Genomic DNA, 486,313 nt, shown 5'->3' with positions numbered 1-486,313 from the left:
AGAGTTTGTGGAAACCACAGATGACACATGAAAACTAGAAGATAACACAGAACAATTTTAGAAACTCAGAAGTGCATTAAATATATTTATATTACTGTAAACACCCCAGAAGAGAAAAAGAAAAAATTCAGACTTCTTCTCTGGTACAAAACAAAGGTCAAAAGATTTTATTCAGATTTTCCAAATCACAGGGATGGCACACACCTAACCTCTGTGATATGGAAGGGATAACTGCATTATCCCCCATTTTACAAAGTAAAAACTTAGGCACAGAGAATGTAGGAAATTCACTAAAGATCACACAACTAGAACAAAATGAAGTTAGCACTTGAACTCATTAATCAGAATAATAGTAATACTGGTAAAATGTATGTCCTAGAACATGTAAAATAATCACAACACAAAATACCAAAAATATCTGCCCAAAATTTAGTACAGTTCAATATTTTAAAAATATTAAGGTCTAACTATAACACAGACCCTGATGTCAAAGAATTTTCAACCATTACAAGAAGGAAATGTGAGACAAAAATAGAAATAATTTATACAGGAGAGATTAGGATAAATTCAGAAGAATCATTCAGGCAAAGTGATACAAGAAATTTGAAAAGAGAGATAAATTTCACCTGGAAGTCAAGGACAGAGATAGATACAAGCATAAAGGAAATAAGTAGGTTTCAACAAGTTGGTTGAAGGGCCTTGATTTTCAGAATAAGGATTTTGTATTTTATTCAGTAGACAATAGGGAATCATTAAAGATTTTTAAGGAAAGTCACCAAATTATAGAAGCATATTGGAAAGATTGCTTAAACCACAGGGTGAGGATGATTTTGAAAGTAAATAGACTGATAATCTGATACTATTAAGAGAGTGTACAAAATCAGGGGTCTAGATTAGGTACACAACATACAATAATAAATTACTATAGTGATTTAGTATTTGATTAATCCAAAGATTCAGATATGTGGGGTAAGAATTCACTATTTGACAAAAAATTGCTGAGAAAACTGACAAGAAATTTGACATAGAATAGGTGTAGACCAACATCTCACATCATTCACCAAGATAAGGTCAAAATGGGTACAAGATTTAGATATAAAGAGTGACATAAGCAAATTAGGAAAGCATGAAAAAATTCATCTATCAGATCTGTGGATAAGGGAAGACTTTATAATCAAATAAGAGATAGAATCATGGGAAGTAAAACAGATAATTTTGTTTTGCTGTTCAATTGTGTATGACTCTTTGTGACTCTGTGTTTTCTTGGTAAAGGTACTGGAATGGTTTGCCATTTCCATTTCCAGTGAATTAAGTTATGTGACATGCCTAAGGTCACACAGATAGTAAGTGTCTGAAGCTAGATTTGAACTCAGGTCTTTCTGACTCCAAGCCCAGTGCTTTCTCCATTGATCCACCTTGAAATTTAAAAGATTTTGCACAAATAAAATCAATGTGGACAAAATTAGAAGGAAAGCAAGAAACATAAGAGGAGGGAGTTTTATAGCAAATTTCTCTGATAAAGGCCTCATTTCTCAAATGTATAGGGAACTGAGTCATATCTGTAAAGATAAAAGCCATTTCTCAGCTGACAAAAAGTTAAAGGAGGTGCAAGTAGTTTTCAGAAGAAATCAAAGCTATTAATAATGATATGAAAAATGCTCTAAACCATTATTAATTAGAGAAATACACATTAAAATAACTGTGGTTCCACCTTCATGCCTGTCAGATTGGCTTATATGAGAGAGGAAAAAATGATGATTCCTGGAGTGGATGTGGAAAGATAGGTACATTAATTAGGCTGTACTGTTGGTGAATTTGTCAACTGGTTCATCCATTTTAGAGAACAATTTGGAACTATGCCCAAAGATCCCTTTGACCCAGTAATACTGCTATTAAGTCTGTATATCAAAAAGGTCAAAGGAAAAGAAAAAGAATCTGTATGAACAATTTTTCTGGGTGTCAAAGGTTTGGAAATTGAGAGGATGCACATCAATTAGGGAATGACTGAACAAGTTGTAGTATATGAACGTGATAGAATACTATTGTATTTTAAGAAATGACAAGGAAGGTGATTTCAGAAAAAACTATGAACTGATTCAAAATTAAGTGAAGAAAAACAGGAGAATATTGTACAAAGTGATAGCAATATTGTAATGAAATTCAACTGTCAAAGATTCAACGACACTAATCAAAATAGTGATCCCAGAAAATTCCAAAGGACATATGATGAAAAATGTTATTCTCCTCCGAAAAGAGAACCCTTGAACTTTGCAGATTGAAGCATTTTTTTTCATTAATTTTATTTTTCTTGCTTTTTTGGTAACATGACTAATATGAAAATGGTTTGGATTTTCACATGTATAATTGAAATCATATTGCTTTCCATCTCAATGGGTAGGGAAGGGACTGAAAGATGGGAGAGTTTAAAATTCAAAATTTTTTAAAACAAATGTTAAATAATGTATAATTCTTTTAAAAAGATAAAATCAATAGACTGGAAATAGGAAAAACAATTAGGAAAGTATTACAATGGTGTAGTTGAGAAAAGATGAGACCCTGAGTTTAGTGGGAGTGAGAAAGAGAGTCCAGATGGGAGAAAGACTGTGCAGGTAAAAATAATTGACCTGACATAAGGAAGAGTTCAAAATATTCTAAAAATGAACATGCCCCCAAACAAAGAAATGACTTTAAATCAGTGAAACAGTCTATTTGAAATGCAGCATAAACTTCAGAACCAGTTTTAACTTTGAGTCTTCCCTACAAGAGCATAAATTTAAGCAATTTGGAATAAGTCATAACCATTTTATGAAATCTGTGTGTCTTTGGTTACTTTATAGCCTGTTTTTATTTTGGATTTTTTTTAAAGAAACTATATTGTATTTAACTTCTAAATAGGATCATTAGAAATATTCTAGCCATATGTTGTAAAATGAAGCAGATGCTACAGGAGAAACATTACAGATTTGGTTAACCTTCCTTTCTTCCTAACTTATATTACCATTGTTATAATATGGTAAGTTATCTCAAATAATTTAAATGACCAAATAAGAAGAATCTTAAATGTAACACATCCTGAAACTAAAAATAAAGGTGTACTTTTTTGACTTGCAAAATTCCCAGCATATCATTTCTTAAATTATACTCTCATTTCCTTGCATTTAAAACTGCTTTGGCCAGCGGTGACATTACATGTGCTGGTTTCTTCCTCCCTCTGTGACTTATTTTCCAGTTCTTCTTCCTTCTCTGTCCATATTCCAAACCTAGCCTTCTCTTTCCTCTATATTTTGTTCTTGAGAGAACTCATCCTCTCTCAGAGCTTCAATTATCACTTCCAAGACTTCCACTAAAGCTACCTATAAGACATGTCTACCTAAATATCTCCCCTTCATCTTACATTCAATAGGTCTAAAACTGAACTCATTTTTCCTCCCTTCTCCAACTAATCAGATCTCTCTCAACTTACCTATTTCTATAGATAGCACCACTGTTCTTCAAGAGTTAGCTTTAATTTATATATCTCTTGTTTCCTATACTAAGTCAATCACTAAGTCCTGTCCATTCTTGTCTCATAATATCTTTCATAATCTCCCACTCCATCCAAACCTTATTTCTAGTTCACTATAACAACTTCCTAATTCATCTCCTTGTCTCCAACCACTTTCCTTGCCTCTCCCACATACTGGACTTGACCCTATTGCCAGATTAATATTCCTTAAATATTCCTTAAATACACCTTAATCATGTTAATCTTCTGCTCAAATACAATTAGTGGATCCTCACTTCCTACTCTGACAAAGTCCAAATTCCCAAGAGTGAAATTCAAAACCCTCCAGATTCTGAATGAAACTATCTTCCAAAATTACTTTTCACTACTGCTCAACTCAAACCCTTGTTCCAGTGGGATGCATATTTCTGTACTTTTGCTCAGAGACCACAAAGTGTGGCGAGTGGAAATATAGTGTATTTTAAATCAGGATTCTCATTCTTCACTACTTACTGTGGAGAAATTGTTCATTCTCCTAGGGCTTCTAGTTCCTCATTTTTGAAAAACAGGGGGCTAAACCAAGTGATACCTAAGGTTCTTTCCAGATCTAATTCTATAATCCTTTTGCTTAGAATGCCCCATTTCTTCTGTGTCTGACTAAATTCTTATTATCCTTCTAGTCCCAACTCACTTCCTACTTCCTCCACAAACCCTTTCCTAATCAACTCCAACCTACATTGATTTTCTCCTGCTGAAAGATTTACTTTCTTAGGGACACATATGTGACATTTAGGTAAACACTGAATATGTATCCTTAGGCAACTGCTATAATCTCTCCCAGTGATATTGCAGACTCCTAGAAGAAAGTTGATTGTATCTTTTTTTTTCCCTGTCTCCAATACCACCATGCCTTGTTCTCCTGCCCTTCACACACTCAAACAATGCCTGGCCCAGTGCTATATACATAGCATTTTGTTGATTGATTTATTAAGGAGTATATAGAACTGAGAGCAGGTGTAGACACCTGTCAGGTGTCTTTTTTAAACATTTATAAATAACATATATATAAGACAAACAAAAGCATGTTTCAAATAAAATAACAGACTTGAGTAACGTTTTAAATTTAGTATTGTACTAACATCCTACAGAATTGTTTTAGACATGAGACAATAATTACTTCACAAATCCATAAGTATTTTTCAGCAAGCATGTTTAATTATGAAAGATTTTTAAAGCTCTGACTCTCACCTATAATTCTTTGCTTGGTAATATGGATGATTGATATCTGGTAAAAACAACTTGATTAACCAATTTGTCTTTTCATTCATAATATAGCTCGATTTTTCTATTTTCACCTTTTATAATTATGTATACTGTCTGGGTTAGCTCTCTGTAGGGCCTCAGGATCAATCAGAGTCAGGATCTCTGAGTCAAAGTTCATGGTCTTTAGGAGAAGAAATGAAGGAGGCAGGCAAGCTGCCACTCAGCTCATTAAAGATAAATCCTGAATTCTGGAGTCTGGAGTCTGAAGTCTCTCTCCTCCTCCTCCTGCAGCAGAGCGACTCTGACCTCTCCCTCAGCCCTCCAATCCTTGCCTCCGATTATCTCACCACACCATATTCAGCAAGCCCAGTCTCCTGAGGAGAGTGATCACATCACCATATCACCTAAATATATGTATATAGGACAATTATCTCACATTGAGTAGGTAATTAGCCTTAAGTGCTCTGCTGTCTTAGATTCAAGTATACCTTTTCAGAGTTTCAGCTCTCTACAATTATATGTTCATGCTATAGTTTAAAAAGTAGTCAGAATCAATGAATTAATGACCACATCTAGATTTCTATCAATATTCTAATTTATACTGCAAAGTGTGTGCATATGTATTTTTATGTGTTGCTCACATTACATTATGTGTATATCCATATAAGTTTGTCTAAAGGCAGCTGAAAGAAGAGTGTGAATAGATGAATTCTCATCCACCCCTCTCCAAGAGAAAAAGAAACAGCAATTGGAGTTACAACTTTGGCCCACTCTGTTCTCTTCTAAAACAGGATACTGGGCTAGAATTTATATCTGTCCCCCACCAAAAATAGATTTCTATTTCTAATATGGGGAAAATGATTTTTAAGTTCAAACTTCTCTCCTGGTCTCCATCCCGTAACTGGGTAATATCCCAAGCTATATCTGAAACTTGAATCCCTTCCCACTAAATGCTATTTACACAAAGACTATCACAAGTCACAAATATTGAATCATAAATATTGATTGTGAATATTCTGGAAGCCTAACCCATGTGGAGCTGCTATTGTCTCATCTCCAGCTCCAAGAGCTTTGCTGCAGTTTTAAAGCTGTGTAGGAAAGTTTCAGACCTAGAGGCTACACGAGCTGTTAGCTGTGAAAAAGCACACTAAAATTGTATGGTGTCTTTTGAACTTGTGAACACATTAGCTACTAATGTGCTTCAATTGTGGCAGCATGGAGCAATGGATAGAGTGCTTGACATAATCAGAAAACCCAGATTCAAATATTACCTTGCTATAACAAAATTAACAAATCACTTAACCCTTCAGAACTTCCTTTCTCCTCACTTATAAAATGAAAATAATACTTGTACAACCTATTTCACATGGTTGTTAAGAGGAAAGCACTTTGCAAAGTATTGTATAAAGGTATTTTATTATCCTTAGTTATAAAGCAACAGAATCAGCATATGATCTATTAAAGGAATTTCTTTACTTTCTTTATAGTTATCCATACTTATCTATATCCTGTAATACTAAAGTATGCTGATTGTACTATAGCTTCCCCCCTCCCCCCCCCAGCCCCAGTATGTAAATAAACAAGTCCTTTTAAAATTCCTATTGTGTACTAGGCACTGGGGGATACAAAAACAAAAACGAAACAATGTTTAAAATCCCAAAATCGTGTGGTATAGAAACAAACAAATGAAGAACTGCAGCTATTACTTTGATAACCTGCCTTCCCATGCCAAAAACTATATACTGAGGGAGAGAGAGGGGAATGGGCTCTGGGTGCCAAAATGAGCCCAAATACATTGGCCAAATTCATAGTTCTTCACTACACAGACAAATCTAGTGGCCAATTATCTATTTTTTAAAGGAAAGATAATTTGTGGATGTGGAGTTCAGGAAGTGATGATGTTCCCTTTAACAATCTAAAGTGCATATACATAGAGATAGGACATTATTCCATCAAGTGTAAAATTTAGAATAATCACATCAGCAATATGGCCTGCATTCACCAGGCTGCTTCTGTCAAATGGCAAGCCAACTATATCCTTGTGCTAAAAAGAATATGCATTATATTCTATAGGAATAATTCTCTCTCAAAAAGACAAAGATTTTATGATGAGTTCAGAGTTGATTCCTAAAAGGTTCATCATATGGTGAGAAAGAAAAAAATCAAACCTTTAAATCTTGAAGTGAAAGTTGATTAATAAATGAAATTTTATAACATTTTTTGAAGATACTATGAGGTCCCTATGAGCCAAAAGATGTGTGTTCTAATCCTGTCTCTGATTCTAAGTAACTACATGAACCTGGACAACTTTCTTTGAGGCTCAGCTTTTTCACCAACAAAATGAAGGATTAGACTAGATCATCTCTAAATTCCTCCAATTCTTAAATTCTGTGTTTCCTACATGTGCAAATATAATAGTGCCAACCTATCATTAACAAGTCATGCACTTTCACTTCTTCTAGTGATGATAATTAGCATCATTATATATCCAACAACTCTAACATAATTCTCCTTGTGACTGCACAAATACAGAAACAGGTGGCTGAATTTAAGGAAATAATTTGTGGATACAGATAAGCTTAACCTACTTACACACCAGAAAACCCATGACTTTTGATTTGACTAGCACTGTCTTCTTACCAACTGAGTTAGCCATAAAAGTATAGGTCTTCATAATTCTTTTTACAAAATGTTTTTCAAGGCTGGATTCCTCTAATCAAATCAATAAAGAAGCAAAGTGGTACAGTGAAAAAAAATCTACCAGAATGACTAGCTGTGTGATCTTGATCAAGTCACTCAGAAATCTATCTACAGTATCAGGGGACATGAATTTTTTTAAAGAATTTTTTAAAACAAAGTCAAACCTATCCCACCAACAAATCCCTTCTGGGACTAGAGATTCCAGTTTGCTAAATCAATGACCTTAATTTTAGTAGTTTCAAAGAATATATATGAAAAGGCTCTACACTTATAATGTAAAAAAAAAATGCAATCATGGAAGGAAATTTGAACAGAGCTTCAAAAATTAAATTAAAAGTTAAAAAAAAAACCTAGATTAGTAAAATGCTGTCATGTGACATAAGTGACATTTATTTGCTTAGGTATCAGCAGAATTTTCTCCTACTCATATCTACCCCCTTATGCATATGTTTGTACAAGCTAAAAATAATTATGATGATAATAATAGCCTTTATATAATACTTCAAGGTTTGCAAATTTTTTAATAGTTTATTTCTCATTTTATCTTCACAACAACTCTAAAAGTTACTATAATTTCCCCACTTTACAGATGAAGAAATTGGAGAGTTAGATAAAGAGCTAAGAAGAGAGGGAAAAGTCTCCTGATATCTGGCAACCAATGATAATCATACATTTTATATAGATACAGACTAAGAAGTTGCACCAGTTAATTTTTTCATTCAATTTCTGAAGCTCTTTTCAAGTTTTCCTTTCTTGAATATATTTTTCAGTAATTAAGTGTAGCACTTAATAGACTATCCTAAAGAGACTGTACTGGTGATATGAGTAGATGTTACCAAAGAGAAAAGCAGAGAAAGGATTTGGGGACTCATAAGAATCACTTAATAGCAGAAATTGTGCTTAATTCAGTGGATGAGAGAAATAATCTATGGAAAATGAAGTCCTACTAAAAGCCAAAATATGTTGAGGAGGATGAGAACTAGGCAGGAAGATATGGATAGTGATTACTAGGAGGCTTTTTGTACTACAGAGCTCCAATGTCGATATTCAGTTCTTGAAACAAAATTAGGTTTTGAATTTTCTAAAAGATCCCAGAAACTGTAGACTTGAAAAAGAAGAGGGGAGATGGGGATATGAAGAAAAATGTGAGATAAAAGGCCTGCCATCCCCAATACATATTTATTGTGTTAAAAAAAAACATAATTAACTTGATTCCTTTGGTTCACAAGATATTTTTACCCAATTTTAGTTTTCTCAGATTTTAATTACAGCTTATCTCATGAACTACTTTGAACTCTAATTTAAAAGTGAGTGAAATATGAATCAAAAGAAAACTATAATAAGGCACACCCTACTCCACTCCTTTCCACAAGTATAGTATATTGGTCCATAAGTCTAGTATAGCATATTGGACACATTTTTAGACTTTTAAAAGTATTAATTGGTCGTGATGGTTTTTTTCCTCCTTTTAAAAAATATTATTTGTTATATGTGATGGCTCTCTAGAAGGGGAGGAGGAATACTGTAGGAATTATGTGATGTAAAAAAAAGCAATTTATACTAATAAAAAACTTACTTTAAAAAATGGAGTGAAATAGCCAAATGAAAGAAATAACATAAATGCCTCCAAACATTACAAACAAAATAGTACTTATGTTAAGGTACATACAATGATATGTGCAGGGATAAACTGGAAATAAAAATCTGTTCTAGCATTTTAGGTATATTGTCCCTCACAGCATTGTTGGAGGGCTGACAAAAGAATGAAGTGTATGCTAAACAAGATTCATGATTCATGGATGAATACTATAGACCATCTGGAAAGAAAAGTAAAGAGATAAGAAGTTTGGGGAAATCGATTCTAAACTTGCCTCAGAAAGAAATGTAAAAATCAGTCAAAAAGAATTTATTTTGAATAAGATCAGAGATTTAGAGTTGGAAAAGACTTCAGAGGTCATGAATTAATAATCTACCCCTAAAACCTAGGAATAGCAATTGACTTACTAGGTAGGCAGAATTTATTGATTGATTTATTTATTTCTGAGGCAATTGGGGTTAAGTGACTTGCCCAGGGTCACATTTGAACTCAGGTCCTCCTGACTTCAGGACTGCTGCTTTATCCACTACACCAGCTAGCTGCCCCGAGGTAGGTGGGATTTAAACCCTTGTCTTCTCTCTTCTCCATGTAAAGAAACAAATAAATATATGAAAAATAGTTCCTGCTATCAATAAAATTACATACTCCTGAAAGAATAAATTATATTGAGAAATAATTTGATCTGTCACCCAGGATCCTCAAAGACTCTATTCACATAGATGAAACTAAATCTTTTGAGCTGACCCACAAAATTCATTCTCTTTATGTTATCCACACACACCCAACCTATAGTTGTTCTAGTAAAATTTCCAAATATACTTATAGTACAGTTCATGTTGAGTTTTTCTCAAATGTGGGTAAGAGAGTCCCCAGTTTTTGTGTAAACATTCAATGTGGCAAGTGCAAATAGTATATAGAAAGAAAACATATTATATGCAAAGCACTCATCATAGCCCATACATAAATACACATAAAGCAATCAGCCAGCTCATTAGCTTTCCTTAGAAGGAAATTAAATATGGAATTGCTATTTGAAGTCATGCTTTGAAATTTTGATGAATCTTTCTCTCATAGAGTCCTTTATAATCTCTTTTAGATTCTTGCACCTTGGAAAGTCAGGGAACAAGAGTCTTGGGCCCAAGGCTGTATACCTAATGAGGAGCAGGTTCAAAAGCTGTGGTAAGAGCAGAATTTGGATTCATATCTAGCTTTCAACCCAATCTTAAACCTGCAGTTGAATATACAGGGCAGGAATCCAAACCCAAAGGAGAATGGTCACTTTTACTCTGAACTTGCAGAGTTTCCTGCTGGCTGATAGTGACAGAGTCCAAAAGCACTCTACTGGAACTTCCAACCAGGAACAAGCTTCAGGTCTGTTGCTCCAACCCAAAACTGATACAAGAATTTGCTGAGTTCAGACTAAAAATGCAATGAGATCACACCATTTTGAGAACAATAAGATCTTAGCCTGAGCTATCCAAGATTCTGGAATAGCACAATATTCAATACCCCAAGAATGTAGCAGAAGCATCCAAAAGACCAAAAGATTAGCACAGACATTCCCCTAGAAAAGCAATGTGTGGCCCTAACAAAATCCAAAGTCAGAGAGTACTTTGGAATAACGGGCAGGGAAAGAAAAAAGAAAAGGAAAACCACCATAAAGAGCGTAAGACAAAACCCAGAAAAGAATGGCTCCAAAACACATACAAATAAAAATTCCAATTTGTTGCCGAGGTCTGTCAATTTTACCTTGGCAACATCCCTCAAATATGCCCCTTTCATTCCTCTGGAGCTGCCATCCCTGTAGCACAGGCTCTCATCACTTCATGCTTGAATTGTTGCATTTTCCTACTAATGATCTTCCTGCCTCAAATTTCTCTCCATTTCAAGAAATAGAAAACAGAATCTAATAATATGTTGTTTTTAATAAACATATTTGAAATAAAAAGATGTGCAGAGGGATAAAAATAAGGAACTGGAACAATCTATTACACTTCAATTAAAGTTTTTTTAAAAGTTACCCAAAAGCAATTAACATTTCTCCAGTTATTTAAATGTCTTTCCTTGTAGAAGTGTGATGATGGTCTTCATATGGTTCTTTGTATATGTATTGAAAAGTAGATTCCCAGGTATTTAATATGGTCTGCAGTTATATTAGATGGATTTTCTATTTTCCATCTCTCCCTTCTGAATGTTAGTAATATCCAGAAATATCATTGACTGTTATTGATTTAATCTATATGCTAGGACATATATGCTATATGTTTACTTATTCAGTGCCATACCAATGAAATTATGGAAGAATTACTTTATAAAACTAAAAATATAATGACCAAGTTCATCTTGAGAAACAAAAAAAGCAAAAGTAACAAGGAATTAATGAAAAAAGTGGGAACAAAGGGGACCTAACAGTACCAGATCTCAAACCATGCTATAAACAATCTGGTACTGGATCAGAAATAGAGAGGTTAACAAGTGGAATATATTAAGTATATAAACAAGTACATTTAACCTAGCATTAGTCCCAGAAATGCTAACAATTTTGGGCAAGAACTTACTGTAGACAAAAAATAACCTAGAAAGCAATCTAGCAGAACTAACTACACATCAACATCTCTCACTGTCCACCAAGACAAGTTCCAAATATGTACCTGATTGAGACACAAATGATGGCATCATAAGCAAATTAGTAGAGCATAGAAGAAATTACCTGTCAGATTTATGAATAGGGAAAGATTTCATGAGCAAACAAGTAAAATAGGATTCCATAGGAATTAAAATGTATGATTTTGTTTGTTTTTTTGTTTTTTTAATTTAATTTTTATTTAATAATTACTTTATATTGACACTCGTTTTTGTTCCGATTTTTTTCCCCTCCCTGCCTCCCTCCGCCCCCTCCCCTAGATGGCAAGCAGTCCTTTATATGTTGGATATGTTGCAGTATATCCTAGATACAATATATGTTTGCAGAACTGAACAGTTCTCTTGTTGCATAGGGAGAATTGGATTCAGAAGGTATAAATAACCCGGGAAGAAAAACAAAAATGCAGATAGTTCACATTCGTTTCCCAGTGTTCTTTCTTTGGGTGTAGCTGCTTTTGTCCGTCATTTATCAATTGAAACTCAGGTCTCTTTGTCAAAGAAATCCACTTCCATCAAAATATGTCCTCATACAATATCGTTGTCGAAGTGTATAATGATCTCCTGGTTCTGCTCATTTCACTTAGCATCAGTTCATGTAAGTCTCGCCAGTCCTCTCTGTATTCATCCTGCTGGTCATTTCTTACAGAACAATAATATTCCATAACATTCATATACCACAATTTACCCAGCCATTCTCCAATTGATGGGCATCCATTCATTTTCCAGTTTCTAGCCACTACAAACAGGGCTGCTACAAACATTTTGGCACATACAGGTCCCTTTCCCTTCTTTAGTATTTCTTTGGGATATAAGCCCAATAGAAACACTGCTGGATCAAAGGGTATGCACAATTTGATAATTTTTTGGGCATAATTCCAGATTGCTCTCCAGAATGGTTGGATTCGTTCACAACTCCACCAACAATGCATTAGTGTCCCAGTTTTCCCGCATCCCCTCCAACATTCATCATTATTTTTTCCTGTCATCTTAGCCAATCTGATAGGTGTGTAGTGGTATCTCAGAGTTGTCTTAATTTGCATTTCTCTGATCAATAATGATTTGGAACACTCTTTCATATGAGTGGTAATAGTTTCAATTTCATCCTCTGAAAATTGTCTGTTCATATCCTTTGACCATTTATCAATTGGAGAATGGCTTGATTTCTTATAAATTTGAGTCAGTTCTCTATATATTTTGGAAATGAGGCCTTTATCAGAACCTTTAACTGTGAAAATGTTTTCCCAGTTTGTTGCTTCCCTTCTAATCTTGTTTGCATTAGTTTTATTTGTACAAAGGCTTTTTAATTTAATGTAATCAAAATTTTCTATTTTGTGATCAGTAATGGTCTCTAGTTCATCTTTGGTCACAAATTTCTTTCTCCTCCACAAGTCTGAGAGATAAACTATCCTATGTTCCTCTAATTTATTTATAATCTCGTTCTTTATGCCTAGGTCATAGACCCATTTTGATCTTATCTTGGTATATGGTGTTAAGTGTGGGTCCATGCCTAATTTCTGCCATACTAATTTCCAATTATCCCAGCAGTTTTTATCAAATAATGAATTCTTTTCCCGAAGTTAGGGGCTTTGGGTTTGTCAAACACTAGATTGCTATAGTTGACTATTCTGTCTTGTGAACCTAGCCTTTTCCACTGATCCACTAATCTATTTCTTAGCCAATACCAAATGGTTTTGGTGACTGCTGCTTTATAATATAATTTTAGATCAGGTACAGCTAGGCCACCTTCATTTGATTTTTTTTTCATTAATTCCCTTGAGATTCTCGACTTTTTATTGTTCCATATGAATTTTGTTGTTATTTTTTCTAGATCAATAAAATATTTTCTTGGAAGTCTGATTGGTATAGCATTAAATAAATAGATTAGTTTAGGGAGTATTGTCATCTTTATTATGTTCGCTCGGCCGATCCAAGAGCACTTAATATTTTTCCAATTATTTAAGTCTGACTTTATTTGTGTGGAGACTTTTTTATAATTTTGCTCATATAATTCCTGACTTTCCTTTGGTAGATAGATTCCCAAATATTTTATGGTATCAACAGTTATTCTGAATGGAATTTCTCTTTGTATCTCTTGCTGTTGGGTTTTGTTGGTGATGTATAAAAATGCTGAGGATTTATGGGGATTTATTTTGTAGCCAGCTACTTTGCTAAAATTATGAATTATTTCCAATAGCTTTTTAGTAGAATCTCTGGGGTTCTCTAGGTATACCATCATATCATCTGCAAAGAGTGATAGTTTGGTTTCCTCATTGCCTACTGTAATTCCTTTAATATCTTTCTCGACTCTTATTGCCGAGGCTAGTGTTTCTAATACGATATTAAATAATAATGGTGATAGTGGGCAACCTTGCTTCACTCCAGATCTTACTGGGAAAGGTTCCAGTTTTTCCCCATTGCATATGATGCTTACTGATGGTTTTAAATATATGCTCCTGACTATTTTAAGGAAAAGTCCATTTATTCCTATGCTCTCAAGTGTTTTTATTAGGAATGGATGTTGGATTTTATCAAATGCTTTTTCTGCATCTATTGAGATGATCATATGGTTTTTGTTTGTTTGGTTATTGATATAGTCAATTATGCTAATAGTTTTCCTAATATTGAACCAGCCCTGCATTCCTGGTATAAATCCTACTTGGTCATAGTGTATTATCCTGGTCACGATTTTCTGTAATCTTTTTGCTAATATTTTATTTAAGATTTTAGCATCAATATTCATTAGGGAGATTGGTCTATAATTTTCTTTCTCTGTTTTCAGCCTACCTGGTTTAGGTATCAGTACCATGTCTGTGTCATAAAAGGAGTTTGGTAGGACTCCTTCAATCCCTATTTTTTCAAATAGTTTATATAACATTGGAATTAATTGTTCTTTAAATGTTTGGTAGAATTCACATGTAAATCCATCTGGTCCTGGGGATTTTTTCTTAGGGAGTTGATTGATAGTTTGTTCTATTTCTTTTTCTGAGATGGGACTGTTTAGGATATTTACTTCTTCCTCTGTTAGTTTGGGCAAGCTATATTTTTGGAGGTATTTTTCTATTTCATTTAAGTTGTCGAATTTATTGGCATAAAGTTGGGCAAAGTAACTCCTAATTATTGCTCTAATTTCCTCTTCGTTAGTGGTGAGTTCTCCCTTTTCATTTTTAAGACTAACAATTTGATTTTCCTCTCTCCTTTTTTTAATCAGATTTACCAAGGGTTTGTCTATTTTGTTGGTTTTTTCATAGAACCAACTCTTAGTTTTATTAATCAATTCAATAGTTTTTTTACTTTCAATTTTATTGATCTCACCTTTTATTTTTAGAATTTCAAGTTTAGTGTTTGACTGGGGGTTTTTAATTTGTTCCTTTTCTAGCATTTTTAGTTGCAAACCCAATTCATTGACCTTCTCTTTCTCTATTTTATACAAATAGGCCTCTAGAGATATGAAATTTCCCCTTATTACTGCTTTGGCTGCATCCCATACATTTTGGTATGATGTCTCATTATTATCGTTTTCTTGGGTGAAGTTATTAATTATGTCTATGATTTGCTGTTTCACCCAATCATTCTTTAGTATGAGATTATTTAGTTTCCAATTATTTTTTGGTCTACTTCCCCCTGGTTTTTTGTTGAATGTAATTTTCATTGCATCGTGGTCTGAAAAGGATGCATTTACTATTTCTGCCTTACTACATTTGAGTTTGAGGTTTTTATGTCCTAATATATGGTCAATTTTTGTATAGGTTCCATGAACTGCTGAAAAGAAAGTGTATTCCTTTCTGTCTCCATTACATTTTCTCCAGAGATCTATCATATCTAACTTTTCTAGTATTATATTTACCTCTTTGACTTCTTTCTTATTTATTTTGTGGTTTGATTTATCTAATTCTGAGAGTGCAAGGTTAAGATCTCCCACTATTATAGTTTTACTGTCTATTTCTTCTTGCAGCTCTCTTAATTTCTCTTTTAAGAATTTAGATGCTACACCACTTGGTGCATATATGTTTAATATACATAGTGCTTCATTATCCATGCTACCCTTTAGCAAGATATAGTGCCCTTCCTTATCTCTTTTAATTAGATCAATTTTTGCTTTAGCTTGATCTGAGATCAGGATGGCTACCCCTGCTTTTTTGACTTCACCTGAAGCATAGTAGATTTTGCTCCAACCTTTTACCTTAAACCTGCATGTATCTCCCCGCTTCAGGTGTGTTTCCTGTAAACAACATATTGTAGGATTCTGGCTTTTAATCCATTCTTCTAACCGCTTCCTCTTTATGGAGGACTTTACCCCATTCACGTTTATGGTTAGAATGACCAATTCTGTATTACTTGCCATCTTGTTAACCCCGGTTTATGCTTTTCTCCCTTCTTTCCCCATTCCCCCCCTTCCCAGTATTAAGCTTGTGAGCACCACTTGCTTCTCACAGCCCTCCCTTTTTAGTATCCCTCCCCCCGCCTTAGAGTTCCTCCCCCTATCTTACCCCTTTCCCTCCCAGTTCCCGTATTCCCTTCCGCTTAGCTTACTCCTTCCCTTTTCACTTTTCCCTTCTCACTTTTCAATGAGGTGGGAGAAGTTTCACCATAGATTGAATATGTCTTAAGATTTTTCACTTAAAGCCAATTCTGAAGGCAGTAAGATACCCACTATATTCATCCCCCTCCATTCTTTCTCTCAGATATAATAGGTTTCCTATGCCTCTTCATGAGATGTACTACCCCCACTTTACCCTTTTTCTGATACAATGTCCTTTCCACATCAATTTCTAGAACAAGGTATACATGTATTCTTTATACATCTATATAGTCAAAATATAGTTCCCAAGATTAATCTTTACCTTTTTAGATTTCTCTTGAGTTCTATATTTGTAGATCAAACTTTTTGTTAAGTTCTGGTTTTTTCATCAGAAATAGATGAAATTCGCTTACTTCGTTGAATGTCCATCTTCTTCCCTGGAAAAAGATGCTCATTCTCGCTGGGTAAGTTATTTTTGGTTGCATACCAAGTTCCTTAGCCTTTCGGAATATCATATTCCAGGCCCTTCGATCTTTTAATGTGGATGCTGCCAGATCCTGGGTGATCCTTATTGTGGCTCCTTGATACTTGAATTGGGTTTTTCTAGCCACTTGCAATATTTTTTCCTTTATCTGAGGGTTCTGGCATTTGGCCACTATATTCCTTGGTGTTTTGATTTTAGGATCCCTTTCAGTGGGTGATCGATGAATCCTTTCAATGTTTATTTTTTCCTCTGTTCCTATGACTTCTGGGCAGTTCTTTTTGATAATTTCCTGGAAAATAGTGTCCAGGCTCTTTTTTTCATCATGTTTTTCTGGAAGTCCAATGATTCTCAGATTGTCTCTCCTGGATCTGTTTTCCAGGTCTGTTGTCTTCCCCAGAAGGTATTTCACATTTTTCTCCATTGTTTGATTTTTTTGGATTTGCTTGACTGATTCTTCTTGTCTCCTCGAGTCATTCAATTCCACTTGTTCAATTCTGATTTTCAGTGAAGTATTTTCTTCACTCACTTTTTTAAAATCTTTTTCTAATTGTCCAATTGAGTTCTTTTGTTCTGTGGAATTTTTTTCCATTTCGCCAATTTTGTTTTTTAGAGAGCTGTTTTCTGTTTCCAGTTCACTAATCCTATTTTTCAAGGATTTTACTTCTTTATCCACTCTCTCTTTAACTTTCTCCAGGCTCTTTTGCCAAGCCTTCCTCTCCTTTTCCCAAGCCTCCCTCTCCTTTTCCCAAGCCTCCCTCTGCTTTCCCCATTTTTCTTCTAGCTCCCTTGTGAGAGCCTTTTTAATCACTTCTATGAGGTTCATCTGTGCTGAGGAACAGATGATCTCCTCCTTTGGGGATTCACCTGGGGACTGCCTGTTTTTAGTCTCCTCAGGATTTAGAGTCTGCTCTCTATCTGTATAGAAGCTGTCAAGGGTTAAAGTCCTCTTCAGCTTCTTGCTCATTCTGTTGAATAATCAGAGACAAACTACCAAAGAAAAAAAGAAAAAACTGGAGTCTTTCTTTGGGGGAGGGGCTGGGTATGTTATCGAGCTTCCTCTACAGACTGCAGGGGGCAGCAGTGAGGCACTAGCAGGACTGTGTTGCGCGTGCGCTCTGAGATCCCAAAGCGTGCTGAGTCACTGTGGGGGGAGAAGGGGGGGGGGGGGGGGGGGCCAGGTCCCTAGAGACTCCAGCTGTTTGGGGTTGTATTCTTCAGCCCCGGTGTTTTTAGCTTCTCTGCTGGGCTGCTGACTTGCTGCCGGAGCAAAGTATCCAAACCTGTAGCAAAGCTCTCCCCGCAGAGACAGCTGCGATCACTCCCCACCCCCTCTCCAGTCTGCTCCCGTGCTCTCACTGCCGCTGCCCGCCGCCTGCGCCCGATCTAAAACCGTCCCAGCCCTCCAGTAAAGACAAACCTTTCTTGGCGAATCTCAAGGATGGCTTCTCTTGGTAACTATTTGTGGGTTTTTTTTCAGTCAAGCATTAATTCAGAGGCTTGTAATGGAATGGATAGTGAGAGAAAGCGTGGAGCTTATGCAGCAGTGTGCCTCCTCTCCGCCATCTTAACCGGAAGTCCAAAATGTATGATTTTGATTAAAGAAAGTTCCAAGTATTTTTTACAATCAAAAGCAATGCAGCTAAAAATTAAAAGAGAAGCAAGAAATGGGGAGGGGATCTTTGTATCAAGTTTCTCTGATAAAGATCATATTTCTAAGAAATGTAGGAAACTGAATCAAATTTATAAAAATAAGAGACATTCTCCATTTGACAAATAGTCAAAGGCTATATAACAGGCAGTTTTCAGAGGGCTTTGTAGTTTGCTGGCTCCTGAATTAAAACACTAGGCCAAATTTTTAAAAATTAAATTGAATAAAGATAAATGTTATATTATAGTTAAATAAAAATATAAACTTTTGCCTCATTTCTTATACAGAGAATTGATTCAAATTTATAAAAACTCAAGACATTCTCCAATTGATAAATGGTCAAAGGATATAAACAGACAATTCTCAGATGAAGAAATAAAAACATTTGTAGTCATATTAAAAAATGCTCTAGCTCATTATTGACAGAGAAATGCACATTAAAACAACTTTGACGTACCACTATACAACTTTCAGATTGGCTAAGATGACAGGAAAAGATAATGAATGCTGGAGGGGCTATGGGAAAACTGGGACACTAATACATTGTTAATGGAGTTATGAACTGATCCATCCTGGAGAACAATTTGAAACTTTTCCAAAGGGCTATCAAACTGTGCATATCCTTTGATCCGTTCTCTACTGGGCCTACATTCCAAAGAGATCATAAAAAAGGGAAAAGGGCCTACGTATACAAAATATGTTTGTAGCAGCCCTTTTTGTAGTGGCAAGAAACTGGAAACTGAGTAAATGTCCATCAGTTGGAGAATGGCTGAATAAATTATGGTGTATGAATGTTATGGAATATTATTGTTCTATAAGAAATGATCAGCAGGATGATTTCAGAGAGGTCTGAAGAGGCTTATATGAATTGATGCTAAGTGAAGTGAGTAGAACTAGGAAACATTGTACACAGCAACAGCATGATTATACGATGATCAATTCTGGCTCTTTTCAACAGCGAGGTGATTCAGGCCAGTTCCAATGATCTTGTAATGAAGAGAGCCATCTATACTCAGAGAGAGGACTGTGGGGACTGAGTGTGGATCACAACCTCGTATTTTCACTTTTTTGTTGTTGTTTATTTGCATTTTGTTTTCTTATTTTTTTTTCCTTTTTGATCTGATTTCTATTTGTGCAGCATGATAATTATGGAAATATATATAGAAGAAGTGCACATATTTAACATATTGAATTACTTGCCATCGAGGGAAGAGGGTTGGGGGAAGGGAGAAAAAATATTTGGAATGCAAAGTTTTGCAAGGGTGAATCTAGAAAATTATCTAAGATATGTTTTGGATATAAAGAGCTTTAATTTTATATATATATGTGTGTGTATATATATATATATATATATATATATATAAACTCTCAAAAATAAAAGATGGGGAAGGAATAGTTGGACAATAATTTGTCTAATTCCTCTTGCCCAATTAAGTTATTTTAACTATTATAGATACACAAATTAAAAATAAAGAATATATAAAGAAGCATGCTATCTATATTCAGAGAAAGAATTGATAAATAGAAGTATGTATAGAATAATTTTACATATATATATACATTTGTGTGTAGGTATATATATACATTTGTATATATGTATATTTGTTTCTAATCATAGCCATTTCTAAGGTGGGGGGAAGGAAGGAAAAAAGAAATTGGAGCTATAAGTGGTAGATTTGCAATTTATGGTACTATGTTATGAAAAGTTTGTTTTGTTCCATAAATTGAAAATAAAAGAAATTTTTTAAAAAATACTTTGCCTGAAAAAGATCTGGGGATACTGGTGTATTGTAAACTCCATGTGAGTAAAGACTGTTTTATGTCAACCAAAGAAGCTAATTTAATCTTAGGCTACACTTAAAGAAACATAATATTTAATATTGTGAAAATAATTGTCTTGTTGTATTCATGCTGGGTTATACCACATGTGGAGTCTTATGTTTGGATCTTAGGGCCACATTTTAGGAAGGGCAATGATAAGTAAAAATGCAGAGAAAAATAATCAGGATGGTGAAGGTTCTCAAAATAATGCAATACAATCCTAATTTGATATGTTTACCCTGGAGAAGGGAAAACTCAGGGTATGGGGACAGGATGGGACAAGATAACTATCTTGAATTATTTGAAGAGAAGCAAAGGAGAATTAGACTTGTTCTTATTCCAGAAGAAAAAATGAGGAACAATGACCACAAGTCAGTTACAAGAGGCAAATTTAGACTTGACCTTGGTTTAAAAAAAAAAACCTTTCTAACAATTAGAACTATCCCAAATGGAATGGCCTACTTTGGGAACTGGTAAGTTTCCTTCTTTGGAGATTTTTTAGCAGAAATTTATAGTCCCCTTGTCAATTATGTTAAAGAATTTTTTATTCAATTATGGGATTTCAATAGGCAGAGAAGTAGAAGGAGGATGTTCCAGGTCTGAACAAATGTAGGAAAAATAAGAGAGTATGGGATTAGATCAAAGCAGAACTGGTAAACCAGTTCAATAATAGTAAACCAGTACTGTCCCTGTACTACAGGGAATGTAGTACAAATAAGGCTGAAAAGGTAGATTAGAGTCAGAAGTAAAAGATGTCAAATTCCAGGCTAAGGAACTTATTTTTTTAATCCTATTAAGTCTGAAACGGTAAATTGGAGCCAGATTATGGAAGACTTCAAATTACATGAAAAAGAACTTATATTTCTATCGTATGACTTAATTGGATGATTTGAATATATTGCCAAACAAGACATTACTAATTAATACTAGTTAATACTAGTACCAATACTAATACCAATTTTAATTAATACTAAAATGATTCTTCTATATTTCATAAGTATATAGATGTTTTAAGATGAAAAGCAAAAAGCCAATTAATATCTAATTATCTTTTTTTAATCTAGATTTTATACAAATTAAGACAACTCTGAAGTACTACTTCACACCACTCAAATTGGCTAAGATGATAGGAAAAGACAATGATGAATGTTGGAGGGGTTATGGGAAAACTGGGACAATTAGACATTGTTGGTGGAGCTGTGAACTGATCCAACCATTCTAAAGAGCAATTTGGAACTGTGCTCAAAGGGCTATCAAACTGTGCATACTTTTTGATCCAGCAGTGTCTCTACTGGATCTTTATCTCAAAGAGATCATAAAAAAAGGAAAAGGACCCACATGTACAAAAATGTTTGTAGCAGCCCTTTTTGTAGTGGCAAGGAAGTGGAAATGAGTGGATGCCCATCAGTTGGGGAATGGCTGAAAAAATTATAGTATACAAATGAATGTAATGGAATATTATTGTTCTATAGGAAATGATCAGCAAGATAATTTTAGAAAGATTTAGAAAGACTTTTATGAACTGATGCTAAATGAAGTGAGTAGAACCAAGAGAACATTGTACACAGCAACAACATTATGTTATGATCATCTGTAATGGACTTGACTCTTCAACAATGAGGTGATTTAGACCAATTATAATAGACTTGTGTTGGAGAGAGCCATCTTCATTCAGAGAGAAGTCTGTTGGGACTGAATGCAGATCACAACATAGTATTTTCTTGTTATTGCTATTGTTTGCTTACTTGCTTTTTTCTTTCTCATTTTTCCCCTTTTTATCTGATTTTTCTTGCACAGCATGATATATGTAGAAATATGAAAAATGCACATGCTTAAGCTATATTGGATTACTTTCTGTTTAGGGAAGGGGGAAGGAAAGAAGAGAGAGAAAAATTTGGAACACAAGGTTTTGCAAAGAAGAATGTTTAAAATCATCTTTGCATGTATTTTGAAAAAAAAAAGCTATTGTAAAAAAATCTAGATTTTATTATAAGCTAACAAAGTCCATATATTCTGACATGTTAAGGTTAATCAACTCTATGGTTTTACAACTTTAAAATTTTTCCTAAATTGGTTTTGGTATGTAGAGAGAAACTGCTGTTACTCACCAATGCTCACTATGGCTCTGCTAGATTCAAGGTTCATCTGTGGGTCTGCATCTCTTCAAAACCATAACTTACAAGTCTCTACCAGTGTGTTTACTTTACCAGTCAGTCAAAGACATATTTAATTCAAATGAAACACTTTTAATAAGGTAATGGATATAGGTAATGTTTATACCCCACTCTGTTTCCTCTCAAATAGCCATGTAAACTCCAGGTGTGTTCTGACTTTTTTCTGAGTGTGTGTGTCTCTATCTCTGTCTTTCTCTTACAGTCTTTTTTTTCTCTGTCTCTCCCACTCCTATTCAGTAGCTTACTTCAACCTACTCTTGTTGAGAGAGAAGATACTCTCCAACTAACCACCTTAACTCTTAAGCTTACACTAATATATTTATATTTACACAAAGCACCACAATGATGATTTTTAAAATCTTAAACTTGACTTAGTGATAGATAAAAGAAATAATAGTATAACAGGTATTCATATATTAAAGTAAATGCAGAAATAATATATTCTGCATATCAAACTGGGTCGCATTCTCCCAATTGTGTCCTCAATATTTGTACAGGAGAATAGACACACATTTTTGGAAACCTGGCAGGAAAGCATGTGAAGAAGAAAAACCCATATGCTTCATGCCATTAACAAACTTGACCTTCAGACTTTGATGTCATTGATCCATTCAGGAACATCTGCACTACACTGTCACTTTTCCACAAATTATATATCAGCAGGCCCTCATTGCTTTCCAGCTGGGCAAATCCTCTTCTATTCTCAAGCCAATATAACATTTGCATGTTCTTCAACTTACAATCATCCTTAAAGGAGCCTCAGAAAAGTGTTGCTTAATTTGACTAGCAGTTGCCTTTAAGACATAGAAGTGAAAATCTCATCAAATTGGTTGTTTCTGAGCACTAGAAATCAAGCTATCTATCTGTTCACTTAACAGGATATTGAATCATACAATTAAATGCATCAAACAGCATTCATATCAACAGGGCCAGGTTAACTCTTTGAGCAGAGTAAGCAAACCTATTCACCTCTTTATTCAGCATGATTCCACTTCATCCAATTAAATCTCAGAGATTTAAGTAATTCACATTACTTCTGTGGAGACTCTAATAGTCCATGACATGAAGCCATACAGAACTAGAAGAATATTATTATTAGAAAGATGAGTCTATGTTTCAGGAAGAACCTTGGCATCACTAAAAGAATTTCTCCATTACGCAAATGCAATCTATCCCACTTTCCTTCTCTTGTTCAATTCTGAATTAACTCTGAACCCTGTTGAAAAGACATATGATGATAAATTGGCTCTATATATTGTTCCTACAACTACATATTTTAGTGTAAGCAATAGTCATACTTCATCCATATGATTTTTCTTTTGTGGATAATTTGAATTATTACAGATCTAATTTAGGGCACTCTTCCGTGTTCTGTGTTCTTGGGTTTGATGCAATCAATAAAATGTAATTTAAAAACAGGAACATCTGGAAGATGTCACCACCTAGAGAGAATCCCTCTTCTATTTAGTATTTATAGTGGGCATCATCTTCCATGATAGTGACATAATTCTCTCTGTTTTATATCTTGCTTATTCTTATTAATCTGAAGATCATAAAAAGTTGTTTATGTTATATATCTTGCAAGGAATTTTTGTATGATTTTGATATAAATATGGGAGAAACTTTTGGAAGATAACCTTTAGATCAAATTTCACCATGTAACTGGCAAGATAAAGTAGTTATTTTCCCCAAATCTCAACTACCCCAAAGCCTCTTAAAAAGGAATTCTACTAAAAATTATAATGAATATCCAAGATTTTAAAAAAATAAAATAAAATCCCTGCACAAAGTTAAAGTTTCATGCTCTAACAGAATTTAGTAGAATTTTAGTTCCCATTCAGGGTTCCTACAGCCAACTTATTCCATACCTTGCTTATCCACACACAAGTTTATCAGCAGCCTTGTAATCAGGGTTCAGCAACAGAGACTGGTTCATTTAGGCCCAGCCTGAAATGCCACTACCACTCACCATCACCACCCATCTGTAGATATATATTCAGTGAAGTCATACAAATGGATAGATGGAAGGGTGTTGTTTTTTTTTTATTTTGCAAGTGAAGCCAAGGAGACCAAATAAAGGCAGGGACTCACCTGAGCTTTCCCCAAATTCCTTTAAATACCTTTAAATAATGCTTCAAAACAAATTCTATAGTGGTAGAATCCACAAAAGGATGAAGTGAAACAATTTTCCAGTCCAAGATAATTTTCAATTCCAGAAGGTCTGCAGGAAAGGTCTGTTGCACCAGGGTAGGGGGGAAAGAAGTCTAGCATAGGCCAACTGAATCACTGATGGCAGTGATGATTTCCAGATCTATCAGTCTACAGTCAGTAAGGGAATTGGACAACTGGTCAGAAGGAGATAACAGGCGTTCCTTTGCTAACACCAGGGTCAGGATTTTGTTGAATTGCCTATGCTTGAATCTGGGTAGCAATCCTAGGTCTCAGTATTAGGATGAGAAGGAGCATTAGCACAGCAAAGCTTGTGGCCCTAGGGAAGCAGGGACCTTGGTCATAGTTCCAGGAAGGAAAACAGTGCTTGGAGTCATTTACAAACCAGTGCACAATAAAGGAGAGTAGTAAACACACCTCTTCCTAGATTATACCACTTTGGAAGAACCAAAAATTTACAGATCTCCAAAATTATCTCTGAAAGCAAATAAACAAAAAACTTGAAGCATAGAGTAGTACTCACTACATTCTGGAAGCATATCCTCACTTTAGGATAGAGTTAAAAGTCAATAAATAGCCTGGAAAAGGATCAAACAACAGAAAAAGATCCTGACTACAGAAAGTTACTATAGTGACAGGGAAGATCAAAATACAAACACAGAAGACAACAACAGAGTCAAAATTCCTACATCCAAAGACCTCAGAGGAAAAATATGAATTGGCCCCAAGTCATAGAAGTGCTAAAAAAAAAAAAAGGATTTTAATAATCAAGTAAAAAAGGTAGAGGAAAAATAGGAAAGAGAAATAAGAATAATGTGAGAAACTGATGGAAAAAAAGGAATTGATAACTTAGTAAAGGAGGCATAAAAATAATACTGAAGAAAATACCTTAAAAAAAACAGAATAGGTCATCTGATAAAAGAGGCACAAAAATTTAATTATGAGAAGAATTGTGAAGTTCATCCTAGCTCCCTAGAGGCCTCAGGGTCAGCCAGAATCAGGATAAGCAAAAATTCTTGGTGTTTAGGGGGAGAAGTGAAGGAGATGGACAAAATTGCCAGGAGTTTTGCCAAGGATCCCTCCTTGATTCTAGAGTCCAGTATCTCCACCCTTTTCTCCTCTCCATCCTATGGTCAAGTGAAGTCTGGCTGGTTTTTCCCCACCCTCTAATCCTTACCTATTATCTGTATACACCAAACAGTAAGTAAGCACTGAACAGTGAGAAAGGCCATTCTTCCAAATATAAGCTAATAGAGTCATTGTCTCATATCAAATAGGTAATTAGCTTTAAGTGCTCAGTTGTCTGATTCAAGAACACCTTTTAAAAGTTTTTAACTCTTTACATCTCCCACTTTCTTTTGTTTTAGAACACAGGTGGTCACACCATCCCTGACTTCTCAGGGAGATGAGAACCCCCAAAAGGAGGTGATCACACCTCCTTTGACTTCTCAGGAAAGGAGGTGAAAAGCACCAAAGGGAAGTAGGGAGTCAAGTCAGATATCGTTAGCAGGTTTCTGGGCTGAAGGGTCTTACTATAAACAGGTATGCACAAACCCATCAGCATAGGAGGTATTACATAAGTACATAGCAATAAAGCACAGGCTAGTAGTGATGACTCTTCTCACAGCCAGCACAGGCTCAATGTGGTCTAACAAACATGAATTGTACATGTAAGCAGTGAAATAACAAATAATATGAATCAACATGGTGTTGTAAAACATTTCCAGAAGTCCTAGAAGGATGTAAACAACAGTCACACATACACCTTCTTCAGCAGCCAAGAGATAGTCCAAAACCAATCTATTGTCCATTACTTCATGTGTCAGGGAATCCAATGATCCCCACAAGTTTTGGAAGTCCTGCAAGAGTCTTTTTATGTGTCAGTGAATCCAATGATTCCTGCAACAATCTTATCATTTCTCAGAGAATCCAATGATTCCTGAGGGTTTTGAAGTCCAATAATTTTTGATGTCCATGAGTCAATTGCCATAACTACCATGATCTTTCAGTGATGGACAATGGAACCACTCAATGTTTCTTGGGTCTTCTCCTTTGTTTCAAGGGTCTTCTCCATCTCTCTCCAATGGACAAGGCAAATACAGCTTGTTGGCACCCATCTGATTCCTTCTCCATCTCAAGCAAACCCTCTTCCCCAAGCAGTTAACTTATCTGATCCCTCTCATTCACCACTTTCTGGATCTCTCCACATCATCTGGCGATTATCTAAAGATAGTGGAGCTGCTCACACTGGACACTGCCCTTCCAGTGGGTTATAAAACCTATCTGCCAGAGCTAAGGCATCTTTGTCAAAAATCAATAGTATATAGAGCTAAATTTGGAAGTTCTCTAGGGATACTTGTGGCTCCTCTTTTCTTTTGTTTTTGGAGGAGCATCTAAATGTCTGTTTCTCCTCTCTACTATAGTCTGTCCTTAAGGATTAAAGGTTATGCCAGTGGTGTGTAAAATCTTGTAGTGTGCAAAATCTGTGCACAAAAGTGTGCAAAATGTTTAGCAGTATATGCAGGTTCATTATCTGTTTTTATTGTTTGTGGCACACCCATAATTGCAAATGCTTGTACAAGGAATTCAGTATAAGGAAGACAGTGACTGTCTTTTGCTGCTGGTATTGCAAAAGTGAATCCTGAAAAGATGTCTACCACAATATAGATAAAAAACAGACAACCAAAAAATTTGTAATGGGTCACATCTATTTGCCAAATTTCATTGGGTCTCAAACCATGAGGGTTCTTCCCTGGAGGGAATGTAGGAGCATGGAAAGGAAGGCAAGCTATACAGGCTTTTACAATGCTCCTAGCTTCCTCTCTTATTCTAAATTGTAAATGTAAAGCTCAAGCAGTCTGATGATATTTAGAATGAGATTCTTGGGCTTCTTGAAATAAAGGAGCATTGACCAACATGGTTAGAAGGCTATCTGCCTTTGAATTATCATCAAAAATAGGACCTGAAAGTCCACTATGAGAGTGGACATACAAGATATCTTACCTGGATGCTTTCTTATTTGCTCTTGAAGTTCCTTAAAGAGCTGATATATATTGGAAGCTACACATTTTATTTGGGCTGTGGCAATTTTTTGTACCACACCTACTGAATAGGCCAAATCAGATATTATATTTATATCTCCTGAATATAAGAGTAAGCTAGAATGATTGCATACAATTCATTCTGCTGAGTGGACTGAAAAGGAGTTCTTACTACTCACTCTGCAGTTAAGTCACGAGAGTATACAGCACAAATATTATGTTTGGATGCATCTATAAAGATAATTGGTCCTTTAAGGAGAACTTTAGAAACCTTTTCTTCAAGAATCCATAGCCAATTATGTAATAGTCTGGTTATCTTTAATGGAGACCCATGTGTAAAATTTAGAGCCGTGGCTAATAAAATTTGCCACTCTGGGATGGTTTCACAATACACATTAATTTGTACATTAGTATAAAAGGTGTATATTTTGTCAGGTCTTATCCCAAATGATTGTACTACTCGCTTAATGGCCTTTAATAAAATTCTAGCCACAAGTACTGGGTAAGGAGTAAGGCTTTGTTCTGGTTGTGCTGGGAGGTTCACCCACTCTATCACACTCTCTCCTTGATGAAGGACTGCTGTGGATGCTTCTTGTGTAGCAAAAACTGATATTTCCAAAGGTTTTCGAGTGACTCTTTCAACCACATTGGATAAAGCCAGTTCAACTTCTCTCAAAGCCTCTTGAGCTTTTGTAAGCTGACATGGTGAGTTTAAAGCACTGTCTCCCCTTAAAATGTCATATAATGATTGCAATTGATAGGTAGTGAAGCCTAATACTGGATGCATCCATTGGATATCTCCTATCAATTTCTGAAAGTCATTTAAGGTGTTTAACATCTCTGTTCTTAAGGAAAGTTTTTGTATTGTAAGCACCTTAAGATATACTTCATATCCTAAATATTGAAAAGAAGCATGTCTTTGAATTTTTTCTGGTATGCAATTTGTAGTTCCTTAGTGTTTCTATGGTCTTTTGTAGACATGCTTCTAACATTTGTTCCTCAGATGCACATCCCAATATTTCATCCATGTAATGTAATAACATTACTTTTGGAAATACTTTTCTTACTGGAGTAAGAGCAGCAACAACATACATTTGGTATATAATAGGGCTGTTTTTCATTCCCTGTGGCAAAACTGTCCATTCATATCTTTTATAAGGCTCAGCTAAGTTAACGCTGGGCATCGAAAAGGCAAATCTTTTCATATCCTCTTTATTTAGCAGGAGAGAATAGAAACAATCCTTAACATCTATAACCCAAAGAGGCCATTCTCTAGGCAACTGAGTAGGGGAAGTTCAAGCTGAAGAGTTCCCATAGTTTCCATCTATTCATTTACTTTTCCTAAATCAGTCAACATCCTCCATTTTCCAGATTTCTTTTTTACAACAAAAACGGGAATTCCAAGGACTTAGAGAAGGTTGTAAGTGTCCTTGGTCAAGTTGCTGCTGTACTATAATGAGGCCTGAATTTTATCACTACCTAAGGGCCACTGTTCCATCCACACTGGTGTATCAGTTTTCCATTGAATAGGAACAGGTGAGAGTGTTGTCAGACCTTCAACAGCAGCTCTGTCTAAAAAAACGAAGTACTCATTTGTAATTCTGTTGTAAAATGTCTCTTCCCCACAGATTGATGGGGATTTTTTCAACTATAAAAGGAGTAAAAGCTCCTGTTTCACATTCAAATGTCCATTTCAAAGGGGTAGCACTAACTTCAACTGCTATTGATCCTCCTACACCAGACATGTAGGTGTCTGCCTTAATCTTTGGCCAGTCACTGGGTCAGTTGGCACTTCTAATAACTGAACCAGTTGGCACCTCTAATAACTGTACGATATGCACCAGTGTCTACCAATCCTTCTAATGGTATGCCATTTATATAGATAGTGGGTATAAGAGGGTCAGCTGTCACACCTGCTGTCCAGAATATTCCTGGATTTTATTGCTTGGAGTCAGAATCTGGGCAACTATCATCAAATTGCCTATTAGGAGTCTGTATCAGTAAACCTGATGCTACTACTTCTCCTGGTAAGTTACACATTGTCTACCTGTATTAGTGATATTATCTACACATTCCCCAGTTTCCCACATCAGTGTATGGATAAACACTGTTTTGTAAGTATTCTCAGGAGGTGAACCAGTCAAGCCTACTGTGCCTGGAGGCAAAGGATCCATAAGCTGAAGAGGAACAGATTTCATCTCTCCAGGGGGTATCTCAGTTGTCCGAGATGCACACAATTCTATTCTCAATTATAATCTCTTTCTCCCATCAGGTTGTTTCCTGGCTGATTGGTTATGTCTGGGTTTTGAATTTCTAAAGATTCTCTGGGTGTAGTATTGGCTGCCATCATGCCCCAAGTATTTTTTGCCTTGGGCCCTGGGGCTGGGCCTCTTCCCATTTCCCTGAATCAGTCTACATTCTGATGCCCAATGGAAGCCTCTTTGCATTTTGGACATGGGGTTTTGGGATTTGTTCTCCCACCCTGTTTTCTCACTCTGTTTCTGTGCCAACATTGAGCTTTCAGATGCCCTACTTTACCACATTGAAAGCATTGATGAGTCCCTCTGGAAGTCCCTTGCCAAAAGGGACCCTGTCTTCCCATATTCAGATCTTGGGAAATCTGCATCATAGCCTGGCTATAAAAGGCATTTGTTCCCACTGTGGCACAGCATCTCATGATCTCCTCTAAAGGAGTATCCTTGCTTAGTCCTAGTATAATTCTTCTACAAGCCTCATTAGCATTTCTTTAGCAAGTTGCCTGATCATAATTTCTGTTGCTGCATTTTCACCAATACTTCATATTATAGCTGTCTGCAGACATCCCACAAAACCAACAAAGAGTTCATTTGGCTTTGTGCTATTTTTGTGAAGGCCTCTTCTTTGTCCTGTTTACCTGAGATAAAATCCCATGCTTTGATAGCAGCAGAAGCAATTTGCTCATATGCTGCTATGGGGCAATTAATCTGTGCTGAAATGTTTGCATAAGAACCTACAACTGTTAGTTGGTCATAGGTGTTTGGAGGATTAACTCCCCTATGACTGTTTTGTTGGGCTTGTATCCTACAGAGCTCACTATATTCAGAAAGCCACAACAAGTTTTGTCCAGGTTCTAAGCATGTCCTTGCTATAGATTTCGGGTCACTAGGGGTTAAGGCTTCATAAGCCAAATTGTATAATAGCATCTTAACATAAAATGATTTAGCCCCGTAAAGAGTACAAGCCTTTTTCTTGTCTTTGATGATTTCTAGATCAAAAGAAGTGTATCTTCCACTTTCTTGACCTGAAGAGTTAAAACTGTTGAATCACAGGATACATTTCTATTCTCAAATCAGCTGTATTCTGCCCTTTTTCTGTAGCTTTAAGTAGTGCCTTTTGCAAACTAGTCATAGGAGGGAGTGATTGCTGGGGGGGAGGTGCTGGTGATATCACTGTCCCTTCCATTACTACTCCTCCCTCCACTCCAGAAGGTGAAGTTGATGGGGGGAAGAGGGCATCAGGAGTCTGCTCTGGTGTAGGTGGAATTGAAGCTGGGCTGAGTGAGTGAGAATCACCACGCCCTTCAAGTTCACTTAAGTCATCATCTCTGGCAATATTGCCATTAATCTGTCCTTTGTCTTTCTTTTTTTCCTCGCTCTTCCTCATATGGCTGTTCTTAAAACTTTTTTTTTTCTTTAACTTGTGGGAATCTTTAAGGCCAACTATATTAAGTTGTACATATAGAATGTTTCTTTGGAAATTGAATCAGGACCATTATAATATTCACATAGTTGATCTCCTACTAGTCTCCAATTATCTGCCTCTATTTCTTCCTTGAAGAACCAAGGGGACCTACATTCTAATGTATCCACATGTCCATCAATCTGCTCCCAAGTTACAATTAAACCCTGTCTCTTTATCAGTCTGAGTATGCTTCCTATAGATCTCCTTCAGGAGATCCTTCAGGAGAGGTAAAGGTGTGGAAGAAGCTTTTCCTATTATCTTCCCCATTTCAGCTGGAAAATGAGAGTTACTAATTTAGCTCTTAAATAGTAAGTTCCCTGTTTGTCTATTAAAATACTCACCCTATTTTCTGGTCACCTGGGACTTCTTCAGTGAAATTAGGGTCCTTGGTTCACACATTAGGCACCAATATGTGAAGTCCAGGCTAGCTCCCTAGAGGCCTCAGGGTCAGCCAGAGTCACGATAAGCAAAAGTTCTTGGTCTTTAGGGGGAGGAGTGAAGGAGATGGACAAAACTGCCAGGAATTTTGCCAAGGGTCCCTCCATGATTCTAGAGTCCAGAACCTCCACCTTTTTCTCCTCTCCATCCAAGTGAAGTCTGGCTCGTTTTTCCCCACCCTCTAATCTTTGCCTATTATCTGTATACACCAAACATTGAGTAAGCACTGAATAGTGAGAAGGGCCATTCTGCCAAACATAGGCTAATAGAGTCATTGTCTCATAGCAAATAGGTAATTAGCCTTAAGTGCTTGGTTGTCAAATTCAAGCACACTTTTTAAGAGTTTCAGCCCTTTACAAAGAATACTTTGAAAATCAGAATTGATCAAATGGAAAAATATATACAGATTCATTGAAAATAAGAACTCCTTTAAAAGTAAAATTGGTCAAATGGAAAAAGGGTACAAAAACTCATTGAAGAGTTCCTTAAAAATTCCTTAAAAATTAGAATTGGGTAAGTAGAAGATAATGATTTAATAAGACATCAAGAAACAATGAAACAAAAGCAAAATGAAAATAAAAAAATCAAAGAAAGTGTGAAACACTTCACTGAAAAAACAACTGACCTGGAAATAGACCTGGAAGAAAAAAATTAAAAATTACTGGACTATCTGAAAGGCATAATCAAAAAAAAAAAATCCTACCAAAAAAATCATTACAAGAAATTATCAAGGAAAACTGCCCAAATATTCTAGAACCAAAAAGTATAAGAGAAATTGAAAGAATCCACTGATCATTTCCAATCAGAGAGCCCAAAATGAAAACTCCCAGGAATGTTATAGCCAAATTCCAGAGTTCCAGGTAAAGGAGAAAATATTGCAAGTAGTCAGAAAGAAAAAAAAACAAGTATTGTGAAACCACAGTCAGGATAACACAAGATTTAGTCACTTCTATATGAAAGGATCAGAGGCCTTGAAATATGCTATTCTGAAGGGCAAAAGAATTAGGATTGCTACCAAAAATCATCCACCCAACAAAATTAAGGGGAAAAAAATGTGACATTGGATGAAATAGAGGATTTCAAAATATTCCTGATGAAAAGACCAGAATTAAATAGAAAATTTGACTTTCAAATATAAGAAGCATAAAAAGGTAAATAGGAAAAATAAGTCATATGAAATTCAATATGGCTTCCCAGATATTCCTAAATGGGAAAATAATATCTGACTCCTAAAAATTTTCTCTTATTAGGACAATTAGGAATATACATAGACAGCACAAGGGTTTGTTGAATATGTTTGGATAATTATCTAAAAAAAATGTAATTAAGGAATGAGAAAGAAGAATGTTCTGGGAAAAAGGGAAAGAAAAAGGTAGAATGAGGTAAATAATTTAATATAAAAGAGGCTCTAAAAGAGATTTTACAATGGAGGGGAAGGTGGAAGAATGGAAGAGAGAAGAGTATGAACTTTATTCTCAGAATTGGTTCAAAGAGGAAGATCAGATTGGGTAAGGTAAAAGCCAGAAGCAAAACACTTTTATGAATGGATAGGATGAAGAGAAGAAGAGTAGGATAAACAGGGGGGAAATAGAAGGGAGATAAATACATAGTAATTATTATTGTGAAAATTTTTTTCTGCAAATTTCTCTGATAAAAACCTCATTTCGGGAAAAGAATCTACACGTGCAAAAAATGTTTGTGGCAGCCCTTTTTGTAGTGGCAAGAAACTGGAAACTGAATGGATGCCCATCAATTGGAGAGTGGCTGAATAAGTTATGGTACATGAATATTATGGAATATTATTGTTCTGTAAGAAACGACCAGCAGGATGATTTCAGAGAGGCCTAGAGAGACTTAAATGAACTGATGCTAAGTGAAATGAGCAGAACCAGGAGATTATTATACATTGCAACAACAAGACTATATGATGATCAATTCTGATGGACACAGCTCTCTTCAACAATGAAATGATTCAAACCAATTCCAATTGTTCAGTGATGAAGAAAATCATCTACACCAAAGAGAAGATTGTGAGAGCTGAGTGTGGACCACAATATAGCATTCTCACTCTTTCTGTTGTTATTTGCTTGCATTTTGTTTTCTTTCACAGTTTTTTCTTCCTTCTTGATCTGATTTTTCTTGTACAGCAAAATAACTGTGTGTGTATATATATATATATTATATATATATATATATTGGATTTAAGATCTATTTTAACATATTTAACATGTATTGGATTACTTGTCATTTAGGAAAGGGGGTAGGGAGGAGAGGATAATTTGGAACAGAAGACTTTGCAAGAATCACTGTTGAAAAATTACCCATGCATATGTTTTGTAAATAAAAAGCTTTAATATAAATAAATAAAAATTTTAAAGACCTCATTTTTCAGATATACAGAAAACATTAGTCAATTGAAGAATAACTCTTGCTTTTGATAAATTGACTGTTTTCTATATATTTTTAAAATGAAATATTTATCAAAAAACTTGCTATGAATTCTTTTCATAATAATTATAAGAGCCATTTCTCAATTGATAAATTGTCTAAGGATATGAACGGTTTTCAAAGTAATCAAAGCTATCTCTAGTCATATGGGGGGAAAAGTATTCTAAATCACTATTGGTTAGAGAAACACAAATTAAAACAACTCTGAGCTACCATCACACACCTATCAGATTGGCTAATATGACAGAAAAGGAAAATAACAAAAGTTTAAGTGTATGTGGAAAAATTAAAATACTAATACATTGTTATTGAAATTATATACTAATTCAACCATTGTAGAGAGCAATTAATTTGGAACTATGTGTAAAGGACCACATAACTATTGTATATCCTTTGACCAAGAACTGACATTGCTCGGTTTAAATTCCAGAGATAAAAAACAAAAAGGAAAAGGACCTCTTTGTACAAAAATATTTATAGCAGCTTTTTTAGTGATAACAAATAATTGGAAATTGAGAGCATGTTCACCAATTGGGGAATGGCCGAATAAGGAGTTGTATATTACTGTGATGGAATACTACTGTGCTATAAGAAATAACAAGCAGAATTCTCACAAATAACTTTGAAAAATTTACATGAGCTAAAGCTAAATAAGCAGAACCAGAATATTGTTCATAGTAATAGTAATATTGTATGATCTACTTTGAATAATTTATTCTTAGCAATACATGATAAAAGACAATTCTGAAGGACTTATGATGAAAGTTGCTATTCATCTCCAGAGAAAGAACTGGAAGAGTCTGGATGCAGATCAAGTATTTTTTTTTTTAACTTTCTTCATTTCTTTCATTTTTGTGTGTGTGTGTTTTCTTTCACAACATGACTTATTTGGAAGTATGTTTTGTATGACTACACATGTATATCCCATGTCAAATTTCTTGTCTTCTCAATGTGGGGAAAGAGGTAAAGGAAGAGAGGGAAAGAATTTGGAACTCAAAATTTTTTAAAAGAATGCTAAAATTGTTTTTACATTCAATTGGGAAAAATTTACATCTTAATTTTTAAAAAGAGGGAAGAGCAGAAGAGTTGAGTGGATTAAATGTGCTCTGACACATTCTAGAAAGGAGAGATCCTTGGGTCTAAAAGAAAGGAAACTGGAAACCTATCTGGGGCCATTACTTTCTTCTTATAGTCCACTTTACATAACGATCTGGCCAGTCCTTGCTGTACTAACATGAGGAGGCTAAGGACATTTAGCTGTCTGCCTTAAAGAAAGAAGCCAAAGAGTAAGAAATAGAGAGACCAATGACAGGAAATACAAGTCCTAAAGTTCAAAAGAGAAAGTCTTAAAAACCTAGCACACAAGCAAATAGACCAATAGAGATAATTATAGTAAAAGAATGAATTATTTTTTAAAAAGACACTCAAAAATAAGCCATTATTTCTCGAGATAACCTTTACAAATCTTGAAGCATTTTATAAATGTTAACATCTTTGTTATTAGGTAATTACTTGTTATAGGTTTTATGAAGGAATCAAAATGTTGAAGCTATATTAAAATAAGCAACCAAGTACAATCAGAATATGAGAACTTTTCAAAAATAATGACCTTAGTAAATCATTACAGAACTACAACCAGTCCAAAATCTTTGTCCCATTTTCTCTTGTACTTATGTGTAAAATTCCTTACAAGCATGATGGTGGGCATATTATAGATATCTAGATAGATAGATATGTGTGTATGTATATGTATATGTATATAGATATAGATATCCCCAATTTTCTAACTACAATCAAATACAAAATCAAAAAAGCAGCTTTACCCATCTACCAATTCCTACCTGAACCATCTCCTCACCAAGAGTTTTCATAGACTCCAGTGGTTTCTTATTTGGCTGAGGGAGACTAAAGTGCTAATTTATTTTGAGAGGTTGCTGTTCTCGTGAATTTCTCTTATAGTTTACTTTCCAAGCTATATGTTTTTATTCATTTTGATGTGGGTGTATTTTTAGTTATTGTTCACCTTACTTTAAACTCCTAGAGCAACTAGAAGTTGCTTTACAACTATTTGGTTGTATCTTTACAATCTATTTGGTAATTATGTATAGCCTTGTATCATCTTTTCTATTGTAGTCTTAAACTAAGTTTATATTTGCTATTATTTAATATTTTACATGTTTTCCTTTCTCTCTTGAACTTGTATGTAAGCTTACATTAATTTTCTTATCTGAAATCCCATAGTACTGGAAATGAGCAGGATGCTCACAGGGGAAAAAATTGGAAAGCCCTACATGAACACAAACATAGTGAAATATACTGTATACAAAGTAATAGCAATGTTCTGGGGAAATAAACTGTAGTATAATCATCCATGACTACTCTGAAGGACTTATGATGAAAAATTCTATCCATATCCAGAGAAAGAACCTATTGTGTCTGAATACAGATTGAAGCATTCTGTGTGTATGTCTGTGTGTACGTCTGTGTGTGTGTCTCTCTGTTTCTTTGTATGCATATGTCTCTCTCTACCTCTTTGTCTCTGTCTCTGTGTCTCTCCATCTGTCTCTGTCTCTGTCTTTCTCTGTCTGTATCTCTCTTTCTGTCTGTCTGTCTCTGTCTCTGTCTCTCTCTCTCTAACTTAATTTTTCTTGAGAGTTTTTATTTTCATTAGGTTGGAAGATCTATAATATGAACAACACAGACCATCATCTCAAAATGAACATCAAGAGGTAGAAATAAGTAAAAGTAAAGTAGTAGTCCTCCTAAAACAACTTGACAGGGTATAAATTTTGACGCAATTGAAGTGCATCCTCCAGGCAAACTCCACCCAATCAATAGACAAATAAATCCTGGGGGCAGCTAGATTAGTTAGCAGCATCAATTTCTGGAATTGAGTCAAAGCTTGCAACCTTAGGAGAAATGGCAGAAAGCAAGAACATTTGCAGACAATAGTGGCTGGGAAAACTAGCTGTGATTAGGGGTGGAGAGAAATGTCTGAGATTAGGCCTCCAAACAGAAAATAACTGTAAAAAAGACCTGAGGCCTGGAACACCTCAGGCCTAGAATCTGATTACAATAACAAGCTGCTAGAAAGTAAAATTAAGCAAAATAAAAATGAGTACACAAGGGAGACAGAACTCTACCATAGATAGCTATTATAAAGGTAAAGAAAATCTGGATTCATATTCAGAGAAAGATAGTAAAGTTTAAAAATACACTCCAACTTCAACTAGAAACAAATGGTCACAAGTGCAAAATGGTCACAAGTTGGAAAAACTTTAAAAGGACTTCAAATCAGAGAAATGCAAATTAAGACAACTCTGAGATATCACTACACACCTCTCAGACTTGCTAAAATGACAGGAAAAGATAATGACAAATGTTGGAGGGGATGTGGGAAAACTGGGACACTGATACATTATTGGTGGAGTTGTGAACGAATCCAACCATTCTGGAGAGCAATTTTAGAACTATGCTCAAAAAGTTATCAAACTGGGCATACCCTTTGATCTACTAGGCTTATGTCCCAAAGATATATCCCAAAGAGATCTTAAAGGAAAGGGACCCATATGTGCAAAAATATTTATGGCAGCCCTTTTCGTAGTGGCTAGAAACTGGAAATTGAATGAATGTCCATCAATTAGAGAATGGCTGAATAAATTGTGGTATATGAATGTTACAGTATATTATTGTTCTGTAAGAAATGACCAGCTGGATGATTTCAGAGATGTCTGGAAAGACTTACGTGCACTGATGCTAAGTGAAATGAGCAGAACCAGGAGTTCATTATATACTTCAACAATAATACTATATTGAAGGGAGAGGAAAACTGTTCCCCTTACTGAAGCTGTGCTCCCTTTAAGAAACTGTATTTGGTTTTGATCTGTGATTCCTTTTGGAGTCTCAGCCCCTCCTGGGAAAGCATATCCCCCCAGATAAGTTATCTTTCCAGGATGCCATTGCCTTTGATTCAATCAGAAATTCTGATCAAAAAGCACCCCTTTGAAGTGTTGTTAATTCCAATAGCTGATAAGCATCTAAACCTGGGAACCTTGGCTTCCGGAAGCCCCAAGACTCCTTTTAAAAGGCATTTTCTGGGTTCTTTGCAGAGGGCCAAGCAATTTGCTAGGATCCTGCTTGCTAAGAAGGCATTTCTCAGCACAAGATTCTATTTCCCTAATGGGACTCTGCCATTATAGAAATCAGTATCTTCACAAACTGATTTCTATCCAACAATAAACTTTCATTTTGCAATTAATAATTTGGTAACAAGTGAATTCTTTCACTTTAAACCTGAGGCAGACTAAAAGAGGAATTTTAACAATTTAACAATTGCCACTAACCTCACCACCACCAGGAATTGAGGGGATATAAACCTCATCAATATGATGATCAATTCTGATGAACATGGCTCTCTTCCACAATGAGATGATCCAAATCAGTTTCAAGTGTTCAGTAATGAAGAGAACCAGCTATACCCAGCAAAAGAACTATGGGAAATGAGTGTGGACTACAACATAGCATTTCCACTCTTTCTGTTTTGTCTGCTTGCATTTTTGTTTTCCTTCGCAGATTATTACCTTCAAAATCTGATTTTTCTTGTGCAGCAAGATAACTGTAGAAATATGTATACATATATTGTATTTAACATATACTTCAACATATTTAACAAGTATTGAACTACTTGCCATCTAGGGGAAGGAGTGGGGGAAAGGAGGAGAAAAGTTGGAACAGAAGGTTTTGCAAGGGTCAATGTTGAAAAATTACCCATGCATATGTTTTGTAAATAAAAAGCTATAATAAATAAATGGACTTCAAAAACCAAATAAGAGAGATTGAAAAAATTAGGATTAAAAAATAATAATTCAAGAAAATTATGAAAAGTCAACCATTTAGAAAAAGAGATCCAAAAAACTTGAGGAAGAAATTAATTCCTTGAAAACTAGAATTGGGCAAGAGGGAACTAATGATAGTATAATGCACTAAGAAATAATAAAACAAAATCAAAAGAATTAAAAAATAAAAGAAAATGTAAAATATCTTATTAGAAAAACAACTGCTCTGGAGAACACATTAAGGAGAGTCTATATCAGAATTAGTGGGCTACCCAAAAGTTATCCAAAAAAACTCAATAAAATATTATGAGAAATTATTAAGGAAAAGTGCCCTGAAGTTTTAGAATGAGAAGGTAGAGTAGAAATAGAAAAAATCCACTGATTACTACTTGAAAGAGATCCCAGGAAGAAAAATTACAAGAATATCATGCTCAAGTTTCAAAGCTCCCAGGTTAGGGAGAAAACACTACAAGCAGCAAGAAAAAAAATTTAATTACCACAGCTAAAATCAGGATCACATTAGGTTTGGGGAGAGGAAAAAGGTTCTTCAGCCTTTTCAGGATTAAGCTATCTGCTATTCTTTGTGAAGTTAAAGTTTGTGAGATGAAAGTTCCTGAGGCTGAAAGATGAAAGTTTATGAGATGAAATTGGTTGAGGCCTAGTAGTATGAAACTGCCCTCAGGGCTTACTGTTGATTGCTTCAGAGAAGTTGACTTAATAGGGACTCTTAGGAGGGCAAAGGTATTGGTTAGACTAGTGATAGACTAGTGGTTAGATTAGTGGTGAACAAGATAGTGGACACGTAAGGAGGAATAAAGTAAATAGGTAGAAAAGGATAAATAATGTGGGAAAAATAGGATGTAAGGAAATACACAACTAGTAATTATAACCTTGAACCTGAGTGGGATGAATTTGCCCATAAAATGGAAATAGAATGCAGAATGAACTAAAAATAAGAATCCAACAATATGCTGTTTACAAGAAACACAATTTAAAATGAGATATACACAGAGTTAAAATGAGAATTTAAGTAGAATTTATTGTGCTCCAGCTAATGTAAAAAAAAAAAAAAGGTAGGGATAGCAATCATGATCTCAAAGTTAAAGGTAAAATAGATTTAATTAAGAGATAAAAAAAGAAACCACACTTTGTTACTCATATTATTCAATATTATTTAGAAATGCTAGCCATACAACAAAAGAAAAAAAAACTGAAGGAATCAGAATGAAAATGAGATAATAAGTTATCTCTTTTTTGCAAGTAATATGAGGATATATTTGGAAAATTCTAAAGATTTAACCTAAATAGTTAGTCAAACAATTAACAATTTTAGCAAAGTAGGAGGATGTAAAATAAACTCACTAAAGGTATCTGTATTTTTATATATCACCAACAAAACCCTACAAGATGAGATAGTAAGAGATATCTTATACTTATCAGATTTACTAAAATGATAGATGCTCTTCAATTAAGGGATAAACAAATTGTGGTATAAAATTGTAATGGAATATTATTGTGCTATAAGAAATGATGAACTATTTCATACTATTAGACTACGTAGGCCCAAAAAGGAAAATGACAAACAGAGGAAATGTGGGGGAAATGCACTGTTGGAATTATGAACCTATTCAACCATTACATAGAGGACTCTGGAACTATGTCCAAAGGGTTACAAAACAATACATACTCTTTGCCCTGGCTATTCCATCACTGGGTCTGTATCACAAAAGAGATTGTTTTAAAAGTAAAAGGATATGTACAAAAAATATTTATAGCTGATCTTTTCTCAGGGCAAAGAACAAGATATTGAGGGGATGTCCATCAATTGGGGAATGGTTAAGTCGTAGTGGGGAATTTATCATGGATATATTGTGCAAAAAGAAATGATAAGCAGATTTCTAAAATTCTCAGAAAAATCTGGAAAAACTTCCATGAGTTCATACAAAGTAAAACGTATTAAGTACAAAGTAATAGCAATATTTTGAGATGATACACTGTGAATGAGTTGGCTATTCTGAGCAGTGCAATAATCCAAGACAACTTTGAAGGACTTTGGATGAAACATGCTAACTATTTCCAGAGAAGGAACTAATTATATCTGAATACAGATTGTAGTGTGCTTTTTAAATTTTATTTTTCTTGAGAGTTTTTTTTTGGGGGGATAAGGTGTCTATATTTTATTTCACAACATGACTTTTATGGAAATGTTTTGCATGATTTCACATGTGTCTTCTCAATGAGGGGAGGGGAGGAGAGAGGAAGAAAGAATAACTGGAATTAAGTTTAAAAATCGTTAAAAATTTGTTTAACATGTGACTGAGGGAAATAAAATACGAAATAACAGGGGGAGAAAGAAATGATGAGCTTCTGACTTTAGAAAAAGGAAAAATTTGCTTGAAACAATGAAAAGTGAAAGGAGTAGTACCAAGTTATAGTTAACAGAAGTACTGTCCTATGAACTACTTTGAACGATTAATTCACCTTGAGTATTATAAATACTAAAACCAACTACAAAGGAACTCTGAAGGAAGATGTTATCTACCTCCAGAGAAAGAACTGTTTTAAATAGACGATGTAAAATTTTTTACATATATTTATGTATATTTGTATATATTGTATACATATATTTGTATTTAATGGTAACCTTCTTTAGAGCAGAGTGGAGAGAGGAGAAAAAAAGTAAAAGTGCACAGCAAAGAACAAAAGAAAACAGAAGCACAGAAAAAGTAGGGTGACTGAAAATAATATATAGTACTTGTTACATAGTTGTTTTTAAATAAACAATCTGAAATGGAAACTCATGGTTTTATTTTCAATCTTTTATGTAGTGTTGTGCACATGGAAATGTTTTTCCCCCCTCTGTTTGTATTTAAGTTCAAAATAAAATTTTAATAAAAATTAAAAAAAAAGAAAAAGAGATTACAAATATATAGGTTTAAAGATTTGCACAGAACCAAGCTACAGTGTTCAGGAATTTCGGCTATCTAGAATCTGCTGGAAATCTAACTCTACAAAAGTAGAACATTTACTAAGCCTTGACAAGTCTTGCTAATAGTTTATCCCTCAGAAAGTAGATGAATTCACAAAATGGAATTAACTTTAGAAAAAAATAACGTTATTAGAGTATAACAACTTTGTCCTGGCTAAGGGTTATCAGATGCATGCCCTAGACTGCTTTTTAAATCTGATTTCAAAAGTTCACAGATAAGAGATATCATGGCAAAGTATCCAAAAGCCTTAAAAGGGATAGGAAGTTGTAAATAAATTAGATAGATAGAAAGATGGACAGAAAAATGCATGAACTAAAAATGGCATCTAAAGGAAACAGTTTGACTATTCAGGGAACTCCCAGATTAACTCAGATTTTTAAAGTTTACATTCCAGAAGGATGCATTAGGAAAATTATTCTACTAATAATATAAAAGAGGGATTGGAGGGGGAAAAGATTTGATCCAGCAGTGTCTCTATTGGGCCTATATCCCAAAGAGATTAAAAAAGGGGGAAAGGACCTATGCAAAAATGTTTGCAGCAGCCTTTTTTGTAGTGGCAAGAAAACTGGAATTTGAGTGAATGCCCATCAATTGGAGAATGGCTGAATAAGTTATGGTTTATAAACATTATGGAATATTATTTTTCTATAAAAAATGATTAGCAGGATGATTTCAGAGAGGCCTGGAAAGACTTACATGAATTGATGCTAAGTGAAGTGAATAAAATCAGGACAACATTGTACAAAGCAACAGCAAGATTATACAATGATCAATTCTAACAAACATGGCTCTTTTCAACTGTGAGGTGATTCAGGCCAGATCCAATGGTATCCTAATGAAGAGAGTGTCTGCACCCAAAGAGAAGACTCTGGGGACTAAGTGTGGATCACAACATAACATTTTCACTTTTTTGTGGTTATTTGCTTGCATTTTCTTTTCTTTCTCATTTTTTTCCTTTTTGATCTGATTTTTCTTGTGCAGCATGATAATTGTAGAAATATGTATAGAAGAATTGTACATGTTTAACATATTGTATTACTTGCTGTCTAGGGGAGGAGGTTGGAAAAGGGAAGGAGAAAATAATTTGGAACACAAGGTTTTGCAAGGGTAAATGTTGAAAATTATCTATGCATATGTTTTGAAAATAAAATGCTTTAATAAAAAAGAAAAAAATCATTATGATAGTGTAAGCAAAAATAGATAAGGGCCTAAATTAAACTGGTTATAATAAGAAACAAAAAAGGAAAGATATGACAACTGGAGGAAGCTTAGTGGCACAATGGATAGAGCACTAGCTTTGGACTAAGGAAGATCTGATTTCAAATTCAATTTACTAGCTGTGTGACTCTGGGCAAGTCACTTCACTTATGTCTGCTTCAGTGTTGTCAGTTGTAAAATGAGAATAATAACAAACTCTATCATATACAGTTGTGAAGATTATGACTATTAATTCAAAATTGGGTTGCATTGATATAAAAAAGTCTTAATATAAAAATTGCTCCAACTATGAATAGCAATGGTCCCTACTACATTCCAGTCTAGTCAGATTTTATCTAGAATATTGCATATTTTGGGACAGTTTGAGAGAGACACTGGCAAACTGACATATTTTATTGACAATTTGTCAAGATTTTTAGGTTGAATATTGTAATATAAACATAAAATTTTAATTTCAGCAAAGAATTTTACAAAGTATATTAAGATATCCTTATAGGTAAGATAGACAAATGCAAGTTGAATTATAGGATCCAGGCAGATTTTTAGGTGGCTAAGAGATAATACTTAAAAGAGAATTGAATCATGTATCAGTTAGCAGAGGGATGCTTTTGAACTAAGCCATAGGGCCTTGTCCTTATCTCTATCCTGTTCAAAATTTGTGTCAATGAATTCAGTAAGGACATAGAAGACATGCCTATCTAGTCTGATGATAATTGAAAGCTGAGATATATAATGAATATACTGCATATTAGAATTAAGCATCAACATAATCCAATATAATTGCTGGAATGTAGATGAAAACAAAATAGAGATAAATGCAAAGTTCTTCAAATAAACAAAAATTGCACAAGTACAAAACAACAACAAAAAAGCTAAGTCTGACTTAGCAATGGTTCCTATGAAGAAGATCCTGGACTTTTAGTTGATCACAAATACAATTTGACCTTTGATATATTTTTTAAAAAGTCTTAATATAAAAATTGCTCAAACTATGAATAATAATGGTCCCTAATGCATTCCAGTCTGGTCAGACTTTACCTAAAATTTTGCATGTCCTTCTGGGACAGTTTGAGAGGGACACTGCTAAAATTAAACCTGCACAACCAGAAGTGACAAGAATGGTGAGGGTTGTATATTAAATGCAGAATTATTGAAGAAACTATGTATATTCAATTTTAAGAAAAGAAAACAAAGGGGAAAGATGGTTTAATCAAATCTTTTCACATACTTGAAAGTTTGCTGTTATGTGTAGGTAGTCTTATTCTATACTATTTTAGAAGATAGAACTGATACCGCTAGGTTACAGAATGGCAGATTTCAGTTACATATAAATAAGAACTTTCCACCTATACCTGTCAACAGACTAACCAGGCTCAAAAAATATATATAATCCAATCATAACTGGTTGACCATCTGTCAACGATTTATAGGTAATGTTTTATGAATGGGAATTTGAAATAGAGGATTTCTACCCTACCAACTCTAAGGCCTAGTTTCTACTTTGAAGATTGTTTTTAGTAGAATTCTTAACTTTGGAAATCTCGCCATCTACTGGTTCTCAAAGACTTGTCAGATTTGTTCTACAAAATATGGTGATAACGTTGAGTGTTTCTTGCTACATTCTTTAGGTCTTTCTTATAAGATTGATATTTGTTATATATGACTAATTATATGCTTATTACCTTAAATTCATCAGATATTCCATTCTCAGTACAAAGTGTTATCGCTTTAATATGAAAAAATAAATAATCCACTATTCCATAAAATATTATGGAAGGTTTGATTGGATTTTTTAAAATAACCACTGGAGGGCAGAAAAGCACTATGAAATAACAGCTTTTAGTATACAATGGAAGTGATATCTTAATTTATGCAATAGGTGTGTTTTTATGCCTGGTGTTTAAATCAAATTCTATTTTACATGCATTAAGGGATCTGTTTATAGAAATCTTCCTTTTAAAAAAGCAAATAATTTCAATAATCACAAGCATTCCCTAACTTATTTGTTATATAAATTTTACTTTCTATATGTTGGATTTTTTTAAAGGCTCATTTTAATTTTGAGGTAATCATTTTAAGGACTATTTTGAATCTTGGGAAGGCTATTTCTATGAACTTACCAGAAGAACTGAATTCAAACCACATGATTGTTTGTCAATAAATTGAATTTCACCCTCAAAATAGAAAAATCAATAAAGTATTTGTTATTATCAAACAATAAATATGGTTTAAACATTATGTGTTAGGAATTATTCTAGGAACTAAGACTAGTAAGATAAAAGTAATACAGCCCTCCTGGAGTTTGCCAGAAAGGATAGGAATTAAATAATATATGTATATAGGTATACACAAAATAGAAGGCAATTTTGCTGGGGAATAGCAGCTGGGGTATAAAAGGTAATACTTGAGCTGAGTCTTGAAAGAATCTTGGTACCCCAAGAGACAGAAGTAAAAAGAGAATACATTTTGGGGACTTCAAAAGATAGAAATCGAAAGAGAATGTATTACAGGAATGAGACATGACTAGTGTCAAGATATGGAAATAGGAAAATATGTGATGTATGTGAGAAATAGTAGTAAAGAGGACAACTTAACTATGTAAAATGGAGGAAGGTTAAGGAAAGAGAAGACTCCATATAACAAACCTGGAAAGGTAGCTGAGGATCAGGTTTCAAAGGATTTTAAATACCCAGCAGAGTTTATATTTGCATCTGGACATAATAAAAAGATCAGAGCAAATTAGGACAATTCTAATAGATTTGTGATGAAGAGAGCCATGTACACCCAGAAAGAGGACTGTGGTGGATTTCAGAAAAACCTGGAAAGGCGCACATGAACTGATGCTGAGTAAAGTGAGCAGAACCAGGAAAACATAGTCCATAGCAACAGCAACATTGTACAATGATCAACTACAATTGACTTAGCTCTTCTCAGCAATACAATGATCCAACACAGTTCCAAAAGACTCATGATGGAAAATGCTATCCAAATCCAGAGAAAGAACTACGGAATCTGAATGCAGATTGAAGCATACTATTTTCACTGTTTAAAATTTTTTTCTTTCTCGTGGTTTTTCCCTTTAGTAATGTTTTTTCTTTCAAATATGACTCAATGTAGAAAATATATTTAACATTATTATACATTTATAACCTATATTGAATGCTTGCTGATATAGGAGGGAGAAAAATTTAAAACTCAAAATCTTTTTTAAATGTTGAAAATTGTCTTTATATTAATTGAAAAAAATACTATTTACAAAAAATAGTAATAAGTTCAGGAGAGGGGAGGGTTTTGGGGAAAAGATATTAAATTCTCTTTTGGATACGTGTCAGTTTGCAGCATCTGTGAGACATCCAATTCAAAGTTTCCAAAAGATAGTTGGTAATAAAGACTGAAGTTCAAGAGAGAGACCAAAGTTGAATATGTAAATATGAATATGGGAGTTATCTGCATGGAGTTAGAACCATGGGATAATATTTTGATGAAAATAATTATATCTATAGAAGGTAATAAATCACCTATTATGTGCCAGGCATTATGCTAGGCACTAGGGACAAAAATTCAAAATATAAAACAATCTCTATTCTCAATGGAGCAATCTTCAAATATTTAAGGGTCTGTCACATGGAAAAGGTATTGTATTCTTTCCATTTGACTTTAGAGTCTATGACTAGGGGCAATGAATAAAAATTGCAAAAAATGTACATTTAAGCTTTATGTTTGGGAGGGAAATAAAAAAACTTCCTAACAATCAGAGTAATACAAAAGTAAGATGTGCTGCCTCAGGAAATAGTAAATTTCACTGAAAGTTTTCAAGCAGGTACTAAATGACTACATATCAAGTATGTTATGTGAAGTATTCATTTTTAGTTAAAGACTAAGCTAGATGAACATTGAAGAGTCAATCTAACTTTGAAATAATGTAATAATGTGAATAAAGAAAACTCTATATTCTTCACAATACAGAATTTACAAATTCATTACAATTTAATGTGCATCCCTGAGCAAATACTCAAAAATATGCAGGACAGTGTCTCTCTTCAAAGAGAACCTATGAAACTGGCTTCTGGAATACTCATGATAGATAAGAGAAATGCCTTAGAGCAATGTTGGAACATTCATGGACATTCTAAAACTAGTTCTGGGTAATTAATCAGGTAATGTAGAGGAGCTTTTTTGATTTATTTAAATTTTCAAAAGGCCTGCAAATTTCAACTATATCTTCCTTTGCCTCATTCTTTTTTTTTTTTTTAACTTTATTTGGTGACTTCTAAGATTAAAGTGTGAGAAACCATACCAACCTTGAAAGTTTCAAAAGTCTGGGATCAAAGTATCACATGAGTTTTATAGTCAATGTAGCATCAATCTCTCAAGGAGCAAAGACACCTTTGGATGTAACCTTTGGGACTCTAGCCCAGTAGTAGCAAAGGTGTAGATTCATCCAGTTGCATGCAACATCTGTACATGAACATGGTATGATTCATACTGTAAAGGAACTAGGCTAATATTTAAATCTATACCCCTAGACTAAGGTAGATCAAGGAAGAAGTGTTAAGGAAAATGTTTATCCATTTGTTATTGCTATATCTGTAAAGTAAGTATTTTCTAAATGCTACCAATGTTAAATGTTTAGATGAAATTGGGGTGCTAGTTATAGGACTCTAAAATGATGTCAATCAATGACTTGATGGTGGGCAGATCAGGCAAATAACAAAGAAAAGAGACAACCTCTAATTCTTCAGAGTACTTGAGAGCACTGAACAAAATATATTCTGAGAGATTAGAGACAGAGTATATAGGCTACAGCAGGAAAGGGATGATTTCATACCAACTTATTGCATACTTGTAACAATAAATTTAGCAAAATAAATTCTGTAGCATATTTACATGTTTATGTCATGAAAATCCCAATTTGTAGGATCAAATATAGAGACAATCTCAGTCCAAAGTTTTAGTTTTGGTTTGGTTGGTGTTTTGTTTTGTTTTTCATAGAAAGTTATCCTGAAATCCTTTACTCAATAAGCTTTCATAAATACAACAGAAGAATTCATATTTGAAGTTTATCCCCCCAAAAAACCCAAATTACTATCAATTATAATTAAGGATATAAAAAAAGATGTTACTTAATATAGTAGCCACTTTTCTAAACAAAAGTATAAACTAATTCAGAAATTCATTACATCGACTAGTTCTCTTGAAGAAGGGACCCCGAAATTCTAAAACTCCTTGAAGGAAAAAATCTCCTTCAACTCTACCTCAGTGAGAGACCACCCCAGGGAATCAGATAAAGTGGTTTATCTAGGTGGGTTGGTTCAATCCTATGCTAAAGAATTCCAACCCTATTGAATTAAAGAGACTCATTCAATTCTATTCAAATTCCAGCCCAAGCTGAAACTCAGCTTGTAGATTAAAAGAGCCAACTTGGAAGAACTCCTTGAAAAAGCCTGACATGCCATGCTATGCCATGCTAGGCTATGCCATGCTTGCTATGCCAAGGAAACCTTTGCCTACTGGAATAATAATCTCTTCCAGTGCTACCTTCTATCTTCCTCACCTATTTCCCTAACAAGACTTTTGCCTCTCTGTCGGGATTTCTCTAAACTTCACTTTTCTCTCTGCCAGAACTCCTCCACTGAGGAATTCAGTCTTTCTATTCTTGCATAGTAAAGACTGACTTCCCAATGCCAATAATAAACCTCATTTATCAGTCTAGCCTTTTCAGGTTTGTAAATTCCTTTACAGAGGATCTCTGTGCCACCAGAAGGGGGTTCCCCAAAACTCCCCATCCTTGTGCCGAATCCCAAGGGAGTATAGGGGAGCCTAACCTCTCCATTTGGTTCCCTGAACCTGAACCCTGAATCCTGAACCTGCCACGACCATATCATTTAACTCCCTGACCACCAGGAACCCTAATCTCATTTTAGTTCCCTAAATTTACTCATCATATTCATTCCCTGACAGAAGAGAACCTCAAAACCTAAATCTCAACACTCTCAGAACATACTATTTCCTTTATTATTGCTTCTGCATACCTCATTTTTACAGGATAATTATTCTCTATCTAAATCCTTTTATTTATCTTCTAGGACTCTATTCCCTTAACTAAAATATATGGCAGTATATTTATACCAAGATTCACTCAGGAACTATGTGAATTTAATAATAAAATTCTTTGCAAAAAGATAAATCTAAATCATGAGGAGTAGGGGAAGAGAGAAATATTAACTGTTCGTGGATAGCATGAGCCAATATAATAAAAATAATAATATTACTTAAACTAATTTATTTCTTCAAATCTAGACAAAATTCTCAAAACAAAATTTTATATGATATTTTTTGCAGTATCAAGAAATTGGGAAGGGGAAAAAAATGTTACATTACCGTTGCTGGAAATGGCTGAACAAATTGTAACATATGGATATATTATTATATCATTGCACTTTGAGAAACAATGTAAATATTTACTATTCAGGAAAACTTAAGGAAAATACATAAGAATTGTTGCACAATTAAGCAGACCTAAGAGCACAAGATACACAATGACCACAATAGGTGAAAAGCAATACCTCTGCACCTCAACTCCTAAAAAATCAGAACTGAAATTAGTACACTAACCAAGATTGTCTGCAGAAGTATGGTGACAATGAGATATAACCTCAGTGTGGAAAAATTGTAGACTAAATACGTAGAATGATGAACATATTATCATATACACCAGATCAACACATTATTGTTTGGCTTAATTGTTTAAAAAAAAAAAAAGTGTGGGGGTTCTAATTCAGGTTCCCTATTGGGTAAAGACAGCAGTTTTTAAAAAGCATCAGGCTTTTAAATACTCTAAAAAACAGAATAGGCTAGATACAATTTCGTAATACAGAAGTAATAGTTTAAGCTGTGAAAATAGATAAGATCACCATTGCTTCTATATTTTATATCTATTTATCTGTTTCCACCTAATGGAAGAAGCAACTCCTGGCAGGCAGATACTGTTCTGTTCTTTTGTTTGTTTGTTTGTTTTCCATTATATCACTAACACCTAGCACAGTATGTGTCACCCACGTGGCTTATAAATGCTTACTGTAGTGAAATGAATGCCCAGGAGCAGAGCTTGAAAGACTGAAGGAAAGCAGAACTAGTATAAGTTTGAAAAGAGTAGGTTTCAAACACAGGACAATGATTACAAAGAGATCAAGTGTAGGTAAGTAGTTATTCCTATGTCAAAAATAGTTTTGTTTAAAAATATGCATAATGAGATCAGCTAGATGGTGCAGTGCATAGAGCACCAGCTCTGAAGTCAGGAGGACCTGAGTTCAAATTTGACCTCAGATACTTAACACTTCCTAACTGTGTGACCCTGGGCAAGTCACTTAATCCCAATTACCTCAGCAAAAAAATAAAACAATAAAAATATGCATAATCAGTCTTTAAGATTTGGGTTCATAATAACTATTTAGAAAGAAAATATTTTTTTCCAGTGGATGGCTTTGTATGCTTTGGAGCCAAATCACCCAACCTTATTACTACTCATTTACTTCTGCTTCAAAAATAGCAACAAGCCAATACCTTTTACAATGGCTCATTTTGCACCTGGCTGCATTTGGGTCTTCTTGGGGTCTTTGGGTCCTCTTAGCAATTATCTAAAATATTCCAGAAATATTTTCACTGGGAAAACCTACCAATCTATAGGAACGTCCTTGGTATTTTCCCATATCTTCATCATTAGGAACCCTCTGCACTTCTGATTGGAAGGTGAAATCAATGAATTCCAAAATTTCTATGTAAGGAAGAAGCTCGGGATTGACCATCTCACTTCCCACCTTTCTGCTAGACTCTGATTTCTCTCACATCTCCCTTCTCTTCCCACAATCACCTCACTCTCGTCCCTTTGTTGACTACTTTCTCCCTCCCCTTTTCCGCTTCTTTTTGTGCGTCTTCTTTCGCTAGACCGTAAGCTCCTTGAGCACACTCACGAGTCCCATAAGCATGGTAGGGGTGCACTTTTCCTCTCACACACAATTATTTCTTACTATTAAATTCTAAGCGACTCGCTTTTGCTTTCTCAAGATATTTTTGTATAAGGCTAGTTTCTTCCGAATTTAGATTAGTCCTGCCGATCAGAGGTAGCATGTAGTTAGGCTTAAGCCAGGATATCTCTTCTTGGGGTAGGAATGAAGACCATTGTTCTGGTGCTGGTAACAAGGCTATATTCCCCAACTACCCTTTCCTTCAAACAAGGTTTTTAAATTTGGCCTCTCTCTTCTCGTCCTCTAAGTCCCAATCCCTAGGTATAAATGTGGTAGATATGCCTGACCACGTATGTGATACCGACGGGCTTCCCCGGGTCTTTCTTGCCCCCTCCCCCCGCCCCAACTCCCTAATTTAAATAGAGTTGAATAGTAGGGAAAGAGATCCCGGGCCTTCGCCAGCGCTGGAAGACGCCTGGGGGATTCTGAGGTGCACGGCCCAAGACGGACCTCAAAGGTTTGGACTCGAGTCCTCTCGGAGAAAAGCAAGTACCCATGGAGACACGCCACATTTGGAGTTGCCGCAGGCCCACTCGGATCCTGCGGCTGGAAAGGAGGCGGTGATATTTGGAAGGGGCGGGGTTTCCGCTTCCGGCTGTGGATTGTTGACGACGGCAACTGCGGCGGCGCCAGGGCCAGCGCTCTATAGGGAAGGGTCAGTCGGGAAGCAGACAGCTCAGTGACAGACTGCTGCGCCTGGGACTGTGGCGACAATGGCGGAGGGGCCGGAAAAACCCCAGGTCCGCTTTCCCAGGCAGCGCGGCAAGCGGGAAAACCGAGGCGGGGGCCGCGACGCCGAACCCACCACTCCGAGCTCGTCGGCTGTCATCCCTTCCCAGGACGAGCAACCAGGCCAGTCGCGGATCCCGGGGAGGCCTGAGGCGAAGAACCTCGTAGCAGCCTCGGCCTCTGAGGCGGGTCCGGAGGGCGAGCCCGGACCATCCGAAAGTGAGGCGGACCCCGGCGGCGGCGGTGGGCAGCCGGAGAAACCGACGGCGCGCGAGTACTCCCGGCAGGTGCATGAGTGGCTGTGGCAGTCGTACTGCGGCTACCTGACCTGGCAGAGCGGCCTCCTGGCTTTCCCCGCCTACTGCAGCCCCCCGCCGCAGCCCCCGCAACCACTACCGCAGCCGCAACAACTGCAGCAGCCATCTGGCCACCCGGGAAGCGGCAGTCCCGCCAACGGCCCTGCGGCAGGGCCGCCCCTTGCCCCGCTGGGCTACTATAACCCCTTCTACTGTCTGGCCACCCCGCCCGCAGCCAATCCTGCGGCGCCTGTGACCCCCGCCGCCCCTCCTGCAGCTACCGCTGCCAGCGCCCCCTCCCAGGCGCCCCGGGCTCCCAACTGGCAGGGGTCGGCTAGATTAGCCCCGGTGACCAGGGGTGGAGGGGTCACAGCGCCCCGGCAGCAGAATGAGAACGGGCGTCCTGCAGGTGAGAGGCGGGGGTGGAGGGATAGGGAGGTGGGTGTGTCTGTCTGTCTCTTGGGCTGGATCTGGCTCGGAATGGTGAGTAGGGCCCTTCTTGAAGTTAAGGTGAATGCTTTTATTTATTCAGATATTTGCTTAAGTGTTTTGTTTTTGTTGTTTGGTTGTTTTGGGTTTTTTAAAAAGCGCTGAAAATCTTGCACCTTTTTTTTTGAAGGTGGACACAAACTGCAATTTCCAAAAGGCACGTTTAGGTTTTTTTGGTTCCCTTCACGCATGTGCAATACAGTTCTCTTTCTTCTTTGCTCCATTAAATTCCACATTGGAGAAGCTCTTTGCCACCCGACCTTTTCTGCAAAACCCTCCTGGGAGGGAACTGTTTTTGTATTGTATTCCCGGACCAGAGATCATATAGTAAAATAGATAAAAGTTCGGGAACATAGAGCCAGAAGACTGACGTCCATTATGTGATCCCTCAAGGTGATTAGGTGACCACAGGCAAATAGACCTATTAACTTGTCAATTTGTGAGTGTGATTTGAGATTATATATTGCTTTTAATAAAATTATGTGCTCATTTCTTGTAATTTAAGCTTCTTTAACTGTTGTGTTTTTTTTTGTTAGAGGAGAGGAATCCTTTTCGGTGGGAGTTGTATCAGGAAATAATTTGTGAAAAGGAACAGCATTAATAAAATATTTTTAATTGAATGTGAATGCTCTGCAAAAATAAGGCTGTAAGTAGAAGTAGAACCTGTGATTCTATTAGTATACTAAGCTCCCAGAAAAACTACCAGTGAAGGCTGGTACTGTTTATGCAATGAGTAATGAATCCTTTAGAACTGCCCAGTGTAAATTAAATGAGTTGCCCAGCCACTCCAGACATTGACTTGAATCCAGAGCTTCTTAGCTCTTAGTTCAGAGGTTAGCTCTTGATACGTGGCTTTTCTAATAAAAATGAAGAATATGAGGAATTCAGGGAAATATGGAAAAATAAAATGTTGATCTGAAAGCCAAAAAAAAAAAAAAAAAAGCACAACCAGAAGAAAATCATATGTGATAATTATAATAAATAGCTTAAACATATGACACAAAAGAATAGCTGAAGTCATATAAAATGGTCCTTAAGAATCAAAGAAACCTTTCTTTCACTCTTTATAGAGATGTACACCTTTTCAATTAAGAATGTTACATACATTAGCAGAAATAGTAATTTTCTTAGTCAGATATCTCCGAATTTTAGGAGTTAGGAGAGCTCTCACTGAATATCTAAACCAATCCACATACTATAGGAATCTCGACAGTAATCTAGACAACAAGCAACTATTGGACTTATTCTTGAGGATGACCTCCAAGGAGGGGGTAGCATTCCTCTATACTTTTGGACAACTATAATCATTAGGAGGTACTTCCTGATATCAAGCCAAAATTTGCATCTTTTCAACAAGTTCTCCCTCTTCTCTCCCTCCCATCTCCCTCCCCTGCTTCCTCTGTTTTCTAGAGCCAAACAAACCACATGTAGGCCCTCCTTGTACTGACAACTCCTCATATACTCCCCAAATCATCTTTTCTTCAGCCTAAACTTGCTCAGTTCCTTCAACACATCATTATATGACCTGGGCCCTTCACTATTATAGTTGCCCTCCATTAAATACTTTTCCAGCTTTTTTTTTTAATTGTGATGCTCAGAGCTGAACACAACTTCAAAGGAGGGCAAAGTACATTGAAACTGTTAAGTCATTCCTAGAAGGTATATTCTACTTAATATAGCTCAACGTCACATTAGCTTCTTTGAGTCATACTGACTCATATCAAACTTGACATCCCCTAAAATCCCCAGATCTTTTTCAAAACAATTACTGTTACAAGAGTGACTCTTGTACTTTAGGAAATAATTTTTCTATGCTTTTATATCAATCAAAATGTGAAACTGTATATGACCAAACAGAGAACCCTCAGACCACTTCTCCTCACTCTCAGCTGAGGATCTTGCCTCATTTTTTAATGAAAAAATTGAGGCCATTTACTGAGAAATCTTTTTTTTTCTCTTCTCCCTCATCTCACATCACCCAGATTCCTTCTACCATTCTTTCATCATCTCACATGATAGTGATTCTTCTCTCCTTCCAAAGGAAACTTCTGTACAGGCATAAATGATCATGCCATCTTTTTCACTAATAGAATTATTCCTTTTCAATATTTTCTTATTCATTGACTGATTCTTTACTGCCTAAAAACATGCCCACATTTACACCATACTTAAAAAAAAAAATCCCTTGTATTACATCCATCTTCATTTGCCTATCATTCCATATCTTTCCTCCTTTTTGTAACTAAACTTCTTGAGAAGGCCATACAGAAGATGCCTTCACTTCCTCTCACTCTTGTTTTTTAAGTTTTTTACAATCTGGCTGTAAGTGCCTTCATTTTACTGAAACTGCTCTTTCCAAAATTATTAATGATCTCTTAATTGCCAAATCTAATAGCATCTAATCAGTGACCCTGATCTCCTTGTTAATGATAATCCACCACCTGTGACATCAGGCATTTTCACTCTCTATTCCCCATGCATGAAACCCTTTCTGACTTCCCTGGCTTCCTTCAGGTACTAGCTAAAAATCTCTCTTCTACGGAGAGTCTTTCCCTATCTTTAATTTTAGTGTTAATTACTATTAATTTCAGTTTTATCTAGTATATGGTTTGTTTCATCATACTTGATTGCATATTGTCTCCCCCATTAGACTTTTGAACTCTTTGAGGGCAGGGACTATTTTTTACCTTTTTTTTTTTTTTTTTTTTTTTTTGGGGGGGGGGTGTCTCTCTTTGCTTACATTGCCAAGTACCTAATAAGCACTTAATAAATAAATGTTTATTGGCCAAACAACTCCACTGATTATATCTGGACATCCAATCATTATATGAATCTATGTTATTTTATTTTCCAATCTGTATCTCTCCATCATTTCCATACAAACAGTTTGAGGTCATTACCAAAAGCTTTGTCAAAATCTAAGCAAAGTGTATCTACCACATTCCTCTTATCTACTAGATGAACAATCCTATCAAAAAGGTAAATGGAGTTAGTCTGGAATAATCTGTTATTGAGGAAACCATTCTGGCACTTTGTAATCATCAATCCTACCTTTGTAGATATTCACTATATTATATTTTTAATGATTTCAGATTTTTCCAGAAATCAAGATTAAATTCATTGACTATAGGTTTTGCTGTCATCCATTTTTAGAAAATGAGAGCAGAATTTGCCTTTCTCCAGTCTTGTAGTACCTTTCCTATTTTCTCTGATTTTTTAAAATATCCAGTCAGTGGCTTAGTAGTCATATTTGTCAGTTGTTTCTGAGTAGTTTATCTGGGCCAAGTGACTTGAATTCATCTGTGGCAACTAGGTGTTATCTCCTTTATCTTGTTATTAACTACAAGTCTGACATTTTTTTTAATTGTTTCCAATTCAGTAACAGTGCTTAATTATTCTTTGTTAAAAAGGAGGTTTCATTGGTAAATTGGTATAGTGTAAAGAAACAGTACCAGCAAAAACTTTTTTTTTTTTTAAGGAAAAAAAATCATTAATCGGAAATAGAAAAGAAATGAATCGTTGAAAGAAAAATAATACTCAGTTGATGATAAGGGATCCTGTTTTGTTTATCTTTCTCTTTATTCTGACAGAAAGTTGTATGGTTTTCTTTTGTTTTGGGGGGAGGAGTCCATAGTATGAATAGAACATGGAGGAAAAAGGAGCCAGACCGTAATTTCTTTGATATAGGTGACATTCTCTGCCAATGCCTATATCTGCTCTATATCTTACAGTTCTAAAAAGTTCCTACATTGAGAAGTTGGGAGTTACTGAGCAGTCAGAGTTAAGACTTGAATTCAGGTCTCCCTGATTCTTATTTAAGCCAGCTGTTTTTTCACGATACATTATAATGAAGTTTCTTAAAAATGTGTAGCAAAAATAGATAAATTAATAGAATCTGATACAAATTGAATTCTTATTAAAAGTTACACTTAATCTTTAATGTTACTTAGAAGAATTTCAATTCAGTATTCCAGGTTTATTAGGATTCGTTATTTTGTTTAATGACAGATTGCTACTTATATGTGGGGAAAGAATCAGTTATATTTTGTTTTTGTCAATGTTCACCAAAATAAGTTTTGTAGAAGTGTGCTTTTATGTTTGGACTGTTCCACTGAAGTTATCTAATCCAATCCACTCCAGAAACATGAATCCCCTCTTAAACACCCACAATAATTAGCAATTATCTAACTTTTATTTTAAAACCTCTGTGATTTATTTAACATTTATTATGTTATTTAACAATTCTCGTTGTTATAAAGGGTTTTTACCCCCTTATATTGAATTGAAATCTGCTTCCCTGCTCTTTATTTTGTTCTCCTGAACCAAGCAAAGTTAGGCTAATTCTTTTTCTATAAGACAGCTTTTTCAAGTATTTGAATATAGTTGTATGGTTCCCTGCCCTTCCCCAAGCTAAGCGTCCCCAAAACACTCAATTTATTCTTGAATGACATAGTTTCAAGTTCCTTTACCAGTCTGATCAAGTCCTGCATGAGCCACAGCTGTCCTTTCTAAATATTCTTTAAAAATAATAATTTTTAATCTAATTGAACTGAACATTAATTCTGTAGATATGTTCTGATCAGTGAGATAAGAGCAGACTGGACCCTTTATTCCTATTTATGTGGACTAAGGTTTGCAGTTTTTTTGGTTGACACTTCAGTATTGATTCGTATTGAGCTTACAGTTTGCCAAATTCCAAGACTTTCTCTGTTGTCTAGCAGTTTCTCTCCCACCCTTTACTTGTGCAATTGATTTTTCATCTCTTTGTGTCATTCTGATTTCTTTAAAGTGTAAACTCAGTTGAATTCTGCCCTTCATTGATTGTTGTTATTTCTGAAATAAAGTATTCTGGTTATATTTTAAGAGATATGTCTGTGATACCCATTACTAAGGTGATAAAAGACAATAAAACTACATGAATTTGAAAATTTTATATGGAATTTATAAATTCATCAGATTGTAGAAATGTATTTAATATAATAGTTATGATAGGTAGTAGATGTTAATATCTTAATTATATTTCCTTGTTTTCAAAATATATGTAAATATTATTTTCAACATTCAGCCTTGCAAAATCTTGTGTAAATTTTCTCCCTCTCTTCCACCTTTTCCCTCTCCTAGACAGCAAGTAAATCCAATATATGTTAAACATGTGCAATTCTTCTATATATATTTCCACATTTATCATGATGCACAAGAAAAATCAGATCAAAAATGCTTGCTTTTTGTTTTCTTTTTTTTTTCAAACAAAAACAAAAAAAAGTGAAAATACCATGTTGTGATCCACATTCAGTCCCCTGCTCTTTCTGAATGCAGTTGACTCTCTCCATCACAAGTCTGTTGGAATTGGCCTAAATCATCTCATTGTTGAAATAGCCATGTCCATCAGAATTGATGAGTACATGCAATTTTTAATACTAATTTGATTAATGACTTAATTAAGGCAATAATTTTCAAGTAACAATTTTTCTTCTCAATTACCTTCCTTAATACTAACCTAACTAGTATGCTAAGCCACACTAAATTAGACATTTGATCTCATAATCAATTTTTTAACTTGTATTTTTCTTATTTCAGGTAGAGAATATGCTATTCCATCATTGGCACACAGATTTATGGCGGAGATGGTGGATTTCTTTATTCTGTTTTTTATAAAAGCAACTATGGTCTTAACTATTATGCATGTCAGTGGAATAAAGTAAGTTAAATTAGTTTCTTTTTAAAGCTTTAACTTATTTTTTTTTTTACAAAAAAATCTCTCATGAGAGTATCCTTTGGGTTTGTTTTTGATGTGCTCTTTCAAATTTATTTCCTTATCAGTTTAAAGTAATAATTATAAAAGAAAACAAAAGTTATTAACAGTAGGAATTTGGCCTGTGTTTACAGTAGGAATAGAGAACTTTAAGCTTAAGGATTTATTTCTATTCCTGAGCTTTAATTGTTTTTCAAACTTTGGGAAACAGTATTGCTCTTACAAATCTAGAGACAACTATGGTCCCTTCACAGTGAAGCTTCCAAAAGGTAAAGAATAAAAAAGATTTAAGCCATAAACAGTGATTTAATTCTTTACTCTTTGATGGTCCTTCCTTTTAGGAAGAAAAATTGAATTTTAAAAATATCTTAGTTATAGAGTTAATAACTCATTGCCTATTTCCTATTTTTTATAATCTAAATTCAAGCGCTATTATTATCTTAATTATCTCTGTGGCTAACAAATTATAGCAACAGCAGCTTGTTAAATGAACCACCTAGTTGGATACCTCAAAATCAAGAAGTATAGTAAGTCCCAGCTAATCTTAGAAAATAACTAGCCCCTACCTGTTTTAAGATTGTTATAAATATACCTAGATTGCCTGTTTTTAATGATAAGAAAATTATATAAATATATTATGTTATTTTAATTCCTGAATATATTCTATCCCTCTTCTTTTATCCTTTTAATAAAAAAAAGAAGGAAAAAGTAATTCACCAAAACTAATCAACACATCAACTGAGTTTAATAGTTTCTGAAATGTTCTATAGTTGTCTTCTAACTCACCAGTGAAGAGAGATACTTTTTTTCATCTCTTCCTCAGGGGCAAGTTAATCATCATTTAATTTTAATTAAGTAAATTAATTTTACTTAAAAGTAAGTAATTAAGTAAGTTTTTGTCCTGCCTTTGTACATTGGTGTAGTTAGTCTTTGTATATATTATACCTCTGGTTCTGCTCGCTTCCTTCTACATCTGTTCATATAAGTTTTCCTGTGCTTCTCTGAATTTTTTATACTATCACTTCTTGTAGTAAAGTAATATTTTATTACATTCATATACATTTTTTAGCCATTCCCCAATTAATGGGAATATTTGTTTATAGTTCTTCTATCAAAGTATTATTCTATTTTTGAACATATGATATTTTTCTGTCTTTCATCTCTTTGAGTTATAATACAAACTTATTTTAATTCAGTTTCTCATGTCCCTTTTTAAACTATTTTACCCTTTTTAAAAAAAAAGTTTGTTTTTCACTTTTTTGGAATAGGATTTTGATATGATCTGACACTATATATTTACGATAGCTTTATGGTATATATAAATATACCGTATATATAAATTGGTAGCAATTATTTCTTTTAAATAAAATGTAGCTGTATTTTAAAATAGGTACTTTTTCATCTACTGTTTTGAAAGAATATTGTCTCAAAGGGAAATACAATTAGAAACTTACAAACCAAATGGTCCTTGGAATATTTGAAATCTCCAGAAAGAGGGGTTCAGTCTATACTGAGTGCTTTGTACATTTCCATGGATTAATGGTAGAGGTACTCTAGGAGGTTCTTGGCAACATTTGGCTTTTTAGTGTCAGAATTTAAATTTATTCCAGTAATTAACATGTTATATATTCATCTTTTGGCACAGTAGAACTTTTCCTGTCCATAATAATTTAGACCTAAATATCCAACCTGGTGATAATTTTTTTTTTAAATAATAATTCCTAGGAGAAAAGCATCCTGAATATGATGGTGCTTGTACCATTCCTAGTGACAGAATAATAGCTCTAGTGGGAAAGAAGAAACTCACTATCTACCCATCTTTTTTTTTTTTCTCTGTAAGGTGAATATGTTTTGAAAAACATAGCTTAATAAATCCTCTATGAAAATCTATTAACTGTCTTTTTTGACTATCTTTAAATATTTCCTAACTGGTTTTTATCATCCTTCAAAATTCTGAGCTTCTATGAAAACTCATCTAACATTTGGAGGATGTGAAATGAAACAAAACTTAGGATCATTTAATATTTCAATACTTGTGTGTTTCTGTTCTTTATTCTTTCTCTTTTTCTGGCCTCTTAACATAAAGCTAATTTTAACAAACTGAGGTTGAGGAATCTCACAAAGCCATTGCTGTGAACCCATTGAGTTCATCAGACTGCCTCCTGAATCATATTGATACTACCAGAAGGCAAAATCTAATCAGTAATCTTCCAATTGGGGAACATGGCATTATTCCTGAGATCACCCTTAGTCTTTAAAGGAGTATTAATTGCTAGGTAGGAAGACTGCTTATATTCAGGAATATGCCTGAAGCCAGGTTACAGTTGTTTAATTGCAGCATGAACATTTTCATATTGGAACTCAGAAAACATTTCATTTCATTATTTATTGTTTTACTAATTTCTAGACTTAAGAAAATGTTAATAATGCAGACTAAACTTAAAAATATGCCATGTGTCCATTTTTCTTTTCAGAAAACTGTTTCTTAAATACTTAACCATCCCTCATCCTACCCTTGCTCTGATAGCTAGTAAAAGGAGTTTGTTTCCAGTACAGCCACATCTACTTTTATCCCCAGAACCTCCCTCTAATTTCCCCCTCCTTCTGTCCAAGCTTCCCATTTGTTCCCACCCTTCTGAGCCAGATACTGGCCCATTAGTACAATTATATCAAACTTAACTCTGTCCACTACAGCTGTCCAGGAGTAATTAACAAAATTTTACTGTATGTGCTGCTACCTAGGTTGCCTCATGGTTATTCTGCAGGGGATAGAACTGCTTCTCCCTCTTTTGGGGGGGTGGGGGAGGGGGAGGACCTAGGGAGTGGGAAAGACATAATCAGATGATAGGTAAGCATGGCTAGATTATGATTCTGGTCATAGAGAACATTATATCTTTTCCCTCTAATCCCACTCATTTTCCCTATTACTGTTGAAATCATAACCATCCTTTCAGTCACCCAGATTTTCACAACTATCATCTTTGATGTTGTACTTTCCCTCATTCTGATCCACATATCCTTTCATTTGCTGAACATTGTTGGTTCTGCTTCTGCAACTCTCACAGCTCTAATTTCTCTGCTCATAGTTACATCCTCATTCAGGTTCTCATCACTTCTCATCTGGACTTTTTCAATATCTTCCTAATTCATCTCCCTATTTTAAATTTTTCTAATTCATTCCCCACACAGCTATAAGAGGATTTTTCCTAAAGCATAGGATCTAAACATGTCACTTACTACTTAATAAATTTCACTGGTCCCTTGGTGATTCTAGGATCAAATGCTATTTCATATTTATTGAATCCCTTTAAAAATTGTCTTAAACTTCTATCTTGTACCTATATTATGCTCTAACAAAACTGAACTTCTCTTTGTGCCCTTACTCTTATGTGCCCTTACTCTTATTTCTTGTAATCTCTGGTATCTTTACCTCCTTCCATATTGAAGTTTTCCAAAGTATTCTGCTTTGAAAATCTTTGCTTAATTTTCTGTCCTTATCCAAATACTTAAAATTTAGATTTTCTTGAGACTTGTACAAACTAAATTGTGTAAGTAGATGAGGTGTAGATATAGATTTAGATGAGACAGAAAAATAAGGGATGCTAGTGGTTAGGATGACATGTGTAGATGTACAATTTCCAATCCATGAGTAAGCTAATGAAAGTTTCTTGAGTGGAGAAAAAGGGAATAAGGAAAATAACTAAGAAATTTTTAAGTAATGTGAAATCTGCCATATGAAACTGAGTGGAAAATAGTTTCTCTAGAGAGCTATTCATTTTTAAGAGTTTCCTTTAAGTATTAGTCTGCAAATATTCTTTGTAGCCTAAATGCTTTCATTTATTCTCTATAGGGATATTTCTAAGTTTGCTATGCATTATATAATAGAAGAAATAGATGAAGACACATCAATGGAAGACCTGCAGAAAATGATGATTGTGGCTCTTATATACAGGTTATTAGTTTGTGTGTATGAGGTAAGATCCTAATATTTCAGGAAATTCTTTAGGACATTATTTAATGTTTTGGAGGTAGAAATTAATACAAAGCAAAATTGGACATTTCAGCCTTTGACAATCACAGTCTTAGACTGGGTAGAGAGCTATAAGATAATCTAGCCCAATCCACTCATTTTATAAGAGAAAGAGATATAAAGAAATAAACTGATGTTATCCAAGTTTTCAGTAGTAGAATTAAGGACTAGACTTCAAGTTTTTTCACAGCCCATATACTTTCCAGTATACCTTGTACTCAGAATTATAAGTAAATAGTTTATAAGAACTTCTTTAGATACATACAAAAACTTTTTATTATATGCTGTCTAATTACATACAGAAATGCTATCTTTTTTTTCATCCTTTTATTCACTCTCAATCAAACTTTATCAATATTAAATTTATTAAGATTTGCTGGTTGAAAACAAATAGGATATAGTAAAAAGAGTTCTATTGGACTTAGAATAGGACAACTGAGTTTAAATCACAGTTTCAATAATTACTACTCATTTGGCTGTGAGAGTGAAATGCTTTGTTGATGAGAAAGTTTTTTCAGTCCATAAAAGCGATAATATTATATTACCTACTTTGCAGGATTTTTGTGGGAAAAAAAAAGTCTTTTATTGCTGTGTAAATATAGATAATTTTATAATTATTTTTAAGCCCCTACATATGTCTAAAACCTATGTTAAGTTATATGGAGAATGTAAAAGTGTACTGGGAAATATATCCTGTCTTCAGAGAGCTTAGCTTAAAGCCAGTTTGAAAACATAACTAGATAGAATATAGCATTAAGAGAAGCTGCAGAATACCTGTCTCTGGAATGAACAACAAAAGTGACATTTACATATATTAGAGCTAGTCCTTCCTTAGATGTATAATGATGGACTTCTCACAGTAAACTTTAGCTAGAATGTTATATAAAATGCTTTGCTTCCACTTTAAAGTTCTCAGCAAGTATTGAGCAAACAGAATGATTGGGAAAAATTTTTATTAATCAAACAAAATTGAAAAGGGAAATGTCTTCCTTGTTTTTACCTCATTTTTTAAAATAATATTTTATTTTAACCCAGTTTACATTTTTTTTCTTACTCTTTCCAGATAATTTGTATATGGGGAGCAGGTGGAGCCACTCCTGGGAAATTTTTGCTGGGACTTCGTGTTGTAACATGTGATACATCGGTACTCATTGCACCAAGTCGTGTTTTAGTGATTCCTTCCTCAAATGTTAATATAACAACGTAAGTTCTAGGTTTTTGTTTTTAAGCTTGTTCTATCCTGATAAAACTAATAATGAACTTTTAAGAATAATTATCCAAAGCAAAAGCAACCTGGAAGACAGATCAAGAAGGGAAAATTTAAGTATCTTTGGACTACTTGAAAGCCATGACTAAAAAGAACAGTCTTTTAAGAAATCATAAAAGACTGCCCATATCTCTTAGAACCAAAGAATAAAATAGAAATAGAAAGTAACTACTAATTATATCATGAAAGTAAGGTAACTCCTAATTGAAAGTTTCCAGGAACATTGTAGCCAAAATCTAGAGTTTCTAAGTCAAAGAAGAAATATCACAAGCATCCAGAAAGAAGAAATTCAAGTGCCAAGGAACTACAGTTAAAACCACACATGATTTAGCCGCCACCACTGCAATAAAGCATAGGACTAGGAGTACAGTATTCCAGAAGGTAAAGGATATAGACTCTACAGCTAAGAATAATTTATCCTGCAAAACAGAGTATAATCTTATAAGGGGAAAAATAGATATTTAGGAAAATAGAGGCCCTTCATGTATTCTTGATGAAAAGACCAGAGCTATATAGAAACTTTGAAGTTCTGTAAATATAGGACTTGAGAGAAACATAAAAAGGTAAACATAAATGAATAATCACAGAGGACTAAAGAATAAACTATTTGTATTCTCATTACAAAATGAATAATGTGTGCTCTCTGAATCTAGTTAAATAGCCTAGAAGTAGTTCTGTAATTAAACATGTGGCAAATACATAAATTTGTTTTGATTGACTATACATGTTTGTAACAGTAGTTTAATTTTTTTCATTCCCTACTGGAGAGATCAATGGGAAAGGGCAGATTTTTGCAGATTGAAAAAACATATTTTTTTTAAAAAAGGGAAACAATATGATTAAAAGTTTGAACAAGCACAAGAGGATGGACTAAAGAAAGTGGGGATATTAAATCCAGAGAACATAAGACAGAATATTATTTTCAAATCTTTAAAGGGTTGCCACTTATTGTGCTTGGAAGTTGAAGAAAGACAAGTTTAGCTTGAAATATGAAAAATCTTAAAAATCTGAGCTACCCAGTAGTAGAATGAACTTCTTAAAAAAAAAAAATGTGTTCAGTTTTATTAAAAGTCTAAACAGATCTCATGTTTAGTGGCAATACTCTATATTCATCCTTAGATGACAGTGATGATGTCCCTTCCAAAATAACTTTCTATTTGGGGCAGAGACTCTCAGTCTCTGACTCCATAGTAGCATATATTTTATAGTACTGTTGTTTTTCTGGGGTTCAGAATTCCTTTTAGTAGGCCTTGTAATCACTCAAGCTAAGTGCTATAATTCTTGTGTGTCACAAAGGAAGAGAGAATGGAATACTGGTCCCTGTTATGGTTTGAAATTTTACAAACTTCTTTAAATTGCCAAATAGGAATAGATTTTTTTTTAAATGGAAAGCTAAAAATCTAATATTTGCAGGATCATTTTTCAGTCTGAATTGTTATTGAAGAGATTTGAACCTGTTGTTGAAGCTGTGCTCAATTTCAAAAAAGAAGCTGGAAAATAACTAAATCCCTAGGTCTTCATATATGATAAAAACTGGGACTTTAATAGAACTTCTTAGTTTAAAAAGGAGGTGATACCAAAAGTACACTTAATAATAAGTGATTGTGGGGGAAAAAAAAGCAATCATATTTATTCTTTTATAAAGAGTATTTTTTTATGTTATTGGAAAAACACTTTAAAATGTTAATTCTGTATCCAGCAAATCCCAATCCTTTTTTTTTTCTCCCTCTGTTAACACACTGGAATAACAGTTGCACATTATCATAATTTTTGAACACACTAGTGTCACAGTTGCACATTATCATGGTCTTTAAAAGTAACTTAAAGAATTATGGAATTTGATGACAATCCCTGCTTTTCAAAAATGATTGTGAATACTAGAAGCAAAATTTATTTTTTAGTTGAATATGGATAATACTTAGGATTTTGACTAATGTTGAATATGTTAAACTTAGGAAGATTATTTTACATTAAAAATGTATGTTATCTGATTTCTATTTTTGTCCTTTACATGTTTAGGTCCATTATTCGAGCTTTGATCAAGAATTTTTCTATTGCTTCTTTTTTTCCTGCTTTCATCACACTGCTATTTTTTCAGCATAATCGAACAGCCTACGACATTGTAGCAGGAACCATTGTGGTAAAAAGAAATGGGGTCAGATGATGTGAAGAAAAATCCCTGAGTTCCATACTTTCTGTAATAATGTCAAGACTAAAATTATGTTTTGAGGCCATCAGTATCCTTGGGTTAGATTAACTGGTGTTTTGGAAATTAAACTGTCACTCCCATGTGATGCGGATGACTATCCTGAAAGTATTGACTTTACTTGAATGCCAAAGAACTTTACCTGAAAAGAAACAGTACTTATTCAATGAAAAAGTGTCGAATTTTTCAATTGAAAGGAAAGCATGTATTGTCGTAATCAACTATGGACATATACTTTCTTATAATTCTAAGGCATTATGATTTGCTGGGAGTAATTTCAGCCTTGAAGTCTCCAAATGAAATTTCTACTGCTTTTTGTGTTTTAACACAAAAGGATGGAGAAGGTCCGGTTGGTGTGGTGTTTTATAAACACTTACATAATCCACCTAACAATTCTTAGGAAGATTACAATTTTTATTATTTCCTAGTGGATGAAATTAATTATTACTCTACCATCCTATTAATTGGTTACATGAAGTATGAATTGGACAAGGGAGGCTAAGGTTATCAGTTATCTCTTACCTAAAGCTTTTAAATATATATCGCATTTTACTTAAAGAATGGTGCATCCTAACCACTATTCTAAATGTTTAATCCAAAAATGTATTTTGTGACAAGTCTTGCATGATGATGATCACAAGTATTAAATCTATTACTCTATTATGAATGTTTTTATAAAGGAATATAAGTTAGGATTCCTTTTTATAAATGAATCAAAAGTAAAATTTTCACCATAAAATGAACTTTATATTGATGTGCAAATGTTTCAGTGCTCTAAAGGAAATGCTGTAGACTATAAATACATAGAAATAATCACTTCATTTTGATGGTAAAAATGATTACTTCCATCAAGTTGTTGCATATATAAATAGTACAGTATGAAACAATATTCTAATTGTATTTGCAGCATGAAGAAAGCATTAGTATATCTCAAGTGTTCTGAAGTTGGATACAACATCTTTACAAATAGGATTTTGACTCAATAATCAGTCCTCACTTTGTATTCTTTGTAGTTACATAGTTGTACTGTTGGAGTGAATTGCATCAGTCTGTTAAATAAAGCACCTCAGTATTTTGTGATATATTTACATGTCATTATACTGTGAAATGTTTGTATTTTTCCCAATATGAAATAATCATTTGAAAATAATTTGCAAAGGAAGTGTTGTCTTAAGACATTGATCAGAGTTTAAAAGTGTTCATTAGTTGCACTGGAATCCCTTATTGCTACTTATTTATTACCAGTGGGCCAAAAAGAATTCCGTGATTTCATTTACTCAGTTTACTATTGACCATGTTGCTGGTTACCAGCAGAGAATATAGTATATAAGGAGCTAGAAAGAATAGTAATTCTATGGGTTACCATTTTATTCATTCCACTGCTAAAGCAAAGGTATGCTTTTGTTTCTTTTATGAAGAGATGCCCCAGTTAGCACTCTTCAGATATTTTTGAGCCAAATAGCAGGTTTTCCTGGTTTTATTTGATTAAAAAAAAAAAAACATGTTATATCCAGCATCTCCATTTATTTGAAAGGAAAGAGCACTAGATTTGGAATTAAGGGAGGTCTGAATTCAAATTCTAATTATAGTATTACTGAGGTGATTGTAGACAATTCTCTTCACCATTCCTTGTTTGTAAAATCACATAAAGCTTGGTTCAGTGGTTTCAAACTCAAATAGAAACAGATCTCTATAGGCTACATATTGACTCCAGAAACCACAAAAATAAAATTGTAATTTTATTTTTTTTGTTAAACATTTCCCAATTACATTTTAATCTGGTTCCTCCCATTTGTGGCAGGTGAGTTTGACACCTCTGGACTAAATGATCTAAATTCCTTGCAGATCTAAAACCCATGATCCTAGAATATTTTCTTATATAAAGTTTTGTCAAATAATATAGAAATTGTGTAGTAAAAGAAAATAGCCTTTGATATTCTTAACTTTTAAAAATAACTTTGCTACATGACCAAGAAACAGCAAAATTAGATTTCCTGTTAATACTGTCATACCAATTTTTAAAATTTCTTTCTCACTATTTACTATGAAAATTATTTGGAATACTGTTTTTACAATTAGTGTTTACAAAACTTGAATAATGAACTCTTTTATGGTGCAACTTTATTTTAAAACTTCACAAGCCACATTTGTTTTTTTAGAACTATTTTGGTGTTAAAATCAGCTTCACTCAAAACTGTTGGATGTGTTATGTTAAATCTGGTCTTTATCTAAATTAGTATGACATCAGACAAAAACAAATTAACCTTTTAAACCCTACAGAATTCTATAAATTTGAATTATTCTGTGGGACAGAGTAGGAAATACTCCACAATTACAGCTAATGTATATAATGTTAATTTCCAGTACTGTTATATGTTCTGTCCTTGGAACTTTTTGGTTGTAACTTGAACATTCATCCATTTTTTAGATTACTAAGGAAGTGATTTAAAACTTGGGGGGGAAACTGGATTCTGGTATTATGGCCGATACAAGTGGTACCACACCAATAAGAGTATCTTCTCATTAAAAACTTTCTTATTAATAGGAATCTGAGTGTGCGTGCCACCTCCTATCCCCTTTTTTGGGGGGGTCCTAAAATTATAGTGCCCTTGAGTGAAATTCAAGTTTAAGAAAAAGAGGTATTTTTTTTTAAAAATTATTGCCTTCATACTTAAGTATTTCATAGTATTTGTATATTATAAATTTAAAATGTAATGTGTAAAATATAAGCAAATCATAAAAGGAAATTAAAGGAAAAATTTGTGATATATCAGTGAGAGTTCTCTAAATATGCCCACTGTATCTGAGAGTGCAGAAACTTTACATATTTATTACTGGAGTATAATATCACTATTTTATATAAACTCTTCAAGTATTTATAAGTAAAATTGTAAATGAATATAGCCCTATGTGCTTTGAAAGATGAGGAAACCTGAAATGCATTGTAAAGTTTAACAGTCGTACAGATCCTTGTTATATCATTTTGTTCAATCAAGCCTCCTTGATCAGATTATTCAATCATAAAGTGGAATTGAATTATGATATAAATAATGCTTAATTTTCTAGCATCTTAAAAGTCTGTTCTAAGCACTTACCTGCCAGTATTATGAAAGTATACTAGCATACATTTTCATGACAGTCTTTCACAACTGAAATTTACCTACAATATATGTAGGTATCAAACATACACAAGACACTGGGGATAAAAAGACAAAAATGAAGCAGCTCTTGACCTCAAGGGTCTTAAATTCTATTGGGGCAGACCATTTGTAAATGTCTAGTTGATTATTAAATAAACTAATGTACTGTCTAAACATTTATTTTCTTAGTATTCTGATTTCTCCTAAGAATACATATTTATCTTCTAAACTATGTTACTACATTTATAAATGAGAAAAATTATGAAATGAATATACATTTCTTTTGCTAGACTAATGTGTGTGTATATATATATATACATATATATAAATAATACGAATTGTCCATTTCTGTGATTTTATTATACCATGTATTTCCAATAACACCATAAGTATTTTACTGTTATAACTGTGCAGCTATAGGAAACTACATTGGCATTTTTTTTCAGGTAAAGTTTTCTTCATTTCCTTTCAATTTCTTGCTAATTTGAGTAGTTTTCTTTGGCTAGGAAGAAGCAGGAATTGATTCCTAATTATTTGCTTCTTGTTAATTTGTATATGAGGATTTGGCTAAGGAGGAGATTGAATCTGTTGTATCCAAATTTCTAAGTAAATCCTTTTCATTTGTGACATAACTGTCCCAATTAAAGAAACTCATGCTCTCTTATTTATCTTGGATAATGTTAAGGTTAGTTTGCTTTCAAACATAATTTCCAAATGCTTTTATTATAATAGTATTCATGAAATAAACCATTATAGAAAAAAGTAAAAAAGTGTTACACAAATTTCCATATCAGGAAAATTTATAGTTTTCAAGTTCTTTTACAAAACAACCATTACAAATGATCTGTAATAGAGATATTTCCAACTCAAACACATTCTTCAAGAAGTATTTGCTTGAACAAGTGTCTGCTACTACAGATAAAAATACAGAAAGGTTATCATAGAAAATGACCATCATTGCTTTGTAACACATCAAAGTATTCAATTTGTAAGCTGCCAGTTTGTATAGTGTCCTGTCTTAATAAAATCTTTATTACAGTCTTCATTGTATTTACTCATTGTCTTTGTTTGGAAATGTTTTGGTTTGGATCTCCACTTTAGTTGTAGATGTACTGGAAGGACCATTTCAATATTCCAATATTCTTACAAAATCTGAGTCAAAAGATATTTTAGATGTTATTAGTTAAGCCCATATCTGAAGCCTCTCATCTCTAAAGGTAATTCCTATACTTTTTTTTTTTTTTTTTTTGGCTGAAGCAATTGGGGTTAAGTGACTTGCTAGGCAGTGTTAAGTGTCTGAAGCCAAATTTGAACTCAAGTCCTCCTGACTATAAAGCTGATGTTCTATCTGCTGTGCCACATAGCTGGCTCTCTCTACTTCTTTCTAAGAAATTATCTCTTTAATTAGAATTTGAAGACCTTCACTAAATGATGGTTTTACTATCCTTTCCATCTTGGGATAAGCTCTTTTTAAACAATCATCAACAGATATGTTAACTATGTGCCAGGCACCGGCAGAAGTAGTATAATACAAATACTAACAAAAAGAGATGATAGCACAAAAATTGAGGGTAAAGATGTATGAGTATGATGATTCCTGAATGCAGTCTGATGAGAAATAAGATGGCTGGCCTTGCTACTAAATGGAGGTTCTGGGAGGGGCCATCCAATCAGAGGAGCCAGAGAGAAATACATTAGATACTTTCTAGATATGTATTCCAGGTAAAGTTGATCTAGCATGAAGGTGCTGAGATAAGGAAGTTTTTTCTTACATTATAAATTGGTTTGCATCACCTTCCCATTATTAGCTCTAGTTCTGCTCCAGAACTAGTCTCCAGAGTAAGAGAATATTTTTCTTCTGCATGATTGCCCTTTAGGTGATTTACCTTGATTATGTGTTGTACTCTGATGTATTTTCCAAGGTGAACATTTTCATTTTATCTGATTCTTGTAAAGCATGATTTTCAGTCTCACTATCCAGATTGCCTTCTCTGGCTATGCTATAATTTGTCGGTATCCTTCCTAAAATATGGTGCCTAGAACTGAACAATATTTCAATAGGATTATTGCTTCCTTGGTCCTAGTCAACTGACTATTGGTACTGCCTTTAGATAAAATTTGGGTTTTTGAAAGCTATGTTACATTTGATTAATACTTTTTTAAAAAAATCCTCAGATCCTTTATACAGAGATGTCTCACAATGCATATCCCATTTTTAAAGTTGATTTTTTTAAAAATCTAATTGTTTTATATTTTCCCTATTTTTGTTAGGTTTGACCAATTATTCTAGCATATTGAGATCTTTTTAGATCTTTTCATCCAGAGTCCTAGCTATTCCTTCCAGTCTTGTTTCTTTGGAAAAATTGGTAAGCATATCATATATCTTCAAGCCACTAACATGCTATACAGCTACTAAGGTCAAGAGCAGATTGAAACTTGGTTTTTCCTGACTCCAGGCTTAATGCTCTATCTGTTGTGGTATCGGTTGTGCTACCTAGCTTTCTCTAGAATATCACTAAAAAGTCATGAAGTACTTAACCCTTTCATGGCTAGAATTACAACCCTAAAATCCCAGAGTCTTGTTTGATGATGGTTTCTTTATGCAATTACTACTACATTTAGGTGTTGTTCCTGCCCATAGTTTCCTGCTTTACTCCCCAACTATCTCATCAACAGCCTTGCAGTTGGGTATGTGTCCCTTAATCATCTTGCATGTGTGCTTATCTTGCTTTTTTCTTGAATCCACTTAGGTCTGTCATTGCTTCTGAAATGGAGTCCTTTAGGATCCCGTTTACCAACCCTGTATTTTCCCAAACAAAACTATTAATCTTTGGCCACCGTTTTTCTGTATGTATTGTTTCTTCTGATTAGAATTTAAGTTTCCTTGATACAGATCTTCTCTTGAATGTCACTTTTTCCTAGGTTGTCAGAACACTACACTCAGCGTCCTCCTGACTGCTCCTTCTCAGTCTCATTTGCTAGATCTTCATCCAAGCACATACCTACTAAACCTAGGTATGCCAGAAAGTTTTGTTCAGATTCCTCTTTTTGGCGCTCTCTATACTATTTTACTTGGTGATGTTACCAGCTACCATGGATTCAATTATCTCTATACTGAAGACTCTCAAAGATCCAAAACTGAATTCATTTTATTTTATCCAAGTTCATCCTGCTTTTAAACTTTCTCATTCAAGGGACAGCTAGTTGGTGAAGTGGATAGAGCACCAGCCCTGAAGTCAGGAGGACCTGAGTGCAAATCTGGTCTCAGACATCTAGCACTTATTAGCTGTATTACCCTTGGCAAATCACTTAACCCTAATTGCCTCAGTAAAAATAAATAAGATTTTAAAAAACAAAATAAACTATCTCATTCCTGTTGAGAGCACCACCATTTTCCCTCTCCTCCAGTCTTAAAAATACCTCATTCCCTCATTTTCTTGCCCCCTGTGTCAAATCTGCTGCCAAAGTTTTCATCTTTTCAACATATCTTGAAAATTCCTGCTTCCCTTCTCTGAAACTGTCACCACCTTGGTGCAAGGCCTCTTCTCTCATACCTGGACTATTACATTTTGTCTACCTACCACATATCTATATTCCATTTGGCTGTCAAGTTCGACTATGTCACCTCAACACTCAAAACTATCATGTCCAGGATCAAATACAGTGTTTGACTTTTGGTATGTCTTTTTTTTTTCTGTTTGCATCCTAGTGGAAGAGAGGGTTCTCCCTAGCCAGGACTGGCATATGGACTGTGAAGACAAGACTCTGTTCTTTGTCTGTTTGATCTTTCATATTTTAGGGGAATACCTTAATTTTCTAAGTTTCAAAAGGTCAGGAGAGTTAGTCACTAGAGTCTGGGAGGTGAAATTCATGTCAAGATTGTTTAGAAGCCAGATAATGGAAAGTAAAGACCCCTACCTCAACCTAGTCTCGCAGGAGGGATGATAGAGTCACGTTGTATTTGATAGTGAATTTTAGAGGGCAAATGCTGTTGAAGTATGTCATGGTGGAGCTTCTGAAAGAATTAAAACTCAACCCAGGCAAAGACATCTTAATGAGATTTGTGCATTCAGTTGGGTAGACCAAGTTCCCTGAAGAATTCGCAATTCAGCAAAACAAAATAAGTATTTTTATAAATAGTACTGATTATATCACAAGATAAATACATTTTGAGTTGAGGTAGGCTAGGGGCAACAATCAGAATCCCATCAATGCTAATGCACTAGGTTGTCTGGGACTTCATTCTTTCAGAGGGAGGCCAGCTATATCCCTAAAATTTCTTAGATTTAGGGTTATCTTTGAAAGGTTGCAATGTCTTTTTCTAATGGCATCTGATCAAGCCCCCATTCTAATGTGTTTCTCTCATTCTTAACTACTGGTGATTAGCACCTCAGTTCCATGTAACTAATTAAGATCAATTTAGATTTTTATGAAAAAATATTTACTGTGAAGATATATCAAGGAAAGATAAACATTTTCCTTAACACCTGGGGACACATTCTCCCTGATATTTTTGTCTTCAGCTTAGATTCAAAATATCATAATGATTATCTTTTTTAAAAAATATTTACTCATTTTTCCAGTTATCTGTTCTAAGCAAATTGGTGAACCTTGTCTAGTTCTGGAATCTGGTCCACTTCACTAACATCCTTCTTAGATCACATTTGGAACAGTTGAAGGGAGCTGTGATTATTTTTTCCTCCTACTCTACTGTCTTGGCTCAGTCTATTCCTGATTTGGTTTCCATGGGATTCTGATCATTATTAGCAAAGAGACAAAAAAAAAAAAAAGTTAAAGCTTTACATTTTGAAAAGATGTGCCTCGGATCAGTAGCCATTAAACTCCACTGCTGACTCTTTGGCACAATACATCACTTAGGGAGCTCAGCTGGAAAAATGTTTTTTGTTTTAGCAAAGAAGCTGTAAAGGTTGTTATTTAAGGGGAAGGGTTTAAACTAGATTCTTTGCAAATTTTTAATTTCTGGGATAAAATTTAATTTTTTAATTTGAGGAAAAAATGTGCTTTGTGATTGAGTAATGAATACTTGTCTTTGAAAATGAAATAAAATTCCCTGGGACAATGCCTTAATGAAATGTACTGTATATACTTATGGTTAGTAATAAAGTTCATGGCCTCTGATGACTACACAAAAATGCATAAAGTGTAGTTAACCAACTGGAGAAACTAAACGAGGAGATAAACTCAACCTTCACCTCTTAGGTATCACTGAGACTTAGTGACATCAGAATCAGAATCAGAACTAGACTAGAATGAATAAAAGTATGCCTTTATCAAAAGAAACAAGATGGGTTTTTTAAAAAGTCATGAGAAATAGTAGGAACATAATTCATGGGAAACAGTGACAAGAATGCTGAATTTTGATATTAAAGATCCTCAGTTCAAACCCAGCTCTAGTTACTATCCATGTGACGTTGGACAAGTCATTTAATTTCTCTGTGCCTCATGGGTCTCTTTTACCTCAAAATCTTTGACCCTGTATGTAAATTCAATAATTAGAATGTGAAAATATAGTGATAAGTAGAACACAACTCCATGAAAGCAGAAAGAGAAAGAATGTTGTCAGAATATACTGCATGCTACATGGACAGAAAAAGAAAATAAATGGAGAATTTTGAAAACATAACATTGTCACTGGGATATGATAATAGTACTGTTGAAGAATGGGATATTATCTGGTACTGATGAAGGACATCAGCGATTTGGGTATCTACTTGAGTTCTCTGTCAAAAGAATAATTTTTTTATTTGCCTTAATGACTTCCATCACAAGATAGTGAAACAAACAAGAGGAAATTCTCACCAGTAAGGGGGAAACTAATTTTTCCCTGTTGAGAAGAGGTAGGGAAGAGGGGAATTTAGTGGGAAAGGGATCACTCCATCGTAGAGACTATTGTAGAGAAGAAAAAAATTTGGAATATTTTGCATATGTCTAATATTTTTGGAAAGTAGATTTCAAGAGTTTAGAAATAAGAATCATGAACTAAAAAAGTAGCCAAGATGGCAGAGTTGGAGAAAATGATACAGCACCGATTGCTGCACAATTATTCCATCATGTTCTAAGAACAAGTCAAATGATTATCAGGAAAGTGAAGAAGCTACAGTTGATCATCCTTACCACAAATATGGACAAGTAACCAGGGCAGGAATAATAATACAGATTAATTGTATTAATTAATTATAGTAAGCCAGAATCATAAACTCAAGTTTCCAGAGCTCTGACTTAGTACTTCAGCACAAGGTTTCCCAGAACTGATTACCAACTCAAACTAGGACCCAAGCAAATAGCAAGTGATTGCTCATGGGTACCCAGAATTCTGAATGAGGACAACAGCTTAGGATATTCGACTTGGGCCCCAGCTCAGTGCCCTGAGTTCACATTTAGTCCAGCAGAATGAAGACATCAAGAGTTGACCATAGGGACCCTGTGGCCCCAAAGCCAACAGCTAAGAATCTCCTAGAATCAGGACTGAGAATTCAGTATTTGGAAGTCAGAAGACCAGAAGTTCAGGAAATCTTAGAGCTTATTTATCTCCAACTCATCCCTACTCCTCTCCTCCCCAGGTCAACAGCATTGAAAGTAGCCCAGAGAGTTCAGAATCACAGACTCAGCCCCCTGAACTCCCAATGTTCCCAGCTAGGTCAACAATTCTGAGTTAACCAAAGCAGGGTCCTAGAACAATGACAACAGACAAAAAGCTATGATGAGGTAAATGGCGCCCATGGTACAAATCCAGAAGAGAAGAATAACTTCAATATGTCTATAAGGAAAGTCTCAAAGGAAAACATACTCACCTACAATATCAATTAGACTTCCTAGAAGAAAGCCTAACAATTAAATTTAAAAATAAAACTCTTAAAAGAAGCAAAAGAGAAGGCAGATTATATCCAATAGATTTTTTTTAATTTAAATTTTATTTTATTTAATAATAACTTTGTATTGACAGAATCCATGCCAGGGTAATTTTTTTACAACATTATCCCTTGCACTCGCTTATGTTTTGTTTTTTTCCCCTCCTTCCCTCCACTCCCCCCCCCCCAAGGTGGCAAGCAGTCCTATATATGTTAAATATGTTGCAGTATATCCTAGATACAATACATATTTGCAGAACCGAACAGTTCTCCTGTTGCACAGGGAGAATTTATCCAATAGATTTTTGAGAAAATAAGGAGCATTTAATTGAAATTATGGAGAATTGAGTTCTCATCCCAACTCTGCTGTGTGCCCTTGCAAAAGTCACTTAACAAATTTGTGCTTTTTTCCCTTATCTGTAAAGTGGATAGTTAGTGAATGATCTCTTAAGATAATATTTCAATTCTAAACTTCCATGATTCTTAGAGTTTTAAAATAAATCAGTCACTCCTCCCTATTATTCACTTACCCAAATAGCATCAATTTTAATATTATTAGAACTGCAAGATATCCACTGGGTAAATATCTGAACTGTTCCATATACTTAAAAATTCTGCTGGATCATAAGTTTATTATATTATGAAGATTGCCACAAGACCACAGCCTTTTTAACTATATAAAAAGAAATTTCACTTCGAAAATGAGATGACTTCAAACTAAAAACTAGATATCCAACTTTAGTTTTAATAATTCTCAGATTGTTAGCTATGCAATTATCAAACTTAAGAATTGGTGATTTAAGAGCTGTTTTTTTCTGGCTATTAATAAAATGTCATTGAAAGTAATTCTGAATATTATAGTAATAATGATATTTTGCCAGTTGTTTCAGATGTACCATTAGCTAAGACTTTTGAGTGTTTGATGGTCGTGGAAGGGAAGATGGGAATTAATATTTATATAGTACCTACTATTTGCCAAGCATTGTGCTAAGCACTTTACAATGATCTGATTTGATCCTCACAACAACCCTTTGAGACAGATTATCCCCATTTTATAATTGAGGAAACTGAGACTAAGGGGTCACATAGCTAGTAACTATCAGTGACAACTGACTTGTCTTCCTAACTGCAGGCCCAGCTTGATGAAGATTATTCTATATGATATCTATCGCATTAGAATTTGACCTTTATGTTTATGCAAATGTGTCATATGAATGTAGTTTCATTTTTCAAAAACAAATTAATTCTGTGAAATAAAAAAGGAGAAAGGACTTACTTTTAGCCAATGAAGATTATGTACAATTTCGTTAAAGTTGGAATATGCTTATTTTTCACAGATAAAAATAGAAATATATTTATTTACTGTAAGGGTCAGGGGAGGAGCCTCACCTAGCATAAGAGGAAGTATAGAGGCCTCAAACCCTGAGGCACAGGGATGTAATTTCTGCAGCCAGCAGGCACCACCTCTCCCGCGGGAACTCCTCTGGTCGTAAAGAGAACGCATCATCAATGGGAGACGGCTCCTTCCCTTATTGGCGGTGCGTGTGACCTCATAGACCCTATATAAGCAGTGGGGACCAGGGAGTGAGTGGAGGTCAACAGGAGTCAGCGGGGGTCAGTAAGAGTGCAGGATGTGAACGTGTGGAATAAAGTCTTGACTTTACACATGCAGTGTCTTCGAGTGCTCTGTTGGACAGGAGAACCACTGCTCAGAGAGGCGAGGGCCGGTAGTCTGAAAGGACCTGTGATTGGGTACAATTCCTGAAGGTCTGGGAATTAGGCCTGACTGACAACCAATCTCTGGCTGGGAGGTTACAAGTGGCAGCCCAACATGGAGTTAGCGCTTTTAGGGTTAGTAGGCCCCTTAATTGGGAAGATCCAGCAGCTTCATGTAAGAAACGAGAAGGCAGAGAGGCTTTATGGATCTGGGTATATCCGTGATCATGCCCAAGGACACAGCTGTGCATGCAGCTCAAGTATATAAGTTAGAGGGCCAGACTTGGTGATTCTCCAGCAGAGAATACCTATAAGGGGCTGGGAGCTTACTCCCGAGCTCCAAGGCATTCACTCCCATACCCACTAAGTACAGCTCAGCAAGAAAAAAATCAAGAGATGATCCAGTGATTGAGCTAGAGAAGAAACAAAAGATCAATTTACAAAAAATGCAAGAGTTACAGGTTGAGTTAGAGCAAAAACAAAAGGTACAGCTAGAACAGAAAGAACAAGAGCTCAGCCTACTGGCTGAGGCAGAGAAGGAACAAACAGCTAATATACAGCAGTTAATAATGAGAGAACCAAGTGAATACAATGGGTTAAAGAATCCCACAAGTTGTAAAACTAGGAGAGATTTTAACTTGAACAGCCAAACAAGGAAATAGGAAAAAAGCAAGCAGAGAGTAGGTGACGGCAGCCTGGGAGAGTATAGCCCATGGGAGACATAGCTAAATAAATCCTTTTTAGTGTTTTACTAATTTATCTCCTCTGCTACAACTCTAGGAGATCTACAGGGGTAGTCATTTAATGGAGAAAAGAGATAAATACTTCTATTATCATGGTGAGTTGGGCAGAAAAGGAATCTGGTGTGGCGACTACCTTGCTAATGGGAAGGGGTTTGGTCCTTTTCACATTCAAAGCTCAGTTTCCAATTCTGCCTACAACCAAGCATGCACTCTTAAAGTATTCCTTATTTCCTGACCCTCTTCCTCTCTCAACTCTGCCTTTGTGGTGGGAAGAGGAGTGGGAGGGGCGATGATGTCATCAGCACTGCCCACAAAGCAGTTCTACCAACCCCCTATGACCTCATTACAAGAGGCAGAGCTAAGTTTTAGAGCCTCAGGCAAGAAACTTGATGGCTTGATGGCAACAATTTTTATTATGCCCAGAGTGTGTTTAAGAGCTCCAAATACAACAACAATCTGCAGAAAAGCATCAGTCTTTAAGCAAGCCAGTGGGGAAAGGGGATTGCAGTTAGGGAGAGTAAAGCTGTATGCCTCTGGGACTACTGAGAGTTCCCCTGGAGAGCTGAAACTTGTTTTTCTTCAGCTTATACATCCTTTCTCTCCACACACAGTTAGCTTGACCGTTTCACTTCCTGAGAGCGCTTACAAGACAGTGTCTATCTATATACTGACTTGGGAAACTGAGGAATGTGTAATTATTATTCCAATCACTAATATAGGTAGACAATGTGTGATCTACGACCCAGAAGGAAGAGAAGCATCAGGCTTATTGATTCACACTCCTGAAATGCAATTTGGTGACATTTATTCAGATTCTGACTCCCAGCAACAGAATCCAGGGATATTATGGACTGTGGCTGTTACAGCTGAACATCCTTTACTCATTATCTATGTAAATGGCATACCACAGAAAAGATTGGTAGACACAGGTGCATTTCATACAGTCATTAGAGGTGTCAACTGGCCCAGTCACAGTGGGCCAAAGGCTATGGCAAATATCTATATGTCTGGCATGAGAGGATTAATAGTAGCTAGAATTAGTACTATCCCTTTGAGATGGGAATTTGATGATAAGACAGGAGTTTTTACTTCTTTTATAGTTGAAAAAATCCCCATCAATCTGTGGGGAAGAGACAAAGTGAAAAAATTCAGACCTTATTGGATATAATAGGAGCAACTTGACCAAGGACACTTACAAGCTTCTCTAAGACCTTGAAATTCCCCTGTATTTGCTATAAAAAAGAAATTTAAAAAATGGAGGATGTTGATTGATTTGAGAAAAGTAAATGAACAGACAATGGGAACTCTTCAGCTTGGGCTTCCATCTCCTCCATTGCCTAGGCACAGGGGTCCTCAAATTATGGCCCGCAGACCAGATGCGGCAGTTGAGGTTTATCCCCCTCACCCAGGGCTATGAAGTTTCTTTATTTAAAGGCCCACAAAACAAAGTTTTTGTTTTTACTACAGTCTGGCCCTCTAACAGTCTGAGGGACAGTGAACTGGCCCCCTATTTAAAAAGTTTGAGGACCCCTGGCTAGGGAATGGCTTCTTTCAATTAAGGATTGATTCTATTCTATTCCTCTAGATAAGGAGGATATGAAAAGATTTCCCTTTTCGGTGCCCAGCATTAATTTAGCTGAGCCTTATAAAAGATTTGAATGGACAGTTTTGCCACAGGGAATGAAAATTGCCCTACTATGTGTCAAATGTATGTGACTGCTGCTCTTACTTCTGTAAGAAAAGCATTTCCAAAAGTTATGTTGTTACCACCATTATATGACATTTTAAGGGGAGACAGTGCTTTGGACTCACCAGGCCAGCTTACAAAAGAAGCTCAAGAGGCTCTAAGAAAGATTGAATTGGCTTTATCCAATGTGGTTGAAAGAGTCATTCAAAAACTCTTGGAAATATCAGTTTTTGCTACACAAGAGGCAGCCACAGCAGTCCTTCATCAAGGAGAGAGTGTGATAGAGTGGGTGAACCTCCCAGCACAACCAGAACAAAGCCTTTCCTCCTTACCCAACGCTTGTGGCTAGAATTTCATTAAAGGCCATTAAGAGAGCAGTACCATTATCTGGGATAAGACCTGACAAGGTTTTTTGTACCAATGCACAAATTAATGTGTGTTGTGAAACCATCTCAGAGTGGAAAAATTTATGGGCCACAACTTCTAACTTTGCACATGGGTCTTCATTAACAATAACCTGGATATTACATAACTAGCAATGGATTTTTGATGTAAATATAATATCTGATTTGGCCTATTCAGTAGGTATGGTACAAAGAATTGCCACAGCCCAAATAAAATTGGTAGCTTCTAATATATATCAGCTTTTTAAAGAACTTTGAGAGAGCAAGTGAAAAAGCATTCAGTTAAGTATTATATTTTGCATGTCCATTTTCATAGTGGACTTTTAAATCCTACTTTTTATCATCAGATTGCTTGAATTTTACATTTGCAATTTGGGATAACAAAAGAAGAAGCTAGGAGCATAGTAAAAGGCTGTACAGCTTGCCTTCCTTTCCATGCTTCTACACTCCTTTCTCGAAAAAATCCTCATGGTTTGAGATCCAATGCTTTATGGCAAATGGACATTACTCATGTAAAGAAGCAAAGCATCCATGTAACCATGGATACACATTCTCAGTTCCTTATGGCTTCACTCCAGTCTGGGGAAGCAGTTAGGCATGTGATCAACCATCTTTATCATTGTTTTTCCATTGTAGGAATCCCACATGCCCTTAAGACAGATAATGGACCAGGTTATACATCTTCTGCCTTTAGATCTTTTTGCATTGAATTTGGCATTGCCCATTCCACTGACATCCCATATAATCCTGCTGGCCAAGCCATTATTGGACAGGCTATTTGTACCCTCAAGATGTTCCCATCTAAACAAGGAAAGGAAGTGTTGGGATTGCATGACTATTTACACAACTCAAGCAGACTCACTTAGATGCAGCATCTAATTGCCTGCAATTTTCATATTCTTTGAATTTCACCCCAGCAATGTGCTTCTGGCACATGTAGAAAGCGTGACTAATTAACAGGATGGCTGACAAGGACAAGATCTCTCTCTCCACAGTGGAAGGGCTTAGATGGCATGTGGAAGGGCTCCGGTTGGGTCAGGGTTTGGGGTCCCGGGTATGCTCCAGATGCAGATCCAACAGCAGAGGAGTGGATCCCAACCAGAAACATCCGTGTCCTAGGGAACCAAGAAGAAAAGGATCAGACAACAAAAGCGTTGCCTAAGACGACGGCCCAGAAAGATTGGCCAGATGTCAGCAGTTCTCTAGACGCTGATGGCAGCCGTATCCCTCCTGACCGTGATACCAGAGATGACAGGTGCAGCACCAGTGTAGCAGATAAATTGGACTGTTCTGGGTGATGTGTAACACCTATAAACTGACAGAACTGGACAATGGGCTAGTGTACTTCTCCCATGGCTACCCAACTCATATGGTGGCTTAGGGAGAGGCTTTGCCCTGTTTTCCACTTGTAGGCAAGGCCTCTAAATTAGTGGGTAAAAAACCAACACGCCCACCTACCAGAGTCAGTGAGACAGTGCTACAGGACAAGACTTTTCTTATATACACCTTCCTCTGTGCCTTTCTTTACTAGATACCAAAGGGTGTATACAATTGAAACCAGACATGACATCCTACCTCCTTGAACATGACTTCCTTGAATGGGTTCAACACTGTAGAAGGCTGAAACTATTGAGTCAATGCACTAAGGTCAGGACTGCCGAGCACTTGAGGCTAACTACCCACTGGATAATACTCTACGGGCATATGCTTGGAAAATGGCCCTTCCCACTACTCTGTGCTGGTTCAATGATTGGTGTATACAGAGAATTGTAGGAGGGACTGGGGGCAGAGTAAAGACTAGCCAAGACTTTGGCCGTAGACAAGGGAGAAGGCGGTTGCGGAGATTCTGTTTCCATCCTGTTCAATCCTGCGTCTAAGACCAAGAATAAAGACCAAGGACTTTTGCTTATCCTGACTCTGGCTGATTCTGGGGTGTCTTGGATGCTAGTGTGGGCGTCACAGAACACCATGTTATCCTTTCTTGGTTTTGGCCCCTGTTGGACCTAGTTCTTACCTTTTACTTTTGTTTGCCTTTGTTCTATTTTATACACCTTGGAATCTCATTAAGCGAGTTATTATTAATGTTAAGATTAGTCTGATGTGATGCACAGTCCAACTAAAGAAGAAAAGGGAGTTGTAAAGGGTCAGGGGAGGAACCTTGCCTAACATAAGAGGAAGTACAGAGGGCCTTGAAGCCTGCGGCACCTGGTTGTATTGAGAACGCATCATCAGTGGGAAACAGCTCCTTCTCTATTTAGCCGGGCGTGAGACCTCATAGATCCTATATAAGCAGTGGGGACCTGGAAGGAGATGGAGTTCAACAGGAGTTCAACAGAAGCAAGCGGGAGGTCAGTAAAAGCAGAATGTGAACATGTGGAATAAAGTCTTGAGCTCACATGCCAGTGTCTTCGGGTGCTCTGTTGGACAGGAGAACCACCGCTCAGAGAGGCGAGGGCCACGAGTCTGTGATTGGGTACGATTCCTGAAGGCCTGGGAATTAGGCATGACTGATAATCAATCTCTGGCTGGTAGGCTACAATTTACATATTAGTTTTTCAAGTATGCTCAATTAAGGAATCATTAACCTACATCAATGACCAAATTTATGCTATTTACAAGGAAAAACATTTTAGAATATTTTCAATTTGAAGATGAACCAATAAATATTCAATCAACCAACATTTATTGAGCATCTACTATGTCCTATACATTGTGTGAAATATGGAAGATACAAATAAGAAAAAGTCTCTTCCCTCAAGGAACTTACAAAGAATTTGTAGGGAATTCATTTATAGTTTATTCAACTTCTTTTTCTAAAATGGGGCTAAGCATTCTATTTGCTGTTCTGTTAATCTGGACAAATTATATTTTTGTAAATGGTCACTTATATTGTTAGATTTATTGGCACAGAATTAGTCAAATAGCTCCTAAATTTTGCTCTAATTTTTTTTTAGGTGGTGAATTTACCTTTTTCATTTTTGTTAATGGTAATTTGGTTTTTCTCTTTTTTTTGTCAAATTAATCAAAAGTGTATCTTTTTCATGTTTTTCAAATGTTTTTTCATAAAATCAGCTAAGTTTCACTTATTCTTTCAATAGTGCAATTTTATTAATCTCTCATGTGATTCTCAGGATTCCTAATTTTGCATTTAAATAGGGATTTTTTATTTGTTTTCCTAGCTTTTTTAGTTGTATGCCCAATGCATTGATTTTTTTTCCATTTTATTGCTTTAAGCATTTAAGAATATAAAATTTCCCTTAGCATGTTTCCTCTTTATTATTATTCTTTTTGGTGGAGTTATTGTTGCTATAATTTATTTAAGGAATTCACTTAAAAATTAGTTTACAATTAACTTTTAATCTATCTTCCTATTACTTGATTAGGATGCATTTAATAATTTTGCTTTTATACATTTGTGAGCTTTTTAATGCCCTATGTTCAGTTTTTGTGTAGGTGATGTGTACCCTCTGAGAAAAAGGTATATTCCTTTCTAGCCCCATTCACATTTTTTCCAGGTTTTAGCATATTTAACCTTTCTAAAATTCTATTCATCTCCTTAATTTGTTTATTTTGTGGTTAGCTTTATCTGATTCTGAGGGGAAGGTTAATGCCTTTAATATAATTGTCTATTTCTTCCTGTAACTCATTTAACTTTCCTTTAGAAATTTGGATGCTGACCATTTGGTGCATATATGCTTACTATTGATATTACTTCAATGTTTATGGTAGCTTTCAGTAATATGTAGTTTCCTTGTCTCTTAATTAGATCCATTTTTGCTTCTGCTTTGTCTGAAATCATGATTGCTACTTTTTTTTCCACTTTAACTGAAGTATAATATATTCTTCTCTAGTCTTTTATTTTCTGTGTCTGCTTCAAATGTGTTTCCCTTAAGGAACTCACATGTGAAAAATGTTCGTGGCAGCCCTTTTTTTTAGTGGCAAGAAACTGGAAACTGAGTGGATGTCCATCAATTGGAGAATGGTTGAATAAATTATAGTATATAATTGTTAACGGAACACTATTGTTCTGTAAGAAACAACAAGCAGGATGATTTCAGAGAGGACTGGAGAGACCTACATGAACTGATGCTAAGTGAAATAAGCAGAATCATTATACATTGCAACAAGACTATATGATGATCAATTCTAACGGACATGGCTCAATTAATATTGAGATGATTCAAACCAGTTCCACTTGTTCAGTGACAAAGAGAGCCATCCGTGGGAATAGTGTGGAACACTACATAGCATTTCCACTCTGTTATTTGCTAGCATTTTGTTCAGTTTTTCTTTTCCTTCCTTCTTGATCTGATCTTTCTTGTCCAAGATAACTGTATAACTATGTATTAGATTACCTGCCAGCTAGGTGAGGGGAAGGTGGGGAAAATTTGGAACAAAAGGTTTTGCAAGGGTCAATGTTGGAAAAATTACCCCTGCATATGCTTTGTAAATTAAATACACACACACACACACACACATCCAAAAGTGTTCCCCCTAAATAACATATTGTAGAATTCTCTTTTTTAATCTACTCTGCTATGTTTCTGGTTTATGGGAACATTTATCCCATTCGCATTTACAGTTGATTCCTGTTTCTTTCTCTATCCTGTTTTCCCTGCTTTGCACTTCCTCCCTCCTCACCAGTGTTTTGCTTCTAACCAATGACTTCCTCAGTCTGCCTTCTCTTCTATTAACCTCTTTCACCTCAGGTTTTTCTTTTTCCCTATAGGAAAGTAGATTAATATATTTAATTGATAGATTAATATCATACACAAATTCCATCTTTGAGCCAAAACTTTTGAGAGTAAAGTTCAAACAATGCACCCCTCTCCCTTTTCTTCCCTCTTCTTCATGATATAATTTACCTCACTCTGCCTCCCCTTTTTCCTTTTCTCCCAGTACAATCCTTTTTGTTCACTCAATTTTTTAATATAATCACATCAAAGTCAATTTATACCTACATTTTCTCATGTAACTACTAAATGCTCTGATATATAGTCCTTACAGAGTTTCAGATATCTTTTCATGCAGGAATGTAAATAGTTTAAACTTACTAAATAACATTTTTCTTTCCTTTTAACCTTTTAATGTTTCTCTTCAGTCTTCTATTTGAAAATCAAGTTTTCTGTTCAGTTCTGGGATTATCATAAGGAAATTTTGAGTCCTCTATTTCACTGAATGTCCATTCCCCCCCCTTATATGAAAGTTCTTTCCACTTGTGCTCCATAAATGATCTGGAAAGAGAATCAATTTGAACAATGACCAAGAAATCCAAAGCAAGAGTAAGCACCTTTCTTTAGCCTAGCTTAATTTTTCTGGGTTAATTGATTCTTGATTGCAATATAAGATCCTTTGCTTTCTAGAATATCATATTCTACACCCTAAGATGCTTGAATGTTCAGCAATTAGAATTTTTTTTAAAGCTATAGTTCAAACACCATTTTTTCAAATGAAATATTTTCTGATTTCTTTGCTACTGCTTGTCCCAAACCAGCATGTATTTTAGTACATAAGCTGAATTTATTCACTTTATATTTATGTATATTTTATATTATTTATGTTTATAATATTTGTTGTTTTTATTTTATATACCACTTCCAATGTGTATATAAAGCACTCAGAATAGGAATAGTTTTATTCCTTATATTTTTATCCCCAAGTGCCCGACATCTAACATGGGATTATTAAATGTTGATAGACTGATGCATTTACACTTTACTAAAAGCTTTGGCTTACAACAAAATTTTAATGATTGTGTGAGAAGGTTCCATAAAAGGGCACTTGGGAAATGTTACTTTATAGTGAGGGTGGAGAGATTATGTGTGAAGGAAATATTTTGGTCAGGAGGAAATTTGCTACAAAGAACATTCTGGAAAACATTGAAAAGGGAATGCTTTGCAAGGATAGTGTCAATCAGGCATAGACATCATTTTTGGGGAGGGACAGTGTTCTTTTCCGAGATGACAAGGCTCTAAACAGTTTAATGGTATCTGATGAAAGCTGTAGATGTAATAATTATAATTTACATAACTTCCATTCTAATAGTGGATGCATTCCAGGATACTCCAAGATCGTTGCAGATGATCTCTCCAAGAGTTATGAAAAGCATTTTCTTACATGTTAAAAAATTAAGCAAATCATCCAAATTCATTCCTATGTGGTGATAGGGGACAGGAAGTATAGGAATATGATTAAAAGTTGCAGAAGGGAACTATATCATGGAGATTGACAATCTAAAAAGATTCTTTGGTATCATTTAAATTTGCTTAGACCTGCAACAACACAACAGAGCAAGGAATAGATTTTTTGTTTTTGTTTAATGACAGTATATATTGGTTATTTTTAAATGTTTTTCTTTGAACAGTTAAACCATATACTTCTCTCAAAAAGCAATATAGCTTTTTCCTTTGGAGAGCTTGGTGTATATATAGATGAACTGCTTTTTCAAAATTATTCAGTTTTTTCATTTTTTTTTTTTTTTTTTTAAATAAACTTCTCTGAAAGCTTTGGACACTGCAGATCACCCTCCTTTCCTTCTCATGGCCATAAATCTTCTTTGGCTTCTTGGATATTAAGTGCCCTCAGTTTTAAGCTTACCTTTTTCAACATGGTAAGTCTCATTTCATCACATTTCTCCCATCCAGTGTATAGAAATACACAAAGACTCTGACCTAGGTCATCTTTTTTCTCTCTTAACTTTTATGGTTCTAATTTTTTTCCAATGACTCTCATCCTATATTATCAACTACTGGAACATTTCCGTCTGAATGTCATGTAGACATCTTACTCTCAACATGTACAAAATAGATTTCATCATCTTCCCACACCCCAAATCCTTGCTTCTTCCAATTTCTGTTGATGGTGATACTATTTTTTAAGTCACTCAATTTCAAAGCTATGGAGTCATTCTTGAACTTTCCTTCTCTCCTTAATCTATCAGTTACTTTATCTTATTAATGCTACCTTCAGTCTCTTTGCTCTGTTCACAGCCTATTCCTAGTTCACCATTTGCCATAAAGAAATAATCCAATAATTCATCCCCCTCCCAATCTGTCTTCTAACAACTAAATTGATATTCTTGAAACACAGTTCTTACCATGCCATCCTCCTAATCAAAAAATAAAAACTGTAAAGATAATTAAAAAATAGTAATCTAATGAAATAAGAACTTGTTAGACTGGCATTTAAATCCCTCTATAATCTAGCATCAGTTTAACTTTCCACTCTTATTTTATATTAATTGCTTTTATGTCTGGAATGCATCCTCTCTCTACCCCCATATATCATGAAATTTCTAGTTTCCTTCATAGCAGTTTGGGAGCTACTTACTGTACAAGACCTTTCTTAATTTTCCCGTTCCTTATTATTAACACTTTAGCCTTAAAACTATCTCATATTGACTTATATATGCTCAGTATTTACTTGAATATCTATTGTATCCTGAGATCTTTGCGATAATATAAAGTCCTTGAAGGCTGATACTGATGCACTTTTGTTTTTATAACCCCACTATACCTAACATAGTGCCTTGAACATAATGTTTACTTCAATTTATCAACCACAAACATACTGAATTAGAAAAAAGAAATATTTTAGATCATGGATCAGCAGGGAAATGTCAGCAGTTCAGAAAAGAATGGGAGTCAGGCAAAAGGTACCTGAGGGGCAAAATGAAGGGAAGAAAGTTGTTTTTGATTTTTAAAGTAGATTTTAAGAAGTAAGAATTTAGACAGGAAAAAATAATTGGCTAGGCAGTAAAAAAAAAAAAAAAAATGGCTGACCTAATGAAAGAAACACTGGACTTGGGAGACTGCCAAATTGTCATAAAGTGGAACATAGGATCACATCTTGAAGCTGAAAAAGACCTCCATGCCTATCATTGTAACTGAAAAAGGATCCCCTTTAGAATGTATCCAATAGTAGCCACCTGGCCTTTGCTTGAATATATCTGATGAAGTACAATTCATGGGTAATTGACCCCATTTTTAGGATTCATCTGGTTTGGAAGTTCTTCTAATAGAAATTCTAAAATTACTCTGCAACATTCACTAGTTCCTTCCTTTGGGCCAAACAAAACAAATTGCACCCTTTAACTAGGTAATATCTCTAACTACATCATCATCATATCATTTAAAGGGAGCTTTAAAGAGCTTTTGAAAACCTAAGCCCTTTACAAGTATTATTCAACTCACAACATCCCCTGGCAGGTAGGTGCAATGTACCCCTCATTTTATAGAAGGGGAAGCTGAAGCTGAGGGATTATGACTTGTCTACGATCCAATTTATAGCTACTAAGTGTCTATAGTCAGATTTCAACTCGCTTTTTCCTAGCTACAGGTCTGGGTTTCTCTAAACTACTGAATTACCTAGCACCTTACTTGAAGGTAATTAGTAAAGATGTCCACCCTCAGTTCTCTAAACTAAACACCAGAACTTGTAATCCATTTCACCATTTGGTCTTCCCTAGATGTTTTTACTAAAAAAAATAATCAACCAGAATTGAATACTATGTATGTGATGAGATGAGGATAGAATTGCATTGGGACTATTAACACCATACTGAAGAGGCAGAAGGGAACAATATGTATTATAGAGACTGCCAATCATATTGCACTTACAGACCAATAAAATCTCCAAATCTTTTTTGGACAAACTGCTGTCTACCTATACTTCCATCATTCTGGTATTTGTGGAACTTTTATTTGAGGAAGGGAAGAAGAGGGAATGCAAAAATAGACTTTACATTTCTTATTATTGAACTTCATCTCTGATTTGATCACTAAGTAATAAGTATAGCATTACCCTTTACCTACCAGTTTAGTGACTTGGACAAAAAAGGAATTAAAAGCTAATCTGGAATGATCTATTCTTCGAAAAACCATGTGGTGCTTGAGAGCTCTGTTTCCTTTTGTAGTTGTTCTACAATAACTTCTTTAATTTAGAAAGCTATCAGGGATTGACTTTAGTTGTTATTTATGAACAGCTCAACCATTGTTTTATTTCCTACATGACTGCTGCCCTCTGATCTCTAGCTTGGTAGATAAATACTACTTTTTACTCTTCTTGTTCTTTTACAGATGTTTTTTCTTTCCTTATCTTGCCCAGGTTGGAAGAACAGTATCTATTCATGGACCTTATTATAGACTGACTAAATGATCAACTGTTTCTAATCTGACCCTCTCCTTAGGCAGTCCCATGGTCCATTGGTGAGGCTGACATTGAGGGTTGACCATACATTAATGCCTAACGGAACAGCTTCCATGTACTGCAATTCAAAACTTCTGAGCTTCAAGCAAACCACTGACTTCACATTCCCCAAGAGTAGGGATTACTGGAACTGACATTTTGAAAAGGGGAAAAAAAAAAAAAACTTTCAAGATCTGACTGTTTAAACACCATTCTGCATAAAATCAAATTAGTGAAGCACTGTGAAAGTTCAACCCGAAAATCTGGAGGGCAAATGTGCCCTTGACTTTCTTATAATTAAAAAAACTTATCTTTTTACAACAGTAATTTACAAAATTACCCTCTTCTCCCCCTATCCCACCATCCTTTCTTGTGATAAAGAGGTTATATTTGATGGCTTATGCAACTGCTTCTTTGATTAGTGTTATTTCTGTTTATCTTATCGTGGTTAATATGTATTATCTTCCTGGACCTGGTAATCTGTTTTTGCTAATTCACTCTGTATTCAGTTCTTTTTTTTCATGATTCCCTGAAACCTCTATCACAGTATTATTTTTAAAAAATATTTTACTTCAATCTCAAATAGAAACCTCACTTTTAACAAAAAGTTAGACATAGCAAATAGTCCATATGTATGTCTCTGATGACGTGTAAATTTCACAGATGTGGAGTCCAGTCTTTACAGGTTAGTAAATTTAATCATCAATTTTTGGAAACAATATTAATCCCATCAGAATGAAGTTTGATGACTTTCAATGTTTTCTTTACATTACTATAATCTTGATGTATATTGTTCTAAATTCTGTTGCTTTTGCTCTTTATCAGTACATATTATCTTCTCATATTTCTCTGTATTCCTATTTGCTTTTTAAAATCCCATTATTCATATTCCACAATTGTTCTCCATCAATGAGCACTCACTTTTTTTTAGTACAAGTCCTCAAACCTGCCATACAGAGAATCAGACAGTTCAAAAGAATCATAGTTTAATAACTGATAAACTAAGGTCCTGAAAGACTGATTTGCCTAAGTTGCACATAATGGAAGTTAAGAAATAATGGATATAATGCAAGTAAGAAGAGTCAGAATTCAAATCTAGGTCTATAGTTCTATAAAACATTCTCTTAATTTTGATTGGGATGCCACTTACATAAATTAAAACACATAATATAATTATTTTTATTATTTTGGCTATATTATAGCCCAAATATTTTTTAATTTACATTTATAAGGAGTATCTGGTAGTTGTTTTTATATTTCTTAGGTCATGGATTGTTAAATTAGCTATTTGTTGGTATTCTGGTTATTTTGAATGAAATTTCTTTTTTTTCTAGTAATATACAGTACTGACTGCATAGAAAATCTAACAGTTTTTGTGGAATAACTTTGTATTCTCCAGCTTTGTTGAATATATATTTGAAAATTTTAATTTATGGAATGAAAACAATCATTTCCATAACATGGTATAAGACTGTATATGAAACTTCAAATTTCTTTTTTTCAAAACTAGGTTTTTAAATATTTAGAATTTAGCATTTTAATTTTTAAAAATCTTCTCTCCTTTGGACAGATTTCAAGACCTTATTTATCACATAAAATAAGTTTGACAGATGAACTTTTTTCTGTTTTGGAGAATAACTTTTGTAGCATATAAGTTTCTCTTTATTTAATCAAGTTCACTTATAAATCCAATGAGGAAATGGTTTTTCCTCCAATTGCAGTTCATTTACCATTCATTTGACTTCTCTTAGACTATAATTGTTATTCCCTACACCCAAATTAAGGTATTATGTTTTTATTTATACTGTTTCAACTCTTACAAATGGTTGGTACATAATTGCATAGCATAGCTAATTATAATCTATTTTTTCTATTATTAATTCATATTAATTTTGACAATTTTCTTTCTTGATCCATTAGCTGTTTAAATAGTTTGTAGTCTTTTCAAAAAAGTAGCTTATGGAGGATGGCTAGGTGGTGCAGTGGATAGAGCACCAGCCTGAAGTCAGGAGAACCAGAGTTCAAATCTGGTCTCAGACACTTAACATTTCCTAACTCTACAACCCCGGGACAAGTCACTTAATCCCAATTGTCTTATTTTCAACTCTATTTATTGATTTTCAATTATTTCTTTCATAGAACTGGTAATATATATTTTTTTTAATTGCATGCTTATTTTACCAATCCCTTTTTCAATTTTCTCAATATAAGTTTACAGGAATATAAAAGTCTTACTCATTTTAACATAATCATTTATTACTTGTGATCTGTTCTTTCATTATTGCCAACACTGTTGATCTCTAATTAGGTCTGTATATTTTGTCTATAGTTTCTTTATTATTATCCTTTCACAGTATTATGGCCTGTGAAAGATATATTTAACAACTAAGACTTAGGGTAAAGTGGGGCTGCTCTTGAGCAACCTGAGAAAACCAAAAGACAGACCTCAGGACCAGGGTTCAACAGATGTGGTGTGTAAATATCTCCAAGCTGCCTCCACAGAAACAGCAACTGGGGAGTCCTGGAGCTATCTGGCTTCATAGGTAGACTCAGCACAAGCCCTAGGAACTTTTGCTTTCCCCACATCATGGGAAATAGAGGAGAAATTAAGGAAAAACTTAAAAAAAAAAAAAAAGGTCATTCAAGAAAAACAAAACTATGGGGGGAAAAATTTTAACCAACTAGAAAAGGAGATGCAACGTTTTAAAGAAAACAATTCTCTGAAAATTAGAATTGGGCAAGGGGAAGCAAGTAAAGCTATTAAGAGATCGAGAAATAACAAAATATAAAGAATGTGAAATAACTTATAAGAAAAACAACAGATCTGGAGAACAAATCAAGAAGAGAAAAATATAAAGACAACTGGATTACATGAAAGCAAAAAAAAAAAAAAAAAAAGAACCTTGACATTATAATGCAAGAAATAAAAAAAAAGGATTACCATGGAGTGACAGAACCCAAGGGAAAAGTAAAAATAGAAAAAATTCACCAACTACCACCTCAAAAAGCTCCTACATGGAAAACACATAAGAATATTATTGCTAAATTTTAAACCCCCCAGATCAAAGTGAAAATTCTACAAGAAATAAAACAATTCAAATATGCTAGAACTACATTTAGAACTGTACAAACTTTATCAGCAGCTAAATTAAAACATCACAAGTCCTGGAATAACATACATATTGACAATCAAAAGAATTAGGCTTGTAGCCAAAGATATCATATCCAGCAAAACCATAATACTGAATGAAAAAAATGGACATTCAACAGACTTGCAGATTGTCAAAAATTTGTCTCAACTAAACCTGAACTCAATGGAAAATTTAACATTTAACAGATATCAAAGATTAATTTCAAGAGACTATAAGGACAAACTGTTTTTTTTTTTCTACATAGAAATTTGTACCATGTTTTAGACTGATATCAAATAGGTAGCTCAAAGAAAGATTGGGGCAGAGCTGAGTATGATCTGACTTTGAAAAGCAAAATTGTCTAGGAAAACATAAATATTAAGTAGGCTATACAAATGAGGTACAGATGAACTGACAAAGACATGAAAGGGGGAAGGAAAGCTGGTAATTTTGAAAACCTACTCACAACAGGAATGGGTTAAATAGGAATGGACACATACACAAACACACAAGGGTACAGATTTTCTTCAAAAATCTATTTAAAAAAATAAAGAGGGAAGGAAATGGGATAAGATGTGGTATAGAAGTATACATATATATAGATTTATGGTAGTGTAGATAAACACGTACATGTAAATGCATATATGTGTGTATGTACTTAACTGTGGCCTGCTTGGGAAGATGAAAGGGGAAAAGAGTAAAGTAAAAAGCAGAGAACAGAGAACAAAAAAATAACCTACCAAGGAAGCAAAGATGGATAGTCATGAATATGTAATCTCTTCTAGTATTATATATGCTTTCTGGAAATGGAAATTTATTGTTTTATATTTTAAATACTCCTTTATGTTCTGCTGGGAACATAAAAATATTTTGTTTTTGTTTTATTTCCCTTTTTCTTTTTTGTTTCTTATGTTTGTCTTTAGTTTTAAAGAGAAAAAATATATTTAAGCAATCCTCTGGTTCCCATCTAGGTAACATTTAGAATAATTGAATTCTTAGGATACTTATACAAATATAATATACAATTGCAAAAATCAAAGATTTTAAGAGCTGCAAGAGACCTAAGAGATAATCTAGTATGTTAATCTTTTTTATTTCATACATGAAGAAACTAAGGCCCAAAGAAAGGGAGGATTTGAACTCAGCTCTTCTGCCTCAAACTCCTATGTAGGTATTATTTCTTCAAAGCTAACATTTTACAAGCTGTCCACAACTACAAAGTATTATAATTTGGACAAAACAAAATATATCTTAATATTAAATAGAACTTAAACTATGAATTAAAATAACAGCAAGTATGTTTCAGCACATTTCTTTCTATACATATTCTTCTTAGAATTCATCAAGTTAGTTGCTATCTACAATACTTGCTTTTAAGTTGTATATGTAAACACTCGAAGTCTTCTACTCCACATGTATGTTGACTATTTCCTTCAGTAAGAGTTCTGCTAAAGTACAAAAGCAAATTATATTTTAAATATTTAGAATAGTATAAAATTACAAGACAAACATTTCAATTCTGTTCTAATTCAGAATCCCCACAACAAATAAAAGACCTGTCAAATTAAAATCTGACTACAAAGCAATTTGCTCTATATTGGTCTTTCACAATTCACCTCCAAAATTTGTGTCTTTGAAAAGCTGCCCAATGAGATCCTCTATAATAGGGAAGACAATTTATAAGAGACTTTATCAACCAGTTGCACATTATTTCATTTTCAACACAGTATTTCACAAACTCAGACATTGTCTAGTAACCTAATAAGGAAGATACAAGTACAAGCAGAAATGGTTGTGTATGTTTATTTTTCAATTAAAAAAAAAAAAAACCTATGTAAATTTATATGCAAATTAGGCATGGCTCTCCAGGGATTTGACAAGCTGCAGGAGAGCCAACTGGATTTCACAAAATGTAGTTATCTCCCCACTTTCTAGGGGATTCACTACAGCATTTAAATTTCTCCTGCTCTCAAAATTTCTTAACTAACACGTGAAGAGGTATACCATCTTCTCATTCAGACAATTGTTAACTTTAATACAGAAAGCTTTTCCAGTAATATGGTGTACCTTCATTTTGATTTAAAACTGCAACAAAAAGTATTTCATAATTTTTATTGATGGCATTTATCCCATGGTTTAACATGTTAATTATACTGTAATAAACATGGCTTTAATATTAAACTTTTCCGTATTATCCAAAGTCACCACAGTCCATTTCAGTAAATATAAAAATATATACTTAATACTTTGTACAATACTGGTTTTTGGTCCAAACAAAAATGGATCAGAAAAGCCAATAAACTCACTTTAAGAATTTCCAATTTTCTTTAAAGATTTTCTAAATGGATTTAGGCAACTTTGAATAATGGGATTTACATAATAAAATCTTGAGACAATACTAAACAAAAAAATGTCGTTAACACACAAAATTAAAATTTCAAGTTCACAGATTTATGTTATGCCAAAAAGTACGTACAGAAACAAAATTGTATTTACACAAGTTTCATAATAAAATAATGAAAAGGCGAGACAAGGTGATGGAGCCATAAGAATGAAAATATAGAAATAGCATATAATTATTAAATGGAGAACTAGATCTAACAAGTCCTTAGCATGGACCATTCTTTAATCAGTCTTCCTCTATCAGAAAATTTTAGTGCACAATACACCCAACTCACTCACTTCACACATACACCAGCACAAACTCAGCATAGAAATCATTCATTTCAACATTCTCTAATCTATACAGAATCCCTCACTGATAAAATTACAATTTCAATGCGTTCCATTAACGCACATTAGCGCACATATTGGTGCAGATGAAGAGGTATTATACAAAGCCATTTGCTGTGTAGGCTACACTCATATATATAGCCAGACCATGCCAAGTCAGTGGATAAAGAAGTTGCTGGATCCTAAAATAATTTTGCTTAAGAACCTCTCTGTCACCAGCTCTAGCTAATTTTTTTAAAGGAGAAAGGAAGGTAGCAGAGAATGGTTGGTGAAGGGTAAGAAGGGTGTAGGGGGAGAAGGAAAAAACCTTTTGAAACTTAAAGATGTTCTTAAGCAGAACTGATTTTAAAAAACCCCAGCACAAGTAAGTGAATGCAGAGTACAAGTTGTTAAAATTGATGTTTCTATCACCATTCTGAAATTTATTTCCTGCGCCTAACAGCAGTTTTTATCTTCCGACCAGAAACTGAAGTGCCAGAAGTAGAAAACATATTTTTTCCATTTGTCCTGCCAAAAAAGAAAAATAGAGTCAGTATATGACATGAGGGGAGCAGCTGGGTAGTGCGGTGAATGGAGTGCCAGCTTGGAGTCAAGAATATCTAAATTCAAATCTGATCTCAGACACTTACTAGCTATATTAACCCCTATTTGCTCCAGTTTTTCATCTGTAAAATGAGTACACACTGAAGAACGAAGTGGCAAATCATTTGAGTATCTTTGCTAAGAAAACCAATGGGCAAAAGTTCATTGGATCATGCGGAGTTGAACACAAGTGAGCAATTCAAACACAACATATAACATGATACTCATTCAGGTTCTATATGCTTCCTAAGGGTGGCTTATAATTAAAAAAAGAGAAATTAATTTTTAATGGAAATCCTTTGGACTACATAGCCTGTATGTGAGAAAAAAGTTTGCTTTGCCCCACATATTGTACTTCTCTGATATTAATAATTCTAAATTTATATGAATGATGAAGTAAAAAATTACTATACTTCTCTACCTGAACACCAACAGTACCAAGATGAAAAAAGCCAATAAATTACCTCCAACTCTATAAAAAGGTCACTCTTACCCCACTGTAAATGCTGCTGGAGATGGGTTAAATGGAAATCCTGTTGAGCCTGAAGGCTGGGCTGAGGCGGCAGGTGTACCAGCATTTGCACCAAAGGTGAATATTCCTGATGGATTGTTGTTTGTGAAGTTGAAATTTGCAGTGCTGCTTCCAAAATGGAATACAGAACCTAAAAGGTTCCAAACAGAAAGTATTTCAAATTTTGTTTATCAAAGCAAAGTTAGTTTCCCATATGCTTTACTTGATCTTTTCTTCAGGGACAGGTAAAGACTATTGGTCTTTGCAGAGGAAAAAAGAGTAGAATTTATGTTCTTCTTGGACTACTGGGTTTGGAGGGAGGAACATATATATTTTCTTACAGATATTTATACAGAGAATATTTATAGTCCCCCAAAAACTCAAGTTTGTAACTGTGTTCTTCAATTCAATATGATGTAATAAAAACCAACTTGGTGTAAGTTTCAGAGATAGCAACAGGAAAGATAAATTTTCTTAGTGATGTATAAACTAGCAAAAGGACATAACAAAGAAGCACAAATAAAATATTATGTAATACAGGAGTTGGGATGGGGGAAAAGCACTTTAGGCACCATGAGAAAATGGATAGAGTCAGAACAGACAAACAAATCCAGTTTGGCTGGAATATACAGAATACAATGAGTGAAGCAGAAAAAAATCTGAACTTTAACCTTACAAGTGCTGAAGAACACTTCTAAGGAAAGGCAATATAAGCAGATCTATATGTATAAGGAAGATTCCAATAATGTGAAGAAACTGTTAAGGAAGCTACGTAAATGTACAGTAAAGTGCTTATGTAAGAGCAATGGCAATGTAAAAAAAGAGAAAAGTTTGGGTGGTGGAGGGAGAGAAGGATAAGAGATAATTTTATGCAGCATTAAAAGCATTTGGGGAGTGGGAAGAGATTTATCATAAAATATAATGCTATACCATTGTTATAATACATATAAAATAATAATATAAAATATAATAACATCAGTTGTGAACACGAGACATAAAATAAATGGTTGTCATCATACAAAAGAATGAACTCAGAAGGTAGAACAGCTTTAAGGAAACATCTAAGCTTTTGCTTAAAAACACTATAAAAGAAGGAAAAGATGTCATTTCCTTATTTAATGCTTAATAAAAACTATAGCAAGTTAGACATTGCACTTTTCTTTGAATAGCAAAGACACAACTTTCAGAGAGCTGCTTTAGGATAGACTCATCCCAGCAGAGGAAGACAGCTTTGGTTAAGCTTAGATTTCTAGGTTAATCAACAGATATAGTAGAATTTAAAACACAAGACACCGAAAAAGGATTTCATCTTGAGACTCAACTCATTCTTGAACCCCAGGCCCTCTTTACAACTGACCCTATCCTCACCCCTCAGGCCAGGTTTATTACAGATCCACATATTAAGAGCCAAGTCTACTAGCTAGTCTCCTACCCATTAGTCTGATGGGACAAAAGATAATTAGCATTCCATCTTCTGTAATAATGATCCACAAATCTGAGCTACTAGGGAAAAGGGGTAATCTGATAAGAGATGATGGAACAATCTAATATAAAACATCAAGAGTTGGAGTGATATAAATAGTACCTCACACAAAACTGTTTTTTTTTTTTTTTGGGGGGGGGGGGGGGCGGGGAGGGATTTTAAAGGGGAAGAGGGGAAGAGAAAGAGGGCAGAAAAGTCTTCAAATTAAGAAAACTAACATCCAGGTATAATAAATAACAATGGCAATTTAGAAGTCAAGGGAAGAGAATAAGCTATAACTTTAATAAACAAATACTAATATATGCTTTTAAAAAAACATATAGGAAATTGGTATTAAGTTGAATATTGGAAATATCAATTTTAATGCAAGTCCTGACATTCCTCCAAATATAACATTTTATAAAACTTCTTCTCCCTACAAAGGCAAGACTCAAGACAAGTCCTTTTCTAAAGGCAAGGACATGACTATGAAGACGTGTAGAGATTTCTTGAAACACACAACTTACTAGAATTAGAAGTTGTTCCAGAACCAAATCCAGGTTGCTGAGTAGGCGCTTGTCCAAAGACAGGAGGTTGGCTGCTACTTGACACTGACCCAAAAGCTGGGGTTGAGGGTTGGGAACTAGATGAAAATAATGTTGACGATGATAAAGATCCAAACCCTGGAGCACTAGGCTGACTGGTACTTTGTCCAAATGCTGGGGTCTGGCTGGTACCAAATACAGGACTGGCAGAAGATGTTGAAGACCCAGCACCAAATACAAAGGAAGAAGAACCTACAGGTATCAAAAATGTTTTAATTAACTTTGAAACCAAGTTTAATTATCTGGAAATAATCTTTATTAACTCTAAGCTTTTCAAGTCTTATCCATTTTTGCAAAAAGAAAATCTATTAAAATTGATTCCTGTACAAGCAGCATGGTATAGAACAAAGATTGTTGGACCAGGAGCAAGGCAATCTTAATTTCATTCTCAGTTACTACCAACTAATGGAGCAACCATGATTATATTTCCTGGGCCTCAACCTTATAATTAAGAGGTGAAAAATGGGGGTGTAGGAGAATTGGTTCTGGATCTTAATGACTTGGGTTCAAATATTGCCTTCGATGCGCATTATTATTTTATGTAATCCTGGACCAGACATTTAATGTTCTTGGACTTCACTTTCCTCATGTGTAAAAATGAGGGAATTGGATAAGAGCCTCTAAAATTCCCTCAGCTCTAAACCTATCATCCTATAAATTTTCATTTTACATAAACAGAAATCTTTCTATTACAGTGAGCAAACTCTCAACAGTTTACGAGGTGGACAACCACTGGCAATTCTCTAACTCCTGGGAATTTATTTTCTCTAACTGTAAAATGGTGATATCTATCCTGTTTAGCTAGAAATGTTATAGTAACAATTGAATGAGGTCACAGGATTAAAATGCAGAAAAGGAGACCATACCAAAATAGAGAAATAGAAGTGAGAAGTGAGTTTCAGGGAACAGCCAAGAGCCGCATATAAGCAGGTAAGTATATGAAGCCAGTCTGAAAAGGTAGGTGTCACTTTGTCACTTCAAAGCAATGAAATTATCACAGATGATAAGAGGTCATTTCATAAAATGTCCAACTATTTTGGAAAACATTTTAGAATGATGTGGGAAAGGAATTCAGAAAGGAGGAGAGGGAAGAAAGAAACTATATAATAAAAAGATATTCATAGCAGACTTTTTATGGTCTTTAAAAAAAATGATTCTAATCCTTATTTCTAATCAGTCTTCCATAAAACAGCTAAATTAATATTTGTAGAATCCAGATTTGACTGTTGACTCCTTTGCAAACAAAGGGGTATAAGATAAAATAAAACTCTGCTAGCAATCTTTCTCATACCAACTCCACTTCCAGGAGCAAGTGGGGGTGGAGGAAGGAGGGGGAAAAAAAAAAAAAATCACATTATTCATTTTCTTTCTTTCTTTCTTCTCCCCATAGCCATCATTTCCAGACACATTCCATCTTTTATCAATCCTCATTATAACAAAGGGAAAGAGCCGAGTTAAACGAATCAGATCTGACAAAGGAGTGTGTTATATAGCAAAGGGTGTAATTCCTCCTCTACTAAGAAGGAAGTATATTTTCTCATGTTCTTTGGAACCAAGATGGATCCCTATAATTACATTTCAATTGTCTTTCGATCCTTATCATTTACTTTATTAATTGATTTCAATTAATTTGATTAATTAATTTTGTGAGCAGTAAAATGGCACAATTGAAACAAGCAGTGGATTTGGAATTAAGAGAATCTGGGTTCAAATTCTCTCTGATTATGGACTGCTATTTACCACCTGTGTGACCTTAGGCAAGTTCACCTAAGTTTTTTGGGTTTCAGTTTTTCTAATCCATTAAACAAGGAAACTGGACTATGTAACTCCTATGGTCCCTTCTAAATCTAAATCCATGATATTAAGAAACAAAATGTCCATCAACGGGGAATATCTGAACAAACTGGCATATGAACGTAATGGAACATTATTATATCATGAAAAACAACAAATATGAGTAATTTAGATAAAAAATGGGAAGACTTGTATAAAATGATGGAAAGGGAAGGAGGGAGACTAGGAAAGCAACACAAAACAATGGCAACACTATTAAGCCAAACTCTGACTGCCATGATAAAGTTTTGTCCTTGAGAACAGATGTTGAAATGCATACTTCTCTCTCCTCTGGAGAGTGGGTAGATCATAGATACAGAATCTTTTTGGTTTTGCATCAGGAGTGTGCAGGGTACTATATTCCAGAAAATGGTGATATTGTAGCCAAAAAAGGCACCAATAATTTTTTTTTCAAAACAGATAGGAATCATATTGTTATAGGCTTTAAAGGTCAGGTGAAGAGTTGTTTTTCCTCTCTAGACATAAAAGTTATATCTGCAAAAGATATCTGTGTAGAAGTAGCAGATATTTGTTCTAGGAATTATCAATTGACAACTGTGTAAAGAGAATTAAAAATAAAACCGGAATTTGATAAGGGCCCGAACTGGGGAAATGTTCATGTGAACGAAAAGGAGGCACAAGTAAAGATGTAGCGGCAAAATCAACAAGAATTTGGAATTATCAGAATTCTCACTTAATAACACACAGAGCAGAAAGTAAGCCGACATAAACTTTCTGAGTCAAGTGAGAGAGGCAGGGGTTTTTAACTTATCAGGTCTGATGCAGACTATGAGTCTTTTCTCAAAATAATGATTTTTAAATGCACAAAATAAAATATATAGAATTATAAGGGAAATCAATTTTATTGAAATAGTTATCAACGTAATAAAAAACTCAAGTCCACAAATTCTAGGTTAACAACTCTCATCTACAGATACTACAGATACTACAGATACCACAGATCATAAATAAGGAGGAAAAGAGACAGGCATTTAAGTGGCTACTAAGGGTCAATCCCTGTGCTAAGTGCTTACTAATATTATTTCATTCAATCTTCTTAACAACCCTAAGAAATAACTGTTATATCATCACCATTTTATACCTGAGGAAATAGGAAGACAAGTTAAATGCCTTGCCCAGTTACACAGAAACTAAATGTCTAAAGCTAGATTTGAACTCAGGATTTCCTGATTTTGGGGCCCAGGGCTTCTATATACTGTTCTACCTAGCTGCTTCACAGAAGAATGAATGAAAAAAAATTTAGTAAATGTTTACTGCATGCCAGATATTAAGGATATAAATGTAAGCAAGAAAAACTCTAAAGACGTGACGCAATTTCAATATTAACTACCTACCCTAACCTTGTACTTTAAATATACCTGCAGAGACAGATGGTGGTGTAGCTCCAAAACTGAAGGTGGAGGACGAAGTGTTACTGCTATTGGCTCCTGTGCCAAAAACAAATGGGCCAACAGCAACACCTGTGCTAGACGTGGTGGCTAGTTTGCTTTCTTGAGAAAACACAAAAGACTGAGATGTACTGGAGGAGTCTGTGGGGTTACCAAAAGCAGAACTGGTCCCTGAAGAGCTGGTCTGTCCAAACATAAAGGCAGAAACAGGTGGGTTGGAGGCCGAGGTGACACCCCCAAACAAACCACCACCACTAGAAGTAGTTGGTGTTGGTGCATTTGAGTTGGAGGAACTACTGCTCAAGAAATTGAAGACTGTCTTCGATGCTCCTTGATCTGCAAAACAAAATCAGTGAAAAGTTCTTAATATCCAAGTCCTCAGATACTGCAACATTATGACAAAAGAAGTCTGTGTGTTTCAATGCTACCAGGAAATTTCAAAGAACAGGCCTATAAGGAAAGCTTATGTAAGGTCCTGAATGTGCCTAGTGATCACTAAGTCTTGATGTACCCTCCCTGTACAACCAATATTAAATTCATACTGAAAACCATCCTCTTTTATTTTTCCCAGTCTTCATTCACTTTCCCACTTCCAATTTCTCATACTGAAATGTGTTCTGAGTTGCTTATTTCATTATAAAAGAAGCATTGTTAACAAAAAAGCAGCAAATTTCCATTTCTGATGCTATTGAAATGGATGCGATTCATATTAAGTTATTTCTATCACAAATTTTTCTCTCTCGATCTCTATGTGTGTGTAAATTAACAAACCATCAAATTTCTTGCTGTCTTGGGAAGGGGAGAAGAGAGGGAGGGAGAAAAAATTTGGAACTCAAAATCTTACAAAAAGGAATGCTGAAAAAACTATCTTTCAATGTAATTGTAAAAATAAAATATTAAAAAAGTGTGTGTGTGTGTGTGTGTGTGTGTGTGTGTGTGTCTATCTATAAGCAATGGATTAATGCTATTCAAAACAAGAGAGTACTTTCTTTGTGGCTCTGATTATACTCTCAATCTCTATAATAAAAATGTCAATTTGTCTAGCTGTTTTACCTAAGAGTAACTCATGTTCAAAAGTGATAAACAAAATCTCCAGTGAAATTTCAAAGTCACAATTTTAACAATCAATCAACTAACATCAAACAAATACTTATTGCTATACTATTTTGGGACTTCTCCATTACACCCCCAAGAAACTCATTACTGAGATAAGCTTACCACCCTCTAAAATCTTATTAGCCTTGGTCCTCCACTTCATTACTACCTTCTACTTCTCTGACTGGAGGATTTCTCACTTAGCTGCATTACTCTGGACCTTCTCTGACTGACTTTACTATGTCCCAGCATCTTTCTCCATTTAACTTTATGCTCATTAAAGTGAGGTAAGGGACTATTTTGGGGATGAGTATTTGTATCTCTACCACTTAGAATGGTGCCTAGACATAGCAGGCCCTTTGTTCAGCGTGGCAGACATGGACTTACAAAAGGAGGGAAAAAATTACTTATCCTCAAAGACAATTCTAAGATTAATTAGCAATGATGATCATTTAGATAAAGTGAGAAACATTAACCAAACTTTTACTTTGGCTGGGCTAATATAATTATTAATAAAAATTACACTTATCAAAAATGGGGTATTATCTATATAGACACTAAGTACGTTTCACAATTCCATGTAACTATTCATTTTCAACCCACTATACACCTCTCCCAACACACACACACACACACACACAATGACGTATATATGGATGCTACCCTCCTTTCCCAAGCAGAGAACGTGTTTTTTCCTAGATTTTTATCTCTGATGATTTATTTTTAAACACTAATTTCTCCACAGTTGTTATTGAGTTCTTTCAGTCATATAGGATTCTTTGTGACTTCATTTGGGATTTTCTAGCCATCTTGTCAAAAATACTGGGGTGGTTTGCCATTTTCTTCTACAGCTCATTGTACAGATGAGGAAATAAGACAAAGAGGATTATGGAACTTGCCTAGGGTCACACAGTTAATTTAAGTGTCTGAGGCTAAATTTGAACTAAGGTCATTCTGACTCCACATCTGGTATACTATTCACTATATCACCTAGCTGTCTTTCTTCCATTAAATAAATATTTTATCTTTCCAGCAATTTAATTGTTTCTACAAATAAAAGCAACTTTACTTCTTTTACTTCAAAGAGGTTAAATGTGTGAAAAATTTTAAAATTCTATTCTTTCCAGAATAGTTTTTCCCAATTCCCATCTCTCATAATTTGATTATCCATTAAGGAAAGCAGATAATTTATCAATTACGTGATAATAAAGGAACCAATTATGTCAATAAAATAAAAGTTATTGGATTTGACAATCAAGCCAATATGAATACATGTACTTACCAGATGTAGTATTAGTCTGAGTCCCAAAAGCAAATAGGACCTTTGCTGACTGCTCAGTTTGATTTTCCACTGGTTTTGTCAAGTTAAAACTAAATGCACGTTTTGCTGTACTTTCATCTTTGGTTTGCTCAGAATTCCCAAAGGAAAACACCTGCTGAGACTTTGGCTCCTCGCTGTCAGCTTTCTTCCCAAATACTAGAGAAGTAGCTGAGGTGACAGGCTCTTGTTGTTTCTCCTCTGTCCTTCCCATAACAAACACTGAAGTAGATGGTAAACAAGCTGATTCCACGCTGCCAAAACTGAACCCTCCTCCCTTGGCTGCAGGAGTTTCTTCCTTATTTTCCTCTGGCTTCTTAAATGCAAAAGGAGTCACCGCCATATTTTTTGTTTCAGTGGATCCAAAGCTGAAGCCACCCACTCCAGCCTTATTCTCAGAGGGGGCCATGGTGACAGTGGCAGCAGAAGAGGTGAGACCAGCAGTAACATTTGTACCAAATGTGAAACCTGCTGTTGTAGATGTTTTAAGTTCCTCTTTCTTTTCTTGTGGCCCAGAACTGGACGACCCAAACTGAAATGAGACTGAAGTAGATGGATTGCTTATGCAAGAAGGAACTCCAAAGTTAAAATTGTTATCATTCTTACTGTCTTTTTTACTCTCTTCTGATTTACAGTCAGAAGATGAAACTCCAAACTTGAAGTCCCCTACAGGTTTAGAAAACTTAAAGCCCCCACTCATGGGGTTTGAAGATGCAAGATCTGATGACACGCCTAATTTGAAGCCCCCTTGTTCACCAAATTTAAAACTTCCTGTGCTTGCTACCATCTGAGAAGACTCAGAAATGGATGCTGGAATACCAAATTTGAAGGACGGGGCTCCACAGTCTAAAGATGAAGAAGGGGTGCCAAAACCTTCAAGAACAAACAAAACAAATATTGATTACGCAGAATTAATAGCAACTATTCTCAAAGAATCAAAAGAATAAAAACATTTACAACCAATTCTTTAAATATATAGCGCAAAACTGTGGTTTGTTTTGTAAACTATGATGAGCAAGTTCCCAAATTAGTTACCTAAGTTGATCAACACTAAATATGAAGTGACTCATGTCATAACATACAAAAAAGAAGCACAGCATGCTGGAAATTCATGATCTGGCTGATTACATAAATTTTCAAGAAACAAATTTAAACTAATAATTCCAATGGTCACTTCATGACATAGCACTTAAAGTGTAAATAAGTATACAATTAGCCCTGAAGGTTAGAAGTAGGGGTAATTAGGGAGTGACAGCAACATCTTGACTACTTACCTATAAATTCTGATTTTGTGCCTGGCTTTGCACTTTCACATGCTACACACTTTGTGTCATCTGCTTTGTTCTGTACCAAGCACATTTCACAGTCCCAACTTCCCTCGGGTTTCTTGAATTTGTCCAATCCTAGAAATCCTCCAGAAGGCATGGAAACAGAAGTTGTATTACTACATGGCACAGGCACTGAACCTCCTCCTAAAAGAGAACAAGAAGAAAGTATTAGGAATTCCTATAATATATACAAGCAGATCTCTCAAAGAATGCAATTTAGTTCATGTTCAACCTTTCTTTGCTTTTACTTAGTGGGAACAAATCTGTTAAATGTAAAGACTACTACAGCAACAGTTACAGATGAGATGGCATTCAATGGGAAACATTCCCATTCAGATGCGAAAGTAATTTTCTTGAAGTACAGATCTAACCACGTTGCTTTCTCACTCAAAAAACGCCGGTGGATTCTTATTGGCTTTTAGATAAAATACAAATTCCAGTTTGATTTTTAAAGTCCTTCACAACCTAGTCCTAACCTACCATTCCAATCTTATTATACATTATTCCCTTTTCTATATACTTTGGTCCAGGCAAACTAACCTTTCTGATGTTTATTCTTCACACATAAGTAATAGAGCTATGTTTCTGTGCTTTTGCAGTGATTTTATTATCCCAAAGCTAGAAAGCATTCTTTTTCATCATCTTCTAGTAAATGTCCTATTTCCTTCAAGAATGCTTTGTTACTTTTTATTTGAAACTGTTCTCGATTCCCTACTAAACCCCTATAGTACCTCTCTCCCATAAATTAACACATTTACTCTACACACGTATATGTTTCCCCTGATAAAAATATAAGCTTCCAGAGAAAACAAGGACTATTTTATTTGTCTTTGTATTCTCCAGGCCTTGACATACACTGGGCATTTAATAAATGCTTGCTGAGTGACCAATTCTCAATAGGGATAAAGAAGAATTAAGATGTACTAAGCTAGGCCTGACACTTGTTTTTAAAGTAATCAAACCAATCATCTGCTAAGAAACTTTCTGTAGTACTGTTAAATCACATCTAAAAACAATTAAAATTTTAATAGAAAATCAAAATATGACACTTCTTTTTGCTAATCCCATACATAAAAACATAACCAAAAATCAATGGTAATTTTATGAATAACTCAAGCACATTTTGCTTTATTACTATAACTAATTTTCATAAAATGACATCTAATTTACTGTAAACCAATAGAAACTGGACGTGTGTTCAGAATAGAAAGTTATAAGAAATATTTTCAAATGAAATTTAAAATATTCTAGTACTCACAAACACAAAAAGATTTTCTAACTGGCATGACCTCTTGAAAATAATTATAAAGGACTTCAAATATTATGTTTACAAGACACAATTCTGAACAATACCTTTTTACACCCATCTCTTTCATTCTCTAAATAAATACTGATACACACAAAAATAGTCAAATAAACCCCAAAATAATCATTATTGTAAGAATGACAGCTTTCTGGGAGACAAAGCTCTTAGCTGTCAAGACAAAAATAAATCTTTTATCCCTAAAAAAATTAGGTTTCCAATTAAAAACTGTCAACTTTCCTATCAAGTAGTATTGATCAGCACTTACACACAGACAATGATATCCCTTTTCCATTAAATGTTCCAGGACAGGCTAACTCTGCTCTATCAGAACTAAATTGGTAAGAGACTACAATGAAAAGAACATTGATTTGGAGAACAAGAGTTTGAATTATAGTTCTTTTGCTACTTCTATGAATTATACAAGTTATTTACTTTTTAAAGGCTTCACTTTTCTGTCTATAAAATGAATAGGTAGGACTAATTGATTTCTAAGGTCACTTCCAAGCTTTCTTACAACACAACCTTAAGACTATGTGAGTATCATGCATATAGAATGCCTATAATAAATATACATCTTTAAACATTAAAAGGTCAGATGTTATAAAAGTTTTGGACCTAATTAATTTCCATTTATATTACAAATTGCATTGTCTCTTTAAATAAGAAAATATAAGTATACTAGAGTTCAGTGATGTACTTCAAATGGCTAAAAAGAAACTAGATATCTTAATCAATATTATCTACATATACATATATAGACATCTTAAAATAATTCAAGTAAAATGTAAATGGTAATTATTGAAGTGGTAACTATTTTTCCCACTCCAATAAACTCTGAAAACTCTTAAGTTTGAGCAGCTTTGACTATAATATAGTCTGATACTAAATGTTACTGAATGTCCCTAAAAATTGAATGCAGCAAGCTGCTCTGATAAAATTGATATTAGAGAAATAAGGCACTGATTAATATGTAAGAATGCCATTTCCAAACAAATCAATGGTAAAAAGACAATTTGCAAAGGAAAAATTCCAAACTATTAACAGCTATAGTAAATACTATAAATCACTAAGTGATAATTATTATATAAATATTATATTAAATGTAATATATTTAAATATATCATATAAGTATGTGTAATTATGTTACATATACATTATATGTAATATATTATATTAAATGATATATTTAAACATAATAATAAAATATAATTATTGTTAAATAAATATATTATGCTAATATAAACCACTCAGATTCCTTTAGATTACTAAAAATTTGAAAAAAGAACTACAGAAAAATAAGGGCACTGGACCAATGACCTAGAAAGCAATTTGGAACTCTGGCCAAAGTCATTAAACTGTGCAGACCATACAATCTAGTGATACCACTAACCCCATATAGCAAAGAGATCAAAGAGAAAAAAAGATGTGCTAAAAAAGATTTATAGCAACATTTTGTCATAACCAAGATTGCAAATAAAGAGAGTGACCAAGGAATGGCTGACCATATTATATAACTGTAATGGAAAAATGAAAAAAGGAATGGTTTCAGAAAAACCTAAGAACTGATGGGTAGCAAAAATGAGCAGAACCAGATGAACTTACTTGCAGTAACAACAATGAAAAAAAAAAAAAAAAAACTTTGAAAGACTTAAAAACTCTGATCACATGGTTTTAATTTGATCAATTCACCATGAGCCCAAAGAAGTGATAAGGAATTATGTTGTCTACTTTTTGACATTTTTGGATTTGGCAAATATATACATTTGTTCATAACTATAACTTACTTGTTACAAGGATTATTTTTCTTTTTGTATTTCTTGAGGGAAAGGATTTGGGAGCAACGGGGAGGCAGCTATGATCATTCCCCTTTACCATCCCCTACCACCTAAAAGGATTTTTTTTTTTAAAAAAACATGCACAAAGGAGAGGACTGATGAAAATTCAGAAGGAAAATAAGCAGGATATCCTTGAAACTAATGTGCTGAATATATATCATAGACTTTAAAAAAAAAGAAAAGCTTACGTAAGTGAACTTGTATTTTTCAAGTATGTTTTTCTCTTTCCATTTGATACACAGGTAATATTTTTTAACTTTATTATTAAATTTAGAATTAAAAAAAAAAACCTGAAAAATTGCTGCTCTAAGCATTTTTTTGATAGTGCAAAGAATGATACATTTACAGAGATGGCAAGACAAAAGGGCCAATTATGAACTCTTTTCAGCAGAGATGCACTGAAGGTAGAGGGTAAATAGTGGAATAAAGAGGGAAAAGAAAAATGAAGACTAATGTGGCATGTAGCATTCCTTAGTGGCAGAGATTTGGACAATGTAGGAAAAAAAAGTCCCAGGTGCTTTTTATATTCTCTTGTCATGTGCTTACATTCCTAGAAAATAAACCTATCAAACTATGTAACCATTCATTCAGTATTCATAGCCATTCTATGCATGAATGAAAAATGTACTTTTATAAGAGGCTAAGGTCTCCACGCAAATCACAGACTCTGATTTATTCATTCAGCAAAAGAAGTTTTTTTCAATACATTCAATACATATAAGCAAGGATAGCCAAGAGCTATTTCACTAAATACCACGAAAAGAAAAGTGCCCTAAACTCTTGTAATACTTGCCAATTTTCTTATTTTTTTTAATTGATTAGAAGGCACTTTCAACCAGATGTCCCATGGGCACCTTAAAAATCATTATGTCTAAAATAGTTCTCTCTCCCTCCAAACTCTTACTTCTTGACTTCACTATTTCTCTTGAAAGTACCACCATTACTCTAAAAACACAACCTTAGATTTATTCTTGACTTTTCCATTTCTCACTCTTCATGTATGTCTCATATCTGTTTTTCTCCACTCATGTAGCCACCATGGTGGTCCGGGTCTTCATTATCTCCTGCTCAAATTATTGCAATAGTCTGGTCTCTTAGCACCCAATATCCCCTCTCCAATCCATCTGTCATACAGCTAACAAAGTGACAATCTTAAAGCACAAATCTAAGCTTTAAAGACCCGACTAAAAAATTTTGTCTGAAAAAAATTTCACTTTTTCTACTACTATACCAAATTACTTTATTTGGCATTTAAAGGGCTTCATTTACAATCAGTCTCCAGTCTATCTTTCTAAGCTTATCGCATATTCCTGCTTATTGTTCCCCAAATATTACATTTCCTATCTTCACAGCTTTATACTGGTAGTCTTAACATTTACGTTATTTATCTTATTTATTATTTTTTATTATTTATTAATGATTATTATTAATAAATTAATTAATAAAACATTAATTAATTATATCATTTATTATTATACTTCTTTTTCACCTGTCTTATGGAATTCCTACATCCTTCAAAGGATCAGCTCAGATCTCGGCCCCCAAAAGAAATCTATACCAATCTACTTCTCTACAAAATATTTACTCTGGCATTTTTATTTTGCACATGTTGTTCCTAATAAAACATAATCTCCTTAAGAACAGGGGTTAGTTTATTTGTCTTTATAGGCATAGATCTAGAACATAGTAAGTGCAAAAAATGACTCAATCCCATAAAACAGCTTAATTAACCTTGAATGTCATCTGAAAGGATATATCCCAAAGTGATTAAATAGCATTATAAAAACTATATTATGGATATCTGATTTACTGAGTCAATCCTGCCTGAAGTTCTAAGAATTCTTTTATCAATGCTGATCTGAAAATAGCTTTCATTGAACTAGATTTTTCGGAAATGCTGTTTTAGTGATTCAGGGACATTAGCTGAAACACATCTACCCACACACCCCTTTTCTGATATTTAAATACTCACGCCCACTAAAAGCAAAACATAAACATTAAAATATGTGCAAATGAATAAAATCTACCTTTCCCTAAAAGATCCCTAGCAAACTCAGCTTTTCTTCTTTTGTCTGTATAAGGGGAAAGGTTAAAGCAAACTAGTTGACATGATAGATACCATGTCACTATAATACTGCTTATCTCACTATAGGAACATTATTAAAAAAAACTATTGATTTCTATTAAATATCTTGCAGATCTTTATCAGACAACCTAAAAAACCCCACCACTACAAAGAAGCCTCCAAAAGACCCATGTTTCTTTCCTTTTTCTAACTAAACAGATTGTATCCAGTAATGTTTAAAAGGGATAATAGAGGGAATTAAAATTCTCCTGGAAAAAGATTTTCTGAAAGAATGAGATCTTTATGGGATAATTAACTCCAAACAATATTACTAGTCCATTGGGATATTATTTACCTAAAGTGGTAGGATAATTAGCATAAGTAAAAAGAAAACTGAACATCTTAAAAGCATGAATGACACTGTCCTTATTAGAGAGGTGGAGAGATGAAATCTTATTAAAAACTGCTTCAGATGACAAACTTACCTGGTTTTTCAGACATACAGGCCACACATTTACTATCTTCTCCTTTATTCAATACACAGCACACTAAACATTCCCAAGAATCCTTGGGTTTTTTGAATTTATCTCCAAATCCCAAGGTATCAGTGAGAGTATAACTGGAAGATGAAGGAGTCACAGTTACTGCATTTTCTGAAGCCACCGGCAATGTCAAGGTTTGCTTAACTCCAGTCCCAGGTTTCGGTGTTTCACAAGCCACACATTTTGTAGCTTCAGATTTATTTTGTACTAAACAGGTATCACAATCCCAAGTTCCCACTGCTGGTTTGAATTTGTCTCCAAAACCTAAAGTTCCTGCTGTGGGAAGAGCTGATCGTATAGAGTTACTTGGTGTCATCATTCCAGTTTGTTTAGCAGTATCTTTTGGTGGCACTTTAGCAGCTTGACAGGCTACACATTTATTGTCTGTCACTCTGTTCTGCACTAGACAGGTATCACATTGCCAAGTAGTTCCAGCTTTAAAAGTTTCACCAAACCCTGGTCCACTAGAAGAAAAGGTACTTATTGCAGGTCTGGTATAAACGTCTATGCTTGTTGTAGCAGGCTGTACAGCAGCAGGAGAACCAGTCTTTGGAGATGTGAAACCTAATATGTGTGAAGGGAAGTTGGGAGGGATGAGGGTCAAAGGGGAAAGAGAGAAGGATAAAAAAAAAAAAATTGAAAAATTAATAATTGAAATATTAAGCCAAACCTTGATATAGCAATGATCACTCAGACATGACAATATTACTCTCCTGAAGTAGAGGGCAATCATAGCAATCAACAGAAAGATTTCTTATACTAAACCATCATGATCTAGCTTTTTTTTTTCCTTTTTGACTGTACTTTCATATATGAATTTAAGACATAATTCTATACAGTATAAAAGTCAGAAAGAAAACTACTGCCAGAAGGCTTATACAACTGCCTGCATATTTTTCCCTCAGCTTGCAAGCTAAGAGAAGTGTTTGCAATTTAAAATACAAAAAAATTTATTTAAAGACATATTAGGGAGGAAAGGAGGGGGCAGCTAAATGGTGAAGTGGATAAAGTGCCAACCCTGAAGTCAGAATGATCTGAGTCCAAATATGGCCTCAGACACTTAACACTTATTAGCTATGTGAAACCCCCTCACTCCTGGCAAAATCACTTAACCCTAAATGTCTTAACAAAAAAATAAAGAAACAATAAAAAACATATTAGAACCATAGTTTGCTAATTCCTCTTCTAGGGCAAATTTAAGAATACTAAGCCAACTAATAATACCCAATCTTAGATAGATATACTAATGGCAAAGTTCTTTATATATTTTCTATTCAAATGCATGCTATAATCTACTTAACATTCTTTTTATCAATGTGGTTTTTTCTTAGGGAATGGTCAGGTCAAATTCCTTTAAGGATTATAAATCTCTTTCCAAGAAGCTCTATAAGGTCCTAGGCTTGATACAACCAACATTATGATACCACCCTTTTCAATAAATAAATTCCAGTGGCCCTCGAGTACAAAACCCTCTGCTTGAAACTCAAAATCCTTCATAATCTAGGCCCCTAAACTTTTCTTTCCCCCATCTATTCTACCTCAAGTAAACCATGCTCTATGCAAGCTCTACCCCCTCCAATTATTTCCTACTTTCCAACATTCAGTTTTGTTACTGCTTTCCTGAATTCCAGGGATAGGCTTTAAAAACTAAAATTAAAAACAAACAAGAAAAAATTCTCTATCTAGGTTACATCATTTATTCAGTAGAGACTTTAAGAGGTAGAAAAGGATCAGTGATTAATATTAAAAAAGTATTAATATAGATCTGAATATAAAGTTATTTTTCTGAGAAAATTACTTAACTATCATCTTACCAGAACTTTTCAGAATATCCAGTACACTCCCTTCTTTCAGGGTTTTTGCAGGCCTGAAAGGGCCCTCATAATCTTCATTTTCCTCCTTCTTATTGCTTGTGCTATTTATAGTGGTGGAATCTTTAACTGTAATTTGAAATGCATTATTAATAAATGCAAGTGAAAAATTAAAACACTTAACCCCATATCAAGCAGCTACAATGCAATACATTTAACATATCTTCAAAACTAATCTTCAATAATTTCAAAAAATCTTGCAACTTTTGACATGTCACATTTACCTATCTCCTCACAACTACTAGAGTGAGAAGCATAGTAGATAAGGAATTAAAAGGCCCAAGGTGAAGCAAAATTTTCAGATTCACATAGCTAGAAAGTAAATTGTTTGACTAAGCATATTCTTTAGAAAAAAGGGATGCCAATTCTTATATTCAACTAAACTGAATTATCAAGCAGCTCAACAACGAATGAATAAAAATCTTCTTGAAATCTTCCCTCTTTAATCTATGGTAAATTCAAGAAAAGAAAGTCAGCCTTTAATGTCATATACGACTTTCCTAAAGAAAGCAAATTATCTGATGTACTGAGTATTGCTTAAAGAATTTAAATGATGGAATTCATTGAATTATGTTAAGAAAACAAAAGACAATATAAATACTATTCGAAAATCTTTTTTTTTTTTGGGGGGGGGGGAATCTCTTTTACCTATCTTTTTAATAATCAGCATTTTTTTTCTCTATGCCACATTATCCTATATTGAGGAGGAAATTGCAAAACCCTTTTAACAAATATAGTCAAGAAAAATTAAATCCCCACATTAGTCATGTCCAAAAATGTTTCCTTCATTCTGCATATTAGTCTAGGTAAGTAGCATTCATTATCACCAGTCTTCTGGAATTATTGTTATCATCATTGCATCAATGATTCAGAATATTTTAATTAATTCAGAAATGTTCATTTTTTAAAACTGATGTGTGTTATGGAAGGTTTTGTACGTCTCTTGGAAACCATCTCTTCATTTCTAATATCCTTTCTTAATTGATAGACATCCTTGTTAATTTCCATGTGTTTGCTATTACAAATAAATAACTTTTGGGTTTTTTTTGGTAGATATGGGATCTTTTTAAAACTCTTTTATCTGCTGGTGGGAAAAGCCTATATAGCAATATTGCTTTGTTAAAGAATGCACAGATTAGTTAACTTTTGGGACAGAGTTTCAAATTGCTTTCCAGAATGGGTAGGCTATTTCATCAACTCCACCAATATTTAGCTTTTTCAGCAGTGGAGTATGCTCCCATTTTCCTTTTCTAGTCACCCCTGCCATATGATGGATGTGGTGTGGAATGTCAGAATAATTTAATTTAAAAAAAAATTTGTGAGTAGAAAATGCTTTCTTCCCTTGAAATCTGTCTATGCATATCTTTAACCATTTATCAACTAGGGAATGGATTTTATCATAAATTTGAATCATCAACTCAAATAATCCTGGAAATGAGACCTTTATGAGAGAAGACTGCTAAAAAAAATTATTCTAATCACAGCTATAGAGGTTTTTAAGTTTATGCAATCAAAATGATCAATTTTTATCTTCAGTACTATACATTATTCTCTACTTTTTATTTGGTTATAAGCACTTTCTCCATTTCTGGATCTGAAAAGTAATTTCTTCACTATGCTCTAGTTTTGATGTGACCTTTTATATTTAAACATCTTGGAATATGGCATAAAATATTCAACCATACCTCCATCCAATTTTCCCAACAGATTTTGTTGAAGGGTACCTTTTCTCTAGTAGTTGAGATCTTTGGGTTGATCAAATTATTAAGCTACTGGGTTTGTTTGCTTTCATATATTGTGTTATCTATTAAATTCCACTGCTCAACTTCTCTTTATTAACCCATACCAAATTTTTCAAAAACTATTACTGCTTTGTATTTGGTACTATTAGGTTCTCTTTCCCATTTTAAAAAAAAGTTTCCTTAAATAGTCTTAACCTTTTGTTTATGCAAATGAATTTCATTATTTTTTTCTTCGAGTTTTACAAAGTAATTCATTTTTGTAATTTGAAATGCCATTTAATTATCTAAATTAATTTAGTCTGCATTATTAATTTTTGTTTTTGCCTAGAATGAAATTATCATTACTAGTTTTGCCCTTTTTTTTGAGTTCAGGTAAAGTATCAGTTTTTATTCAAACCATTATTTTAACTGAGTTTTTATTTCTAGTATTTCTTATAAACAACATTAGATTTTGCAGTCTAATCTACATTGCTATCCTCTTCTGCTTTATGGGTGAGTTCATCCTAACCATGGTTATAGTGATGCCACCCTTTTCACATTTGTATAAACTTGTACTTAAAATAGAAATTATATAGAATAACAGTAATGTCCTTCATCTTCTGCCACCTTTCTTTTTCTTTCTTCTTTCAACACCAAAACACAATAAAATCACTTCAAGGTCTTATCTAATTTAACTCCCTCTGACTCCTGTCGACACTAGAAACTGAAGAGAACACTGTATAGCTCCCTCCTTATTAGAAGTAAATAATTCATTTTCATAAAATTCCTTCCAATTGTTCACTTGTAATTTATCTTTTAATGTTTCTCTTGATTCCCATGTGTTATAATTCTAATTTTTTATTAATCTGTGGTATTTTGATCCATAATGCTCAGGTGTTTCTATTTCATTAAAGGTACTCTGGGTTCCTATGAAGGATTATGCTGTTTTCCTGATTAAGTTACCCTAGTTGGAAGGCTTTTATTATCATATCAACTTTCATGCTCTCTGTTCTATAGTATTTTCTAAGTCTTGTGTCATCCCCACAGGGGTTTGTCAGTACACTAATTCTTTCTATCTGGCTATTTACATTACTTTTTCTTTGGCCTGGAAGGTCTGAAAAGGTCTGAATTTTTATTGCAATATTCCATTCATTCTTGGACTGTTTTAAGAAAGTGACTAATGAATTATTTCTATTTTTACTGTCTTTTTGTTCTGGTGGTCTAAGCAGTTCTTGTTCATGATATCTTGAAATACCATTATCCTTTTTTTTTTTAAATTTAATATTTCTCATGAAGTCACTACTTTTGTTGGTCCATTCTGATTTTCAGGGTATCTTCTTATATGGTTAAGTTTCTCTATCTGCTGGACTAAGCTATTCTCTTCCCAAGTCTCTTTCCTCCATAGACTCCATTTGCTTGCTAACTTTTTTTTCTTTGAGGCCTCTCATTTCATTGCCAATATTTTAAAATATTAAAAGAAAAGTTGAATCATTTTTTCAAAGAATTCTAATTATCCTTATAGGCAAGATGAGCTAAGGCTTGGCTTACAGGTGTTTTGGAAATAATCTTTTTATTTGTTTGCCTGTTTACTCATTCTTGGGGACTCAAGCAACTATCCTCATTTCTCACCCTGGTGATCTAATCTGAGATCACCCTTTTCCTGAGGACATTTCCCTTTCTCTGCAGAATCTGATGACTAAGAGATTCTTTCTCTTGGGCACTGTGTCCAAAGTCCTACTGTCCTCTTTCAATGATATGAAAAGGATCAACAGAGCTGCAGGGATTGAGTTGTAGGATGACCTAGGGTTGTCATGTAGCGGTCATGGAAACCGAGCTGAACTGCCTTCTCCTATTTTGCCATCCTACTTGATCTCCATCTACTTCCACATATCTTAATGCATTTCTCAGCCACAAAAATAAGAAACCCTAACAATGAAAATGGGACAATAGTATATATGCCATTCAGAAAGGATTCCAAAGAATTTGGGAATTTCTCAATTATGATGCAATATAGCTCTTTTGACCCATGACTTGATCATCTAGATCATCTATTAAGTAATAAGATTTAAGCAGTCTTTAAAAAGGAAATATTCTAAAATATTTTCCCTTATGTACAGGCATGATTTGGTAATCCATATAGGTTCAATACGACCTTAACTGTGAAATTTAAAATGATGCTATATGCATCAGTGAAATACAGTATATTCTACTTTAATTAAACTATATAGTGGGCAAAAATTAATGATTCTTCAGAGAATTAAACTGCGTGTGCAAATCAAAATTACCTAAGTCTGGCAACTGTACATGTTAGACACTAATGCAACAAATATTATGAGAATAATTGTCATCATAACTTAAAAAATAAACTCCAAGTCCCAAATGATGGTACACTTAAAACAACATTACAAAATATCATTATACTAACATGAGATTTTGCCAATGGTCAGAAAAATAAATTCTTTTGGTTACCAATTCTTAAATCTGATAACTGTATAGCTAATGATTTGAGGATTACTGAAACCAAAGTTAGGTGTCTAGCATTCAATTTGTCATCTAATTTTAGAAATGAACATTTTTTTTCTGGCAATTCTAAGTGCTGTAGTCGTATGGGAATCTTTATAATATAAAAAACTAACAGTCTAACAGGATTTAAGGAGTAGCTGAGCTATATACGGAGGGTATTCCTGCATTTCTAATTATGCTAACACAGATTGGCACTGTTTGTGTAAATGAACGATAAAGTGAAATAACTGATTAAACTTTAAAATTCAGCTCAAATCCCACACATGCACAATTTTCTCAATTTTAACTGCCTTCCCTCTGAGGTTTCCTTCTGTTTACACTTAATGTATCTTATGTGCAATGGAATTTGCATCGTTTTCACCCACTAGATGGTGAAATCCAAGAGGGAAAGGACTATGTTTCTACCTTTCTTTAAAAGCCCCAGCACTCAGCACAGAGCCTGACAATTAATTAGTCAACATCTGAATGCATATATAGGTTGCTGTCTATATTAATAGATTTATTTACATCAAGTAGTTATTACTAAGAACAGAAAAAAGAACACTGTATCTGGAGTCAGATCATCAGTGTTAGAAACTCAAATTGTGCTAAATCTGTGACCTTAGGCAAGTCATTTAATCTCCTGAGATTTAAATTCCTTATTTACAAAATGATCCAATCTCATGATATGACACATCTAATAAAACACAGAAATATAAATGATATAAATAAGGTATTTCATTATACGTTTAATACTAAGATTATCTCCAAAGGTAAAGGTTCTCACCACAAAGAGGAAACTCCAATAAAATAAAAATCTTGCTGTAATATTTTCATTATGCATACTCCCTCCCCTCCATGAACATGGCTCACTACTGAATGTAGTTTGTGGTTATAAGTTGCTTTTACTGAAATAACTCATTACTCTACAGCCAGCATGCTAATAAATCTCTTCAAATTTGGCTAAGCTGGTCCTATCTTGGAGAACAAGTACAAGATCTCTATCACCTGACCCATTTTTAAAAAATACCTTTCTAGATCAGCAGATCTTGCCAAATTTTAGACTCTGTATTAAGCCAATGACAACTCAAAGTTACCTCCAAACAAAAATAAAGATTTTATATAAATATTTTGTTAGAGACCAAAGCTGGGGGAAAAAATAATACTATTAATGGAACAAATATCCTGTCTCAAGATATTCTAAAATATTTTGAAAATCAGGGAAAAAAATGTAAATGGTACAAGATATAAATGTATTCATAATTTCATGAATTTTTTTTTTCTTACCTGAACTACTTATTGTTGATTCTGAAATATTACTGGAGGCAGGAATTTCTGATGATTTCACAACAGGCACACTAAATGTAAATCCAATCTGCAAAGAAATATTTTATCTGGCTTTAACAAAATATGAAACTTAGAAAAATACATTGTAGGTGGGATTTAAAAAAAATACGATTACATATATACCTTTTTGAATTTCTGTGACTGAGCATATAATAAATCAATTATACTCACAGATGTAGGAGGTAGTATGTCTGCCTCAGTAGATTTTACAATTGGAGATGAAAATCTGAATACAGGACTGCCAGCATTATTTGGAGAGGCTGCTTGTACCTAGTTTTCCAAAGTATAAGAGGCACATAAAAAATAATTACAAAACTTAAAGAATTAAGGAGAATTTGAAAATTAGTCACATCCTTCAAGTATCAAAATAAGTTCTAAGCGCTTAAAAAATGTTACACTATGATCCTAACTGTAAAACGATCATTGATAGAAAATCCCACAATAAAATACATTTTTCTTTGGAAGCAGAGCATTCATTTATTGAAAGAAAATAACATCCTTGTGAGAAACAAAACTCAACCAAAAAGTAGCAATTTAAACTCAATATGCAAGCTTTTTACTTCCAAGTGGATTTTTCTATGTTAATCTTATTCCTTTTTCTATTTTTATTAGAACTATGCATCTAAAACAATATAACTTGTTTGTTTTAATCCATCCTCCTGACTATAAATTTACAGTGAAGTAACATTTTTAGGGCTCCCAATCATATTTCTTTAACTTGTCAATATAATCATCCAAGAAAACTATTTCATCAAGAGGAATACTTTTAATAAAATCGTTCACAACTATTACTGTAGCTGAAAAACTCAACACCTTGAAGCTAAATCTAGTGATCCTCAAATGAGACATAATGCCTGGCCATACCTATTCTCTTGGGAAAAATTGCCAATTTACAACACCATTTAAAAAAAAGTATAAAAAAGTTTCATGTTCCCAACCCTTCTACCTACATGTAACTTTCAAAAGCCTCAAAATGAAAATCAGATTGCATTTATCCTACAACAAAGAAAAGCTTTATGAAATAAAATTCTTTTAATTTACCTTATTTGACAATGACTGTGTAGCACTGATGGGTGATAGATAGGAAGAGGTACTCAAAGAAGAGCAAAAACTGAAGACAGGCAATGCAGTAGTAGTAATTGGCAGGGGTATTTTTGGTAGTACTGGTGCTTCTACTTCCTAAAATGATACGTAATTCAATTATATTTTATAGTAAGACTATTCTTTCCTTAATATTATATCTTAAATAGGATGAATATTTTTAGATAGCATTTTATAAAACAAGATAGAGTTTAAAATTTAATCTTTATTACCACCTTATGAGAGAAGTTGAACAAATATTATGTCCATTTTATACATGAGGAAATAACTTTAAAAGGGTATCTACTTTATCCAAGGAAACAGTTAAGTGGGTGACCGGTGGATGAATCAAGAGTAAAAAAAGAATCTATTATCAAATGTTAGCAAAAATGAGAGGAACTTCAAGAGAAAAACAACCCTCTTAGTCTGTGATAAAGAAAGAAACCTATAAGGCACAATCTTCTATTCACAATAGAACTTAGAAAATTTCATTTAAAAAAAGTTTGTTAAAAAAGACTGGCCCAACTCCTGACCTTACATTTTATTTAAAGTAAAGTCCTATTCAAAAGATGGATAAGAACAAATTTTTGATGACAAATTTCAAAATAAAGAATAACAACCAGCATTTATGCAGCACTTTAAAATTTCCAAAAGGTCTTAAAAATGCACTATTTCATTTAAATATCATGACAAATACATAAAGGTGAAGTCTATTGGTATTATTCCCATTTTACAAATGGATAGTAAATTGTAGGTTAAGAAACTTAGGTGTGTTTACACAGCTAACAATTATTAGAGCTGGAAATTAGAAGCATCACTGACTTCAAAATCAGTATTCTATCATCTATACTACATTGGAAAAAAAGCAAAAGCTATTTTAAGAGTCTGAAACATCTATCTTTGTAACTTATCAAATAACTCACATTTTTGAAAGGTACATACAGAAGACGGAAGTAAGGTTAAACAACTGATGATGCTAAAAAGCACCCTGGTCTTATAAGAATGTGAAACTTGCAGACCAAAATGAACTAAGGCTTGTGATGTATGCTAAGGACAACCAATAAGGATTTTTAAGTAATGCTAGAAGAAACATGGATATAAAAGGAGTGCTGTTCAGACTGGAAGAGAAGATCATAAAGAATTATGAAAAGACAGTACTACCAATGCAAAGTAGGCTATCTAAGAGATATCTGCTCACTAGCATTTAGAGATCTAATGAGATCACTAAATGGAATATTAAAGAGAAAGAAGCCTATGTTTGAAATTTTGGGAAATCTGGTTATACATTCCAGATAACAAGTAACCTAATATCTTTCAGTATCAGTTTCTTTACCTACAAAATGAAAGGACTAGATGAATTTTTTTAATTCTAATACTCTAACCTTAATCTTTCTGCATATAGTTACACTGAATGGGAATAATAAAAAAGAAACAATTACATAATGTTTTAATGATTGCAAAGCACTTAATATTACATCATTTTATCTTCACACCAACTCTAAGAGTTACTATTATTATTCCCATTTATTTGATGAGGAAACTGAAAAAGAAAAACTTTAAGTGACTTGCTCAGGGTCACAAACAAGATAATAAGCATCTGAGGTTCAAACTTATTTTATAGTAAGTACAATTAATATTATTCTTATGTTTCCTATATGATATAATTTACCTTTTAGCCAGACTTTGCATAGCAGTTTGGTGATTTTTCTTTTCTAGAGAAAATCCTTTTTAATAGTCTTCTTATAAAATTTATTATTCAGATAGGTAATTTTACTTAAAGCTTTACTCTTTCTCAAAGTTCCAGAGTACACATACTTTAAGATCATAATACTATAATATCATGCTTTTTCCCCTTAGTTTAAATTGTACCATTGTTCTCACTCTTTTCCCCACTTTCAACTTAAGTAACCTTCTCTTTTTCGTCATTCTCAAAATGTTACCTAACCCTTTTTTTGCCTATTTGAATTCATGTTCTTTCCTGGCCTTATAATTGAAAGGGAATGAATATCAATTCTTGAATTTTGCCTCTCACTAGAATTTTCTTGCCATGCCACCTTGCTTTGAAATTTGTTTAATATCTGGGCATGCTTTAGCCATGACTTTCTTTGGCAGGTAATATATTAGTGTTGCTGCTTTCAGTGATTCCTTGTCTCTCATTCGCATTAATTTTCTCTCCCATTCCCTATCCCCACCTCGGCAATTGGGATTAAATGACTTGCCCAGGTTAACATAGCCAGGAGGTATTAAGTGTCTGAGGCCATATTTGAACTCAGGTCCTCCTGACTTCAGGGCTGGTACTCTATCCACTGTGCCACTTAGCTGCCCCTTCTCTTCTTTTTTATTTAGAAAAACTACTCAGTTTCTAAGACGAATACATAAAATCAAACCCACACCCACAGATAATGACAACCAGAACAGCATGGGTACTTGAAATCATGTTGTATAAAGATTTGAACAAAACAAGAAGCAACTGAAAGGATCAGGTGTAGTTTTAAAAAAAAAAAAGGCACTGGACTTGCAGTTCTAAGACACATTAGTTGAACATATATTAGTTATATAAATCTTTAATAAGTTAAAAGATTAATTATAGTTCTGATACTTTATGGCTAAATAAAAACATTGCTTTCTGCAAATATCTGGAAGGGCTATCATATCAGAAAATCATTAAACAGTCATCAACTACCTCCTATGTGCTAAGGCACTACATTAAGTGCTGGGGATCCAAAAAAATTCAAGACAGTCATTGCTTTCAAGGAGTTTGGCATGCTAAGGGATTTGCACCAGAGTGATGGCAGGGTTAGCGGATAAAAGTGGACATATTCCAGAGATGTTGCAAAAGTGAAACTGACAGACCTTGGCAACAGATTAGATATAGAGGGAATTTGGGAGTGGAATGAGGGGGAGCAGGAGGAGGAAGAGAATGAAGAGTCAAGGCTGAAACTTAAATTGCCAGCCTGAGGTACTAGGAGAATGGTACTAACCTTTACAGTCACAGAAGGAAGGAGGGAGAAAGGTTTAGGGGGGAAAAAACAATGAGTTTAGTTTTAGACATGTTGAATTTAAGGTACCAATTGGACATACAGTTTGAGATGCCTAAAAAGTAGTTGGATATGAAAATTGGGTAATCAAACCTTTCAAAGGCTGCAAAAAAATGACCAAACAAAAGATAAAGATAACTAAAAATAAAATGGATAATTATGATTATATAAAATTAGTTCTGCACAAACAAAACCAATGTAGCCAAAACTAGAAGGTAACAACAATTGGGGTGAAGGTGGGATTAAAGCAGGTTTCTCTAATAAAGATCTCATTTCTCAAATATTTTCTCAAGAAAAAAATAGGGAATTGAGCCAAATTTAGCAGGGAAAAAAAAATCTATTCTTTAAGTGATAAACAGTCAAAGACCTGGCACATGATTTTGATTAAATACTATTATGTTTTAAGAAATGATAAGCAAGTTGGTTTTAGAAAAACCTTTAAAATAATATATATGAAGTGAGTAGAACCAGAGACCAGGGGACCACAGTAACAGCAAAAGGATAACAATGATCAACTGTAAAAGACTTAATTAACTATTCTGGTAACAATAATCCAAGAGAATTCCAAAGAACCCATGTTGAAAAATGCTAGCTATTTCTAGAGAACAAACAGATTAAGGCATTTCTTTTTTCATTTTATTCTAAGACTATGAGGTTCTGGGGGGGGGAACAGATATGGCTAATATGGAAATGCATTTTTTATATATAAAAGTACCATACTGACTGCCTTTTCAATGGATGGGGAAGAGGTGAGAGAGAGTAAGAAAATTTGCAATTTTTCTTAAAAGCTACAGAGAAGGGCAGCTAGGTGGCACAGTGGATAGAGCACTAGCCCTGAAATCAGGAGGACCTGAGTTCAAATTTGGTCTCAGACATGTAACACTTCCTAGCTGTGTGACCTTGGGCAAGTCACTTAACCCCAAACGCCTCAGTTTAAAAAAAAAAGCTACACAGAGGCTGAAAAGGAGGAAGAATGAGAAAAGGCAATATAAGAGATCACTATTAACTTTGTTTTAAGAGAGTAGTTTCAGTGGAATGAAGTCAGAAGTCAAGACAAGGGAAGCCCTAAGAGTCCTCCTATGGTGACAGCATTACATTAAAAACATCTTGTGCATTTTCAAATCATTCTTTACCCAGATTATGAAGAAATTAAATCCTCATGAAAAATATTTAACTAAGACTATCTCAAATTTCAAATAGATTAAAAAAATTTCCTAGGGTATAAAAACAGATATTTTAATATTGTAACATCATTAAATGTTTCACTTTTCCCAAGAATTTTGAGAGAAAGGGAATGGAGGGAGGCAGAGTGAGGAGTGAGAGAAAGAAATGAAAAAGATGGGAGGAACAGAAGGAGGGAAAGGGGGGGAAAGAAGAGAGAGAGCAAGAGAGATGTCCCACCTCTTCATCCTCAGGAAGTTTAGACACAAAACGGGTTCTTTCCCGTCGCATCTTGCCACCACCACCCACTCCTGAAGAGAGTCCATTGGTGGCAGGTGTACTGAAGTTTGGGTATGAAAAATCACTAGCACAAAAAGAAGATAAAAATTTTAAGAAACTAAGTCATAACTTGTTTATAAATTTTATACTAGTTGTCATCAGTACTAAAGAGTAATAATAAAAAAGAAAAAGTTAATCATTTTTGAAACATATTGGTTACAAAACAAACCTCATCTCATAGTACCAACTACTTATTTACTAAAGAAGCTGAGTTTTTGTTAGTGTAATGAAGAATTACTTTCTTCAAGGTGGGGCAAAAGCCACAGTGATAGAATCTTATTTTATCTTTCATTATAGGAACTATTTTTTTTCAGTCTAGAAAAAGTTATCTGACTCCAAACTGTGATTTGGGACATTAAAAAAAAAAAAAAAAAAAAAAAAAAAGATAAACCATTATTGACAATAAATTAGAAAAGCACTGAACTAGCAATGTTGTGTGGGATTTTTAAATTCCTTTTAAAGGCAAAAAATATGTATATAATTAAGCAAATGACCTGATAAAATAAGTGACACAGATATATTGCATGAAACTTAGGATGATTTTACCTCTCATGTTGCTCTACTTTTTGCCCTGGAGATAGATTTTTCTCATGCCCAATCTGTAACAAAACATATGTTAGTGATGGACTGGTTTATATTGCATTTGGTTAAAGCTATTGTTACTTCCATACCTTATTTTAATAGCTAATTATGTTTAAGAGTTATTAGAATGTTTTTTAATAATTGCTAAGGACTAAAGATGGATTATCAAGATACACAAAAACATTTTTAAATTTACTTTTAGAATTGCACATATTTAACTTATATCACATTGCCTACTTCTTGGGGAAGGGGGAGGTAAGGGAGGGAAAGATAAAAATTTGGAACACAAAATTTTTACAAAAATGAATTTTGCAAATTATCTTTATATGTATTTTGAAAAATAAAATACTATTAAAATTAATTTTGTTTTACAACATGATTTGGAAAGAAATTATTTAGCATGGTCTAAATTCTATTAAGTACCATAAGACTTAAAACTAAATTCCTTAATTATTTCCTTGCTAACTAAAAATGAAAGCAAAGCATCACCAGAATCAAGTTTAGAGAGAGAGTGCTAAACCAGTTGTTGTGGAAAAATAAGAAAATCTATCTTCTTGAAATCAGTATTTTTTGTTTTGTTTTGTTTTGTTTTTTAAATTTTTATTTAATAATTACTTTATATTGAAGAATCCATGCCAGGGTAATTTTTTTACAACATTATCCCTTGCACTCGTTTCTGTTCCGATTTTTCCTCTCCCTCCACCCCCTCCCCTAGATGGCAAGCAGTCCTATATATGTTAAATATGTTGCAGTATATCCTAGATACAATATACGTTTGCAGAACCGAACAGTTCTCTTGTTACACAGGGAGAATTGGATTCAGAAGGTATAAATAACCCGGGAAGAAAAACAGAAATGCAGATAGTTCACATTCATTTCCCAGTGTTCTTTCTTTGAGTGTAGCTGCTTCTGTCCATCATTTATCAATTGAAACTCAGTTAGGTCTCTTTGTCAAAGAAATCCACTTCCATCAAAATATGTCCTCATACAATATCGTTGTCGAAGTGTATAATGATCTCCTGGTCCTGCTCATTTCACTTAGCATCAGTTTATGTAAGTCACGCCAGTCCTCTCTGTATTCATCCTGCTGGTCATTTCTTACAGAACAATAATATTCCATAACATTCATCCAGCCATTCTCCAATTGATGGGCATCCATTCATTTTCCAGTTTCTAGCCACTACAAATAGGGCTGCTACAAACATTTTGGCACATACAGGTCCCTTTCCCTTCTTTAGTATTTCTTTGGGATATAAGCCCAATAGAAACACTGCTGGATCAAAGGGCATGCACAATTTGATAACTTTTTGGGCATAATTCCAGATTTCCCTCCAGAATGGTTGGATTCGTTCACAACTCTACCAACAATGCATTAGTGTCCCAGTTTTCCCGCATCCCCTCCAACATTCATCATTATTTTTTCCTGTCATCTTAGCCAATCTGACAGGTGTATAGTGGTATCTCAGAGTTGTCTTAATTTGCATTTCTCTGATCAATAATGACTTGGAACACTCTTTCATATGAGTGGTAATAGTTTCAATTTCATCCTCTGAAAATTGTCTGTTCATATCCTTTGACCATATATCAATTGGAGAATGGCTTGATTTCTTATAAATTTGAGTCAGTTCTCTATATATTTTGGAAATGAGGCCTTTATCAGAACCTTTAACTGTGAAGATGTTTCCCAGTTTGTTGCTTCCCTTCTAATCTTGTTTGCATTAGTTTTATTTGTACAAAGGCTTTTTAATTTGATGTAATCAAAATTTTCTATTTTGTGATCAGTAATGGTCTCTAGTTCATCTTTGGTCACAAATTTCTTTCTCCTCCACAAGTCTGAGAGATAAACTATCCTATGTTCCCCTAATTTATTTATAATCTCGTTCTTTATGCCTAGGTCATGGACCCATTTTGATCTTATCTTGGTATATGGTGTTAAGTGTGGGTCCATGCCAAATTTCTGCCATACTCATTTCCAATTATCCCAGCAGTTTTTATCAAATAATGAATTCTTATCCCAGAAGTTAGGGTCTTTGGGTTTGTCAAACACTAGATTGCTATAGTTGACTATTCTGTCTTGTGAACCTAACCTTTTCCACTGATCAACTAATCTATTTCTTAGCCAATACCAAATGGTTTTGGTGACTGCTGCTTTATAATATAATTTTAGATCAGGTACAGCTAGGCCACCTTCATTTGATTTTTTTTTTCATTAATTCCCTTGAGATTCTCGACTTTTTATTGTTCCATATGAATTTTGTTGTTATTTTTTCTAGATCATTAAAATATTTTCTTGGAAGTCTGATTGGTATAGCACGAAATAAATAGATTAGTTTAGGGAGTATTGTCATCTTTATTATGTTCGCTCGGCCGATCCAAGAGCACTTAATATTTTTCCAATTATTTAAGTCTGACTTTATTTGTGTGGAGACTTTTTTATAATTTTGCTCATATAATTCCTGACTTTCCTTTGGTAGATAGATTCCCAAATATTTTATGGTATCAACAGTTATTCTGAATGGAATTTCTCTTTGTATCTCTTGCTGTTGGGTTTTGTTGGTGATGTATAAAAATGCTCAGGATTTATGGGGGAAATCAGTATTTTGTACATTTTTAGTACACTGGATAATTTAATATGTTTACTGTGATTATTTCAAGTATTAGTTTCTCAGATGACATAACACCAATTTAAATTAAATATTTCTCTCTTATTGTTTAGCCTGCATCATCTACATAGATATATAAATATTTGAAATTTTTCATTTTAAGTAGAAAGCAAGTACATTTGAAATAATAGCCCAACATGAAGATACCACAACAATGATAAACTCTAGTTTTTAAAAAGTCATTATTTAAAGGAAAAGTTGGCGTAAAATAGTGAGCAATGTATTTGTAATCTACAGATCTGGGATCAGAACCAAGCTCTGCCACTTACTATCTGTTAATCTTCTCAGTTTCCATATATATACATATATATGTGTGTGTGTGTGTGTGTGTGTGTGTGTGTGTGTGTGTGTGTGTGTATGTATATATATATAAAATGAGGGGAAGGATAGACTGTGGTTGCTCTTCCAATTTTATATGTATGACTCTATGATTCCATGAGCTATATAAACTTAAGATGGCTCTAATTAGAATAAAATATACTGCTAAATCTTTGCAAAAACAAATTTTAATACCATATTACGTCATATTAACTACAAACTGATGATATACTTTCATACAAAATTTAGTTAAGAATATATCAAACAATTATGTAAGAATACAAACATATATACCAAAACTAAAGATGCAGTATACAAATGTAGTCATGCAGCTATCCAGTAAATTTCTTGGATGAAAAGTTGTACAGACATTATGAATTCACTACTAAAGAGTTTTTCATTAAAATAACAGATACTCAATTAGCCAATTATGAAATTTAAGGAGCAACAAAAAAATAAAAACAGAATTGGCAATTTTATTTTTCCTATTTACTCAAACATCTTTCTATTTTATTTGGGCCAACTATCTCAAAAGTTAAAAGTAGTCACAATCACATTAAAAACTTTCAGTGATGCCAATGTATACAAGTGCCTTGAATTGGTGGTAAGGCATAAGGATTAAAGGGCAGCTACATGGATAGTGGACAGCAATGGATAATGCCAAGCCTGGAGTCAGGAAGACTTAAGTTCAAATGTAATCTCAGACACTTACTAGCTATGTGACCCTAGGCAAACCACTTAACCATATTTGCTTCAGTTTCCTCATCCAGAAGCTAGAGAAGGAAATAGCAAACATCTTTTCTATCTCTGCTAAGAAAAGTCCAAACAAGTTCCCTAAGATTTTGACAGGACTGAAATGACTCGCCAACAATAACAGGATGGGAGCTATGATTTCAATGGGATAGGGAACATCTGGGTAAGGTAATTGTTCTACCAATGGAGGTCAGCTTTTAACAGTCTTAAATAAGAGTTGCCTAAAGATCAGCTTCTTAAACTGTGATTCATGCTCCCATATGAGCTTTTGTACCTGAATGAGGGAGTTGCAACTTATGATTTATTATCAGTAAATGTTTGATTTGTACATCTATTTTTTACACCTATATACTCAGGTCATGTAAAAATTTCTTGGATGAAAAGGCTGTGAGAGGAAAAAGTTTAAGAAGTCCTAGTCTATAGCAGAGGACCAACCTTTGCTATATATTACCCCTATTTCAACCTGAATTTCACACCACGGGCCCAAAGCACCATGGTTTTAAATGACTGGTTGAGATCATTTAAGACAAATGATTTGAACCTAGATTTTCTTGGTACTTATTTATTAAGATAAAATTTTCATGTATTTCATAATTCTTAATTTGTGCTTTAAAAGGATGAAAGTTAAGAAAAGATAGCAGAATCTTAATGAGAACATTACAAAGCTATGCATAATTTCAGTTTAAATTTGTATTAGAATCATAAGATTATATATATACAAAATGAAAGGGGGCTTAAAAAATTTTCAACTCATTTTTTAACAGGTAAGAAAACATTGATTAACCTAAGATCATGAAAATATTAAATGGCAGAGACAAGTTTCAAAGCCTAGTCTCAATCCTGAATCCAATGTTTTTTCTATTGCACCAATGAGTCCATAATAATATAATTCCAAGAAAAGTCTTCTTATAAAGAGCTCAGATAAAGTATAGCATTTCATTTCAACTACAAGTATAATATATATTGATATGCATTTGAATGAAAATGGACCTAACTAAATATCAATTAGTACAGTATTTATACTTATTATAATCTTTATAATAATTAAACACTCAAATTCTCCATAATGACAAAAATACAACTGGAGACAAACAAAAGTATAGAGTATACTTACATTGTGCTTTTTATCTATTCTCTGATTAGTCTTTCTTGTTTCAGCAGATGGAGTTAAAGATGGTTTAAAATACACTGACCGACTGGTTGCTATAGAAATTGGCTTTGGGGTCATGAGTCTTTGAACAGGAGGACAGTGGGATTCCATCTTAAAAGGAAACAGAAATCAAAAGTAAAACTAACTTTCACTTACTTTGGATCAATTTTATTCATTTACAAACAACTTACTAACAACGTGAAGGTAAACAAGAACTACACACACACACACACACACACACACACACACACAAAATCAATATAGTATAGTATGATTTCTAAAAATATTTTATCACAGACAAAAATCAACAATAAAGAATACTGAAGAACACTGATAACAATTAAGATGAGTACTAATTCATAATCTGAAGGCTAAGATTCTAAATGTGGGGCAATTAACTATTACGTTTAATGATTCGCTTCCTACATGCTCCAAACAGGTACAATTATAGCTAGACTAACTAGATTCAGAGTAAGTCATTACTTCAGGCAAATTAAAGAATTTTTATAATTCTCACAACTAGATTTAATTTCTTATGTTATACATGTCAAATTGACTTTTACTTCATCTATGTTCAGATAAATGTATATTTATTCTCCATAAAACTTTATAGGTGTTCTAGGTTAAGACCCATAATGCAAACTAGATAGTGAAAACAAAGAGGCAATCAACTTCTCTAACTGAAAGGATTTCTCATTAGTAAATTCAAACCATAATTAGAATATAAAAAGTACAAGTATGATTATTATTTTAACATAAAGAATAAGAAACCTACTGTTAGCAACACATAAACAAGCTTTATCTGAAGTACACAAGTGTTCTGTTAACACTATTTGCAATATCAAAGGACAGAAAAACACTGTGTTGATTTAAGATTACCGCAGTCAAGAACTTCTGTTGCTGTCCAAACACTACAACATTATGAATAGACTTCTTTCACTCAACAACAGCTGTAAACAGCAATAGTTTTCAGAGTATCATCTTGGCAAACTCCTCATCACAAGTGTAACTAATTCAACGTGATACTCTCTACCAGAGGTATCAAAACCCACTGCCCACCACATGTCTGAGTGCAGCCCAATTCCAAACCACATAAAAATGTCATTGTGAAATATTTAATAAAATAAAACAAATAACAATGTTAATGTGTGGTTTTCTGAGACGCTATGCAGTCCACAGAGAATTATTTAGTGGACCCATTTCTATTTAAGTCTGACACCACTACTTTACACTATTTATGTCTGACAAATCATGAAACAGCAAACTTCAAGAATGTAATTGGACTCATCTTGTACCATCAGCTATTGTGCCCACAAAAAAATTTTATTGAAGACAGTCTTCATAACTTGGTAAAATTTCAGCAGATAGTTCATCATACAAATTATTTCACTCTTTGTTCAATTTGAAGCAAGAGTTTCTCACAGTATCTCTTGGGTTAAGTTCCAGATAGCTGCTAAAATTTTTTGAGGGCCAACTCTATCACAAGAAACTAAATTTTATTCCATATAAGATGACTCATAAAGATCATTTAACACAACTTTCTCATTCAAAAGAAAAAAAAAGTGAGAGGAAAAATTTGCCTGTTAATTGAAAAACTAAAAAAAATTATTTTAAAAGAAAAAATTGACATTAAATAATTTTCACAGAGGTAATCTTTGAGCCCAGGTTTTCTAACTCCAAATTTAATGTTCTTTTCATTGTACCTCTAACACAGGCAGCAGTCACTGAATAAACAACTTATTAATAAGTAAATACCTATGTGTCAAGCATTGTATTAAATGTGGGAAAAAACCTATAACACCCAGTTGTTTGTACCCACAAATTTAATTTAAATAAATACTAATGTCATGGGGAAGAAAGAAAGAATACCATATATTGGCTGGTTGTTAAAAAATAGTACATCAACAACCCGATGGTATCATCCAATTATCTGTCAATGAAGTATTACTATTTAGAATTGTTTTTAAAGGATCTTGGTAGCTAGTGGTCCTTGCAATCAATCCTTCCTAACTTATATAAGGCTTTTTAACAGAGGAATAAGGGTTCCTTCTTTTGCTTTGACTGCCTACTTTCTAAAATTTGCCTGTGTCATGACACCGTATTACATAATTAACAGAATTTATTACAATAAACAAAGTGAAAATATACTTTATGTTCAATCTGTGGTTATGTCAGCCTTACAAAAACAAATGATGGCAGATGATTTTTCAAAGGGATATATAAAGTAATCTTTAATGGATTTCAAAGAAACTTATTACATGGTTAGAATTCACAGAAATAGATCATGTTTAAAAAAATTCTTTTTAGTAATTTAAAGTAATAAAACTTAATTTTGCATAACTATTAGTAGCCACTGCTTAAAAAAAAAAAAAAGTCTTACCTTTTTCCGTTTAGCCTGAATATCTGTGATGTCTAACCCACTCCTATCCAGGGGCTGAAAAAAAAAGAAACTATTAAGTACAGGAAATCCCTCAATTTCTTGCTAAATAAAAATAATTTGGGGTCAACTCAACTTACAGAAGATAGTGGAGAAGAAAAAGCAGATGGGATCCGTTTTGCATCCTGTTAAACAATGTTGAAGACAGACAATGTTTTCCCAAAAAAGTTCAGACATTTTCATCAAAAAAAAAAAAAAAAAAAAAAAAACAAAACCAAAAAACCAACTATACCTACATCCTTGCATTTGAATAAGAGAGAAATTATTTACCGCTAGAGGGCTTGACATCTTCTCCAAAGACTGTAATATACGTCGGGCTGTTGAACTAGTTACTCCATAAGATTGTGAATTAATTTGTTTGGCTTTCATCTGTCTTCTAACTGGTGCCTGTGAAGAAAATCCTGTGTCATTTGGAGGAAGGCAAAATTCAGAGCACATATTTTATGAAAAGTAAATGATTAAAACTAAAAGTGAAATGTACCCAAAGTAAAATAAGGACTCAAAAAAAAAAAAAAAAAAAAAAAAGATTTTGTATGCCCTCACATGCACACAGACACACAAAAACAAGCATTAAACTCTTACTAAGATAAGTACAGGAAATACCATACCAGAAAAACAGGCAAAAATATCTTGGTCCTTGTCTTCAAGAAGTTCATATTTAAATGGGGAAGATAATACATCAATGTATGGCATATGTGTGTGCATAGATATTTATATGTACAAGATATATAGAGTAGATAAAAGGGAAAAGTCTCCTGTAAAAGTTAAGTTTGAAATGAATCTTGGAGGAATCCAGGAAGGGAACAAGAGAGAACATGCCAGATAGGGGGACTGCCGTTAAAAGGCTAAGAATTGAAAGATGGAGTTATCATGAAGAAATATGGAATATCATATACATGATCCAGGTATACTGGATCATAGAATATGTTGAAGGCAGCAAGACTTCTGGGAAAATGAGAGATCAGAAAATTCTAAGTTCTCCAGATTTTCCCCACAAACACCAAAATATTTGTGTGAATGCAAACGGGTGGAAAAACAACTAAGACTTGGAGTAGAACAGAGGTCCATCTGGGACAAAGACCCTAGGATGAAGGTTTGGTCTGTTTGAAGTTTTAATATCTCCAGGCTAGTTCTGATGGCGCACAAGTAGGGAACCCTGGGCTAACTAGTAGCCTCAGGCCAAAAGACAGGAACTTTCACCTCACCCACAGTATGGGGATTGGGGGTCTGAGTCCAAGAAGACTGAGGCAACATCAGATGACAAGGAATGCCAGAGCCAGCTGTGCTGCTGAAATTCTGTCCTGGTCAAGAGGCAACTACTGCCTGCCTGGTGAGTGCAGAAACAGTGGGGTAGGGACACTGCTGGCTATGGGCACTTGCAAGAGGGTGGAGTTTTTGGTTTTGTATTCCAGATGAGAGGGAAGAGCTGAAGTGAAGCCAGAGGCACAATTCTTCTCACCCCAGGAATAAAAGTGATTACACAAATAAGTTCTTATTTAAAAAAAAAAAAAAAAAATGAGTAAGCAAAGGAAAAAGAGCCCAACCATAGAAAGTTTCTATAGGAATAGGGAAGACTAGGGTTCATCTTCAGAGAAGGATACTGAAGTAAAAAGCCTCCCTGACACCAATGAGTAACAAATGATTACCTGCCTAAAAAGAATTCACAGAACTCAAAAAAGACTTTAAAATCAAATGAGAGAAACTGGAGGGGGGGAAGGGAGGGCACGCGCCAGGAAACATCAATCCAAGAAAAAAAGGTTATTTAAAAAAAGTCAACCAACTAAAAAAGGAGATCCAGAGTCTCAAAGAAGAAAATTAGAATTGGGCAAGGGGAAACCAATAAAGTTATAAGAGAATGTAAAATATAAAGAATGAAAAAAATAGGAGAATATGAAACATCTTATAAGAAAAATAATAGATCTGAATAGATTACAGATCCATTTCCTGAACAGACCAAGTAAACAAGGGAATAAATGGACTACCTGAAAGCTATGACCAAAAAAAATTAAAAAAAAAAAAAAAAAAAACACAACACAACACACAATAATACAAGAAATAATTAAATAAATTCAATTAAATTGTCCTGAAGTGATACAAGAGAGGAAAGTAGAAATAGAAAAACATCTACTGCTTACCATGTCAAATAGATCCTACAAGGAAAATATATAGGAACATCACTGCTAATTTTCGAAACCCCCAGATCAAAGAGAAAATTTTAGGAGAGAAAAAAAAAAAATCAAATATGCTGGAGCTACAATTAGAATTGCACAGGATTTATCAGTGGCTACATAAAAAAACTGAAATACTATATATAGACAATCAAAATAAGATTATGGCTGAAAATATATCCAGCAAAATTGATACAATACTGAATTTTTTAAAAAGGACATTCACCAAACCGTCAAATTTTCATGACTCTGTCTCTGAATTCAATAGAAAATCTAATGTATTAAGAACCAACAGCAAAGACTAATTTCAAAGGACTCAATAAGGACAAACTTCGTCTTATACATGTAAATGTTAACCACACATCTAAGACTAACATTAGTAACTGGGAAATAAAGTTTGGGGTACAGCAGAGTATGATGTGTCTCTAAAAAAGCAAAACCATGTAGACAAAGATAAAAATAGTAATTATATTATATGAATGAGATAGGAGAACAAGAACCAACACAGGAATTTAATGAAGATGAGATGTTTGTTCTGAAAACCTAAAAGTGCAATATGGAAGGTTATTTAAAGGGAGTGGGATAAGATATGTAGATTAATGGGAATGGGATAAAGAGGGTGGAAAAGGGTGAAGGCAAAAGGAAGGGGGAGAAAGATGAAGTAATAGCAAGGCAAGGTAACAAGCTGAAATAAAGTAGAAGGGTTAGCAGGGATAGGAAATGAGAGATACACAAATACAACAATGAATTTATTAGGAAAAATTCAAACAAAAGAGAAATTTACATTAAGCTAGCCATAGTAATATAGTTTTAGATTTCAGTGGGGGGGGGGGGGGGGGGGGGAGAGAAAGCGGCTAGGTGTTGGTGTCTGCACAAATATATCAGTACATAAGTGTACTCTGCTTGGGGAAGTGGAAGGAAGGAAAGGGAGCAAGTAAAAAGTACATACAGAAAACAAAAGAAAACCTATAAAGAAGTAAAGAAAAAATGGATTGTTGTGAGTACAATGTCTCCTATTATTATATATGCTTTCCTGAAATGGAAATTTGTTTCAAATTTCAAATCCTTCCCAGGAGGGTGGGCACGTGACTACTTTTTTTTTCTCTTTTCTTATTTTGCATTTAAGTTTTAAATAAATACATTTTTAAAAAAGGAATATGTAGAGGACTAAAGTATTAAGACTAATAAAATATTAAGAATTTGCAAAATGGCCAATTAATGAAGAGCTTCAAATACTGAACAGATTATTCTAAATTTTGTCCTGGAGATAATTAGGAGTCACTGAAATTTTTTGAATTAGAAAAGTAATGTTTTCTCCATTGTTTGTGTGACCATGGTTTAGAAAACAATTATTGTTACAAATGAGTTGTCAGATAGATAAGAGTGAGAAGAGACTTCAAGAGAAACCAATCAAAAAGAGAATTGCAATAGACAGGCATTAAAGTTGAAGAAAGCCTACACCAAAGTGGTGGCTGAAAAGAGGAATGAATAGGAAAGATATTGTAGAAACAGGACTTGATAATACACAGAGTACCACCATCATGGAATAACATATTAGGATAGGAGACTGCAAATCTAGAATACTAAGCACTGTGCACTAATCAGAATAACCTAGATCTTAACATTTCCTGACATTTCATGGAGTTAGATGGTAACTTTTTTAGTGCGCACACATACGTCTCCCCCCGACAAATGTACACACACACACACACACACGTATGTGTCTATCTTGTGCAATGATTTGTTTTTTCTAAAATTTAATCCAAATGTGTGGCAGCTAGGGGGCGCTGTGAATAGAGCACCAGCCCTGACGTCAGAAGGAGCTGAGTTCAAATATAACTTCAGACACTTTAACACTGCCTAGCTGTGTGACCCTGGGCAAGTCACTTAATCCCAATTGCCTCAGCAATAAAATAAATTAATCCTATGTAGCAACAATTTAAAGAAAACTATTGTTACAGCAAATATGAAGCTCTGGCCCAGGTATATTACATAATTTTCTTATCATTATGAAATTCCAATACAGACAAATTAAGAAATCTTAAGACCTAACAGAACCTGACTGATAAAGCTTTGAAAGTTATCACATAACCTGTTGGCACCAAGGTTGTTTTTGTTTTTTTTTTAAATATCAAATGACTTCCTACAATTATAATAAATAACCAAATATTGACATTCAACTAATATGGAAGTAATGATAGATTCTTTTTAAAAAGTATACAAAATTACAAGCTTTAGAAAGTTCAATGAAGGTGAAATGACTTCACAAATGGCCTACTAAGGGTCTGGGCTAGGAGAAATTAAATTCAGAGGGGCTTCTCATTAATAGTTTACTTTAAGAAACTCTCAAAGGACTATGTAGCTAAAATACAGAGGGTTTGCAATCTGCATTACTAGAAAGAGTCACAATGAAACCCAAGACCAAGGGGATATTGAGGTTAATTTTTTATGTATATTTTCTTTATGCTTTTTGTATTATGGCTCAGAAAATAAACATTAAAAGAACTGAAACAACAACAACAAAAATTTAAACAATTAGACCACAATAGACCACAAGAAATCCCATTGGGTTTATAAATTCTCATGATCACTTCCGAACAAGTGTGGATTACAACATTCCAATAGTTATGTTGCCACCAAAAAAAAAGCACAGTTTAGCTGCCCAGTTCTCTATTCAGTAATGAGTAACATAAAACAGGTGCAACTGACAGAATACAATCTAAATATAGCCCATTCTCAAATAATTTACAAACAGCTCATAGAAAAAAATATTTTTAATAGTCATAATTACTTTTTAAAAGAATTATTTTTCTAAGTTCATCACTCATTCATTAGCTTATTTGTGGGTATTGCTGCTTTGCCAATGTGAAAATATATCTACAATTTCAAAACTAGTTTCTTCAATTATTGTGAATTTATTTCTAGCTGATTTTATAATCGTCGATAAATGGTTGAGGATGATAAATTTAAAACAAAAATAAAAAGACAAATTTTTTTTGTCCTTACTATACTTTCACTAAATCAACAAGATTAACTCATAACATTCATGGTCCTAAATATGTATATATTTCAGTAACACATATTGATTTCTTAAAATGCAAAAGCATACAAAAATAAAATTTACTAAGTATATGAACTTTGTAAAAACTCAGTAGATAACCACAGAGTCTATAGACTTCATCTATGTGATATTTATAAAAAAGGGTGGGGAACGGGGGCAGCTAGGTGGTGCAGTGGATAGAGCACCAGCCCTGAAGTCAGGAGGACTTGAGTTCAAATCCGATCTCAGACACTTGAATACGTCCTAGCTGTGTGACCCTGGGCAAGTCACTGAACCCCAACTGCCTCAGGGGAGAAAAAAAGGGGGAGGAAGGAAGGGAAGCACGCAATGGATCTGAAGGCCAAGTTCTGGGATCCAAATCCTTGTTTTGTCACTATTTTACATAATCTTGCATTTAACATTTCTGGGCCAGGTTCCCTCTCTGTAAAAGAAAGGACCAGGATCTGGTGATCATTAAACACCTTGCAATCCTATAATCATGATAAAGATTTAGGAACTAGATCTAATTAGAGAGGCAGTAATTAACTTCTATTAAAAATCTTCCTATCATTATCTATGAATGATTCTTATTCAAAAATAATGATAACGATCATCTATAAAGTAGATAGACAACACTGCATAGAAAATAAATTTTCTATCTCAAAGAAATATGAAAAGATAATATCAAAATAATAATGCATATAATTTAATTATTTTAATCAAACTAATTATTATTATTTTTTTTTTTGCTGAAGCAATTAGGGTTAAGTGACTTGTCCAGGGTCACACAGCTAGGAAGAATTACGTGTCTGAGATCCCATTTGAACTCAGGTCCTCCTGATTTCAGGGCTGGTGCTCTATCCACTGTGGCCACCTAGCTATCCCCAATCAAATTATTTTTAAAAATAACAACAGGGGAAGTTTCAAACACAATCAATGAGCTATCTTGTTATATTGGTTACTCTAAAGAATATCAATAGAAACATCATGTAAAACCTGGTATCTTTCAAATGAAAGTCTTTCATAAAGCAGATGAAACATTCAAGAAAAATTATCATTTCTGATAAATCCTTTATGATTTTATGAGAATAAATTATTGCAAAGCCTACCCCCCAATTCCCACTCCAAATCACAAGCCTTTTTTTTTTTTTTACCTGATAAGGTGTACTTCGTATTTTAGACTGTCTAACAGCTGCTGCAGCACCACCATAAGTTGTTTTACCAGGGTAAAAAGGAGAATCTCCAAGCTGGCTTGTTTTAAGTATTGAAGAATTCCCAAGTGACTGCAATGAAAAATAATCACCATAAGCAAGAGTCACAAAACTAATGTGATTAAATACATATTACTTGGGACTCACAGGGGAAAGTGTTCCAAAGGCAGACAAGTTGAATGCTGGTTTCTTTGAGCTGGTGGCAGTATGCTGTGAGAGCGAATGAGAACGATCAGCTTCGGGGGACCATAGCGGTGGCCCTGAAGTGTTCTTTGAAACAGCTATATCTGAAAAGTACAAAATATATACTTATGTAGATAACCTCTTTTCTCACCTCTTTCAGTATTTTTTTCCCACCCATGGCCCAAGAAATTAATTACTGGGATGATCCTCATTATCCTCCAAGATCTCATGAGCTTTGGTCCTTCACCTTATTTATGCTTCTCTGATTGGAGGGTAGAACCATGAACTCTAAACTTCTATTTAAGGAGAAAGCTCAGTTCACAAAGTTACTAGACTATACCATCTAAATGGGAAGCAAAAGGGTACAACAGAAAAAGCATTGACTCTAGACTCAAGAGAAGCTAGGCTGTAATTCTACCTTTGATCTGACTTGTATGAAGGGCCACTAAATGGCACATTTAGATAGGACATCAGCTCTGAAGTCAGGAGGATATTACTTATATGGACTTGAGCAAATTATCTAATGTTCTCTGGGCCTCTGTTTCCTAATCTATAAAATGAGAGAGTTGAATTGAATTAGATAATCAAAGGTCTCTTCCAGTCTAAATCTTTGATTTGTAAGAAATCTACTACAATACTTGTAACAACTAAAGTTTACCTTTATCAGAAGCTCTGGAAGAAAAACCACTGGTAGTTGAGATGTTATCATCATCATGTTGAGAGGTAGAATCTTTGATTTCTTTTACAAATGAGAACCCAGAACTGCCAATTGGGAACGCCGAAGATGTGGATGGCTGACAGTGTAATGTTGGGGATTCCAACATGGAGAAATTCAAGTGGCCCCGATGAAGAGAAGGCCTTGTTAAAACATCCGGATAATTTAAAGCAGATCTACTTGTTGAAGGTTCTTTAAAGGAAAACCATCAATATAATGAATATGCAAAATAATAAAAATGTAGCACAATCACATCAAAATACTTAAAAGTACTTATTATCATATATACTTACAAGATTAAACACTTAAAATAAATCAAATTTCAACTCTGCCTTATCAGTTGGAGGTTCTAATCAACTATGAATAAGGTGCTTTTAAAATGTTCATTCAATCAATAATAGGCATTTATAATCCAATTCAAGATGTATTTGTGTAGTATCTATTAGATACTAGGCACTATGTTGTGTTAGGCTTTAAGAATACAAAAACAAAAATGAAATGGTACCAGCCTTCAAGAAAATTGCATTTTATTAGGTAGGGTGAAGAGACAGGACATAGAACACAATGACATAACAGGTAATTGCATATAATAAATAAAGGACACTAATCATCAAATATAGATCTTTCAGTATAGATAAGAACAAGAGAAAGGACTTCAAGGTTAAAAAAAAAAAAAAGCAATCCTAAAATGAGGGACATCCTGTGCCAAGGCAAAGGGAAAGGAGTTGATTAGGCAAATAAATTGGTTAATATAAAGAATGCATGAAAAAAATTATTAAAAAAAAAAAATCTGAGAAGATGGATTGGAGCCAGACTATAAGGGGATTTAAATGCCAAACAAGTCTATATTTGATTTTAAAAGAAAGAGAAAGCTATTAAAGCTTTATGAATAGAGAAATGGTCAGACTTGTACATTAGAAATATCATTTTAACAGATGTGTGAAGGATGAAGAGTGGAAAGACTAGAGACTGAGACTATAATAGTTTAAATAAGAGGTGACAAAGGACTATCCTAGGGTGGTGGCGAAATGAGTAGACAGAAAGGGATAGAGGGCAATATGCTATGAAAGAAATAACAAATAAAAATGATTGGATATGAAAGAAGGAAGAACTGAGGAAAACGCTAAGATTAACCACCTGAATGACTGAAGGATGGAGGTGCTTCAACAGAAATTGGTAATTGGGGACAAAGGTGAATTTCAGGAAGATTAACTTGGTTTTAGTAGAACATATTGAGCTCAAGATATTTATATGATAACCTGAGAATGTGTGTGTGCTTGCGCACGCACACACAGGTGCATACACACTACAGGGCTGAAAGTAAGCTAAAGTAAGCTAACCCTCTCATTTTACATATGGCATCACTAGTAGAAGGGATTAAGTGACTTGCCTGTATTCATACAGCAATTAAAGAGTCAGTCAAAATTTTAATTCAGGTTTTCAAAGTTCCAAATCCACTATAATATTTCCCATACCAAACTGCCTCCCTAAATCAACGTATCTACCTACCTGTCCCTTTTGAATTAACTTTTTATCCCTTAAAGTGATTATAAAACCATCAAGAAACAAACTGGTAATAATTTAAACTGAAGAAAAATGTTTTGAGACTCTTGTGAATGTCTCTCTCTATTGTCTGTCCAGGTCTGTGAATAAGTATATAGTTATCTGAGAATCATCCACTTAGAAATAACTGGATAGAAACTAACGAGGCCAGAAACAGAGTCCTGGGAAATATCCAATTCAACCCATGAATTCCCCTAAAGGAGACTAGAAAAGAAATCAGACAAGGTGGGATAAGAACTAGAAGAATAGTTATGTCACAGAAAATCAGGGATGACAATATATAGGAGAAAAGGATGTAATCAACAATGTAAAATGTTACATATAAATGCTAGAAAAGATCAAGAAAAATGAAGCATAGAAAAAAGTCAACTGATTTAGCAATTAAGAGTGTGTGCAATAGAGGATGCCAGATTGCAAAGTAATAAGAACTGAAATGGAGATGAGAAACTGGATGCAACAAGTTTAGAGGGCATTTTCTAAGTATTTGGCTGAGATGGGGAGAAGATATATGGAACAATAACTTCAAAGAGAAGAAGGGATAGTATGAACAATTTGGGAGAAGAGGTACAAAGGCCTGTGATTGATGGTAAAGGGGAAAAAAAATAAACAAAGTCCTCGCTCTGAACAATTTATAACAATAGAGGAGGAAGATATACTTGAGAGTTATAATAAAAAAGACACAGTATTAATTATGTTGGAAGATTAAGCAAAGTGATATTATAGATATATATAACAAGAAAACAAAGACACAGAAAAAAATATGACATATCTGGGAGTCGGCAAATAGCTTAATTTGACTGGAGCACAGAAAATAGCATATAAGGGAGAGTGTCATGAAATAAGGTTAGAAAAATAGGTTAGGAGGTTACAAGACGATTTTGAATGAGTTTGGTAAGCTATTTTTCTTTGGTATTGGGCATCTAATAAAGGATAAGAGACAAGGAAATGACACTACCAGAGCTGTGTATGACAAAGATTCACAGAATTTCAGGGCTAGAAGGGACCTCAAATATTTTCCAATTCAAAATGTACCAAATGTATGCTAAAATGATTACAATATTTGCTTCAACAAGCAATTTTAAAGAGAGGAAATACAATATAAGTCACATTTATATAACATTTTACAGTTTGAAAAAATACATTGTTTACAATTCTGTGAAAAGTATTTATCATCAGTCCAATTTTACAGATGAAGAAAACTACAGCTTTAAAGGATTTAGTTACTTGTCCACAATAAGAATTAGTAAGGAGCAGGACTTAAATCCAAGATCCTAGATTCAGATCTAACATTCTTGCCACTATCTCTCAATATTGCCAGATATACAAGTATAAAACAAGGAAAGATGAAAAAAGGCAAAGGAGGAATCCAGGCAACATGCTTTAAGAAATGTTAAGTAAGAGTTCACTTTCAACTGAGAAGAATCAGGGACAGCTACATGGAGGTACAGGTACCTGAGCTGGACCCTGAAAGAAGTTAAAAGACAGAGAGAAAATATTACAAGCAAGGGACCTCAAACAAATGCAGAGGGGTAGAAAAGGACAAATGAGAAGAAACAGCATCAGCTTGGCTAAAATATAAATGTTCAAAATTATACCTCAGAGCTTCCACCCCATATTTCCAGGTTCTAAATTATCCCTACCTAAAATACCCTCCTAGAACAAAAGGTACAACGCACACAAAACTGAATTTGTAAAGCCCTCATCTCTAATTTCTTTAATTTTATTGATAGCACCATTGATCTCATGGAAACCTGTTATCTCTGACTCTTCCTTCTTTCTTAGCCCACTCACAGTCATTTCTCAAATATTAAAGATTACAACAACATTCTTCAGTTTGACCATTCCTTTCTATTTCCACTATCTGACTAGAATGACCTAATAATTAAAAAGCACCGGATATAGATTTTGAAAGTAAAGAGAGAATCAGTGGAGCTAGATGAGCCAGAAAATGATTATACTCATGCTTTTATAATCATTTTAAACAAATGTGTGAAAATCAGGTTGGCAAGGAAGAGAGACTAGAGGCAGGAGCATCAAATAATAGTGAAGGGGAAAGACAGTGAACTAGGATGGTGGCAGTGAGTTAAAAGGGGGTATATGTGAGAGAGAATGTGAAATTAAAAGTGATGTGGCAACTATCCAAGGAAAGTGACAGTTAGACAAGGATAATTCCAAGGTATCAAACAGAGGTCACCAGAAGAATTGATATCCTCAATAGAAACAAGAGAAGTTTGAGAAGGATGGATTTGAGGAGAAAAATAAAAAGCTCTGTTTTGGACATGGTGGGTGTGAGATGTCAATGGCCATCCAAGAAAGAGATGTCCAAAAAGCAACTCAGGAAAGACAATTGATGGGCTGTGTAAATCTAGGGTTTACCTGGGTAAAGATAATAATTTATGATATGTGATCTCCCTCATTATTACAGTTGCTTTCTAGTTAAGCTCAGGTACACAAAGTTATACTGCAAACTTTTACCTTCTATATTATGGGATGGCAAGTAATTGTTCTGTTTTAGCAGGTTTTCATTCATGGTGTGAAAACACTTTTAAGCCAAGTATGGTACATAAAATTTATTCTATTTCCAGTAAAGATAAAAATACACTCAAAATTGTAAATTAATGTTACTTAAGAAAAGATTAACAATTTAGCATGTCTTCTCTTATAAGTTAATTACTTCTATTCACTCTGGCCTTTTTCAAATGTATAGAGGAATCCAAACTACTGAATCGCCTAAATGAACAGATAACAATGCTAATTATTATAGCCAGCTGACTACATTTAAATAGTTATAGCTGTCAAGCTAAGATTCCAAAAACATGCACTTTATTAAGGACCTAATCGTGACCATAAATAATCAAGAGAAGAATCAAAAGATGACAAGTAAATACCATTTCCCCCAAGAAAGAAAAATGACTTTTTCCATGAAACAACCCCCCCCCCAAAAAAAAAACCCATGAAGTCACAAAAACCAGAATTATTTGGTTAGATTTTAACAATGATTACGTTTAATAAAGAATTTTTTTAATTTTTAATTTTTTAAAAATCAAAACAAGTAGAATTATAATATTGCTGCTAATCCTTCCACTTACCTTCTGTATTACTGATCGGTGGATCAGGAGTGATTCTCCCATCATTAATAATTGGGTTTTCCTCATCTGTATATAAAAGATGATCATTTTGTGTATTCTCTTGCCAATGTCTTGATTCCCTGTTGTCATCTGAATGTACATAGGCAGTTTCGTTTTTGTTGAAATACTTCTGTAGCCATGCTGGGACGATGTTCTTAACAGATTCTGTAACTCTACTAAGGATGCCCTGTTGGAGGTAAAAACAAAAACAAAACAAAAATCCATGCTGTTTAATAATGTCAACAACTATTAGATATATTTCAACTTAATTTTTTTAAAAATAGCATCATCAAATAGATCTTAAGTACAGATATACAAGAAATGACTGAGAAATAGATACCTTAATATGCTCACTACAGAGTACTTTGTTAGTCCTATTTGAAAGAGCTCAGCTTTTTAAAGTATTTTAAAATAAACTCATACTGTCACATAAAATCAATAATTTCCACATCTTAGCTATGTTTTTATAAACAATAACACTCATCAATAAAAATATACTAAATTCCTACTGTACCAAAAACTGTTAGGCATTAAGCAAAGTTCAGATTCTCAAAACAATAGTTTTTTATGTCATTTTTAGAAGAAAACATAATTAATTCCACTCTGAACTTGTTGAAATAGAGAGACCTTAGATTGATAATTCTATTTAGGAGCTGTCTATATGCAGGTGAGTCTCAAAGACTTTGAACAAATCACATAGCTAGTAAGTGGCAGAGCAAGGATTCAAGTCTTCCAACTCCAAATTTGGTGTTCTTTCATAAGCACTACAGTTATATTTTAAGAGAACTATGATAGAGATAAAATATGTTCTGTTATGAAGTCAAATTCCCTCACATATAGTACACATACAGGAAAACCAAGAACATTTTCTTTCTATCCCCCTAAGAGCTTCTAATTAAAAATGACTAACAACAGTCAAACTTAAGAAATTATTTGTTGTAGGACTTTAGTACACACTTGGTCATATTAACTTTTGAAAAAAGATAATTCTGAAGAAAAAAAAATACTTCTATCTCACAAACTGCATGGCAAAAAAGGGCCAACACATTAAAGGGGTGGTAAAAATGGTATAAAAAATGAATTTTGTTATATTCGGTGGCAGATTGAGTTTCATAAAATTTTTTTGTACTACATATAAGGAAATGCTCTTTTAAGAGTGAGGCTTAGGTAAAATAAACCAGAACTATATGCATTTAAGTGAATCCTATCAAACATTTAAAGAATTAATTGCAATACTACATAAGCAGGTTGAAAAAATAAAAAATATACAATGCTAAAAAACATAATTATATCCTGATAAAAGATAAAACTTTCTCCTGCCCCAAATTTCTCTTACAGTATTGACAAATAATTAGCCTTATTTTGTAACCAAATCAATACAAGCCTTAAATCTTCACCAAGCAAAAATAAAAACTAAAAAGGCTCATCTCCAAAAGGCCCACATGAGTTATGACACTTTTGAGTCCAGCTATAATGCACTGAAGCATGATATTTAGTATAAGATAAGCCTATCTTTATGATAAGAATTTTAGTACTTTACAAGTACCTGTACAAAAAAATGTGTTGGGCAACTAGGTGGGGTACAGTAGATAGAATGCTCGGCCTAAAGTTAGGAAGATTCATTCTCTTGAGTTCAAATTTGATCTCAATATTGCCTAACTGTGGGCAAGTCACTTGCCCTGTTACCAATTCCTCATCTGTAAAACGATCTGGAGAAGGAAATGACAAATCATTTCAGTATCTTTGCCCCAAAAAAACCTCAAATGAGGACACAAAGAGTTGGAAAAACGAAGAACTAGAAAATATTGCTTTCTCATAATTTTAATCAAGGACACCATTAAAATATGCATCACCCTCCTATCCCCAAATTTTGAGAAAATAGGCTGAATCAATAGTATTGTCCTTTCAATAATCTTTTTTGGTTAGTAATATTGCTATTCCTCCCCCCCCCATTTTTCCCATACCTATCAAAAATCATATAACACTATCATTTGCTTTTAAGAAATTACAGTACTTCAGAATATACTTTGTCTAGTCTAGACACCATCTCTGAATCATCCTATTTCCCAGGTTTGCTATTAAGGTAAAATAGGATAATATTTGTAAAACAATTTCCAAATCTTAAAGCATTATTATTTGTATTGTCATCTTCTGAAGTTCCATTTCTACTTTTTTGTCTGTGTGTATGTGTGATTTGAATAGGAGGCACCAAAATCTTAGAGTATAAATGGTCCTCTGGAGCTTATAAATATAAGTATTTTACAATACAATGATCCAAAAAAATTACAAAGGATCCATTATGAAAATTGCTAACTGGCTCTGGAGAACTTCCAAACCCCAAGTGCAAATTGAAGCACTTTTTTGCTTTCTTTATTCCCATTCCCCCTTTGCAACACAGCTAATCTGGAAATATATTTTCCTGATTTCACATATATAATTGCTACCATATTGCTTACCTTCTCAATGGGTGGGGGAGGAACGGAAAGGGAGAGAAAGAATTTGAAACTCAAAGTTGTTGGTTTGTGGTGGTGTTTTTTTTTCCTTACAGCATTCTAGAACCAAATATAAGCTCATTTATTTTATGTCTAGATTTTTGCTGTTAATCTCAGTAAGTTTCATTCATGAATATGGAGTTAATGTTGCTTATTTGGACTGTCTAGCAAGCTTGCAAATTTTGTTTGCTTCCACCATTTACACTGTTTCATAAGGTACTAATATTTGTAACCTTCCCTTATGGTATTTAACACATGAATTTGTATCCCAAACTAGTGTGACCCTACAGGCTCTCTAGGTCTGGTTAAGGAATTCAAGAGCTTGTTAGCTAGGATACTTCTGAAAAGCTTTGATCTCCCAACTGTGGTAACTTTAAATTAGTTCAATTTTCACAAGAGATAATAATCAGGGCATCTGTGCCTTTTTCCACATTCCAGTGCTTTGTATATCTATATAGTTCAGAAACTATTATATAGCTCAGTTTCCTCACAGTGGTTTATCTTCTAATTTAACAACAGTGAAAAGGTTTGACATATAACAAGACAGACTACAACCACATAAAAAAGGATCAAGAAGAAGTATGGAAGGGATCATCTTGTGGAAGAAAAAGAGTACTACCCCCATTTTCCTGGGAGAGGAAAATGCACTGAGATCAAATTGGCAAACTAAAGAGTATCCTCTGATCAGAGACCAAGGCTGCTAGGCCTCTGTTGTAACTTACAATGTACTTATATTAAAACTGTATCATATAATCATAAAATTTTAGAACTGGAAAGGCCCTCAATGGCAATCTAGTCAAAATCAACTGAACTGAAAAAGAACCCCTTCTACAACAGATCTTACAAGTGGTGATCCAGCCTTTGCTTGGTGACATTTAATAAAGAATCTACTGCTACTCCTCAACTCAGCTTGTTACACTTTTTGGATAACTCAATTGCTAGTGAAGTTTTTTCTTACTTCAGACCTAAATCTGACCCTCTGCAAAACTACCCTGCTAATTCTGCCTTCTGGAGTCAAATAAAAACAAGTCTAATCCTTCCTCCACATGACAGCCATCCAAATATTGACAACTAGCAAGTTCTTCCACAGATTCCTGTTTATGAAGCATAAGCCACTGCAATTCCTTTTGACCAATTTTCATATTCCATAAACTTAAAAGTCTTTATCACCGGAATGACCTATATTTTTGGTTTTTCCCTTCTAAAATAAAAGTACCCAGGATTAAACAAAAATTTCCAGATGTAGTATGATCAGAGCAGAATACAGAAGAACTGCTGCCTTATTTTTAGAATCTAACTCTTTTAACAAAACACAAGAATACTTAATAAGTAGCATTTATGTAGCTCTTTAAGGTTTACAAAGCACTTTACAAAATACTACTTCACTTATTCCTCACAACAACCCTGAGAGATAGGCACTATCATTACCAACCAGTTTTGAATTCATCTAACTCTACTATTGTCTGGCTCATCTCTCTCCATATATTTTTATAAAAATAGCATTTGTAAATTAATCAAATACGTTGATTACACTGAGTGGCAGGTGTTATTATGACCTATTATGAGCACCCAACCTTCCAGGTAGAGTTTGTTATGAAGAATAAATAAAAATGTATTTGTTTTTTAAGAAAGAAAGGTCAGGTACAGAGAGGTACTCTATGAATTCTTAAAAGTAGTCTACAGCATTCCCTTTATCTACCTGATTTGCCAGTTTAATAAATTTAATCTGTTATATTTATGTCTAAAAAGATTACTTTTCATAAGGTGATTCCCTCATCTTATGAAGAAACTGTCATTAGATTTCCAGTCCCACATCAATACTATATCACTAATCAACAAAAAACTAGTAAACATCCCACTCCCTGACGAGACAGTCTTTATCTTCAAGAGCTTACAATTTATTGCCACTATGCCAGCACTGTGATGTTTCCTGTTCATCTACTTCCTTTCCTCTCCAAATTAAGGATGCTCAGATGATAGTAGTATTTTTGTTTATGTTTCCTGTGATCTTCACCCAAATATTCTTCACCTTTCTTTGGCTCCTGGATTTTCTCAGATCCTATCCTGTCCTTTTACTTTATTCTATTTACTCTTCCAGAACTATTTTTCTAATTATTTTTCATCCCATTTAGGTTCAATTATATACATGAGTTCAAATTTGCCTCCTTGACTTTAAAGATCTCTAGTTTATCTTGTTAGTTAGCCACACTTTGTATATTTCTATTGAAATTTGAAGACAGAGATATTAACTGATGGCATCTTTATTAGACTTTTTTGTAAACCCTTGAGGTGTATCAACTAATTTTTCTACATTGTAGCTACTTTGTTATTTAGCTTGGTAGATACACAGCTTTCTTATTTTTCAGTTTAAATGCCTTATAATTTGATTTGCAAGACACTCTTGAAAGGAATAGAAGATGACAGTTATGTAAAAACAAAACAATAACTTTTTTTAAAAGCCCCTTTTAAATGGATTGAAAAATATCATGCAAATAAAATACTTATTTATCAGTCCTTATCAGGTACAACTTATCCTTGCCTAAGGAAACCTGCCATTTTTATGATTTAAAATAGCTATCATCCAGAAATTCAATTCCTATTCTCAGATATCATCTTCTAAACTAATTGGCTGTTCATTTCCAAAACATGCTTTTTATTTCCAAATCCACTGCCTTCAATTAACAGCTCTGAAGACAATAGCCATTCCTGTAAGGTCTCCATTTTTTTTTTTTTTTTTTTTAAGACTTCACAATCTTTAGCAAGCATAATCTGATGTTCATTTCGGCCAATTTACATGTAGCCATATGATTCATCAGAAATGGGTAGTTTGTCACTACAGTCCTTTATAGTCTGGCCTCCTCTTAACTTTTCAAATCTTTTTTTTTTTTTTTTTTTTTACTAATTCTTCATCTCCCCATCCAGAATCCATTCTCTCCATTTTGTGATACAGTAACTCTTAAACAAGACCACATTCTGTCTGCCAAGTACAACTAGGCATTTGTAATAGCTGTCCTAAGAAGACTCTTCCCCCTTTCTTTTCTTTCTTTCTTTCTTTTCTTTTTTTTTTTTTTTTTTTTTGGGGGGGGGGGCCCTGCGGCAATTGGAGTCAAGTGACTTGCCCAGGGTAACAGCTACAAAATGTTAAGTCTCTGAGGTCACATTTGAACTCAGGTCTTCCTGACTTCAGGGATGGTGCTCTATCCACTGCACCACCTAGCTGCCCCTTTCCTCTTTTCTTTACCCCCATCTTCAAATCCTAGCTAAAATCCTATTGCCTTCAGGAAACCTTATGTTGTATAGTCAATTAGATTGTGAGTCCCTTGAAAACAAATACTATGGTTTGCCTTTCTACTCAATGCTTATTAGCATAGAAAAAATCCTTAACAAATATTCACTAATTGACAAATGTTAGAAAGGGACATTTCTTTTCTTGGCTACAAAAGATTTCTCCCATTGTTGTTAACAAATATCTATGTCAGTATCTTTCAACAGGTAGTTAGACTTCCACAAGTTTTTCTTTTTTCCTCTGATCTTTACTGGATAATCTATCACTTAACAGTATTCATGAATCTACTTTTTCCTTGGAAGACAAATTCAAACTATCCAATCACTTTCCAGAAGTCCCAAATTTGTTTTCTTAGCTCTCAAGTATTCAGTAGTTACCATCTTTTCTTCTGCATGACATTCTTCCACCCTCCAACTTCACCCCCCCACACACGTACACACCTTGAGTCGAGATCCTTTTTTTCCTAGGTTTTTTACAATCTTTTTAAAAGAACATTTGATTGTTCCTGATAATACCAAATATGTGAAGATGAGTACCCTGATCCTCTGCACTTTCTCTTATAGGAAAGAAATGTGCTATGCTGAACATAAAAAGCAGACTTAATGGTGACAAAATTACAAAACATTGAGAGCTTAATGCTAAACCTTAGCAAACCCTGATACTTAATGGAGGATAATCCTCAGTTTTCACATTTCTTTCCAATAGTACTACTACACTGAATTACTAGCAAAATGCATCTGAGTGTTTACAACTCCAAAGTTGTTATTTTCCTCACTCAGACTACCTCTATCACTATTTAGCACATTGATAACCACACCCTCCCGCCCCCCCACTCCAATTCTCCATTAGGTTTAAGTCACAAAAATAGAATTTGTAAGTTGGAAGGAACCTCTAGCCCAAGACAAATATGCAAGAGCCTCACATTAAAACATAACCAACAAGTGATCGTCTGACTTTGGATTGAAAACTTCCAAAGGGGAAGAACTTACTATTATCTCTCAAGGCAACTCATTCTATAGAAAGTTCTAATTATTGGAAAGTTGTTTTTTGGTCCCTTCTATATTACCACTGACATCAAGTTTACTTCTTTGCAACCAGAAGCAATGAATAGAAATTCATTGCTTCCACTAACTCTATCTTTGGAGTCAAAACAAGTAAATCTAATCCCTACTCCACATGAAAGCCCTTCAAAAACTAAAAGCACATGTATTATGTTCCTCCTCTAATCTTTTCTTCTCCATACTACATACACAACCAGTTCCTTTCCAGATTATCGAAGCCCTTCTTAAACTTTGCCTCAACCTGAACACAATTCTCCCAGAGGTGGTATGACAAAGGCAAAAGAGAAAATTAATTTTTTTATGCCCATGTACAAAGAAATGCAATCATTTGATTAACATGAAATATAAGGCTCTACCCCAGACATTCTTAATTCCAAGTCATGGATCCCATCCCTTTGGCAATCTCTTACAACCTATGAATTCCTTAGAATGTTTTAAAATATATAAAACAAAATACAGAAGATTACAAAGAAAAACAATTATACTGAAATATAATTAGGAAAATGTTTAAAAAAGAAAAGATCCAGGTTATAAACTCCCAATCTAGCCTATAAAGATCTTTTTGGACATTGACTCTATAATCCAGAATGTCATCTATCTCTTGAAGTTTTGTTATTTATAAATATAAAAAAACTATTCTTTCATTCAAGTTACTGGCAAAAATGCTGAACGCGACAGCTTGGGCTATTACAACTGCATTGCCAAACTTCCTGCCACAATGAAAAGGAATCTGACAATTCGGCTTTTAAGCCTGACCATCCAACCAGTTCTTACACTTAGGGAATTGAATCCTCTATCCAATCCTCTTTCAGGTTCAATCTTTTCTTTAGTTGCTTTAGCTTCAAATTTTCCCCATTTTCTTACTCAAAAGTTAAAAGTCTGTGATCTTCACTATTTCAAAGCTCTTCAAATTCTTTTTTTGTTTTCATTTAAAAATTTTTTTTTATTTTTTAATTTTTCATTTTTAAAAATTCATTTTTAAAAATTCATTTTCCTTTTTACTGAGCCAACTCTTTCTCCGGCCCTTTCTTTCACACAACCTTCTTCTGAAGTCAGGCACAGAACTGGTACCAGAAACCAAAGTAAAAGGAGCAAAGTAGTTGGGGAAGGGGAAAAAAAAAAGCCTAGTATTCTGTGAGAATTATTTATCTCACCCCACCCTTACCAACTTGTCAGAAGACAAATCTTTCAACTTCTTTCACACTTCTGAGAGAGCCAATAAAACAATCTCTGAAAAATAAGGCAAAGAGCCCTTTTTGTAGAGTCTGGAAATTGGAAATTGAATGGATGCCCATCAATTGGAGAATGGCTGAATAAGTTGTAGTATATGAATGTTATGGAGTATTATTGTTCTGTAAGAAATGACCAGCAGGATGATTTCAGAAAGGCTTGGAGAGACATGAACTGATGCTGAGTGAAATTAGCAGAACCAGGAGATCATTATACACTTCAACAACAATATTATATGATGATCAATTCTGATGAATGTGCCTCTCTCTTAATGAGATGAACCAAATCAGTTCCAATTATTCAATAATGAAGAGAGCCAGCTACACCCAGCAAAAGAACTATGAGAAATGAGTATGGACCAGAACATAGCATTTCCACTACTTCTGTTTTTGTCCACTTGCATTTTTGTTTTCTTTCTCAGGTTATTTTTACCTTATTTCTAAATTTGATTTTTTTGTGTACAAGATAACTATATAAATATGTATACATATATTGTATTTAATATACACTTTAACATATTTAACGTATACTGAATTACCTGTCATCTAGAGGAGGAGGTAGAGGGAAGGAGGGGGAAAAGTAGAATAGAAGATTTTGCAAGGGTCAATGCTGAAAAATTACCCATGCATATGTCTTGTAAATAAAAAGCTATTAAAAAAAATAATAAGGCAAAGAAGTATCAACCTGGAGGGCTACTTAGGTCAGGACACCGAGGAAAGATGAAAATTAAAGCTATTACAGGTAAGTGATGAGGCAAAAGTCTAAAGTAAGATTATTTTAGAATTTAAATACTCTTGAGAAAGTGGCCAAGAATACATAAGAATCAACAGAAGGCAAGTTTTCTCAGTTAATTAATTATCTGTTATCATGACAATGTACTTCTATGACAGTTAATTATATTGTATTCAGCTTAAACATACTATATTGCATACCCTTAGATAAACATTTTTGACAACCTTTTTTTTTTTTTTTAGTTTTTACTTTTAATACACATTGTTTTATGAATCATGTAGGAAGAAAAAAAATAAGAGCCAAAGAGAAAAATCATGGAGAGATGATTAAAAAAAAAAACAAAACAGAAAAACATGGAATGTGTTGATTTAATCTCCTTAGTTCTTTTTCTGATTACAGATGGCATTTTCTGTCCAACAATATGGGATTGCTTTGGATCACTGAACTACTGAGAAAAACAAAGCCTTTCATAGGATAACCTATTTCTAAGAAAAATAAGAATAATCGTGGTATTCTAAAATAAGCATTTAGAAATGTAGTCAACAGAGTGCCTTTCTAAAATAGTGTTATTTCCCTGTGGCATTACTTCATTTTCTGTTGTCCTACACTGTTTCCCATTCACCCTTTACACCCCACCCCCCAATTCATGGCTTCACAAATGCAAAACTGTTCAACATAGGTAATTTTTCCCCTCCTTCTCTCTACCTCCTCCCCTAGATGGCAGGTAATTCAGTATACGTTAAATATGCTAAAGTATATATTAAATACAATCTATGTATACATATTTATATAGTTATCTTGTACACAAAAAAATCAGATTTAGAAATAAGGTAAAAATAATTATTCTATCATATAATTACTTAACCCTAAAAAGGAAGAAGGAAGGAATAGCTAAATAAGCAACTCAAGAAATAGAAGAAAATAAAATTTAAAGAATTAATCTTTATCATCTTCAATAAATTTTACGACAGGAGAAATATCTGTCATAGTGAATATTGTGGCTCAATAAGTGTATAAGACTCTCAAATTTAATAGATGTGTAAAATTCCAGAACTTCTAGCAATGAAAAGTCAGTGGACCAAGAAATGAAAAGCTTGCCAAGGCATTTAAACACTTAAACACAAAACAACACAGGTAATTTTGGGGATAACCTAGAAGCCTTTCCAATAAGATCAAGGGCAAAATAAGGATACACATCACCCCCACTATTATTGAATATTGTACTAGAAATATTAGGCATTAACAATAAGAAAAGATGAAGAAATTGAAGGAATTAGAACAGGCAATGAGGAAACAAAACAATCACTCTGCTGATGACATTAATATACTTATCATATACTGAGAATGATATATTTAGAAAATCCTAGACAATTAACCAAAAACACTGCTTAAAATTATTAACAACTTTAGCAAAATATAAAATGAATCCATATAAACCACCAGCATTTCTCCACATTTCCAGCAAAGTCCAAGAATAAGAGATTGAGAAATTCCATTTAAAATAAAGACAATATAAAATACTTAAAAGTGCCAAGACAAACCCATAATTTACATGAACACAATTATAAAACACTTCACAAAAATAAAGGCAGATATAAACAACTAGAAAAGTATCACTTGTCCATGGGTAGGCTGAATTAATAAAAAGAACAATTGTACCTAAATTAATTTATACTTTTTCCAGTGCCATACCAACCAAACTACCAAAATGTGTTTTATGGAGAAAGAAAATATAACAATAAAATTCATCTAAAAGAACAAAAGGCAAAGAATATCAAAGAAATTAAAGAGTGATAACAAACAAACTAGGAGAGCAAGGAATAGTTTACGTGTCAGATCTATTGGAAAAGGGAAACATTTATGCCAAAGAAACAGAGAGCATTACTAAATGTAAAATGGCTAATTTTAATCATATTAAATTTAAAAGATTTTGCACAAACAAAACCAGCATAATCAAGATCAGAAGGAAAGCAGAAAGTCAGAGAACCATTTTTACAGGAAGTATTTCTAATATAGGCCTCATTTCTCAAATATATATATATAAATTTATAAGGATACAAGTAATTCTCCAATTGTAAATGGTCAAAGGAGATGAACAAACAATTTTCAGATGAAGAAATTAAAACCATTTCTAGTCATATAAAAAAATATTTCTCTATTTCACTCTATTCACTATTGATCAGAGAAATGCAAATTAAGACAATTCTGAGGTACCACTTCATACTTCTCAGATTGGCTAAGATGACAAAAAAATATAATGATAAATGTAGAGGATGTAGAGAAACTGGGGTACTAACACATTGCTGGTGGAATTGTGAAATAATCCAACCTTTCCAGAGAGCAATGTGGAATTATCAAACTGTGCATACTCTTTAATCCAGCAGTCTTTATTGTATCTGTACCCTAAAAAGAATTATAAAAGTGGGGAAAAGACACATGTACAAAAATATTTGTATCAGTCCTTTTTGTAGTAGGAATCAGTTGGAGAATGGCTGAATAAGTTATGGTATGTGAATGTAATATTATTATTCTATAAGAAATAATGAGCAGAATGATGTCAGAAAAGCCTGAAAAGACTTACATGAAATGATGTTAAGTGAAAAGAACCAAGAGAATATAGAGTTACAAGATTATATGATGATCAACTGTGATGGACTTGGCTCTTTTCAACAATGAGATGATTCAAGGCAATTCTAATGTACTTGTGATGGAAAGAGCCATATACATTCAGAGAGAGAATACTATGAAGATTGAATATGGATTGAAACATAGTATTTTCATGTTTTGTTGTTGTTGCTGTTGCCTGCTTGTTTTTTTCTTTCTTTCTTGTGTTTTGATTCAATTTTTCTTGCACAGCATGATGAATATGGAAATAAATTTAGAAAAATTGACAGTATTTAAACTATTTTGGATTGTCTGCTCTCTTGGGAAGGGGGAAGGAATGGAGAAAAATTTGAAACACAAAGTTTTGTAAAGGTGAATGTTGAAAACTATCTTTGCATGTATTAAGAAAAAAATACTATTAAAATTTTTAAATTAAAAAAAAAAAAAAAGAAGAAATGATGATCAGGTTGATTTCAGAAAATCCCAGAAAGACTTACACAAACTGATGCAAAGTGAAGAAAGCAGAACCAAAACACTGTACACAACAACACTGATATTATACAATGATTAACAGTGAACAACTTAGCTATTTTCAGCAATACAATGATCTAAGACAATTCCAAAGGACTCATGAAATATGCTATACATATTCAGAGAAAGAAGTGATGGAGTCTGGATGCAGACTGAAGGATACTATTTTTCACTTTATTTTTATTGTGGGGGGATTTTTTAGGGTTTGTTTGGGGACTTTTTTTGGAATATGTCTCCTTTCACAATATGACTAATACAGAGGTATGTTTTGCATGATTACACACATATAACTTATCAAATTGCTTGCTGTTTCAAGGAAGGAGGAAAAGTTAAGTTGAAACTCAAAAATCTTAAAAATTTATGTTAATACACACTTTAACATATTTAACATGTATTGGTCAACTTGCCAACTGGGGGCGGGGGTTGGGGGAGAAGGGGAAAAATTGGAACAAAAGGTTTTGCAATTATCAATGCTGAAAAATTACCCATGGATATATCTTGTAAATAAAAAGCTATAATAATTTTTAAAAATTAATGTTAAAATTGTTTTTATATATAATTGGCAAAAATAAAATACTTAAAATATATAATACAATTATTTAAAGGAAAGCTCACATTAGATAATTACACTATGATATTAGTCATAATTAGGAAGATTTTAAAGTTCAAAAATCCATTTGCTTCAAGTGATGGACTGTTTTCCTTCAAAAGGCTAACAGAATCATTCAGTTGGAAATATAGACCAACAAATGTTTATTAATCAATACTTACTAGCTTTAATCTATGGGAGAACTCAAGTAAATAAGTTGAGCACCACAAGTGAACTATTAGCTTCACAAATTCTGCCCAAGGGTTCAAGATTTTTAAGTATAGGATACCAGTATCATATAGTAGAATGGCTATAATGCTGGACTTGGAATCAGGAAACCTCAGTTCAAATCTTGCTCTTTAAAATTCTCAACTATGTAGTTATATATGCAAAGTCTCTTAACATAAGCCTCAATTTTCTTAATATATAAAATGAAAATATTATGCACTGTACCTACTTCACAAGACTTCTGTTCAAAGAAGACTAGTAAATTACTTTATAAACTTAAATGCCAGTTCTTAAATAGTGTTAAAAATTAAACAGATCCTCAATCTGTAATCTACAGACCATGGCAAAATGCTTGACGCGTGTGGAGAGGAAGAGACTGATTATAAATGCTTATGAATTGACTTAATTAACATATGGTTTACATTCATATAATGCTTTTAGATTTATAAATACTTTCCTTATTAAAATTGAGATATACTAATATACATACAAGGCATTATGTCCATTGTCACATAACTAGGAAATGTCTATATTCTCATTCCAAATTCAATGTTTTCTGTTCTGTACCAGTCGGAAACAATCATTCAACAAGTATTAAGTACCTACTAAAATAAAATCACAGCTTGGTGCCAGGGATACACATGAACAAAACAAAAATGGTATCCTCAAGGAGTTTAAAATCTAAAATAGCATATAAGCTAGATATACAAATAACTACATCATATTTTATAAAATAAAAACTGTATAAGACAAGTAATGACAAAGTACCATATCAAAGAAAAAGAGCACCTTGAGGAATGAATACATCTATCTCTTAAAAAGGAACACATGAATAATTTAATTTCCTTAAGATTTGCTAGTGACTCTAATATGAAATACAATATCACTGAAATGTTTTCATTTTTACTATATGAAACATTTAATAACTTTATTTAAATGCCAGTGATTTACAAAGCACACCTAAATTGTCGAAAGTTTTAACTATTTCAGAACTTTCTTAGAGAAAATTAAAATATTTATCAGCATATATTCTAGGAATGGAATAATCTTTCCACAAAAATGCCAGTATTTAGGTCCTCTTCTTGGTACTATTTAATGAAAATAAATTGGTAATTACTTAAAAATAAAGTCATTTAACTTTAAGAAAGACACTGTCAGACAGTTAATGTGGGAATGCTTTGATAAAACTATAGATATGTATTGAGAGAATTGTTGGAGGAGTATTTTTTTGTTTTGTTTTAAATTGCCTAACTGGAGCATAAAGAGTAGGAGAGACAAAGTAAGGGGAAAAATACTTATTACTTGAAAAATTAAAAAATGAATTTTAAAAGTAACTAATAATTTTAAAACAATAAAATAGAAACTCCCTAATCTATGTTCTACTTCTGTTTGTACTTTATATTTTTAAGACTAATATTAACTTTTAAGAATGTAATAAGAAATGAGAAATAAAAGTTTCCTCTAAATTGCTTTCTAATTTACAACCTGGGTGTAATTGATACTATTTTCAGATTCTCCAATATTTAAATACAAAGCTTACCCTGTTCACCATCAGTTCTCTCCACTTGGCTTCCTTCTACTTAAGAAAACCATCATGGTTCCCTTTTCTTTGCTTTAATCTACACTAAATGGCATCCTTTTTTGGTGCAAAATTTCTTTTTTCAAATAATTTCATTTATTCAGGCAATCTGTCATATCAAATACTAGTTTCATCTTACGGTTCTGGGGCAGTATGCCCTGGACTTCAATGCTGCTCTAATTTCTTTCCAGTCATCTTACTGCCTTTGTTCTCTAGGCCTATAGACTCCTACCTGCTTCCTTTGTTTCCTCTCAGACCTTTCTAAGCCTTCTCTTCTCACTATCTTCTACACTTCAAATAAATCTCCCCTACTCTTCCACCCAGGTTATCTTTTTTTGAAGCTCTCCTTATGCCAAGAATTTTTAATCATATCCTTTTCTTCCCTACAGCTTGTCTTCCCTCACATTTATCACAAGCCTTAAAAAACTAGAGCTTCAAATGTTTCTCAACATTTACATTTATATAAGAAAAGGCTAATTTAGTTCTAAAATCTTTAAGATATTTTTTAAAGTAAAAAGTTTAAAAGCAAATTCTAAAAGAAATACTAAATAATCAGAATTTCCCACTTCAAGCTAACTTGTGAAGCATTTCTAATTTAAAATGTTTACATGTTATATACATACATACCTTTCCACTTTTTAAAGTCATGTTCATTTTCAGAATACTATTTGTATTTTTGCCGAAAAGTAACTTAAGTGTTTGAGCTTCACCCAGACATTGCATGTGTATATATAACATATATTTGAAGGATCTATAATTTCATTAGTGTGGACCCTTCACAGCAACCTTTCTAGAAAGAGATAATTTCTAAGAATTACTATAATTTCCACTCTCCCCCCCCCAAAAAAAAAAAATAATAATAATAATAATCATCCTGGGGCTCATGATTAGCTCTCACAAAATTAAGTAAATTAGTATTCTAACAAAAGAAACACTAGATTATAACCTAGTTGTTCTAGCTGGAAGGAACAGAATAGGCTAAAGAAGGATGTATGATATATTTTAAAACTCCCAACCTAGAATAGAATTTGTTAAGTGGAAGAGTTGCTTTGGAATCCTCCACTTTAAACTCCAACACAACCCCTGCTTTAAGAGAAACAAAATCAGAACACACAACTAACTCAAATTAATTTAGAAAATAATCCAAAAATTTCACCTGCTCAGTACAACATCTTCTTTTCTTTCCTCCTCAGAAAACAAATTTGGCCAGAGGTAGTTTAAATGCTAAGAATCAGTTCAATTTTATGTCAACCTCTTCTAATTTATCCCTAAGTAAGCACTGACACCAATTCAAGCAATTAATTACTGGACACCTATTCATAAGTCATGGTACTAGGTCCAGGTAATCTAGATAAACCAATTCCTGCCCAAGCAACCACTAGCATCCAAGAAAATGAAAACTAGAATTTAAGATATTATTTCACTGAGAAGAACATTGGGTTGTCTTAGTAAGAACTAAAAAGTTTTGGTTTTCTCAATTCTTACTGTATTGCCTTTTTTTTTTTCCCCTGAAGCAATTGGTGTTAAGTGACTTGCCCAGAGTCACACAGCTAGGAAGTGTCAAGTGTCTGAGGCCAGGTTTGAACTTGGGTCTTCCTGACTTCAGGGCTGGTGCTCTATTCACTGCACCACCTAGTATACTGTATTGCTTTTATAAAACAACTTAACTTTTCACTCTGGAGAAGGAAACTGAAAAAATAATATTTATCAATTAGTATTATTTATAGAAGCTATATCAAATGTTTTAGATACATAGTATCACAAGAATAATAACCCACCCACCTTTGGAGATTCTGCCATCTTAATTGCTTAGTTTTTTTAGGAAGATATGTGGGATCCTAGAATCACAAAATATGTGAAGAAGGAAAAGACTTCCAGAACAAAAAGTCTCAAAAGCAGTGGTATGAGACTTTTGAAACACTCCACACGGATGGCAATAATTCAAATTTTACCCTTCATCATGAAATAGGGTCCTCCCTCCATGTTTCTTAGGGGCTCTGGTTTGCAATTCACATTTACATTGGTCTTTAGGAAATAGCTTTTAGAAAACCTATGAATAGTTTTTACAAACAGCAGAGATGTTGCATAGGTGTCTAAGTAATGTCAAAAGAACTTTAAAGAAGATACTCTTTCCCATTCCTAAAAGGAATTTAAGGGTAGATTTATTTAATAATACAGAATGGGTAGGTATAACTGAACTGAGATCTATCTGCATCAACAGAGCAACAATAAAATGAAATCAAATACTGGAGCTATCATCAAATAGTTTGGTATCCTGGCATCCAGAGATAACTGTTCTGGTGTTTGGATCCTTTGGAACCTGGTAGTTTGCACCAAAAGGATCTTGGAAAATAGAAAAGAACAACAAAAATCACAAGAACTTCTGGAATAAAAAACACTATCACCTTTTATGTGTAAGTAGTCAAAAGTTAGTTGTAGTAAAGTGTTTACCAACTTGCATCCAGGTCACTGTTTACCTCTGCTTCTAAAGTGTGAGTTACTTTGTCCCACTCATGAACAAACCAAGACAATCATTGGGAATTTCAGTTTAATTAAAAGACAGAATTGGTAACAACAACATAAATGCAGTGGAGAAAATACCAAACTGAAAAAGGTCCATATGTAGGGATAGGCAAGAGGCTGAAGTTCTCACTTGATTTAAAGACAGAAAATTACAACAAGCACATTAAAAATGTCTCTACAAGAGTTGGGCTGTGCCTACTGAACATAAGAATGAAATTCATTGGGCTAAACCAATAGGATAGTTGAAAATAAGTAACATATCTTTTAATGGGATTGAATTCCCCTCAATATACTAACTTCCCACATTATCCTAGAACCTCCAAATTCCTAAGTCTTAAGACTTCATCACTGAGTAAAAAATTCCACAAATCATGCTATGTCATGAAGCATCTTGCTATTCATGATGACTCAGCAGCAGCTGCCACACATTCACAGTTGCTGGCCCTAAAAGAACAGTGCAGGTAGTTCACACATCTGAAAAATTCCAACAGGAATATCTTCAGGTGTTCTATTTAGGGTAAAACTGATATTCATTTAAAGGTAAAATCCTCATCAACATACGTATGACTTTTCTTCAATTAATATTCAGCATCTATTTAAAGCAATACTAGTATCAAATAATTTAAAAGAGGAGGGGAGACTAACTCCTTTGTGGTTCATTTTCTGCACTCTTGAGTTTTGAGTTAGGAATCTCTAAATTTTAATACTAAGCAACTACATATTTTCGTCTAACTGTAAAACTGGCTAATATATTGCTTTTTAGAAAACATGTATGCATGCATGTATGGTCATATTCCATCCCCAAACAACTTCTGAAAGGCAGATAGACAAATTAACATTTTTACAAATGAGGACATAATTAAGAAATCATTGTTAACTTGGGTCAGTATAGGGCTATTAAGTAGCTTCTGTAGGATGTGAATATAGGTCTTGATTCTAACTCCAGGTTTCTTTCCATAAACTCAGATTATCTCTATATTCAAAAAGAAGTGGTGGGAGAAGAAGAGGATGCATAGAAGATTTTATATAGCAAGTCATTTGATTACATACACACACATTTTGTTAGTTAATGGTTACAAGCTTTTACTTTGTACAACACTAATTTCGTAATCAAAATCTTTATTTCAAAATGATGTCATTTGGTACAGTAGAAAGAGTACTTGATCTGATATCACAAAACCTGGTTTGCCACTTACTGCCTATGTGACCTTTTAACAAGTCACTAAACTGCTCTAGACCTATTTTCTACTTTGTAAAATGAAGAGTTAGACTAGATGGCCTCTAATTGTCCCTTCTGGCTAAACCTATAATCTATAACTCTTCAAAAAGACTATATACTTGCTAAATTAATCTATTTTAGGATAGTTTGTTACATGGTATAGTCCTGAAATCCCATGAATTATGATTTTCATTGACATGTCCTTAACAAAAGTTTTTAGACTCAACAATTCAATTAATAATATTATCTTAAGGTTAGGTTAATGAAAGAAAAGATGTTTTATGGATTAAAATATTAAGAGCAGCACTATTTATAACAAAAATTAGAAACCTGTCTAACACAACTGGGGACTGATCAAATAAATTGTTTATGAATATATAAGAATATCATTATGACAAATACATAAAATCAAAGACATGAAATGATATAAAACAAAGCAGTCCCCCTCCCCCCCAAAGTCAATATATTCACTGACAACAACTATGGAAAACAAACACAATGAAGAGCAACAAAACTCAGATTTGGTACAATGTATGTAGGTTGGTACATTGGTAGGTTTTTTTGGTCAGAATAAAAGAATATGACCTCTTTTTAACAAATAGTAATAGGAGCAATTAGGTGTCGAAGTAGATAGAGCACCAGTCCTAATTCAAATGTGATCTCAGACACTTAACATTTCCTAGCTGTGTGATCCTGGGCAAGTCACTTAACCCCAATTGCCTCAGCCCCCCTTCTTCCCCCCCCAAAAAATTAGTAAATAACAAAATTGAATAATGGCATTATATAATCATAAATTCTGGAATCTTATAAATCTATAAACATATTGAGATTTTTCAATTTTAAGACAAAACTTACTATTAAAAAATCTTAGCCTTTGGTATTGTACAGCAGAGGCTATGTCAAACACAAGGCCCAAAACATTCAAATTAAAATATAATTCCTATGTAATTTGACTATGTTGTGTCAATTTTTAAAAATATATAAATATATTTGATGTTCTAAATCAGGATATGAACCTCAGGGTTCCTTATGAAGAGGTTAGTGGTCTCTATTTCTATCTGAGATTGATATCACAATAGCATCATTTCTTCCCTAAAACAGTCTGATTAATATTAATTCAAATTAATGAATTTTATTCATCCACATATCATTTTTCTCAATCCCATATCTTTATTTTGTTCACCGAACAGTCCTTCTGATCAAAACACAATAATTCCCCTTCCTAGTCTACAAAAAAAGGAGACAAGCTCAATTGTCTATACTTATACTGTGAGTTAAGAGGCCTCTGAGTGGGGATTAAAATTCAGATTCCCTGACCAAGCACATTGGTTTTCCAAAAGATATTTGGCAATCAAGCATTTTCTGTAAACGCCTGAAGGGAAAAAACTAGAGGTTAAGAAGAATTCCAAGACCTGTGAATATTTAATAAGAAGCAATGATAATTAGAAATAGAATCCTATTTAGTAATACCCCCAATTTTTCATTTCTTCAAACCCGTGTTGAGGAAAATAATCTATAATTTTCCCAATCATAAGAAATGGTATTAATAGGGGTTTAATATTCCAAATCATTTGAGAAAAATAGCATACAGTAGTGAACTTAGATGGAGTCAGCAAGTCACAACCTCTGAACTTCAATTTTCTCTTCTCTAAAATAGAAAAAAATCAAATGTACCATCTTCTGGTACTTATCCTAAGAGATTCAAAGTGAACACTGTATGTAAATTTCTTTGAAAACTTTTAAGCACTCTGGAATGAGGCGGATCTAATACAATGTTCACATCATTTAAATGGTAAGTAGTGCTACCAAATGTAGCAAAAAGGTTGTTAACTCACTATTAATAATAGCTTATTTACTAAATCAAGTTAATTAACTTCCTCTCAGGCTTAAAAAAAAAAAAGGAATTTTATCTTGTAACTCTTTATGGATCAACTGGCTGTCATTTCTTAAGATAGCTTAGCTAACTTAATATCTTCTTTTATAAAGGTTGCCTAATATTGGCAACTGTATATATAGTAGTTATATTATTTGTCCTCTAAAAAACAAACACACACATGCAAAGTAATCAAGCTTCTAGAATATCCTCAACAAAATGAAAATCTGAATACCGGAAATCAAAACCACATGCCCTGATCACCTTTGGAGAATTGCCAAATTTAATCTCCCCTACCCCAAAACAACAACAACAACAACAGAAAACCCATATAGGACACATAAGAAAAGAGGGATTTTCAAAATGCAGCCAGTGTGACTACAATCTTTCCTCCAGAAGGTAATCCACGTGGACCATAGTTCTAGCGCAATCCAAGCTGGACTTTTAAAAGAATGGGGACAGAAATGCAAAGAAAACCAACATATAAAACAAAACCATCACTTCCAAGAAATGTGGGACTAGGGCTATCCTCCCACCAAATGTATTCAATCCTTTCCTACACACATCCCTCTCTAATCCAGGAAGACAAAAGACATAATTAGCCCAAGTTAACTTCCCACCTTACTATTTGTCTCTTTCTACAAACACCCCACTTCCCTCATTTTCCCTTTACTCAAAAAAGAAAAGCAAAGTCTGGAAATACAACCCCTATTCTTTTATTCACTCAGAAAACCCCAGACATAGATCTGTATCTGGAGAAAAAGTGACTGACATAGCTCTAATACATGCATTTCATCACTAGCCTGCTGAGCTCATTGCATCCCTGGCTCCAGAGGTCCCCATACATGCCTTGTGTGGGTGTGGGTGTATATGTGTGGGCACTCATGCAGATGTGAGGGAAGGTGTGCATATGTGTAGGGGTAGACATAAGTAAGGATGTAAGGGAAGAGCCATATGTGAAGTGGAAGATATGGATGGGCATGTGTGAAGGGATATAGGTGTGTATGGGAAAATGAGTGTGTAGTGTCTAAAAAGATATAATGTGCAGGGAATCAGTAAACTAGGAATGTGAGTGAATATGTGTGGGTAAAATGTGTTTTAAGAGAAAAATAGGTGTGTAAGGGAAGATAGATGTGTTTGGAGATATGTTAGGTGAAGCTAGAGGAAGACAGATGTGTGTTGGGGAAGATGGGGGACATAGTGGGCATGCTATGCTGAGGATGTTTTGCAACTATTTGGGTGGGTATTGAGGAAGATGAGGGAACAAATGTGGTGTGCTGGGGAAGAAAACATTTCTTCTAAGGACAAAGTTGAGGGAATAGGTGATTAAGTAAAAAGAGTATAATTGAGAGGAGGATAGTGCGCGTTAAGAGAAGAATTATGCGTGTTGTTGGGGAAGATGGGGGCACAGTAGGAAGTGTCTTTGGTGGATGAAATCAGAAAAGATTGAAGTGTCGTGGAAAAAAATGGGGAACAGTGGGTGTGTATTGTGTGATGGTGGAGGAGGGCATAATAGAGGAAATCAGAAGCGTATTGGGGAATGGGAGCCACAGCGGGAGTGTGTGTGTAGCACAAGACAGAAATGTCCTAGTGGAGAGGGTATATAGGGAAGGGGGAGGGGGGGGGGGTGTTGGGGAAAACAAGCGTCCTGGGGAAGAGGGGAAAACAGTAGGGGGTGCCTGGTGTGAAAACCGGAAAGAGGGGAGCACGGTGGGGGGGAGGGGGTAAACACAATGGACTGTGCGTTGGGGGGTCAGCGTGGATGCTACGATGGTCATGACATGTGCGGAGGTGTGTGTGAGGAGGCTGACGCGGCGAGGGGGAGTGGAGGAAGAATGTTGCGGGGATGGCGTTGGTGGGGTCAGTGTGTGGGTTCAGGGTGATGGGGGGGCCCAGCGGTTTATGTGGCGGCAGAGTAAAGCTGGGGAAGCTCAACGTGGGAATCGGTGGCCCCTCGCCCCAGCCCCGAGCTCAGCTAGGCCGCGGCCGCTGGGCGGCCCAGGCCTGGCCTGCCCTGAACCCTTCCTTACCTGCTGCTGCTGCTGCTGCTGCTGCTGCCGTCCCCGCGGGTAGGGCTTGGTTGGGCCCTGATGGCAGCGCCGCGTCCGGATCTTGCCGCCGCCGCCCCCTCCTCCAGCTCCCGAGGCCATGGCGGAGCCTCGGCCGCTTCCCGCTCCGGGGCGGGGAAGGGAAGGAGGGAGGGCGGGGAGGGGCGGGAGAGGCGGCGGCGGCGGCGGCGGCCTCAGCGGCCCCCCCACCCCCCGGCCCCGGCCCAAGAGCCCGCCCGGCCCGCTCGCGGGGGCACGGGCACCAGAGGGAGCGCGAGGCCCGGCCGGCGAGGGGGGAGAGAGAGAGGGAGCGCGCGGAAGGAGGAGGGAGGAGGAGGAGAAGGGAGGGGGGGAGGGAGGAGGAGGAGAAGGGAGGGGGGGAGGGAGGAGGAGGAAGAGGAGGAAGAGAAGGGGGGAAGGAGAAGGAGGAGGAGGAGAAGGGGCGGCGGCGCCTGCTCCGGGCCCCGCAGCCCGCCCGCCTGCCCGCCCGCGGGCACCCGCCTCTGTGCGTGTCACGGTCTCTATGGAGATCTCCGGGGGGAAGCCGGCGCGCGCGCGGGCTCCCGAGTCTCGCGCAGCTCCCGGCGCCGCTAGGGCCTAACGCGACCGCCGGGCGGTGATCCTTCCGCTGCTCCCGCCGCCTCAGCCGCTGCTGCCTGCGCCTCCCGCCCGCCCCTCCCCCCCAGCGCCTGGCGCCCGCCCTGCCGCCGCCGCCGTCGTCGTAGTCTTCTCGCCGCCGTCGCCGCTGCCGCCGCTGCCGCTTTTGCTCCTATTGCTGCTGCAGCGACCGCCGCCGTCGTGAGCCAAGGTGGCGTCACTGTCCCGCGCCAGGCAAGGCGCATCATCGATCCGCGTCCAACCCCGAGGGGCGGGGTGAGTGAGAAAGGGGAAAGAAGGTTGAACAAGCCCGCGCACAGCGCAAGACTGACGGGAAATAGAGTTCGGCCTTAGAACGCTGAGTTTGAAAGGGGGAGGGAAGGAGGTTGGACTTAATTGGGACAAAATAAAGCGCCACCTTCCTGTACCTTCTCCATGTGGCTGCGACTCAGCAGTGGCGCGCACGTGCTTTTAACTTAAGAGTCCTGCCTCTCTCCCTCCCAGCCTCCCCCTTCTACACTCTTTGCTCCCTGGGGAACAAAGGCGTGGACTTCCCTGTCACGTTACCGCCTGCAGCCGCCCCGCTTCTAGCTAGACTTGTGGCTAAAAGGGGGATGGGGGGAGGGGGGGTGGTAGTGGAAGGAAGTAAACCCGAGTTTGCAGTGTCAAGCCGGCCTCTGATATTCCTTAGTCTGGTTTTGGCCTCATTTATAAAATGAGGGGAATGGATGAGACCAGAGGTTTTGGTTTAAGATTGATTTTTTGGACTCCTTTGGTATTCTAACGGGCCTAGGAATCGTTCTGAAGCATAATCTTTAAAGCATAAAAAAATACCATAGGATTATAAAGGTTACGATTTACATTGAATTATATTATCAATTTTTTTTTTTTAGTTTTCCGACTTAAATACTCTTGTACTAGATGGGTCTCTTACATCTTGATAACTAATGGTCTTCACCAAGATCACTTTCGAATTTCACTTTGGATGTTTATTAATAATTGCCTATTTATTTATTTATTGCCTATCCATCGATAGGCAGTCAGACTTTTTACTGGAGGTCAACTTAGATCTGTAAAGCGTTTCTTAATGATTCAATATGTAACCAACTTTTACATTTACAGGCTTACCCGATTTAACATTGAGCTACAAAACCAGGCAAGCTAAAATAGCATCTGCATCAATATCAGAGGAGGAAGGTTCACACGTGGAACCCCCGAAAGCTAGATAAAATTTAAAAGTGTATTCACTATTGTTTCTTCTTAGTGCTCTCCTGCAGACTTTTTTTTTTTTTTTTTTGCACCCTTCTCTCTTAAGATGCATGTATCCAGTGTCCTCAAGCAGTTAAAAGATTTATCTATATCCCCATCCTGGTTTATTCTACCCATCCCCATTATTGACATTCTATCAAATTCCAGCCTACCTTTTTCTCATTAAAATTCCTACTCTAAACATCTTAAATATTAGGCAATTGCATTTGTAAATCAAGTTTAATTACTGCAAGGTGAAGAGAAATCCAGTTTTTGAAGTAGCAAGATTTTTTTAATCTTTTTTTTTTTTTTTTGGAAGGAAGATAAAATAACAGGGCTGCTTTTATGAAAAGTTTTGTTTTTGTTTTTGTTTTTTTTAATAGAGCAACACAGAAATTTTTAAGTGAAATGTGAATGAAATGTTGTGATTTGAAAGTCTCAGAAAATTTACTTCCTGAACCAATGAATTTCCTTAATGCTATTTCTATAAAGTTACACACAAAAGAAATACTAGAGAGAAATAATATTTTTCAGTCCTTGTTTTTTCTTTGTCAATAAAAGACAAAGGCAAAGAGAGATAAAATTTGTGGCATAGTGAAAGAAAACAACTGTTGTTTTGAAAACAATTTTCTATGAAATAATACCTGCAACATTATGATTCAGATAGTTTTCGGGGGAGCTGATCTGGTACTGAATTCATAGCAGCAAACAAGTGATTAACAGACTCCTGGAATACAATGTTTGTCAATTGGGGGCTGTCTTCAGTGAAAATTTGTGTTATAAAGAATTATCCTTAATGATGCTGTCTTTTATCTTTCTCTAAAAAATTGTGATCATTTTGGAGATGAAATTTATAACTAAAGGGAAATCCATTTATTTAATTTTTAGTGTAATGTGGCATAATTAATGATTTGCAGGCAGATGCTCTATTTCTATTTAGTTTTAAAATCACATGATAGTGGAAGGAAATGGAATTGTATTTTACTTAAATAGTATCCAATTACACTGTCAGCTAAATGGTCTTTTGTGGACTTGGTCTGGGAATTTGACCACAATTTGTAACATTGTTTCTGTGGGAAAATATTAGGAGTTCCAACTCAGAACTTTAGGCCTTGAAAAAATACCTCCTCCCTACCCCCAATGAGAAAAAATCAAATATACAGATATTGGGAAGATTCAGCCCCAAAATAACTTACACAGGATCCCTTAATATAGTGCAAGCTAAGATGGGGAATAAACTATTCAAGGGGTAGCAGAAAGGAATCCTCCAATGAGGCTGTCATATAATAAGGATGTGATAATATCAGGTTATTTTCTTTGTTTTTGTTATAAAGAACTATTTCTAACCTGTTACAAGAGTCAGCAAATTTTGTTTTATAAAAGGCTACATAGTAAATAGTTTGGACTTTCTGGGCCAGTAGGCAAAATTGAGGATATCATATAGGTATGTACATAACAAGAGAGAAAACTATTTCCATGGATTGTTTTTAATGAAATTCAAAATATATCTCAAAAAGTTATCAAACTTTGCATATCCTTTGATCCAGCAGTGTTACTACTGGGCTTATATCCCAAAGAGATATTAAAGAAGGGAACGAGACCTGTATGTGCAAAAATGTTTGTAGCAGCCCTTTTCATAGTGGCTAGAAACTAGATATCGAATAGATGCCCATCATTTGGAGAATGGCTGAGTAAATTGTGGTATGCCACAGTTATGGAATATTATTGTTCTGTAAGAAATGGCCAGCAGGATGAATACAGAGAGGCTTGGAGAGACTTACATGAACTGATGCTAAGTGACATAAGCAGAACCAGGAGATCATTATACACTTCAACAATACTATATGAGGATCAATTCTGATGGAAGTGGCTATCTTCAACAATGAGAAGATCCAAATCAGTTCCAATTGATCAATAATGAACAGAAACAGCTATACCCAATGAAAGAATACTGGGAAATGAGTATGGACCACAATACAGCATTTCCACTCTTTCTGTTACTGTTTGCTTGCATTTTTGTTTTTCTTCTCAGATTATTTTTACCTTCTTTCTAAATCCGATTTTTCTTGTGCAGCAAGAAAACTGTATAAATATGTATATACATATATTGTATTTAACATATACTTTAATCTATTTAAAGACAATTCCTGTCCTCAAGGAATTCACCATCTAATGGAAAGATAATAAATACAAGCAAATTGTTCTATGGAGGAAGAGCACTAGAATTAAAAGGGATTCAGAGAAGCTTCATGTAGATGTGATTTTTAGATAGGAATTAAATAAGGGAAAATTAGAAGGTAGAAATGATGGAGAGCATTCCAGATATGGGGGAACAGAGAAAATACCCAAAGCCAAGAGATGTAGTATCTTGTTTGTAGAACAGCAAGGAAGCCAGTGTCATTGGATGGAAGAATACAAGTAGAGGATTAAAGTAGAAAATGACTGGAAAGGTAGGAGGGGATTAGGTTGTGAAGGACTTTAAATGCTAAACAGCATTTTGTATTAGATCTTAGGGTAATAAGGAATTATTGAAGATTAGTGAGGAAGGGGGTGATTTGGGTAGACCTGTGCTTTAGGAAAATTATTTTGGTGGTTATAGAATAGCTTTGAATGGGGAAAGACTTGACAATATAAACCTACCAATAGGCTATTGCAAGAATCCAAGCATGAGGTCCTTCATGAGAATGATTTCTCATTAGAGAAATGTTTACAAAAGGGAAATTGACAAAGCCTGGCAACAGATTGAGTATGGGGGTAAAAGAATTAAGGATGACATCTAAGTTGCAAGTCTGAAGTCCCAGGAGGAGGATTTTTGCCCTCTACATTAATAGCGAAGATTGGAGATAGGGAGTGTTTGGGGGGGAAAAAATGAGTTCAGTTTTGGACATGTATAATACAATTGAGTACATTTTTTTTTTTTGTAATACAGTTTTACTAATGAGAAGAATGGAATTCCTTTTTGGAGAGTAAAGAGTGATAACATTTAGCTTAATTAAAGTTCATAGTATTCCCTATCATTGGAATTGATTGTAAATATTCATCTGTTAATGCTAATTTATGAGATTTTGTTTATTTCATCTTGAAAATGTCTTTCCACACTAAATACTAAATCCACAAACAGGATTTTGATTGAGTATATTCATCACTTGGAAGGCATTATAGAAATTTTATTAGATTCTTTATTAGATATAGAATGCTATTATCATTACATTACAGAGAAATCACTTCAATTGAAGATTAGGTGGAAGCTCTTCAATTGCTCAGTTAAATGGATTTTAAAATATGGACATTTATTTTGCAATTGCATTGAGGTCTGAAAAGCATTGCTGGAACTGTAGTCCTTGCTAGAGAAAATATAACTACTAGAAACGTGTGGGAATAGATATATCACTTCCTGTTTCAACTTTTGACAATATAAAAAACTTGACATTACTTGTAATTCAAACAACATTAATTTAATTTGTCATTAATTGTCAATAAATCAACCTTATAAAAATATAAGTTTCACCTGTAAGCTCTATTTTGCTTTTTAGGTTGAATTAATTAATAAGCTTTATGAAATCTACAGCAAAAGCTAATTTTCAAGGCTATTCAGTGTTCAGTAATAGTGATTGAGGGCACTTTTCATTCAGAAATTCTTCAATTTCAGCCCTATGTTTTAAAAAGTGTAATAAAATTCACTTCTTTCCTTATTTTGACATGATGGTTATGCACAGGTAACAAAAAAAAAAATGTCATCATACAACATGTGGGGTATTCAAAACACTTTTGAGTAATAATTGTCACTGCAATTGGTGGTATGCTGAGTAGTGCAAAGAGATAAGAGCACTGTAGTCTCTCTTTTGAATTGCTTAGCTCTGCAATTGTAGCAAGAAAGCTTCCATACACAATGTCAACAAATGAGCATAGCTGTATTCTAGTACAGCTTAATTTTAAAATGCAATAACCATTTTTAACTCATAAACTGTACAGAAATAGGCAGTAAGCTGAGTTTAGTTTATGGCCTGTATTTTGTTGACTCCTGACCTTTAATATAACCAATAGAAATGGAAGACAGAAAAGAACTGCAAATTATTAACAATTTCATGAAAGCATGCTCCATATCACTGATAGGAAAAAAACCCCGGATATTTTAACCTCGCACCCAGCAAATTGGAAGAGATGCCAAAAGATTGCATTAGTCGATGTAGGAGAGATTATGGGAAGAAAGGCACACTAGTTTATTTTTGGTGGTATTTTTATGAATTGGTACCATCATTTTGGAAAGCAATTTATAATCGTGTAAATAAAGTGACTAAAAGGTCCCTATTTTTTGAACAAGAGATTCTGTTAGTAGATTTATACCCAGAGAAGGCCATTGATAAAAAGAAATCCCATATATATATAATATTATATCATATTATATTTTATATATATATATACCAAATATTCATAACAGCACTTTTTATGATAAAAAATAATTAGAAACAAAGTACATTCACATTGATTAGGGAATGGCTATACTTGAATGTAATGGAATATCACAAAGTTGTAAGAAATTATGAATGTGATAAATACAGAAAAGCATGGAAAGATCTATATGAAGTAACAAAGAGTGAAATAAGCAGAACCAAGAAAATAATATACCCAATTGCAATGTAAGTGGAAAAAAGAACCACTAAAAAACTTTAAAAGTGAATGTTGCAAAGTTATAAAGAATAAACATGGCACAAAAGAAGAAACCCACAGAGAATGTCTGTCTACTCATTCTAGTTTGCTTTTCACAATTGGCCAGAGAGTGACCTAGTGAACTTTGAGAAGTAGGAAGATTTTGAATGGGTAGCCTATCTATGTCCCCTGATTCATCTATGTTGGGAGCCTTGGATAAATTTAAAAGTCTAAGGACATTCAGCTTCATTATTCTACAAGGAGCCCCACAGATAAATCCACCATGCCTAAAAGGCCTCACAAAGGAAAAAAAGGACTTTCAACAATTTGGAGTTCCCCTACTATGCCGGGGTCCTCATCTTGAAGCATTATTCCAGCTCCAGATTGGACATATTAGAAGTACCTATTGCCTTTGGCCTCTTTAATTGGATGGGTATTTCCAGAATCTCCATTTAAGAAGGGCTTCTGGCCAACCATGTTTCATTTTTCTCCAGGCTATATTTTGGACTCTAGCATAACTTAGTTCCTGATATGTTTGCTATCCTCCTCTCTTTTAGATTTTTTTTTTTTTTTTTAATGTATAGTCTTCTTCCATTAAAATGTAAGCTCGAGGGCATGGATTGTATTTCAATTTATATTCCTAGTCCTTAGCCATAATACATGATACTTAAGAACTTAACCAATGTTTGTTGACTGAATAACAGGAGCTGTGTGTTATTTCTTTGCTACATGGCTCTCTATACTTAAGCTTACTTTTCCCTGGACAATTGTATACTTGTTGGAGAGTATGCTCCAGATTTGGGGGCATAGTTATACCAACTATTCTTACCAAGCTACTTTAGTAAATACCTGTCCATAAAAGCTAAAGAAAATATGACTAGCTAATTGCTATCAACTATTAACAGGGGAGTCTGCTGGCTGACCTTCCCAAGCAGCAGTACAAGAAAAACCTTCTCAAATTCCTTAGTTACCCCTAAAACTCTGAAAGAAAAAGCAACTAGTCACCTTGTGGGGATTAAACCAGCTACTGTTAATCGAATTGGGGGAGAGGAAAGGGGAGAGGAGGAGGGGAGGGTGAGAGTAGAAGAATGAGTCAGAGACTATTCTATAAATAGTTTTTAAAATCTCATTGTACTTTAGAAATGTCAGCTCCAAAATAACTTGTATGGATATGTATACATATATTGTATTTAACATATACTTTAACATATTTAACATGTATTGGTCTACCTGCCATCTAGGGGGAAGAGATGGGGGAAGGAGGGGAAAAGTTGGAATAGAAGGTTTTGCAAGGGTCAATGCTGAAAAAATTACCCATGAATATGTCTTGTAAATAAAAAGCTATAATAAAAAAATTAATTTCAGCTCCTATTATTTTGTTAATGAAATATGATTTTTAAAAATTCTCATTGAGATCTTTGGTTTTTGTTACTCTCATTTACAGATATTTGTGGCTTTGTCTAATAATATAGCAGAATTTAAAGAGTAAAGAAAAAGAAAAGTTCAGTAAAACTAACATTTCAACTTAGTGTGAGATGTGCTACACACTCATAGTCTCTCACCTCTGTAAACAAGAAAGGATGGTGTATTTTCTCATGTCTTCTCAGAATCCAAGCTTTGTCATTATAATTATATAGTTTGCTTTAAAGTTTTCCTTCTATTTAAATTGTTGCAGTCCTTCTGAATCTGGTCCTCTGGTGTTGGAATCTTTACAAACTGCTAACTCATTAGAGTTGATAGATTATTGATCTGATCTTACAAGAAGATGTTTTGGGCCAGAACCTGAAACAAGGTACTAAGTAGAACTAATTGATACACTTGCTTGTGTTCACTTCAGCCCTCTCATACTTGTGAACTTCAATGAGTAAAGGTGTGAACACAAGCATTGACAATTAGTTCTACTTAGTACCTTGTTTCAGGTTCTGGCCCAAAACATCTTCTTGTAAGATCAGATCAATAATCTTATCAACTCTAATGAGTTAGCAGTTTGTAAAGATTCCAACACTCTGGCTCTGCTTTCTTTGCTATACATTAGTTCTGATAAGTTTTCCCATGCTTCTCTGATCTCTTCATAGTCATGGTTTGTTAGGATTCAATAAAATATTCCATTTTATTCATGTTCTCTGATTCCTTTACCAATTCCTCAATTGTGGGCAATCTAGTTGATTTCTAGTTCTTTACTGTAATGTCCAGGCTAGCTTTTTGGAAGTCCTCCGGAAGGGCCTTAGTCTCAACAGCATAGACACCACGAGAATGGACAGGACTAAGTGCTAAGTATATATGTGAACTAGAAAACATATATGTGAACTAGAAAACAATCATCTCATCAATTCCACTGAGTTAACACCTTGTTTCAAGTATACGCGTCCAAAGTTACAGCTCTCTACACTTTATTACTCTTACAAAAGTGATGCTATGTGATATATACCAGACTTACCCTCTCTTTCCTGCAAAACAAAAACAAAAACAAAAAACTTTGATATTCTGGATGTTTACATTTAGATACTTTTAAATTAAATTTCTAAATTTCTTGCTGGGAGGATTAACTAACACAAAAGTCCTAGCATACATTTAAAGAATGCTGCAATAACATATGAAAACATTAAATTCATAAATTTAGAAATAGAAAGAGCCTCAGAAGCCATAGATTCCACCTCTTTCATTTTACAAAAAAAGAAACTGGATATACAGACAGGTTAAGTGACCTACTTAGGATCATACAGCTAGTAAGTATCTGAGGTGGAATTAACTCATTTTTTTCATTTGAAATCCAGTGACAATAGTTCTCTGTATAGTCCATTGATTTCTGGGGGTCCTTAAGATCTTTTTATGGGATCCATGTGGTCAAAAACCATTTTAATAAGGTGTTTTAACCTAATATAGAAAATATTGATAGTTGAGCCACATAAAGAAAAGCTCTTTTGGGAAGTCCTCAATAATTTTAAGAGTGTGAAAGATTTTGAGACCAAAAAGATTGAGTACTACCACTGCATTATAGTATATTGCTTCACAAATTAAGTAGAAGTCATATTGACTCAACCTCAACAAGATTAATGTATAATTAACATGTAATATTTAAATACATCTTTCTAAATTGTTTTAAAGTATATGTATCTGAAGATTTATTTTAAATCTCCTGAAGTTAGATTTTTCTCCATGAAACCTTTCTTACCCTATTGATTACCCTAGCAAACTCTATCTGAAAGTCAACACAGTGATTTTAGGGCAACTCGGAAGGAATGGTCATCAGCTTTTATTGCATATAAGTTTTAAATGTTACATGCTCAAAATGCAAGAAAAAATCTAGACTATAACAAATGGAAGAAGGCAGACAAGTTTTGTTGAACTGTATTTTTCATAACACTTTAAAACTAATTTGATCTCATTCCAAATACTGAAATTCTACTCTGATGTACAGATGAGAAAATATAAAGTTTTCTGTGGTTACTGAAAGAATTAGCATACTCAATGTACTTCAAAATATGTGATGCTTAGTGTAATGTTCTTGTCTCAAATGCAATGTTCTCTGGAAGCAGGTTTCTTGGGGAGCTTCTGGAGGCAGTCTTCCTTTAAATTCAAAGTAATAATCACTTCAAATTCAGCCAGGGGTTAAAGTCCAAATCCTTTATTGTTTCCTTTTAAGTCTTGTCTCCTTCCTTGGGCCCGGTTAGCTTTCTTAGAGACTTATCTCTCTCCTGGGTTCCAAGAGCTCTAGCCACTAGTCCTTTGCCTCTGCCAGCTTTCAGCCTCTCATCCTCCCAATGTCTCCAGCCAGCACAAAGGTAGAAGTTGGAATGAATCTGACTCCGCCTCCCAGAATAGGCTTATGGGCTTCTGACTTGTGAATCTCCTGGAGTCAATCCTGATTGAGGCTTCTAGCTTATATATGCTCTCTTAAAGGTGTGAATGTTAAAGGTGTGAACTCTAATAAGTACTAAGTTCATTAGTGAACTAGAGAACTGTTAAATATCATGCTAAGTTAGATAATTATTGTCTCTATCAATTCCAGTGACCTAGTACCTTGTAAGAATTCTAAAAGCCTAGCGCTGAACCTATTGTTCCAGATGTAGGTCGATGAGGGTAGATTGTAGAAGTTGTACTGTGTCCTGGGCAGACTATGTCTAAAACATTGCTTTCAATTCTGCATTCCTCATTTTAGGAGCACTGACAAGTTGGAGAATACCCAGGACAACCACATTGGTAGAATTTCATGTTTATGCCATATGAGGATAGATTGGAAGAATTTAGTATATTTATTCCTTGAACAGACAAAAAGACTTGATAGCTGTTTTGAAGTCTGCAAAGTGCTGTGGAAGAATTAAACTTCGTTTGTTTGACCTATATCTTGAGCACTAGGAGCAATAAACTAGGCAAAGAGATGAATATTGATTTGATGCCAGGAAAAACTACGAGATAATTAGGATTATCTAAAAATGGACTATAATGCTTCAGGAAGTGGTGGGTTCCTCTTCATTCGAAGACTTCATATAATGGCTAGGTAATCATTTGTTTGATATAATATGTTGGGTATTCATTTTCAGATATAAATTGGATTAAATAGCTTTAAAAGATCCTTTCCAAATCTGAAATTCTGTGATTCTTTTAACAGTGTTCCCTCCCCTACCTCGATTTACTGAAACCAGTGAAACTTCTCAGAAGAAATTTTGAAGAAATGTATATAAATTACGTCTGAGTATGTGTTCTAATATATATATACACACATACACACACATACACACACACACACATATACACACACATATATATGTATATGTTTTCCAATATTTAACCAGACAAAAACTCTTTAAATAATTCTGATAGACCATCAATTCAAATCTTCATTGTACAACTTCTTTATTGAAGGATTGATATCCTCCCTTTGTGGTTTAATCATTCATTCATGTCCAATTCTTTATGATCCATGGACCATAGCATACTAGGCTCTTTTATCCTTCACTATCTCTCTTAGTCTATCCAAGTTCATGTTCATTGTTTGCATTATACTATATATTTCATCCTTTGTTGTCCTCTTTTCATTTTGCCTTCATTCTTTCCCAATGTTAGGGACTTTTCTAATGAGTCCCTTCTTCTCATTATGTGACTTTAATGTCAGTATTTGACTTTTCAGGGAATAGCCTGAATTAATTTAAGTATTGACTGATTTAACTTCCTTACTGTCATCTTCATTCTGATAACTGAAGGAAGGAAATGAACATTCTGGAGATGGTTCAAGTTATCCATTTCCCTTGGGTTTGGGGGAAAGGGAAATTCATATTTCTTCTTCAGGATTTCACAGGGGTGTTTTGCAAACATAAGCCAGTCATTGCTACTTTGTCATTATGTTTCTAGAAGGACAAAACTGAAGTGAGGAGACAATTAAAGCAATATTTAAAAATTCTTAGCTAATAAAGAAGTCCTAATCCTCTATTCAAGTGATTAGGCTAGTAAACAGATACCTTCTGATGGTTTTATTAAAAACCACTTTGTTCAATTTTGACAATAATTAAAGAATTCTTAGCAGAAAGAAGTTAAAGATGGAATATCCATTTGTTAAAATAGAGGAAGTATCCCTTCTCTGAATATGGTATTTTAATATAGTAGGTATCCTCTACATCCTGGACTAGACCTTTGTTTTCCAAGTAGACATTACTGCAGAATTTGACTCATTCTCCAGATTTCTTTGCTTAGTAATTATCTTCTCATTAAGGAGAAACCTCTATCCTAATGTAATGTTCTGGTTGGTTTTCTGGAGGTCTTGGGACCAGCCTTCATTTTAGCTGAGTAATCACCAGGAGAATAGCCAGGTGTTGAAGTCCAAGTTCTTTATTATCTACTTAATAGTCTAGTTCCTTGCCTGGGGCCCAGGCTAGCTTTCTTGAAGTCTTCCAGAATGTGTCTTGGTTTCTGTAGAGAAGGCAGGAGAACCACCGCGATGGTCTCTGTCTTGAAGTCTGTCCCAGTCCCAGGGCTTGTGCTCCAGCCTCCAGCCACCACAAAGGTGGGAGAAGAAATGAATCTGTCTGGCTGAGTTTGTCCCAGCTTATAAACTTTATTATAATTACATTATCATAGGTGTGAATCTTGTAGAATAGGTGTCAATCTTGTAGAACTATGTTAAGTACAAAGTATATGTACTGAACTACAGAACTATTAATCACCATGCTAAAATAGATAATCATTGTCTTATCAATTCCACTGACTTAACACCTTTTAAGAATCCTTGTTTCAAGTACAGAGTTTTGGCCCAGAACATCCTAAGACCTTACTTTCCTGATTGGTGACTCTTCTCATCTAGACTCCCCTAAGAAATGAAAGCCCCAGCCATCCTCATTATATTTCTTACTTGACTATAGAACCTTGTCTTCTAAGGCTATTATTCCAGCAATTCTGTATGTATTTTTTATGTACTACTTATTTACATGTAGAGTCCTCCATTAGAATGTAAGCTTCTGGAAAATAGGGACAGTATTTGTTGTTATTTTTTCTCATCACCTAATAAATTTCCAGTGCCCTAATGAACACAATAAAGTACTTAATTGATTTTGAAGAAAATGCTTCATTATAAAAGATGACTTGCTAAGGACAGAGGAATGAGTGATATATTTTAAAATGAAGGGGAAGGAAAAGAAAAAGGTAACAAAGCTTTTAAAAAATGAATATGAATACATGAAAATTTTGAGATATGACTAAAAGAATTTCTAGTGTCCATGGGGGGGTAGTATTTTGAGGTGAGGTTTTCATTGTAGTTATTAAATATCACAGTATTTGCAAATGCCTAATTACACTACACAAAAAGTTTACCCTTCATTCATGTGCTTGAAATGTCTTCATATGGGAACTGATAAACATTACTATTTGTTTTCTTCTGATTTATTCCCTCAAATTTTACATTTGATATCTCAGTTGTACTTTTATTCATAAGATGCCATAAAATATATTTATTTAGGCAAACACTAAATGTCTCCTCCCTGTTGGAAATATTTTTTTCTCTTCCAGATTTGAATTTCCCACTCTTATTGATTTATTTCCATCAGTTCTTTCAGGCTTTAATTAGAAGACTGAATTCATTACAAATACATAAAAGACTTACAATCTTAATAATGTTTGTAAAGTTTACTATAGATGAGGGAAAGACTTTTAAAATGATTTAGACTATACTTGTGCTTAAAATAAGCATCTTTTCAACAAATTAGGCATTACTCTAATTACTAATGAATTAGGCTTAGGGTACATATCACATACCTAAAAAGTTAGGAAATGATCCTTTTTTAAAAATCAAAACTATGCATTTATTAAATATTATGTGGCAGGAAACATGCTCGGTACTGACAGCACAAATATGAAAGTGGCAGGTCCTGCCCTCAATGAGTTCATATTCTACTTGGGGCTATCTCAAATATTCAAAAGAAGTAAGTAACTGGGCTTATATCCCAAAGAGATATTAAAGAAGGGAAAGGGCCCTGTATGTGCAAGAATGTTTGTGGCAGGTCTCTTTGTAGTGGCCAGAAACTGGAAACTGAGTGGATGCCCATCAATTGGAGAATGGCTGAATAAATTGTGGTATACGAATATTATGAAATATTATTATTCTGTAAGAAATGACCAGCAGGATGATTTCAGAAAGGCCTGGAGAGACTTACATGAACTGATGCTGAGTGAAATGAGCAGGACCAGGAGATCATTATACACTTCAACAACAATACTATATGATAATCAATTCTGATAGATGTGACCCTTTTCAACAATATGATGACCCAAATCAGTTCCAATAGAGCAGTAATGAATTGAACCAGCTACATACAGCAAAAGAACTCTGGGAAATGTGTATGAACCACTACATAGAATTCCCAATCCCTCTATTTTTGTCTGCCTGCAATTTGATTTCCTTCACAGGTTAATTGTACACTATTTCAAAGTCCGATTCTTTTTGTACAGCAGAATAACTGTATGGACATGTGCATATATATATATATGTATATATATAGTATTTAATATATAATTTAACATATTTAACATGTATTGGTCAACCTGCCATCTTGGGGGGGGGGGTATGGGGAAGTAGGGGAAAAATTGGAACAAAAGGTTTTGCAATTGTCAATGCTGAAAAATTACCCATGCATATATCTTGTAAATAAAAAGCTATAATAATATAAATAAATAAATTTTTTTTGAAAAGAGAGAGAAGTAAAGATTTCCAAAAGAATAAGGAAATGATTTAGGGAGAGGAGCACAAATCAGAGATTAAGAAATATTTAATATTTTTATTACTTCATTGTTTATGTATCCTTTATCAAAATGTATGCTCCTTCCTTATCTCTTTTAATAAGATCTATTTTTATTTTTGCTTTATCTGAGATCAGAATTGCTACCCTGCTTTTTAAAATTTCAGCTGGACAATAATAAATTCTGTTCAGACCTTTTACCTTTAATCTGTATGTGTCTCTCTGTGTTAGATGTTTTTCTTGTAAACAACATATTTTAGGATTCTGTTTTTTAATCCACTCTGCTATTTGCTTTCATTTTATGGCAGAGTTCATCCCATTCAGAGTCACAATTATGATTATCAGCTCTGTATTTCTCTCCATCCTATCCCCTGTATATACTTTTACTTTCCCCTTCCACTCTGTCCGTTATTCTTTTTTTTTTTTAACTCACCTACTATTATCTATCATCCCTCATCTTTTCCTTAGTAGTTTTTTTTTTCAACCCACTCCATACCCTACCTTTTCTTCTGTCAACCTTTTCCCCCTTCTCTTACTTTTTCTTCTAGTGTTTCTGCTCTCCCTTCTATCCTTCTTCTCCCTTTTCTTTTACTTTCTTCTCTTACTTCTGTATAGGGTTAGATAAATTTCTATACTCAACTGGATGACTACATTTTTCCCTCTTAGAACCTAAATTGATGAGATCAAGCTTCAGACAGTGGTCATCCCCCTTCTTTCGTTCCCTCAATTGTAATAGGACTTTTGCCCTTCTTCATGTAATCTGATTGTCATATTGTATCACACCTTCCCTCTTTTTCTAGTATGGCTTCCCACCCTTTAATGTCTTTTTTTTTTTTTTTTTTTTTTTTGATGTTATCATATCAGAGTCCTTTAACAACCACACCCTCAGTCCATGTGCTACCTCCTCTATAAGCCCCAGTGACAGTTCTTAAGAGGTACAGATATTGTTTTCCCATCTAGGATACTTTATTTTTATAAACATCTTTTGACAAGTCATGCATGGAGCCAGAAATGTTTTTAAAATGCAACCAAATAGTTAAGAATAATTGTTTTAAAGAAGTATCAATTTATTTTGGATTTCCCACTCTTTATTTCATTGATTTTTGCCATTTGTCTTATAATAAGTCATCTTTTGAGATGATAGGCAAAAAGTGAATATGGGTCAGGTAACATATCCCATAGTCCAATGAATCTGTACATAAAGAAATTATGCAATATTGGAACCAACATAATTTATTTACTGGAGGTACTCAAAAACTTTGATAAAGACAGGAAAGTACTATAAAGGAACATAGGAAGGAATAGGATTGTTAAGTATATAGCAGTTGCCAAGGAATCAAGAGATCTGAGGTTTTTCCTTTACATAAAGCCTTAAGTTTTCTCATCTATAAAATAAGTATAATAGTTCTAATTTTGTAAGCTATAGAAAAACTAAACAAATTAATCATATGAAACAACCAGAACTTTGAGAAAGAATTGTGACATATGTGACATTTTTTTCTGAAAAGTTAGATTTACCTAAAGTCAGTTACTAAAAAAAAAAAAAAAAAAAAAAAGTTTGCTTTTTTGTTGTTTTTTTTTTGTTTTTATCAGAATTAGCTTATGCTCTTTTTGAACTGTAGTTGGGATGCCTGAAAGTTGAGTCATAGTTATGTAGCTCTCCATTAAAGAAGAATCACATCCATGTCTCCTCCCCCAAGCCAAACAATTGTGTTTACTCATGTGAGCTTTAGTGTCAAGATGAGGTAACAAATTCTAGGCCAGGGAGAGCCTTGAGATCTTTGCAGGATATTCATTCCATGATTACCAGTCAGTTGCCTAAGGACTGAATAAAAAATTAAGGATCCTGACTTGTGCTATTTTTGATTTGGGAGCCATTTATAAATCTCCAAAAAGTAACCAGAGAAGAGAAGATGAAACAAATTTCATTTTCTTTTGTTGTAAGTTCTCTTCAGAGATTTGATAGCTGAATGCTATCAAATTTGAATGCTGTAGCGTTTGTGTTGCTTAGAATGAGATTTAACATGAAACAAATCCATTTTAAATTTACTAAATAAAACTACTAATATTATAAAAAACTTACATTTTTAGCCAAAAATCTTGTGCCTTAATTCAGTCTTCTAATTTTAAGCCTAAATTTTTTTTGTTTCATCAAAAGAAATGTCTATCAGAGATCAGAGATGTGACAGAAATAATTTTCTTTATCTATAGAGATGATCTCTACATATTGATTACAAGTGGATGTGAGCAAATCAAGCCATGTAGTAAGTATATTAAAATGTCACCAAACAAAAATATATGTGTAAGATTCAAAAGAATTAACATTGACCAGGAAATTAACATATGTTTAAGGAGACTACCACATACACATATACCTTCTTAGAATAAATTCATCCTTGATAAGCAGATCATTTTTAAAAATTGTAAATAAAACTCATACCAGCTCAAAGTAATGAATAGCTTCCTCTCAATCTTAATTTGAATCAAAGCCACAAATAAAAGCATAATTCTTTAAACAAGTAACAACCTTTTCTGCAAGGTCATTTATAGACATTTCTCTTCTGTGAATCAGTAGTTCCTGAGCACTCCAACAAGAAGTACCTGCTTATTACTTTTTAAGTAAATAGCAGTAATCAGAGTAAATGACAAATTTTTAGCTTCATCCTTGCCAAAAAGCCTAATATAATACTTTTACTCCATCATACTCAATAATGACTTATAGGCCAAGATCTTGAATATGGCCAACAAGAGTGATAAGTGAAAAGCTTGCAAAGGAAGGACTCCTTGAGTAAATACTCCGTGAGTAAATAATTTACAGGAAAGAAAATTCAGTTTTGCATTGTCATTACAAATGGACCCCACCTGGGTTGCTCTGTAGCCTTGTCCTCAATCATCCAATTTACCTTCAATAACAAGATCAATATCTCTATAGTTATGCTTCTTTAGTACCCAAACTGCCCTGATTTTCCTAGATCAAAATGAGTTTTTTCTCAGAAAACTCACTAATTTTTTAGACTGTGCCTTTTAAACACATTGAACACTGGAATTAGAATAAAATAATGCAGTTGCTTCTTACAACTTTGTAAAGTAGGTTGACATTATATTGCAACTTCATAACTGAAGGAAAAGCTGATCAGTTTCCCATCAGAATTAATTTGTATCAAAATGAGATGATTTATTTGTTCATTAGTGAAATTTCTTAAGCAACTGAAGACCTTTATGTACTTAAGACATGTCCAAATTAAAATAAGAGAAAAAAGTAAGGCAAACATTTAAAAAGGAATGGTATGAAAAGAAATAGAGGAAGGTCAAGAATTGCAAGTAGGGAAACAAAATTCCAACAAAAACATTTCATTAAAAATCCCCAGGAAAAAATTCCAACCACAATGTTATTAATTGCTCTATGCCATGCACAAAACTCACCGTTCCTGTGCTCAAACTCCATTGCTCTGTCTCCTGAGCTCAAACTATCTCCAAGGTATCTAGGATTCAAAAGAGGTGAAATAAAAGAAGGAAAGAAAAGCTAACACGTTGGATGAGAAGAGCTACATGAGTATTGTTTACTAGCATAATAAATAATGAACAGAACAATAAATAATCCATTGGAAGTAAAACACAGATGCTCACTGTTACTAGGGTGATGTTTGCATAGCATTTTTCGTTTGCAAAAGCTGTCATCATTAACTCATTTTTTTCTCTGAGATATGTAAAATAGATGCATTTATTATAGGTTGGCAATATTTCTATAGAATGAAGACTACATTCAAATAAAGTTTTGGAATTACTTTTACTTTCCCCAAACCTATCCAGGTATTCTATTTGAACATATGATATTTGCCTAAGATCATCTGTTCCTTCTATGAGGAGTCAATGTGTGAGGTAGAATGCTGAGTTTGTATCATGATACTATCAAGATAGTATTTTTCCTGAAGTATTATTTCAGAGTGGGAGCCGTTGAAGAGAAGGGAAAGGTTTTACACAAAAATTGATACCTAAAAACACCCTTCTGAAGGAAATGATTATGGCAGAATCAATTCATTCCTTCTTCTTTTTTTTTTTTTTAATAAAGTTCTTTTTCAAAGAAATTCCCTTTGATAAGAAATGCATTGTGTGTTTAACAGATGGTTTTGAACATATGTTTTGCATTTTAATGATAGTTTTAATTAGGTAAACTTAACAAAAAACAACATTGTCTTCTCTCAGCTAAGAAAGTTAGAACTACTTTTTAAGATATCACAAAGCAATGAGTGTTGCAGATAGTAAATTTAGTCTGATAATTATGTAGGAAGTTAGTGATATTATTTGTAAATAAATGTCCTAATGTGAATGATTCTCAGTTAAAGTCCTACTTTCTATATATAAAAAACCCCAAATTTTTCCAAATCTTGCCTAATTCTAGAGTACCCTCCTTCTAATGATTTTGTCCAATGTCTTCCACATATACATATCTTGCTTGAACATAATTGTTGACAGAGGACCTAAAAACTGGGACTGGAGACCATAAAATCTGAGTTAAAATTTGGTCTTAGACACTTACTAGCTATGTTGACCCTAGGCAAGTCACTTAATCTTTGCCTCAATTTACTTATTTGTAAAATGGGGATAGCAATAGCAACTACCTTCTAGGATTGTTATAATTATCAAAGGAGATAATACTTATAAATCACTTAGCACAATGCTAAGTGCTATCTATCTATATCTCATTATGTTGTTATTGTTGTCGTTTCTCTCATTAAACTATGAGACCCTTGAAAACAAGGACTGGCTTTCATCTTTGAGGCAGTTAAATGGCACAGTGGAAAGAATTTTAGGCCTGGAGGGAAGACCTGATTTCAAATCTGATCTCAGAAATATATTAGCTGTGTAACCCTAGGCAAATTATTCACTCTCTGGTTTTTGCCTCAGTTTTCTCAAACATAAAATGGGGATAATAATGTCTCCCTCACAGCATTTATGTGAGGATCAAATGAGAGAATATTTGTAAAGTGATTGGCACAGTGTGATGTATTGAGGTGCTATATAAATGCTTACTCTTTACCCTTTCCCACCACATCTTTGTATCCCTGCTACATAGTAGGTGCTTACTAAATGCTTATTGACTAGTTTTCAGAGGGATAAAATATCCTAAATTTAAACAGAATTAAGAATGGAAGAGAATATAGTTGTGTTCTAGAAGTTACTGAAACATCTAAAAATCTTAGTATTTTAAAGATCAAGGAAAAGAATACAGTTCTATAAATAAAGTCAGAAAATATTGGTTAAAAATCTGATTCTACAATTTTTACCTCTGTTGTCATAGGCAAATCACTGAACCTCCAAAGCCTCATGTTCCTCATCTATAAAATAAATAGGTTGAACTGTATGGTCTCTAATATGTAGGAGTGTGTTAAAGGTAGTACATACACCGCTAAATTTTTAGTGTAAGCATTTACACCTCAGAAATCAGCAAATTATTCACCAAAGCTTGATTTATAGTTTTGTTGATTCTTCAGAATTAAAAAGATAGAGAAATATGTTAATCATGCAGATCAAATTGAAGTATGTTGTATTTACATTTTTTTCCCCAGCGTGTTAATTGTTAAACATTTACTAGCATACTTCTGCACTCTGTGATCCTATGACCTCACAGCAGTGTTTTGGTAAAATTGCTTTATAAAAAAGCTCTATATGAATTTTGGTTAATAATATAACTGATATGATACAGCCCTTTGATAAATTAATCCTGCCTTCAAACCTATCCAAGTGGTATAGAACTCTGATTAACTTGCTAGTAGGCTTCTTAGATTAGAACAAGAATGAATAAATGGAACCAACATGGCTGAATGACAGAAAGCAGATGAGGTCCTCTTTATAAAATTCAAACAGACCTAGAAAAGGCACTCAGACTGAATCCTGCTGGAGAAATCCAGAAAATGTTACAATGAATCAATTGCCTAGCCCAGGATGACATAAGGAGAAAAGCAGAGAGGTCTGTAAACACTGAGGCATGCCGCATGAAGCTCTTTCCCCTAGGAAAAGGATGCATACCAGTGCAGAGGTCCCATATCTATATTAGGGTACCCCAAGATCTTGGCAGCTAGGTGGTACAGTGGATAGAACAGTGGGCCTGGAGATAGAAATATCTGCATTCAAATCTAGTGTTAGAAACTAGTTGTGTGACTCAGCAAGTTACTTACCTATATTTACCATAGTGCTTTATCTATAAAATAGGGACACACTGGAGATGGAAATGGCATCTTTGCCAAAACAGTTTTATGGATAAAGTCCATAAAGAGCTAGACACAACTGCACAGCAACCCTGATACCCATACCAGAGTATCACAAAGGGAACAGGTGCCACCTGGCAGTTTTGTCACCTTTACCTACATTTGCATTAAATAAAAGCAACTTCCTCAATACAAGATTGAGGAGGTATGGCTAGCCAGAATTTCATTTAGAAATAAATGCCATTTTAGTGGATTACAAACTCAATATGAATCAAAACTATATCATGGCGACCAAAAAGTGAAGGCAATTATGGACTGTGTTAATATAGGTTGTACCTGTCAATGTTTTCAATTCTAAAGACTGCATTTTAGGAGGAATATGAACAAGTTAATGTCCAAAGGAGGCCTCTAGAATAGTGAGGTGAATAGAAATCATGCTATAGGAAGTTCATCTGAAAGAAATGGGAACAATAGGAACTGAACTAAATTTTAAGTCTACTCTCCAGAGATCAAGGTATAGTGATAAAGGGAGGAGTTGGCCCTGTAGATATTGGTGAAAACATTTGTACTTTGTTCTTGCTATATCTTGAAAGCAGACATTAAATAATTAAAGTAGACATGGGGTACCCATCATGACCTTCCTGACCAAATGGGAACACAATCAGTAAGGACTCAAATTAATGACAATACTCTGGAATCTGAGGGGCAGATGGAGCAGACCTGGCTTTTCAAGAGTGGGCCCAGAACATACATACTACAGAAGGACATTGATGAGGTTCTTAAACTTTTTGTGTCATGGATGCTTCTGGCAGATTGGTCAAATTTATAGAGCTCTTCTCAGAATAATGTTTTTAAAAACAGAAAATAAAATATAGTTACAAAGGAAATCAATTATGTTGAAATGCAGTTATCAGAATATTTAAGTCAAGATCCCATGGACTTTATAATATTTACAGATATGCTTCAAAGAGTAATAGCACTATATAAATAGGTATATATTCACTGTAAATTTGCTATAAGACAAGGCAATTTATTTTTCTTGATCTTTACTAAAAGTTGAGACTTCACAGTGACTTTTCTATATAGAGATAAGGTATATGAAGTATATATGAAGTACTATAAGACTTAACTGATGTAAACTTGATTTGTTTTGCTGAAAAACTCCAGCTCTCCTTTTATTTTTTGTTTCGAGGGGAGTTGTGTGAAGAGAGGAGGAGGAGGGAGAGATACATTTGCAAATGGGGATTTCAAAACAAATGATAGCAAAAAGATGGTGTTTTTTAAATTTAAGATTTTGTCATTAAACTCCCCCTAAATCTAAGCATGAAATAACTCAGTTTTGTAATCTTGACTCGCTAGGTGAGAAATACTTATTTGGATTATTGTAAATTCATGAATCTAGATTCTTTCAAAGGTAAGGAGGCAACATGACTCATGAGTCATGAGAGCATCTGGGATCTTTAATGGACACACGGACATAACTTCATTTACCAAGGCTTTATGAAAGGAGTTACTTACTGAAGGGTTATTGATTTTTACAAAAGTCCAGCTAGTCTTGAACATATAAATCAACAGGGTGCCAGGTACAATTATGGAATCATTAAAATGGATAGCATAGCATGTATTACAAAAGAAAGGAAAGGAAAGAAAGAAGAATAAATGTAGTTTATAGATAGCCAATCTCAAAGCCACGAATGCCTTTAAATAAGTCCCACCTCAGATACAAACTAGTATGTGACCCAGATGGTCCAGTCACTTAGCCTTTCAACAATTTAGGTGGTTCTCTGAGATTGAAAATTGTAGAGAAGGTGTTGCCCTGCATTGATAGAGTTTCCTCACCCAGAAGTTCCCTATGCAGATGGAACCACCAGCCCAATTCCCACCACGATCCTTATCTAATGGGGACAAAGAAGGAATAGGTATACCCTATCCAGTATACTTTAAATGTACTTAAAATGTATGCTCAAAACCTAAATGATAGCATCGCATCTGGAACCATATTTTGCCTTCAGAACTTGACTTCAGAACTGGGGTCTTGGCTTATCATTAAGTTGATTACACAAAGGCTAGTTAATTTAATTACCTTTGGAGTGGTTATTTTTTATTTTTCCCAAGTGGATAAGATACCATAGTTGTCTAGAAAACCTTGTGCAAATTTATAAACCATCAAAATTATTCTGTGATTCAGAAGTATATGTGTTCTCTTTGGGGAACTGTTGTTGTCCTTTGTTCTTGACAAGGACCATAACATTGGGAAGGTGATATCAAGACTTCCTAGTGAGAATGCATTGTTGGAGGAACTGTGAATGGATCCAACCATTCTGGAGAGTGATTTGGAACTACGTTAAAAAAGTTATCAAACTGTGCATACTCTTTAGTCCAACATTGTTTCTACTGTGCTTATATCCCAAAGAGATCTTAAAGGAGGGAAAAGGATCCACATGTGCAAAAATATTTGTGGCAGCCCTCTTTGTAGTGGCAAGAAACTGGAAACTGAGTGGATGCTCATCAATTAGAGAATGGCTGAATAAATTCTGGCATATGAATGTTATGGAATATTATTGTTTTGTAAGAAACAACCAATAGGATTATTTCCAAGAGGCCTGGAAAGACTTAAATGAACTGATGCTAAATGAAATGATCAGAACCAGGAGATTATTATACCTGACATCAACAGTATTTTAGGACAATCAGTTCTGATGGATATGGCTCTCTTCAACAATGAGATGATTTGGGCAGCTAGGTGGCACAGTGGATAGAGCACCATCCCTGAAGTCAGGAGGACCTGAGTTCAAATCTGGTCTCAGACACTTAATACTTCCTAGCTATGTGACCCTGGGCAAGTCATTTAACTCCAATTGCCTCAGAAAAAAAAGAGAAAAAAACTGAGATGATTCTAACCAGTTCCAATTGTTCAATGATTAAGAGAGCCATCTATAGCCAGAGAGAAGACTATGGGAACTGAGTGAAGACCACAATATAACATTCTCACTCTCTTGTTGTTGGCATTGTATTTTGCTTCTCTTTTTTTCTTGTGTAGCATGATAATTGTATAAATATGTATATATTGAATTTAACATATATTGGACTATTTGCCATTTAGGGGAGGGCGTAGGGGGCAGGGGTAAAATTGGAACACAGGGTTTTGCAAAGGCTAATGTTGAAGAATTGTCCATGCATACATTTTGAAAAATAAAAAGCTTTAATAAAAGAAAAAAGACTTACTAGTGAGTTGGATTTAAGTGAGGCAGGGCTGTGCAAAGTCACTAGCCTCGTGCTCTACTCTGGAGCCAACTGGATAAAGTGGCAAGATATAGATCAGGATGACTAGAGATGGTCCTGTTTTGGGAAATTAAACTAAAAATTTTAAAAAAATGATTTTCAAAACCATGAATTAGAAATGAGTTAATTATTTTTTACTCTCAAATGTCTTAATACTGATGAACAGTCTTCTTACAAGGTTATAGAGCATTAGACTCTTTATCAACTTAGGGATAGCCCTCTCTAGGAACTGACCCACAAAGACAGATAGCAAGAAATGATGGAGATGCATTGTAATATAGTAGAAAGAGCACTACCTCTGGAGGATAGGGTCTGGGTTCAAATCCTATCTTTATCTTTCTGTGTGAATTCAAATGCCTTAACCTCCCTGCACCTCAATCTTCTCACATGAAAATAGGAATGTTGCATTAGATGGTCCCCGAAGTCCCTTCCAGTTTTAAGAATATCATCCCTTCTATTTGTTTTGATTGTTTGTGAATTGATAAATTATATTTTTTCCTTCAGAGGTCTTTGTATCTATGAAATCCAAGTACTTTCTGACTTGTGAACTAACATATTACAAATATTCCACAAACACTTGCCCTATACTGAATGGCTTTCTCCTGAAAATAAGCATTCTTCATATTTCTGTATTAACCTTCATCATGGTCTAAACTATGATAGAGAGCTGAATAGACATATTCCTGACAACACTGTACAAGTTCATCAATAGAAAGTTAGGCAACACACAAATACTTCCATTTCTGTTTCTACCTTACATTTTTCTCTATGGGTGAAAGCTAAATAAAATATATAAATCTTAAAGAAAAAGTATTACAAAAGGACCTTATAAATTATATGTGTGTGTGTGTCTGTATATAAGGGCAACATTCTTGGCAGACAAGGCAGGAAGACACCCCATTCCTTTCTGAAGGAGCGGTGGATGGTTTTTAGGCTGATTATATATATGAGTTATCATCTCCTCTATTCCTACAAGCTATGCCTCTGTTAATACAGCCAAGATGATATGGTTGATCTATTGTATCTTTGACTCCCTATTGAACTCATGAATCACCAAATCCCCTAGATTTTAAATTTAAACTGGATTTCTGATGTCATTATTATAAGGAGTTCCCACTAAGGATAGTATTGTATTATCTTAGAGAATTACTAGGACACTTGAGAAGTTAAGGAAACATCCCTGGATCATTTTCAAACCATTGTTTAACCATGCACTCCTCATTCTATAATTGGGAAGTTGATTTTTTAAAAATCTAACTATGTGATTTATTAATGATATTAAGATATACCTTACTTGATTCTGCCCAATATTCAGGGGTGTCAAAATCTCTTTAGATCCCTTTTCTGCCATCAGTTATCAAAATAGCTATCTCTTCCATATTCATGTCTTCTGCAAATCTGATAAATGTAACATTGCTGTTTTTGCCCAAATCATCAATAAATGTTAAACAGCACAGGACGAAACACTGATCTCTGAGGCACTCCATTGCAATTATTTTCTTTTCCTTCTTATACCATCTCATTTGCCTGTGATACCTAGACTAAGGGCAAATACTTTAAAAAAAAAATGAGATTGCTATTTTGGGGAGTGGGGTGAGGAGAAGGGGGAAAAATTGGAACATAAGGTTTTGCAAGGGTTAATGTTGAAAAATTATCCATGCTTATCTTTTGAAAATTAAAAAGCTTTAATTAAAAAAATACCAAAAAAAAAAAAAGTCATTGGGACACAAAATTTCCTAGGTTTCTTCATGTATTGAGTCAGTCAATTAAAAATAAATTGAGTACCTTCTATATGTAGTGCAATACCCTCTCCAGAGTGGGAGTGTAGAAAGTCAAAGAAATAATCTAAGAAAGTGTTAGTATCAAATTAGGGTTTCATTTTCTAATATATGTGATCAAAAGATATGAATAGTTTTCATAGAATTGCAAACTATCAATGACATTAGAAGAAAATGCTCCAAATAAAGTGCAAATTAAAATTATTTGAATGTTTCATCTAACACTGCCCATATTAGTAAAAATGATAAAAAAAATTGGAAATGATTTGTGCTGGAGTCTCTTATAGAATAATGTGAATACTGATATTGTCAGTAGAATTGTCAATTTCTATCCTGGGAGAAAATTTAGAATGACTAAATTATTTATGTCTTTTGATGTAGTGATCTCATTATTGAATGTATATGTCCTAAAGAGGTTTCAAAACATCCAGAAAGAAGAGTTCAACAGAAAACAATATATTTGAAGCTACACTTTTTGTAATAGCAAAGTAATTGCCCAGTGTGGCGGTGGGGGGCTGGGGAGGGGAAGAGTAAGTATCCATTGACTGGAAAATGACAAAAAAATTGTCATGTAAATATAATTGAATATTATCAGTCAAAAGTAAAAATTTGAGGATTTTGGAGAAAATGTGAACATCTGTATAAATTGATACATGGAGAAATAAAAATAACAAGTAAATTTTTTTAAAGAAAAATTGAATCAAAAATAACTGAGTGTGAACAAGACTTGTTCAAAGTCTTTAAATAAGATATCCTAAGTGCTTTGTATAAAAGGGAAAAACTATCTCAGGATTAGGGAATAAAAGAATCTGAGAATTTGCATTAGAGAGATTGGAGTAAAGGGAGGGATGTGAGAGGATAGAGATTGTCTTTGCCTTTATGGGAATCATAGAGAGAAGGATTCAGGCTGATAGAAGTTTCAAGAAAATTTCCCTTCCTGAAGCCATTTTATCCACAGGCATTTGTAATCTGGTCTTTGTTGAATGTTTCCAGTAAAGCAAAATTTGCCACAACCAGAAAGAAAGCAGAGCTTTATCCAGATATCAAAGTAAGGATAGCTATTGGGAATTTTTTTTCTATTTGAGGGGTCTTAGCAATTGTGATTTAACTTAAAGACTTTTCTTTTAAGAAAAACTCCCTTTATAGTTGTTAGATGCAGGTGAGGTTTGTGTGGCTTCCATGCTTCTGGCACTATCTCTGATGAAAAGAGCCTTTTAAAGAGTGGCTTTCCACATTGCTGCTGAAGATTAGTAATTTAGCTGTGGCCATTCAACAAGTGGGCAGCTAGGTCACATAGTGGATAGAGAACTGGGACGGGAGTCAGACAGACTCATCTTCTCAAGTTCAAATCTGGCCTCACAGAGTTACTTGCCATATGACCCATGGCAAATCACATAACCCAGTTTGCCTCAGTTCCTCATGTTATAACAAGCTGGAGAAGGAAATGGCAAACCACTCCAGTATCTCTGCCAAAAACAAAACAAAACAAAAAACATCCCAAATGGAGTTACAAAGTCAGACACAACTGAAAAATGACAACACAAAATCAGCAAGTAGGGTTTGAAGTAGATGTGTTCAAGGTCTTGAAGAACTCTGCCTTGAAGATAAATGTAGTAAACTGTTGTTAAGCTGGATCAGTATAATTTTGTTAGGGGGTGGGGGAGGAAAATGTATTGGCCCTGAACCTTCCAGTCTTGAATTTTAGGTATTTTCCAACTTATACTAAGAGATTTTCTCAGAAATCAGTTTACATTCAAACCAGGAGAAAGGGATTGATTTAAAAAAAAAAAATCTCAATTTAACATTAATTAAAATAGATGTTGCTATATACATAGTAGAAGCAAAAAGCATTGTATATGAAACTGATTATTTTGACCAATCCTCCTTCCCCACTCTATTGGGTATTTTCTTTCACAATTTGGTAGCTCTGATTCAGAAACTAGGAATCCTCATTTCCCTTTTTTAAAATAAGGATAGGATGATTGTTGGAATCCTTACTAACTGCTAAGTAATTAGAGTTGATCTAATCTTACAAGAAGATGTTTTGGGCAGAACCTGAAACAAGGTACTAAGTAGAACTACCCATAATCCCTCTCTCTGGAAGGAGCATAAATAGGCCAATGGGCCAGTCGGAGAGGTCTTGAGAGGAAGACGCTACAAGTCGAGATTTCACCGGAATGACATGAAGACTGGAGCTGGGGAGGCTGAAGAAAGCAGAGGCAGAGGCTGAAGGACCAGACCTTTGGATTTAAAGACATTTGGAGAGAGCTCTTGGAACCAAGCAGAGAGATAGGCCTCTAAGCTAACCGGGCTATATTGGAAACAATAAAAGATCTGAACTTTTATCACCTGGCTGTATATCTGTTACAAAGTTCTGGCCCATATTGATGGATTTATGTGTACCCCCTCAGAAACCCCCTATGTTTTAAAACAAAAGAAAGGGGGAGATGTTGGAATCCTTACTAACTGCTAAGTAATTAGAGTTGATCTAATCTTACAAGAAGATGTTTTGGGCAGAACCTGAAACAAGGTACTAAGTAGAACTACCCATAATCCCTCTCTCTGGAAGGAGCATAAATAGCCAATGGGCCAGTCGGAGAGGTCTTGAGAGGAAGACGCTACAAGTCGAGATTTCACCGGAATGACATGAAGACTGGAGCTGGGGAGGCTGAAGAAAGCAGAGGCAGAGGCTGAAGGACCAGACCTTTGGATTTAAAGACATTTGGAGAGAGCTCTTGGAACCAAGCAGAGAGATAGGCCTCTAAGCTAACCGGGCTATATTGGAAACAATAAAAGATCTGAACTTTTATCACCTGGCTGTATATCTGTTACAAAGTTCTGGCCCATATTGATGGATTTATGTGTACCCCCTCAGAAACCCCCTATGTTTTAAAACAAAAGAAAGGGGGAGATGTTGGAATCCTTACTAACTGCTAAGTAATTAGAGTTGATCTAATCTTACAAAAAGATGTTTTGGGCAGAACCTGAAACAAGGTACTAAGTAGAACTACCCATAATCCCTCTCTCTGGAAGGAGCATAAATAGCCAATGGGCCAGTCGGAGAGGTCTTGAGAGGAAGACGCTACAAGTCGAGATTTCACCGGAATGACATGAAGACTGGAGCTGGGGAGGCTGAAGAAAGCAGAGGCAGAGGCTGAAGGACCAGACCTTTGGATTTAAAGACATTTGGAGAGAGCTCTTGGAACCAAGCAGAGAGATAGGCCTCTAAGCTAACCGGGCTATATTGGAAACAATAAAAGATCTGAACTTTTATCACCTGGCTGTATATCTGTTACAAAGTTCTGGCCCATATTGATGGATTTATGTGTACCCCCTCAGAAACCCCCTATGTTTTAAAACAAAAGAAAGGGGGAGATGTTGGAATCCTTACTAACTGCTAAGTAATTAGAGTTGATCTAATCTTACAAAAAGATGTTTTGGGCAGAACCTGAAACAAGGTACTAAGTAGAACTACCCATAATCCCTCTCTCTGGAAGGAGCATAAATAGGCCAATGGGCCAGTCGGAGAGTTCTGGAGAGAGGAAGACGCTACAAGTCGAGATTTCACCAGAATGACATGAAGAGTTGGAGCTGGCTGGAGGCTGAAGAAAGCAGAGGCAGAAGCTGAAGGACCAGACCTTTGGATTTGGCGACATTCGGAGAGAGCTCTTGGAACCAAGCAGAGAGATAGGCCTCTAAGCTAACCGGGCTATATTGAAGATAATAAAAGATCTGAACTTTTATCACCTGGCTGAATTTTGAGAAGAAAAAGCTCACCACATTTGGCGCCCGAACAGGGACCGATTCAGATCCATCTGAACTAGATCACAACAGATGATGATTCAATGTTATATGACTTTAAGACTGTCATAAAGTATATAGAATGCTGAGCACTATCATAACAAGCTGACAATATTTGGGTTCATTTTAGATATAATTTTGGACCAGGATCATTTAAGAACTCTACTGAAGGAGCATCTAAAGGGACTGAATAGTGGGCAAATATCCAAAGCCATTTAAATGTCAGCCTGTAGTTGTGATATGCTAAATTAAACTATTCCAGTCTTTTTGCCAAGAAAACCCCAAATAGGGTCATAAAGAGCCAGATCTGACTAAATAACAACAAAGTTCTTGAAACATTCTCCTCAAAATGTATTAAGAGTTATGCTCCTTCTCTATTTGCCTTGATCTTTATCCCTCTGATTTTAAATTCAAGGCTGTTCTGTGATTTGGGGCCAAAAAACCACCACCATATCCATATATTTACTTACCTTATAAATTAAAGATCTTTGATAATTTTTTGTGAGGAGCTACTTTAAATTCTTTCAAGTAGTGAATTCCTTCAAATTAGTTGGAAAAAAAGAGTATTACTGCATTCTATCTTCACTAATGGGAGATTAATTTCAACTTTTAAGATGTTATTCTGCTGGTACAGAAATTGATACTATTCTAGAATACTTTTTTCTTTCCATACAGTTAATATGCTGATATCTGTTTAACTATTTTCTCTCATTTTCTACTTTTTTACCTCTTCCATTTTTAGCTCCTTAATTTGCCTGTTCTTTTTAAAAAGTTATACTTAAAACAATTTATTTTTTAAAACATCTAGAACCTAGGCTTTTTTCTTATTTCCCCATATATTTATATCTATGTCACAAGTAGAGATATAGCTTTTAACAGTAAAAGCCAAAAATTGTTGACTATTATTTATATTTTTATTTACAAGGCTAATTATTTAGGTAGGGGTTTCTGGCTAGTAAATTAAAGTATGTTTCCATTTCTTTACATATGATAAATTTTCTTTCACCTTATATTAAGGGGAGGGAGTAAAGAGAACAAGTATTTATTAAGTGCTTGCTGTGTGCTAGGCCCTGTGCTAAGTACTTTGCAAAAAGTATCTTGTTTGATTTTCACAACCACCTTGGAAAGTAGGTGCTATTATTATTAGCCCCATTTTACAGTTGAGGTAATCAAACAGAGAAAGACTAAGTGATTTATTCAAACTTATCAGGATTGGCCAGATTTAAACGTAGGTCTTCCTGTCGCCATGCCAGGGGCTCTATCCATTGTGTCACCTAACTAGCTGCTTATGAAGCATCATTTGCTGTTCACAGTTCTAATTCAATGTATACCAAGTTTGCAAAAAAAAAAAAGTTTGAGAATAGGCAAAATAAAAAATATAATTTTATTTTAAATAATTTGTCTCAGTTGGTTATACTGGGGCAATTTAATTTTCAACTATATCATAAAATCAGTGTTTCTGAATTACTATCAACTACAATTTGTCAATTATTCTTTGGATTGTTAACTCTCTTTGAAATCTACATATATAAATGAATTTACTAACAAATGTAGGGCCATAAGTTTGATTCAATTCAGTTAGCTTCAATTGAATTCAACTTTATTAAGCTCCTACTATGTATTAGAGAGTATGGAGTAGAGAGTGTTTAGGTAAAATCCTCTATTGTAGTTTAAAGTCTATTAATATTATTTTGCCACAAGTCCTAACACCAGTTAGACTTTCAAAAATGCATTATCATTTGTTGCAAGGGATAATAAATAAAAATATATAATTAGATATATGTAACTTATTACCAGGCTTGAAAAAAACTGAAAATGCAAGATTAGTGATAGATCTTCAGAGGCAAAGTATTCCTTCCATTTGAAATGAAACACTGTTCTCAGCAAATGCCTTGCTTGTCTAAGTTTTTTAATTTTAGCTTTGACTGTGAAAACATACTTTTTTTTCCTATGATAGAAAGCTTACTATTAAAAGGTTTGGAAAAAGCAACATTATTTAATTAAGACATTCTTTGGACTTCTTGGTAGACTCTAACTAAACTAAAAAGTTATTTAGTTTTTATCCTGGCAAGGATTTTCAAAACTCAAGTTAAAAAATAACATAAGTAATAATTAAAAATTAGATATGCATATAAAAAATCAGGTATTTTAGTTTAAAGCATTTAGATTTTGTGGAAACAGCCAAGTGGTTTTATGCTACCACTTAGTTCCTCTTATTTTCTTCTAAGTTCACCTTTTGTCCTTCCACATTTTTTGGTTTCTAACCTTAATTTATGCTCTTTGGGGCAATCATTATTCTATTAAACAGCTTGTCAATATCATCACAAATAGGGTTCCCAAAAGACTTTCAGAGATATTTTGCCACTGAGAAAATCTATTGTAAATTTTAACATGGTAGTGGCTGCCAAGCCATTTCAGAATATATAGAGTGAGAATTCAAATATCTTCTTATTCTCTCTGTTTTTAGATATTAGGTCTATTTGTAGGGGGTAAAAGAACAAAATTATCTGCTAATAAACCTAACAAAACAAATCAATTAACCAACTATAAATACAAGGCAATATTGCTTCTAAATAGACTTAAAAGAAATCAAGAAATTTGATTACAGTTTCAAACAACATATAATAGGGAACAATCATCACCAAGTAGAGCTCAAATTTACTCTTCCACTCTCATCCTCCTTTTTGAGCAACGGAGGAATAGATCAAATATAGACTTTAGGAATTTTTTTTTCCTTAAGCTCCTCTCTGGTTTCTTTCTGAAAGTTGCCTACGGACAGAAATCTATGTGGTGCAATGGATAGAGTGCTGGGCCTACAGTCAGGAAGATCTGAGTTCACATCCATGAACAGACACTTATAGTCTATTCTAGTGTGTATACTAGCTGGGTGACTTTAGGAAAATCACTTAGCCCCTTTTGCCTTCTGTTTCCTCAAGGGTAAAATAAGAATGATAGTAATAGTACTTTCCAGAGTTGTCAGGATCAAATATTTGTAAAGCATTTATCATGGTACCTAGCACATAATATATGTTTAATAGGTTTTTAAAGCCCTTTATAACCTAGCCCCCTCCTACCTTTCCAGTCTTGTTATACCTTACTCCCTATCTCATACTCTTTATCAATTGATACTTCCTTGCTGTTTTAGAAAAAAGATGTAGTATATCTCTCAGATTGGGGCATTTTCTCTGACTGTCCTCTATACCTAAAATGCTTTTCCTCTTCATTTCTACTTCCTGGCTTCCTTTAAATCACATCTTTTACAAGAGTTCTTTCCCAATCCATCTTATAAAACAAAGTGCCTCCCTTTCTCAATCACTTCCTCTGTGTGGTGTGTGTGTGTGTTTATATATGCATATAAGTATGCTACACACACAATATATGATACATATAACTTGTTGCCCATTAGATTGTGAGCTCCTCGATGGCAGGAACTCTTTTGCCTTTTTTTGAATCCCCAGTACTTTAGCACAGTGATTAGCACATAGTATGCCCTTAATAACTATTTGTTATCTTCCCCACTTCCCTTTTCCACATTCTATATTTTACTTTAACTAAAACTAGCAGAAGGCTATTGTATCCATATATCATTCCTGAATAATCCCTGAGGCCTTGTGGCAGATTCTTTCTTCTACTAGAATATGAGAGAAACTTAATTCAAATGTTTATTACAAACACACTTTAAAGAATATATTGGTAGGGCAGGTCCAACATTGCTTGAAAAAAACAATAGAATTAAAGTTGCTTTAGCAATGCAAGCCAGAGTTGATTCTGGAAGCTTTTCCACATCTTCTGCCAATAGTGTGTCATTTTTTTTCCTAGGAAAAAGAGAGGAAATTTTTAATTCAAATTCATCTCTTCTGCTGGTTGTGTAAGTTTGGGGACTTTGCATAGCATTTAGTATTTAAAGAGACTAGAAAGCTTCTTTAGATGTAGCACTTAACACAATAACTTGAATGTAGTAGGTGCTCAATAAATGTTTATTGATGTAGATATTAAAATATCTAATATATTTGATATGAAATGTTTGTATATGTATTTACATCTACATAAGTGTGTTTCTCTATCATTTATCCCTTCCTTCCTTCCTTCCTTTTTTCCTTCATTTCTTCTAACAATCTATCAAGCTATCATCTATAAAGCAGATGGAAAGGCAGTGAGTCATTATAAATAGAGAACTGACTTCCATCAAGTCCAGCTACTGATGCCCTGGACAAACTACTTAAATCTCTCAGTTTCCTAGGCAACTCTCTTAAGACCATAAATTGCAGAGAAGGAATCAATTATTTGGTAGAGAGGCAATCAAAAATTCACTCTGTGTGTGTGTGTGTGTGTGTGTGTGTGTGTGTACGTGTATGTATGAACATATACATATATACACAAATACATATCTGTAATAAATTATTAACTAGCGCTATAGAAAGCCAAGATTCTAGATCACATTTCTGAGAAGCTTTATGGTTTACAATGTGCTTTTCTTATAAAATCCCTTTATGAGGGAGGAAGCAATCCCCTTATCCCCTTTTACAGGCAAAGTATCATGCTTGTGTTCACATTGTTCTGAAGGAGGAGAGTCAGATTTTGAAATCTTTGTACTGTATTCTCCCTCATCACCATTATGATAGTGCATGGACCAGGGTCATGCAAAACAAATACAAAGACTAGTCTAGAAACAAATGATTAAGCCCATCTCAGCGCCATTCTATTTATAAATCAAATACAGAATGAAACATGTTTACTCACTATGATTTCAAGTGATAATATCAATGATCTGAAATACTGTACATCTCAAACAAGTTGAGATTAAAGATGAACTGTTTGATTTGTACTTAAGTAGGTATACTCATTAAAATAGTTTATTTGATTAGTGGATCCTTTGATCACTTTGTATCTTATATAGTATCTGTATATCCTCATCTGAATTTTCTCAACATAATTTTTCTTGAAGGCTTTTTCCAAACAAACATTTCTAAATAGGAAAAACAAAGTATAATTCTCTATTACTTTAGAAAAGTGAATTATTCTGAGCTGCTGAAAATACTTTCAACTGAAATTCTGGGATAAAATATTCTTCAGATGAAAATTTTGATAGAAATAATGTTTATCCATTTCATGTTTCATGAATGAAAAAGGTAAAAATGTTGCTTGCCTTTCAAACTTCAGTAGCATACACATAACTGATTAGATTACCATCAGCACCTATAATTAGTGGTAAAGCCCTTTTTCCCTTAAGGAATTTAAAAATTCCTTCAAAGAAGTTGGAGCACCAATGACAGATAGCAAGAATAATACAGAAATGAACTGTAACAGGGAAGAATGTTTATCAACAAATGCATTAAACCACAATCTGTCCTCACACCATATTTTTGGTGTTATTAAAAACAAACAATTATCTTTGTAAAATTTGAATTATAGTCTGTATTCTAAAACACAAAAAAATCTGTATGAATTAAATACAATATGACTGAAATAGAATATAAATTACAATTCTTTACAGCAAATAGTGAAATACTATCATCAGATTACTATACACAAAATCATATGAAGAACAGCAGCTTTTCAGTAAGGTCCCAGATATTCCACTCATTTATTGATGCTACAGACTAAAGGGGAAAAAAGGTACCACAGACTGTACACTCTCTTTTTAGAAACAAGACATTTCTAACTGTCCATTCAGTACATTTTTACAAATAACTACAGCATAGATATACAAAGCAGTTTTTAAAAAAAATACACACATATGCGCACACGCGCATGCTCACACACACACACATAACCACAGAGTCTTTTCATGTTTCCCAATGTAGGAGACATTAATAGATGCAGTCACAAAGGGCAGCATCATCTGTATTTGAGCAGATATCTCATGCCATCCCCAGTGCAACAAACACAGCCGCAAACTTTTGCTGCTTGCTCACCCTGTCTCTTCCTCATTTCCCAGATTCACTTAAAAACAGTAACAATAAAACCCCACAAACAAATCCCCACCTCAAACAAAACAAAAAACTCCGAGCCAAGGTGGTATGACCTGGCTTTCCCCTTACAGTAATACTGCTCTCTGTACAGTCTAACTAGTGGGCTGGAACAAGTGCCTATGGAATACAAAACTCACAGCCTCAGTCATTGTCAATGTAAGCAATACAATTGCAGGTCAGCACAGTGGCAGGCCACTTGGAAGACAAAAAAAAAAAAAAAAGATTTTTCAGTGTGCTTATTTAACAGAGGACCGATAAGGCAGCATGGTGCCCAGTGACCAAGAAAATCATGGCACCAAACTTGCAGTCAAATGTATATTTACAGAAAAAATAAGACAGCAAATGTCTAATACAAGTTCTTTGGTTATAAAGAACAGCATACTGTAACCTTTTTCATGAAGAGGGACCTTACATCCTCCTTGTTCCGCAATAAAATATTTGTTTGTTTAAAATAAGATTTTCCCCCCAAATCGTTTTGTAACAAAGAATTCAGTACCTTTCAGTTATCTACAAATCATTTTTATCTATTTTAGTGTGCAGCCATGCCTGCCTCCTGACAGACAAATTATAGATACACATATTCATATATATAATATATATATATTATTTATAAAAAAAAAATTAGAGAATTAAGTCCATGGTTCTAAAGAGCACACATCCAATAAGGACTAATTAAAAATATACAAGAATAAAGTTTTTTTTTTTTAAATTTATAAAGTTTCCTACAGAGTGGTGGGGGAAATGGGGAGAGTTGTGTCATAAGTGCAAATATCAAAGCATACTGCTGCTTAGTTAATCCATGACTTTCTGTTTTCCTGCTTCCTGGAAAAAGTAGAAGCTGCTGCGTCACCTGAGTGACAAAGTGCTGTTTCTCCTGCTTTAGAGGAAGAGGGAGATGGAACTGGAACCATGACACTTTTCCTCTTCTCAAGACTGGAGGCTGCCTGAGGTCGAGAAGCGTTGCTGCATTTCTTTGTGGGAGCTGGCGCTTTCAGAAGGCGCCCAGGGCGAACAAAGATACCATGCTGTGGTTTGCACCGGAAATATTCTTTTCCTTTCACTGTCCCATCATGCTTCCCTTTAATGTAAAAACAAATATGCTGTTAGTGTGTATTCTTTTTTTTTCCTCCAGGAAGTCACATTTTAAGCTCAACATTCACTTTTAATCATAGTATTGATGCCAGTAGTTTTTTCCTCTCTTAAAAAAGCTTAAAAACCTGTAACCTATCATAGGAAAGGAACCAAGAATGGACAGCATATTAAGGAAAAAGCAAACCAAAGTGTGACATGAAAGAATTAAAAAAGAGTAATAAAGTAGATGAACATGTTTTTTTGGAAACTAAGGTTAAAAAGAAAATAGTATTTCTCTGTCCTAACCACTAAAATACCACAGCCTGGAGAATATCATTCCAATTTTGTGACTTAAACCTTTGAATTCCCTGTCCCTCCTCTTGAATATCCATTAGGTTCTTCTGAGTTAAAAGTAGAAGCATTCTTTGAATACTGACTGGGGTTGGTAGAATCTTGAATATGGAACCAAGATAGTAGGAATCCTGTGCCTGTTCCAAGGTGAAGAACAAGGAAAGATTTTGCTCTCAAAGAAAAGGAAAATGATAGATGGTCATGGAGAACTGTTGACAGCTAGGAGAGCTGTACCATATTTGAATATGTCACAAAGTATTAATGAAAGATGAGGGAAAAGGAAGGCTGAAGTCTTTGAAACAAATGACCAGAGTGGCTCAGTTGAATGTGAACTTAATACAAGTCCTCAGTGTGATATGACAGCCACAAGAAATAATGTGATTTTAGCCTCTTATTAATATAAATTTAATATGCAGAACAAGGGAAGTAACAGTTCTACTATAGTCTGTATTCGTTAAGATCATATTTCAGGAGAGGTCAGGACACTGAAAGAACTAGAAACCATATTATATTAGATCAATAGAAGGAGCTAAGGATATGTAGCCTAGAGAAAACTTTTGGGAAAAGAGAAGTATTTTTACATATCAGAAGGGCTGTCATAAAATTGTATTTATATACGTATGTTTTAATTATTTGCCAACCATTATAACCAGTGTAGGGTATTTCCCCTTAGCCCTTGTGTTCCTTATGTTTCTACAACTTTTGACATTGTTGACAAGCTTCTTGAAGTGTACATTCTCTTTCTTCAGGTCTCATGACAATGCTCTCTACTAGTCACTTTTTTCCTCAAACACACAAACACCTGTCTCACTGTTCCTCAAGTTTCATTTGCTCTTAATCCAAACATTTTTATTTCTGTTGATGTTACCATCACCCTTCCAGTTATCCTAGTTCAAATCTATAGTCATCTTTGATTTTTATTTTTCCCTCACCTCTCAGACTTAGTTAACTTCCAGATCACCTTAATTCTACCTACACATTTCTCTCATTTGTTCCCTTCTCTTCACTTGCAAGGTTACTATCCTGGTTTGGGTTCTTATTACACGTTACTTCTGGACGGCTGTATTTGATGGCTCCTCAGTGGGCTTGTGGTTGTATCTCTACTTTCTCCAATCCAGTCTCCAACCAGATGACAAAACAATAACCGGTTTGACCATATGCTAATCAAGAATCTTCAGTGGCTCCCTATTGTCATTAGGATAAATCACAAACTCAGCTGAAAAATGTCTTGCACCAACCTACTTGTCCACATTACTAACCTACCTACACACACACACACCCAAACACATATTCTGTTCAGTCTGGCATGCTAATTGTTCTCTGTATAAAATTGTATCTTTTCTCTTTGTTCCTTTTCACAGGCTCATTTCCCTTGCCTGGAATGTTCTTCAAGATCTGGGTTTCTTTTTCATATTTTGTTTTTGTACTCCTTAATAAATATTTGTGGTGCTTTATTAATATTTTTTGAATTAAAGAAGCATTAAGTTGATCCTACTTAGTCCCAGAAGGGAGTAATACCAATGAGTCAAAATATTAAGAAGGCAAATTTTTGGTAACCCATTAACCATAAAATAAATAAATGTATGTATACATATATATATATATATATATATATATATATATATATATATATATATATATATATATAAAACACAAAAAGAGATCAACTGTTTAAACAAAAATCATCAACTTTGAACTTAGTCTTTCTGCGCTCTCAACATGTTGAACAACAATGGCTCTCAATGGAGAAAAATGAAGAACTCCCTAACAATTTGACATTTAGCATGAGATGATGAGTTTCTCTCTCTCTAGAGATATTAGAGATATCTAGAGATATTAAAGCAGAGACTAGATGATTCCTTTTGGTGTACACTAAAGATTCATAAATCAAGATGGTAGGATCATAGATCTTTAGGGCTGGAAAGACCTTTAGACGTCGTATAATCTATATCATTTTACAAAAGAGCATTTGAGGCCCAGAAATTAAATGATTTGCCCAAGGTTACAGAGATAGCAAATGGTAGAGCCAGGATTTAATTCACACTGACCACAAATTCAGAATTCTTTCAACTGTCTCATACAGATGTTTTGCTTCAAGTAGGAATATGAACTAAATGAACTCTTAAGATCCTTTTGAACACTACGATTATTTGCTTCTATGGATTTTAAGTTTATAAGAAGATAGTGAGAGTGATTCCATTTCTTATTTCAGGTAGAAAGGGAAGAAATTCACTTTTCCTTGTCTTATTACAAGGCTTCATTACTTTGGAATCCTACACCTAGGGCTGGCCTCATTTATTCAACAAACATATATTGGCTGCCTAGTATGCTCAGGAAATAAAGAATTAAGACATAATCCCTATTCTCAAGGGCTTACAGTCTTGTATGGATAAACAAGAAAGAAGAAACCAGAAATAAAACACTGAATGAATGCTTTAATATGATGATTTTTTTTTTTTGGTTGGGGAAAGGGTAGCACATTAATCATCAGCCATTAATATCTTCGCATGAATTAATTTTGAATCACTTTGCTCCCCTGGTAAAAATTATCAGTGGTTCCCTCTAGAGAACAACATCCAAATTTCGTAGCATGGCATTGAAAGCTTCATGTAATAATATGATCCCAACTTGTCTTTCCAGTTTCATCTCTTATTACTACCTTTCTATTCTATATTCCAAACTGGTTTCTTCACTATCCTCTGAATACATCCTATATTTTCTTATGCCCCTTTGCTTCTGCTATTTTTTCTATCTGGAATGCTATGTTCCTACACCTTTCTTTGTTGAAACCCTATCTGTCCTTAAAGACCACACACAAATTCCACTTCTTCTACAAACTATTTCTAGATTCCTTCAGTTTAATATGATCTTTTCTTCTTCTGAATTCCCATAATGCTTTTGAGGCATTGATCAGTTTCAAATTTGTATTATAGTTATTTGTGTACTTATCTTAGCTTTTCTATTAAATTAAAAATTCTTCAAAATAAGGGGCTATGTCTTGCTTATTTTTGTAACCCTAAAGAACCTACAGTATAACACTCTCTTATAACCAATACTTTTTTTTTTTTTTTTGGCTGAGGCAATTGGGGTTAAGTGACTTTCCCGGGGTCACACAGCTAAGAAGTATTAAGTGTCTGAGGCTGGATTGAACTCAGGTCCTCCTAATTTCAGGGCTAATGCTCTATCCATTGTGCCATCATATTCAATAGATATTTATTGAAAAGAATTATCCTATCAAATTAATTAACCAATCACTTGGCAAAAGAATGGAAAATAGGATGTATTTCAGTTTTAAAGGAGGAGACAAATCTGGAAAAAACCTTGAAGTAAAGAGCCCAGGAAACTATGCAGAAAATGTGTAAAAATAAAATAAAGACACTGGGTAGCCAAGAAGCAATATGAGGGTACCAGGTACCTAGTCTATGGATTCAGACATGAAGAGGGATGAAGTAGTAAAGAAGATAATAATAGTTCACACCTATTTAGCACTTTAAGATTTATAGAGGATTCATTTACAGATGAAGAAACTAAGGATCATGAAAGTTAGTGCTTTTTCAAGGTGAAATATTCAAGGTTTGATTAGGACCCAAATTCAGGTGTCCTAACTAAAGGAAGATTGTTCTTTCCAAGATGCAGTGATGGCTCTCAGATTAATTTTGATTGGTTCTCAGTTCTGTCCATAATCAACCTTGTTTCTATGGTTTTCTGTTCCACACTCTTCTTTCCTAGTTCAAATATTGAACAGGTAAAAAAAAAAATTGCAAGTAATCTTCATGAATGCCTTTCCTACTAACTTCTTCAAGTTCTAGTTGCTTCCCGTTTAGGTAAAAATAACTCCCTTCACTGTCAAATGAAATGACAGTATTTTGGTACCAGAAAAAGAAATCCCTTTATCTTTAAAAAAATATTCTACATTCTTGAACTCCTCCCTAAATCCCAAGACAGCTTCAATAGACTTGAGTTTTCTATTGGGACTGCAGATGAAAGCAGCTGCAAGTGAAGTAGAAAGAACTGAAATTCTATTTTTTTTTTTGGCAAGTGGAATGTGACATTCAGAGGTCTTTTTTTTTCCTTTCAAATAAATAATTAGCTGTTTTCATTAGGAACGATAGTAAGTTCTACTTCTTTACAAAATTAAAAATAATTAGAATACTAAACAAAATTGGTCAATTTAATTTCCCACATGCAAAATTTATAGGCATCTGTTACTTCTACCAGTAAGACAGCTAAAATATTCAATATTATGCTACTACATGTTGAATATCTCAGAGTAGAAAATAGCAGTAGAAATCCTTATGTTATTGAATACTTCTTACCCATTTGAATGTTTAATTCAACACCAACCCATGTGCCAGTTAAAAAATCCACTGGTCCAATGTATCTCACAATTCCAGTCTTGTTACCAAAGCAGACTTGCTCTCCCACAGTCATCCAGCTAGGCAGGATACAGACCTGCTCGGTAGAAAGACCATCTTCCTCATCAGTAATGTCTAAATGATTCTTTCTCAGCAAGTCTCCATGGTGAGAGGCATCAGGGTCTGCTTGACAGTGAGGATCCTCTTTTGTTAACTCTGAACACAAAGGACTGACTGTGGAGTTTAACAGCCGATCACTCTCTGACTCAGACTCTGCTTGGCCAACATTTTGCACCCAATCCGCATCACTCTTGGGGTTACTTTTACTTGGTAGATTCTTCTTCACACTTGAAAGATCTCCAACAGGTGAGGAGAGGGGGTCTGACAGCCCATCAAAATCTTTCCCATCTGAGACACCCATGAACTCTGTGAAAGAATGGTCTTCCACAATGTCTGACATGTGCTCTATGGTCACTTCCCTAGTAGTAAATCCCACAGGCGTTCGATGGTTTTTATTGGAGCAGGGATCTATTCCTGAACATGAGCCAGTTCTACAGACCTCTTCTTTGGAACTTTTCTTAATGGTATTTTGGGATAGTGGACTCCCTTTGACTAAGGCACTGTTTTCTTTGAGTATCACTGTGCTTATTTTATCCTTTGCCAAGTCTCCATCTGGCTCTGCCGACTCCTTGTTGGAGAGAGGTCTGGAATCTTGCACGAGAGAAGGTCCTGAATGCTCACTGGTGTCCGAATCCTTCATCTGATTGACTAGTTGATCTGTACTATCACTAGACGGTACAGTCATGTCAGACAGAGTGGCATTAGAGGCACTGTGGGAAAAATAACCACTAGTAATACTGCTAGTGGTAGGGCTACGCGATACCTCTTTTTCTAAGACCCGGGAGTTCAAGAAATCAACTTTAGAAGAAAACCACTCCCTGTTCTCCAGGCCAGCATTGTAAACACTGAAGTCAGCAAACTCCACTGGAACATAAGGCTGTGAGCTTACTAGCTTTTTGCTAATAGTTTCCAGTTCATGTTCTTCTTCCTCAGAGTCCTATGGGAAAAGGCAAAAATTAGTCATTTTCTCCTTATAATCCTTGAATTGAGATAAGAACATTTCATTTGTACATGAATTCATTTATATTTTAATTTTCTTTATTTTTATTCTTATTTTTTAAAGTAACATCTATTATTTGGTGTCAAGTACTATGAAATTGGGGTACACTGTCATATGTTGGAATCCTAGTGTTAACTCAACTTGAAACAAGGTGATAACTCAAGGGAGATGTTAGAATCCTAGTGTTAACTCAATGTAATTGATGCAATGCTTGTATTTACACATTTACTCATTGGAATTCACAAGTATGGGAGATTCACAAAGTTACAAAATTACCACAGTCATAAATCCTTTTTTTTTTTTTTTTTTTTTTTTTTGCTGAGGTAATTAGGGTTAAGTAACTTTCCCAAGGTCATAGAAGTAGTACTATGTGTCTGAGACCACATTTGAACTCAGGTCCTTCTAACTTCAGGGCTGGTGCTCTACGCACTGCACCATCTAGCTACCTCCCATAGATCCTTTAATAGAAATTGCCTACCCACTTAGATTTTATATTTTTTCTCTAATCTACAAATACTACTACCTTACCTTATATTCAGTTTTAGCAGTTTGTATGAAATTGAACATAGAATGGATTTCAATTATATATCTATTATTAACAGTGCATTTTGTAGTACTTTTCCTTTCTAAATCAAGTAATCAGAAAAATGGAAGGAAGTTGAAGAGGGCCATATCCTTATTTTTTTTTTTTTCCTTATAGTACTAAAAAGTGAAAGGGGGAATAATAAAAGAAATGTATGAAAAGCACCTAGAGTTGCTTTGTGGAAGGGCAAAGCAATAAAACAATACTGGGACAGTAAAAAGGAGATGAAACTCTGAACAGCATTTGGCTCTTTTAGTTGTTACCTTTAATCAGAAATATTTAGATGGTATTTGGACCAATTAGAAAAAAACAACTTCTTAAAACATTATGCCAATTAGACTGAACTATAACTAGCTGTATATTGTTGCCAACAGGCAAATATGAACAATTAAAATTCTAAATGTCTCCATTAAAGACTTCCAATAATCTCAAAGTCAGTGACCATTAATGAAAATATAAATTTAAATATTTCAATAAAATTACAAAGAAAAAAAAGCCATATTAACATGTGAAGACCAGTATTGCTTAAGAATATTGGAGGAAAACCACTTGTTAGAATGCATCAATGACAAATGTTACCTACAAAAATTTAAAAAATTCAGAAATACTGATGAAAAACCAATGGTGACTTCTTATTTTTCATTCATGTCAGCAAAACTAATTCTTGGGATAGGCAGTAATAAAGATAAGAATAATAAGCATTTATAGAGTTGAGTTTTGCAAAGCACTTTGTAAATATCTCATTTGATCTTGGTTAGAATTATGAGAGGTCAGTGTTATTATTATTCCCATTTTACATGAAATTTATTTATTATGTATATAATTTATAATCACACTATTTATATTTATATAGATCCACTTATTAGGGAATTTAGATATACAGAGATCAAGTCATTTGCTCAGGTTCACATAATAATACTATAATAATGCCAGAGGCTGGATTTGAACTCAAGCCTTTTTTTCCAGGCCCAATACTCTACTGTGCCTTTTGGGCAATGTAGGTAGCTACCTAGGAAACAGTACAAATGGCTTTGTGAGGGGCATTTCCTAATATTATTTTTAAATAGATGAAAATATTTTATTTTTAATTTATGGAATAAAACAAGCATGTCCATAACAGTATAATAAAAAAGATGATTGCACATAAAATTGCAAATCTCTTAAGTATAACTGTTGCTATTCCTTTTAAATAAAGTTACCATATAAATTTTTTTTCTTTTTTTTCCTTCCTTCTCCTCCCCTCACTCTAGAGTTGGCTAATTAGACATAAGTAGACAACATAAATATTTTTAATGACTGAAAATTACCTTCAGGATCAATTATGAAGTTTTTTTCTTTGGCATTTAATGCTCTTAACAACCTGTTACATTTCTCCCTTCTAGTCCTCTTATGCCCCCTCCAACCATACTGGACCACTTAGCACTCCATCTCCAGTTTCTGCCCCAGATAGCTAGAATGTTCTTTCTCCTCATGTATACTTCTTAGAATTCTGGCTCCATTCAATACCCAGCACTACTTTCTCTAAGAGGCCTTTCCTGATTCTCCTCAGAAATTTGAGCCTTCCTTTGTATGTCTGGCTTCCATCTACATTATCTTGGACATAATTATTTACATGTTTTCTCCCCAATGGAATGTAAGTTCTTTGAAGGCAGGGATTATTTATATTTGTCTTAGGATCCCCTGTATTTAATTTAGCATGGTATCTATTATAAACCAAATCCTTCATAAATGTGCTCAGCACAGTGCTAGATACAAAGTAAATGATTGATAAATGTTTACTGATTGAAATGCTTATTGATTCATGCATTTATTCAAGATGAATATGTTAAGATAAGGGCTTGAAGTTACTAATGGGATACATCCTGATAGGCATACAACCATTTCATTAAGAGTTCTCTTTGTCTTTCAAATGCTGTCTAATACAAAGGTAATAAAAACACTTCTTTTTATAATGTTTAATTAACATTGTATTTTGTGTGTGGAAAGAAAAAATCCCAAGTAAGTCAGCAGCCAGAATAGACTAGATAATTATTGAAGATGATACAGCAAAGTACATGTATATTGCTATTCAGCCATAAAAGCAACAATAATAATGACAATATTATAATAATTAGCATTTATATAATGCTTAAATGTTTTAGTGCTTTACAAATATCATCTTATTTCATCCTCACAATAATTCTGGAAGGTAGGTGCCCTTATTATTTTTTTTATAGATAATGAAATGGAGGCAGATAGAGGTTAATCCATTTGCCTAGGGTTATGCAGCTGGTAAATATGTGCAATCATATTTTGTCAGATCTTCTTGATTCTAGGTCTAGCAACTATAACAACACTGTGTTTACTTTAATAGAGTTTCTACTCTTTAGCCTACTCTATAAACTGCAAGTACAAGAAAATCAAAGCAACTCAAATAGTGTAGTGCATGAAGAGGGATTTTCTTGTACCCAAGTATCCTCTCCATAGAAAAAAATCTTCTCTTAAGCTGATTGAATCTTTTTTTTGTGGATAATGAGATAGATTTGCAAAGTGCTCTACATATATGAAATTATTTTTAAAACTATTAAATGTGTAGTTATACTATTTCAAAGTCCGATTCTTTTTGTACAGCAAAATAACTGTATGGATCATGTATACGTATATTGTATTTAACTTCTACTTTAACATATTTAACATGTATTGGTCAACCTGCCATTTGGGAGAGAGGGTATGGGGAAAGAGGGGAAAAATTGGAACAAAAGGCTTTGCGATTGTCAGTGCTGAAAAATTACCCATGCATATATCTTGTAAATAAAAAGCTATAATAATAATAATAAACCTGTAGTTATATGTGTTAAGAATATGTTTAGCATATAGAGATTTATTGCATGTGTGTGCATATATGTAAAATATGCAACATTTCAAAAAATCCTTTCTCCTATTTCTGAATTAAAAAAAAAACCTCTGACTTTTTGTGCTGCTACTGCTACAACTTTTTGAAATAAATTACTCTTTTAAGAGGTAAATTGTGCTCATACTTTTGGTGGGAGGCTAGGAGGAAGAAGTAAAATTTTCAAAGATTCCCTAAAAGTTGTAGATCAATCAGATTAATTTATCAATGCAATTTTTCTGTCATTTGTTTTTCAGAAAAACTAGTTAGTCAAATTATGGGGATAATTATTTGAAGAATGAAAATGCAACACGCTTTTCAGAGTCTAGTTCCCAACACTGCATGAAATTTGCATTTATCAACTAATGAAAAAAAATTAGCATATGCAACATACTTTTTAAACTGAAGATGGCTATTCAGAAGTAAACATAAATTCTATTTGATAACTATCATAGCATTTATTCTTTCTTCTATCTCATAATATGCTTTCTTCCAAGAACAGTTTTCTTTTTCACTTTACATTTACTATTCATTTGACAGCCTTTTGTACAGTCATCTAGGCAGTTGCCTATATAGCTTAAGAGGCACAGTGAATAGAGTACTAGGCCAGGAAACCGAAGGCTTGAGTTCAAATTCATTTTCTAACACTTTCCAGCTATGTGAATCTGAATTTGAAAGGACTAATATCCACATCCTGTTTAACAACTATAGGCAGCAATTGCTTTGGACAAGATCCAGTAATATACAACCAGGATTTTATTTCCATCTTGCCTTAGGACTGTCTCTGATTTCTAAAATAGTACAATCAAATACGAATAGTTGTAGGTTTTGTGTGTGTGTATGTGTTAGATTGGTTTTGTATGTGACAAAGATAAGAAAGGAAGAAGAGCCACCAGATAATTCTGCCACACATTTTATAGATTTTGCAAATTTTCTTGTCAACAAACAAAATTAATTTTAAATGTTTACATCTGGTTGGATTTTCTTGTTTAGTCAGGACCTGCTATTTTCTTGATATTGGAAACAACCTCTATTAATACAAGTAGAGAAAGAGTAGGTATTAGAGAGATGCTTGAAGCATTGAAAATTTAAGTGATCTTAATTTAGGGTCTTCAGGTTGATTTTCCTTTCACTTTAATTTAGTTATACTGTTGACAATCCCTTAGGCTCAGATTCACTGCTTTAATCAATAAATAAAAAGTTACTCCTTGATACTAAAAGAAACCAAACTTATGGGTGAGTACTGAGAGTAATGAATATTTTCTTACTGGAGATAGTCCCTCCTCAACATTGAGAAAGGTATTTCATATTTTCTAAAACTTCTACTTTGCCTTCTATTTAGACCTTCATCCAGGTCTTGCCCATTATCAGTCTAATGAGATCATATTTGTAAAAAGCTCTTAGAACAGTTTCTGCCATATATTAGGTACTATATAAATACTTATTTTCTTCTCTTCCTTTCCCTCTTTGCCCTTTCTCATGAAATATGAGTATCCTCCAATGATCTACCCAGGGTCCTCTTCTCCTTTTGTATACAATTTCATTTGGTGATCTCATCAGCTCCTATGAATTCAATTATCATATTTAAACAGACTATTTTCAAATCTCTTTATCCAGTCCTAATCTTGTTCCTGATTTCTAGTTTTATATTTCCAAATGTCTTGGATATCTTGAATTGATGAACTGATGTCTCATAGATATCTTGAACTCATTATGTCCAAAATTGAACTCACTTATCCTCTCAAATCTTCCCTTCTATTAACTTAAGGTGGGTAATAAAATAACTGAAATAATTTCTTACTAATCCTATTAACAACACTGTACACTCCTCAGCCATTCACCACCTTATGAACTCAGCTGTTTGTCAATACAGGAAGCACGATAGTAAATGAGGAGCTGTCCACAGCTGAAACTCTGCCAGATGAAAAAAGGAAGCTAGTTTCTGAGGCTAGAAACAAAGGAAGCATGCCCCTCCTGCTGAGTGAATCACAGAGTATCTTTGGATCATCTCAAACTAAATCTGCATACAAGGTTCCTTCCAGTCCTGCTGTGATCACGCCTGATAGTTCATCTCTTTGGATTGTGATGTTTTTACACAGCCAACACACACATACACACACAACTCTCACACTCTCAATGTCCCCTCTCTCATCTCCAATTCTGATTCTCACTTACTTTCTACAGGATGATCACTGATGCTTGGCTATGCATGACTAACTTTCTCTTGCTTTTCTCTCGGGTTTTTCTACTCCTTCTCCCTACTTGTTATGGTTCCCCTTGCACTCTCCACAGAAGGAATTGGCCACAGTTCCTAGATAGTTATGCCTCTGGATTCATTTCTCAGGACAGAGAGGATAGTATATGCCTGCTGTTTACTCTCTCTAGCAAGAGTTTATCTAAAATGTTTAATTTGTCTTTGTATACAAAGGGAGAACTTACATTAGTGATGTCATGCATGTCTGAAGTAATGAAGTTTTATATCTCTAACAAGAGTTTTCAGTACCTAATCATTAGATTGGGTTTGGGGAAGAGAGAAGAAATAGAAGAAAATGTAGATTCATATCCACTTCAAAATATCAGAGATAGACAGGAAGCTTGGATATGCAGAGTGATGATAATTTTTCCATTTCAAACATTATGCAGATATTATTATTTTGCTACCATTGTGTCTTCATTGAAAACTTAGTGAAAAATCTTTGAGTACAGATATAAGAATTGTCAGACTGAAAAACTACATGATACAACCATATATAATACAACCTCTGGATAGCAGAAAACTGCCCAAATTCTGTATGCAGAATTTGCTGCCTACAAAGCACTCTTCCCTCTACCCCAAATTTCTGCCTTTCAATATGCTTCTCTTCTTCCAAGGCTTGGTATCATCTCTTCTGGGAAATCTTTATAGATCTTTCCATTATTCTCTCTTCAGATTTCCTTACATTATTCTGTGAATACATATATCTTTTGTTCTTATGTCCTACCTCTTTGTACCTGGGATATGATATGTAATGATATGTGTATGATAATGTATAAATATACATTAGTAGTAGAATGTAAACTCTTTGAAGTAAGAACTGTAATTTTAAACTTTATATGCCTAATAGCACCTTGTACATAATCTATACATTTAAAAATGCTTTTTGAATAAATAGATTAATAGACCTTTTTTACTAAAGGATGCTTCTAGATTCCAATAATAAAAATATTACTACTAAAATATGAATTTATTCATATTATGAAGGGCTCAACTACATAATTTCTAATGTCTTTTCCAGATCTGAATCTATGATCCTGTTATGCCACAGTTCTCTTTAACTGTCCTGACTTTCCCTGTCTCAGTTTCCTTAACTGTTCTGTCTCAATCTCTTATAAATTAGCAAGATAAGAGAGTAGATTCCTGACTGTTTTGTGTCCTCAAGGATTTACAATATTCCTTTAGAATATTCCAAGATAACCCCCGATATCTTTACTTCTTTGTCTCTGGATTTTTAAGGGTTTTATGGCTTCCCCTCCCTGATAAAAACTTTCCCTCCCTTTCTCTTCTTTGTCTCCAAAAAGGTATTTAAGAAGTTGGGGTTCCTCCATTCATTGCTGGAGAATGGTGTCTGGCAGCTGTATGCTGAACGCTGGATTCTTTGGGTCCTCCAGCCCTGGGACCAATATGGATTCCTTGGTCCCAGTATACTTATCTCTGTCTGACTGGATAATCTGAGACGAGAGTCCTGTCCAGTCAATCTTACTCTCCCATTAATAAAATATTAAAAACTCTCTAATCTCTCTCCTGCCTCAGTTTCTCCAGCATTACAATCCCATGATGATTAAAAATTATACATAGAGAAAAATATTGCTTTGGTTTTCTGTACTGAGGTCTTTTAACACTACTAAATTTCTTATAATTTGATAACTGGAGGCCCTACCATGGTTTCCTTTATTTTATCACAATATTAAAAAGGGAATAAAGAAAATAATAAGGAAGAAAATCAAATTTTGAAAACACAAAAATAAACATTCAGGTAAAACCTGTAAACAAATGCTTATAAAGGAGCACATGGCAGGGTCTTTTAATGACTCACTATCATTTCAGCCAATATTTATTTTTAAAATTGGTTTAAATTTAGTGCGTGCCATGGTGATAGGTGCCACATAAATAAATAGACAGATTAAATCCATCTTGGAACCAGAGGAAGTGAAGGGACAAAAATTAGTCTGTCAGCCTTTTGGCTCCTGCTCCTATCCTGGGGAGGAGTCATTTTTAAGGGACATACCAGAGAGCTAACAGATTTGGTAGATAAGGAAAAAGAATTAAGGCTAAGAGCTCTGAGCACTTCTCTGCACTAGAAAAGTCATGTGACAGCTGGGGGAGGGAGAAGAGTCTGGGTTTCCCTGGAACAAAATGTAGGGCTGGAAAGATCACCTCTGGAGATCTTTCTGGAGTGCAAAGGGACAATGGGATGCATGTCTGCATAAAGTATCAGTTAGTTTTCACACAACATGCATGAGCAGCTTGAATTGTTAAACTATTTCAATTAAGCTGAGGAACTAATATGTGTAGTGGAGTTGAAGAAATTAATTTCTTCATTATTTCTGGCTACACACAACATAAAAATATGCAAATGTAAACACCACAGAGCCAAGCTCCACCAGAGCTGGTTAAACTTTACTCAGAATCTGGAAAGCAACCCCCTTGGTCTTTATCACAAGATAAAACTAACCCTTTCCTGGTTGCATACCTGCAGGAAAATTCCAGGCCCTGTTGGATATTTAAAAGTTTCCCCCAGGGGAAGAATTTGCAAAACAAGTTTCTGGGGCATGAGATTTTTAAGATTATGTTCGAATCATCTGTGGTTAAACCTTCCCTGAAAGCACACTGGCTACTAAGAGGTACAAAATATATTCTAACAGCAAATTTTAAAAAAGTCACTTGCATTATGAAGATGAAAATAATGGGAATGAATGATGGTAGGGATGAATTACAGTACAGCTACGAACTGCAAAACAATTCTGGCAAGAGCGTCAGGCAAAACAAAAAGCATTCAAACATACTCCCAGCTAAATGCAGAATTACTTACTCCAATTGAGCTCAACTCTTCTATGAAGATTAACTTCAGAATCTGAGCAATATGTACAGACACATTAGAAAGATTTCAACATTAGTTAATTTGTGGTGTTTGTTTTATGAATTAAAATCCAGAATCATTTAAAATAAGGCTTTTTCTCTCTGCCTAATACTCAGAGCAACAACAAAAGAAAATGATAGCTCATATTTATATTCATGCAAAAGAATATTTCAATATTCAAAATTAAAAAAACACTCAAAGCAAATATATTTTTTCTATTGCACTTGCATAATTGCCCGTGAAAGGGCCTTAAACCCACCACCAGGCATTATGACAGAAACTGATCCAGAACTTACAATCTTCTCCTCACGTATTCTATTGTTTTCTACTGGCAGGTTGCTGCCATTACTTCCTGAGGGTACAACACAGCCAGCGTTATGTACCTGAGGTGAAGGCATGCTCTGCAAAGGTTAAGACACACAAATACATCACACACAGAAGACACCAATGGGTGGAATACATATTAAATCATGCAAATTAGAAAAGCAATGCTGAAGTTTTCATTAAAAATGAGTTGCGCAGCAGCTGATTAGCAATGTTCTGGGTTGAGACATGGATGAAGTTTCACAAAACCTTCAAATGGAATTTTTAGCATTAATCTAAGTGCAATTATGCCAAAATCTTAAAAAATGCTTTCATGATTCAAACAATGTCCAAAGGACCTGTCTCATTTGAAATGATATTTTATAATAGAATTAATGAAAAAGGTTACCACCCCCAAATATTGTTTCCCAAATACTTTCCCCTTCAAAAAAAGCTAAAAAAACAAACCAAACCCTCAAACTAACCAATCAAAAACTGCCACCAAGATCTCAGCTATGTTACAGAATAGGATTAGTGAGGTGCTATTCCATTGACGTGCACACATTCAGAACTATTTGTTGATTAGTACAAATTACCAACTACTCTTTAAATAGCAAGGGTCAATGAAGAAAAAGTAAAACATTTACCTCTTGGCTGAGAAGTGGTCTGGATTCCAGGGGTGTCTTTTTCTTATGTTCTTCCTTTACGGGCATGAGAGGTTTGAAAAACTTTGGTGGTTGAGGAGAGAATGCTTTAAAGGGACTGACTGTTAAGACATGAGGATTCTCTGAAGTGCAACCTAGGAGAAAAGCAGAATATATGAGATAATGACAACTGTGGAGACATATTAAATACTCCCCATCCCACCCCACCCCCTTTTTAGAAACATGGATCCTGCTCAGAAATGATTGCCTACTGACCAAGTTAAGGGAAAGGATATTCTTTAATAGTTCAATTAACTATCCCTTTACTCATCTATGTCCATTTTGAAACAAGAATTCCCAAAGGGGAGTGATTAACCAAAGGAAGTGTTCTCTTTTTAGTATGGAGAGGAAATCTTTGCTTTGCAAACTGGATCTGACTTTAGTTTTCCAGGAAAGCTTTAAGGGTACACTGTCCTACCATTAACATTTCTATAATGATGACTGGTAAAAACTTCCAAGTTGAAGTTTGTAATTGTTACATTTCATTGTGGAATTTTATTTCTGGATTACTATAAATGGTAAGTAGAAAAGATTTAGATAAGAGAGATTTCTAACTACATGAGAAAAACCCTGCCATTTGGATTTCTCCTTCTATAAGTAGAAATGCAGGACCTAGATAATTAATTAATTAATCTCAGGCAGACTTCTACAAAAAGTTCAGAATACTGAGATTTTGTGGGTTCCCCTTCCTCTGTAATGGCACTATTTTATCAATATACTTTCAAGAAGTTAGTGTGAATATATTATATGTTAAGAAAGACTTCTGGTTAACTAAGAAATGAATTTACTAATAATTGGATGAGAATGAAGATACATCTAGCTAAGCATACAAGTAATCTGTGCAATCACGTTCTGTTCTTACCAAGGATTGCTTGAAGTAAGTGACAAACCAATACTTCCATAAGTCTTCAGGGTGTGATTCAATTCTTACCTTTTTCTATCTGTCCACAGAGATCTTTCTGTTCTCTGTCCTTTTATAATGCTGATTATTTCTATTACTCATATTGACAATTCATATATTGGTTTATACTTTTATTTAACTGTTCTTGCACAAGCCCACGGTCTCAAGTTAGATTACAAGTACCAAGAAATTATGGGCCATATTTTACCTGTTGATTTTGTTGTTGCTGCTGCTGTTTGGTTTTTTTTTTTTTTTTTTTTTTTTTTGTCTCCCTATTGTTATACACATAGAAAGTAGTCCATAAATACTTGAATGATCAAATGAATAAAAATGAGTTAATTCTTGCCCTCGGATCCCACTACTGGAAACAAATAAGGAAGAATAGTTTTCACTTCTAATTTTGTTTTTTTTTTTTTTCCTCACCCACTTTATCATGCCTTCCTTACATTTGAGGATTCTCCTTCCCAATTCCACAGTATTGGAGCTAGTATAAAGAACTAACAGAATAGCTGTTTAAGGTCTGCAGATTATTTCATTTGATTCTCACAACAACCTTGCATGGTAGGTGCTATTATCTTCATTATATAGATACTGAAACTGAGGTATAGACTTTTTAAATGATTTGATCAAAATCATGCAGTTAGAAAGTGTCTTGGACAGGGCTTGAACTCAGGTTTTTCTGAGCCCACGTCCAGCTTTCTATGCGCTGCACCACTTGGCTACCTCAAATACAAGTTTATTTTAAAGTAATACTTTTGTAAGGTTGCATATTAGGACTTTTTTGGGAGAAGTTTATGAGATTTTTTTTCCTGTTCAAAATACCATAATAATTCTTGAAAAGAAATGATACTGGAAATATTTTCTGCTGCTGCTTCTTTTTTTTATTATGCTTAATCCAATGATGCTTTTGGAAGGGCTTTTTAGGACTTCCTTTCAGAATATTCTCTGTAGGGGTACATTTTCATCCTTTTGAAGGTGAGAGTAGTTATAAAAGTGTTGATATGAGTTTCATTTTGTGATTTACAACCTGTTACCTTATTAGTGATAAAAAGTAAAATGCTTTACAAATTCAAGTTTTTAATTATTTAAATATCACATATTCAGTATAAAAAAATCAAATAAGATTTTAAAAATTCATTTCACATTCTTTATCCCATAATACTTGTGCATAATCAAGAAAAAAAAACTCTCTCCATGTTTTTCAAAAGCAGCAGTAAATAAATAACTCAGATAATCTCACCAGTACTTTCTTTAATCCTTCGAGGAGAATCCCTGGGTAATGTACCATAACAAGACACATCTTGGTAACTGGAACTACAGTCTGACATATCTAAATGACTTTCAGACCAACCCTATGAAGAAAGCAGGAGTTAGTCAGATCAAAAAAAGGGAAGAGATTAAAGATTTACTAGTTCAAACTGATATCATGGTGTTAGTAACGAAGTAAAAAGAGTTGCCTTTATCAAATAAACTTACTTAGCTTTATCTGACTTTCAGGAAATTTGAAAATGGCTACTTATAAAAAGGCTTAGATTATAACTTCTTTAAGGACAGGGTCCCTAAATCATTTATGTTAAGTTTAGTGGTATCTAAATGCTTTGTTTCTGGAAGATGCTCAAAAAAATGTGCTTAATAAATGAATGGTCTTTTTAGATTTGTCATTAATTTTTAAAAATCACTAGTAATTAAATGGCTTTGATCTATTTTCAAATAATTTCCATTTTCCTTTAACAGCTATAATATACTTTTGTTCATATTCACAAAATCATTTAGCTGTAATACAACATTGTTCTTGTGAGTGCATTATACTATCAATTTAATTTATAGAATTTTATTCTGAGGATTTCCAGCCAGAAAACAGAAAAAAAAAAAAATCTAAGGATTTAAATTAAATTAAATTAAATTTAAGGAAATAAGAGATTAATTGATTGACTTATAATTGTCCTATTTTCATAGTTGAGAATCAAGTGATTCCTAACCTGACTCTGAGTCCTCCTTCCTTATACTTTAAGCCAGACTAGACTTTGTTTTCTTATTGGCAAAGCTGTTTTTCTAAAGTACAGGTCTGACTATTTCAGTCTTCTGATCAATAAATTCCAATGGTTCCCTATTTCCTGAAGGATAAATATAAACCCTTCTGCATTTAAAGTGCTTCACAACATGGCCCAACCTCCCTCTCCAATCTTACTGTGCACCACTCCTTTTACACATGTTATGGTCTAACCAAACGGGCCTTCTTCCTATACTCCATACATGGTACTTCATCTCCTGTCTCCAACCCTCTGTCCTAGCTATCTCCCCTGCCTCCCCACGGGCAGGTAACACATATACTCTTTCAGAATTCCCTTAGATCCTAGTTTCTTTCTCAGCTCTTTTTTCACCTTCTATATGTATCTTAATAATCTCCAGAACCTGGCCCAGGGCCTGGTACAGAGTATAGAGAAGTTTGCTAATTTTATTATTAAACACACTCTTAAGAGTTATCTTCACCTTATCATCTTCGTCACAGCCAGAAAGATCTTGTCTACTAGACGATACCTAAAAGGATATGAGGTTTTATGTAATTACTTATTAAAAAACAAGCAAATAAGCAAAACAGAAATTTCCCTATCAGATTTGAAATGGGGGCGTCGCAGGAATGGGGAAAGTTCAATTCTGCTCAGAGACTGCTCTGCAAGAGTCTCTCCCTCCCATGACTCTCTTCAGGCAGGCAAAAGCAGGCTGCTGCAGGGCTCTGCAGGCCAGAGGGGTTTGAAGAAGGTGGGTGAGGTAGAAAGAGATGGAGGAAGGGATTTACTTGGGATTGGACTAAGGAACAGAGAGGCTCTGGGCTGTATAACTGAGGAGTAGGAGACCAATGCTTCACTATCAGTGGCTGCAGCCAGCCAGTCCTGGCAGAAGAAGCAAAGGTCAGTAGTTCCAGCAGATAGGTCCATGTAATTGGATCCCCTTTCAACTTTCTTCCACTTCCCTAGTGAAGAGCTCAGAGGGTAAAAGGTGACTGAACAGGAAAGGCACAGGGTGGGGAGGCCAACAATCAGATCTTTTTTCCCTTGTATCTCAAACCAAACTTTGTGCTTATATTCTATGATAATTTCAAAAGAAGATATTAAGAAGAAAAAAATGAATTTTTAAAAAATCTCAATTTTTAAGGGCAGTTTGGGTTATACAAGTCTAACTTGCATTAACACAAACTGCATAACATAGATATGTTAGAAAATTCACATGCTTGTCACCTGGGGAAATATGTTCTCTTTCTACTTTGCCTAACTCTGCCCCTGGTCCTCTGTTCTAAAAAAGGTCAACTGATAACAAGTAAAATGGGAGGCTGTAGCTTACATTATGAACATTTGGTGTACTGAGACTCCTCCGGATATGGCGGGCTTTGGTGGAAAGTGCTTCTTTGACAGTGACAGCCTGTGAATATAACATCCAGGTAAACTCATAAGGATTTATACTGTAAATTATTTTATACCTTATCAGGGAAAAAAAGTGAAGAAAAACTGTCCTGGATTTCTATGTTCCCTATTACATGTAAAAGGGAAGAAATTAGATTTTGACAGAAAGTCCTGAGTTAGTTTCTGAATGGAAGTTTTTTCCTCCCTCAAGACTCATGTCCTTACTCTTATCTTCTGTTTCTACAATCAATCCTTCATTAAACTCATTTACTTCCAGAGCTTCAAATATTACTCTTTTATGGATGACTCTTTATCATCAGGCTTGATTTCTCAACTAGATTCTAGGCCTACATTTTTAATAACAACTTTTATTTACAATACTTTCCTCATAACAACCAGAGTAGGTGAGACAGATCTTATAACTATTTTATTATTTATTATATATTTTATTTATTATAGTTTCTCATAACTTTTTTCTCAACTAGACTACAAACTCCTTATGAATAAAGGACAAGCTCTACCTTTCTAGATTCCACCAAAGTGCCTGAAATAGTACTGACACTAATATGAATAGAAGTATCAATAGATAGTTGCTCATTGCTTTTAAAAAATTATAATATGAGAGGCATGATTGTCAGTGTCAACATCAAGGAGACCTGAATTCAAGCCCTCCTCCCCACTCCCACTCTCTCTCTGCCTGTCTTTTTCTTGACTGTCGAGTTCTGGGCAAGTCTTAGTGATGTAGGCAATTCTCTGCTACCTAAAATTTGTAGAGTATTTATGGCTTTGGTAAAGAGAATTTCTTTTCTGGGAGTTCCTTGCCACAATGAAATCATAAGTTCACACCCTCCACCAAAAAGATTCTTCTATACAATTCCAATAGACTTGAAATGGAAAGAGTCATCTGCATCCAGAGAGAGAAATATGGAGAATGAATGTGGATTGAAGCAGAGTATTTTCACTTTTTTGTTGTTTTTTTTTTCTTATTTTTTCCTATTGTACAACATGACAAATATAGAAAGATGTTTTGAAAAGATTGTACATGTCTAACCTATATATCAGATCACTTGCTTTCCTGGGAAGAGGAGAAGTAAAGGAGGAAGGGAGAAAAATTTGGAATAGAAAGTTTCACAAAAATGAATATAGAAAACTATCTTTACCTATATTTGGAAAAATAAAATACTATTGAGAAAAAGATGCTTCTATAAAGTCAGAATGGAATGGATTATTAAAGGAGGATACTTTTCTAGGAGCTTTTAAAAACAGTAGATTCGCATGACTGAATGACAAAGAGAGATCAGGCCAGATAAACCCTTAAGTTCTTACCTTGATATGATTCTATATATTCAGAAAAAAATGTCTGATTTTAACTAAAGATCCATAATTAATCTTATAGCTGACAATGATACTGCCTTGCAAACAGTTGGTACTTAAGTATTTTTTAAATGACTGGCTGGATGAGTGAAAGGATAAAAACAACAGTAATTGAGAATATGATTTCAGTAATATAAGGAACCCTCAGATAAGCAAGGATCCCTTACCAATTCAAATGAAAATTTCTCTGTAATTTAGAAACTTGGAGAGCTATTTGGGGCACTAGGAGATTAAGTAATTTGACCAGTTAGTCATTTGACACACTCATCAGTCATCCAGTCAGTGTATGATAGGTAGATTTTGAACCCAGGTCTTTTTGGTTCCAAAGTCAGGCTTCTATTTACTATACCATGCTACCTCTCAACTAAAAGTAAATGTAAATTTTTAGGCACTAAGTCATCATACTATAATTAGAGACTAAATCCTATGGATTGTTGGTAAGAACATTTTTAGGTGAGAAATGATTACTACCATAGTCTCACATGTGATAACCAAGAACATTAAGTTAAAGGTTATTTAGCTGTTCAGGTCTTTTTTATCCAAGTTATATGTGGGCTTATTGTCTATACCAGGGGTCCTCAAACTTTTTAAATAGGGGGCCAGTTCACTGTCCCTCAGACCGTTGAGGGGCCTGATTATAGTAAAAACAAAAACTTTGTTTTGTGGGCTTTTAAATAAAGAAACTTCATAGCCCTGGGTGAGGGGGATAAACCTCAGCTGGCCTGCAGGCCGTAGTTTGAGTACCCTTGATCTATACATTCCCTTCTTCTGGTTGAGATCTACATCATCACTGGTATATTTGTCAGAATAAGAAGAAAGAAGAAATAAAACTGATTCATTTTTAAAACATTGTTAATAACACAGTTAGACATATATTGGTCTACCTGCCATCTGGGGGAGGGGGTGTGGGAAAGGAGGGAAAAAATTGGAACAAAAGGTTTTGCAACTGTCAATGCTAAAAAATTATCTATGCATATATCTAGTAAATAAAAAGCTATAATAAAAATTAATTTTAAAAAAGCTAAAAAAAAAAAATAAGACAGAAGGTTTTTATAAGAGTGAAGGTTGCATCCAGTCTGTAATACCAGAGAAACTGAGGTGAGAAGAGATTGTTTTTAATCTTTAGGGTGAAGAGTTTAAGCTAGCTGACTGAAATGGGAATATACTTCCAAAGATTCAGTCTAGAGCAACTGAGGCAAACCATTTATATAAGGTTTTTTTAGCAAGAAAAATACAGAAGCAAGAGTGCAATTAGTCTTGTAGCTGTTGTTATCTTTACTTCAAAGAGAGGGCAGGGAGAGAGGAGTTAATTTAATATTTACAGCTTGGAGATTGTGGCTTAGGCCCTGTCAGACAGGGAAGTAGGACCATTCTTGTGTAGAAAGAGGCCATAACAAGGGCGTAACTACAGGACAAATTTTTTAAGTCTAATTGCATAAATGAAAAAGGTGCTGGGAGGGGGGGAAGGGGGGAATGGTCCAGGGCCTAAGAAGTCATATATCCCTTTGTATTTCTACTACCATGACATTCAATGCCTGACTGTAACACATACAACACATGCAACACACCCACATACCCACACACACAAACACCTCCACTCGATCAACTGGATTCTCACTGAAACTCTTCAAATTGACTTTCAATCTAATTCCTCATACAATGGTACAAATCTTTCTTTTCTTGAGACTCCAACCAACACTTTGAGAATATACCTTCTCCTTATACTTAGCATATAACAGAGTCTTTTATGACTGAGATTGAAGCCAGCTGATAGGAATTCCCTCAATTATCTTTCTGCATTTCCAAAATTTCTCATTCATTCATCAATTCATCAATTTTCTCCTCTTAGGTTTTTTTCTCAAAAGACTTCTTGTTAAAACTAATCCTCTCTCCTCTGCCAGCTTTAACTTTGATTCCTATCTCCCCATTATCTTTAGAACTTTGCTCCATGAAATACTTCTCTCTCTCCACTGACTTCCTTCCCTATGCTAATAATTATTTCCATTTTTCTCTTCACCCTTGTATCTCTACCTAGCTACTATCCCATCTCTTTTCTCCCTTTCTCAGACAAATCTCCTCACAAAAGTGATCTAAGCTCAATGCCCCTATTTATCATTCACCTACTCTTAAAACTTTGAAATTTCTTTTTTAGACTTATTCTCCCAGAACTGGTGTTCCAAAGGCCAAAGACTTTTTAATTGTAAAATCCATTGATCTTTTCTCACCCTTTACCCTCCAAGACTTCTGTGTAAGATTTGGAAATTAAATTAACAAATAGGATTTACTGTTCAAATTTTTTTTTTCCTTTTTTACATCGACTGCCCAGCTACTTGCCTGCCGGAGCCGCTCAAGACTCAAAATATTCTCCACCTGCAGTACACCTCGTGTGTACTTCTCAATATATGTTTCTCCATCCGATGTACCTTCATTTTCGCTCCTTGCTGCCATGAGAGCCAAAGTTTCTCGGTCTTCAATCTCTTCTGTTGCCTAAAATGTTCAAGAAGGTAATGCTAGCCTTTTAATTTTGACCTTTTTTGGTTACTATTTCATTAAATGAACAGGAGTAGAGAGTAAAATAAATCTGAAGAGAATCCAACTTTGACAGTCCTATTGCCAGCAGTTAATTATTGTCTTGTTCATTTAACTGGATTATTTGTGGAACAATTATTGGAAATAGAATTAGTCTTCTCATTATGTAGTTTTAATTTTTTGTGTGTGAGATTGTGACTTTTTTTTTAAAGATGCTAGAGCAAAGGAATGAAAAATTCATATATCTATATATCCAACTTCATACATTGCTACAATGTGAGGTCTTTCCTTCCCACTAGTAAGAAATTCAAATTTTAAATTTCAAAGCTGTATTTATGCAAGTCAGAAGTTTTCAGGCATGCAAATATTTACTCTGTAACATTAGTTGTAATTATAAATTAAATATACATGCTTTACATGCCAAATATTAAGCCATTATATTGCATTAATGGAGAAATGGCAAAAGGATAAAAAGAGAAAAATTTATAAGTAAATACAAACTGTGAAAAAAAAAATCATATAAAAGGATGTTAAAATTCCCTTGTAATAAATAAATGTATATTGATAAACCCTAACATATGTCTACTAAATGGACAAAAGAACAAAAAAATGACATGCTAAAATTGCAGGGAAACAGGTACTATATTACACAGCTGAGACAGTTATGCACTGATGCAAATTTTTTCCAAGAACATATGGCAACATCTAGTGAGAATCATAAATAAAGCTAAGTCCAGATTTCATCCAGAGAATTTACTATTAGGAGTTATTATAAAGAGATCTTGATGAAAAGGAAGAAATATAATGATCTATTTTTTTTAAAGTATTTATAGCTGCTTTATTTGTAAAAAACTGGAAACATTGTTTATATCCAAGCATTAGAGATTAGAAGTACTGAAACCCTTTTAGAGACACAGAATGAGATCCCTAGAACTATATACACATTAGATATAGTCCTACCAAAAAAAAAAAAAAAATCAAATCACAACAAAGATCCCTTAAGACCACAGATTGAATAAATAAATGTGTTTTTGTTTACTTGTTAAAATGTTAGATTTTTTTTTAAATGGTAATATAATTTTGTTGCTTTTATTTAGTTTAAATTTATTACACGTTTGGGTCTGTTCTTAGTTAATTGGCATGTTATAAATTTATGATTATCAAATAATAATACATTTTAAAAATAAACTTCTAAATTTGAATTACCTTTGGTATATTGGATACTATTTCATAGGTTACACCACAGGAATAAAAAATATTTTTCAAAGATATTCTCCTCTTCAAACTCTGTGTAAAGCTCTGGTGGGGAGAGAAAGTATAATTAAATTCCATACAAAATTTCAAATTCAAATATCTTGCAAGATTTTTTTTTCTAAGACAATTAGGGTTAAGTGACTTGCCCAGAGTCACACAGCTAGGAAGTGTTAAGTATCTGAAGTCAAATTTGAACTCAGGTCCTCCTGACTTCAGGGCTGGTGCTCTATCCACTGTACCATCTAGCTGCCCCTATCTTGCAAGTTTTAAAGGCATAATTTCTTAAATACATAGGTTATTACAAACATCTAAGTGAGAGGTAATGTGGGTGTAGACCAAGAAGATATCTAGGTAAATGCCTGGAATGTGCCCTACCTTTCTGTTCTCAATTCAGTGTCACCTTCTACATGAATTCTTTCTGCATCAACCAATACCCCACTTTCCAAATGATCTTGTAATTCATTTTTAAAAAAAAACCACATTGTAAACATTGTACCACAGGTTAGATTGAAATTTGTTGGAAAATAGGGGCTATCCAAGTCATCACATATACTAAGTGCTTAATATATGCTTATTGACTGATTTTGTATATCAGAAAAACTGCCTTCAGCATTAAAAATATAGTCAATTATTTTGTAGCTCTAACAAATGAAAAACTTTAAGGTTACATGCATAATGGCAGAAATGGGCCCCACATTACCTGTTTGTTGTAAACATTGGCTGCAATCCGTTTACGTAATACTAACTCCATAGCAGCAGGATGACTGAGCTGGACTGTGGTTTTTACTATCAAATAAATCCTTTCATTTTGTGGGGTAACCCTGTTTAAGTGCACTGAATCATGGACAGAAGAATCCCAAGAGGCAGTAGCAGACACCTGAGAGAAGAAACAAAAGGATAGAAGGATAGAAAGATGAAAACAAGAAACAAATCATTTTTAAACTACATGTACAATCACGTTAAATATATCTCTACATTTGACATGTTGTGAAAGAAGACTCGGAACAAAAGGTAAATAGACCAGGAGAAAGAAGAAAAGCAAAAAACAAACAAAAACAAAAAAGTGAAAATAGTATGCTTCAAACTTCATTCAGATTCCATAGTTCTCTAGATATCAGTAGCATTTTCCATCATGAGTCCCTTGGAATTGTCCTGAAACATCGCACTGCTAAGTCTATCACAGTTGATCATGGCACAATATTACAGTTACTGTGTATAATGTTTTTATGGTTCTGCTCACTTCACTCAGCATTAATTCACCTAAGTCTTTCCAGATTTTCTGAAAGTGTCCTGTTTATCATTTCTTATAGCACAATAATATTCCATTAATTCATATGCCACAATTTGTTCAGCCATTTTCCATTTGATGGTCATCCCCTCAATTTTCAACTCTTTGCCACCAAAAAAAGGGCTGCTATAACTATTTTTGTACATGTGGGTTCTTTTCCCTTTTTTATGGTCTCTTTGGGACCTAATAGTAGTATAGCTGGATCAAAGGGTATGCAGAGTTTGATAGTACCTTGGACACAGGGAACAAACCATTTGTAATGCAGCGACCCCAGAGTAAATGCAAATGAGCAAGGGAACAGAATTTAAATTCACTGAACTGAATGTTTCATCCCTAATTCTAAATTCCATTCCACATGGTTAAAAGACTGCATAGCATCACATACCAATCCAAAGCCACATCAAAGAATGTTAGGCAGTCAATTACCTCATCATCACTATGCTTTATGATTGGCAGATAGAAGAACTGACTTCCATGTTCCTTCGGTAGTATAGAGTTAACACCAGATGCATGAGGACCTATGAGCTGTTCATTGGCACTGAGATCATCAGCTAATAAATCCATGGAACATAGGAAAGATTCAGAAAAAAAGGTCAGTTTTGAAATAAACCAAAAGAAAATTTTAAAATGACCCCTATTTCTTAACACAAGCAAAATGAATTACAGTCTTTTTTATTTTTCCTTCCCAAGTTGTAGATTGAATCATTTTTTAAAAATGGTAGTTTTAGTTAATGCATTTTTTCATCAGAATGAAAGATAGATGTGTTACATTATCCAAAATACAGTTTAATTATTGCTAGTTTAAGAATTAGAGAAGCCACATAATGACTGGTCTGCTTGAAAAAAAGTACTATTTTGAAGGTTGGAAATTAAGCATTTTTATGAAACACATAATGAAACAAATGCTTTTTCTCATCATAGAAAGAATTACTATCACTAGATACAAAATAATCCTGTTTGCTCCTTTTTAATTAAAGTAAGCTTATACTAGAGTTTTGCAAATTCCTGATGTCAGTCATACCTGCAAACAAACATGAGATTAACCTCATGAGAGGCAGTACAATAAAAGTAGATAGCCATCCTCATTATCAGAAACATTTAAGACCTGCTTCTGATATATACTATCTGTGTGACCCTGAGCAAATCAATTAACCATAAGCATAATCAGTGCTTGGTGCTACAGTAAGACTACATTTAATAAAAGAGGTTCCAACACTGCCAACTTGCTTTGAGTTTCCTCATGCTGGAGCTCCCTACACTAGTGAAATTTTAGTTCTAGTCTCAATCCCTTTCTCCAATTGCAGAAAAGCCACACTTATTTATATGTTCTGAAAGTTTATTCAGTAAAACCCTTATGTGACTGATTAGGAAAAAAATATTGAATTTACCTTTTCCTTCTTTCCCCAATATTGACTTATTGATCTAAATTATTAAGTCCTAAAATCTGAAAAAATTGTTGGAGATTTAGTTCTAGTATCTACTTACCATTTAAATCAAGGAAAAGGACCGGTATGTGTGTTTCCATCCCAGCAGGTGGGGTCCTAAGGCCAATAACAAATTTCTATTATAATGGAACATTAACACAAAGATAATCTGCCGTGGATGCTGTGAAGCAACAAAACCCAAAAATGCAGAGAAGGAAACAATCATGTACATCAATAGAAAAATTCAGGATTTGGGAGTCATAACCAAATATCAGCTGTCTTATACATATTGTTGTTGTTAGGTCATTTTCAGTTGTGTCCTACTTTTCATGGGCCCCATTTAGAGTTTAGTATTTCTTGGCAGAAAAACTAAAGTGGTTCACTATTTCATTTCTCCAGCTCATTTTACAGATGAGGAAACTGAGGCAAACAGGGTTAAGTGACTTGGCCAGGGTCACACAGCTGGTAAGGATGTGAGGCCAGATTTGAACTCAGGAAGATGAGTCTTCCTGAATACATACATATAAGAAATGTAATTTAGTAAAAAGTAAATTTCATTTGCAAAATAAGTTCCATTTCTAAAATGTGTTAAATGTATTTGTGAAAGGAAGAAAAGAGGTATTTATTATGATGTGTTAAGCCCTTTACAAATCTTTTCTCATTGAATCCTCATAAATACCTTCAGAGGTAGGTGTTATTTATTATTAACTCATTTATTTTTAAAGTTGGGAGACTCAGATAGCAATTAAGTGACTTCCCTAAGGTGACAGAGTCTAGTATGCAGCTGAAGTTGGATTTGCACTCCGGTCTTCTTGACTCCAGGTCCCATGCTCTACCTACTTTCCTCTGGGATCTCTTTTATAGGGTCCAAAATCAGAACGGTAGGATTGGGGTAAGGCTAGAGAAATGTGGGCCTGGAAATAGTGAAGTAGGAAGAGAAGACATTAAGATTTCCTCAGGGAATAACAGACTAAAGTTAGGGAGAAATTAAAGGAACCCCTCCCTTTGTGGCTCAGGATGGTGCTTACCAGTCTGCAGGAGCACCAGGAATTCCACTCCCAGGAGCAGGGACCAACACAGCATTCCTCTCTTCCGTCAAGCCCACCCACTGTTCCACGAGTCGGGTTTCCCGTTCCAGGTCATCTTCTGTTTTCTCTGTAGTAGAAGATGAAAGGACAAGGGGCAACAGAAAGCAAGGAGGGAAGAAAGTGAAAAACAGATGAATTTTCAGTGATCCTTGCAACAATGCAGCCTTGAGTACCGGCTCCTTTATTTCATAGAGCAAGTCACAAAAACTAAGAAACTGTCTAATACAAAGTACAATAACATGTATAATATTTATTTATAATAACACATAGGGCTTAATACTTTTAAACATGATATAACTCTCCTCTCCAAACGATTAGATTTTCCTAATAACCTCTTTCTTCTAGGTGGCCCAGTGAATAGGATGCCAGACTTGGAGTCAGTAATTCTCATCTTCTTGGGTTCCAATGTGGCCTCAGATACAGACTAGCTGGGGCTAGTCACCTAACCCCATTTGCCTCAGTTTTCTCATCTGTAAAATGAGCTGGAGAAGTAAATGGCAAACCACATCAGTGTCTTCGCCATGAAAACCTCAAATGGGGTCATGGAGAGTCAGATATGACTGAAAAATGGTCGAATACCTCCTCTCCATCATGAGAAAGATAGTTGGTACAGAGGTAACTATTTGGCTCAGTGGATAAAGCAGGAGGCCTGGTCCAGATTCACACATTCACCATCTGTGTGACTCTGGTCAAGTCACTTGACTTTTGTTTGCCTTGATTTCCCCAACTTTAAAATGGGAATAACCTCAGCATCTATCTTGGAAGACTGTGAGAATAAAATAAAAGAATACTTGTAAAGCATTTAGCACAGTGCCTGGTATATAGTAGGCACCATATACGTGCTTATTGCTTCCTTTCATAAAAAATTCTGGATCTGAGATACTACAAAAATTTCCCCCAATCAATAATTCAATTAATTCCTAAAAATTATAATTGATAAAGATAAGCTTTCATTTAGTAAATATGACATTCAAGCATTCTGAAACAATTAGTTTCACTCTGAAATGGAAAAGGAGAGAAGATGTAGTGAGAATTCTCTTTTTTAGAAAAATAGGATTTGCTTATATGCTTATAGGATCACAGGACTTAGAGATGGAAGGATCTATAAATATCATCTACAGATCCAATCCTGTGTGAGTTATAAGGAATCAAAGCTTGGGGAAGGGCACAGAGTTGTAAATAGAGATTTGGATTTTAACTTCTCTGGCCCAAATCTCTACCACACTGCTACCTCTTCCACTAATATCTAGTTTTCAGAAGCCTCATGCCTCAGCTTCTAGGTCTTAAATTGTCCAATTCCTCTTCACATGATCCCTTTCAAAGAAAAGGGCTGGCTGGCCTCTCCAGCCATCTTTGTTCCTTCATTCTTTTTCTAGATTCTGCTCCTGAGTCTCTAAAATTTCTTTCTTTCTTTCTTTTTTTAAAATTTAATTTAATTTAATTTTAAAAATTTCTTTCTTGATCATGACCCAGCAACTTTCTCACAATAGAAGATCATGCTAGTCCTGTGGCCCTTTCCTCTGATTGTTCAGTTCCTCCAGGACTCTTCAATTTAAGTAAAGTGCCCAGGCCAGCAAAGTTCATTCCTTCATTCTTCCTCAATCACTCTCTAGTCTTCCTTCTCTAGTTTGCCCCAGCTTGGGTAATTTGTTCTTCCCTCTTCCCACTACTTTTCATCTTTAGTTAAGAAAAATAAAAGGTGGCCTTGGGGCCAGGAAAACCCGAGTTCAAATTTTGAAAATTCATATAATCTCGCAATATTCTAAGTCAAACTTAAGTTTCTTTATTCTCTTATATTTTTCACATACACACTCATATATACTACATAAATGTTGTCATATTTCTACATTCTTCTATACAGATCCTTGTAGACCATGTATTGATTTTAGAAACCACAAATTAGTATGTTATATTGTTCTATTTTAATTTACATGCATTTTTGTACATATCTTTATTTTGTATTTATATTGTATTTCCCAATTACATTTTAATCTGGGCTAGGCCCCATTAGAGACCTTTGCTGTTCAAGGAGTGCTCTCTAAGATGGACTCTTTAAAAAAAAAAAAATTTAATAGTCCCCACCCACCCAGTTATATTCTTTAAAAAAATGGCTTTTATTTTCAAAATATATACAAAGAGGGGCAGCTAAATGATGCAATGGATAAAGCACCAGCCCTGAAGTCAGGAGTACCTGAATTCAAATCTAGCCTCAGACACTTAACACTTCCTAGATGTGACCCTGGGAAAGTCACTTAACCCCAATTGTCTCAGGGGAAAAAAAAGCAAAGATGGTTTTCTTTTTCCTTTGTTAAAGCTTTTTATTTTCAAAACACATGAATGGATAATTTTTCAATATTAGCCCTTGCAAAACCTTGTGTTCCAATTTTCACTGCCCTTCCCTCATCCCCTCCCTTAGATGGCAAGTAATCCAATATATGTTAAACATGGTAGAAATATATGCTGAATCCAATATATGCATATGCATTTATACAATTATCTTGCTACACAAGAAAAACAAAGATAGTTTTCAACATTTACCCTTGCAAAATTTTGCACTGCAAATTTTTTCTCCCTCTCTCCCCACTCACTCCCCTAGACAACAAGTAATCCAATATATGTTAAACATGTGCAGTTCTTCTATACATATTTTTCCACAAATACCATGCTGCACAAGAAAAATAAGATGGGTTTTTTAAGCTGGGGGTTATAAAGTTGTTTTTAAAATATATTTTTTACAACTCATTCAATATTATTGTTTTCCTTTGATTCTAGGATTCCCTAGGATTCTAGGGGCAGTAAGATGTCTTGGCGGATAGAACATCAGCCCTGAAGTTGGGAGAACCTGAGTTCAAATCCAGCCTCACTAACTTAACACTTATTAGCTGTGTGACCCTAGGCAAGGTACTTAACCCCAAATGTCTCACACACAAAAAAGAAAAGAAAACAGCAGGATTCTGAGAAGAGGTGCATATGTTTAGTCAGACTACTCAAGGATTCTATGATCCCAAAAGGATAAGAATCTCTGCTCTATTAAATTGTAGAAAAGGTGATGACATGTGTCTTGGTAGAGGTTTCCTCATCCAGTAGTTCACTATACCAATGAAATCACAGTTCCATTTACTATTTTATACCTGTCAAAAGTTAGAGCTTAATATTTAGCTTTTTTTTTTTTTGCTGAGGCAATGAGAATTAAGTGACTTGCCCAGAGTCACACAGCTAGTAAGTGTCAAGTGTCTGACACTGAGTTTGAATTTAAGTCCTCCTGACTCCAGGGTCAATACTCTCTCCACTATGCCACCAGCTGCCCCAATATTTAGCTGTTTAACTCATTTTTGTGAAATTTTTATACTTCTACTACCTTAACAGAAACCAGCTTGCGGACAACTTTTCAGGATCTATCACCTTTTCAAATTAATGATAAAGCAACAAAAAAGAACAATTTTCTACCATGCAAGGAATCTTCAAAATAAAAAGCAGCTCTCAGAACTTACATTCCACATACCTTTTTTATTGCTAACTTTTTTAATCTGTTCATCCAAATATTCTCTACGCTTAATGAGTGCATCAGACCATCTCTCTCTTACGAAGTTTAAATCTTCTTCCTAAAGATAGGTAAGGAAACATTTTCCTAGAGATTACACGATTGACTAGTTTCTCTATTATTTAAGAATATTTTAAATGATCTGAAAAACTCTTCATTAGAATGGGCCATTGAACCGTGCTTAGTAATTAATGTAAGCGAGCAAGAACCCTTTAATAACACCACATGCTGTTTAGAGATTCCAATATTCAGAAATCAAAGTCCCCTTTCCCCTGCAGTATTCCCAAAAGGACATTTGTACTGAAAAGCAAAAGGAATTCTAATTTCACCAGACGTTGGATGATTTTCCATGCTTTTTAGGAAAGAGTAGAGAGGGAGTATTTTAAAATTACAGCTGTACATCTGAAGGATTTTAGATTCTTAGCAGAAGAATCCAATGGAAAAACCCAAATTATATGAGTAGCACATAAAATGAAAAAAAAAAAGACAAACATTTTTCATAGTTCAATGGCCACGTGATCTCTGGAACATAAGGAATAGGTCAGCAGGGAACCCTTCAAATTTGCTGAAAAGATTTTTATTTCCAATAATCATCAAGAGGACAAACAAAAAATTTTCCATGCAAAAACCCAACATGCAGTCAGTCATGCTTTAGGAAATCACAGGAATGTCTGGCTGACTCTTCACTGTGATATGAAGTGGCAGGAAGCACACAAACAGCCCGCAGGAAGTTAGTAAATGGCACTGGAGCAGGTGTGAAAATTGAAGGGGAGGTTGCTGTTTTTTCTAAACTTTTGTTGTTGTTGCTATTATATAAACTGTAAGGTTTGGGGGAAATGAAAACAGACAAAAAACTCTCTTCAAAATCCTAACACAACTTCTTCCTTGGACTGAGCTTTCTGGGGTTAGGCCTTACTCTCTTAAATAGAATTTTGGACAACAAGAACACAAGTCATGTAGAGACTTAAGTTTTACAGACAGAGAGACACAAAGAGGTCAAACAGTTTGTGATACGCTGGGAACCAACCCAGAAACCTTTATTTTAGTTTGCCTCTCTGACCCCTATCATCCTACACTTAACAAGCTACACATAACATCAAAGTCATAAGTAGGATAAAATTTCACAAAAATTATTCCTGCAGAAATGTATTACCTACCCCCTCCCAAACTGTATTTCTATATTAGAAAGGCCAACACCTTAGGAATTTTAGCCTATTTCTAAATATAAAGGGTCATTAAAATAATAAAAAACCCAAACAAAAAGAACCCCCCAAAATCCCAACCCACAAACAAGTCTTTGGTTTTCTTACCCAGCTACAAGGAATCACCTAAAAATATTTTCAGTTTCCAGACTTGAGACGGACCTGGAGAGGGTCCCTAAGAAGAGACCATCTGGTCTAAAGTCTTCATTTTATGCCCAAGGAAACTGAAGTCCTAAGTTATATAAAGTGAATGTTCAAAGTCACTTTGCTTCTAAGTGGGAGAGATACAATTCTAGCTACAAATCCAGTCTTCTTTCTCTCATGGAACACTGGTTTAGAACTAGAACTTTATACTGGACTTCAGAATCTAATCCCTCATCTCACAAATGAGGAAAGCATTTGCCAGAGAAATATTAAATGAATTGTCTAAGGATACTTAGGGAATAAGTAGAAGACTTGGGGCTTGATTTCAGATCCATTGACTCAAAATGAAAAATATTTTCCACTATATCATATTACCATGTGCCACACTTTTTCTCTGAAAAAATTTGGTGTCAGAAAATATAAAAGTAGTTTAAAGTTAGGAACTAAGTTCTTATTGTGTTTATTTGGGTTCCCCTCATTGAATATTTTGATTTTTATTTAGAAAATCCTCATGAACTAATTATTGAAATATAAAAATGTTGTCAGATTATAATATATGGACAGATAGAGAGAGCTATACAATACCATCATATCCCTTGATTAAAGCATAATCACCACCACAGAAGAATTGTTGCCCTTCCTTGTTTTGATGTTCCTCCTCCCCCCTACCCCTCTATTTTTCAATTTTGGCAGTTAGCATTAGCTGTGCCCCATGCCACAGGATTAACAGCAGCAGCAATACCTGATAACTATCCATATCATCACCATCCTCATCATCTCTCTGGTAGGAGAAAATAAACACAAAGGACATGCATTTTTCTCAAACAGCATTCATGGAAGGGGAATCTTCAACTCATATATGCATTTTTACAGATCTATGTATATCATCACAGTGATGAAACATTGTATTAAGTGAATTTGATCATTTTTATACAATTATTCATGGAATTTAAGGTGATAAAAGACTTAGACATTAAACTGTCCTGGCTACTGAAAGGGATAAATCCCTGTGCTAGGGCTTAGTATATTATTGGTTCAGCAAGGACTTCAATACAAACTTATTGTCTGATAATGAAATGTATAAAGCATCCTACAAATGCAAGACACAGTTATATCATTCAAATAAAAGCACACATCATCATTGTGGATTGATGGAGTTGTCTGTTTCCCATGTTAATAAGCATTAATGTTGATGAGAAAATAACACACGTTCCAGCTACTTGACTTAACGTTTCAACAGAACAATTAAGTGACTAGCCAACATCTTAAGAATCATTTCTTTAATTGAAAGCTTTTTGGCTTTGTTAGAAAAAACAACATGATCACTATAGTGATATATCAGAAAGTGATCACAAATTAGAAGCAGAAAACAAGATAAGTTTATAAAAGTCTCAATTTGCTTTAACATTCAGAATTTTTTAGTTTCAGCTGTACAGATAAATATTCTAAGTCCAAAACTATGTCCATAACAAAATGAAATTATATTATTAAATACATCTGAGACATGTGGTTGCCAATTTCCATTATTTAAGAAAACACACCATATTATCAGCCTAGAATGTTTGAATTAACAATATTAATTCCCTCTTTGCTGGAAGTGCAGAATAGGTTTTTAGGACTATTCCTTGTATGTATTTAAGACCATATAAAGAAAATCTAATCCCCACAATGAATCCCAAGTCTATGTCATTGATATGCATAAATACCTATCTCCTATTCTCCCATTTACAATGAGTTAAAGGTGACTAAATTTTATAACTAAGCATAAGGCTATTTTTAGACATATTGATACCACTTCTACATGAACATACACCAGTTTTTATCTTGGGTTTTTTTTTTTTTTTAATTTGGGGGGAGTGGAACTTAAATATTGTTCTTATCTAAGAATAGTCTACTTTCAATTAATTATTTTTAAAAACACCATTATTTTAACTTAGTTCATTCATATGTTTAATAAATATTTATTAAATTTCTGTTACATAAGAGTTTCTGGGCTATGAGCTGAATGGTTTTTACTGTTATTAGATGCATTTATAATTCTGGATATAGTGGTCTCAAATGAATATTTCATATTACATAAGAATCACTTGTATCTTTACGATCATTTGTTTAATCTACAGAATTGTTTCTAAAGACTGAAAGTCTTTATCTATAATTGTGAAATAGGTATGTTATGGATTCGTTTTTAATAGGATGCTAGATTTAGAAGGAATCTTATGGATTTTATAGACCGTCAGTTTTATAGATAAGGAGAGGTTAAGTACTTTGCCCAATGTAACACAGGTTGTAATTGCCAAAAGGCAGGATTTTAGTTCTGATCTTCTGATTCTAAATCCAGCACTCTTTCTACTTTACTACACTATATGCCTTTTCTTAAGAACCAAAACAAAAACAAAAACAGTTGAAAAAACAGTTGAAAGACCACTGGAGAGAAAAACTATTAAGTTCTCTGAACATCCCCTAATAGGAATTTAAGTTAATTGCACTCATAGGTCTTCTTGATTCAATTATTTGTTGAAACTTGTTGGTTCACTTGTTTGTCTGAGGTTAAAGAATGATTAACAATTTAGTGGCAGAATTAGATTGACAAAACTTTGAAAACCCCATTCTTAATCTCATAGGTAGACAATGAGCTGTTATAAACTCAGGGGGAATAGGGAACTTATTTGATGCTTGAAGGGGGGAGAGGGAAACAACTTCCAGTATTTTAGCTATTGTTATATTCAATTTCAAACAGGAGTGAAAGTTCAGTCAGAGGGTAGGGAAGGACCGGCTGACAGAAGCACGGTACTTAATAGTACTCCCCATTCAAGAATTCCGAGCCAGATTTCTAACATACTTCTCTTTGGTCTGCAGAAATGCTTTTGTTTGGCTGCTTAGGCAACTTTGAGGTTGGCTGAGTCAGAGGACAAATAGAAGTGGCTGGGCTTATGTCCAATCTTCTTGGAGGAGCCAGAGGACAGAAAGAAAGATGATTTTCTTCTATCCAAGGCTTCTTGGATTGAGAGGATGTGTGTAAATCCAAACTGGAGAATTTCATACTCTCAGTCATTTGTATTGGAGCTATTCTCTAGTAGCAGAAGTCATTCTGTAATAAGTCGTGTCTGGTGAAATCCATCATCTCTTTCAGGCTTGTCAGGTACCACTAATTAACATTCTACCTTATTCTTGACAGCTAGTTCATCTTCATGAGTTCAAATCTGACCTCAGACACTTATTATCTGTGAGAGCCTGGGCAAGTTACTTAACCCTGTTTGTAAAATGAGCTAGAGAAGCAAATGGCAAACCATTCAGTCTTGCCAAGAAAACCCCAAATGGAGTCACAGAGAATCAGACATAACTGAAAAATGATTGAACAACAAAATCAAACCTTTTTGTATGAAATGTTTTAAGTATTAAGAAAAAAAGAAGCCATTATTTGTGATTCCTAAACTGACTATTGCTTCCTAGGGTTTTTTCTTTATTTTGAAAATGCCTTATCACATTCAGCCTTACGCGACAAAAAAAGACCTTGATGCTTTTGCCACCGTTGCATATAGCTGGCAAATTAGGCCAAAAAGTGAAGGGAAAAAAAAAAAAACTTTAGGAGATAGATAGATAGATATTAGAACAGGATGGTAAATTTTAATATTCAATTATGACCTAAGCCATTTTTAAAAGAACCACTCACAATAAGAGATGTATTATAGAACATATAACCATTATATTATAGTTCCCAGCAAAGATCTGAAACTTAAAAATGGAGACCATAAACAAATCTGAATGTTGAGTTTTCAAACTGTTATGAAGGTAGATGATATTCCCAAATTAGCCTTATCACATTTCTCTAATCAACACCTTTTACTCTCAACTAACCCTTTAAAATTTTCGTTTCAAACCTGCTTCCTTACCTGATAGCTATCCAATCCTCTTTGGAGTTTGGTAGATCTTGCAGTTACACAACCAATAGAAACAGAGAGAATGGCTTCCACCATAAGTGGCAATGTACCAGAGTGCTGAACAGGCTTCACTGTTACCTGAACTCTGCGGGAATGACCCTGCACAGAATAAGAAATGGGTAGTGGTGTTAAGGAAAAAAAGAATGAAAAGGGATGGGAGAAAGAATAAAGGGCAAGAAGGAAAGGGAGGAGAAGAAAGAAAGAGACAGAGAAATGCAGGTGTTTGAAACTGTGAAGAAAGGGCAATACATGGAGAAGTACAGGGATGGAGAAAATCCAGGTACAATACCTGTCTTAGTTGAAAGACACCTCCTGTATTCACATCTTTTGCTTGATGAAGTTCCACTGCAGCATATTCACCCATCTCATTGAGTTCAAGTATAGAAATCCACATTTCTATTCTTCGAGTGACTTCATTCCACCTACAAGGACAGCCTATCAGCCAACAGTGCTTGTAGCACTCATGAGCACTGGAGCTAGGCTCTGTGCTTACCAACATAACAAGTCACCCTATAAAACTGTGAGCCCCCCTCCCAAGCCTTGGCTTGTTTTCCAATTACAAACCTGTCTTGGAGTGTTCTTGTTTTAGCATGAAGAGAATCAACTTCCCAGATGGAACTTCCATTTCCACTACACCTGTGACCCCACACTTCAATTGCAAGAGCTCCCTCTGAAATAAACTCCAAGAATTCTTCTGTGACATTCACAACATAGTCCTAAAACATGGAGGAAAGGGATCAACTGGGCAGAAGAATGAAGAATAATCTCTATGACACTTTTTTATAATCTTAGCTGCTTAAAGATTTGGGTTCTTACCTTGAAATTGTCCCTCCTATTTTATAGGTTGGTATATATAAATATTATAGGGCTCAGTTGATGTATTGGTTGCTTTTGCTGAAATGCTCATTTTTTTCCCCCTTCCTTGTGTTTTTTATTCTTTGTTATAAGGGATAGGTTGATGGATGGGGGATAGTTTTGTTAAGAAAAAAAAAAAAGTAGACAGCATGGCATAGTGGAAAGTACATAGGATTAAAGTAAGAGACTTTTATTCAAATCTCTGCTCTACCACTGCCTATGTAACCCTAGATAAGTGAAATAACTTCTCCGAGTCTGACTTTCCCAAAAGGGATAAAGAAGGATTGGACTCAGTGATTTCTAAGATACCTTCCACCTCTAAATCTATATGTTTATAAAGATAATCTAAAACCAAAAGACATTAATAATTTTTTAAAATTAAATAGTCTAGCCTAATTCTTTCCCATTTTACCAATAGGAAAGCTAAGGTGCCAAAAAATTAGATAAACTGGCCTGAGGTCAGTTAACCAATTGATGAATCAACAAGTACTTGTTAAAGATTTGTGTGTCAGGTACCATGCTAGGTGATGGGTATACAAGTAGGAAAAAAAAGAAAAAAGAAACAAATAATATTCACAAGGAGCATAAAATCTAATGGAGACAAAATCCATAAATAAATGTAAACAGCATAAATATTAAATTAATACATTTCAAATATATAAAAAGTAGTCATTTACAAGGAGTATTAAAGAAGAACAATAGTTTTTGAAGGTTCAGGAAAGGCTTTCTGCAAAAAAATTGTGCCTGAGAACTCCAGGAATGGATCAAGGCCAGAATAAAAGGTCCAGAGCCAGGAGAGAGAATGAGTGTTGATTTAACAGAATACAGAGAACAGTTAGGCTGGATCACAAAGTATGAGAGGGAAAGCAATGCCCAGTGAGGCTAAAAATAGCAATTGCAGAGTAGGATGGTAAAGGCCTTTAAAATCCAAATAAAGAAGTAAATGTGTGTGTGTGTGTGTGTGTGTGTGTGTGTGTGTGTGTGTGTGTGTTATCTTAGAGGCAATAGGAGGCTATGGGCATTTATTGACTTAGAGAATGACCCTGGATGGACATAGCTTTTGTGATTCAAGTCAATTTCACTAGATGGAGAGAACCATCTGCATCCAGAAAGAAGACTGTTGGGACTGAATGTGGATCACAACATAGTATTTTCACCATTTTTGTTGTTGTTTGTTTGATTTATGTTTTTTTCTTGTTTTTTTTCTTTTTGATCTGATTTTTCTTGTACAGCATGATAAATGTGAAAATATGTATAAAAGAATTGTACATGTTTAACACATATTGGATTACTTGCAGTCTAGGGGAGGGAATGTGGAGAAAGAAGGGAAAAGAATTTGGAACACAAGATTTTCAAGGGTAAATGTTGAAAACTACCTTTGCATCTATCTATTTTGAAAGTAAATAAAAGAAGAATGATCCTGATAGATTATAACATATGGAAAATTGCTTTGGCAGCATGGTGTAGGATGGACTGGAGACTTGAGACAATCAAAGGCTTGTCCAGCCAAACCAACCAAAAGGCTTCTGAAATAAATGAAATAATCCAAATGAGAAATGTGAGCCTACACTATCATGGTAGCTGTATGGAGAGAGTTGACGAGGAGAGGGATTTGGATCTGAATTTTTCAACTGAAGTTGATAAAATTTTGTATCTTTCTTTTTCAGTAAGAAAATAGTAATATTGGGCTTGTTGATGTAAATGCCAATACCAAATCTATCATTTATATTCTGAACAAATTCAGATTTCACCTCATTATTCACATCCTTAAAAGTATTTTCATAAAGTAATCAATTATCTCTGAGCAGCAAAAAGGTTATAAAGGTAGAAAAAGCAAGAAAGTATAGAATAATGAGAAGGTTGCATAGCTGAGATATATAGAAGGATAGTGACACCTTCAATATAAATGGAGAAGTTGAGAAGACTGGAGGATAGTAGTGGAATGATAATGGATTCTGTTTTAGACATATTGATTTTAAGATGTCTTCAGAATATCCTGAAATATTCAATAGGTAATTGGTGATATGCAAGCAAAGCTCAGAAAAGAGACTAGAGTTGGAAATACAAATCTGGGAAACATTTGCACAGAGGAGAAAATTAAATGCATAGAAGCTGAAGGAAAGAAAGGGAGGGAGGAAGGGAGAGAAGGAAGGGGGAAAGAGGGAAAATAAGGGAAAGACAGAGAAGAGAAGAAAAATCAAAGTGAAAAGGAAAGAGATCTTGGGCAGAACTACAGAAACCATAATTAGATTGAGAAGTAATCAGGCAGATAGGATAACAACCAGGAGAGAGAAGGGTCACAGAAATTCAGAAAGGAAAGAATATATAGAAGAAGACAGTGGTCAATGGTGTCAAATGTAGTTGAGAAGGATTAGCATTGAGAGAATATCAGCAAATGTAGAAATTAAGAGAACATTAGTCACTTAAGAGACAGGGGTTTTTGGTCAGTCATGAGATTACAAATGGCTGAAGAGTGAAGGAGAAGAGGGGGTGGAGGAAGCTTTTTCTTTTTTCTTTTTTTTAAAATATTTTATTTTATTTTATATTAACTTTATATTGACAGAATCCATGCCAGGGTAATTTTTTACAACATTTTCCCTTGCACTCACTTCTGTTCCGATTTTTCCCCTCCTTCCCTCCACCCCCTCCCCTAGATGGCAAGCAGTCCTTTGCAGTTATGTTATGTTATGTTGCAGTATATCCTAGATACAATATATGTGTGCAGAACCGAACAGTTCTCTTGTTGCACAGGGAGAATTGGATTCAGAAGGTAAAAATAACCCGGGAAGAAAAACAAAAAATGCAAATAGTTCACATTCGTTTGGAGGAAGCTTTTTCAAGGAGTTTCATGAGAAAGGCAAAAGAAATATAGGATGATTGGCTTTAGGGGATGGTAGCATCATAAAGTTTTTATTTATTTAAAAGGATGGTGGAGACTTAGACATCAGTGAAGGCAGTAGGGAAATAACTAGCTGATAAGGAAAGGCCGAAGTTTTGAAAAAGAGAATGGTTGAGGTTACAGTCAGTTGGAGAACACGGGAAGAGAGAAGATTAAATGTACTGTAGACAAGGTTGCTTTCCTTGGCAAGGAGAAGGGTTATTTCTTTGTGAGAGCAAAAGGAAGCAAGTGGTGAGAAATCATGTCAAGGAGTTTGAGAAGCATGGGATGGAAGAAGGAAGAATTCATATTGAATGGCTTCAGTTTTCTTAATAAAGAGCAGGTCAGTGTCCTCAGATGAGAAGAAAAGGGGATGGAATAGATGTAGGAAGCTTGAGTATGGAAGAGAAAGTTTGGAGTGATTCCTCTGAACAATGAAATTGGGAATCAAATAGGGAAAAATAAAGACTTCCTTGATACAATCAGAATACAGTTGAGGTTGGATAGCATGAATTTCTAATGTATATAGTCAGCAAGGTTGTGAGACTTCCTCTAGGTTTCAGCAACTACCTAACCTCAACATTGAGGTGTGACAAGAGTAGAGTAGCTGTAGGACACTCTTGCAAGGGATTCAAAAATAAATGACAGTACAAAGTTGAAATGGCTAACTATTGGAGAGGTAGGAAACTGAAATCGAGCAGGAGTGATGGCCTGAGAGAGTACAGAAGAACAGAGAGAATGGCGGTCTTAGAATAGGTTTAGAAGGTGTGAAGCATAGGAAGATATATAATGATAGGAAATTATGATAAGTTAGATTTCTAATAAGGGAAGGAGAATACATATGGATAAAGGCAAGGTCTAGTGTGTGAGCTAAGTGTGGTCACACAGCTAATCTGTGGTAAAGCTTGGGAAGAGCACCCCAGATCTCTTGGCTCCCAGTCAAGATGCATAAAAGAAGTGGAGATATATAGAGACAGAAAAGACTAAAGGAAGAATTCCTTTCAAGAGGAAACATACAGATTAGCTATTTGGAAGGACTTCATGAAGGAAAGAAACAGGTTCAAAAAGAAAGCTAGAGAATTCCCTTTTCAAGATATTTAAAAGAACATAGATTACTTTCTTGCTTAGATACGATCTTGTCAAGATATATTATGCTTTCTTGAAGTATTACAATATAATGCTTCATTGACTATGAGGCACCACCAATTTTAATTGATGGCGGAGTACTGGCTATATTTACCTATTCATGTTTCATTTTATTTCTAAAAATTCATGGGTTAAAAAGTTTTTATTAGAGAATAAATCTGACTCTCTTGTTCCCTCCATGATTTTTTATTTTCTGTTGAAATTATAGCTTATTTCCTCTGGTCTGATACTCAGCAGATTCAGAGTCAAATTTTCTGGACTTTCTAATAATCTGATATGATAGAAATCAAAGAGAACATCATGTTTTTGAACTTAAGAAGCTAGGTGAATAAAGGTGACAGTGGCAGCAATGGAACTTAGAAACTGAGCAGATTCATGGGGAAAGACAAAGTTAAATTCTGAACATGTTGAATTTAAAGTGTCACTCCGTGAGTAGAACAGAGCTTCTTAACTTTTTCTACTCACAACCCTTTTGCCTGAGAAATTTTTACATAATTCTGGTTATACAGGTCTATAACATAGGTGTACAAATCAAACATTTACTGAAAATAAATCATAATTTTGTGACCCACACAATCATTTACAAGACTACATATGGGAATCTGACCCATAGTTTAAGAAACTGGGTTGTAGAAACTCCAGATTCAGGCATGGAGCCTGGGGAAAAGGGTAAGACTGGAAGAGATCATTGAAATAATTTGATTCATTTCCTTATTTTAAAAAAGAGGAACAGGGAAGCTAGGTGGCGCAGTGGATAGAGCACCAGCCCTGAAGTCAGGAAGACCTGAATTCAAATCTAGTCTTAGACACTTAACATTTTCTAGCTGTGTGACCCCGGACAAGTCACTTAACCCTAACTGCCTCAGGGAAAAAAAAAAAAAAAAAAAAAAGGAAGGAGAAACCAAGGAAAAAGTAAATGACTTGGTTTTTGTCCTTTAACTGATTAATAGTAGGAGTAGTTACTCCTACTCAAGAGAGGTAAAGAAATTGGGCTTTATGTATCAAAGAAGGCTGGAAAGATTAAATACGTACAAATGTTTTCCACAGATGATAATTAACTACAAAGTCCACAAGATGAAATAATTACTGCATCTGTTGCTTTCTTTCCTTTCCCATTACTATATGGCATGCCTCAACTATACCAATAGCCTCTTTTTGTGGAAAATATTTTACTTTATTTAAAAAATATTTATTTTCAGTTCCGATTTTTCTCCTCCTCCCTTCTCCACCCACGGAGAAGACAAAAAATATAATACCCGTTGCACATATAAAATCATGCAAACCAAACTTCCACATTAGTTTTATTATGAGGGTAAAAGGAATATGAAAAATTGAGGGAAAATTGTGCTTCATTCTGTACTCAGAATTCATCAATTCTCTTTCTGAAGGTGCCTATCATTTCTCATCATGAGTCCTTTAGAACTGTTGTAGATCACTGTATTGATCAGAATTGCTAAGTTGATTATCAACACAATAATTGCAATAGTTCTTTTTTTTCTATAACTATACTATTTTTTTTAAATTTTATTTTATTTAATAATAACTTTATATTGACAGAATCCATGCCAGGGTAATTTTTTACAACATTATCCCTTGCACTCGCTTATGTTTCGATTTTTCCCCTCCCTCCCTCCACCCCCTCCCCAAGATGGCAAGCAGTCCTATATATGTTAGATATGTTGCAGTATATCCTAGATACAATACATATTAATTGCAATAGTTCTTAACAAGTCTACCTATCTCCTTTAAAATGCTTGTCTACCCTTCCCATCTATCAGACTTACTATCCATATATATATATAAATTGTCCCAGAATAACCCCTTCAAAGTTTACCTACTGCCTACTACCAGTTTAAATTTCTTAGCTTAGTAATAAAAAACACTGATAAAAGCTTATTTCCTACTACTCTCTTCCATGTATTCTAAATTGGCCTTGTTGTTGACCACCCATTCATGGCTCTCCCATTTCTTTTTCAGTGCTTCTATTCACATTATTCTCAATGTCTGGCATGTCCTTTCCCTATCTCTGTCCACCCATGTTTTACAATTCAATTAAAATTTTACTTCCTCCAGGAATTCTTCTCTCATAAATATCTTTCCTCAAGACACTCTCATAAAACTTAATCCTCTCTCTTATAATTATGTATTTTTATTAGAGGTAATTATGTATGTATCCTATAGACTCTATGAGGGTAGGAATTATATCTTAGTTTATCAAAGGTATGATAATGTAGAGACAGTAGCACCTCTGTTTGAATTCTACCTAAGATAATTAATAACAGTTTGACCCTGGAAAATGCATTTAACCTCTCCAAGCTTCAGTTGGTATCCTCATCTATAAATTGAGAATAATGAAATAATATATATAAAGCACACAGCAAAACTTAAGGTACTAATTAAATTAACTATTATTATTATTTATCTTTCTATCTACTCTATTATCTAGCAGACTGTTCTCTATGTAGGAATCATTTAATTAATGTTAAATTAAAATGAAGAAATTGATACCTCACAGTGAGAAAAAGTTACTGTAAACTGAGGTTCCTTGGATTGAGGTGAGGGCACATCTGGATCAACCACTGGAGCTGCTACTGTTGATCCACATTGGTCCCAGAATGTGTATTGACAGAAGACAAAATTTGAGAGATTTAGGGGTAGCCCAGTTGCTTCTTTAATTCTAACCTGAGGAAATAAAAAAAAGTAATGCAACTTCAATAAGAAAAATATCTATCTGAAAAGTATTTCTTCTTTCAATATTCTCAAATATAAATGTAAATCATGCAATACATTTCCATGTTCAGAACTCTTGCCTTCCTCATCTCTGCTTCTTAGCTTCCCGGGTCTCTATTAAAAGTTCTGCTTTCTATAAGAAGCCTTTTCTGATATTAGTCCTTTCCTTCTATTCATTATCTTTAATTTACCCAGCATATTACTTATTAGGTCACAGAGGTTGTGTCTCCCATTTAACTATGAGCTCCATGAAGACAGAAATTGTTTTTTTTTTCTTTCTCTGTGTCCCCAGAGCTTAGAATGGCTTCCATAATGAATGGCAATATACCAGAGTTTTGTATACTGCTCAGTGTAGTGTCTGGCACAGAGTAGGTGCATAGCAATCTGATTGACTGGCTAATAAAATTAGTTAGCCATTTGACTCTTTGACACTATCTTTGTCAAATCTTTGACAAATCTTCACTCATTACTTCTATAATGATATCTCAATCTGAAACACACATACTTTTAAAATATCATACACATGGAAAAAAGACTCCTAACTAGTTTCTAGTATGGCTACAATCTTTTCCAGGAAAAAGTTCATGCAACTTTTAAAATTACATCCTTCAAGGCAAAATACAAATATTTTTAAGTAAAGCAAACCAATTTTAGAAAGAGCTACACACTCACATTTTATATCCATTCTTAATTCATCTTTAACTGTTTCAAGTGAAAAATAGTTCTTGCTAAATTAGTAAATATTGCATTTTTAAAATAGATCACATACTTAAGATAATCCTCCCCATCATTCATCTTACCCGGCATGTCAACTTTTTGACTCGATGAATGATTTCACCATTGCTGTCCATGACTTCAAGGCTCCCACTTTCACTGGAGTTCTCTGAGGAGTCATCACCTTCAATCATACGCTCTGGAACAACTCCTGTGACACGCATCACTTCAACATGTAGGCGTCCAGCAACCTGGAACAAAAAAGACATTAAATAGTTAGAGGCTAAGAAGAGTACAATGGTACAATTAACAAGAGTACGACATGGTGTCTGCATTACTTCAACCTTGGAGTGAGCAGAGGCTGGCTCAGGACTTTATTCTTCAAGGGCAGGGACTACTACATCAGTTCTATCTGCTTTGTACAGTATTCAGGTTGCATGTTAAGGATGGGTATCATGGATATCGGCAGGCTTAATGAATAATATTCAACAATAAAGAAAAATTCTAATAATAGCATTTACACAGTGCTTTAAAGTTTACAAAGAGTTTTATATACATCATCTCAGATGATTCTTCTAGCAGCTCTGTAAGGAATAATGTGGAGGGAATGGCAACTGAGAAAAATTAATTAGAGAGAAAATTTAAAAAGTAGCTAGGTGAAACAGGTATTGTCTCCATTCGTTATAGGAGTCTACTTTTTTATTTTTTTGAAATCTTGTTTTATTTAAAACATTTTTCAGTTCCAATTTTTTTTCTCTCTCTTTCCTCTTCCCCTTCACTTAATGAGAAGGCAAGAAACATGATACACATTACACACATGAAATCATGCAAATCACGTTTCCACATTAGTTTTGTTGTGGAGGTAGGGGAAAGGAATAAGAAAATAAAAGAGGAAAAAAATCATGCTTCAATCTGCGCTCAGAGTTCATTAGTTCTCACTTAAAGGTACTGGCTGTCTATGATGAGATATCCAGGGAAGCAGGGGTAAATACAGAACTACTGCACACCTACTACACTGTATTTTAATTTGCTGACTATTTCTACTTTGGTCAGATGATAAGGTACCAAGGTCTGGGGAGTCAAAGGACAACACTTTGAATGCTAAAATTTGGTTCTGTTTAATTGAAAACACAGAAAATACAAATGTTACTTAAATTATTAATGAAAAGAATGAAACTAATGAAAGGTGGAAAACAGAAGTAATTTGAATTTCAGCATACTATAAGAATAGTTGAAATTTGTAATTAAATTGGACAAATGAATGAGCTGAATTAGAAGAAAAAAAAGGTTAAGAGTGGAGAGATTTAAATTGGCTTCTTAAAATATTCAAAAGTTCAAATGCGGTGATCTTCCCCATGTGTCTACTTGTTGCCACATGTTGAAGCATCCTTTGGGCTTGTTAATACAGAGGGAAGGAGAAAAAGGAATCAAAACTTTAAGATAAAGATATGGGTTTGGCAAAAGATATTTTGCAAGAATTCATGAAGGTCAGTCAAGTTTTAAAAGCCCCTGCTCAGGTAAAAAAACTTGAAGATCAAGAAAATAAAATATTATTTCCTAAATATTTTTAAAAAGAACTATTTTATGGACATGGCTCTTTTTAACAATGAGATGACTGAGGCCAGTTCCAATGATCTTATGATGAAGAGAGCCATCTGCTCCCAGAGAGAAAACTGTGGGGACTGAGTGTGGTTCACAAATATGTATGTATATGGCATTTAACATATATTGGATTACTTGCCATCTAGGGAAGGAGGTAGGAGGAAGGGGGGGGAGGAGGCGACTGGAACACAAGGTTTTGCAAGGGTTAATTATGGAAAATTATCCATGCATGTGTTTTGAAAATAAAAAGCTTTAATTAACAAAATACCATCTTAGTCCTGAAAATTGTGAGAAAAAAATAAAGCTAAAATTTAATTGAGATAATTGAAATAATTTTTCTTAGCTAACCGAGGGGAAAAAGTCGTGGTCCAGCAACCATAACTTCATGGTTCAAGCTATTCATTCAAGTTTTTGGTTTTATTTCAAGAATAATATGGCATGACGCAACCCATTTAAAAACCACGTGGCTAAGGCTTTTAAACCTTGTCACAAGGTTTAAATGGAGCTAAGCAAAGCTGCTTTGCCTTTACCTCCCCCTGCTGGCTGATGATGGGGACTGCATACTGAAGTTTCACATCGTAGAAAAGGCATTCCAGGAAGACGTTAGCCACGCCGATCAGGTTATGGTTTTCTTGTGCTTCGTAAAACGGGTCTCCTCGTTTACCGTACACTCTCTTTACCTTTAGGGAGAAAGAAAATGAAAAGAAATAAGCAATATTTGGCATTGGGAGGCAGAAAACCCAGCCTCAGACATTAGCTATGTGCATAGTAATCTTAAAAAACTCCCTCTCTGCCTCAGTTTCCTCCCGTGTAAAATGAAGCTCACAACCGCCTACCTCTCAGCTATTGTGAGAATCAAAGCTTTTTGCAAACTTTAAGGCACCATATAAATATTATTCTTAAGAGAGAAGATTTATTTTAAAAGATTTTTCTAGGGTAATAAAAGCTGAGTCAGTCTAATAATTAACAGAACAATCATCCGTGATTCACTTCCTCATTTCTGAAAATTCTGAAAATAAAGATGAAAACAGACAAAGCCATCCTAACGTCGCAGGCTTATGGAAAGACCTCAGGGTCATCCAATCCAAAGTATTCATTTGAAAAATGAGGAAAATTGCCCAAGCTCCCCAGCGCGGCAGAGCTAGGATCTCCACCTAAATCCTCCGAGGCCAGCCCCAGCATTCTTTCCCGGGTACTCTTTAATTATTCACTAATCTTTCTTCCTTTTAATTTTGTGTTCTCTTCCCCTTCCTAACCTCTCCCCTCTATGATTACCTGCAGACTCACAGGACTTAAAACTGCAAGGGAGTGTAGAGATGACCTAGCTCAATCCCCACATGACAGAGAGGGGGAACTGAGGCCCTGGCAGGGCAGGTGACTTGGCCTAGCATCACAAGGAGCAGATCTGAAATTCAGAACCATTTAGTTTTGTCTTTAAAACCAAATGCTCTTTGCACTATTGAGTAGCTGCTTCCATATTCTGTTCAATAAACATTTATTTATTTATTTTTTATTATTATAGCTTTTTATTTACAAGTTCTATGCATGGGTAATTTTACAACATTGACAATTGCCAAACCTTTTATTCCAACTTTCCCCCCCACCCCCTCCCCCAGATGGCAGGTTGACCAATACATGTTATATATGTTAAAATATAAGTTAAATACAATATATGTATACATATCTATACAGTTATTTTGCTGCACAAAGAGAATCAGACTCTGAAATAATGTACAATTAGCCTGTGAAGGAAATCAAAAATGCAGGCAGACAAAAATAGAGAGATTGGGAATTCTATGTAGTTCATAGTCATCTCCCAGAGTTCTTTTGCCGGGTGTAGCTGGTTCAGTTCATTACTACTCTCAATAGTGCCCACCATGTGCTAGGCATTGTGCTGATCATTCTACTTTCATTACTACAGGACCAAACTTAACCTCCTATCTAGTAACCTAAGAGGACATTCTCAGTAGCTGGAGGAGTATTTATAGGCATCTTTAGTTATAGGCACTGGAATCATGATAATAAGTTAATAAATTCCATGCTGTGTTCAAAAAGGATCTTCTCCAGGACTTATACAATAGTAAGAAAAAAAATTGGTTTTGTTTTTGATGCATTTGACTCCAAAAATGCATTAAAAATATAATCAAGCTGGTAAAAACAAACAGGTTGACTAACTTTCAACCACGCAATAACCGACTATAATTACAGAGGTAATGAATTCCAAGCTATCAACATCCTGACATAAAAGTGATAGACTCAGGATGTAGATTAAGACTTTTCTTTTTAATGACATGACTAATGTAAAAATTTATTTTGCTTGGCACTGAAGGCTTATTATAAGGCTTTTGTTTTTCTTTTATGAGTGGGGAAGAAAAATTGATGTTTGTCAATAGAAAATAATTACAACAAAAACAAAAACTGAGGGCTCAGTATAATGGATCAAGGGGTCCAACATTGGATGAGGGAACAGAAACTATGGTTTTATCTTAAACACTGTGACCCTGTGTGACCATGGGGGGCATATCAATTAATCTCTCTGATGCTTAGTTTCCTCATCTTAAAAAATGGGTATAATAATAGTTGGATAACTTACCTAATATGTTTGTAATGAGGTCCAAATGAGATTAAGTAAAACACTTTGCAAAGCTTAAAGGTGTCATTTAAATTTCAACTATTAAACTTATTAGAAAATCGTAATTTATGTTTTTAGAGATACCATTTATTTTACTTCAAAAGTCACATTTATCTGATATTTTCTTTGCTGAGTGTTAACTTTTCAAAGTATCCATAGCAAGCGCGTGTATAAAGTGGGCTTACATAGGTTTCCATATAGGTCTGTATTTAGCATGTATATACATACATATATACATATATATTTATACACACACATATTTTCAGACAGTCTTGTAATTTTAATTCTCTGTTTTAAATGCTGTAAAGTGTTACTTTATGGTTTTGTTTCTTTACCTCAGGAACTTTCTCTTTCCATTCTTGATAGAGGTCCCTCATGTCAATCAATTTATTCTCCAGCTTCTCAATATTCCACACTTGGGTGCTTTTCCCTTTCCTCCTCACTTGAATTGCTGGTTCACTCACTATGGCACCCCTCTGCATCACAAACACATACACAAAGATGAATTCTTTAATGTTGTTTATATCCAGTATAAGAGAATTCCCACCCTTGCATCTTTCTGTCCAGTATATAGGCTAGAAGGTAACTATATAATGAGTCTATAGAGGTACTCTTAAACAATTTCCCTGGATGGGAAAAATCTCTTAAATCCAAGACCGGAAAACTCCAAATATTTCCCCAAAGCCCAAATCACATCTAAATCTGTAGAAATAATTTAGGTAATTAGGGATGTGTGTATATTGGGGGTGGAGTCTGCATAAAATGAGCCACTGCTCATCAAGTTCTTAATTTAAAGAGATCAGATGCTGCTAATACATCTGGACAGTCACTGAGAATGAGAGGAATTGATAGTTACCACTAGTCTTCATTCTAGAACTCCTATTTTTAATACATAACACAAATATCTACATTCAAGAAAGCAAAATTTATGTAAGAAAAAACTAAAATTATTTTTAATAGTGCTTCAATTTAGGTGGTAAAAGACTTAAGAACATGATTAAAAAACTAAATAATGTACATGGCTGAAAATCTTTCATCAGATGTGGATGAGGTTTTTTTGTCCCCTTTTAATGAGTACTTTGGTATAATGGCTTTTGTACTTTAATAGTTTCTTATCCTTCTGAATTCACTCTCATTCTCTTTATAAATTGGTTGCTCTTACCTTCCTGTTGGCACTGAGATTTGCAGCAGGAATCTGAAGAGTCACTTGGTAATCAGTGAGCTTATTCATTTCTTCAGCTAAGAAGTTTGCTTCCCTCACCAGGGTGTTGGCTTTTACTAGCTGCTCTCGTAATTTTGCTAGGCTCTGCCGGAAAAGCTCATCTCTGTGTTATAGGAAAGAGAAAATTACAAACTTAAGAAAATTGACAATTACTCTTAGAATCTGCTACAATTAAAAAAAACCCAAGAGAAAACCAATTCTCAACAACCTAAAAATAAATACAGGGAGCAAATTAATTAAATGCTAATTTCTCTATGTCCTTTAGTCATTTGGAATGATGGTCTTTCTGGTTTCAAGATCAGGTCTCTGAATACCATGCCATGCTGCCTCTCTCAAGAATAGGTTCACAAAAGTTAAATTTTTTGCCTACAATTAACACTGACAGAATCAAAGCTCAAACCAAAACTTTAGGACATCTCATCCTTTTCTTGCTTTGAATTTACCTTTTAAAAATCCCTTTTTTGTGTTTAGTATTTTTTGAAGCATTAGTTTATTTTGGACATTAGTCTTTGATCACCATCATTACAAGGTAATCTCACTTTCCCCATATGTTCCTAATTATATATCTTGTCCCTTATGTTTTTTTTTTTTTCCTGGTTGTTGTTTTAGGAAATTAAGGTTAAGTAATTTGCCCACGATCACACAGCTAATAAGTGTTTTAGAGATCAAATATGAACTCAAATCTTTCTGACTCAGACACAGATTTTATCCACTGAATCACCTAAGATTCTCCATATGCCTTTTTTTTTTTAAATTAGAGATCATCAGAGTGAACCCACATCAAGCTGTTCATATACTATTACTCTCCTTATCCATTCTCCTCCAATCAGGTTCCTTTAGAATTGTATTTCAGAATTTCACTACTGAGAGATTTCCATGCCTCTTGAGCTGATTTCTCTTTTAGAGTCATTGGTCATGACATCATGACTATTACATCTTTGAATTCCAAGGATTTTTTTCCCCTTGGGAAAATGAGACTATTAACAGCAATTCCCTCTTTATTATCACACACTATAAGATAATATGATTAATCACTCTCTAGCAAGGCTCCTGCTACTTCTATTTCATGGATAGAAATGATGAGAATTAAATCAAGAATAATAGATTTCCTCTCATCTTTATATTTTAAAAAAGCAAATTGCTTTTTAAAAGAGAGAAGGATTTAAAAATTACCCTAGCATGGATTCTGTCAATATAAAGTAATTATTAAATAAAAATTTAAAAAAAGAGAGAGAAGGATTTCAATAAGATAAGGCATATGTTTATATAATTATGCAAATGTATGTGGGAAAGAAAAGAGAACAGGGTAGGACAAAAAAAACTAAGAGTCTAGTTTGGCTAGAACATAGTATCTGAAGGAAACTAAGATGAAATAAGACCAGAATGATAATCTGAAACTAGACTGCAGAGGGCCTAAATTTCAGGATAAAGACTTTTTATTTGATTGTTTAGATAATAGAGAACCACTAAAAGTTTCTGAGTAATAGAGTCACATTGTCATGCTTGTACATTGATTATTTTGATAGTTATGAGAATGACAAATGAAGAGAGGATGGAAGTAGGGAGAAGAGTATAGAGGTGATTACAATTGTCCAAGTGACAGGTAATGAGGAGCTAAACTAGAGAGGTGGCAATGGAAGTGGGAAGGAGGAGAAAAATTAGATATGATAGGACTTGATATATAGCTGGATGAGAGTGGTGAAGGAGAATTAAAGATAACTAAGTTTAGATCATTTGAAAGATGGTACTTTCAATTGAAATAAGGAAGTTGAGAAGAGAGTCCACAATTTTAGTGGAGTGAGAGAAAGTACAGAGATAGTGAGTCCAGTTTTCAATATGCTAAGTTTAAGCTAATAGCTCTATATCTAGTATGGAGCAATCAAACACCATCAACTACATAATTTTTCTCTGATTATCCAAATTCTACCTATCTTCCAGCTTACAGTGATCTTTCCTTTCTCTTCACATCCCTGTCACTCAATTAATGATTAAACCAAGTATTGCTTTATAATAGTTTTTGAATTTCTGATAAATTTTCTTAAATGTCTAACTTTTTACATAATTATTTTATATTATTTCTCCTGCCCCTTCAATTTTTTTGGACATATCTTTTTAAAATTAGGATTCATCAGCACACAAATCTTTTTACACACTTTTCTTTTATATTGCCATAATTTCATTCTTGAGAGATTTCTATACCTCTTGAGTTATCTTTATTTTTAGAGTTCTTTACCATGGCATCATTTCTTTGAATTTTAGAAAATTTATCTTTTTGCTTACATATTATTCTTATTTTTTCTACTTATAGTCTTATTTTGGGTAAGGATTTTAAAAAAATACTTCTTGATATTTTCCATAATGCTTTTCAGATAATACCACAAAAGAGAAAATATATACAAAGTGTCCTCAAAGTTTCAATGTAGTTTAAAGCTTTAATAACTTAAATTTTCTTGATTAAATAGTGCAATTTTTTTGAATGACTGAAAACTTCCTACATTTACCTCACAACTGTTAGATGAATTATATTAGATAGTTTTATCTTTAAAAGAACTATTTTTTAGCTTTGTTCTGAAAACCACAGCAAAATAAATACTTTAAGTGTTCTTATTTCTCCAAGAGAATTTATACAATAATTTCCTTCCTATTCCTTTCATTATCCAGAAATAAAAAAATAAAAAATAAATCCAAAGCTGTGAGATAAGAAAAAATATTGTGGCACATAAATAAATAATGTTTTACTAATACATTGTTGGTGGAGTTGGTGGAGTTACTGATTTAAACATTCTGGAAAGCAATTTGGAACTATGCTCAAAAGGTTATAAAACTTTGTATACCCTTTGATTCAACAATATCATTACTAAGTCTGTATACCCCTCCCAAAGTCATAAAAAATAGAAAGGTACCTACACATACAAAAATGTTTAGAGCAGCTCTTTTTGTGGTGGCAAAGAATTGGAAATTTATGGGACACCTGGACATATTGTAATATATGAGTGCAATGTAATTTTGCACTATGAGAAATAATGAACAAGATGCTTTCAGAAAAATCTGGGAAGATTTACATGAACTAATGCTGAGTAAAGTGAGCAGAACCAGGAGAACATTGTACACAGTAACAACATTGTTCTATATCAACTCTGAAATTCTTCTTTGCAATTATCCTCTAAGACAATTCCAAAAGACTCATAATAAAAAATGCTATCCACACCCAGAGAAAGTACTATGGAGTCTGAATGCATATTGAAGCATGCTATTTTTACTTTTTTTTTTTCCTTTCTCATGGTATTTCCCTTTTGTCATGATTCTTCTTTCACAACATGACTAATGTGTAAATGTGTTTAATATGATTATATATGTATAACCTATATCAGATTGTTTGGCATTTTAAGGAAGAGAAGAGGGAAGAAGGGAGAAAAAAAAAAAAAACTTGGAACTCAAAATCTTATAAAAAAGTGAATGTTGTCTGTGTGACTCTAGGCAAGTTATTTAATTCCAATTGCCTCATTCATACCCCCCAAAAAAGAAAAAGAAAAAAAAATCTTACTATATATCTATATATCCTTCTAAAAAAAAAGTAAATGTTGAAAATGATCTTTACATGTAATTAGAAAACAAAATATTATTAAGTGGAAAAAATGAGTAAAAAAGATTTTTAAAATTTATATTTTTTTCTAGCATGGAATTATAATATTGTAATTTAAAACCACTTGCATCATCCAATGAACACTTCGCTTTTTTTCTCTTTTTTAAATGAGTGGAAAGTGAACTGAGAAGTAATACAGGTAGTCCAGGCTAGCTTCTTGAGGCAATCTTTAAAGTTTTGTTTAACAGGTTCAGTTACCCTTTTTATTATGATGTCTAGTCAAGGGATAGCCCTTCTTGGGTATGACTCAGGTCAAGCAAACCTGATGCTTCTATTTTTACCTGAAACAACACTCACCAGAAGAGCCATTGCATTAAAACTGAAATTATATTTAATCAATGTTGAAAGTAGAAGGAAAAAGTAGAAGAAGAAAAATAATCGTACACTAAAGTGTATCTTATTCTCCATTCCAATACATTGAGGTTGTAAACTAGAAAATTCTCTTGATCATTTAACAACTATAATGCACTTAAAGTAGTTACCAGGAATAGTAAATGCCAACATCTGTCTTAACCCCATCACAACACCAAGGAAGTGGGCTTGTCTTCCGCCACTTCCACTCTACGTTCACTGGTCATGGGAACCACTATTCAGGAAGGTTGCTCTCCTTTTACCTTTCCTCTGCCCACAAGGTCACCTTCTGCTGAGCTGTCTGCCCTGTGAAGGTGAGCCGGTCAGTGCCGCTGTTCTGGTGCTGTCTCTCAGGAGATAGCTGTTGTCTCAGTTGCTCCAATTCACGCTCATACATCATGCGTTGCTCCTCCAGAGCACTTCGCTTCTCCTCTAAATATTGTTTCTCCAGAACCTGAACCACATTCTGAACTGGGTCTGTCGAAGCAAGAGAAGAGGCACATGAGACAAATTGGAAGTCAAAGCAAGTACTATACTCCACCAAACTGCCTTTCTGTTACTACCTAGAATAAAAAAAGTCTCCGCTATTTCCAATAATACATTCTGTTTCTTGCACTGACATTTGGGGTTTTGATGTTTAATGGCATCGTAATAGAAATTCATTACTGGTCTTTGGACTTTATTGCTGGGATGGAAATGTATAGACTGGTCCTTTTTCTTAATATAAATGGTGCTATTATTAACCCCTTTATTGCTCTAAATTACTAGACTTGGAAATTTGAAGCGAACTATTGGAGATTTAGTTCTGATATCAAATGGTAAATAGATTTACCATTTGACAAGCACCTCCAATATTTAGATATAGAAATAATAGAAAACAGATGGCAATGCTTTACAAGTAGCTTTTGGAGTGGGAGAGAGAATTTTGTTATAGAGGCAAAAGGGAAACCATAAATCTTGGCTGTGAATGCAAACCAAGATCTTGAACTACTCTAAGGCTTTAGCCATATGAGTTCACTCTCAAAATGAGTAGACATTTGAACAGAGGTTAGTAGTCATATAGTTCTCAGGCAGAAAAGACACAGACATTTTTTTGAATATGTTTTATGATACAGAGTTTACACTGTCAATTTTAGCCACAAATCTCAGTCTTCAAACTTGCATTATGTCAGAAGAAACACAGAAAATCATTAATAAAAACATTTTGGGAATATTTGGCTGACTGCAAACTGGACATTTTCCAATAGCTAATGGCTTCACTAAACACTACTGTCTGTTGTCTAAAAAGCCAATTCACCTTTAGGTCTTTTCTTTACAAAACAACAAGAGGCTAACTTTGATTTCTAGCTAGTATAAATCTAGGTTGTAAGGAAGGGCCCAAGTTCACCAATACAGAGTTGAACAATTGTTGAAATATCAAAACCAGTTTATTAATCTTCAAAAAAAATTTATTTTTCTTAAGGATTTTAATAGCTAGTGGGCTCTAAGGTGGCCCTCTCACAGATAATTACTAACAACCAGCTAGTATCCAGGATAGCTGGGTGGCAAAATAGATAGAACACCAGGATTTGGAGTCAGAAAGACTCATCTTCATGAGTTCAAATCCAGCCTCAGATACTTACTATCTGTGTGACCCTGGACAAGTCACTTAACCCTGTTGACTCAGTTCCCTAATCTGTAAAATGAGCTGGAAAAAGAAATGGCAAAGTATTCCAGTGTCTTTGCAAAGAAAGCCCAAATGGAGTCATAAACAGTCTGAAATGAGTGAAATGAATGAGTAAGAAAAACTAGTGTCTAATGTATCACTGTGTGGTACAGTGTAAAGCAGCCTGTCTTTAGAATTATAGGACCTGGGGCTGAATATTATTCTGTTTACTTTCTCTGTGACGCTGGATAAATTACTTAACCTCTATGATCCTCTATTTTCTCAGCTATAAAAATGAGTGAGATAGACCAGATCATTTCCAAAGTTCCTTCCAACTGGAAATATTATGTTCTTATGGGTTACACAAACCAAAAGACATTTAAGCGATTAACATTTCTAATATCAAAAGGGCCACCTCTTTGTCAGAGACTAAAAGCAGAAGACTGTTGGAAAGGATGGTAAAGAGTGATCAAAATTTCCTCTTCTTATTCTTGGTATGACAGAAGGACTTGGTTTGTTAAATAATAATAATGACTATAGTTGAATATATAAATATAAATTTTTTTTATTGAATATATAATGATTAAATGGTATTGACGAGAAAAACAAAGGCACTGGAATAGGCAAAACCCTTGCATGACTAACAATCTCCCAGTTGTTTCTACAGATCCTTGGCAGTCCCCAAGACCCTTTCAGTGGGTCCAAGAGGTCAAAACTATTTTCACAGTCATATCGCTAAAATATGATTTTACTTTTTCATTGTTATGTTCTCTTAAGTATACATTGGAGTTTTCCAAAGATTGTATTTTTTGTGAATTAGAGACTTATCAGTAAATCTAAAGATGGATTAAAATCTCAACTGCAGAATTATATTTTTATATTACAAATGAACAAATCTACAGATATGCTGAACTTATAGTTTTAAGTTTGTCTTGTATCAGCACCAAGAAATCATTAAAGATATTCTTTTATGTGAGTGTGTGACAACAAACACAAATGGTGCTAAAACATTTACTGTTGACTAACTTTTGAATTTCATAGTTCATCCTGGAACAATTACATTGACATTTGTACCCAAGATGTAAAAACAATGTAAAAAACAATCCTTAACATGAATAAAAGCAGTGGTACTGAAGTATATTAATAATTACTCTATCCTTGTTTAAGCCAATTTTATTTTAAGAATGTCCTTGAAGAAACAAAAATTATTAATTTTATTACATCAAAGTCCTAAAGAACATGTCTTTTTAATATTCTATGTGATAAAATGAGAAGTCTGGATAAAACTGCTGCTGCATACCCAAGTAAAATGATTGTTTTCAAAGAAAAGTATTTTGGAGGCTGAAAAACATTAGTAGCTATTAATAGTTTGGGGCCAGAAAATGAGGGCTATATATGAAACTATAAACCTATATGATTATTTTTAAGTATGAAAGCACCAGAAAACAAAATTTTCCTTTCAGAAATTTATTTACATGTATTTTCCAAATATTACACCTTCTTTCACCATAAGTGAAAATTTAATCATTTTAAAAATAAAGCACAAATCCAATCTATCAAAAGCACAACTTATTCATATTCACAAAAAAAATCTTTCTCAAAGGGCCAAACTCAAAACTAGCATTTGTGACTCTATGGTTCTTTCTTAAGAAAAATGAATTAAAAACAAAAGCAAAGCACCTTACTACTGTGTATAATTATACCATAAATTTTTCATAGAAAATTAAATAATTTAACTTTTCACTACAGATGTTATTATAAGTGAACAGATAATCCAAATTATTAATAATTAACTTAGGAACATAATTTGGAGTTTGAAATGAATATGGGAATGTTTGAAAATTTGTTAATTCCTAATAGCTCAAAAACAATCCCATCCTGTTCCCCACAAATACCCAACAAAATTCCCATACATCAACTCTTCATCTAATTATGTTATCTTCTCCATGTAACTGAAAGCAGGATTTCTTTTGAGAACACCAACTCATTTGCAGTCTTCTCCTATTTTAAATGGATCATAAGACCAGGAATTAAAGTAGTCAAATTCCTTGCTCTCTTGAGCAAGTTCTCTGATGTCATCTTTCATAATTTCTCTTCCTTTGAGGTTCACATAATCCATTTGTACCCTTGCTGCTGATATCTATCAATCTCTAGATCACTCTTTCAAATCTCATAATGATTAGTATCTGATTCATAGTCTCGGTCTCATACTTTCTCAGCTAGCCCCTGCCTCCCATCATCATTATCTGGGATTTTAATATTTATGTTAATGATCCATCTAGCATTTTGACCACAGAAATTTTCAACACTCACATCTATTAACATTCTACTTTATTCCATTTCAGATATACATCCCAAAGGTTACATCTTAGACATCATTATTTCATGGAACTGTATCCCCTTGAAGATACTGCTATTTGAAAATTTTACCTTCTTATAACAGCTTCCTATCATTTCACCTTGACTGACCCTTCAGTAGTTATACAAACATTATTAGTGCTTTATACCTATTTTCCTCTTTAGTTATTGTCTTTTTACACAGAATTGATTCTGTATCTCCCACTTTAATGATTTCCTAACCATAATTGTACAATCATTGACCCTGATGTCTAACACCAGATGACAGCATCCCCAAACTTCACATATTGGTCCCTCAAAAAATTCTAGTACTTATAGGTTGCTGAACTTCACTTAAAAAAAAATGGTGAAACCGAATAAATTTCAGACTATAAATATATGGTGTTTAATATATTTTTTCATATACTACCTGAAAGGATAGATTATATAGCTTTATTTAGAACTTTAATCCTTATTCATAACCTATCTCATTCCTCAGAACAAAGTCCCCCAAATTTTTGTCCCCTCTGCCCCCACATTTACATATTTAACATTTCTATTTCTTCGAGATTGAGTTAATTGCACATGAACTCTTGAAAAATCTCAAATCATGACTTACTCTCTTTTCCTTTCCTCCTCTCTGAAGGGAAGAATTATTCTTATGTCTCTTGATAAAGTTAATCTCCCTATCTATGCTCTTCATATACTCTCCTGATCCCATTTCCACCTAGTTCTTGATCAACTAATCATCCCTGCATTGTTATATTTCTTTAATTCTTCTGGTTACTTCTATATTCCTACCAAATAATCAGTTTTCTCAATTCTAACAAAAAAAAAAAAAGCCTTTCCTTCCATTCATTCTCTTGCCATCACCTCTGATCTCTTTAAAAAAAATCAATTCAGCATCACTTCTTCCTCAGTCTGTTCTCAACTCTTTGCAATCAAGTGTTTGCGCTTATCATTCTAATGAAATTATACTCTTAAAGATGATTAACAACCTCCTAACTAGTAAACCTAATCTTTTGATGCTCTTTCTCTTAGAAATCACTTTTATTTACAAGGTTTTAACTATCAGCCTCATGCAGAAGATTCCAAAAACTATATATAGTTCAAGCCATAGCCTCTACAACATTTTCAATTGTCCTTACAGGACACTTTCCCCTGGATTAAGATCAAGGATTTTTATCCTAGGGTTCATGAAGGGATTCATGAACTGGGAAAGGATAAAATTACATATTTAGTTCAATGTAATTTATTTCCTTTTTATTTTATGCCTTTAAAAACATTTTTCTGAGAATGATCTATATTTATTGTTGAGTCATTTCAGTCATGTCTGACTCTGTGATCCCATTGGAGGTTTTATTGGCAAAGATACTGGAATGGTTTGTTATTTCCTTCTTGAACTCATTTTATATATGAGGGAACTGAGACAATTGACTTGCCCAAGATCACACAGCTAGATGAATTTTCCTGACTCTAGATCTGGTACGCTATTCACTGTGCCACCTACTTGCTCTATGTTCTCTTTTATTTTATATCTCTCAAACATCATGTTGAGAAAGGGTCTATAACACACACACACACACACACACACACACACACACACACACACACACACACACACACTCCTTTCTCTGGATAGTATACCAGCAACTTCAACTGAATACATCCAAAATTTACTTCTGTTTCTGACTTTATTATTTACTATTAAGAATACTAATATTTTCTCAGACAACCATGTTTAAAACCTATTTTTTAAAAAAAATTCTTCACTTTCTATTTTAACCCAATCAAGTACCAAAGTTCTATCTGTATCATCTTGCATATCGAACCTTTCATCTTGTTTCCGACTAATACCATTCAACCAACGCACCTTATAACCTCTCTATCACTTATCTGGGCTATTATAATAGTCCTAAGTTTCTTTTCTTCTTTTTTAATTACAATCTTAACAGACACTAAGTAAAATAAATGTTTTCATAAATATACATAGTAGAACAGAAAAGGAGAATCATACATGAATTATGAATATCTTTTGTGTAGTTTGTCTTTCTTTCAAACACACATATAAATGTTACTCTTGCATGACAATTAACCTCAAAACTCTTTTTGAATTCATAAATAACAATAGGAAACATGAAAGGCAACACAAATTTTAAATCCATGAATACAAATATATAAAATATCCACATTTGCTTCTCTATACAATGAAAACAATAAAAAAATTCAAACAATATTCCTATATAAGGGAAACCACTGCCCATTTTTCAAATTAAGATAAAAATATTTATGCCCTGCTAAAAGATTCATCCTCTTTACTATTTACTCTGTATATTAGTCTTATACTACTAATATGCTTGATGTAAAGGCCTCTGCTCCACTCTGTCTTATCAAGCCTCACCTCATTAGTTTTCTCTGAGGATTTTCATACTTCTAATTTCCAGTTTAGACAGAAAAGAGCCATTAGCCAACTCCCAGCCTTCCAAAGCCCCTACTATTCACTATGTATAATACCTCCTATAGCCTTCTTGGACCAGACACTAGTAGAGTTTTGATATTTTTCAATTTTGTCAACTCTGGATGTTTGGAAAGTCAAGTCCCTGTTCCAGTAATATCAGTGAAAGAGCAATAGTATGATTAATAGCAGTTCTTAAAAGTGAGAATCATTAGGTCCAGTCTAAGTGTTTCCTCCAACTCTGGAATAGCTAGAGCCACCTGAACCCCAGGAGTTTCTGGCACTCAGATAGCCTTCACTAGTCTATTCAAGATGACATCATGCTGTCAGGTGTCAGGTGATGGCCCTACTCAACTGAGGGAAGCAGTCACAGAGGATGTGGGGGAGTCTTATAATTGATGCCGAGCTTTGATGACAGTAGCGTGTCTCCAGAGCCAGTCCTCCTGGTCCTGTTCAATAAGAAACAGCCTACTCTGACTCTGTGAGTAAAATGCCAATCTATAAACTTGAGACAGGATTTCCCTTATAAAAACAGTTTTGACACTGGGGTCACTGTGCTGATGTAACACACCTTATCCTGATCACTGCATCACCTTATCATTATGATGCTATTTAACAAGTTGTTTTACAACTTTCCTACTCCTCTGGGCTTAAGGAGCTACTATTAAGCTACAGAGTTGGAACACTGGCTATCCTTCACCTGTCTTGAATCTTTGTGGACTTTGTGGATAATTACCTTCAACACACATAGACACAATTAGTTGTTTGATGCAGTTTTGCCCTCATTGCCAAATTATTCTTCTATGGAAAGTTTTGGATAATTGGCAAAGTTCTCTGTCTGAAAGTCATACTAGATGATCTATTCCTCAATGTATTACTAAGAAGATGATGAGAAAGACAATCCAGGTCCATTGAGGCAAGTAACCCAGCACATCCTCCTTCTGGAACATAAATACCCCTAAGCCACCCATTATTTTCTGCCCACCATCCCCAATAGGACTTCAGTGTTCCAGCTCCAAAACCAAGAAACCATCTATCCCAGAACAATGGCTCCCATTCAGCCTTTTATGATGGTGCCCCATTACTAACATCAGTACTGTCCAAAAGGCTTCTACTCAAATAATCTAAATAATACTCCACATACTAAAAATGGTCAGTATTGGAACTTAAAACTCGAGAACTGAGTGTTCAAGTTCCTCAGCACTTGGACCCACTATCATGCAAAACAAGCTGGCTGTGCATAGCCACGGGCAGGAGCTGTTAACTGAGTCCATATTGACCTCAGCCCCACATCATAAATAGAAACAGATGCTTACACCTTACTCCCTTCCAGGTATTCTTCCATTCAGTGACACTGGCCAACTTGATGCTCCATGAGTAAGATACTCCATCACCAGATCCACCTCTGGCGTATTCCTCCAAGTCTGAAATGTTCTTTATCATCTCCAATTCTAAAATCAACTAAAATTCTACCTTCCATAAGAAACCTTTCACGAACCGTCTTAATTTTAATGTCTTCCCCCTATTTTTTATTTATCTTATGTAGTGTGTTTGTACATGTTTGCTTGCTTTCTCCATTTGGTTGTGAGCTCTTTGAGGGTAGGGTCTCTTTTGCCTCCTTTTAAAAAAAAAATTCCTAGTCTTTGCATAGACAATGGCACAGAGAAAATATTTAATAAAAGCTTATTAACTTGACTGGTCTAATGACATCCACCTCCATGAGCAGAAGCAAAATTTACTTTGTTCCAATCTCCATTTTATAAGAGAGATAAAAGGATTCCATTTTGGCTTTTTGAGAGAAGTGTAGCTACCTCTGAACCTTCTTTCTAATTATTATATCTAATAAAGTATTCTTTTAAAATATATAATTCAACAGTAAACGTTCAAAACTGTCCTATTTGCCTATGATTCTTTGGTCTTTCTTTTGTTCTCTTTTAGACATTAAAAATGCATTAAAAATGCTTATGACCCTCTTTTATTTTGTTTTTCTAGTTTCTCTCTCTCTCTTTTTTTGCCATCTTACTCATACCCTCCCTTCTTTATTCCCCTTTTCCCTATGAAAAAAGAAAGAAAACAAAATCCTTATAATAAATATGCATGGCCAAGAAAAACTCATTCTCTCATTGGTCATATTTTAAAATGTTAACATTTTATAGATTTCCCAAGTATATTTTCACCCCAATCAAATTTATTTTTTCTTGTCAATTCAATACACATTTATTAAGCACCTATTATGTACCAAAAACTGAGAATACAAAGACACAAATTAAGTTCCTACTCATTCAGTTATATATAGATATGATCATGTCACTCCTTTTATAAAAACTCTTCAAAAACTCTTTATGGACTATTAAGTAAAAATTGAGGCTTTAGTACTAATACATTGTCTACAACTGGTGCCATTCTATCTGTCCTGTCTTAACTCATGCTACTTACTACCCCCTGATGGTTTATGTCCAAATCAAATTAGACTGCTTGCTGTCCTTCGTACCTATTCCCATATTTTCCTATCTATGAGTATTCTGCTTTTCTTCATGCTTCAATGACCCTCTCCTCTCCATTTACTCAAATGACTTCTACTACCCTTCAAAGCAAGACTACCTGAGGAACTCTTCTCTGATCCAACCAATAAGAACCTTGCTTGGTGTTCATAGATTCTTATATTAATTATTTTGTAATATAGTTTTATATTAGTATATTACATTTATATTAATATTATAGTCTACATATATTATATTATTCCATATATCTATATTATACCATCTATATGTATGTGTGTATAACACTGTAATTAGTTTTATATGTCATCTCTCCTAAATAGGCTGTAAGCTCTATTTAAGATAAGAACTGTCTTAAATAATTTCATCTAGTATTTAGTAAGTACAATATTATGCATAGAATAAAAATATTCACTAATAATATGTGAATCATTTGAGGCAGAAGGTTTGTCTAAATTAGAAATTCTAAAGTTCAATTTTTCAACTATTTTTTAAAATGATACATTTATTTTCAAATAAATAAAATTCTTTGGAGTGAGTAATAATCAAATGCTGATATCAAGGGATCCTACATCGTTTGCTTTCAAAGAAGTTAAGATTAATTTGTAATTAGAAGCATCTGTTTGCATACCAATAATATCTGTAATAAAATCTCTAAAAAAAGTTGTTTCACTTAAGTATATTGAACATGTCTTACTATATTGCTTATAGAGCAATTGATTTTTTAAACCATTCGCTCATAAAAAGCATAGTCAAACTTAAATTCAACCTAAGTAGGATTATTAAATTCTAAGTTAGTAGAGTTTTTATGATTGACATTTTACTATAATGAGCTACATGATAAAGATCTGAGTTAGAATACTAAATTTAATTTTTATCCTCTCCTGTTCTTATGTCAGAGACAGCACCACCCTTTTGAGAATAAGACATAATTCTAACAAGAACTGAATTTTTTGCTAAGCTAGGTTTGGTTTTTATCCTTGGCTTTGTAGGAGCTGATTAAATAATCTATCTGGTGTAATTTTGGTTGCAAATAGAGTTTTGTGGACTAGGAATTTACTTCTATAGAAAAAGATGTTTCAAGTTTTAGAAAATCAATTTATAAATCTTTAGAACAAAACTTGTTTAAGCATTTGAGGAATGCCTATGTAAACAAATACTGCAACCTAAACATACCACATATTTAATCACAAAATCAAAGGAATATTTTTTAAAAATTAAATCTTTCTGTCAGTGCAGAAGCTAGGAGTGAACAACATTTTCAGGAAAAACATAACTTGCTACCACTCCCACTTCTCTATAAATTTATAGACATATATAGATATATATCAATATGACAGAAAAAGGACTGCATTTAGTTAGAAAGAATGAGTTCGAATCTGAGTTCTTCCATTTGCTCTGCAACAGTGGACCAGTCACTTAATATTTCTGATTCTCAGTTTACTTGTGTATCAAATGGAGATAAAAATGCCTGGTTCTTACCACAACCACGGTTGCTATAAAAATAAAATTAAATAATATATATAAGCCATTGTGTAAGTTATAAAAACCTTGATAAACATTACTATTAATAATACTTCAATATTATTATTGAGACAATGGATTGCATTTTCTTCCTTATGTTACAAAAGCACTTTAGGCAGTATCTAAGTGAACTAATAACTATGTGTACTCTCAATAAAGGTACTCAGGGTGACAGTTAAAGGATTTATATTCTGGCTTTGATGATGACATAAGGTTAGAAATATTTTCTTTTGTATGTTCTTTAAGTTTTTCTTTTGCAAAGTCATTACAATTTTACCAACTATTTTATATAAGAAATCTTTCTTGTAACCATGGGTCCCTAGCACTGACATGTTACACCATGATAGGACTGACAAATCTCTAGTCTATTCTCATACAACATACAATCATACTTAAGAGATTATAGGTTATCCTCAACCATTCCTTTCATTCTACTCTTCTTAAGTGCTATTTTTGGGTAAGAAAGATTGTCTATATGGTTTCTGGTTGCAATATCAAAGTCATAGGTGTTATGGGAAGAGTGACAATGAATACCACTCATATAGCACTACTTTGTTTTAAAGTTTTTGTTTTTTCCTAGAATAGAACTAAAAAAGGACTTCCCTTAGGAACTGTATGATACCTACCTGAACTGACCTATTTATCCAACCAGTGGCAAAGTTTGGATGGAGAGGAGTTTAAAAGAAAAATTTATATTGGAAAATGTAGCAAACCAAAATCCAACAAAATGGCTAAAAAATCAAACTTGAGGCAAAAGTTAACAGAAGCAGCAAACTAGGAGAAAGTACATAATACTAGGAAAAGGTGTAGGCTCTTAAAGGAGTTCTTTAAAAATCATGATGTTTCCTGAAATAAAATTATACTATGATATTTATCCAGTCATTTATTTACTCTCAGTAGGCCCATTTGTAAAAGAATCGTGGTGAAATACCTCCCAATTACCTCTTGTTTCTCTAGATGAGAGCTTCTAGGACAATAAATTTGTAATCTGTTCTGAGTTCTTTGGAAAGAATGCACAACTCTACATTAAGTATAAAGTTTATTGTAACTTATCTGTATAGTTCAGATGAATCAGCTCCATCATTATTACTGCCAAGAGCCCATCATATATATTATGAAAGCCTAGTACTGGGATAACATCATCTTTGAAATATGACAAGCACTTAGAAGCACCATCATTTAAACTGATATGTTATGATTTACTGCAGGAATAATAGCTGCAGGACTATCTCAACAATTCAAGAACCAGTGGATCATTCTTGTAAGCATCCCTAATATCAATGAAAATCACAACTCTTAGTTGACAGGCTAATATGTTGTTGTGACTAAGAAAATTCAAAAACCACAGCAAACCTCTCAGATCAAGCCTCTTTCCTTCAGACGGGGCCTTGGTCAACAGGTCTGAACCCAAAATCTCTCCAGCCTGGTGATTCTTGTCGAGCTTGTGCTCTGGTGACATGACTTTAAAGAACCTAAGATCACCTTCATAGCATGAGAAGGCCTAACAGGACTTGTCAGCAGAACACTGGTCATAACACCACCAACAATATGGTCCAGTTTTGACAGAAACTAGTTTCATGTAACAAATTAACACGGAGCTAGAAGAGATGGGAGGAACATTTTTAAAGACTCTCCCAAACTAGGATGCAGAGTAGTTTTCAGGGACATAGCTTCTAGTTTTCTCCTTATCAAAGTTGTTAAATCCGGCCAAGACACACATTTCAAGCATCAGTCAACAACAATGCCAAAAAACAGCCATGCTCTGCCATGCAAAGGCAGATCAGCAGTAAACCTTTATCCCCGCGTTTATGTAGAAACTCAGTCTGAAGCCACATGAGTGGGAAGAATATCTTCAGGTAGGACCACCACCGAGATGACCACCAGGAATACAGGTTTATCGGGAACCCACCTGGTGGTAAATTTGAACTACAGTGAGTGACATCGAGCCACTAACATAGTAATGGTTTCACCACACAAAGTTTGAAAGGTAAGCATCTCAGATTTAGGGGAAAGAGGATACTGATTTATGATTGGGATCTGGATAGACAGAGAATGAGTATTACTTTGTAAAAGATATGATCAATATTTGAAAATGAACAGCAATTTAGAGAACAATCTGATATGCATTGAGTACTAATACAGCTTCCAACCTAAGGTTGAAAGACTCGTATGAAGTGAATGAGGAGGAGAGAATTTTGGAATTATTTGGATGAGAAGATAGTATAGAAGGAAAGGAGCTGGTAAGTATCTCCTCTGTTTCTAAAATGTGGAAGGTAAACTGAGTGTTTATAAATTATATTTTAATATGCCATTGTTATTCTCAGTTATATTTCCAAATATGCTTTATACTAATTTTGTATTGGTTTTTAATTAACTGGTGGGAATTTCTAAACATTTTATAAAATAAAGGAGAACCATATCATAGAACAGTGAATGGAAAGAGAATGTGACTGGATATTAAGATATTTTAATGCTGCTCTAGACAACTTGATTTAGACCTACTGATTCTGGGCAATCAATTAACCCATCACCAAACATATATAAATTCAGTTTTAGGGATGCAAAATCACTTAATGTCTCTGGGCCCCATTTTCAACATGGAAAACGAAGGAGGCCCTTTCCTAGAATTGGAGCTATTTTCCAATAGGATTTTATCACAACTAAAAGGTACAAGACAGAAATGGTCCATGACAGAGTATATGAAAGAACAAATGAAAGGGCATTGTTCAAAAGCTCTTCCAGCTCCAAACCTATTCTTTAATACTATGGGTCTTGACAATGAAGACCCTGACTATGATCTGGTCTTCAAAATAGGAGAAGTTAAGAAATGGTGGGGAGTAAAAGGAGAACTGAGTTCTCAGGATTCAATATGTATTTTGTGATAATACATAAAGTTAATCACTGACTTGGTCTAATTATAATTCTATATTTTGAGAACAAAATTCATGATACAGACAGAAGAAATTCCATACCTCTTGCTAGGAACACTAATAATGAGCTCTTTCTGAGTGTTTCTCTACTCAGAAAACTCTTCCACCTCAGAGCTCACACCCTATAACTTGCTCTGTCCCAACATGCATAACCCGAGGCTTCCAAGAAAGAACTTGTTGTTTTGAAATGATTTGTCACTAAACATCAATTTCATTTGCTTTCCCAAGTCTTCCAGGTAGCTATCTTGTTCTTTCAGGAAAGAAAATTATAGAGATTCTTTTGTATTGTTACTCTCTCCTTTCTTCTCTGTTTAATATTTTTCACTACATTCAACACAAACTGTTAGAAATCTTGTTCACTTTTTGACTTTTTCTTTTTACTTCTTATCCCTCAAGTGGGGATCCATGAAGCTACTCCTAAAAGAAAATGAAAAAAAAGTTCTGTGTGCCTTTAAGCTTCAATTTATTACATCCCAGATAGCTCAAATTCCACCAAAGACGAACGTAAAAAAATGAAGGAAATCCACTGGGAAAATACAAATTAACAAATTATACTTTTAAGAATTATTTTCAAAAGCAGAGGCTACACATTCATACTTGCTCCAGAGCTTCCCAAAGTAGATTTCAGTGATCTTTAGAGAATTTCATGATTTACACAAGGGTCCTTAGATCAAAATACATTACTGGATTGGCAGGAAATGTTTGGGTATTCTCAGAAGGCATTTTTCTGGTAGTTTATATCTATCTATCTATCTATCTATCTATCTATCTATCTATCTATCTATCTATCTATCTATTTGTTTTTTCATTTATTTATTGCTGAGGCAATTGGGGTTAAGTAACTTGCCCAGGGTCATATAGCTAGGAATTGTTAAGTGTCTGAGTCCAGATTTGAACTCAGGTCCTCCTGATTTGAGGACTGATGCTTAGATTAGCAGTTTTAAGAGAGGGAGAAGGTAAGGTTGTCCTTGCAAACACTTTGTTGTCATTAGGGACTATGAGAATTTTTCTGGTCTCCTTATAAGCTTTTTGAGTTTCCTACAATCAGGAATCAAAAACTAGATTATAGAGAAATGGGAAAAGAATATTCTTGTGCTTATAGGAGAGAATAATTTATTTAGAATATAGTAAAGATTTTAATTCAGTTCAATTCATATTCATTAAGTACTAATGTGAATTAGGCACTATGCCTAATGGAAATACAAAGACAAAAATAAGTATCTTGTCCTTAGAGAGCTTACTTTCTGGGGGGTAGGGGACCTCATGTATAAAAATAAATAAATGCATCTTTTACAAAAATACTTTTTCAGAAAAAGGGAAAGAAAGAACTTTAGCATAAAGATAAATGGATTTGCAAAAATTATCCAAAAGAAAGTTTTTGAAGCAAAAAAAAAAAAGGGGGGTGGTGGTAGCTTTGCTCAAAAGTCTGAGAAAAACTTGCAAAGCAAAAGCCTTACAAAATATCATATGATTCCTGGCCTTTCTTGTCAGATCTTGTAAAAAATGCCCCAAGTTCATTTATATTAGAAATTTTTTTCAATTTAAGCCTCACTGTGCTATCATTCCTAGAAAAAGAACATTAAAATATCTGGCTTCCTCAGTGAATTATTTGAAATTAATGAATGACCAAAAATACATGGGTTATCTTTGCTTAAAAGGTCTGAGAAAAACTTGCAAAGCAAAAGCCTTACAAAAGATTACATGATTTTTGGCCTTTCTTGTCAGGTCTTGTAAAAAGGTACCTTGAGATCATTTATATTAGAAATTTGTTCAATCTGAACCTCACTATGCTATAATTCCTAGAAAAAGAATATTAAAATATCTAGCTTCCTCAGAGGATTGTTTGAAATTATTGGATGAGAGTTTTCTGGGCTTAATATGATACAGTAATGACTATAGTTCAATGAGACAAAATTGGAGGTTCCATTGCATTCCATTCAACATTTCAATATTTCAACTATCTTTGTTGATATATAAAAGCATTGACATTATTGTGAGATATCTCCAGAAAGAACAGGAAATAAGAAATTCTGAATTTCAAAATGGTATTTAAACAATGCTATCTGTTCCATCTGAGTGTGACAAAAAACTGCCTAGAGAAATACATCCAGAGATTTAATATCTACTGAGTTCTCACCATTGCTATTCAGTGTCTTCATAATAACTTCCATTTGTGCAAATTCATAATTATAGTCTGGTTCTGAGGAAGCTTCACTGGCTGCATCCAGATCATGTTCTGGTGGACCAGTTTCTTTTTCAAAATCTTTCAACCAATCTCGTCGTTTCCTCTTCGGTAGATTTATTCTATTAAAAAAAAAAAAATCAACTTGTTAGTATTTAAAATCCGCAACAATGAAAATGCTAATGAAAACAAAAACATGAATGAACACAGTGGTGTTACCTAAAAAAGTGGTTGTTCCCCCATAGGATTCTATCTCCATGCCATAACTGAGTGGTACAACACACGAGTGTTCCATTCACACAAGACCTGAAAGAAAGAAAAAGGAAACCCTTAGGAGGAATGGAGTAGACAGTACTAGAATAAAGAGCCCAATGTCCAAGGAGACCTTTGCTTTATTTTAAATGTAACTTGAAATTTGCCTGAAATTTAAATTCTGTACTGTAGATAGTGGAGGCAATGCATAATTACAAAAGAGAAACTTGCTTCATATACATTTCAGGAAATTTGTCACAATTTCTTGTTTATATCTTACTTGTAATAGCTGTTTGCATGCTGATTTTCCCATTAGACTGTGTGCTCTTTGGCACCTGGAACTTGTCTTTCTTTTCTTTTCTTTCTTTCCTTCCTTCTTTCTTTTTTTCTCTCTTTCTTTCCTTTCTTTCTCTTTTCCTCCCTCCTTCCCATTCTCCTTCCCTATATCTTTCTTTCTCTCCCCCTCCTTCCTTCCTTTCTTTCCTTCCTCTTTCTCTTTTCCTCCATCTTTTTCTTTCTCTTCTTCCCTTCCTCCCTTCTTTTCTCCCTCTCTCCCTTCCTTCCTTCCTTCCTTTTCTTTTTTCCTTCCTTCCTTCCTTCTCGTCTTTCCTTCCTTTCTTTCTTCTTTCCTTCCTTCCTTTTCCTTCCTTTCCCTTCCCAGAGCTTAGCATAGGGTCTGGCTCATCATAATTGACTGGCTGAATAACAATTATAAATGGTCTGTGAATTTAATTACTTGAATACCCAATAGAGAAATAGCTTTTAAAGATCCCCCATCCTCCCACCCTGTTTATCACAGAATCCCATTTTTTGCTATGAAGGGCACCATTAATGCATAGAGGCTTTGCATTTATTTGGAGAACAAAGACAAATCCCAAGTCTGCCACTAGCTACCTGTGTGGTCCTGTGCAGGCTGTTTAAATTCTCTAAACCTGCTTCATCATCTTTAAAGTCCTGTGGTTCAATTAAACGGCCCAGCTCCCTTCCAATCCTAAATGTATGATCCTTTAATCCTATGATAACTGATCCTTGATAAATGACCTTGTAATAAATCTGTTTTCCTACCACTTGAAAAGAGTGTACTGATGCTGATTAAATAAATAATATAGTTACCTGTTCACTCATTCTTTTGTTTAATGTGGAAAAGGAAACAGTCTTGTGGTTCCTATATCCACAGGAGAAAAGGGAACTGAACAACTAAGCTCTTATTTTCCATTAGCTTATTCTTCTTCACTAACCTGACCTTATGAATTTTAAAATTCACAATTAAATAACAAACACAATATTGTACTATTAATAATAGGGTTCTGCATGAAAATAAATCATTCAGTAGCAGCTGTATTTCAACATATTTCAACTATTGTGATTGTTTTGAATGAAAAAAGAAATCCCAGAAACCTCTTTTAATATTTTTGATCTGTTACAAATACAACAAAACAGTTTGCTACATGTTTTTTCCACTGACATGCACCCATATTCTTGCCAGTCAAAATGACTAATTTTGTAACTCTATCCTTATAAATCTGGGTCCCATCTGTTTGGAATTTTCTACTATTTTATTAGTCTGCAGAACTGTGGAAAAAAAGACAAGCCAGGATGTATTTTGCTGAATGGATGGTGACAAGTATTACAAAAAATGTGCTTATATTTTTTCCTTTATCATCAATTTCCCACATCTATTCTTTTGTCCACCTTATTCAAAACTATCCATAGTCCTCTATTGCCTTGAGACTAGAATATAACTTCCTCAACCAGCCTTGCATTTAAAGGCTCTCAGGGTCTCTCATTTGCATTTTCAGACTTAGATTATTCTCCTTCACTCATTCTAGTTAAACTGGCTTATTAATCATGTTCTGAATTCAATGCTCCAATGCTCCAATGCCCATTTCCATACTTTTGTACCTGCTCTCCTCCCCATCTGGCATATGCTAACTTCTCTCCTCTACCTCTTAGAATCCCTAATTTCTTTTAAACTTTAGCTCAGATGCTGATTCCTACATAAAATCTCTCCTGAATCTCCCCTACTTACTAGAGATCTCTCCTATCTATTCTAGCATTTGCTTATCTGTGTTATTTATTACAGCCTCTCAACAGACTGTAAGTCAATAAAGGTCAGAGATTCTCTCTTTCTCTCTCAATTTTGTATGCTCAGCAAGAGCTTCCCACACTTAGACAGTACATAATGTTTGTTGATTTGAATTGATCCCTCTGCTTAGAATATTCTTCTCTTCCTTCTTTATCTGTTTTAAATTCTTACCCTTTCTTTCTTTTTTTTTTCCCTTCATTTTTATTTTTATTTATTTATTTTTTTAAATTTTATTTTATTTAATAATAACTTTGTATTGACAGAATCCATGCCAGGGTAATTTTTTACAACATTATCCCTTGCACTCGCTTATGTTTCGTTTTTTCCCCTCCCTCCCTCCACCCCCCCCCCCCACCAAGATGGCAAGCAGTCCTATATATGTTAAATATGTTGCAATATATCCTAGATATAATACATATTTGCAGAACCAAACAGTTCTCCTGTTACACAGGGAGAATTGGATTCAGAATTACCCTTTCTTTCAAGTCCAACTCAAATGTCATTTCATGAAGTTTCCTCTTCCACTTCTGTCTCATTCCTATTTATTTTACCCTGCCTTTGGGACTTCACATAGAGTTTTGCATTGTGAATCTCTAATGCACATATCATATAATATTTTGTATTGCTGTTGCCTTTATCTTGCCTTTATCTTTTATCTTCTTCCTAGACTAGAAGCTTCAAGTGGGTAAGAAAAGTGTTTTATTTAAATTTTGTATCTTTCCTAAATCCTAGCATAGTATTTTGTGCAGAAAACACACTTAAATATTTACAAATGAATGGCCAACACTGATAGACACCCATTTAGAGCTTTCGTCAATACATGTAATTTATAAATGGATCACAAAGCCTCCTCATGGATTTCCTTACCTCTATTCTTCCAGAATTGCAACCTGTACTATATACTGCTGCAAAAATGATTTTCCTTAAATATAGATCTGACCATTATCCCTCCCCTATTCAATATACTCTAATGGTTCTCTATTTGTTCAGGATCAAATACAAACCATTCTGTTGAGACTTAAAAGTCCTTCACAATCTCACTCTCCAACTTTTCTCTCCTGCCTCTCTGGACACCACTTCCCTAATGAGCTCACTTCCAAATTGTTGTTTAGTTGTTTCAGTCATGTTTAACTTATTGTGAACCTTTTCTGGGTTTTCATGGCAGATATATTAGAAGAGTCTGCCATTTCCTTCTCTACTTCAACCTACAGATAAGGAAACTGAAGTAAATAGGTTTAAGCGACTTACCCAGGGTCACTCAGCTGGTAGGTGTCTGAGGATGGATTTGAACTCAGATTTCCTGACACCAGATTTGGTGCTCTATCCACTGTACCATCTAGCTGTCCCACTCCCAAATTGCTTTATAGAGAATTACTTTATCTTTGTTCTCTTTACACAGGCATTTGTTTTCTCTTGTTGGAATTCTAGTAAGATCTTTATATGTAGGAAATATTTTATTCATTGTTTTTGAATCTTGTTCTTCCGTCATTTCAGTTGTGTATGACTATCCATGACTCCATTTGCAGTTTTCTTGGCAAAAATACTGAGGGACTTTGCCATTTCTTTTTCCAGCTCACTTCACACATGAAGAACAGAAGCAAACAGGGTGACATGACTTGCCTAAGGTCACACAGCTAGTAAGGGTGAACAGTTTACCAGCTGCACCACTTAGCTTGTCACATAACAGATTCTCAATCAATACTTGTTGATTGTTAACTGATGATTAACTAATTTAGATAATAAATGTATTTATGCCTTACTTTTGTATACTTTAAAAGGAAAAGTCAATAAATGCTTTGAAATACATTATATAGAATACACTGGGAGTGAACTCATTACTTCCTAGGTAATATAGAACAACACATATGCTAAGGTTCTAAAGAAAATTCACTAATATCCATTTATCTTACAAATAAATATCAAGCACCAACTTTGTGTTAGGTGGTACAGAAGATACAAAGATGATATTGTTCCTACTCCCTTGAAATTTGTAGTCTAGTACAAGTAATAAGACATAAAAATAATTATAGTAATAGAAAGAATGTGAACCGAAAATAGAAATATAAAAGCATTATGGAAACTCAGATAGATGGATTAAGGGGACTGGGAAAATCTTCTAGGATGGGATGGCATTTCAGCAAAGACTTGAAAGATGGGTAGGCCTGAGCAGATGTGGCAGGGAAAGGGAGATAAGAAAGTCAGGAGGTAAAGGGAACTGAAATTCAGTGATATATCTAATTTCATCAGTGTGGAAACTCTAATTAAAAAAAAATTCCAGTGGTCTCCATCTTTTAATAATAAAAAACAATATGTATATCAAGTCTCACTATAATTTCCTTACCTTGCATTTTCTTTTGGAGTGAGAGAAACATCTCCATCTGCTGCAATGTCAATCTCACAGTGCTCAGGTTGAATTCCTATGCCAAAGAGTTGTATATCCTGAGAAGTATCTGCACCAACTCTGGTGTGATCCTGGTAAAAGATAAATAAAGACACTATGAGTCAAACCTACAAATATCTTACAAATCACAAGATATTCCAACTTTTATGAATATATATAAGTATCATTAAATGACGCAGGCTACAGATATCAGGTTTTGTGTACACTAAAATCAAATAAATACTTTATGTTGATAGTGCATTAAAGTTAATTTACATACATTAAAATTGGTCAATGTTGATGAACCAATTTAAAATTAGTGTCATATCAAGTCATAATATATTAAATTATAATATGATAAAAACAGCTAAAGCTCCTTTATTGATATTATATATAAAGGCACTGGAAGTATATAGAATATTCCTCACTTCTTAGATATATTTAATCATATGAAGCTGATCGTCCCCCTGCTTCCTTCTGTAAATTTTTTCCTTCCTTGGTTTTTGTGACATTTCTCTCTCTCTCTTGGTTCTCCTTTGTGTCTGGCCACCCCTCCTCTGTTTCATCTGCTAGATCAGTATCCATATCTTTTCAACCATGGGTGTATTCTAGGGTCCTTTTTTTTCCTTTCTCAATATTCTCCTTTTATGACCTCATCACTTCCCATAGATTTAAGTAGCATCACTATGCAAAGGATTCCTCAATCTATTAAAGTAGTTCTAATCTCTCTGTGGCTCTCCAGTCCCACATCTCCACCTGTCCATTGGTTATTTCCAAATGAAAGTCTCATGGGTACCTTAAATTAAATTTATTGAAAGTAGTCCCAAATCACTGCCTCTTTCTAAATTCTCCAATTGTTTCCTCTTCAAATCTTCATTCTCTCTCATGCTAGATAATTAATCATTGCAAAGTCTTATTATTACCTATATGAAACTTCTTATATTCATCCTTTTCTCTTTATTCACAGAACAAAGGATATATATATGCATATATATATCCAGTATTTCATCATTAATCATTTGAACTATTGCAGTCCCTTCTACTTGGTCTCCTTGCCACCTGTCTCTCCCTATCTAATCTTTTCTCCACATGAGAATATTCCCCAAAGCCCCTGAACAATAAACTCTAATGACTTTCTCTTAGCTCTAAAAGAAAACACATATTCTTAAATTCAGCAGTTAAAGTTCACCATAATTTGGTTCTAATCTAGGCTTAGTTCACATTACTTTCCTTCACATTCTCTGCATTCCAGTCAAACTGGATCCTTGCTGTTGTCTGTACATGATATTCCATCTTCAGCGCTTCTACCACTGTATAGGCTTTCCTCCTTGGGTGAAATATACTACCTTCTTGTCTCTGCTTTTCAGAATTATTAACTTAAAGTTTAGTTCAAGAAGCATCTTGTACATGGAGCCTAACATGATGTCCTTAGTTCCTGATGCCCCTTTCCCAGAAAATTATTTTGCATTTATTAATTCAATTCAAATAGCATAAATTAAATACAGAAGAAGAGTTAGATGGAAAGAATTTTGGAGGCAGGGTTAATTAATTAAGAGGTGATCATCATGACATTCAACTCAGAGGACTAATCTTCAGAAACCATGACTGTTCGATCTCACTTATTTCTCATGCTAAGCTGTATAGTAGATAGAACACTGGTCTTGAGTCAAAAAAATCTAAGTTCAAATCCAGTCTTAGACACTTATTGTATGACCCTCAGCAAGTGAATGTCTGAATCAGTTTTTTTCAATTATAAAATAGGGATATCAAGAATGCCATAAAAATAATTTATAAAGTGCCTGGAATATAGTATGTGCTTAATAAGGATGTGTCCTTCCTCTAAACTGAGAACAAAAACTAAACTTGCCTTTTTTATAATGCTACAAGTAAATACTATTGATTCTGTTGTAATAAGCCCTCCAAAGATGATAGACTTAGGCTAAGTAACTTTTGGTCTCAGCAAACAAAATTTCCAAGAAGGGCTCACTTCTTCTTCACAGACCTCTATGCAATACTAGAATAATGAAGGTAACATTTTTACCTATCATGAGACAGAAAAAGGCACAAGCTATAGAGACTACCATGGAAGCTAAGTTATACAATAAACCTGGATTCAAAAGGACTCATCTTTCGGAGTTCAAATCTGGTTTCAGACACATACTAAATGTGACTCTGAGCAAACTACTTAAGCCTGGTTGCCTCAGTTTCCTCATCTATAAAATGAGCTGGAGGAGGAAATGAAAACTACTCTAGGGCCTTTCCTGAGAAAACTCCAAATGGGATAACAAAGAGTAAGACACTATTGAAAATGACTGCATAACAACAAATAGAGTTTATGTCTTTGCTTCCCCTTTATCAAGCTCTCCACTGTTTTTTTAGGTCTTTTTAAAAAAGTTTTCTCATGCATATGAGAGACATCTGTATCATTAGCACCCAGTTTGACTACTCTCTTAAATAAGGAGAGGTGAAAGGAGTCACTCTGCAATCCTACCTTTGAAACCAGTTAAAGCAATATGCATTTATTAGGGAAAGAAAAGGGAATAAACTTTCATTTAGTGCCACTATGTGCCAGGAACTGTGCTAAGAACTTTGCAAATACCGTATCACTTGAGATTTAAAATATTTACTATGTGCCAGGCAATGTGATAAGTTAATAGTCCCAATTCTTAAGTTCACAGTCTAATATATTAGACAACTATGTACAAACACATGGATGTACAAACAGTTCTGAACAAACAAGATAATGTATGGGTAATTTCAGAGTGAAGGTGATAAGAATAAGGAGAACTGACTGGGAAAGACTACTTGTAGATTGTGGGACTGAAACTTCAAGGAAGCCAAGAAAATCAGAAGATGATGAAGAAAGGAGAGGGTCCTAAGCATGAAAGAAATAGCCTAATGGTCTCAGTGCATAGCAGGCCCCAGAGGAGTCCAATAAATAGTAAGGGGTTCCTTTTGCACTCAACTATAGGGGAAACATTCAGTAGCTTACTCATTAGTCCCTGAGACTGGATGCAATTTGCAATTTCAATCATGAGCTCATGAGGCCAAGAGCCAGAAGGTCATGTCTAGAAGAAGAAAAATGAGTCTCTTTTCTGAGTTTATGTTAAGGTTGCCAGAAAAGAAGCAAAAAGCTATAAGATTTTGGGGTTTTTTGTTTTGTTTTATTTTGTTTATGGAGTTTTACAGCTTAAAATTTCATTATTGTAAATCACAGCACATAGGAATTCTAAGATATTGGATCAAAATGAAAATGATATAAAATCATTATCTTTTTTTTCCTTATTTAGTTAATTCAATAAAGTATAGTCAGGAAATAATTATCTTAAAGACATGTTACTTAGTACTATGCCTTGACCACAGAAGGCACTTAATAGTTAAGAATAAAATTATGAAAAATGGTTTATGACAATATAGTGATGTTTATCTACCGAAGGAATAATTTTAGAATTCATTGTATTATTAATTCTTTTAATTAAATGAAGGATAAACTAATGCCATATGGATCTTCCATATGGAGGAGTCAGGAATTTAGATTTATATGTGTCCTCTTACCTTTAGATAATAGACAAGAAGTTCATTGAGAGCAGGGTCAGCATTCAAGTTCACCAAATAGCATTTGTCATCCCCCACCTTGATGCCAGAAGTCTCAAGGGAAATTCCCATACTTTCAAGTTGTCTTTGCCTCTCCTGTAGACAAAACCAGACAAAAGTGACTAGCTCATCCAGTTTGTTGCCTTAGTAACAAGATGTGCAAATGAAAAGTTTAAGTCATTCTTGCTGAGTACAAAGCCATCACATAGAGACATCTATTAGAAATATAAGAGGCTAAAGATTGGACTGGATCCCAGATACTCCTTTGATTGTAATTGATTGGTGTGGTCAGATACTTAAGCATCAATGTGACTGAAAAATGTCTGTAAAAGTGTACATCTTTAAGTGACTTTCAACATATAAATGGAAATCTAGCCCCTGGTGATAACTATCTTTCTTGAATTCAAGAAAAACTTGTCAAATTGCATTTCTTCATAAGCTCACAAAATCAGAATCATAACAGCAGCTTCTAAATTTGTAATAGTGCTTTAAAATTTCCAAAACACTTTGCATATATTATTGTTTCATCACTTGAATCAATGAAAATTATATTACTGCTCGATGTTAGGATTATCCTGCTCATAGCATAATTTGAATTTAAACTACCTAGTCTTGAATTTTTGCTATATTTTTAGAAGCAAGATTAGACCTTTGTTTAAATGTACTAGCATTTCAGATAATTCTATAAATATACTCATATATGTTTTGCTGGTCCCTAACCACACTAATAAATATAGAGATAGTCACATACAGTTCAAATAAATAACAAAGAACAAAACATCAGGTATAAGAAACTGGTGTCTAAACTACTTTTTATATATTCAGTTGATCATTTAGTAGAAATAGGCCTTTTAAATACTCTTTAGTAATAACTATAAAACTACTATAAAAGACACAAGACAGAAAGCAGAATCAAGATATTTCATATCAAGCTACCTGAGCAATTTCTTCAGTTTTTCTTAATTTCTCTTCCCAGGTTACAGTTAATTCTTTTATTAGTTTTTCAGATTCTTCTAATTTTTCCTTTAATTCTGGAGCCTTCATAGCCTTAAAAAATAAAAAAAAAACAAAACAAAACAACATGCTACAATATTTTATTTGATATCTCTTCTTCCCATTGTTTTGACTGAAGTAAAAAGTCATTTCCTTTTAGGGTTATTACCAACAATGAGAGGGTAGTCATTTAACCAAATAAAATACAAGAAAATATGGATGTGTAATCAATATTTTCTTGATTCTTTTAAAGCAGGGGTAGGGAATTTCAGGAACAGTAATGAGTTTAATTCTTGTGCTTATTTTAAATATCAGAGAAAAACATTTTTAAATTCTTTTCTACAAATAATAAAGAAACCAGTAGCAAAAAGATCATTTAATCAATGTTACTTTTTCCCACTAATGACAGACTTCACCATATGTCACCAATGAAGGCATTTCAATTAAATTAACCTACTAGGAAAGATGAAATTTCTCCTAATTTATTTGCAGGATATTATCTAGGCCCTTTATTATTACTTTTCTTTACTGTTGGCAATCAATTTAGGCAATTTATTACTCACTTGGAAGCAGGACATCTGGTGAAAACAGCAGTAATTTGCCTCTGAATTTGTTCAAGGAGAATACCCAAGGGGATTGGAGCTAGACAGATGCAGGTTTTCTTTTTTAAATGTTTCATTTCATTTGACAGCAATATGCTTTCTGACACCCTGCAGTAACATGATTCTCTACAGAGTAAAAAGGGCGGCCAACAGCAAAGACCACAGGGTTAGAAAGAAAAACAACTAAATGAAGTGTCTCAGATTTAGAGGCTAATCCAAATGCATTTCCATCCCAGTCAGTTAATAAGGATGGTTAAATTCCTTTAGAGACATTGATAACATCAATGATGCTAGGAATGTACTTGGGACACCTAATATTGGACACATCTGAACATTTTAAGTGGGCTTATGATAGCTTCTCTTCCATTTTCTACCCTCAGATTTTGCTCCAGTAATCTGGCAGGTCTGCCAGCTCTGGCAAAGCAAGTTATGCTTTCTCAGCTGAGACTGTCTGACAATAACACAAATTCAAAGAAAAGGAGAAAACAACTAGAAATTTCATCTGCAAACAAATTCCAGAATCATTTCACTTTTTCCCTACAGCTGGGAGATCTACAACTTTGTCCAAAACTTTGATTTTCCTGACACATTTTCCAGTCTCACTAACTGCAATAATAAAATTATGTTTGATGCATTTTAAAAAAGCAAATGAATTCCAAACACATAGAATATGATTGTTTGATTGCTTTCCAAATGGATGATTTTACATTAAAAGCATTTGCAAGGACAGAAAACCAACAACACTTTTCTGTAATTTACTTGTTTAATAGAAACAAGAGAGCCCTTCATTGAATTCCACTGGGAAGACTACTAGGCTACAAATACTGAAGAAACCGATCCAAAGAAAGTTTATTGTCATTCTCTTATCACTCAAAAGCATCCAGTCAGATACTTTCCTAATCTGCAAGCTCACACTTATATGCTCCAAAGATAAGGACAAGATAAATGGAACAAATCACAAAATCAGAGATTCCATTAGACATTTTTTCAACCTAGCAAAATGTGCTTGTCTACCACTAAGAATAACTCCTCACCAAGGCAGTATTAGTAGCATCTTGAATTTTAATAGCTTTTTTTCTCCTGGAGTGCTAATGATATTTTCACAAATATACACAAATGGCTTGTAGAGTTAGTCTCATCCCTTCATAGGTGTATCCATTACAGCTGGTTCCTGATGATTATAGAACTGATTCCCTTAACTAGTAGCATATAAAGTTCACTTTCTTCTCCATCTTCATGGTCCCCCACTTTTTCTTGTCTTCTTTTAGATCGTTTCATTGCTTAACTTAACCCCCACTAAAATTAGGCAAGATCAAGTAGAAACAATGAGATATAAAATAGTTCTGTTTTTTGTCAATAATTATGGGAAATAGTGAAAATCTTCATTGCCTAGAAAAATGCCTTGTACTTGATAAATGCTTGTTGAACAAAATCTTTTTTCTTTTTTTTTATTATAGCTTTTTATTTACAAGATGTATGCATGGGTATTTGTTCAGCACTGACAATTGCAAAACCTTTTTTTCCCCAATTTTTCCTCTCCTTCCCCCCACCCCTCCTCCAGATGGCAGGTTGACCAATACATGTTAAATATGTTGAAGTATAAGTTAAAAATAGGTATACATGTCCATACAGTTATTTTGCTGTTCAAAAAGAATCAGACTTTGAAATAGGGTACAATTAGCCTGTGAAGGAAATAAAAAATGCAGGCAGACAAAAATAGAGGGATTGGAAATTTTATGTAGTGGTTCATACTCATTTGTCAGAGTTCTTTCGCTGGGTGTAGCTGATTCAATTCATTACTGCTCTATTGGAACTGATTTGTGAACAAAATTTTCGTTTGATTCTGACAAGATTCTTATCAGGTAAGCAGAGGAGATATTGTTATTCTCATGCTACAGATAAGGAAACTGAAACTCTCAGAGGTTAAGTGATTTATTCAAGATCACCCAGTTAATTAATGGCAAACCATGATTTGAATCTAGGTGTTTTACTTTATATATACACACACACACACACACACACACACACACACACACATACATACACACTACATATAAAGTGTAAGTGCTTTGAAAAGAGCAAAGTACCATATAATTTAAACAAAAAAATATGCCTCAGGATAGTTTTTACCTCAGCCTGTGACAGCTGCTCTTTCAGTTTCTCTACTTCCTCACGTAGTTCTCTAATGACCCTTGCATTAGGATCTTCATTGACCACAGCATGATTGACTATTCTTTTGGCTCTGTCTGCATATCTTAATGTAGAGAGTGTCTCTTCATAGTTGTCTGCTGCTGGGCTGATGGTGGCTATCATGGAAGTTTGACTATTGCCTCCCAAGTTGTCCTGCAAAACAAATTGTACAGAGGTTCATATTGAACATACAACAAATTCATTATCTTTTTGTATAACATGTAACTTAAAAATTAAAAAAAAAGAATTAGGGCAAACTCTGCTCCTAACAGTGAAGAGCCCTAAAGTCATGTTAGCTAAGCTAAGAAGAGTAAGTTTAAAACAGTTTTTAAAAATGGACTTTTCTATCATCAAAGACCTATCAGTTACTGTGTTCATTGATAATGTAGTATAGGATGAAGTAATAATAACCCATGGGAGACTGAAGAAAAATTCTCCTTCAGCAAAAGGTAACTAATATAACCACAGTAGAAAATCATGGCAGAGTAGAAGAGTAAAATTTTAACAGAAATATGATTTCATTCTACATTCTACATGAAGGTGACAAGAAAAAAATGCTATGACTTCTTTGTATAGTTCACAAATGATTTCTATAAACATGTAATTTGACCTCCATGAATAGTCATAAATATTAACATTTATATAATGTTTTATAGTTACAAAGCGCTTTCCTCACACCAACTTTATAATATAATGAAATAATTATCTCTATTTTACAGATGAGAAAATTGAGGGTCAGAAGTTAAAATGTGCCTAGGTCTTCAGCTTACTCTTTTCACTATGTCACAATGACTTTCTAAAGAAATAATGCTCAACTATTGAATAATGCTTGCCTAAAATGAATTACGCCAACCAAAGGAAAGAAAATAGCAAAATGAAAAAAAAAATCATTAAAATATGTCTTCTTATTTGAGTAGGAATCAAGAAAATGCATTTTATGGGTGCCACTTACCTGACATGCACACTCTTTTTTAAAAGAAAAAACTTCCATTAAAGTGTTACTCCACTTTCGCATTGTGGTCTGAAAGTGACTCTGGGCTAAGATGAGGTCAGAAAAGTATAAGCCCTCTGCTGCTATTCAGTCGTGTCCAACTACTGGGGACCCCATTTGGGATTTTCACAGAAAAGATATTGCAGTGATTTGCCATTTCCTTCTCCAGCTCATTTTTCAGATGAGGAAACTGAGGCAAACAGGATTAAGTGGCTTGCCCAGGCTCACACAGTTAGTAAGTGTCTGAGGCCAGGTTTGAACACACGAAGATGGACTTCCTGATACCAAGCTCAGTGTTCTCTCACTGTGCTATCTGGCTGAAGATCCAGCCAACTGGAAAGGAGACCCAGGGATAGCCTGAATATCCATCAGCTGAGGACCAGCCTCATTATATCTGGAGATACTAGGCCACAATTTGGTTGCAAGATCATGAATTTCTGTGCCATAACAACTCTCAGAGACATTTATAGAAGGGTTAAAGTTCAGTTACTAGAAGGAGTACCAGTATCGACAAAACTAAAGATAACCTGGCATAGGAGAACCTTAAGAGTTTATCCATTCCAATCCATGTTACAAATGAGTAAGCTGAGGTCCAAAAACATGAAGTCATTTTGCAAAACCAAAATGGCAAGTAAAAGGGAAAAGAGGAACAGGAAATAGGGCTGTTGAGTCCTATTTCAGGGTCCTTCTCCCAAGAGGAGAAATGCTCTCATTTTTTAAAAACCAGATCTAGTACTTCATTGGTAAAGGAAATTTCATTCTTTGAATTATAATCTTGGAGGATCAATGAATGAGAGGGTAAGTGACTTCCACAGGGCCATATGAGTCAATATGTGTCAGAGGCAATATGTGTACCCAAATATTCCTAACTCTTATGCCATACCATCCCCTTAGCACATGTGAAATGAAGAAACATGCAACAATCAAGCATTACCTTGAGAAGCCAAGTGAGGACTGAGTCCCGATAAGGCACAAATTTGTTTTTACCCTTTCCAGCTGCTTGGTCAGCCAGGGATGATATAACTAATCCTAGGGTTGTGAGTGATCTAGAGAGAACAAAAATAAAATGAAATTAACCCTTCTAGGTAAATAGATTATAATAGCAAAAAGAAAGGGGAGGAGAAGGAGAAAGAAAACCTATAAAAGGACAAAACTAGTTCTTTGATTCCTATCAGTCTAGTAATAGCCTGTTAAGAAACAGAGAAAATGAACAAAGTAATACCATTTACATACTGGATTAATGACTTTCCTAGAAAAAGGACTATCTCCTGGGTGTTAGAAAACAACAATTAAAAAATATACAAAAAGAAAACTATAGCATAAGTCACAAAATGGAGGATTCTGCATCTTTTGTTTAATGGTTTTTAAATACAAGCTGCTTATGCTGAAGCTAAAGAGTTTGGGCCTGCCTTCTACCTCTAATACAATAGGGTAACTTGCAAAGAGTTCAACCACAACTCCCTTGGCTGTTCAGATTATGTGTTGACAATTGGATTCAATGAAGAATTAATAAAGTTGTACAAACTTACCAAGCCACACAGACTGTTTATGCCTCAGGCAGTATATACGAACCCCTGTGAGAATGCTGACCCGGGGAAAAGGATAATTACAAATCTCTATGTCAAAGAGGAAGAGCTAGATGGCTCTTGGGAAAAATTCATTCTTTTAAGATCCTGTAAAGAATGCTGCCAGGAATAATAGTTTGGGTCACAAAGGAATGAAGGAAAAGAAGAGGATATCTATTTGTGTCATAGATTGCCACTTGCATTTTCTAGAGTAAATAAATACCACATCAAATTGCCTATATAATAGGGACTATTCAGAAAAATGAAGATGGTGACTTTAATGAAAGTGACAAAACAGAGCCTATATCCCAAGGATAATCACTAAAGCCAGTAAAACTAGGGCTGAACTAGTTCTTTGAGAACCCAAATTGATCCCAGAGAACCAAATGTTGGAGCTAGAAGAGTCCTGGGAGACCATCTTATCTAAATCTCTCATTTTAACTTGCAATACTTTAAGATCAAACTCAAAATCAATAGAAAAACTATTTTCCACAAAATATACCATCCGAAAGAAAACCCAAAACTGAATATACAGAAATAATTCAAGAAATGAGTCAACATTACAATAACTAAAAGTTGTTACTACATAGACACAGATAGGATATAATGCATTTTGACAGATTTTAATATTCAAATGAAATCATTTTCATCCCCAAAGGGTATCACTATAAAAGTCAAACTACATGCAATGCATATGAAGTATAGAACTAAGATGATGTCAATAGATGATTAAAGAAACTATTTCTGTTTGGATACAGAATATAGTTATTTTCCCAATAATTTTCTCTTTCATTCAATAAACATTTTTTAAACCCCTACAGTGTGAAGAGTACTGTGCAAACTCTGGGGAAAAAATAAAATCTACTTTTAAAACAAAATTACTAAACTAAAAACAGTTGTCCTTATTGGTACATATCTTCTCAGAATCAAGTAGGATGATTTCAGTTGAAAAAAACTAGTAATCAATAAAAAAAACTGGCCTGAAGATATAGACAATACAAGATTTTTAGAATATGTAACTTGTTGCTTGCTTATTATTATTTTGTTTCATTATCTCTCATTTCTCTTCTTTTAAAAAAAACATTTCCACATTCATCATGCTGCACAAGAAAAATCAGATCAGAAGGAAAAAAAAAAACAAGCATTGCTTATTATTTTTAAAAAGCATTTTTAAGGGCAGCTAGATGGTATAGTGGATAGAGCACTGGTCCTGAAATCCAGGACCTGAGTTCAAATTTCAGACACTTAACACTTCTTAGAGCTTTGTAACCCTGGGTAAGTCACTTAATCCCAACTGCCTCAGCAAAAAAAATAAAGATAAAAAGCATTTTCTTTGATTAACTTCCCCCACCCCATTTTAAAGGCTGTTCTTCAATAAGGCATTTCCTAAGCATATTTCAAAAGCACACAAGATTCCTTGACAGATATAACACAAGAGAGAGAATTCTGTTAGATCATGTTTTATCTGATTATTAATATCATGTGAAGCATAGATCAAGGACACATGTTCACCAAACTATTGCCAAACCTCAAGGAGGATGTCCAATATCATATCTTATGGAAGGGTTCTTGTAGATGGTAAGGTCATTTAAATGCGGATGACATTCTGTTGATTGCATCAAGTATGAGAACACTACATAGTCTCTTAAATGAGACTCCAAATCACAATAGGATCAAAGGTCTAAAAAGTCTTTTAGAGAAGGATTATTGCAACACCCTGATTTTACAGATAAGGAAAATGGAGAACAGAGAAGATGAATGAATTGTCTAAGGTTGAACAAAGCAGTAAGTGGCAAAGAATAAGAGATTTTTAACTTGGATCCCATGACTACAAATTCACTTTTTGTTTTCTGTACTTTTTCTGCAGTATGGGAGACTTTAGCTTGTATCCCATACTAAACTTAAAAGAGTTCAGCCTGGCTATCCATCATTAAAAAAAAAAAAAATAAAGTAAATAAAGAATACCAGGCTATGACATGCACTTGGATGGAAAAACAAAGAATTCAATCATTAAAATATACATCTTGAATAGATAACTTCATATGGACACTGAGCTAAGAGCCAAAACTGAACAAAAAGAGGTAAACTGAATTTCCTCTCAAAAACTGAACAGTGATTTTGACAGTCCAAAATTTTTCTTCCCAAATAATGTCCCTTCCTTTTTATATAATTTTCTTGTGCTGATGTTTTATGGCCCAACATCATGGACTAAAGCAATCTCCTTGGAATTAAAGTTGAAAGTTATCGAAAGGATACTGGAGAAGCATATCATGGCACGAAGAAGGGCAATACATTGCCAAACAACAAATCACACAAGAGAAGTACAAAGTATGTTATCAGAAAACTACATGATGGGAACTGGACATAAACCGACCATCCACATGATAATAGAGAACTAAAGAAGGGCCCCAACAAGAGGCCTCTTGAGAAGGAAAGGGACAAAAGTTACACAGGATAAGAAAGTATAGATGAGGTACTATGTGCATCATTTGGAGGAACTATCAATGGTAGACACACATCTACCCACCAGTCCAGCTCACACTGGATCAGATTTAGAGCTAGCAGAATCCTTAGGGGCCATCTATAATCCAAAGTCCTCATTTTACAAGATGGAGAAATTAAAGTTTAGATTTGCCCAGGTCACACAGATAATGACTGAAAGTTCAGAGCACTAATTCTATTATATTCCACTGCCACCCATGTTGACAGTGATTTTGAAGAGGATAAAAGAATCTATTCTATGAAAACAAGAATTCTGCATACTTAATGCATATGTACCTTTACCCTGCCTTTTAACAAGTACTGACTTATTTCTGATTTATTGTCATGGGAAGGAAAAAGACAATTTCTGGAGTCCAAACATAATTGCTAAGCAATGCAATAAAAACTAAATTAGTATTCTTCATGATAAAAAAGAAAAATGATGTTACAGTATAATCATTCCATTGTATAAGTGCTCTTCAAGTTGGGGGGAGGGGTGTGTTGAACTAAAATAATTACAAGGCTGTAGTGTTTCTGTATATTTTGCTATATAACTTGCTATGTTATGAAGAACTGCCATTAATTAAAACCACACCCTTTTACTTGTTAATGTACAAATACTTAAAAAAAACCCACACCCATCCTACTTATAGCTGGATTTAAATTATTGAGAAATATGTAGTCAAAATGTAAGGTATGAGAAGCTGGATGGTGGCGATTCTGGGCCATCAATATTCTATATTCACTAAATTTCATCTATATTCAAAGGGTTATAAGTTGAGGCTTCTAAGGTAATTAAATGCAAACTCTGCACTAACATCACAGCAAGAGCTATATGAGAAACGTTAGAGAATGAGATCTGTAAATGCTGGGAGCCAACATTTGAAAAAGCTGGTTCCAGAAATCAGAGAAAGTAAAAATAAAGGAATGAATTTAAGCAAATGACACTAGATTTTAAAAGACAACAAACATTCCTACAGGCAATACAGTTCAATGAGGCAAACAAGGGAAAGTTGGAGAAGTCTAAAGAAATGTATCCTGTGGAAAATGAAGAGATGGCTGGTCTGGGTTCTCTCCTTAAATGGGGTTTCTCCACATCACCATCCAACCAGAGGGACCTGTGATGAAACATGAGTACCAGCACTGATGTGATCTTACAAGACAGAGGGTTTTGGGGGACAATAAAGAAATCCAAAGAAGTATAGCTGGGATGGGAAATGAATGAACATTTCTTGTATGAGTCCCCTTCTCTCCCCTTACACAGCCATCATGATGGTACAGATTCTCAACACTTTATAGCTGGACTATGAAATAACTTTCTGATCGGTCTCCTTCTTGGTGCACATGATACTCCTATTCTCTGTTTTGGTACCTTTTCATTGGCTATCTCTTGAGCCTGGAATTCTCTCCCTTATGCACTAAGCCTCACTTCCTGGCAAAACTCAGTTCAAAGCCAACTTTGCAGATGTAAAGAAGTCTTTCATGATCTCTGTATCTCCCAGTGTTTCTCCTGGCATATTACCTTCCATTCTACTCTGTATATCTTTTAAAAATATATTTTATTGATATTTTCTATTTCTTATATCATCGTTTTCCCAAGTATCCTTCCCCCTTGTCTCCCAGGAAGCCATATAGTATTCAGCCATATATTATTACAGTCAAAGTATTTTTAGAGAGGAAAAAAACCAATACAACTTATTTATACAGTGAAAAAGTCCAAAAACAGCCGCAATATGTAGCTCTTACTCTCTTATCTCTTTACTCAAATCTTGTTTGATCTTTGTAATTTTCTTAAATTCACTTCTGATTTTTTTCACACGTAATTGTTCTTTCCATCTGAATCATACTTAATGCATATACTGTTTTCTTGGCTCTACTTACTTAACTCCAAAGTTCTATTTGCTTAACTTGTATAGATTTTCCCATGCTTCTCTGAATTCATTCCATTTGTCATTTCTAACAGCAGAATAACTAACATTCCATTATATCTATGTATTCTAATTTATTTAGCTATTCTTCCATATATCCCTTATATGTATCTATTTATTTACTTATCATCTCCCCTATTACAACATAAACTCCTTGAAAACAGAGGCTGTTTTAAATTTTTTTTGATATCTCAAGCACATATTACAGTATCTAGCATATAGTAAACATATAGTAAGCTTAATAAACATCTGTTTACTATTTATTGACTGACCTACATTATTTCTTTTCAATTATACCTTCAATGTTTTGAAAGGAGAAATTATTTATTTATCATTTCCCCAAACATTGGAGTTTGGAGATAAAATATGAAAATTCAATTTTCTTTTCACCTCCCCAACTAAAGAAAAAGCTGTTTTAACTTCCCAAAGACCAGCTTCTGCTCACCACTCTTTAGCCTGCAATGATAAATGCAGGGATGTTTTCCCAGATTTTCAGACATGTGGATCTTTCTAACTGTAGAAGTTGTGTTGAGGGCTTACAGGGACTCCTGCACATAAACAATAGGAAGAAAAGGGCCTTGTTCACCCTTTCTAGACACTAATCAAGTATTTAGTTACTTAAGCAACACCCACTTAAGTAGGCTTCTGAGAGGAAATAAACTAGAGCACCAGGGAGGGAACAAGGTAGAAAAAGGAGAGCAAAATTGGACACAAGCACTGTAGCCTAAGATACATTGAGATAGATACAATGAGGCGATAGAAAGACCCTACACATTTAGGAAGCTACCATACTATGTTATCAGTTATAGGCCAATTTTTATTCTTGGACCTGATTCTTTTACAGAGAATAAAACAAGCAGCCTCCAACTATACTCCAGGAAGCACGCCTGAAGAGTGCTCCAGACTCTAAATGGAGTGGTCAGAGAGGGCAATAATGCATTCAGTCCTCTGCAGTTCAGGTAAGCAGAATATAGGTTCCTTTTTTACAATCATTAGCAATGGAGAGGAACAGCAGACTGATTTAAATTTATTACCCTCCTGAGGTAGAGAGAAACTGTATAATTGGTCTAGCACCTCTCATTCATCACAGAAGTCATTCTAAAATAGTGTACAGTCATGTAAAGTCTTTATCTCCTAAAAAGAAGAAAAAGAAACAATGCTTTAAAGGTTCTTAAAGGTTTGAAGAGAATTGAAGATTTTAGGCCCATAATTCATTAAATAAACATTAACATCTCTGTCAGGTCACTGAGAGGTCTTGTTAAGAAGATTATTCATTCTATGATAAAAAGAAGGCAAAACAGGAATTAGAAATTTTAGGAAGCCTGCTGACGGTTTCTTCATTCATATACTTATAGGATTAGGGATACACAACTGGGTTTTCCAGATTGTAGGTTTTAAAATCCAAGCTATCCACTTCTCCATTAAAAATTATTATGGAACTATGTGACAATTTTTATAACTCAGAAACTGAGATTATGAAACTCATAAGCCTTCCTGGAATTTCTTGAGTTTCCTAACACCATGCTGCTAATACTTTTATAATTACCATGGAGAGCTATCATCTCAGGGTAGAAATCACAATGGAATTAGAAACAGAATCTATCAATTCCAGTCCTGCTCACCACATAATTTGTTTAACAACATTAAGCAAGAAACTTATCCATAAACTTCAATTTCCTTTTCCTAGCTCCAAAGAGTACTTATGAGGCCCAAAGAAATATAAATTGCAAATGTAAATTTTAAAGGACTCTATAAATGTGAACTACTCTTCAGGGCACTAATCTAACCTTTCTCCTAACTTCCAATCTCCCATTTTCAAAGGTTTCTTAGTTGTCTCAAAAATAAATGCCTTGCAGATATCCTAAACTTAACATGGCCAAAACTGAACTTGTCTTCTTTTCCCCATCACCCAGGTTCACATGTCATACTTTGACTATGTCCTCTCTCATATCCAGTCCTTTGCTTTCATAACATCTCTCAAACAGATTCCTTCTCTCCTCATTGCCAACACTCTAGTACAGGCCCTCATTCCCCGACCTGTGGACTATGAGAACAGCCTTCTGTTTGGTTTTCCTGCCACAATTTTTTCTCCATTCCAGCTATCAAAGTGATCTTTTTAAAGCAATTGTCCTACCTAAATCATACCCCACCACAAACTCCAGGGGCTCCTTATAACATTCAGGATCAAATAGAAAATTCTCTGTTTAAAAACCTTCAAAACCTGACCCTTTCTTATCTTTCCAGTCTTACACCTTCCCTACCCTCCAATGATATAGGCCTTCTGCTATTCTTTGCATAAGACATTCATATCTTCTAACTCCATAAATTTTCAATGGCTGTTCCCAATCCGTAGGATTCTCTCCCTGCTTATCTCTACCTCCTGGCTTTCCTGAATTCCTTCAAGTCCTAGCTAAAATCCTGCCTTTCACAAGAAGCCTTTCCCATTTCCCCCCTTTTAGTCTGCTAAAAGACTGCAGTCTAATATTATCTTTAATTTATCTCGTATGTTCATTTTTGCATATAGTTGGTTGCATTTTTCCTTCCTTAGAGGCAGCAAGGTAGAGTAGTAGATAGAATTCTGGGCCTGGAGTCAAAAGAGTTCAAATCCAACCTCAGACATTTCATAGCTATGTGACCCTACTAGGCAAGGCACCTAACCTTGATTTGACTCAATTTCTTTCAGGTGATGAACCCCACCCCCACCCCCACAAAACCAACCAGGGATAATAGTGTCTCTCCCATCCAAAGTTGTCATGAAGATCAAATGAAATGATATTTGTAAAGTGCTTAGCATAAGGCCTGGCACATAGTAGTCACTCAACCAACCTTCCTTATTTTCTTTCTCTCTCTCTCTGTGTCTGTCTCTGTCTCCCTCCCTTCCTCACTCTTCTCTCTCTCTGTATTTGTCTCTTTCTCTTTTTCTCTCTCTCCATTAGATTATGAGCTCTTTTAAAGCATATTGGTGTTTTTTTTTTTTTTTTTTTTTTTTTGCCTTTCTTTGTATTGCCCTCACTTAGCACTGTTAGCATGTAGCAGGTACTTAACAAAAACTCAATTTCACTGATTTTATGGTAGACCTTATTCTCAAAAATCAAAATATTAGGGGGTGGTGGTAATACGGGGGAATACTACTGGATTAGGACTCAGAAGATCCAGCTTTGACCTCCAGACCCACCATTTTCAAGCTATATAACGTTGGACAAATTATTTATTAATCTGTAATATGTATATACCCTGCATATGCATGTTTTTTACTAATCCAATGCAAAAATAATATAAATTCATTATGTATGAAGCACTTTGCTAGCTAATGGGGCAGGAGCAAAGTTTAGCACAGTTGCAGACCCTGTTTGGAAGAAGGAAGAGAAAAGAGAGAGAGAAAAGAGAAGAAGGAAGATATGAAGCTTTTATTAAGCACCTACTATGGGCCAGGCACTTTACAAATATTCTCTCATTTGATCTTCACTATAATTCTGGGAGGTAGATGCTATTATTATCATCCACATTTTAATTAAGGAAGTTATTAATCAGAGAAATGCAAATCTGAGATACCACTACACACCTGTCAGACTGGCTAGAATGACAAGGAAAAAATAATGCGGAATGTTGGAGGGGATGTGGGAAAACTGGGACACTGATACATTGTTGGTGGAATTGTGAACACATCCAGCCATTCTGGGGAGCAATTTGGAACTATGCTCAAAAAGTTATCAAACTGTGCATACCCTTTGATCCAGCAGTGTTTCTACTGGGCTTATACCCAAAGAGATACTAAAGAAGGGAAAGGGATCTGCATGTGCCAAAATGTTTGTGGCAGCCCTGTTTGTAGTGGCTAGAAACTAGAAACTGAGTGGATGCCCATCAATTGGAAAATGGCTGAATAAATTGTGGTATATGAATGTTATGAAATATTATTGTTCGGTAAGAAATGACCAGCAGAATGATTTCAGAAAGGCCTGGAGAGACTTACATGAATTGATGCTGAGTGAAACGAGCAGGGCCAGGAGATCATTATATACTTCCACAACAAGATTATATGATGATCAATTCTGATGGATCTGGCCATCCTCAGCAATGAGATGAACCAAATCAGTTCCAATAGAGCAGTAATCAACTGAACCAGCTATGCCCAGTGAAAGAACTCTGGGAGATGACTAAGAACCATTGCATTGAATTCCCAATCCCCTATATTTTTTCCTGCCTGCATTTTTGATTTCCTTCACAGACTAATTGTACAATATTTCAGAGTCCGATTCTTTTTGTACAGCAAAATAACGGTTTGATCATGTACACTTATTGTGTATCTAATTTATACTTTAATATATTTAACATGTATTGGTCATCCTGTCATCTAGGGGAGGGGGTGGGGGCAAGGAGGGAAAAAATTGGAACAAAAGGTTGGCAATTGTCAATGCTGTAAAATTACCCATGCATATAACTTGTAAATAAAAAGCTATTAAAAATTAAAAAAAAATAAAGTTCAGGAAGTTGAGATAGACCAAGATTAAAGTTCTTGTCCAGGGTCAAACAGCTAGTACATGAGGTAGGATTTGAATACAGCTCTTCCAGACTTCAGGTGCAGCACTAGGCCACAGTTGTTTTATGGCACTTATAGTCAGAGGAGGGAAAATATTACTGTAACATAAAAGAATACAAGCTAAGTCCATAAAAGTGTAAGCAAAGTACTTTGTGAGGAACAAAGGAGAAAAGGGAGTTAATAATTGGGAATGTGGGAATAGTAAAAGCTTCAAGAAGCATGAAGCATTTGGATAATAGTAATTCAGAAGGCTAAAAAGGGTGAGAAAAAAGGATATTCAAGGCATAGGAGACAGTGTGAATGGTAGAAGGTGGAAATGGGGAATGTCCAGGGCACCACAAATACACAAGTTTGGGTGGTACATAAAGCACATGGAAGGGACAGGAGTAAGAAAAGACAAGACTAGAAAGGTCACATGATACCAACATTTCACAGGAGCCCCGAACCTCAACACAAACTCCAGAGCCCAATAAACAAGTTGGCCAAGCCTAGAGAAAGGCAGCAGTCTTGTCTTGCTTAATCCTCCTCACCTTCTGCCGTTCTACTTCTCTGCTCCTAATAGAACAGTGCTGTTCTGCCAAGTGGGTTTTATTTTTAATGTTAAATCCAATATATGTAAACATATTTATACAATTATCTTGATGCACAAGAAAAATCAAATCAAACATGAAAAAAAATGAGAAAGAAAATAAAATGCAAGCAAATAACAACAAAAAGATTGAAAATGCTATGTTGTGAACCACACTCAGTTCCCCAAATGTGTTATTTAATGTCTTGTCATGAAATAGGGGGAAAACAATCCTTTGTTATGAAAGAAGACAAAGTGCCTATTAGATGAACTCCTCCAAGGAAGCTGTCTTTCCCTTTGGGCAAGGCCTGTCAAAGACAGAATATTTCACTTCTGTTTACAAATCACTGCTAATTAAAATCACAATGTGCCCAACATAATCTTCAAATACAGACTCACTTCACTTTGGAACATTTGTACTGGTAATACATGGAACTGAGAAAGCTTTTGAGATCTCTACAAATATATCGTTTACAACTAAGTCACTGTCTCAGTCCTAGAAAGATTTAAACGACTCGCCCCCAAATCACCCATATACCAAATAGCAGATAACTTTCTGGAAAATTGTATATATGCACATGCAAGAAAATCCCATGATGAGAAAACTTAACATGTAACAATTCCGACAGTTTTGGCTTCTGTTTCACTTTTGTCATTGCATCCCTAACACCAACTCAATGGTATACAATAGATACTTAACAAATTTATGAATTTTTTAAAAACTAAGAATAAACTACTCTACTGCATTTAAAACATGACTCAGTTTTACACACAACCTCTCAGGAAGAGCTCTATTTTGTAAAATAATGGACATGTAAATATATACTTCTGACCATACATTTCCTTCTTCTCCCCCTCTTAAGCACTGTCCCCAGCCCTAGGGAAGCCGTCATGTATCCCCAAGGTAGACTCAGTGCTTTGTTTTCACCAGTCTAGCTGTTACCCAAGGTTACTGAGTCTTTGGGACAAGCTGCATCAGAACCATCCAGCCCTTGACAAGAAGTGCCCCAAGGCGTCCTGGCACCAGAGCACCATGCTCAGCTGGGAGTCTGGATTCATGAAAGGTGTTCTTGCAACAGCTCTCTTACTTGTTTATGTTGCTGCCTTCTTTCAGACGCTCCCCAGCGGCTCCTGTTTTAGACACTCTTTCACTTCCAGCCAAGTCTACCAGGCTGACCTTACTGACTTTCTCTCCCGAATTCTAGTTGGTAGAAACAGGAAGCAGGTAATAAATGTTAATGCAAAAAAGTACACAGAAAACAACAACTGGTAGCATTTATGTTTGTGCCAATTAAAAAAGAAACCTGTATCCCTGCCCCTACTCAAAAAAGAAAAAAAATTTCCAAAGAAGTCAGACTTTAAATCTACACATTGGTGATTTGGGGAAGGAATTAACCCAATCAGATTTTAGATTGGTGCAGAAATATGTCATTTCATCATGGCTTTAATTTTCCAGGATTCCTACAAGAAAATCTGAGAGATTTGTATATGTAATAAAAAATCTCTGTCTCCTAACAGTTCAAACTGGAGAAGAAGACTGATAAGCTTGCCAACAAATGTTTCTTTTAAACCCTATCATGAAATTAAAAAAACAAAACAAAACAAAAAACCAACTTTTACTTGGAAACTTTAGGGTTATTCCCAGTTGGATGTTGCATGTTGTATATTTTATAAAGCCTCTTGCAAAGTAAAGTAAATAGGCTTTTTCTTTAGAAAAATGACATTCTGGATTACATTTTGTTTTTCCCATAGATTTCCTTAGTTTTTTTGAAAAACAAAAAGCTAGATGGCATTGAAGGCAGGGATTCCCTTTCATTCATTTGTTATTTATATAACATTATTGCCATGTCCTCCAGGGACCAGCCCACAAGATTCTTTGCTGGTCTTGATTTTAAAACTTTGGTTTAAATAAAGCTATGGGAGGTCAACTATCCTAATAAAGTCTTCAGCAAGTCAGAGGCAGACATGCAATATGAATCCCAGTCCCTGACCACGTTATGAATTATTTCATCCATATAGCATTCTATTGTCTCCACAGCTTCATGGCTCCCACTTACTCCAGACTGCAAGTCATACAATGTCTGTGTGACTATAATGTTGAAGACAGCATGGGAGCGACTGCTTTCCTCATTCATGTTAGTTGCCGCAACTGTTCGAGATTTGTTTCCCTCAGACATCAATGACTCAATATCCTAGGGCAGAAACACAAAGAAAGGGTTCTAAAGAAAAGAGAATACTACAAGTCTGAACACTAATTTTCCTTCTGCCATAGCGGCAACAAATCTCCTTTCTAGAAGTATTCCCTTCCCTCGGCTCTTGTCAAAACATGGTTTGAACTTTCATTCCCATCTTCCCTTCCCTCACTGTGCAAATCTGCTTTCAAAAATTTTATATTTAGAATATCTTTCTTATCCATTCTTTACTTATCAGTACATGCTTCTGTTTTTCAAGTTTCTCTAAATATGTTCTAGGATGCAATTAACAATGACTTCCTGAAGCTCATCTTCTAGGCACTGGGGCTCCACTGCTTCTGAATGTGCTTGGTTTTAGTGTCTTTCTATCAGCCCAATACACATTCATTTAAGAAGATTAATTACAGAAGGTGATGAATGGATGCTCTGGGCAGCACTAGTCTAGAGCTATAATCATTTAATTGGCTGAAGTGATTACCTCACTCTGAGACAATGTTTCAATACCAAAGGTGATTACATTCAATCTTTATTCTTGTGGCTGATTCAGTTAATGTTTTTCTGAAATAGTGTTGATTTGTATGAAAACAGGGGTGAAAATGAAAGGAGAAAGAACCATTCACTTTAACAACTATTTGTTTTTTTCTTCTCCCATTCTGGATAGTAGAAAATTAATGTTTTGAGAATTTCCAAAATGAATTCATTGATAAGAGATGAATTTAGAAAATCACAGGATAAGACAGAACAAGCAGTAGACTTAGAACAAGGAGTGCTGGGTTCAAGTCTATTTTTAGCTAGCTAGCGTCTACATGATTTTGGGGAAGTTGGATAAGATAATTTACAAGTTTTTTTTCCCCCCAGATCTAATAATTATTTGAGTTTCATGAGGTAAATTTTAGTTTTTCAAGAAGTGTCAAAGAAGTTGACAAAAGAATATAGGTGTATACTGCTTTAAGAACAGTTAAGTGAAAATTCAATTTTGGAAGCAGATTAAGTTAAAATGAGTTTATTTTAAGAAAGGGGATTCATTCTAGAGTTTTTTTTAAAATAGTAAATACTAAATCATTTAAAATTAGATTAGAAGTAAACATTCAATTAACCCCTGATTTTTAAGGAATTCACCTTCCTTACCAAATGAGGTATATTCATAATTTAGAAATGCAAGCAAATTAACATGTTAAACAAAATTTAAAATATTAAGGTAAAGACTTTGTTTTATAGAAGATTATGAAAGAAATCTAGCTATTACAAAAGGAAAAAATATTTTTCTTTCCTATAAAGCAAAAATGTTTAAAGGGTTTTTAAAAAATTAAATAGTTTGGGCTTCTGAAAATTTTCTAGAGTAAGAAAATTATATCTTTTATCAAGGAGGTCAATACCTTAAATATAGTGACTACTTAATGGTTCCTTAAATGTCTAAATGAATTTTCAGAGTATATATCCCAGTGATTTTGTTTCCTCTTAAGTTATCTTTTTAGAACTTATAGTTAATGAGACCTTACACTGATATGTGTATCCACCTTTACTTATAAAAAATTGAAAGAAAATGTTGTGTCAGATACTTTAAATCCTCAACAACCATAAAAAATTATTCATATTGGGTTTATAAACTAAGAAATAAAAAGAGAACTCATTTCTTAGGGATTTAGATTGATCATTTCTGATTTTATTTTAATCTCTCAACAGATGATTATGTAATGAAACCTGTTAAAAAGGTGCAGAATTAATTATTCAATTTTCCTGATAAAAAAATAGACAATTTTCCAATTCCCATCTTTTCCATTTCTGTAGAACTAGGGTGAAAAAAGACATGGTGAAAATTAGGATTCATGAACCCTATCTATCTATCTATCTATCTATGTGTGATTTATCTTCTTTTTAGAACTGTCTGTAGTCTAGTGTGGAAGATGGAGCAGTATACCATTAGGGCAGAAAATGTAATGGTTACTTTTGTACATTAAACCCACTTCACACAAAAGCCCAGGTTCAGATAAGTTAAGATCTTCCAGGGTCACACAACTAGTAAGTGCTAGAGGCAAGATTTGAACCCAGATCTTTCCCACCACCTTCTAAGGTTCTTACTACTATTCAGTGCTGCCATTGTGAGCTCTGAAAAAGATTGATATGATCAAATAGTGCTTTAAGAGACCAATGGGATAGTAGTGAGTGTCAAACTAGATGCAGAAAAAGATTAGAATCAGAGACAATATACTGTGACATTCCAGGCAAAAAGGATGAATATATTTTCAAAGAAGTGATTATGATTTAATTGTTGCTGAGAAGAGGAATGAATATTAGTGTCTGAGGTACCAGGAGAGTGGAGATATCACTGATAAAAATGGTTCTGGAAAGGTAACTTAGATGTGGTTGGCTGGCAGGTTATTTTTTTGGAGGAGTTTAAAAGGGGTGCAGAATGATAAATTTTAGTTATGCTAAATTCAAAGTAATGATAGGATATTCAAGTAGCCATATCCTGCAGGCATTTGGAAATACAGGAGCAGAACACAAGTCCAGAGTTAGAGACAAATTTGTAAGCTGTTATCCTAGATACTATTAGTTAAATTTGTAACAATAAACACCAAAATCACTAAAGAAGGATAAGAAAAAAGCATCTAGGATAAGACCTCTGGGACACTGAAAATGAGATAAGGAAAAAAAGATAGTGATAGAGGGATAAAGAAGAAGTGAGTATAGATGAAGAAGAACCAGGACAATATGATTTATGGAAGTCAATGGAAAAAACAGTTTCAAGAAGGAGATAATGGATTATTCACAGTGTCAAATATAGTAGAGAAACCAAGGAGAAAGAATTTTGAGAAAAGACTATTAGGTTTGCCTAGTAGGAAGTCATTAATAAGCTTAGGAAAAGCAGTTTAATAGAGTGAAAAATGATATCTTATGTGTTCAGCAACCACAAAACATTGGAACTCATAGCTTCCCATGAAATTTGCATAAGTAAATTGATAGGCAATGTACTGTGTTTTTGCAAAACGAATTGTGTATTAAACTAGATTCAATATTCTGCACATCAGCTGCAGTAGTACCAGTAGCCAATATCTTTCTGCTCTGACCTTTTCATCCTTTGCCAACACTGGTAGTTTCTTATAAATGCTTATACTTACCTCAAAGCTAGTAACAGCCAGTTGAGATAGGCCATCTACATAAGGCCCCAAGACTTTATGCTCTCGGACTTTAAGGGACTGCCTGCTCCTTCAGGATTTAAAAAAAGAAAGAAAGAAAGAAAAAAAAGAATAGATAGTATTTTACACTTGCAAATGTTACTGCTATTTCTTAATGTATTTCTAAATTAGAGTGGCACTTGCAAAAGATTAGAAAAGTTAATTATTTAAAAAGTTAGTTACAAAAAGAAATTGATAATAAATTCTTAAAAATTACTTTATCTTGGTTTACTAAAATAAAACTATTTTTGCTTTAAAAATACATTTTCCTTATCAAAGCAAAAAGAAAAAAACAACAAACCAGTGTTGCTAAAATACTTAATTCATTAGTTTGATTCGCTGGAAGAACTCTAAAAAATTCAGTTACACATAGACAAGATAACAGAAAGATAAATAAGATAAAATGACCAAATAGAACTCAATCTGCCTAATGCTTAGTGGCAATGGATGCAAAAAAAGATAATTTGATCAAGTGGAATTTCAAAATTTGAAAACTGGACTTTGGAGGTTATCTAAGCTTACCCCTTTGTTTTGTTGATAGAAAACAAACAGGTTTAGAAAAGCAAAGGGACTACTAAATGACAGAAATAAGACTTGAACGTAGGTTTTCTGATTCCAAATCCATTGATCTTTCTGCTACTTCATGGAATATCCACATTAATTTTGCTCTTTTAGTTCTTTCTTCCCATAGATCAGAAAGGAAAATTAGGTCAAGATTAGCTAAAATCCATCAGCATGGGGCCTTTGGCCCAGTGAAGGTTTCTCATTGAAAGATTTCTCTTCTGTATTCTCAAAAAGGGTCAGAAAATACAGCCTATTTGGGAAGAATTTGTGGGTTTCAGACTTCCTCATGCCCTAACCCTGTCTCTTTGAATCCCTTTATTCCACATACTGAGAAGATTGAACCCATAGATTCTTATCACCAGATTCTTTACCACAAATCAAAATTTAAAAATATTTATTTGTGCAAGGCTTACTGCTACTTATTACTACCATCAGATCACTTAAGTTGCATATCTAGAATCCTTAATTTTTACATTTTATACCTACTTAGGTCATTAGTACACAGAATCTTGGGAGAGGAAGAACATGCAAAAACGGTAAGATGATTTTATTTCTTCTGAATCTACATTGGCTTGCTTATATTCTTTCTTTGATGCCTCATCAGAGTGAGGAAGGCTCTTGCAAGTCCTGCTAATCTGGAAAAGATTTATACTTGACAATAAACAAGCTATATACTTGTCATCTGAGGACTAACCTAGCTAAATACAAAGAGGCTCATCACCAGAGACAGGGTTAGTCACCAGGTAATAAATTTTTTTGGTGACTGACTCATTAAACCAATTTAGAGTGCTCATGAATATCTTCTAAGAAGCACTTACCCTGATGAAATCATAGATAACCTTATCCACCTAAATGAATATGTGGTGAGAAATTAGTTGTCATAGGAGAATCCAACAAAGGAATAAGGATCTAAAGTCAGCATGAAAGGTGAAATTATTTACAATCAAAATTGCCCTTGAAAAGTCCTTCATTTTGCTGGCTTTTAAGTCTTTCTTATTAGAAGCCTAACCTTCTCTGAGGTTATCTTCAAGCAGAAAAATACAGGCAAAGAACTTTTTGTCAATGATGACATATTCATGACCTTATTTTACAGATATAAGTTAATTATATTTACTGTTCATTAGTGAAAAATTGATTAAACATACTATTATATTATTATTTGAAAAGAATCTAATTTAAAGAAGGAATTCCTCCCTTACAACCCAGTTGTCACATTGAGGAATACAAAAAACTGAGCAATGGGTTCAACCCAACCTCAACCTTCAAAGACCATTGGTCAAGGGGCAGCCATCACTCAAAGACAGTAGATACAGCTGAATTTACATGGGTTTAACAGGCATTGGGCATATGATAAAACAGTACTTTGGTGGGATCCAGAAAGATGGGACATAATTGTATATATTAACTACAATAAGGATTGACCAGATAAACTTTGAGACTGTGAGGTGGATATATTGGGTCTTTTAAATAGCAAGTCAGTAGAGTTAAGATTGAAAGGAAAGGGGAGAATTTTTTTGCTGAGGCAATTGGGGTTAAAGGATTTTGCCCAGAGTCACAAAGCTAGGAAGTGTTAAGTATCTGAGACCAGATTTGAACTCAGGTCTCCTGATTTCAGGGCTGGTGCTCTATCCACTGTTCCACCTAGTTGCCCAAAAGGGGAGAATCTTCTTGGCTCTATTGTGTTCTCTTTTTTACAGCTCTCTACTCTTTATTATCTTTCACGTCCTCAAGCCTTTTCTGAACATGTGAGAATAACTTGAAAATTAAACAATTTTAGGTTTCAATGATATACTATGTCATTTATCATATTTTTACAAAGAAAGAAGACTTATACTCATCTTAGAAAGAATTGTCTTATAGCAACCATATCCCATTCTCAGTCTAGGCTTATGTGACACATGGATCCTTTTGGTGGAAATCTATAGAACTTAGAAAAGTAATTCTAGAATTTTCCAGTGATTGTTCAATTTCCCTGTTATCCATGATTGTGATTGTATGTCACCAATATTGTCCAAGAGCTTTTGTTTTTATGTCTAGCATAATGCAATATTCACTGTTAAAAGTAAGTGATAGTAAAGAAATGTGATTTATTTCTAACATAAAATATGTTCTTCAAAATATATTTAAATAACTCCCTTGATTATGAAATCTCAAATTCTCTATCACTTCAGCAGCAGAACTATTTTCTATTTTGCTGCAAGGTTCAGAGTTCCCTTTTAAATGACTCTCCCAGAAAAAAGTTCTTTGATTAAACTGAATTAGGAAAAAGAAAAATAGTGGTTCTTGTAAGACTTGGGACATTAAAATTCTCAACAAGTGGCATGTAGACAGTTTATTTTAAGCAGATGTTGATGAGCTTTGACCAGTCTATGAGATCTCAATAAATTAATTGAACAAACACTCATTCAGCACTTCATGAATAAATGACACTTTACTATGTGCAATGATGCAACGATGAAACACGGATACAGTCCATTTTACAAATTAGGACAGGTAGACAAATAATTTTATAACAAATTGGAATATGCTAACTGCTTTAGAGAGTTCAAATAAAATGGAATAAAAGATGAAAGGAGGAATCACTATCTAGTTAGTGGAAATCAAGACAGTCTTCATGAAGTAAATAGGCATCCAAAGTGGAACTTTAAAGAAAGAATTCAAAAGGGAAGATGGGAAAGGAGTTTTGGTAGTTTTTTTTCCCCTCAAGCATTAGAGATATATATAAAGGAAAGAAGAGACAGAAACAGGTCAGGAAACAATGAGTATTTATGTTTGGTTGTGAAGTGTTGAAGAAGCAACTATCCTACTAAGCGTCAGAGTACATATAATGTAATGCTGGAGAAACTGAGGCAGGAGAGAGATTAGAGAGTTTTTAATATTTTATTAATTGGAGAGCATAATTAATTGGACAGGACTCTCTAGGGAAACAGGTTTCTATTTTATGTTGGTGGGGAGAATAATCAAAATCAATGTAAGGAAAAAGGGACAGAAATCGGTACCATTTAACAGTCTACAGAAACTATAATGTTTTTATAAATCACAGGTTGAATGAGAAGAAATTTTTAGGACAAAAAAATAGATTATTAAATGGAGAGATATACTGGGACCAATGGATCCATGTTGGTCCCAGGGCTGGACAAGACTGTAATCTCAAAGAATCCAGCGATGTATGGGAGAATCCCTATCCTTATATACCTTTCTTACAAATGAAGGAAGGGGAAAGAAGCAGGAAACTTCTTCAGAGATCCATTTGGCTCTGTCAGGATGGGGGGAGGCCATAAATTCCTACTAAAAGCCAGAGTCAGGATGCCTGAATAAACAGAAGTAAATTCTTGAGGACTAAAGGAGTCAGGAAGTCTAAATTCCCCCTTATCTTGAGTCTTACATTAGCAATTTACAATCCTAGAGCAAATGGTCCTCAGTCTTAATGGACCAGAGGGGGATTTCACAACTAAGGGGATGAGGCAGAACAGTTAAGGAAACTGAGACAAAGGAAACTAGTGCAGGGAAACTGAGGTAGAACAGTTCAAAGAGACTGTGGCATAACAGTAGAAATCAGAAGTTAAGAACTAGGAGACCAAAGTATCAGTTGGGTTGTAAAAATTAATAGACAAAGAGAATGGCAAGAATCAGAGAGGAAAAAAAAACTAAACTATGGACTCAAGTCATTGATAATGGTAGGAGAATGTCTTGGAGATTGATATATGGTAGACACAAGAAACAGTTATAATCAGAAAGTATCAAATTCAAGTTAACAGGAGCCAGAGTTGTAATATAGAACAAACTATATTGAAGCTTTTTTTAAAAAACCAAGATTATTTTAATATATGATCTCTATTATAGGATTTTAAAATGTCTAATTTCCAAATGACTTACCCTTTGGGGTCTAAAAGATCCCGAACTTTCTCATTATAGATTTCCATATATGACACTTCAACTTTAAAGATCTGTGATTCATTTTGTTCCAAAGAGATCCTTTGAAATAAAGCACAACAAAGCCGTGGAATTAAGCCCAGCTGCTCAGCATTGCCCATCATTGAGAAGGATTTTCCTGAACCTAGAGAAAAGCAATCAGAGAGAGGTAAAGATGGAAAAGAGGGGAAAAATAAATAATATGGATTTTAAATGTACTCATATGTTCTATATACGTTTCTGTGGGTATTTAATATATAATTTTCATTTTTAAGGACCAAAATGGCACATTATTCAGATAAGGATATTTCATTATTCTCCTCCAAGCCAACAATTCACTGTTCATCTCCATACTTTTGCATAAGCTATCTTTCCAAGCCTGGAATGTATTCCCTCTTTATCGCTTCTAATTTCCTTTAAAGCTTGCCTCAAACCTCCTACCTGAGGCTGATACTATTAACTTTATCTTCTCATGCCTCTTGCTTACCCCTCCCCTTAGGTCATTTTGTATATACCTGAACATACTCTTCCTTGATGTAACAGAATCTTCTTGAGAGCAAAGATCATTTCATTTTTGCCTTTGTATGTCCCCGGTGCTGAGCCTGGCCTAGACCAAGTTCTTGATAAATGCTTGTGAACTGGTGAACTACAATTCAATTCACTCTAGGGAAACAGGTTTCTATTTTACGTTGGTGGGGAGAATAATCAAAATCAACGTAAGGAAAAAGGGACAGAAATCGATACCATTTAACGTCTACAGAAACTATCATGTTTTTATAAATCACAGGTTGAATGAGAAGAAATTTTTAGGACAAAAAAATAGATTATTTCCTGATTATTTTACAAAACAGTTTTACAGGAAAACAAAAAAAAGTATAACATATTTAATTGGGGGGGCAGCCAGATGATGCAGGCAGTAGAGCACTGGCTCTGAAGTCAGGAGGACCTAAGTTCAAATCCAGTCTCAAACACTTAATACTTACTTGCTGTATTACCCCAGGCAAGTCACTTAACCCCAACTGCCTCACCAATAAATAAATAACATATTAGTTTCAGAGAGGCAAACAATGAAAGAAAAAACATTTTCTGTCATAATAGTGCTTGAATATATCCCTTTATAATTATAACTGTACTTGGATAATAAAGGAAGACTGCATTGTACTCTCCCATACTATGAGTTCCTGGAAGACAGGGATGGCATTTTGTCCTTCTTTATATCACTAGTTGTACAATTACTGACAAAACAGGCACTTAATGAATGTTTATTAACTTTCATGAATTTTGTATCTTATAGTTTTAAATTGGGATGGCTAGGTGATGCAGGATAGTCCTGGGCCTGGAGTCAGGAAGATCTGAGTTCAAATTTAGCTTCAGACACTTACTACCTGTATGACCCTGAGCAAGTCACTTAACCCTGTTTGCCTCAGTTTCCTCATCAGTAAAATGAGCTGGAAAGGGAAATAGTAAACACTCAAGTATCTTTGTCAAGAAAACTCCAAATGGGGTCAGAAAAAGTTGGAAAGAATAGAAAAGAGTGAACAACAAAAAGCTTTAAATTAGAGATTTAAAATTTTGCATGTAGCCTTATAGATTCTGAAACTTCCTAGTATCCTCAAAACATTTTATTGGCTCTCTCATTAATTGTTTTCATACTCAATATTAGATGATGAATCAGGTGTCTAAAAGATGATATAAGATAACATTATCAATTTTATTTAAAGCTATCATCTGCCCACTGTGGGTCTGATCAGTATATTTCACGCCTAATTATCAAGGATAAATATTCTTAAACATGTCCTAGCTAAAACCCCACCTTCTCCAAGAAGCCTTCCCCAAATTCCTTAAGAATAATGCCTTCCTTCTATGATTATATATAGTTTATCTTATGTACACCTTTGTTGTTTTCCCCATTAAATTATGAACTTCTTGAAAGCTTTCTTTTTGCCTCTTTTTGTTTTCCTGAAGCTTAGCATAGAAGCCACACACTGAGTTGGCACTTAATATATAAATAGCTGTTGACTTGATATTTCTTACTTTATTGGATCTTTAAAATAACTATGTGAAATAGGAAGAGAAGGCATAATTACTCCCCATTTTATAGATATATTAAGTTATTGAGATAAAGACCTAAATACTCATGGACAAACAAACTAGACACAGATTTCCTGATTCCAATACAGTCTCCTTTCCTTTACAATTCAAGGGAAACACCATGTACAATGGAAAAACTATGGAACTTGGAGTAATAGGACTTGAATCCAAATTCTGATTTTGTTACTTACTACCACTGTGATCTTAGAAAAATCATTCAATTTCTCTGACCCTCAGTTTCCTTCTCTGTAAAATGAGAGGATTGGACTACATGCTGTAGATCTATGATCATAAAAATGTTTTTCCTTACAATAAAATCTTAGTTTTCTGTATAATCCATACCAGGAAACTAATTCTAAATATCAAGTACAGATGCTGTTGGGAAAGTGGAGTGTCTGAAAATAAATACAAGGTAGAAAAAAGTGGAATGGACAATCAACAAAGTCTTTACCGTCAACCATCACTCCAAGCAGACAAATTGTAGTTAAATAATTCTCAACATGTTTAATTAAAACAAATAATCAAGATCTGATTACATTTAACTACCTGTGTGACAATTAGGTTAATTAGCAAAATGTAGAGAGCTAAATAAAATTTTTTTTGGTCAGTAATAAAATCGGGAATTTTACAGAAACAGTAGCATAGAAGTTATCACTAGAGCTGTATAGTTGGGAAAGGAGATGGAATGGTCTTCTTGCCAGAGGCAAGGGAAAACCTCAAATATCACATAAGCTTTGTTGGTATTTGCACAATGTCAAGAATTTGAGGAAGATTTCCAATATGAAATCCCTGTGGGAGGACCTATTAAAGGGCATGTGCCAGAGTAACACAAAATGAGATATGGCTTGGTTGCAATCTTGTTGGAAGGAAGACATATCAATGAGATTATACTGAGATGACATTACAATGAGATCAATAATATCTATTTAACCAAATAATAATACTTCACTTTTCTAGAGTACTTTATGGACCATTGTTAATCTTCATCTGTAAAAATGAAGGTAGTGGGCAAGATGATGTTTGAGATCCCTTCCAGTAAGGAACATGCCGGTAAATGTTCAACAACCAGCTTTCCAAGGAAAAAAAAAGTATTCACAACACACTTTAAGTTTAGTCTGCATTAATAACATTTTCTCCATCATTTGCTCAAGTCCAGAAGCACTTTGGAGTTTAATCTTCATTATTAATATTTTCTCTATCATTTTCTTAAGTTTAACTAATCAACAAAACAATAAATCAAGCTTTGATATGTAACATTTGCTGATCATAAAGATATATTTTTACATATAAATACAAAATGAAAATTCTTACCTGTCTGCCCATAGGCAAAAATACAAGCATTGTATCCTTGAAAGGCTTTTTCAAGAATTCCTTCTCCCAGGCATTTGAAAACTACTTCTTGACCTGTCAAAAAAGAAGACTAAGGAATTAGTTAATAACCAACCCCCTGAAAACATGAGCAATGTTCTTCTACATACAGCAGAGTGAAAACATTTCTAACTACAAAGAAAAAATACTGCTTTTGAACAAGGTGAAATATTTGTACAAGAGAAGTTACAGACACATCAACATAGAAATGCTGACAGAAAGACTAGCAGAAGAGGTGATCCCTGTAATCCCCTGGAGATAATTATTGACAAAAGGAGAAGGAATTATAATATTTCTGATATCCATAAACCAATGGATGAACCATAACTAATAAGAGAACTAGAAATATTTAACTTGGGGACCATAAATATGACTTTATGGGCATCATAAAAATAATACTAACAAGGGGGCAGCTAGGTGGTACAGTGGATAGAGCACCAATCCTGAAGTCAGGCTTCAGATACTTAATACGAAGTAGCTGTGTGAGCCCGGGCAAGTCACTTAACCCCAATTGCCTCAGGAAAAAAAATACTAACAACTAGAATATAGCAAAGTAAGAGTATTCTTTGTTCAAGAGGAAGAGATGAAGGAATAGGTTATTCAGCTTTGTGGAAATTCACAATCATGAGGTAAAAGGAGAGGAGTCTCTTTAAAGAAAGAGAAACAGAAACAATATAATTTTAAGACTATACTCCAGACTATAACAGGGTGATTTGAGGCTCAAACTTTGAGCAACTGGATGATATGATCTTGATGCTAATAATAAGTTAGCATTTATAAAAGGCATCACAAAAATCTTGGGATACTTTATGAAGAGTTTTATATATGTAATCTCATTTGAGCTGCACAATAACTTTTGAAGCAGGTTCTAATACTATTCCCTTTATACAGATGATGGAACTGAGGCAGACAGGTTAAGTGACTTGCCAAGAGTCATATAATTAGTATCTGAGATAGGATTTGAACCCAGGATTTCCTGACTCCAAGACCAGTGCTCTATCTATTGTGTAGTACTATATGCCACCTAGCTACACTATTTATAGAACTGTGAAGGAGTTTTTTGGGTGTATGAGGGAAGACACCAATAACATGTATATCTGCTAAGACTACAATTCTGAGTTAAAAAAAAATCAAACAGTTGCTTCAGTAACCCATGATATCATTAGTGTCCATCAGTCAGTGAAATAGTTAATAAACATTTGTTAAGTGCCTACTATGTGTCCTTAGGAATTATGCTAAGACAGTGGCAAAAGATAATTTCTGCCCTCAACCTAAAGGAGGAGACAACAAGCAAATAAAGATGCACAAACAAGCAATATATAATGATAAATAAGAAATAATTAAGGGAGGGAAAAATTGGGGAAAGTTTCTAGCAGATAATATGGATAGGAAAAATTTCATGACCAAATAAAGGATAGAGAGAATTACAAAAAGATAAAACAGATAATTTTGATTATACAAAATTAAAAGGGTTTTGTACAAACAAGTCAAATAAAGCTATAATTAAAAGGTAAACAACTGGGGAAAATGTTCTGTAATAAAGGTCTCATTGTCAAGAAATATAGAGAATCAACTCAAATTTATAAGAATAAAAGATATTCCCCAATTGACAGATGGTTTAAGGGTAAGAACAATCAGCTCCCCAAGAAAGAAAACTCAGGCTTTTTATAGCCATATTAATAAACACGTGCTTTAAATGATTACTAATCAAAGCAGATTATACTGCTTTATACTTTATGCCTATCAATGTGGCAAAGATGACAAAAAAGGAAAATGATAAAGGCTTAGAACATAGTAAGCACTTAATAAGGATTTATTTACTAATTGAATATTAGAAGATCTGTGGAAAAACAGCTACAATGATGCAATGCTAATGGATCTGTTAAGATATACAACCATTCTGAAAAACAACTTAGAATTATACTCCAAAGTAGGGCAGCTAGATGGCATCTGGTCTCAGACACTTAATATCTTCTGGCTGTGTGACCCTGGGCATGTCACTTAATCCCAATTGCCTCAGCAAAAAAAATACACACACACACACACACACACACACACACACACACACACACACACATACTCCAAAGAGAACAAAGAAAGAAGAAAAGATCCTTTATCTAACAAAATATTTATAACAATGCCTTTTGTAATGGCAAAAAAGGAGAAACTAAGGGGGTGTCAGTGGTATATATGAATGTGGAATATTATAGTGGTGTAAGAAATGAAAAAAATAAATGATTCCAAAGAGACAAAGAAAGACATATGAACTGATGTAAAGTGAGCAGAAACAAAAGATAATTTATGTTGTTACATTAATATTACAAATTGAATAATTTTAAGAACTTTTATAAACTGATTGACAGGGGCAGAAGCAGGAGAATGATTTATAGTATAAAAACTCTAATACAACCATAAAAACAAATAACTTGAAAGCTGTAAGAACTATGCTCAATTCAATGACCAAAAATGTTTCCAGAGGACTGATATGAAACATGGATTGCTTAAATTGGTAAAAGAGGCTCTACACAGACAGGATGTTACAGAAATTATCTAGATTAACAATTCAATAAAGTATCAACACATATTTCTGTAAAATCATGATCAGTGCCCAGTTTAATGCTTAAATAGGTTAGAATTAGAGAAGATACTGTTTTCTTTGGGGATATTTGCAGTTCTGTCAAAAGCAAATAACTTGTAATGTCTCCTGAATGATGGGAACTGAAAGTGACAATCTCTTAGGCTAAGATTAAAATAATGGAAAGATATTTAAATAAAAATCCTAAATAATTACTTTGATATTTTTGAATAGAGGATTTTGTATGTCTTCTCCATTTTGATATAAATTAATTTGATAAGAATGAGTATTAAAACAATTAAAACTATATACATTTATTTACATAGACCTGACTGAATTAATGAAAACTATAAATTTTAGATTGATTTAGAAGTGCGATTTTATTCGTGTCAAATATATACAAGAATATGAAGGAGTGAAGATCAAAAAGCTACTGAAAAGAAGCCAAGAAAAAGTCTGTTTTATTGATTAAATAGTAATTTGTAATCTGTACACCACATAAGTTTTCTAATTAATAAATCAATCAATTCATTATCTTCTCAATGAGATCTATATTTAATGCAAAAGAAATCAGCCTAACCAGAAAAACAAAGTGAAAATGCTTATTGTTGAAACAATGACATGCAAATGAATTGGCAAGCTTTTGAGTTGTATGTAAACATAGGAAAGGGGTAATAAACAGATAAACAGTGAACTGTATCCCAAATTGAATAGATTACATTTAGGAAATATTGCATCAATAATTCCAAGTTGTCCATTGCCACAGAATACTATCCTTTTAATACTAACATTCTTCTGGTAGTGTTACATCAGTTCAAATCAAGGAATCCTAAAGTAGTTCATTTTGCTTTTAGATAGCTCTCATTGTTAGGAAATTTTTTTCCTTTTATCAAATAATTTTGTTACTTTCAGCTTCCATTCATTGCTCTTTGTGGTTCTGATTCACTCCAACATTCACTTTTGTATGACTTTGTGTTCCAAATTTTTCTTTCTCCCTCCTTCCCTTACTTTCCCCTTCCCCAAGAAAGCAAACAATCTGAAATTCATTAAACATATGCAATCCTTTTAAATATATTTCCATATTTGTCATATTGTTCAAGAAAAATCAGATCAAAAGGCAGAAAAAAACATGAGAAAAAAAGCAAACAAACAAAGATGAATATACTATACTTTGATACACATTCAATCTTCATAGATCTCTTTCTGGAGGCAGATGGCATTTTCCATCCCATAATCTATTGTTATTATTATCTATTATTAAATCACTGCATTGCTGAGAAGAGCTAATACCATCACAGTTGATCATCACATAATCTTGCTGATACTGAATATAATGTTCTCCTGTTTCTACTCACTTCAATGAATCTGAATTCATATGTCTTTCCAGGCTTTTTTGAAATCAATCTCTTCATTATTTCTTATAGAATAAATATAGAAGCCAAGAAAATGAAGTTGTCACAGAGGAGGTGGCCCATAGCTGCAGGTATGGGAATTAAGCATTAAAAAGGCCTTTGGGCTTGGCTAAATTTCTGCGGAAGGAAACCAGATTGCTAGAAGTAAAAAAAGTAAGCGTATAGTAAGAAACTAGAGTTAGGAAGTATATAGTATTCTTCATAGAAGTTTGTGAGTGAAGGGAAACAGAAAGTCATAGTAGTGTAGCTTAAGAAAGTACCAGAGTTGAAGGCAAGGTTTTTGGATTGATTGGTTTTGTTTTGTTTTGTTTTGTTTTTATTTGTGTGTGTGTGTGTGTGTGTGTGTGTGTGTGTGTGTGTGTGGTGAGAGGAAGAGAGTTGTTGTGGTGGTAGTTGTTTCAGATTAGAGGAAAACAGAGACTATTCATACCTTGAGAAATAGCTTATAGAGGAGGAAAGATTGAAGTTATGTGAAAGAGCATGATGGAGCCATGTTATGAAAGAGGTAAGGGATAGTACTAAAAGTTCAGGTAGAAAATATCAGGAAAAGATACCTCTTCCCCTTTGATTAGGGCAAGGTATCTGCATCTGAATGTTGAGAGCAAAGTCTGCTTCCCTATTTTTTGTAAGGTTGGAAAGCAGCTTTCTGCTTTTATTTCTAATGCCACATCCAACATGAAGCTTTTTCTGTTTTCTCCATCTACGATTAACTCCCTTGCAAAATTATCTTGCATTTGCTTGTTTTCACGTACTTTTTTTTTCAATTTTGTAGCTTTTTCCCAAATAAATGCAAAAATACTTTTCAACATTCACTTTTGCAAAATCTTGTATCTCAAATTTTTCTCCTTCTCTGCCTGCCACAGACAGCAAATAATCCAATATAGACTAAACATTGCAGATACTTATGTACACAAGTATCTCTTTAGACAGAATGGAAGGTGCTTGAGTGTCAAGACTCTCATTTTTGTATTTGTGATCACATTGCCTTGCATGGTGCCTGTCACCCAGTAAGCTCTTAATAAATGGTCCTTGATAGATTTATTCTCAACTCAATAACAGTACTGTTTATTTGAAAATTCCTGTTCTCAGTAGTTTCTGCTAGAATATGTATTTTAAAAATTGCTGAGACTGACAATGAGATAAACTTTGCTGGAATTTACATTTTGTTCCAAGGACAAATATAGATTTTTAACACCTTTGTGAGATACTGAAATATTCCAGAAGAGTACAATAGATTTAGCTAAATAAATAAATCATCAGACCAAGAACAGATATGTCAACAAAGGAATAATCGACTACTTATTAATGCATATCTACAGTAACATCTTGGCACAGTGAAAGAGATACAAATAGCATGGATAAGTCTATAGAGTTTATGTTAATGATTACATAAAATTGTACAAATAAAAGATGTTTTTTCCTTTGTAGAACACATTCTTCTTACATTGTACTGTACATTTTGTATCAGAGGTAATACAGTATAATTCAAATACTTTGTGTTTGATAGAAGGCTTGCCCATGATAGTATACATGATAAAAATTATAGGAAAAGATAGTGGAGTGTTTCAATGAGGCTATGGATTTATTCTATAAGTTCATTTAAGAAAAATATATATCTTTGTTTTGTGCCCTAGTCAAAGAGGAAGAGGTGCCTCTTCCTTCCATTTTCTACCTGCACTTTGAGTACTATCCCTTACCTCATTCATAACATGGCTCCACCATGCCCTTTCACATACCTTCAATCTTTTCTCCTTTATGAGCTATTTCTCAAGGTATGAATAGTCTCAGTTCTTCTCTAATCTAAAACCACCACCACCATCACCACAATCGTCGTCTCCCCCACCACAAAAAAAAAAAAAAAAAAAAACCCACACGAAACAAAACAAAAAAACCCAATCAACCCAAAAACCTTGCCTTCAACTCTGGTACTTCCTTAAGCTACACTACTATGACTTTCTGTTCCCCTTCACTCACAAACTTCTATGAAGAATACCATACATTTCCTGCTTCCAGTTTCTTACTATACACTTACTTTTTTTACTTCTAGCAATCTGGTTTCCTTCTGCAGAAATTTAGCCAAACCCAAAGGCCTTTTTAATGCTTAGTTCCCGTATCTGCAGCTATGGACCACCTCCTCTGTGGCAGCTTCATTTTCTTGGCTTCCATATTTGTTTTCTTGAGGTTCTCCTCTCCTCTCTTTGATCTTTTTCTTTCTCTTGTTGACCTCCTCACAGTCATCCCATCCACTAAATGCACCTGTTTCTTAAAGCTCTACATATATCTGAAAAGGAGACAGCTTCTATGGGAAATACAGCAGTAATCCTAAGGTCCCCTAATTTTAGAGTGCTATTGTTTTAACAATCTGCTGTCAATGATTCTAAAATCTTCTCGCCTTAGGACAGGCTACTAACATTGCTGATTGACAGATAAATAATTTGCTGGTCAGTGATAACCAAGTTCCTGAGACAATAGTGAATAGGCCACCCCTCAACCCTACCTGCAAGCCATAAAATTAGCAAATAAATAACATGAAGCTCTGATCTAACTTTGTCCTATAAATTTATCTTCTTTCATCTCATTTTTTGCTAAAAATCCTTTTGGAACTTAGCCTGCTTCAATTGACATTACAATTACTATAAACTTTGCTCCTTGACTTGGAGATGAATTCAAGCCTACAAATTCTTTTAAGTCAGTGAACCCAACCTTTTGAGTTCTTCTTTTGAACTTCAACACTACCTTTTTCTTTTCTTTCTATACCCTCTCTCTTAGAGATCTCCATCTATTCCTATTGCTTCATTTATGGCCTCTGTAAAGATGATTTCCAAGTCTCTAATACTACTATTAGGAACTTCTCCCTAGAACTCTACTTCTTTATATTAGATCCCCAAAACTGTTCTTTTCCCAAATAACATTAATGCACCAACATGTTCTCAGGCTCCCAGGTTTCTAAGTTTGAAGTCAACTTTGCCTTAATATTCTTCCTCACCTAAAACATCCAATTTACTGCCAAGAATTAGTACCTTTTCTCCTTATTGTTATAAGAGAAATTATATTTTCTATCCACTTTCTATAATCTCATTCGATTCTTCTCCTCTCCACAGTAGTTAATGTCTACCCTTGTAAATAGGAAGAGTTTGATATTTCTTCAAAAAAAACAACTATAAATTAACCAAGCTGTAGGATCAGCTTCCCATTTTCCTCTGTCCTTTTTCCCTGACAAAAACTTCCCAGGATATAAGTGGACAGAACAATTCTGGGAATGTATAGCACAAACTGACCTAGACCATATTCACCCATCCCATACATTGAGAACACATATCTCAGAGTCAAAAAAAGACATGTCTTTATTTAAATTCAAATTTATGTGCTTTTGCCCCATTTCCCACTGATCTAGCACTAGTTTTCCTAGTTAGTGCCAGATTGTTTTAATGATTAACGCTTCCCAATATAGTTTAAAAATATATATAGCTTTTGTGCTTAGAATGTAAGGCTACATTCTCAGCTAACAAGGATAAGCCAGCAAAGGGAGTTAATACTGTATTAGGAAATATATATATATCTTATGATACTTATGTTCAGGGCTTCACTTTTACCTCATATGATGATAATGACACCTGTTTCCCATGAGAATGAATAAAACTTTTTCTTTACACCTTGAGAGATCTCTGAAATTTAATGGGTAGGTTCTGGTACCACACAGGCTGGGGGCTCGTCCAGGATCATGTGATGATTGGGGATCACCAGGCTCTTGGAACTTGGCAAAAGGTGCTCTGCCCCATTTCAGCAGTTTGCCATGGCTTGAGAGTCTCTTCCTCTCCTTTGAGCAAAAGTGACTCAAAGCAGAGAGACTCGGTGTAATGTAAAAGTAAATATGCAGCTGAAAACCTGACTGCTCAGTGAAAGGACAGCAGTCAGGCAATTTTTGTGCACAAAAACAAAAAGCAAGATAATCTAGATTTTAGAACCTTTAGGGCACTAGATTTCTGGAGGATAAGGGCCATTGGGTGATTGAGGGTTTGATGGGACTCCACTTAATTGGGTGTAAGAAACTAGGATCTAAGCATAATTGATTCTGAAAAGCCTGATCAAATATTCAAAATGAGAAGAACTCAGTCCAAGTCTTCCTCTGCAGAAAAAAAATAGAAGTACCAATAGATAATCTCTTGGGAAATAGATTAAGCAATATGGGATGGACTACCAAAACATAAGAGCAAAAGTAAAAAGAAAATGATTAAATATTGTTGCTCTGTATGGGAAGGATGCTCCCAGGGCTGAGTATGTAAGACTTAAATCTGTATGTAAATGTATGAAACTGAAGTTACTCTGGATAGGTGAGTGCATTGGTTTTTGATCTTGGGAAGATAATTTGGGAGCTAACTCTAGGCTTCTTAGCCCAAGGAAAGAAAATTTTTTTTTCTCTTTCTCTCCTTCTGAGTCTGGCTGACTGCAGCAGCTTTGCAGAAAAGAAGAGAGAAAAGGAAAATATATTTAATATGGTGGAGATGGTAAAAGCAAGTAGAAAGGAGATATATGTATATAGAAAGATGAATGAGAAGATTTAAGTATGTGGAAATGAGAAGAGTGTAGACTGAAAGGGATAGAGAGTTTGGGAACTTTTAGTAAATAGATAAGCAGCATTACCACTTTAAAGACTCTAGTTAGCAAGATGCCTGTGACTTTTTTCTTAGAACTCAAGCCTGTGGAATCCTGCCAGGAAGAATCTCAAGGTAAAACTTATATGGAGCAGGAATGGGTGCTTAATTCTTTCCTGGCTTACAAAAAAGAAGAGGTTTGTGGGAATCAGGAAAACAACTAAAAGGCGATTCTGCTTGAATGAAACATCTAGGTAGATTTTAGGGAACATTACAAACTAAAGTACTGGTTAATTTTTTAAAAATAACTTTAAATTGGTATATGTGTTAAAATTGAAAACTTAATTGGTTGTGATACAGATTGGTTCTGTTCTATTTGAACTGATAATCAATGGCTTCTTTCTGAGATCATAGAACTCAGATTTGGTTTGTTATCTAATACCCTAAATGTTATTGGAATATATTCTGGAAAAAAACCAAGAATTGGAAAATGTATTTAAAAACTTACTATCAGCCTTGCTAACTCAACAAATGTAATTTAGGAGATTGGGTATTTCCATTTTGCTTGAGTTAAGAGGAAATTATAACTATTACTTAGGAATTTGGCTATTACTTATGAAAATTCTAAGACTTCCTTATATTAAAAACCTACAATTGGTAATTACTGTGTGTGTAGAACAAGAGTAAAAAAGGGGAGTTACTGGAGTGGAGAGATCTTCAATCTGTAAATTAGTCCAAAATTTAAGGAACTGTTAATAGATGGGAATAAAGGAAAAGATGTCTGTGTATCTATATAGAAGTCACTCCTGTATATGGGAAAAATTAAAGGATAGGTGTAAATTCCAGAGATGGAATATAATTTGTGAGGCAGAGATTGAATTATACAATTGGTATTGGAATTAAAGATGTTGAAACATCATGTAGTATTTAAAATGCAACCTCTTGGTAGAATGTGAATGGCAGCGATAAGGCAAGCTTAAAAATTCCTCATTTAAAATCAATCTGAAAAATCCAGAAGATGTGGTGTGTGTATTAAACAATATCCTATATCACTGGAGGGAAAAAATAAGATTGCAATCAGTAATAAAGGGACTTGTGAAGGATGGACTATTAAAACTCTTTATGTCCCCTTTCAATATTCCTATTTTGCTCCTTAAGAAATCAGATGAGACTTATGGATTAATATAAGACTTTGGGGAAGTAAACAATTTAGTCATATGTTAGAGAGCATCAGAAGGGAATAACCCCTGAGATAGTGGGAAACTATTTAATTGATGAGAAAAATGTTTAAAGGAAGTGGCTTTGTAGAAAGAGGAGTGGGAAATGAATGTTTGTCTTATCCCTACTTTGTGTAAAACAGAGGCAGGCCCAATGTGTTCTAAAGAAGAAGAGAAAAAGTTTGGAAGATATTGGAGCAATAAAAACCCCTTGAAGGATATTAGCAATTACCTGATGGGAGGAGAATGCTGAATAAGGCTTTGACTGGGGAGATTTTAACTGTATTGTATTACAAAAGCCATTGGGGTGCTCAAGCAATGTGTGATGACTTTTGAGAAAATCTAACTGTATAGGGATATGTACAACTACCGCACCAAAAAAAAAAAAAAAAAAGGACATTTCTTTGGACCCAGAACTGTCCAATTTGTGTCTGCAGAAATAGTTAAAAGTTACAGGAACTGTTAAAAGCATTTTTAGCAGATTCTGGGGTTTCTGAGCATAAGTTTTGAGTTGCTTGGCACTATTATTTAAATTGAGTTCACCTATTATGTTTTTAAGTAGGCCCAATTTATAATCAAAAGCCATCTGAGGTAAACTGTCCTTTCTGGGATTTTCCAAGCTTCTCAGTTTTGTGTAATCTATCTTGACTAGGGAAGTATCCCTGGCTGGCCTGAATTCTTCTGGGGTTTGCACTGGTACTCCAACATCTTTGACATGAGCCCCCTCCCCATCATGTCTGGCATAGAGGGTGAGGTAGTCATTCGGCCATAGATCTGTAGCCAGACATCTGTGTGCTAAAATTGTAAACTTGTTTATTTTGGCATAAGATTTTAGAAATGTGTGCATTGATACTGAAGTATTGTTACTAGAAATTTAAATCTGTATTTGAATTAAGTTGAAAATTTTGGTTCTCTGATAACTAACCTAAAGAGGTCACATGTTTGTATCTCCTAATTAGATGAAATATATTTAAGCTATGTTGCTTGCTAAATTGTATATTGGGGCTGTGCTTTAACATTTTGTCATCCCAGTTAGATATATGGTATAAATTTTGTGAAATTTAGTCCAAAACTATTTACAATATTAATTTTAAAGTTTTGTCTTGCTTTCTCCAACAAAGAGGTAGAGACAGGAGGGCTTGGCATATAGGGATGTGTATAATTGCAGAGCAAATTGTGTCTAAAGGGTGTGTAATATGTCCAGAGATAGATGGGAAGATATTGAGGAAGTGTCCCTCCAAAGGGAGGGAATCTGGCTCCAGAATATTTAGATTAAGTTTTAATGAAATGATACCAGTGGAGAAACTGAGATGGGTGAAAGCTTTCCTCTCTCTGCTGCTTGAAGAATTAGTGGAACATTTACTGGCCATGTCCTCATCCCTTTTCAGCCCTTGGGAAGCAAGAATTGCTGATCCAGACAATATCTTTGGAGTTTTTAATTCCAGGAGACTGGGTGCTTTTTAAATCCTGGAAGGCTCAGAGTGAGAAGGACCTTATTAGATATTACTGATGATCAAGACTGTGGTCCAGAAGCTGAGAAGAGGTGGACTCCATACCAAGGCTAAATGATCTGTGGAGGAACTTCAAGAATGGATTGTTAAAGACAATTTATGACCTGTAAAAACTGACTTTGCACCAGGGAAATTACCATTTTGACAGCTCTGGAAAAAGAGTTTGTTTAGGTTTTATATTCTCCAAACAAGGAACAAATTTATTGATAATTTACAAGTTTCTTATATAAAAATGATTTTTTAATGTTTATCTCATACCAGAATGAATTTTTGTTATAAAAAGGGTCAAAGATGTTAAGTGAAATCTTTTATGCATGTGTAGTTTATCAAATTTTGTTTTAATTGATTGTATTGGGTCATATTAAAGTTGTACCTATTATTTAAGGGAACTCTGAGAATAGCTTTTGCCTTTGTCCCTTTGAACATGTTTCTGCCATAGACAATATGCAATTTAGAATTTTTCTATGTATTGAGCATTTTAAAAGCAAAATGATTTGTGTGATGTTGAACTTAAAATCATCTTCTTAGATATGAAAGACAAATTGTGAACTTTCTAGGATGAATTTTTTTATCATTATCAATGTAAGGTCATAGTCAATATCTATTTAGGATATGTAATCCTTGACAGCTTTGGTTAATTTTGAAGCTATGATTAATGAGATTTGCTATTAGAAATAAAATCCCTTGGAACTCTAGCTAATATTATTTGGAGTTTTAAATTCAGGTATGATTGTATGATGGATCATTAAGCCAGTGTTCTACCATCTGAAAGGAATATGCCACAAGCTATCTCAGAAGAATGTGATCCTGTTGCTACAGGTAGAAGATAGTGTCTGGGCAAGAGTTGTGAGGATATTCTTGGCCTCTGCTTAAGGTGGGATCCTTCTGACTCAGTTTCCCAGTGGTGTTCTTTTGAATAAAAACCCATCTGATTATTCCTGAGTCTGGCTTAAGGTGGAATTGTTATGACATGATTAATTGAAAACTGGGACAATTACCTGAAGTAAAACTGAGTTAAGGATGTTTTATCCTGTATCATATATGTGCTCTCAGGCTAAGACCTGAAGGACCAGTTTTGATGGTATTTAAATCAGATTCTTGTCTTTTTTTTTCTCTTATGGAAAGTTTTTATAATCAGACCAAATGCTTAGTAGAAACCATGAACACAATTAAAAAAAAAGTAGTCATTATATTCTAAAGTGGGTAAATAAGTATTTGGCCTAGTCATGTATCTGTTGCTAGGTGTGTATATCTGTCTATTTATTTTAACATTTCTGTTGTTGACTTTTGTGATAGGTATCTTGATATTTGTGAAAAGTTACCTATTCCAATTATTCCAACATAACTGGTTGGGATGATAGGTGGCCCTGCTACCTGAGCCCAAGAGGAAAACTGTAATCAATAAGGAGGATAGCTATCCTCATAGCATTTGGTGGGGTTCTCCCATTCCCAATCTGTATTGGGAATATAATTCAGATTAGGCTGAAGGGCAAGGAAGGGAGGAAACTGCTGGGTCATTTCATAAGCAATATTCCTATGAGAAAAGACTATGTTTCGAGGAGAAAATATGATTGTTGCCTTGGTCAAAGAAATGACCAAGGATATTAGGAAATAGTACATGTTCCAGTATAGACTTGGAACTCTCCCTTTTGCACTTCATGGTGATCCTGGTTTAGTGGGAGTTGGTAGAAACAGATTTTTTGGTTTGGCATTGTGGCCTGAGTTGAATTATTTTACTACCCATCTGCTTACCTTGCTTAATTCAGTTAAGACTTGAGGATCAGGATAGTCTTAACAAGATGGTGACTGTTCCTTCCAGTAAAACAAAGATGCTAATCTTAAAGAGAGAGGGATAGATTCCTTTCAACACTATGGGATGAGAGGATCCCAAGGGTGAGGATCAGATAGACCAAAAGTGTGAATTAATCTTAGGAAATTATGAAGAAATCTCATCAAAATAAAATCTCATCAAAAAATTCCCCACTGAATGGGGAAAGTTTGATATTTCTTCAAAAACAAACTATAAATTAACCAAGCTATAGGACTAGGTTCCCATTTCCCCCTATCTTCCCTCCCTCACAAATAATTCCCAGACAGAACAATTCTGGGAATGTATAGAACAAACTGACCTAGTCCATATTTACCCATCCCATACATTGAGAACACCTATCTCAGAGTTAGCAAAAGACATGTCTTTGTTTAAATTTGAATTTATGTGCTGTTTCCCCATTTCCCACTGATTTAGGGTCTGTTTTCCCAATCAGTGCCAGGTTGTTTTAATGATTAAAGCTTCCTAATATAGTTTTTAAAAAAAACCCATAGCTTTCATACTTAGAATATAAGGTCACATTCTCAGCTAACAAGGATGAGCCAGCACAGGGGGGCTAATTTTTTTAAATTTTATTTTATAATAACTTTATATTGACAGAATCCATGCCAGGGTAATTTCAGGAGGGCTAATATTGCATCAGGGAATATATATATTACTTATGATAGTTATGCTCAGGGCCTCACTTTTACCTCTTGTATGGTGAGTGATATCTGCTTCTCATGAGAAACAAATAAAACTTTTTCTTTACACTTTGAGAGATCTCTGAAATTTATGGGTGGATTATGTACCACACACTTGGCAAACAACCCCATATTGTTTTTGCATAACTTAGATAGATTCTTATTTACACACACACACACAGTCCTCATTAGAATAAATGCTCTGTGACAGCAGGGACTATTTCATATGTTGTATTTTCAGTGATAAACCGTATGTTCTTAGCACATAATTGGAGTTCAATAAGTGCTTGATTAAATAAGTAAAAACCAGTGCTGACAAACATATCTATATCATTATTACATGAGGCTGGGTAGAAGAATAGGTACTAGAAGTAGAAGAACTGGAACTAGAATGCCAGAAATTGCTACTTATAGCAGAAACAAAATTTTTAAAAATCTAAAATAAACACTCAAGTAGCAGCTAGGGAATGAGGTGACATAGTGGATAGAGTGCCAGACCTGAAGGAAGACTCATCTTTCTGGATTCAAATCTGATCTCAGACACCCACTGCGTGTGTGATGCTGGGCAAATCACTTAACCCTTTTTGCCTCATTCTCATCTGTACAATGAATTGGAGAAAGAAACGGCAAACTCCTCAGTATTTTTGCCAAGAAAACAATGGGCTCATGAAAAATCATTGGTTGGGATCATGGAATCTCAAATGGGATCATGAAAAATCAGATACAATTGAAAAACTCAACAATAAACAACTGAACATCTTTAAAATAATCTTGATAAAGAATCTCGTCAATAAAATATATTAGTACAATGGTTTTGAAGTTATAGAACTTCAAATCCTTCTTCTGTTAGTTCCTATAATAGGGAAGTCATTTAAACTCTCTGGACTTCATTTTTTACACTTGTAAAATGAGGGGTTTCTTTCTAGCTCGAATTATATAGTCCTTATTTGTTCACTTATGAACTCTAACTTTTTTTTAAGCTTGTGAATATTCAAAGCAACTTTGATAGGTTTTTAACCAAAAAAAAAAAAATTACAATTTGGAGAAATTTTAATGTATAGAAGGCAAACTACTACACTTTTGTAGCCTGTTTCCTCATCTGTAATCGAGGATAGGAAACTAGCACTTTCTTCCATTTTCATTATTTTCCGTCTTTCAGTTAAATATTACATATTTCAGTATGTGCTAAAATATTTAGGAGCACCAATCTCAGAAATCATGTTGACATACCTTGGAATGTATTGCTTTCTGCTTTGTTTCTGTGCTCTTAGTCCAAGTGCCTAAATGCCATGGATAGAAGTCCCAGTACAGTTTATAAGTAGATGAATAGAATCTGAAATATATATATATGTATATTATATATATATGTGCACATATATATAATATACATATATATAAAGATATATTATGTGGATGTATGAATATTTAAAATAATAAAATCAAAACTTGTTTAAAATTAAACCTTGCTTAAAAATGAAAAAGGGAAAGAAACAGAAGATAATCACTTTTTAAAAGACTTAAAAAAGTTTCAAACAATCATTGAGATCATTATTCTCTTACCTAAGAGGTACTACTTCCAAATTCAAACAGGCTGAGACAAACATTATGAATCATTCTCTGTAATAAGGTGTGCCAAACACATACTTTTTTGCTGAGAAAACTGTTTCTATACTCTTTCTCACAACCCAAATAAGATTAAACTGGGGGGAGGGGAGGGGAGGGAAACAGAAGATATGCCAATAAATGTTGGATAGTCTTTATTTTATGGAAATCAAACTATTTTTTTCTGGCCTCACGGTTGATGAAAAAATCCCAAGACTGAAGATTTCAGAAAGACATACAAGTAAGAATAACAAAACCATGTAAAATCATGGATTAATACATGACTTAAAGGTCTCATCTTTTCTATGAATTTCTCCTTGTTCTTCATGCTGATATATAGGCTCACTGGTTATGTCAGGCTACCTTTCCAATCTCAATAATCCTTAGGTAGATGGCTGATATCTAGAAGTAACAAAGAAAAAGATTGTATTATTACCCACCTTCCCAACCCTGTCTCAAGCAGTTATCTCCTTAACCTTAACTGGTGACAGGTATAAACTTGCTTCCCAGACTTTATACCTTGTGATAAAACAGTGTTAAATATCAAAACTACTTGGTCTTTTATAATGGGATTCCAATTAGCCCAGAAGTCTGATGGCTTCTTATGTAACTATCAAGATTTTCAAAATAGGGAAGAGCGACTTCTGCCAACTACTTGTGGAGGCAGAACTAAAAAGGCAATTTACATTGAAAGAGTGAGAGTTAGGAACACACTTGACATTTTAAGAGTATGAACAATTCATGTATGGACATTATAAAAGATGCACTATTTCCAACCTAAATGTTTCCAGCTGTATGGATGAATGCAGATAGAATGCAATTCTGTGGGGAATGAGATAGAGATGGGGAGTAGCATACAAGCTTTGGAAGACACAATTCGGAAGTCCTGCAGGAGCTAATTTTGTTAATAACAGGAGGATCTATGAGTATTTGTTTTTATCCCCAGACAAACTGAGCAAAGCCAGATCACTGGCAGGGCCAACAGGCCTGTGGTTTTTTTCAGCACAGCAGATGCCAAAAAATTAGAAGAGTTGCCTTTCTTTGGTCTGGGTTCTGTGGCCCATGGCCATTTTGCAGGATGCAAACTCCCACAGTGCCCAGCTACAGTGAAGTCACAAAGCAACTGTGGTCTCACTTGTTAATAACCATGAATATAATGCTAATTTCCTTCATGGGGTTTATTATTAGTCTTTTTGTAGCTATATGGACAGAGCTTAACCAAGGCCCCGATACAGTTCCTCATGAGACATTGTCAAAACAGCACAGAGAGAACTTCATGGCTTGACATTTTTGCAAGCACAGTCTTGGGTCTGAGTCATTCAACCTTGAGTCATGTTTGATATAGCTCTTTTAAAAACTAATACCCTTGGGCTTCTTCACTGGTGCATAACCCCTCCCTACTGAAACAACTAATGGACTCCAAGCTACTTAATCTGCCCGCTGGGAAATAGGTAACCAAGACAGTCTTTCCTCTAAGCCAAGGTTTCTATCCCTAGAAGCTACAAAATAGGAGAAATAAAGATGGAAAGGAAAATGGGATGGAATTACTCAGTTTTGTTATTGTTTATTTAGGGGTTTCTTTTGTTTTTTTAGTTATACCTGTGTTTTCACAGGTGTTGGGACCATCAATTGAAGAAACTGTCTCCCAGTTGCAACTTCGTAACCATTTTGCAACTTCAGTCTTGCCTTCAGAGTACTGAGACATGACCCAGTGTTGCACAGCCAGCATGTGTCAAAGGCAGTCAGTCAATAAACATTTATTAAAACACCTTTTACGTATCAGATACTGCATTAGGCACTGGGGATACAAAGAAAGTCCCTGCCCTCAAAAAGATCACTGTCTAATTGGGGGGCACGGAGAGCTAACAAGCAGGCAAATATGTACAAACAAGTTATATATTGCATAAAAAGGAAATGATTAATAGAAAGCTCTAGAATTAAGGGGGGCAAGTTGGGATTTTAGTTGGCATTTGAAGGAAGCTAGGGAAGCCAGAAGGTAGAGAGAAGAGGGAACATTCCAGCCATGGGAAAGAGAGAAAATGCCCTGAGTTGAGAGATGGAATGTCTCACTGGAGGAACCATGAGCACTGTTATTGGATTGAACAAAGGACTATAAGGTATATTTAAAAAAAAAAAAAGGCTGGAAAGATAAAGGATGGACTAAATTATGAAGGGCTTTGAATAATACCAAACAGATTGTTTTATATTTGATTCTGGAAATGATAGCCACTAGAGTTTAGTAAGTGGAGATGTTAGGGTAGGGTGGGGAGTGACATGAATGTGGGCATTTACAATTCAAAAATTGGGAAATGCTATAAATCAGAGCCTGACATTGTCTAAAATTAAGAAAATAATGGGAAAGGTGTTAATGATACATATTAAATTAAAAAGTGTTTCACCTATCTCCAGAGAAAAAACTGATGCAGTTTGAATGCAGACCAAAGCAAACTATTTTTTTACTTTCAGTTGTTCCCCTCCCACCCCCACGTTTTTTTTTCCCTCTCAGTTTGTGTCTTTTTTCACAACATGACTAGTTTGGCAATATGTTCTGCATGACTGAACATGTATAACTATATCAAATTATTTACTTTCTTGGAAGGGGAAAAGTAATAAAGAGAGAAATTCCAGAACTCAGAGCATTTTTTAAATATTAAAAATTGTCTTTACATGTAACTGAAGAAAAATAAAATATAATTTTAAAGAAATATGTTGTATATGCATTATTTATATTTCTCTATGGAGAGCTAGTTGTTAAATATTTACCAGCACACTCATGGGTGTGTGTTTATGCATATTTGGAGGAGGAGAGGAGAAATGTATGTATGGTAGGAGGAAAGAATAAACATTTGTTAAGTGCTTATCATGTGTCAGACACTCTGCTAAGTTCTTTACAAATATTATCTTATTTGATCTTACAACTACCCCAGGAGGAAGGGGCTATTATCTCCACTTAACATTAAGGAAACTGAGGCAAACAGAACTAAGTGATTTGCCCCAGTGACACACAGATAGTGCCTGAGGCTAGGTTTAAATTCAAATCTTGATTCTAAGCCCAACATTTTATCCACTGTACCTGATAGTAGGTGCTTGTTTAAATACACAATGGGAAAATTAAAAAGTTCCCCTTCCCTTCTCTCTCTCTCCCCAAATTATGACAGAAAACACTAGAGAAAAATATATTAAGCTGTTGTTTGGCACATATCTTCTTTTAAGTTTAGATTTATCAACTCAGTAATATAGATGACAACATTTCTGATTTTAATTGTATTAAATCTCATGTAAATGTCTTATTCAAAACTCTACAGAGCAGAATTCTTCTTGAAGACAATTTCAGAAGTGACAGAAAGGTTCTTTTTATTTTTACTCATTCCTTTCCTCCTTCTGTCCTTTCTTCCCTCCCTTCCTTCCGTTCTTAAGCATAATGGAGAAGCAAGAAAAGCAGAGTTAGAGTACTCTGCCAACTCCATAAAATGAATGGGATGAAAACAAGAATGATTTTTAACTAGAATTCAGAAAAAAGGCAGGGGAGGGGATGAGGGGGAATGACAGTTATTGCCACACCATAGCATGTGTGAGCTAGGAATTAATCTGTGACTTAGCCTGTGTACAATTCTTGAAGCAGGAAAAATGGTACTCCAAACAAAGAGCTTATCAAGAGAAATCTGATTAGTGAATCATGAAAGTATATAGGTCTCTTATTAAATACAACTTGATATATTGTGTATCCTATTAAGATGTCCATGATTTATTTGTAAATATCTTGAGGGAGTATTTTATATTCGATATGTTTGTTTTACAAAGGCACAAGTTTAAATCCATAGAACTTAGCAGAAAATTGTACCCAAAGAAAATAATAATTAGCAATGGCCTGTTTCATGAGTGGGTTCATAAGATCAATAATTTAGATCTGAAAAGGGATACTCAAATGACCTTGAGGAAATCACTTCACATATTTGGATCTTGTTTTCCTCATGTGTATGAGAATAAGAATAAATGGTGTGATTTATTAAGATATATATTATATATACAATGTATAATATATATCTTAATAAATCAATGTTGTATAATACAATGTTGTGTAGTATTTTAGTTTTAAGTCATCTTATTACTATATACTACTATATTATACATAATACTTATTCTTATACTTTCAGAAATAAATTTTCAACTTTCTCCCACTTATAGATTATCTTAAGCACAGAAAAAGAAATAAAATGAAAAAATATAGAATGCTATAAAATTTTAAGATAACAGAAAAAAACCTCTTATATGATATTGACATGTGAACTTGTTTCTATTGTAGATAAAATGAAGGTCAACATTATGTTGGAAGTATTGCACATTATGTCTAATTCCACAGGAACTTAACTTATAATACTTCCTGATTTCTGGTTTTAATTTTAAAAATAATTGTACATATATATGTTATTTCTGAAGCTTATCTAAGAACACATACTGAATATATGTGTTATAACAAGCCTTGGTGAAATGTTACCTTGTTTTCAAGTGGGCATTTTTTTCTCAGTTGCATCACTGATTTCAATACTAAATTGCTTTGAGTTTTGTGATTACTTTTTTTTCTTTTAGACAAAAATAAGATATTCTTTATTATTATTATAGCTTTTTATTTACAAAACATATACATGGGTAATTTTTCAACACTGACCCTTGTAAAAACTTCTATTCCAAATTCCCCCCTCCTTTCCCCTACTCCCTCCCCAAGATGGCCGGTATTCCAATACATGTTAAAATATATGTTAAATCATATATATATACACCCACCCATTGTTATCTTGCTGCACAAGAAAAATCGGATCTAGAAAGAAAAAAACCAAAAACCTGAGATGGAAAACAAAAATTCAAGCAAACAACAGAAAGAGTGAGAATGCTATGTTGTGGTCCACATTCAGTTCCCATAAGTGCTCTCCCTGGGTGTAGATGGCTCTCTTCATTACTGAGCAATTGGAACTGGTTTGGTGATTACTCTTTTTAAAAACCAAATAAAATCAAGTGATAATTGTCAGTTTTAATTGTGAACAGAAAAACTCTTAAGATGAAAGCATTAATTCATTGATAGAAAATACCAGGAAGTAGAGGAGGGAAAGTAGCTATTTCCTGAAACTGACCTATTTATCAGCCAAAATAAAGGCATCATTGATAACGAGTTAGCAGACTCCCAGGGCTGCTCTCAGCACTCTTTTAAGGGAGAGAAAACGTGAAAGGAAAATAGATTACATACATGATTGGGAGAAAGTGACAGGGACCCCATATTTGATATCTGGTAGTGAAAAATACATGATTATTATATATTTTTGTTTAAAATTAGGGTCAGGCTCTGAGCACTTCTGGAGGCAAAATCTGGGCTAGGCTTATGGCATTTTTCTGATGGATATGAATACTGTGTTATTCCAGGCTCTCAGAGACACTAGATACTAGACTCAATGACTTATCAGCTAGCTGAAAGGCTAAGTAATAGGGAACAAAAGTCTCAGTTCATCCAACCATTCTGGAAAGCAATTTGGAACTATGCTCAAAAAGTTATCAAAATGTGCATACCCTCTGATCCAGCAGTGTTACTGAGATTATATCCCAAAGCGATCATAAAGAAGGGAAAGGGACCTGTATGTGCAAGAATGTTTGTGGCAGCCCTCTTTGTAGTGGCCAGAAACTGGAAAATGAATGGATGCCCATCAATTGGAGAATGGCTGAATACGTTATATTATATGAAAGTTATGGAATATTATTATTCTGTACGAAACGACCAGCAGGATAATTTCAGAGAGGCTTGGAGAGACTTATATGAACTGATGCTAAGTGAAATGAGTAGAACCAGGAAATCATTGTACATGACAACAAGAAGATTATACAATGATCAATTCTGATGGACGTAGCTCTCTTCAATGAAATGATTCAAACCAGTTCTAATTGTTCAGTGATGAAGACAGCCATCTACACCCAGAGAGAGGACCATGGGAACTGAGTGTGGACCACAACATCACATTCTTACTCTCTCTGTTGTTATTTGCTTGCATTTTACTTTCTTTTTCAGGTTTTCTTTTTCTTCCTTCTTGATCTGATTTTTCTTGTCCAGCAAAATAACTGTATAAATATGTATACATGTAGATGGGGGAGGGGGTGGAGAGGAGGGGTTAATTTGGAACCGAAGGGTTTCAACCATTGTTGAAAAATCACCCATGCATGTTTTGTAAATAAAAAGCTTTAATTAAAAAACCCCCACAAAAGTGCCAGTTCATACCTGTTAAAGCCTGGACAATGATGAACCCCAAAATGATGAAACCATGTCTTACTTCCAGGCATAGTCCTTGGGTACTGAAATACTCCCCTAGTAATACTACTGGACAGACCCTGTCCTCAGTTTCCATAGAACTATCTCCCTATGTCAACCTAGGCTACACAAAAGATTTTTTTCCCTTGTATTTCCTAATTAGGATTTGAACTGAAGCATTGTCTAAATCTGCTTGGAGTTGTTTTGGGAGGGAGTGCAATGTACTTCCTATTACTCTGCCATCTTGATTATTCTTATATTTAATAGAATAATAAGGGGAAACGTTTCATTAGGGAAAGTATGCTAGGTTTACAATTAATTCTACTTTAGGAGAGATAGTATTATGGTTAAAAACAAAACTTTGGACTTGGGGTCAGGAACTGTGGGTGATAAACCTTGTTCTACTATCACCTAGTTATGTGAACTTGGACAAACAAGTTGGTCTCGAGACTCAGTTTCCTAATCTATAAATTGGATTAAGCGATCTCTAGAGCCTCTAATATTTTCAAGAATTCTCTGGACCTGAATATACTATTTCAACTACTCAAATAACCCTAGTAGGTTTTTCAAAGATGATTATTATCTATTTCAAAGATAGGCAGCCTTTGGAATTAAAACCTTAAGCCATTTGCCAGTGATACTTTATAGCAACCCTCTGCCTTCTGCCACATGCTAATATATACAGAGAAAATTACAGGTGTGTATATATGGCATATGTCCATACTTTAGGCATGCCAGTGATGCTCAGGGATGATAGTTAAATCCCACTGTGTCCATTATCAATAAAACAGGAAAAAGAAAAGCAGTCCTTCAACATAATAATCCTTTATTGTTTAAGTACCATGCAGTAAATGATTATATAAATAAAGAGACCAACCTTATATCATAGCATTCTCTGACACATATAACAAATTAATTAATGGATTTTATTGTTCGTTGTACTAGCTATACAAGGAGAAGGGAAGTAAATAAATATTATATAGTGGCTACTCTGTTCCAGGCACTATGAAATATTATCTCATTTGATCTCTAGAATGATGTTACAAGGTAGGTGTTATTAACCCCGTTTTACAGCTGACTAAACTGAGGTAAACAGAGATTCAGTGATTTGCCCAAGATCAAATCCTAGAAAGGATCTGAAACTGGATTTAACTTCCTAATTCTAAGCCCAGGGCTCTATCTTCAGTACCATCTAGCTACCTATATGGAGCAAAGAAGGTGTCACTTGTAAGGGAGTTGGATAAAATCATGTGGATTATATATTAATAAAAAGTATGTGTGCTTCCCCCTTCCCCACTTCCAACCCTCTTGTAGTTTAATTTTTATCGCAAAGCTGTGAAAATTTCTTATGCTGAAATAATAGGACCTTTACTTAAAAAAAGATGAAATGATCTGACTTTCATTAAGGCCACAAAGAGTACCAGTAACATTCTTTTTCTTGCCAAAAGCAACATATAATGTTAAATGACTTAAATTAAATTTGCTTTAATTCTGCTCTAAAAGATATAAATGATATGTACCACACGGGGTAAGGATGATAATGTTAAACTCTTCTACTTTCTCAAAGAAAAAAAAGGATGTAATTCCGCAACTGAATCCTCTGTAAGCAGATACTCTAAAGGGGAAAAACATTAAGAATATTTACACTTTCAAACAACTGCTTTGTTTTGTGACTAATCAGGGTGAAAACACTATTCTCAGGAACTTCAAGAATGTTTTAGTCAGCCAAGATTTTAACCCAAGTGCAATTTTATCTTCCTTCATTCAATAATTGACCCCAAAATCCTGGAGGTGGGGTTGGGGAAAAAAGGGTAATTGAATTCTCCTAGCCTTAGTAAATCAGACAGCCAGGTCAACAAAGAGCAAGTACCACAGACTTATGGCCAGCACATGATTCCACCAGCTTTGGGTTTGTTAATAGGCTGAAAGAATTTTCTGAGTGAATCACCACATACAGTATGGAAAATATGATACAGAAATACGCATTTTTAGGATTTGCAAGCAAGCTTGAAAAATGGTCTTGCAGGTTCACCTTCACCCACTTCACACAAACCCTGTTAAACTCAGCAAGATGAGTGTCATTTTTTCAGGTTTCATTGACCTAGCTTCTTCTTAGCAAGATTCTACAGTTGGTTATAATAGTAAGTCAATGGTCAGTGAGTCAGCCTTAAAAAAAAAAATCATTTTCAGAATGACAATTTTTAGTCACTTAGACTTCCTTCTCTACAAGTTATTTCTTAAATACTATTGCCATATATGAATGTTATTCACAATTTTCAAGACCCATGATTCCACTGGATTATGACAGAAGTTAGCAAGTTGTGGGGCTTGTCTAAACCTAGTCTCAACCAGGTACTCTTCCTTCTTTTCTTGTTTGTATTTAGTCATGTCCCAAATCTGACATTCCCATTATTTCCTCTCTTAGACCTGATAAGCCTGTCAAATCCAGAACAAACCCAAACTTTCTCTCACCACCTGCATTGTTTAGAAGTGACAGATACCCCAGAGAGAGTCCATTGTTAAATATTGTTACTCATGAATTACTGAGATTAATATGCAAATGTTGAAAATGGCATTTACTTGTGAGTTCTTCAGAAGTTTACAGGAATTCCCCCTACTACTCATCTTATGGAGGAAAAGAGAGCTAATACACACACACACACACACACACACACACACACACACACACACACACACTTAATCAGTTTATCCAGGGTCACATAGTAAAGCGTCATGGACTAGATTTGAACTCAGGTCCTCATGACTCCTGGATTTCTACTCAATAAGCCACCTAGCTGCCTCTACATATTCATTTAATATGTGATTTTATGGTAGAGCTCTCTAAGTAGTCACATTACATGTTGTCTCTTTGTCCCTTTTATTCTTCATTAGAATCATTTACTGTTGAATTGAATTTGTTTTAATAGTCTCTTATTCTCTTGAGCTATCTTTCATTTTGAAATATCAAGCAAGCTCTATCTGAACTTTTTGAAATACGCTCTGCTGAAAATTTGGGTACATGCTTGAATATGCCAAATCTTCCCTGTCTTAACTATCATGAACTCCAAGATGGCACAAATGCTTTCTCTGAAGGTTACAGTCATTTTCAATTCGACAATCACTTCCTCTTTATGGTCAGAATTAGATCCAGAGAAAGTTACCCTAATTAATGCTCTTCCCTTACTATATGTGGAAACTTCAGCAAAGGAAGTCAAGAATTCATTAGAAGATCTGCTTTCAATGGAAGAAAAAATCTCTAGCAGATTTTTGGATAGCTGAAATCTTGACACAAACATTTTACTTGTATATCAGTTTAAAATACCAAATTTTATTGGGAAAGTGTCTGTTTCCTTCAGCTGGCTGGATGGTGTGTACAATGCTCTCACGATCATGCCATTGCTCCTCCACCCTCTTTATTATCCTCTCTCTCAAGCTCTTGAGTGTGTTTTGCCTTCATGTTTGTAGGCTTCACAATTAAATAGCCAGGGAACCTCTTGAAAGAAAAAGCTTTTTTATTACACTTCTTTTAATTTCAAGCACTTAGCAGAGTAACTATTATATGTAAGAACTTGATAAATGGTTGTTGATTGATATATAATGCTCCTGTTATAGCTTTTTAAAAAGATCCATTTTAGGGATAAAGAACAATCTTCTGTTGCCCTCTCATCTCAATGACTTTAAATGATATCTAAGAAATTATATTTAACTTTTAGCATTAAAATCTCCCTATTGACTTTAATAGTGTCTGATGTAACAATGATGGCTAGCCATTTTCTTTCTTCCCTTATAGTTCTTCTTTTCCAAATCAAAGCTTTCTGAAACTTGGGGAAAATATATTTTTCCTAGAATTTGTATTATATGCTCTGTTTCTAGTAAAGAAATATCTTTTCTACTTTACCTCTCAGACCCGTGGAAGAGGAAGGAATTTATGACCAAAGAAGAACTAGAGATCACTACTGACCACAAAATAGAAAATTTTTGATTATATCAAATTGAAAAGTTTTTGTACAAACAAAACTAATGCAGACAAGATTAGAAGGTAAGCAATAAATTGGGAAAACATTTTTTACAGTCAAAGGTTCTGATAAAGGCCCCATTTCCAAAATATATAGAGAATTGACTCTAATTTATAAGAAATCAAGCCATTCTCCAATTGATAAATGGTCAAAGGATATGAACAGATAATTCTCAGATGAAGAAATTGAAACTATTTCTAGCCATATGAAAAGATGCTCCAAGTCATTATTAATCAGAGAAATGCAAATTAAGACAACTCTGAGATACCACTACGCACCTGTCAGATTGGCTAGAGTGACAGGGAAAGATAATGTGGAATGTTGGAGGGGATGTGGAAAAACAGGGACACTAATATATTGTTGGTGGAATTGTGAACACACCCAGCCATTCTGGAGAGCAATTTGGAACTATGCTCAAAAAGTTATCAAACTCTGCATACCCTTCGATCCAGCAGTGTTTCTACTGGGCTTATACCCCAAAGAGATCTTACAGGAGGAAAAGGGACCCACATGTGCAGCAATGTTTGTGATAGCCCTTTTTGTAGTGGCCAGAAACTGGAAAATGAGTGGATGCCCATCAATTGGAGAATGGTTGAGTAAATTGTGGTATATGAATGTTATGAAATATTGTTCGGTAAGAAATGATCAGCAGGATGATTTCAAAGAGTCCTGGAGAGACTTATATGAAGTGATGCTGAGTGAAATGAGCAGGACCAGGAGATCATTATATACTTCAACAATAATACTATATGATGATCAAATCTGATGGACGTGGCCATTTTCAGCAATGAGATGAACCAAATCAGTTCCAATAGAGCAGTAATGAATTGAACCAGCTACACCCAGGGAAAGAACTCTAGGAGATGACTATGAACCACTACATAGAATTCCCAATCCCTATTTTTGCCTGCCTGCAGTTTTGATTTCCTTCACAGGCTAATAGTACACTATTTCAAAGTCTGATTCTTTTTGTACAGCAAAATAACTGTTAGGACATGTATACTTATATTGTATTTAATTTATACTTTAACATATTTAACATGTATTGGTTAACCTGCCATTGGGAGGAGGGGATGGGGGGAAGGAGAGGAAAAATTAGAACAAGAGGTTTGGCTGTAAAATTACCCATGCATATAACTTGTAAGTAAAAAGCTATAATAAAAAAAAAAAAAGAAAAAAATGATTCCAACAAAAAAAATAAAAATAAAGAAACTATCTTTTCAATAGTATTAGCTACAGCTTCCCATCCCCAAATAAAAATCTTGCTCTTTAACATCAAGGAATATACTTGCAAATAATTCCTTTTTATTAAAAATGAAGTTTACATTTGAAAAACCATATTATGCTTTTGAGGTCTTTAAAAAAATGTCCTTCATACCTAAACAGTCAGCACTACAGGAAAGGATTAGCAAATATTCATTGAGAATATCAATGAAATCAAATAGTACAATGACAAAAAAAAAATAAACATTTATCCAAATCTTAAAACTTGTTTTATAAAAAAACAAATGTTTATTTCTTGAATTAAAGGAAGCATGTTTGATTCCAAAGAGAAATAGAGGCCTAATATTTGAGCATTGTGATGTGTAAAAATATTAGTGATAGTTAATGAAGAGATGGAATTAAATATTTCCAAAATAAGGATTCAGAAAGGAAATCCCTGGAAAAGGTGTTTAACTAGCTATTCAAGAAATTCAAATCTAATTAATTTTAAAAGAAAAAAAATTATATGCCTAATTCTTACACAGCAAGTTATTTTTTAACTTGATTCAATGAATTTAAAACTGAAAGGGATTGTAGATGTAATCTTCCTTCTGATGTAACAGATGAGAAAACTGAAACTCAGAGAATTAAATTATTTGGTCAGGTTCAGCACAACTGGTTAGCAGGTGATAAATTCCTTTAAGACACAGAAAAGACTTACAAACCGGTAAGGAAATGAAATCATATTAGGTGGTTACCTAAAAGGCCAGAAATCAAAAAACTACTGCAAAGAGAAATTCTACATTAATAATGGAAAATAGCTCAATTGGATGAAGAGGTTAGGTGTCTACTCCATTCTTCTCTGGGTTCTGCTCCTACCTCTCTGCATTTTTTTCCCCCAACCATGACTAATCAGTTTTTTTTATCCTGGAATATCATTCTACCCAAGCAGCTTTCTTATCCTGATAAGTTACTCTCTATTACTGTAGACTCTTCCTTTGGTAAAGTTACTTCTATTTCATCTTTAAAAAAAAATTGTTGTTTATTTTTGGCAATCTTTTCTTTTTGCATTTTGAGTTCCAAATTCTCTGCCTCCCTCCCTTTCCCACTCACTGAGAAGATAAGCAATATGACATCAATTACACATGTGAAATTCTGTAAAAACATATTTCCCTATTGGCCATTATTCCCCCCTCCAAAAAAAAAAAAAAGCAAGAAAGTTAAAGTGAGAAAATTATACTTTAATATGCCTTCATAGTTCATCAGTTCTCTCTCTGAAGGTGACCAGCATTTTTTCTTCATGACTCCTTTGGAACTGCCTACTATTGATCAAAGTAGCCAAGTCTACTTCACAGTTCTTCATTATAACATTGCCATCCGGTGCAGAATTATTTCCCAATTCTGCTTACTTTACTTTGGGTCAGTTTAGGTAGGTCTTGACATGTTTTTCCCAAAACCACCAGTTTGTCATTTCCAACAGCAAAATGGTACTTTATCAAAATCACATGCCATCATTTGTTCAGCCATTTCCCAGTTGTTGAGCATTCCTTCAATTTCCAATTCTTTACTATCATAAAAAGAGCTGTTATAAATATTTTTGTACATAAAGTCCTTTTCCTTTTTCTTTAATTTTCTGGGATATAGATGTGATAATGGTATTGCTGGGTCAAAGAGTATACAAAGTTTAATAGCTCTTTGAGACTAGTTCCAAACTGTTCTCCAGAATGGATGGACCATTCATTATCCCACCAAAAGTTTATTAGTTTTTTTTTTCTTTCAGCGCCTCCAGTATTCAATATTTCTGATAGATGTGACATGTAAATATCTCAGAGTTGTTTTAATTTTTGCTATTACTTTATTGTCTGAGATATCTTTTCAGCAAAATGTAGTTTCCTTGATTATCACTTTAAATTGAACTCTTTTTGCTTTTGCTTTCTCTGAGATCATGATTACTGTGCCTGACTTTTTTTTTACTTCAGCTAAATAAAGCATCTTAGATTCTGAGCCACCCTTTTAGTTTAACTCTCTCTGTGTTTGTAGCAAACAACATATTGTTCTGGTTTCTAATTTATTCTACTATCTGCTTTCATTTTACAAGTAAGCTCATTCTATTCATATTTATAGTTATGATTATTGTCTTCTCTCAATCCTATTTTTTTGTTTCTTCTTTTTATCCAGTCCCTTTTCAAATGTCTTATGCTTCTAAACACTGTTTCCCTTAACTTGTCCCCCAATTTATGATTACCCTCCCTTTCTCTATCCACTTTTCCCTATTTCCCTATTGCCTAAGTAACATTTCATTTTTTCTTTTCTTTCTTTTTTTCTTTGTTGCTGAGGCAATTAGGGTTAAGTGATTTGCCCAGGGTCACACAGCCAGGAAGTGTTATGTGTCTGAGGCCAGATTTGAACTCAGGTTCTGCTGACTTTAGGACTGGTGCTCTATCCACTGGGCCACTTAGCTGCCCTATAAATTACATTTCTATGCACAACTGAATATGTATACATATTCTTTCCTTTTTGCAACAATTCTAATTAGAGTGACATTCAAGCATTGCCTGCCACTCATCACATTTTCCTTATGTGTCTCCTTTATATAAGAAAAATTTCCCCCTTCTCCCTCTCCCTTCTCTCTTCTCTCAGTGCTTCCCTTTTTCCTATCATTTCATTTTTATTTTTTATTTTCTGGAGACCATTCCAAAATGATCAACTCACATTTATGCCCCCTGTCTATATAAGCTCCTTTTAACTATATAATAAAGTTAAGAATTCTATCAAACTAATGTTAAGTGAAGTGAATAGAATCAAGAGAACATTGTATACAACAAGATTATATGATGATCAACACTGATGGATTTGGCTCTTTTCAAGAATGAGATGATTCAGGTCAATTCCAATTCAGAAAGGGGATTGTGGAAACTAAATGTGGACCACAACATAGTATTTTCACTTTTTTTTTTATTGTTTGCTTGCTTTTTTTCTTTTCTTTCTTTTTTTTTCTTTTTTGATACAATTTTTCTTGTGCAGCATGATAAATGTGGAAATATATATAGAAAAATTGTTCATGTGTAATATATATTGAATTACTTGCTCTGTAGGAGAGGGAATAGGAGGGAGGAAGGGAGAAAAATTTGGAACACAAGGTTTTGCAAAGGTAAATGTTGAAAACTATCTTTGCAGGTATTTTTAAAATAAAAACATATTATTAAAAAAAAGACTTACACATGTCATCTTCCCATATAGGAATATAAATAGTTTAATTTTTGTTGAAATCTTTATTTATTCTTTCATGTTTATCTTTTTATGTTTCTCATAAATCTTGTGTCTGAATGTCAAATCTTCCATTTTATTCTGAAAATCCTCTTTCACTAAATATCCATTTTTCCCTTGAAGAATTATGTTCAGTTTTTCTGATGAGGTTTTCCTTGGTTGTAATCCTAACTCTTTTGCCTGCCAGAATATTCCAAGCTCTGTGCTGCTTTAATGGGGAATCCACTACATTTTATGTGATCGTAACTATGATTCTATACATACTATTTGAATTTTTCTTTCTAGCTACCTGAAGTATTTTCTCTTTACCTAGGAGCTCTGGAATTTATAGATATAATTTACCTCCTGGGATTTTTTCATTTGGGGATGTCTTTTAAGGAGATGATTAATAGATTCTTTCAATTTCTATTTTGCCCTTTGAATCTAAGAAAATAAGAGTTTTTCTTGATAATTTATTTGAAATATGATATCCAGGTTCTTTCTTTTATCATGACTTTCAAGGAGTTCAATAATTTTTAACTTATCTATCCTTGGTATATTTTGTAAGGCAGTTATTTTTCCAATGAGATATTTCACATTTTCTTCTATTATTTCAGGAATTATTTTCTTTAGTGAGATTTTGTACCTCTTTTTCCATTTGGCCAATTCTGTTTTTTTAAAGTAGTTCTCTCCTTCACTGAATTTTTGTATCCCCTTTTCTATTTGTCCCATTCTGAAAAGAATTCTTTTCTTAAGTGAATGTGTTTGCTTCTTTTTTGAGTAGACCAATCCTGTTTTTAAAAATGTTATTTCCTTCAGTATTTTTCTTGTGTGCATGCCTCTTTTACCAAATTGTTAATTCTCTTTTTATAATTTTATGGCATCAATTTTATTTCTTTTCCCAACTTTTCTTCTACCATTTACCCGTTTCATTAACTCTTCCAGGAATTTTTGTTGGCCTGGATTCAATTAGCATTTTTCTTTGAGGTTTTGTTTGCAGCTGTTTTCACATTGTTGTCTTCTTCTAAGTTTATGTCTTGGTCTTCCCTACCACCACAGTAGCTTTTTATGATCAAATTCTTTTTTTTTTTTTTTTTGGATCTTTGCTCGATTTCCCAGCCTATTTCTAAACTTTGAATTTTATGTTAAAGTTGGGGCCTGTTCACCTGGGGGTGGAGGGGTTCTGTCCCAAGCGTTAGCTTTTTTTATGTTGCTGTTTTCAGAACTAGCTTTGGGGGTCTACAGGTTTTTGGTGCTTCCAACGTGGGGTCATGTGGGAGAGATGTGGTCAAAGCTTTCCTGGTCAGTAATCTGGTCTTTACTCAGGAAGGACCTCTGGTCCGCTGTAGCCAAAAACACTAGTATTCCTCTTTGCCTTGGAACTGAAACCAGGACCCCTGCTTTTTTTTTTTTTTTTTGACAGACCTCTCAAAGCTCCTTTTTGCCCTGGAACTACAAGCTAGAGCTGTATATGGGCAATAAAATCATCAATCAGTGCCAGCTGTATCTAGTCTCAGCAAGGGTTCCCTGTAATCTCTTACTAAACAGTTGCTGACATGTACACACACACCCTTATTATCTCTGGATTGAAAGCTCCTATATTGTTTCCTATGACCAGTGTTGCTGCAGGCACATGTGTGGTCTCTTGGTAGAATTCTACCCTGGTGTTACAAATTTTTCTGACAAACCCCTTTAAGTTTTCTTAGGCTGGAATTCAGCTGGGTTGCCTCTAAACTGCAATCTTGGTCTGGAACCTCTATTTTAAAGAAGTTGACCAAGTCAGCCATGTTCACTCTTGCTCTCTGAATACACTCTTCACTCTCCAGATTTCTTTCTCCAACATGTCTCCACTCAGATACCTCCTTCCACTTCCACTTTTCTGCTTCCTGTTATATGTTGTCTTGTCTCAACAATATGAGGTCCTCAAATGTAATTCTTTTCCCTTGAATTTGTATTCCCAGTATTGTATTTCTCATAGTGCCTTACATATAATAAGTGCTTAAAAAACTTTTTGGCTGACCATCTTATGACATGTATGTATATTAAAACATTTTAAATGAAAAAGGAACACCGAAAAATACTCATGAGCATGTACTTATGAGAATGATAGGACTAATTTGAATTAATAGAAATAAGCTTTTTTTTTATTGTGCTATTTTTATTATGTTCTATATAATTCTTATTATAAACAAACAATCTTTTTAAAAAAAGTAGTCAGGGGCCAAAATGAAGGCAGAAAAAACCCCTTCAAACCCAAAAGAGAAACAAAACAAAACAACTTACCAGCATATTTTGTAGTATTTGATTCATCCATAGACCAAAAGCAGTAATCGAAGGCAAAAACCTGCATTAAGAGAAGAAAAAAGATATAAAACTCTCAGGCAACTTCTCATTGCTATTATAGGCTCAAAGATGACTCATTGATAAAGACTGGAGGATTAAGAAATTCCATTTTATCTAATCCCTTTCATTTGGAAGAACTAAAATAAAAGCAAGAATGAATTGCCTTGAAGAATATCAAAACTTCTTTCAGATTGGAATATTTGTGTATTACATATTGCTTTATACTTTATAGTACATTCCTACCTACTCAGAATTTATCTATTTATTTTAAATTTTTTTCTTCAAAATTTAGATAAACAAAAGTTCAAAGAAGAATTTTTGCATTCTACTTTTTAAGAAAGAGGTAAGAGATAAACAAATAAACTGATATTAGATATCTACTCCCAAAGCAAGGGTAGTATCTGTATCTGGTGTCAGACACCTACTAGTTGTGACCTCGGGAAAGTTATTTAACTTCTGCTTGCCTCAGTTGTAAAAACTCATTTGTAAAAAGGGAATAATAATAGCATCTATATCCATGGGTCGTTGTGAGGATTAAATAATATTTCTAAAGCACTCATCATAATGCCATGACCATAGTAAGTACTACATAAATGTTAGCTATTATAATTACTATCACTGAAACAACTTTGTGTATGTTGGATACTTTCAGTATAAAAGCAGATTCAGTTCCACACCTTATGTTTATCATATACAAAATATTATATAGAGAAAACTACGGCTATTTGACTTGGCAATATCATACTAGCAGGCCTATACACTAAAGAAACTATATAACATATTTAACTATTTTATTATTAACTATATTAACACTATATTATTAATTATATTAACAAATATAACTAATTAACATATTTAACATGTATGGGACTACCTGCCATCTGGGAGTGGGGGGAAGAGGGAAAAGTTGGAATAGAAGATTTTGCAAGGGTCAATGCTGAAAAATTACCCATGCATATATGTTTTGTATATAAAAAGCTATAATAAAAAAAATCTAAGAAAAAAAAAGAAACTACATAAACAAAATAGAGAAGGTTCTATGTGTATAGAAATTGTTTAGCAGAATTAAGGCAGTATCCATCTAATGAAAAATGGGTGAACAAATGAATATAATGAGACATTCCTGCACTGTAAAAAAATTATGAAAGGAATGGATTCAAAGAAATATGAGGTGACTTCTATGAATTTATACACAATGAAGTAACCAGAATCTAGATAACAATTTATACATACTTCTAGTTCAATCTTTAAGTTTATACAACTACAACACTACAAAGAAAGGGAAAAAGAAACAAGTATTTATTAAATAGTTATTATGTGCCAAACACTGAGATTAGCATTTTATAAATATTATCTCATTACTCCTTGCAACAATCCTGGGAGAGAATAAGTGCTGTTGTTGTGGCCGAGTAGTTTCAGCCATGTCTTACTCTTTAACTCTTCATGATCTCATTTGGGATTTTTTGGGGCAGAAATGTAGGAGTGTTTGTTACTCCATATTCAAGCTCATTTTACAAATGAGGAAAATGGGGCAAACAGGCTTAAGTGACTTGCCCAAATTCACACAGCTACTAATTTAAACACCTGTGGTCACATCTGAACTCAGGAAGATGTTTTCCTCTCTCTTGGCTCAGCACGCTACCCATTGTGCTACCTTACTGCCCAAAGTGCTCTTACTATTCCCACTTTGCCGCTGAGGAAACTGAAGTAGTCAGAGGTTAAGAGATGCAGCTATTAAGATTTAAAGCTTGGATTCAACTCAGGTCTTCCTGACTGCAGCCTAACACTCTGCCTACAGCACCTACCCAGCTGTCTCAAAAACATCTTTGAACAATTTAAGAATTCTGATTAATGAAATGACTAATCATGATTCCAGAAGACAAATGAAGTAAGTTATACCTTTTGACAGAGGGAAGATAAAGTCAAGGTGTAAAAGAAAACATACATTTTCAGACATGTCCAAAGTTGTATGTAGTTTGCTTGACTATGCTTACTTGGAACAAAATTTTCTTTTATTTTGGTGGCAAGGGAGAATCAAGAGAAAAAGGAAACTAGCAATCATGATATCAAAAAACAAAACAAAACAAAACTGAGTCATTAAAGCATTTTTTAGTTGCAAAAGATAACAGAAGGCCAGAAAGAGATGGGAAAGACAACTTAAAATAACTAAGGTGTTGAATTGATTTATGTGTTTTATAAAAAGTGAGCTGTAAATAACAAAGAGTCATGATCTTGTATACATCTCTTTTTTCTATTCTTTTTTTTTATATAACAATACTGTACTCTGCATCTACTATTCTACATGGTTTCAACTCTGTGGAATAAGATGCATCTCCCAGGTTAAGCTCATCATCTCTAATCTCATCACCAAGCTGCTAACTCAGGTTTCTATGGATACCACCTCCCATGGAGTACCAACTGCCTCCAGATGTTTTCCTTTATAGATGGTAGGGGAAAAATGGACTTTTTTGCTTCTCTTCATTCTGCATCTATTGCTGTGGCTGTTTTCAACATTTCAGAACAATATGTTCCAAGGAGAGATACCCTATTGTATTCCTCTCAACCACCCCTTTACCCTCTACTAGCTTCTCTTTTTATGTGCTTTCCCCACCTCCTTAAGGTCCTCCTTAAGGTAGGGATTGTGTTTCTTTTTATTAGTTATATCCACACAACAGATGTTTAAGAAATATTTTTTCTGATTTGATTGTATTGATTTGTTATTATTTGTCAAATTCATCATATTAAATAAAAGGTATTTTTAAAAAGAAAAAAAGTTCTAAAATGACAACGTGATCTCAGTTTTTCTGCCCACTCAACTCCAATGATCATAAATTGGACTTTACTTCATCAGCTTACTATTCCATCCCTTTGATGTGACCTAAGTTTTTCTTTATATCTGCCCCTTCAGTTAGTACTCTTGGAGGAAGAAGAGTCTACTCTTTTCAAAGGCTAATTCCCCCAACCTGAGTTTTCATTCCATGACCTCATGCCTGCAAATGAATTAAACTTTTGATTCTGTTCAGGAAATTTTTATAGAATCTTTTTTTTTTTTTTAATTTAAAAGTGTGCTTGAACAAGAATACAGAATATAGGCATTACCTCTCACATGCAAAACAAGTGGCTTGGGCTACAGCTTACTATCTTAACATGCTTAAAATTAGAAAACGGAGACCAAAACATTTCACAGAATTAAGACTTAAATCTATAAGGAAGCTTGGATGCTTGGATCAAGTCACACCCCCTCATCTTACAGATGAGAACTTGAAACAAAGGGAAGCCAAGGTCACATAGTTATAAGCCATCTGAGGCAGAATGTTAACAGGGAGTCTTCCTAACTCCCTGTCCAGAGCTCTATCTACTACAAATTGAATCTTGATCTGAAAGACTTCTCCAAGGACATAAAACAAATGAGTGGGGAAAAGTCATATTATAGCTCATTCTTCCTCACTTTCTCTTCCCCCCCTTTCCCCTTTACTTCAGCTGAACATTATCTTTCCCTGCTTTGAATTCTCATGGCATTTCATTTATAACTTTCTTAGGTCATTTATCCCACATTGCTTGGGTAGACTGTAAGATTCTTAAATCTTAATCATCTTTGTATCCCAACACAGTGTGCAGCACTGAATTTTCTTTTGTTAATGTATTTTTATTTATATCTTTTTTTTTTTTAGTTTTTGAAGCATCCTGTTTTCAAAATACATGCATAGGATTCAACATTCAGCCTTGCAAAACCTTGTGTTTCAAATGTTTTTTCCCTCCCTTCCCCATCTCCTCCTTTAAATGGCAAGTAATCCAATGTTAAACATGTGCAATTATATCTTTTTTTTATTACCTACATAACATTATTTGTTTCTTTTTGCCTCATTTCATTATTTCACATAAGTCCTCCTATGTACTTCTCTAAATTCTTCATATTTAGTATTCCATGGCACATTAGCATTATATTCCACGTCTTTATCATTTTTCAAAACTATCATTCACTGAATTGTTTCCATTCTTATTTGAGAATTTTAGCTAGCTAGTACCAAGTCAGAATTACAAAATGTAGCTTTTATTTTCACTAAATTTTAATGGTTATACCTCCCCCAGGACAAATAAGTTAGATAAATTTACTATGGAAAATATTCATTTGGTCCCTTCTCTCTAAAAGAAATTTTAACCTTTTCTATAAATATGATAAAAAATCAAGGAACTGTACATAACAACAGTGCCTTGCACATAATAGACAACACAATAAATATTTATAAAATAAATGATGTCACATTTATTAAATGTGATCTTCTTTGAAGACAGGATTTTGTAAACATGGTGCCTTGTACACAGTAGGTACCAAATGAACATTTGTTAATTATATTCTATAATGAGGCAAATGAGATCCTAACTAGAAACAAAACAAAACAAAAGAAGAAAATGGAAATCTTCAAATGACAGACCACTAAGTTTGACCTGGATTTCAGGCAAGACATATTAAAAATGAAAATCTAGAAAAAGAAGCTTCTGTCATAAAGAATCAGCATGGCTTCATCAAAAACAGATCATACTAAAACTACACTTATTTCCTTTTTCAACAAGACTGCTAACTGGAAACTCAGGGCAATACTCTATTTTCCTTAGGTTTTTTTTTATCAAAACATTTGATAAAGTTTATAATAATATTTTATGGGAATAATGAAAAAATAAAATGTAAATGAAAATACAGATAGCTTAGGAACTGTTTAAAAACAGTATTCAAAGAAAAGTCATTAATAATCCCATGTTAACTTGCAAGAAGATCTCAAGCCAATCACCCCAGGAATCTGTACTTGGTTCTTTAATTTTAGTGAGATGGTAAGAGCATTGAAAACTGAATCAACTTGCCCAGGGTCACACAGCCACTGTTTGTAGGGTTGGTTTTCCTAACTTGGGGGCCAGCTCTCTCTCCATTATACTACATTGCTTCTCAGTCTTAAAAGAGCTATCAAGATGGTCAGTTAGTTAACAAGTATTTATTAAGCTTCTATTATTTGCTAGGCACAGTATTAAATCATGAGGATACAAAGAAAAATAAAAATAGTCCCCCCTAATGATTGATAAGACAACATGTAAATAAACATGTACCCACAAAATAGAGAGTGAATGGAAGATAATATGAAGAAAATGCTCCAAGAGCTAAGACTGAATGTCAGTGAAGGTCTCTTGCAGAAAATGACATATAAATTGAGTTTTGAAGGAAGCCAGCAAACCGGAGTAATCAAATCACTAAAGACAGTGAAAAGGTTAGGCTGAAGAAGACTAGATCTAGGGCAGGAGTGGGGAGTAGCTGGCCCAGGTGTAAGAGGCCGGGCAAAGTCATTTGCATAATTACCTGCAGGCAAAGAAGAGCAGAAAGTTAGGGAGAACAGCCTCCCCACTGCTTGAGGTTATAAATTGGTAATTTTATATAGCTCACAAATGATGTAATAAATGTCCAAATGGCCCCTGACAGAAAAGAAGGTTCCCTACCCCTTATCTAGGGGATGAAATCATATCAAGGAGGATAATTCTTAAGGCTCCATAGATGACAAGAATAAGCCGATTGGTGGAGAAAGTGCCTGGAAATGCCAGAGAGGAGCAAAAGGTATACTGATTTCTCTTTCAAGTCCTGTTGATGATCAAAATAAAATAGACTGCAAGTCTTCTTCACTAAACACATAGAACAGATATTTTCATATGCCCAAGACTGCTCAAGTAGTTAGTACTTTATATAACCTCCTATAACCTCAGGAGACTAATGGCAAGAGAAGAAGGAAAGGAAAAAAAAATAAAGAAATCCATACTTTCCTGACTGGCACTAAAATTATTCAGGTTGCCTACCTTATATAACCTCAACACTTACCTCCCACCTTCACCATTTCTTTCTCCCCTAGCAGAGATTTCCAATGTTCCAAATATCAATAATCTTAACTCTAAATCTATATAGCTTCAAAAACAAACTCAACCATCTCAGTTCTAGGCCAAAACACCTAGATAAGGAATCTGAAGCCAGAAGTGTAAATGCAGGTGGCTGGCTATTTCTACTTCTCATTTGAGTCATAGCTGTGGCCAGTTCCAGGGGACAGGAACAGGTTGAATTTCTAACTCTTAATACCAACTGCCCAGGCCCCTTTGTCACACAAGAAGATACCTATAGATAATACAGTCAGGTCTCAATTACTGAAGGTATAATCATCCAGATTCTCAGTGCCCTTCTTTTACTCCCTCCTCTCCACTCTCTAACTTTGGCTCTTTCACTATTTTAACATCTTTACTAAAGGTTGCTCAGAATGAAAGGATTAAAACTTGAATCAGTAGATTTTTCTGACTATTAGGAGCTCTGGAGAAAGACTGATTGGGAAGGGGAGGTTAAATTTATGACTAAAAAAAATTCGGAGATTTTTTCTGTAAATCTGAGTTACCTATTCTTGAATTATGTTTCCTTCTTTTGCTTAGTGTCTGGCAAATGGCAAATATTTTATCTATCTGCCTGCTGGAAATTCTCTTTTTCCTTCAGCAATTAATTAAATTGCCACCTACTCCAGAAAGCCTCCCTTGATTCCAACCCAGGTGAAAGGTCTTTTTCTTCAAGTTTTCCCCAGAATACTTTCTTTGAAAGGCAGTTAAGGAGCTCAGAGGCTAGATGGCCTCGCCTGGATGCAAGAGGTTCAAATTTGGCCTCTGACACTTACTAGCTGTGTGATTCTGTGTACTGTTTACCTCCATTTCCTACTCTGTAAAACAAGCTGGAGAAGAAAATAGCAAACCACGTCATTATCTTTACCAAGAAAACCCCAGTTAGGGCCACAGAAAATCAGACACAACTGAAATGACTCAGCTCAACAATAAACTTTCTTTGGACCTTTCATTTGCCTCTATTATACTACATCTTGTATAAAGCTTATCTATGATAGATAATAGATTTCTCTAACTTCAATGAAATAATAAAAGTTCCTTAAAGGCAAACACATCTGTGTGTGTGTGTGTGTGTGTGTGTGTGTGTATACAGTGGCATAAAACATATAGGTATATATAAATAATATACACACATACTTAGTACCAATACTTTGTACAATATAGGTCCATTGAAAAATGTTCACTAAATTGAGTTACTAAATCTACCTTATCTTTATCTCTATTTAGCCTATGCATCCTATCATTTAAAAAGTTCTCTCTCCCTCATTGAATCTTTTTCTTATAATTATGTCCATCCTAGTCATTAGCACATTTTTCACTTGAGCTGTAGATATTTATAACCCTGTTTTATTTCCCCCATTGGACTGTATATTCCATGAAGATAGGGACCATTTCCCCTCCTGTTGTATCCTTAATTTAGCACAGGGGCTATTTTTAATAAATCTTGGAGCAGCTAAAAACAACTGTATGCTAACAGTGACACTAGGAAACATGCTACTCTTTTACTCTTTTTTCTTCTTTTTTAAAAGTCTGTGCTTTAGCTCATGTTTGACTTGAAAGGGTTTTTTTCCTTAAAATCTGCACACACTGTCAGTGGGGAAGAAGTGTTCCATGAAGGTTGGTCATGTGATAGACCAGACAGTCACAGTCAGAACATTCCAAACACCATTCCTATTCCCTTGGTTACTAAGGCAATACACACAACCCAAACAACATATCAACACTTACCTTAGGTGGTTTTCTTGATGATGGATACAAAAAATCAGTAGCAGTTGTAAGGAGGATTGCCAGCACAGCCACCATATCAGAGGGAATGAAAAGAGAGAAAAAAGAAGAAACACAAAGTGAACCTGGGGCTTTCATATCACATTCTACACATTTTTCACTTCACAGATGATGATCAGAAGACAATGTAAGAAATTTTAAATCATTAAATTTGGTGTTAATGTGAATGGCTTACTCAAAAAATTCATAAGAAACACAAAAGAACGTGCCTTTTTTTTTTTAAACAAAAAGCATGTCCATTGAGTCATTCAGAGAGATTTTTTAAGTTTCCAAGGACACATAAAAGCAGACACTGGGCCAAGAAAAATGTCACCATCTTTTTAACATGTGATTAAATCTCCCTAGAGCATATGCTTTTAAAATGTAGCAGTTTTTCAGACTTCATGTGGTTTTCATAAAACCAATATTGTACTTTAGTTACATAAGGATAAATATGTACTTTAATTTATACAAGAGCTACCATCAAAATATTGTTATCTATGTAGTCTACTAATCTTATGTCATGTTTCATGCAAATAGATAAAGCAAATTGGTATTTTGGACCTAAGAAAGCTGATATATGTCCCACTTAAAACAGTTTTCCTTTAACCACTGTAAGAGCAGAATCTTACTTTCTCTCAGTTCATTTTGTCTTTAAAAAAATTATCAATTGATTACATAGATGGAATTACCACAGTCCGAGTCCTAAAGAGGCATGGGAAGGAGGAAAAAGAGCAAGAATACTGAAAATTGGGATGAAACCACCATCCCAATGGGAAACCACAGTAAACAACTGATGACTGCAGCATGCCTTCATGCCGCATCTTATTATTTACTAAGTACTTTTTTCCAAAACAATCCTGCAAAGTAGGCAGAACAAGTACTGTAATCTATCTCTTAAAAAAATGAAGGAAATGAAGTTGAGAAAGGTTTCCTAACCTATCCACAGTTTCACATCTTCCAACTCCTAAATCCAGTGGTTTTTCCATTGCATTCATTATATGACCTTTACTAAATGTAGCTATAACTAGTTTCTTCTGGTAAAGTGATGCCATGAAATGCATTCTGTAAATCTAATACATAGATATATAAATGCCTCTTCTGTTTTATAAAATGTTATTTGAGTGACAGTATGCTACTAAAGAAAGTATTCATTTAATTCAGATTCAAATGATGTTTTCTTTTTTAAAGCAGATATAGTTTCCCAATTTCCACTGACAGAAGCTCCTCATACCACCCAACACATATTTTTTAAAGACCCAGGTTAGAAATGCAAGGATTTAAGTTCCAGTCCTATTCTGATCAGCACATGAGCTTTGACTAGCTCTATTTCTAACCTGGCCTGGTTCATTCTTCCTTAGACAACCTAGTAACCCTTCATTCCCAAAAGTTCAACAGAGCGATGCTAAATTTTGTGTGGAAAGCCAGAATTCCTGTTTTCAGGAAACCTACCAGCCTCAGCTTCCCAGGCAGCAGAGGTGACATGTGCCCAGGTCAATAGGTTTTCTTATATGCTAACTACTCATTAGTTCCTCTACTGTTCTAGAAATCTTATCTTGCTTTCATCCTCACATTAACAACTCAAAAACACCTTGTAATCTTACAAAATCTCACTAGAAGAAATTCCTCTGATATCACTTGGCTAAAAATACTCACAGCATTCTAATATATGGATTCTAAACCCTGAACTAATGAACTACATTAGTTCAATCAGATGGTTGTCTTAATACAATTAAGTGTTGAAAAATAATATATTTTTGTTTCTCTACAATCACCTGTTTCCTGTAAGAAATAATAATAAGTGTATCTTGGGTAAAATTCTAAAGAAAAGTTAAGTGTTCAGATATCAACCTGAGAGGTTTTGCAAACATATTCACAATTAATAAAAATTAAGGGGCTAGGAATTATTGATCTCTAGGATCCCTTCCTGCTTAATCATTCAAAAATGCTTGGCTCTGTTGACTGAACTGTTCCCAACCTTCCTTTCACCATACTAATTTGTTAACTTCAAAACTAGCAGTTCAACTCTATTCTCATGAGAAAGGGGAAGAAATCTCATAGCTTTAAGCCTTGTTTAAAGAGAAGGAGCTCAGGATGAGAAAACTGACTTTCCACTGAAAGGGCATGGGAATAAAAAAGGTAGAATCAAAAATAGCACAGAGCTCTTTTTTAGTTACCACAGCCCTCACTTAGCTCCCAGAGAACAAATTAAGAGCCAGAACCAAAGCATAAGACAGATGAATGAACACACATGTGGTTCACAGTTAGGTAGATGAGTTTATTCTTTCATGTGTATGGGGAAGGAAGGATCACTACATTTGTATGTGCTATTTATCCCATTATAATTGGAATTGTGAAGCTAATGCATTTTATTTTTCCTTGAAATTGCAAAAAATGAAAGAAAGGCACCCCATTCTATTCCTCACTACAGTCCTCATGTAAAATCTGGCTGAGAGCTTGAAAATTTGTCACAAATACTTTGCACAATAAGGTGGGCACAATAGCTACACTATTTTTTTTTTTATTTGAAATAGGTAACTGTAGCCTAGGTACAAGTAAGTTTCACCAGTTATCAAATCATTGCAAAAGCTTCCTATTTTTAGAGAAAGTAAATATTTACTACCACTTTAATATGCTTGATTTTAATTCTAAGAAACCTTTTATCTTTGATTTTCATTAACTAGGAATGTATATCCAGAAATAGTACTTATTTTGTACATAGGTATGGGAAACATCTGTTCAGAGCAGGTGGAACACTGAAAAGCTCATGTATAGCAAAATCCACTCTTCCTTTAAAAACAATGTTTGGAAAAGTCTTTTAAAAGTTTTGTTGGCAAAAAATTGTAATTTCTGCATACTATAGCAATCACATTAATTAGCACTGATAAAGTTAATACGTTTTATATTTTACATTTCAGTTAGCTAAATTATAATAGGATGGCTAGAAATAGAGGCCAGAATTGGCCACACAGAATATGAGAGAACTCTCTGAGGTTCTAAAGTGTTTCCTCTACAACACAGCTGCATGCCAATCACCACTAGTAGCAAAGACCAAGACCTATTTTGTAGCCAGAAGTGCTTTTACCTCCTCAGCTGGTCAATAATGAAACGACCCTTTCTTCATCACCATTCCAATAATGTTTCCTTTCCTCCCCTCAGGAAACAAGCCTTATTTCACAGTTTTTGAGCACTTAATAGAATCTGGCCTTTTACTCAGAATGCTAGAAGATCATGCAAGAATATCAATATATCACTTCTCCCTTTCCCTCTCTCATTTCCTGAGTAGAGAGTGACATGCTTAGAATGGATATAAGCTCGACAGAAGAAGGATAGCCACTGTCCTAATCCCTTCAAAATTCTGGCCTCTCCCTAGTAAGGGCCAGATGTGAGCAAGTTATTTAGTGTATCACAGAATTCCTCTTTTTTCAAGATGCAGTCCACTTCCTGCTCTCCCATGTCTAACTAGATTGTATTTGTTTTTATTTACTCAAATATTTATTCTGTATATATTTTTATATGTTTCCATTAGGCTGCAAGATTGTTATTAGTGGGAGTTGTTATATTCTTGGGATGACTAATGCCTAGCACAATGCCTGGCACAGACTATGAATTTAATAAATGCTTACTGATTGATACAAATATAATTTATAATGGCACAGCATTTTTAGGTGTGAGTTAGATATATTGACAGAGAGTTCACATTCCAAGTGAGGAGTGGCCAAGGCAAAGGTGAAGGGGAAGAGGAAGAAGGGGAGGGGAGAGGAGAGGAGAGGAGGAGTCTTTTGGAGATCGATGGTCAATCTTTGAAACAAAGAATAAAATATGCTAATACTAATAAAGTAATGAAAAATAATATATGTATCAGAAAGACAACAATATTATGAAACCAGTACAAAACAGATCTCATACAAATAATTGGATGAACAAACACTTATCAGTTCTGTTGAAAATAATAAAAAATAGTTATTAGAGGAAAATATTGTGTTCTTGTGTCTATTTCACTGGTAAATTCCATTCACTCTGAAAGAAGCTGCCCTAAAGGCTTCAGTAAGCTGATGCAGTAGTGTGTCCATTAAACAGTAATCAAGTAGCCTAAAAAATTTAACATACTCCCTTAGACATGTTTAATTTATACACAGAGACTGAATGGCTAACATCTTCATTTAGCTAATGGTGACATTCCCTGTTAATAACAACAACCGAAAACATATATTCTGAAACTTTAAATCTGAAGAACCCCTACAATTTAAGAATAACAGATTTAAGTCTAGCTTTTAATGCTATATAGAGGTGAGCTGAATTTCTCTACAATTTGGAATTCTGAAAACAAATCATGAAACCAAAGAGATAAGGACTTCTGCAATGTTGTAATTATATTGTATTCTTTCTCTCTCTCTGACAATTGGAGTTAAGTGACTGCTCAAGATCACACACTATTAAATATCTTGGGTCAAATTTGAACTCAGCCTTCTGACTTCAGAGCCAGTGCTCTATCCACTACATCCACCTAGCCACCGTTTACTATATCATATTCTGCTAGACACTAAAATCATTGGATCACCTTTTAAGGCCCTTTTAAGTCATCTTTCTCTCTTTAGAGATGAAGAAACTTGAGGCATAGAAATATGGTGACTTAACCAGGATTCTACATCTATTAAATGTCTGGCTCAGGACTTCCGGTTAAGATGGCGGAGAGGAGGCTCACAGTTGCATAAGCTCCGCGCTTTCTCTCACTATCCACTTCATTACAAGCCTCTGAATCAATGCTTGACTGAAAAAAACCCACAAATAGTTACCAAGAGAAGCCATCCTTGAGATCCGCCAAGAAAGGTCTGTCTTTACTGGAGGGCTGGGGCGGTTTTAGATCGGGCGCAGGCTGAGGGCAGCGGCAGTGAGAGCACGGGAGCAGAGCTGAGAGGGGGTGGGGAGTGATCGTAGCCGTCTCTGCGGGGAGAGCTTCGCTACAGGTTTGGAACCTGCAGCAAGTCAACAGCCCAGCAGAGAAGCTAAAAACACCGGGGCTGAAGAATACAACCCTAAACAGCTGGAGTCTCTCAGGACCTGGCCCCCCCCCCTTCCCCCCCCTCAGTGACTCAGCACGCTTTGGGATCTCAGAGCGCAGGCGCAGCACAGTCCTGCTAGTGCCTCACTGCTGCCCCCTGCAGTCTGTAGAGGAAGCTCGATAACACACCCAGCCCCCCCCCCAAAGAAAGACTCCAGTTTTTTCTGTTTTTCTTTGGTAGTTTATCTCTGATTAATAGACAGAATGAGCAAGAAGCTGAAGAGGACTTTAACCCTTGACAGCTTCTATACAGATAGAGAGCAGACTCTAAATCCTGAGGAGACTAAAAACAGGCAGTCCCCAGGTGATTCCCCAAAGGAGAAATCATCTGTTCCTCAGCACAGATGAACCTCATAGAAGTGATTAAAAAGGCTCTCACAAGGGAGCTAGAAGAAAAATGGGAAAAGAGTCTGGAGAAAGTTAAAGAGAGAGTGGATAAAGAAGTAAAATCCTTGAAAAATAGGATTAGTGAACTGGAAACAGAAAACAGCTCTCTAAAAAACAAAATTGGCGAAATGGAAAAAAATTCCACAGAACAAAAGAACTCAATTGGACAATTAGAGAAAGATTTTAAAAAAGTGAGTGAAGAGAATACTTCACTGAAAATCAGAATTGAACAAGTGGAATTGAATGACTCGAGGAGACAAGAAGAATCAGTCAAGCAAATCCAAAAAAATCAAACAATGGAGAAAAATGTGAAATACCTTCTGGGGAAGACAACAGACCTGGAAAACAGATCCAGGAGAGACAATCTGAGAATCATTGGACTCCCAGAAAAACATGATGAAAAAAAAAAGCCTGGACACTGTCTTCCAGGAAATCATCAAAGAGAACTGCCCAGAAGTCATAGGAACAGAGGAAAAAATAAACATTGAAAGGATTCATCGATCACCCACTGAAAGGGATCCTAAAATCAAAACACCAAGGAATATAGTGGCCAAATGCCAGAACCCTCAGGTGAAAGAAAAAATATTGCAAGCGGCTAGAAAAACCCAATTCAAGTATCAAGGAGCCACAATAAGGATCACCCAGGATCTGGCAGCATCCACATTAAAAGATCGAAGGGCCTGGAATATGATATTCCGAAAGGCTAAGGAACTTGGTATGCAACCAAAAATAACTTACCCAGCGAGAATGAGCATCTTTTTCCAGGGAAGAAGATGGACATTCAACGAAGTAAGCGAATTTCATCTATTTCTGATGAAAAAACCAGAACTTAACAAAAAGTTTGATCCACAAATATAGAACTCAAGAGAAATCTAAAAAGGTAAAGATTAATCTTGGGAACTATATTTTGACTATATAGATGTATAAAGAATACATGTATACCTTGTTCTAGAAATTGATGTGGAAAGGACATTGTACCAGAAAAAGGGTAAAGTGGGGGTAGTACATCTCATGAAGAGGCATAGGAAACCTATTATACCTGAGAGAAAGAATGGAGGGGGATGAATATAGTGGGTATCTTACTGCCTTCAGAATTGGCTTTAAGTGAAAAATCTTAAGACATATTCAATCTATGGTGAAACTTCTCCCATCTCATTGAAAAGTGAGAAGGGAAAAGTGGAAAGGGAAGGAATAAGCTAAGCGGAAGGGAATACGGGAACTGGGAGGGAAAGGGGTAAGATAGGGGGAGGAACTCTAAGGCGGGGGGAGGGACACTAAAAAGGGAGGGCTGTGAGAAGCAAGGGGTGCTCACAAGCTTAATACTTGGAAGGGGGGGAAAGGGGAAAGAAGGGAGAAAAGCATAAACCGGGGTTAACAAGATGGCAAGTAATACAGAATTGGTCATTCTAACCATAAACGTGAACGGGGTAAACTCCCCCATAAAGAGGAAGCGGTTAGCAGAATGGATTAAAAGCCAGAATCCTACAATATGTTGTTTACAGGAAACACACCTGAAGCGGGGAGATACATGCAGGTTAAAGGTAAAAGGTTGGAGCAAAATCTACTATGCTTCAGGTGAAGTCAAAAAAGCAGGGGTAGCCATCCTGATCTCAGATCAAGCTAAAGCAAAAATTGACCTAATTAAAAGAGATAAGGAAGGACACTATATCTTGCTAAAGGGTAGCATGGATAATGAAGCACTATCTATATTAAACATATATGCACCAAGTGGGGTAGCATCTAAATTCTTAAAAGAGAAACTAAGAGAGCTGCAAGAAGAAATAGACAGTAAAACTATAATAGTGGGAGATCTTAACCTTGCACTCTCAGAATTAGATAAATCAAACCAGAAAATAAATAAGAAAGAAGTCAAAGAGGTAAACAGAATACTAGAAAAGCTAGATATGATAGATCTCTGGAGAAAATGTAATGGAGACAGAAAGGAATACACTTTCTTTTCAGCAGTTCATGGAACCTATACAAAAATTGACCATATATTAGGACATAAAAACCTCAAACTCAAATGTAGTAAGGCAGAAATAGTAAATGCATCCTTTTCAGACCACGATGCAATGAAAATTACATTCAACAAAAAAGCAGGGGGAAGTAGACCAAAAAATAATTGGAAACTAAATAATCTCATACTAAAGAATGATTGGGTAAAACAGCAAATCATAGACATAATTAATAACTTCACCCAAGAAAACGATAATAATGAGACATCATACCAAAATGTATGGGATGCAGCCAAAGCGGTAATAAGGGGAAATTTCATATCTCTAGAGGCCTATTTGTATAAAATAGAGAAAGAGAAGGTCAATGAATTGGGTTTGCAATTAAAAATGCTAGAAAAGGAACAAATTAAAAACCCCCAGTCAAACACTAAACTTGAAATTCTAAAAGTAAAAGGTGAGATCAATAAAATTGAAAGTAAAAAAACTATTGAATTGATTAATAAAACTAAGAGTTGGTTCTATGAAAAAACCAACAAAATAGACAAACCCTTAGTAAATCTGATTAAAAAAAGGAAAGAGGAAAATCAAATTGTTAGTCTTAAAAATGAAAAGGGAGAACTCACTACTAACGAAGAGGAAATTAGAGCAATAATTAGGAGTTACTTTGCCCAACTTTATGCCAATAAATTCGACAACTTAAATGAAATAGAAAAATACCTCCAAAAATACAGCTTGCCCAAACTAACAGAGGAAGAAGTAAATATCCTAAACAGTCCCATCTCAGAAAAAGAAATAGAACAAACTATCAATCAACTCCCTAAGAAAAAATCCCCAGGACCAGATGGATTTACATGTGAATTCTACCAAACATTTAAAGAACAATTAACTCCAATGTTATATAAACTATTTGAAAAAATAGGGATTGAAGGAGTCCTACCAAACTCCTTTTATGACACAGATATGGTACTGATACCTAAACCAGGTAGGCTGAAAACAGAGAAAGAAAATTATAGACCAATCTCCCTAATGAATATTGATGCTAAAATCTTAAATAAAATATTAGCAAAAAGATTACAGAAAATTGTCACCAGGATAATACACTATGACCAAGTAGGATTTATACCAGGAATGCAGGGCTGGTTCAATATTAGGAAAACTATTAACATAATTGACTATATCAATAACCAAACAAACAAAAACCACATGATCATCTCAATAGATGCAGAAAAAGCATTTGATAAAATCCAACATCCATTCCTAATAAAAACACTTGAGAGCATAGGAATAAATGGACTTTTCCTTAAAATAGTCAGGAGCATATATTTAAAACCATCAGTAAGCATCATATGCAATGGGGAAAAACTGGAACCTTTCCCAGTACGATCTGGAGTGAAGCAAGGTTGCCCACTATCACCATTATTATTTAATATCGTATTAGAAACACTAGCCTCGGCAATAAGAGTCGAGAAAGATATAAAAGGAATTAGAGTAGGCAATGAGGAAACCAAACTATCACTCTTTGCAGATGATATGATGGTATACCTAGAGAACCCCAGAGATTCTACCAAAAAGCTATTGGAAATAATTCATAATTTTAGCAAAGTAGCTGGCTACAAAATAAATCCCCATAAATCCTCAGCATTTTTATACATCACCAACAAAACCCAACAGCAAGAGATACAAAGAGAAATTCCATTCAGAATAACTGTTGATACCATAAAATATTTGGGAATCTATCTACCAAAGGAAAGTCAGGAATTATATGAGCAAAATTATAAAAAAGTCTCCACACAAATAAAGTCAGACTTAAATAATTGGAAAAATATTAAGTGCTCTTGGATCGGCCGAGCGAACATAATAAAGATGACAATACTCCCTAAACTAATCTATTTATTTAGTGCTATACCAATCAGACTTCCAAGAAAATATTTTATTGATCTAGAAAAAATAACAACAAAATTCATATGGAACAATAAAAAGTCGAGAATCTCAAGGGAATTAATGAAAAAAAAATCAAATGAAGGTGGCCTAGCTGTACCTGATCTAAAATTATAGTATAAAGCAGCAGTCACCAAAACCATTTGGTATTGGCTAAGAAATAGATTAGTGGATCAGTGGAAAAGGCTAGGCTCACAAGACAGAATAGTCAACTATAGCAATCTAGTGTTTGACAAACCCAAAGCCCCTAACTTCTGGGAAAAGAATTCAATATTTGATAAAAACTGCTGGGATAATTGGAAATTAGTATGGCAGAAATTAGGCATGGACCCACACTTAACACCATATACCAAGATAAGATCAAAATGGGTCTATGACCTAGGCATAAAGAACGAGACTATAAATAAATTAGAGGAACATAGAATAGTTTATCTCTCAGACTTGTGGAGGAGAAAGAAATTTGTGACCAAAGATGAACTAGAGACCATTACTGACCACAGAATAGAAAATTTCGATTACATCAAATTAAAAAGCCTTTGTACAAATAAAACTAATGCAAACAAGATTAGAAGGGAAGCAACAAACTGGGAAAACATTTTCACAGTTAAAGGTTCTGATAAAGGCCTCATTTCCAAAATATATAGAGAACTGACTCAAATTTATAAGAAATCAAGCCATTCTCCAATTGATAAATGGTCAAAGGATATGAACAGACAATTTTCAGAGGATGAGATTGAAACTATTACCACTCATATGAAAGAGTGTTCCAAATCATTATTGATCAGAGAAATGCAAATTAAGACAACTCTGAGATACCACTACACACCTGTCAGATTGGCTAAGATGACAGGAAAAAATAATGATGAATGTTGGAGGGGATGCGGGAAAACTGGGACACTAATGCATTGTTGGTGGAGTTGTGAACGAATCCAACCATTCTGGAGAGCAATCTGGAATTATGCCCAAAAAATTATCAAAATGTGCATATCCTTTGATCCAGCAGTGTTTCTATTGGGCTTATATCCCAAAGAAATACTAAAGAAGGGAAAGGGACCTGTATGTGCCAAAATGTTTGTAGCAGCCCTGTTTGTAGTGGCTAGAAACTGGAAAATGAATGGATGCCCATCAATTGGAGAATGGCTGGGTAAATTGTGGTATATGAATGTTATGGAATATTATTGTTCTGTAAGAAATGACCAGCAGGATGAATACAGAGAGGCTTGGAGAGACCTACATGAACTGATGCTAAGTGAAATGAGCAGAACCAGGAGATCATTATACACTTCGACAACGATATTGTATGAGGACATATTTTGATGGAAGTGGATTTCTTTGACAAAGAGACCTGAGTTTCAATTGATAAATGACGGACAAAAGCAGCTACACCCAAAGAAAGAACACTGGGAAACGAATGTGAACTATCTGCATTTTTGTTTCTCTTCCCGGATTATTTATACCTTCTGAATCCAATTCTCCCTACGCAACAAGAGAACTGTTCGGTTCTGCAAACATATATTGTATCTAGGATATACTGCAACATATCCAACATATAAAGGACTGCTTGCCATCTAGGGGAGGGGGTGGAGGGAGGGAGGGGAAAAAAAAATCGGAACAGAAATGAGTGTAAATATAATGTAATTATTAAAAAAAAAAAAAAAAAAAAAAAAAAGGATAATGCTATAAAAAATTACCCTGACATGGGTTCTGTCAATAAAAAGTTATTTAATAAATAAATAAATAAGTTTAAAAAAAAAAAAAAAAAAAAAAAAAATGTCTGGCTCAGAATGAGAACTCAAGTATTTCTGACTCCACACCAATTTTCTAATCACTGCAACAGCAACTTGCTATTTCTGATTTCCTTAAGCCTTACTTAGATTCCTCTACTCAAAGATATCCTATATCCTTATTGTCCTATGAAAACTCCATGCTCATTCTTCTGACTTTTTGATCTTGTTACTCTCTTCAGTCAGTCATAAATAATGTCTTCTATCCCTTGTGTTTCACTGAATCTCAAGGTCCAGCTCAGATCTCAACTCTTCCATGAAGATTTCTCCAACTATCATAACTTTCACTGATTTCCAAATTCTCCCTGCCCTCCCCCAAATCTTATAGTCTTAGTTGTACACACATTTGTGCTCTTAATGACAGGTATTTAGCAATTAAATAAATTAGACCTAACTGAATTTAAAATTCTTAAAGGGTTTTTACCACAACACATACTATTTCTATTTGTCCCATAATAATTAAGTGAAACTTAAATGATACATTAATTTCTGCACATATCCTTTGTACAATTTCATTAGTTCTGCTGTATTTGATGTATGTATCCTTGAGTTCCCAAACTCTGAAAACTCACCGTGATGTTGAAGGGCCATTGAAACTGATGAGAGAAAACTCAGTAATACTAGACGTGTCACACACTGACCAAAGTTAAAGACCAAGCTTAAGGATCTGGGTAATTCATAATTTCTACATCAGGTAGCACTGCCTTCCTTGCAATGGTGATCTTGAATGTTGGAGAAAAATTTTTTGTTTATTTGTACTTTCAGCTCTTCCAGTAACTTTACCAAAGTTCTCATTTTCAACCTAATATCTTTGCAAAACTGGGTTTTCAGCGACAACTGAGGGGTAACAGGAAGTAAGATGGTGTTATCCGATGGGATTCCTAAATCTGAAAATTTGTTCATTGCCCAATAGACACAGACATTCTATTAGTAATTTTGCTGATTTACAAATTGATGTGTCTTATTTTTTCTAAGTTATTAGGATATCAACACTTTTCAAGTAATTTGGAACTAAATTAATAAATCAAACAGGTACTTAGACACTAACTATAATTATTATCCAAATTCTCTAAATATTTAAAGCTAAAACTACTTTTTTAAAAAAGTGATCAGCTTGGTCACACCTATGTTCACTTTCCTTTCTTAATTCACCCAAAATACACCAAAAAAAAAATCAACTGTGCTTATTTAAGTTGTGGGATAATTGTATATAGTTTCATTTGTTTATAAAATTGGATCTTTATCCTAGTAATTAAATCATTCAAATCTACCTTAAAATTTTCCAGAATAAGGAACCTTCTTGGATTGCATAGATTGAAGATTTGGAACTAGAAAGCAACTGAGAGACTGGCTAGTCCAATATTCTATAGAACAGGTAATAAGCAAGTTTGAAAGTCACCTAAGCTTCAAGTCACTTGATATGTGAAAGAGTCAGAACTTGAACTCCTCGTATGAGGACATATTTTGATGGAAGTGGATTTCTTTGACAAAGAGACCTAACTAAGTTTCAATTGATAAATGACGGACATAAGCAGCTACACCCAAAGAACGAATACTGGGAAACAAATGTGAACTATCTGCATTTTAGTTTTTCTTCCCGGGTTATCTATACCTTCTGAATCCAATTCTCCCTATGCAACAAGAGAACTGTTTGGTTCTGCAAACATATAATATATATAGGATATACTGCAACATATCCAACATATAAAGGACTGCTTGCCATCTAGGGGAGGGGGTGGAGGGAGGGAGGGGGAAAAAAAAATCGGAAAAGAAACGAGTGCAAGGAATAATGTTGTCATTATAAAGTAATCATTAAATTAAAAAAAAAAATAAATATTCCAAAAGAAAAAAAAAAAAGAACTTGAACTCCTCATTTTAGTCTTTAAATCCAGCACAATACCATATTGATTCCCTCTATCACATGAAAAATAACAACCTAGATCAGAACAATTTCATCTTAGAAAACAATAAGAGGAAAAGCAATCCTAAACCCAAGCAAACTTCAGTTTTACTTTTCTCTTTTGTGGAATGTCTTTTCCCAATAGGACAAGACAAGTTTTTAAAGAAAATAAGCATACTAAAGATGTAGGGATATTGGAAGAGGGATGGAAAGATTGGATGACAAATCTGATCCCCTCCTCCCCACAAAATTAATAAACTATGCCACTGAATCTAGGAAATTTTTAAGGAACTTGCTAAGAACAGATGTATAAATGCAAACATAGGAATGCTGAAGCATCAGCTTTCATACTTGACATCTGGTCTAACATATTGTTATACCTTACTATACGAAGAAAAAATAAATAAAACTCCTTCAATAGCAAAATGGGTGCCAGAGCGGCTGGTCTAACAGTTCTATGGACTACAGGTGAATATTTTAAAGATAAAATAAATCCATCAAGACAATATGGATCTAATATTTAAATTTTTACAGTTAATTATCTCATCATGTGTTGGAATCCTTACTAACTGCTAAGTAGTTAGAGTTGATCTAATCTTACAAAAAGATGTTTTGGGCAGAACCTGAAACAAGGTACTAAGTAGAACTACCCATAATCCCTCTCTCTGGAAGGAGCATAAATAGGCCAATGGGCCAGTCGGAGAGCTGGAGAGAGGAAGACGCTACAAGTCGAGATTTCACCGGAATGACATGAAGACTGGAGCTGGCTGGAGGCTGAAGAAAACAGAGGCAGAGGCTGAAGGACCAGACCTTTGGATTTAAAGACATTTGGAGAGAGCTCTTGGAACCAAGCAGAGAGATAGGCCTCTAAGCTAACCGGGCTAGAAGAAAAAGCTCACAACATTTTGGCGCCCTGAACGTGGGACAAACAGACCCCTCAGTGGATTTCAGTGGAAAAGCTCCGATCCTGATTCAAGTGGAAAAGCCTCTGATCCTGATCCAGTGGAAAAAACTTCAACCCAGAAATTAGGGTGAGTGCAACAAAGAAATTTTGTTAGAAGAGTTAAAGTAGAATTTCAGCTAAGATGGGACAGATATTTAGAAAACAGTCTGTTTCTGTTCAAGGAAAATGTTTAGAGAGCATTGTCAAAATTATGGAAAGCCAAGGTTTAATTATAAGTTTACAGCAAATCACTGAATTTTTACAAACTGTAAAGGATATATGTCCTTGTTTCTCTCTTGATAAGGAATTAGATCTAAATGAATGGAAATTGGTTGGAGAGGATCTTTGTCAATTCTATGATAAAAATGGGCCTAACTCAATAATTAATACATATAATGTAATACAATTGGCTATAAGAAGTTATTTAAGTGATAGAATGATGAAAAGGAAAGTACAGGAGGAAGTGCCAACTTTACTAGGTGAAAAAGAGGACAAATCAGATGAGAATGGAGTTAATTACAATTCTGAGTATGATACTTCACAGAAGGAGGAATTAGGTGATTCCACATCTCATGACCCTCCCCCCGCAATTAACCCTTCATGGGTAGAACAAGGGGAAGGGAGTGAGACAGAAACACAGTCAGCTTCTCCTGTAAAGCAGAATTTAACAAGATTAGAAAAAGCATTAATTAAAGCAAAAAATGAAGGAGATCCTGTGATTGAAGAGCTCAACTCCTCAGGTCAAAAAGAGAGAAAATACACTCCTTTTAATTTGGGAAAAATTAAAGATTTGAAAAAGGGTTGCACTCTTTATGGGGCTACATCATCTTATGTGAAGATGTTACTGGATAATTTGTCTTATGAAATCCTAACCCCGAATGACTGGAAATCCATAGTGGAAATTTGTCTAGAACCGGGACAAAATTTATTGTGGCTTTCGGAGTTTCATGAATTATGTAGGATTCAAGCCCAACACAATAGGCAAACAGGAGCTATTGTACAAGTTGCTTTTGACCAACTAGCTGGTGAAGGTCAGTATGCAGAGAGCTCAGAACAGATTTATTATCCCATAACAGTGTATGAGCAAATTTCTAAGGCTGCAATAAAAGCTTGGAATTCTCTCCCTGGACAGAAAGATGGAAATAATGTTTTCACAAAAATAGAGCAAGGTCCCAATGAACCTTTTGCAGATTTTGTGGGACGTTTACAAACAGCTGTAATAAGAACCATTGGAGACAATGCAGCAACAGAAATAATGACCAGACATCTGGCTAAAGAAAATGCCAATGAGATTTGCAAAAGAATTATATGGGGGCTAGACAAAGATGCTCCTTTAGAGGAAATCATTAGATGCTGTGCCACAGTGGGCACAAATGCTTATTATGCCCAGACAATGATGAACATGGAAAGACAAGGTCCTTCTTGGCAGAGGAATTCTAGAGAAACTCGTCGATGTTTTCACTGCGGAAAAATTGGACATTTGAGAGCTCATTGTAGATATGGAGATAGAGTGAGAAGACAGGGTGAGAGAAAACCCAAAACCCCATATCCAAAATGTAACCAAGGCTTTCATTGGGCCTCTAAATGTATATTGACCCAGAAGAATGAGAGGCAGGGCCCAGCTCCAAAGTATCAATCAAAGGACAGGTGGGGCATGATAGCAGCTGAGGTTACACCCAGAGAGACTTTAGAAATTCAGGACTCTGATGTCATCAACCAACAGAAAAGCAATCAGGATTACAGTTGGGAAGAATACAGGCTTTTTAAGACAACAAGACAATATCCAATGCAAACAACTCCAATGTAATTACCAGATGATGAGGAGAAATCCCAAATTTGGTAAATAGAAGAGAATTAAATAGGTTAATTGCTTGGGGAAGAGGATCTGCTTATATTTCCACAGGTGGAAAAGGAATCAGATGGCTAACAATGAGACTGTCAAAAGAACTTTAAAATCTTCAGCTTTCAGTTCCTGAAAAACCAGCAAGAATCACTGGATTCCCTGAGATGAAAAACTGTTGATGAGACTTTTTGCAGTACTTCAGAGCTTACAGGAATTATTAGATTCCTGGCGCATGAACTAATGAACAATGGATTCCTTATGGACTATTTCTAGGACTTATGGACATTTGTAAATTTTCAGGTCGATTTATGTTGTTACATTACTACTAGCCTGTGTTATATTACTATGTGCTTATGTATTTTAAGCAATTGCAAGAATCATTGGATTTCTTGAGATGAAAGATTGTTGATGAGACTTTTGCAGTAGTTAAATTTTCATGTTGATTCATGTTATTTGTTACATTACCACTAGCCTGTGTTATATTGCTGTGTGCTTTTGTAAATTATGTATAATGCCTCCCATATTGATGGATTTATGTATACCATGTATATCTGTTACAAAGTTCTGGCCCATATTGATGGATTTATGTGTACCCCCTCAGGAACCCCCTATGTTTTAAAACAAAAGAAAGGGGGAGATGTTGGAATCCTTACTAACTGCTAAGTAGTTAGAGTTGATCTAATCTTACAAAAAGATGTTTTGGGCAGAACCTGAAACAAGGTACTAAGTAGAACTACCCATAATCCCTCTCTCTGGAAGGAGCATAAATAGGCCAATGGGCCAGTCGGAGAGCTGGAGAGAGGAAGACGCTACAAGTCGAGATTTCACCGGAATGACATGAAGACTGGAGCTGGCTGGAGGCTGAAGAAAACAGAGGCAGAGGCTGAAGGACCAGACCTTTGGATTTAAAGACATTTGGAGAGAGCTCTTGGAACCAAGCAGAGAGATAGGCCTCTAAGCTAACCGGGCTAGAAGAAAAAGCTCACAACAATCATGTAATGCAGTTATGGAGGACTTTACTGAAAGCATCCAATGAGTGATAAAATAAGCAATAAAACTGCACTATAATAGTAAGGGAAATATTCACTAAGTCATATTTAATGGATGATTAAAACTCAAAGGACAACTTCAGTTCTCTTAGTCATAAAATTATCCGAAAGCACAATCACAAGTTGCTCAGGTGAACAGACACTATTAAATGTTTTATTTTATTTTATTTTTGCTGAGGCAATTGGGTTAAGTGATGTTTTAATTTTTAATTGAATTCACGAGTTGAATCTTGTTATCAAAGTCAAAGGGAAATCACAGGAGCCTAGAGTCACAGAACTCAATTTTGAAAGGATCCAAAAGTTATCAATGCAACCTCATTCCTTGTGCAGGAATCCAGAACTTTTTCATAGCAACTACTGTTTAGGTACAACCACTCTCCAAACTTATATTTCTGATTTTATGAAATTCAAATGTATAATTTTACAACTGAATGAACTAAATTTCATCTTACTCAACTTGGAACATTATTGTAGTCTGTTAGTACTTAGCACACTTCCTGGCATATGGTAGGTAATTAAATATTTGACTAATTGACTATCAAGGTATTTTTGAATCCTGATTTACTTGTTTACTCGTCTGTTACCTCTTCCAACTTCATGTAATCTGCAACTTAAACAAAGATGCCTTCATCCTTATACCTATGCCTTTATCCAGTCACTGGAAAAAAACATATGTAATAGCACAAACCCAAGTTCAGGTCTCTAAAGCATTCCCTTCCAAGCTGCCACTATCCTATTAATGAATACTCTTTGGATCTTGTATTCTACCAATTACAAATCCACTTATACGTCCTATTTTCTGATCCACATGTTATTTTAATTCTGCCACAAATACAGCATTAAAAATTCTATCAAATGCTTCCCTGAAATATAAGCATGGTAAATTTATAGGATGCATCATCTTACCAATCTTGAAATAAGAATAACAGTCCAAATAGAACTTTAAGGTTTGCAAAGTACTTTAAATATGTATCTCATTGAAGTTACATAGTTTTGTAGTTACAACATCTGTTTTTAATGTCCATTTTACAGACAAGACTGAAGATCAGAGAGATGAAGTGACTAGTACATGATCACACAGCTAGGGAACATCAGTTAGGATTCAAATTTAGGCCTCCTTGCTTCCAAGTTCAAAATTCTTTTTTATTTATGCCATTTATACCTCACTGCCCCTGAATGATAAGACCTGTTCTTGATGAAGCCATGCTAGCTCTTAAGAGATCAGAACTTCCCTTTTTAAATGCTGATAGACGGTCATTCCTTTATTAATGTATTTAGAATTAGGCAGGAATAAAAATCAAACTTTCCAGGCTCTTCCCCCATCCTTTTTTTAAAAAAAATTAAGACACTATTCTGCCCTCTTCCAATTCTATGCTAATTCAACCTTCTTCTAAAATTCTTCAAAGGTCACCAACATCTCAGCAGTCACATCTAATGAATCTCTGAATGTCCTAGAATTTAGTCTGTTCATTAAGATTTGAAATCATAATTTCAAATTATGTAAGATGCTGCCTGATAGTCTCCTCAATCAACTTAAACTTTCATACCCTGCTAACTATTTTTATGTTGTCCTTCCAAAGCAAAGATCATTCTCCTTAAAAATAAAGATTGAAGCAAACAAGAAAATCAGTTTGTAATTTAGTTTTCCCACTATCATCTTCACTCCCCCCTTTTTTGTTGTTGTTTTAATAAAAGTATAATGCTTCAGAGACAAACTCAAGTCAAATGAAGCCCATCCCAGTGCTTCCCATAAAGTCAAATTTGCTTCCTTTCACAAGGTTCTTTCCTCCACCTTATTGCTTATTCTTTGTCTCTTCATGTACAGACACACCGCAGATCACAATTTACTGGTAACTCTTTTCATGAATAATAGCTCTGGTATTCTCTTCTGCTTTTCTTATTCTTACATTTTACCTATTCCTTTCCATGGTATAGAGTTTGTAAGTTCAGATTTTCTCCTCTTTGTGTAGAGATCAATCCATATTTCCTATACACACATGAGCCTTACAGGAGAAACATAAATACAGCATATTATTTTGACCAGTGGCATCAAACTCAAATAGAAATGACACTACAAATTGAATACTGAACCACAATTTAGAGAACCACAAATTGACATTATCTATATATTGCATTGGGGTTTTGTTTCTTGGTACTTTAATATGGTTTGGGTTCCAGTCTGGAGCTGGCTGAGGGCTATGATTTGACATATCTCTTCTATAAGTTACAGTAAAATTTACCTTCCATTTCTTACAGCAAGTTTCTAAATCCCTTTTCTAGCTCTGTTGGCTAATGCCTACAATTAAACAGTGCAGCAAGCTGCCTGAGAGTTTCAAGATGTGAAAATGAGGTATGTCTAACTATTTCCATCTTGTTATTATTTTGTAAAATATTCCTTCTACTTTACTATATTCTGTTACTCAGTCCAGGTAAGAAGAATTCAAAGATAAAAGATGCAATTAAATTACTTATGGAATTTCCACATCTCATTTCACCTTGTCACTGTTACCCAAAACATCCAATTATTTTTATAGATATAGGTTCCCTGGTCCCTTTTAGGAGGTTGGGGATGTGTGTGTGTGTATGATGCTTAATTTATTTAGTAGACAAAAGCAGGAAATATAAAGTACATGAGATAGATTTCAATTATCTTATTAGAGATGTACATACCTTATTTTACTTTGCTACTCATTTTCTAGAGCCTTCCTTTTACTTTGGATATTGATTCTCTTAGTTAACAAGGCAGATGTTGGCTACCTTAATGAAGAAGGCAGTCCTATCTATATACTACAAACAGGTTCACGAATCCATTAATTGATGCACTTTGGATGTGCAGCTCTTCAATCAACTATATATCCATTTTTAGTAACTGAATTTATAAGGATGCTAGGAGAGATTATCAAAGGTCTTCAGCAATTTCTCTTAAAATGTGTGGTTTCGTAAAAACAAAAATGTCAAAAAATATCAGTTAATAGAAGAAAATAAAGTAACTTAATTAAACAATTACTTTAATGAAATTTTATTTCATTAATGACAAATGTATCTATTCAATATTTGGTACATTATTATTCCATCCCTTTCTTCTATGACCAAAAAAAATTTTAATTAAAATTCACAGCACAGCATCTTTAAACTAATAACACAGCAACAAGAATCACCAATCCAAGACTCAAAGATAGTGCAAAAGTATTACATTCTCTGGGGCTCCTATCTCTGTGGAGCTAGTTCTTGGCCACATTTGCAAAGTCTCCAGCTCTATAATCACCATAGCTACAATTCCCAATCTGATGAGTTCAGCAGGAATCTAAATTAGGTTAACCAAAGCCAGGTTAAAAAGAAACAATGTTCTCTTGCTACTTTTTCCAAATTATCATACAAGAAGACTTTTCATAAACTTATAATTTTATCAAGAATTAAGACCATAAATATTACTACTCTATAAGAAATAACCAGCAGGATGATTTCAGAGACACCTGGGGAAACTTAGATGAACTGATGCTAAGTGAAATGAGCAGAACCAGGAGATCATTATATATAATAGGCAAAAACAAAATTATATGAAGATCAATTCTAATGCACATCAACTGGTCTGAATCACCTCATTGTTGACAAGAGCCATCAAATCTATATTGTTTATTAAGAAAAATTACTTGACTTGCTGGAAAATATAAATATTCCAGTTTATGCAAAAATTAAACCAATTTATATTGACTGAAAACTTTACTATAATGGCTGATCACTGAACATTTGCGTGGGTCTGTCCATTAGTTTCATTTTCCATTTATGAATGATAGATTCAGAAATAAACTGATTATGAAGCAAACCAGAGCAAAGCTGGAGTAAAAAGTCTCAAAACTTAAGCATATTATTCTTTCCTTGGTGGTGATGATAAGTCCACCACTTCATGTAGTTGATGTAATAATATGAAGTATGTTTTTAAAAAGAGTAATAAAAGTTTCAGTGTCTACTGGTGTGGTGCTAGCCTCTAGGATTTAAAAATACTTAAATTTAAGTTGTTGGCTTGATAATGGGATTCTTGCACTAAGTTCTAGAAAACAACATTCCAATATGAATTTCTGATTTTAAAATAAAAAGTTCAAGTTAGTGGAACAAACTAATAACTACCAAATTGGTACTGATTAAGGCCTACTCAAACACATGGAAAAATAAATTAAAAGTGGTTAAAATACTGAGTTAATTAGGCTATACTTAAAAGTACAATATCATAAACTAGAAGCAAAAATCTTAAGTTCCCTTTCTGTTGTTCCATTCACCTATGCCTACTTAATCCTTATCTGCTACAAGTCCAATCAATTTTATAGACAACGAATGTTTGTGATATTTGACATCCTGTTTTCTCCAACACTGAACAATTCCAAATTTTAGTTTTTGACCAAAGAGCTTCAGTGTGACAATGAGCTTCTAAGAAAGAAAATAATACAATTAAAATTGCCCCCTCCCCTTTTAAATAACAGGGATTTAACAAAGGTGTTAATTAGGCATCCTTTCTTTTTAACCACTAAACCTACTGTCCCAAAGTGGCATGGGTTTTCTCTGGAGGTAACAACCCCTTATTTGAAGTAAAGACTTCATGATAACTTCAAAGACTACTTGATAACTTATGGGATACATATAATAGAGGACATTCCCATTCATATATAGATTGGACTGCATGATCCTTAAGATTTAGATTCTAGAAATTGTGTGGTCATATAGGTTTTTCCTTATCCCTAAAACATGACTAAGATTGACAAGTTAGTCCTTGAGGAAAGGACTGTGGAAAAAATCATATTCCAAAGATGGAAAGAACATAAAATAGCAGGACTCTTAACTTTGGTTGTAGATATTAAGACTTAAAGCTAGAAGGTTCCTTAATTGTTAATCTATTCAGTCCTTTCATTAGCTAGAATAGGAAAACAAAGTTTAAGAAGTCAAAATTATTTACTAACAGATAAATAAGCAATGAAGCAGGGATACCACTAGACAATGCTGCCTCTATAGTTTTTTTTTTTCTTATAGAATAGTATTATTCCATTGAAATCTTATCTTCCTTTAGTAAATTTAGGAAAAAGTAAGGATCTAGTACACATGAAGTAGTATATGAGATAATTAGCTCAGCTGTTTAGTACTATCAAAAAGGCCAAAGTCTTGACTTCAATATGCCAGTTAGGTTCTAACAAACGCATGGCATTTTTCACAAAAAAAGAATTATCACTGCAGGGAAAACAATTCCAAAATCACATTTCAGTGGTGAAAAGTTAAAACACCATTTTCATATGCAAAGGAAGCACAATATTCATATATCCAGAAACAACACCTTATTACAATTGATTATTATTTCATTTTCATTAACCATTAATTTGGTTAGAGGAAGCCATTATTTTTTCTGTAATATTTTAAAGGATACTTCAATTAGTGTGACAACTGTGCTAGCACCCAGGACACCCCAGAATCAGCCGGAGTCAGGATAAGCAAAAGTCCTTAGTCTTTAGATGCAGGATTGAACAGGATGGAAGTAGACTCTCCCCAATTGCCTTATTCCTCGTCTACCACAAAAAGTGACTCTGGCTCATCTTACTCCATCCCCTAGTCCCTCCTACAGTCCTCTGTATATACCAATCATTGAGCCAGCACAGGATAGTGGGAAGGACCATTTTCCAAGCATATGCCCATTGAGTATTGTCCAATCGATAGCCTCAAGTGCTCTGCAGTCCTGACTCAGTGCATCGACTCAATAGTTTCAGCCCTCTACAAATTGGATTAGTTCATAACTTTTAAAGGGCCAGTCATCAAATTACAAAGGTCACTTAACAGCTCAGTTTCATCATTTGATTAAAAAATGGGGGGAAATTTACCTAAGCAATGATTAAGGTCCCTTCAACCTCCATGATAGTCAATCTAAGTCAGTTTTAAGTTGGTAGGGGCAATACTGTCAACAAAATGGAAGAAAACTTAAAAGCAAATCAAGATAGACATAATAAGAGAGTTGAAGTTTCATATACAATTCTCTTTTTATGTTGTAATTTATATGTGGAAATGTTCATTTTATTTGGAGTTTATTAAATCCAGAATTTAGATAAATTTTAAAAGAGAAAGTAAATGAATTTGGATCAATGAAAATTTATGGGTTGGTCATGGGCAAAACTCTTGTATCACTTAATAGGCTAAATAAAATATCAACTGTGAGTCAAAATGAGGTTCTTTCTTTAAATCTCATTCTTAGAGATGATTTTAAAGATATTAAGAGTTTGCACATGTGAAGCATCTTTTCCTTCACTCAAGAAAAGTTATTACACAACTTCAACATATATTATTGAAAAAGCATTAGGTAGGGAGATGCAATTCCAATCACTGATGTATTGTAAACTCCCTAAAGACATGCCTTTCACTTCTTTCGTACCTCAACACAGGACCTCCAAATGACAATTTATCAAGAAATCAGCAGTTTTAACTTTCTGAAAACCAAAACAACAAACAAAAGAACAGAAACAGATTTCAAAGTATTAAAAATACCTATCAGAACTACATGCCCATTTAAACTATGAATTTTATTTCAGATATCCTAATTCAGTCTTAACTGATTTATTTAGTATATCAATCTTAGTCAAAATGGAAATGCATTGTAAAGATTTCCAGACCTGGAATCAGAAGGACTGAGTTAGACTTTTAGCTCTTCTGCTTACTACCTGCATGACCCTGGGCAAATCATTAAACCCTTAGCAACTCTGTTTCCTAATCTCTATTTTGCAAACTTCAGGAAAACTGTACTCTTGTCTTCAATGAAATCCTGAATGACAGTTTAACTGATATTCTAGTGGGGAAGTCTGTGAGCAGACAGTTTAACTGTGTTCATGAAGAAGGTGTTAGTGCAATTGCTGAGTAAAGGACAAAGAAAAAAGAATGAAGAGAACTGATGTCCTTAGAAAAATGAGTTTAACTCTTATCTTTCAAAGAAAGATGAGGAAAGACTTTTAATTGGTATTAGAAAAGTGAATTGTGGGACAGTTTCCAACATAGACAAATTCAGAAAGAGTGATGATTCTATGTTGCTCTGGCTGTGATTGTTCTCATAGAAAATGCAGTGAAAATAATTATTTGTGACTGTTTTATTAATTTTTACAATGTTATTAAATAGTATAGCCAGTAACATCAAGGTTTATTTAATCCTTGGGGAATAGGAGAGTTTGATGGAGAAAGAAGCAAATGCTTACAGGGAAAAAAAGTTTTTCCAATTTGTTAAATATCTAATAAATTGGAGTGGGAGTTCAAAGCTAACTGATTAGAGAAATGCTTCAATTTTTAGTAATTAAAATGAGAGCATTTTCTTTTATTACCACAGATTCTAGGAGTGAGAATAAATAAGGAAACTGAAATAGTAGCAGTTAAAGACAAATGTAATCACTTTTTTACATAAAGGTCAACTCTATTTCTGTATAAAAAGGAAAAGTACCAGACTATATGACCTATGAATCATTTATACCTATAAGTCTGTGATCTTATGACCTCTTTTCCTAACCTACTAAAGATAAGAAGCAGCAATCTATTATATATGATGGATGAATTCAATATATAGGGAGAAGATAAGTACAAAAAGTAAAGACTTATTTATTGTGGTATGATCATATATTTTGATAATGATGACAATCATCAAGCATGTCTTAATTTACATTTAATATCCATAGTTTCCTAACTTTGGAATACCATACCTAATTTATGGAAAACCATAAAAATGGTTTAAAATTTTTTAATTTGTGTTTGAAGGGATATACTTTAAATTATTTGCAAAATCCATTCTCCAAAATGAAGGATGAAGTATCACTATCCACAGCTGTCTTTATAGAATAGTTTAAATAAAATGAATGAATACATAAGTCAGTTAAAATTTCTTCTCTCTTATAAAATCTCAAAACAGAGAAAGTAAAGAAAATGTGCAATTAAACAAATATGGAATATGTTTTTCTCTCTGATCGTGAAAGAAAATAGAGCCAACTTTCAAATGTTCAGGAACTTATTACTGTCTATAATCAACTATCCAGATGTTTTGTTTCTATTCTGCTGTTCTCTTTTTGAGCAAAATTACCTATGGATTTCATTTAGTTATGCAATGCCTATCTCCAAGTTGTCCAGATAATTAAGAGCTTGCTATTTTCCTGTTAAAGGGCAGGAGTAAGAAGAGTGATGGCTCACACACAAACTAAAACATACTCTCACTACATGCAAAAGATGAAGACACATAATGTCATAGACCTGTGGAAAAGGCAATAATAGCTTTTTACCCCATTGAATTTAGGTTAATTTTTCCTTGAAAGGAAACAAAGCTGTCCTCAGGATTTAATTGGTCCATGGGGAGTTTTAAGTTTCCTGGGAATTTCTGGTCACTTTAATGTGGTTTTTCTGGTCACTCAAGGGCATAAAAAGGCCCACCCATGTAGAGTTAGGACATTTCAGACTCCCCAGATTCCAGTTTGGCTGACTAGATGTATTTCCACAAGGATAAAAAGGGGATATGTCTATTCAAGCTAAGTGCTGAAGCATGCTTTTTAAATATCATTTTTTGTGCTTTGGCTATGTAAACCTCCTTTTAAAAAAATTGTTGAATAATTTCTTTGTACCTCATTTCATTCCAAGGTACTATGCCTTTGGTCAAATCTTCCCTATAACACCCAAACCTCTAGTGTTTATACATTTTTCAACATAAGTCTTTTAAAAAAAAAAAAAAAGGTGAAGTGAGGTCACTGACTCCCATTTTACTTTTTCTCCTTTACTTAAGCTGAAACAAAACATTATAAAACAAAAGGAAATTAGAATGAAACAAAAGCAAAACACCATTGTAGATACATATGAATTATATAAATGCCTACACAAAAACACTTGACAAGCAATACATAGCCTGTGCCTTTGAGTATTTCTTGTTCTTGTGGGAATAAATTTCTATAGCATGTATTTCCCACACTGCTTTTAAGTATACACACATACACACACACACACACACACACATATACATATATAGATAGATAGATATAGATGGATATATAGATTCCTAAAACTAAATTAGAATTCATTTTGCCAAAAAATGCCTAGGGAGAATCCATGCTAAAAGGAAAGACATGAATTTATTTTGCAAACCTGACACTTTATTAACAATGGATATACTTAAGTTTTAAGAAACCAAGTTTTCTGCTCCAGCCAATTTATAAAGGAAAAAATACATAGTTACATAGAGACCTGTTTTCCAAGTTGGCACAAGCAACATACTTGTGATAGGATCTGTTGTTCTCTCTATTTCAAATATTCCATAGTTCTTTAAAACAAGCAAGCAGTCAGGCAAAGGTAGATACAAACAAATTTCTTCAAACATTAAAATAAATTCCAAAGATCAAATATTTTCTCTTATTAGAAGTCTGGCTGACCTATAGGCCGTTTTAAAAGTAACCATTGGGTGTGCTCATTCTGTCTAGCTCCTTAAGTAGGCAATACAATGAGAATGCCAACAATTCAAAAGAAACAAGGCTATGGCTGAGGTGAAAGGGAGAAAAGGCAGGGAGACTAAGATCAAGAAATAGATCACATTCCCAAAGTTAGTGTAATTCTAGTGGCAGTCTTCTGGGGCTTGGTTGGCAAACATCCAGCTTTGAATTCCATCAAGGATTTCTGCCTTCTTTGGAAGTAGCTCAAGAAATTTGGGTTGATTACATATCATTCCTGATGCTTGATGCTGTACAAACTGAATTATAATTCTACACCAAAGAAATATAGATAAAATAAATCAAAGAGAAGCCAAAAACAAATCTTTGTTCTTAGGATCAAAATATCAGAATGGCAGTCAGAGCTGACAGGAACCAAGCACTCATCTAGTTCAACCCACATCTCAGACCAATGGTCATTTAACTTCAGTTTCAACACCTAGGATGAATAATTCAGTACTTATCAAAATAGTCTAATCTATTTTGAGGCAACTAATTGTTCCAAAGTTTTCTTACACCCAGTCAAAAGTGAATTCTTTACAACTGCCACTCACTTCCCCTAATTTTACCCATTGTGGCCAAATATAATAAATTAATTATTCTTTTAAAATAATGACCTTCAAAGACTTGTGAACTGATGTTTTATGTCCTCCTCCCTTGCCCTGTCCTTCAAGTCTTCTCTTTTCCACAACAAACATTCCTAGCTCCTTCAGCCAATACTCATATGGCATGACCTCAAAGCACTTCACCTTCTTGATTGCTTTCTTCTGGCTCATCTCCAGATTAGCAACATTCTTCTTAAAATAAGGTGACCAGTACTAGATAAAATATTTCAGAGGTAGTCATAGTAGGACAGGGTAGACTTACTGTCTCTGCATACTGCCTCTCAATGTAGCTAAAACTCTATCAGATTTTTTGATATCATAGTATGCTGATGAGTTTAAATAAACTGAAAGTCCACTAAAATCTCCAGATATTTTTTCAGATCAAGTATTACCTACTCATTTCTCATGCAAAGTGGCTTTTTTGAAATCAAGTATAAGACATATATATATATATGTATATATGTATACACACACACACATATACATGAAATACCATACATCATACAAGACAACTAGGCTAATATTCTAAACTTGGACTCTTAAAGAGATAAACTCTTGTCATCAAACTCTGTCATCAGCAAATTTGATAAACATGCCATACACAGCTTCATAAATAAAAATGAATGAATATAAAAATTAATAGCACAAGGCTAAGAACAAATCCTTGATCATATCAACAGAAACTTCTCAGTGGACATCAAACTATCAACCCCTTGAAACTGAGAACTCAAATAATTTCAGATCCATCTAACTGCCATATTACCTAGGTGATGTCTCTCCATGTTAATATCTCTCCATTTCTCCACAAGAAAAACAGCATGAAAAACTTGTCAAACACTTTTGAGAAAAGCAAGCCAATTCATTTACAGCATTTCCCTAATCTGATACTATAGTAATTCGCGCCAGAAAAGAATTAAAATTAACCTAGGATTCAAGTATGTTTCAGAGACATACTAGAATTTATGGATTATTTATCTATCTTCCATTCATTCAACAAGTATGGTCTAAAGAATGGATGGGGCATTAAATTTGAAGTTAGGAAGACTTCGGGTCATCTCACACCTCTCATACTTACTAGCTGTGTGACTAGCTCAGTGGCTTATAAGATCCCTTCCATCTTTCAACCTATGATCCTTTAATAACAATAAAAATACCAAAAATACAAATGAAAACAACCACCAAAAACAAACAAACAAAAAAAAATCAAAAGTGAATGTTTCAAAAGAAGACTTTCTCCTTACTCTTTTGCAGAAATAAGGATCTATGGTTTGGAACAATGCATATAACAACTTTTTCAATATTTTGGCTGGTGTTTTGTGATTTTTTTCTCTTCTTATTCTTAAATTATTCGTTATGACATACCAAGGGAGAGGTAGATGATATAAAACAAAAGATATGAATAAAATTCTATTTCATTTTCCCCCAGTTACATGTAAAGCAATCTTTAATTTGCTATTAAAACTTTGAGTTTGAGATTCTCTCCCTTCTTCCCCACTTCCACCCTTCTTTAAGAAAGTACATGAAGTTATACAAAACATTATCACAAGTCATATTGTAAAAGAAAACAAAGATCTCTTCTCCCTTTCAATTCCCTTTAAAAAACCCTCAAGAAAAATAAAGTTAAAAAAAAAAAGAATATGCTTCAATTTGTATTTCAGCCGCAATCAGTTCTTTCTCTGGGTATGGATAGCAGTTTTCATCAAAACTCCTTCAAAACAGTCTTGGATCATTATATTGCTGAGAATAACAAAGTCACGCACAGCTGATCATCCCACAACATTCCTAATACTTTGTACACTATACATTTCATTTTGACTTGAGTTCATAGAGGATTTTTCAAGTTTTTCTGAGATCATCCTGTTCATCATTTCCCATAGAATAATAATATTCCATCATAATCACATACCACAATTTATTCAGCTATTCCTCAATTGATGGGCATTGCCTCAATTTCAAATTCTTTGTTCTGAGAAGAGAGTTACTATAAATATTTTTGTATGTATGTATGTGTATACACACACACAATTATATATTTTCTTTAAAAAAAAATTTTAGGGGAGGGGTTTATGCCTAGTAGTGGGATTAAGTCAAAGGATATGCATGTTTTTATAGCCTTTGGGCATAGTACACATATTTTAATAATTTTTCAACTGGGAATGGCTCTTAAAATTCAACTTTAAAATAATATAGTCCTACTTGCCATCTAGGGAAGGGTGTGGAGAAAGCGGGGAGGAGGAATTGGAACATAAGGTTTTACAAGGGCTAATGTTGAAGAATTGTCCACGCATATGTTTTGGAAAATAAAAAGTTTAAATTTTTAAAAAATGTAGTCTTGGCAAAAGTCTATAATATAAATCAAAGTTGGCCTATAGTTTGTAGAAAACATTCTCTTCTCTTCTCTGAAAATCAGGATAACATTCTTAAGAACTTCTTCTTTCTAGGTTCAAGTATGATCCAGAATCAGGGGGATTCCTACTAACAAATGCTGACTACTTAGAGAGGTTCTAAACTGAACCTCTTTAGTTTATTAGCTAGCTGAAAGGGTTAGCCAGACCTAGGCCCAGCGTTTTAGTGTCAAAGAGTAACCAGACTTGCTAAATTTGTGATTCTTCTTGCTAAGTACCAGCAAAGGAACACATTAGCAGCAATCCCTCATAAAATTTTAATTGGACAGAAGTCTTTAATAAGATTTATCTTTTATTATGATGAAGCATTCAATAGTTCAGAATTCAATGTCTTTTTGATTAAACCAGAAAGTCCCATTACCTTTTCCTTATCCTGGAGACCTATTGAATATTTAGAGAGGTTCAGCAGTGAAAAGATTAGCCACTAGTTGATGATTTATTTTGGCGATAGCAACTCAGGAAGGACTCACTACTAAAAATGCTCAAATCTGTGTCAGTAAAAGTCATCCGAGTTCTAGCACATTATACAACACCCTTCTGACTCCCTTCAATATTTCATTTTCTTCTTGCTCACTCTTTTAATCTCCTTTTGGGGCTGATCCTTAAAATAATAGAACCTTCTTGTACCTAAATGAATTCTGAATTTCCCTAACATTTAGCTATTATGATTTGTTAAAACAAGCTACATTTGAGGGGGAGGAAGAAGAAAAGACTTAAGATTCCTACTTAGAGTTTTAAGTTTCTGTTGAGGTCAGTAGCTTTTTTTTGTTCAAGTCTTAAAGTATTGTAAAGTACTATGCAAACAATGACTCCTTTTTAAACAGAACATAATAGTGTACAAAAAATATCAGGAAGACATATCAGGATAAAAGTAGAAGGGTGAATTCTGGGAAAAGGAAGAGGAAAAATGACAGACACAAAAGGCAGATGGCCACAAAAGAAGAATAAGAGAAAATAAGAATCAGTCCAAATAGATGGTTGTATAATTAGTACTACTGTTAAGACACTCGGTGAAATGCTATACAAAAGTTAACCTGAATTTGTTTTTCTTTTCTTTACTGTTTGTGGCTAAGACAGGCACAGAAGACATAGTAGTTAAATATATAAAAACATATCTAGTTATTCCATCCACACATATCCATGTATATATGAATATATATATATATAATTGTGTATGTATCTACTAGCAAATTCCTAGAGAAAATACTGGGCTGTTAGAAAAAAATAAGCTGTAAGGAAAGAGAGAAAGAAGTTCTGAGAAGTGGAACTCACCAACTACTGTATTCATACTGAACAATACACATTAATCAATCAAATATACCTCTGCACTCACACATCAACAAACTTTGTAAATTTTTTTAGCCAACTATTAGTAAGATCAACTAATATATTCTTAATAATTAGTACATTAAATTAAAATAGTAATTAATAATTCTATGTCAAGAAGATCTAAAAAAGATCAAGCTGTTACTACAGAAACCGTTTTCTCTCTCTCTCTTTTTTACTTTATTCTTTTTATTATTATTATTATTATTATTATTATTATTATTATAACTTTTTATTGATAGAACCCATGCCAGGGTAATTTTTTTACAACATTATCCCTTGTACTCACTTCTGTTCCGATTTTTCCCCTCCCTCCCTCCTTTTACCCCCTCCCCCAGATGGCAAGCAGTCCTATATATGTTAAATATGTCACAGTATATCCTAGATACAATATATGTGTGCAGAACCAAACAGTTCTCTTGTTGCACAGGGAGAATTGGATTCAGAAGGTATAAATAACCTGGAAAGAAAAACAAAAATGCAAGCAGTTTACATTCATTTCCCAGTATTCTTTCTTTGGGTGTAGCTGCTTCTGTCCATTACTGTTCAATTGAAACCGAGTTAGATCTCTTTGTCGAAGAAATCCACTTCCATCAGAATACATCCTCAAACAGTATCGTTGTTGAAGTATATAATGATCTCCTGGTTCTGCTCATTTCACTTAGCATCAATTCATGTAAGTCAGGAGAGTGTTTTTTTAAGAAGTGTTTAAGAAAATGCTTATATTTTTCAGGACATATTTAATTACTATAATGATATGCTCTCATCAGTATACTCTCCAAGAATAACAACTCCTTAACTAACAACTTATGTGAATCTCCTCTGAATCCTCCTGTAAATCTCCCTGTAGAGATGGGTCATATCAACATACTGGAAGCCTTCCTTTATATCCCTTTACATTCAGAAATGAATGGGAGAAGAATAGGCTCAATGTTCTATGGGCTCAAAGATTTCCTCCTGAAACTAAGATACATATTAACATACATACAATATTCTTTCAATGATACTATATGGTTATAGATCACAGAATGCCAATCTCAAAAGAATCTATCACGGAGGATACATAAAAGCAATGAGAACCAAGAAGTGATTGTGAGCACAATGAAATAGATTATCAATAAAGAAGCACATATTCATTTCTAAATAGCATAAAAATGTCATTAGAGAAATACCCAACTGATAAAAATGGCATAAAAATGCTTAAATTATGTTGAATTAAGTGTCAGGTAAAATAAAATAATTAAGAGCAGAGCCTGGAATTTAAAAAAAAAAAAAAAAAACCTCAATCAGTAAATTAAATCAAGAGAAACTAGCAAATTATTCTAAGAGTTCTGGTTGCATATTTAAAAGACAAGCCAATCTCTGGAAATGAGCTTTAAAATTATATTCTTGGCAAAAGTTAGGACATAGCTTCCTTCTCTAAATCTCAAGGATCCAAACTTAGTTTTGGGGATAGAAAAATTATTGAAAACTTTTCATTAAAGCAGAAGCTAAATAATGCTTTATGCATCTAACAGCCTTTGTATAACTGTACTTGCCAGTGCAGTTTTTGAAAGCTTGCTAATTGAAGAACATAAAAAAAATGAAAATAACATATCACATTTTATAAACCCCAATGTCTAATTCACTATTGTCATTTCATATTCATTTACTCATAAAATTTATTAGCAAAATTAAGTACCTATTAAGGAAACTCCTTAATAAGAAAATTCATTAAGAATAGTTCATTTTAAAAATAAATTAGAGATCTATTTTTGTGACTGACACTTGTGAAAAGATATTGCTAACAATGCAGCACAGGTGAAGCTGAAAGGATACCTCCTTATCCCCCAATCCCTATATCTCCCTATATATGAAACCTAAGCCATAATGCAAACTATTCCACAGTTCAGCATTCAATTCCTGGTTGATATCAAGATAAATTAATGTTACCAAGGCTCAAAGAATGTCTAGTCTCCACTGGGAGTTCTTCTACAAAGCGGTATAGAGTAAATATACATGTACAGAATAGTGATGAAGAGAAGTTTCTCCAACACTATTTTTGAGATATAGTTTAATATCCAAAAGAGGAGAAAAACCTTTTGTGAATCTTTACAGTCCAAGAGACCATGAAAACCGCCAAACCTGAAGGGCAGGATCTGACTGTTCTAGTGGATGTGGACTAAATTAAGAAGTCTACCTTCACAAAGAATAAATACTATTTGAAGTCACTTATTGAGAATAAAAGGCTAACAACGCTATCTTTTGCAGAATTAACAAGAAACTTCAGAGGCAAACTACTTTTTATTTATGATATAAATGTATAGATAGTTTATACTTTCCATTTCCTTGTTATAAAAGCAGTAAAATTCAAAAGTAGCAGCATGACTTTAATGGCCACTGTCTTCATTATTGTTTACTTTAAAAATAAACTGAATTTATTCCATTTGTTTAAGTCTACGCTGCTTAAAAAGCCCACTACTTAGACAAGGCTATGTCCCTAGCATTATTTTTGTTGCATCCCTCCAGTAGTAAGTTCTTCAAGGACAAATTGTGTAATTTTAATTTTTGTATCTCTACTGCTTTGGAGATGCACTACCTCCACAATGTCCTGTATATAGTAGGAGCTTAATAAATCTTTGTTGAACTTAATGGAATTGAGACTGAGCTTTCAGTAGACTAAAAAGCATTAAAACCTACTTCAAACAAGAAAGCAATCTACTTCAGACAAGACAAAAACAGCAATCACCAACCCTATACTACATAAATTGTTCTAATTAATATTATTTTGAACTGTGCTTGTGTATATTAACTTTTTATATTTGAGGGGCTTTTTTCCTTTCCTATTTCTTAAAAAAAATTTAAAATTTCCAGTTCAGTCTTCTCTAATCTAAAAAATAATGATCTTTATATACTCTCATTGGGAAAGAAAACGTATACCTGTGATTTCCTACAGGACATGTAAATTAGAAGCAATGAAATTCAAAACATTTCTGGTATAACAAGAAAGCTGGCAATCTAGAATAGATAACACATGGAAATCCAGGAAGTATACCGATGGAGCCAGCTCTGGACATTTGTTCCTCTTCATCTAAGTTTTTCCCTGATACCAGCCAAATTAGTAACCATTACATCCGGAAGAAAAGGGAGAAACCATGCTCTGCACCATTTACTCACACAAGCACATGTACCATATTCTAATCTCTTGTAAATACAAAGATTTGACTTTTTCTACAAAACACAGTCTCTTAACTTTTAGGCTGGAGAACATGGGTTAGAAAAATTTGGAGTAGGACCAGAACTTCACTCTGTTACATTGAAACACAATGCATTATATTATAAAGAAGGGGGTTTGAAAAGTAAATAATACATGTCAGATTTTTTGCTGGTTCTATATGGTACTTCACAAACCATTTTACCTAAGCCCCTGAGGTAATGATTTTATCCCCCATTCTAAAATGAGTATATCCTCCATTCTACATATAACAAATGTATTATCTGCAATAAGATAATGCTACTTAAATATATTACCTGTAACTTAATTGATATTCACAGCTTAGGAAACCTAACTTTTTATTAAGAGAAGAAAAGGAAAAAAATAAACATATATATGAGACCATATGAAGATACCCAAGTCAAAATATAAAATTTCAAACTTGGTTGCACTTTAAATAACTAACTTATGCAAATGGAACTTAGGAATGTATAATGGAAATGTTAAAAGACAGCAGCAGTGCAGACACTATAAACAACTTTATGACTAAGTGTTGCAATTACAAACAATATGACCATGTGAGCATTCCAGAGCCATCTCATGTCATAACCAGTAACTGAAAAGAAAAGCATTTCTGCTACAAACAAAACTTTCAAGAGAAGGTACATCTGACTTATACAATTCATTAACTCACTTTTTAAACAGCAGTTGTTTGCTGTTTGCAAGGATCAGCACACAATGCGCATCAGATCTTATTGCCTTTTCCAATAACTTATTTTAAAATCCCCTCTAGTATTTTAACCGTCTGTACCCATTTATGTAGCAGAAGTGAATCACTACAAACTCCCAAAGTTCACTTTTCTAACATTACCAGTTTCATAATTATAAATCATACTTCAACAAATATGTGGGTGGGAAGACACATTACCTTATATCTATCTGAAATGCAGCACATTTTATAAGAATATTTTACTTTGATGAATCTGATTATTTTAGTGAGACTACTTCTCTATTCAAGATGCAGACTGCAACTTCTTTTAACCTTTCTCCACTTGCATGATTCTTAACTATATTTGGCTATCAATCTTTAAAGGGAATCTAGATAAAATACTGAAGTATTTCTCTTTCTCTTGCAATACCATAGTAGTGTGAAGTATGCTATATGAATTATGGAAATGCTTTCAAATTATATAATGTTGAATGAGACTCCCCCCCAATAAATTCCCAAATATTCACAATATTGTACTTGTGAAACCTTTAAAAAAATCTAATTGATTAAATGTGCTATTTCTTTTTTATAATATAACATGAAAACCAATTGGCAAGAATTTATTGAGCACCTATTTTCAATATATCTGTACTAGGCATAATTGAAAATTCAAGAAATGGCACCCGCCTTTAAAGAGCTTCTCTCTATCACTACAAAAACTGTTTTCTAGAAGGTTATCATAGAGTTCCTCAATGACAAATCCAGTTTCCTTCCCCCCAATATTCCTCCTCTGTGACATTTCTGACGCATTCAGTACCACCGATCATGTCTTCCATTTCAGAATTCAAAAAGTTGTTTTGGCCAGAAATTCTGAGGGTCATCCTCTCCCAGAATGAGTTTTTTTTTTTTTAAACTAGATAAAAAAGGCCATTCTCTGCTTCATTTTTTACCTATCTTTAATCACTGACTGGGCATTGCTTCAGTCTTAAGTGAGACTTGGGAAAGATTTTAGCTTAAAAAGACCAAGGTCTACCATTGCATCTGACGCCACCAAAAGATGCCAAATAACAACTCCAATTCTAATCAAACAGGTCAATGCGACCCTCTTTTTTTTTTTTTTCATTCTGCCTTCTCCTATATTTATGAGTTTCTTTCTACCTTTTTTTCCCCAAAACCTGGGATAAACTTTTCCAGTCATTACCACCACCATTCTTTGCCTTTTAAAATTCTTCCCTTTCTTCAAAATCTAATTCAGGTATCTTTCTTCCTCCTTGAATTTCTGAAAGCAATTGTTTGGAAAAGGCAATTCTGTTTGGAATTCTTCTTTTACATTTCTCATATTCTGCCTACTAAATTCTATATATTTTAAGCTTCCTTGTTTTGTTTCGTTTTCATTTTTGTACCCCCAGTGCCTGCCTAAGGGACAGCTAAGTGGACAATGGATAGAGCAGGGTCTGGAATCAGCAAGATCTAAGTTCCCAGTATCCTGACCCTGGGGAAGTCACTAAACTTCAGGTCCTCACCTGACAGGTCACATTAGAGAGGGAAAGGGCAAATCATTCCAGTATCTTTGCCAAGAAAACCCCATGATTCTCATAGAGTAGGACATGATGAACAAGTGCCTGCCTTGAACATAACACTCTGCCTAAGTGAGTACTTTACAAACATTCATTGAATTAAATTGATGAACCTACATGAAACAATTTAAGAAAATCACAAAACAGAATATAAATTAGTGCTTAATTATATGGAACAGACCAATAGACAAAGGGGGAGGATCAGAAATGCTGACCTTATTTACTAGTGAAGAGGAAGTACACAGTGAAGTAACAGGCTTAAAGACTGCACAAATTCCTTAGGTAAGATGTCATGTTTCACACAGAGAGGATATGAGACAGATCCATAGACAGTTAGCACTTTAACTTCCTGGAGACACAGTATTGGAAAGGGAACTTCGTTGTGTTGTCAGGATGACCATTATTGTAGGATGAACAATATCAGTCGGATATCTTGCTTTTCCCTCAGAGAATTCTTGATAAACAATAACCAGAGATTGCTGCCAAGCTCTTTGGGTGGAGTTGGAGGTAGTCATGGAATCAAAAGAAACCTGAATTGTCAGAATATCTCAGAGAATGGAGGCCTCTGTATCTTCAATTTATTTTTGATTCAATTTATTTTTGCTTGAGAAACACTTCCCTAAAAGGCTGTTAATAATTGTTTTCTTATGTTTAATGCACATAATCACATATTAATGTAATAGAGAAAAATTCTGTACATCCTAACAGTACTGATATTCTACTATTGACTATCTTAAATAGGTAAAAATATTTATACACTGAATTCTTGAACCTTAAAACAAATTTAAAAAATTTTTTAGCACTGATGATAGTTTAGCTTACAATCAATTAGCTAAATCTTGTATATAGATTACTCAATTATTATGGTCCTAAAAGTCTTTGTAATCATTTGGGGAAAACGAGTTATATAATTAAAACAACATTCAACAAGAAATGAAGCCCATTTATTAACTAAATTAATGATTTACATATACTAGAGTGTAAAAACTTTCTTTTCTAAATCGGTGAATAGCTACAACAGTCTTTAAAGTTATAGTTTTAAAACTAAGAGACATCCATGTGAGCATCCCTTCAACTACACTTATTCTGTCTGAATTGTAAATCTATTGAAGTTACTTAGAAACTTCCTGTCTTCCAAACATTCCAGCACCTAAATAAGAGTGTTCCCTTTAATCTGTATTGAGCTTGATTGAAATGGAAGATGCCAAAGTCATCTAGTACATCCTGGAACTTCACCAGTCATCTTGACTTTTGTCCTGACCCAAGACCTCAATGACTTTGAAAGTGAGAGAGTGTGACAACTTTGTGCAACAATGTCTCACTTAAATCCAATTTATACATAAGTCAAGACATGTTGACATTGATCCTCTTCAAAAATGAAGGATGAACAACAATAACAATCTGAACACTAAATGCAATTCTGTGTAAACTTTTATCATGTTTATAACCAACACAGAGCAATCATGCATCTATAATTTACAGAGAAGTTGTGCATCTCACTTGGAACTTGTCTTAGTAAAAGACAATTTCCTGAAAGTTTGATGCTACGTGTTTTATTCAGCTCAAGGTATGAGATGAGGTTAAGAGAAAATTGGATGAAGTCAGTGGAAATTAAGGGAAAGAGAAATTGTCATCTAATTGAATTCTGCTAAACTTAGTAACAAACTTTAAGTTTCCAATTTGGATAGAATTTGTTCTTTCTATTATCAATATCACAACCAATTCTGAACCTCAAAAGTGGTAAAAGAAAAAGCAAGATAAACCCCAAGCAATTTGCCGTCAAGGTCATGTAACAATAGAATGTTGATCAGTGAAAAATAGATAAAAAGCATCATTATAGCTCTGAATTTTGAAGAAATCTTACAGATCATCTAGACCCAAATTTTCATTATAGAAGAGTTCTGAGTCTACATTATAGAAGAAATTGAGTCCCAGAAAGGTTAAGCAAATGGACCAATATCAGAGAATAAGTTAATTTTCATAGAGCTAGGTATAAACCCACAGGAATCTTTCCCACTACTTCAACCTTCTTAAAAACAATTAGAAATTAATCTCAGTGTTGATCACTTTCTGTGTAGTTTTCCAAAATGAAAAGTGGAAATATTATTATGATTCTCACAAATAATTTTATGGGATAATAAACAAGTTTAAATATAAGTAAACAAAATATGATTTGGTAGCATTGATGATTCAAACTTTGGATCTAGGAAAACTAACCGAATATTCAATAATGAGGACAATGTTTTCTACTATCACACTTATCAGAAATTTTATTATAGAAGCAAACAGGCTTGGATCAGGTGACCCCTATATTTCCTCCTTACTCTAACAAACCTTCCAATATTTTTGATAAAAATCATACAACACAGGAGTTCAGTCCACAATATCAGATGGAGATTGTTACATAAAAATAATCCTTAAATACTAAATAAATTATCAGATTTAGAAAGGGATATAAAATATATTTGTATATATTTAAGATTCCTACGGGTAATGAGGAATAGGCCAAAGAGTTGGTTAACTTTAAGAAGCTGGGTTAATGTTTCCATATTCTAAGATGAAATTTCTATATTTCCCACTATAACTGTTTCAACTCAGTTCAAGATAGAAGACTTGAAATGCAAATGTTCAATTATGGTAACACTTGAAAGTAAAAGAAGTGTAAAAAACTAGCAAATTCTTCCTAAGTTCTATAGAGAAAAACAAGAGGGGAAACCCTAACTAAAGAATGGAGAAACTTTTGATTTGATTTTTTTTTTGCACAACATGACAAATATGGAAATATGTTTAAAATAATTGCATATATTTAACTTAGATTGCTTACTTTCTTGGGGAGGAAAAAGGAGGGAGAAAAAATTAGAATACAAAGTTTTATAAAAATGAGTGGCAAAAACTACCTTCACTTGTAGTTGGAAAAATAAAATAGTATTGGGGGAAAAAAAGAGTGAAGGAAAAGTCACTGGACAGAATGAAACTGAAGACAAAATTTGTGGGCTCACAAACTTTGCCTTAGGGTCATTCACCTTTTTTACCATTAACTTGGTGGGACAAATAAAATTGTAGAATGTAAAAAACCAACACCAACAAAAACTGAAGAGTTCCAGGACATTAATGAAGACAACTTTGTATTTATTTGTATTAGTGATGACTTAATGATTTTAAGAATGAAAAATTGAGACTATCACTTTCTAAAGCAAATAGTGCTCTAAGAATTTTGAGGAATTTCAGATGAAGGAAAATTCTCTAATCAACACCAAACCTTTTGTTTATAAAACTTATTTATTCTTGCCCTAAGTTTAAAATAACACAAAAATTTAATCCATGGTAACCCATGGTAATTTGTTATGAACATTTCCATAGCAACAGTCTGATGTTATAAACATGGAGATATAATTCTAGGAGATTATAATTTGAGGGTGTAAAAACCACTTAAGACAGAAGGCAAAGAAGTCATAGAATTTATACAATTAAGGAAGGAGACAAGGAGCTAGAAATGAAACCACATTTATAATAAAAGCTCATTTAGACTGTCAAAAAGTGTTGCTAAAATACTAAATGTCTACTAATTCCACAGCTGCTCAATAGATTTACAAAATGCCAGAAGTGAAAATGACCTTAGAAAATAGCTAGTTATCCAGATCTTTCAATTTACAATGAAGGAAATTGATGGTTAGCAAGTCAAAATAATCTACTCAAGGTCAGCCATCAACAAGCAACAGAACTAAACTCATATTCTAGTCAAATCATTTGAACTAATCACAAAAATACTGTGTACCTAAGATGCCTTCTATTCTTACTAAATAGTGCTAATCTAGTGCTAACTTATTAATTCTTTAGAAATTTATTACTATGGCCTTTTAAACTGATGTTATGAAAAAGTGATACTTTTCTTTTGGATAAAAAAAAATACATATAGAAAATATTTTTATTTTCCCAGTGGCTTAGGCTGTTACAATGATTTTCATAAAATATACTTTGATTTTATGAAAGCATAAATGTTCTCAAAAAGATTTTAAGAGGGTAGGGGATAGCCAAGATGGTGGAAAGGACACACACTTCTTTCTGAGCTCTCCTGATACCCTCATATTAGTTACAAAATTCAACCTCTGAAATAGCGCTGGACTAGCAGAAGCCACAAATATTGGGAGTGCAGCAAATTACCAGCAGAAGATAATTTCTTTATTTTTTAATTTTTATTATAGATTTTTATATACAAAACATATGCATGGGTTATTTTTCAGCATTGACAATTGCAAAATTTTCTGTTCCAATTTTTTGCTTCCTTCCCCCCACCCTTTCCCCTAGATGGCAGGCAGTCCCATACATGTTAAATATGTTAAAGTATATGTTAAATACAATATATGTATACATATTTATACAGTTATCTTGCTGCACAAGAAAAATCGGATTTAGAAAGAAGGTAAAAATAAACTGAGGGGAAAAAAACAAAAATGCAAGCAAATATTAACAATAAGAGTGGAAATGTTATGTTATGGTCCATATTCATTTCCCAGTGTTCTTTCTCTGGTGTAGCTGGTTCTGTTCATTATAGATCAATTGGAACTGATTTGGATCCTCAATTGTTAGTCTTAAAAATGAAAAGGGAGAACTTCCACTAATGAAGAGGAATTAGAGCAATAATCAGGAGTTACTTTGTCCAACTTTAAACTAATAAATTTGATAACCTAAGTGAAACGAAAAAAGTATAGGTTGCCCAGATTAACAGAGGAGGATGTAAATACCTTAAATAGGCCCATTTTAGAAAAAGAAATAGAACAGACTATTAATCAACTCCCTAAGAAAAAATCCCCAGGACCAGATGGATTTACATGTGAATGCTACCAAACATTTAAAGAACAATTAACTCCAATACTATATAAACTATTTGAAAAGATAGGGAATGAAGGACTCCTACCAAAATCCTTTTATGATATAGACATAGTACTGATACCTAAACCAAATAGGACAAAATTAGAGAAAGAAAATTTTAGACCAATCTCCCTAATGAATATTGATGCTAAAATCTTAAATAAAATATAAGCAAAGAGATGACAGATAATCATCCCCAGGATAATGCATCATGACCAAGTAGAATTTATACCATAAATGCAGGGCTGGTTCAATATTAGGAAACTATTAGCATAATTGACTATATCAATAATCAAATTAACAAAAACCATATGATTATCTCAATAGATGCAGAAAAAGCATTTCATAAAATCCAACACCCATTCCTATTAAAAACACTAGACAGTATAGGAATAAATGAACTTTTCCTTAAAATAGTCAGCAATATTTATTTAAAACCATTAGCAAGCATCACATGTAATGGGGATAAACTAGAACCATTCCCAATAAGATCAGGGGTGAAACAAGTTTGCCTACTATCATCATTGCTATTCAATATTGTATTAGAAATGCTAGCTTTGGCAATAAGAGATGAAAAAGAGATTAAAGGAATTAAGAGTAGGTATTGAGGAAACCAAATTATCACTCTTTGCAGATGATATGATGGTATACTTAGAGAACCCTAGAAAATCAATTAAAAAGCTATTAGAAATAATGCACAGTTTAGCAAACTTGCAGGACACAAAATAAATCCATATAAATCATTAGCATTCTTATACATCACTAATAAAATCCAACAGCAAGAGATACAAGGAGAAATTCCATTCAAAATAACTGTTGATAATATAAAATATTTTGGAATTTATCTGCCAAGGGAAAGTCAGGAAGTATATAAGCAAAACTACAAAACACTTTCCATACAAATAAAATTAGATCTAAGCAATTGGAAAAATACCAAGTGTTCTTGGATAATGGGTAGAGCAAATATAATAAAGATGACAATACTCCCTAAACTAATCTATTTATTTAGAGCTATAACAATCAAACTCCCAAGAAACTATTTTACTGAACTAAAAAAAATAACAAAATTCATCTGGAAGAACAAAAGGTCAAGAATTTCAAAGGAATTAATGAAGATAAAAGCAAATAAAGATGGCCTAACTGTACCAGATCTAAAACTGTATTATCAGTCATCAAAACCATTTGGTACTGGCTAAGAAATAGAGAAGTTGATTAGTGGAATAGGTTAGATTCACAGGACAAAATGCTCAATAACTATAGCAATGTAGTGTTTGAAAAACCAAAGACCCCAGCTTTGGGTATAAGAATTCACTATTTGACAAAAACTGCTGGGAAAATTGGAAACTAGTATGGCAGAAAGTAGGCATAGACCCATACCTAACACCATATACCAAGATAAGGTCAAAATGGGTTCATGCTCTAGACATAAACAATGATATGATAAACAAATTAGAAGAACATAGAATAGTTTACCTCTCAGATCTGAGGAGTAAGGAATTTGTGACCAAAGAACAACCAGAGATCATTACTGATCACAAAATAGATAATTTTGATTATATTAATTTAAAAGTTTTTGTACAAACAAAATTAATGTAGACAAGGTTAGAAGGGAAGCAATAAACAGGGAAAATATTTTTACATCCAAAGGTTCTAATAAAGGCCTCATTTCTAAAATATGTAGAGAACTGTTTCAAATTTATAATAGTTCAAGTCATTCTCCAATTGATAGTCAAAGGATATAAAAAGACAATTTTCAGATGAAGAAATTGAAACTATTTGTAGTCACATGAAAGGTGCTTCAAATCACTATTGATCTGAAAAATGCAAATTAAGACAACTATGAGATAGCATTACATAACTCTCAGATTGGCTAAGATGACAGGAAATGATAGTGACCACTGTTAGAGGGGATGTGGGAAAGCTGGGATACTGATACATTGTTGGTGGAACTGTGAACAGATCCAATCACTCTGGAGAACAATTTGGAACTATGCTCAAAAAGTTATCAAACTGTGCATACCCTTTAGTCCAGCAGTGTTATTACTTGGCTAATATCCCAAAGGGATCCTAAAGGAGGGAAAGGGACCCACATGTGCAAAAATGTTAGTGGCAGCCCTTTTTGTAGTGGCTAGAAATTGGGGTGGGGGGAAGAAAAGGAAAATTTGGAACAAAAGGTTTTGCAAGGTTCAGTGTTAAAAAATTACCCATGCATATGTTTTGTAAATAAAAAGCTTTAATAAAAAAAAATATGAGGCAAGAATCTCAGCTGAAAGAGTGGGGAAAAGGGAGATATGAAAAGCTTTGGAAGAACCATGAAAGAGTAATAGTGATTTGATAAAAGAATCAGAGTAGGATCGCCTAGCAGCAGTGAGGATTCAGGAGGAGCCATACAATTTACAATCTTAGTATAATCCTCAATTCCTCACTCCAAAATTTCTTATTAAAAATAGAAAGCAAAGATAGAATAACTGTGCCAGATCAAATAAGATCCAAAACTAGTAAAAACAATTAATGTCCTTGAAGGCACATTATTTGAATTAATGCCATATTTTCTTTGGAATGGAAGTAATAAATATATTTAAAATAATTAAAACTTTGAATACGGTAAATGTGAATATACAAGGTCATTTTGGAAAATTGATTATCAGCATTAATGAAGACTTAATTGTGTAAAAAGTAGTTCATGATGTAAATGCTTTGCTGAGGGCCTTTAAGTGACTGATTTAAGATGTCACAGATGGAAAGATAACAAAGTATTGGGGAAAAAAATCATGGATGTTATTGAAAACAACATGATCAAAAGGACTTTGATAATCCCTATATACTTTGTACTTATAAAAATTTATGCACATAATAAGGACGTTCCAAATGCTAATATGAGAAGGAAACCCTGACTATATTATAAATGATACTGTCCAATAAACTAGTTCCTTAAAATCATGAAATTGACTTTTTAAGGGTTGTATTGTTGCTATTACCTTCCACTTTCAGAAAATGTTCTACATTTAATCTATACAGTTTTCCTATGTTTGCAGAAAAACTCCAAGAGGGGAAGAGAGCAGAACAGAACTATTCCATCAATTTTTTGAAATGGATAATGGTGACTTCAAAATAAGGAAAGTTTATTAATCACATTTTCTCTCCTACAAACATCTGATATGTGTTATATGTGGAGGAAGGGGCTTGCTATAGACAAGACTGAAAACCCAATACCCAGAGCTAGCATTGGAAGCCTGCTGTAAGAGGTCTTCTACTATTACTGTTGCCCTTCTAAGATTTATAGTGGTACCATTACAAGAAAAATAGACAAACTCACAAGCCTATTCCTCAGGAATATTATAGTGAGACAGCAGCCTGGTAAAAAGCAATTAGCCAATTTTTTTTTTTAATTTCACTTAAAGGTCAATTTTTTAACATTCACATAGTTATCTAACCATTATCTGTAATGGGATTAAGCTAGAAGCTTAATAATCCAACCATTCTGGAGAGCAATTTAGAACTATGCTCAAAAAATTATCAAACTATGCATACCTTTTGACCCAGCAATGTTTCTACTAGGTTTATATCCCAAAGAGATCTTAAAGGAGGAGCAGGGACCTCCATGTGCAAAAATGTTTGTGGCAGCCCTCTTTGTAGTGGGAAGAAACTGGGAACTGAGGGGATGCCCATAAATTAGAGAATGGCTGAATAAATTGTGGCATATGAATGTTATGGAATATTATTGTTCTATAAGAAATGACTAACAGGATGATTTCAGAAAGATCTAAAGAGACTTACATGAATTAATACTGAGTGAAATGAGTAGAACCAGAAGATCATTGTACATGGCAACAACAAAATTATATGATGATCAATTCTGATGGACGTGGCTCTCTTCAACAATGAGATGATTCAAACTAGGTTCTAATTGTTCAGTAATGAAGAGAGTCAGCTACACCCAGAAAGAATACTATGGGACATGAGTGTGCTTCTGTTATGTTTTGCTTCATTTTTGTTTTTCCTTCTCAGGTTTTTTTCTTTCTTTCTAGATCTGATTTTTCTTGTGCAGCAAGATAACTGTATAATTATGTATACATATATTGGATTTAACATATACTTTAACATATTTAACATGTATTGGTCTACCTGCTATCTGGGGGAGGAAGTGGGAGGAAGGAGGGGAAAAGTTGGAACAGAAGGTTTTGCAATTGTCAATGCTGAAAAATTACCCATGCATATATCTTGTAAATAAAAAGCTATAAAAATAATAATTATAATAATAAATTTTATCAGAGGAAGAAACAACTTTCTCACTGGACAGTCTCACATTAGAAAGGAAAGTGGCAGTCCAGATATGGGTTCAGAACAATCTATCAGATCAAGGGATGAAGGAGATTCTTTTTCTAAGCAGGCTCCACTAGTGGTTGAATTGTGAGGCAGATACATAATACATAGTAGATAAGATCCTATGGAAATGCATAATTAATCATTATAAATCTTCCAACAGCAAGGTAATTTGTAGAATTGTCAATACTTCAAATGAGCACCTACTTTCAATGGTATTTAAATACTATCTAAATAGTTTGAGACAGAAGTTGTCAGAGCCTCATCTGCTTATTGCTAGCTCAAGAAGTCTAACATTGATTACTATTTTAATACAATAGTCACTTTTCTCAATTTCTATCCCAAATCTTAGTTTTCTTTTCAACAATTAACAAATGCGGAGAAAACATTTTAAAAATTATTTTTGCATTAATCTGTAGAGTAGTAAGATTTTTTTTCCCTTTCAAAAATAAAACATGTTGCTGGTATTTCTAATTTGTGTAACAATTCAAATATCATGTTTATGCTAGATACAGTTCAAAAAGAGCAAAGAAAAGTAGTCACATACATTACTTCCATGGAATACTTTATAAATAGTTTGTATAATACAAAATCAGTTTATTTAAAAACTTTGGCTGAAGCAAGATGCTTATAAGAAAGTCATGATTTTATGGAGGAAGAGTCTAGAAGCCAAAAAATATGGATTCTATTGCCATCTTTTCCCCTAGCTTAGGGTATTATGATGATCAAATTATTTTAATTTTCCCTCAATTTCCCCAGTAGTAAAAATAAGAAAAAATATCTCAGATTTCTATCTTGACTATTTCCCCCTGGCTAATTATTCCATATAGCTACCATCCATATAGATTTTCCTAATGCACAAATCTAACCATGTTATTCTCCTGTTCAACAAACTCCAGTGGCTCCCAATTATTACTAAGATTAAAGGCTCCTTAGTTTGCCCTAGCCCCAAACTATCTTTCCAGTTCTAATATACATTGTTCTCCTTCACTTATTCTGGAGATAAACCAAAATGACTTTCTTGAAATTCCTCTCATGTTTCTGTGCCTTTGAACAAGCTGTTACCTATGCCTGAAAAGGAGTCTTTCCTCACTTATGTCTTTTAGAGTTCCTATCTTTTTTAAATGCTCAGTTCAAGTGTCACTTTGTATAAGAAACCTTCCTGAATCCCCCCAATTACCAGTCTTCCCCAAAAACGTTACCTCCATTTAAGGAGGACACTTAGAGCAAGTATCTCATAATTCCTCACTCAGTTATTCTTCATGGTCTCCTGAAGCGCATCATTTTACAGAATCACTCAGGTATTCACATTTCTTAGCATCCCCTGCCTCTGGGATCTCTCCCCTCCCTCTGACTGGAGAGGGTAAAAGGTACACATTGAGAGTCCCTCCCAGATCTTTCTTTTAAGTAAGGTGCCCAAGATGGCCATCTCATAATTTCCCAACTTAGCTATAGGATTTTATTGTGCATCCGTTCCCCTATCTCTTAAGAGCTTCTTTTTAATGTGCTGTCTTCCCCCATCAGATGCTGAACTTCTTGAGGCCAGAGAGGTCTTTTCTAGCATCTTTAGGACTTATTTAGCATAATGCCTGGAAGGTGGTAGGCACTTACTATTTATTGATTGGCTGACCTTGCAAAACAAGGGTTGAAAAGTGCATAATGTAAAGCTAAATTTTCTGCTTCCAGTTGACTACATATGCCTAAATAGGCTCTCTCAGAGTTCTGAGACCATGCTGCTTACTGGTCACTGATCATGAATAACTGATAACATGGTAAATCAAAGTAACATGGGTAAACCCATGATGACATGGGCTTAAAAAATCCATTTTCAGGGATCCCTCCCCTTTTAAATGTTAGATCACATTAGGACTGTTTCTGGCTACTTCACATGAGGGGAAAGAGTAGAGTGGTTTGCCCTGTGGTACATGACAGTATATCCTGACTAGGCAAGCCTGTGTCTGACTCTAGACTTTGAGCTAGTTTTATTGTGCTTCCCTTATTAAGGTGAATTTAGTGTCTTTCCCAAGGGAGATTAGAAGCAACCATGAGTATAAGATTCAGACATCCTACATCCTTTTGATTGGAGTTGATTGGCAGCCTGAATAGGAATATTCCCCACCCCCTGCAAAATACTCCTATATTCTTAGAGAAGACCACCAATAAGCCTGGCCTATTTTGTCAAGGCACATGGACTTTGAGAGTGTAGGTCAAAATGGAATATAAACTGCCTAATCAGTAGTCCCACAAGCTACTGCTTGTTTATATGGTTTAAGTACAGACCTCCAAATTTTAATTTAAGAATCGTTATTTCCAGAATATTACCCGCATTAATATGGACGTTTTTTTAAGCTTGTTTCTATCAAAAAGCTACTTATAAATGCTCTTTGATTTCCCCATCATTTCAAAGCTCTATTTCTTTTGAATATACTAAATAAATACCCATCCCATTCCTGATTTATATGTTGAGAATCTTTCTCCAGTGCAATTGAAGAGATCCAAGACATGAACCATATTTAAATTGTAAGGATTTTTTCCTCAAAGCCATCCATCTCAAATTCCAAACTTCCCTAAGACTGAATCTAGTCCAGAATCTGCATCAGTACAAAGCAAAGAGGTCTTTTAGTAAGGAAGGAAGTAGATACAATGTTCCAGACCCCTGGGCCTACCACTAGATTCCTGTATTTATTTTCTTTATATTTTGGGATATAACTACATTGGAACATAGTTAATACACTTTGGAGAGATCTGTGAATTGGCTACCATTTTGAAAAACAATTTGGAACTATCCCCCTGCCTCCAATAGCTAAAGTATGCATATGATGCCTCTACCCAGTCAATACTCCAAAGAGATCAAAGAAATTATGAAAGAGATGATTTAAGAGAAATATAGAAGATTTGTATGAGTTGATCTGGAGTAAAGCGAGAACCAGAACAAATTATAGAACAAAGAAAAAAACAACTTTGAAAGCCTTAAGAATTCTGATCAATTAAATAAATTGATTTGTGTGTACAATTTGAGTGATGAAGTATGCTACCCATCCTCTGACACAGAGGTGATGAATTTTGTATACTTTGACATATGCCTTCTCAATAAGGAAGAGAGGGAGAGAATCTGAAACTTAAAAATTTTTTAAAACAAATGTAAAAAAAATTGTTTTATATGTACCTGGGGAAAAATAAGAAAATATTTTTACAGAAATGTGATGAACTTAAGATGAAGACTGAACAAACATTTTCAAATACAGGAAATATGGGGATTTATTTTCCTTAACCATATAATTATTTGAAATAAAAATTTTGGTTTTCTTTCTTTTGATTTAGAAAAGGAGAATGAGGGAATAAATAGATAAGGGGTAGACCAAAATGGAAAAAAAAAGTAATGAGTCATTTAAGCATTTTTAATAGAGAGGAGAACAAAAGGAAAGCTTGGAGATAAAACATGCTGAATGCATTATTTAAAAAGAAAGCTGTGCATAATATAGATTCTGGAGGTAATAGAAAGCCACTGAAGTTTTCTGAGTATGGGAGTGAAACAATCAGAACTATGTTTATTTTTCATGATGTTTTAAAATTACAGATTTTTTATTTTCAAAACATATGCATGGATAATTTTTCAATATTAACTCTTTCAAAACCTTGTGCTCCAAATTTTTCCCTTTCTTCCCCCATCTCTTCCCCTAGATGGCAAATAATCCAATATGTTAAACATGTTAAAAATATAATTAGATGCAATATATGTATACATATTTATAAAATTACTATGCAGCACAAGAAAAATCGGATCAAAATGGAAAAAAAACTGAGAAAGAAAACAAAATGTAAGCAAATGAAAAAAGAATAAAAATGCTATGTTGTGATCCACACTCAGTTCCCACAGTCTTCTCTCTGGATGTAGATGGCTCTCTTCATCACAAGATCATTAGAATTGACCTGAATCATCTCAATGTTGAAGAGAACAACATCCCATCAGAATTGATCATCAGATAATCTTGTTACTGTCATGTACAATGATCTCCTGTTTCTGCTCATTTCACTTAGCATTGATTCATGTAAGTCTCTCCAGGCTTCTCTGATTCCATGCTTCTGGTCATTTCTTACAGAACAATAGTATTCCATACCACTCATATACCATAATTTATTCAGCCATTCTCCAACTGACGGGGAGCCACTCACTTTCCAGTTCCTAGCCACTACAAAAAGGGCTGTGACAAACATTTCTGCACATGTGGGACCCTTCCTCTCCTTTATGATCTCTTTGGAATATAAGTCCTTTGGGCATCGCAGAACTATGTTTTAAAAAAAAATTTCTATAGTGCCTGGAGGATGGATTTTAGAAGAGAGAGACTTGTAGTAGACAGGCAATTTCAGTAGTCCATGCATGAATTGAGCAGGGCTTGAATCAGGATGTTGTCAGTATCAGAGAAAAGAAGGGGCATATTTAAGATATGTTATAAAAGGGAATTCTACAAACCTTGAGAAAACATTACAGATAGAGGATGGGAGATAGTAAAGAGTTAAGAATGATAGCTAGGTTGTTAAGTTTGCAAACTGGGAGGATGGTGCTGCCCTTGACATAATAGGAAAGCTAATAAGAGAAGAGGGTTTGGGGAAAAGATAGTAAGTTTCGTTTTCAGCATGTTGAATTTAAGCTGTCTAATGATCATTCAGTTTTAGATAATTGAAAAGTTGTTGGAGATGTGAATCTGGAGGTCAATTAAGAGATAGGAATAAATAAGTAGATTTGAGACTTATTAGCATAAGGATGATAGTTAAATTCATGGGGGCTGATGGGATCACCAAGTGTAGTAATTTAAAAGGAGAAGGGGAAAAAAAGGGTCTGGGAAAGATCCCGACCAATACCTGGTTAGTGGATGAGCATCCAGTAAAGAAGACTAAGGGGTGGTCAGAAATTAAGAAGAGAAACTAATGACTTGAAAACTTAGAGAAAAAAAGAGTATGTAAGAGAAGATAGTGGCTGACAAAGAGATCGGCTTTCAAGGATTTTTAATCACAAAAGGCAGAAGAGACAAAGAATGACTGTTGGCAGGAATGGAAGGACCAAGTGAAGATTTTTTGAGGATGGGAAAAATATGGACATGTTTGTAGGCAATAGGGAAGAAGCTAGTTAAGAGAGATTAAAATTAAGTGGGTGTATGAATAACGAAAAGCAGCACATTTTTGGAGGAAACAGAACGAAATGGGATTGCTAGTGAGGGTGGAGGGATCTGTCTTGGCAAAGAGTAGGGCCACATTTTCCTGTGTATCTGGAGTGAAAGAAGAGATAGCAGCAGAAGGCATATAAGTGATATGAAATGAAAAAGAGAGGAAAGAAGGGAGTTCTCAGCAAATGGTTTCAATTTCTTCTGTAAAATATGAAGCAAGGTTCTCAACTGAGAGGATTGGAAGGTGAGGTGAGCAAGGAAAGCCATGGCAGGTCTGAGAAGAGATGAAAAAGTTTGGAAGAGCTACTGTGAAGAGTGGGATAGTAAGGTGACAAAGGAAGCGTAAAAGAGTTGCCTAGCAACAGTAAAGGCACAGTTGAGGTTGTGCAAAATAACTTTTTAATGAATACAGTTAGAATGGCTGCATAATTTTCTCCACCTTTGTTCAGTCAGTACAGATGTAGGAGTGAAGGAAGTAAGCAGATGGTGGGAATGATCCAAGGCTAAAACTTGGCAGGAAGTAATAAGGGGTCTAGGAACTCAAGAGAACCAGACAATGTAGAGGTGATGTTTACTAATCATCCTTTAATAATACATTTCATATTTTTTTCATGAATTCAGTTTACAATGGCTGTAGTTTTCCTCTTTTTGAAATTAGGACAATTGCCCTTCTCCTATCTAGCAAAATCTAATTTTATAAGATGTTTCAAAGAACACTGATCATGGCTCAGCATCATATCTACCAATTCTTTTAGAGGCCAAAACTAATGTCAATGACATAACTCATTCACAGAAAGCAAAAGCTCTCTTGAACCATGACCTTGCTAATCACTGGTAAAAACTTCCTATTAGCCATTTTTGTTCTGTCCTGCCAAAGACCATTCTCTTTGATAAAGAAAACAAAAATTTAAATCTGAGTAGCTCTCTTTTATTTAATCATTAATTATCATTATCCCATTAACTCCAAGTAATTGCACTATTCAATCTTCTTTTCCCCAACTTTTTTTTTTTTAATCTTGTTACTACTATCTTGCTTCAATACTCTAGACATACCTTCTTAAAAATACCTTTTTTGGTGAGTCCTCTATATGCCTACATCAATGTATTTTGAACTTTTCTCTTTTTCTTCTCTCTGAAATTATTTTCCTTTGTGTCTTTCAGAATTTCATTCTGGAAAATTTTTCATCTTTTCTGGATTTACTTCATATCAGAATTTTATGATATAAGAGTGTGTCTTTATCCTAGCTTGAATTTTTGGAAGTCTATTCTTCTCAAATCTCAAAAGTATTTCCTGCTTTAACCTTTCTCTTCTAAGAAGTTTATGATAGATTGATCACTTACTCCCAAGGTTTCCTTCATTTCCATTTCAGCAATTCTGTCCCATTAGTAAGAATTAATTCACAATGGTTTCCCTCTAATTCGTTTCTCTACTTTTGAAAGCATAGTAATAATAATATTAGTTAATTGATTAATTAAATGAAGGAATTATTAGTAGTGCTTTTGGGTTTAGATCCATCAATTGTCTATATAAAAGAAGTCTTCTTTCATACTATATCAGACCTCTGTGGTAGGCTTGTGACCTACTTCTCAAACTCCTTATCTATTTCTTATTTTTGTCCAAGTGGTCTATGGCATATTCTGAAGAAAATACTGCTTCTTCCTCCCTCCACTGTCCTAATCCCAAATGATTTTAACTTTTCCCCAATATTCTCTGGTTCCTGGATATTTTCACATGAATAAATATTTTTAACATACAGTGTTACTCCATATATGGCCCTTTTCTAATTTTTTAATCTACAATCTTACTATTAATAAGGCCCATTAACAATCATAATGCAGTTACTGATCTCATTCTATCAATTTTCTGGGACATGTACTCATAAAGGCAAATTTGCCTTTCTCCATCAGGTCTCCATTTCCAAATTTCTTGTTACTCATTCCTTCTGAATTTATATAGACAAATGAAGATGCTTCCTTGCTAATGAAATAGATGAAAAATCAGAGAATCTTGGACTACAGATGTTATGTAAAAAATGAAAAGCAGAATTTTCTACATATATTTTAATCTCAATCTAGTTTCTAGACAACTAGAAATTTATATATACACATATATACACACACATAAATATACACAAATAGACAATAATATGTTTGTGTAGGTAGGTAGGTAGATAGATACATAGATAAATAGACAAATAGATATTAATTTGCTTGAGAATAATTCCAACTACAAAACTGATTTGCTAAAAAAAAGTAGGTGGGAAAAATTCTTATATACTACCTAGACAAACATACTGACATATCACGTTCTATCATATTGTAGCTTTTGCCATGGAAATTAATATTTCTTAGTACATATTCTTATCTTTATACACTAAAAAATAAAAAATGACCTTTCTTCAAATACAAAATTTCAATGGGTTCAGCTCATCTCTTCACTACAAAAACTTGACAGAGTAGCTTTCTAACCACATTTATCTCTAGTCAGGTTCCTGGAGTGCCTTTCAAATCTTTCCTTTCTTCGTTCCTTTTGCTTATTAAAATTCAATGTGACTATGGAAATAGTCCATTGAGTTACATTTTGGAGTTACGTTTTCTCTTATAAAGATTACTGCTTTCCTGAGCCATTATATCTAAATTATCTATAATCCAAATGTATTTTTTTTAAAGGAACAAGACAAACAAACTAATACTTCTGTGGATGGGACTAGAAAAATACAAAGAGGTCAATTCTGCCACAAGAGAAAACATAATTCTTTCCTCACACAGTGCTACTTGCAGGTCAGGACAGCTTTGACCTTCCTTGAATTATTAAGTGACAATGAAAAAGCTACATCATATAGCATTCCTCCCAATTCCAGACACAGGAAAACATGAAGCAGAGAGCAAAGATTAGTGGGACATGTCTCTATGGACAGGGTAAGGAGAAAACTAAGCCAGCAGGCTTACTATTGAGACAATGTGGGCTGAAAGCTCCAAAATCACTACCCTACTCTTCATTAAATAAACTCCAGCCCACTCTGCATTGTATGCCTCCCCAGCCAAGAAGCCAAATGAAACAAACTGGCAGGCAGTTTTCTGCTGTCCTACACACAAACTCCAGCACAAAACCATTACAAAGATGGAATACTTCAGAAACAACATTCCTGGCTTAACTACATGAAATTAAGATCACTGTCTCGTATGTCTCGTATGATATTCCTACCATCATTTTAAGAAATATAAGTCTGAAATATAACTATTTCCTGAATATCCACATGGAATCTGAGAACTGTACCATCTGGCTAGGAAGCAGAAAACCAGAGCCACTCTACCACATCTCTGACCCAAGAGATAAAATAGGGCTAATGAGTGGTGATATAAATTCCAAGGCAGTATCTTACTACCTGGACTCTGATTTAGCTAATTTGCAAGTCATTAAGAGGTAGAAGTCCCTAGTGCTAAATTTTTTACAACTAGCTCCAAAAAAATTAGAGGCAGAAACTTTTGGGAAAGTTTTTTGCTAAAATTGTACCAGATAGAGGGATGAACCAATCACTCACTATTCTAACATAATGAATGGTTACTTGAAAACAAGTCAGACAAAATTATATCACAAAAGACAATCTCACAGTATCAATGCCATGCATGGGGAACTAGTTAATGCCATAGTGAAATTTTAGCAAAATATATTAAAGAACTTTCTGAGAATCATCAAAGAAGCATGCTTGTCCTTACCAGTACCCCTAGTACCTCTATCACATGTAATAAAAAAGCTATATAGATCTGAGGATTAAATTTTACTAACCAGCTGCCTTTTCTAGGCATAGATATTAGAAAAAGTATGATGGGAAATGAGAAAAAGCCACCCCATTCATATGCCTATCTGGCCTTTTTTTTTTTTTTAAACTTCCAACCTCAATCCTTTTATACTCTTAGATTTAGACAAAGATGAACATATTCATTAGCTTAAAAAAAATCTCTAAAATATGTCAAACCTCCCATTATGTAAATAACTTTTTTTCCCTTTCAGAATAGTGTATGCTAACTCTATGAAAACAAAAACAAGTTTCTCAGTGAGCACAATGCCAAGGAGACCACACAAATTTACTTTATCCAAAACAAACGTGAATGGCATGCATTTAATAGGTGAAATTGTGAGGGCAGAAACTAACTGCTAGAAACAGGAACAATCATGGTTCTTATCTAGAAACAGTTAAAAGCCAGAGAAGGGAAAAGAAAGCATGTCAGGAAAATTAAGATGATAATGTTCAATTTGAACCATAATAGTTTCTAGAATTTCATCTGGAATCTTTTCTTCACTTTTGTTTAAAGGGAGTGAAACTGTAAACTAAAAGAATAATAACAACAACAACAATAATAATAATAACCAACCTCACAATTATTGGCAGTTTATTAACACTATAAGATTTAATGTTAATCTCCTAACATTAAATACAATACAAATTTTGTTGGAGTGAGTAGGTGGATGGAGGTTGGGGTTTCTATTTTTGAATTTACTCCAAATAAGACTCACTATGATACTAGGTAAAAAAAGAAAGAAGAGTTTTGGCTTTTAATTAGCTTTTAAAATCTAGCTGGACAAAATCTTTCTAAACACATTATGTACTTTTATTTTCTTCAGGTTAAAAAGTAATCTTCAGGAATCCATGCTACCTTCCAAATATACTTCATTTCATTTTCTATTTTTTAAATAAACAAATATCAACAATCCACAATAGATTCAATTTATTAAATCAGATAGATTTATTCTATTTTCTAATCTTGATTACCTTCTTCAGAAACATGTATCACAAGAAATACTAGGCAAGAACTGATGGGTGGATTAGTACAAATCTCTTACCACAAAGTCTATGTCTTACTGGCAGTAGATCACTAAAGTTACTGCCATAAATGAAATCATACAAAAAAAAAAAAAAGAAGAAGAAGAAGAAGAACCCCCCTCTCAACTGTCTATAGTAATGGAGAAAGAAACAGAAATTTTAATTGCACATATACACATGCATTCACACATAAATCATATTAACTGATAGGGCCCAAAATTGCATAGGAGGTAGAAAGCAGCCTGGTTGCATTTAGGAAATTACACTGCACTTTTAAAAATCGCATGCTGCTCCCTGACATAAAAATTTATCTATTTAATGCAGATTTTTCCATGATATGTGTGTGTGTCTGCATCTGTGTGTATTTTCAACACCAAACATTGTATTTATGATATAGTTATTTTTATTTAACAAATGTACCTTCCTAATTATATTTCATATTGAACTAAGACTGAATTTTCCCATACATTTGTCAAAGTTGGAAGAAATAACCAGAATCATTCCTTATGGTAAGAAGACGGAAGTGTGGGATTTGACGACTTACCACAGATAATCCACAAAGTGAATGGCCATATGAAGATAATTATAGGTTGTCTCTTGGAATTACTGACAACTTCAACCTTGTACTAGCCACTTCTAAATGTAAGTGAAAATGACCTCTGAAAATAAGCTTTTCAAGGAATCTTTATTTGACCTTAGAAATCACAATTAAAATTTTTTTTTCTCAAGCTCTACAGATGTTTCTCATTTTGACTGAATAGGTTTTAAAATATACATACATTTTATTCTTTAGTTCTAAAGATGAACCTAAGCCTAATACTGTTTTCATTAAGATACAAAATTACCTAGTGTGTGAGTTCAGCAGATACTGTGAACTACAGCATAGTGATAATTCAACTTGGAGATGAATAAAATTGCCTTTTGTAAATCCTACATAGTCTAAATATTTGTCCAGTAGAAGTTGGCACTTATCACCAGAGAGCCTTGAAACGTCTTATTACTAACACTAAACATACCACCCTCATTTTACAGGTGATAAAAATGATGCCCAGAAAGTTCAAGGGATTTGCTTAAACCCACACAAGTTCAGCTAGGTGACAGAGCCAGGGACAGGAATCAGTCCATATGACTTCCTGGCCAGTGTTCTTTTCACCGTACCATAGAATCTCCCACATAAAGAAATAATGATATTTCACTGAGTCTTCTAGTAGTCTCATCTATAAAATGAGGACAATTATACTCACATTAACAATCTTTCAGGATTTCTCTGAGGAAAGAATTTTGTACATCTTAAAACATTAAATATGAGTTATTACCTGCAGATTTGCCAGCCCAGTCACATAGAAATCACAAAATCACAAGCAATACTTCATCTCTCTACACAATTATTACTCTCCAGTCTACTCTCCCTTCCCCCCCAAAAAACATGCAACTGCATCATTCTTCTTCAAAAAACTAGAAGTAGGGATAAGAAAGGAATCTCCTTCAAATAATAGTAATTACAAGAGGTAAGAATTTAATCTTTTCCCCTTTTCTCCATTCTTTTTTGCCAGAAGATATTCATCAAACATAATATTGAAACTGAAAATTTATTCTCAATTTCACTTCTTTCTGGGTTTCAACTTTATCTAGGGAAAGTTCATGTGATCCAATTAAAGATACTTCTACTCATTCATTCAACAAAGCTGACAATGTTTTAAAGTCAACTAAGCTAAAAAATAAGTATATCAAAGATCCCAGATTCTGTTGAAGCACTATCTAAGCTTTAATTTCACATTCAAATGCTCTTAGGAAAAAAAATTCAAATTTCTCCATTTTTCATAACTACATGTTATTGCTCTTAAATTTTTTATTTTATACAGAACTAAAGTTTAAAAATACATTTAAGGTGCTATATCATGTATTTTAGCCCACATATGTTAAAAATTAAAAATAATGAAATGACAAGAAACAACTACAAACAAGGTTTCACACAAGGGAAACCAGATGCATTCTGGAACATATCTTTGTAACAGAAGTTTCAATACATAAGGAATTCAACATTCTGCAAAGCAATGACATACTTTATTGTCATGATACAAAATATAAGCCATATTTGAAGGTATTGTTATCATTCATAATGTTTTTCTTATTTATTCTTTAATTTCATTTCTCACTTGTGACAAGTGCTTAAAAAAAACTTTAGAGACTGATAATTTAACCCCTTTGGAAAGAAGTGACAGACATCTCAATAGAAAATACATAAAAAAACTTATCAACCTCAAATAAGGAAAATATCTTTTCCAATACCTCTGCTCAAAAAATAAAGATTAAATTTTAAGTTATTTTAAACAAATGTCACTTTAATATCTGTTATGAAATAATGAAGCAATCTCCATTAAGTCAAAAACTCATACTAACATTACTTTATTGGCAGAAACAAGGGACTAATTAGTCAACTGAAAATCTAGCCAAAAAAAAAAAAATGTGTTTACAAGTTCCTGTTCATTTAAACAATCAATTTAACAAAGAGAATTTAAAAATAAGAAGACATTTTTCCTTTTAAAAAAAGCACCAAGTAGATGAAGAATTTTTACTGCCTAGATTATAATATACAGCTGACTGGGCAGTTCACAGAGTTAGGCCATCAGATATATATATATATATATACATACACACACACACACACACACATATATATATATAATCTTCAACAGGCACTACAGATGGAAGTGAGATGGGGCACAAAATTGCATATATATATATGTATATATATATATGTAATCTTCAACAGGCACTACAGATGGAAGTGAGATGGGGCACAAAATTGCATAGAGGGTAGAAAGCAGCCTGGATTGCATCTGGGAAATTACACTGCATTAGAAAAAAAAAAAACCCAAGCTGCTCTTTGACATAAAAATTCATCGCTTTAACACTGATGGGTTGACATGGTTCTGAATAACTGAAGAATCAAAATTTCAAGTGACCCAGAGGGCAACACAAAGAGAGAAACCTTGGGTGTAAGTGGACTGTAAAATATTCACCAGAATCATATGTTAAGAATTGGTTTAAAAGAAAACATCCAGGAAATGTCAGAAAAATTGGGAGTTATAAAGAAATAACTTCATTACAGATAGAAAGTTTGAGGACTGTAGTGTATCACAAAATGTTAGAAAATTTTAGAGCAGAGGTCAGCAAATTGCAGTCTGTGGGCCAAATCTGGCTGACACTATTTTTGTGCCAAAAAGCACTCTTAGATCTTGGGCCATACCAAAACAGGATAGGAAAAGGCTAAATTTGGTGCTCAGTCCATAATTGCTGACTTCTGCCTTAAAGAAAGACCTTTAACACATTAGATAGATCCTTTAGGAAAGATTTAGGGGGGAACATAGATGAGAAATATACAATATGAAAAGGCATGAGAGTTACCTGAAAAGGTTAACTATCTACATTAGACAGCTCAGGGAAATCACAGATCTATGGCCATTGAAATTATTATTTAAATATTGGTACAAAGTAAAACGTTTTTAATTTTAATGAGGCTTATAGGCTGTAATAATTTAATATCTTGTCAAGCTCCATAAAAGGTGACGGAGTGGATAGAGTACTGAAATTAGAGTGAGAAAGACTTGCATTAAAAACCAGCCTCAGATACTTATCAACTCTCTGATCTTGAGCAAGTCATTTAACATCTCTCAGCTTTAGCTTCCTCATCTGAAAATGAGGTAATACCTACATGCCAGGGCTGTTCTAAGAATAAAATTCTATATCTGTGAAACACTTTTCAAATCTTGAAGTTCTATATAAATGCCATCATTACTAGGTAATCATCATTATTACTTATACTCTGATTTTAACAAAATCATATTCCAACAAAAATTTGGTTATATAGACCTGCTCTATCAATATATATTCCACATTTTAGACTAGCACTGTGAAATGAAAATCAAACTCAAAATTGAAATAGGAGAAAGAGAACAGAATAGATTGCATTTGAGAAACTGCATTGCTTTTTCTAAGATTCTGTATTTTTCTCTCAAACAAAAAAAAAGCCCAACTTTTAAACATCATAACTTCAAATCCCTGAATATCTGAGAAATTACAACTGCAAGCCACCCAAAGAATAATGATGAAATGAATGATGAGTTTAAATATGTGGCATATTATAAACTATAGTTTTATATATATACATATATATATATATACACAAAAAAAAATCATATAAAATGGCAGAAGAACCCTACACACACACACACATACACACACACACACACACAACCCAGAAAATTGAGTGGATCAGTCAAGCATCAAAAACAAGAGATAAGATATGGACGCTACATGTACTGCTATTTGCATCCCTAACAGTTTTTGAGTGGATTTTAAAAAATATTCCTATAATGTTGAGACCTAGAGAGAAAAGCCCACATAATATTAAATGGACTCCCTCTATGTGATTTATCCACAAGAATTACATAGGACAAGAAAGCTAGTATAAGTTGTAATTTACATCGATGAAAGGAGTATTCACCATCAGTGAGATCAAAAATCCATTAAAACATTTTTATTAAAATCTGTATTGTTATAATTATAATGTGTTCTGAGAAATCACGTTCTCAGATAGTCTACCTGTCAAATCTGTGGAGAAGGAATTTATGGCCAAAGAAGAACTAGAAAATATTATATAATGCAAAATGGGTATTTTTGATTATATTAAATTAAAAAGGGGTTGCATAAACAAAAACAAGTCAGCCAAGATTAAAAGAGAAGCATAAAAGAGGGGAAATTTTTTACAAACATTGATTATGATAAAGGCTTCATTTCTAAAATATATCAAGAATTTACTCAAATTTATAAGAATGCAAGTAGTTCCTCAACTGATAAGTGGTCAAAAGATTCGAACAGACAATTTTCAGATGAAATTAAAGCCATTTCTAGCCATACAAAAAAATGCTCTAAGTCACTACTGTTAAAGAAATGAAAATTAAAACTTTGATGTTCCACTTCACATCTCTCAGATTGACTAAGATGACAGGAAAAGAAAATGATAAATATTAAAGGGGATATGGGAAAACTGGGACACTAATGCATTGTTGATGGAACTACAAAATGATCCAACCATTCTGGAGAGCAATTTGAAACTATGCTCCAAAGGACTATAAAACTGCGCATAGCCTTTGATCCAACAGTCTCACCACTGGGTCTGTATCTGGAGGAGGAGGAGGAGAAGTAGAAGTAAAAGGAATCATATGTGCAAAAAGGATTGTACTAACTCTTTTTGTAGTGGCAAGGAACTGGAAATTGAATGGATACCCATCAACTGGGGAATTATTAGATAAGATATGGTATATAAATATAATGGAATATCATTGTTTTATAAGAAATAAGGAGCAGGTTGATTTCAGAAAAACCAGGAAAGACATAGATGAACTAATGCTGAGTAAAATGAGCAAAACCAAGAGAACATTGTACAAAGTAACACAGCAAGATTATGTTGTGACCAGCTGTGATGAACTTGGCTCTTCTTACAATGCAAGTATTTCCAATAGACTTGGAATGGAAAATGCCATCAGCATCCAGAAAGAGAACTATGAAATTGAATACAGATAAAAGCATACTATTTTCACTTTTTTTTTTGTTTGTATGTTTGCTTTTTCTTTCTCTTTTATTTTTTCTTCTGGTCTGATTTTTCTTGCACAATATGACCAACATGAAAATAGGCTTAAAAGAATTGCACATATTTAATCTATATTGGATTGCTTGCTGTCTCAGGGAGGAGAAGGGAAAAGACGTAAGGAGAAAATATGTGACACAAAGGTTTGAAAAGCTGAATGTTAAAAATTATCTTTACATGTATTTGGAAAAATAAAATACTATTGAGAAAAACAGAAAGAAAGAAATCACATTCTCAGAAAGAGCCAAGAACCCATAAATGATTTTCTGAAAGATGAAAAACAAATTGTTAATAATTCCAAAAATGTGTTTAAATCCTCTAATCAGAGATATTCAAAGTAAGTAAACATTAAGGTATTATTTTATATTCTTTTGTTATGATACAGTGGCTGCTGGAGGTTTAACTCAGACCTTTGGAATGGATCTCTTCACTTGAGAAGAAAATGATGAGACAAGAAGACTGAGAGGCAATTGCTGTTCTCTGACCTCTCTCCTCTTCTCTTTTGCCTCCAATTTATTTCAATCCCAATCCACAAGGAACATCTGCTCAGGTAAAGGCTGCTATGCAACTTCTTCAAGAATTATGATTCACAGCTGAGAAGGCTCTCAGGCTCTTGGAGAATGGACCTGCCCCTTCACTTAGGCATGGTCTTTAACATTCTCTAACTGACAAATTTAGTTAAAATCCAATACTGGTGAGATTGTTATAGGATATACACTCTTTGAAGTCAAATACTATTTCTATTTTTAATTTGTATCTCTAACACCAATACTTGCACACAATGAGTATATAATAAATGTTCATCAAACTAAATACGATATTAAAGAAACACATTCATACATTTCTGGCATATTTAAAAACTAATGCCAACTTTTGGAGAGTAGTATCCAATATACTGGAAAAAAAGCACAAAGCTAATCATGTTTTAACCATTTGATTTCAAAACCTAGACCATTTTCCTAAAGATTTCATGAAAAGAATTAAAAGACTTATCTGAGTAAAAATGTTCATAACTGTGTATGTTTAACAGTAATTGAAGAATAATCAAATCATAATATTTTATAAAATGGAATAAAAACTGAAGAATAAAATTAATATAAATAAACAACACAAAAAGAACAACAGACAAAATATAGAGAGAGAAATTTTAAAGGTATTTCAGATAGATTCAGAAGGACACAGATAACTACTCTATTTTGTTCATTTGCTCGTTTTACTTAGCAAAAATTACAAAATTACAAAGAAAAACACACTTGGAACTAGGAGGAATTTTTAAGATTATCTAGTCCAATCCTCTCATTTTACAGATGAGGAAAAATGGTCCCAAAGATTAAGTGACTTGCATGAGGTCATAATGATAGCACAGATGGGATCCAAACCCATGTCCTTGGAGTCCATATTCAATAATCTCATCATTGTGCTATATTGCTTAGAGGTTTGTAATTTACTCCTTATTTCATCTTTATTTGACTGTTTTTTAATGGTTATCAAATTTATAAATTTTTAAAAAAATAAATCACATTTAAAGACCATAAGAGCTTCTACTGTGTTCAGTATAGAGAATGTTGATTTGATCAAACACTCTGTAACAGATCAACAATGAAAAACTAGCAAGGAAAAAGAAAGGAACATAAATTTGGTTTCTAATGAAACTTTTTGTATCATGGTTTATTTTAAGTAGCAATGTAATCAAGAGTTAAAGTTCTTAGTGGTGCTAATTTGGCTATTTAAATTAGGAAGTATATGTAATGTACATGCTAGAGTGGTAAAAGTACTGAATTTGGAATCCAAGGACATGGGTCTAAAACCCAGCTCTGTCCCCATTTTGTTGGCAGAATAATGAGGAGCTCAGCTTTCCTTAACAAACAGCCAAGTACTTTCATGAAAAAATATGATTTTTACACATTAAAAAAATTAAAATTTGTTGTACAGGACCTTTTGAAGTAGAGATTGTAATATTGTTACCATTAGCCACTTAGTACAACAAGGGAATGATTTTGTTATGCAGGATTCTTTTATGAGACTGAATTTTTATTGGAGAAATGATATTAGTATTGACTATCCATGACAAAAGTAACCTAGATAGATTTAACACAACTGCAAAACAATGAACACAGTATGGAATTATAAATACAAGTCAGAGGATTTTTCAAACTTGCTAATACTGATTGCAAAAATAATTTAATTCCAATCAAGTTAAAGAAGTAATTTTAAGACTCAGAAACAAGTTTTGGGCATCTGTTTTAAAAAGTAAACAAATCCCCAAATTTTCAAACATTATTTTGGGATAAGGGAATAGGAACAGGTTAATTATTGACATTATAAAAAGCTCATTGTATTGTTTCCAATGTCCAGTTCTTTTAATAAACTAGAAGGGATCTTTTTGCTGACGAGACAACTATAGTATAGAAAGGTAAAGCAACAAATTCAAGTACTTATTTTGAAATACTTATTCAACAAAGAAATATAAGAGGTAAAATAATAAAGTAGCAATGGTATTGTAATAGAAGAATAGGAAACAAGAACACACAGGTCTAAATCCCACTTCAGCCTCAAGCTATAAAATAATATTTCAAGAGACTACCTTTCAAGATAACCTAAAGGTGTTATGGCACTCATTTATATGCAAAAAGTCTGATAAACTTTAAAAAAAATATTATGTCTCACCTCCTAATGTGATCATTAATAGTAGCCAGGGAATAGAAAACAAAATTGGAAGGAAGTTTACATTTGACTGGAGGAGAAAATATTTATATTTTCAAATATTAATATATAATATATGTCTTGTTTATATAAAGTATTGTGAATACTTATACAAGTAATAATAGATATATACACACAGGTAAATTTTTTATTTAAAATAGTTAATTCATGTGTACCTCACTACAAATGAAATTTAGATTCATAATAATAGAATATTCCAAAAATAGAATCCACTGCCAATGAAATTTATAACCCTCTTCTATCACTCATAAATTACGTATCTCTCACTGAATGTCAAGCAACCTACAGAAAATACAGTCAAGGATATCAGGCTCTTGAATCAAATATCTTGACCTCTTTGGGGAAAAGACCAAACACCAAACAACATAACACCCCAGCACAGAACATTAAATGCCTGTATGACGATTCTGATCACGCATTTGTGGACAATAAAAACTCACTGCAGAATTGGCCACCAAAGGCGAGAACTGTTTTGTTTTTGTATGTACAGTGCCACAGCAAAAAAAAACCTTTTAAAATGCCTGTTGAACTGAATTAAAGAGATTGAAATCTCATTCAGCAGGACTCATCCCTGGAAATACTAGAAGATTCTCTTAACATCTGCTCATGGCATGGAACATGAAGACAACATCATACCGTGTTTCCCCGCTAATAAGACCTATCCCGAAAATAAGCCCTCCCCTTACTATGTAAGATTCCTCTAAAATAAGCCCTCCCCCGAAAATAAGCCCTATTGAGATTGCTCCTGTAGTGAAGGTGATCCCCTGTGCTACACGCTACATTACGGTACCCTCTGTATGTACCGCCCCATCCCCCCCCCACCCCCCAGCTCCCCCCGGGTGAAACGCACACCGGGCTCCAAGCTGCATCCAATCAGAGCTGCAGCAGTGAGCGCGTCATCCTGTTCTTCCCCAGTGATTTGCTTGTTGGCGCCATTGAGAGCAGTGCCGTGGAGGAGAGCTGAGGCAGAACAACATAAAAACCCGGTATGTAAGCGGGAGTGAGGGGGCATGATGGAGGATAAAAGGGGCATGATGGAGGATAAAAGAAGAACTCAGGGGGGCATGATGGAGGATAAAAGAAGAACTCAGCCAGCACTCACCGCACTAAAGAAATGAAGAACTTCCTTGCAGAGAAGAATAGATCAAGTAATGCTTCCTGCAGGAATGACTGCCTATCTCCAGACCCTTGATATTGCAATAAACAAGCCATTCAAGGACCATTTGCGCATGGAAGTCAATGACTACATTGAAAATAGAATGGAAAGAAATCAGCGTGGAAACTTTGTGAAGCCCTGTCTGCAAGAAGTCGTGACTTGGGTGAAGAAGTCATGGGATAAAATTACTGACAGCTGTGTCGCCAAGGCACTACGAGCAGGTTACCTGGACAAGACATGTTCATTTAAAGAGAGCTATATTGCTGGACATGACAGATTGGGTCCACTTCTTCTGAAGGAAATAGAGGCGCAAGACATCCAGGACGGAATTCAGGGTATGGACACTTACAACGATGTTGTTGAAGAAGATGACATGATCGTTATTGAATAAAGGTACTTTTTTTTGTTCACATTTACCTGTTTATTAAAATTGCTGTCAATGTTCATTAAAATAAGCCCTCCCCTGAAAATAAGCCTTCTGTGTTTTTCTGTCCAAAAAAATTAATAAGACAGTGTCTTATTATCAGGGAAACACGGTACTAAGAATAGGTAGGACAGAGTCAGCAGTCCCTTCTTTTTTCCACATCTACTAGTATATAAGCCACTACCAAAATGAAACTCTTGCTTTCCAGGCTCAGACTGCATTTCTCAAACCAGCTTTTTAAAAGTCTTCACATGATCATAGAATAACAGAGTTAGAAGTGGACAGAACCATAAAGACCAGTTGGCGCAAGCCTCATTTTACAGATGATGAAACTGAGGCCCAGAGAAATTAAATTACTTTCTCAATGTCATATAAGTAATAAGGGATAGAATCAGAATTTTAATCCCAATCCTTTAACTTTAAATGGAGTACACCTTTCTGGCAGAGTACATTGTCTCTACTACACTATTATTTTAAACTTCTAGTAGTTGTGCTCCTTTAAATTGCTTCTGCCAAAAATCACATCCATTTTCCACTGTATAGACCAAATTATGTTCCACTAATTTCTCACTTCTATTCTTCTAATCATGATATATATGGTCTTCCTCCATTTTGAGGATAACCTCTAGCTTTAAAAACAAAAAACAATAACAAAACACCTCAACTTTTTTTTCCCCTGAAATGTTTCATGAAATTACTGCATTAGATTAGAGGATCATGGATTTAGAGATGGAAAGTCAGAAGCCATCTAGTTCACCTCCTCATTTATTTATTTATTATTGTAGCTTTTTATTTACAAAACATATGCATGGATAATTTTCAACATTGAATCTTGCAAAATCTTCTGTTCCAACTTTTCCCCTCCTTCCCCCACACCCTCCCCTAGATGGCAGGTAGTCCAATATATGTTAAATACGTTAAAGTATATGTTAAACACAATCTATGTTACATATTTATACAGTTATCTTGCTGTACAAGAAAATTCAGATATAGAAAGAAGGTGAAAATAACCTGAGAAGGAAAACAAAAATGCAAGCAGACACTAACAGAAAGAGTAGAAATGCTATGTTGTGGTCCACACTCATTTCCCATAGTTCTCTCACTGAGTGTAGTTGGTTTTCTTCATTACTCAACATTTGGAACTGATTTGGATCATCTCATTGTTGAAAAGAGCCACGTCCATCAGAACTGGTCATCATATAATCTTGTTGCCATGTACAATGATCTCCTGGTTCTGCTCATTTCACTCAGCATCAGTTCATGTAAGTCTCTCCAGGTCTCTCAATAATATTCCATAACATTCATATGCCACAATTTACTCAGCCATTCTCCAATTGATGGGTACCCATTCAATTTCCAGTTTCTGGCCACTATGAAAAGGGCTGCCACAAAAATTTTTGCACATACAGGTCCCTTTCCCTTCTTTAAGATCCCTTTCAGATATAAGCCTAGTAGAAACACTGCTGGATCAAAGGGTATGCACAGTTTGATAACTCTTTGAGCATAGTTCCCAAATGCTCTCCAGAATGGCTGGATTCATTCACAATTCCACCAACAATGTATTAGTGTCCCAGTTTTCCCACATCCCCTCCAACATTTCACATTATCTTTCCCTGTCATTCTAGACAATCTGAGAGGTGTGTAGTGGTATCTCAGAGTTCTCTTAATTTGCATTTCTCTGATCAACAGTGATTTGGAGCATCTTTTCATATGACTAGAAATAGTTTCAATTTTTTCATCCGAAAATTGTCTGTTCATATCCTTTGACCATTTATCAATTGGAGAATTCACCTCCTCATTTAACAGAGAGGGAAGCAAGCATAGATAGGTCTGAAGGTGGATAGGAGTCCAAGTCTTTCTGACATCAAGTCTAATGACCAATGCATTTTTCCAAATATTAACTCTTCTTCCAATTAACAATAATGACCAAATAAATAAAGTTTTAAAAGGCAATGGCACAACTCTAATTTATAATGTAATGAATTCCTAACTCCTATCTAGATACTATGTATTAATTCCCACACAGTCCTAACAGTTCCATATTCCATTCAGTCATGCTTCCTTCCTCGATCCTAATCCAGAGAAGTAGCTTGAAATAGCAGATGGAGGGCCAGCTTTAGAATAAGAATGTCAGGGGTTCAATTCCTGCCTCTGACAAATATTGGCTGTGGGATTCCTAGTATAGTCACTTAACTTCTCAACACTACCAAATAACCTCTGAGCCTTAAGAAGTAAAATGTTTACCAATCTAAATCTGGAGAGAGAACTGTTTTACGTAGACTTCCCAACATTAAATAAGTAATAGATTCAAAAGAAAAAAAAATCCAAATCTTACCCACACTTCAAGACCTCTCCTTGCTTGGAACATTAATGGACCTTATTTTCTATACCAGAGCAGCTAGAGTCAGGAGGACTCATCTTCCTGAGTTCAAATCTGGCCTCGGACACTTACTAATTGTGTGACTCTATGCAAGTCACGTAATCCTGTTTGCCTCAATTGTCTCATCTGTAAAATGAGCTGGAGAAGGAAATGCAAACCACTCTAGTCTTTGCCAAGAAAACTTTAAATTGAGTCCTGAAGCATTTAACACGAATGAAAATTACTCAACGTTTTTCCATGCTATTTTTGGATACAGCATTCTATCTTATAGTGATAACTATCTTTTCATGTAAGTGAGTTCATTTCCTCGACAAAACTGTAAACTTTTGAGGGGAAGGATTATATTTAATTTTTCATGTAGTGAAGGTAGAGGCATAGGCATATCATGGGAGTTATAATCTTAAGATATTAGATCTATTTTTAAAAACTGATTATGAGGAGCAGCAAAGCCCTGGTCCTTATTCAGGAAGACCTGAGTTCATATGTGATCAATTACTAGCTATGTGATTCTTAACATCCTAATGACTCCAAAAAAACCAAATTGATAAGGAGCTATTTTTAAAGGAATGGCCATACATGCTTTAGGTAAACACCAAATGCACAGAAAACATAAAGCAGTCCTAGAGAAGCTTTGCCCTCAAAGAGCTTGAAGTCTTTGGTGCCATGCAGTCTTTGCTATATAATTTTAAGACCTTATATTTATATAGTTCCTTATAGCCAACAAAGAGTTTTACAGATCTTATCCCATAGCACCTAAGCTTACAGTTACACATAGTAGACAATCAATTAAAACTTCAGCTATTCAATCCCAACATAGTTACTTTGGACCTGCTATGTACACAGCATTGTACCAGATGCTGGGAGAAAGACAGAGTTTACTTAAGACTTGGTCACCTGCTCTCACAAAGTTTAGCATAGAATGTGACAAGTATGCAACTAATAATATTAATGTTATGCAATATAATATACAGTGAAATAACTAATAAATATTTTAACTAAATTTAAAATAAAGTCCTATACCAAGATCCAAGGAAGAAAAGTTAAAAATCAACCTAGGAAATAAGGAAAACCAAGGAAATAAGGAAAAATTTCAAGAAGGGAATAGACATAGTTTTCAAGTCTCTTATTAGGTTTTTGGTTCCTATAATTTTGTGACTTCAAAACAAATATAATAATATGATTGCCAAAATTGATAATACATGGGAATTTTTTTCAAAAACAAATACATGGAGAAAAGCCATATGCTAAAGATTCTTAGCATCTAAATTCCAAATATAAAAGTATTCAATTTCATCATTACTCTTTAATGCTCACTTACTAAAATATTTTAAATAATTTCTGTATCCTCTTTTTACTTTAGATTAAAATATTACCAAGTTCTGTCCAATGTCTATTGGCAGAAGTTAAAAAACCAAAGTAATTTGCTTTTTAGCTGTAACCATTTTTTAAAAGGAGAATGCTAAGTATAAAACTTCCCACTGAGATTTATATACCATGTTAATCTTACTGTCATGCTAATCATGAGATTCTCTAAGAAATTACATACCAGTTTTCATTTCATTCATTATCCTTTTTCTTCTAGCTTAAATCCTTGTCCAATTTTTCAGAAGAGTTTTGATTGTAAGCTTTAGATTGCAAGAAGTACAGTTGAACTCTGACAAATTAGTGTCCAAGAAAATCCATTTTCTTTTGATTTGAACAACAAATATACTTGGTAAAATACAAATACTTAAATCTCTTAGATAGTCAAGGCACTTTTTTTTTTTTTTTTTTTTCTGAGGCAATTGGGGTTAAGTGACTTGCCCAGCGTCCCACAGCTAAGAAGTATTAAGTGTCTGAGGCCATATTTGAACTCAGGTCCTCCTGACTTCAGGGCTGGTGTCCTATCTACTACACCATCTAGCTGCCCAGTCAAGGCACTTTTAATCCAAGCAGAAATGAGATAACATGAGCATTCATGAGGATTAAAAAAAAAAATTAAGGATTTGCAAAAACAATGACTTGAAACAGAGTATTATAATTATTGCTGCATAACTTATCTGTTCTTGATATTTGAATTTTTCTGTTATGGGCCAGAACTTTGTATTTGAAACAAGGATTCTTACAAGGTGCTAACTCAGTGGAATTGATAAGATAATGGTTATCTAGTTTAGCACGGTGATTAACAATTCTCTGAGTTCAGTATGAGTGATTTAATCTTACAACAAATAATGGTTTCCTAGTATGTAACTGATTGGTTTATACTTAGAATAGAGCATATAAGCCAGGAGGAACTGAGAGCCAGATTCATTCACTTTATTTCACACCCTGTGTCTGGCCTGGCCACCTCCTACACTTCCCCCACTGAGACCAAGGTCAATCTGAGCCAGAGACAGACTCAGAAAAGGGACCGAGAGGCAGATTCATTGCATCCTCCACCTTTGTGGTGGCTGAAGGCTGAAGCACAAGCACAAGCCCTCGGGCTCAGAGAGATTCATTTCCATCTTTATCAGCCTCATGGTGGCAGGCCTGTCCTACTTAGCTTCTCCACTGAAACCAAGACTTGCAGTGGGAGGCCTCTAAGAAAGCTAACCCGGGCCCCAGGCAAGGAAACTAGACTGTGAAGGAGATAATAAAGGATTTGGACTTTAACACCTGGCTATTCTTGTGGTAATTAATCAACTGAAAGGAAGGCTGCTCCAAGATCTCCAGAAAACCAAAGAACATTACATTTTTCTACACAGCTAGTAGAGATATTAAAATCTGACAAATGCATTTTATTTTATTCCCTTTTCTTCCAAATCTTAATGAAAATGCAATCTTTTTGTGTGTTTTATAAAAACACATCCCCATTACTTCTTCATCCCTTCCCCCATCACTGTTGTATTTGTTTTGCAGCTCAACTGTCAAGGCAAACAAAATATTTCCAGAGCACATTACTACACACATCATTTCCACTCTTTTTCCTAAAACAGTGGAATTAAACCAAAATGACTTCTGGCAAAAATGAAGAAGCACAAACTAGCCAGAAAGCCAAATTAGTAAATGTGAAATTGGAATCACTGAATCATTTTTAAAGGGATAAGCTAAATTTTTAAAAATGTGTTTTTCTAAGTTTTTTGTTTGATACTTAGAAGAATGATCCTTTTCCCTTAGGGCCATTTTATTTCAAAAGATAGCCTAAGAACTCTATAAAAAATATTTTTTAATAGTGAGAGTTCAATTATGATCCTTTTATTCTCATTCCGTCTGCAACTGTTGTCATTTGTAATCTTATTTAACTGGCCTCTTGGATATTTCCAAACATCTATAGTCTCACCTATTTTTATGGGTGGTACTCCTAAAGAAGCTGATCAAAGCCAACCATGGTCTCATTGAACCATTCAGCATCTTTCCAATTTCAAATTTCAGTAAGAATGAGTTTCAGACATTTTGATATCTTATACAACAAAGGTTGTTTCAGAGGGTTGTTGCTAGTCAGTTTTTCAGTCATGTCTTGACAATTTGAGGTTTCTTTAGCACAGATACTAGAATAGTTTGCTATTTCTTTCTTCAGCTCATTTTATAGATGAGGAAATTGAGGCAAACAGGGTAAAATGACTTGCCTAGGGTCAGTATATGAGGCCAGATTTGAATTCAGGAAAGGGAGTCTTCCTGACTCCAGGCCTGGCACTCTATTCACAATAATACCTCATTGTCCTATTCCTTCAGAATGACTCATGAAATTTTTTCAAGGTTAAGGTTAAATTTTATGAGGAACTGATTAAGTTTAGTAATCCCTTTATTAAGCAAATTACACTAAAAAGTCACCATACATCCATCCAAAACTGTATACAATCATATATAGTGAGAGAGTACAAAATCAAAATGATTTTGTCTAGATAAATAACATAATCCTATCTGCTTTCTCTAAAATGTCATAGAATTTTTTATATAGAGAGAGAGATGGGAATTTCTTTAATATCTAATTCCATTATTTGTTTTTCAATCACAAGAAGAAGCCCTACCACAGAAATCCTTATCACATATCCTCATTTTCCAAATTCTTGACTTAATACATGTGAGACAGTTAGTTAAGCCCTAGAATCAAGATACCTAAGACTTTTTAACTAGTATGTAACCTCAAGCAAGGAACCCAACCCTCCTGGGTGTCAGTTTAGGTTTTTTTTTTTTTTTTTAAAATTTCTAAAACATAGAAAGTTTACATGCTATAAAATGGAGATATTAGTATTTGTTCTACTAATTCCACCAAGTTATTGTGAGAACCAAATGACAAAATGCACATAAAACAACTTGCTAGCTATAAAGTACTATAAAAAGGTTAATTTCTTATAATTCATGACCTGTGATTTGGGAAAGCTGTCCTCCAACATTTACTAAGCAACTGTAAAGACAAAATACAAACTCAATATTTTTATTGTTTAAATTAATCTTTCTTCTTGTATAAATCTTTATTCAAATGTAAATCACACTTGTCACTGTCCAAAGTATTGAGGTATGTCTTTTTTGACTTCTACAGGCAACAAAATCTCATGAGCAACATATGTGTTACAGAATTCTTGTTGGAAAGTCTTGTGTTCTGTTTCTTGTTGGGAAATCATATAACAAATGCAATAGAATCTTATTTTAGCTGCATTTTTTTAATTGTGTGGTTTTAAAAGGTATGCCCTGACAGAAATTTCTTTATAATAACCTCTACTTTTTGTTTTGGTTTTTCTTTCTTCTTTTCCTTTTTTCCTCCCTGGAACAATTGGGGTTAAGTGACTTGCCCAGGGTCATAAAGCTAGGAAGTATTATTAACTGTCTGAGGCCACATTTGAACTCAAGTCCTCCTGACTCCAGGGCCATTGTTATATCTACTATGCTATGTTGCTAACACATATCAATCAGTCAATAAGTATTTATTAAGCTCCTACTATCTTCCAGGCACTGTGCTAAGCACTAGTAAATCATTCTCAAAAACTTCATATAGTTGATGAAGTAAATATAGGAGTCAGTAGCAAATGATGTCTTCTGTTACCTGTTTAGGATAATATTACTTAAGATTTTTTTCCCCTATTCTTTTGGTATCTTCCCCTCCTTGAAAGATCATGTAAAACAAATCTCAATTCTTTGAAGATTATCTCTTTCTCAACATAAATTCAACTCCTCCACATACACGTCCAGTGACTCTCTAATTTCATATCCTTAACTGGCATTTCTACTTCCTCATAATACAGCACATCTGAAAAATTAAAGTGATATTCACCAAAAGGTAGTTCCATAGTCAATGATGAAGAAAGTAGCAAGTTATAGAAATGCTGATAAATCTACTTCACTTTACATATATTCATTGTTACAATAGCTTCACCTATAACTGCCCTGAGTAAGATACAGCTTAGTGAACTTTTATCAAACTTACCATAGACTTACATTCACTTCTATTATATTTCTGTTTTATTAACTGTTATTACTTATCTCTCAATCTCCTCAATGATATTTTACAAATAAATTTACATTCTGAATTGGTGTAGTTCTTAGCTGCATCTAACCATAGAAACAACTCAGTTTAACAGTTTTCTGATTGTCAATATCAAGTGAGGCATAAAGCAGGAGACAAAACTTATCCGAGGTATTTTCTAGTATCATAGAAGTTATTCTATGCAGAGTTGAAATGTGATGAGATTCCACAGGATTTCCAAATGACATTGTTCTGACTGCACCAAAGTCAAACCAACTTCCCTCACCTCAGTAAGTTTATGATTACTCAAAATTGATCAGCCTAACAATCCATGCAGGAAATAACAAAGAAAGAAAACCTAGTGTCCAAAGCCATATGTTGGCTTGGAGGGTGGTGAGAGGTGGTTAATCCATTGAGTTAGTGCCTGTGTGTGTGTGTGTGTATTTTTTTCTTGGTAGGACAAGCCCCAGAAATGAAGAAAAGGAAGGGAGTAGGCTGGAATGCCTTGTAAAGAGATGCTTTTAATGGCACCAAGTTGCTTACCAACAGCCAAAATCCATTTGTTTACGAGAACATTCCCCCAAAGCTGAATGGTTGTAGACCTTAGAAAACTTCTATTTTCAAGTTATTAAAGCTTCACATGATTCAAATAACAAGGGAAAGAGCATGATATAAATAGATTAAAGCTTATTTGCAACAATGACCTATGAGTCAAAAATGTCATAAGGCTAACTTGCAGATAATATAATAGGAAAAAAAGATGGGTTGATCATACAGCAAGAGTGAGAAATAAGATGGCCTACTTTAGGGATATATCCACAAAAGATAAAAAGTCAGAGAATGGCCTAATATATTGGGTAGGTTTTTTTGGAGGATCTATGGGAAAATATGAACAAAATCAAATGGAATGAAACCTGTGGAAGGAACAGCCATATCAATGAAGTCATAGTTCCATTAAAATATTGAAGTATAGTGAAATGTTGGCCCATACTTATTCTGAATGAAAAAAATACAGGCCAATTTAAAAATATTGCTTCAGTTATAACAAACAGTCGATAGTATGAGAAAAATTTGTGAGAACAAAATGAATACTGGATAGTGGGACCAGACAAGTAAGAAAGAAATTTACTTGTTTTCATTAATGAATTATCTAAAAAAATACTCTCCACCTTTTATTGTTTTTAGGAACAGTAGAAGGTAAAAGATGAAGGGATTCCTTTCTAACACCCCATCTGCTGATTACAGACCCCAAGGAATATTTTTAAAGCATTGTTTATTCAACAAAAAATTATTTGACAGAAGAACAAAGCAACAGTTTTCGCTAAACCTAGGGAATTATCCTTGCCTTTCCATGGTCTTCAAAAATATTTTTATATAGGCCTAAAATTACTCAAATTTAAAAAGGCAATATATAAAGTTTAGAAATTCCTTCATTACCACCCACCTGGAAAAACTTTTAACCAACTCTTGAAAAAAAAACCCAACAACTTGGTAAGACCTTTTTAAAAAAATCATTATCACAACTATCCAAAGAAGTTCTATTCAATACCATCCACGTTTTTGTAGCATAACTCTGTTGTCCCCTCAATTCCTCCTTTCCCCCATCAATCTCATAACTTCATAATTCCTCATAAACAAAGACTTTAAAATTTCTGAAAATATGAATGATTTTTCTATTCAAAAGATAGTAATTTCTATGTGAAAGGCCACATATCATATCACAGAGAAAAGAATATTGGACTCAAAGATAGAAGACCTGGGTTCAAATTCCACCTCCCAGGTTTGTTGATATCGTGCAAGTCCCTTAATAACTCAGAACTCTGTAAAAACAGAGGCAATAAATTCTTGAACTATTTACTCCACTAGCTGTTGAAAGAAGAAGTTTAAGGAGAAAGTTAGCTGCAAAGGGAAAGGTTTATTTTCAGAGATAGTGATCCCTTCTATTACAGGGATTAAAAGAGTAGAATGCATAAATCTGATAAAAACTCTTGCCCCATCAACTGATTGGGGACCTTTTCCTTTTAGGATCCTGGATGATGGAGGGATAGGTAGATTAGAGTAGATCAGGGATATGGGATAAAAGTAGTAAAGAATTCAAGCTCAGAGGTATAGATCCATCAACCAACTGGCATTTGGTAAGCACTTATTACCAGGCATTGTGCTAAAGCTTTCAGATACAAAAAAAAAGGGGAGAAGAAACAATGTTCTCTGTACCTAAGAAGCTCACATGTCAATGGGGAAAATAAGATATAAATAATAATGTGTGTATATGTGTACACACATACACATACACACACAAAATCATATTTCCAGGGTGTATGGAAGATGTTAGTTATTGTTGGCTCTTCTTTTTGGAAGAGGACCAAGACATTAGAAAGCCATAATTTGCACTGAATTGTATCTAAGTGAGGAAGGACTGTGCAAAGTCACCAGTCTCAATCTCTCCCTCAGTCACTTGGATCCAGTGGCAAGATATAGATCAGGATAAGTGGAGATGGACCTGAACACAGTGGGAGAGCTTGACCTTTTAAAAGTTAGTCTTTCCCAAGTCTAATTGACTGAGGAAAACTCAAATATGATGCAAATTCTACAGCACCCTCCCAACAGAATGCAAAAAATCATTACTCTTTTTACTTGGTATCATTTGCCATGTTTCCCATATTTATCAGTGTTTGATATCAGAAAGTGAAAGCTTAGGTTATGCTGATTTGTTGTACCCCAGCAGCATTATAATTGGTTTTGCACAACCATTTTCAGTTAAAAAATTTTTCCACAGTAGTTTCCCAAGGTCAAATAATTTGACTCCCCTATTTTGTCTGTGAAGCATGCAAATGAACAAATTTGAAGGTCAACCAAAAGATTTAGGGCTATCTATGCTGATTTCAGTTAGATTTAGTAGGGAAAATGAGAGATAAAAATAACATAATAATAGCTAATAATTATATGGTGATGATTATGAGATAGGTGCTACCATTGTCATTTTACAAATTAACAAACAGGCTGAGAATGTTGGGTGATTTGCCCAAAGTCACAAACTAGTAAAAGACAGGATTTGAATCAAGATCCTGGTGCATCCAAATTCAGTATTCTATCCAGTATACCAACTAGATGCTGCCATAAAAATTAGAATGTGATAAATACATGAGAATTTAAAAGTATCATGAATTCAGTTAAGGATAAATTCTACCATTAATTGAATTGAATTTAAATATTTTGGGTTTTTTTTTTTTAATGTGGCTTTTTTTCTAAAGCCACAAAAATTAGTGCATTCTTGGTTTTTTGGCTCTAGAAAAGAATTATTTTGAAATGCCTGTTCATTTGCTCTAAAAGGTCCTTTAATTGCTTATTCTTAGGCAAAGGCTCTTTTACTGTTAGTGCTTGTCAAGCTTCATGATGTGGAAGTACCAAATCAAGTGTAACTCATTTCTCTTTATCACCCTTTTATCAGCCAATCTAGTGTAAACTTGAATATTTAATGTAAGTGTACCTCTGAAGGCACATGTCCACATTTTAATTTAACAGCATGCAGACTTGCTTTTAATATTTATACTGTGCTTTCTGACAGTAACTACTAACTATACATACAAGTTTGTTTGAAAAGGCATTTTTCCAGACACAGACACACTTTTTAACCTACTCCATCTCATGCTCTCTAAACCTCACCCTAAATTTTAGGAAATTATTTGGAATTTTCTTGATAACTGATATCAAGAAGAGAAAGAGACTAAATACTTGATCTTCAACCATAATTTCTCATTTTTTTTCCTATGACAACCATAATTTCCTATCTTTTTTCTATGACTTAGCTCACACATACTCTTCACAATGAAGTCTTCAAGTATCAAAGTCCACTGTTGATTTGATTCAGAGGATCTTACCAAATTCTTCATAAAATTTCTCTATTCAAAATTAGTAAAAGATGATGGTATATAAACTGTAATTGAATTCAAGTAACCTGTTTACTAAGTCCCCTTTTGAGCAAAATTTCATTATATCATGAAATAATGTATTTTTTGGTATGTAATAAAATGAGTTACATCAACTCTTCATTTCTTTTTTCAAAAAAAAAAGTCTGTCCCATCCTTCCATTTAGCTGGAACTTCTTTTTGCCTCTTCGTTTCATGCCTAACAAAACCATAACACATATGGTTCAATATTTCAAGGAATAAGCAGATCACTGGACAAATACTGAATATTAAGAATGCCAATATTAAATTAATGTTCAAAGATGGTCTGAGACAGAAACTGGAAACTGAGCGGATGCCCATCAATTGGAGAATGGTTGGGTAAATTGTGGTACATGAATGTTATGGAATATTATTGTTCTGTAAGAAATGAACAGCAAGATGATTTCAGAAAGGCCTGGAGAGACTTACATGAACTGATGCTAATTGAAATGAGCAAAACCAGAAGATCATTATATACTTCAACAACAATACTATATGATGATCATTTCTGATGGACGTGGCCCTTTCAACAATGAGATGAACCAAATCAGTTCCAATAGAGCAGTAATGAATTGAACTAGCTACACCCAGTGAAAGAACTCTGGGAAATGAGTATGAACTACTACATAGAATTCCCAATCCCCCTATTTTTGTCCGCCTGCATTTTTTATTTCCTTCACAGGCTAATTGTACACTATTTCAAAGTCTGATTCTTTTTGTACAGCAAAATAACATGTACATATATATTGTATTTAACTTATACTTTAACATATTTAACATGTATTGGTCAACCTGCCATCTGGGGGAAGGAGGAAGAAAGATGAAACAAAAGGATTTGCAATTGTCAATGCTGAAAAATTACCCATGCATATATCTTGTAAATAAAAAGCTATAATTAAAAAAAAAAAAAGATGGTCTGAGAACTGTGCAACTCTTAGCAGATTCTGGATCCTTCCAACCCCACTTCTTCAACTCCCATCCTCCATCACTGTCACTACAAAAGTGAAAGGGCACCAAAGACTACAGGAGGTGGGGAAAGGATATTTTTGTCTATTTCATAGGGTGTGATTATGTAAAACATTTCCCTCCTTACCCCAAACCCTTCCCATTATCATCAAGGGTATCACTATCCTCCTAGTCACTCAGACTACAAATGTAGGTGTCATCCTTGACTCCTTATGTTCTTACTCTTTGTATTCAATTAGTGCTTACGCCTTGTCATCTTCACCTAATATCTCTCACACCTTTCTTTCCTCTGACACTTCCAACACGCTGGTACAGGCCTTCATCTTCCACTTAGCTATCAAACTGATGTTCTTCAAATGCTACTTTGACTATATCATCTCTTTTTCCCCATTCATTAAACTCCAGTAGCTCCTTATTACCTCTAGAATCAAATATAAACTCAGACTTTCAAAGTTTTTCATGGCCTGACCCCTTCCTACCTCTCCAGAGTCCTCATACCTAACTATCCTCCACATATTCAACAAACCAGTAACTCCGGCCTACTTTTTATCTCAAACAGTATTATCACTTATAATCCATTTCTATAATGCTCTTGTTCATCTTCTCCTCCAATCCTCTCAAGCTTCTGTCCCTTTTGACAAATGTCCTAATCTTTTACAATAGTGTTTCCCAAATTTTTGATATGTGTACCCCTTCTATAATTTTCATAACGCTGAGTACCCCTCGTCAAAAAAAAATTGTATTTTAATAACAATCAAAATATATATTTTTTGGTACATACACAAAATAATAACAAACAAAAAATAAAATTATTCATAATAAAATATAAATCCATGCCAGAAGGTTTGTCGCATGCGGAAGAAGAGCAATTGTTGTAATTGGCTTCAGACAGATTCTTGAAAAATAAACATAAAGAGTGTACTTTAACATCATTCTGGTTACAAATGCAACATGTGTATCTTGTTTTAACAGAAAAAGTTCTGAAATACATCTTGCCTTTTCCAACTTCATATTTATGTGAAGTTGCTTTTTCAGCATTTGTAGACATTGAGTCAAAAAAAAAAGGAACAGACTACTGGACATGGAGCCGCATCTCAGATTAAAATTAACAACCGGGGAACCAAATTATGCCGATCTGTTATCTCAGCACAAACAATTTCATCCTTCTATATAAAAATAGTCAAAATCAGTGGGATTTACTAAAGCACATAACAAACCTTTCCTATAAGAAAAATCGCACAAAAGCTAAAAATACACAGGCATCTGGAGAAGCCACCAACTATTAACGAAGTAAATTGTCTCTGTAACGAAGTACGGTATATTCATGCTATGTCATAGGACCATCTCATGCCTCACCAGATTGTCTTGACTTGACTCATGAGAACATAGAATTAGGCGCAGCTAAGCACGGTGCAGTGCATATCCCCACCAAACTCTTCCCGTACCCCTGGAGGTACGCGTACCACACTTTGGGAAACACTGTTTTACAAGAAGCCTTTACTAATCTTCCTTAATATTAGTGACTTTCCGGAAAGGGACCTGTATGTGCCAAAATATTTGTGGCAGTCCTGTTTGTAGTGGCTAGAAACTGGAAAATGAATGGATGCCCATCAGTTGGAGAATGGCTGGGTAAATTGTGGTATATGAATGTTATGGGATATTATTGTTCTGTAAGGAATGACCAGCAGGATGAATACAGAGAGGCTTGGAGAGACCTACATGGACTGATGCTAAGTGAGATGAGCAGAACCAGGAGATCATTATACACTTCGACAACGATATTGTATGAGGATGTATTCTGATGGAAGTGGATTTCTATGACAAAGAGACCTAACTGAGTTTCAATGGATAAATGATGGACAGAAACAGCTACACCCAAAGAAGGAACACTGGGAAACGAATGTGAACTATTTGCATTTTTGATTTTCTTCCCGAGTTATTTTTACCTTCTGAATCCAATTCTCCCTGTGCAACAGGAGAACTGTTCGGTTCTGCAAATATGTATTGTATCTAGGATATACTGCAACATATTTAACATATATAGGACTGCTTGCCATCTTGCGGGGGGGGGGGGAGGATGGAGGGAGGGAGGGGAAAAAACGAAAAATAAGCGAGTGCAAGGGATAATATTGTAAAAAATTACCCTGGCATGGATTCTGTCAATACAAAGTTATTATTAAATAAAATAAAATTAAAATTAAAAAAAATATTAGTGCCTTTTCTCCAAGGTTACCCTTAATTTATCTTCTATGTGTGTGTGTGTTTTATTTGTTCATTTGTCTGTTTATATTGTCTCCCCCATCAGACTAAGTTCTTTAATAAAAGGGACATTTTTTTCCTGCTTTTCTTTCATCCTCATCCTCATGCTTAGCATTCTCTGGCATACTATAGGCACTTAATAAAGACCAGTTGACTATCAGAATATGCAGGGCTCTGAAGAATGCCTGAAATAATGGGAGGGAATATGATGTAACAAAAAGAACACTATGTAGAAAGAGAAGATGCCATTTCAAGTCCCAGTTCTGATGCATACTAAATGTCAGTCCTTAAAAAAATACCTTCATTTAATTGGACTTCAATTTCCTTGTACATAAAATGAGTAGGTTAAACTCAAATGTCCTCCTCTCCTCCCCAAAAAAGGAAAATGAAAAGGCTTCACCAAAGTGTTTCATATGCATACTTTTCACATCTATAAAATTTTCATAAGAACAGAACTTGCACTCAGTGAAGATATACTTGATGACAGCTGAAGAGTGATATAGGCAGGCAAGCTTTTACATGCAATTTTGTACAGAAGATATCTTTACAATCATACGACTGACTTAAAGTTGTGAATATTATGAGTCCTTTGTGTATTTGTTTATGGGTTTTACAAAACTTGACTGAGTAGAATGAAATGCAACTTCAAAGGTTCTCCAGAAACAAGATGACTCTCACACATCAAAATTATATAAAATAATATGACATTAGTCTTGAGAGAACTCTGTTCACTAACCCACTAAGTATTAATATCAAGCAAAGAATTATATATTCATCTAAGATGTTCAGAAATTTCATAATGAATAGCAGGCACATGAAGTCCAAATAAGGTTTCCCTACCAGTGGGAAGATTATCCCAATTATTGTGCACACATGGAAATGAACAGATGATAATGTACTAACTGCACCAAGCCCTATAATACTACCAAATTTCTTCAATGAAACTCATATTCACAAAACAATCATAAGACCAGGTAGATGAAAAAAAAGAAAATCTTTATTACATAGTTCACAACACAGAGCTAGATAACTCAATTAGATCTCACATACACACACATACAATCTCTCTCTCTCTTTCTCTCTCTCACACACACACACACACACACACAAAATCTCTCTCTCTCACACATACACACACACACGTGCACATGCACACATCCCTGATCCTTATATTTTTCTGAACTAATTTTAAGCTTGATTATGTATCACTCACGGTACACAGTTATCCTACATATATCATTGAAGTTTTTCAATATCACTTCAGTTCTTCAAGTTATAACTGGCTATAAAAAATAGTCTACTTATAACCAATGTACCTTTTCTCATTACCTTTTGTAGTTATCTATGATTCTAATTCTTTCAATAGGCTATATTTCACCATTATAAAAGAATTAAAATAGCATACTTTTTTGGTAACAGACCATGGATTTATATACTGATTGATTGAATTATAAACATCATTCAAGATTCAGGACATGTAAAATTCTTATGTTATATAAGCCTGTGGATACTACCTCACATATACACAAATACATATCTAAATATATATATATATCCACATATTATTTTATATAACATTTATAAACATAGTTCTTTATAACGGTTAAGTAATAAATTTGAAGGCATTAAAGAATGGAACTATCCAAATAAAAGTTACAATTATACCTTCTCCCACCCCCCAAAAGACTCCAGATAGCAAAAGTAGCCAAGGATTAGTTCAAGAGAACCAGTAAAGAGCTAGACAGCTTATTAGATATGAAAAAAAATAGGAAATGAATTGGTTAGGTGATATCAAATTAAATACAAATAGTTTAAACAGTTTAGACTTCTGCACAATAATCAATCAAGGATGAGTTTAATTTCCCTAAGGAGAGGAATCATCAGCTTCCATATCCAGTAAGATCAAGTTCCCTGCACCTAGGAGGCATTCATTTGATATCTGTTGAATTGAAACATATTTACTAAAACTCCAAAATAATTTAATGACAGTATAAAAAATTCATATTTTTATCTCTTACTAGATCAATTAAGGTTTATGACAACCCAAGACACTTTAAGTTCAAGGGTATGAGTCAGTTTTTGTTGTTTAGTGGTAAATTCAACATTTATTAAGTACCTGCCCTGTACATAGTATTGACCTAGGCACAGGAATTGGATCCAGATTTCCTAACTAGGATAAGAAGAAATGGATAAATGAGTAGACCTGGAGAAGACCTGTATTTGAATCACATCATAGGTTCTTACTAATTGTGTGACAAGTCACTGAACTTCTTTTTGACTCATCTGTCAAATGTGAACTATAATATTATTTCATAATTATTAAGAGCTTTGGAAAGTTGGTTACAAGACATCATTGTCACAGGAAAAAGTAATAAGCCAAATTTAAAAAATTCTATTCTGAAAGAAAATTTATTCTTGAAACAATAACAATAAAGGACTTGAAAAAAATAGATTTTGCTTTGAATATGAACACTTCATCAGTCTCCTGAATAACTCTACATTTCTATTCTAACAAAACCACAACAAAGATCAAAGCTGAATGGCAAAATTCAGGTAACTGTACTTTTAAAGAAGAAGAACAACAACAACAACATATGACCACCTGGGGAAGTGAAGTAAAAATAACTTTATTCACACCCTCTGTATTCATTTAACATATGCTAATAGTTTAAATGTTGTTTTCATGTTTGTCACAGGATTAATAGTTGTCTTATAGAATGTTCTTTAGTGGTCTCCAGTGAATTGGGGAAATTTTTCTGAAACAAACTCTAGAGATATGGATCCCAGAAGAGAATTAAGCACATTGTAAACACTAGGAAAAGGAAAGAATCACATTAATCATGTGGTGATAGTGGAGCCCAGAAGGGAAATGAGCTGGGAAATATCCTTTTCAGTCTTGGCCATTAAGAGATTCAGAAAGAGAGCTAAAATGCATTTACAATCATTTATTCAAAACTTAAGAATAACAGCTCACATATAGATAGCATTTTATAAAACACAAAATATTTTTTCCAATCAAATTCTTCTTTGGTGGGTCACATTATTATTTTACAGATAAAGAAACAGGCCCAGAGAAATTAAGAGACTAACTCAGAGACACAAAGTTAGTCAAGAAATAGTGGAAATAAAGTTCCAACACAGAGCTTTTGATTACAAGACTAGTTCCTTTCCCTACTACACCATACTCCCTTATCACATCCCAGACACTGTATATTATGTAAGCATCTATGATATACAAAAGACACCTATCCTTCCAAGAGGACTATGTCTACATGGGGAAAAAAATTAGAGGGCACTTAAAAACAGTATATAAGCAAATGCAAGGCAATATGCTAAAAACCACATGTCTACATACTTTGGGGAATTAAAGGAGAGAGCAGCATGACTAGGTGTTATTCAGAGAGAAGGTTGATTTTAATCAAGCCAAATCAAAAAGGAAGTGATGAATGTCTGACAAGAAACAGATGTTTCTTGCTCCCTACTTCTCTCAATGATTAAAAAAAAAAAATTAGTGAAGGTGAAAAAATAGGGAATTCAGTATTAGTGAGGAAGTATGAAAACAAACTCAAAATATTATTAGTGTGATTGTCAATTGGTGAAACCAATTTTTAAAAGAATATGGCAACATACACTGAATCACAAAACTGAGCATACCTTTCAATCCAAAGATTCCACTGCTAGAACATTTTCCTAAAAATAAAATGTAAAGGAAAAAAGGACAATCTGTACCAAAATATTTATAGTGTCTTTATTTGTAAAAGTACAAACTTGGAAAATATATATTGAATGGTGTATTAAAATATGGTTTATTGATATAATGATAAAGTGAAATTACAATAAATATGAAGCACCAGGAAATATGAAGACATACACAAAATGAGATTACTAAAACAATTATATATATGAAATTGTATATGGTGGCTATAACTATGCAAAAAAAAAAAGGTTATTTTTTTTAATGAAGTAAACTCATATTTAGATAATGCTGAAAAGGAATTATATATATTTTGTACATATGTGGGTTGTTGTTTTTTTTCCTTAGATTCTATGAAATGGACTTAATGTAAAATTGTATTCCTTATTTTGTATGTGGGGTTTTTTGAGCTATAAAGTTATAGCTTTAAAATTCAAATAAAATATTAACTATAGGAACAGCATGGGATATAATAGTTACCTATACCCAATTTATGCCTTTTTCAAATGAACTGTGCTTTATAAAAATATCAAATTGATATTCTGCATGATAGGAAACATACATTAATTTACAATTCAATTATATTAAGTATTTGTTGAAACTCCTGAAATAAACTGTAATTTCAAACTTTTCTTGATGTGCAAATTATAAGAGAAGTCCCTTAATTTGATGACTATTGCACAAAAAAGGAAGAATGTTCAGGTCAGTTTGGACATAGATTTAGTCAATCATCCTCTCTAGAAATGAGGATTTTTTTTTTAAAGGAAATGCCTTAGGATTTTCAAAAGTAGATACAGCAAAGACCATAAATATATAAGTTTCAGAAGTTTAGATTTTCTTTCCAACTACATTACATGATACCAACTTCTAAATTTGTTTTTTTGCCTGCAAATATTTGGAAGAGTTTTATAAACAAGTATTTCTACACAAGTTAACTTTGTAAAGAAACAAAAATTTAAATTCATTTGGATGGTATTCAAACAATTGTAACCTTGGTCCAAATATTTACTTTATTTCATGTAACTGATTGTTTATAAAATGCATTTCTTCACTTATTAAAGTCATAGGATTTAACATTATCAATATTTTTTTGTCCTCTTATGGACCCTTGCATCTTTTTAAGACATGAGAGAAGTAACAATTCCAAATAGATTCAAGCATGACCTACCATTTCTCAGTCTAAATGTATTGTTTTCTTTTTTCAAAAGCATTTTTTTTCAAATACATGTAAAGACAATTTTTAATATTCATTTTATTTATTCATTCCTTCAGTTTGTTTATTTGTTTATTTATTGAGTGAGGCAACAGGGATTAAGTAATTTGGTCAGGATCACACAGCTAATATCAAGTGCCTGAAGCTAAATTTGAATTCAGGTCTCCAGATTGTTGTACTCTTATCTATTGCCCAATTAACATTCTATTTTGAGTTTCAAATTTTTTTCTCATTCCTTCCCTCCTGATGTAGATTATATATAGTTTATTGTGTTTTAGCAATACTTAGCACTTTTTCAAGGGGCCTTATTAAGTTTATGTCCAAAATGACAAAGTTGAGAAAATAAAGGTAACAGGCTAAAGAAGCTAAAGAACAGAAATCACTGAGAAGATGAATTTCCAAAAATGTTTGCTGGCCAGGCAAAATTATGAAATTGGCCTTCCACTAAGGTACTCTTAGTATTCTGAATTTTTATGTGTGTAACTGGCAAAGGGACACAGGATTATACATTTTCATAAATTCAATTAATTAGCTGTTTTGAAAAGAAAAGAAAATGTGGTTCTCTCGTTTTTTTTTTTTTCTGAATGAATAAAACCATCAATAAGAAATAAGTTGTGACAGCAACAGCAAGATTATATGATGATCAATTCTAATGGATCTACATCTGTTTTTCCACATCTGCTCTTTTCAACAGTGGGGTGAGTCAGGCCAGTTCCAGTGGTCCTAAGATGAAGAGAGCTATCTGCACTCAGAGAGAGAATTGTAGGGACTGAATATGGATCACAACATAGTATTTTCACTCTTTTTGTTGTTGTTTGCTTACATTTTATTTTCTTTCTCATTTTTTCCCTTTTTGATCTGATTTTTCTTATGCAGCATGATAATTGTGGAAATATATACAGAAGAATTGCATATGTTTAAGATTTTTGGATTACTTGCTATCTAGGGGCAGGAGGGAACAGAGGGAAAAAAAATCTGGAACATAAGGTTTTGTAAGGGTGGATGTTGAACAATATCTATGCATGTGTTTTTAAAATAAAAGTTTTTAAAAATACAAAAAAAAAAAAGAAATGAGTTGTGAGTTCCTTAAAAAAAAATACATCACATAAACACTGACACAGTACAATCCTGCAGAGTAGAATAGAATAAAATAGTACCTTTATAATATAAAATGTTTTAAAATGTCCTTTTAGATTTAACCAAGTTGTTACAAGCTAATAATCAACTGACAAGCATTTAATAAATACCTACTATATGCAAATTAAGTTATCATACCACAGTGACAGAAATACCAAATCAGCACTGTAATCCCTTTTAGTGCCCTCAAAGGACAAGTGGTTTTAGACAACTCTTTAGAGAAAAAGATAACACCATTAAGACAGCCAGAAATAAAAACTGTAAGCATTCTTGCCAAATCTGCAGTCAGATGTGGGGAATGTGGTTTGGCCAAGATCAAAAATAATTGATCCAATGTTTCAGACTCAGATGATCTAAGATACCATAACAATTATTCCCTAAAGCCTCATGAAGTATCACATATCAACCCATTTGCTTCCTGTGATTGAGATTCTGTGTCAAAGGTACTTGTACCTTTGCATTCTAGCAAACAAACAGCATCAGAGTCAGAAAGACCTGGATTCAAGTCTCAGATCAGACATACAATGCCTGTCAGACCCTGGACAAATCACTAAATCTCGTGGTACTCCTATACAAGTTTGGAAAGAAGAAAAGAAAGAAAGGAGAAAGGCAGGGAAAGGGAGAGAAAAGAAAACAAATACTTATTAAGCATATATTATATGGTAGAAACTATGCTAAGTCCTTTATAAATACTATCCCATTTGATTCTCACAACAAGCTTGGGAAATAGTTGCTGTTATTATCCTCATTTTATAAATGAGGAAACTGAGGCAGGCATAGATTAAATGAGTTTCCCAGAATCATATAGCTAATAACTATGTGAAGGCAGATTTTAATTCAAATCTTTCTAATTTCAGGTCCAGCACTCTTATCTAATTGTACCAATTAGCTGCTTTTTAATTTCATTACTGCAAAGAAATTTTTTGATCAGGAGCTTTCTAAATTAGTAAAATTATATACAAATTAAATTATTTTTTAAAAAACTGTCTTCTCACTGAAACCCAATGAATGAATCAGTCCTCAAGGAAACTTCAGAATAGTTTAAATTGGATGCTTGTAGCAGTTGTAAATTACAATTAACCTATATTTTCAATCATTATTGGCCAAAAATTAAGTGACACTTGTATATCCCTGGAGGAACAAATTTCTTGATATTCTGATACAGAAATTAGGATTCTTGAGAAATACTTTAAATGTATCCAGCCCAATTTTTACTTTTAGATACAAAAGCATCTCAGATGAGGAATGGAATCCTACCCTTTCCTCCCACCCCTTACTGCTTTAGAATATACTGAATTCTCCCAAGTTCCACCTTTAAGCACTTTAAAGTATATCTTTATTCACAAAGAGCAAAATGCAGCTTCCTCTTACATCTGAAAGAAGGGGGTAGGAAAGATGCTTCAGTTCAACTGTAAACACCCTCATGAAACAAATGTACTTTAAAGAATTTCTTAGTATACCCAAGAATTCAGGAAAAACAAGATCCAAAGAAGACAAGTATGAGATCTGCTAAATGTATTCAAAATATACTGTGACATGTCCAACAGGTCTTATTCATGATACCAACTCATCTAAAGCTTAAAAAAAAAAAAAAAAAAGAAAAAGAAAAAAAAGAAAAAAGAAAAAAAAAAAAGGAAATGTAAAGAGTCCATTCTGCCCACAGATTCATAATAGCACATCCTGGAGAATACACTCTTGCTTTTCAGCATAGAAATAACTGGCCTTTTACAACTTTTTTCTTTCATTCAAAGCAGTTGGAATCTGCCCCAATGTTAGAAGTTAACATACTAGTCTGCTATTAAGGATAGATATGGTGTTTTAAATCATTGTACATTAAAGTACTACATAGAAATAGGTAGAATCTAAAATAGAAGGATTTGTTTTATTTTTGGGGGGGAGAGAGAGTAAGAAAAGGGAAGATGAATAGAAAACATCTTTCAGTTGATGTGATAAACTTTAAATGTATATAATACTTCTATCCCCTTCTACAATTTCAAGCAGAATGATCAGACCTAAATCTCAATGAGTAGTAGCTGGTAATGTGTTGGAGCACAAGAAGTGAGTAAGAGAAGAAGGATAACAAAGTAATGGTAAAGGCAATGAATTAAAGCCAAAGAGAAGGCGAAATCCTTGAACTATTGTTTCAGGCCAGAAAGCTCTACTATATGGCCCAGAACAGAACATTTCAAGAGTAAAGTCTCTGGAGATAATAAATCAGTATCCAAGAAAGGAGAAGAGCCCCTCAGCTTTTAACTTCTAGAAATTAAATCTAAAGAGATCATAGGATGTGTGGAGAAGCTTGGTCCATTCTTTGAAAAAATGAACTAAAAGATTGATACTATTCAATTCTGTGTTTAGGAAAATGATTGGAAACTTAAGCAGGAATACTGCTTTAATATGATAAATCTGACACCACTAGTTTTATTTTAACTATGTTCTTTTAGATTCCTCTCTCCCTAAAAAAACCATAAATACAGTTATTTGAACTAACCTAAATTGATCCTTTTAGACATATTTGTAGATTTAACTGTAGATTAACAAGTATACTGGACAGATTAGATGAATACTCTCATCACTTGTTTCATCTATTTTAGCTCTATCTGAACACAGTTCAAAATATACTACCTACTTTAAGAACAATAACTATCATTTGTAATAGTGTAATAATATTACAGGTGATTGACTGCATATGGTGTAATTCTGCCAATTTAATTCCCTCTTTGGTTTTCCAGGTCATCAAGAATATTCTACCAGATACCAGAAGCCAAACCACTCCTGGAATTATCCTGTTACCCTGGACACATTTTTCTCTTCCAAAGATCCGAACTTAACCACAGCCTCCAGATCTGGCCTCACCAGTTTATTTCCACATTTGCTACAATTGGAAGTCACTACTACTCCCTTCCCCTAATTTCTGCCATCAAAGGAGGACTTGAACCTGCACCTAGATTTCTGACTCCAAATTCAGTACTCCTTCCATTATGCCACTGGTGTCAGTCATGTGCTGAGCATTCTTTCTTCTTGTCATTTTCACAAGATATTTTTGGATAAGATATTATATTGGAACTCAAATCTTCCTGACCAAAAGCCCACTCTTCTATTGTCCCTTTTACCACGAGTCTACTTTGTATGTAACATACATATAAATTTCAAGAACTATGTATTTAAACTTGCATGTCATAGAGTCTGAAAGGCATAACTAGTAATTGTTTCATCACAAAATCACAGTATTAAAAGTTCTTAAAAACCATCAAGTTTATATATTAGGCAAGAGTGTATCTAAAGCTAAGGTTCTATTTCTAAAATTTCCAGAGAGATATCAGAGCTTTCCCAAATGACCATTCTCAGGATTGCACAGCTGTGCTGCCAAATGTCCCTGGAATTTTGATCAGAATTCAGGCATAACTGGGAGACAGCCGCAAGCAGAAATAAACAGAAATATAGAGAAACAGAAACACACATTAGGGACCCAGTGACAAGCAGAATAACAGAGAAAACAAAACTACCCAATAATAGAGCTAGATCTTAAGAGATTATCTGAATCAATTCCCTTCAAAAGTGAGGAAACTAAAGCTGTTTTAGCTAGTTTATTTTTATACCTCAACAAAATGAAACTTTATAAATAAATACAAAATCTAAGAAAAAGATCTTTAAACATGTAAAGCAACAATTTAACTTCTTTTTAGAAAAAGAAATGAAGAATACTTATAAATTAGATGCTTCAAAACTATCATTGCATAGGTTACATATAGTCTTTATCTTAAAAAGATGTACTTCTGTGATTGCAACAAATACAAGACCAGTAATAAACAGTGATTAGTAACTCTAACATTTTAATCTATAAATGAGGTTATAAAATAATGATTTGCTCCTTATTTCTGAATGAAATAATCCATAAATTACACTACATTGGGAACTATGAGGCAAACTGTGAGGTTATATTGGATTTAAAATTTAACTCAGCAGATTAAGAAAACATCACCACAAGCATTCACAATTCTTTTTTAGTGGGGAAGGAGAGTCTAGACCTATGATTTCATTACTATATGGAAAGAATATTTGGAGAAGAAATTCCATCTCTCAATTCTTCTCCCCCCACACCAAAAAAGCATTGTAAACTTAGCTTAAAAATTTGTCTTTAATTGCACATATTTAGCCATATCAGATTGCTTGCTGTCTTGGGAAGGGGGAGGTAATGAATGCAGGGAAGGAGAAAAATTCAGACCACAAAGTCTTACAAAATTGAAGGATGAAATCTATCTTTACATGTATTTGGAAAAATAAAATACTATTGATTTTATATATATATATATATAAAACCGACCAAACAAAGAAGTTATGAAACTTTTTTTTTTAAGTTGTCTTTAGCACAGAAAGTTTCAGATTGCAAGTACAGTCAGTATGTTACAGGCAGTATTAGAACCCAAGCCATCCTAACTCTGAGAACAAGCATCCACCAAACCATTTTAAAATAATAAAATAATAAAAATGAAGGAAAACTAATATTTGAAAATGTGAACAATTCAGCATACAACAAAGAAGTTTATTTCCATTTGAGGAAAAGGAAGCTTCTATAAATATCCAATAAAGAGAAACCAGAAGGAACAAAGACTATTTTTTGTTCTTCCACACTGTCTCATTTCAAGTATCCTAATGTAGAATATATTTACCAAAAAGGAGTCTTCTTCATATACAGGACATTCATGGGTAATATACAAGAGGGGAGCTTTTTCTAGATATAAATAAACCACATGGATCAAGAACCAGGAGTTTAAAACTGAGATGGACAGCAAACTCCATGTAGAGTTGGAGAGACCTTCACTGAATATATGACCTCAGAAGGAATCAATACCAGATAGAAAATGCCAAGCTTAGGACCTTAAGAAAGATCTGTCCTCAAGACCACAAAGCCCCCAGAAGGATGAACTGCAATGACAGCAACAAAACATTCACAAAGAAGGACATGTCAAAGAACCATGACACTAATGTCTAACAGAGAAACCAAAACCAATTAGTAAAGAGACACAGAGCTGTGTCAAAAAGAAACAAAGTGAACCTTGCCATGAACCATGAATCATAGGGATTGTTATCAGTTTGGCAGGATCTTGAAGGAGTGAGAGATTAGATATAAAAAGGGAAAGTTTCTATCTTCTAAGATAGAAAAACCTGAGTCACACAGACTAGTTTTAAGAGGAAGAAGGACTATCCAAGTATGGGAATCAGAAGAATTGTCTCAACTATGAATTTATGCACAAATCCTTTCCTGAGTTCCTTCTAGGCATGTTAAACAAAACAGATACTAAATTCCCTCAAAATTCCAATGAGGATCACCTCCAAAATGGTCTCTAGATCCCTGTGTTAGAAGAGATGTTCTATCATCAGGGTTACAATCACATATGATTTTCACATGGTACTGGACTTGAAGTCAAAAACAGCTGAATTCAAATCCAGTCTGACATTTACTAGTTCTGTGAGACATGACAAGTCACTAAACCTCTATCTATTTCAGTTTTTTTCAGTGTTTTAAAAAACTTTGCAAACCTTACCTATATAAATGTTATCTATCTATTATTATACATATAGTGGTACATTCCATTTCAAATGCAGCTAAGGGCAACTAATTACTTCCTAACTTTTACTTTTTCCTTCTTCCTCCAAACTTTTGCAAAGGCCATCTCCACCAGATTCAAAATAGACCCTTCTCCCTGCTCCACTCAGCCAAACTTTATTCCTGACCATATAATTAAAGAATAACTACAACTTCTTAGGAACATAAGATTGGACTTTTAGAGCTGAAAGGGCCCTTAAAGGTTGTTTAATTCATCCCTTCAGAGTAGAGAAGAGGAAACTGAGGTTTAGAGAATTGCCCAAGATCAGAATAAAAGTAATGGCTAGATATAGAACTAAGATTTTACTCCAAATCCAAATCCTTCACTGCACCAAGCTGCCTTGTTTCAGATCTTTCACTAAGCCTGCCAATGAATCACAAAAAGACCAGCCCTATATAATACCCATATACACCACTAATTTCTAGACAAGTCAGCATTGTTTCTACATGAAGATAAAGATAGAACAATTTTTATGTAACACCAATATTACCTAACTCACATATGGTATACAGATTAGATTATATTAATTTTTTATTTGTTCACATAAATATTCAATATATGTTTCATTTGTAAACAAAATAGGAGATAATATAAAAAGGGATCTTTTTATAGACTGTTCTATTCTCTGCCTTTACAATAATCATTTGTTGAGTGATTTTAATATACAATTTAGTCCTTTTAAATATTTATAAATAATGCTTCCATTTAGACTGTCTCATTCACCAATATTTTTTTCTCCTCTTTTTCTTATTTTTTCTCCTCTTTTAAACATATGATAGGATTGGTGTGCTACAATGAACTGATTTTATTCACCTTAAGTTGCTTAATGTTTTGTAATTCTTGAAAATGTCCACTTGCAATGCCTTGACATTCTTTTGCAGGGGAAAAAAAGTAAACATGCTGAAGACCTATTTATTGATTTCTGGATACATCTCAACTACATTGTTACCTCCCTGTGGCTGAGCTACATTTCATATTCTTTGTTGCCTCTTGTATCTACTATACTGTTAGCAGTCTCAAATATTTTTTCATTGATTGATTTTGTCAGTCTGCCAGTGACATTCATCTCCCTCCTGGGTATTTCCACCTCAAAATTCCACAAGCACCAAAAAAGGATGCCCAAAAAGGAATTCAACAATTCTGCTCCCAATTTTTCTACTCTGAGTGAAAAAAGACTATCATTTTTCCAGACATGGTCTCAGAGTCCTTCTTCACTCTTTTATTAATTCCCTCTCTCCAAATATCCAATAAGTTGCTCAGTCTCATCAGTTGTACCACCACAACATCTCTAATCTGTTGGCTATCTTTGCATCAAAATGAAAACATCCTACTTCAGGCTCCTACAGCCTCAGATCAAAACTATCACAACAGCCTCTTCTTATAAGAGAAAACAAATTACCATATCCTTAATTAGTACTTTGAAGATATTATTCTAACAGTGATATCTTGAGGATCTCTTTTACTGAAGACTATAGAAGGAAAGGGACTTTCCTTTATAAGCTTTAAATCCTTCCCAAAGACTACTATGCACAAAAGAGGGAGTTAGTACAAAAATGTTTTTTTGAGCTCTTAAGGGACAATACTAATTTTACATACTTATACTATAATTTGAAAAAGATTAACTAGGTTTTTATCAACAAACTGTTAATCCATTATTTTTTGATCCATTATCATGCTATTGAGTTTTAAAATACAGTTTTAAAATCATTATAACTAGAACAGGATGACCTGAAAGATCCTCTAGTCTACCATCACAGAGGAGGAAATTCTTTCAAAGCTACACAGATAGAGGATTCAAATCAATGGCTTCATCATTAGCTATCACTTGATCAAAGTTTTTTTTTTTAATTATATATATATATATATATATATATTTTTACTTAATGATTACTTTATAATGACAACATTATTCCTTGCACTCGTTTCTTTTCCGATTTTTTTCCCCCTCCCTCCCTCCACCCTCTCCCCTAGATGGCAAGCAGTCCTTTATATGTTGGATATGTTGCAGTATATCCTAGATACAATATATGTTTGCAGAACCGAACAGTTCTCTTGTTGCATAGGGAGAATTGGATTCAGAAGGTATAAATAACCCGGGAAGAAAAACAAAAATGCAGATAGTTCACATTTGTTTCCCAGTGTTCGTTCTTTGGGTGTAGCTGCTTATGTCTGTCACTTATCAATTGAAACTGAGTTAGGTCTCTTTGTCAAAGAAATCCACTTCCATCAAAATATGTCCTCATACAATATCGTTGTCGAAGTGTATAATGATCTCCTGGTTCTGCTCATTTCACTTAGCATCAGTTCATGTAAGTCTCGCCAGTCCTCTCTGTATTCATCCTGTTGGTCATTTCTTACAGAACAATAATATTCCATAACATTCATATACCACAATTTACCCAGCCATTCTCCAATTGATGGGCATCCATTCATTTTCCAGTTTCTAGCCACTACAAATAGGGCTGCTACAAACATTTTGGCACATACAGGTCCCTTTCCCTTCTTTAGTATTTCTTTGGGATATAAGCCCCATAGAAACACTGCTGGATCAAAGGGTATGCACAATTTGATAATTTTTTGGGCATAATTCCAGATTGCTCTCCAGAATGGTTGGATTCGTTCACAACTCCACCAACAATGCATTAGTGTCCCAGTTTTCCCGCATCCCCTCCAACATTCATCATTATTTTTTCCTGTCATCTTAGCCAATCTGACAGGTGTATAGTGGTATCTCAGAGTTGTCTTAATTTGCATTTCTCTGATCAATAATGATTTGGAACACTCTTTCATATGAGTGGTAATAGTTTCAATTTCATCCTCTGAAAATTGTCTATTCATATCCTTTGACCATTTATCAATTGGAGAATGGCTTGATTTCTTATAAATTTGAGTCAGTTCTCTATATATTTTAGAAATGAGGCCTTTATCAGAACCTTTAACTGTGAAGATGTTTTCCCAGTTTGTTGCTTCCTTTCTAATCTTGTTTGCATTAGTTTTGTTTGTACAAAGGCTTTTTAATTTGATGTAATCAAAATTTTCTATTTTGTGATCAGTAATGGTCTCTAGTTCATCTTTGGTCACAAATTTCTTTCTCCTCCACAAGTCTGAGAGATAAACTATTCTATGTTCCTCTAATTTATTTATAATTCTCGTTCTTTATGCCTAGGTCATGGACTCATTTTGATCTTATCTTGGTATATGGTGTTAGGTCACTTGATCAAAGTTAATAAACTAGTAAATCAGTTGATTAGATAATCTTTTTTACTGACTTTTCCCAGAAATGAATCTTAATCTCATCACATCACAGTTTTCCCCATATCCATGCCTCCCTATCTCACATTGTATTGGGCCTATAGTTTGCAAATCTTATATTTCAAGTAGCTTTCAAGGTTCTTTGCTGCTATTTTAAGGTAATCTTTGTTAAAATTTTTTGTAATAACCAAATTTAAATAAGCTACAAAAAAGAAAATGAAAGTTAATGAAAGAAAAGAATGCTCCCAAACAAATAAAAATACTATATTTAATTTTAATTTCTCTGCTCTAAAAGCTTGTTACACAACAGGAAAAACAATAACATACTTACTACTGTAAGTATCCCTGTAATATAAGCCTTAAACATGCTCTCAATGTAGCTGAGATAATAAGTAGGTAAACATAGTAAGCATCAATTCTGAGAACTTGTAACAGTTAACCACAGAAGTTAAGTACATTTAAAAGCTTGTTAATCTATTCAACACACTACTTGTGGGTTTATCACTTGTGGTACTTCTATGATTTGAGATAAATTGCATCTGAACTGCACTTGTAAATGAGATTTTCAGGCAATTCATTGGCATTTGATCTTTCTGATTTTCCATTTGATTCTTTCTGGATGTGAGCTACATGAATATTTGTGGTCATTCAGGGCAGGGCTCTAAATTAGGGAGTGTCTCCTCAAGACAACACACAAAGAGCCAAAAGCAAAAGACATGCTTCCCTTTCCTCAAAGGCTTCCTTCCTGTTCTCTGACTTAAATATTTCCAATCTTCTTCCTCTGGAGGGAATTATCAACAGACTCCTCCTTTCTGTTGCAGAATTCACCCACCTACACATCAGAGTCTGCAGGACAGGGCAGGGCTGAGTAGACAAATTACTGGGGATTTCTATGCTTTGACTTTTGTTTCCTAGCCATTTAATGGACACTACAATTGGTCTTACACTAAGCAGGCTCCAGCAACTCAAATAGCAAATCCTAATTACATACCTGTATTTTTAGATAGAAAGTGTTTATAAGGAGAATTAAAATTCAAAAAGGCCACATTTCAGTTAGGAAACAAAGTTCCAAACAAAAGCTTCAAGAAACAACTCTGGAAATGGCATTTCTCTACCCCCAGATATTCATATTAATTATATATAGCTCTACTGTACCGTTTGAGACTCAGATTTATTTGCTTATTAATCTCTACATCACAGAAAGAACACTACTGTACAACAAGAAATATAAACGAAAGGAGGTCAAAAAAACAGTTTACTTTGACAATTTTCTAAAGGGTCAGGCAAGAGCTGCTGCCCTGCTACTCTTTCATTCGCTACCTAAGACAAGTGATATTTCAAATGTCTGCATCCTATTAGACTGACAATTCCTTCTGATGTGTGGAGACTTCATATAACTGCCCTGTTTCACTTAAAAGCTCTTTCAGTTTTCAGTCTAAGCAAGAACTATTTCAAGAAAAGAACTCCTCCCTTTCAAGTCCCCAGAAGTAGCCACCTTCCCATTCCTCTAAATATATTAACAAGAGATAAATCAAAATTCAAACTATTTCAGTCACTAAAAATGCTACCTCATTATTCTTTAATTGAATCACAATTTTCCCTGACTCATTTTATAGCTAAATCTAAAAATTTTTATTATTCATCCGATATATTGTGAGTATGCTATTCAACTACATATTGGACCCAGCTGACAAGTTGGCTAGTTTTGTCCAAGTGTTTTCCTTCCTCCTCTGTCTTTATTTATTTATTTATTTTATTGTAAAGGATGGCTCTCTGGAAGGGGAAGAGAAAAGGGATATACTAGGAAATTAAAGCAATCTAAACAAATACTAATAAAAATAATTAGGTGTATATAAAGATGCAGTTATGATTGGATGGAACTAGAAGGAACCCCTCCCCCGAAAAGTCACCTAATCAACCAATCTAATGAATGCTTAATGAGCTCCCATCAAGTGCATCAAGTGCTCATGATTTGTGGAATATTATAATAAGAATGAGATCTGCATCTGAATCCTTGTTCTACCACTAACTAGGTATTTGACAGAGGAAATGTTATTTCCCTTATCTGGAGCTCAATTTCCCTGACTGTAAAATAATGGGGTTGTATTAGACACCTAAAATCTATTCCAGTTTTTGTATAATATAATGCATGAACATTTAAAGAAATAGATCAGAACCCATCTAGAATTTAGAAATCTATTTAGCAATAGAAATTAACTGACTGTGCCAGAATCAAACTACTAGCAAACGCCAGAGGCAAGATTAGAATAAGATCTTAATCTCAGCACTATCCCTCACAGCCTTGGTTTTAGAGAAGCTACCCTTGTGAAAAAGGAATTTGTCAGCCCAAACATCATCAATACCAACTGCTAACTTACTGCCACCAACAAAGCAGGCAAGTCAGTTTGAAATAGAAAGTAGTCTGAAGTAGAGAGCTGGACAATCAACGGGTTGCTTAGGCAAGTGCACTTATTCAACAATCACAGCTACTGAATACCAAGATAAGAAAGTTCTTGTTATCAAAGTCCTTGGCACCATCAAACAGTTCAATGTTAAAAACAGATATGACTTTATTAATTAAAAATGACTCTAAAGATATATAATAATCAATTTTACTGATGTGTCTTTATGACCATTAGATCTTTCCTTCTATTCTACAACTGGTTCTATCTTTGGATGGTCTCTTGTTAGAATGAAAGATTTTGCAAAGTAGACACCATCTCACTTTTCTATTTATATTCTCAGTAATAAGCACTAGATTTGTACAAAGTAAGCCCTTAATAAATACTTTTTCATTCATTCATTCAATCTATCCACCATATAATGTTTCCTTTATGAAACCATAATATAAAATCAATAAAACCATATAAAACATATTCAAACTGCATAACCCTAGGAATGATAGTCTATATTTACACTAAGCTTTTTGGTTAGCTTACAAGTCACTCCACATGCATTATCACATTTGATCCTCAGCAATGTCAGGAGGTATATAATTATTAAATATTACCACTCTGATTTTATAGATGAGTAAATGAAGGCTTCAATAGTTTCTAGGATTTAGGGACAACTAGATGGCTCAGTAGATAGAGTACTAGGCCTCAAGTTGGGAAGACCTGAGTTCAAATCCAGCCTCAGACACATAATACTAGTTGTGTAACCCTGGGAAAGTCACTTAACCCCAACTGCCTCAAAAAAAAAAATAGTTTAAGATTTGTCTGATGTCATATGGATAGTGTAGCAAAATCCAGATTTGAATGCATACTAAATCTTGAAGAAATGCAGGATACCTAAAATTAGAGAAGCTTCTCCAAATGCTGATAGAGACTATTTGTTTCTGATCTGAGGTTAAGCTCATATTCGTCTGATCAGCCTCAGTTTGTCTGATTAGCCTCAGTTGAATACATTTCAACTCAATATCATTTTGGTCCTCTTCGAGAACAAAGGACAACAACCAACCAACCAATCTCATAGGAAAATTAAGAGCTCCAAATTCTAATCCATATAATCACATTCATTCAGGAATTTACTAAAACAAACTGAATTAGCCCTTTCCATATAAAAGTCCTCATAGTTAATTATTACCTAACTATCCTGAAGTTAACAACATTATACAATTTCCAACCAAAATGTAAGTTCACATTATATTAAAGAGCTTTCAAAGTAAAAAATTACAAGTTATGTTATCCTTGGTAGAATCAAACTTTTATGAAAAATCATTGAAACTCCTGGCATTTCCTCCATTTTAAAGAATGTTTAGGGAAAAATTCATTAAAAATGTGAAGTCCCAAGATTTTTATTGATAACTTATCATCATTAACTTCTGCTTGCCTAGTTGCAGATTACCTATTGTGATAGATTGAAAAGAAATCCATAAAATTCAGCTATGAACATTCAAATACAGACTATCAAGACCAATGGCCAATATGAAAAAGACTAAAATTTATCTTTAAAAGCACATAGTGGGGAGGAGGGGAAAAAGCAAAATTAATTCTAGAAGCAGAAAGGCTGCACCTGCAACAATCAACACTCAATTATTTGTATGAATGGAGGTAAACAAAGTTGTACATAAAAGCCATGGGTAACCCAGAATTCAGACCTCTTTGGATTTGAAATATAATTTTCACCGTATATATTTAAACACAAATGTGCATGTTTTGTTGGGAATTCAGTTCAAATAAAATAATGAAACCACAGGATCCTGGCCAATTTCCTCATTCTGCCCTATGGCTCAACTCCTCCCTCTAACTCAGATGCAAACAGAATGGAAGAACTTAGTATGTTCCAAATTTTTAATAAAAATCATACATTCTGTGCCACTCATTTTCCTTCTATTCTGAATAACTTTAGCAAGAGCAAACTTCCCCAAAATGATATAAAGCTCTTGGTCCGAATGGTCCCAAAGTCCTGATGCTATTCTCAAAACCAAGTAAACCCATTCTCAAATTTTTCCATAAAGCAGAACTGTATAATTAAATGTTTGGATTTCAAATTATTTCCTTGACAAACTTACATGAACTGATGTTGAATGAAGTGAGCAGAACCAAGAGAACACTGTATACAATAACAAAAAGATTATGTGATGATGAACTGTGATGGACTTGGTTCTTCTCAACAATGTGGTGATCCAAGACAATTTCAATAGACTTGGGATGGAAAAAGTCATCCTCATTCAGAGAGAGAACTATAGAGACTGAATATGGATCGAAGTATAGTATTTTCACTTTTTATTTGTTTTCTTTCTCATGATTTCTTCCTTTTTGGTCTGATTTTTCTTGCATAACATGACAAATGTAGAAATATGTTTAAAAGAATTATATATATTTAATTTATATCCTATTACTTGCAATCCTGGCAGGGTAAGAGAAGGAAGGAGAAAAAATTGGAATACAAAGTTTTACAAAAATGAATGTTAAAAACTATCTTTACATGTATTTGGAAAATAAAATACTATTGAAATTTAAAAAATAAAACAAAAACAAATTATTTACCTGGATGCTACATAGGAAGCAATTTAAGAAAGTAGATAAGTTAACAAGACTATAATTAATGTCAGTATATTTTGAATAGAAATATTCAAATGAATAGAAAGTTCCTATGTCTAATAAGGGCGAGTATGATAAAAAAGTATAAAACAGCTATAAGGAAACACAAATCCTCAGAAGAATTCCCTACAATCTAAAGAATTAAGGAAAAATTTTTTCTTTATATGTGTGTGTGTGTGTGTGTGTGTGTGTGTGTGTGTGTGTATCTCCACGGATGACAATTAAGAGGCACGTCTACATTTTAATCTATTTTTGCTATCAACACATTGAATCAATTCATTAATTTGCAACCAATTTTCTCATCACTAAATAAGGTAAAATTATAATGGTGAAACAAAACACTATCTGGTAATGTTAAACTCACTACCTGATATCACTCATCAACAAAAATGAGATCACCCTAGATACATAGAAATAAAATTCTCTTTATTTACAATCAACTTCACATTACTGTGAACAAAAACGAACAGTATCATACTGGCCTATGTTAATCAAATCTGCCAGTATTACTAAAGGATGCTTACTTATGCTATGAATCATAAAGCACTATCTCAGAAACATCTTGAATGAAGGAGTGAAATCAATCTGATGATAATTTGTTTTTACGGTTAATAAGTAAATGAAAGTTGACTTTTGCTTTCTTTATTATTTTCTGTGAAAACTGTATTCTACACCTTACAGGATAAAAAGGAAAAACACTGATTCTGACCTATGAAGGGCTCAAATCATACCCCCAAATTTAAAACTATGTAATGATGGGTTTGCATTTTTAATTCATAGGTATTATACCACAATGTCAGTATAGACTAATCAAAAGAAAGTATTGTATAGCTAAAAACTGGCTGGAATTCAAACTGTGAACCTTTTAACTTCTCTATAAGGAAAGCCCACTTCCTCAAAAAGCTGCCAAGATAAGTCATGTTTTGTAATTCCACCTTCCATTAATGCTTCCATTAATGCTTTTTCCAAGAAAAAAGAAAAAAAACTTCTAGAGAAAGATACTATCTCTTAAAGCAATACTTCAAAACTGTAAAAGGTCAGCTATATAAACCTGATAACACTGTGGACATAAGGTAAGCTAAGAATTCTACTTCAGCTTTTGCCCCTAAAACCACAATTTCGCATATACCCTATGATCTCCATAAAATAAATCAACCTTTGTTGTTATGACTGATGGTAGGCATGCCTTAACTTTCATTTACAAAGAGATTCCTCCTGATACTAATGATTTTCTGATTATACAGCTTTATCACTATATAGTGGGGGGTGGGGGTTAATCCAACATTTTGTAATGTTTCAGAATAGATTTAGGAAGCTCAGCTATTCAAATAAATCAATGCAGTGTATTTTTAAGATAAAATATTAGGGACTATACAACATAAAAAGCAATGTAATCTATTTCTGTTCTCACTATATATTCTTGGATTTAATTCCAAGAAGATGGGGGTGGGGAAGAAAGCCAAAGTTGTCACTTTCTTTTCCTGGAAATCAATGTTTTCACTGGATAAAAAAATCCCAAACTTTTGCCTTCCTATAGTTATGAACTTCCAGCTTGTATTTAATACAACATTAATGATTTCTTGATATCTTCAATAAACCATTAATTTCTTTTTTATAGCCAATTTTCCAGCACTGACTAAAGAACCTTCCTAGTTCAAAACAGCAGTATCTGTAAGTGGAAAAACAACTACTTTCTCAGTCAGTGTCTTTTCCCTGCCTCAGGAGGATAGAAGACTGAAATCAAATAAGAGAAATGAATTATGGGCCTCATAACATAGAGCAGTGTTGAAACTAATCAACCAACAGCAAAAGTAGTGAGGGGTTGTTTCTATTTTTAAAATGTTTTATGACTTTAAAGAGAAAACCCTGCAGAGAAATATGAAACCAAGCTGCACAATGAAATCCAAAATGCATTTGATGTCTTCATCCCTGCTGAGGTATTAATCCTAATCTACAAGCAGACCTCTGGTAGTGATTCATTTCAGGTTTGTCTGTAAACTAAATATGTCCATACATTGGGACCCCGGTAAAGCAAGAGTGATTCCATACTGCAATTTTTTTATTCTTATTTATGGGGCAATAAAGGACTACCATTGCCTAGCTCATAATAGGCACTTAATAAATGCTAGTTGATTGACTACACTACACATTAAAAAAAAGAGAGAGAAATCCTGAAATCAACACAAATATATTTTCAATAAAAATCCTAAATATTTATTTACTCAAGTAGCAACAGTTATGATTGTTCCCATAGTGCAGAGGATCAAAATCCACAGAATTAGATTTACTTTGTTCTGCAAACGATAACATTTTATTTCATTACACATTAACTTCTGGTAGCAATCTTGGTTCCAATTGAGTGACATATAGCAGGTGTCAAATCAGGAAGTCAAACAAAAACAGTACCATGACAGGAATAAAAACAATGCACCTGGAGCAGGGCCTAAGAGGGAGAACTATACTCAGCAGCATAACTTTCTTCAATAATGTAACAACCAGTTTTGGAGTTTTCCATCCCAAATGCAAAGGTAAATATTTGAATTTGGGTGAGAGTAACTTTATTGCCAGAATGAAAAGTACCCCCATTATTTTGCTACAACTATAATCAACAGAAACAAACTATCAACTCTGCACATTAGAGTTATAAAAGAGAAGTATCAACTTTGTGTATTTTATGTGTTACATAGCTAAACTCAGCTTAACAAAATCGAGCCCAACAAGATCATAAGGTGCTACCATAAAAATTAACTGCAGATAGCAGAAATTTAACCCCTTAACCCAGAAGTGTTTTTAAGTATTCTGCCTGCCCTGGAGCAAAACAACTTTCCAGAACAAAAATAGCATAAAAACCTCTAATCAAGAATGTCTATCTCCTCACACTTATTTTCTATTAAACCTAAGCAAAACAATATCTGAGCATCTTATAATTACAAAACAGTAATAACTGCTTCTTTTAGCAATAAAACTTTGGTGCTTACAGTATACAAATTCCCCTTCACTTGGTATCTTTGTGAGAAGAAAAATTCACTAAGAAAAATATCAACAGGTGACTTATAGAAATACACCAAGTCACTCTTTGCTCTTTTTCCTGAGGGAAATAATTTTGCAAACAAAAAAAAGAAAGAAAGACAGAAAAGAAAAAGAAAACAATCCCCCCCCCCTCCTTTTTTCTGCTCTATTTTTACAGTCTAGTGCAATGGTATTTTGGATGAATGCCAAGAGTTTTCTTTTCAGGGGCTTACCAGATAAATGCCAGATTCTCAAATCATTTTAGGAGCATTTTCTCATACTGTTTCACAGAACAACTCAGAATTAATAAGGATCCAACAGTTACTACTTTTCAAATGCAAATATGCTTCAATCTAGTAAATACAGGCCCCTCTTCAACAATTTGTCTAGTGTCTGTGTCAATATAACTCAGAGAATAACTTTTGTTTATACCAAAATTAAAATCCACACATTACAGTCAGGTTATCCCCAACTCAGTAGCAAATTAAGTGGTCCAGGTTTCAAACTGCACTGGGCAAGATCGTTTTAAATTACTATTATTTCACATTTTAAGCCAAGGTGCTCAAAACAGACGTTCTGGAGTGAAAGTACAGTGTCATAAAGTATAAACAAGTTACTAAACCTGGATTCTAGAGCTGGTTCTATTCCCAGAAAGCTGTGGGACCCCAGACAAGTCGCAACCTCTATGTGTTTCAGCTTTCTCAGTTGTAAAAAGGCTCAGACAATCTCTAAGGTGGCTTCCAGTTGTAAAATTCTGACTCATGGCTCTATGGCTGATGATCACAGTCTAACACTTGTCCTTGTCTTTGCTAGGTCATCTGTCCTACTCAGCGGCACTCCAAGGGTGGGCAGGGGGAGACTAGGGGAGGGAGGAAGAGGAGAACTTGGACTTCTAGCAGTCTCAGACAAGAGCTGATGATGACAAACTTGAAGCTATTCTACCAATAGGGCACATCGAGTTCGTTTTTTCCAGCTTAAACTTGCACAACTCTTAAGTGGTTGGATTTATTCTTTCCTAGTTATAGGCTTTACCTTTCTCCTTGTTTGGTGTTAGAAGGGGGAGGGTGCAGGACAGTCTGATTCCCCTCCATCTCCACCACGCACTTTGTATTCAGTTCCAGTTCTGGGAAGGGGGCAAAAAGAAAGAACATTTCAAAATGTGGACAATCCATCACCCAACCCCTCCTCCCCCTGCACAGACGACAGAGGACCCGAGGTTTGGGTATGCTCCATCCCTTCCCAACGCTCCCCTTCCACCAGGGCTCTTCAGCGGGGCTTGGCACCCTTTTTAGGAATGGCCCTGGGGAGTTGGGGAATGGCCCGGCAGCAGCTGAGCACTGCTTGGGGCAGAGGCGCGGAGGAGAGTGCAATCCGTGTACTGGGAGACAGCACTAGCCACCGGAGATGCAGAGCTCTCAGCAGCGGCCACTCTCTGCTCGGCTCTTGCCCTTCCACCCGCCGGCTTCCCTCCTAATTCCCCTCCCACCCCTCCACCCCCGCCTGCCTGCCCGCCAGCAAACCTCCCCACCCCGAACGCTTTCCAAAGTTGCCCTTCTGCCCGCGGAGTCAAGGGAGAAAGAGGAGGAGGAAGAGGAAGAGTGTGGGGGGGAAGCAAAGATACTTACCTCGTCTGTTCATGGGCCGAACTCTCACGGCAACTTTTACCTTGGTATCCGACATGTTTTCCAAGCCCCCCTGCCCTCCCCACCCCCAGCCAGCCCCGCACGCGCCCAGCGCCCGGACTCCGCTGCTCCCCTAGGGCGGCAGCCCAGTTCACACGGCGCCTCGCGGGGAAGCCTCCGTGCGCGGCCTCGGCCGCTGCGCCGTCTGCAGCGAAGGGCGGTGCAACGTCGGAAGGTCCATCCCGGGGGAAGCGCAAGACACCAGGAACCGCTGCCCGAGAGGAGAGAGAGGCGGGCGGGAGGAGGGAGGAGGGAGGGGGCGAGGAGGAGAGAGCCTGTCGCTGCTGCGCCTGAACTCTCCCTTCTCTAGCCTCGTTTGCATAACTGAGCTCCCCGCGCGGGCGCTTCTCGCCGCAGCCCGGGCGGCGGCCCCATCCCGACCGCCATCTTCCGCCCACAGCCCCGGCGGTGGCAGCAGCAGCGGTGGTGGCAGCGCTAGTCTCCCAGACTCCCGAGCCTTGCTCTCTGGGCCCCAGAGGCAGCAGCTCCGGAGAAAGCCGGAAACGGCCGAGGAGTGTTCGGCCAAGGCGGGGGGAGCGCACAACCCCAGAGCTGCCCAGTCCGGGACGCGGAAAGTCCTATAGGGACTCGGGGCGGGCCGGCGGGGCGGGCCGCGGCTCTTAGCTCTGGCGAGGCCGGCGGGGGCGGGAGGGGGAAGCGGTGCTGGGGGCGGCTGCTTTGTTTCCAGCTCGGGGTGGGCCTCAGGCCCCCGCCCCAGGCCACACCTGCGTGGGCGCCTGCTGAGTTTCTGCCCTAAGGGATCCCACCCAGACTGGTGAAATTGTTCTCTGCTTTACGCCAGCCTCTACCCCAGGCCCGACAGCCTTTTACAAAGCCGGAGTTTCTGACACTGCACCGGGAGTGTGTAGGTCTCATGCACGAAGTTAAATACTATGCAAACAGAAAGGCACTTGTAATACCCTCTATCCTAATCTTAGCCTTCCAGAATCTTTGTCTTCCAAGATTTGGTCTCTTCTCTTCTCTTCTCTTCTCTTCTCTTCTCTTCTCTTCTCTTCTCTTCTCTTCTCTTCTCTTCTCTTCTCTTCTCTTCTCTTCTCTTCTCTTCTCTTCTCTTCTCTTCTCTTCTCTTCTCTTCTTTATTTTCTTAATATCTCCTTTCCCATCATCTATCATGGTTTGGCAGGACTATATAAGTCAATCTATGGATTGGAATAGAACCAAACCATGCCACTTTATTCTCCCCCCCACCACCACCTTTAGACCTGTGATTAATAGGGAATCCCCAATATAGAAAGTATCATATTGCAGATTTAAGTCTGTCTTCTTTCTTTTTTTTCTCTCCCTCCTACCTCCCCTTGTCTGTCTCTCTCTTTTTCTCTCCCTCTCTTTTTTTCTTTCTTCTTGTGCACTTGTGATCAATAGGATATTCCCTATGTGGACACTGTGAGTTGCAAATTTAAGTCTTCCTTCCTTCTTTCCCTTCCTCTCTTCCCTTCTCCTTCCTTTCTTTCTTCCTACTGTGGACCTGTGATGAATAGGAAGCTCCCAGTATGGACACTTCCTCCACATTGCAGATTTAAGGATCTTTCTTTTTGCTTTGGACCTGTGGGCCTGTGACAAATAAGGAACTCATAATGTGAAAACCACCTCCACGATTGCAAGTTTAAGAGTCTCAGTGCTTGGGCATCTTGAAAGTTTGACTTGCCCACCGTCCCACAATTTGTGACAGAATTTGAACTCAGATGTTCTTATATATGAGTCTATTGCTCTGATACGTGACTGAATCTGGTATCTTTCCCTATTTTCCAGTGCAAATGCTATCACTCCTTCCACCCATTACCTACCAATCATTTCCCAATATGACCCTCCAAGGGAGATTATACTCTAGTTGGAGAAATAAAATGTATAATCATAAAACAAATAGGGAGGGGGAGGGAATACCTGAATATTACTATATTCAATCCCAATTTAACATAATTCAATCCCAAGTAATAGAAACATTCAGGCTTCCCCAATTTCCACCCCGCTTTCCCAAATATCTTATCAGCATTCGCTCCTATTAGATCTTCCTACAGCACATACATCTCTTTGTTGCACCTGGTCAAGCCTGCTTTACTGGGATTTGACTACTTGGCCTCCCTTCAGCCTTTCCCCCAATAACTTCTCCACTGCCAGTTAAATCTTCCTAAAGCACTGTTATCTCATAAATATCCTATACAAAAAAAAAAAAAAGTAATTTCAGAGAACCTGGAGCTTTGGCTCAGGAAGCAAAAATAAATAAGTAAATAAAAATAAAATAGTGTTGATTAACATTTCAGGATCCCCAGGCAACTGAGATTCTTAAATTCTAAACATTTATAAAGCTCCAACTATGGAGGTAATTTCCACATAGGGAGTTTTCTATACCTATAGTTATCACAAGCCCACAGATCTAAAAACAAGGAAAGAATAGAGGTACCACAAAGGCCACAGCACCAGAGCTAAATCTTGAAAGACAAGAATTCTAAAAAGCAGACATGAGGAGGGAAAGCTTCACAACTAATTTTCTGTCTGGATAGTACTGATAATCAGAATTTTCAGTCATATACCTAAACATAAGTCTCACTATGTTATTAGTCTGCTCAATAATCTAGAGTGGAAATACAAAGTCCTCTAGATGGCATTTAAAACCTTTCATATGGTTTCAATTAACTTTTTAAAACTTATTTTACATTACTCTTCATGTACTCTAATGCTGCTAAACTGGACTTCTTGTTATTTATTCCTTATTAACAATATTCTTCCATTTCTGTATCTTTGTTTAGGTTGTTTCCCCATATGTAGAATTCTCTCCCACCCAATCTTGCCTGTTATAATCTAGCTGCCTTTGCAGCTCCAATCTTTTTAATTTAATGTTATTGCTTTTTGTTTCTTTACTTCTAGAGTTTCCTTCACTTCCACATATCTATATTCCAAGCCAGTTCCCTTTTTTGCTGCTTTGGTGAGGTTTGTCACTATAAGTTTTTTCTGTACTGACAATTATTTTTGCTGTGCAGATCATAAATTCTTCTTACACAATTCTTGTTCTCTTGGGTACATCTTGCTATGTACTCATTTAGATCATATAGAGGTAATATTTCTTTATTAATATCTTCCTGTTGGCTTATCTGCTTATGCTTAAAGTCTTTAAATTTTCTTCTTTCTGAGATTTTTTATAATTTCTATCTTTTCTCCCCATATTCTCCTATTGCTAATTTTCTGACTCCTTCCCTTTTGATAGCAATTTCCCTTGGGACTAAGTCTCAAAAGTACCTCATCCTCCTTCTATACTATGCAGTTCACATTTCACTAGTCTTAATCTCTTACTCAAGTGACTTTTGAGGGGACAAAACCATATTCATCCAAATAGTAGTCTTCTGCTTCAGGCCTGGTGGAACAACATATGATGATATTCTGTCCAATTTTCCTCTGTTTCTTGCTTTTCTAAGTAATGTTACAGCATAATACACTATCATGCTAACATCCTAGCCAGAGCAAATTTCTGTTTTGTTTTGTTTTTTAGTTTTCTTTGACATGGGTATGGAGGAGGGAGGGATTGGCATACAGCTCTATTATAAATCCATAGATTGGCTTATATAACCCTGCCAAAGCATGGTAGATGATAAGAAAGGAGATGCTAAGTGTATTGGAATGAGAAACTAAATGTTTGTTAGTTGAAAAAAATGACAAAAACCAAGAGAACAATATATACCAACACTATAACAATGTAAAATTGAAGGTTACTAAAGGGAATTTAAAGACTGGGTAGTAGAAAAAGCAATGGAGAAGAAATTAAACCTCCATACGAAAGAGGTGAAGGACAAGGAAAGCATATAATTGTATGATTTATCAAACAAGATTTCTTTATTGGATATTTTTGCTTGCTTTTCTTTGTCATAAGAGAAGGTTCAATATATGATTAGGAAATGACATTAATATAATGACAAAAGATATCAATAAAATGCATTTTAAAACCAAAGAATCCCTATTACATGCTAAGTCTCATACAAGAACAGCTTCTATTTAATAGCCAAGAAGATTATCTTCTCAATAATATGATGAATGTAGTTTGTAAACTTTTAAATAATATATAGATGTGTTATTTTGTGTTTTTTAACTTTGTTTTTCTTTTATTAAAGTTTTTATTAAAAGACATATGCATGGGTAATTTTTCAACATTGATCCTTGCAAAGCCTTCCATTCCAAATTATCCTCTCCTACCCCTCACCCCCTCTATGGCAGGTAATCCAATACATGTTAAATATGTTAAAATATATGTTAAATCCAATATATGTATACATATTTATACAGTTTAGAGGTGTTATTTTGGTTATTATTCAAACTATTCTAGAACTTAATATCTTCAATTGAATTCAACAAGCATTTATGTATAATGTGCCACTATGCACAGAACATTGTACTTCATGCAGGAGAAGATATACAATTTAGACAATATTATGCTTTTATAGTCTTTTAGGGAAATAGGGCACATACATAGGTAGCTATAATACATAGAAAATTCAGAGAAATACAAAACAAAGTCTATGAGAAGTTGAGGCTTCATAAAGAAGCTTTCACAGAATCTCAGAATTGGAAATGATCCCAGTTGCTATCTATTTTAATAAATATCTGAACAAAAATTCCCCTGAACTGCCACTGACAAGTGTTCAATTCAACCACCATGTTTGAAAAATTTCTAATGAGAAAGAATATACTATCTCCCAAGGTATTTGTATTCTATTCTATATTCTAGCTAGATGTAATTGGTAAGAAATATTTCCTCACAGCAACAGCAAGATTATACAATGATCAATTCTGATGGATATGGCTCTTTTCAACAATGAGATGTTTCAGTCATTTCCAATGCTCTTGTGATGGAGAGAGCTATCTGCACCCAGAGAGAGAGCTGTACGTATTGAGTGTGAATCACAACATAGTATTTTCATTCTTTTTGTTGTTGTTTGCTTGTATTGCATTTTCTTTCTCATTTTTTTTCTTTTTGAGCTGATTTGTGCAGCATGATAACTGGGGAAATATATATATATATAGAAGAATTATATATGTTTAGCATATATTGGATTATCTGCTGTCTAGGGAAGGGGTGGGGGAAAGGAGAAAAAAGTTTGGAACACAAGTTTTTGCAAGGGTGAATGTTGAAAATTATTCATATGTTTTGAAAATAAAAAGCTTTAATAATAAAAAGAGAAATTTTTCCTCACATCAAGTTTTGATTTGCCTCTTTGCAACTTCTATCCATCACTCCTTGTTCTACTCTCAATGACCAAGAATAAGTAATCCTCGTTCCAAGTGGTAGCCTTTTAAAAAGAAAATGGATACAGTTATCATAACAGTCAAAAGTCTATTCTTCTCCAAGCTAAATATCCCCCATACATTCAATAGATTCTGAATGGAATGGATATTGAGGTTCATCCTCATCCTGGTAGCTCTCATTCTCTAGCTTATCAATATCCTTCCTAAAATTTGGCACCTTGCAATCAATTACAACTCTGTATATTTTCTGACCATAGTAGAGTGCAACACAATTATCATCTCCTTATACTGAGTGCTATGCCTCTTATTGAAATCTAAGATCTGATTAGATTGTTTAGATGTTATTAAATGTTACTTTTGAGTCATATTGAACAATCTACTAAAACCACCATTTTTTTTTCAACTTAACAAGCATGTATGAAGTACATACTGTGTCCTACCTACTGTGGTAGATACTAGAAAAACAAAACAAGAAACAAGTTTTCTTTAAAGAATCTATATTCTAAACAAAGGAATGAGTCCGAGGGAGAGAGGATGAACTGAGGGATTGGGGAAAGGGAATTATATATACAAATAGGTGGATATAATGCTTAAGCAAAATAAATAAAAATAATTTTCTAGAGAGAATTGGCAAATAAGATAGTCAAGAAAGGTTTCCACCGAGGAAGTATATTCTAGGAGCACTCACTGCAACAGTTTTGATGAGGGATATTTATGTGAGTTATAGAAATTTTAAAATTAAAAAAGTGGATCAGTTTCTCCTATTTCAATTCTGACATTTGTCAGCAAATGTCTCTTCAAATAAGTAATGATGATAAACCAACTTTAATGAACAAGGAGGGGAAAAGGAGAAAACCAGGAGCAAGACATATTTCTAGATGAAATTTTAAAAAATATATTGTGTATAGTACATCAAGACCCCAGGACAGATGAAGATAGGATAAGTAGTCTTCCAATTACTTCCAGAAGAAGGAAGAGGTAGGGTGGCTAATTAGATTGCTTTCTAGTTTTTCTATTTTATTCAGAGTAAGCCCTGAAGTTTAGGATGCTTTCTCCCTTGAAGCAGTTTGGTGGCAGAGTGAATAGAGTATTGGGCCTGGAGTCAGGAAGACCATAGAGCAAATTTAATTTCAGATACTAGCTGTGTGATTTTGGGGAAGTCATTCAACCTTGTTTGTTTCATTTTGTTCATCTGTAAAATGAACTAGAGAAGACAATGGTAAACCACTCCAGTATCTTTGCCAAAAACCCAAATGAGATCACAAAATCAGAAACAATTCCCTCCTTTAAGGGCTAGCCAAGATAGTGAATGGTGGCAAACGAAGGTATCTGTAACCCCCTGTTTCTGAATCTACAATTTAATATCTTTGAACATTATATTTGGTTGAAGGTGATAAAGAAGACAGGATTGGAGTGTTCTATTTATTCAAGATCATGTTGATGTTTTCTATGTTCCCAGGTGCTATGGAACCATTTAAACCTAGATGGAAATGTCTATAAAGTTACAATTAGGGAAAACAGGAGAAGACTTTTTCAGCTGTTTTTAAGGGTAAAAAATGAAAGACAAAGTAACAATGAGAACTTTGTAATTATATAGGACAGTAAACAACTAATATTAGGATGAGTATTCCCCTAGGACCATTCTATTTCTAAACTTCCAGTCTGTAGCCAAAGGGACAGCAAGGGCCTTGGGGTATTTCTTAAGTGAAAGTGAACTTTCAGAATGAAGATTAAAGTTTTTTTTGATGGAAAAACTTATAGCTTTTCCCTTATAGTCTACATAGGATTGTAAACTCAGACTCTATAGAATAGGGAAAATAAACTTCTAGTACATGAATATCCCAAGGAAGGGAGAGTCGTCCTCAATTATATATCATATACATGTTTTTATGCATGTAAACATCTTCCACAAAACAGCATCAACTGATTCACTCAGGACAGTATGGCACTTGAAGTCATAGCCCAAGTTCACCAAGCTTTATCAAACATTTTTTATGCATCTTTTCATTTGATATTTATAAGTTACTAGTAAACTGCAGGTTATTCACCCAATAATGTGACTTATTATTTATAGTTAATGGACTTAGCATATGATATGTGTGTATATATATGACAGGCATGGATGTGTGATATATATATATATATATATATATATATATATATATACATATATATATATGTATTCTCCTTTCCAAAGTTTTCTGAGGCAGAAAGAGTAAGAAAAGTGATATGATTATTACAAAACAATGTAGTCCACCAATGAGTCCCAGGCCAAGTCCCATTTAGTCATTGTTTGGGTCCTGATTGACTCATATTGCACGCAAATAGCAATCATTTTTGCTTTGATCAGAAACCCTGAGGGTTTTCCCCTCCAAGATTTATTTATATCAATTTTTTTTTTGGACTAGGTGAAAGAGAAGATTCTTTGCCTCCATTGCTACTTAGTCTTAAACACTGAATGAATGCTACACTCAGTCAAACTGAGACCTGTTGAAGACCTTAGATTAAAAAGGCCAAGATCTCCCATTTTATCCAGGGCCATCTCCATTTATCTTGATCTATATCTTGCCCCTGGACTCAGATGGCTCTAGAGGGGAAATCTTGATCCTTTTCCAGACAAAGGACAAACATTAGTTACAACAAAAATTAAAATTGTTTTGAAGGAAAAAATGAGCCCTTTTTAACATGGTCATTTATACTAGATCAAAGCAAATATTATTTTCTTTAATATAAGCATTTGTTAAGGATCTACAAGATTCTTTGTCAAATCCAATAAAGAGAACGGGACAATTTCCTTGAATTATTTGAGGTTCTCTGAGTTTTCTTTTGTAGCTATAAAAGAAGGGAAGTATTGAAAGAAATATTCAGTACTTGTTGAGATATCGGCGTTTTTTTTTTATTGCAAATGTAGGATAAAATAAAGTCTGTTATGTTTTGCCAAAAATCCACTTTCAACATAGATCAAATGCCTTTATAAGCAGTAATTAATAAGAAATGTATATCCATTTATTCAACCAACACTGATTAAGCTTTTGTTGTGTACAGAGCCTTGCAAATTCTGCAGAAAAAAAAGTTTAAATAAGGCTAAATTCATTTACCCTGAGTTCTTAGAGTTTTCTTTGTAGGAGAAATCAAATTATTGCTTGGCAAGGCCTAAATCCATAACTTGAGTTTTACTATTAGTACTATATTTTAACCACTAGAACTAATTAAAAAAATAAGCCATAGACTTTATTGGCCCTATTGTTTACATACTTTTCCAAACAATATTAGATGAAATTAATATCCCAGTGAAACCAAATAATTTGTTAGAATACCTTTTAAAGTTTAACTTCTAGCAATAGTAATAGAAATATAATGATCTTTAAAGAGACTAGAGAGATCTGGTCCTGGTCACTCAAATTATTAAAACTTGTTTGTGGCTCTATTTCTCTACAGGCATAAATGGAAATTAATACTCTGCTTATTCAAATGTTATTAAATTTAATTAAATGTCATAAAAAGCTTTTTTAGATCAGAAAGGAAAGGTGTATTGTAAACATAAAGTTTAGTATAGTAACTATTATCTATCATCTGTAAGACCTTGAAACCTTATGTTTGAATGGAAAATTCCTATAGGGTAGAAACTATGTCTGTTTTACGTAACACTTAATATAGGTCCTATAAAGGTGGACCTTTAATGAACTCTTTTTTTCCCCCCAGTGTCTGAGGTCATATCACCATATGACATTAATGACCCACAAAATGACCAATTCATCATTTTAATTCTGCTGTGATAAATATCAATGACCACAACTAAATAAGAAAGTAATTGACAGCAATCATTAAAGCAGTTGGGAAAAAAAAAACAAAACTAATTGATTGGTGCTATTCAATCATTTTCCTGTATTGAGAAACAACTAAAGTCACAACCTATTAGCCAGTAAGAATGTGACTTGCTATAGCTATACCCTGTTGTCTAGAAAGAACAAGTTTCACAAATAGTAAAGCAGCTGATAGGATCTTGGGAATTTCAGAAGCATGCTCCTATAAGACCAAGAAGTATGGTTATTTTAGTCAGAAAGAAATTGTGAATTGTCATGTTTTAAATAGTCAGAGGGTGATCAAAAATTCTTTTGGAAAGACTGAGCGCTAATCATAGGCACAATCCATTATTTAAATGTCAAACTTCTCATAAAGCCAGTTAACAACCCAGATGTGCATCATACAACATGTGCTTCAGCAGTATAGCACTTTGACTTTACATTGGTATTGTACTTTACAAGGCATTTCCATATGCGTTCTATAATTTGTCCTTATAACCCTGTGAGGAGCAACATGGTGAAACGGACAGAGAATATACTTTAACCAAGACCTGGATTCAAAGTTTACTTCTAACATATACTCACTGTGGGTCCCTAGTTACCCTCTGTGCCTCAGTCTTTCACTCTCCTTTCATTCCCCCTCCTCTTCTTCCCTCCCTTTTCTCCTCACCCTTCTTTCCCCTGTCTTTCCCTTCTCTTTCTGTCTTTGTCTCTCTGCTCTCTCACTCCTTTTCTCTCTCTATACTTTCTCTCCCTTTTTCCCTCTCTCCTTCTCTTTCTCTCCTTCTCTCTCTCTCTTCTCTCTCCTTCTCTCCTTCTCCTTCTCTCTCTCCTTCTTCTCTCTCTCTGTCTCTCTCTCTCTCCTTCTCTCCTTCTCTCTCTCTCTCTCCTCCCTCCCTTTCTTTCTCTTCTCTCTCTTCTCTTCTCTTCTCTTCTCTTCTCTTCTCTTTCTTCTCTTCTCTCTCTCTCTCTCTCTCGCTCTCACTCTCTCCTTCTCTCTCTCTCTCTCTCTCTCTCTCTCTCTCTCTCTCCTTCTCTCTCTCTCTCCCTCCCTCCCTTTCTTTCTCTTCTCTTCTCTTCTCTTTCTTCTCTTCTCTTCTCTCTCTTCTCTCTCTCTCTCTCGCTCTCACTCTCTCCTTCTCTCTCTCTCTCTCTCTCTCTCTCTCTCTCTCTCTCCTTCTCTCTCTCTCACTCTCTCCTTCTCTCTCTCTCTCGCTCTCTCCTTCTCTCTCTCTCTCTTGCCTCTCTCTCCTTCTCTCTCTCTCCTTCTCTTTCTCTCTCTCCTTCTTTTCTCTCTCTCTCTCTCTTTCTCCTCTCCTCTCTCTCTCTCCTTCTCTTTCTCTCTCTCTCTCTCTCTTCTCTCTCCCTCCTTCTTTTCTCTCTCTCTCTCTCACTGTCCCTCTGTCTCTCTCTCTTCCTCTCTCTTTTTCTCTCTCTCCCTCTCCCTCTCTCTCTCCCTTTCTTCCTCCTTCCCTGTCTCTCTCTGTCTCTCTCTCACATACACTCATGTACATACTGTTTATAGATGTGCATGTATACACATACACACACATACACACACACACACACACACACACATTCTCTGGGTCTAGAGGGATTCTTGATTTGCTTATCTTTGAGTCAGAAAATTGAGAATGGGTAGAACCCCCTGTCCACCAGTCTTGCTCTGCAGTTGTGAACATTTCAATCAGGCAAGAAATTTGCCTTAGTTTGGCAAGAAAGATGGACACAAATTATAAGTGCACATTACTATCTGGTGTGAAAATCATTCAGCTTGAATCTTGGCTTGAACCATATTGCTGCTTGTTATACAGATGTGTGATATCCTAATTAGCTTCAGAGAGGCTAGCATGAGAAGGAGCTCATGTTCCTTCTTGCTTGGTTGGGTAAATGATGAAAACTGGACTTTTAGAAATGATTTTTACCTTCAATGTCTTCTGTATCCCTTCACTGTGAAGGGGGAACACTGGGGACATTTCTTTTTTTATCATATAGCTTTTAATTTACAAGATATATGCATGGGTAATTTTTCAGCATTGACAGTTGCAAAACCTTTTGTTCCAACTTTTCCCCTCCTTCTCCCCCATCCCCACCCCCAGATGGCAATTTGACCAATACATGTTAAATATGTTAAAGTTTAAGTTAAATATAATATATGTACACATGTTCACACAGTTATTTTGCTGTACAAAAAGAATCGGTCTTTGAAATAGTGTACAATTAGCCTGTGAAGGAAATAAAAATGCAGACAAACAAAAATAGAAGGATTGGAAATTCTATGCAGCTTCATAATCATCTCCACGGGGGACATTTCTGAGATAACAAAAATTAAAAAGTAAGCCCTTTTTTGAACAGTCAGATTTTAACTTCATTACTTCAAGGATCTTGGGTGTGGGAATTACAATTTTGGTGTAGGTCATAGAACCTCTATGACATAGTAAACTACTTTTGAGAGTTGCTATGTAAGAAAAATTCATCATACTTTGGCCAGTGCTGTGATAAACAACATTCTATCTCTAAATTCCATGCTTTTTCACTGTCCCTGCTTCAGCTCCACTTCTTATAATCTATTAGCTTCATTCCTACCTTAGCTAAAATGCCACTTTCTGAATGAGCATTTTCCTTATACCCACAGCTGGTAGTGCTTCTCCAGCCCAAAATTAACTTGTACTTCGTTTTTACATATTTATATTGTCTATGTTGTATCCTCTGATGAAATCTAAACTTAAATACAGAAATTCTTCCTATTAATCCCTATATACCTAGTACTCAGAACAGTGCTTGCACATGGAAAATTTTTAATAAATGCTTATTGATTGATAACTATATGAAATGTAAAGTTTATTTTTAAGTTTTTTAATTTTTAAAAATGTTTTTTGAAATGTAATGTTAATATATAGCAGAGTAAAGGAAAACAGCATCCAGAAAACAGAGTCAATCTTAGGAAAAATTGTGACCCTCAAAGTTCATAAATTTAGAGCAGAGAATAACCTTGGAATTCATTGAGAACAACCTCTTTGTTCTACAGATGAGGAAACTGAGATCCAGAGACATTAAGTGATTTGCTGAAGGTCTCTCTCAGGTGGTAAGTGCCACAGTCTGTACTAAAATTGATTTTCACTGGAAAGCCTTTCCATTTTACCACACTGCCTCTGAGGTCAAATTTGAACTCAGTTCTTCCTAATTCCTAAACTGGTGGTTTATTCACTGTTCCATTCTATTTACTTTTACGTCACACAGGTACAGATATGTGGAGATAAACTGGGTAATATTCCATATACTCCTTGGCCTTTCTTACCTATTAAGAGCAGTCTCATATTCCTTCTCCATTAATAGTGATTTGTATGATGTCTCATCTTCTCACTTTAGGTAACTATTCAGATAAATCAAACCGTTTTTAGAGGGTCTTAGAAAAAAAGAGAAAATTCTGACATATTAGTTGTTGTTAGAGGTATACTGAAAAATATTGGTATAGTCTCATTAACGACTATAAGAATATGAAATGTAAATTCTTCTTTGTTCCTCTAATTTATTTACAATGTCACATTTTATATCCACTTGAAGCATGGTCACTATCCAATTTCTACTAGACAACTTTCCAATTTTCCTAGCATTTAATTAATCCTTGTTCTAGGAGCGGAGTTCTTTTTTTTTTTTTTAATAGCTTTTTATTTACAAAACATATGCACTGGTAATTTTTTCAACATTGACCCTTGCAAAACGTTCTGTTTCAAATTTTCCCCTCCTTTCCCCCACCCCTTCCCCTAGATGGCAAGTAGTCCAATACATGTTAAATATGTTAAAATATATGTTAAATCCAATATATGTATACTATCTATACAGTTATCTTGATGCACAAGAAAAATCAGATCTAGAAAGAAAAAAAAACTTGAAAAGGAAAATAAAAATACAAGCAAACAATAACAGAAAGAGTAAAAATGCTATGTTATGGTCCACACTCAGTTTCCATAGTCCTTTCTCTGGGTGTAGGTGGCTCTCTTATTTACTGAACAATTGGAACTAGTTTGAATCATCTCATTGTTGAGGAGAGCCATGTAGGAGCTGGGTTCTTTAGGTTCATTAAACACTAGGCTTCTGCATTCATTTTCTTCTCTATGTTGTATACTTAAACTATTTCATAGATTGACTTCCCTCTCTCTTTTTAAGTTGATAATTACTAGTTCATGGTTTATTGCTTTTGAGATCTGGTATTTTCTCACTTTAAAAAAAATTTCCCCTTGATATTCTTGATCATCTATTCTTCCAGATAAATTTTATTTTTTTTTTCTAGTTATATAAAAATAAGCTTTTGGTGGTTTCATTGGTGTATTGCTAAATAAAGAAATTAATTTAAATAATATTATCATTTTTCTTTTATTGGCTTAGTCTACCCCTGGTTTTTTTTTAAAGGAAAAATACAGGGGTGTCAATCTGAATTGAATATTCAATTCAATTTAATAAAAATAAAAACAAAATAGTCCATGTTCTCAAATAGCTTATATATACTACTGGGATAGAAGGAGGATACAGATAAGTAAAGTTGACATTTTATACACACACACATGATATATATGCATATATATATATATTATACATATATATAAAATTAGGAGGAGTCACTAGCAATTGGGGAAGTCATCAGGAAAGGCTTATGTAGCAGGTGGTACTTGAGATGAGTTTTGAAAGAATGGAGAGATTTTAAGGGGCCGAAGTGGGAGAAGAGAGTTTTCTAAACATGGGAGACAGCTTGTGCAGAGGCACATTTGTGGGGAATGAGAATGTTGTATATAGGATCAACAAGCAGATCATTTTGGCTAGATAAGTAATGTAAAAATCCCAGAAACACAAATTGGAAGCAGATTGTGAAGGGCTTTAAATTTCAAGTGGAGGAATTTTTATTTTATGTTAAAGGCAATGGGAAACCACTGAAACAGGTGTGACGTAATAACAGGAATAACAATTTGGCAGCTCTGTTCAGGAGAAGAGAGAAATTAAAGGTAGGGAGACCAACAAGAAGACTATTGCAATAGTCTAAGGAAGAGATGATGAAGGACTGAGCTAAGATGTAGGCTATATGAATGGGCAGAAAAGATGCAAAGGAAGAACAAGAGAGTTTGACATTTGATGAACAAATAGGATGAGAGAGTGAGTCTTTGAAGATGACTCTAAGGTTATTGGACCTAGATAACTGGAAAGGGGGTGATTCTTTGACTTGCTTGGTTGTTGTCCTTCATTTTTTAAAAAGGACCAAAATGACATCTCCATATTAGAGTCAAGTTAGTATGTCCAACTATGGCTGGTCAGACCAATAAGGGCTCAAAATGTTTGGCCACAGATCAGAAGTCCCTATAAACTTTTGGGATAGATTCTCTAACTTTAACTTTGATAGAATTTGGGAAGGTAGGTAGGTGACTGAGGTTTTTGTTTTTGTTTTGGCAGGGAAGGAAGAATGAGCTCTCTTTAGGAGATACCCATAGGAGATCCAGATGGAAGAGAACAAGGAAGGAAATACACATTTACGTAGTGCCTATCATGTGCCAGGAATTGTGCTAAATACTTTACAAATATTATCTCATTTGATCCTCACAAAAACCCTAGGAGGTAAATGCTGTTGTTTCATTTTACAGCTGATGAAACTGAGAGTTTAAGTGACTTGCCTAGCATCATCCAGCTTGTAAGTGTTGGAAGTTACATTTCAACTCAAATCTTTCTATATCCAAGCCCAGATTTCTATCCACTGCCCTACCTAGCAGCAATTGGAGGAACAGAATTGTAAGGCATCTGCATATAGATAATATTTGACTCCATAGGAGGTGATAAGACTACATAGAGAATAGAAAAGAATGTGCAGCTAAGTGGGCCAGTGGATAGAATGCTGGGCCTAGACAGGAAGATATAAGTTCAAATCCAGTCTGGCACTTAATAGTTCTGTGATCCTGGATGGGTCATAACCCTGTTTGCTCCCGTTTCCTAGTCTGTAAAATGACAAGGAAATGGCAAACAACTCTAGTATCTTAGCCAAAAAAACTTCAAATGGGGTTATGAAGAGTAAGACATGAATGATCCACAACAAGGGTATACTGATGCAAAGGTATGGGTCACTGCTCAATAAAGGATATTGAGAAAAAGAGTTCAGACAGGTAGGATCTTGAAGAATCAGAATAGAGCAATGTGATAAAGACTCAGTGAAGAAAGTATACAGAAGGAGCTGTTGGTAAATAGTGTTAAAATTTGCATAGAAGTTAAGATGGATGAGACTTGAGAAAACTCCTCTTTGGCTTTAGCAATTAAGAGATTGTTGTAACTGTAGAAAGCAATTTCAGTTGAGTTATGACATCAAAAGCCATATTATAAGACAGAGCTGAGTGAGTAGGATATGAAGAAGTTTATGTAATAAATAAATATAAGCAGTTTTTTCTAAGCATTGGAAGCCATAAGCAATATAAGGATAATAGCTTGAGAGAATGGTGAGGTGAAATAAAAGCTTTTTTAGACTAGAGAAATTTGAGGATGTTTGTAGGCAGTAGAGAAAATCAGTGCATAAAGAGAGATTTAAGATTAGAGAGAAGCTTTGTCAGAGATGATAGGGGATAGGAACAAGGGCAAAAGTAGAGAAGTTGGTCTTAGGAAGGAGGAAGGCGTGTGTGTGTGTGTGTGTGTGTGTGTGTGTGTGTGTGTACAACAGAAAACATAATAAAGCCAAGATAATTGTTTTAAGTAAAACAAGATGTAATTTAACAGTATTTGAAGAAAAAACAAGCAATAATGATAATCTTGAACATTAATGATCAATTTGCCTATAAAACTAACAAACACAAAGAGATATATATTGGATTAGAACAGAGGAACCAACAATGAATATAAATAGAACACTTAAAACATAAAACCACATATAGAATTAAATAGAGGTCTGAGATAATATTTATAATACTTAAATGAATCCCCCAAAGCAGGAATGGTAATGATTACTTTGTATGACACAACAAAGAACTGTGAAAAGACTGTTGGTAAAAACAGAGAAACAACAATATGTTTAAGAACACTATATAGTACATTGATATTATATGTACTAAGTGTCATAGTATTTGTTCATCTACTTAAAAGAAAAATCTGCGGAAATGGAAAAGGACCTAGATAAATAAGATGAAATAGGTGTTTTCAATTGACCCTTTTTTGGTATGTCCTGGTATCATAATCTAAAACTTATAAATTGTTTTGTCTTCCAGATCTTTCAAATTCCAAATTTGTTTTTTGTCTTTCATCATCACAAGTTGTTTATTTAATTTTATTTTTATCTGTTGATCTTTGTTCAATTTAATTTATTTTATTGTTTGCCATTTTCATTGAGATTTTAAGTAATATTTGAATATCATTTTCCAGTTACCCTAATTAATCATTTCTTCTTAATTTGTTTTGTTTTTTAGCTAGAATCCTTTTGATGTGGTTCTAGTGGCAGTGCAAAGAGTTGTGAGAATTACCTCTGATCAACACACAGGTCCAACATGAAAGAGTTCACAAACCTGAAAAGTCTGAATGGCAAAAGGGATTTTTATTGGCACTGAGAAGCCAGCTTTGCTAGGAAGGCAGACTCCTCAGTGGCAAGATGTCTTGTCAGAGAAAAAAAAAAAAGGTGATCACTGAGAAAAGAATGTCTTCACAGTGGGCAAGAGTCCTGGTAGGCAGCTGTGCCAAGAAGAGAAGTCCCTTGGCAAAGCATAATCCTACTTCGGACTTCTGCAGAGATTTGGAGTTCAAAATTGTCTTTTTATTGGTGGTCTGGGGCGAGGTTCCAGTTGAAAAGAGAGTCGATGTCCCCAGGCTTAGATACTTATCTTGGAGTTTCAAACCACCTTATAAGAATATCAGGCCCAGCTCTCCAAGTGAATGAAATCATTTTGAAGGCTGTTCCCCAGAGTCTTGGGAATTTCCTGAAGGGGATCTGAGCTATCCCCAAAAGATCTATGGAGGGTGATTTGACCAAGATCTCCAATTGAATTAAGTCTCTTAACTTGGAAAAGGTTTGTTTGGGAAAGTATGATTTTTCCCAGATTTTTCAGACTCTGAGACCCCTAACCTCCCTTCTTTTACAGATTAAAGGGGACAAAGTTTCAGAGTTTACCCCCATCACTTTAACTCCTTTTATCATCTGATGTATGTTATCCTTTGGAATCATTTCCATACATTCATCATTGTTTAAACTTAAATTCTGGAGAAAATTCTCTCTTAGGACTTGATATCATAGAATTTCTGCTATTTTTATTTGTTATTTAGTGTACTGTTCTGGGATATATGCAACCTGGGTGAGAACAAGTGTTTCTATTTCATTGTAAGCATATGGAAAGCTAAGGTTCAGTGACAGGAGTGGATCTTGCTACTTCCTGTGATCTGGTGGTGGTGGTGATGATGGTTGTAAATGATGGTGGCATATATATATGGGTATATAGGGAGTCTTTTAGTACTAAAAGAGGTAAGAGGTCGGACTATCTTAGACCTAGACTGCTTTGCAAACATTGAGGAAAGGCTACATAGAGTGGCCGGGGTAGGTCAGGGGAGGCTCAGAGTAAGTAAAAGGTCAGGGGCAACAGAATGGGCTAAGTGGTCTGTAGCAACCTGAATTCTTAGAACACTTTCCCAATTGCTTTTGTTTTTGTTTCTCTTTAGTTCTTAAATAGGATCAAAGAGAGTGATATCTTGACTTGCAAGTGAATTGGATTTGAGTCAGGGCTGTGCTAAATCTTCAACCTCACTTTTTTCCCCCAGTTATTTTCTGTGGCAAGAAATAGGTCAGGACAAGTAGTGATGGCCCCAGATGCAGTGGGAGATCTTGTCTTTTTAAAGCTAAGATCTTTCCCAGATTTCAATTTATCAGAAGCAATACCCATTCAGTGATTTAAGATCAGATATGAAATGAAGCAAAGAATAACCTAGTTTGCCTATTCAAAAAAAAAATCTGAGAGGGACAGACCCTCAAGGTTTCTGGCCAGAACAGAAACAATTGCTATTTATACTAAAAAGTTTTTGCAGAGGGTGGAGTAGGAGGAATTTATTTCCAGTGGAGGACTTGGTGGACCACCTCAAAAGAGACTGAGTCTTTGGCCTTCTTAACCATTGGAAAAAAAGAAAATTATCTTTGGCTGGATAGATGAAGTGGTACAAAGTGGTCTGGAGCTGTCTGAGGTCGAGGATAGTCAAGGATCAGACAAGGCTGGGAGGTATACCTGGCCAAGTTTGAGTGAGACTGAAGAGCAAAGAAAATCCCATCACTCTCAATCCCTGACAAAGAAGCTACTTTAGACAGAAGAAGAATGGAAGGAGTGGGCTGGCATCTGGGTTGCCCAGGATTTGAGAGGGTGGCAGTGGTTCTCAAAGTATAGTCTAGAGAATCCTGGGGATCTCTGAAACCCTTTTAGAGGCTCTACAAATTCAAAAATAGTTTTTATTTCTAATATGGCAAATGTCTATAAATATAACCAGATAAACAAAAACTCTTTGGAAAGAGCCTCAATCATTTTTAATAGGATAAAGATACTGAAAACAAAAGTTTGAGAATCACTGGTGTAAAGAGATAATATGGGCCAGAAATTCTTCAGACTTTACATTGGGGAATGTCCCTCTGCCCAGCGAGGGGTTGGAATCAGGGCACTAGAGGCAAGGTCCTGTCTAGAGTGTGCCTGTTGAGGACAGTTCTTCATCTACTTGACTTGAGCCAAAGCCTGCATGTAGGGCGAAATATGAGACATGAAGAACCCAAGATACGCCTGTACCTTCAACCCACATTGCCATGGAGATAATCAGAGGCATGGGGCCAGGGAGGGAGAGGAGAAAGGGAGTGAAGATGTTAATGACAGCTCAGAGAATACAAAGTGGTCGTGCAGGATGGCTTTATGGTAGCTCTAGGCAGCTGTTGGCACAGTAACTGGAGTGCAGGCACTGGAGTAAGGAAGTTCAAGTCATGTCTCAGATACTGAATTGTGTGACTATGGGCAAGTCACTTAATCTAGGTTTGCCTCAGTTTCTGCAACTATAAAATGGGGATAATAATAGCACCTACCTTCCAGGGTTGTTGTAAAGGTTAAATGAGATAATATTTATAAAATGTACTTAGCATATCACCCAGCACATAGTAAATGCTATATATAAATATTAGCTATTATTATAAATGCTTGTTACCTCCCTTTCCTCTTCTCTTTAATTGATTTTTCCAAGGGATTTGGAGAGAGTACTAAGATTTAATCACTCTACAGTGTTCATCCCATGAAAAATGCTCAGAGTTGTTATTCCTAATTTCTCTTGAATGTATGGGAACTTTGGGGACAGCTTACAGCCATATGGTGACCCATTTTTGAAAAGGATTTTCCACTTGGGTGTGATTTTTCTCCTTTCTGTTTGTTTTTTCCTGATCTTAGATGAATGACTATCTAGCTGAGGAGAACCATGACTTTGAGTCAACCTTGTCAATTCAAGAAGTTTAGAAGTCCTACTGAAGAGGAGTCTTCATCAACAACTTCTTTGTGTTCTGATAAGGTTTAATCAATTATCAGTAAGGTTTAATTAAATTATAATGATTATTATCTTTTAAATTGTTCTATGCTTATATTTGATGTTTAAAATTAATTTTATAGATGGGAATAAATTATTTGCACCCATCTTTAATTCATATTATACATTGAATACCATTTTAGTCCCCGAAATTCTTGGTATGAGCTATAGCATGAGCTATAAATAAAAATCATCCCAGGAAATTGGGATAGGGATTTAATGAGTCAAAGGTACGGGAGCAGTGAACCTAGCCCCTTTTTTATTAGCAGCCAAGCTCATCTAGGACTAAATTTATCCTGCATGTCTAGATACAGATCAAGGTATGTATGTAATATCATATAGTATACATACAGTATGCATAGATACAGGTGCAGTTCTTTAAAATTAGATATTTTTTCCTCTCACCTTTAATTTTTTTTCCCCTTTTTGGTGGAATCATGGTGGGGTTGGACTACTTTTCTAAATCTATGAAGAAATAGGGCCAAAGTTAGTTCCTTTGGCTTTTTTCTAATTCATCATCTTTCAGGAAATCTGCTGCAGCAGTAATCATTTTCTATTACTTTTGTATCTGTATTGATTTGAACACTTTTCATGGGGTATCACAAAGGACCAGTCCTAGTAGAGAGGCCAAATCTTCCATAGAATGTGGAGAAAGGTCATGAAAATAACAGAGGCACAACACAGCATAGTAGAAAAACCCTTGGAATCAGTCAGAAACCCTGGGTTTGATTCTTGAACCACTTATTGGCTTTGTACCTCACACATGATATTCTTTCTCTCATCTCAATGACTTTTCTGAGGCTTTTCTCTGTGTCTAGAATACTCTCCTTTCTTAGTTCCAGCTTTTAGAATTCCTGGCCTCCTTAAAGAAGCAGCTCAAGTATCATCTTCTTTCAGAGGACTTTATTACTCTAATGCCTCTCCCACTCCCAGTTGCTATTACCTTCCCTTTGATGGCTATCTGCCATAGACATTGTATTACTTATGGAACACTTGGTGTATATACCTTGCTTTTTCCAATCCCTCCTAATTCTAGTGCCTTTCCTCTGTACGATTTATGTGGTATATGGCTTATTTTTCATACTTGTTTCATGTTGTTTCCTGGACCAAATGGGGAACTCCTTGAGAATAGGATTTGTTACCATCCTTTGTTTGAGCTAATATACTACCTGGCACAAAGAAGGCATATATTAAATGAGTACTGACTGTCTCCCTTATTAGGAAATAAACTTCCTAAGAATATTTTTGTTTTTTCTTTAAATCCTCAGCATTTAGCATAGTATGTGGTATATGATAAGTGTTTAATACTTGTTGATTGATTGTTCAGTCCTATAACAAGTCACATCTCCTATGAATATCAGTTTCCAGTTGTTGTGAGGACCAAATTAAGCAAAGACTAAACAAGTATAATCAAAAAGTAGTATGTAAGTGCAAGGTATGATGGTCATTTGACAAGCCCGAAACTGATGATATCATACACAAAGATTACTGTGAGGGGATGAGGTTGTTTTTTTTTTTTTTAATTGGATTTAAATACTAAGAAAAACTAAGTGAGATTTGGGCATAGTATTCCATGAAGGCTTGCTACAGGTCACAAAGTCTTTGGAGTACAATATCAAATAATCTTAAACCATTGAAACTAGGAATTGGAAGCAGATTCAGAGAGCAGCAAATACACCTGACCAAGAACTTTCTCTATAATTTCTCTTCTTTAAGACCCTTCTATAATAACTTCAAAGAGACCTAACTTACTGCTTCCTAAGGTCTTCCATTTTACATTTGAAAAGTACTAATGACTATATAATTTTCTCTTTCATCAAGTCTATTTACCTTTCTTGAACTTTAATCTTTGACCTCCACTTTTGCTTTTTGAGACCAAGCAAAACAAATCTAACCCTCACACATGATAATCCTTCAGATATTTGGGAATCATTTTCATGTGCTTCCTGAGTCTTTTTTTTCCCATAACTTTTATGGCATAATCTTGGGGCTCTTTACCATCAATATTGTTCTTCCTAAGATATAGCTCCCCATACTGAACATTAGTTTACAATGTGATTTCAAAAGTCATAAGACTTTGTCTGTGGTTCTTATTTTTACCAAATTTCTTAGCACTTACTCTGTGAAATGAATGTTATATATTTCCAACTCATCCCTTGGGAGGAGAACCAAAGATTCCAGTGATGCTGACAGACCTTAAGATGTTTCTGGACTTCCCCTAGAGAAATTACTAGCAGTGTCTATAGCATCCTTCCTGGGTGGATTTAATTTTTAAAAATAGTCCAAAGTAATTCATAATCAAGATTGGCAAATATGGTAGATAACTATTTGAGGTCAAAAACAAGGTGTAGCTATAAAATAATGAAATCATTTCCCTTGTGTAGCTTATTAATCAGTTCGGTGGAAAGATTTGGTATATTTATTAATAAATCAGGTTCCTTACTTTCCCAAGATCCCTTGGACCTTGCCATTTTCTATATCTTGAGTTTTCCCATCTGTCATGAACTGAATATGGCCATGATCCTTCTTCCTCAATTGCATGTGTGCTTCTTTAGAGCTGGTACTGTCTTGATTTTCTATTTGCATTTTCATATCATGTAGCACAGTGTTTGGCATAAGCACTTAGTGAATACTATTCTATTCTCTTTCATCTGTGACATATTTAGGGAAGTTGGAGAAGAGATTTTTTTTAATGCTCTTGTCACTTATTTCCTATCTGTGTGATTTTATGCAAGTTACTTTATCTTTATAGGCCTATAAAAAGGAAAAGGGGTTCCACTAAATGACCATTAAATGAACCATTTAAAAAACTTATCTATATTAATAATAATAATGGCTAGCATTTGAATTAAGTGAGCAGAAGCAGCAAAACATTGTGCACAGTAAGATTATATGATGATCAACTGTGATAGACTTGGCTCTTTTCCCCAATTCGAAGATTCAAGACAATTCCAATATACTTGGAACAGAAAATGTTAGTTGCATATAGAGAGAACTGTGGAGACAATGTAGATTGAAACATAGTATTTTCACTTTTTTTTGTTTGTTAGCTTTTTTCTTTGTCATGATCTTTTCCCTTTTGATCTGATTTTTTCTTGCACAACATGACAAATGTGGAAATATGCTTAAAAGGACTGCACATATTTAACCTACATCAGATTGCTTACTGTCTTAGGGAGGGGGAGGAGGTAAGAGAGGAATGGAGAAAAATTTAAAACACAGAATCTTACAAAAATGAATATTACCAACTATTTTTACATGTATTTGGAAAAAATACTATTAAAAAACTGGGGAAAAAGCTGTCATTTATATCACATTTTAAAGTTTGCAAAATATTTTACATACATTAACTCATTTGATCTTCACAACAACTCTGGAAGGTACTATTATCATTCCAATTTTACAGAAAAGAACACAAGCACGAAGTTAAGTGACTTGCTATGTGTTACTCAGCTTGTTAAGTGTTAGAGGCAAGATTTGAATTCAGGTCTTCCTGAGTCCAAGTTCTTCATTCTATCCACTGTACAAACTAGCTCCATTGTATCATTTAAGTCAATTGATATTTATTAAGTGCTTAGTATGTTCACACACTTTGAAAATACAAAAAAGGCAAGAAATAGCTCTTGCTTTCAAGAAACTCACAGGCTAATGGAGGAAAAAAGCATACAGACAATTATGAATAAACAATATAGATAGCATAAATTGGGAGGAGTATCAAGAGGAAATTAATATTCTGGAGGATGAGGAAAGGCAAAAGGTGGGTCTTCCTAAGAATATTGCTCCTATAAATATTTCCATAATTTTGCATCTTGCTCTTCATATTTTTGATCTTGGAAAATTACTTTATTGGAAATAAAAACAAAAACCCTATATTTTCTTCTTAAATATAAATGCCTTAAGGAGAATTTAGAAGAACTCAGGCTGCCATATGTAGTTTTTTGCTGATAGGAGATTTATTCTCTAGCTCATTAGCTTTGTTACACCCAGACTGATGCCTCATTGGGAAAACAGCAGATGTAACTTTGTGTCTCCTCAGCAGATGTTTTCCTAGTCTCTCCTGCCAAGGTATTGCTACCTAGGAGGAGACATACCTTTAATAATCAGAATTTTCCACTGAGTGACCAAGGAACTGGCTTTGCAATACCCTGAACTCTTGAGGTAAAGGACAAGGCAAAATTGTTGCAGGTTTTTTAAAAAGGGTATGCAGTGGTTCTCAAACTTTTATTTTCAGTATCTTTATCCTATTAAAAATTATTGAGGATCTCTCCAAAGAGTTTTTATTTATCTGGATTATATTTATAGACTTTTACCATATTGGAAATAAAAACTATTTTTGAATTTGTAGACCCTCTAAAAGGGTTTTAGAGATCCTCAGGATTCTCTAGACCATACTTTGAGAACCACTGGATACTATGGAGTGGTGTTGAAGTAGCCAGAGATAGATTTGTTTATCAAGAGAGTCTATTAGAAAAATTAATTTTAGGACATCAATATCTCTCTTACTCCTGTGAGTACAAAGAGGGGGGAAGCAATGATAATTTTTCAAACACATTTCAATTAAAATTTTATATCTTAAAAGTACCTAATAACAATACATTTCGAATTGTCTTTTGAATTTAAGAATAATAGTTCATAATTTTATAGTACATTGATGATTGCTTTGCATACATTATTCCATTATATCTTCAAAACTAGATTCTATCCTCATTTTATAGATGAGGAAACTCAAGTTGAGAGGGATTAAGTGATTTCCCAAGTTCACACAACTAATAAGTTTCTAAGAAAGGATTCAAAAAGAGTTCTCCTTGATTCCAAGTTCATTGTTTTCTACCAGACTGCCTTTAATTGTTTTCTAACATATAACAATGATATTAACTCATATTTACAAGGTTTGCAAAGTGATTTCTTTGTAAAAACCCTAAGTATTAGGTATTATAATTAATTTTTTCTATTTCATAAATGAGGAAACCAAAGCTTTAAAAAGTCACTGCTTTAACATTCTAGAGAATTGTTCTTAGACTACAGAGATGTTATAGTATAATAAAATATGCACACATTGAACTGGGATTCTGAAGACCCAAGTTCTAACACCTAGTATTTTACCATTAATTTACTTTAGGCCTTTACTGACATTTAGATATCTAAGCATCAGTTTTCCCATATGTGAAATTAAGCAATTGGACTAGGTTCCCTTCAAGCTCTATATTAATAATTTTTTCTTACATAATCTAGGAGGCAGCCAGGCATCACACTAATTTTTCCTGTAAGATATTCAAAGACAGGAAGCTTCTCACAATAGAAAGTCAGAGATATGTTTTCCAAGTAAAAATTATACATGACACATCTTAAGTAATTGAATACTAAGATATTTTGTTTGGATGGTAATTTGCAAGGTTCCTTGTAAACTATCGGCCTTTATCAATAGTTCATGAACAGAAATAATGGCAGCATTGTTTAATTAGTGATAATGATGAGAGTGGAAGAAAAAGAAAACCAAAGATGGGGGAACCATGGTTCATTGATTTTAAATCCTTAAATTCAGTTTTAAGGGGAAGGGGAGAAAATAAAGGGAAAGGGTAAAAACAAGTCTAGTGTGAATAAGAAATACTTTTAGAAGTTTCTTTGATGAATTTTAATATCAAAATAATCAGGGTGGAGTAGTTCTTTATAAGTACTGAAAAATTTTGGCAACTCTTAGTTGTTTTTAAAAAGGACCTGGAAAAAAAATTCATGCATCAGTTTCACTGGCAAATTCAAAGGCTGGATCAAATGTAAGAACTATGTAAATCAGGGGAAGGGTTTTGTTTGTTTGTTTGCTTTGCATATTACACTGCATAATAAAACCCCATAATAATAACTCCAATTATAAATCCAGATTTATTATGAATCAAACTATGATTTCTAAGCCCACTAAAACTATATATAGAAAACCCTAATATAAGTGATAGAAACAAAATATTGTCACTAAATATTAGTGATAAAAAGGGATCTGCTATTTTAGTTTAAATTTTCTAGCAATTAAGACCAGTGACATAGCAGAAAGTTCTGGTCCTCATAAAAAAATTTCAAAAAGTGATTCATTCATTACCCTTTCACATTATAAACAGATTTTTATACCAAATGTGACAATAAGCTCAAAATAAACATATGACCTGAATGCTAAAGATCAAACATTATGAAAAATTATAAGAAAAATTAGATCAGGTATAGTTACTCTTAGGAGAATAAATTTTTAATCAAACTAGAAATACAACTAATTATAAAAATAGATCATTTTGGGTTCAATGAAATTGAAAAACTTTGGCATGAAAAAATTAATGTAACTAAGGTAACAGAGCTAGGTGTCACACGAGGAAAATCAGATCCCTTAAGATAAAGACTTAATGTACAGGAAATACGGCCCATTAAGAGAAATATATACTCCAACTTCTGCGATAAAAACTCAGTATTTAATAAAAATTATTGGGAAATTAGAAAATAGTATGGCAGAAACGCAGCATAAAACAACATCTCACATTGGTTACCAAGATAAGGTCAAAATGGGTTCATGATTTAGACATAAAAGGTGGTATTATAAGCAAATTAATTAGAAAAACAAAGGATAGTCCAATTCTCAGTTCTGTGGAAGAGGAAATAAGTTATGGCCAAAGAAGAACTACAGAACATTATGCAATACAAAATGGATAATTTTGATTACATTAAATTTAAAAGGTTTTTGTACAAAGAAAACCAATGCAGTCAAGGTTAGAAGGGAAGCAAAAAACTGGGAGAAAATTTTTACAAACTGTTTCTGACAAAGGCCTCATTTTCAAAATATATAGAAAATTGGCTACTTTTTATAAGAATTTAAGTCATTCCTCAATTGATAAATGGTCAAAGGATATGAACAGACAGTTTTCAGGTGAAAATATTAAAGCCATTAAAGTCATATTTAAAAAATGTTATAACTCACTATTTATTAGAGAAATGCAAATTAAGACATCTCTGAGGTATCACTTCACATTTCTCAGATTAGCTAAAATCTCAGTGTTAAGGACCATGCCTGGGTGAAGGGGCAGGTCAATTCTCCTCTAGTCTCTACAGCTGTGAATCATAACTCTTTTTTTTAAAATTTTATTTTATTTAATAATAACTTTGTATTGACAGAATCCATGCCAGGATAATTTTTACACGGCATTATCCCTTGCATTCACTTATGTTTCGTTTTTTCCCCTCCCTCCCTCCTCCCCCCCCCCAGGATGGCAAGCAGTCCTATATGAATCATAACTCTTGAAGGAGGTGCAAAGCAGCCTTTGCGGACACAGATGTTCCTTGTGGATTGGGAATGAAATAAATAGGAGGCAAAAGGGAAGAGGAGAGAGGTCAGAGAACACAACTGCCTCTCAGTCTCCTTGTATCATCATCATCATCATCATCATCATCATTATCATCATCATCATCATCATCATCTTCTTCATCATCTTCATTTTCACCGTCATCCTCTCACATTCCATTTACACATTCTACAGGTCTGAGTTAGATCTCCAGCAGCCACTGGCAGGTGGCTCACGTATCACAAATTCTTAGGAAAAGATAATGATAACTGTTGGAGGGAATGTGGGAAAACTGGACAACTAATGCATTGTTGGTGGAATTGTGAAGTGATCCAACTATTCTGGAGAGTAATTTAGAACTATTTCCAAAGGGCTATCAAACTCTGCATATCCTGTGATCCAGCAGAGTCTCAACTAGGTCTATATCCCAGAAAGATAATAAAAGAGGGAAAAGAATCCATATTTGAAAAATATTTTAGTAGGTATTTTTGTAGTAGCAAGGAACTGGAAATTGAGAGGATGCCTATTGCTGGGGAATGGCTGAATAAATTATGGTATATTAATGTAATGGAAAGTTACTGTTTTTCAACAGGCTGATTTCAGAAAAGACTTACCTGAATTGATGCTGAGTGAAGTGAGCTGAACCAAGAGATCATACACAGCAACAAGATTATGTGATGATCAGCTGTGATGGACTTGGCTCTTTTTAACAATGAGGTCATTCAAAACAATTCCAATAGACTTGTGATACAAAGAGCTATATGCATGCAGAGATAGAACTATGGAGACTGAATATGGATCAAAGTAGTATTTTCACCTTTTTTGTGATTGCTATTTGTTTGCTTGCTTGATTTTTTCTTTCTTTCTTGTGGTTTTCCCCCCTTGTGCAGCATGACAAATGTGGAAATATGTTTAGAAGAATTGCATATATTTAACATATCATATTCCTCCCTAGGGGAAGGGAGGGGGAGAGAAAGAGAGGGAGAAAATTTAGAACACAAAGTTTTGCAAAGGAGAATATTGAAAACTATTTTTGTACCTAAATAAAATAAAAATAAAATGCTATTTTTATTATTTTGTTTTTTTAAAATTTATTTTATTTTAAAAAAGAAAAAGAAAAATAGAAAAGGAATACAAAACAAATTAAAACAAAACAAAAGATAGCATTGTCATATGCTCTGCAGAACATCAGGGAGGATTCAAAATATGTAACAACAAATTACCAGTGCAAGAATGAATATATATATATTAGTAGAAGAAATCATAGTCATTAGTGTCCATCTTTTTATGTCCTTGTAAATTGTTCTTTTGTTCTCTATTACACATCTTTTAAACTTTATTCTTCTCCCTCCCACCCCCACCCCCCACTCCATCACCTCTTCCCTATCCCCAAGCAGGGTATAGTTAAGAAAGGATATATTTATGTATACATATATATATACACATATACATACACACACATACACACTGTCCCTTTCCCACATATACATACACATATCTTTTCTATGCCAGCTGACTCCTTACTTTGATTCTGCTCCTTAACTTGCCTTGCTATTATTTAACCTCTCCCTGTGCTTGAATATATCCCTTGTCTTCTTCCTTCACTCTTTGCTTCCCCATCTGCCCCCCCCTTAATTCTTTATAGATTTTGCAGAATGTTATACCCTTCATGATATATATGTTCTGTTACCTATTTAACCCATTCCTGATATGAATAGGTTTTCAGAACTATGAAGAGCCCTTCTCCCTCTCTAATGCCTCTGCACCTCATTCGTATAACATAATTACTATTTTTACCTTAACTCTACCCCAATCTTTCTTTTGAGCTATCCTATTATTAATGTCAATTTTAAACATATGTTATACATTTCCTATGTAAAAAAATTTTATCCATGTTGAGTTACTTGAAATAGATCTTTGGCATTGGCTTTTATATGTTAACTTTCCTATTAAATTTGGCTTTGGTTGATAGAAAGACTTGAAAATCTGCAAGTTCATTGAGTGCCCATTTTTTCTCATTCAATATTATAAATAATTTTGCTGGATAGGATATTTTTGGCCACAGGCTTAGTTCTTTTGATTATCAGTAGATGTGATTCCAGAACCTGAGGTTTTTAAATTGTGGATGCTGATACATCCTGTACAATTCTAATTGTAGTTTCAGCATATTTGAATTATTTTTTCTTGTTTCTTGAAAAATTTTCTTTTTGATTTGGGGGTTTTGAAATTTGGCAATAATATTCCAATGTTCTCCACCAAGGATCTTATTGAATTGGTAAACAGTGAATTTTTTTTGTTTCTACTTTCCCCTTATGTTCTATCATTCTAGGATAATTTTCTTGAATTATTTCTTGAATCATGATGTCAAGGTTCCTTTTTTGGTCACAACTTTCAGGCAGACTAATTATTCTTATATTTTCTCTTCTTGATCTGTTCTCCAGATCTATTATTTTTCTTATGAGATGTTTCACATTTTGTTCTATTTTTTCATTCCTTATAACCTATTTTGTTATTTCTTGGTCTTTCATGGCTTCACTGGTTTCACCTTGCCTAATTCTAATTTTCAAAAGAGTTATTTTCATCTTTGAGACTCTGTATCTCCTTTTCTAGTTGGTTAACCTTTTTTTTTTTTAATAATCTTATTTTTCTTGGATTTTTTTTTTTTTTAGTTTTTACTTACAGTCTCTCGTTTGATTTTTCAATTTTTTTTTTGAGTTCTTCTATAAATTTTCTCTGGGAGCCATTTCACATTACTCTTTGGGGTAGAAG

At 34.4% G+C, this 486,313-nt stretch overlaps 3 protein-coding genes and 1 long non-coding RNA gene across 6 annotated transcripts; 2 read left to right on the top strand and 2 right to left on the bottom strand.

Annotated features, from left to right (window-relative positions):
• Positions 1 to 51,808: 51,808 nt before the first annotated feature.
• On the top strand, positions 51,809 to 70,168 carry FAM8A1 (family with sequence similarity 8 member A1). Its single transcript, XM_051970642.1, has 5 exons — positions 51,809 to 52,650; positions 58,308 to 58,428; positions 62,333 to 62,456; positions 63,576 to 63,715; positions 65,799 to 70,168. Exons 1-5 carry the CDS (start codon positions 51,930 to 51,932, stop codon positions 65,941 to 65,943), a joined length of 1,251 nt encoding a protein of 416 aa, XP_051826602.1. The 5' UTR covers positions 51,809 to 51,929; the 3' UTR covers positions 65,944 to 70,168.
• A 24,480-nt stretch (positions 70,169 to 94,648) lies between these two features.
• NUP153 (nucleoporin 153) lies at positions 94,649 to 166,629 on the bottom strand. The gene is made up of 22 exons (XM_051970641.1): positions 166,433 to 166,629; positions 144,417 to 144,642; positions 139,708 to 139,956; positions 139,014 to 139,153; positions 138,810 to 138,938; positions 132,718 to 132,834; positions 132,528 to 132,572; positions 132,391 to 132,444; positions 129,975 to 130,121; positions 125,091 to 125,143; positions 124,446 to 124,569; positions 119,968 to 120,105; positions 119,098 to 119,196; positions 118,867 to 118,954; positions 113,300 to 113,425; positions 111,429 to 112,049; positions 105,684 to 105,881; positions 104,374 to 105,282; positions 101,967 to 102,332; positions 98,677 to 98,946; positions 96,670 to 96,838; positions 94,649 to 96,101 (listed from the first exon to the last, which is right to left on the bottom strand). Exons 1-22 carry the CDS (start codon positions 166,550 to 166,552, stop codon positions 96,017 to 96,019), a joined length of 4,473 nt encoding a protein of 1,490 aa, XP_051826601.1. The 5' UTR covers positions 166,553 to 166,629; the 3' UTR covers positions 94,649 to 96,016.
• Positions 166,630 to 201,525: 34,896 nt separating this feature from the next.
• KIF13A (kinesin family member 13A) lies at positions 201,526 to 456,710 on the bottom strand. 3 transcript variants are annotated; one of them, XM_051970638.1, is made up of 41 exons: positions 456,583 to 456,710; positions 455,990 to 456,080; positions 351,721 to 351,733; positions 344,026 to 344,086; positions 311,515 to 311,607; positions 308,077 to 308,257; positions 303,580 to 303,667; positions 300,326 to 300,460; positions 299,357 to 299,469; positions 288,124 to 288,235; positions 286,139 to 286,351; positions 283,350 to 283,460; positions 282,375 to 282,509; positions 278,781 to 278,911; positions 274,321 to 274,407; positions 274,057 to 274,223; positions 270,782 to 270,898; positions 258,794 to 259,007; positions 254,477 to 254,639; positions 253,650 to 253,790; positions 251,213 to 251,362; positions 249,167 to 249,331; positions 248,145 to 248,318; positions 241,322 to 241,473; positions 241,047 to 241,179; positions 240,710 to 240,856; positions 237,562 to 237,600; positions 235,435 to 235,534; positions 231,873 to 231,999; positions 230,906 to 230,961; positions 229,847 to 229,971; positions 228,833 to 229,009; positions 228,085 to 228,177; positions 226,684 to 226,836; positions 222,917 to 222,994; positions 222,068 to 222,115; positions 220,818 to 220,929; positions 218,620 to 218,771; positions 217,966 to 218,070; positions 207,942 to 209,037; positions 201,526 to 203,281 (listed from the first exon to the last, which is right to left on the bottom strand). In XM_051970638.1, the coding sequence occupies exons 1-41, from the start codon at positions 456,635 to 456,637 to the stop codon at positions 202,992 to 202,994; spliced, it is 6,093 nt and encodes a 2,030-aa protein (XP_051826598.1). In that variant the 5' UTR covers positions 456,638 to 456,710; the 3' UTR covers positions 201,526 to 202,991. The 3 variants fall into 3 exon arrangements, with proteins under 3 accessions (XP_051826598.1, XP_051826599.1, XP_051826600.1); XM_051970639.1 differs by lacking the exon at positions 270,782 to 270,898 and having other exon boundaries at positions 456,583 to 456,709; XM_051970640.1 differs by lacking the exons at positions 217,966 to 218,070; positions 270,782 to 270,898 and having other exon boundaries at positions 456,583 to 456,709.
• LOC127544137 (uncharacterized) lies at positions 351,721 to 370,969 on the top strand. The gene is made up of 3 exons (XR_007949380.1): positions 351,721 to 351,904; positions 364,169 to 364,257; positions 370,898 to 370,969. It is a non-coding gene; the product is annotated as an uncharacterized LOC127544137 (long non-coding RNA).
• Positions 456,711 to 486,313: the final 29,603 nt, after the last annotated feature.

This window comes from Antechinus flavipes, chromosome 1 (assembly GCF_016432865.1).
Source record: "Antechinus flavipes isolate AdamAnt ecotype Samford, QLD, Australia chromosome 1, AdamAnt_v2, whole genome shotgun sequence".
In the NCBI taxonomy this organism is placed as follows: domain Eukaryota; kingdom Metazoa; phylum Chordata; class Mammalia; order Dasyuromorphia; family Dasyuridae; genus Antechinus; species Antechinus flavipes.
The sequence above is the reverse complement of the archived record's forward strand: the minus strand, read 5'-3'. Positions and strand labels throughout refer to the sequence as shown.

Coding starts and splice junctions, on each gene's coding strand:
- KIF13A (XM_051970638.1), bottom strand. CDS start 456,637: ATGTCGGATACCAAGGTAAAAGTTGCCGTGAGAGTTCGGCCCATGAAC. Junction 278,912..282,374: donor TTCTTGTCTATTATCTAAAG/GTAAGAGGACAC, acceptor ATCTTTTACCAG/GATCACACCAGAGTTGGTGC. Junction 209,038..217,965: donor GAATACGTGAGGAGAAGATT/GTAAGTTCTGGA, acceptor CTTTTCCCATAG/GACTCTGAGGAAGAAGAACA.
- FAM8A1 (XM_051970642.1), top strand. CDS start 51,930: ATGGCGGAGGGGCCGGAAAAACCCCAGGTCCGCTTTCCCAGGCAGCGC. Junction 58,429..62,332: donor ATGCATGTCAGTGGAATAAA/GTAAGTTAAATT, acceptor TATTCTCTATAG/GGATATTTCTAAGTTTGCTA. Junction 63,716..65,798: donor TCAAATGTTAATATAACAAC/GTAAGTTCTAGG, acceptor TTACATGTTTAG/GTCCATTATTCGAGCTTTGA.
- NUP153 (XM_051970641.1), bottom strand. CDS start 166,552: ATGGCCTCGGGAGCTGGAGGAGGGGGCGGCGGCGGCAAGATCCGGACG. Junction 144,643..166,432: donor AGCAGCAGCAGCAGCAGCAG/GTAAGGAAGGGT, acceptor TACCTCCAACAG/GGCATCCTTAGTAGAGTTAC. Junction 139,154..139,707: donor TTCCAGAGCTTCTGATAAAG/GTAAACTTTAGT, acceptor TGTACTTTTCAG/ATATAGCTGTTTCAAAGAAC.